The 576,716-nt window shown below is 46.1% G+C and overlaps 4 protein-coding genes across 12 annotated transcripts; 2 read left to right on the forward strand and 2 right to left on the reverse strand.

Annotated features, from left to right (window-relative positions):
• On the forward strand, positions 213-90,825 carry C1H18orf25 (chromosome 1 C18orf25 homolog). 5 transcript variants are annotated; one of them, XM_021092553.1, is made up of 6 exons: positions 738-1,005; positions 38,233-39,017; positions 57,617-57,799; positions 72,604-72,730; positions 76,301-76,368; positions 82,339-90,825. In XM_021092553.1, the coding sequence occupies exons 2-5, from the start codon at positions 38,303-38,305 to the stop codon at positions 76,326-76,328; spliced, it is 1,053 nt and encodes a 350-aa protein (XP_020948212.1). In that variant the 5' UTR covers positions 738-1,005; positions 38,233-38,302; the 3' UTR covers positions 76,329-76,368; positions 82,339-90,825. The 5 variants fall into 5 exon arrangements, with proteins under 5 accessions (XP_003121463.3, XP_003121464.3, XP_020948220.1 ...); XM_003121416.6 differs by lacking the exons at positions 738-1,005; positions 76,301-76,368 and adding an exon at positions 242-395; XM_021092546.1 differs by lacking the exon at positions 76,301-76,368 and having other exon boundaries at positions 740-1,005.
• RNF165 (ring finger protein 165) lies at positions 142,905-264,040 on the forward strand. Its single transcript, XM_021092574.1, has 8 exons — positions 142,905-143,028; positions 240,095-240,410; positions 243,062-243,172; positions 248,938-249,067; positions 252,231-252,335; positions 252,837-252,932; positions 257,128-257,234; positions 257,732-264,040. Exons 1-8 carry the CDS (start codon positions 142,968-142,970, stop codon positions 257,847-257,849), a joined length of 1,044 nt encoding a protein of 347 aa, XP_020948233.1. The 5' UTR covers positions 142,905-142,967; the 3' UTR covers positions 257,850-264,040.
• On the reverse strand, positions 272,269-478,552 carry LOXHD1 (lipoxygenase homology domains 1). 2 transcript variants are annotated; one of them, XM_021092585.1, is made up of 41 exons: positions 477,926-478,552; positions 462,022-462,136; positions 454,104-454,184; positions 451,690-451,874; positions 427,289-427,387; positions 419,073-419,221; positions 410,633-410,756; positions 407,961-408,211; positions 396,970-397,105; positions 396,029-396,189; positions 394,942-395,028; positions 394,395-394,530; positions 385,044-385,198; positions 383,015-383,175; positions 375,858-375,934; positions 372,371-372,567; positions 369,254-369,446; positions 363,649-363,809; positions 360,886-361,357; positions 360,283-360,437; positions 357,693-357,826; positions 350,319-350,488; positions 349,486-349,590; positions 347,337-347,465; positions 346,001-346,165; positions 344,749-344,930; positions 338,925-339,041; positions 337,784-337,946; positions 333,355-333,509; positions 328,724-328,933; positions 328,481-328,616; positions 326,062-326,270; positions 324,783-324,968; positions 321,391-321,518; positions 315,979-316,096; positions 314,866-315,040; positions 311,126-311,311; positions 286,499-286,669; positions 279,078-279,210; positions 276,563-276,721; positions 272,272-273,391 (listed from the first exon to the last, which is right to left on the reverse strand). In XM_021092585.1, the coding sequence occupies exons 1-41, from the start codon at positions 478,095-478,097 to the stop codon at positions 272,911-272,913; spliced, it is 6,879 nt and encodes a 2,292-aa protein (XP_020948244.1). In that variant the 5' UTR covers positions 478,098-478,552; the 3' UTR covers positions 272,272-272,910. The 2 variants fall into 2 exon arrangements, with proteins under 2 accessions (XP_020948242.1, XP_020948244.1); XM_021092583.1 differs by lacking the exons at positions 324,783-324,968; positions 477,926-478,552 and adding an exon at positions 468,381-469,982 and having other exon boundaries at positions 272,269-273,391.
• Positions 483,312-567,427, reverse strand: ST8SIA5 (ST8 alpha-N-acetyl-neuraminide alpha-2,8-sialyltransferase 5). 4 transcript variants are annotated; one of them, XM_021092596.1, is made up of 8 exons: positions 566,926-567,361; positions 535,882-535,989; positions 517,668-517,760; positions 505,132-505,218; positions 500,917-501,061; positions 496,935-497,047; positions 496,096-496,188; positions 483,312-494,709 (listed from the first exon to the last, which is right to left on the reverse strand). In XM_021092596.1, the coding sequence occupies exons 1-8, from the start codon at positions 567,054-567,056 to the stop codon at positions 494,241-494,243; spliced, it is 1,239 nt and encodes a 412-aa protein (XP_020948255.1). In that variant the 5' UTR covers positions 567,057-567,361; the 3' UTR covers positions 483,312-494,240. The 4 variants fall into 4 exon arrangements, with proteins under 4 accessions (XP_020948255.1, XP_020948265.1, XP_020948271.1 ...); XM_021092606.1 differs by lacking the exon at positions 505,132-505,218 and having other exon boundaries at positions 566,926-567,377; XM_021092609.1 differs by lacking the exon at positions 535,882-535,989 and having other exon boundaries at positions 493,479-494,709; positions 566,926-567,427.

A 576,716-nucleotide genomic window follows, 5' to 3' on the forward strand; every position in this document is an offset into this window, starting at 1 on the left:
GGTGGGCTCGCTCCCACTTCACCTTTCTGCCGGGTCCCACGTCCAGCTCGGTTTCCTGGACCCCAGATCTCGACGAAGGGCTTCGAAAACTCAAAGCGCAATCGGGAGTGACTTGGCAGAGGTGGAATTTGGGGGCGTCGGCATCGCACGTAAGGGCGGAGCGGGATCTCCCTGGCGAACCTTGTCTCACCAGCAGGTGGCGATCTATCTGCAAGGCGTGCAAGGTTCATCCAGAAACTTGAACGGGATGTTGATGCCACTGCACGAGAGAGGAGCACAGCCGAATCTCCCCTAGCCGAGCTGCGAAAAGGTGGGAGAGAAGGGAGCGGACTCCCTCCTGGAGTGACTCAAGGATTTAGACGCCACGAGCTTCCTTCGGCAAGGCTTCAGGAAAGGTGAGTCCTGAGCAGCGCACGGGAAAGGGAGCGCAGTCCTTTTCTTAAGGCATCGTCCGTGACTTGTATTGACTGGCTTTCCGACCCTCTGGGAAAGACATTTCTCGAAGGGAGCTGCCTGAGCAGATGGAGGGAGCGCGGGAAAGAAACCCGGGAAGCCAGTGCCCGCGCGCCCGGCGCTCTGCAAAGGGAGGAGAACGGGTCGGCTCCCTCCAGATGGCGCTCTCTGGCTTTCTCTAGGCCTCCCGCTCCTGTCCCTAGAGGCCCCCCGCCGCAACGGCCGCTCTAGCCGACCGGCGCGGGCTCTGTGGTTCCGGGCGGAAGTGAGGCGCCGAACGGAACGGCCTCTGGTGACATTTTCTCCGGGCGGCGCGGACGAGTGAAGGGACTTGGTGGTGGAGGCTGCGGAGGCGGCGAGATTCTCTTTGGCCCCGGCAGGGCTCTGGCCACTGCCCTCTGTTCGCCGCCGGGGCTTGTGCCGAGAAGGTGAAGGCGGCGGTGGCCGTCGCATTCCGAGTCGCCGAGGCCCGGAGGGACCCGGGGGGTCGGTGCGTGCCCCGACGGGGCGCGCGGAGCGGGCGAGGAGGTGCGGAGCCGCCGCGGGGCGCAGGTGAGGCGGGAAGGGGCGCAGGGCCGGAGCGGCTGCGTCCCGGGGAGGGCTCAGTTTGAGTCGGAGGGGTGCGGGCCGCGGGCGAGGTTTTGCGGCGTCCGGGCGCCGGGGTCTTAGCGTTTCGGACGTGGCGGGAGGCGCGGCCCGGGAGGGGGCCAACGAGAGGGGCGGAACAGCGGGACCCCTTGCTCTCCCGTCGGTCAGTGACCTTCGCGTCCTCCGGGCCCGGCGGGTTGGCCGGCGGCGCCTCCCTCCCTTTCCCGGACCAGGCGGGTCCCTTTCCCTGGCAGCAGAGAGGAGGATGGAAGTGCTGCAGCCGGTGGGCCGCGGGCCGGAGAGGCTTCGCGGCCCTGGAGTTGTCTTCGTGCAACTTTCCGGCGCCCCGGGCCGCCGGGGAAACGGCGGCGGCGGCTGCTCTGCCAACTCTGCCAGCCCCGCGAGCTGGAGTCTGGCGCCGAGACCCGCCGACTCCCGAGAGCCCCGGTGGCTGCCCCTGCGCCGTGACTGCGGAGGCCTAGGAGGAGGGAGGATGGTTTTCTCCGGCTTGGCGCCGCCTGCGTCTCGGCGCTTCCTCTACCTTCGGTCGGCAGACGCCTTCGGTCAATGGGAGGGATGTGTCAGTCTCCCAAATTGACCTCTCCTGGCAAGTTTGTCAACTTTATTTAGAAAACCCGGCGAGGACGTAAGCTGACCAGCCTCAACTTAAAGATCACAGACTTCTCGGACTCTCTCAGGAAGGATCCTCTCTTTTCAAAGCCCCGTAGTGCTTTGTAGTTGATTTCTTATATCGCTGATCTCGGTGTATTGTTGGGGCAACAGCCCTCAACGGAGGCTCACGTCATTCATGCTCCCTTTTAAATCATCTCCGCTGTCACAGAATAGATGCTCGCAGGTTGAAGGAATGAACGCCTGTACTTGTTCTCCCAGAGTGAACCGCTTGAGCAGTTTGTGCTGGATGTGCTTTTTGTTGCTCGCCTGAGCGTCTGCTTTCTGAATCCTTCCCCTCTAGGATGAAAACCCACTGATGATGCTTTGTCAAGGTTGGACCTCTTAATTACAAATACATCTGGCAGTTTTGCTCAGCCTATTATTGTGCAGTGTGTTGGGCACATGTTAGCAGTTTGAATTACTCCCTTTCTTCTCCTGGGATATTTTAAGGCTGGAGGCTGTTAACTTTCTAATGTGGTTTTGCTGATCCTGGCAATCTGGATTTCTTCAATAAGAGCATTGTCTTTTGGTTTAACAAGCATTTTTAGAGACCTGCAACTGATAGTTATTACCTGGTGTCCTGAAGAGTCACAAACACGGAGGTTTTTTAGTAGGAAGTATAATATTTTGGCCAAATAATCTGGCCAATACAATGCCTAGTAGAGTGCTTTATGCACAGTAGGTGCTGAGTAAATAAAGACATTATGAATTAAATTTGAACTCTGGGAGTTCCCATGGTAGCTTAGTGGTTAATGAACCCAGCTAGTAACCATGAGGTTTCGGGTTTGATCCCTGACCTGGCTCAGTGGGTTAAGGATCTGGCATTGCCCTGAGCTGTGGTGTTGGTCGAAGATGAGGCTCGGATCTGGTGTGGCTGTGGCGTAGGCCGGCAGCTACAGCTCTGATTAGACCCTAGCCTGGAAACCTCCATATGCCTTGGGCGCAGCCCTAAAAAGACAAAAGACGAAAATAAATAAATTTGAACTCTGAAAACTAAGATAGAATATATTGTGATGACCTATATGCTAGTTTAAGAAGAACCTTAGTGGAATTTCATGCAGTTTCATAAAATAGAAAATAAAAGTATTTTTAGACATTGCTAAATCAGATTCCTTCAGAGTACTTTTCAATATCACTGTAATTGTAAAACTTCAAAGCGTATCTTTTTTTTTTTTTTCTTTTCTTTTTAGGGCTGGACCTGTGGCATATAGAAGTTCCTAGGCTAGGGCTTGAATCTTAGCTGCAGCCGCAGGCCTGTGCCCCAGCAACTCGGAATCCAACCCGCATCTGTGACCTATGCTGCACCTTGTGACAACACCAGATCCTTAACCCACTGAGCGAGGCCAGGGATCAAATCCAAATCCTCATGGAGCTAGTCGGGCTCTTAACCAGCTGAGCCACAACAGGAAGTCCCAAACTGTATCTTTTTCATAATATTAACATAATTGTAAACTTCAAAATAGGTGGTTCAATATGAATGGAAGGGAGAAACTGCAAGGTAATTATGCCTGAAATATGAGCTACATATGACTTTTTTTTTTTTTTTTTTTTTTTTTTGGCTTTTTGGCTTTTTGCTATTTCTTTGGGCCGCTCCCGCAGCATATGAGGTTCCCAGGCTAGGGGTCGAATTGGAGCTGTAGCCACCGGCCTACACTAGAGCCACAGCAACTCGGGATCCGAGCCGCGTCTGCAACCCACACCACAGCTCACGGCAACGCCGGATCCTTAACCCACTGAGCAAGGGCAGGGACCGAACCCGCAACCTCATGGTTCCTAGTCGGATTCGTTAACTACTGCGCCACGACGGGAACTCCCCTACATATGACTTCTTAATGGGAAATTTTCTTTTCTGACATCTATTTGTGGAAATTGGGATGGGCTAGCTTTTGGCACTGGAGACTTTCCCTGTTAACTTTAAGTTCACAGCGTAGTTGTTACATTACTTACTAATTCAGTTTATATTACTCTTAAATGCATTTATGAAAGAGTGTCAGAATGTTCTTTGTCTCAGAGTTTTCATGATTAATCTAAGACCTGTATGTTAAAGATAAACTTAGGAGTTCCTGTTGTGGCTCAGCGGTAATGAACCCGACTAGTATCTGTGAGGACTCAGTTTGATCCCTGGCCTCGCTCAGTGGGTTAAGGAGCAGGTGTGGTTGTGGCTGTGGTGTAGGCCAGCAGCTACAGCTCTGATTCCACCCCCAGCCTGGGAACTTCCATATTGCTACTGGTGTGGCTCTAAAAAGACGAAAAAAATAAGAAAAAAATAAAGATAAATTTAGCTTTAGATTCTAACTTAATGCAGTTCTGATAGAATTGAGTGATTAACATTTTAATGTTGGTACCTTAAGTTTCCTTAGTGTATAACTAGTAACTTCTTGAGGTTGTGTAGTTACTCATTATTCGAGGGATTGTTTTGCCGGGATCTTCAAACTTAATGATTTCAGTCTGATGTAGGCTTGAAGAGTTCATATATGGGCAATTAGAATGCTTTTATTTAAAGTTTAGAACTGTTATATATGTATTAGAGACTCAGACCTTATGTTTATAACTTTGGTAAATCATATTATACCTTCCTTAATTTTTTACAGGTAACTAGCAACATGAAAACTGTATATTCATGTTTACTGAATTGATAATACTTGAGAAAATCTGTAAAAGATGGCAAGTGTTTTACTATTAATGTATTTTCTTCTGAACCATACTGATTTTGGTATTATGTATTTTACAAAAGAATTTAGGGCCAAATAAAGTTTCCTGGGTAATTAAGAAATAAAAATGAAATAGACATAGGTGTTCCCATTTTGTCTCAGTGGTTTAAGAACCCGGCTAGTATCCATGAGGATATGGGTTCGATCCCTGGCTTCACTCAGTGGGTTAAGGATCCGGCATTGCCACAAGCTGTGGCATAGGTCGAAGATGCAGCTCAGATCTCGCATTGCTGTGGCTGTGGCATAGGCAGGCAGCTGCAGCTTTAATTCAGCCTGTAGCCTGGGAACTTCCATATGCTGTGGGTTCGGCCTTAAAAAAAAAAAAAAAAAGATAATTACATTGATAACAGTAAAAATCTGTGATACTATAGAAGTGGGGAAGACCTATTGAGAAAACAAAGGACAAAACATTCAGGTGGATCCTCTTTATTCTCACAACGCTAATTTACTGATTGCTTACTCTGTGCCATTTGTACTCTAGTTGCTGGTGCTGTAGTGGGGAATAAGACTGTCAGGCCTTGATGCTAAAGAAACTCTTAACACTTTTAAACCTGGAGTTTGAGAGGGATTTCCAGGTGGGCGTTCCAGGCTAGGGAATAGCCTCAGCAAAGATGAGTATCATTGATCTTGAATGATGTAGCCAGTGCCCTAAGTTTAGAGAGATAGATGTAAACTCTATGAGGTTGAGGAAGGTAGGGCCAGGTTGTAAAAGAACTTTTTCTGCCAGTGAGTTATTTTCTTTAAAAGGAAAAAAATCTCAAGTGGAATATGAAGGATGAGATAGGCATTCCTTGAAAGATTTTTCTTTATCCTTCAGTTTACCGAGTAGAAATTTTATTGGCTTTTTTTGTTATGGGCTGATTCTTAATCACCAGTGTTAAGTAATTTGATATTTTTCTTGAGTTGTCAAATTCCAGTCTTAAATTTAAATTTGATTTGTGTCATGAAACTTTTCTAGATCCTTTTAACCTTTTTCTTTAATCATACCTATATACCTTACTCTTTCAGAACTCATGATTGAACTTAGGGAAATAAACTGTGTTTTCTGCTTCTGTGTGGGCAGCTTCTCTCAGCAGGAGTGGGATTGATGTTCAGTTAGCTCTCACACACAACCTACAGGTCCTTGAGATAAAAGGAAGGAGCAGGGTGAAAATAAAATTATCTTGCTTGTTTTATTCTCTTTTATATTCTCGAACTGCTAGGAGGGGAAATTTCTATTATATATATTGTATATATTTATCATAACATGTTAGTAGAAGCTGATAGTAGTAAATGTGATTTAAAAATACTGTAATTAGTATGACTCATTTGATGGTTATCTTATTTAGTAATTTAATGGCTTTAATTTACAGTGTTTAAGTTTTGCTTCTGTTTTGTTTCATGTCTTTATTCAAAATGGGACTTCATACCTCTTTTGCTCAGATTTTATTATTTAAAATAGCCGGTAGAGGAGTTCCCGTCGTGGCGCAGTGGTTAACGAATCCAACTAGGAACCATGAGGTTTCGGGTTTGATCCCTGGCCTTGCTCAGTGGGTTAAGGATCAGGCATTGCCGTGAGCTGTGGTGTAGGTCACAGACGCGGCTCGGATCCCGCGTTGCTGTGGCTCTGGCGTAGGCCGGTGGCTACAGTGCCGATTAGACCCCTAGCCTGGGAACCTCCATATACCGCAGGAAGCAACCCTGGAAAAGGCAAAAAGACCAAAGGAAAAAAAAACAGCCAATAGATAGATAATGTAAGTCCTGAGTTATTAATTTAACTTAATTTAAAAACTACCCGAATGAGTATTTTCTTGTTAAGTGAGGGTTAATCAAAAGTAGAGGTCTAGGAGTTCCCATTGTGGTGATGTGGAAACAAATCCAACTAAGAACCATTAGATTTTGGGTTCGATCCCTGGCCTCCCTCAGTGGGTTAAGGATCTGGTGTTGCCGTGAGCTGTGGTGTAGGCCCGCAGCAGCAGCTCCGATGAGACCCCTAGCCTGGGAACCTCCATATGCCACAGGTGTGGCCCTAAAAAGACAAAAAAAAAAAAAAAAAAAAAAAAAAAATAGAAGTCTCTTGGCAGAACTCAGTTTGTATGTGGGGGTTGTTATACCTAGTTAAAAAACGAAAATAAAACCAACCCATTTGCTGAGTGCTCAGGTGCAAGATGGAGATTGGTACAAAGATAAAAGAAATTTCTACTCAGGGAACTCAAATCTAGGGAACCAGATGATTTCTAAGTTTCTTTCCTGCCCTAAAATGTGGAGAAGTAGGCTGTAGGACAAAAAAGTACTGTATAATATAACAACCAGAGTATAGAGTTGAGTCTTTTCCTTCATAAAAGCGTTTTTAATAAGGTAGTGGAAAATAGCATTTTTTTCTTTCTTTTTTCTTTTCGGCCTCGCCTGTGGCATGCAGAAGTGTCCAGGCCAGGGTGGAACCTGTGCCACAAGAGTAACCTCAGTCACAGTGGTGACAGTGGGAGATCCTTAACCATTAGGCCACCAGGGAACTCCAATCATATTTTTTTGTAAATTTACCAAAAAAAAATTTTGTTTTTGGTCTTTTGTCCTTTTTTTTTAGGGCCACACCTGAGGCATATGGAGGTTCCCAGGCTAGGGTCTAATTGGAGCTACAGCTGCCGACCTACACCACAGCCACAGCAACGCCGGATCCTTAACCCACTGAGCGAGGCCAGGGATGGAATCTGCAACCTCATGGTTCCTAGTCGGATTCGTTTTCACTGTGCCACGACGAGAATGCCTCATTTTTTTTTTTTTTTTTTTTTTTTAATGCGTCTGTAAGTCTAAAAGAAATTTCTTGGAGACTTGAATTCCTCAACCTGGAACTCAAGTCGTGTATTAGGAAGTTAGTTCTGATTGTTGTTCAAAGAGCAACAAAATTAAATTTGTTAGAACTTACTTACAGCAGCCATTCCCAAGAATGTGGATAAACTAGGATTGTGTTTGGGTTATCTAGAAATTTAAGTTTTCATTAGCATAGTTAATATTGGGGAAATCAGATACTGACCAAAGGGATCAGTAGAAGTTATTTTTTACCAAGTTGTCTGGCTTAAAGAAAATAACTTTGATGATGGCTAGAGTCAGTATTTTGTTAGGTGCCTTATAATTAGAGAAAGGTATTGTTGGGGACAGGGAAGTTGGGTGTGGACTAAAACTCTAGGAAAACAGGACTGTTTTCCTTTCTGTATTAAGAACAAAAACCTCATGTGGTTAAGATTTTAAGCGGTATCCTGTCTGCCTTTTAAAAAACCTGCATGGGGAGTTCCCACTGTGGTGCAGTGCGTTAATGATCCAGCTCATCTCTGTGGTGTTCCTAATTTGATCCCTGGCCTGTGCAGTGGGTTAAGGATCCGGTTTTGGAGTTCCCGTTGTGACACAGTGGAAACAAATCGGACTAGGAACCACGAGTTTGCGGGTTTGGTCCCTGGTCTCGCTCAAGGGGTTAAGGATCCCGCGTTGCCGCAAGCTGTGGTATAGGTCAAAGGTGCAGCTCACATCTGATGTTGCTGTGGCTGTGGTGCAGGCCAGCAGCTATAGCTCTGATTTGACACCTAGCCTGGGAACCTCCAATGTGCCTCTGATGTGGCCTTAAAAAGCAAAAAAAAAAAAAGGATCCAGTGTTGCCCCAGCTTGGATTCCATCCCCGGCCTGGGAGTTTGCATATGCAAGAAGAAAAAAGAAACAGCCACCACCCCACCAACCTAGGATAGAAGCATAGTTTATTCTTAAGTCAGGATTATATCATCAAGTGTTTCCCATTATTTCCTCCATGATCCACTACACAGTTTGCTATGAGTCTGGGGGCATCTATAATGGATAAGTTTTTTGGCAATATTTATTTTGGGGACCTCAGGTACCAGTGTGTGGTGAGCCATCCTTATGTGTACTCTCTTCTGAGGGAGATAGAAAATGGCAGGAGCAGAAATCTTGGAGGAAATCTAGAACCTGTGTTTTAAATTATTCTTGATTTTCACTGATGGTATTTTGAATACTTAGAGGGGCTCTCTTTAGTCACTGTGCATTCTTTGCATTTGGTCACTTCCTTGGCTTCTTACCTGATGCTAGTTTATTCACAACCCTGTTGCTGGGCCAGAGGCATGTCAGTAGTGGTAGTATCTGAAACATGAAGAGATTTGAGCAGTCATTATCGCTCCTGGCCTATTTATAGAACTTATATCAGTGGAGAAAAGGTTGGCTGGCAAGCATGCAAAGCTGCTCTTTTCCTGTGGTTACAGTCTCACAATTTATATTTCGGTTCCGGGTAGGTCAAATCTATTCAGCTGCACTAATTTTTAGCGTTCCCTTTCTCTACTTGAACCTTTTTGCACTCCAGCTTCTTAGCTTCACTATTGAAGGGAAAAAAACGAAGTATTTAAGTACTGAAGTATCACACTGAAAAATAATTAGGAATATTCCTTAAATATGATATTCAGTGTTCATAGTTCTATCATATATATATATATATTGCTTTTTTTAGGGCTGCACCCATGGCATATAGAAGTTCCCAGGCTATGGGTCGAATCAGAGCTGTAGCCACCGACCTACACCACAGCCACAGCAATGCAGGATCCGAGCCATGTCTGAGACCTACACCACAGCTCATGGCAATGTCGGGTCCTTAACCCCCTGAGCAAGGCCAGGGATCGCACCTGCAACCTCATGGTTCCTTGTCAGATTCATTTCCACTGCGCCACAACAGGAACTCCTATAAATGTATTTTTATTACATTATTCAGATGAAGAGTCAAGGTTTGTGCATTGTTTTTTTTTGGCCACACCAGCGGGCATGTAGAAGTTCCTGGGCCAGGAATTGAATCCGAGTCACAGCTGCGACCTACACCACAGCTGTGACATTGCCAGATCCTTAAACTCACAGATCCTTAAACTCACTATCCTGGGCCAGGGATTGAACCTGTGCTGCCACAGAGACAATGCCGGGTCTTTTTTTTTTTTGGTCTTTTTGCTATTTCTTTGGGCTGCTCCCACAGCATATGGAGGTTCCCAGGCTAGGGGTCGAATTGGAGCTGTAGCCGCCGGCCTACGCCGGAGCCACAGCAATGCGGGATCCAAGCCGCGTCTGCAACCTACACCACAGCTCACCGCAACGCCAGATCGTTAACCCACTGAGCAAGGGCAGGGATTGAACCCGCAACCTCATGGTTCCTAGTCGGATTCGTTCACCACTGCGCCACGACGGGAACTCCACAATGCCTGATGCACCACAGTGGGAATCTGGTCTGGGAATTGTTTTGTAATCTATAGATTCTCCCTCTTATTTCTTTTTCCTGGAAAATCATTTGTTAGAGAAAATTTTCCCTCAGTTTAAATTTCCATCAAACATTGCTGTAGTGGTATACCTCTGTCTCCTGGGTTTCTTGTTAATTGGTTTGGGGTTTTAGATTTGGCTTCTATAATGTATCTCATTTTTTTTTTTTCTTTGAGGGGACAAAAATACTTTATAGGTAATGCTGAGTACTTGCATCAGAAGGCATGTAATGTTTGGTTGTCTGTGATGTTAGCGGCTGATGATATTCACTACCTAGCTCCATTAATTAATTACTCATATTTCCTCACTCTGAATGCCTTTCATCATTCCCAGTTCTGAGTCTTTTGTACTGTATCTTTTTCATAGTTAGAGCCTCTTCAACCTCTTTCTTTTGAGAACTAAGGGAAGGAAAGGGATGAGTTGCTGTGGAGAAAGGCTGTTTCCACTATATTGTAATTCTGTAGTTGTTTTTATGTCAGTCTCCATCTTTTTTTTTTTTTTTTTTTTTGTCTTTTTTCTAGGGCCGCTCCTACAGCATATGGAGGTTCCCAGGCTAGGGGTCTAATCGGAGCTGTAGCTGCCAGCCTATGCCAGGGCCATAGCAACTAGGGATCCGAGCTGCATTCTGCAACCTACACTACAGCTCACGGCAATGCCGGATCCTTAACCCACTGATCGAGGCCAGGGATCGAACCCGCAACCTCATGGTTCCTAGTCGGATTTTTTAACCACTGCGCCATGATGGGAACTCCCAGTCTCCATCTTTGATTCCTGCACTATCTGCATTATCCATGCTACAATTTTCTTAGTGGAAAAATTTACTCCAAATTCCAACAAAAAATTGAAAGAAGTACTTTGAAAGCAAAATTGGATTTTTGAAATATTGGTGCTTATCAAGAGAATACTGTGGCCTTAAAGTTGTTAGTATTTGTGTGTACAAATTAGAAAAGAGGTTAATTTTTCTATTTCAAAGGATTTAGGAACATCAGTGTTACAGATGTGATAGAATCTCTTCCTGGAACTAGTTGAACATCTGGAGAGGGGGACTTCATTTTGATTTTTAGTAAGATACTTCTTTTTACATTATTTGTGTTATATGGCTTAAGATATTTGGCTTCATAGTGTCTAACTTTGCATCTAAACTGAAGATAATTAACATAATCCCTGGTTTCAGAGATGATTGTAATATAATGGCGCTGGGGATGGTGAGTAAAAAAACAGCTATACAAATAAGTTTTTTTTTTTTTTTAATTGTTTTCCTCATGATGTGTTATTGCCCTCCTTCCTCATGTATAAGGTTAAATTTCAATATCCTGAGCTTAAATTTTCTCAGTCATTATGTGTGTGTGTTTGGGGAGGAGGCGAGGGTAGGGGTTGCTTTAAAAATCACCCTCTTAGAGCAGTGTCAGAAAAATCAGGTAATAATTGTTAGGTGCTTTTTTTTTTTTAATGATTACTAGTGTTGTGATTCTCTCCCACCATTAGTATTAGATTGTCACTAAGGGTCTGGTGTTGCCATGACCTGTGTTGTAGTTTGAAGATGTGGCTCAGATCTGGCATTGCTGTGGCTGTGGTATAGGCTGACCGCTGTAGTTGGGATTTGACCCCTAGCTTGGAAACTTCCATGTGCCGTGTGTGCGGCCCTAAAAAAACAAACCAACCAACCAGAATTAGATTTCACAGTATCTATTCTGATATCTAACTTGTCTAACGTGGTAGAATCACTTTATAATCTTTCTGTGCCAATTGCCCACACCAGCAGGAAGTAGGCACACAATACAGTTTGAAAGCCCTGCTTCATTTTAGTTTTATCTTCATGACGTGCAGTTTTTCTTTTGGTCCCTGTCTCCTGTTCTTGTTCATATTTTTTTGTTGTTGTTGTTGTTGCTATTTCTTGGGCCGCTCCTGCGGCATATGGAGGTTCCCAGGCTAGGGGTCGAATCGGAGCTGTAGCCACCGGCCTACGCCAGAGCCACAGCAACACAGGATCCAAGCCGCGTCTGCAACCTACACCACAGCTCACGGCAACGCCAGATCGTTAACCCACTGAGCAAGGGCAGGGACCGAACCCGCAACCTCATGGTTCCTAGTCGGATTCGTTAACCACTGCGCCACGACGGGAACTCCTTCTTGTTCATATTTAAAAAACATAACTGGAGTTCCTGTTGTGGTTCAGTCGTTAACAAATCCGACTAGGAACCATGAGGTGGTGGATTCAATCCCTGGCCTCACTCAGTGGGTTAAGGATCCATGAACTGTGGTGTAAGTTGCAGATGCGGCTAGGATGTGGCATTGCTGTGTCTGTGGCATAGGCCAGTGGCTACAGCTCCGATTAGACCCCTAGCCTGGGAACCTCCATATGCCATGGGTGCAACCCTAGAAAAAAACAAACAAAAAAACCCCAAACAAACAAAAACATAACCAAGCAAAACTTTAAAATACCTTGGGACTTTTTTTTTTTTTTTTTAAAGTTTCTTCATGTCCGGTAGGCAGGGTTTGACAAAGACCAAAGATTGATTGTCATGGATTTTTTTTCTTTTAAACCTTGGTCCCAGTTACATATTAGGGAAGTTACTACTACTTAAAAAAAATGTTAGCAGTAGAATCAGGCTATAATCTGTTTCATATCATAACTGTTTCTGGGAAGCAGATACTTCTGTTATCTTAGAGTTAGCTACATTCTTATTAGTGGTCTCATGACTTTTTTTTTAAGTCTCATGCATATAATAATAATATTATTATTATTTTTGCTACTTAGGGCCACACCCACAGCATATGGAAGTTCCTAGGCCAGGGGTTGAATTGGAGCTGCGGCCCCAGCAACATGGGATCTGAGCCACATCTGTAAACTACATCACAGCTCACGGCAACACCGGATCCTTAACCCACTGAGTGAACCTGCATGCTCATGGATCCTCGTTGGGTTTGTTAACCACTGAGCCACAAAGGGAACTCCCTATAAGAATTATATAGTAAGAGTTATAGTAAGAATTATAAAAGTAAGAATTAGTCCAATTGCTTTGATTTTTAGTGCCAAGAGAGTGCATCATTTTTGAGTCATAAATTCAGTACTAAACATGCATAGTTGAATGTTAAAACTGTAAGGCAGCTAACACTTTTTGGATTTTGAAACTATGTGTGTGTATGTGTATATATATACACATACACACACATAATACATATACATTTTTGCTTTTTAGGGCCGCGCCTGTGGCATATGGACGTTCCCAGGCTAGGGGACAAATCAGAGCTACAGCTGCCGGCCTCCACCACAGCCACAGCAACATGGGATCCGAGCCTTGTCTTAGACCTACACTATAGCTCACAGCAATGCTGTATCCTTAACCCACTGAGCGAGACCAGGGATTGAACCCTAGTCCTCATGGGTACTACTAGTTGGGTTTGTTACCACTGAGCCACAACGGGAACTCAGAAGCCAAGTCTATTTTTTAAAAAAACTTTAAAAATATCTGTTTAGACTAGATTGCTGGGAAGCTGTTTAAACTGTATCTTCTTTGATTAATGACTCCTTTTCCTTCCTTATATAGCATAGTTCTTATTTTTATTGACTAACCATTTGGCATGCCTTGGGCATAATGTTAACTAAGTGTAGTATGCATAGAAAACTATACCATTTTCTTTTTAAAAATTTTTATTTTATATATATATTTTTTCATTACTCAAATGAATTTATCACATCTGTAGTTGTATAATGAACATAACAATCCAATTTCACAGGATTTCCATCCTAAGAAAACTATACCATTTTCTGTAAATAAAAAGGTAGCAAAGAAATGGTAGTTGTGTGGGTTTCTATAAAATGAAATAAAACTGGATATTTTGCTTAGGCAAAATTATCAAAGGAACAATCTTGTGTACCTTAAGTGTAGTATATAGATATGCCTTGATTTACACAAAAGATGAATTCTTACATATTTGTGGGCAAAACCAAATTATGAAGTGGTTTGGTATTTGTTATTTAAACATTACTAGCTTATACTAATTTAGCTATAGATCTAAGCAAGGATATAGTATGCATTTGCATATCTGGTGGCTGCTATTTTGAAAATATAATTCATTTCTAAAGCCTTGTATCATTACTATACATAGCAAAAGGGCATTTGTTGTGCTATTAAATGTATTTGTAGTTAAAGTCAGTGCACTGAAGTAACTGCTTTGTAGCAGAGTTTGCCCTTAGAAATTTTAAATGATTTTGCTGCTAACATATATGTGAGATTTTAAAATATCAACTTAACTTAAAAAAAAAAAAGAAAAATCAAGATGTCCTTAAGATTCTATTTTAATAAAACTTTTTTTTTTTTCTTTTTTTGGTCCCATCTGGGGCATGTGGAATTCCTTGGGTGAGGGATTGAACCCAAGCCATAGCAGTGACTCCAGCTGCTGCAGTAACAATACCAGATCCGTAACCCACTGAGTGAGGCCAGGGATCAAACCTGCATCCTCACGGACACCATGTCAGGTTCTTAACCCACTGAACCACAATGGGAACTCCCATATTTTATTCTAATTGTAAGGAATTGTATATCAAGAAACTAGGTCTAAGCAAGGAGCAATCTTGTTTCCCTTCTCCAGTGTCAAATGTAGATATGCTTTGGTTTCCATGGAAGATACGTTCTTGCCTATTTTTAAGCAAAATCAAATGTAAGCATCAGGTTTCCCATGAACTTGTGTTGAGTGATGGGTAAGGGGGAAGGCCTTTCTGAAGAAGCAAGCAGGTCAGCTGTGAATGGTTTAGCAACAGAAACTGAATTTTAAATATCGAACTTAAGATACGTTAGAAAAACTTAAAGGAATCTGTATTAAAAGCCTTATTTTTTAAATATATAACTTATCTTTTGTAAAAATCCAGGTATTCAATCAGCAATTTTATTTTGGTTGAAGGAGGCTACTTGTGTAGCATGATCTAGTCTTAAAGCAGGTTGGAAATTCAGAAACTGTTCTAAATATATCTATCTAAATATATCTAAATATAACTTGGCCACTGACCTACATATTCTTTTCTTAGAAATGAGGATTATACATTTCAGGTTAACTATGAACAATAATTAATAAGAATAATTAAAATGTTCTGAAAACCTAAATTGTTTAGATAGTTGTCATTTGGGTAGACTACTTATTCTGTGTATCTTTTAAAATTACAGCTTTTATAAAAGCCTACGAATAGGCAGTAAAACACTTGTCAGTTTCTTTCTTTTTTTTTAATGGCTGCACCCTTGGCCTATGAAAGTTCCCAGACCAGGGATTGAATCTGAGCTGCACCTTATGCAATGCTGGATCCTTTAACCCACTGTGCAGGGCTGAGGATAAAACCCAAGCCTCTGCAGTAACCTGAGCCATTGCACTTGGATTCTTCATCCACTGTATGGGGGAACTCCTTTAGAAATCACTAGTGACTAAAGCATTCATTTCATGGGTTTTTCAGATGAAATTGCTTATAACTTTTTTTTTTTTTCTTTTGTCTTTTCAGGGCCACACCTGCAGCATATGGAGGTTCCCAGGGGTCCAACTGGAGCTACAGCTGCCAGCCCACGCCACAGCCACAGCAACACCAGATCGGAGCCGCGCATACGACCTACACCACAGCTCATGGCAATGCCGGATCCTTATCCCACTGAACAAGGCCAGAGATCGAACCCGCAACCTCATGGTTCCTAGTCGGATTCGTTTCCACTGTGCCATGACAGGAACTCCAGATTGCTTATAACTTTTAAAAATATTCCTTGAGGTTTTGACTAATTCATAGTGAAGTATTTATGCTGTGGCTGAAATTGACCAGCAGCATGTTGCTGCTTGGAGGCACCAGTTTTCTGATGCTCAGAAGCAAAGGCCAGGGTAATGCCTATTGCTCTCATGTTACCTTTTCCATGAAGTCTACAAGTAGAGTCACTAACTGCAGTGGTTTTCTATGTGTTCTTATCCTAGCGCCTATGAAAATGATTATGCAGGAGATGATTATAATAGTGTGTGTGTGATCACATGCATTTTTTAAAAAGTAAAAACAAAATTTAATAGACTAATTTAACCATGGTAAGTTCAGTGTGCAACTGGCTTAGCTGAATCTAGGAATCATTTGATATCATCTGGGCAGTATTTTTCTCTTTTTGTATACTGGTTCTTTACTGCTTTTCTTGGTGGGCTTTGTATACTGGTTCTTTACTGCTTTTCTTGGTGGGCTTTCTGTTTTCAGCCAGTTTTTTCTCTCATGAGGACAGAGTTGGCTCTCCTAGCAGCTCCAAGTTAACAAGTTTCCTCAGCATTAAAAAAAAAAAAAAAATTTGTAGACTATTTTTTAAGAGCAGTATTAGGTTTGCAGAAGAATATAGCAGAAAGTGCAATTATTTCATGCCCCTCTTCAGTTTTCCCTGCTATTAACATTGTGTATTAGCTTGATACATTTGTTACAATTGGTGAGCCAATGTTGATACATTATTGAAGTTCAGGTTTATGTTATTAAAGTTAAGGTTTATGTTTGGGCTCACTTTTTGTGTTGAGAAAGAGATACTCTGTTGAATAACACAGAATAACAGTTCTGTGGGTTTTTGGCAAATGCCTAATACTTACTAATACTTATCCATCATTATAGTATCGGTCAACATTTTCAATGCCCTGAAGATCTCCACTTATTAATTCCTCACACTTTTCTACTACACCCTAGCAACTTCTGATTTTTTCTTTCCTCCTTAATGGCCGCATTGGCATATGGAAGTTACTGGGGTAGGGATTGAATCCGAACTTTTGCAATGCCAGAACACTGTGCTGGGCAGGGGGTCAAGTCCATGCCTCAGAAGCAATCCCATCTTCTGCAGTCAAATTTATTTATTTATTTTTTAGGGCTGATCTGTGGCATAAGGAAGTTCCCAGGCTAGGGTCAAATTGGAGCTGTAGCTTCTGGCCTGTATGACAGCCATATAGCACTGCAGGATCCTTAACCCACTGAGTGAGGCCAGGGATTTGAATCCACATCCTCGTGGATACTGGTCAGATTCATTTCCACTGAGCTACAAGGTGAGCTCCTATACTTAATTTTTTTAGGACAGTTTTAGGTTCACAGCAAAATTGAGCGGAAGGTAAAGAGATTTTCCATGTACTCCTCTCTCGTACATGCACAGTCTGTCTGTATCAACATTCCCCACCAGTAATATTCGTTATAGCTGAAGAACCTGTGTTGACACATCATTATCGCCTAGAGTCCATAGTGAACACTTGGAGTCACCCTTGGTGGTGTACAGTTTATGGATTTGGACAAATTTATAATGACATGTTTCCATTATAGTTTCACTGCCCTGAAAATCTTTTGTGCTCTGCCTGTGGTGATAGCTGATGTTTTTACTCTCTCTCAATAGTTTTCTCTTTTCCAGAATGTCATATCATTGGAATTATCCACTATGTAGCTTTTTCAGATGGGTTTCTTGCACTTAGTAATATGCATTTAAGTTTCTCCAGTGTCTTTTCTTTTTCTTCCCTTTTTTTTTTTTTTTTTTGTCTTTTGTTGTTGTTGTTGTTGCTATTTCTTGGGCCGCTCCCGAGGCATATGGAGGTTCCCAGGCTAGGGGTCGAATTGGAGCTGTAGCCACCAGCCTATACCAGAGCCACAGCAACGCGGGATCCGAGCCACGTCTGCAACCTACACCACAGCTCACGGCAACGCCGGATCATTAACCCACTGAGCAAGGGCAGGGACCGAACCCGCAACCTCATGGTTCCTAGTCGGATTTATTAACCACTTCGCCACGACGGGAACTCCTCCAGTGTCTTTTCATTTCTTCAGAGCTCACTTCTTTTTTTTTTTTTTTTTGCTTTTTTAGGGCCGTACCTGTGGAATATGGAGGTTCCCGGGCTAGGGGTCCAATCAGAGCTACAGCTGCTCACCTGCAACACAGCCACAGCAACGCAGGATCCGAGCTGGGTCTGCAACCTACTCCACAGCTCACGGCAGTGCCGGATCCTTAACCCACTGAGCAAGGCCAGGGATCGAACCTGCAACCTTATAGTTGCTAGTTGGATTCGTTTCTGCTGCGCCACAACAGGGACTCTGAGAGCTCATTTCTTTTTAATGCTTAATAATATTCTATTGTTCAGATATAACAGTTTTTTCATTTACCTACTGAAGGATATCTTGATTGTTTCCAAGTTTTGGCAGTATGTCTTGTAGCATTTTTGACTCACAGCATTAAAAGTAGAATTATAGTGAAGCACCCTTTTTCTTTATTACTGTCATCAATAGTAAATATTTTTTGAACAGCTCTTTATTTTAAGGTATAGTTCTAGATGAGTTATACCTTGGAGTGATAAGTGGGGAAGAACTCTAACTCTGGGATTTATTGGCTTGGTGAGTTTGCAAATTCCTTAACTTTTGTATCTATTTGTAAAATGGGATAATAGTACAGTTCACCCTTGAACAACACAGGTTCGGACCGCCTAGATCCACATATGGGGAGTTTTTTTTTTTTTTTTTCCAGTAGTAAATACTACAGTACTACATGAGTCAGGCTAACAGAGGTCCTGAGGATATGGAAGGTAGTAGCATAGGGAAGAAAGGCTGACTATATTATACCTGGATATTTAACTGCGAGGAGGGTTGGTGCCCTTAACCTGTTGTTGAAGGTCAGCTGTATTTACCTTATAGAATTGTTGGGGATGGGTTGTACAGTTAAATGTGTAGCTGATTTTCTGGAAATTGGAGTGCGCTTGATTGTAATAGTTATTGCACTTACACACACACACAGATATGTTGTATCTTGGCATCAAACAGTTTGATTCAGTCATGCCAGAGGCTGAATTATTTGCAGTTTGTTTGTTTGTTTGTCTTTTTGCTATTTCTTGGGCCGCTCCTGCATCATATGGAGGTTCCCAGGGTAGGGGTCGAATTGGAGCTGTAGCCACTGGCCTATGCCAGAGACACAGCAACGCTGGATACGATCCGCGTCTGCAACCCACACCACAGCTCACGGCAACGCCGGATCCTTAACCCACTGAGCAAGGGTAGGGATGGAACCCGCAACCTCATAGTTGCTAGTCGGATTCGTTAACCACTGTGCCACACCGGGAACTCCTGCAGTTATTTTTATAAGAATGTAAGATTAGTATTTTTACAAGAATGTAAAATACTGCTAAAACAACTGCTTGGCTTTCCTACGTACATATGTATATATTGAGAAGTGTCTGAGCTGTGTGCTTGAGCAAGACATTGCTGTGTGCAGTGCTTTTGACTTTTTAAAGGATTCTTTAGGCATTGTTTGAGGTATACAAGTCTGTTTCCCTTAACAACCGTGAGAGTCTGTATCCTTACTCCCTGCTTTTTTTCTTCAAGTTTTACAGATTAGAAACTAAAGGAAAAAATAGACTCATCCTAATTTATACAATTAATGGCTAAACTGAGATTAGAACCCAAGTTTCTTAGATTATTTTTCTACTTTGCTGCCTTTCTTTTAAATCTGTCATTACTTTTAAGTATGATGAACATCAGCAGAGAAATAGTAGAGAAAATGGTACTGATTCTCAGAGATTTGAATTTTTCTAGTTCATGGTTTTATTTGGCGTTTTCTTAGGAATGCCAAGGATACTTTGGTATTTTTGGCAAGAAAATTCATCCTCATCATCTCCTGAGAATTACCTCTAAATATTGTCTTAATGCTTCTTTAACATTTCTTCGCATGTCTCAAAGGCACTTGAAACTCCCCATGCCTGAGAAAAAACGCTTGCTGTCCCTTTCCCTGCTCCACTCACTACACAGGTTATTCATGTTCCCTTAGTGATTGGTTCTACTATCAGTCTAGCTGTAGAATCCAGAAACCAAGGACTTGTCCTTGATACGGCCTTTCTCACTTGCAATATTTGTTCTGTGATCTCTCAGGTCCATCCATATTGCTTAGTTGCCATCACTTTCAGTCTAGAGCTAAGTTTTTAGCCCTGCCTTTGAATTGTTCTCCTGACATTTACTCTTGTCTCCTTTTCTGTCCATCTCCACTAGGCAGCCAGAGTGGTCTGTTTGAAGTACAAATCAGCTTAAATCTCTATCTCCTTCCCCTATTTGAAATAGTGAGTTCCTATTTACTCTTCAGGAAGCCTTCTGAGATCTCCCAGACTATGTTACACTCCTTTTCTTTTTCTCCTTTCATGGTGCCAACGTACTTTTTCTCTGCTGGATTTACTGCAGAAATAAACGTTATATTTGTGTGATTTTTTCAGTTCTGTGATTATTCAATCGTTTCTTCCTTAGACTGTAAGTTCCATTAGGGATGTACTGTATTTTCTCCCCAGTGCTTGACATAGTAGTTAACACTAGGTACTCAACAAATATGTGTTGAATGGACAAATGAATCTGCATGACTTTGGTTGTAGAGAGGTGACTTATTTGTTCTGTGATGGATGTGAAGGGGAAGAAAAGAATAAAAAGATTTAAATTCTATTTCTTGAAATTTGACTTCTTGCTTCTTATGTACTAGGTGCTTTAAATGTGTCATTCATTTCATCCTACCAAGAACTGAAGTTTTACAAACAGGGAAAATTGAGGCTTAGAGAAGATAAGTAATTTGCCAATGGATGCAGCATCTCAAATTCCTTTTCTTTTCTAGCCTTAGGACTGGTGTTTTTATGAATTTTTATTTTATTTTACTTTTTGTCTTTTTAGGGCCGCACCTTGGCATATGGAAGTTACCCAGGCTAGGGGTCAAATTGGAGCTGCAGCTGCAGGCCTACACCACAGCCACAGCAATGCCAGATCCGAGCCATGTCTGTGACCTACACCAGAGCTCACAGCAACGCCAGATCCTTAACTCACTGAGTGAGGCCAGGGATCAAACCTGCATCCTCATGGATCCTAGTCAGATTCGTTTCTGCTGAGCCACAACGGGAACTCCTCTTTTCATTTTTGAAAGATGCTGGATCACCATGTATCATGGCTACTACCATATTGTATTAATGCTGAAAGTGATATTGATTTATTTCTGTAGGATTGTTGTCTGTGTTAAATTAGACTTCTCGTCTAAATTTAACCAGCTTTTAAGTTAACTCAAATGAAACTTTGAAATCCCCTCTTGGGTTTTGAGTCCAGTACCTATGACCTTTCTTGTTTCTTTTGATCCCCCCCCCCATATCTCTCATGATGGAATGATTTACGTATCATCATTCCATATTTTCCATATCTCTTAAATTTTTATTTATTGAAATCTTTCTTAGCTTTCCAAGCCCTGTTAAAATATTATCCTCTTCATAGACACTTTTTTTCTTTGTCTTTTTGCCATTTCTAAGGCTGCTCCCGTGGCATATGGAGGTTCCCATGCTAGGTGATCGGAGCTGTAGCTGCAGGCCTATACCAGAGCCACAGCAACGCGGTATCCAAGCCACATCTGCAACCTACACCACAGCTCACGGCAATGCCGGATCCTTAACCCACTGAGTAAGGTCAGGGATGGAACCCGCAACCACTGAGGCACGATGGGAACTCCGACACTTTTTTTTTTCTAGTTCTGCTTTGTGGACATTTTGAGTCTTTACTTCTCCTATGGTATTACCTAATTCTGTCCTAGTTGTTTTCATCCAGTTCATTTGTGTGGGCTGCTGTCTTTGTTTTTATTATGGATTGATTGATTGATTGATGGCTGTCTTTTTAGGGCCGTACCCACGGCATGTAGAAATTCTCTGGCTATGGGCTGAATTGAGCTGTAGCTGCTGGCCTACACCCCAGCCACAGCAGTGCAGGATCTGAGCCACATCTTCCAGTCTACACCTATGCCACAGCTCACAGCAACACCACATCCTTAACCCACTGAGTGAGACCAGGGATCAAACCTGAATCCTCATGGATGCTAGTTGGATTTGTTACTGCTGAGCCACACTGGGAACTCCCTGGGCTACTGTCTTTAACTGCCCTAAAACACTTAAATAATAGGTTTTCAACAGATACTGGTTTTTATTACACTTGAGTATAGGTACTGTAATTTATTCATTTTGAAACCTCAGACCTAGCATGCTACCTGACAGAATTAGGTACTAGATATGTATTAGCTGAATTAAATAACATCTGTCCTAGTCTTTCTTCTTAAAATGGTTTTTGTATCTCGAAGAGTTTAACCAGAAGAATAGTAAGACCAGATTTTTATCTTTATTTTTATCATTATTGTTTTTTGGCCATACCTGCAGCATACGGAAGTTCCCAAGCTAGGGATCAAACCTGCATTACAGCAGTGACTTGAGCCACAGCAGTGACAGTGCTGGATCCTTAATCCTTAACTACCAGGGTGCTCCAGATTTTCATTTTTAAACAAAAACACTTCTGACTGCATTTGAGTGATCAGGAGTGGAAATTGGGAGGCCACTAATGTTATTAACATTGTCCAGGAAGTAGGTAATAGTAGTTTAGTAAAGAGAATAGTAGCAGTGAAGAGAAAGAGGAAGACTTGAAGGATATTTGGTGGCCAGATTGATAGGACTTAGTGATGGCATGAGGTTTGGGGTGTACTTTTGGGTGTGATAATGATATCAAATTAATTGCACATTAATTGCTTGCTAGGGGAAAGGCAGGTTTGGATACTTTTTAAAAATTAAATTTGCAATACTTTTGAGATAATCTAAGTAGAGTGTTGGTCATCTGGATTTGCAGATGTTTGGAAGAGCCTTTTTGGGTTATGAGGTATAAATTTGGGGGAGCTCGCAGGAGTTCCCATCATGGCTCGGTGAAAATGAATCTGACTAGGATCCATAAGGACACAGGTTTGATCCGTGGCCTCTCTCAGTGGGAGCTTGGGATGTGGATGACATCACAAAGAAGTAAAACAAAAGGGCAAGGATTGGGCCATGAAGAACTAAATTTGTCTTTTTTTTTTTTCTTTTTAGGACCATACATGTGGCATATGGAAATTCCCAGGCTACGTGTCCAATAGGAGCTGCACTTGCCAGCTTATGCCACAGCAACAGCAACACCAGATCCAAGCTGCATCTGCACCCTACAGTGCAGCTCATGGCAGTGCTGGATCCTTAGCCCACTGGGGGGGGGTCCAGGGATCAAACCTGGGTCCTCATGCATACTAGTCAGATTCGTTACCACTGAGCCATGAGGGGAACTCCTCCATGAAGAACTAAATATAAAGACATGAGAACATTGAGTCAACAAAGGGGATATAAGTAGTTTGAAGAGGAGAGGAAGGAAGAAAACTCAGAATAATGTGATAGAGTCATCCATAGAAGGAGATTTTCAAGGAGAGAATTGTTAACACTGTCAGATACTGCTGAGAGGTAAGGAGTATGGACTTTTGGATTTGTGTCTTTTGGATTTGGTGAAATGTCATAGTGGTAGCCTTAGGAAAACTTTAAATAGAATAAGGGGAACAAAAGTTAGATTGCATTGGCTTAAGTAGTATAATAAGGACTTAGAGGTGCTGATGGTACTTAAAATTTAGCAGTTGAATTGAAAGTAGAGCAAGAAAGATGTGTGATTTTGTTTTGTTTTAAAGGTGAGACTTGGGAGTTCCTGCTGTAGCACAGTGGGTTAAGAATCTGACTGCAGGAGTTCCTGCTGTGGCTCAGGGGTACAAACCTGACTAGTATCCATGAGGATGCGTATTCGATCCCTGGCCCCTCTCAGTGGGTTAAGGATCCGCCATTGCTGTGAGCTGTAGTGTAGGTTGCAGACCTGGCTTGGATCCTGCGTTGCTGTGGCTGTGGCTTACGCTTGTGGCTGCAGCTCCAATTTGACCCCTAGCCTGGAACTTCCATATGCTTTAGGTACAAAAAAAAAATTTCTAACTGCAGTGGCTCTGGTTGCAGAGGTGCTGGTTTGATTCTCAGTCCTGTGCAGTGGGTTAAAGGATCCGGCATTGCCACAACTTCAGTGTAGGTCACAGTTGTGGCTTAGATTCAATCCCTGGCCTAGGAACTTCCATATGCCACGAGTGTGGCCATAAAAAGATGAGACTTGGACATATTTTTTTTTTTTTTTTTTTTGTCTTTTTGCCTTTTCTAGGGCCACTTCTGCGGCATATGGAGATTTCCAGGCTGGGGGTCTAATTGGATCTGTAGCCATTGGCCTACACACAGCAACGCGGGATCCGAGCTGCGTCTGCAACCTACACCACAGCTCATGGCAACGCTGGATCCTTAACCCACTGAGCGAGGCCAGGGATCGAACCCGAAACCTCATGGTTCCTAGTTGGATTCGTTAACCATTGTGCCACTACGGGAACTCCTGGATATACTTTTTAAACTTTTCATTCTCTTGATGTTGCCTTTTGCAGGCCAGATTTTTTTTTTTGTTTTTTGTTTTTTGTCTTTTTGCCTTTTTCTAGGGCTGCACCCACGGCATATGGACGTTCCCAGGGTAGGGGTCTAATTGGAGCTGTAGCTGCCAGCCTACGTCACAGCCGCAGCAATGCAGGATCTGAGCCGCGTCTGCGACCTACACCACAGCACATGGCAACGCCGGATCCTCAACTCACTGAACCTCAGTCTCATGGTTCCTAGTTGGATTTGTTAACTGCTGAGCCATGACGGGAACTCCCAGATATTTTAAATTCTAATAAAGTCTACTTAGCATTTTTTTCTTTCATGGGTGTGCTTTTGGTGTTGTATCTAAAAACCCTTTGCCAAACCTAAGTTCACCTAAATTTTCTCCTGATTTTTCACCTAGAAGTTTTATAGTTTTGCATTGTACATTTATGTTTATGATCCATTCTGAGTTAACTTTTGTGACAGGTGTAAGTTCTGTGTCTATAGAATTTTTTTCACATGGATGTCCAGTTGTTCCCACACCATTTATTGAATAGACTTCTTTTGCCATTGAATTGCCTTTGCTCTTTTGTCAAAGGTCATTTGGCTGTGTTTGCGTGGCTTTATATCTGAGCTTTCTATATTTTTTATTTTTATTTACTTCAGAATGTTTTTATGGCCACACCCATGGCATATGGAAGTTCCTGGGCCAGGGACTGAATCTGAGCTGCAGCTGGGATCTATGCTGCAGTTTTGGCAACGCTGGATCCTTTAACCTACTGTGACAGGCCAGGGATTGAACCTGCATCTCCACAGCAACCTGAGCTGATGCAGTCAGATTCTTAACTCACTGTGCCTCAGCAGAAACTCCTGAGCTTTCTGTATTCTATTCCATTGACCTATGTGTATCTTCTTTGGCTAGTACTACACTGTCTTGATTACTGTAACTTTATAATAGGTCTTAAAGTTGGGCAGTGTCAATCTCCCATAAGAATTATGTTGACTGTTCTGGGTCTTTTGCCTGTCCATATAAACTTTAGGATTGGTATGTTAATATCTACAAAATAGGTTGCTGAGATTTTGATTGGGAATGCACATAACCTATGGATCAGGTTGGGAAGAAGTGACATTTCAACAGTGAGTCCTCCAATTCACGATCTGGGAATATTTCCTCCTTTTACTTATATTGTCTTAAAGGTTTAGAATAGGCAAAATTGACCTGTGGTGATAAAAGTCAGAATAATGGTTACATTTGGGGGAGCAGTTTATGACTACAGGTGGCATGAAGGAGGCTTCTGGGATTTGGGGGCATATTCTGTATATGGTCGTGGATATATTCATTTTGTAAAAATTCATGCTTGTGTGTATACTCCTGTGATGACATTTAAGTCACATTTTTTTTTTTAAAGAAAAAAACTTAGTCTGACAACTTTGAATTAAAGAGTAGAGAACCCAGTACCCAAGTTTGTTTTTTAGTAGTCTCATACCCACATACTATTTTTGAAAATTTGTGGGTGTAGATTTTAGGAGTGTGGAGGGAAGTGACTGAAAAGTTGAAATACTGAAATTAAGAGCAAACTTGCATGCAAGGTAGATTTTAATTTAATTTAATTTTGGGGGGCGGGCTGTGTCTGCAGCATATGAAAATTCCCAAGCCAGGGCTCAAACCCACACCATAGTAGCGCCTGAAGCTGCTGCAGTGATAACACTGGATCCTTAACCCACAAGAGAACTCCTGAAAGGTTGATCTTTAATGTGTTTCTTATAGACTGTTTTTACGTTTGATGATTTGGGGTCACAGATGCAGAAGATTTTTAGTACCAATTTTTAATAAAATGAAAGACTGCGGTAGACGAAATTTTGGAAGGAAAATGTCATAAATTCTATTCGGACATGATGATTTCTCAAGGGAGATTGGTATAAACCCTGCAACTTAGTATTTGAAGCTAGATTGTTTAGACTAATTTGGCATTGCAGGGGAATAGACAGGATCATTTGAAAGGCTTTTTAAGAAATTTAAGAAACTTAAGTGTCTATAACATGGAAATATAGCCTCCACTTATATGGGAAGAAAAACTCTTGTTTTGTCAGTAAAACATTGACCCTCTTTAAAGCTGCTTTTTTGTGTAAATAAAAAAGCCATTTAATTCAGAATGTTGTTTTATGCAAGAGAACGAAGTTGGAATTCATACATTGTCTATAATATGTTTTGTACATGTGGAGAAGCAGTGTAAGTTAACTGTTTCATATACATCATGTTTGAGGCATTAGCTGCTTGTATTTTTTACAGTTCTAGGGTGGTGATATGAAATAAACAGATGCAGGAGTGCTAGCAGTTAGAATGCCCCATTTAATATCACTATAGAGCAAAATCTTGCCCAGAAGCAGTTTCAATTAATGGACTGTGCTTGTGTCAACTTGTGGTTTCAACGGAAAAGTGCCTGTAGCAACAGTAAACTTGTAACAGCAGATGACTTCAGTTTGCATTTGTCACATCAGGAAGGACAACATAGTGTTAGTTTATTCATTCATTTTTGTCTCATTACATACTGTGGTGTTAAAGAATGGTTAATGATTTTTGTTCACAAGGGGTAAAATTGAAAGGTGTAAAAGGCAAGCCTTTCTTATGTTAGTTGCTTAATGATTTTATATATTGCTATGTCAAAACCCTCAGGATTTCCTCTAGTGGCTTATCTTAGGCCTCATTAATCATGGGCCTTTCTCACAAGTTTATTGGAAGTTGTTAAACATCTAAAAATGTATTGCAAGAGGGAAGAGTTTTTTTCCTTTGGGTGTGTTTTATGGATGTCTTTATATCTTTTTTTTGTCCCCCCTCCAAAGAAAATTTCTTCCCTATCAGTTTATACACTGAAGCAAGTGCTGCACAATTTTTAAGAAAGTCTGTTAAAGTCTCTTCTCTTTTCACTGCATGCTTTCTCCCTGGATGAGCCGATATATTCAGTTATCACTTCTGCTTATATTTGGAATGTCCAAATCTATATTTCTTTTTTTTCTCCCTGAGATCTGTGTTCCTGTGAGCATTAACTAATTCAAATAAAAGTTAATTTACTTTCTTTACTCTTCCTATAGACCAAATCTAAGTGTGAATTACCCTGAACCTCGTTTAAATTCCACCCAAGGAATGGAGTGTTAGATATCTGTGGGTTGAGTTGGTTGATAATGCTCAAGGTTTCTGTTTTGCTGATTTGTTTGGTTTTATCCACTTAGAATGAGGATTTGAAGTCTGTAACTACTGGTGTTGAATTAATCACCTTTCTATTCTGTAGGGTTTCGCTTTGTATATTTTGAGCCTTTGCTAAGTGCATATTTATTATAAGTAATGTATCCATTTATAATTTGTACATGTTCCCAATATCATTTCCTTTGTATCATTATGTAATGTCCATCTTTGTCTCTAGCAGAATTTCCTCCCAGAGTTTATTTTGTCTGATATTGATGTTTTAGCTTTCCTATACTTGCCCTTTGCATAGTAAATTTTTTTTCCCATTCTTTTCTTTCAGCCTGTTGATTGGAGTGTTTAGGCCATTCATATTTAATGTGATTATTAATATTGGTTGGATTTACTTTTGCAATTTTATTATTTTCTGATGTCTTATTTTTGTTGTTGTTCCTCTGTACTGTCTCTACTGCCTTTCTTTTGGGTTATGTTTGTGCTATTTTTTTTTTTTTAACTGTATTGGAGTTATTTTCCTACATCTGAGACTACATCTGTATCTTGAGAGTTGCTCTTAAGACTACATCTGTATCTTCACTTATGATAGTCTTCAAATTAATACTTGATTCCAATAAGATAGAGAAACATTACTGTAGTGGGGGAGAGCTCCAGCTCTTCCTTCCCTTCTATGGGTTTTTTTTTTTTTTTTTTTTTTTTTTAAGGCATACACCTGAGGCATATGGAAGTTCCTAGTCAGAGCTGCCAGCCACAGCCACGGCCACAGCCAGGTGAGATCTGAGCTGTGTCCATGATTTACACCACAGCATGGCAATGCCGGATCCTTAACCCACTGAGGGAGGCCAGGATTGAACCCTCATCCTCATGGATACAAGTTGGGTTCATTACTGCTGAGCCACAATGGGAAACTCCCTCTTTTATGGTATTATTATTATTATTAAACTTGAATGGAAGCTTTTTCTTTTTCTTTTTCTTTTTTTTTTTTTGTCTTTTGGCGTTTCTTGGGCTGCTCCCGTGGCATATGGAGATTCCCAGGCTAGGGATCTAATAGTAGCTGTAGCTGCCGGCCTACACCAGAGCCACAGCAACGAGGGATCCGAGCCGCGTCTGCGATCTACACCACAGCTCACGGCAACGCCGGATACTTAGCCCACTGAGCAAGGCCAGGGGTCAAACCTGCAACCTCATGGTTCCTAGTCGGATTTGTTAACCACTGCGCCACGATGGGAACTCCTTATGGTATTATTTTTATACATGTGTCATCTTTCTGTATTATAAACCTAGCAACATAGTGTTATAATCATTGCTTTGTACAATCTTATATTTTTTATTATTTTTTTATATAAATTGCATTTAGTTTAACATATATTGGTTTTTATTATTTATTTATTTGGTCTTTTTTTTTTTTTTTCTTTTTTTTTTCGCTCTTACTTGCTTTTTTAGGGCTGCTCCTGCGACATATGGAAGTTCCCATGCTATGAGTCTAGTTGGAGCTATAGCTGCTGGCCTATGCCACAGCCACAGCAATGCCAGATCCGAGCCATGTCTGTGACCTACACCATAGCTCATGGCAATGTCAGATCCTTAACTGAGCAAGGCCCAGAACAAACCCTCAATCTCATGCTTCCTAGTCGGATTCATTTCCTCTGCACCATGACGGAAACTCCTATTTGGTCTTTTTAGGGCCACGTCCGTGGCATATGGAAATTCCCAGGATAGGGGTTGAATCAGAGCTGCATCTGCCTGCCTACACCACAGCCACAGTGATACCAGATCCGAACTGTATCTGCAGCCTACACCACACCTCACAGCAATACTGGATCCTTAACCCACTGAGTGAGGCCAGGGATTGAACCTGTGTCCTCATGGATACTAGTCAGGTTCATTAGTGCTGAGCCATGATGGGAACTCCAAATGTATATTTTTAAAAAGAAGGTAAGAAAAATAAAAGTTATTTTTTAGAATCTTTTATGCTAACTTGTGTAGTTACCATTTTGTATGTCTGAATTTCTTTTTGTGGATTTGAGTTATAGTATGGTATCATTTCTTTTCATTTTCCTTTATTATGTCTTATAAAGCAGGTCTCCTATTAATGAAACCTCCTAGTCATTGTTTATCTGGGAATTTTCTTTGTTTTCACTCTCCTTCCCTCCTTTGCCTTCCTTTTGAAAGAATAATTTTGCTGGATATAAAATTATTAGTTAATAGCCTCTTCCTCCTTCCCAGCAGCACTTTGTGTGTTATTCTACTGCCTTCTGGTTCCAGTGTTTCAGATGAAAGATTAGCTGTTAATCTCATTGTGGTTTCCGTTTTTTCTTATACTGCTTTCAAGATTTTTCTCTTTCACCTTTTTGATTACGATGTGTCTCTGTGGACCTCTCTTTATCCTACTTGAGATTTGTTGGGCTTCTTGGATATGTGGAATAATGTTTTTCATCAAATTTAGAGAAGGTTTGAGCTGTTACTTTTTAAAATACCTTTTCTACCTTTTTCTTACTCTTTGTGGGCTTCATGTTACACACATATTTTTGATGTTGTCCTGTAAGTTTCTGAGACCCTGTTCATTTTTCTTTAATCTCTTTTTTTATTCAGATTGTGTAATCTCTATTGAGCTTCATATTCACTGATTTCTTTATTCTGCCATTTCAAACCTGATGGTGAATTTTCCCTTTCAAATGGAAAAATATCCATTTGGTCCTCTTTTAATTATTTCTTCTTCTTTTTCCCTTTTTTCTTTTTATGTATTCACTTGTGGCATATGGAAGTACCTGGGCTAAAGGTTGAATGGAAGCTGTAGCTGTGGCCTATGCCACAGCCACAGCAACGTCACATCCAAGCTGCATCTGCAGTTTGTGGCAATGCCAGATCCTTAACCCATTGAGCAAGGCCTGAGATTGAACCCTCATCCTCACAAGAGACAATGTTGGGTCCTTAATCTGCTGAGCCACAGTGGGAATTTCTAATGATTTCTTCTTATTGCAGTTCTCTATTGGTTGAATCATTGTTAATATCTTCCTGTAATGTTTGGTTTTTTTTTTTTGGCTGCTCTGAGGCACATGGAGTTCCCAGGCCAGGGATCAGATTCCAGCAGCAGTTGCGACCTATGTTGCAGCAGTGGCAGTGTTGGATTCTTAACCCATTGTGCTGGACTGGGGAGTTTTCTGAGCCACAACAGTGACAATGCCAGATCTTTAACCTCTAGGCCACTAGGGAATTCCATATTTTTGCTTTTTTTTTTTTTTTTTTTTTTTCCTTAAATTTTAAGCCTGGTCTTCTGATGGTTACTTTTATCCTTTCTAGCATAGCTTATTGGCCAGCCAATGCTTGAACAGAGTTGTGCTGAAACACTTCATTCTAGAAAGGGTTTTTTTCTTCTCTGCTGTTTGGATATTTTTTATGTGGATACCAAAGCACATTTTCAAGTTAAGGTCTTTTTAAAGTCTGCCTAGGCTCTTTTACTTCTGTTGGACCCTTTGGCATCTCTTCTGCATCATCATACAGGCAGAGCCAAGAATATGCTGGACTCATTTTTGATTGCATCCTCAGGTTAATAGAAGCCTTGACTGCCCTTCTTGACTGCTGCTGAGATTGACACTTGCATCTACAATGCCTAGCCTCCATAGGCCGCGAGGGTGGCCGCAAAAAGACAAAAAAGAGAGTGGCGCCACCCCACTCCCTTTTTTGTCTTTTTAGGGCTGCACTCACACCTATGGAGTTTCCCAGGCTAGGGCTCGAATTGGAGCTGTAGCTGCCAGTCTACACCACAGCCACAGCAAGGCGGGAACCTAGCTGAGCCGAGTCTCTGACCTACACCACACTACAGCTCACAGCAATGCTGGGTCCTTGACCCACTGAGAGAGGCCAGGATCAAACCTGCATCTTCCTGGATACTAGTTGGGTTCCTTACCGCTGGGCCACGATGGGAAATCCAAAATCACTCCCTTTGTTAGTGCAAACTGGCAGATTCTCAGAGCATTCCCTGTCTCAGTATGCAGACCTACTGAGCTGGGAAGTGAGGGAGGTGGGAGCAGCACCAGGCGAGAATGGCACAGACTCACTCACTGTTGTTCTTAATGAAAATTCTGCAGGTTTTCATGCATCAATACTTCTGTTTGGTATGCTTTTGACTGATTTCCAGAACACTAAATTGGTTGTTTTTGTCAATTTTGTCTTGCCTGATAGTTATATTTTGGGGGGAAGATTTGTTGACCTCATCAATTGCCATAGCCAGAAGTCCTTCCCTATCAATACTTATGAAACCTTCTGTGCTCATAATCCATCACATCTCTTTCAGCTAGAGTTATCCACTGTTCTGTTTGGTAACCATTCCCTTACTTTTTTTTTTTTTTTTTTTTTTTTTAAATGACCACACCATGACATACAGAAGTTCCCGGGCCAGGGATTGTATCTGAGCAGTGCTGGATCCTTTAACTCATTGCCCCAGGCCAAGGATCAAACCCATGCCTTTGCTGCTGTAGTTGGATTCTTGTTTTTTTTTTTTTTTTTTTTTTTTTTTTTGTCTTTTTGCCATTTTCTTCGGCTGCTCTGGTGGCATATGGAGGTTCCCATGCTAGGGGTCGAATCAGAGCTGTAGCCACCAGCCTACGCCAGAGCCCCAGCAACGTCAGATCCGAGCCATGTCTGTGACCTACACCACAGCTCACGGCAACACCGAATCCTTAACCCACTGAGCAAGGCCAGGGATCGAACCCACAACCTCATGGTTCCTAGTTGGATTCATTAACCACTGCGCCACGACGGGAACTCCTGTAGTTGGATTCTTAACCCATTGTGCCACATTGGAATTCCTCCTCTACTTTTTACAGTAGTTTAACTGCACAGCTAAGTATCCATATATAATTGGTCATTTTGGTTTGTCTGATTTTGTACTTTATAAATATTATAAGGGATTTAAAAATTTTTTTGCTTGCTGTTGTTTTTGATATTCATCCATGTTGATATAGTTGTGTTTCTTTTGCTTCTACCACTAAATGCTCCCCTACTGTAGGAATGTACCAAATTTATTTTTCCATTCTTTTGGTAATAAATACTTGGTTTTTGTTGTGTCTATCAAAAACAGTGCTGCTTGTATTTTTCTCTAAACAATGTATTTTAAACTTCAGGTTACTAATGATTGGTTGTGAAATCATTTTACTGAGTCATGACCAGCACTTAATTTTTTAAGTATATAGAATGGAATAGAAAACATGAGTGCTTTACATAAGATTTTGTTAAGTTTTTATTTCATTAATGTCACTACAAGAAGCTCCAAACTCCTTAGCTACCCCCCTTTTTCTTTTTGAATTTTAAAAATTAGATTTTAATTTCTTTTTTTTTAAGTTTTATTGGAGTAGAATTGACTTACAATGTTGTATTATTTCAGGAAAGTGAATCAGCTATACATATTAGTGTATTTATTCTTTTTTTCCCCATATAGGTTATTACAAGCTATTGAGTAGATTTTCCTGTGCTGTGCAGTAGATTCTTGTTAGTTAGTTATTTTATACAGTAATGTGTATATGTTATTCCTGCCCTCCCAATACCTCCCTCCCCCTAATGGTTTTACCTATGGCAACCATGAGATTGCTTTTGAAATCTGTGATGATTTCTACATAGTTTAGAAATTGAGTATTATGAATTTTTCTTTTTTACACTATGTAAATCATTGTACTTAGCAGTTTTATTTTCTGTCATATTTTCTGTAGCATATGTTAAACTCTTTTCCATTTTTCATAAACCCCCAAACCTGCCTTCTTTTTCACCATTGCATTATGCTTTGCTGACCAAGAAGGAGGTTCTGATAAGATAAAAACTCCCTCCAGATTTTTACAGTAGCTTCATTCAGCCTTATACTTAAGCACTTCCCTGTCTTCTCAGGGGCAGTATACTCCTTCCTTTCCATGGTTTAACTCTTGTACCTGTCCTCATCTTCTGTTGTCTTAGTTTCTTAATTAGTACAGAACTAATAAAACACTGCATTTTCCTTGTCCAGAATTGACAGCAAGGTTTTGAAAATTATTGCATTTTTAAAGGGGAGAGAAAAACATCAGGTAACACTCTAGTTGCCTTTAACTACTCTCATCTTGGTTATCTGTCCCAGCCTTATAGGACATTTAAAAAATACTTACAGAAAGTATGCGAAATCTAAAAAAAATTCTTTCTCATATAAAGATGTCATATTGGCCTTGTAAAAGTATTGTTTTGCTTGCTGTATGGAGAATGGTTGACACGTAGGAGCAAGACTGAACTCAGAGATGGGAGTTGATTGTCAGTCATTCTATTGAAAAAATAAATGATGTGTTTAGAGTGGTTGACAGTGGAGATAGAGAATCTAAGGTGGGATTGATAGGAATTAGTGAATGATGGGATGTAATGAATAAAGGAGAAGGCCTTGTCAAGGGTAACTACCCTCACGTTTTTGACATGAACAACTGAGGTAACAGTGGTGTACTAACTGAGCTAGGGGGAGCAGAGTGGGGTAGTTCAGAGGTGACTGATTTGGTTTTGGATATGGGGAGATGGGGTGCTTTGTAAATCTAAATGATGTCAAGTGGATATTTGGGTGGATTGGTATAGAACTCAGAGAAGGATAAGATGGAAAAACAGAATTACTAGTATAGGAATGGTAGTGGAAACTGTGAGTGTAGAATAGGTTGCTTTGGTGGGAGGGAAAAACCTAGCCCTAGGACTAACTTCTGAGGGGTTTGGTAGAGGAAGTTAAGCCTTGAAAGTACACTGAGAAGAGGAGCCAGAAGAGGGGAACCTGAAAGCCAAAGAAGGGCAGTTTAAGGAGGGGGAGTGGTTAGGTATAGAATGCTGCTTAGATATTAAGTAAGACGAGGGCCAAACTCTGTTGGAGTTAGAAATACGGCGTCATTAATGACCCTGGTAAGAACTGTTCTTCTGGTTTGATGGAAGCAGATGTCAGATGGAATTTGGTTGAAGGGAGAGTGTGAGTGGTAAGGAAATAAGAGTTTAGGGAGTTTAGACAACTTTCTTAATGAAGTTGGCTGTGAAAGCAGAGAATGGTACCTGGAGGAGGAGATAATGAGGTTTGAAGCAGTAGGTTGAAGGAGAATTTTTAAACAATGAACAGGTGAATGAATGGCTGAATGGTCTAATTGAGTGTGAGAAATTCATGAATGCCTTACATCAGTAGTGTAAGGTTCTAGGGAGATGTGAGGGAATGAGCTTTAATGTACATATACACATGCACACGTATATACATATACACGGAAGGGAATGCCTTTAGATTGGAGGGAAGAACTTCATGGCGGCGGGGGTGGCGGTGCTGTTCTAATAGGATAAATGCTGTCTGTTGTGTATTTTGAACTCGAATATAAATTCACTGTGAATATTAAACCAGTGGTTTGAGAGCCTTTTGTCTCAAAGATGCAACTCCCATTTGACCATTTCTACTGCCACCTAATTTTAACTACCTCTACCAGGAACATCTCATTTTTTCCCCTGAGTGAAAATAATATATGCAGTAAATAATCTGGTTGTTAGGGAAGATTAATCTGTATATATGACATCTTTTCCCCTGTGTTTAGGGTACTTCATTTTTATCCCATTGCACAGAGTTTAGTCATAGCTGTATTTCCACTTCCTGTGACTTTTTTTTTCTTGTGTTTTATGAATTACAAGAAATTCCACTATGGGGTGAAATTCTAATAGAAATCACTAAATTTGACCTAAATATTGGTTGATGTTCTGAGCAGAAAAAGCACAACTCCTTTTTTCTTCAGAAGACCTTTCAGTAGACTTTTATTTTTATGTTAGAGTGGGTTTTTGAACGGATAATACTTTTTACAGGGTGTAATATCCAAGAGGTACAGAACTATGTACAGTAAAAAGTCTCTGGTTCCTGTTCCCTCATTCAGTCTTTCCTTGCCAAGGCATCTGGTATTACCACTTGGGTATCCTCCAGAGATTTCTGTGCATCTGTAGACATACTCATATATCATTTTATTTACTTACACAAACGGTATAATGTACCTTCTTGGTTCATTTTAACATTATGTATTGGAAATTGCTCCATATTAGTATATAGAGAAATTTTTCATTCTTAATGGCCACGTTGTATGGACATGCCATGATGAGCTAACTGGTGTCCTATTTATGGTTGATGTTGGTGTTTGTGATTGATTTGGGCATATTTAAGTGGTTTTGACTGCAGTACTGGTTGCTTTTTTAGGCAGCAGAAGTCATTGTAAATGTCAACACTTAAATTTAAGGTTGAAAGATAATCGATTGATGTGTCATATTGAAAGGCATTGATAATTGTCATGTTTTCTTTCAAGGAAAAACAGTCTAGTTTCATTTGTGCTACCCACATAATTTATTTACTTGAAGAAATAAGAGTTTTAAGGATCATTTTAAAACATTTACTTTTCATTTGCATATATGTCTCACATTTCAGCTTTTAGAAAAGTTTTATTCCAGAATATATAACTTCATTCTCTACAAAAGAATCAACACGCATTTTTATTTAGTCAGTGAATCCTGTTTTATTCTTCATACCCGAGTATATTGCATATGTACGAATATTTTATTTGCTGTTTGTATTTGTATATTCCATATACGAATGTTTTGTTTTCCTGCATGCTTCGTTTATAACACTGGCAGTTTGTTACTTTAACTTTTACTCCCTCTGTTGGCACTCAGTGGTGTTACATCCTTTTTGGAGTGGTGTTAGGAATGATGTTTATGCTTATTTTCATTTAGTTCAAAAGTTAGTAATGATATAAATATACTTATAAAATAGACTTACATATGGGCTTGTTTTTAATTTATAAATGTTTTCAGTGACTGTGAATGTCCTGGTTTTCATGAATGCTTGTTTTATCAGCATCTGAGCATAGGACCTGGGGGGAAAAACCCAGGTAATATAAAACATTTATGTTTATTGTAAGCAAAAAGTAGTCATGTCATGTTAGATCAGTGAAAGAATTTTTCAGATATCTTCAGTTGTTGTCTACCATTTAATGAACTATCAAGTAACTCAATGGAGTGAAGTGACTGAGATGTCTTTTTTTTTTTGGATTTTTAGGGCTGCACTCACAGCATATGGAGGTTCCCAGGCTAGGGGTCCAATCAGAGCTACAGCTGCCACCCTACGCCACAGCCACAGCAACTCAGGATACCCGACCCACTGAGCGAGGCCAGGGATTGAACCCGCATCCTCATGGATACTAGTCGGATTTTTTCTGATTTGCCGTAACGGGAACTCCTGTGACTGAGATGTTTTATTGCACCCACATAACATATGGTCTAGCTTAATGTTTGTGTCATTCTGAGATCTATGGGACATTATGATAATGGCCGCCTTTAACATCATTTGTTCAGGATGAGATACTTACTTGCCTTGCACATTCTTATCATCCTCTTAAAAGCACCAGTTTATGAAGTTTGCACTGTATAGATAACAACTCTTGTGCTTAAAGATTATGTCCTGTTTCTCTATGATTAAGTGGAGTTGTAGCACACACAGTGGGGGAAGGATATTAGGTTCTGAAGTTAGCATAGGTGGTGGGGAATGTGTGTAGAGTGTTTTCTTTTAAACCCCTTAAGTCAGTCATAGAATAGAGTACCAGGTGTTCTGGATTCACAAAATAGTTAATTTGTATTTAGTGGCTGTCGTTTATGAAACAAAACATAGGTTTAAACACTAGACTCATATTCAGCATGATGAGAGGTTTGTGGGAACTAGAAAGAACTGAGGAAATAGCAGATTCAGGTCTTTCATATTTTCTTCTTCTTTTTTTTTAGTGGTTGCACAAGAAGCATGTGGAAGTCCTGGGCCAGGGATTAAATCTCACCCGTGGCTGTGACCCTATGCTGAAGCTGTGGCAATGCCCAATCTTTTAACCCACTGCACCAGGCTGGGGATTGAACCCATGCCCCTGCAGTGACCTGAGCTGAGCTGCTGCTGTTCAGATTAACACACTGTGCCACAGTGGGAACGCCTCAGGTTTTTCATCTTAATGCTTCTCTGGAGCAGGTCCTATTGAGAGGAATGGCAGAGAAGTTTTACGCATATAATTACTTTTGTTGCTCACTTGCCAAATGCATGTAATTGATTAAAAAATTTTTTTATTATAGTTGATTTATAATGTTCTGTCAATCCCTGCTATATAGCAAAGTGACTCAGTTATACATGTATATCTATATGCATTCTTTTTTCAGATTTTTTTTTCCTTTAACCTAAGTGTACATTTGATGTCACTCCACTGAAACTCACTCCTTCACTTCCTTTCTTTGAGGATTTGAATGTAAAAGTTACCATTCCAGTTAACTTGTTCTAGATTAATTTTTTGAAGCTTTCTTTTTTGTTTCTATTTAAAACATATTAACTGTATCACAGTTTTGAGGATCCCTCTCTTGAACACTAAAGTTTTGTTAAAATTAAAAAAAATTTTTTTTTTATTTTTTTGCTTTTTAGGGCCTCACCTGCAGCATATGGAGATGCCCAGGATAGGAGTCGAATTGGAGCCAGAGCTGCTGGCCTACAGCACGGCAATGCCAGATCTGAGCCTTGTCTGCAACCCACACCACAGTTCATGGCAACGCCAGATCCTTAACCCACTGAGTGAGGCCAGGGATTGAACCCACAACCTCATGGTTCCTAGTTGGATTCGTTTCTGCTGTGCCACAACAGGAACTGCAAAAACTATGTTAAGCTATTTTTTTTTTTTTTTTTTGACTGCCCCATGGCATATGGAGTTCCCAGGCTAGGGATCAGACCCCTTAACCCACTGTGAGGATCGAACCTGCATCCCATTGCTGCAGAAGCACCACAGATCTAGTAGCACCACAAAAATAACTCCTAAATAAAGTTTTAAAGTTGAAAATCCTTGTCTGGTTGCTTAGTTGCATGCTGGCCTTCCATGTCCAGTATTAGCAGTTAATATTGTACCATTTTTAGTACCTCTGTATGCCAGTATTTTGGTTGTCTTAAGTCTTTTGAATTTGACTGCTGTTCAAGTACATAGTAGATGCATATATTTTAAAGGCCTGTATGATGGTAACTTTTGCTACTCAGAAAGATAGGCATGTTGTATTGATTAAAAAATCTGCCATTTCTGTTTATTGATTTGTGTGTGTGTGTGTGTTTTTGTACAGGTTGGTTTCCTGTTGCATCATTGATATAGCTTCCTAGACTCTGCTCCATGATTTAAGTCAAAAGTCTGAAATGAAGATGGAGGAGGCAGTGGGAAAAGTTGAAGAACTCATTGAGTCTGAAGTCCCACCCAAAACTTCTCAACAGGAGACAGCTAAGGAGGAAGATGGATCTGTAGAACTGGAATCTCAAGTTCAGAAAGATGGTGTGGTGGATTCTGCAGTGCTTTCTTCAATGCCCTGCTTGTTGATGGAACTGAGAAGGGACTCTTCTGAGTCTCAGTTAGCATCCACAGAGAGTGACAAGCCAACAACTGGCCGAGTTTATGAGAGTGACTCCTCTAACCACTGCATGCTTTCCCCTTCCTCTAGTGGTCACCTGGCCGATTCAGATACATTGTCTTCTGCAGAGGAGAATGAACCCTCCCAGGCAGAAACAGCGGTGGAAGGAGACCCTTCCGGAGTGTCTGGTGCCACAGTTGGGCGCAAGTCTCGCCGGTCCCGATCTGAAAGTGAAACATCCACCATGGCTGCCAAGAAAAACCGGCAATCCAGTGATAAACAGAATGGCCGAGTTGCCAAGGTTAAAGGTCATCGGAGCCAAAAGCACAAGGAGAGAATCAGGCTACTGAGGCAGAAACGAGAGGCTGCTGCACGGAAGAAATATAACCTGTTGCAGGACAGTAGTACCAGTGATAGTGACCTGACTTGTGACTCAAGCACAAGCTCATCAGATGATGATGAAGAGGTTTCAGGGAGCAGCAAGACAATCACTGCAGAGATACCAGGTAGAGGATGTTTTTTAAACTGACTGTAGCGCGCCTGATGGCATTTCCCAGCTCTCAGGCTCAGTTAGATGAGTGACACTTGAAAAAAAATCCAAGAGACCTGCAGCTCTGTAAATTTGAAGACTGCAGTGTATTAACAAGACATGGCCAATTTGAAAAACCTGTTCTGAGGTTTCCAGTGCACTTTAGCACATCAGCAAAATAATAATAATAATAATAATAAACCCCAAAAATAAAAGGTTAATGATAGGGACAAAATTATTTTTAAGTAATAGAATTTCTCCTAAGTCTTATTCTGTAACACATTACCTGAACTCCCATCATTGCCTTTTTAGCACTGCTTAGATTTAATACTCACTGTTCAGCATTATTACTAAGTACATTTTCCTCAGGAATAGGCACCTTGCTTTATTATATAGCCAGTGCACTTGAGCTTATGGTGTCTAAAATAACATATTTATCTTTTGTTCAAGGCTTCTAATACCTGTTCCTCCTATAATAGCAGTTTATGTGTCTCCCTGCCCCCCCATCCCATACAGTGCATGATGAGCTAGTTATCCTTGTTGCACATTTTTCTATTCTAAGTTGTCACTTGCACTGAAAGGAATGATTTTTGCAGAAGTTCCCCCTTAGCCCCCAGGTTTAAAAAGTTCAATAGAAATCTGCTTGTTCTATGTAGTTGCTGTCATGGCTCAGCGAAAACGAATCTCACTAGCATCCATGAGGACACAGGTTTGATCCCTGGCCTCACTCAGTGGGTTAAGGATCTGGCGTTGCCATGAGCTGAGGTGTAGGTCAAAGACATGGCTCAGATCCCGAGTTGCTGTGGCTTTGGTGTAGGCTGGCAGCTACAGCACCAGTTCGACCCCTAGTCTGGGAACCTCCATATGCCAAGGGTGCGGCCCTAAAAAGACAGAAAAAAAAAAGAAAAAGGCAGGAAATCTGCTTATTCTAGCTCTCATTGGTATAAGGATCTGTAATTTGTTACATGTTCGACATACCTGCTTTCTCCATATTACCACATCTGGTACTGTTTACTGCGAAGGCAGTCTTGAGATTTCATAGTGGAAGAAAGATGAGGTCTGAGTGGTTCTTAATTGGGTGAATTCTCGTTATTGAAGAGAATCTTATAATTAGTAACATTCTGTAAATTACATGGCATTTAAAATCATGACAGCATTGTTTGTTGCTTTATTAAAGAAGGGGAAGTTTTGTCTTTCAAAGTTTTATAGGTAACTTTTTCATCCTAGTTTTCTGAAAAGTTTGTTTCTATACATGAGATAGCATATTGCTGATACATAAAGATACTTAAAAAAATCGCTGATTAATTAAACCTCTAGCTAACCAAACTTACAGAAACTCAGTGACACAATGATTTCATAGGTTCAAATTTTAATAAAAATACTACCCATATGGTATATTAAATGTGAGTTTTTAACAGTTGTTAGAAATGCTTAATGTTTTAATATCTGTTGAATTCCTTTGGTAGTTCCTTGTGTTAAAATTACCAGGGAGGGGATTTAATTGAAGCTCATCAGTTGACTGCATGTAAGAAGCAGACTTTGGGGTTGTCCTAAAGCAAGTTCTAGGTATATTTCATGTTTAAGAAAGCTTTATTAACGTTTATATAATTGTTTATGTGTTCTTAAGTTGTGTTCTGTTAATCAAGTCATGATGGATCTTTTGACATAGTGCTTAATTAATTCCACTCACTAAACAGATTTTTATGTAACTGCCCATATTCTGCCTTTTTATGGAAATGGAAAAGAAGGTGGGTGAACAGAATTCTTTTTGAAGGTGACCCCGTTGTAGAGGTGGCATAAGAAATATCTTCATGGACATTCTCCTCTTTTGGCTTACATAGGTTAGGTGATCGATATCTTGATCAGTGTCTAAACTTCTAAAACACCAGTGGTCCATTTCTTGTCTGTTCTGAATGTATAATAACCAAAACACCAAAGTTAATTATCTGAAATTTTGTTTCCATTGTTCCCACCATTTAATAGTTTGTGGCTTTTGGAAATAGTTTTCTGTGGTAATCCTGGAGAAGCAAGTGGTAGGCAAGGTGCAGGGCCACTGTATATGACTGCCTAGGCTGCTCATGCAGTTTCAGAAGGTGCTGTTCACATGAGCAAGTATGAATGGCCTTTCCTGAAATTATGCAAAGCAGTGAAGATGGAACAGCTTAAGTTAAAATATTAGGAAGTTCATTTCAGTTTAGCCCTGAAAAATTTTGACATTGTTCATTTTTTTATGCTGTAATAAATTGTAAAGAATAAATTAAATAAATGAAGTACAACTCCATGGACATTCAGGCGAACTCAAACCTAACAGAAAATCTCTTGGAGTTTGAAATTTGAATCCAGCTGTTTATACAGACTGGAAACCTTGAAAAGTAAAAACAGATTCTTGATTTACTCTTTCGTCAAGGGACAGCTAATTTAGTAATTCAGAAAATGTTCCCGGCTGCCAAATAATTGAACAATTAATGCATTTTCTTTTAAAGAGTAAAAATAATGCTGCAGACTTATATAGTGCATAGTGATGCTTAATAATTGAGTTTGATACCTGGAGAACAGTTAGTAATGAAGTGTTTTTTTGTTGTTGTTTTAGTTAACAGTTCACTGACAGGTGGCTTAGTGTCCATGCTAGTTCATTCTTTCCTTGATGCTTTTGAAACTATATTGATGTTTTAAGAATCTGTAGGTATCATATGAAGATAATTCTGGCAGTTCTTTCATTTGGGGGACTTAGAGATGGGCAAAAATAGGGTATTTTGTAGTGGATATTAATGTAAAAATACTATATAGTGGTGTTGAGTATTCAAAGCTTTGTATGCAGTGTCTCATTTATCTTTATAGATGATGTTTTTGTATGTTAATCACTCTTTGCAGTTTTATTATTAGAGCATTATTTCTTTGGAGTCAGGGGGTCAGTTTCTCTGTAAAATCACTTTGAGACTAGATATATAAATAAAGTCTGCTCTTGCAGGGAATTTTGATTTTAGTGAATATGAGTAATGGACATCAGACTTGATTCAATTTAAAAAATTATTTCTCTGAACAGGTCAACTTACACGCATCAGTATAGGTGGCCAGCAGGGAAAAGTTTGTCCAGTCTTTTTCACAAATATTTAGCATAGAATAAACCTCAGGGTGGCTTCGTTTTGTCTTGGCTATAATGACCTGCTTTTCTGTGCTTTAAGAGTCCACCATGTAAATACCCCCTCAGACTGAGGTTCTGAAAATAGTATGCACTTTGGCAGGCAAGGGTTAGTTGTCTTGGCTGGTTTGCATTTAGAAAATAAAATCTAATTGGTCTGTTTTAGAGAATGTTAGGGAGGACACCTGTCTAAGATCATCTGAATCCTTAACCCATGTGGCCAGGCTGGAGCAGCTCACTAGCATCACTGGCTCACCACGTACATTTATGCAGTGAAATTTATCCTCAGTTTTTCTGTGGTGGAGACTTCTGCTTGATCAATTAACTCTTACTTGGAAATGAAGAAAGTTTTTAAAATAGTAAGTCTTTTGTAGAAAATTCTGAAAATAGAAAAATGTGAGGTAGAAGATTAAAATCATTCAGAGTTCTTTTGTTAACATTTAAGTAAATTGCCTTCCATAATATATAGCAAAAGTTATCATACTACATATTCGTCTTTCTTTCCCTCTGACATTGCATTTTGAGCATTTAACCAAAATAATATTCTCCCTAAAACCAGGTATGGATTTTGAATAATCTAGCTAACTGTAAAATAACTTGCCTAATGCTGGTTTTTTTGGGACTATTTTAGTTTTTGCCATCATGAGAAAGGATATGAACACTTTAAGGCTCTTGATACATACTGCAAATTACTTTTTAAGACTTGATTAAGTTTATTCCATCCAGGAGCTTGATTGAATATTCGTTGCATTATGTTCTTTTTATTGAGTGTTTATAAAAATGTTGCTGATTTGGTGGAAGAATTGTCTCAGTGTTAATTTGCTTTCCTTTGATCACTAGTGAAGTTGAAATTTGTATTCTTCTGGTGAATAGTCTATTCATTTTCTTTGCAGTTTTTCCCTCTTGCTGCACTTGTTTTTCTTACTGATTTGTGAGGGTTCCTAACCTATTGGGGATTGAATTACTCGAAATATCTTAATTTAAGCAGTGGGGACTCATGGTAGAAGAAATCTCAAACCTACATTGGAAATCCCACGACCTTTTTCCTGTATTGAATATGAAGTAACTAAAAGCCCCACGTCCCCAATTAAAACCTCTGTAATCTGATTGTATTTTGGTAGCTATTTAGGAGACGCACAAAATGGAGTAATTGGGTGAAAGCTGCCTGAACACAGTGATTAATAAATGCAAACAAAGCAGGTAATACCTGTGCAGTTTTCAGTCTGACTATATGTTAGAATCACTTGGGGAGCAAAGATTCCCTCCAGACCGATGAAAATCAGAATCTCTGGGTCTGACCCAGGCATCACCAATTTCCCCCCAGCTTTTTTGGAATATAATTGAGCATAATATTGTGGAAGTCCAGGGTATACAACATGTTGATTTGATAAATGTATATATTACAAAATGATTAGCACAATAGGGATAGTTGACATGTCTGTCACTTCGTGTAGTTATAAATTGTGGGTGGGGAGGTTTTTAACAACTGTTCTCTTAGCAACTTCCAGATATACAATACAGTTATTTTTTAATTTTTGCAACACTGGTGGCATGCAGAAGTTCCCAGGCCAGGGATTGAACCCTGAGACAACAGTGACCCAGGCCCCCACACTGGCAGTGCTGGATCCTTAAACCACTATAGTATTATTAGCTATAGTCACCATGCTGTACTACATCCCCAGAATTTTCTCATCTTATAACTAGAAGTCTGTCCCCTTTGATCACCCTCACTCATCCTTGTTGCCCTCCCCACTCCCTACCGGACTACTCTGTGTCTCTGAGTTCAGTTTTCTTAGATTCTATATACAAGTTAGATCATACAGTATTCCTTCTCTGACTTATTTCACTTAGCATAAAGGCATCAGCAGTTTTAAGCTCCCCTGTGATGACAGTGAGCAGCCAAGCTGAGAACTACTCAGTTTAAGCAGTGACATGTTAAGCCTACCATAGCTAAAAATCATTGTGAAACTGGTAGTCTGCTTCAATTAAGTTGTGTTACTGGTTAATAGGTATCAAGTTCTGAACAGTAATAGAGTCTAGTTTTTAAAAATTTTATTAGGTATAAAAACTACTGCAAGTAAAAACATAATAAGTACTTTTAAGTTTTACTCCATCCATGTAAGTGATTATTTTAAAAAGCATGTGTTGTTTAAATATGGTTTTCTGTATGCTATAATGTCTGGATATGTTACCTAAAATTCAGAAGCTTTGAAATCTTAGTGGTGGGTATCCTTTGGCAATCTCTAATGTTAAACAGATATTATTTTCCACCTACTTTTCCTAACTTCCTAAAGTGAGTGCCTATAAAAACTGTGTATGCAAAAGCATAAGCTTGGCTTTTGATATGTCTTTCTCAAAGTAGGATCTATTTTAGTGTTAATAAAAGGACATATTATGTTTAAGGTGAGAATATGGTCCCCGTTTTTTTTAAAATGTATTTTTTAGAGCAGTTTTCTAGAGGTCCACAGTAAAATTGAGCAAAGGTACAGAGATTTTCCATTTATTCCTGTCCCTACGTCTGTACAGCCTCTTCCACTATCAATATCCCTATAGAATGGTATATTTGTTGTAATCGATGAACCTAGATTGACACATCATTATCACTCAGAGTCTGTAGTTTACAGTAGGGTTCACGCTTGGTGTTGTTCATTCTGTGGGTTTTGACAAATGTATAATTGGGTCTTCTTTTTAAGATTTCAAAATATTTTGCTTGTCAGTGTTTAATCCTAGTACTCATCTTTATGAGGCTGCAACTTATCTCGCTGTCTCTAGCATAAATATTCTCAACCATTTTTTAGAATTCAGCTTTTAAAGGCCCATTTTTCAATGTTTGTTGAAAAATAAACAGTGCCAGAATCTAAACATTAAAATAGCCATATGATTTCCTGTTGTATACACTAAAGTTTACCCAGCACTTATGATGGGGATAAACTGTTTAAAGAAAGTTTAGTGTTTTTTAAATTCCGTTTAGTCTTTCATATTACACTTTGGGGAAAGGTAAATCTTTCTTTTTTTTAATATATTTTATTTTTTTAAATTGTTATTTCCCCAATACAATTTTTTTCTACTGTACAGCATGGTGACCTAGTTACACATACATGTATGCATTCTTTTTTCCTCCCATTATCATGCTCCATCTAAATCTTTCTTGAGGAAGTTTACTTACAAGATTTTTTTAATGTGAAGAAAAGGGATGAAATGCAGTAATCAAGGAAAGAGGAATATGATGAAGTTTATAGGGAAAGTTGGTAACAATAAATTGAGACTTTTTTTTGCTAGGTGGAATTAGGCTAAAAATTTGTCCGATAGCCTTTTAGGCATTGAAAGAGGTGGCATAAACAATTCTCATTGTTTAGGAGAAACACTGCTTTTCCTGATACTGAGACCTGGGAATTTTTCTTTTGCATATTCATAAGAAAACACTATGAGATAAGTAAACTATATTTTCTGAAATGCCCTGGGGTGAATACAATAGAGCATTTCATAGGGTAAGTTCTTTTTTTTTGGCTGCACCCATGACATATGGAAGTTCCCAGGCTAAGGGTTGAATTGGAGCTGCAGCTGCCAGTCACAGCCACAGCCACAGCAGTGCAGGATCCTTAACCCACAGAGCGAGGCCAGGGATCAAACCCATGTCCTCATGGATACTAGTCTGGTTCATTACCTCTGAGCCATGACGGGAACTCCCATAGGGTAGTTCCTTATAAGACTTCATGATATAGATAGGTGGTGTAAGACCAAGATTGATTGATTTCGTCAATCATTTATTCATTCAGCAAATATTTGAACGCCCACTATGCAGCGTTGGGAATGCAACAGTGAATGAAAAGTCCCAGCCCTCACGAAGCTTAATCTTTTTTGAGGAGACAGATAAAGGAATTCATCATATGCTATCAGGTAGGAATATACACTATGAATAGTAAATAAAGCAGGATATAAGAGCTGAGTTAAAGATTGACTAGGAATGGGGTAGAAAAGCTGTTTTAGATAGTGTAGTCAAGAGTGGTCTGAGGAGGTAACATTTTTAATAGCTCTCTGAAGAAATGAAGAGTTCATAAATTTAATTTTATTAGAAACACAGAGTATATGGGACCAAAACTGATCTGGCCTAGTTTAAGAATAAGACAGTATATGTAGAGGAGCATATCCTAAACTAGAGTACTATGAAACCGCTGTTCTACTTGATATTAATAGCTGTACACTATTCACACATTTGGAAAGGGCTGGATTGTGTGGAAACGGATATTGCAAAACAACTCAGAGCCATTAGTGTGCTCTCTGGAGGGGTAAGGTTATGATTTGTAGCATACTTCAAGCTTAACCACAAAACTTTTTTTTGAGGCATACGTTATTAGCACCTTGCACAGACCAGGGTTTATAAAAAATTGACCAAGAGGCGTACATGGATTGTGCATATTGTTTATATGGTTTTCCATAAAGAAAATTTTTTAGCTTAAAACAAGAGCATTTGATAAAAATCACTTAGCTGAGAATTATTATATACTGATTTCTCAACTGTCAAATTTAAAGTTGAAGTGTGAGAATATTCAAGGATACAGTGGTTTTCAGTCAAGGCTGTACATTAAAATCACCTGGGGAGCTTAAAACAAAACCTCTAGTGCCTGGGAGCCCAGCTAGGTTTTGGTTTCTGTTAAACCTGTCCAGGTTTTCATATTCAGCAAAGGTTGAAACTCACTGTTACAGATGAATAGTAACAGAAGATATAATCCCAGGCAGATGTAGTGAAGCTTTGAAAAATGGTAGTGTCATGTTGTTTTTCTCAGAATTACTTTTGTTTGATTAATAAGTGCGCCTTATCGATGCTATATCTACACGGCTGTTCTTAGTAATGCTTATGTCATTTTCCTGAATAAGCATGTCTTAATAAAAATACAATTTTCTGATTTAATGATGTTTTATCAAATGGCCTCAATGTCTTTAAAGCTGACTTCACTCGTGCTGGGGATCTGAAGGAGCGCCCAGGGAAATTCCAGGATTACCTGACAGGGGTTCTCTGTGTGATAGGAACTGCATAGGCAGTGTCCTAGAAGAGGCCATGAGCTGTTTTTCCGAGATGCAGAGGCAGACAGAGGAGACATTCTGAGTGTGGATGGAAAAGCTAACTCACCATGACACTTGCGAAGAAAACAAGCAGCTCCTGGAACCTAGAGAACTTAAAATGCAACTAGTTGGCCAAAGAATTTCCCCTATCACTCAATCAGGTGCTTACACGCAGATGCTTTATTCCCAAGAACTGCCACAGCAGTTTTAGTTCTTAACGTGACTTGTCAAAATGTTGACAGTATATTAGAATTCTCAAAGATGTACTACAGTTTTCTAGTTAACTTTGCTGAAAATGGGAATATTATAGAACAACCTTTAAATCTATCACAAAATTGTGTTAACTATCTGCTTTTTGAATTGTATAAGAAAGAATATGCTTTTGCCCGTTGTAAGTTTCTTTTCGTGGTGTTTTAAAAATTATAATAGTCAACAGTTTATTTTAAAAATTAGGTATGCAGAACCAAGTTTGAAAAATTTTAGCTTGAGTTTTGTTACATATGGTTGGAACATGGAACCATATTTATATGATAGTAGGAGTGATCCTCATCTTTATGCTTTTTTCATGCCAAAGATTTAAAGAGAGAAAATTTTAGTGAATCCAGATAGGTAAGTAGTTAATTCCTTGAGAGTCTCTTAGCATTTATTCTCTGCAAACACTGTTGACTCCCTTCTGATTCTAATGGGAGGAATAATGTAATTAATCTCTCTCTGGAGGTCATGAGTGAATGTATTGCATGAACATTTTTATATTATTCTTTCATATGTCATTTAATGAACTAATTTGTTGCTAGTCTTTGATGAATTATAATATTAAATAGCATTTGTATGCAGGAAGAATGAATTACTTTTTGAACAATTTAACACTCTGTACCTACTCTGCAAGATACTCTAGGGAAAGCAGCTTAGGCAGGAGTTTGAGTTCATCAGGAGAAAAACAGTATTTTTCATTGCCACATGGATGAATTTTTATTTTGAGCTTTAACTTAAAACTCAGTGCCTGAGCTACTAACCTGACAGACATCATCCAGTAAAGCTGTCTGATATTCTCATATAAAGGGTACCTCTGGAGGATACAGATGAAATGGTCACTCTATGAAGGGTATGTATTGAATGGATTTTTAAATTACTCACGACTAAGTGTATTAGCTAATGTACCACCAATTTAATTTTGTCTTCAAGCCCTAGACTGAAAATAAATGGCATTGTTAAAGGGCTCTTGGAGTGTGTCAAAGGGGAGAAAATAGCACAGCACTGGAAAGTTTTGCAATATGATAAATGTTTTTATGTGTGGCCTAGGATTGGGAAATACTAGTATTTATCTTTTCTGGAGAAATATTCTTGTTAAGAATATTTTGAGAAAAATATAAATCAGGAAGAAAATTTTTGATAGGAATATATAACTTTGCCAACAATAACTGCTCATTAAAAAATTCTACCTTCTGGATTTATGCTAAAAATTTAGTCTTTCCCTTCAAATTTATAACTTCTCAATATGAAAATGCTAATTATTTTCATATTTAATGAAGTTGCAGCTTTGGAAAAGATCTAATTCTGTATTTTGTAAGAGAAAAGAAAGGTGGTGTATTTGGAGTTTCATGTATAGTTGACACAAGAAAATAGGCAGTTTTTTTCACTAAATATGTACTTAGTTCTATACAGTCTGAGCTTGGTTGAATCCATGGATGTGGAACCACAGACTGTAAAGTTTTATGTAGTTATCCAGCTGTGCAGGGGGTGGGAGTCACAACCCTTCTGTTGTTCTAGGGTCAACTGCGTAAACAATAAAGACCTTTATTTTAGTTATTTATCAGTATAACTAGTCAGAAAAATTGTCACTGCTTTTAAAATTTAGTTTTATATTCAAATATTTACAACTTGTAAATTAACTGTAATAGTCAATTAATTTTGCTTTCCTAATTTTCAACTGAAAAATAACTGTTGTGGTTTTTGTTTTCTTTTTAGAACTTGATGTATGAGAATTGGAGGTTACCTTTGGGAAAATTATAACTGATGGGTTTTTCTCTGAAGTGATAGTGCAACCCTTGTAAACTACTTCAGCCAGTAATTCTTTTTTAAATTAAGTTTTATGTCAACAGGAAGAGCATGTTGGTTTTGGGTGACTGACAGATTTTTAACTAATCTGTAATTTTTACGGGAGGTTGAGGTGTTTTCAGGAAAGTTTGTTCTGTCTTCAACTTCTCCCTGGGATCACAGAGTTTACTAGATGTGCACTTTCAGATATAAGCAAATGTTAATTTAATTATAGTATGTTAACATGATTGTTTCTCGATGCGTGTATAAACTGCTAGAAACACTTCACAGGTTTCTTTTTTGTTTCATGATTTTATATTAAGCATGTAGTGAATGCTTTTTACTTTTAAAGTAGAAAATATGAATTCATCTTTTAAGAATAACATATAGACATTATTCCTAGTATTGACTGGATATATTCTAATTCTCATTGTTAGATAATTGAGACTTTAAGAGAAAAATGTCAATGGGATGAAATTATCAAACATAGGTTTTAATAATTGACTCAAGGTAAAAATATTTTGACTATTTGAGAAGGTGTTAAACACAATAATTTTGAGAAGGCTTTTCTACATAAATTTGGATAACACTGTGGAAAGAGCTTTTGATAGAAAAGGAACACCATAATGTATTGATTTAGTTCATAGAATATATGTCAAAATATTAAAATTTACTGTAAAGTAGAATTTGACATTTTGTTGGTTTGGAGAGTTTAACCTTAAGAATAATTTTGTAGCAGAAACATATATACAAATTTTATCCTGATGTTCACTCTCTCACAGTGCCTTGAAAATGTGTTGCTGTCTTAAGGAGTGTTGTTTTGAAAATCAATAGTTTTTTTTTATATGAGTTGTGCTTTACAGTGACTGCACTGTTTTTGGATTGCACGATTAAAAAATTCCTTTCAGAAAAATTTGTCTTTGTATTATGGACATTTAAAGAAGTATTAAGTATTTGAAGCAGTTTTAGTGCTTTTTTAAAAACATGACTGCTGTTGTGGATTATTGAATTCTCTTTCACCAAGGCAAAGTCTGTGTTCCTAAGATTATAGTGCTTATATGTAACCATACCAGGAAGTGGGAATTATTTTTGGATTATGTGGTGGCATTTTTATATAGGTATTCGTTTAGAAGTGCCTGGTGGTTTTCACTTCATTTCCCTTTAATTCCCTTAATTTTCCTAAACTTCTAAGAATAAGGAATATAACCTGTTTCAACTTTTTTTGTAGTATATAAAGGACTAATGCTGAACAGAAACTTCTTTCAACCTATAATATTAATCTAGACATGGTTGAAATGCTTTTTATTTAAGAATATAATCCCATATCTGGATTTTGTCATCTCCCTAGTGTGAATATATGGAATTTAGTTGCTGGTATTTAAAGGGGTCACTAAAGGTAAATGTGTTTTTTGATAATCTGTCTGCAGCCTCTTTTCTTCCTAGTTTGTACACTTTTACTGTTCTAGGACATTAGATTCCTAATTATTTTAAGAGAATTTAACCAGCAGGTTAGACTTATCAGGTTATTTGAGCCACTTGTTAGGCAGTAACTTTCAATTATATTGCTGTGTACTTTGTGTGTATTATTAAAACTGAGTGTAGTAAGAGCTCAAGTAAAATTTTAATTTAGAATGTAATACAGAAAAATTAAAATTTTAAGACTTAATGTTTTCATGTTGAAATGAAGTGTTTTAAAAATTTTGTTCTATTTAGAATAAAGGATCTGTCATTTGGGGGCTCCAAGAGAAAAGCCTGGGTTTTTTGTTTGTTTGTTTTTGTTATCAAGTCAAATGAATAAGCCTAGTCTCAAGGGAATATGTGTATACGTGTGCTCATGTATGTGTGCCCACCTACAGAGTTCTGAAATGACCGATTCTTTGTTTTTAAGTAATGCTATAGTTGACAAATTGCTGGAGATAACTATGCAGTAGTCTACAGGGCTTTTAATGGATTCAGGTCATTAATATATCCATTCATTGCTTCCTAAATGTGTAAGAAAAAAAACAGTTGCCCATATACCAGCTAGGGCGATTAAATTAGAGGGGGGGAAGTTAATTTATTTCTTAGATTATCAAGTAAAGGTTTTGAGTGTCTTATTTGTTTCACTGGCAGACTGAGTCAAAGAATATATAGAAACTAGTTTATTTTGCTTCATTGCTTTTGTCATTCCTTATGGTTATGTATATTTAAAAACAGAAAGAGACCCTGGTCTCTGGGGCAAGGTGTAGCTCAATTTAATTAGATTTATTGCTTAAAATTTGTATGCAAGCCAGAATATTAGAAATGAAATTATTTTAAATTGATTAAATCTGCTGTTAATTAGAGAAATGCTGTTGTGATTCCTTTTGTTAAGAAAACAAAGCATCCAGATTGATATTACTGAGAATTTTTATTTTTAATATACAGCTAAATTTGCCTAATGGTACAATTATGTGAAAGTTACAGGAAAGATGGTGAATAGATTTCATACTGTCATTATTTGTTTAGAATAACAAAGGCAAGTATTTTGCAGAAAGTGACTTTTTAAAGTAATTAAAGTAATAGCTTGTGTTGCATCTTCTCTTTGTATTATTTATATGTTACAGTGAGGACACAGTGAGAAAGATTTTGTGGAGTTCCACGTGTCAGAAAATACAGTATCAAAACAATTGCAGCAAATTTGTTAAGCTGAAATTTTATTATTAAATTCTCTATAAAATTGTTCTCAAAAAATAATTCTCAAAATCTCAACAAAATGGCATATATGCCCTCAATCATTGTACACAACAAAACTTGTCTTTTAAAGTTGTCTGGAGTGGTTGTATGAATACATTAATTGTAAACAAGATGAATAACTTCCTAGTACTGTCATTTTCATTTTTTTCTTCATTGCTATTTTTAATTTCTCTGAAGTTTTACACAGTGCAAACTGTTAGTTTACTAGTATTGAGTAGATCTTGTCATGTTAACTTAAATTACCACAACATAAAATAGAAGGCATTCTAAGAAATGAAAGAATAATCATCCATGAGGAAGGGTGTTTTTTGTTAACAAAGTCTTATTCATATTATAACTTTAAGATTTGGGAAGAATACTATCAAATTGTGATTTTTAGTTTTTATTGCATTTCTTTTAATCTTAACTCTGCATTTGAAATGTATCAACTAACCTAGATAAATAAAAATTTTTAAAAATAAATGTTTCTTGAGATTTATATAAAATTAATCTTACATCACCACCGAAAAAAAAAGAGAGAAATGTTTCTTGTTACTCTTTTTTGCATTAGGTGTACCTGAGTCAAGAAACTTGCTTTTCCATAATGAAATGAATGGCATTAGTTTGTAGGTGGTGTAACTAATAATAGTTTTTATATGATGTTTTTTGGATAATTTTCTGGTTTTTTTTTTTTTTTGTAGTTGGTATGTTGAAAAAGGTTATAACAGAATACCAGTGTTAACATAAAAGGTGGGGATTATTATTTGTCCTTCCAAGTTAACCTATTAAAAATTGGGAAATATTTAGAAACTAGCAAAACTCAGACTACTTTACAGAATAATTTAAAAGCTGAAATGGATGTATCTCTAGCAGGGTACACAGACATGAGGATGTAGCTAAAGTCATAATCTAATTTTCATGTTCTTTTGTGTATGTGATTCAGATATTTTAGTTTTGTTCTCTATAGATCTCGATCCTCAAAGCAGTAAGTAGGTTGTGGAATTGTCCCTGAAATTCAAAGATAAATTGAAAAAATGGTGTCCTCTTCAAGTGCCTTGTTTACTGTGTTTAATCTTGAATATTTCCTTTTACCTCTTCTTTGGTACTTTCAGAGTTAACTCTTCATCAGTATCATAGGTAACTTTTCTGGGTGGACAGAATGACCTGTCATTTATTGGTATGATATACGAACAGACGTAACCCTTAAAGCTTTATTCCTACTTTGGAAACTGTCACATCTAAATTTTTAATAATTGAGATGAATATAATGGGAAAAATACAAAATAGACATTGATTCAGTTTTATTTTTAAAATGATTTACCTCCTAAACATAAGGTTTCAGTGCATATTGCTGCATTTCATTTTCATTTAGCACTGTCTTCTCAGACATTTTTCTTTTTACTAAAATAGCTTTATGATATTACTATAAAGATACAGAGTTTTTGGTATTTAAAAATTCTTTTCTAGAGATGGCACTTTTCTTTATAGATTTTTGTCTTTTGGCTAGATGTAATTATCTTTACCAAGACATACTTTGAAAATGACTTTATTCAGATTATTGTCTGTATATATGTATACACATATACTTCGATAGTAATAAAATATAGGATATATGTTCTCAAGTATTTTTTCTCATGTGCAAATATCAGTTTTCATCTTGGTAAATATTTAGGTGTGCATTGAAGAAGGAAATTTTTCTTGGGTAGGTTTTAACCAAGATGTAGATTCCCTTCTGCAACTCTTGAGGTTTGCCCCTTTCTCTCAATCCCTCAGGCCCACACTGAATTCCCTACACCTCTTTTCCTTATCTGCCCACCACACACATGCTCCTTCCTTTTAGACTCTTTAGGTGGGTAATATCTAAGAACTCTTCTTTTTGGTGTAATTTTTTTGAATCTCACTATCTGGATTGAGGTTGAGTGTGGTTTCACCCCCTCCCACTTTCTCTAGATGTAGATAATGGCATTGGACTTGGGCCCATTAATGACTGGGGCAACAACCTGTTCTAGGGTCCTTTGACAGCAAGACAGATTTTTTTTTTTCTTCCCCTAGTGAGGGATTTTGGGAGATTGGCTGTAGTAGAGAGGAGAGAAGGACTGTATCACCACAGCTCTGTGAAGAAACTGAGTCATACAGTTAAGAAGTAGGCAGAATTATAACCTGTATATTTGCTGTCAGAAATCTGTATAATTCTATACCTCCCCTGCTACTCCCAGTCCCAGTCTCATCCTTGCTATTCCCCATTCCCTCACTGCTGAGAACACCTGTAATTTATTCTGGTTTCACCTTGCTAGGACTCAAGTTTCTCACCTGTAAAGTGGGAGTGGTAAATTACATATAATCTTATTTTTAAAATTCTGTGCCTTTGTCAATTTTGAAAAGAGGGATTTGTCAGTGATAAACATAGTAAACGATGTTAGTATGTAACACAATAAAGGTTTTTTTTTGTTTTTGTGATTCAAATAGTTTCTGTGAGATGTGGAAGAGAACAGCTTTTAGTTTTCTAAAAGAAAAACTAAACATTTTTTGACAAGGGTTAACATCACTGTATCAGTGTGTATTGAACAGACTCATCTGTGCTGGTATTTGCAAAGTTAGAACCTGTTTATAGGCTAGGAGGTCAGTGAGAGAATACAAACCTATCTAGCATAAAATAGATGAATTGATGTTCATAAACATAGAGGATTGCTTGACCTTTTATTTTTCTTGCCTTGTAATGAGCAATAAAAATTTTTACAATATTTCAATCGGGAGGAGAAACAGCGCTTGGATTAACCACAGACCAAATAGGTATTAAATAATTGTGTTAAGTTTACCTTTATATAGAGACACTTTTAATGATCATAGAAAAATGAGTAAGTCCTTGGTATGAATTGATGTTTTAAGATTGACAGACACCAAATGGGAGAGTATGCAGTTGGGTAACCTCTATATTGTAGACATGGAATGTTTAGTGACTACATTTTAAGCTGGAAATGTTCCCATGTGTAATTTTATTTGAAGTGACTGTTTTGATGTTTTCGCAAGTCAGAATAATGGTAGTAACAAGTGCTATTGCTTTAACAGCACAGAGGAGCAATCAAGAAAGAGGGAGGGTAGTATCCTATGTTTATTCTATCCTGTAATGAATTGTTGGAGTCAGATTAGGAGTACAGCTGCTTCTCTTATTAATGTACTGAGTTTTTCTAGCTCCTCTTTAATGGTTTGATTTTTTTTTTTTTTTTTTCCTTTAAGAGATTCTTACGTCAAAAGGATCTTACCTGTCTCTTTAATTCTGTTGTGGAGCAAGAATCGTGTTTTAAAAGAATATCACAAATTGTCCCCATCAGTTAGCTAATATTCACTTAGTGGTTCAAAGTCCAAAGCTCTGATGCTAAGTATTTTATGTATTTATTTTTTGATGCTAAGTACTTTAAACATACCTTATTTAATTTTAGTTTGATAATGAAAAGTGTAAGATGACCTTGGAACACAAGATCCGTAATTGTGGTTTCTTGTAGGAAGGCAGAGTTGGAAGGGCAACCTTTTCTTTGCTTTATTAAAGTACTGACTTGTCATTGTTTGAATATACTGGATATGAAAAATGACAGTGATAATTTATTTTAATTTTTAAGTTTAATTAAAATGTGAAAATATTACTGTCTTTGTTTATGATGAATACTAAATTTAAGCTAAGCTATAAGGTGTGCTGTTTGGAAATATGGAAGATACAAGATTGAAGCCAGATAACAAGCTTATGCTTGTATTTCCTACTGATGAAGACTTTCAGACAAGTTATTTACATGGGTAGGTGATGTTACTCTGCATGTACATATACACTTATACTTTTGCATGATTTTACATGTAGGAGTGGTACAATTTTGACTTGACTGTTGACCTGTTGCCTCAATTCGTTGGTTATGGGGGGTGGGGTGTGAGGACAAGAGGTTGTGAATGGTATTTGTGATATAAATTTTAAAATCACTAATTTTTTTCAAACACAAAGCACTTAATAAAGCCCTTTTGAAAACAGAACATTTGGTCAAATAGTCAATATTGTACTTGACCCTCATATCTTTGGCACCCAAATATTTGGACATCATACAGTATCTTGATTCCATAATAATCATTTTGAACTCTGACGAGAACTCCATAAATGATACAGCTTTCTTTTCTTTTTTAGAAAAGAAAAACCTCAAATGTGAACCAGTTTTTTTTTGCTATTTGAACTAAAATCCATTACCAACTGGATTCTCAGGCCACACTCTTGAATTTTATGAACTTGATTTACCCTTTTGGGGGAATTGAAAATTTTTTTAAGTAGCCAACTGAAATTGTCATGATCGTCAGAATTTCATATTGTGACATGTCTGTTCTTTATATAGTGGCACTTAACAACTCATTTGCTTTTATGTTTGGTCATTTTTTATTTTAAAAATGTTGCAACATAAACCTAAGGTTTGGGAACTCAGTTTTAAGGGATAAATATTCTAAGTGTGTCCCATGTTTTGTTTAGTAACAATTGACGCAGTAGATGTTTGTATTAAAATAGTAATCCTTGTGTTTTATTTTAATGATCCATTGGCATATGTATTCCTTCATAGTCAAGAGTTTCATAAAATAGGTGTGTTTAGTGTTAGTTTTTTGGATGATATTAAAAGATCCTTAAGGAGATAAATGATTTGCTTGTACTTCATAAATAGCTGTTGGGGAGCAGAAAAGAAACAGCATTTTATTCTAAAATGGTGGTAGTTATAAGGGATGTATTTCATACCTGATTGAAAACTTTTATTTTTGCTTTTTGCTAAAGCATTAGCATTTTAAAGCATGTATCTGTTCTACAAGCCTGAATATTGAATTATTTTAACAAGAATCACTGCAGTGTAATTACTTCAGAACTCAGCTGCCTTTTTCAGCTAGCTAATGTGATTTGGAGGCGGAGGGAATTTCTTCATTTTTTTCTACTTAGAATTTTAATATCTTCCTCTAAAATTACCCATAAGGTTGTCCTTGGAGTGTGAGCTGGTTATTTTTCTCAGGGAAAAGAAAATAGAAATATCCCTCAAAAGACATCCAAAGCAAAATTCTGAACATGGATTTTATGAGTATTTTTGTAGAATGTTATAAAAATGCATAACATCCTTAATATTATAAAAGGGCTTTACTGGAAATAGATGACACTCAAGTAGAGCTCCTAAAGTAGGGAAATATGTATTTGATTTTCTCTGAATCTACTGAGGATTTTTAGTATTAGCTAAGAGGAAGAACTAGATTCATTCTCTTAAATATGAGTTGAGTTTAATAGTTCACATCAGTTTTTTTTTCCTTTAAGAAGTTTCACTTTCTCTATAGAATCTTTCCCCTTGATCTTTTGCTCTTTAGGAGTATGGCAGGAATTCTGTGTAACTTCTGTTCAGTAAAGTCTTGTCTTTGTTCTTCATAACAGCACCCCTTTTCCTCCTTCCCAAATGTGTCACTCATCTTTGTAAGCTCAGGTTATCTCTTTCACTTTGACATCATGTACAAAATACTAGATTGAATAAAGTGCAGCTTTTCTGACCAGGTAGAATAACAAGATAAAAGCAACTGGCATTTAGGGGGCTCTTAGTTGCAGAAGTATTTTTCACCCCACAAGCTAGATACAAGTATACATTTTCTTTCCTCCCTAGATGGACCTCCAGTTGTAGCTCATTATGATTTGTCTGACACCAGCTCTGAGCCAGAAGTGGTAAATGTGGACAATTTACTGGCGGCTGCAGTAGTTCAAGAGCACAGTAATTCTGTAGGAGGCCAGGACACAGGAGCTACCTGGAGGACCAGCGGGCTTCTAGAGGAGCTGAATGCAGAGGCAGGTTGGTCTCCCTCCCCCTCTTCTCTGATGGTTTAATGTGCATGTGTCCCAGCAGCTATTTTCCTTGTATAGTGGACCCTGCTGAGAAGAGCAGGTGAATAGAGACATCTGGCATTAGATGATTGTGGCTCTTCAGGGTCCCCTTTATAACTGAAAAGATTTGGGTAGCATGTCATTCGTCTTTCCTAATCAGAAGAAAGCAAACGTGAGAATATCTAAGACGGTAACTGTGGCTATAGGTAGATTTCAGTAGACATATTTCTTAAGTTAAAAATGCCTAACATATGTAAAAACTACCCAGATGACCTAATACTGCCTGCTGCTCCCATTCCCCCTTGTTAAGTGCTTTCGCTCACTTGACTCTGCACAGCCACCTTACTGTTTGGGGTGGGAACCACTTCACTTTGCCCTGTAGAGTTGTTCAGTACAGTGCTGCACTCTGTCTTCTGCCTCTTGGTATGCAGTGTCCCTGTTAATTCCTCTGCAGTAATTACTTATTTTGTCTTTTCCAAGCCCTTTCTTTCAGTTGCTGTCTTTTTTATCTCAGGAAAATCTCTCTCCCTGTTTTACATTGTGTTTATTTTGGTTCTGAGATGATTCTTAAGAGTGATATTTGCTCTCTAAGAATGCCATTGCTGTTACTTTTGAAAACCTTGCACAGTGCCTCCGAGTCTCCTTTACAATGTTCCTCAAAACTTTCTTCTGGAGTTCCCTTCGTGGTGCAGCAGAAATGAATCCGACTAGGAACCATGAGGTTGTGGGTTTGATCCCTGGCCTCGCTCAGTGGGTTAAGGATCCATTGTTACCCTGAGCTGTGGTGTAGGTCACAGATGTGGCTTGGATCTGGCGTTGCTGTGGCTGTGGTGTAGGCTGGTGGCGACAGCTCCGATTAGACCCCTAGCCTGGGAACGTCCATATATCCGAGGGTGTGGCCCTAAAAAGACAGACAAAAACCCAAAACTTTCTTCTAACATTCCTTCTAATTTAAACACTTTTGCTAAAAGCACTAGTATTTAAGAAATGGAGGTGATTGAGAGATTGCTTATGTAGTATGTATTTGTTACTTTAGTGTTACAGAGGGATTATAGTTTTCTAGTTAAATTTTGAATTACATTGGCCTAATTACCATCTAAAATATGATTTTTATGGGAAGTGAGTTTTGTATTATAAAAATAACAATGGGCAGGTGTTCCTTTTGTGGCTTAGGGGGTTACCCAAGTAGTGTCCATGAGAATGTGGGTTTGATCCCTGGCTCCACTTAGTGGGTTAAGGATCTGGCGTTGCTGTGAGCTGTGGTGTAGGTCACAGGCACAGCTTGTGCTTGGCGTTGCCTTGGCTGTGGTGTAGGCCTGCAGCTGCAGTTCCAACTTTACCCCTAAACTGGGAACTTTCATATGCCATGGGTGTGGCCCTAAAAAAGACAGAATAAAGAAATAAAATAATTAAAAAATAAAAAATATCAGTGGGTTATTGTTTAGGACTTTTTATATTGAATTTTTTTGGAAATGAAAGAGGTGACAGAACTCCACAGATCATTATTGATTGGAACTAAATAAAAAAGTTTCTCTTGGAAGTTCCTGCTGTAGTGCAGTGGGTTAAGGATCCAGCATTGCTGCAGCTGTGGTGTAGGTTGCAGCTACGGCTTGGATTTGATCCCTGGCTTGGGAACATATGCCGCAGGTGCAGCCAAAAAAAAAAGAAAAAAGAAGTTTCTCTTATTTGTTGAGCTTCTGATTAGGTTATTGTGGCTGATTTTGGAATAGGACCTGGATTTAGTTTTAACTGTATTGTGACTGGTAGCTACCTATTTAATTTGATTAAAACTGGACTTCAGTTTTTATGTGTATAAATACTTGCTTTGCTCAACAAGGGTCTTTTAAGTATTTATTAATATGTACAATTACTTTGAAAAGAAGTAGTATCAAAGGAGAGTTGTTTGACTACATTTTGTGGAATATGTGTTTCTAAATTATATAATTTGCTCCATATAATGGATAGTTTATCTTCTGTTTTCATCCATTGATGATTAAGTAATCCTTTCTGCTTCAGTTTTTTTTTTTTTTTTTTTATGTCTTTTTGGTCTGTTGTTGTTGTTGTTGTTGTTGTTGCTGCTATTTCTTGGGCCGCTCCCGCGGCATATGGAGGTTCCCAGGCTAGGGGTCGAATCGGAGCTGTAGCCACCGGCCTACGCCAGAGCCACAGCAACGTGGGATCCGAGCCGCGTCTGCAACCTACACCACAGCTCACGGCAACGCCGGATCGTTAACCCACTGAGCAAGGGCAGGGACCGAACCCGCAACCTCATGGTTCCTAGTCGGATTCGTTAACCACTGCACCACGACGGGAACTCCTCTGCTTCAGTTTTTACTTTAGTCTTTCCTTCATCTTGCCATTAAATGTAAACCACTTTATAGTAAATTCTTAAGAAAAACAGGAACAATTTTTTTTTTTTTGCTTTTCATATAGAGAATTTTAATACTATCTTTTGAACTATATGGAATTGTTAATATTTGACTTTTTGATCTGCAACGAATTCAGCAGTTTTATATGAGTCATCCTAAGAGTGCAAGGTTTGGGGTTTTGCAGTATCATTAAAGTCACTAGCATTGAGGGAGGTGGTACTTGAACATTTTCAGGTTCAAGTAATTGTCAGCTTGATTATTTAAAACATCACTAGCCTTTGGTGCTTAACTCTAAATTCTGAGACAAAAACTAGGGCAAAAACGTGTGAGGAAGGAAATACCCATGGCTTCACTCTGTTCCCCTTTCTTTTTTTTTCTTTTTTTTTTTTTTTTTTTTTTTGTCTTTTGTCGTTGTTGCTATTTCTTGGGCCGCTCCCGCGGCATATGGAGGTTCCCAGGCTAGGGGTTGAATCGGAGCTGTAGCCACCGGCCTACGCCAGAGCCACAGCAATGTGGGATCCGAGCTGAGTCTGCAACCTACACCACAGCTCACGGCAACGCCAGATCATTAACCCACTGAGCAAGGGCAGGGACTGAACCCGCAACCTCATGGTTCCTAGTCGGATTCGTTAACCACTGCGCCACGACGGGAACTCTCTGTTCCCCTTTCATTTCTTCTCTCCACTCTAAATTTTGTCCTGAATTTGGTATGTGATGTTTGGTACTCCTGTGTATTCCTTCATTCTCCTCTTGCATTTGTTTTGCATCTGTAAACAAGTGTGTTTTAATATTAATTAGTATTACATAGAAGGTAATCATTTGTGACTTGTAATTCAGCGTTTCGTGCAGTTTGTTCTTGTTGATAAGTGTTGCTATAGTTCATTCACTCTTCACTGCTGTTTCGTATTTCAGTGTATGAATATATTACAGTTGACTTAGCCATTCTCTTCTTGGACATTAAGACTGCTGTTCCAAATGATGCTGCCATTATCATTTCCTGTGTCTCTTGGTATGTGTGTAATAATTTCTCTAGACTATAATGTATAGAGAAAGCACATGTATTGGGCTGTAAATCGTGTAGATGTTTGTACATCATAGGATGTGGGTCGCTGTTCAACAGCTCCCCATGATGTTTTCTTATGAAACCATTTGTTGGTTCATTCAAAAGCTTTTAAAACGTATCCGATATTAGTATGTGAGTAATAAATAAACCTTATAATACACTCTAGTCTTGATGTAATCATCATAGTGGGAACCCATCTTATGAATTTGAATATACTTACATATAACAAACTGTTCATAGAATTTTATGATCGAGTGCCAGTTTATACTTTTGAGACACGGACTCTTAGTATCAATTAGATTGTCATTCTTTTGTTTTGAGTTTAAGATAAATGTTGTGGTGCTTAAGCTGAGTCCTCCTCTTCTTTCTCCCAACTAAATAAAAACCATCACTGAACAGTGGCTGATTAATAGCAGCATCTTAGACCAGATCTACAGTCCCACTCTATTTAGGATCATATTAGCAGTCATTGGCGATAGAGTAGCTTGCCTCTTTTTCTAAGCAATTAGATGATATTCGCGTATGCAAAATAATTTTTACTGTTTAGTTTTAGTTCCAACCAAGGTGAAAGAATTGAAATTTGGAAAGCCACTGGTCAACAAAAGACCTAAATTTCAACTCCTGCCATATATCTACCTTTTATTATTTGATGCTGGAATTGAACGGTGTAGTGGGTAGCAACCTGTTGCCAGCAAACAACCTCATTTTGACCAGCAGCCACTTAGATTACAGACTGTGTGAGCTCAGGTAAATTATGTTAAGCCTCAGTTTTCCTTATCTACAAAACTGGGATGAAACCAGTATCTACCTCAAAAGGTTATTGCCACTGTTAAATGAAATAACATATCTAATGTGCTTAGTACAGGATGCAGTACTCAGCAGGCCCACAGCAGTGCTAACTAGCATTATGTTCATATATGCTGAAGTAAACTAAGGAAGTGATTAATGGGCCCAATCAGTGGATTTCTCATTTATTGTTCTGCCCTGGAATGAGTTGCTCTTGCTGCATTATTTCCTAAACTTTGCCTGGGCATAGAAATTACTTGGAGTGCTTATAAATATTCAAACTCTTAGTTTTCTCCCTGAAAATTTTGTAAATAGATCTGAGTGGGGTCTATGAGCATTTCCCCATCCTTGAAATAGGGATAGTATTTTTTTTTTTTTTTTTTTTTTCTTTTTAGGGCCTCACCTGTGGCATATGGACGTTCCCAGGCTAGGAGTCTAACTGGAGCTGCAGCTGCTGGCCTACACCACAGCCACAGCAATGCCATATCCTTAACCCACTGAACAAGGCCAGGGATCGAACCCATATCCTCATGGATACTAATCAAGTTCATTACCGCTAGCCACATTGGGAACTCCAGGGATGGTAATCTTAATTTGTCCGTAAGTTATAGGCTTAGTTATAGTGAAGAGAAACAAACCTTGTGAGGGCTTTTTATAATCAGAATGGCCATGTTTCTGTTATTAGTACTTTAAAATCAGTCTTGTGAAGGAGATCAACTTTGGTTAGGTTCCTTTTTTATTACTGCTACATATGGACTGATCTCCTCTTCTCCCACTTTTTAAAGTTGCTTTTATTTATTTTTTAAAACTTTTTAGGGCTGTACCTGCGGCATATGGAGGTTCCAAGGTTAGGGGTCGAATCAGAGCTGTAGCCGCCGGCCTACACCACAACCACAGCAACGCAGGATCTGAGCAATGCTGGATCCTTAACCCACTGAGCAAGGCCAGGGATTGAACCTGAGTCCTCATGAATGCTAGTCAGATTTGTTTCCCCTGAGCCACGATGGGAACTCCCTAAAGTTCCTTTTAATATTTTTGTTGAAAAAACCAAACACAAGGTAGTAATTCGCTTGTTTTAAAGCTAAATGAGTAGCGATTTAAGATGTTAACTCTTTTAACATGTAACATGCCACTGTCATCCAGTATGTAGTAATTTTATATACTGCACATAGGCCTAGGACTGGGTCATAGTAGATTTGTGATTTAAAAAGAAAGTATTTGCCATGGTAATTTAGTTTCTATCTGTCTTTTCTTCTTTCTGACTTATTTATGTTCAGAGGTCTGTAGTAGGAGGCAAACATTTAGACTTTCTTCACAGAGTGAAAGAAGTTACTTTTCCAAAGAGCTACAGCGCAGGCAAAGACCACAGAGACAACCAGCTGCCACAATTACTAAATATAAACCCTCTGCTTTATTTTAAGTTTAATATATGGTAATTATGATATTTACACTTTTTCTAAGGGCTTATTCTTGTTCTAGAATAGGAATAGATTGTTACCACTGACAGTGAAGAACTTCATAGCATTTTGACTGACTCACTTTTGTGTATGCTTTAGGCACTGCTCTGCCATTGGATCCTATTGAGGTCAAGGGATGGGACAGCATGGGTATGGCCCAAAGGCCAGAGAGGGTTGGGCCTTTGGTTGAAGCACAGGAGCTTCCAAAGCAATGTGTGACTTGCTGAAGAAGGTTACACTGAGAGAAAAGGACTAATTGTTCTGGCTCTTAAATAGAGGAGGGGATGTGTCCTGTCTACTGGAGAATGCCCGGGTGTCTCTTTAGAGCATGGTGCCCCATAGACTGGGTATGGGTCCCAGCTGACTTGTTATCTGAGTGGCAGGTTTCCTTTAATGGCTCTGATAGAAAATTCGGCAGAACTCTCACACCATTAGTCTAGAGTTGTTAACACTCACTCACCAGGAACCACCCCCCTGCCCTACCCTCCTGCCCCTGTTTTATTTTGTACTGACTCTTAGACTAAGCAATAAAGATAATGGCTACAAGAGTACACCCTGATTTTGAGTGATCAGTTTTAGAGCATCATGCAGGTTCTTTAATAATACTAAATGCCACCAAGTTTGGATTATAAATTTTATGGCCAAAATTACACTGCCAAAATGGTTTGGGTTGATCTGTAATGTGAAAGCAGTGTATTAAATTATTGGTTTCTGAACTCATAATGGATAAAGTTAGAAGAATCTTAAATATTGGTAATAGTTACCTTTGTGCTTTTCTTATGATATTATAAAATTATGAGCAAAAGTAGCATAGTAATTTTTCATCTCTTCCTTTGGAAAAAGGGCAGAGTGATGATATTTCCCAATCTGAAATGAGACTGTGTAGGTGATAGGGTCAACATGGGGGGCCTCAGTGAAAGCTAGTTATTCAGAAATATTGATGACTGAGACATTTCACAGAACATTACACAAACTGGAATTATAAGTTAGAGCCATGGAGGTGAAACTAGGCATAGAGCTACAAAGCGTTAACTAATTCTGTCATGTTTTTGTTGTGTTTTCTTAATTACTGTTTAAAAGTATTGTGTAATCAAGGAGGAAGAGTTTGGTTGTAGCAATCATGACTCCTTACAACTGGCTTTTTTTGGTTTGGTTTAATTCAGTTAGCTTTTTAATCTGTAGGATGGTACGGGCTGAGCCCCTTGCTGTGAGTCCACCATGGGGGGCTTTAAGTGTCTCTTGGGGTTCTCTGCTCCTTGCTTCTTAAAAAGTGAGTAGGCATGGAGAGTTGAGGGGCGGTTGTCCATATAAATAATGAGCACTCATAATAATGGGTTATAGTGATAGCAGGACTTAAAGTGGAGGGAGGAGGAGCGACAAAGGGAGGGAGACTGAGCTGAGTACCAGTAATGTTTCATGAATGGGTGAAACTTCTGGAGTCAGTATATGACAGTGAAAGGGAAACTTCCTGAAATATAACGGCTGCTGCTGCTGTCAGTACATGAGGATGGAGAACATCCTCAATGTATGAGTGAATCCTGATCCCCAGACTGAGGTGTAGGAGTCGGAGGTTTGCAGGGGAGGCAGCACTTTCAGAAAGTTAGGTTTCCATGAGGGGTTGAAGAGGAGGTTCAGTGCAGTTTTCCATGGAGCTGGCATTCCAGAGGGCAGTAGAAAAGCTTTGGGCAGGGCAATGGTAGGGGGCTGGAGCAAAGGAGAATAGCAGCTGAGTGGAGGAAAAGACAAATGGATGGTCCCAGAGGGTTGTATTTTGTGGATGGCCAAGAGGGTAGAAGTATAGTGTTTCACATTGGTGTTTCTCCTGCCTCTTCCTAATTCTTTCTCCTTTTGCACTAGGGTCTTTTCTATACTCTCCCAGTTACTTCCACTACGCTATCTCTCTACCTCATTGAACCCATCATCCAATCCTTTTTCATCTCCCCTCACTGCGTTTCTTTTGCTCTCTAGCATATGCAAGCCTAACTCTCCTTTGCCAGTGTCCTCAGCTCCTTGTATAGTTAGCTTTTCTATTGTATCAGCTGGCCACGTTTGATCCCTTGATGCACTCTTGGAGCCTTTATCCACACTGGAAAAAATCACATAGTTGGGGAGAGTTAAGGGTCGTGTTACTTCCTAATCTCTCTGCAGCTTCATCCTGGCTCTCAGTGCTGCCCAGCACCTTGCCCCTTTCCTGTGGCAGCACTCTTTCTGCATAGTGAGTACTTCACTGTTCTGAACCTCTCTCTACTCTGCTACCCTGCTTGCACCTGTGCTCGGCAGATGGCCTTGCTGTGTTCTTTACCAATCAGTATTACCTCAGGTTTCTGCCACGAAAGCTGTTTGTTCTCTGCCTTTTTCTAAATATGGCCAGTAAAAATACCACAGGTACATACGTGCCCCCTCCCTCAAGCCCATGTTCTTCTCAGTACTGGCTGTTGCCTTTTCCTCCATAGGTGAACTTCTTGGAAGTGTCTGCTCTTCCTTCCCTTGCATTCTTTTTCAGCTTGCTTTGCTCCATTAGCTTCAGCCCCATCATTCCTCTGAGGTTCCCCTTGCCAAGGTCTTGTACGGTCATCTTACCACCAGTTCTAGTGGGCTCTACTTATTCCCTCCTCTCAGTGGACCTCTCTTCGGGATTGTTGAGCACTTCTTCCTAGAAATGCTCTTTTAATGGTTCCCTGGCTTCATATTTAGGGGTTTCCTTTCTGTCTCTCACTTTAGCCTTAGTGAGCTCCTCCCGTTATTCCCATCACTTAATTACTGGTGTTTGTCAAGATTCCGTTTTAGGAATCCACTCCTCTGGATGACCTTTATCATCCCACCTATTGGGAGGACTTAATCAAATCTGTTGTTTCCTCTCTAAATCTCTGACCTGAGCTTTAGACCAGGAGTGCCTCCAGCTGTCTTGTTGGACATCTCAGAAGCCTGTCATCATCATGTCCTAAGCAACTGCCCTCACCTGTTCATTGTTGCTCTGAATGGCACTATATCCAGTTAACTAAACCAGAAACTTAGGCTTTTTTTTTTTTTTTTTTCCTTTTTGAGAGTTAAGTTTTATTTGGGGTGAAATTAGGACTTAAGCCCTGGAGACAGGATCTCAGGTAGCCCTGAGGAACCATTCCCCTAGGCATCATTTTTTGCTTCTTATGTTCTTTCATCTGCCTGATTCCCAGCATTACTCATCCTCATCCTTTGTGTTTCAGCCAGTCATTTCTCACCAGGGTAGCAGTCTAACTGGTTTCCTTGGCTCTAGTATTTCCTGCCTTGCCATTAGTTGCATTTCCATACATTAAAAGGGAAAAAAAATTTAATACAAAATTAAATCATGTCACTCCTCTCTGAAATCCTTTATTCACTCCCTGCTTTTCAAGATCAAGTCCAGACTTCTTACTGATGATCTGACCTCTGCTGATGTTGCCAGCTCATTTCTTATTACTCTTTTTACTACCATTACCCCAAATCTCACCAAATTTTATACCCTAAAGGGCAACGCAGGCTTCCTAATGCTGCTTCCCTTACCTGTGCCAACTCTTCCACGAGAGCTTCAGTGTCCTTGATTATTCTCAAGTCTGGGAGACATTCCTTTTCTCTCTGCATCCAGGACATTTTCTTACCTCCATATCAGACTAGTTTTCAAGCCATAATGCAATGGACTGCTTTTTATTATTCCTGAATATATTGTAAGCTCGTTGAGGATAGAAACCATGCTTCCCTTGTTTGTTCCCTGTGCTGTTCCTAGCAGTGAGCCCAGTGCATAGCAGGTCATAAATAGGTAGTTATTTTAGAAACAAATAGATGAAGTAGACTGTTATAGGTACACAAGGCAAGGCTGCTCAAACTATTGGATGTGGACAAGTTGAAGGTTTGAAAAAAAAGGGAGAGTATACAATTTGTATTCCTCCCTAGCTGTGCAGTAGGAACTGTGCATGATAATGGTCTTAATTATAACATTGGAGTAGAAACTGGGCAAAAGACTTGGCTACAGGTAAAGGATTGATCAGAGCAAGGATCTAGATTTACCAAATCCAGACTTAACCAAATCCCACATAAGCAACCTAGATATAACAACACTGAGTTTTGTAGGCTTGTGGAATTCAAAGATATGTGCCCACTGCCAACACCACATAGAAGCACATATACATTACCCTTTAATACACAAGGTTAACAAGCCTATGTAGACTGTAGAATAATCTGTCACCAGTTGTATCTAGAAGCCTCTTAAATCTTCTATTTTCTCATATGTGCCCCATTTTTCTTTTTTCTTTTTTTTCTTTACTGAGGTATAGTTAATTTACAAGGTTGTGATAATTTCTGCTTCATAACAAAGTGACCCAGTCATACATATACACATATCCATTTTCTCTCGGATTCTTTTCCCACATAGATTATCACAGAATACTGGGTAGAGTTCTCTGTGCTATACAGCAGATCCCCACATCATTTTCAATTGAAGAAAAAAGTAAAAGTAATATTAAAGAATTGTAAAAAAAAAAAAGGGGCCCCAAATCATACTCAAACTTGATTACTTTTCATAGGTTTTAACCAGCAGCTACTTATTTTTTTTTTCCCTTGAATGTTGGTAGAACTTGCTTCTTTTTTTTTCTTTCATTTTTTTAAAAAAAATTTATTGAAGTATAGTTGATTTACAAGGTTGTGATAATTTCTGCTGTACAACAAAGAGATTCAGTTATACATGTACATACATCCATTCCCTTTCACATTCTTTTCCCACATAGATTATCACAGAATATTTTTTTTTTTTACAGAACAAAATACATATATTTAAACACCATTACATTCAGACAGATTATTATATCATGGATCTTAAGAAACAGATTAAGTGTCTCCCTCTGGAGAAGTGGAATGGAAAATATGCTGAGACAAATAGGAAATTTATTCTATGCTTTATCCCATTTTGTATGGCTTTCATCTTCACTATTTAGTATTATCTATTACATTTCAATTTTTCTTTAAAAATTAGAATTATATTGAAATTGTATATATTATGCAACTAAAATTTGTAAAGAAGAAAGCCTTATATATCATTAAATATTTTATATAGCATAATAAAAAGAATAACTTAATTGGTAAGAATAACAAAAATAATATACCCTCTGAAAACAAGTAAAATATAAAATGCATAAATTGGTTAAAAAACAGTGTAACTATATAAATATGTCCTCACAATTTGTTCCATCTTATTGATTCTTCAATAAAGGCATTACACCATTCTAGGTGATGTGATAAACAAGACATTATAGACCTTACATTGTACCATGGAGAGAAATGGTTATTAATAATACAATTGTAGAACTGTATTATTTAATTGTACAGTTGCATTATTATAATTATCATAAATTCTTTGATGGGGAGGAAATCAGAATCAGATCTAAGACTTCAGCATTCCAAGAATGATGTCAAATGACCCCCTTCATGGTGGATTACACACTTATTTACTATGAGATATATTTCTTCTCCAGAGATTCCTTGTTTGTGTATCAATTGTAGATTTTTGATTTGATATGAGTCTATATATATATATATATATATATGAGATTGTTTTTAAGTTGTTGTTCTCTTAATTGCAAGTTCATCTCCAGTATCCTGCATTTGTACCCACCTCTTCTCATGATTTCTGATTTTGGTGGCATAATTGTGCATGAATGATTTCATATCTTTACTGTATATATACCTTTACTGGTGAGCCTTGTCATTTGTGGAGTTTTTGTTTCCTGTTGCTGTCTTTTCTTTTCTGCCTAGAGAAGTTCCTTTAGTATTTGTTGTAAGGCTGGTTTAGTATTGCTGAATTCTCTCAACTTTTGCTTATCTGTGAAGGTTTTGCTTTCTCCTTCAAATCTGAATGAGGGCCTTGCAGAGTAAAGTAATCTTGTTTGGAGGTTTTTTCCTTTCATCATGTTAAGTATATCATGCCACTTCCTTCTGGCCTGCAGAGTTTCTGCTGAAAAATCTGCTGATAACCATATCAGGGTTTCCTTGTATGTTACTTGTTTCTTTTGCCTAGCTGCTTTCAGATTTTCTCTTTGTCTTTAATTTTGGTTAGTTTGATTAATAAGTGTCTCAGTGTATTCCTCCTTGGGTTTATTTTATATCGTACTCATTGTGCTTCCTGGATTTGAGTGAGTGGTTCCTTTCCCATGTTAGGGAAGTTTTCGGCTATTATCTCTTGGAATATTTTTTCTGTCCTCTTCTCTCTGTCTTCTCCTTCTGGCACCCCTGTAATCGGATGTTGGTGCGTTTAGCGTTGTCCCAGAGTTCTCTGAGACTCTCTTCATTTGTTTTCAACTTTTTTCTCTTTTCTGTTTTGCATCCATAATTTCCACTAATCTGTCCTCCACCTAGCTTGTTTGTTCTTCTGCCTCCTGTATTCTGCTGTTAGCTGCTTCTAGTGAATTTTTTATTTCAGTTATTGTATTTTGCATTGCTTCTTGTTTAAGTTTTATATCTTGTATCTCTGCTCAGTGTTTCCTGTAAATTATCCATCTTTGCCTCCAGTTTATTTCTAATGTCTTGCGTCATCTTCAGCATCAACAGTCTAAAGTCTTTTTCCTGGAGGCTGAGAATCTCCTAATCAGTTAGCTGATTTTCTGGGGTGGTTTTCTTTCTCCCTCATCTGAGTTATAGTTCTCTGTCTTTTCATTTTTATAGGTTTTTGGTGTGGTGACCTTTTTACAGATACAAGAGTTGTAGCCTCTCTCACTTTTGGTGTCTGCCCCCTTGTGGCTGAAGTCGGTATGGCAGCTTGCTATAGGCTTCCTGAGGGGAGGGACTGATGCCTGCCCACTGGTAGGTGGAGCTGATTCTAGTCCCTATATGGGTGGGGCTTAGTCTCTGGATGGGATTAGAGGCAGCTGTGTGCCTGAGGGGTCTTTAGGCAGCCTGTTTACTGAGGGGTGGGGCTGTGATCCCACCTGGATTGTTGTTTCCCTGGGGCTTCTCAGCACTGACTGATGGGTGGGGCCAGATTTTCCCAAAATGGCCACCTCCAGAGAAAGGCAGCTGCTGAATATTCCCAAGAGCTTTGCTTCCAATGTCCCTCCCTCACAACAAGCCACATTCACCCCTGTTTTCGCAGGATGACCTTTAAGAACTGCAGTCAGGTTTGACCCAGATTCCTATGGAGACCTTGCTCTGCCCTGGGATCCAGTGCACGTGAAAGTCCGTGTGTGCCTTTTAAGAATGGGGTCTCCATTTCCCCCAGTCCTGTGGAGCTCCTGGGCACAAGCCCCATTGGCCTTCAATGCCAGATGCTCCAGGGGCCCTTTCTCCCAAGATCCCAGCTTGTGAGGGTTTGATGTGGGGCTCAGAACTCTCACTCCTGTAGGTGAGTCTCTGTGAACCAGTTAGTTTTCAGTCTGTGGGGCTTCCCACCCGGGAGGTATGGGGTTGTTTGTATTGTGAAATCGCCCTTCCTACCTCTTGATGTGTCCTCCTCTTTTTCTTCTGGAGTAGGGTATCTTTTTTAAGGTTTCAGGTCCATTTGGGTGTAGATGGCTCAGCTTTTAGTTGTGAATTTTGTTGTTTTTAGGAGAGAAGTTGAGCTCTAGGCCTTCTGTTCTGCCATCTTAAATCTCTCGAACTTGCTTCTACTTATTTTTATAGTGTTACGTGTAACACTTTTGTATGTTATATATACACTTTTCCCAAGTTTCTACATAGCATGGTAGCGGCTGTCTTTTGATATCAGAACACTTTGCTTATTTAAAGTTTTTTCTTTTAGGCCAAAGTCTCAGAGATGGGATTATAGGGTCAGAGAGTGTAAATATCGTAAGGCTTTTGCTTTGGGACTGTCCATAATTTTCCAAAAAGGTTACACTAAAAATTGGCAGGAGTAATGAAAAGTATAAGGTTTCTCAATGACCTTGAAGTATTGGAATGAGTGAGGTGAGAGGGAGGAGGAGAGAGTTGTGTGTATAAAATCTTAACTTGTTTGGTTTTTAAGAGGTGTCACAAAGGATTTTTTTTTTAATGTTAAATGGGAAATAATTTTGTATCACATGACAATTTATTTAAATAAAAATACCCTTTAAATAGTAAATGAAAACTTACAACCAGTGCAACTGTGTTTACTTCCTATTTACACCTAAATATTCTAAAATTCATCCTTTCAAGTTACAGCATTCAAGAGCTGGGTACATAGGTTGAATTTAACTCCTGCTAGAATTGTTTATAGAACTGTGTACTTTGATGCTATGCCATTAGCCCTTATTGAGAGACAATTCTGTGAAGCTCATGTTTTCTGTAATGCTGGAAAATATGTTTTATTGCACCAAGGAATAGGTGCTTTATGAAGACCTTTGTGAAAAAGTTCTTAACATGCTCCAGTGCCACAAACTGTTTTGCTTTCCAGAGTATGTGGTTTGTTTCTGTCTAATGAGAACTGTCAGCAACATACAAGTTATGTTTCAGTTGCTTACAGCAAAAATTGTGATTAGCTTCTAGCCTTCCCTGTTAGATGTGGTTTCGGGTATGATTTTGTCAAGTCTACATTCCTTTAGGGAAAATTGTTAAATCTTTCATAAGGCATCCCAGTATAAATATGATATTAATGATTCTATTGTTTACTCCATTTGTACCTTTGAGATTTTTTGGTTTAGAATTTTATTCTATTAAAGTGATAATCAGTAGAGAACCCCATTGACCTCTAAGTGGTGACAGACCTGTCTTTCAGGTCATTTAAAAGCAGACTAGAATTGAATGCAGAAAACATTACAGAGTAACGTAAACTATTACCGCAGTTTATATATACTTAAATTTAGATGTACATATTTGTCAGAGTACTCCAAAGTTTTTTTTCTGAGGGAAAGTGGGAGATGTGACGTTCTTATTTTTATGTACTTCTGTGTTGTTTGAACATTCTTTTAACAGTGAACATGTTATTCTGTTTAATTTTTTTTTTTAATAGAACACCACCCCGGCTTATTTGACATAGGTAACAGTTTCGCTGAGGCAAGCTCTCACAAGGCAGTTCCACTTCAGTGATTAAAATGCAATGAGAAATCTGTCAATGGGTTGTTTCTGATGCTGGTAAGGAGTCAAAATGTAGTGCTTATTTTTTTCCCCCTTCTCTCTCTCTCAGGTCATTTGGATCCAGGATTCCTAGCAAGTGACAAAACACCTGCTGGCAATGCACCACTCAATGAAGAAATTAATATTGCCTCTTCAGATAGTGAAGTAGAGATTGTGGGAGTTCAGGAACATGCAAGGTAGGATATTAATTGGAATATTTTAAATTGTGAATTTTATTTTAACCAGAAGACAGTGGTAGGCCTCACGGCATTACTGGCATGAAGAGTGGGAGCTTCCTGTGGTTTAAGAAATATGTTTTGATTAAATGCATAATGAGCTTCAGAATGTGTTGCATATTGTTTTATATCAAGAATGTCTTGGAGTTCCTCCTGTGGTGGTGCAGTGGGTTAAAAATCCAACTGCTGTGCATAGGTTGTTGTGGTGCGGGTTCAGTCCCCAGCCTGGTGCAGTGGGTTAAAGATCTGGGGTTGCCACAGCTGTGGTGTAGGCTGTAGCTGTAGCTCAGATTCGTTCCCTGGCCCAGGAACTTCCATATGCTGTGGGTGTTGCCATAACATTAAAAAAAAAAAAAGACTATCTCAGCCGTACATGTATGTGAACCAGAACTCATAGTTTTCTCTTATTTTTAGCAAATGTTTAGATGGCTTGACAGATTTTTTTTTTCCTATTATGACATAAGTATTAATGTATTTCCCTCCCTACCCCCCCCATCCATATTTTCTTGCCTTTCACTTTATCTTAATTGTATTGGGAGCAAATAATTGGGAAATCTGCATCTAACATCATACCTCTTTCCTAGAGCACTTCTTGTCTTTCATGAAAAGTTGCAGGTTACTTCCCTAATAGTGGATTTCTAGTGATGTTCATATGATTCAGGGGGAAAAAAGCCACAAGACATCAAATTAGTAGTATAGTAGTATGAAAATTTTACTTTTATGAACCTTGTCATTCTTTAAGGTAGGAGGTCAGCAAACTATAGCCCATGTGCCAGATCTGGCCTGCTGCCTGTTTTTATATGGACCTCGAGCTAAAAATGGTTTTTACATTTTTATTTTTTTATTTTCTTTTATTTATGTATTTATTTTTTGCTTTTTAGGGCAGCACCCATGGCATATGGAGGTTCCCAGGCTAGGGGTCGAATCGGAGCTACAGCTGCCAGCCTACAACACAGCCACAGCAACTCAGGATCCGAGCCACATCTGCGACCTACACCACAGCTCACGTTCACGTCAACGCCAGATCCTTAACCCACTGAGCAAGGCCAGGGATCAAATCTGAAACCTCATGGTTCCTAGTCAAATTCATTTCCGCAGCGCCACGATGGGAACTCTGGTTTTTACATTTTTAAATGGTTAAGGAAAATAATCAAAGAAGACTGATGTTTTTTGACATGTGAAAACTATGTAAAATTCAAAGAGAATTTATCCGTAAATAAAGTTTTGTTGGAACAGAGCCATGCTTGTTCACTTATGTATTGTTTGTGGTTATTTTGCAGTGCACACCAGTGGCAGAATTGAAAAGTTTCATCAGACACCTTAGGGCCCTCAGAGTCAAAGATATGTGCAGCCCTTTGCAGAAAAAACTTACTGACTCTTGCTTTAAGATAATGGTCATAAGAATTAGGTGCAGCCTTCTCAGAGGAATGTTTAGCGTACACACACACACACACACACACACACACACACGACAAAATTTAGACTTTGGAAAATCTGTATTCTATATAGTGAACAGTTTTTCTCTTATGCCACATGAGTGAAGTTTTGATTTTGTGATTTCCCCAAATAGGTATATAACATAGTATCTGACCTTATTTTTAGATCTGATTTTAATCTTTGGTTAGCAAGGTAATAAAACATTCACCAGCATTTCTTCTGTTGTTTATTTAAAAGGTCAACTTAGGAGTGGAGAGTGAGGGCAAAATACGCATGCACATAAATTGAGGATACCTTTTTTTTCTAAGGAAAACTGATTATACTTTCTGAGAGCATTTATTCGTTAACCAATTAGGACTTTAGGGATGTAGAGTTAAGTCATAACTTAACATACCATCTTGTCCAAAGGGGCTGGTTCTCTTTATCAGTAATAGTATTGTCCCGGCATTTCATCCTCTATCCTGTATACATGCCTTAAGTATGCCTGCATGGAGGCTTCCCTTTTCATTGTCTTTCTAAATAGTTATTTCTTCTATTCTGGTGGGAGAGAATTTTCATTCTTTAGTCTTTCCTTTGCCTTATTCTTTTTTCTGCCTTAATCAAAACTTTTTCCAGTGAAGTTCTCTTCACTTTTCAGTCTATTCTCTTCAAGCTAAATTATCCATCAAAATTAAGAAGGTAGAAGAACTCTTGACTTCTTCCTTTTTAGCATATGTTTGCCATTAGTTTATTTCATCACTGTATAAATAGAGAAGGCATTAGTTATTGTAAGTTATTATACTTTTAAGCCCCATGTCAGGATGTTTCTAAAATGTTACAGTATTTTTCATTTCAGGCTCTTTACTGTAAAACTTATTTTGGGAGTTCTCATGTGGTGTAGTGTGTTAAGGATCCGGCGTTATCACTGCAGCAGCTCGAGTCACTGCTATGGTGCAGGTTCGATTCCTGGCCTTGGAACCTCCACATGAAGGAAGTGGAAACAAAAACAAAAAACAAAAACACACAGCTATATATTGGACCTATTGACCAATAGATTGATTTGGGTAAATTATTGATTTGGGTAAATTATCTTCAGTTGTGCCAGGAGCACATTATCCAGTTACTGGCTTCTTCTTGATTTACATTTCAAATTTTAATTCACTGTTAGTCATGTGTTCCCACTTAAGTAGGAAAGAATAGGTAATTACCTGTATTGTCTATCTAATCTCTTACTCTGCTGGGAGAGACATGTCACTTGCCCCAGTTCTCTATTAACTCCTACCAACTCTTCTTTCTTTATTGTCTCCTCATGCCTAGAAATGCTGTAACGTGTGCTGTACTTCCTTTCAGCTTCTTTGTTCAACTTTCCTTCCATAATGAATCTTGGGCTACTTTTTCTACCAATATTTTTGGTATATAGAATTGAAATTATTATATTTCTGTTAAAATTTGGAAACTTAAATTCTGAGTTTCTCACTTTCAGGACCTGTGCATGTACACACACACACACACACACACACACACACACACACATACATACATGTGATCTCTAGTACACCCTTCTCTGAACTTGTCAAAGACTTTTCTCCAGATTGTCATTTTACTCTATAAACATATTTGTTTCATTCTTAACTAAGTCAGGTGATTTTGGGTACGTTTTAAATAACATGCTTTGACATTAATTTCAAGGACTTTTTCTTACAGGCTCTGAAGCATAACAATGTGTTTTATTCTGGTCATTTAGTTTGAATCCTGGGGAAATCATATCTTGAAAGTGACAGATCCATCCTGAAATCTCAGTGGTGGCTAATAACAGTTCATGCAATGGCATATAGAGTTGACACATTTTTTTGGAGTACTTTGTATGGATTCTTGTATCATTTTGAGGGGATCTTTTATTTTGGTCTTTGGGTCTAGGTCTGAGTAAATCCTACTGACTCTGCTGTGTCTTTCAGAAAAATTTTTCAGCATTTCCTTTAGAAGAAGCATGGTAATCTTTAAAAAGTTGAGATTAAAAAGCTGAGAAGCAGGAGGGGGGAAAGGCTTTCTTGTTGGTTGCTTCAGACTTGCCCCTTTGGCTGCCCGTATCTCATCTGGAATTTATTTCTTTTACAGGTCTAGGGTTGCAGTTATGAAGTATTGATGGGCTTCTGGCAGGGTTATCGCTTGGAAGAAGGTTTTAGGTTTTGATCCACATCTTTTTGTTCTAATTTGATTTGCATGCATAGATGTTTTGTTTGGATTTAGTTGTCCTGTTCTTATTTTTCTTCTTGGTGTTCTACCTTGTGGCCTTTCTGAGAGTTTTAAAACACTCAGACGTGATCCTTGAGTCATTCTCTTTGGGATTGGGATTGCTCTGACTTGCTCTGGGTGCCATTTTTCCCTGTTGGAAGCATTTTGTTTTGTTTGACCCTTACACTCAGTAATTCTAGTTGTATGTGCTTTTTTAAAAATGGTTGTTTTTCTTTTTGGCATGCTGATATATTTTCCTGCTCTTTCCTTTTGAATTTTGATGTGTTCACTTAGTTTCCGTTTTTCTTCTAGTCATAGACCAGAAAGCATGCTTTCTCAACTAATAGTTGGATGCATCTTTTATGGCTGCCTTGGATTGCTGTGATGTACTCCTGACATTACCTAAATGTCATTTCCAGGTGTTAATTTTTGGACAGTCCAGTTTCACAAGATGCTCTTTGCCAATGACATGGAAACTTTTCAAATATTTCTAGTTCTTCTGTGCCCACTTGATTTTACCAGAAGTTTTAATGTATGGCCCTCTTGCCAATATTTTCCTTTATCTTTGGTCCTTTTTCCTTCTTTTCTTTTATGAGCCTCATTGGTAATTGACCTAGGAAGATGAATGCCTATGGTATTATAGATCTTTATGTTATGGAACTGTGTTGAAACAGTTCTTCAGTACCCGTTATCTGAAGCTTTTATGAATAATCAGACCCTTAAACCTCCTTTCACTCAGTCTTGTGGTTATTGGTTAATGTTGGTTCACCCCTCATCAGAAGAATTGATGGGAAGGATTTTATTTTTTTTTGCTTTTTAGGGCGGCACCCGTGGCATATGGAAGTTCCAAGGCTGGGAGTCGAATTGGAGCTATAGCTACTGGCCTACACCACAGTCACAGCAACATGGGATACGAGCTGTGTCTGCAAACTACACCACAGCTCACGGCAATGCCAGATTTTTAACCTACTGCATGAGGCCAGGGATCAAACCCACATCCTCATGGATACTAGTCGGGTTCATTACCACTGACCCACAATGGGAACTCTGAGAAGGCTTTGGCATTTAAGATTCATTGTTTCCTAGATCCGTGAAAAAGCAAGGAAGGCAGATGAGCCTTTTCCTGAAGCCGCAAGGATTCACTTCATCTTTAGTTAGGAAAAATAAGTAGGAATCTTATCTAAGAGGTCACCTTCAGGATCTGTAAATGAGAGCAAAAATGATTAATTTTTAATGTTGTTTTCTTAGAATAGTAAGGTAACTATGTCAACAGCTGATCATCAGAGACTGCCCTCTTTTTGTGTTTTTTTTTTTTTTTTTTCTACTCTTAACTCTCTCTGTTATTGGTTTTAGTGTATGAAGAACAGGAAATTATTCTGTCAAAATTAACTCTTTATAAGTAGTGGATTCAGAGAGGGAATGGGGTATTGAACTGAGGCCTAAACAGTTTTTCTTGGTTATAAGATTCAAAATATGTGCAGCCCTATTGCCATTCATATACAGATTAAGTATTTTGTGAGAGAAAAAGCTTGTATCTGCACTAGAATCTGATTAGATCAGTTATAAAACAGCCTGAATATGTTCCCATCTCAGATCTTTAATAGTAAAAAAAGGATATATAATAATACATGATGCTGTATTTTATGTTAGTTGCCCTACACAGTTGTGAGTGTCTCACATCCTTTATATGCATCTCCATGGGATTTATAGCAATCGTGGTAGTCCTATTTCCTCCTGAATTTTTCCTCTCTCTCTCTTTTTTTTTTTTGGTCTTTTCTAGGGCCGCATCCGTGGCATATGGAAGTTCTCAGGCTAGGGGTCTAATTGGAGCTGCAGCTGCCAGCCTATGCCACAGCCACAGCAATGCTAAGTCCAGACTGAGCCTGAGACCTACACCACAGCTTACAGCAACACCGGATCCTTAACCCACTGATTGAGGCCAGGGATTGAACCCCCAACCCCATGGTTCCTAGTCGGATTTGTTAACCACTGAGCTATGATGGGAACTCCGATTTTTCCCCTCTTTATCTGATATACGTTATTCTGTGATGTACCATCTTATAAAAGGGTTTGACCTTTTTTCCCCCATACTTAAAAGAAATATGGGAGTTCCAGCTATGGCACAATGGTATCTGTGGTGTCTTGGGAGTGATGGGATGCAGGTTCCATCCCTGGCTTAGCATAGTGGGTTAAGTATCCGGTGTTGCTGCACCTGTGGCATAGTCCACAGTGCAGCTCAGATCTGATCCCTGGCCCAGGAACTTCTGGGTAGCCAAAAAAAAAAAAAAAAAAAAAAGTGTTCAAAACCTTATTCTGTTCTTATCCATCTTCTAACTGCCATTTTAGTCAAGGTGGTTGAGGTCATTAAATCATTAAACATTTTTGAATTTTTTTTGGCTTACAACACACAGAGAAAAGTTGTTAAGTGTACCTATACTTAGGTGACAGAGGTACAGAGGTCCTCCTTGTGCTACCTTCAGTTACAACCCCTGCCCCTGCCCCCTGTAACTACTAACCTGACTTCTAACAGTATAGTTTTGCCTGTATTCAAAATCTTACTGAAGTTGATAATACTTTAGAAGTCATCTTACAGTACTCTTTAAGATTCTTGACAGATGCTCCAGCAATTGCTTGAATGTTTAGAAGGCAGATTGGCTGTACTTGTTGGGTAGTAATGGTCATCCAAAATTTGCCTTCTAGAAACTGAATCATGGTTCTTTTTTGGTCTCAAGATCTCTGTACAGGTGGAGGAGCTGCTTTCCATGGTGCTTCTTCCTTCTTTGGCAGCTGCCCTTCCAGTTGCAGTTAATAGGAGACTGGAAAGCTGGGCTCATCACATTCTCCAGAGAATCTAAAAAAAAATTTTTTTTTTTTGGTAAGGGCCGCATGCACAGCACGTGGAGGTTCCCAGGCTAGGGGTCCAATCAGAGCTGCAGCCAGTGGCCTACACCACAGCCACAGCCACGCCGCATCTGGGCCACGTCTGAGACCTACACTATAGCTCATGGCAACGCCAGATCGTTAACTGACTGAGCAAGGCCAGGGATCAAACCCGCATCTTCATGGATACTAGTCGGGATCATTACCGCTGAGCCACAATGGGAACTCCGAGAATCTAAAATTTTGAAGAGAAACAGATGAAGAAAATTGGGGCTTGGGTCAAATGAGTGAGACCTAGTTGTTCTATCATCCTTAGGTTCTTGAGTATCTTTCCAGTAAATTTCCTTTTTTGCTTAAAGTAGCACAGTGTGGATTCTGGTAACTGGAATTCTTTGTGACGTAACTACAGAAGTGATTTAACTTAGGTAGCTGAAGAAGTGCCTCATCTTCTATACTCTATTAGTAAATACCGTCTCTAAACCTCTCACTCTCCTCCTCTGGACACTTTAGAATCTGCTTTGCTCTGTATTGAATGGCCCCCAGGGGCCAGGCTCCTTACCATCAAACACAGTATGTAGTACTTCAGGTGTAGCCTGAGAAAGATACAGTTATTTAGTTGGAAATAAACTCTCCAGAGGAGACCTAAATTTGTTCTGGTTCTGTGCTTTACTTTCTTAGGACCCTGGACAGTTCTCATGTAGTCTTGGTTTTCTCTTCTGCAAAATGCGAAGATTGGATTAGATCCCTTTTAGAGCTCTTACCTTATGTCCTGATTTACTTTGTATGATACTTAGGGAGCAGTGAAGGGTAACAATTGGGACTAAATATACTTTTATTGCAGAGTTATTTCTAGGAATTCTGTCAAAGATTACATTGACTTTTTGGTAGCCACTATTCTCTGAATTTTTCTAAGTTTCTAACCGTCTTTACTTCAATTACTACTTATACAGATGAGCTTTTGAACTGTTGAAGAACTTTATAGTTTTAAATTAATTGATTTTGGCCTATCTTTTCACTTTTCTGACTCTTAGTATGTTTGCCTTACCCAATTTAATCACATCTGTAAAGTGACAAAATGATGTTGTAGAAAGCATTAAACCAGAAATCACACTTAGGCTGAAGTTCCTTAACCTACACTTTCAAACTGTATGGCCTTGGGCAAACCATGTAACCTCTTTAATCCTCAGTTTCCCTGTCAGAGTATGGGTAATAATTTCCACATCTACCTCATAGGCCTGCTGTTATTGTCAAATGAGGAGAAATTGCTTAATCTAAACTTGATTAAGTATTCTCTTGCCATTAGTCATCAAAAATCATTTCTTTAAAATTTGAACAGACTCTGTTGGTGACATTCTTCCATGACACTTGATCATTTAATTTGAGTATATTTAGTGGATTAGACAGATTTGGATTAGACTTTGGACTTTATGTGTCTTATTTAAATGCTTTTTACGAGCTAATCTTTAAAAAATGTGGTAGCCTCTAATGTGGGTTAGTTGCTACTTAGCCCATTTCTGAAAAGATGATGGCCCCTGGTACTGTAACAAATCTATATTCTATCCTTACTCTGGCCTTAAGGGCCTGTTTTTGGCACCTCTTGGTCAGGGAGTCATTTTCAGGATAGCCTCTGAAGAAACAGGGCCTTTCCCATGAGCTTAAGGGCCTTTAGGGGCATTTCTGCAGCTAAACCTTTTCCATTGGTCCTCACATGTTTTCTTTTGAACCTGGTGATGGAGGTAGCATGGGATCAGAGCTGGAGTCCTCAAATGACTCAGTGTCATTCACTGTGTACAGGTTGTCAGAACAGCTGCTCAAGATCCACTGTAGTAGTTAATGTGACCAGAATTATGCCACTTGTCACTTATCACATATGCTGCATAGAGACCTGCCTGTTACATACACACACACACACACACACACACACATTCACATTCACATATACTTATTTATTTATTATGGCTGTACCTACGGCATTTGGAATTTCCTGGGCCAGGAATTGAATCCGAGCCACAGCTGCAAGCTATGCCACAGCTGTGACAGTGCCAGATCCTCAACCCACTGTGCTGGGCTGGAGATTGAACCTGCACCTCCACAGTGACCTGAGCTGCTGCAGTTAGATTCTTAACCCACTGCACCACAGTGGGAACTCCTCATCTGTAATTTAGATGTGAGGACATAAGGAGCACTGATAGCTTGAGCTGCCTGCTTACCTCTCACTTAAATCAAAACTCAGTGGTTCATCCTAGAGGTTCACAATTCTATCATGTGACTGGAATGTATAATTCAGTATTTAGATGTTTCTGAAACAGTTTTCTCCCAGTGAACTCTTGGTGAGATTTGTCAGCAAAGCAGTTCTGTCCCTCTGATAGAACACTTTTAGAGAATCTAAAGTGAGAACTTCAGCCTTGCTACTTCCACTGTTTCTGTTGTGAACCTTCAGGATGAGGAAATTGATCTAGTACTCATGACCTAATACTTAGAAATCTGACCTGTAAAAGGGGTATTACTGTTCCTGTTTATGAAGGTATTATTACCAAATATGGCACAGAACTTATTTTAAGAACAAATTTTATCTGTAATTTTTTCTTCCCATTTTTTAAAGTTTTGTTGAAGTGTAGTTAATTTACAATGTTGTGTCACCTGTATTTCTTACTGTTTCATTTGCTCAGACTAAGATTGTCTGGACATCTTAATTTTGTCTGGATTTATATACTGCCCTATCTGAGGACCTCAGAGGCTTAAGTGAATTCAGAGAAACATGAACTTACTCTTTATCTTATAACAGATCTAGACATAACTCAGGAGTTTGTGGCTGAGACAAGACCCTTGGTTTTTTTCGGCTAACCTGAGAGAAGTGAGGAGACAGACAGACAAGGAGGGAAGGAGGAAAAAGGGGAAGGATATATTGGTTGTGGGTTTCATGAACTTGCAGAGTAGGCTTATCTTAGTAAAGGTATTGATCGGTACAGGTGAAGCTATCTTGTCTTCTCTTTTTCCTGTGGTAGGATTAACCGTGCTTTTGCTCCTCATCTCAATTGCAGGTGTGTCCATCCTCGAGGAGGTGTGATTCAGAGTGTTTCTTCATGGAAGCATGGCTCTGGCACACAGTATGTTAGCACCCGGCAAACACAGTCATGGACTGCTGTGACTCCCCAGCAGACTTGGGCTTCGCCTGCAGAAGTTGTTGACCTTACATTGGATGAGGATAGTAGACGTAAATACCTACTGTAATACAATGTCACTGTGTTTCCTGCACTGTTCCCTTCAATTTCCTCCTCCTCCTCTTTGTGACATGGAAGTTCATTGTCATAGCTTCAGCCTCAGAAGCTGTTTGTGGCATTGTATAACTCATGGAAAATTGCCCCCCCCCCCTTTTTTAAATTAAAAGAAGTCACTTAGGAAAATAACTTATCACAGAGAAAAGAATTTTTCTTCTTTCCTTCAGTAGGAATATGAGAATGATGAATGTTATTAGACAACTTCATTTTATTTGGTGACTTTCAATCTTAGGAAACTCTACCTTCTGTTTAGAATAATATTCTAATTACCAGGTGAAATGGATTTCAGTTTTCGAATCTTGTATTTATTTTTCTGTGTGATAAGATTAATATCTAGACTTGACCACTGTCAGCCCACCCATTGGCACTCCCACCTTAGGGCGTTTGCACACATATTAGTCGGGTCCTTACTGGTACCTCGTAGGGCATGTGCATTGAAAACCTGTCCTTAAAAATAGAAGACAGAAGTGTTACTTTGCTTTTAGCTTAAGTCTTCTGCCTTCTTTCCTGACTTTGCTCCTGGCTGACTTCCTACAACACAAATAATTGATATGCCCCTTTGTGTTTATAAATACTGCTAAGGTGAGTTAGTTGATTTCCTTGTTGCAATAATTCATAACTTTGGAAAACATCTCCTTTTGGGGCAGAGGCATTTCAGATAGATACCCACCATGAGGTTTGGGCATCTGAAGGGAGTATTAAGAGATTCCCCCCCTCCCCCCGGTTTATTCATATAATGGGAGAACATAGAACCTGCTACGTAGGTAGAATATGAAAAGTTATGTGGCTTCTAAGGCTCTGACACTTACAGATCTGAGAGGACAGTGCCTTCTTTCATAGCCAGTTTCTCTATAAAGGCTGTACAACAACTGTTTGACACTTGAGCTGACGTCCTGATGCTATATTTGGGTATTTTTCTCCTCTGCCTTCTAAAAGTGGAAAAATCAAAATACACCATAAGAAATGTGACGCAAGCACATTAATGGCACTGTAAGTTTTACAGCATCTAACCGGAATAACAAGGGGTAGTAGGAGCTTCAGGGAATTCAGGAAATGCCAGTGTTGGAGTTTTGTGGCATTAGCTACTACCTTTTTTCCTATAACGTTGTAGTTACTGGTGAATTATTTTACAAGCAATACCTAGAGTTAGAAACACTATGTACTGTGCACAGGGAGGAGTGAAGTAATACTGGCTTAGAAGACCTCACTTTTTGTTTATTCACAGTTTATTTGCTTTTTTAATGTTTTCGTTCCATTTTTACTGTATAATGTGGCTGTAGTCCTTTGCCTCCCTCCCCAAATGCCTTGGGGGCTCTTCCGTAGCGTAAGAGCATGAGAACTACCATTTTCAGTTTCCATTCAGCTGACACGCATATACCAAGTGCCTGTTGTGCAAAAGGCACTGTGTGAGGTGGCACTGTGGGGCTGCTGAAGTGAAAGAGACACCCCCCGCGTGCGCCTGTGTCAGAGTCTGCCTGGCTCCACCTGCCTGGCCTTTTCTGCTGTGTTTTGTAAAAACTTTTTTATTCCTTTCCCCTTCTTCCTGCTGCTTTCATTTGTCCGTACACCTCTTCCATGGGAGTGTATTTAAGCTTGTGTTCTTTGACCTTCTCTGATAACATCTCATGTGATCTGGCCTCTGTTCTTCATCAACTTTTCATTTTTCTATCAATCTACATTTAATAGACCAGTCTTTTTAAATGATCATGAACTCCAGTTTTAGCACCTCATACCAAGCCTTTCACACAGCCACAATTCTAGAGAAAAACCAAAGACCTAGAGGCCAGAGCAAAATAGGACCTTCTGCAGATTCACTACTGGTGTATCCTTGGACCTTCACATTTTACTTTAGGATTAATTTATTGAATTTTACTGTTACATGTTGTTTTTGACTTGAATTAAAATGCTAGACAAAGCAGAAATGTACAATTTCTGGTCTGTGTTTTCCAGGAAAATCATTGGGAAAAAAATAGAGTGGATTATATGACTTGAAGTTTTTTGCAGCTTATTTTCCCCCCAGTATCAGGGCAGAGTCCCATTTTAAAGAACATTTTTGCATTACCTATACTTTTTTTTTTCCCCAGGGCTGCACCTGTGGCATATGGACATCCCCAGCTCCTGAATTGGAGCTGCAGCTGCTGGCCTACGCCAGAACCACAGCAACACAGGATCTGAGCCTCGTCTGTGACCTGTACCACAGCTCATGGCAACACCGGATCCTTAACCCACTGAGCGAGGCCAGGGATTGAACCTGCATCCTCATGGATACTAGTCAGGTTTTTAAGCCTCTGAGCCACAACAGGGATTCCCGCATTACCTGTTCTTATGATAACGATTTGTTTTGTTTTGTCCAATTCCACATAGCAGGTGATTTCCAGGACAATTTTCTTTAGGTCCCTAATAGTCCTCCTCTAAAGAGAATTCTTTTGGTGTGCTGTGTGCACTGTGGATTGGGAGCAAAGGGTGAAGTTGTAACGAAGCTCTTTTCTGGCCTTTCGCTTTTACATTGGGTTCCATATACATACACTTGGCCCTCATCTGTCCCTTTTCCAGCACCTTGACTACCTGGCTTGATGCACCAGAACAAAAATTAAGATGCAAAAAGCAAGGAGGGGAAGGGATGCTAGAAAGTCAGCTTTTTTCTCCCTACTAGGTTGGGACTTTTCCACTTACTAACTATAGAGAGACTATGTTTCAATTCTTTTTTCGTTGCCAGATCCAGGAGAGTCAGGCTATGATTGCTGGCAAGATATTAAAGATAAAATTGTCTGAAATTCTGTGACATTTAAAATTTCTTTTAAGGGGGTCTTTTTAAACCAGAGTTTTACATTTGGTAGCACAAATTCTTCTTTATGCTTCACAGTCTCTTCAAAGTGATATCTCTGCTAAAATGGTACACTTGGGTCACAGATAGTTTTATGGCACTAACTTGGTTAAGTGCCCCCCTCCCCAATTTGAAACCATGGAGTAGTAAATTAGCTATTGCATCACCTGGACTGCCCTGTAACATGTGATTACTGTTTGCCAGTAGTTGTCTTTTCATTTTGATGGAAGGGGCCAGACTGAATGGACGCCATTAAAATTGAGCATCCCATCAGCTCTGCTTTTATTATTATCAATTGTGAATATGAACTGTCTAATTTGCAAGTTTAGTCAGTTACTTTTAGCAGATTAGCACCGTATAGGTAACTTAAAAATGAATTTGTTGCCTGCTTTTTATACTGTGTCACAAGGTTTTTGAAAAAGCTGGGGACACAATTTTATCTTTTAGTTTAAACTTTTTTTTTTTAAGGCAAAGAGCCCTAATCCCTGTTTTTCAGTATGTGTGTGATGTGACTTCCATGTATATATAAAAATGATTGCGCCCTAACCAAACTTCCTCAGATTGTGCACTGTTTGTTTAAAATAATCACGTATTTTAGTCCAATGCTGTTGTATTTTTTCATTTTATTTAAAACACTACGTACTTCTAATTCTTTTAACAAATTTTAAAGGGTAGTGATCTTAAAAAAAAAATCACTGGATAACTAGGAAATATTTTTGTTGTTGTTTTGTTTTTTAAAGAGTACAAAGGTCATTTTGAAGCCTTTTGCTCCTCTTACCGTGAAGAATGAAATGTTAGCCATTGTATGGCTAGGAACCAATGCACTTGGTGGTTAACAGATCTGCTGTTGCTGGAGTGTGAGCGTGGACTTGATGCAGTGACGACAAATCATTGCTTAGAATTGATGTTTTAAAATGTGCAACTCTAGTTTTTAAAACAAAATTTGGTTCTTCTTTACGTTCATTATTTAGTTTTTGTTTCCATTTAGTATTTAATGGTCTTTGGAGAAAAAAAATAATAAAACAGAGTGTTATATATATATTTTTTGGTGCAAGATAAGATTTTCTGTTTTTTTTTTGAAATAAGTCTGTAGCATAAAGGTTAAACTATTTTAAGACAAAATAAAATAGAGTGTATTTAAACAATGATAATTTCTGAGGATTTTTTTTTTCTATCTGCTTCAGTTAATTAGATGGTGCCTGGAGCAGCTCTCAAGTTAGCTTTTGAATGTTAAAGTGAATTATATTTTGTTAACAGATCTTATTGTTACATGTTGCCCTGACTTTTCCAAGCAACAGCTGTATCCTACTCCTAGAATATTTTGCAAGTGGGCTTTGGCTTATTAGATCTAGATAAAAATAGCTTTGCATGAGCTTTCCTTAGCCCCCACCCCCCATCCAGTTAGGACCAGTGAGATTTCAGAGAAAGCTGAAGACTCCCTAGTGCTAGGCCTCTTTGCTCCTGGGAACAAAGCTCAGCTGACAGTTACTTCCCAGAGACCAGCGTGCCAGGGTGATGCTGTGACTACATGCACTTTGCTCATGGTTGAAGCAAATACAGGATGTTTCAAAAATAGCCTAAATAAATTTCCTCCTAATGTGGTTCTATTTTCAGGTTTTTTATTTGGTTATCAAAATGGTAGGAACCACCACATTAACATCTTAAGACTTTTGTAACTTAGCTTCACATAAAGGAGACTGGGGAACTCAGGAGAGTAAGGCTTGTGTTTATTAAAATATCCATATTCATCAGATTTTTAGTTTTGCTTACACAGGAAAGAGATGTGTTAACAATTAGAAAATATACTTTAACAGTTAGAAAATGTCTTCGGTTTTTCGAAATGGTTCTCTTATACTACCCTGTATCTGAGACCTAGACATATTAGTGCCTATGAGAAACTTCTTTTCTTGGGCTCTAGAAGAAGATTGTTTACCTTTGGCCCCTTTTGCCTTGGATGCTGCTTTTGAAGACTAGTCAAGGCATGAGTAAGTAAAATCATCTGTGACTAGTACTTAATCCTACTCTGGCTTTCTCTTTACTCTGCTGGCTTTTGGCTTTGCTTTCCCATATTTGTATATTTTTCACAGTAGATGACAGCTATTTATATCTTTAGTCCAAACAGAAAAATTACATAACCTTTACCAAATATATAAATATTTCTTCAGTTCCAATTTTGCAACTGTGAAATAAGGTGAATTTCCTCTAGGTTTTGTTTGAACCATATTACTGATCTGTGAAGGAGTGAGCCTCCTAGATCCCTGGTAGGTATGATTTTCTTTACTTCCTTAACTCCATGGTTTAGAGCACACTGATTTACAGAATTAGAGAAGTTCCTGGTCTGTACAGTGGAGCTTTGGCTGGGAGAATCTGCCGGAGCAAAAGAAGGCAGTGGCAAATACAGAAGGAGCAACGAGCTCAGGAAAAGATGCAGGTGATGCTCCTGACCATCGTAGAGATGTGGAAGAGAGCACCCGTTAGCCCAGCAAAGGTCATGACACTGTTGGCTCAATTCAGCTGTCATTGTGCTACTGTGGGGGTAGCATGCCTTCTAGCTGGGGATGGTTTTAGGCAAAGATTCTCTTATGTGATGAAGATTCACCATTTCTTTCTTGCTGCCAAGTCTTAAGATCTCATGTGGTACGTAAAAGGTGGTGATGAGGTCAAGCCTTAGAAGAAAGTGGCAGCAGCAGCTGGTATGATCTGTTCCTTGGTCCTGGCCTGCTGCTTGGAAACACCCCTTGGTTGTAAATTCTATTGATTTAACTTCATATGCTTTGTTAAAGGAAACTCTTTGGTACCAGTTTTTTTCCTTTGTGCTTTGATAATTGACACCTCAAAGGAGTCATTTCTCTTTCCTTTCCGTGATTGCTCTGGCCTAAGAATGGGAACGTGACGTGTTGGGGACTGTTGACGCCACAGGTGTGGACCCTCACTTTTGTGGTTGAGTCTATAGCAGACAGATCTGACTTTAGGATGGATCTTGGCATCTGCAACACCTCATTGCTGCAGACCAGAGAGTGTGTTGACTGGTGTTTTAAAAGCCTGAACCAGAGAACAGGCGACCCCAGAAGGACTGTATGACCACTGAGGGATTTGATTTCTATGCCTATAAAGTGGAGAGTTTCTAGGATTTCTTTTCTGAGACTGAAAGGTAGAGCTGTGTTATTTTAGGGGGTAATTCATTGTTCTGCAGCGCCATGGCTTTTCAGGCAGGAATTCAGAAGAGCAACTCACTCCAAAAAGCTGTTCAAAGGACGACAGTTCTTTCATCTCACTTAAGCTTTTGGAAGGTGTTGGATGATGCTGCCCACAAAACCTTGAATTTCTACAAACTCTTTTAAGAGTTTTAAAAGAGTATTTATTTCAAAATTTCTACATGGGGGTAAAAAGTGGTACAGATTGTTATCCTGATATTGCAGATTGGAAGACTGAGAACAGAAGAATAACAGCTTATCCAGATTTCCATAGTCTTTGCAAGAGCAGATTTTCCCCCTGTAATCCAAATTAGGACTTTTGAGCTTTAAGAAAAACAAAACTTCTTTTCCCCACCTGGTTTTTCCTTCATGCTTATTGCTGCTGATTCTGCTTTGTTCCAGCCTGAGAAGAATTGCAAGTCTTTCTGAGAAGGTCATGTTTGGTTCCCTTTTTTCTTGGGCTAAGTGATCACAGATTTAAACACCAGACTCACTCATCTGTATAGGCCTCTCAGCTCCAGCTCAGGAATGGCCTCGGCAAGTTTTTCCTAGATAGATTCCCTGTCTCCTAGTGAAACAGGAAAATACAGATGGTCAGTAAACATAGGAAAGATGCTTGAGCTCACTACTAATATAGAAAGGCATCCTTACATTATAGGCTGCCGTTTCACAAAGGCAGAATCAGACAGGAATACATTTAAATCCAATTAGGAGGCAGGACAAGGACAACTCACTTGCCCTCTTGTGTGAACTATTTTGGAAAACGGTGGAATTGTCTGGTTAAAAAGCTGTAAACCTCAAGCTGTGGACTTAATGTTTGTCCCGCCCCTTTCATATGTTGAAGGCCTGCTCCACAATGTGATGTTATTTGGAGATGAGGCGCTTGGGAGGTAATTAAGTTTATATGAGATTCTAAGGGCAGAACCCCCATGATGGGCTTAGCGCTCTTACTAGAAGAGGAGACCTCAGCCTTACATGTGAGGACACAGTAAGAAGGCAAGCCAGGAAGAGGGTTCATGCAAATCCGACCTTGCTCATCTTGGACTTGGAGCCTCCAGAACTGTGAGGAAAAAATGGCTTGTTCAAGATACCCACTCTAGCATTTTGTTGCGACAGCTGGAACTAAGACACCCATGACCCAGTAGTTACTCTCTCTGGAATAATACCCTTGAGCAACTTTTAAACTAGTGGTAGCCTATGTAGGGAAGTCATGAGATCAGTTCAGCGTCTGTAAACTATCTTTTTACTTAAGGAAATATAACAACACAGAAGATAACAGGAGACAGTATTATTACATGAAACTTGTTATATACTGATAAACATCTACACACAAATACTTGTGTGCATAGGGTCAAGATATGCAATATATTTTATTTATTTTTACTGTGGGTTGTAGTAAAAAAGATATGGAAAGCCATGGTTCTAGAGAAACTAGTTTTATGTGCTTAAAAATGTTTAGTGTCACTTTCCCTAATTTTTGGCTTATTTCAGTGAGGGCGTTCATCTGTAGGATGGATAAGCAGTGTATTTATTCAGCGTTTAGCCTTTAGCCACTGAGAAAATTAATATAAGCAATATTTATATACTTATATCCCATTATAGCAATGTGGATAAACCTCAACAATGTGGAGTAGGAAAAGAGCAAGTTGCAGAAGATGTACTGCATGAAGTTTAAAAAGAACAGTACATATATTGACACAAGATTGACACATGTAGAGTAAGAATATAAAAACATACGTGAGAATAATAAACACCAGATTCAGAGTAATGGTCCCCAGAGGTGGGGAGAGGTAGGGAGGGGACAGAGCTTCAACTTTCTTGGCAAAATTTCTTAGGCTGGGTAGTGGGGACACAGATGTATGTTATTCTTTGTACCTTTAAATATTTCATAATAAAATTTAAAAATTGTTCTGTCTCAAGTAGAACGAATAAAAGCTCTTTATGACATTCCAAATGAGATTAGTAGAAATGAGTAAGATGAAGCAGATTTCTTTTAGATGCCCTCTACATGTTTTGGATATGTCACCAAAAGTATAAGCAGCAGCAAAAAATAAATTTGATAAATTGAACTTTTAACAAAATTAAATTTGTGCTTCAAAGGATACCATCAAGAAAGTGAAATGACATCCCAGGGAATTAGGAGAAAATATTTGTAAATCGTGTATCTGATAAGGTACTTGTGTCTAGAATATAAAAACTTACAACTCAAAAAAAGACCAAAAAAAAAAAAAATAGACAAAATATCCAAATAGGTGTGTCTCCAAGGAAGATACACAACTGGTCAATAACATGTGAAAAGATGCTCAATGTAATTAGTCACCAGGGACATGCAAACTAAAACTAAAATGAGATGTCACTTCACACCTGCTACAATAGCTAGAATCAAAAAGTCAAATGACAGCAACCGTTGGTGAGGTTGTAGAGAAATCAGGAGTCTCATGTGTTACTGGTGGGAATGTAAAATGGTACAACCGCTTCAGAAAACAAGTTTGTTCTTCAAATAGTTAAACATACAGGAGCCATATGACTCAGCCATTCTGTTCCTGGGCATATCCCCAAAATAAATGAAAATGTGTCCACACAAAACCTTGTACACAAATGTTTATAGCAGCAGTATTCATAATAGACAAAAGGGGCCACAACCCAGATGTCTTATCAGCTGATGATGCTCTATGCTCCAGCGTGGATGAACCTTGAAAACGTTAATGAAAGGAGCCAGTTATAAAAGATCGCCAGTTATAAAATACCACCAGATACTCTTTCATTTATAGACAATGTCCAGAATAAACAAATCTATAGAAACAGAATCATGGTTGCCAGGGGATGGGGAGGGGCGAAAATCGGGAATGATTCCTAATGGGTAAGAGGTTTCTTTTGGGAGTGAAGAAAATATTCTAAAATTCCGTAGTGGTGATGCTGCACCACTCTGAGTTACATATTTTACCTTTGTTTCTTTAGTTACATACTTTAAAAGAGTGAGTTTTATGCTATGTGAATGACATCTAAATAAAGTTGTTATTTTAAAAAAGACCAAATGCCTTTGAAATTGAGGATACCATGCTTTAAGCTACTAATATCTTGGCATAAGTGGGTGCCACACTGCAGGAGATGGGTTTAGGTAGTTGTGGCATAAGAGGAAGTTTCAACCCGGCTATGTAGAGGGACTCAGGAGACCAACGTGACAGTTTTTTTTTTCCCCCAGGGCTGCACCCGCGGCATATGGAGGTTCCCAGGCTAGGGGTCTAATTGGAGCTGTTGCCACCGGCCTACGCCACAGCCACAGCAGCGCCAGATCCAAGCCTCCTCTGTGACCTACACCACAGCTCACGGCAACTCTGGATCCTTAACCCACTGAGGGAGGCTGGGGATCAGACCCACATCCGTATGGATCCTAGTTGGGTTCGTTAACTGCTGAGCCATGAAGGGAACTCCAGTTTTGGGCTTCTGAAAATCACTGCCACTGCTGAGAGTTTGTGGTGTCCCTCAGGGTTGCTGAGGCAGAAAATGTGTTAGCACCTTAGTTTTACACAGAGCTAGGTAGCACTTCTCTTTCATCCACTTAGTAATTTTCCACTTTCGAAAGTTAGATGGCTAAATTCTACTGATTGAGGCTCTTGGCAGAGTATATTCGTTTGTTGTAACATTAAAATTATTGTTAAAAAAAGTGCGAACCTTTCACTCAGTAGTGAAATATGCAAAATCTTGTCAGTATAGATGCCAGCCAGTCAGAACCTCCAGAACTGGCACTGGAAGTAGGGCTGCTTCAGGATCCTGTGGCAGGTACAGGATTAACCCTGTTGTTGCTAGATTGCAGATCCTGGGGAGTGACCCAGGGTGGTGGGAAGTATCCTCCATGCAGCTCATGGTAGGGGCTGTTTGTCACCTGAGATTGACACAACTGAGTCATTATTTTAGCAACAGCTGAAATAACTAAAATAGTGTATACTCTCAAAGTCAGTCTGGTGCTAACCTTACCTGTCTGTGCCTCAGGTTCCTTCTGGAATTGTCATAAGGAGTAAATGAATGGGACATCAGTGTTGTGTGGCTAGCAGGAAACATACACGAAGCATGCAGACCAAATTAAACTTGTAGGCTGCTCAAAAAAAAAAAAAAAAAAAAATGGAGTTCCCATGGTGGCACAGCGGAAACGAATCCGACTAGGAACCATGAGGATGTGGGTTCGATCCCTGGCCTTGCTCAGTGGGCTGAGGATCTGGCGTTGCCGTGAGCTGTGGTGTAGGTTGCAGACACGGCTTGGATCTCACGTTGCTGTGGCTCTGGCATAGGTCTGTGGCTACAGCTCCAATTAGACCCCTAGCCTGGAAACCTTTATATGCCACGGATGTGGCCCTAAAAAGCTAAAAAAAAAAAAAAAAAAAAATTATATGCGAAATTTCTGATTTGTAGACATTCTTGTGTGGCCAACAGTTGGACCTGCTGTGTATACAGCTTGAATCCACCTGTTGGTACAGGAAGAAATAAAAATAAGCTAGACTTGTGTCCCTTCCCACACCCACATCCCACCCACCTCCCCTGAGTGCTTGGGGCATGGGATAAAAGGTGATGTGCCCTGGATGGCCTGGAGCATCAGCGTTCATTCTGTACTGGCTGCAAGAGATGTACCAAGCTCCTCCTGGTGCATCTCTGTTGTAAAGACAGAGGGTGCCTCCAAGAGCTCTGGTCACTTCGATCCTTGGTCTGGTGTATTGCCTGAGTGCATCTTTCTGGTTGGCTAGACAGTCAACTGAAAGGAAGAGAGGTCAATTTTGTGTCATCAGTCTCACCAGCTCTGTAACCCAAATCAATCTTATTTGACCTATCAGCCAGCAACTGTGTGGGCCAAATAAAACTTGTCTGCAGGCCTGATTTAACCTGCAGCCTCCCAGGCTGCTGTCCCTGTACCGTGCAAATTTCACTGGCTCAGCAAACACTAAATACTTGCTATGTGCCAGGCACCAGGCCAGTCCCCAGGGACATGAAGGTGACTGGAAATCAGTCCTCACCCTCAAGTAACTTGCTGTCTCTGGTGTGACAAACTATTGTCACAAAGCCTGACAAGCACTAAGACAGAGCTTAATGCAGTGGGGAGAAAAAGAAGGCTTCCTGAGCCAGCTTTAGGGAGGGGTGCACATAGTTAGGAAGATGATATGAGCTAAGTTTGCAGGATGGAGAGGAACTTTGGGATTGGAGGGGGTGGAGGGTGGAGGGTGTGGGTGGGTGTCGCTCCAGGCACAAAGCTCTGGGAGAGCATGGAGGTGAGAAGGAATGCACAATAGAGGCTTTGAGGAAGTCAGTAGAGGAACTGCTTGTTGGGGAAAAGGGGGTGAGTGGAGGCGAGTAAGCTGGAGATATAGTTGGGAGCCCTGAGGCGAAGGGCCTTGAATGCTCCCCAACATCCTACAGATGCTCTAGGTGTTGGTCTCCACCAATAGGACAAGTACAGTACCCTCAAAAAGCCTGCATGGTGAGGCACATAAATGCTATGAAGATGTACCTCTGGAATGGTGAGAGTACTAAGGTATCGTATGAGGGGGAGGAATAGAGCAGCTCTCCCTTGCAGTAAAATGGGGGGATGTATTAGAGGAGAATTGGATTGGAAGTAGGAATTTGACTAGGAAGCTTCTGCAGCAATTGAGCAGATACATGAACAAGGCTGAATCAGGTGGTGGGAAGGAGAACAGGGAGGAGAGGGGGGACTGAAGAAATCGGTCTAAGAGATCCATTCTTCAGGACCTGGTGACAGAGTGGGAGGGTAGGGGTGGTGCAGAGCCTATGAGTGAAAAAGGAGTCAGGAAGAGAGCCCCCCCCAGATTATTATGTCTACTGAGTAGGAAATGCAGAAAAGGGGTCAGACTGGGAACATGTAGCAAAGGCTTTTGGGTGTGCTGTGACATAGCCCTCTAAGATGAGAACAGGTTATTGCCCTTCGTACCCTCTGCCATTAAGGAGACAGGAGCTCCTGCTGTAGCTTAGCGGTGACGGACCTGACTAGTATCTAAGAGGACCGATCCCTGACCGTGCTTAGTGGGTTACGGATCCTGCATTGCTGTGGCTGTGGCGTATGTGCTGCTGTGGCTGAAGCTCCCATTCAGTCCCTAGCTTGGGAACTTCCATATGCCATGGGTGCAGCCCTAAAAACACCAAAAACAGAAAACAAAAAAACAAAAAACAAAAAAAGACACATTTGGTGAACCTCTTTAGCTTTGGGACACAATAGATACCATATTTGGAAACACTGCTCCAGCCCATTCATTGAGCGACTTAGAGCAAGGAAGGCTCTGCAGCAAATCCAGCCTACAGTGCAAGCTGCCTTGCTGCTGGGACCATCATGACACAGCAAATCCAGTAGTGCCAGAGGTGTTCATGGTGGGTTAGAGTGCTGAATGGGGTCTCTGGCAAGCCCCAATAGGAGGGGCATATCATGGACCCTACAGCAGCAGAGAACTAACTCACCATTTGAAAAGCAGTTCCCAGTGTGCTCTTGGGCCCCGACCATGCATTAGCAATTGACCAAGGCATCAAAACTGTTCATCATGACCTGGGTTTTGTGCCATTCACATTATGAGCCCAGGCAGGCCCAACGGCAATCCATTCTAAGATGGAACTAGTGCACCCAGGATTGGGCATGAGCAAGGCCAGAGGGCACAGGTGAGTGGCACTAACACACATGCCTCTTCCCCAGACCCCCAAGGTACACCCCCCTGTTGCACCCAGGTGACTTCCCCTCAGTTCACAGCAAGCATTTTTTTGTGACCTGCTGTTGAAGGAAAAACATTCCCAGGCCTAGTTTGGTGTTAGCCAAAAACAGACTGCTGGTTTCTCTAAAGCCCCGGTCTGGGTAGTTCTGAAAGACAGCGGGCAGAACTTGTAGCAGTCTACCTGTTCTTCAGAGTGGCCTAGAGGGAGAAGTCTATGTATTCCATCAGGATATGTATTTTGGGCAGTGGCAAAGGGGCTCAATTGGTCCATCAGGCCTGAAGGAAAAAGAAGAGAGACAGGAGGTCTGGGAAAGGGGTGCGTGGCTGATGCTATGGGAGTGGGCCCAAAGTGTGTGGGTCTTTATTCTGTGCATGCTGATGCTTATTGAAGAGCACCAAGCATAGAGAAGGTGCTGAACTGCCAGGTGGACAGCATGGTGTCTGTAGAGGTCAGCCTTGTCCTCGACATTTGGGGCTTTCATGATGAGCCCAGGGGTAGGGTAGCCATGGCGAAGCATGGAGGCTAGGCATGGACCCAACAGCACGGGCTCCCTCTCAAGGTGGCTCTGGTCACTGCTATTGTTGACTGTCAGCACAGAGCAGGCCTTGAGGAGCCAGCTACTTGAGGGAAGTTCATTGCATTCAGCCCCTTCCACCTTGGAAAGAGCAGGAATCCTCCTTACTGGGATTGATATCTGTTCATGTCCATCTGAGGATTTAAGGAGTGCCCGATTTATTCATATATAATGCTTCATAATATCAGACTAAGAGGTCCATTTTATGGCAAAAGAAGTGTGACAATGGGTACAAGATCACAGAACTTCCTGGTCTGGTATATACCAAGTCGCTGGAAGCAGTGGACCTAATGGAATAATGGCATGGTTTGTAAAAAAAAACCTCAGCTAAGATCTCAGCTCAAGGGTGACAATAGGGTTGGGTGCTGTCATGCAGAATAGAGCTGGTCTATGGCACTGTGTCTCCAATTGCTAGGTCCAGGAATGAAGGGTGAATGGAAATTGGTCCTGCTCTCCATCACTCTCAGTGTCCACTTGTGCTGGGTGAGAGGATGTCTGGAACTCACGAGATTCTCTCAGGAATATGTCTCGAACTCGGGGCTCCGTGCCTGGTGATGTCAGCAGAATGGGCCCTTGCAACAACCATGGCCTGAAAAGGCCAAGTCAACTGAGTGCTCAGCCCCCTCAGGGACATGGGTCTGAGTCAACCTGGACCAGCTGACAGTGAGGGAACCTGGAATAGAGGTGGAGAAGGAAGACAGTGATCAGCACCATCAGCCTCTGGACCTGGTGCAGCTTTGAGGCGGGGGTTGTAACTTGTCCCACTAACTCTCCCGTACAAGATATTGTCACCAGAACAGTTAAAGTTGGCCACTACCACAAGGACTCCGTGACTGAACAGACTTCATGTGAGGGCAAAAGTAGATCCGAGTTGTGCATAGGGCAGATTGGGTAGATTTTGGGGGGTGCCCTACCTCACATTCCCTTCATCAGCTTCTGATTTCAGCTGTGGCCATGATAGATGGTTTTTTGTGTGCTGAGACCCATGCTGACAGCACCCTCAATTCAGACAGATGGGGTGCCCCTTTCCAATGTCTATTCTAGAGCCTCTTCAAAGACACAGGATTCTTTCTGTTTGGCTTGTAAAGCTCAAACACAGCCTGGAAGTTAAGGGAGTAAATGGCCCTGGGACAACCCTCTATGATGGAGCCAGTGAAAGGATGCTCCCATCTTACCTGCCTGTCTCGGAGAGGGGTAAATGCCCAGCCTCACTTTTTTTTTGCTTTTTTTTAGGGCTGCACCTGCTGCATATGGAGGTTCCTACCTAGGCTAGGGGTTGCATCAGAGCTGTAGCAACCGGCCTACACACAGCCAGAGCAACACAGAGTCTGAGCCATGAATGCGACCTACACCACAGCTCACAGCAACGCCGGATCCCTAACCCACTGAGTGAGGCCAGGGATTAAACCCACGTCCTCATGGATCCTAGTCAGGTTCATTAGCCGCTGAGCCACAAAGGGAACTCCCTCACCTTCACTTTTTTTGTTGTTGTTAGACAATTCTGGGAGGCATTCTATGTGCTTCCTAGGAGAGCCTAGTGGGATTGAGCCCCATTGCTCACAGCAGTGATTGTACTGTTGGACCTTGTATTGGCTTTTCCTCCTTTGCTCTCTCTCCTCCATTCCTCACTATTTCCTGAGAACACCTCCTAAGTAAAATGCCTATACCTGAGTACTTGTCTCAGGTGCTGCTTCTGGGAGGACCCAAACTAAGACAGAGAGGATGAGGCTGAGTTCACTCTGAGCTTGACATGCTAAAGAGACATGCAGGCAACAGGCAGTGGCCACAGGATTTTCGGAGATATATATATATATATATAGACTTATATATTAGCATAAGGTGGCAAGTAAAAATCACAGCCCCCCCCCCCAAAAAAAACCAAAAACATAGTTAAGAGGCCAGTGGAAGTGAAGCATCCTTTCAAGGGAGTGAGTGGTTCTCACCCGGGGGCCATTTTTGGTTGTCACAATGTTGGGGGTGGGGTGGGAGATGGATGCTACTATTGGCATCTAGTGAGTAGAGGTCATGGATGCTGCTAAACATCCTACAATGCAGGAGTTCCATTGTGAAGCAGCAGAAATGAATCCAACTAGTAACCATGAGGTTGTGGTTCAATCCCTGGCCTCGCTCAGCGGGTTGGGGATCCGGCATTTCCGTGAGCTGTGGTGTAGGTCGCAGATGCGGCTCAGATCCCTCATTGCTGCAGCTGTAGTGTAGGCCAGCAGCTGCAGCTCTGATTCAACCCCTAGACTGGGAACTTCCACATGACGTGGATACAGCCCTAAAAAAGTAAAAAACAAAACAAAAGCCGAACAAACAGGAGTTCCCATCGTGGCACAGCAGAAATGAATCTGACTAGCATCCATGAGGACGCAGGTTTGATCCCTGGCCTTGCTCAGTGGGTTAAGGATCCAGCGTGGTGTAAGTCCCAGATGCATCAGATCCCTCGTTGCTGTGGCTTTGGCATAGGCCATCGGCTGCAGCTTCGATTTGACCCCTAGCCTGGCAACTTCCATATGCTGAGGGTGTGGCCTTAAAAAAGACCCCCCCCCAAAAAAAGACAAAAACGAACAAATAGAAAACATCCTAGAATGCACAGGTCAAATCCCCATAACAAAGAATTATCCAACTGTGTCAGTAGTGCTGAGGTTGAGAAACTGTTCCAAGAAGATTGCAAAGGAGCAGTAGAGGGAAGAAAACCAGAAGACAGCAGTGCTCTGAAAGCGAGTTCCCTGGAACCAGAAGGGCCAGCAGATCCCCCCTTCAGAAGGGGAGGGGACGTAGGAGCCAATAATTGTCCATTGAGTTTAGCAACAAGGACCTTTGCTGATACAGTTTCACCAGCAATGTGGGGCGGAGGTCAGTTTGGAGTCGGGGAAGGCAGGACTGGGAGGTGGTTAGTGAAGACAAGTACAGACTCTTTCCAGGAGCTTTGAAGTGAATGACAAGAAGGGGTGTTAGGATGAGCTAGAAGGAGCTCTGGAGTGGAGGAAGAGCTTAAGAAGAAGGAGATCAGCAATGAGATCCTGCTGTGTAGCACTGGGAACTATGTCTAGTCACTTATGATGGAGCATGAAATGTGCGAAAATAGAATGTGTACATGTATGTGTAACTGGGTCAACATGCTGTACAGTAGAAAAAAATATATTGGGGAAAAAACAATTGATTACAATTAAAAAATAAATAAAAATAAAAATAAGATACTGGAAAGACAAGCATTCTCTATGCCGGTTAAAAAGAACCAGTAGGGGAGTTCCTGTTGTGGTGCAGCGGAAACGAATCCGACTAAGAACCATGAAGTTGTGGGTTTGATCCCTGGCCTCGCTCAGTGGCTCAATGGGTTAAGGATCCGGTGTTGCCGTGAACTGCGGTGTAGGTCGCAGATGTGGCTTGGATCTGGTGTTGCTGTGGCTGTGGCGTAGGCCGGCAGCTACAGCTCTGATTCAGCCCCTAGCCTGGGAACCTCCATGTGCTGCGGGTGCAGCCCTGAAAAAGATAAGACAAAAAAAAGAAAAGAAAAAAGAACCAGTAGGGATTTGGAAGGGGGGTGACTGGTGGAAGAGAGAGCCATGGACATCGGTGGTACTAAAAACCAGAGCAGAGGTGCATTAACTTGGATCAGGTAAGGAAAATTTCTTCCTCTGAAGCTAAAAAAAGGTGGGGTGTGTGTGTGGCGGGTGGGCATAGTAATGCATAGAGGTGGAGAAGGCGTGTGGACTGTAGAGGGTTGACCTGGAGACTTTATTCTTTGCACTTCTATCTGCAGGGGAGAGGTGGTGGGGGTAAGAGGGGGTAATTGAGTAATACTACTTGTCAGTTGATTGTAGAGGGTTTATATTCTATTGTGATTTGTACTGCTCTGCTCTCCCAAAAAAGTCTCCTTGGAAAGTAGTTCTGTTTTTCTTGCCTGGTATGTTCCAGAGGTGAGCACGAGGCTATTGTGGAAACTCAAGTTCCTGCCCAGGCTGTCACCTGTCAGCCGAGACCATCCTGGGTAGAATGCCCATGGAAATCCCGAGTTCCCTTCAGGATATTTATGGACTTGGGTTTAAGGGTTTGGGGGTCCCTTCAGTCTCCTGGTTCCTGAGTGTGCCCTCTCTCTTCTGCTATGGATTTCAACTTGGACGTGAAATCCTTCTCTTGTTCTACAAAACCACCTCACACCCAACATTGAAACGTGTGGCCGGGTCTGGGGTCTCATACTTGTGGCATTTTGTGAAAACGTCACTCTTCCTCTTCCTTCCCTGCTCATCTGTCTCCTGCAAATAAATGGCCTTCGTCTCCAAATCCTTCTGCTATTTACTTCTCTCCCCCCGAGCTCCCAAACAGGCTTAGGCCAAACCATCTTGGTGCCAAGAAAGCTTCCTATTAGATCCATCCTCTAACACAAAGTGGTTATGACTTAACCTTGTGAAAATGTGGTTTCTGTAAGACTACACATTCAGCAGTTAGGGTTTGGACATGGCTATGATTTATGCCCAAACTCATGGCAACGACTCACTCTAAACCAGCAAGGCTCCACTCTTCAAGAGCATTGTCCCACCTTGTAGTATTCTCTCAGGAACCGTGTGGGGAGATGTTGGGAGGCAGAGCAAAGCTAGAGGCAAACTGGAGGCCCAGCTGAGTAAAGGATCCCAACCACTTCAACTCTCCCCTCTGTCTACAGAGAGCTGGCCTGGAAGTCAGCAGGCCCAGCTTCTGGAACTGTTTCATCAGCAGCAGTTTTGTAATCTCAAGCCTCAATGTTCTCTGAAAAGTGAGGATAATGAGGGAGGAACAAAGATTTGATGAAATTGGATCTGTGGATACCTGGCTTGTAGTAGCGACTTAATATGTTCAGGACGCCACGTTCCCCTCTGCTTTTGCAGCAAGAGAAAGTGAACCTTTCTGTCTTGCCTACGTGCTCAGAATTATTATTATTATTATTATTATTATTATTGTTGTCATTATTATTATTATTGCTTTTTAGGGTCTCACCCATGGCATATGGAAGTTCCCAGGCTAGGGGTCAAATCGGAGCTGCAGCTGCTGGCTACGCCACAGCCACAACACCACCAGATCCAAGCCAAGACTGTGATCTGACCTACACCACAGCTCATAGCAAGGCCAGATCCTTAACCCACTGAGCGGGGCCAGGAATTGAACCTGCATCCTCATGGATACTAGTCGGGTTCATTTCCGCAGAGCAATGATAGGAACTCCAAAAATTATAAACAAAGTGTTTGGTGACAGCTTCCATTTTCAGTGCAGAAGGAAGGCAAGTAAGGGTGGAGCGCTGCCTCACCAGTGTCTCGGGTGAGTTATAAGAACCCACTGTGCCCCCAAGAGCTTCAGTTCTTCCTGCGGAGGCAAGAGGTTTAGACAAGTGGTCAGACCGCATTGAAGACTGAGTGTGGGGCTGAGGACCAGAGCAGTACTTGTTTTAGAAATTAAAATGAATGAACATTCCATTAAATTTTGTATTTGCTTAGTGTTTTTGGGTTCTGGATTTTGAACTTCTCCCATGAGGAAACTGGTGCCGCCTCCCTACACCTAATAACCCAGCCAGCACCTGCGGTGGAGGCTCCTGCTGCAATACTGGCGGTGCCCAGCAGGGGCCGTCCTAGCTCTTCTCAGGCTGCGAATGGCTGATTGGAGGTTTGATGGAGGCTCTCTCTTCTAAGGGTTTTGCAGAGTTTTCGGACCAGGATCCACAGTAAGACATGCGTTTTACCTCACCACCCAGTATAGCTTTACATGCATATGTATTTTGCTAAACAATACTTACTTTTATTACATGGTTGCATGCTGATCTAATTTGTTCAGTTATGTTCCAGATTAGGTCATTTTAAAAATACTGCTCACACCTACCAATAGATGGAGACCTTTACTCTGAAACCACTGGGAATCTGAGCTGGAGGAGTGGGGACAGCGAGAGAGATTTGGGATCACCTAGAAAAGGACTTCTCAGTCCAGGAGTTGAAAGTGAGGGCTTGGGAGCCAGGATGCCACGCGTAATCCCAGCTCTGCCCTTTTCTCCATCTGTGGCCTGAATGACCTACTCCACCCTTCTATGCTCAGTAAAAGACAGCACGGGTTATAATAACAGCTCCCTTCTCACTCATAAACAAGGCTTGCTGCAGAATGCCAGTGAAAGCCTGCCTGGGGTCTCATGGGTTCATTGATCTAACACGTTAATACCTGTAACATGTGTGTTACATGTAATACCTGTTACATGTGGGTTCCTTGATCCAACAGTAACATCTGTTACTAAGATAATGGAGCAGAAAGTTCCCGGCCTGACCAAGGTGGCCAAGAAGCACACAGACAATGACAGCAGATGTGGTGGGTGGTCTGGGAGCATGTGGGTTGCTGGAGGACTCCTTAGCACAGTGCCTCTCAAAGTGCTGTCCTGAGGCCAGCAGCAGCAGCAAAGCCTAGGAACTTGTCAGACAGGCAGATTCTCAGGCCTGAACCCAGGTGTACAGAATCAGAAACCAGGAGTGGGCCTGGCTGTTTTAATAAACCCTCTTGGGGATGCTGATGCACCTTCCAATGTGAGGACAAGTACCAGGGGTTACCAGACTTTGCTGTAACTTAGAGTGCTTTTGAGGGGACCCCATACCATTCTAATCACAGTGTCTGGAAGTAGGAGTCAGGCATCAGTAGTTTTAAAAAAAAATGCCCTGGGAGTTCCCACTGTGGCTCCGTAGCTTAAGAACCTACTAGTATCCATGAGGACTCGAGTTTGATCCCAGGCCTCACTCAGTGGGTTAAAGGATCCAGCATTGCTGTAAGTGGTAGAATGGGTTGCAGACACGGCTGGGATCTGGTGTTGCTGTGGCTGTGGTGTAGGCTTGCAGCTGCAGCTTCGATTTGACACATAGCCTGGGAACTTCCATATGCTGCAGGTGTGGCCCTAAAAAGAAAAAAAAAACACCCCTGGTGATTCCAATGTGTAGCAAAGTAGGGGAACCATGGCCCCTACCCAAACCCGGTGGGTGTGACATCTGAGAAAGCTGGAGGGGGTGCCGTACAGGCAGAAGCCTTAAATGCAATGGGGACTTGGGTGTGAATTGGGTTGGAGAGTTGAGGGGGTTTCTGGTGCTCAGAGAAGTTTCCAAAGGGACTGTAATCTAGTATGGAAGAAGCTTGGCTCTGGAGGCAAGGCTTCTGGGTGTGAATCACACTGCACGCATATTGGCTAGTGTGACTGGGCAAATCATCCCAACAGTAGTAAGTTACATTTCTTTCTCTTTCTTTCTCTCTCTCTTTCTTTCTTTTTGCCTTTTAGAGCCACACCCACAGCATGTGGAAGTTCCCAGGCTAGGGGTCGAATTGGAGCTGCAGCTGCCACCCTACAACCACAACACAGCAATGCCAGATCTGAGCCTCATCTGCGACATACACCGCGGCTCATGGCAACGCCAGATCCTTAACCCACTGAGTGAGGCCAGAGATTGAACCCAAATCCTCATGGATTCTAGTCGAGTTCTTTACCACTGAGCCACTACAGGAACTCCTAGTGATATTTTTTGTAAGTGCTTAAAGCCTCACTGCAACCTTATATTTTGGGAGCTTAGTGTGACAAGAGATGACACTGGAAAGATGGAGAAACAAAGCCTCAGCCGGCTTTCTGACCATGCTGTGGATCTGAAGGCTCTGGGAAGCCACTGGAGAGTGTCAGGTATGGGGAGCCATGTGGAGAAGGTGCAGGAGAACAGCATGGCTGGAGGAGAGTGCTAATCCAGGGAGGTGGAGGAGGTGGGCACCCTGAGACAAATCAGATGTGACAGTGGCCTGACTGCCAGAGGGATGCTAGAAGGCCTGTTAAGATGGTGAAATAGGCAGGAAATGGTGACGTTGGAGATGAGGAAATGGCCTATTTCTGGGCTCAACGAACCAAGGGGTCTGTGTGCGGAGATGGAGAACCTCTATCCCCCACACCCCTGCTAGGTTTTCTCTTCATTCTGACCACCCAGGCCTGGTGGTCAGAGTGGCCCTTTGAATACTGAACCCTCGCCTTCCCCAGCATGTACACACACTTCCCTCAGTGGTTTGACCATTTCGCAGTCGTTCCTTGGCTGAAGGCTGTGGGGTCTGACCAGGCAGGTTCACGTCTTGTCACTTGAATATGTCATGCATTTCCCACCTCGAGGCCTTGCCCGTGCCTCCCCCTTTCCTCCGTGTCTATCAGAATCCTGCCTTCAGTCCATCTTCCTCTACAGTCCCCCTCCAGGGCTTGTCTTCCTGAAGCCCTCCTATGAACAGTGACTGTCCTGCAAAAGACAGCGCCCCAGACAAGCCACTCAGGCCTATCCTCAGGCCTGCACCTGTAAGTGCCTGGAGGCTGAGGAGGGTCTCCATGCCTCTGCCCCTGCCACGATGCCTGTCCCAGTGTTTTGTCGAACAGATGTGGGAGTAAGCTCCCCTCTCCCTGACTGGGTTGAGAGGAAAACACAGAATTCAATTACCAGCTTGGAAGGTCTTGTTGAGAATTAATTATCAGAATTGTCAGCTGAGGCCTCAGCCCCCAGGGGCTCAGTGGGAGAGAACAGAAGGTGGAAACTTGTGACAGTGTCATTCTCTCTTGGTCTGGGGGTAGGGGGGGGCAGATACATCCCTCTGGGGCCTGTGATGTGCTCCCTTCTTCATCCTGCAGTGAGAGGTGGAGGCAGCTGGGCCCTGTGTTTATCCCTGCCCAGCCCCCTCTAAGGCAGCTTCTCCCAGTGCCTAGCGGTGGAGGTGATGAATGCATCAGCACCCAGCCAGGGACAGAACCAGGGGCAGTGTTCAAGAGAGACTGCTTATCTGCTAAGGACCCAACGACAGTGCCTAAGGCCATGTTAGGTGCTTCCAGGAGGTGCCAGAAATATTAAGACAAAAGCCCAAGAAACAATAGGAGAATGGTACAACGTGAAGGGCTAAGTTGTGCTGCACAAATGCTAATACCTGGGGACATAGAAAGAGCTCTGATCTTGGATCCAGACAAACCTGAGGTTGATTACCCACCTAGGGGCATTAAGCAACACAGGAACTTGAACTTCTCTGAATCTGTTTCCTCATCTGCTAAATGGGTGTGATCATAGCACCTGTTACCCAAGCAATTAAAAAAATGTTGATTATATATATTCAAAAGTATGGCACAGTGATTAATTGATATGTGTGACAGAGTGTGTAAAGTTCCTGAGCAAAGTGTCTGGCACAGAACAACTTGAGTAAGTGGTAGCTATTGCTAGTGCTGCTGTTTCCTGCTGGTTATGAGTCATTACAGGAGTTCAGGAAAAGGTGAATCCACCAAATGATCCTGAATGGCCCGAGGAGACAGGACTTGGAGGATGGGTTCGAGAGGAGAAGGATGAACCAGCCAGAGGGAGCAAAAGGTCCTGATTTTCAAAAAGAGATTATGATTCCTGGGATGTAAGCTTACTGTCACTCAGCAGCATTCTAAAGAACTATTAAACGGATGGTCAGGGCGCACTTTATAGAGAACAGTGCTCATTCTAGAATTAATTCATTAAATTATATCAAACCAAATTCCCATTGTCAATGGTTTTTTCCCCCCAATCACTTGACATATTTATTGTTAGCATGTTAGGAAAAGCAAAGCGTATCTTGGCAAGCACTGAGTGAAACTTCCCATGCTGTCCGTTTGGACATGAAAGAGATAAGAGCAGGGTGATGGGGAATGAGGTGAGGTCTATAACATTAGGAAGAGTTTTGCCCCAGGAACTGGAGCTGTGGGTGGATATCCACCTGGAGAGCTGTCCTTGGTGGCACACCCTGGGCTCTGGTCCAGCCATGAAGAGCCAGAGGAAGTATATGGTGGAAGTATATGGAAGTGCACACGGTGGCACTTAAGGTCTCATCTAATTAAGAGCAAAAAGTAAATAGCAGAACAGCAGGGTAGCAACATTATATGTTAATTTTTTCTGATGGAATTATATGAGCTCATAAAATTTGGAAGTTATAGAAGATCATGAAGAAGTACCTAAAACATACCTCTAATTCTTCCTGAATGGCATGTTTTAAAGACATGATTAAGAAGAATGATGGTAAGGATGGGAATTCAGGAGATGCCTAAGATGATGAGGAGTTCAGGACTGCTGAACCTAGAAAACGGTTCATGCTGTATCGGTCTTGGAAGGGTTGACAGGCTGACAGGAACAACGCGTAGGCTCCCCTGTGCTGTTCTAGAGATCAGAACTAGAACACAGAGGCTCCGAGAGGCCAAGTTCAGCTCACTGAGAATGAAAGCGCCTTCAAAGAAGCAGTTCTGCCCATGAGTAGGGCAGGCTGCCTTGGGAGGGAAGGGCTCCCATTAACTGGGAGTATTTAAGCAGAAGCTGGCCCTTAGCCACTTTCTTCTCTGAATGTTACTGAGGATTCCTTGCCCTGTTTTGCTTGCTTTCAACTCTAAGATTTGTGTATCGGGAGGTGAAGATGCTGAGGCAGAAGGAAATGTGTTCAGTTAGCACTAAAGAATAGAGCATTTGCAAAACAGTATGCTCTCAGCTTTGCTGAAAGCATAAAGTTGAGTATATGCTTGTTGGAAAAAGACAGCAAGAAAATGAATATTAATGCTTGGACTGTGGGAGATGCTTTTCTTCTTTAGGCTGTTTTGATTTTCCCAACTTTTCTACAATTGACTTATATAAAATATAACAAATGTCATGTTGAAGTAACCATGCTAAGAGAAGTAAGCCAGAAAGAAAAAAACAAATACCATATTACATGTGGAATCTAAAATATGGCGCAAACGAACCTATCTGCAACACAGAAACAGACTCACCGATGTGGAGAACAGACTTGTGGTTGCCAAGGGGAAGGAGGGAGGAAGTGGGATGGACTGGGAGTCTGGGGTTAGTGGATGCAAATTATTACATTTAGAATGAATAAGCAATGAAGTCCTACTGTACAGCACAAGGAACTCTATCCAATCTCTTGGGATAGAACGTGATGAAAGATAATATGAGAAAAAGAATGTTACTTTGCTATACAGCAGTAATTGGCACAACACTGTAAATCAATTATACTTTTTTTGTGTGTGTGTCTTTTTAGGGCTATACCCTCGGCCTATGGAAGTTCCCAGGCAAGGGGTCGAATTGGAGCTGCAGCTTCTAGACTATGCCACAGCCATGCCATATCCGAGCTGTGTCTGCGACCTACACCACAGCTCACAGCAACGTCGGATCCTTAACCCACTGAGTGGGGCCAGGGATCGAATCTGAATCCTCATGGATACTAGTTTTGTTCATTACCACCGAGCCACGACGGGAACTCCACGATCAATTATTCTTTGATTTAAATTTTTTTGGACTTCCCATTGTGGCGCAGCAGAAACGAAGCCGACCAGGAACCATGAGATTTAGGGTTCAATCCCTGATCTCGATCAGTGGGTTAAGGATCCGGCGTTGCTGTGAGCCGTGGTGTAGGTCAGACATGGCTCGAATCTGGCTTTGCTATGGCTGTGTCATAGGCCAGCAGCTACAGCTCCAATTAGACCCCTAGCTTGGAAACCTCCATATGCTGCGGGTGTGGCCCTAAAAGGACATAAATAAATAAATAAATAAAATTTGTTTTTAAAAAGTAAGAGATGAAGATAAAAAACATAAATGTGTCTCTTACATGTATGAGGCTACTTTCCTTACCGAAACAATAAACTAGGGAGGGTGCTAGAGGGAACATAGGCTAGATAAATATATAGGGTGGGGTTGATTTTATAAGTCAGGCATACTGTTTAGGTTTGAAGGTCACTACAATGGCAGTGACAAGGTCAGCAAATGCCCTTATTTATTTGACCAAATTCAGAACTTCTTATCTGACAGATACCAGCATGTTTGTGGGGATGAGAGAACAGAAACTGCAAAACTCACAGAAAAGCAATGTTACAAATAGGAAACCTTATGGGCTCTTAAGAGGGCGATATTCGTTTGCTTATCCATTCATTCAGTTGAGTGTCATTTATTAAGCCCTATCTGTATGCCAGACACTGTGCTGCCTGCCTGATGCAATCAGGTCCTTTGGGAGCTGAGTGTAGGACGCACTAGAAGATAAGATGAAGGTAGAGCGGCCTATTAGTAGGTCCCTGCAAATCCAGGTGAGAGGTTCTGAGTCTCAGGAGTAGGGGTAGTGAGAATAGAAGTTCTGGTGATACTTCAAGATAGCCTTTGCGTGCCTCACAGTTGACAAGGGTTCTTTTCAACACTCTGAACAGAGCAGGGTGCACAGCAGGCACTCAACAAACATTTGGCAGGTGAATGGGAATGTGGTAAAAGAAGGATTTGCAGTCACTTGATGTATACAGTTGTCCCCCTGTATCCTTGGGGACTGGTTCCAGAGCCCTCAAGAATTCAAAGACCTGCTCAAATCTCTTATATAAAATGGTGTAATATTTGAATATAAGCTCTGAACATCCTTCTATACATTTTATTTATTTTAACATTTGTATTGCTATTATTACTATTGCTTTTTAGGGCTGTACTTGTGGCATATGGAAGTTCCCAGGCTAGGGTCAAATCAGAGCTGCAGCTTCTGGCCCACACCACAGCCACAGCAACACTGGATCCTTAACCCAGTGAGTGAGGCCAGGGATCAACCCTGTATCCTCATGGATACTAGTCGGGTTTCTTAGCACTAAGCCACAATGGGAACTCCTACTATTAGTATTATTCCAGTCATGCCTGCAGCATTTGAAAGTTCCATGGTCAGGGATTGAGCCCAAGCCCAAGCCACAGCAGTGGCAACACTGTATCCTTTAACCAGTAGGCCATCAGGGATCTCCTAAATTTTTTTTTTTTTTTTTTTTGGTCTTTTTGTTTTCTAGGGCCGCACCTGCAGCACATGGAAGTTCGAATGGGAGCTGAAGCTGCTGGCTTACCCACAGCCACAGCATCGCAGGATCTGAGCCGCATCTGCGACCTATACCACAGCTCATGGCAACACCAGATCCTTAACCCACTGAGCGAGGCCAGGGATGGAACCCACAACCTCATGGTTTCTAGTCGGATTCGTTTCTACAGCATCACGATGGGAACTCCCTCCTAAAAATTTTTTTAAGTTAAAGTCTAGTTGATTTACAATATTGTGTTAGTTTCAAGCGGACAGCACAGTGATTCAGTCAAACACACACACATACATATATATGTACATATATATTCCTTTTCAGATTCTTTTCCCTTGTAGATTATTGTAAAATATTGAGTATAGTTCCCTGTGCTGTACAGGAGGTCCTTGTTGGTTATCTATTGTACATATAGTTCAATCCAACCTCTTAATTTATCCCTTCCCCACACTGCCCCTTCCTTTTTGTTACCATAAATTTGTTTTCTATGTCCTCCCATATATTTTAAATCACCTCTAGATTACTTATAATACTTAATACAATTTAAATGCTATGTCAACAGTTGTAAATACAATATATTTAATGCTATGTAAATAGTTGCCCAGTGCATAGCATATTCAAGTTTTGTTTTTTGGAATGTCCTGGAATATATATATATATATATATATATATATATATATATTCCAAACCTGTGGCATATGAAAGTTTTCAGGGTAGGGGTCACATTGGAGCTGCAGCTGCCACCCTACGCCACAGCCGCAGCAACTCCAGATCTCAGCTGCATCTGTGACTTACACCGCAACCTGTAATCCTTAACGCACTGAGTGAGGCCAGGGATTGAATCCACATCATCATGAATACTATGCGGTGTTCTTAACCTGCTGAACAGCAATGGGAACTCCTGGAATCTTTTTTTTTTTAATATTTTGATCTGCAGTTGGTTAGATTTGAGGATGGATGCAGAGCCTGAAAGTATGGAGAACTGGCTGTAGTTAGCTTATTGCTGGTCATCCCAGTGTAGAAAGCCTTCTGGGAATATTCCCACACTCACTGCAGAAGGTGCAGGGCCAAAGATCATATCACAGTGTGAGTGTGTCTCCTGAGGCTGAGCTGTGAATGTGTGGGTACCATAGGAGAAATGAATTTTGAAATGATGACGCCAGAAGCTTGTCTGGAGAACATTCTTCTTCTTCTTCTTTGTATTTTAGGTTGGCACCTGTGGCATATGGAGGCTTTCAGGCTAGGGGTCCAATCGGAACTGTAGCCGCCTGCCTACGCACAGCCACAGCAACTCAGGATCCGAGCCGCCTCTGCAACCTGCACCACAGCCATGGCAATGCCAGATCCTTAACCAACTGAATGAGGCCAAGGATTGAACCCACGTCCTCATGGATGCTTGTCAGGTTTGCTAACCGCTGAGCCACAATGGGAACTCCTGCGGAATGTTCTTCTGATCACCAAATGCAAAAGATCAGAAATTTGGTTCTTATCAACCCCTATTCAAAATGGAAGTGGACTCCCATTACTGACAAAGATTCTCTCCTTGAACAAACTCTAGTCAGGGTCTTCTGAATTCTCTGATCAAATGGGCCCTGACTTTTGGGCTTCTGTGTTGGTCTCTGCATTGCACAATTTTAGCAAGAATCCTGCTCTGTTGGTCAGTTTAGCCAGAATCCCTCCCCCTCTGTATCTGATCAGCTTCATCCCCCAGCATCACTCAGGTGATGTATGATGACCCTGGCCTGCTTTCAGCAAGAATCCCCCCCGCCCCCGATGCTTCCTCCTAGTAATTTTCCATCCACTGACCAGCACCCTGTTCCTTGGCTGTAAATTCTCATTTTCCTTGTATTCACAGTTGAGTCTGATTCCCTCACCCTGATACCAACCCCATTATTGTAGCCAGCCCCCCTTAAATAAAGTCTTCCTTACCATTTTTAACAAGTGTCATGAATGATTTTTTTAAAAAAATTTTTTATAGTTGATTTTCAATGCTGTATTAATTTCAGGTGTACAGCAAAGTGATTCGTTTATATGTATACCTACATCCATTCTTTTTCAGCTTCTTTCCCCATATAGGTTGCTCCAGAATACTGAGTAGATTTCTCTGTGCTATACAGTAGGTTCTTGTTAGTCATCTATTTTATATATAGCAGTGTGATTTTTTAAAAAACAATACACATCATACTTTTTTTTGAAATGGGAATCACATAAAATAGAATTCGTCGGTTTTTTTGTGTTTAATTTTTTGGCTGATCTGAACAAGAAAATATAAAAAGCCCTGAATTCCTATAGTGTACATACAAAAGAAATTGGTGGCAGTTTTCCCCTTGAGTTTAGCAACAATCCTAACATTTACATGACAATACCAATAATAATTTGTGAACGTGAACATTTTCTCAACTATCCATAATGAAAAAGAAATTTGGATCAAGCACATTGGAGGAAAGACTAGACTATCTTTCCATTTTATCTGAGCCACAATGCGAACTCCTGGGGAACGTTCTTCCGATCACCAAATGCATAAGATCAGAAGTTTGGTTCTTATCAACCCCTATTCAAAATGGAAGGGAAAACAAAACAGTTACAAAATTGTCTCAGGAAGAGGTAATTGAAGGGTACACAGCCAAAAAAAAAAAAAAAAAAGATAGAAGAAAAGTAGAATAGAGGTGCATTGGGCTGTAAATTAATTAAAATTTTATTTTTCTGGATTTTGTGATATTTATGGTATTTCTTTGCTTTTTTTTTTTTTTTTTTTGGTCTTTTTAGGGGCACACCCACGGCATATGGGTGTTGAATTGGAGCTATAGCTGCCGGTCTATATCACAGCTACACAATGCAGGATCCAAGCCAAGTTTGTGACCTATATAGCTCATGGCAACGCTGGATCCTTAACCTACTGAGCAAGGCCAGGGATCGAACCTGCATCCTCATGAATCCTAATTGGTTTCATTACCACTGAGCTGCCACAGGAACTTCCTCTTAGCTTTTTAATATTTGTAATTTAATATGCTTTTTCCCTCATTCTAGATACATTTTCAGATTTGTACTTATTTTAATTCTGTATTTGTCATTTTGTATTCTTTTTCTTACAGAGCCCCCCTTCCAACCAAAACCAACCAAGCAACCAACCACACATATAAGCTTCAGGCCCCCTCTGTCCCTGCTGCACAGATCTGTGACTTGGTCACTTTCACTGGGCCTCTGTCTCCCCTCCCAGTAAGGGCTGGTGCCCTGAGCTTCCACCAGACCCTCTTCCAGGAAGAATTAAGGAGATGAGCCCCATAATCCTGCCATCATCCCTCAGGCCTACAGAGGCAAAGCATGTGATATCCATGATTTCATCTGATCCTTATTGCAAACCATTAGGAAAAAAAACCCAGGAGTTCCCGTCGTGGTGCAGCACAAACAAATCCTACTAGGAACCATGAGGTTGTGGGTTCGATCCCTGGCCTCGCTCAGTGTGTTAAAGATACAGCTTTGCCGTAAGCTGTGGTGTAGGTCGCAGACGCAGCTTGGATCTGGCATTGTTGTGGCTGTGATGTAGGCTCGCAGCTTTAGCTCTGATTAGACCCCTAGCCTGGGAACCTCCATATGCCATGGGTGTGACCCTAAAAGGACAAAAGACCAAAAAACAAAAAAACAAAAAAAACCTTTTAAACTACAGAGGCATTCTCGCTGTGGTGCAATGGGATTGGCAGCCTCTCTGTAGCACAAGGACGCAGGTTCAGTCCGTGGCCAGGAATGGTGAGTTAAGGATCTGGCATTACTACAGCTGTGGCTTAGGTTGCAACTGTGGCTTGGATCTGATCCCTGGCTGGGGAACTCCATAGGCTGTGCGGCAACCAATAAAAGAAAACAAAATATGGACATGTTCAAATTTACTCAGAAGCAGGTGGAATAACCACAGCCCATGCTGCAGACTGGGCTTGGTGAGGTGAGGGGTGCCCTGGGCTAGGCAGTGGGTGCCAGAATTTAAGTCTCTGCGGGCAGAATTCTCTCTCCATGCTGGTCCCCACGCTTCCTGGCACTGGACATGTGTGATCATGTGGCCACAAGTCTTCTGCCTGGCTTGGAAATGGACAGTACCTCTGATCTATGGGGAAGGTGCAGGAAACTGGCACAGCCTTGTAGCTCCTTTAGAATGTGACATGGGGAGTTCTCGTCATGGCTCAGCAGAAGGGAATCTGACTAGCATCCATGAGGATGCAGGTGTGATCCCTGGCCTCCCTCAGTGGGTTAAGGATCTGGCATTGCCATGAGCTATGGTGTACTTTGTACATGCGGCTTGGCTCCTGTATTGCTGTTGCCGTGGTGTAGGCCAGCAGCTGCAGCTCCGATTCGACCCCTAGCCTGGGAACCCCCTAGCCTGGGAACCTCCATGTGTGGCCCTAAAAAGACAAAAAAAAAAAAAAAAAAAAAAAAGAAACGTGACATGGGACTGAGGCACCCTGGGAACTCTTTCCAATTATGTGCTGTGTACCTGACCCCAGCCTATTCTGATACAAGCCAGAGTGGGGAGAGGAGAGGTGTGTTTTGGAAAATTTTGCAGGCAAATCTGATATTCAGCCACTTTCAGCATGAGAACGTAGCCTGAGGGGCTCATGGGAGTAACAGAGACTGTGGTGGGGGCCGGGGCAAGATGGGCTGGATTGGCTCACACTGAATGGAGCCTTTTCCTTAGGGGCATGGAGTAGGGCTGCGTATACAACTGGCGCTCAGGTGAACCCCTGACCCACCTTCTCACTAGCCATTTGAGCCTGGCAAGTCGCTTGACCTTGGAATCTGCCTGCTTATCTAAAAAATGGAAATAATAGGAGCACCGTACCTTAAATTTGATAATGCCCAGAAAGCACTTAGCACACTTTTTTTTGTCCTTTTGTCCTTTTAGGGCCACACCGCAGCATATTGGAGGTTCCCAGGCTAGGGGTCTAATCAGAGATGTTGCTGTTGGCCTACACCACAGCCACAGCAACATGGGATCCGAGCCGTGTCTGCAACCTACACCACAGCTCATGGTAATGCAGGATCCTTAACTCACTGAGCGAGGCCAGGGATCAAACCTGAAACCTCATGGTTCTTAGTTGGATTCATTTCCACTGCGCCACGACAGGAACTCTGCACTTAGCACACTTACTGCTCAAAAGTGTTAGCCATTGCTCTCATAAATTCCTACGATGACCTGAGCCATGGGTGGAGAGAAAGGTATATGTGGCAGGCTCTCTCTCCTTCATACCGAGGAGGCTGGAGGCGAGATGCCAGAGGTCAGAAGTTCATCCTGAAGTCCAGTCCAGCTGGAATCTCCTTTCGGCTCTCCTGGGACCAGGCTTTTTTCTGCGGCTGGGGAGATTGGTTGGGGGAACAAGTGTCTGGTGTCACCCATTCCTGTCCCTTCTGTGGGCAGCTGGGGGCTGTCCTGGCTGGGTGGGGGTGTGGATGAGAGCCCACAGACTGTCTTCCCTTTTCAGCGGGAACAGGTGGGAAGCCTGGAAACAGAGAAGGGACCAGGCTGGGTGGCGAGGGGCCGTGGGAATGGCAAAAGGGGGTGGTTTTTCTCAGGTGTCCCACTCTCCCATTTTCCTTCCCATCTGGCAGCCCCCATCCCTAAGGTGCTCTGGCCCTTATGCAACCAAAAATTTCCTGATCAGGGAGTTCCTATTGTGGCGCAGTGGAAACGAATCCGACTAGGAACCAAGAGGTTGCGGGTTCGATCCCTGGCCTCGCTCAGTGGGTTAAGGATCTGGCATTGCTGTGAGCTGTGGTGTAGGTCACAGAGGCGGCTCAGATCTGGTATTGCTGTGGCTGTGGTGTAGGATGGCGACAACAGCTCCAATTTGACCCCTAACCTGGGAACCTCTATATGCCACAGGTGCGGCCCTAAAAGGTCAAAAGACAAAAAAATAAAAACAAACAAAAAAACCCCAAAAACAAACTGCTTGGTCAGGAGAAAAGTGCTTAGACTCATTTTCTGTTTTTGTTTTTCTTTTGTTTTTAAATTTTTTTTTTTTTTTGGCTGTACCCAAAGCACATGGAAGGGATCGAACCCACACCGCACACCACAGCAGTAACCAGAGTCACAGCAGTAACAGAACCATAGCAATGACAACGCCAGATCCTTAACCCATGGGCCACCAGAGGACGCATTTTCATCAAGATGTTGAGGATCAGAGGCATTTCACCTAAGACCAGGCGATGCCTTGGAGTAGTTTTCAAATGGCAGCAGAGCTGTTTCTTCAAAAGCTCTCAGTCAGGTGCTCAGATGGGCAAGCACTGGGGGATGGGCAACCCCCCAGGTACCTCTATGGCCCTAGGGCTGGGGAAGCCCGTTTTGAGGAGCTGTACTACCAGGAGGGAGGGTCTCCTCCACTCCCTCTCCTCCGGAAGCTGGAGGGCAGAGTCAGCACTTAATCAGAATTCTGTCCCCCAACTCCAGTGGGGCCTTGGCAGGTGGGCAGTGTGGGGACTGAGGAGCAGCCTTCTTTGCTGTCCACCTGCCAGCCGGCTCCTGGCCTGTAGGGCCCTCCTGGATACTTGGACCTGAACCCAGCGCCAAGTTCTGCCCAAACCCTGGGGTTCACAGCCCTTCTCTGAAAGTTTCTATATCCTGGTGCTGGGAGCTGGAGGGAGGAAGACGCACTGAAGATGTGACCCTGATACCCCTGCCTCCCCTGCTCAGGGGCTGGAGATGAACAGAACGTGCTTTACATGCAGCTCCTCAGAGCCCAGCAGAGCTGATGAGATGAGCTCTGCACCCCCCCACCCCTCCTCTCCTGCTTTCCTCCTCCCCACCCTGCTCCACATCCCCCATCTCTGCTGTGCTCACCCCCAACGAAGGCCAGCACCTCTGAAATTAATCTGAGCTTAATTGGATGGACTTGGATGCATGGCAGTCATAGCGCCTGTTTGTAACACAGCTAAGGAGCCAGGTCCTGCTGGAGATTAGGTGAAACAAATCTAATGTTCCAGGGCCTCCGGGCTGGGCCCTTTCAGATGGCTCCACCCCACCCCCAGGGGCGGTGGGGGGCTGTGGGATGTGGGAGGGGGTAGCGCTCACAAGCCCCATGTGCTGGCTACCAGCCTCCCCATTCTATCCTCGGATCTGGGTGATACGTCCCCACCCGCAGCAGTCAGAAGTAACAGATTTGATGTACAGACGGCCAAATGGAGCAGCTTAAAACAGAGCCGAGAGAAAAAAAGTCCAGGAGTGAGATCCATAACACAACCCATTTGCATTCATTAAAATTATATGTGGCCCATGGAGTTCCCGTCGTGGTGCAGTGAAAACTAATCTGACTAGGAACCATAAGGTTGCAGGTTCGATTCCTGGCGTCGATCCGTGGGTTAAGGATCCGGTGCTGCCGTGATCTGTGGTGTAGTTTGCAGACACAGCTCAGGTCTGGCGTTGCTGTGGCTGTGGTGTAGGCTGACAGCTACAGCTTTGATTAGACCCCTAGCCTGGGAACTTCCATATGCCACAGGTGTGGCCCTAAAAAGACAAAAAGAGAAAAAAAAATTATATGTGGCCCAAACAAGAATGTGCATGTGTAAAAAATATGAAATCTGCTAGAAGGGTGCCCTGTGGACAGGAGAGGGAGAGAGGAGGCAGTGGAAAAGAGATCAGAAAGAGAAAAGTGGATTTCTACCAATGTTTGAGCCTTTCTGCAGCTCAGGTTTGTCCATAACCATGGTTCACCTGCCCTGACTACTGCTCCTGGCGTCACCAGGCTTGCACCTGCGGCGTCTTTACCCTATGGGTCTGTATCATCTTCTGTCTCCACAGCTGCTCTGGACCTTCCCCACTGTGCCCTCTGTGTCAGGCACTGGATCTGTGGCTTTTCCTCCTTGTTCACACTCCCCACGGCCTCTCCAGCTTCTCTGAATCCAACTCCACTTTCCCAGTCTGATTCAGAACCCATATTTTCCTGAGGGCCCTTCTGGACCACTTCAGGCCACGTCTCTGATTGTCCCATCCTGCTTTTCGGGGTGGAGAGGTGGTGGAGACAGGACTGTGAACCCTTGACGGCTGGGGATGGTAGGAGTCTCTGGGGACAGAGGGAAGGCAAGAGCTAATTTTAACTGCAAACCCACAGGTTGTAGGCATATGGGGGAAACATGACCTCTCGGTCATGAATGACATTTTCTTGGGTGTTCCTGGGCCTGTCCCCACCCCCTCAGCCCCCACTCCCACTCCCTCCCCACCCACCACAGATGTCTTCAGGCCCAAACAAGACAGCAAGGCCAGTTGCCTGAAACAGCTGAAGAGTTGGGTCTAAAGTGGGAAAAAACAAAATCCACCCCCCTCTCCCCACTAGTCAAACCAACTTTTTTTTTTGGTCTTTGCTTTCTGTGATGGTGTAAAGAACACTGGGACAGTTGAAAAAATTGGAATATTTTAGATTATAAAAACAAATTGCATCCATGTTGCAAATGTAAATGATGTTTACAATGTATTAAGTCCCCCAAATGTGATAGTAATAAAATATTTAAATAATAGTTGGAGATGGGAATTGGAAGATAAAAGGCTTAGATACAAACTAGAAAGTTGCACAGGAAGCTGAGACCCCTGGCAGTTGGAATGGCTGGAGAAGGCTGTACGAATGAAGTGGGCTTTAAAGATGATGAGGCAGAGGCTGAAGACTGCCTGGCTAATAACCATCCCACCCTTCTTCCCTAGCACAGGCACAGTGCCCAGTGAAAAAGACTACATTTCCCAGCCTCCCTTGCGATTAGACATGGTCAGGAGTCTAGACTCTATCAATGGGATGCAGTTCCTGGGACTTTTGGGAAAGCTCCTTAAGGGAAGCCTGGGGGAGGTGTGTCTTTACTGTTTTCCCACCTTCCTTCTTTCTGCTTTCAGGTAGACATCTTGGTCTCTGAGGCAAGCTTGGTTTCAACTGTGCATGCTGAGCGAGGATGGCAGAAAGAAAAGACAGAAGGAACCAGTCTTGGATTGCTCACCGCTAGACTTTAGCTGATAGAATATACTCTTTTTTTTTTTTTTTTTTGTCTTTTGAGGGTCGCACCCATGGCATATGGAGGTTCCCAGGCTAGGGGTCTAATCAGAGCTACAGCTGCCGGCCTACGCCAGAGCCACAGCAACGCGGGATCCGAGCCGTGTCTGCGACCTACACCACAGCTCATGGCAATGCCAGATCCTTAACCCCCTGAGCGAGGCCAGGGATTGAACCCACAACCTCATGGTTCCTAGTCAGATTCATTTCCACTGTTCTACGACAGGAACTCCTGATAGAATATACTCTTGGCTGTTGGAGTCACTCTTACTGGGGGAGGGTGGGCTCACATATATGCACCTGAAGCCAACCTTGATACTGATGAAGAGGATGTGGAAGGTAGAGAAAAGGAAAGGCATTGAACAGAAGGGCAGAGAGCAATGCCTGGGAGAAGCCCAGAGATGGCCCAGTGTGCCCACCAGAGGCCAATTTGTCTGTGTAGTAGAATAATGGGAGATAAGGTTGGGAGGTTGGTGGGGGCCAGACAATAGGCACCTTAAAAGAAATTGAATGCCACTAGCCTGGTGGCAACCTTCAATAAGTTGCTTTCTCTCTCCTGGCATGAGATTTACTTGGATCAGAACCTTTTAATCTGAAGTTCATGGACAGATTTCATGGAGTCGAAGAACCTCCTGCCAAATCATGTAAGATTTCTGTCTATGTGTATTTTTCTGAAGAGAGGTCCACAACTCCCATCAGACTCTCTAAGAGGTCAGTGTTCCCAAAGAGTTAAACGTCACTGCCCCAGAGGCTTCCAGCAAGAAGAATCTCTCACTCACTTAATTATGTGGGCTGGAAAGAGCCTTTGATGTTTTGGGAAGCAGGGGAGTGAACAGAGTAAAATTAAAGCTTTAGGTATCCAAAAATTTAAAAAAAATTGATAACAAATATTGAAAAGCACAAAAAATTTAAAAAATATGTATATCTCCAAGTTTAATATATCTATATATCTGGATACAGATATGTAAATATTTCCTAGTTTTATATTTGTTCATGTCATATATTTATTAATGAAGCTTGATTATATGAACCTAGTGCCTCATTGCCTGTCATTTTCATTTAACAATATGTGGTGTCCATTTCTCTACAATATAAGGTATTTTTCAAATGCTATTTGTTTTCTTGGCTGCAGCATATCACACACAAACATTTTTGCTCTTTTGCTACAGTGGCAAAGGGTTTTAAGAGTAGATGCACTGGGGTCACCTGGTTAGTAAGACTCTGACACCATGCAAACTCCACGAAGTTTTGAATGAGAGCAGTAAGCCCATTTAATATATAAGAAAACCGAGGATCCCCCCCCTCCCCAATGGCGACATGCCTTCTAAGCTGTTTCTGTCATTGGCCGAGGAGTTTAGAATCCAGCTGTTCTGAACTTCTCCACTACCACCTGCGTGGGAGGCTTTTCTGGGAGGCAGATTTCCTGGGAGACTCCACCTCTGATCCTCAGGCTTCGGCTTGGGCTACATCCCCTTCTGGGACAGCGGCACCCACACTCCTCCTGTCTCTCAGCCACAGGGCTGCGGGTGGGGAAGGAGGATCCTTGTGGGCCAGCAAGGGGCCTGGGGGCTGGAGCTCATCTGGTGCTGGCTGTGGGGGTGGGGGAGTTAGGGGTTTGCAGAGGTGGGGAGGTAGGAGGAGAACATCTTGACCTCCTGGTGAACTTGAGCTGGAGGATTTGTAAGCCTGGCAGAAAAGCCCATTAGGGGGGTTGGCCTCCCTTCCCCTGCCTTGGGGCCCCTGCATTGGGAGGGGCCAGGGGGCCTCCAGGCGGCAGCTGTGATGCTCAGGTGACAGGTGGCTGACTGGGGAGATTGGCATGTGCCCGGGCAGGGACAGAGACTGGGGTGGGGAGGGCCTAGAGCCCCAGGCTCACTTGCTTTCTCCCCCAGAAGAGGGGCACCCAAGCAGAGTCAGAACTCGAGTCTATGTGGTCCCTCCTCTCCCCGCCTTCCCTTGAACAGACGGCAGCTGGGATGGCTTTACAAAGAAAGAACTGCCAAGGGCTAAGGGTCTCCTGCTGTCCAGGCAGGCAGTAGAGACCAGTGATTTAACTCCTAACTCTGCCCGAGTTTGGGATGTCGTCCAGCTCTTCCATGTCCTGGTTCTGTGACCCTGGGCTGGCGACTTAACCTCAGTGCCTCAATGTCTCTCTCAAATATACAGCATAAGAGAACTCAGCCACAGGGTGAAAGCGGGTGAATTGGGTTCATAGTGTCAAGTTCTCAAGACAAGGCTGGCACATAATAAGTGCTTGGTAAATGGGAGCGATTATTATGGTTTGCCCATTATCCACATACAGAGGCTTAGGCTTCAGCTGCACTGCTCTAATGGTGGAATTGCTGACATACCTCCAATAGGGGACATTTAAAGGACAGGGGTCTCTCAGCCCTCTCTAAAGCTTGTACATTTGCAGGTAGATCTAGCTCTAGTCTTCTGTTCATTCCTATTGTGCATCCGATTAAAGGAAGGGTTTCCTGGAGCATTAATTTTTTTTCCCCCTCCTGGTATCCTATAGAACCCTGGGACACATGGATCAGTTTAGAACAGGGAGATTGGACTGATGTTTTGCTTCAATAACCCTGAGCTCACGAGTTCCCCTGTGGCTCAGTGGGTTAAAAACCTGACATAGTCCCTATGAGGATGAGGGTTTGATCCCTGGCCTCACTCAGTGGATTAAGGATATGGCGTTGCTGAAACGTGTGGCCTAGGTTGCAGATGTGGCTCAGATACCGAGTTGCTGTGGCTGTGGTATAGGCCAGCAGCTGCAGCTCCAATTTGACCCCTAGCCTGGGAACCTCTGTGTGCCAAAGCGACAGCAGTAAAAAGAAAAAAGAAAAAGAAATAAAAATTAAAAAATAAGGGTGAACTCAGTGCACAGCTTAACACTTGCAGATTGGCTGGGAACTTGTACTTGCTGAGAGACTTGGAGTGTATGTGTTTAAAAGACAACTTGATGTCCATCAAAACTTTGTGCTTCTGATTCCTTGGTCTGGAGATGTCATTAGAAATGCCTGCCTAGGAGTCCCTGTTGTGGTTCAGAGGGTTATAGACCCAATTAATATCCAATGGGTTAAGAATACTATCCCTGGCCTCTCTCATTGGGTTAAGGATCTAGCGTTGCCTTGAGCTGTGGTGTAGGTTGCAGATGTGGCTTGGATCCCACATTGCTGTGGCTGTGGTGTAGGCTGGCAGCTGCAGCTTTGATTTGACCGCTAACCCGGGAACTTCCCTATGCTGTGGGTGTGGCCCTAAAAAAAAAAAAAAAAAAAAAAAAAAAAAAACAAGAAAAAAGAAAAAGAAATGCCTGTCTAGCCATGGAGGACATTTTCTAGGCCTCTCATTTGCTTTCATCTGGGTGGGGCCATGTGGTGAGTTCTTGCCAATGGCATTGAGTTGAAATGATGGCTCCCTTCCAAGACAAGAATGGAAATTAAAATTCTCCTCCCTTCTTTCATTCTTACCAGCTTAAGGGAGGTTGGCAGGTTGGCTGGAGCCCTAAATCCTTAGAAGGGAAATGTTGCCTGCTCAATCAGGAACACCCGCTGCTACGGACTAAATGTTTGTGTCCCTGAATTCATGTATAGAAGCCCTAATCTCCAATGTGATGGCATTTGAAGGCAGAGCTATTGGGAGTTATTTGGGTCATGGGGGTGGTGCCCTCATGAAAGGGATTAGTGCCCTTGTTAGAAGAGACATGAGAGATGCTTCTGCTCTGCCATGTGAGCACACAGGGAGAGGATGGCTGTCCTTGAGTCAGGAAGCAGGTGCCCACCAGCCACAAAATCTCCCATCTGATCATGGTACTTCCAGCTTCCAGAACTGTAAGAAGTAAATGTTTGTTGTTTAAGCTGCCAATCTATGATATTTTGTTATAGCTACCCAAACAAACTAAGACCCCCACTCTTTGATAAGGAGAGGTATCTTTGGAAATGTTTGAGGTTTATTTGTTATAGAAGCCAGTTTCACTCTAACCTGGAAGAGGTGGGGGTTAGGAAGGTTTCACAGAGAAATTAAAATTCAAGCAAGATTTGAAGGATGAGTCGCAGAGGCAGAATCAGGGTGGAAGGAGGGGAGGGCATATTTCAGTGCAATATAGGAAAGAATTATTTAGCTATGACAGTTGACCCTATAAAATCTCTGTTTGTGAAGCAGGGAGCTCCTTGCTCTTGGGAGCATGTAAGCAGAGACAGGAGGCTTATCCTGGGTAACACACAGGACAAGGTGTCCTGTGCTGTCTCCAGTGGCTTCCAGAAAGAAGGTATGGGCTGCTCCCCAAAGTTGCCCAGAATTTCCCACACCTTTCTCCAGGGGTCTCCAAGCCTTGAGCAAGAGCCCACTATTAACCACCTACAATGACCATGTTAATCGGGTATACTGAGCAGCCACCTACAGTTCCCTACTTTGTGACCAGGCTGTGTTCCAGAAATCTCTATGTGAGCCAGTTGTTGGAACGCAGAATGCATTTTCCCATAGAAACCAAGTTATAAATGGTGGTTGGTTTTTGAGGCCAGTTCACAAATTTCTATTTAACTCATAATGTTCCTGAAGTTTATCATTAGCAGTACAGTGCTAACTGCACTTGGTCACCATGCATAGTGCAGTTTATGTGGGAAAATGTATTTCAGTTTCCAATTTGGGGTGCAGGCATTCATCTCACTTCTTAGGTGGCATCAGGGGGTGGGCACTTCTTAGGGAGACTGGGGAACAGGGTGAGTATTCTTACTTCTCCCCCATAGTGGGTTCCATGCCTCGGAGGTTCTGAATTGGGTAACAATAAGCCAAGTTCCCACGGTGAGATAGGGCAGGGGCAGGAATTCAGACACACATGCCTCTCCCACCTTGTTGGAGCAGATCAGTCATGGTGTCTGCACACATTCAATGGCCTTGCTCAAGGAAGTAACTGAACCCTGACTGGTCCAAGAGGGCCCCTGATTGCAGGCAGCCTGGGTGCAGGCCACTTGGTGACCATCTTGAAGGAGGAAACTTTGCCTATTAGGGGTGATGGAGGTGTGCAGAGCTGACCAATTTGGCTGCTTCCAGAATTTGGACTGTGGAATAGAGAAGCACCAGGGTAGCTGGCAGCAGGAAGGACTGAAATAGAGACACACGTTTATCAGTCTGGGTACCAGGGTGCAAGCAATAGGTACTGACTTTAGCTGATTAAACAGAAAAGACATTTCTGAAAAGCAGCCTGGCTTTACACACTGTAGCAAGCTCTGTCAGTGCCCTGCTCAGACCCCCTGCCTTCACTGCCAGGGAAATGAACACTGGAAATATGCTTACTGCAACAACGGACAGACCTCCGGCCACAGGGATCCTGCTTGGCCTGTTTGCAGGGCAAACAGAAGTGCTGAAGAGTTCATGCCCCTAGAAGCAGATCTCAACCAATGACAGATGGAAAGTGGGTGAATAAATACCTCAGCTCCCTCTTCTCTTGATTGGGATAACTCTGAGCCATGTTCTATACTGTCTCCCAGATTTCCCAGCAGGGTGGAGCTCTAGTTGTCCTTACTAGTAACTGGCTATAACAGTTATCTATTGCTATGGAACAAACCATCCTAAAATTGCATTGTGCAAAACAATGACAACTCATTAAATCTCATGGTTCTGTGTGTTGGCTGGTGTGGTTCTGCAGGTCTCACCAAAGTTCCCTCTTGCAGCTGCATTCAGCTGGAGGCTGGTCAGGACTGAAGGTCCAGGACAGCTTCATTCACATGCCTGGTGGCTGGCTGGGTTGCCTCCACTCCCTGCCTGGGACTGCTCATCCTCCTCCCCAGCTTCCTATGAGGTGGTCCAGACAGGGTTCCCATAGGGCACAGGCAGAGCTGCAGGGCTTCTTTAGACATTGGCTGCAGAACTTACTCAGTACCACTTCTACCATATTCTACTGGTCAAAATAAGTCCCAAGGCTGGTCAGATCCACAGGGCAGATTTTGCCACCCCTGGATGGGAAGGGTAGTGAAGTCACATTAGGCATTATCAATAGATTCCTTTATTTTTTTTTTTCTTGTGATGGGTACTTACAAGATTTTCTCTCTTAACAACTTTCAAATATGCAATGCAGTATTTTTAACCATAGTCATCATGACTTATTTTATCATTGGAAGTTTGTACATTTTGACATCCTTACACCCAATTTTACATGCCCTCTACTCCCTGCCTGTGGCAATATGTTCACTGTATTTGTGAGCTTTTGTTTTGTTTTTATTTCTGTTTTAATTTTTTTATGTATATGTGTATGTATTTTAAAATTTATGGCCCCACCTGCAGCCTTTGGAAGTTCCTAGGCCAGGGACTGAATCCAAGCCACAGGCCAGGGATCAAACCCACACCTCTGCAATGACCTGAGCTGCTGTAGTCGGATTCTTAACCCACTGTGCCATGGCAGGAACTCATTATTTCTGTTTTTGGATTCCACATATGAGATCATATGGTGTTTGTCTTTCTCTGTCTGATTCACTTCACTTAGCATAATGCCCTCAAAGTCCATCCATGTTGTTGCAAATTGTAGGATTGATTTCATTCTTTTTTATGAGTGAGTAGTATTCCATTGTGTGTGTGCATGTATTTCATATGTTTATACATATGTATATACATATGTATATACACACACATCTTCTTTGGTCCATTCATCTATCAATGAACACTTATGTCATTTCCATATCTTGGCTATTGGGAATAATGCTCAGTGATAATGGAAATGCATGTATTTTTTTTAGTGTTTTTTTTCCCTTTGGATGAGCACCCAGAAGTGGAATTGCTGGGTCATATGATAGTTCTATTTTAATTTTTGAGGAACCTCTATACTCTCTTCCACAGTGTCTGCACCAGTTTGCTCTCTCACCTGCATGAGGGGGAGTTCCTGTTGTGGCTCAGAAATAACAAAGCCAACTAGTGTCCATCAATCCCTGGCCTCACTCAGTGGGTTAAGAATATGGTGTTGCTGTGAGCTGTGGTGTAGGTCACAGATGTGGCTCGGATCCCATGTTGCTGTCACTGTGGCCATGGCTGTGGCCGGCAGCTGCAACTACTATTTGACCCCTAGCCTGGGAACTTCCATATGCTGTGGGTGCAGCCCTAAAAAGCAAAACAAAAAGCAAAAACCAAAAAAACAGTGCATGAGGATTCCCTTTTCTCTACCTCCCCAACACATGTTATTTTCTTATCTTTTTGAGAATAGCTGTTCTAACAGGTGTGAGGTGATATTTCACTGTGGTTTTGTTCTGCATTTCTCTGATGACTAATGATGTTGAGCATTTTTTGTGTACCTGTTGGTCATCTGTATGTCCTCTCTGGAAAAATGTCTATTCAGATCTGCCCATGAATTTTTCAATTTTTCTTTTTTTTACCTTTTGACTCCTTTAATTAATCTCTCCCACCTTCATCCCCTGCCTCTAGCATCCACCAATCTGCTGTATCTATGAGCTTGTTTGTTTGTTTATTTTTATTTATTTATTTATTTATTTTTTTGGTCTTTTGTCTTTTGTTGTTGTTGTTGTTGCTATTTCTTGGGCCGCTCCCGCGGCATATGGAGGTTCCCAGGCTAGGGGTTGAATTGGAGCTGTAGCCACCGGCCTACACCAGAGCCACAGCAACGCGGGATCCGAGCCGCGTCTGCAACCTACACCACAGCTCACGGCAACGCCGGATCGTTAACCCACTGAGCAAGGGCAGGAACCGAACCCGCAACCTCATGGTTCCTAGTCGGATTTGTTAACCACTGCGCCATGATGGGAACTCCCTGTTTGTTTATTTTTAATTTTTTTCTAACATTTTAATTTCATTTATTTTCCATTTTTAAAATTTCCCCAATACCTTGTTTTTTTTCTACCATACAGCATGGTGACCCAGTTGCACATGCATGTATGCATTCTTTTTTTCTCACATTATCATGCTCCATCATAAGTGACAGATAAGGGAACCCTCCTGCACTGTTGGTGGGAATGTAAGCTGGTACAACCACTCTGGAGAACAGTATGGAGGTACCTTAGAAAACTATACGTAGACCTACCATATGACTCAGCAATCCCACTCTTGGGCATATATCCAGACAAAACTTTCCTTAAAAAAGACACATGCACCCATATGTTCATTGCAGCACTATTCACAATAGCCAAGATATGGAAACAACCCAAATGTTTGTTTGTTTAGATTCTACATATAAGAGAAATCATATGGTATTTATCTTTCTTTGACTTATTCCACTTAGCATAGTGCTCTCAAGATCCATCTATGTCACAAGTGGCAAGGTTTCTTTCTTTTTATGGCCAAGTAATATTCCATTGTGTATCTATGTTGCAATTTCTTTATCTATTCATGATAACCATAGATCAAAAACCTATAAAAAATCACAACAGATAAAAATGAAAGAGGATATTCCCCCCCATGGTATTTCTCCCTAAGGTCAATCATATCAGGTAATTCCTTTTTTCTTTTTGTCTTTTCTAGGGCCACACCCATGGCACATGGAGGTTCCCAGGCTAGGAGTCTAATTGGAGCTGTAGCTGCTAGCCTACACCAGAGCCACAGCAACGCAGGATCTGAGCCGAGCTGCGACCTACAGCCTAGCTCACAGCAATGCCGGATCCTCAACCCACTGAGTGAGGCCATGGATCGAACTTGAAACCTCATTGTTCCTAGTTGGATTCATTAACCACTGAGTCACGACGGAAACTCCATAGCAGGTAAGTTATCCTTTCTCATTTTTTCCCTAGAGTTGTCTTTCCTGGAGACTGTCATTCTTCTCTAGTCTGGACTTGCTATCCTCTAGAATTGCCATCCAGTTGCTGTCCTGAGACATTCTTTTGCTGTCATCCTTAACATTTTATTTGCTTTTCTCTTGAGTTTGGGGAGGCTGTGTGTGTCCTGGACCTCATGGCTTTCTCTTCTTTGCTTTACTCCCTTTCTTTCTTTTTTTTTCAGGGTAGTACAATTAAAAAAAATTTTTTTAAACTGTTATTTCCCCAATACAATTTTTTTTCTACAAATGGTGACAGCATGGTGACCCAGTTACACAGACATGTATACATTCTTTTTTCTCCCATTATCATGCTCCGTCATGAGTGACTAGACATAGTTCCCAGTGCTACACAGCAGAATCTCATTGCATATCCATTCCAAAGGCAATAATTTGCATCCATTAACCTCAAGTTCCCAGTCCATCCCATTTCCTCCCCCTCCCCCTTGGCAACCACAAGTCTATTCTCCAAGTCCATGATTTTTTTTTTGTGGAAATGTTCATTTGTGCTGTATATTAGATTCCAGATATAAGTGATATCATATGGTATTTGTCTTTCTCTTTCTGACTTACTTCACTCAGTATGAGAATGCTCATTGTAGTACTATTCACAATAGCTAAGATGTGGAAACGACCCAAATGTCCATCGACAGATAATGGATTAGGAAGATGTGGTATGTATACACAATGGAATACTACACAGCCATAAAAAAGAACAAAATAATGCCATTTGCAGCAACATGGATGGAACTAGAGACTCCGTAAAGCATATCACCAGGGGCATTACGTGGTATAGCAGCCAAGGGCATGATAACTACTGCTCTGGTCTGGACTGGCTGCCCTCTGGGGACATTATCCTCCAGGACATTCTTTCATCTTTTGGTTGGCTCTCCTGTTTCCCATGTCCCCCATTCTTTTTCAGTGGTGAACAATTTCTAGTAGCTTCCTGAGAAAGGGTTTGGAGTGATGATTTCTGGAGACTACATGGCTGAAAAATATGACTCTTCTCCCTGCTTAATAATTTGTCTGGGTATAGAATTCTAGGTGGAAATCATGTTCCTTTAGAGTGTTGATGACCTTGCTTCATTTTCTCTGCCAGTATGGATGCTGAGGGGCTCCAATGCACTGAGATCACCGAGCCATCATGTGTGACCAGTGCTTTTGTCCCTGGAAGTCTGTGGGATTTTCTTCTAATCCTCAGGGTTCTAAAAGTTCCTGTTGAAGTGCTTTATTTTTTTTTTTTATTATTATAATTTTTTTTGGTCTTTTTGCCTTTTCTAGGGTTGCTCCTGCGGCATATTGAGATTCCCAAGCTAGGGGTCTAATCAGAGCTATAGCCACTGGCCTACGCCACAGCCACAGCAATGCAGGATCCAAGCTGAGCCTGCGGCCTACACCACAGCTCACAGCAATGCCGGATTCTTAACCCACTTAGCAAGGCCAGGGATCGAACCCGCAACCTCATGGTTCACCACTGAGTCACGACAGGAACTCCTGAAGTGCTTTAGAATGGGATTTTTTTCAGCGCTAGGCTAGAAGGTCAGTGGGCTATTCTGTCTTTATGGTGCAGAATTGTTTAAAAGACACTGGAGCCTACTCTGGGTTGCCAAACATAAACCAGATTGTCTTCGGGGTCCCTATGTCCTGGTAGGAGGAACTCTGGCAGCATAGCTGTAACTGATCAGGACCCAAGGAGCCTCTCCAGGACAGAAACCCACCCCTCAACTCTCATGTCCTTCTCCTACTTCTTGTTTCTAGAAAAACTTTAGCCTCCTGGGCCTTCTCCAAGCTCCAAAGAATAGAGTGCTGCCCAGAGACAAAACCTTTTTCCAGTGTCAGTAGAGTGGCTCTACTGTGCACAGCTGGGTGGACCCAAGTTCAGTTCCAAAACATAGTTTCCTATGGGATCTCCAGATGCCCTGCCCTGCTGGAGAAGGGGACAGAAGCACTATGGAGTGAGGAAGGGGACTTGGAGGATCTGGCCGCTTCTCAAATCCCCTAATTTTTGTTAACTCACCTACTCCTAATTCCAAGGGTACCCCTGAGGTCAGCTCTTGAGCCCTTTGAGAATTCTGCAGTGGAATCAGGTCCTTTCTCGTTTTTTTCCCAGTTGTTTAGGATCAGCTCCTTTGGGCTTGCCCATTTCTAGTTACTATTTGTCCAGTTGCTTTCCAGCCTATCAAATTTGTTGCTGAAATCTCCTCTGTCTTCCCTGTCCCTGTAGATTTATATCTTTTAAAAAGTCTTTTGATTAGTTTTGGTAATTCTGGAAGGGAGAAAGCTTTGGCATGTGTGTTCAGTCTGCCTTTTTGCCTTCTCTCTTACTTTGTTCAAATTATCTGACCAAGTGATCAGATCCTTTTCGAGGCTTCAGACCTGCTGACTTCACCTGTCTGTCACCTGGCAGTTACGGGCTGCTTCTCAAATTGCTGCAGCTGGGAGGCGGAGCCAGTTTCTCCAGGGACAGAGCCCCAACCTGTCCAGATCTCTCAGAACCCTCCAAACTGTAGCTCCTTCTTAGGGAGCTGGGAGGGAGGTGGAGCCCAGGCATGTGTGGCCAAGGACAGCCCAACCCAACAGCCTCAGTGGGCAGCACAGTTGCCTTTGGGTCCCCGAGGCTGGATGCTGTGGATGGCTGGGAGGATGGACCACATACTGGAAAGACACTGACATTGCTCTTCCAGTTTTCATTCAAATGCTTGCCCTCTGAAGTCTGATCACTTTGGGGGCCCAAGATCCTTCTGTTCAGAACTGGGGCTGACTCTTTCTTGTTAGGTTAACTAGCCACTGGTGATGATAACGTCTCGCCATATGTTGGCAACTTTTGTTCTGGAGTCTGGAGTATAATTCATGGGACACTGTTGGTGCCCACTCCACAGTCACGCCTCTCTTCCTACCTAACAGAATATTGATTGGTATGACTGGTGTTAGGCCAATCCCAGGATGGATCATGGGTGGTCAATGCCAGTCATAGCAATCCTATTCCCGTGTCATGGCTGGTCCAGGGATGGTGATGCTACCCAATTCTGGCCAATGAGTTGTATCTGGGCTAGGCTAGGGGATGGTATAGTGTGCGGTGTAATTTCTGGGAAGAGTTTTCCATTTTGATGAAAGAGAGTGCCGCCCAGAGACAAAGCCTTTCTCCTTTTCCTTTCCCTCCTGTTTTGGATTCTACCATGTGAGGATATGATGCCTGAGCTAGGCAGCCATTTTGCAACCATGAGGCAATAAAACCAGAAAAGTACACTGTGGTTAGTGGAGTCAAAGGTAGAAAATGTATGGGGCCTTAGATTATTTTGTTGACCCTCTGAACCTATCTTAATACCATATTTATTCACACTATGGGACTTGCTAAGTCAACAGTCAATGAGCTTATGGTTTAGGCCTTAAATTAATAAGATTTCTGCTCTTGTTACAGTTAAAAGCAGCCTGACTAATAACATTCACAAATGATGTTTCTTGTCTCAGATTCTTCTGGTGCTTGGGAGAAAACAGTCCTAGGGCTGCTATTAATAAGTACCATAGACTAGGTGGCTTGTAAACAACCAGAAGTTTATTTCTCAGTGTCCTGGAGGAGGAAGTCTGAGATCAGGGTGTGGCAGAGTTGAGTTCTGGTGTGGGTCTTCTTCCAGGTAGCAGGCTGAAATCTCCTGTGTCTTCAGGGCAGAGAGAAGAAGCATGCTCTCTAGTGATTCTTCTAAAGGGCACAAATCCCATTTATGAAGGCCTCACCCTCATGATCTCATCTAATCCTAATTACCTTCCAAAGGCTCTACCTCCTAATACCATCACACTGGGGTATAGGGTTTCCATATATGAATGGCAGGGGTGGGGGGGGTGTGGCACAGGGACACAGTCAGTTTGTAACAAAAGCTATGCCTTGTGGGAATTGAAGATAAACTCACAATTTATTCATTCAGTATTTATTGAGTGCCTACTGTGTTCCAGGCACTGATTTAGGTAGAGAAACAAAAGTGATACAGACAGGCCTGGGCCTGGAGGAAGGGATTAAAGAACACATGCAAATAGTAACCCAAGGTGGGCTTAGCCTCATGCTGGGGGCAGGGGAGGGCCAGCTGTGGGAGGTATTAATCTAGGAGGGGGTCCTGGCAGAGATGGACCAGGAATGCCAAATCCAAGCACCCTCAGTAGCGGGCATATAATAAAATAACATGAGTGACGCTGGGCCCGGAGGAAGACCTGGGAGTGGAGTTATGAGGTGAGGAGGTTTGCAAGAAAAGCTGAACAACACCAGGGCTCTGCTGGCTGAACCATCACCTGCAAAACTCTCACCTCTGCCGCCCTGAGCATCACGAGGCTGCCAGATTGTGATCTGCCAGGAAATGGCTTAGGGTCACCTGTGCTATCACCTCAGATGGTGTCCAGATGTCTCACGGTCACCTGGAAGCACTGGGATGAATATGCTGCAGACTCTCTCTTCAACCATGACTGTTGTAAGCTCATGAAAGGGCCAGACCTCTGGGTCAGAAGTCCAAAAGGGAGGCCTAGAGAGAGTTCCTGTTGTGGCTCAGTGGGTTAAGAACCTACTAGTATCCATGAGCATGCAGGCTTTGCTCAGTGGATTAAGGATCCGATGTTGCTGTGAGCTGTGTAGGTTGCAGACATGGCTTGGATCCTGAACTGCTGTGGCTGTGGCGTAGGCCAGTGGTTACAGCTCTGACTCGACCCCTAGCCTGGAAAACTCCATATTTCTCAGGTGTGGCCCTAAAAAGACGGAAAAAAAAAAAAAAGATTCTAAGGGCCAGAGATTGAGGGAGGGGGCAGGGACACCTCAGAACATTCGAATGAACCCCTCAATGTACAGATGTGTATATGGGACCCAGAAGGACAGAAATGTGAAGTGGGGGACCCTTGTCACCAGAAGTATTCTTGCAAAGGCTGAGGGATGGCTCGTGGGTGATGTGACAATGAGCATTCTTTTTCTGAGTTGGCGGATGGATTGGATTTTGTAAAACATCCCTTCTGGTTCTGAGAGCCCCTGATCCCAGGCCCCCCACGAAGCCCTTTTCCCTATGGATGGCAGCTCATTTCCGTCTTCATTCAGTTTGAACACTCCCCATCTGGCTTTGCTTTGGAGCAGTTATTATTGGTAATCAACCATCAATTCAGCCCTAATGATGCAACCTGAACACATGTGGGGCAAAGCCTGGGCCACATCTGCCTGGCAGAGGGACAGCCCCAGGAAGTTTGACTGACTTCTGACCTCTTTCCATCTCCCTCCAGGCCTCATTAAGGGGTAGAGCGTGGGCCCCTGCCCTAAACCTTTCTCCCTGCTTCTACCTCCCCAGGAGTAGCCTCCAAGGCCAGAAATCCATCCCTTTGCCTGGCCCAAGAGGAAATTAAACTCTGAGAGTTTGACTTTCCAGAGAAGTGGGGGCAGGAGCCCCAGAATAGGGGACAATGGGGGCAAAAGTCTCAAGAGGGAAATTCAGCTGGCAGGGAAGCTATGCTAAGGAGGGCTGAAGTCCAGGTCTCAGAGTTGTGAGAAGACACAGCTTCTAGAAGGCTGACAGGTGAGAGGGGGCTGGTGCATATGTTTACTTGAACATTTACTGCTTTTTTTCCAAGGCAGGAAAGGACCAGTGCCCCAAGCCAAAGCAGTGAGGAATGGGGACATTTTAAGGCTCTGTGCCTGATGTGGGGAGAAATGTTGAAAAGATAGGTGGGAATTCTGGGCCTTCAAGTCCCACTGAAAAGTGAGGCCAATATCTCTCAAGTGGTGTGGGACCAGCCTGGCTTTTAGGGGTTGGAACAGAGAGTGACAAGATGCCAACAAGAGCAGTGTCCTGTGGGGGAGCCGCCTGGGCTGGGCAGCACACCTGGGTGTGAATCTGGTGCCCTGGGCCTGGATTAAGTGACCCAGGCTCTGGGAGTTGTAGCTTCTTCACCCATGAAATGAGGACAGGCTGATCATCCTGTGCCTTGTTGGAGGGAGCACCGCATGAGAAGGTGTGAGGACAGAAAAGGCTGGCAGAGAAGAAAAAGAAAGGAAGGAAGGAAGAAAAGAAAGAAAACAAACAAGCCAGCCAGCACGGCTCTGCAAGTGGGAGGCCTCAGGCCCCAAGCCAACCTCACCCCACAGCCCACTCTTCCTGCCCGCAAAGCCTGAATCACGCAAGTCTAACCAGAGTTCACCGCGGGCCCATCAGACAACAGCTGCAAAGTCACAAAGTAGGTTAAAGAGCAAAATGCTGGCCTGAGAATCTGATTCTTTTAAAAAAGAAAATCCTCCAGTCCTCTTGGATTAGAAATGTCTTTTGTTCTCCCTTAGCAGGCCCAGAGTGGCACAGCCAGGAGAAGTGGAAGTGATTTTTTTTTTTTAATTTTCCCACTGTACAGCAAGGGGATCAAGTTATCCTTACATGTATACATTACAATTACATTTTTTCCCCACCCTTTGTTCTGTTGCAACATGAGTATCTAGACAAAGTTCTCAATGCTATTCAGCAGGATCTCCTTGTAAATCTATTCTAAGTTGTGTCTGATAAGCCCAAGCTCCCGATCCCTCCCACTCCCTCCCCCTCCCATCAGGCAGCCACAAGTCTCTTCTCCAAGTCCATGATTTTCTTTTCTGAGGAGATGTTCATTTGTGCTGGATATTAGACTCCAGTTATAAGTGATATCATATGGTATTTGTCTTTGTCTTTCTGGCTCATTTCACTTAGTATGAGATTCTCTAGTTCCATCCTTGTTGCTGCAAATGGCATTATGTCATTCTTTTTATGGCTGAGTAGTATTCCATTGTGTATATATACCACATTGGAAGTGATTTTTAAAGTCACTCTTATTTACTTAGTTAGTTAGTTATTATTAAAGTATAGTTGATTGGAGTTCCTGTCATGGCTCAGAGGAAATGAATCTGACTAGCATCCATGAGGACACAGGTTTGATCCCTGCCCTTGCTCAGTGGGTGTAGGATCCAGTGTTGTTGTGAGCGGTGGTGTAGGTTGCAGACACAGCTTGGATCTGGCATTGCTGTGTCTGAGGTGTAGGCTGGCAGCTATAGCTCTGATTCGACCCTTAGCCTGGGAACCTCCATATGCCGTGGATGTGGCCCTAAAACACACACACACACACAAAGTACAGCTGATTTACAAGATTTCTTCAATTTCTGTTACACAGCAAAGTGACCCAGTCATCATTCACAGTTCCCTGTGCTGTACAGTAGGACTGCTTTGCCCATCCATTCCAAATATAACAGTTTGCATCCACAGTAAAGTCACTCTCTTTCCCAGGATGGCTTAGCAGCTTTCCCATCTCAGTAGCATTGGAGCAGCCCCTAGTGCCAGTAGAGCAAAGCAGACCTAGTGAAGGCCTTGGAGCAGAAGGTCTAGGTCTCACAGCTGGGTTTTCCCAGATGCAGGAGATTCACCAGGGAGGGGCATGGGGGTTGCTAAAATGCAGGTTCCTGGGCCCTGCCCTGGGGACCTCCTAAGAATCTCGGCAGCAATAAAAACTATTTTCTCCTTCACCCAAAACTCTACCTTCGTGTTTCTATTCAACACCAGTGGACAGAAACGGAATTTCGGCAACAGAACCAGGAGCACAAGGTCCGATGTCTCGGGACAGGAGCAGCTGGCTGTCCGAGCTCAAGCAGAGAGTAAATTTGCCCTTCGTCTGCTTTCTTGTTCTACTGGGGACCTGTGTGCACTGAGTGATGCCCATCCACTTTGGTGAGGGTGATTTAAAAAAAAAAATTTTTTTTAAATTTTTATTTTACTTATTTATTTTTGCTTTTTAGGGCTACACCCATGGCATATGGAGGCTCCCAGGCTAGGGATGCTGTGCCTACACCACAGCCACAGCAAGGCAGGATCCGAGCCGCGTCTGCAACCTATACCACAGCTCACGGCAATGCCAGATCCTTAACCCACTGAGCGAGGCCAGGAACTGAGCCCTCAACCTCATGGTTCTTAGTTGGATTCGTTTCCACTGAGCCACAACGGGAAATCCCCCCCCCTTTTTTAAATTAAAAAAAATTTTTGTTTTTAAAAGGGTTTTATTGAAGTAGAGTTGATTTACAAGTTGTGATCATTTCCGCTGTACCACAAAGTGATTCAGTTATACATGTACACACATCCATTCTCTCTAAGAGTCTTTTCCCACATCGATCATCACAGAACATTGGGTAGAATTCTCTGTGCAGCAGGTCCCCGTTGGCCAATCATTCCATATACCACAGTGTGCGTATGGAGGGTGATCTTTTTACTCAGCCTACAGATTCAAATCTTGGTCTTTTCCATCAACGCACTCACAGAAATAATGTTTTGTCAGCTATTGGGCATCCCTTAGCCTAGTCAAATTGTCACATAAAATTAACCATCACATAAACAAAAGTAGAGAGAATACTATAACGAATCCTTATGTCTCTTTCATCTAATTTCAACAGTTATCAACTCAATGACAATCTAGTGTCATCTATAGCCTTCCCCTGGGAGAAGTAAAAACCTTCAGATATCATTTAATATTATCTGTAAAGCATCTGAAAATAAGGATTTGCTGTGTAAACATAACCACAAGTCCATCTAGAAAACCCAACAATTCCTTCTTTTTTTTTTGCGATTTAGGGCTGCACCTGAGGCATATGGAAATTTCCAGACTAGGGCTCAAATCAGAGCTACAGCTGCCAGCCTACACCACGGCCAGAGCAACTCAGGATCTGAGGTGTGTCTGGTACCTACACCACAGCTCAAAGCAATGCTGGATCCCTGACTCACTGAGCGAGGCCAGGGATCGAACCCACATCCTCATATATGCTGGTGGAATTTATTTCCACTAAGCCACAAAAGGAACTCCCCCAATATTTCCTTAATATCATTAATATGTAGTCAGTGTTTGCATTTCTCCAATTATTTTTATAAATTTGTTCTAATCACATCCTATGAAAGTCTGAATATTGCACTTGGTTGTTGTATCCCTTATTCCTCTATAGTGTCCCCCTCCATCTCCTTTTCCTCTCATGATTTAAGTTTGGAAAAAAAAAGTGTCCCATAGATTTTCTATGATCTAGATTTTGCTAAGCGCACAGCAATAGTATCTTTTAATATGTTTCTCTATTTCCTGTACTTCATATCAACTGGAAATTAGATCCAGAGATTGGATTAGACTCAGGTTTTCTGGACATGACTACTTCATGTGTGGCGGTCTGTTCTTTCACCAGGAGGTGAATCACGCACTATGTCTCTTATTGGGTGATTTTAGCAGCCATCGAGAGTCATAGCTTAGAACTGTTATCTTGTTAAGTGGTATTCTCATTCCTATCCCTTCTTCATTTATTAGTCAATACTTCTATAAAAAGAAACTTCCGGAGTTCCCGTCGTGGCGCAGTGGTTAACGAATCCGACTGACTAGGAACCATGAGGTTGCGGGTTCGGTCCCTGCCCTTGCTCAGTGGGTTAATGATCCGGCGTTGCTGTGAGCTGTGGTGTAGGTTGTAGACGCAGCTTGGATCCCGCGTTGCTGTGGCTCTGGCGTAGGCCAGTGGCTACAGCTCTGATTAGACCCCTAGCCTGGGAACCTCCATATGCTGTGGAAGTGGCCCAAAGAAATAGCAAAAAAAAAAGACCAAAAAAAAAAAAAGAAAGAAAGAAACTTCCCCTTGTGGAGTTCCTGTCATGTCTCAGCAGGTTATGAACTTGACTCACATTCATGAGCATGCAGGTTTGATTCCTGGCCCCACTCATCCAGTTTAAGAACTGGCGTTGCTGGGATCTGTGGTGTAGGCTGGCAGCTGCAGCTCCAATAGCACTCTGAGCCTGGGAACTTCCATGTGTGTGGGTGTGGCCCTAAAAAGCAAAACAAAAACAAACAAACACCCAATATTTCATTATCCTGAAACAGAATTTGTAGAAGAATAGGCAGGGTAGGGAGTTCCTTTTGTGGCTTAGTGGTTAATGAATCCGACTAGGAACGATGAGGTTGTGGATTCGATCCCTGGCCATGCTCAGTGGGTTAAGGATCCAGCATTGCCGTGAGCTGTGGTGTAGGTCGCAGATGTGGCTTGGATCCTGTGTTGCTGTGGCTGTGGCTGTGGCTGGCCGATATGGCTCTGGTTCCACCCCTAGCCTGGGTAACCTCCATATGCCGCAGGGTTCGGCCCTAGAAAAGACAAAAAAAAAAAAAAAAAAGAAGAGGAAGAGGCACGATAGATTCTTGATTCTATTTATCCATTATTTGTTTTTGTTTTTAAGGAGCATCCTCCCAATCAGCTCTAGCTCTGTTTTCTAGGAAAGCCATCCCACACGGTTCCTGCTTCGATGCCCCCCTCCCCACCCCACAGAGTCGCAGGACCTTACCTCACTGCCAGGGGGTCTGGATCTTCAGGAGAAGGAGTTGTGGACCCTGGGCATCTTCTGTGTTTCCTTCTGGGCTCACCTGATCTTGGCACTCAGTGAGTGGGTGTGGAGCACAGGCGCGAGGGATCCAGTCCCCACTGCTCCTGTCCCTCCCTCGGCCCAATTCCCATCCATGGAGTGAGTGGCCTCCTTGGCCTTACTCCCCACAAGTGCTGGGCTGCTCCTCTCCCCTTCCCTCCCCGCCCCCTTCTTTTCCTTATTCTTCCCTCCCTCTTCCTCTCTTTCACCTCTTTGCCTCCCCACCCCGCTCTAGCTTCTTCTCCTTCTATGTTTACTTTTGGGCCTTTGTTCGAGTTTTGCCTCTCGGTGAGATGCCTCCCCCATTTTATCAACCTGTCAGAAGGGGACCCAGGCTTTAGGCTCCTCTCCTACCCTGCTCTACCCTGAAGGCTTCCCTCAGGACTCAAGCCCACCTTGAACCCCCTCCGACGTACCATCACCCCTGGTTAAGCCCCTCTGGGAGCTCTCTCTCTCTTTTTAATTTTTTTTTATTATAGTTAATTTACAATGTTATGTCAATTTATGCTGTACAGCAAAGTGACCCAGTTATACATATATATACATTCTTTTTTTCACATTATCCTCCATCCACAAGTGATCAGATATAGTTCCTTGAGCTATATAGCAGAATCTCATTGCTTATCTACTCCAAATGCAAGAGTTTGCATTTATTAACCCCAAACTCTCAGTCCATCCCACTCCCCCCCACCCCCTTAGCAACCACAAATCTGTTCTCCATGTCCATGAGTTTGTTTCTTTTCTGTAGATAGGTTCATATATTAGATTCCAGATATAAGTGATATTATGGTATTTGTCTTTCTCTTTCTGACTTACTTCACTTAGTATGAGAGTCTCTAGTTCCATCCATGTAGCTGCAAATGGTATTATTTTGTTCTTTTTGATGGCCGAGGAGTATTCCATTGTGTATATATACCACATCTTCTTAATCCGTTCATCTGTTGGACATTCAGGTTGTTTCCATGTCTTGGCTATTGTGAATAGTGCTGAAATGAGTCTCCCTCTTTTTTAAAAAATTCTTTTTTGTCCACTGCCTGCCACATGGAGTTCCAGGACCAGGGATCAAATCCCGGCTGCAGTTGTGACCTACACCACAGCTATGGCAAAGTGGCCATGGGATCAATCCCTCTTTCTTTCCTTGTGTTTAATGCACCAACTCCCCAGTGATTGTCAATGCCTGGGGCAGGTCTCCATCTGCACGGGCTGCATCTAGACTTCCTGTCTCATTCAGCACAGGGGCTATTGTAACACCAGCATGGGGGTGCACTAATGGAGGCACAGCTCTTTTGCACAGATTTTGAAAACTGTGTCTACTTGATGCCAACACAACCTGGAGAAACACAGTTCTGTCATCAGTCCTGAAAATACTGACGTCCCTATGACTGACAAGGTGGATTTGTTTCCATTCGCTGACAAAAGGGCAATGGTGTTCATAACCCAGATCTGATACTGGGCTCCAAAGGAGTAGTTCTCAAAAGGGATGCTTCTATAGAATATGATGCTATATAAAACCCTTTCTGCAAGAGGCCAGAGTGGAGACCAAAGAGAGTGAGGGATCAAAGGGTGGGTCAAGGTTCAAGGTGGCAGTGGTATTTTGACTGTAATAAAGTCATGTTTCTCCATTTTGGATCCTGAATTATAGATTGACCTTTCCTTTTCATTTTTTTAAATTTTATATATTTTTATTACATTTTTAATATTTCTTCCCATGTCTTAAATGCTAAGCCTGCAAACATTCTCTAAGTACTGATTTTGGTGGTGGGCAGGAAGCACATACGGAGATAAAACCGTGATGAACGGGATATTTCTACAAATCTCTTCTTAAGAATCTGTTTTATTGCACTTCTGTGGACTTTACGTAATGCCAGGGGGAGTGAAGACAGTCAGCCCGGCATAACGGGAAGAAGATAGGAAGTAGGAGAGTGTGAGGCTGTGTGCCAGGAAATATGGATGCTGGTCGTAACTCAGCCTTGAATGGTTCTGACCTCGTTCATAAGCCTGTTTCTGAGCCTCTGTAAACCAAGGAGATGGGCAAGGCAATAATCTAGTTTCATTCTTGGAGACACTACTGTATTGATGCTTCTAGAATTCTCTGTAAATAATTACAGACTCCATACCTATCTTCACCTTTGATCCTCACAACTAACCTTTAAGGTAGGTCAGGCAGGGCTTACTATTACCCGCATCAGACAGACGGGTGCATGGAGGCTGACGGATGGTAGGTGTCATTACAGATGAAGCTCATCCTCCTGACACAGTGATTCACTCTTAGCGGGAGGTGAAGGCCTGTGTGTGAATGGGGTATGTTGGTGAGAGTGGGCCTCTGCCTGTTGCAGTTTTCTCATGTGTGAATATGAAGAGTATGGTTAGTAAGTGGATTTCCCCAAGTTATAGTGCTGGTCTGTTCCTTGATGATTGCTTCTGTCTGACGGATGTGTTCTGGTATGATGTACACCGAATGCGTTTACTAGGCAGTCATAAATAACAACGGGAGGGCAGGAGGTGGTGGGGGGGGGGGGGAAGGGAGATGGGCAGGTTAAGGGGGAAACACAAAGGGCCAGAGAGCCAGGCACTATTCTATGTGCTCCACAACTATTAGCTTACTTAATCCTATGGGGAAGGTTGCTATAATCATGATCATTTTTCAGCTCTTGAAACCAAAGCTGAGAGAAGTGAGATAACTTGCCTAAGGTAGTGAGTGGCCAAGCCAGAATGGGAACCCAGGCAATCTGATTTTGGAGTGTGTTCCCAAACCACTCTGCTGTCAAGGTCAGATTGGGTAGTCACAAGCCTTTGTGAGCTGCTCTGGTATAAAGAGCAGATAAAGAATGCTTACCCAAAGCTAACCAGGTTGCAGAGGAATTGGCACACTGTATATTGGCAGTAGCATTGACAATGAGGTTTTGTTGTTGTTTTTGTTTTTGCCATACATGTGGCGAGCAGAAGTTCTGGGCCAGAGATTGAACCTAAGCCACAGCAGTAACCCAAGCCACAGCAGTGACAACGCCAAATCCTTAACTGCTAGGCTTCCAGAGAACTACTATAAAGCTTTTAAATGTGTGGAGAGACATAGAGTTTTCCATATTTGTTTACTTAAGAATGCCAGCCAAGCAGTTCCCATTGTGGCTCAGTGGTAATGAACTTGACTAGTATCCATGAGGATGCAGGTTCAATCCCTGGCCTTGCTCAGTGGGTTAAGGATCTGGCATTGTTGTGGTTGTGGCTGGCAGCTGTAGCTCTGATTTGACCCCTAGACTAGGAACTTCCATATGCTGCAGGTGTGGTCCTAAAAAGCTGAAAAAAAAAAAAAAAAGCCAGCCAAACCTAGAGGTTTATTCTAAGTTATAGTTCAACAAAAGCAACAAGCTACAGGCATGAAAAAGTTCATTGTGCAATTTGTGATAATGAAAAACTGGGAGAAAATTAGGCACACAAGGATAGAGTATGATTAAGTAATTTCATAATACAGTCACTTGGAATACTATGAAAACATTTAAAATGAAAATTAAGATAATAATTATGTAGAAGGATGGGAAAATGTTTCTGATAAAATGTTAAGTTTAAAAAGCAGGGTAAAAAATATGTAGATTCTGACAACAATATATATATATCAGTTTTGTCATCAGAATCTACATATTTATATATATATATGCATATTGGCAAAGCCTGAAACAGAACAGGGAAAAATTATAGTAGTTAGGTGTTTCTTAAGGACTTTTCATTTTTGAAAATTTTTCTTAGTGGTGGCATTATGTTTATTTGATAGATAATCAACAAAGGAAAGAGCTGGTGGCAGGTGTGGGTTGAAGAGTGGGGCTTGGGGTGGGGGGTTCCCTGGTGGTCTGGTGGTTAGACTTGGCCCTTTCACTACTGTGGCCCATGTTCAATTCCTGGGCTGGAAGCTGAGATCCCACATCAAGTCAATTCGTGCAGTGGCTGGAAAAAATAAAAAAAGAGAGGGGCTTGGGATTGTTGGTATGTTCCTCCAACTACGTTCATCCCTGAGTTCTGGGGATTGGGGTGGGGGGTGCAGCAGGAGTGTTGGGGGTGGGAGGAGGCCTGAGGAATATGTGTGCTTATGAGAGACAGAAAGGTATACACTGCGATTCTGCCCTGCTGTCCCCACTGGGCATATGGTAGGTGTCTTGGCAAAGCCAGGCTGTGGTTCCTTTTGCTGTCTTTGTCTTTGCCTGACCACACCTCTCCCACTCTTCTTTCTTCAAGTTGCACTTAGAAGTCATTTTTCTTTCTTCCTTTCTTTCTTTTTTTTTTTTTTTTTGTCTTTTTTTAGGGCTGCACCCGCAGCATATGGAGGTTCCCAGGCTAGGGGTCCAATTGGAGCTGTAGCCGCGGGCCTACACCACAGCCATAGCAAGGCAGGATCCTTAACCCACTGAGCAAGGTCAGGGATTGAACCCGCAACCTCATGGTTCCTAGTCGGATTCGCTTCCACTGTGCCACGACGGGAACTCCTAGAAGTCATTTTTCTGGAGTCAACCCCAGTTGCCTTCCCTACCTTCCCCCCACTTGGTGAGGTGCTCCTTTTAGGTGTCCCCTTCCCCAGCACCCTTTACTGACACCCATTTTTTGCCTTTCTGAGGCCTCTCTGGGCCGCCTGCATTGGGGCCTCAGTAGGCTCTGCATCACCTCCCTAGGCCCTGACACAATACAAGATGAACTGCCTCTTTGTCCTTATCTCAAAGAGGCATGTTGTGTTGGAATAGATTTTTACAGCTCCACATTCTGCAATTTTACCATCTAGTTTTACCATTAAATAAAGGAACTGCTGAAGACAAGCCCCAGTGTAAGAAATGTCCTTTTTTTTCTTATAGATGCCCGAGCATATTCTGGTCTTGGTGTGGACTGTGAGCCTGGTCTGAGGGTCGTTGCTGGGAGTTTTCACAGCAGGTGCGCTGAGTGGATCAAATGTCTTAGTCCATCTTACCACTGAGCTGTGGGCTGAAGGCTTTTTGCTTCTGTCTTGCCTGTACCCGGCAGGTGGGCCACAAGCCACACATGACACCGTGGCTGTGCCTCCACGTGTGCATCTGAGGAGTCTCCTAGCCCTGATATTATGTATGTGGCTGCCCGCTGGGAAGTGGGCGTGTCTGTGCACTTGGCTGGTTGTGCCTGGGTCAGAGTCGGGGAAATGGTGGCTCTGGGTTTTCTGTGTGAACCTGTCTCTGTATAGAATGTGTGCATGCAGCTCAGTATATGAGTGGTTTTCAATTCTGCAAATATTGCGAGCTTTGTGCTCTACAGAAGCAACAAAGCCGCGCGACAGGCAGGGAACCTGGGAGTGTACATATCTGCATTGTATGTCCTCTTTGGGAATGTGTTCTTGGCACACGTTTGGTTAACAAGGCTGTCGGTGTGTGCATGTCTGTGTGACAGTGCCTGGGTTCCGAGTGCGGCGCTTGCTCGCTTTCCAGCTCTACTTGTGCCCGCAGTCCAGCTCCGCACGTGCGCCAGCCTCCATGCGCACGTCCCCGAGTGACCCGGGCGCGCTGTGCAAGGACCTCCGGGTCGTGTGCACTTGGAGCTCTTGCCTGTCTCTCCTCACGCACTAAGTCACCTCAACATGTCTGGGTGCACGTCCCTCTCGGTGTGTGCACATTCCATGTGCACGTTGCCTGTGTCTGTGTGCAGGGCGCTCCACGCGCGCGCGCTCCGGCCTGCGGGCGACCAGGGACCCGCGCGGGGCTCCACGCGCCCGGCAGGGCTGACCCCCTCCCCGCGCCCGGCCGCGGGCCACCGCGATTGGCCGCCGGCTCCTTCTCAGCCGTCACCCCTCCCTCCCCCACCACCCGCGCGCCCGCGGTCCCCGCTGTCCCCCGCGGTTCCGGCGAGGCCGCGCCGCGCTGCGCTCCGCTCCCATTGGCTGCGCGCGCCTTTGTGTGGCGGCAGCTGCGGCCCCAGCGCCTTTGAATGTCGAGAGGGGCCGGGAAGGGAGCCTTTCCATGGGCCATCTGTCTCCCCGCCAGCCGCCGCCCCACCGCCGCCCGCGCCCCGCGCTCCGCCTCCCGCCCCGGCGGCTCCCGCAGCCCCGCCGCCGCCAGCGCCCGCGCCCCGGAGCCGCGCCACAAAGGGCCCGCGCGCAGCCGCCGCCGCCGCCGCCGCCGCGCGAGGAGCCAGGATGGTCCTGGTCCACGTCGGCTATCTCGTGCTTCCAGTGTTTGGCTCTGTGCGAAACAGAGGTATCGCTTTTTCCTTTCGGGGTCCGCTTCCGAGCATGGATCGCTGCGGGACCAGGGCGGGGGCGGGCGCCGAGGGCGGCGGGGGGCTCAGGGTAAACCCTCGAGGACGCAGAATGAGCGGTGGCTTCTCCCCTCTCCCTTTGGGGGGGACCTCCGAGTGTGGAGGTGGTCACCCTCGTGGGAGCTTTTGCGGTGAAGTTAGGGTTTGGCGGATTGAGTCCCTCCCTCCCTCCCCAGCCCCATTTTTTTTTTTTTTTAATTCTTTGCGGCGGACGCGGTTCCCTCAAATCATAGCCCCTTCCCCCCAATACCTAGCCCTGTGTGAGCGAAGGACGGAAAGAGATACAGGACTGTGTGTGTGTGTGTGCGCGCGCTTGTGTTTGTGTGTGTGAACACACTTGGCTTTCTGTGATTTTTTTTTTTTTTCCTTTCAGGTGTATATGTGTTTCGTTTTATTTGTGTTTGTGTTTCTCCGTTATTTGGTCATTGATACCAATGGCTGGTTAACTGGGATCTGGCATCTGCCCTATCCCGCGCCCCAGCCCCCACATGCTCGTGGGCACTTGCACGACTTCCCGTCCCATCTTTTCCTCTTTAACCCTTTTTGTGTATCGCCCTTGTACTCCCCCTCCCACACCATGGTCTTTGTATGACAGTTGCATTTTTGGGTTCAAGATGCATGCGTGTGTGTGGTGTGTGTGTGTATGTGTGCGCGCCAGCCGGTGTGTGCGCTCCTCGGAGAGTCAGACATGCACTGCTGTGCACCCCTGGGGCGGGCCGGAGAGGGGTGCCGGCCCTTGGTGTTGGGCTGTGTGTGAGGATAAGGTGGGACGCTGCCCCCAAGCCAGGCCTTTGCCCCGGGCAGGCGGGCAGGCGTTGATAAAGCAGCAGGCCGGCGCAGGCTTTGTTTTTAACTGTGATCTACGGGGTGTGTTTGCACGGTCCCCTTCCCCACATCCCCTTTTCCTTACATTCTGCTCCAACAGCTTAATTTTCCCCTCTTCTCCCCACCTCACATTGCTTCCATTTTCTTTTAATCAGAAACTCCCACCTCCCAAAGCAAATCCGAGATGCATTTAGATTCATTTTTTTTTTTTTTCTCTTTTTGTATTCTGCCTCTGGACTCACATTTCTCTTCTTGGAAATGTTTCTGTTATCCTCTCCCACTCCACGTCTGCTTAAATCCCTGCTGGCTGAGGCCCTCCCCCACTCCCCTCCCTCACGCACAGAATGATGTCTTCCCTTTGCGACCAGGGCTGCTGCTCCACCAAGTCCGAGTGGGGGGTGGGGTCGCGGGCCAGCGCTTTAGTGCACCCCAGGGGCCCTATTGGACAAGAGAATAAAAAGCCCAGCCCTCTTTCTTCCAGCCCAGCTGTCCCCAGCCCCTCGCCTCTCCCCAGAGCCTACAAGGCAAGGTTGGCCCCCTTAGGCCTGTTTGAACTGCAGTTTTTTTTGTGTGATGATAGAATGATGACATTCTGCATTTATCAAATCTTTTTTTTTCTTCATTGTGTAGCTCAGTGAATGGTCAACTCGCTGCTGTGTGCGCTGTGACCCTTCTGCCTCCGCATTTAGCTGTATTGTGACACCCCTCTTAACCATCTCCTGTCTCCATCTGAGGAAGGCATTGCTATTTAAGCGGCAGTATCCCCTATCTCAGGCCAGCTTAGCAGTGGGGGGCCGCGGGTGGGGTGGGTGTGTAATTATAGGAGTAGGGAGGGTTGGGTGCACTAGCCCCTGAAATGCCAACCCCTCCCCAAGACACAATTATATCTTATTACTTGGCATTTCCTTTTAAAACGGGTGTGGAACATTACACTAGGCAGAAATTCAAAAATGATTAAGAAGGATGTTGAGCCTGAAAGTATAATTATCCTGATTAAATCATTATCATCCTCATTAATACCACCGATCTCTAAATACCATTGCAGGATGCTGATTCCATGTTTTGAAATTCAAATTGCTCAGCTGCCTTTAAATTTTATTTTTAATAACCGCCCCCCCCAAAAAAAACCCGCCACCCAACAAAGCAAATTCTGCCAGTCAGTCAAAGTTTACTTTCATGGCAAACACGCCCATAGGAAATGTAAGAGCTGAGGGTTAGTCGGGCTGTGGGTAAAATTTAGCAGCATGTGATAAGAATTCATGACCTTCTGATAGAGGATACTAATGCTTAACCCAACAAGATCCTAAACCACAATCTTCTTGTAAAACTATTAGGTAGCTTGCCAGCTTAAATCTGTTCTTTTTAGTTTCCATTGTAGTAGTATAGGATGTAGGCCATTTCAGAATAGATGTAGAGAAATAACCATTTTTGTATCTTCATCTTGTTTAGCCGAGTACATTGCACTGTAAATCCCTGTTAAGTGGATTCCTTTTGCTTTGGCTTGGAGGCTGTAGCACCCCATTTCCCACTTATCTGGGTGGCCATCGGCTAGCTTCCGGGCAGCACCCAGGCATAAGTGAAGAGGTTACCTTTAGTCAGGGGCCAAAAAAATAAAAAATAAAATAAAAAATATATATGTATATATATATATATATATATATATCCACGAAAAATTGTGATGAAATGATGGTTGCTGGTACCCTGAAAATTTGATGCAAGCAGGGTCCTTGGCTTAAGGGAGAGCCATGGCCGTGGTGTCTTAATTGTTTAATTGTGCAATATCAAGAGCATCTTTGGACATCCGCCCTGGCCCTCAGAGCTGCCCCTTTAACAGCCGGCTCCCTTCTGCTCCCTTGCTGGCTAGACCTGCTTGAAAACTCAAACAAAACAGCAGCAATAAAGAAAGACTAAGGCCCCTACTTCGAGGGCCCTTCCAAAATAAAGTCCCAAGTGGCCTCCCCAGATTGCCATTTGGCAATCTGAAAAGAAAGAGAAAAGGAGAAAAGAAAAGGAAAAAAAAAAAGATTCCCCAGCAAAATGGTTTTCCATTAAACAGGGATAGCGTGTTCTGCTGTGCTGAATTACTTCCTGTTCTTATTTTGTGGGTAATTTTTTCTGTATCAGATATCCTTTTGGTTGTGTATCTTTTCACCTTTTCTTGTACTAAAACTAAAGCATGATCTGTATTTTTTTACATCCCCCCAGTTGACAATGTACAGCGCTCGGTTAGAGATGTTACTCTGCTGAAACGTACTGTGCTGTGTAGCCCGGGCCATCTGCTCATTGTACGCTGCTTTTGTTCTGTTGCCCTTCGGAAGCATGGTGGGCCCAGCCTTTTTTTTTTTTTTGTATCGTGTGCATGACGACATTGTTACACACAGAATCCACTAATACTAATATACAATCTCTCAATAAAGAACTAGTTTCCTATATTAACCTAGTGTGCTTTTTCTCTTGCTGTTTTCCCATTTATTGTCGTATCCTGCTCTTTAGATTCCCCCCTTGCTTTTCTATCCCTACCCTCACCCACCCACCACTCCCACCTCCCATTGTAAGATTTGAGTGAATGCCTTCTGTTTTTTTTTTTTTTTTTTTCTTTGTATTTTTTTTAAATTTTTTTTCGTGGCACAGATATGGTGACTTTAATCTCATCTAGTCCATATCTTTCTACAGTAGGTGTCTGGGGCCGTGAGTTGGGGTGGTCAGTTGTCCTGTTACACTGAAATAGCTCTCCTGCATAGAAAGAACTCCTATCTTTGGCCACCTGGGTTCCCACCTAAGAGCCTTCACATTTCATCCTAGCTTCCAAGTTACTTGGTCACTTGGTTTATGATGCTGGCGAAGAGATGGGGATCTAACACTTAGGTGGAGAAAAGGGATACTGTTCTTAACTAGCAATCTTGTTGCATTTCAGACTGGCATTAAAAAACAAACAAACAAACAAAAAAACCCAACCATTTTTAGTTGTGTTTTAACTTTTTTTTTACCGTTTCATTGATTTACCGTCCTTAGAACTCATGCTGGGGGTGACATGTTACATGCTCCAGTTGAAGCCGTGATCTGGAATTTTAAAGTACCCTCTTCTATGTGCGTATCTAAATGGTTGAGACCTGCAGTGTAAGTTTTGCTTTGAGATCCTGCATAAGGAAGATGTTTGAAACAGAAACCAGCTGAGACTACTCCCACATTCGTCCCAGGGCTAGCAGCCTGACCTGCTACTGTCGGAATAAGAGGGTCTGTGCCCTCTGCAGACTGTGAGCCAGTTAAAGCTGATTACAGCCTAGTTTCCTGACAGCTGCCTCATCTGTGGCTGGCAGTTCCCCTCTCGAGAAAGAAAGCCAGATCTCTGCCATTGTCAAAGTGTGTGTATGTGTATGTTTGGTGGCGAGGGAAGGAAGTCAGGACCTACCCCAAATTGAATTGGAAGAAGAGCCCTTAAAATATATCTTTTCCCATAATTACGTTTGAGGAGCCAGTGGAGAGGCATTTTTTTCCCCCAGAGTGGCACCCAAATTCAAGCATTTGTCAATTACACCTATTCAATTTCAGCCTAGAACAAGTCTTGCTAAATGAAGCATTTTAGTCTCTGAGGAAATTAGTTGATGAAAGAAATTCACGGTTCCTTCAAAGGGTCATCATTTTGGAGCCTCTCTTCCTTGGGCCAAGGTACCTCCTCCTTGCTCCCCGGGGGCTGTCTCTCAAGCTCGCCCCTGCCCTCTGCCTGAGATCCTGCCCCAGGCAGGGGCACCCCAGCCTGACCACAGTGCTTCCTAGACTTCTTTGTGGTTTGGTGCAGCTTTCCTCTCCCCCATGGCTGCCCCTTTCTGCTCTGGCCCTTTGTTCTCATGCTCTCTCCAGCCCTGGTGGGAAAGCTGAGCTGATTTACTGTGACACATGGACATCCATGCGGGTTCCCAGCAGAGGAACTGCATGCTGTAGTTTGTGCAGGAAGGGATATGCAGGCCCTCGAGGATTTGGTTTCTCCCTGCTCCTTCTCCTCCTCCTCCTTCTTTTCTTTTGGTTTTCATGAAACTTTTAATTTGGTTCTTTAGTTTGAGAAAGCAAAATAAACCATCCCTCAACCAACCTCAACAGTAAGGAAAACTACTCCACATCAGGTGATGGCCCTCATTTTTGTCCTAGAGAGTAGGGACTCACTAGATTGCTATTAACCAACTCTAAGATTTTATTTCTTTAAATTAATGTTATATGTTTTGAAATTCTTTGGTCAGGACATTTCGAGGATGGTTTAGTAACCTGGTAATAATACAGAAATTTAGTGGGTTGGAGTTCCCACTGTGGCATCATGGGTTAAGAATCCAACTGCAGCAGCTTAAAGAATCTGGTGGGTTAAAGGATCTGATGTTGCCACAGCTTTGGCAGAGGTTGCAGCTGTGGCTTGGATTCAGTCCCTGGCCTGGGATCTTCCATATGCAGCTATTAAAAACAAAAAATTAAATTTAAAAAAAAAGAAAGTCAGTGCATTAATGGGAGTCATGTTTTAGCAATTTATCAAATACATACTATATTTTTGCCAGATTGTCAGAATAAACATATTTATCTGAAGGAGTCTTTCCTCTGATGGATGGTACATTATAATCTGCTCTCTCAGCCAACGGACATGTACATTTAACTCTAAGATTTTGGAAAAACCATCTGTTTTTATACCAGACTTTGTAGTAAGGTGGAATGCAGTTCTTGTTTATAATTCTTCTTTATGAACAAGAGAACTTCTCTCCTGAATCTAGTATCAAATAAGGCTCAGTTGATTAAAGAGCTTTCTTAAATAATATTTTTCTATAAATTAGTGAGTACTATTAATCACTCAAGGTTAAGGTGGAAGGCCACCAAGATGCTCCAATATGCAAATAACAGAGGAGTTCCCATTGTGGCTCAGTGGTTAATGAATCTGCCTAGGAACCAGGAGGTTGTGGGTTTGATCCCCGGCCTTGCTCAGTGGGTTAAGGATCCAGCGTTGCCATGAGCTGTGCTGTAGTTCACAGATGCGGCTCAGATCCTGCATTGCTGTGGCTCTGGTGTAGGCTGGTGGCTACAGCTCCGATTGGACCCCTAGCCTGGGAACCTCCTTATGCTGTGGGTTCGGCCCTAGAAAAGACAAAAAACAAAAACAAAAACAAAAAAACAGAGACTAGACCATCTCTTGCCTCTCTTCCTTTTGTAGTTCCTGCATGAACTCCCACATATCCCCATCTTGAAACGAGTAGTTGGAAAACTTAATGGTTTTCTGGGCTAGGGAAGCAACAGCTCCTTGCTGGATCCAACTTCAGTGTGAAACCCTGGCCAGGAGACACAGGCCCTTGACTGTGTCACTCAGGGAGTGACTTTGGATGTCTTAGTCCAACCTGACCATGGTTGCTCAAATATTCCTTGGTTTCTCAGTGCATCTGAATAGCTCTTTAAAAATTCTTGGCTTAACATGACATGAATGTGAACTAGCATTTATTGGTATGGCTTGGCCACAGATAAACCAATATACTTCTAAGAATCAGAGGCGAAGGCTTACCTTAGAGAAGCTCGGATTTTCTGGATCATTTAAGAACTGAAAGCAAACATTTATAACCCCACAACTGAACCACTTGAAATGTCTGCATTTTCATGTATTCGGTCATTCATTCATTCACTGACTCACTTGTTTGTCCATTTAGTTAGTGAGTGCTCATTGAATATGACTTGGGGCGGAGGGAAGGAGGATGTGAAAGCAGTATAGGACCTGCGTGCCTGCCCTCCTGAGGCTTATGCTGAGGCTAGGAGATGAATGCATGGGAAACCAGATGCTACTGAAGACCTTCTGTGCCATGGTACCCAAATGAATGGCAGGACATCCCGACTCACGGTGAGGTGGGAAGAGCTTGGAGCAGTCCAAGGGTTGAGTCCTGGCCCAGTCTTGACCCAGCAGGGTAAACTTAGGCCACTGCTCTGAGCATCATCTCAACAATGACTGTCCTTATCCCTACTGATAGGGTGTGTGTCGACTCAAAGGCACTTGGCACAGAGCAGGTGCCTAAGGCCTGCTGGGTGGCTGCCCTTATTTCCACAACTGTGGGAATTTACTGGCCAAGGGATTTAAAGTAAGGAATGACTTACTGAGGAATTGGGGTTGAGATGTGCCTTCAAGGGTGTTAGGTATGCAGGAGGAAGAGCACTGAGGACTCGAGGTGGGGCTGGGGAAAGAGTGAGGCTTTGGTCAAGGCCGGGTGGCTTCTGCTGATTTAGCAAGAACAGAAAGTTCTTATGAGGAGGGGTGTCTGTGTGTGTGTGTGTGTGTGTAGGGCTATGTGTGCAGGCCTATTGCCTTGCACAGCTACAAGAGGCACTGGGCCCACTGTTCTGTCTTTGAATGATTCGACCAAGGGCACAACTCCAGGAGCTAAGCAGCATGAGGTTGGGAGAATATGGGAAAAAAAGGCTGGAAGATACTCTGAAGCTAGTTTCTGAAGACCTTCGGAAGCTCCAGTGGAGTTTGCTCCTTTGGCCGCCAGGGGCTTTCTGGGAAGAGTGGTGTTTCCATGATTTATTCTGGCAACTGATGACAGAGGGGTAAGCCCAAGGGCTGAGCCAGGGAGGAGGCCGTGGGTGGGCTTCCAGGAGTGTTGGAAGCCCAAACTAGGGATCTGGGGAAGGAAAAGGGAGACTCACAGGAAGGGCTGTAGTATAAGAGGAAGTAGGCAGAACTGAGTCCATGTGGAGTGGCTGAGGGGCAGGGGGTGTCTGCGGGTACCTGGGACAATGTAAGACCATGAAGACCAGCAGGGAAGATGGGAAGAACAGACAGTTTTGGGGAGAAGTTAGGTCCATGTGCAGATAAACAGAATTTGGGATGCTGAAAGTGGCAGGGGGAAGGGGTCCATGGCAATGTCTTGGGATTTCAGACCCCTAGTACCGGGATGGAGTAGGAAATTAATTCCAATAACAAAAATTTCTCATGTTTCCATGACACACCCTTATAAAACTCTCTGCCATGCCTTATTTGGCTCTGCCCAGGTAGTTTTAGTCATGCAGGCCATACACTTGGCAACCTCGCTGACAATACTGACCCTCCCTCCCTGAGAGCTGTGCCTCCATATCTCAGTTTGAACAACTTTGATCACATTCTCCTCCTGGAAGACCCCAAGGTAGGCAGGTGGCAGGATTACTGCCTCCACAGATTTGCAAAAAGTTCGACCCTATCCACATGAGGAGGAGATGGAGGGAGCCCCCTTGGGTCGCCGAGTCAGGGATAAGGGTGGGGTAGGGGTGTGGCAGCTGGGGACCAAGGCAGGGATTCAACATCAGGATGGGTCTCTTCTGCAGAGAGCAGACTTCCCCTGATTCCAAGCTCTTTCTCTTCTGTTCTCTTATTTCCTCTTCCACACAGCCTGGGAGGAGGTAACTGGGGACCAGAGGAGGCAACTGAGGCCAGGGGTGGGGAAAGTCGCCCCCTGCGTGACCCCAGCTAGGAAATGGCTGAGCCAGAAGTGGACACCAGGTGACTGGCTGGCTGGCCGCATCCCTGTGCTGGCTGAGGCTCCCTGCATTGTCCACCACGGCCTGCACACTGGTAGGAATCCTCTTGAAACCAAGATAAGCACTGGAAAGAAACCCCTAGTCTTCCTCCATGTCTGGGGGTGGGAGTAGGCTCCAATTTGTCCGCATTGGGAGAGGCCTCTGCGCAGCTGGCAGCCGGCCAAGCAGCAAGGCGGGTTCCACCCCCAACCTGGAGCCCCCACCTCCTGGAAGGGGAGGCTGAGAGACAGGGCAGGTGCATGGGGGACCAGAGATGCCCCTGGGTGGGAAATGAGCCGGGGCCAGAAATGAGTGAGTCCGTTAGCCTGCAGACTCCAGCTCTGAGGATGCCTGGCTGGCTTAACCGGGACGGGGGACTGAGGACTGTGCTGATTGCCGCAGAAACACCCAGTTGTCACCGCGCCTCAAGGTTCTAAAGTCCTCAGCACGTCTCCCATGCCTTCTTAGGTCATCTTGATGTCTTCGTAGATTCTATCTAGGTTATATCACGAAGTAATAGACTCGCATTTTGGAAAGTTTAGAAAATCAACCAAAACGGGCAAAAAAAATCTCTTACAAGTCCTCTGTGATCACGTTAGTGAAAGGCCCTCCACGTTTTTGTTCAAACACGTACACGCATTTTGTGCAGTGCTGTAAACACAGCAATGTATACTTTTGCATTCTCCAGCTTTAAAAATTTAGCAGCCGGAAAGCCTTTCCATGTTTTGCTAAGTTGTCTTCACGAGCATCACTTTGAATGGCTGCACCATATTCCACTTGAAGGGTGGCTCTGCGCTCAGGCTCAGGTGGTGTGATGCAACCAGCCATGCCTGCTGGTCTCCCTGCCACCTCCCCTGGGCTGCTGTTTGGCTCTGAGCGGGGAAGGGGAATTAGTGGAATCTGGCAGCTCCCAGGCCTCCCTGCTCACTGCCAGTCCCCTCCATCAACAGGCCCAAAGCGGGGAAAGGCAGGGCAGAAAAGAGTGCCAGAGGAAGGACGATTTGAATACATTCTTCTGAGAGCTGGGTTCTGGCCTTCGTTCTGCTACAGACCCACTGAGATCTTGAGCAAGTCAGTTTCCTCTGCTGGGTCTCAGTTTCCCCATCAGTCAAGGGGGCATTGTTTCCATCTTACAGGCTTGTCACCTGAAGTGAGAAGCCAGCCAGAGGCAGCAGCAACAACAGTTTTTTAGGAGCTGGTGCTGAGACAGGCCGAGCAGGACCGTGGGCACAGCCCTGCTTCAAGGCACCTCTGTCCATAACACCCCGTGGGCCTTGTTGGCCAGTCTGATTGCTCTGGGCCTGAGCTTCCTATCTGCCAAGGGAGATGATTGGCCTAATTGCCCCTTCCTGCTTCAAAAAAACTGATATCCTCTTGATGAGGGGAACTTATTTCCACCACCTTTAGGCCTTTTCCCTGGGCAGCAGCTCAGTGCTCACTCGGTGCTCAGTAGAAGGACCCAGACGCCCTGTGCACGGAAGGGGACAACCGTGACTCCTGGTGGCTCCATCTCAGGCAGTGAGCACAGGGAATTCTGAGCCTCGGTTCGGCTGCTTCTTGGAGCTGTTCGTGTTCTTGCTTGGCCTCTGAGCGAGAACTTCCCTGGGGCTTCACTGCTTACCAATGCTGTCCTTTCCTTTAAACACCTCCCTGAGGTGTGCCACCATGGGGCAGCAGGAGAGCCAGCCCTCTAGGAAGTCACCTGTGTGTTGCGTGTTCCATGGGGCAGACCAGTTCCTGCCCTGAGCAGGGCTCAGCCGCTCCCCCAGGAGGTGGGGAGGTGGTGGCCACTGTTCACCCCGAGTCTAGAAGAGGAAGTGGTGGCTGCTGACTCAGCACCAGCCTGCGGAGTGGAAGGGGGTGGAGGAGCTCTCTGAGGCCGGGAGGAAGTCAGAATTCAGCCAACACCTGTCTCAAGGAAGGGCAGGAAGCTTCTGAACAGCTGCTCCTCCTTCTCTGGGGCTGTGGGTGGGAGGGAGGGGGGCGGAGGCCCTCTGGAGGCTTCCCCTCCCCCCACAGCCACCATGTTGGGCTCCAGCTCTCGTCCCCCAGCTGCCAGGGCCTCCAGGCCACCCCCTTTCCATGGCTCAGGGCCCCCCACAATGCCGCCTGCCTCTGCCGCCCTGCACGTGACTCCCCTCCTAGAACAATTACTCTGCTCCCAAACTCTGTGGGTGCTAATGCGTGAATGTTGCTACCTCCCAGGGCTGGGGATCCTGGCCTTCCTTAAGCCAAAGGGTGGGCTTCCCATGGGGCCCTCGGTCTCCATGTATTTCCCTGGGAGGCGGGAGCTGGCCTGCGCAGGCCTAGCCCTCCACCAGCATGGCCCTGCCACCAGAGCTGAGAAGTCCAGAGTCCCCTCTTTCAAGGTGTTTGGAACTGCTGGTCACTCCTGGCCCAGCAGCGTGTGTGCCCAACTTGGCACTGAGGGAGGGAGACAAAATAGGCAGCTGGGCAGAGCCTCAGCCCTGTTTCAGGGTGTTTGTCATCCGAGACCCTCGTGGACACCAGGGCAGGGGGCCCAGGCTTGGCCTCACCTCTGATGGACGCCCACCCCTCGGGACATAGGAAGGAGTCGGGCAGGAGGACATAGGAAGGAGTCGGGCAGGAAGATGGGTTCAGCCCACTGGTCTGCAGGGAAGCTAGGCCAGGGGGCAGCTCCTGCCTGATTTCTTTTGACTGAAGGGCAACGGAGGCTGCCCCAAGCAGGGGTGCTGGGAAGCAGGGTGGCCCAGAGGCAGAGCTGAATTCAGAAGGGAGGGAAAGCATAGGTAGTAAGAGGCCTTGGGAGGCAGCTGGGAACCCTGGGCCCTGAGGAATTCAGCCTCACCCCACCCAGGAGGAGTAGGGCTGCAGGAGGGGTGAGGGGCAGAGAGGTCACAGGGTGGGGGGGAGGTGTGTAAAGGGAGCAACAGCCATCAGCTCTCACATGGGCAGGCGAGCCAGGAATTGATGGAGAAGGCGGAGGAGGAGCCCAGACACAATACTGGGCTGACATTTCCCCAGCCCAGCTGCATCCCACTCTGAAGGGTCTCTGAGCGGCGCAAGCTTCCCCCAGGAGAGAGGTGGAGGAAAATGAGGGCAGAAGGATGGGAGGGTGGGAGGAGGAAGTTGGGGACATGCGCTCTCATCACTGTCCCCCACATCTCAGCAGGAAGCGCCCATCTTTTAGGCCCTCACTAAGTCTGTGCTCATGCCTGCAGAGTCCTGCCTTGTGCTTGCCTGGGTGGGTGGGCCTGGCCCTCCCTCTGGGAGCATCCAGACTGGTTGGGAGATGCACAGATGTGCAACAGACAAAGGGCAGAACCCTTGACATGGGGCAAAAAAAGTCCTTGCCACACACAGAATAAACACAACAAGGTTTTCAGGTTTTTTTTTTTTGCTAAGTTTGGGTAAAAGGAAATTTTTGTATAAAACTAAACAAGGAGTTCTCATGCCACCAGTTATGAATTTTGCATGAACTTTTGTGTGAAAACATAGGACATCAATGACAAATTTCATTGGGGCCGTCCAGGCCAGGCCACATGTCCCTATGGCTGGGAGGCTGGGGTCATTTCACACCCCTCTGACACTTAGGAAGACTGTGAACCATGCTCTGGGTGGTCCACGATCTCATATTTGCGGAAGTGGAACCCAAGCCTGTGCAGTGGCGAGTCACAAAGCCAGCTCCTAAAGGCCTCTGTCAGGACTGGGACACAGGTCACTTAACCCTGAGGACCAGTGCTCTTCTTGGGTCTTGATTCAAGGCCAGCTGGAGGTGGCCTGAGCTCCAGCAGGATGATCAAGGGGCACTTTGTTGGGGGCCGGGGCATGACTGGGTAAGGCTGGCGTTTAAATGGGCCCAGGGAGAAAGGGCGGCATTTCAACACAGTGGCCGATTCACATATGTCCCTAGTCTGCAGAATCAAAGCCAGGAGTGGGAGCCATGGGCTGAGAGAGGAGGGCGCAGACTGAGACGAACCCCGTGAACAGATGTGGAACGGGGCCTTCCTGTGGGGGACATCCAGCAGGGGGCTGTCCCTGATATTGTAAGGACTCTGTATTTCCCATTGTGGTAAAATATATGTTGCATAGAATTTGCTACTTTAATCACTTTATAGTGTACAGTTCATCATGTTGTACCACCATTACTGCCTTCTACTTCGAAAACTTTTTCATCACCCCCACAGTAGAAACTCAGGGCCCTCTTGACCTTGAGGTCTGCTCCCAGGCTTCCTCTGGGATGATAGGGGAGACTAAGGGGTAGCAAGGAAGGCACAGGTTTGGGCCTCAGGGTTCAATCCTGGTCTTGCCACCTCCTTTGGATGACCTCTCTGACCTTCAGTCTCTTTATTGGAAAAAATGGAGATACTTATTAATACCAGTGTCATGGGGAGGTGAGGGTGAAAAAGGCAGTCAGGATACACAGAAAGTACAAGACACATGAAACCCTAGGAAGTGCTTAGCAAAAGATGGTCATTCTCCAGATGAATGGGTTAAGAAGATGTGGTACATATACACAATGGAATACTCTCGCCATCAAAAAGAACAAAATAATGCCATTTGCAGCTACATGGATGGAACTAGAGACTCTCATACTAAGTGAAGTAAGTCAGAAAGAGAAAGACAAATACCATATAATATCACTTATATCTGGTATCTAATATATGAACCTATCTACAGAAAAGAAACAAGAAACTCATGGACATGGAGAACAGACTTGTGGTTGCCAAGGGGGAGGGGGAGAGAGTGGGATGGACTGGCAGTTTGGGTTAATAGATGCAAACTCTTGCATTTGGAGTAGATAAGCACTGAGATCCTGGTGGATAGCACAGGGAACTATATTTGGTCACTTGTGATGGAACATGATGGAGGATAAGGTGAGAAAAAGAATGTATGTAGATGTATAGCTGGGTCATTTTGCTGTACAGCAGAAATTGACTGAACATTATAAATTAACTATAATAAAAAAATCTTAAAAAAAAAAGATGGGGAGTTCCCATCATGGCTCAGCGGAAATGAATCTGACTAGAATCCATGAGGATGCCTGTTCCATCCCTGGCCTCAATCAGCAGGTTAAGGATCTAGTGTGCTGTGGCTTGGTGTAGGCCAGTGGCTACAGTTCTGATTTGACCCTAGCCTGGGGACCTCCATATGCCGTGGATGCAGCCCTAAAAAAAAGGTCATTCCCAGCCCCCCCACTCCCTTGTCCCCTCTGAACACACGGCCTCTCCCTGTTTGTTTGGGCCTGAACAGTCTAAAGTGTTGAAAGGAGCACAAAGGGGACAGATGAGAAAGGGCCGGGCATGTTTCAGCTTCACTGGGTAAGAAGTTACTGACCATCTACTTTGGCCTGTGGGCAACCAAGGCACAGACAGCGTCTGGCCCGCACCCAGGGAGCTAGGGAGACCCCTGCGCACCCCTGGAGGGGTTGGAGAATTCACAGACTGGGCTGCACTGGGAGTCAGGCCAATGATCTTGCTGGCTGGAAAGCATGGCTCAGCCTGGAGGCAGCTGGCCAGAATTGGTGCCTGAGTATGGGAAGTCACTGGGGCCTGGCAAAGTCAGGAGGGCCTCCTGGAGGAGGCAGATCTGGAGCTATTCCCTGAAGAGGGAGTGAGCCGAAGTTTGCTACTGGGGGAGCTATCAGACCAGCCTGCCTCCTGAACCTCTCCCACGGAGGCCCAGATCTGATCCAAGAGGCGAATGTTCAGAGTCCTGTGGCTGTCACCTTGTCTGATTTTTTTCTTTTTTTTTTTTTCCAGAACATCAGGCCTTCTCATCTCATTGTCATCCCACCCATGCCAGTCCCCCTCTTCTGTGCTATCCCTTGGTCCCGGCCATTTCCTCTATAATCCGCTGCCCCCTCCTGCCCTCTGCCCAGCCGGACTGCCTGAGTGCTCCCACAGGTCAACCTATCATCCACAGGGAGGGCCACACAGAGGGGGAGGCTGCCCGCAGTGGGGCTGGGGGTTCATTGCCTTCGGGCAATGATTCTGCTTCCTGAAGAACAGCGTACTCACTTCACCTGCCAGGTGGAGTGAGGGTCAAAAGGGACAGTGGATGGAGCACACCCACCATGATTCCTGGCACAGAGCATGGAGCTACGCTTATTAGCATATGTGGCTTCCTGCTAGGGTGTCGCCACATGCAGAATCCCCTGATTGCTATTGAGGCACTTTGAATTTGATATGGAGAACAAAGGTTAGGGGAAGAAACTTCTCTGAGCCTCAGTGTTCTCATCTGTGAAATGAGAACAGTCCTAGTAACCCTTGCAACAGGCTTAAAATGAGGGTCACGCATGATCACAGATCTATTCAGCTGACCTACCGGATGTGCACCGAGTGTCTGCACTGGACCAGGCGCCCTGCCAGGTGCTGGAGACTTGGGGATGAGAACAACATGAGCAGCAGCAGGTGCACAGGTAGCACTTGCTCTGTGCCAGGTGCTCTCCTCAGCACTTTAAAGAGATGGAGTCTCGTGGGAAACAGACATATGAACCATTGGGAAAGTCTGATTTGAGATACATGCTGGGTGTTCTCACAGGAGAAGCTCAGGCTGAGCTGAGTCTTGACGGATGTGTGGGGCTGACCAGGAGGGGAGGCAGGGGCAGGCTATCGCAGGCCAAGGTGCTGAGGAACTGAGTACTGCAGAGGGGACGGGGGGAGGTGGTGAATGTCCTATGGGGTAACTGGGCCCTTTTCATTCCTAATTGTCCACAGAGCAATGTTGCCTATTGATCAGCATTGCTGGGGGCTGATTGGCCTTTGTCAAGAATGACAGGCAGGGAGTTCCTATTGTGGTACAGTGGAAACAAATCCAACTAGTATCCATGAGGATGAGGGTTCGATCTTTGGCCTTGCTCGGATCTGGCATTACCATGAGTTGTGGTATTGGTTGCAGATGCGGCTTGGATCTGGTGTTGCTATGGCTGTGGCTGTGGCTGGCAGCTGCAGCTCCTATTCGACCCCTAGCCTGGGAACCTCCATATGCCACAGGTGCAGCCCTAAAAAGCCAAAAACAAAGAAAAAAGAAAAAAAAAAAATGAAGTGCACATGTTCCACGCCGTGGTCTGTTATATGTGGTGTGAGCTAAGGGCTGAGGATAAGACCTGGCTGGGTGCCTTTGGAGACCTAGAAAACAAACTGGAACCCCTGAGTGACCCCCTGGAAAGCAGTGATGAGGCAGAATAATGAAAATAATAATAATAAGTTTATCATGGTCTACTGCTGAGATGGCTGAGAGCAGTTCAGAGGAGGGGAAGGGGAGGTGTGTCTGGGAGACTAACTGGGAGGAAGCCAGCTCAGCTCTGCCAGGCACAGGTGCTGTCTGGGGCAGCATTTCCCAACACCTTGTCCAGCCAAATGCTGGGACTCTTGAGCTGTTAAAAATTGTTTCTGGATGGGGTTCCTTCTGTGGCACGGTGGGTTAAGAATCCGACTGCTGCGGCTTGGGGCAATGTGGAGGTGCAGATTTGATTCCTGGCTCAGCCCAGTGGGTTGAAAGATCCAGAATTGCTGTGGCTGCAGCACAGGTTGCAGCTGCCACTCGGATTCAATCCCTGACCCGGGAACTCCATATGCTGCAGGTGCGGCTATTAAAAAAAAAAAAAAGTTTCTGCAAAAGGGTTATGTGTTCCAACAACTTGGAAAATGCTGCATAGTAGACCCCTGACTCAGGGAGTCTCAATGTCTATTAGCTTATTAAAAGCTCTGGTAAGTCCTGTAATAAAATTAGCCCTTTGGTTCTGCTTCAGTAGAATTTTCCCAAGCTATGTGAGCAAAAAAAATCTGTGTGTGTGTGTGACTCCTAGAATTATGTTTTGAACTGGGTGCACAGTTTGGTAAATGCTGATCTGGAGTCTGGGTCATCTAGCTCATGACTGGCTAAAAGCAACACCTTATACTGAGGGAACATCATCTGAGATGTCTGAGTCTGAGAAAAAGGCCCAAAAGAAAAAGATGGCTCATCAGTGGGTGACTGTTTGTCTCAGATCCTCCCCCGCCCCCCTGCCAGTCCAGCTTTCCCCCCAGCAGTGCCATCCTTACCTGCTAAAGAGAAGGTGCTAAGATCAGGAGGTCACTGGGGAGCCGGTCACTCATTCCCAGAGACACCCCTGCTGGCCACCCAGAGAACCTCTGCCAGTAGCCAGGTAGCTGCATTCCCTGGAGGAGCTCCGGCCCCTGGAGGGCCTGGGCCAGTCTGCTCAGGACTTCCCTCCCACCTTCTTGTGTTTATGACCTTGTCCAGTTTCCTCGGGTGGCTTTCTGCCAGTCCCCACCCCCACCGTGAAGCCACAGCTACATTTGACACCGCACATGGCACTCGATGTGCACGTAATTGTGTATCCAGGTGCTCAGCCCAACACATGCCCCATCGCCACACAGTCCTGTGCCAGACACCATTACATACTCTCACACAGTCTGCACATACTCGCTTACGTCAGCAATCCACACACTGACACTCGTAAACCTCTGTGCTGGACTAGAACATGCAGCACAGCACAGATGACAACAGAGCCACACAGCCACTTGCCACTCATGTGAATACACACAGGGACAACTGTGATACCCACACACGTTATCTCCGGAAACACAAGCTTATGTGTCTCCAGATGGGACTCCTTCCCCTTCTTTCTACTGACATGTCTTCTGAGCCCCAGGAGGTGGACACCGTCCCTGAATTCACACAATTTATGTCCCAACAAGGAGGAGTTCCCGTTGTTGCTTAGAAGGTTACAAACCTGAGTAGGACCATGAGGATGTGGGTTCGATCCCTGGCCTCTCTCAGTGGGCTAAGGATCTGGCATTGCTGTGACTGCAGTATAGGTCGCAGACGCCACTCGGATCTGGTGTTGCTGTGGCAGTGGCTGTGGCTGGCAGCTGCAGCTCTGATTTGACCCCTAGCCTCGGAACTTCCATATGCCTCAGGTGCAGCCCTAAATAATAATAATAATAATCCCAACAAAGAGATGGAAGCCTTCAACCAGGGTAACACCATCTGGCCTGAGCATAGTCATGTGCACCACCAGGCTGGCTGAGTTCAGGAACGCATGCCTGTGTCCTCAGTTGTCACAGTCCTCAGGCTCTACTGTCTCCACAGGCCCTTGTTGTGGCCCAGGAGGAGCAGTGGCCTGTGTGGGCTACGGAGGGAGGCACTGTTGATTTGCTGTGGTCTCCATTGGAGCTGCCCAGTGATGGATGAAACTAGCGTCACATAGCTCCTTTGGGATGGGATGCCAGGTGGCCTGGGGGCTTTGTGGAGGAGGCCAGGCTCCAGTTGGAGTCGAAGGCTGAGGTCCAGGTCAGTAGGAGGTGAGAAACAGGAAGGTACCCAGGGAGGAGGCCACAAGGGGGGCACAGAGGAGAGAGCACAGCTCGTGGCCCCCAGCCTGAGACCCAGGGCAGCGGTTAAGGGGACAGCTTAGGCAGAGGTGGAAGAAGAGAGGTGGGGACGGGAAATGGCCAGCAGCCCTGCTTAGCTGGGGTCTCCACCCCGAATGTGGTCCTAACGCCCAGAAGACTCCTCAGCCAGGGCTCATCCTCTGCGTGCGGGTGGCTAGGGAATTAAATAGACCATGTGGTATTAATGGTGCCACCCCGTTTTATAAAGGGCCCTAACAAGCTGGTGAGCCAGGCACACTCAGTCTTATTTACGGCCGCTATTATTTCTCTGACATTGAGATTAATTTGACAATAGCTGTTTATAAGCTCTTCTATCATCAGATGGGCCCATTACCTGGGAGGAGAGGAAGGCTGGATTTAATTTGTGAATAGTTTCTGGGTTCTCCTGTTCCTGGAGTGCGTGTGGGCATCACAGCCATAAATCATGGAAGGCACCAGCAACACTGAGACCAGAGGTCCAGGAGGTGCCCGGATGGCAGTCTGCTGGAAAGGGATGTCCCAGCAGGTGGCTGGGTCTATAGACCTGAGCGGCCAGGTGGACCCACGTCATCCATACTGGGAGAGTCCTGGGACATCACCTGGCCAAGGAGCTTCAGACTCTAGAGTCTACACCAAGTAAGAATCAACTGGAGGCTTGGTAAAACAGATTCCTCTAGATCTACAGGGTCACCGTCTCTTGGGGCTGGGGTTTGGGACTTTCCTGAGTCTGGAGTTTTCTCAGAGGAGGCCTGCCTGGTATAGTCCTGGCTCCATGAGCCTTGCCTGGGTTCCCCCTGCTCTAGGCACAGCCTCCTTCCCTGGGTGTCCACAGAGAAAAGGGTGGGAGAAGGGCTGGCAAGAAATAGACCTCAGGTGAAAAGCTGAGCAGTTGGGTGTGAGCAAAATGGTAACGTCAGAAAATGCTGTCTCTTTCCTCTCACGGAGCACAGCCCCACCCTGCACTGCCACCTGAGGCTGTGAGACCCTCTGCATCAGCTCAGGAGGGGCACGTTGGGGGCTTCCAGGCACCGTCTCTCTGTCTCCTTATGTTGATCTTTGGGTTACTTTTAATTAATTAATTATTTTTTTTGCTTTTTAGAGCTGCACCCGTGGCATACGGGGGTTCCCGGGCTAGGGGTCTAATTGGAGCTACAGCTGCCAGCCTACGCCACAGCCACAGCAATGCGGGATCCGAGCCGCATCTGCAAACTACACCACAACTCATGGCAACGCTGGATCTCCAACCCACTGAGAAAGGCCAGGAATCAAACCCATAACTTCATGGTTACCAGCTGGATTCGTTTCCACTGCGCCATGACGGGAACTCCTGGGTTACTTTTTATTAAACTCAGTTGAAAGAGAAGAAACTGAGGCTCGGGAAGGGGCAGTTTTAAATTTCACGGCCTGGATGAGTTCCCGCTGTGGCTCAGCAGTAATGAACTTCACTAGTATCCATGAGGATTCGGGTTCGATCCCTGGCCGCACTCAGTGGGTTAAGGATCCAGTGTTGCCATGAGCTGTGGTGTAGTTTGCAGATACGGCTCGGATCTCGTGTTGCTGTGGCTGTGGCTGTAGCTGTGGCCAGCAGCTGTAGCTCCGATTCAACCCCTAGCCTGGAAACTTCCATATGCTCAGGTGTGGTCCTAAAAAAAAGTAAAAGTAAATAAATAAATAAATTTCATGGCCTGGAAACTGAGGCTGGGTTTCAATTGAGCTGGGACACCAGATCCCGTCTATGACAAGAGGCAATATTCCCACCCTGGGACAGGGCCTGGCCGTCAAGCTGCACACACTGGACTCTGCATCCCTCCACAGACAGTGAGTCTATGGTGTGTGAGGGGACAGGGTCCATGAGAACTCAAGGTAGTCAAGGGGTGCCCCTGCTCCTGAGTAGTCTTCCTCCATGGGGGCTGCCTTTCGGGGGCCCCTAGAGCCCAGTGCCACCGATCTTTGTCCACTTGCGCTCTGGCAGACCCTGCCACTGCAGGCGGTGGGGGAGATGGTCGTGGGGTAGGGGGGACTAACTCACACACATAACACCTGTCCTGTTGTCATGGAGGTTGGGGCCATGGCCGTGACCTTGCCCCTTGCTGCTCCTTGCAGTCTGGAAGGCAGTCTTATGTCCTCTGCCCTCCCAGGCCCTGGCCTTTCCTCTCCCATCACTGACTCACCTCTGCAGGGATCTCTGGGCACTTTCGAGCATCCTTTAGGCCAAGCATCCCCAGTTCCTCTGATGTCTTTAGTTCCATCCAGCTGCTGACCTTGATGAACTCCAGCTTGCCAAAGCCATAATATGGAAGGAAGCCAGTACGGACTCCCATCAGACGCCCTCATTTCTTAGAAAATGTACATTTCTGCTGATGTAGCCTAAGTTTGCCTCGGATGTTTTGAGCACACATCTCCCTATTATTGAGGTCAATTTATGCAAACCTGAACTCTCAAATCTGGTAACACCTGTTTGGAGACACTTATGTCTTCACCTTGTGGAGTTAATTTATTTGGGTGGGTGTAAGTCTGGCTCTGGTGCCAGAGACTCAAAAGAAAAGTGGCTTAAAGGGGGTACCAGGTGTTCTCTTGTGACGCAGTGGGTTAAGGATCCAGCTCTGTCACTGCAGTGAATTGGGCCACTGCTGTGGTCTGGGTTCAAACCCTGGCCCAGGAACTTCCAAATGCTGTGGGCATGGCTGGAGAACAGGTCCCAGCTGTCTCAGAATGGCCTGGAGTTAGTAGTCCTGGGTAGGCACAGGGGGCAGGTGTTGATGTCAAGGATGCAAGAGCCTCTTCTCTTCTTGCTCCACCTTCCGAGGGGTACAGCCCTTTTCTGCATGTCCAGGATGGTTCACCCCACATCCACTTTCTAAGCAGCAGGAAGGAGGAAGAAAGGGCAGGAAGAGTATAGCAGATTTCTGCTTGGCCCCCATTGTCCAGGACTTGGTCATATGACTGCACATCTTTGCAAAGGAGGTTGGGAAATGTAGTTTTTATTCTGGAAGGCCATGTGCCCAGCTAAATTTGAGGGTTCTCATACCATAGAAGGAGAGAACAAATATTGGAAGACAACTTGGCATCTCTGCCTCAGTTGGTTCTTAGTACCTACAGATGAAGCCTTATATTGATCCTATTTACAGATTATCCTATGAGAGAAACTTACGCTCTCACAAGCAAACACCTTGCCTTTGGAAATGAAAAAAAGGATTATCCTTGTGTCCACTCCTCTGAGTTAAGTGTCGCAGTGGGTGGGGCTAGCATGCCTCCATGGCTTCACTGAATAGGCAAGGGCAGGTGGCAAGGCAAGAAGTGAAAAGCCAACAAGGTCCAAGCTGGTGTCAAACCACTGACCTGTGTTGATGTGATGTGCTCATTCATTTACTTAACAAATTCTCCTTGTTGCCCTGGTAACTAGCTCCCATTTTCCATCTTGTCCATAAGAATACAGTAGCATTTTCGTGCTAAGAATGAGATTGTAAGTGTGAATTGGCCAGGGTGTAGCCTACAGACCCTTGACAGACACTATGTGTCCTTAGGCAACATATGTAACCTCTTGGAGCTTCAGTTTTCTTACCTGAGAAATGGGGTTGTAATCATGACCCATCCCTTTGTTGTGGAGGAGATTCAGTGAGAATCCACAGGCACTCACAGGGACATGTCTGGAGTAGGAGTGGGAGCTGCCACAGGGGCAGGTTGGCCTGGGGGTGCAGAGCATAGGCTCTGGGTCAGGCTGCTGGGAGATTGAGGCTTCATTGTGAGTGGTATATGGGACACATACAGCTTTAGCAGGTGCCTGGCAAGGGATAGGCACTTGGGGACCGCTGGTCTGCTCCCTGTCGCCTCCCTGCTGCCACAGGCAAGGAATGTCACCCCATCCCTCCACAGATGGCTGGTGGAGGCATGGGGGAGGACTCTGAGAATCAGAGCAGAAGTGCCTGCCAAGAATACCGGAGATGCTGGTGGTAGGGAGACCTAGGATTCTGGCCCCTCAGGCCAGCACGGTACCTACCGTCCCAGGGTCCTGCCTCAGGTGCTCCCTGAGGGAAGATTAGAGAAAGGAGATTTGCTCTCCAGAAGTGATAAGCAGACTGGGAAATCCCTCGTGGGGGGCACAGAGGCCTGAGGCTGGGGGCCTGGCTCCTGGGGTGCCTGCTGCGTAGCCTGGCTGGGCCCTGGCCACCAAGACCCAGCTCTTAGAGATTTTATTAGAAACCCAGAAAGGCAGGGCTAGAAGGAACCCCCAAGGTATCCAGCCCTTCCAAGCACCCCCATTTTACAGGAAACAGAGACCCAGAGAGAAGAGGTCATGGCCAAGGGCACTGAGATGGGGGGAAGACCCAGGCCCCCACCTGAGTCCCTACTCTCACTCCTGGACCAGGTGCAGGGACCAAAAAGTCTCTGTGCCGCCCACGTTCTATTCCTCCTCTTCCCCCAGTTAGGAACCACTCTGTTTCTTCCTATTGCCCTCCTTGCATCCAGTCCAGGAAAGGCCAGGGAGGGGCAGGGTTAGCAGAGACAACAGCAGGGGGCTGGGTGACAGCTTAAGGGACCAGCTGTGATGGGGAGGGAGCCTCACAGGGTCAGCAATGGGGCCTGAGCTCCCATGTCAGTCCTGAGGCTCCCTGGTGTGTGCCGAAGGGCAAAAGTGGGCAAACAGAACCGGCTCCCAAGGTTAAGGTGGAGATTAACTGATATAAATTTGTCAGCTCTTCAGATGCAAAGTTCCGTTCACTCAGGCTGAAAAGATGAGGTTCTCATGCCCAAAGCATGGGACAGTAGGGAATGATCCGGGTGCGCAGGCATCCAAGTTCAACAGACAATACAGAGTCTCCTTGTATCTTACAAACCAAACAAGAAAAATCCCTTTTTTTTTTTTTTTGAGGGCTGCACCTGTGGCACATGGATGTTCCCAGGCTAGGGGTTGAACAGGAGCAGCAGCCGCCAGCCCACGCCACAGCCACAGCAATGTGATCCGAGCCGCGTCTGTGACCCACACCACAGCTCATGACATCACCAGATCCTGAATCCCCTGAGTGAGGCTAGGGATTGAACCTGTGTCCTCATGGATACTAGTCAGATTTGTTTCCAGTGAGCCACGATGGGAACTCCCATGTAGGAGAAATCTTGAGATGTCTTCATAGCTGTTTAGAATATTTCTGGGGCTTCTGCCTGACAATTAAGGGTTTCACAGAACACGTCACGACCATTGGTCTCAGCATCGGTAAGATCCAAATCTCAGACCCTTGCTATACCTACATGTTTCCCATCTCTGAAATGCGGATGCATCTCCTAAATGCCCATGTGTCCCAGTTTAATTACCTTTAAGCAGTCTTTTGGTGGTTCATAAAATGATGGTGCACATGAAATTGATGGCATCTAGCATGCTTTTTATCTGCTTCCTGTACACAGAGCTTTGGGGGCTGAAGCTAAGTCTGTAGAACCATCAAAGACAAACCTCATGCCAAGTTTGGGATTCATAAGATCTCAGTTTCTCTCTCACCATAGACATCCCCCTTTATCTTGTTTTTGACGTTTCACGACCTCTCACACCGAAGGACTCGGGGGGTAAACACATCCTTGAGGACCTGGAAGTCAGTGAATCAGTAGCCAGGAGTCCCGGGACAGCTCTGAGCTTTGTTACCCTCTCTGGGGGCCTTGGGCTCCTGGCTGGTCCAAGGGGAAGAAATCTTTCTGCCTCCAGAAAGGAGTTCAGGGGTTGGTGAGCACCTCAGGGAAACTTATTGTCTGAATAGTTTTGGAAAGAAGAGATGTGCCCTGGAGTTAATATTCTAGGAAAAATGCTAACTTCTTTAGCCTTCCCTCTCTCCCCAAACCAACTGTACAAACCCCCTCCCTGTGCTTCTTCGAGGACCATCAATCTTTTAGACACTCAGTTGACCCTTCTAGAAGGCTGAACCCTCCTTCTCCCACTTTTCCAGCAGCTACAGTCTCCTGGTACCCCAGGATGTCCCTTCTCCTGGTACCCCAGCTGCTCCTGCATTCAATGCCTGCCTGGCCTCCTCCCTCAACTGTGCTGCCTTCAAACCGTCCCTAAACCCAGCTTTGCACGCCTGATCCAAAGCCTTGAATGGCCCCAATGTGCCTGCAGGACCCCTGCATCTAAATGCCTCATACTGCCCCACCTGGGTATGGGTGGTAATGACATGATGAGGATGACACAGAAGGACCTCTGTGTTGATGGAAGCATGGCCAGGTGATAGGGGCTGCTGAGCCAAGGCCGCAAGTCTTGTCCTTGGCAGAGTTGTCACGGCCCTTGGCCCTAGGCCCAGAGGATGTTGGCTTAGTGCAGGACCCTGGTCCAAATTGCTACCCCTCATTCTTTCCTTATCTATTGCTTAAATACTTATTAGGCCTCTACTCTGTGCCAGAAACTTCTGAGCCAGGATTCAGACCCAGGTAGGGGACTCCAGCATCTGTGCAGAAGCTGAAAAATTGGCTTTACCTTCCTTCCTTTCATTCGTTTGTTTATTCATTCACTTATTCACAAATGTTGATTGAATGGCCCACCCTGCTCCAGGTGTATCCTAGGCACTGAGGTCATAAGAGTAAGAGGACAGTCAGGACCCCTCTTGCAACTTTAGGGAGCTTACATTCTAGTGGGGGACAACAGCAGTCAGCAAATAAATAAGCAGGTAAATAGATAGCATGTAGCAGGTGACAGGGGCTCGAGGCAGAATAGTGCAGGGCAAGGGGCCAGTGATGCTGGGGTGGGGACAGGGGGAGAGAGAGGGGGAGCTTACTTTATGTCCACACTCAGGAAGAGCCCTGTTGTCTGCGCTCTGTTTACCAAAGCCTTGAACTTGAGGGCAGTGAGCGACGGAGCCCAGAGGATGGAAGGGGATGAATCCTGCCTCCCTTGTTGTGGCTGGGGCTTATATGGCTGCTTCCTGTCTCCTGATCAAGGACACTTCTGGTCCTCCCTCTGTACCAGGCAACCTCCCACTAGCTCTGGGAGGTAGAGATTCTCATGCTCCCCATTCTATAGATGAGGAAGCCAATGGCTCAGAGAGGTCACCAAATGTGACAGAGTTGGTAGGGGTGGAGTCTGGATTCAGACCCAGGACCCTGGCAGGGGACCCTGGAGTCTGAGCTGTGACCACTCTGTTACCCTGGCCCTAGATGCCTCTGTCACACCCCTGAGCCTGGTGGGTCTCTGAGCCCTGAGACCAGGTGCTGCCTCCCCCACCCTCATCCTTCAGTAGGGGTGCTGACTGGTGATAAGGCATCCAGCACAGCCTTTAGAACCTTCTCGATACATTTTCTCTCTGCGGCCCGTCTACATGGTAGGAGAACTGACTTACCCAAAGCTATTTACTAATTAATGACCAAAGAGGTTTGATGACTCTCCTCTTCCTCATCTTCCTCCCTCTGTCTGATTTCTTTGCCCTGAAGCTTCAGGGCTCCTGGCAGGGCCATTGTGGGGGCTGGGAGGAAGTGGGAGCACAGTGGCACTGTCCATCTTCTCAGAACCACCTCTAAGGACAAGGGGTGTGCGTGCAAGCAAGAGAGTCTTCCTGTGCATGTGTTATGTGAGTGCATGCAGGTGTGTGCATGGGCATGCACAGGCGTGTATATTTAGATTCCACCAAGGATGTCCATGACATGGGCGATTGAGGGTTGAGAGGGTGCCCGGAGGGTCAGCATCCCCTGCCAGGGCTCTGCCACCCCAGGCCCTTCTCAATGGCATGTGTATGTGAGTGCATGCAGGTGTGTGCATGGGCATGCACAAGCGTGTATATTTAGATTCCACCAAGGATGTCCATGACATGGGCGATTGAGGGTTGAGAGGGTGCCCGGAGGGTCAGCATCCCCTGCCAGGGCTCTGCCACCCCAGGCCCTTCTCAATGGCATTGCCATTTGCTCCTCTCACTGTGTCAGCTCTCTGCCCCCTGAGGCCCTGACTCTATTCTAGACCTTAGTCACATCTGGTCATGGTGCAGCTGTCAGAGGTTTTACACTGGGAGAAAACTGAGACCCCAAAGATTAAAGCCTTCCTCCAGAGCTGGACGGAGCTTTGAGCAGAAGGCCATATTCTGTGTCTTTGGGCTGCAGCATTGATTTCAGGTGGGGACCACTGGCTTTGAGTAGTTTATTTTTTTACTCTTATGGCCACATTTGCAGGATGTGAAATTTTCCAGGCCAGGGGTGGAATCTAAGAGGGACCCACGCTGTAGCTGTTGCAATGCCGGATCCTTTAAACCACTGTGCTGGGCTAGGGATGAACCTGTACCTCCACAGCAATCCAAGCTGCTGCAGTTGAATTCTTAACCCACTGCACCACAGTGGGAACTCCCAACGGTTGCCTTTCTGAAGTACGAATCTATATCTATAAAAATACAGATTTGCACATTTTAAATGCAAGTTAAGTACAAGCCAGTGGTTTCATCATTAAAGAAGAAAGACATCCAGGAGTTCCTGTCGTGGCTCAGTGGTTAACAAATCCGACTAGGAACCATGAGGTTTCGGGTTCGATCCTGGAACTCAATCAGCGAGTTAAGGATCCGGTATTGCCGTGAGCTGTGGTGGAGATTGCAGAGGGGGCTCGGATCCCGTGTGGCTGTGGCTCTGATGTAGGCCAGTGGCACGGCTCCAATTCGACCCCTAGCCTGGGAACCTCCATATGCCACTGGAGCGGCCCTAGAAAATACAAAAAAAAAAAAAAAAAAAGAGAAGAAAGACAACCACATGGGGGCAAATTAAACACTGTAGACGACTCACTGCTGAACAGTGTGTGTTTCTCTCCTGCTCCCCACCTGGCTTTTGCCCCCAGGCCCATCCCCAGAGGCAATGACTGTAGTACTCAGCTTTGATCCAGTAGCAAGTGCTGCACTAGACCCGGCATCTGTGTGCCTGTACAGTGTTGAACAGAACCCATTAGGTCTCTGCCCTTGTGGAGCTTATGGTCTAGTGGCGGCAACTGGGAGTAAAGAAATGACCCACAAATACATGCATAATAGCAAAATGTGACAAGGGCCAGGCATGAGAAGAATGGGATGTTGGGGGTGGGGGGCGGGGGAGGAACAGCAGCAACAATGTCCTTTGGGTGGGCTGTGCCGGAGGTGTCGGTGGTGGAGGGATGAGTCCCAGGAGATGCTGAAGGAACCCTTGTCAGGTCCGGGGATGGGGGCCAGGATCTCAGGACCCTCTCCATTCACTTCTCACTTGATGCCTGAGGTCCAGAGAGGAGCAAGACCCTTCCCAATGTTTGGGGGTCACCATCCAGTTAGAGAGACAGGACATGATAAGGACTGGGTTGGCTTCCCAAGGCGATTGTGACAAAGAAATGGGGGGATCTATTTCTGCACAGTTCTGGAGGCTGTAAGTCTGAAATCAAGGTGTTGGCAGGGCCAGGCTCCCTCTGAAAGCTCTGGGAAAGATTTTCTCTTGCTTCTTCTGGCTTCTGGTGCTTGCTGGCCATCTTTGGCAGGTAGATCCATCATTTCGACCTCTGTCTCTGTTGTCATGTGATGTTCTCCTGTGTGTCCCTGTCTCCACGTGGCCTTCTTACAAGGTCATCAGTTCTTGGGTTTAGGACCCACTCTGACCCAGGGCAACCTCATCTTAACTGGATCACATCTGGAAAGACCCTATTTCCAAAGAAGATCCCATTCACAGGTACCAAGGGATAAAGACTTCAAGGTCTCTTTTTGCTGGGACACAATTCAACCTACAACAAGGATGAGGCAGGCAGGTCCAGGGAGTGGGACAGCCTGTGAGGGCAGCGAGGAGTCAGGGAAGGGGGATGGGCTGGGCAGGGCAGGCTCCAGGGCTTGGAAGGATCCAGGTATATGGGTAGGAGGGCGGAGAGTGAGCAGGTAAATGAGGAAACGAAGGCCAAAGTGGGATGCACAAAGCACACACAGAGCACAGGGAAGAGGCTCTCAGGACTGGCCTTCTTGGACTGTGAGTTCAGAAAAAGGAGGCGATTATGAAGCCTGCAGCGTATCCTAAAGGGAACACATTGTCCTCCCCTGCTGGAGGTGATGGGGCTCCCTGTATTCTCAGCTATCCTCTGTGACCTTTTTCCTAACTTGAGCTGGCTCTGGCTTTCAGGTGCAGTGACTACAGGAGGAAGAGTGACTGTCATCTGGGCTCTGGGATGAGCTCACACATGTCCCCAAAGCCTGGAGCCTCTGGCCCTTGATTGCCCCTAGCAACCAAGACGGCCCCTTCCTCCTATTCTTACACTCACCCCAATCAGCTTTTTTTTTTGTCTTTGGACTTTTTAGGGATGCACCCGCAGCATATGGAGGTTCCCAGGCTAGAGGTCTAATCAGAGCTGTGTTGCTGCCCTATGGCACAGCCACAGCAGTGCCAGATCCGAGCCACAGCTGCGACCTACACCACAGCTCATGGCAACACTGGATCCTTAACCCACTGAGAAAGGTCAGAAATCAAACCTGCAACCTCATGGTTCCTAGTTGGATTCGCTTCCACCGTGCCATGATGGGAACTCCCCCAACCAACTCCCCCTGCCCCCTTTCCTGCTCACACACTGAGGCGGAAGCCTGAAGGTGGGATGACCTTCACCTTGTCATTGCTGTGTGCCTAGAGGGGTACTGTTCAGAGCACGCATGCAAGAAATATTCTCTGACTTAAAGAAAAACAGCGGTGAGGAGTTCCCATGGTGGCTCAGTGGGTTAAGAACCCAACATAGGATCCGATAGGACATGGGTGCGATCCCTGGCCTCACTCAGTGGATTAAGCATCTGGTGTTACTGTAAGCTGGAGTGAAGGCCACAGACATGGCTCTGATCCCGAGTTGCTGTGGCTGTGGTGTAGGCCAGCAGCTGCAGCTCTGATTTGACCCCTAGCCTGGGAACGTCTGTATGCTGCAGGTACAGCCCTAAAAAGAAAAAACAAGAGAAAGAAAAAAGAAAAACTGCAGATATATGAGAGAGAGCTGACAGTCACATCTTCAAGTCTTATCCCTGTGGAGAGCCAGCTCTCCAGCTGTTCACACACCCCACCGTGTCGGGGCGACTGGTCCCAGGTCCCATCACCACCACTGAGCTGATCAGATGCTTGGGTAAGGTGCCTCCCCTTTCTGGGCCTCAGTCACCCTCTCAGTAGTGTGGAGGTGGTAATACCCACTTCACAGGGCTTACATGTGAACAGCTGTCCACTAGAATTATGCAACTTATTTCAGCCCGGCCATCTGCGCCCTTGCTCTGCAATCTGAGCCCTATGCTAGGCCAGACTGTGCACAGTGGACCCTCCACTGCAGAGGGTCTGGATCCTGCACAAGGAGTTAACAAAATGAGGAGCACTATAAAGGTGGGAGCTGTGCAGGCAGCCCTGAGAAGGCATGACTAGGATTTCAGCTGGTTCAAGAGTCAGTAGAGCCCTCCTGAGGAGATGGCCTATGTGGAGGAGTTAGCAAGGCAGAGGGTGGGAGGAGAATTCTCAGCAGGGAGACTAGCATCTTGGAGGCTAGAGCTCATGACCTGTCCTAGAAACGGGGAGCAGTCTGATGCAGCTGGAGCAGAGAGAGCAAGGAGGATGTGAGGACTGAGGCCAGAGAGCCCAGATGGACTCCCGTGGAAAGGCCATTGTATTAATTGGTTAAGAATTTGAGTGCAGGAGTTCATGTTGTGGCTCAGTGGTTAACGAATCTGACTATCATCCAAGATGACACAGGTTTGATCCCTGGCCTCACTCAGTGGGTTAAGGATCCTGTGTTGCCGTGAGCTGTGGTGTAGGCCGCAGACGTGGCTTGGATCTGGTGTTACTGTGGCTGTGGTGTAGGCCAGCAACTACAGCTCCAATTTGACCCCTGGCTTGGGAACCTCCATATGCTGGAGGTGTGGCCCCAAAAAGCAAAAAAAAAAAAAAAAAAAAAAAAAAAAAAAAAAAAAAAAGAAAGAATTCAATTGCAGCAGGTCAGGTTGCTGTGGAGGTACAGATTTGATTCCCAGCCCTGTGGAGTGGGTTGAAGGGTCTGGTGTTGCTGCAGATGTGGTGTAGGTCAGAGCTGCGACTTGGAGTCAACTCCTGGTCTGGGAACTTCCATATGCTGTGAGCGTAGCCTTTAAAAAAAAAAAAGTGGTCACCTTGCAGTCCCTGTTGTGGCTCAGTGGGTTAAGAACCTTACTAGTATCCATGAGGATGTGGGTTTGATCCCTAGCCTCACTCAGTGGGTTAAAGGATCTGGTGTTGCCTGAACTGCAGTGTAGGTTGCAGACACAGGTTGGACCTGGCATTATTGTGGCTGTGGCATAGGCCAGCAGCTGCTGCTCTGATTTGATCTTAGCTTGGGAACTTCCATATGCTGTAGGTGCAGCCCTAAAGGGGGTGGGCGGGGGAGAGAGCCTGGCAGGAGCAATCCAGAGTGTCAGGCAGCCAGTCTGCTATTAATTGCTCTCCCATTCATGATTTCCATTCTCAAAGTCATTCATGGCCCATTATGGCTCCTAAAGCTCCAGCCTTTGTGTCTGCATTCCAGCATATACAAAGGAGGAAGGGATGGGAATGCCTTCTCTAATTAAGGCACTTCCTAGAAATTGCACACACCATTTCCATTTAAATCCTATTGGATTTAAAGATCTTAGTCATGTAGTTATACTTAGCCTCAAGGGAAGCTAGGGAAGTGTCTTTATTCCAGATAGTCGCAAACCAGCTAAGAATGAGGGAGTCTGTTGTGATGGAAGTTGGATATTGGGGATAACTCAGTATCCACCATAGTCACCACGTTTAGTATTTCAATTGATGAGGGCACTCTAGGCCCAGTATATCACAAGATGCATCACAAATCCATATGCTGTCTTCACAGAGGGGCTTCCACCTCACCCCTCCAAATAGATTCCTCCTCCCTCCCACTAATGAGGTTCATTCAAAGCTGTCCTCTTCTCCTTCATTACCAAGGATGCTGAAGCTGTGGCGGTCTTCACGGCTGCTGAGATGGGAGGAGGGGTTGAATGTTTGTGACTAGCCGTGGAGGAATAGAGGCTGTCCTACGGACAGTGCATTCAGCTGGCAGTGAGGCCCAACTGGAGGAGTGGTCTTCCTGCTTCTGTGGGAACCTGGGAGCCCAGGGTTCCTTAGGAAAACGCAACTGGCATTCCAAACAGATTGTTTATGAACACACTCTTGAGACCAGGTTGCTTGTTTCTTTTTCTCAAAGACATTTCCATGGCGATTCCTGGAAAAGAAGGCTTCCTCTTTTCTTTTGGGACAGAGGAACCAGGTAGCACCAGGCTAAAGGTCCCTGCATTAGGAAAGTTGTCAGAGCTGCCCCCGGGGGGGCCAGGAGGTGGGGGTGCACTGGGAGGAGACCACCCTGCCCACTGGGCTGCCTCTGATGAGGTTGGGTGTGGAATTCTGTGGGAGGTGGTGCTGGGCAGGGTCAGGCACAGGAGGAGTCAGGCTAGGCCCAGGGTGCTCAGGCTGGGAGGGAGCTGAGTGCTGTCCAGGATTGGGGTGTTCAAGCCCCAAGGGGACTCCTTGGGGACATCTAGGGACTGCAGAGCTGTAGAGGAGGCTATAGGAGAGCCCAGGGGCAGGTCTTTGGCCCCACAGCAGGTGACCTCCCACTGGCTTTTAAAGTGGGCTTCCACACACATTACCTAATTGGAGCTGCGGCTGCTGGCCTATGCCACAGACACAGAACATGTGACCTATGCACAGCTCAGGGCGATGGCGCATCCTTTAACCCACTGAGTGAGGCCAGGGATGGAACCTATGTCCTCATGGATACTAGGTGGGTTTAGTTATCACTGAGCCACAATAGGAATTCCCCAAAGACATTACCTTTGAAGGAAGGTCCCTGTAACTAGAAAGCACAGGACTCCAGCGGGCACCTCCGTGAGCAGCTGTTTGGAAACAGGCAGGAAAGAGGACAGCCATTTGCCCCAGATCCACCCTGCTCACTGCTGCCTCTGCCACAGGGCATGGCCTGGGTGCAAAGTCCTGACAGCCCCCTCCCCTACCCAAGTGCAGCTAGGAGGCTCTGGATGGAGGCCCCTGTCCCCGCCCCTGCTGGCTTGTAGGCAAACTAATCTCCAACCTTCCCTGGACCTCAGTCTCGTGCACTGGTAAGTGAGGGGGCTGGGTGAGACGCTCTTGAAGATCCTTTTTAGCTCAAGTTTCTATGATCCTATTATCTACTTCATGCCCCGTTTCCCCACTTAAAGAAATTAAGAAATAGGGCAGCATTGAAGATAATAGCTCATTTATGGCCCCGAAGGATTTCAAAGGCATTTACAGTGTGCAAGCGAAATGCCGCTGGAGATTGGCGGTAGTTGGCCTGCCTCTGGCCCGGCTCTTACCCTCTCCCCACTCAGAAGTGGGTGTGCGGAGGGGAGGCCCCAGGCTCTAGGTCCAAGGGGATAGGAGGGTCAGTGGGCAGTGGCTTCCCCCTTCAAGGCCAGTCTTTTCTCCAGCAGGCCGTGCAGTGCAGCCCATAACCCTTGGAATGAATTCTTGAGGAGGTCTGGTTTTCCTTTAAAGTTTTTGTGAAAAAACTGGTTTCTACCCAAGATGGCCTGGGTTTACTTACTTACTCTTAACCTTGAGCCAGCTGGACAAGTCTCTCGGGGCACTCCTAAAGGAACAACAGACTTTTCCCAGGAAGCTTGTCTTCCAGGAGAGAGTGGGGGCTGTGTGTGACTAGAGGGTTCCCCTGGCTTCAGGGACTTGGCGCGCTCACTAGCACTACCTGTGGCTCCATCCTCCTATCTTCCTTGTGACTCATGCTCCAATCTTGAAAAGCCTGAATGCAGAAGCAACCAAGTAGATGTGACACAGCCACGCCTCACTCCATACACAAGGCTTTGGAGTGTAGGGGTGGGGCTGGATGTGATGGGGGCGGGGTGGACCGTGATGGACAGGTCTAGACAAAAAGCGCTTAGAATGCACGAAGGGAGTTAGAACAAGTGGGCAAAGCTAGCACAGAGGGGCTGGCGTTGGATGCAAGGGCTCTGGGCTGCCCAGAGGGTGTGTGAGAAAAAGGACAGCCTCACAGCTTTGCTACCTACAGATGCAGGGTCATGTGGCCTTGGCCAGTGGAACTTTGGGAACCTGCTTCAGTGAGCAAATAAGAGGGATCTGTGATAACCACACCAAGTTCAAGTGAACATAAATTGTTGTGTTCAAAGTGCCTGATAAATTTTTCTTTCCCATAGTACCCTCTGGTCTTTAAATGACAGACACTCAGCACCCCAGAGTTGAAAGGAATTCAGAAGAGTGTTCACTCAGCCCCTCCATCTTTTCTTGAAGGGGAAAACATCACAGGATGAGTTAATAGCAAAGAGCAAGTCACATCCAGGGCTCTTGTGTCAAGTTCACAGAGATCTTTTCAAACCTGCAGAACAAGCATAGAGTTAGATGGAGGCTGGCCTCTGCTGCGCCCAGGATGGAGGCTCATGAGGTCCTGGGCCTTGTCTCATAGTTCCCTGCTGCATCCCCCGTGCCTGGCCCAGGGCTGACAGAGTTAGTGCTCAGTATATATTCATTGACGAAATGAATGGGGATTACAACACATAAGAGGGGTGTGAATAGCTGTGGCTTTGCTGTGCCGTCAGCCAAGAAATTCCTGCCTTCTCTGGGCTTTGTATGTAGCCCTGAAGATAATTACTCTTAATTCTTCAACCTCTTTTGGCCACAGAGGAAGCAAAGGCCCTGTGTTCTATCCTGGCAGAGTGGATTCTATTCTAGGTCTTAAAAAGGTTGAAAGGCACACACCACAGTGCCTCAGGCAGATCTGCTGTTTGCAGAGCTCCAACTTTCATGCGAGCCATGCCGGCCCAGAAGTGGTGCCTGGATCTGGCTTCTCTCAGCACCTTTGCTGCTCCCTGACTTGAGGCACCCCCTGACTCAGGATTCATCTTTGGTCCCTGGGTCCCTGACTCACCCCTGCACATGCTCCTCCTGTGTGCTGGTCGATATCCATTCTGAGCACAGCTCCTTTGTGGGCCCAGGGAGGGGACATAGAAGAGCAGGTGGTCAAGTCACAGCCCAGTCCATGGGTGTCCTGATGTCATTGCCATGGGGAGCTGGCCTTGTCTTCCTGGCCTGGCTGCAGGCTCCTTGACGGGGAGAGAACATGCCTCTATGCCTCCCATCTCCTTAGACTATCTGAGTGGAAATAAAAATATCACACATGGGAATTCCCATTGTGGCTTAGCAGAAACAGATTTGACTAGTATCCGTGAGGATGCGGGTTCAATCCCCGGCCTTGCTCAGTGGGTCAGGGCTCTGGCAGACATGGATCAGATCTGGCATTGCTGTTGCTGTGGTGTAGGCTGGCAGCTGCAGCTCTGATTCGACTCCTAGCCTGGGAATTCCATATGCTTTTTAGGTGTGGCCCTAAACACAAACACACACACACACACACACACACACACACACACACACACACACAACAAAAAGCCCTCAAGAATCACCCAAAATGAGTTTTGGGGTGGTCTAATACACACTGAGAGGAAAAGTTACAAGGTCATAGAACCCATATTCTAAAGTGACTGCAGAGAGGTGCTAGAGGCCCCTTGGGGATGCCTTCTTGCACAAAGCAGAGGTAACAACTGGCACCTGTGATGCACGTCATCTCTTTGTGAGGCACCCTCCTCCATCACCTGCTTGGTTCCTAGGTTTAGGGATTGGCTTACAATTGGATTTTGAGGCCAAAAGAGAGGCTGGAGGTGCCGTGGAGTCTCCTTTCATGGTTTCACATGGTTGGCCTTGGCTTTCTCTGGCAACCCGGGCTTGTGAGCCACCTGGGGGCCCTCGGGAGCATAGAAGCACCAGGATAAGCAGGGTCAGTGGGTCTCCCCTTGTACCTCCTGGTTGGGTTGCAGGCTGGAGGCTCAGGAGGTTGACTGGCCAGGTTTCCCGGCCCTTTAGAGTGATTCTGGAAGTGGGAAAGAGACCCCGGCTTGGGATTCAGGATAGCTGGGCCCTCTGGTCCCTGCTGCATCCCCCAGGTTCTCAGGGGTCTGTCTCTGACAAGAGAAGTGCAGATGGATTGGGGGGGTCTCTGGGATTCCCCTTGCTGCGAATGCTCTACAAGCCTCTGAGTCTTATCCCTGCTTTATCACCTTCTCCTGCTTATCCTGCCATGTCCTCTAGCAGCTGCTCCCTGCCTTTGTCAGAAGAGAGGGAAAGGAGGAGTTCCCTGGTGGCCTAGTGGTTAAGGATCTGGCATTGTCACTGCTGTGGCTCAGGTTCTATCCCTGGCCTGGGACTTCTGCATGCTGAGGGTGTGGCCAAAAAAAAGAAGAAGAAGAAGAGAAGGAAGGGCATTGCTCTTTGGAAACAGACCTGGATGCTGAGTGGGGCGGGGGCGGCCGGGGGGCTTGGATGACAGGTGGTCTGAGCCTAGGACTCTTCAGAAACCCATCCCCTGTTCGCCTTACCTACTCCACACCCTGTACTCGGGTCATGTAGGGTCAAGGGTTCAGGGGTTCTGTTTTGTGATGATCAATGTCCTTCTCTAGAAGTCTCTGGAGGAGATTTTCTATGCAAAGAGAACATATGTGGTTGTTTCTTCACAAGGATGTGGGCCCTTGAGCTGTAAAACTGGCCAGGGTAACTTCTCTTTTGTGACCTTGGACATCTGTCTTTGCTCTGGGGTTCCACCTCTTCACTCAGTAATGGGGACCTCTAACTTCATGGCTAGCTGGCCCTGAGGGTGCAGGGTGAAGTCGAGGGATAAGAACAAAGGCAGAAGAGGTGTGAGGCAAGGGGATGGCCCTGAAGGAAGTTAAAATTATTCACCAAGCAAATGTTCTAACTCGTGAACCAACCCAGGGGGATTGGTACAAGTTGGGGTCTAACAGAGAGATAACTCTTGCAACACAAGCTTAAGCCCTCTGGAAGATTGGGGTGTGATGCACTGAGAGCAATGCCGATGTTACCACATCCTGGTCCCCAAGCCCGGCACAGCCCTGGAGGATGTCCAGTTCTTCCTAAAAGCACTTCAGATGCTGTAGGTCATTCTGTGATAAGCCCCTGAGAACTTGGTAGGGCCATGGAGAGTTGTTCCCTGGTTTCCTTATGCTCTTGGTAAATGGTGGGCCCAGCAGTGCCTTCTGGGGGATCTAATTAAGCATTGGAGCACTGAGAGAAAGAGTTGGATTTCTGAAAAGCTTCTGAACTGAGAGAAAGGTATTTCCTTCTGGAAGGGCTCAAGTGTAGCTCTGCCTTGAGACAGTTGTCTACCCTTCTTAGTCCTCAGATTAGGTTAAATTAAATCATTCATTCATTCACTCATTTATTCACTCTCTTGACACACACATATGAATTGTCCTCTATATGTCAGGCGCTGTACAAGAGGCTAGGGAAATAAGAGCAGACAAAACAGTCTTGGAGAGTGAAAATGCAAGTTTAGCAAAAAGGCCTTCCGTGTCCTGCTGGAGAGAATGGATTTGCTGGACCTGGCCTAGGGTTCAGTCCTCCTGTTGGGCTTCTGGGACTCACACCAAGAGGAAACTCATCATATCCTTCATTTCCAAGAAAAAGCAAATAAATCACCGAGCACAACAACACTGCAGACCTTATAAAGCAAACACAACAGGAAGACACTGGGATTGGATGGATGCAGGGCTCCTCGCAGGCTGCCCGTCTGCTGGGAGATGTGAGATCTCTCCTTAAAAATGCTGAGTTTTGGGGGTTTTCCAGGACCTTTTGGGATTTAGCTTCCTATTCAATTGGTTTAACCCTCTCCAGAGGTAGGGTAGACCAGATGACCCTTGAGGTCTCCATCTGCTTTACAATTCAACCATTCAGGGATTTTTCAGGATCTGCACTTAAACTGGAGGATTGTATTAATGTTTGGCTCAGGTAGAGGGGAGTACCTTGTCCACAGTAGTGACCTGGAAAGAAAGTGGGTTCCTGCTTGGAAGAAAAGTAGCTCTCTGTTCCATGCATCAGAGCCAAAGCCTTGTGCTGATTTTCTCTGAGGCAGGGTAGGGTTTGTTCTTGAATGACATGTGTCTATTGGAGCCATTGCCTGGTATCCTTAGAATCAGGCAGTTTCAACAAAAAGGTGGCCCCCAACCTGGGCCTTAAAATTTCCATTGCGTAAAGCTTCCAGCATGGAGAAAGATGTGTTTGTATAACCTCTGGCAACACACTCTACCAAACCGGCCTTTGTTTACTCCCTGCCAGCAGCCTGCAAATTTGTGCTTCAGCCAAGACCAGACCCCAGCTCCCCTGAGTATCAGATCAGAGATAAGCTTCTCAAGTCTTCTTGAGCATTAGCATCTTCAGTGCTTTAGACAAATCAGATCACTGGGTTCTCCGTCAATCTATGGCAGCTGGCCTGGGGTGGGACAGGCATCCATATACTGTAATCATCTTCCTAAATGATTTTGATGCCCAGATTAGGGTTGAGAACTTGGGACCAGCAAGTCTCCAAGTGTGGCCCCCATAGCTGTGCCCTCACCTGGGGAGTTTGAACATGCAGGTTTCTGGGTCTCTTCCCCAGAGCTACTGAAAGAAGAATCTACTCTTAGCTCTGATGCACACAAACAGTGGAGAACCACAGCAGGAGACCTTTTCTGCTTCCCTAAATTTTTTTTTCCTTTTTTGGTTTTTTGGCTTTTAGGGCCGCACCCACAGCATGTGGAGGTTCCCAGGCTAGGGGTCCAATCGGAGCTATAGCCGCTGGCCTATGCCAGAGCCACAGCAATGTGGGATCTGAGACACGTCTGCGACTTACACCACAGCTCAGGGAAATGCCAGATCCTTAATCCACTGAACAAGGCCAGGGATTGAACCCATGTCCTCATGGATGCTAGCCGGGTTCGTTAACTGCTGAGCCATGATGGGAACTCCCCATGAACTTCTATTTGCCCTTGTGCTCATGCAAGGAATTTTATTAGAAGTCCACTGTGGGTTCATCCCTGGAGATGTTGGTTATGCCTGCCTGGTGTTGGCTGAGACTGGCTTGGGGCATGAGGTCCTGAACAGAGAATAATAATAATTGGTTAGATCACTCACTCTCCCCCGTCTGCCTCCCCCCGCCCCAGCCCTCCCTGTGTACATCAACACCTAAACTCCCAGGGCTACCTGGTGGGAGATCAAGACTTTTGGGACAGGACCTAGTCACAGAATAGAGAAGCAGGAGGAAGCCTGTGAGTGTCTCCATCTTCCTTAGGGATGGGGGACCCAGGTCACCTTGGTCACAGCTTTGTCCATGGTGCCCTCAGCTGTTCAGTAGAAGCCAGCCGGACCCTCTCCTGAGACAACTCTGGTCCGCAGTCCTGTTCTCTTCAGGACAACTCTATGGAGCTGAGTCTTTTCAGGCACACAGGGATCATGAAGCACTTACTGTGTACCAAGGCCTGGCTGTGAATAAAGAAGTGATCAGCCTCCAGAGTCTGGAGTGACAACTCCACCATTCACTGGCCGAGTGAACTTGGGCAAGTCACTGAATTTTTCTGAACCTCATGTTTGCTCATATCCATTCAACCAACAGCTGTTTATGAAATACCCACTCACAGCGAGCTGCCCTTGGGCATATGTCATTTCTGAGAGCTGGGCGCAGAACCCTGGATGGGCCACATCAAGAGGAGTCCTGGGGACAAGGGAGAGATCCTTTAGGGTAGAACAGGGGACTAGTATCTACACAGGAGAGAACCAGAGGGCAGGGCTGGTGGGTGGAGGGTTGGCTGGCAGATCCTTGCAGGCGGGACTGCCTGCCATGTTCATGGAGCCTGCTCTAGAATGCACCAGGTGTTGCCTGGGATCTTTCAGAGCGTGCTGATCAGGGTGGCAGCCTAGTTTTTGGGAGGGAGCCTGGGTGGAGGATGGGGAGCTAAGTTTCGTGCTGACCCTGCCTCTCACTTGCTGTGCATTCCTGGGTAAGCCACTTCTTTTCCTTGTATCTCAGTGCTGGGAGTCATAAATCTGCCACTGCCCCTTCCAGAGGCCCGTGTGGGGACCCCCAAAATAGTGCACAGGACAGCCTGGAAAGTGTGCTTTGTGATATCAAGAGTGTCATCCTGGTGTGGACCACCTGTGTGAGCTCACTTCCCTCATATTCTAGCTTGTTTTGTCCTGGAAGAGGGGGCCACCATCTATAAACCAGCCCACATTATCATGGCAACAGGAAGCTGGAGCCTTGGGAGGGGCTGGCCTGAGGGGCAAGGGCTCTCCTGTTAGGACCTGGTGGAGGGAAGACAGGCCTGGGAAGCCCAACATCTCTTGCTCTGGCTCCAGGAACAAAAGGTTCTGCTGCCTCTGGCTGAGCTGTTATATCCATCGTTTTAAAACCCTGTACATTTTGAGAGGGACAAGATCAGTGTGTTTCCTTTATTCTAATCACACTGCAGTGCTATTATGTAAGGGCTGTGTGGTGTCCAGAAAGCCTCGGGGGCACAGGGAAAAGGAGGTTTCTCACCTCTGCACCCTCTACTCTCACTTCTTTTCCCATAGCCTCCTGGGCACCGCTTGCCCCACTGAGGGAGGGGGAGCCTTATGCGCTGAAACAGGAATTGCGCTCATGCGCCTGTGTCTGTGAGCGTGAGTAAGTGAGTGTGTGTGTGTGTGTGTGTGTGCAGGAGGATGTGCCTTCTCATCACACACACTAATCAGAGCAGAAGGGCCCTCTGCCCCACTCATTCGGCCCCTGCGAGGCTGTGGTCTCCTCTAGGGCCTCTGGGGCTGTGACCTTGATGCCAAGGCTCTTGGTCTGGTGTGACTAGTGCTCAGCCTTGGGGAATGGTGAAGCCTGCCAGAGCCTGGAGAGTCTAACAACGCATGCATCCTCAGAGCTTCACCCAAACTTTCTACGCTTCTATTACTCTTTCATCCTGACAAGAACCTGTGAAGATGGCTGGCCCACTGGGTAGGTGAGGAAAGTGAGGCCCCCCCAACCCAGGGACTGAGGGACCAGGGGCATAGCAAGCCAGTGGAGGGCTTGGTTCAGGTCTCCTGATTCCCCAGTGGCCCACAGTGTCCTGGCTGGGAGGACTGGACAAGTGGATGCATCCTACAGAACAGGTCACCGCAACGGAGTCTCTTGCTGTTGATTACCCAATAGACAATGATGTGGTGATGAGAGCAAGCAGAATGCTGGGGACGTGGAGAGCTTAATAAACCTTTACTGTTGCTAGGGATGGGCCTGAGCATTCCTGCAATGGCTCACCGGCTCCATGACAGCCTGCAGTGACCGCCCAAGCAGATGCAGGTGTCCCCAGCTCTCTGGGTTCCTCCCAGGACTGGATCCTCCTCTGCATCCAGGGCGCAGGAGGAGTTATCTGTATCACACATGTGGGAAGCGGGGCTCAGAGCGGCTTCGGCCCCGAGGCCAGTGGTCTTGAGTGTCCTGGCAGCTATCTGCTTCTCTGAAGCAGATGGACAGTTGCTCCCACAAAGGGGATGTGTGGTGCCCGTGCTGTGGTTCCCATGGCAAACTCAGGCCCCTCTTGTTTCTAATTAATCCTGGTGTGCTTTTCTCCCCTCGGTGCAACCCAGCCAGGTTGGGGCATTCTCATCATCCCGGCTTCTCCCTACCCCAAGTGCCCCCCAAAAGAACTCCATTTTAGCCATTTTAAGTGCACAGCTCAGTGGTGTTAAGTACATTCACCTTTTTGTGCCACCATCACCATGTCTGTCTCCAGAAGTTTTTCACCTTCCCAAACTCAAGCTGGTCCCAATAAACACTCACTCCCAGTCCCCTCTCCCCCAGCCCTGGCAACCTCTCTTCTACTTTCTGTCCCTATGAGTTTGCCTCCCTAGGAACCACACATTAAGTGGAATCACACAGTATTTGTCCTTTTGTAACTTAGCTTCTTTCACTTAGAGTGATGTCTTCAACTTTCATCTGTGTTTTACCATGTGCCCCAATTTCCTTCCCCAAAAAGCAGGTTTTTGCCTTTTCTTTTGCTCTAATTCTTTGGTTCTAAAAACAAACAAACAAAAAACCCCAGGAGTTCCCATTGTGGCTCAGCGGGTTAAGAACCCGACTACTATCCATGAGGATGCAGGTTTGATCCCTGGCCTCGCTCCGTGGGTCAAGGATCCAGCATCGCTATGAGCTGCAGTGTAGGTTGCAGATGTGGCTCAGATCTGGCACTGCTGTGGCTCTGGCGTAGGCCGGTGGCTACAGCTCCGATTTGACCCCCAGCCTAGGAACTTCCATAAGCCGCAGATGCTGCCCTAAAAAACAAAGCAATGGAATCTTCCTCCAGCTATTTTCTTCCCCAAACAAAATCTTACGGGAGGCCCAGTACCTTAGGCACAGAAAACAATGGTGCTCTGGCTGAAGGCGGGGAGAACCAAGGACCCTGCACCCCAACCTTTGTGTCCCTGAAGCCCCTTTCCAGGAGCTCCTGGGCATACCACAGGGCTTCTGCCCCCATTGCAGCTGCACATCCCAGAAAGGGCGTGGCAATTTGATTGACGGTGGACCCACATGATGGGGAGGGGACCTGGACCTGGGTGCCTTCTTGCCTCCTTCCCTTTCTTCCTAACCGCCTCTTGGTGTCTCTGGGCCCCAGCCAGGACCTCTGGACACCTCTAACATAAGTGAAGTTCAGAGAAAGTTAAAGGCATCATTCATCTGGGGGATTTGGAGTTTCTTGCAAACCTCCTGGGCTGGGTTTATCTGTGTCTCCGTCTCTTCTGGGACCTGGTGGGAGCCCTCTGCCTCCTCTCCCCTCTGACCCCACTCATCTCTCTTTTCCACCCATCTCTCCTTATCTTCAGGGTCTTTGAGCTCCCTCCAGGCTGCCCTGGCCCCATTCTGTCCTGCTCCCACCAGCCTCATCTATATACGAGCTCTAGACAGTGCCGTTCCTTTTCACCAAACATTTCACAGTCCGAGTTCCATTTCCTTAGCATCTTGTGAGTATTAATTAACTGTAGTATTAATTGCAGTATTAGTTGCTGCATGAGTTTATGCACTCTGGGGGAGCTCTGCGTTTGTCAGATGACTCTTGGTTTCCCTGCAGTTTTATGAGGTCTGGAGCACACAGAATTTCAGACGTCAGGGGCCATATTTGGGATTAGGAGCCGCACACGCAGTAGAGCACCTTTCAAACATCCTCAAATCCATCGCTGTAACCACTGACTGCCACATCACACAGTGGTGTGTGGATCACCTACTACGTGCCAGGTCCTGGGCTATGTGCCTGGGAAACAACAAAATGAGATTAGACCTGCCCTCAATGATTTGGGGTGATACTTCGACTCCTTTTGATTTTCTTTCCTTATCTCAAAAATGGGACAATAATCTCTCCTATCGCTATACGGGGATTATGTGAGAGGGAGTGTGTGGAGTATTTCAAAGGGGACCACACAGTCACAACCAGCGCTGGCCACTTTGGGTATCACCCTTACCTGCAGCTGAGGGGCCAACAGGCTCCTCTGTGTACCTGCTCTTAGGGTCCTGGCTTCAAGGGGCAAAACTGTCCTCTGTGCTTCCTGTCCACTTTATGTCCCTTCTAAAATTAACATAAAATAGGCAGGGAATTGATGTTAGTTAGGTACCTCCTCTGTGTCAGAATCTCTGTGAGGTGTGTTAGCACCCCCACCTTAATGACGAGGACAAGGAAGTTCACGATGCTTCAGAGCATGTCCAGGATGACATGGTCAGGACATGGTGGTGGCCACAGCCAGGCCCCGCCTGCCCAGCATTGAATGTCATTCTTGGCAGGCGAGGAGGAGGAACATAGGCATAAAGCAAACAGTAGATGCAGCTCCTTGGGGAGATGTTTTTGTCAGGGGTGTCTTTTTTTTTTTGTCTTTTTGTCTTTTTAGGACCACACCCGCGGCATATGGAGGTTCCCATACTAGGGGTCAAATTAGAGCTGTAGCCGCTGGCCTATGCCACAGCCACAAAATGCCAGATCCAAGCCACATCTATGACCTACACCACAGCTCACAGCAACGCCAGATCCTTGACCCACTGAGTGAGGCCAGGGATTGGACCTGCACCCTCATGGTTCCTAGTTGGATTTGTTAACCACTGAGCCACGATGGGAACTCCTTGTCCGGGGTCTTTTGAAGTTTTTCCTGGGTGTGGGACCTCACCTAAGCGCTGGAATTTTAGACCAAAATATGTGGGATGTTGCAAAATCATGGCGCTGTACTTGAAAAGGAATTTCTTTGGGGACCTCAATCTAGCTCATTTGAAGTTAGTTCAGCAAGCACTATTCAAAAATCTTTTATGAACCTTTCCACAGAAAAGAAAATCATGGACTTGGAAAATAGACTTGTGGTTGCCAAGGGGGAGGAGGAGGGAGTGAGATGGATTGGGAACTTGGGGTTAATAGATGCAGACTATTGCATTTGGAATGGATTAGCAATGAGATCCTGCTGTGTAGCATTGGGAACTATGTCTGGTCACTTATGATGGAGCATGATAATGCAATAAAAAAGAATGTATACAGAGTTCCCATCATGGCGCAGTGGTTAACGAATCTGACTAGGAACCATGAGGTTGCAGGTTCAATCCCTGGCTTGCTCAGTGAGTTTAGGGATCCGGCGTTGCCGTGAACTGTGGTGTAGGTTGCAGATGCGGCTCGGATCCTGCGTTGCTGTGGCTCTGGGGTAGGCCAGCAGCAACAGCTCCCATTAGACCCCTAGCCTGGGAACCTCCATATGCCGTGGGTGCGGCCCTAGAGAAAGGCAAAAAGGCAAAAAGACAAAAAAAAAAAAAAAAGAAAAAGAAAAAAGAATGTATACATGTATGTGTAACTGGGTCACCATGCTGTACAATAGAAAATTGACAGAACACTGTAAATCAGCTATAATGAAAAAAATAAAAATCATTATATATATAAAAATTATTACATATATAAAAAAATTTTTTATGCATATGAATTGGGAGAGACTCAAAGGTGCTAAATCTAGCCCCTGCCCCTAGGAGCATCTAGGCTCCTTGGAGGTGGCGGCGAGACCCAGGATTTGCATGCCATTGCCTCTCAACTCCAAGTCAGCACACGGTCTAACAATGGATTATTTTGAATTGTGAATATATTTACAGGCAAGATCTTAAGAAGGTATAGATTGTATCACATTTCATTACATCTTGAGTAGATAACTTTTAATGAAAAGAAGAATGTTTCATAAAACCGAGACTGGAAATTTGACTTTTAACATCATCCCTCCTTCCCTCCCTCCCTCCAACAGTTATTTATTGGAACTTGTTATGCACTAGACACACAGTGAATAAGGAGCTTTCAGGGAGCTGAGGGAGACAAATAAGAGGCAGCATCAAATCTAAAACTAAAAAACGTCTACTAAAAAAAAGCAGGAGTTCCCATTGTGGCTCAGTGGTTAACGAATCCGACTAGGAACCATGAGGATGTGAGTTCGATCCTTGGCCTTGCTCAGTGGGTTAAGGATCTGGCGTTGCTGTGAGCTGTGGTGTAGGTCACAGATGTGGCTCGGATCTGGCATTTTGTGGCTGTGGCATATGCCGGCAGCTACAGCTCCAATTTGACCCCTAGCCTGGGAACCTCCATATGCCACAGGTGTGGCCCTAAAAAGACAAAAAGACAAGAAAAAAAAAAAAAAAAGCACTATCAACATTGCTCCAAAATCACTATGCATGGAGATGTCACAAGAGCCCCCAGATGGGTACTCAGTCAAATCTACAGCAGGGAGAGGTTGGAGGAAATTTTTTGGGAAGAAGTAGTATGGGAAAGACAATAGTGTTTTGGCAGGTGAAGGGGTGGAGGATGGGATTGGGGGCTGGAGAGAAGGTACCAGGTAGAAAGAAAGCTCTATAAATCAAATGTATGGGAGATCAGAAGTGGGTGTAATTAGTTTTGCTGGTGGGCAGAAGCATGGGAGATAGACAAAGGCTTTAGGGAGGAGCAGGTTTTTGGGACTCTGTGGACTAAGTAGGAGTTCAACAAGCAAAAGTTGAGAGCACTCTGGACAGAGGAAGTAGCCTGAGCCAATAAATGCATTGCATATTAGGTTGTGATGTTCAGGCCACCACATCTAGGGCAAAGAGTACAAGAAGGTGGGACCCAGGATAATCAGACATCTGAGAGGAAGATCTGGGGCAGGAGGACTTCCAGGTGATGGTGGGCTGCACGAGGGAGGTTATGCAGGAATGGAGAGGTGGAGTGGGTTCAAGAGGCATGTGGCAAGATGGTGGGAGGACTTGGCAGCTGGTAAGTCTCAGTCGTTGAGAGGTGAGGCCAGTGAAAGAGAACCCAGGGTTTTCATTTTAGCTAGTTGCTCTGCCAGATCCCAGTGTGGACTTAATGCTCCAAGGGACCCCCAGCCATTTATCAGTTTGCATGGAGGGAGCAAGCAAGAAGGCATGGTGTTGGAAAATGAGATAAGGACCCCACATGGTCCCCTGGGCGGCCCAGCTCCAGTCTGCACAGTACCACATGATAGTTTCCCTCTTTGCCCACAGTACAGATGAGAAAACTGAGGCTGGGAGTCTGTGGAAGTCCACGTAGCAGTTAGGGTCAGCGCCAGGCCTAGCCGTCAGGCTCCAAGGGCACATCCTCAAACCGCACACACACTACTTCTTCCCAAAAAATTTCCTCCAACCTCTCCCTGCTGTAGATTTGACTGAGTACCCATCTGGGGGGCTCTTGTGACATCTCCAAGCATAGTGATTTTGGAGGGGCAGGTTGAGAAGTAGCTGCCTTTTTCTTCTCTTTCTCTAAATCACCATCCAAATTGGAAAGGCTTCAGGGAGCCTGGGGGAGGCCTGAGGGTATTTTGCTGCTTGGTATCTTAACTTCCCTCCCCTCCCCTTCCGCTAGTGCTGCTCAGATGGATAAAGAGCTGAAACTGGTCCTATGTCAAGTGCAGGGACCCTGGTGCATGTATGTGGCTCTCCTGCTCCTAATTAGGACTGGAGTGATGGGGGGAGTGAGGCCCTAAAGGGCGGCAGGAGTGAGGCCCTAAAGGGCGGGGGGAGTGAGGCCCTAAAGGGCGGGGTGAGTGAGGGCCTAAAGGGCGGGGGGAGTGAGGCCCTGGTCGTGCCACGGAGGTGAGGGGAGGTGGGGAAGGAAAGAGAAGGCTCTGGGGCCCCATGTCCTTGCTGGGAGCTCCAGTCACCCCACCCTGCCCCCTGGTTCTATCCTGTGATAAGAAAGGATCTGGAAATGCTATGGCCCTAGCAGCATAGGGCCATAGGGTCATTCAACCAAGGAAAACCCTCTCCTCTTCCTTTGGGAGGCATCTAGTTAGTCTAGATGATTTTTAAAAAATACTGGCTATATTCTCTGTGCCATCCACTATATCCTTGTAGCTTATTTATTTAGGCCACGCCCATGGCATGCATAAGTTCCCGGGCTAGGGATCAATCCTGCACCATAGCAGTAACCTAAGCCACAGCAGCGACAATGCTGGATCCTTAACTGCTAGGCCACCAGGGAACTCCTAGTGCAGACGATTTTTAAGCTTGTTAATTCCACTTGATTCCACTTTGACAAACACAAAACTGCCTTTTTATATTTAATTTGAAATTTAACAGAATAAATCAATTTCACAGGAAAAAGTGCTGGCTTCTTTTCAGGGCTGATACCTCATCCTCTAGATTCTAAGAGGCCTCTTCCTATTTGTCTCCCTCCAACCTTACCCCATGCCCTATCCTTCAACAATCCATTTTACAGGTGAGGAAGTCCAGAGAGATTGAGTGACCTACCTGAGGTCACACAGTAATTTCGCCTCTGGGCCTGGACAACAGCACCACTCCTCATCTTCTTCTCCTGAGCCCTTCTCTTTTCACCAGGCCCCCATGGCAAGCTTCCTCCTTTAGGCCACCTTCCAGATTCTTCTCCCGGCTCAGGGTCTGCTAACTGTAAAGGTCTGGCCTCTCCAGGGGTGGCCACAGTTTAACTCTGGGGAGCTAAAGTGCTTTCTGAATCTAAAGGATATGACTCAGGTAGTTCTTTTTGTGGCTCAGCAGGTTAAGGACACTATCTTGTCTCTGTGAGGATGCAAGTTCAATCCCTGACCTGGCTCAGTGGGTTATGGACCTAATGCTGCCGTAAGCTGCAGTGTAGGGGCAGATGCAGGCTTGGATTGGATCCAGTGTGGCTGTGGCCTAGGCTGGCAGCTGCAGCTCTTAGCCTGGGAACTTCCATAAGCCTCAGGTGTGGCTGTAAGAAGAAAAAAAAAAAAAAAAAAAAAAAAAAAAAAAAAAAAAAAGGAGTGTGACTTTGGACACAGATGGGGAAGAGGAGCTTGATGTAAAATTTCTATTTCAGGGTCGCTATAACATGTTGCCCTGTGAGTACTGTTACTGAGCCAACTGTAGGAGGAGTTGTTCTGCCCAGGGGTTCTCGGTCTGTTGTGGGTTCCTGCCAGCAATCCTGCTTGCTGACCTCATCTCAGATGGAACGGGAATATGAGGGAAGCAGAGTAGGGGTCCAAAGGTAAAGACCACCCCACACTGAAACTCCTCCTGACCCTTGGTCTCAGGTTCTCTTTACCCAGGAGCTGTGTTGTTTGCTCGCTACAGATTTCAAAAACAGCTTACTCTCTGCCACTGCTTCCTTTCAGGGGATGGAGGGGGACAGCCTTGAATCTGGCCTCCCTCTCCATCTCTGCTTCTGAGTGTTGGTCTCCTCCTCTATAAAATAGGAGAGAGGGGCTGGAGAGTCTTTCCATTGCCTTTGGCTCTACTGGTCCCTCTCTCAGTGACTCCTGAGGAGAGGGAGGGGAACAGGGACAGGGAGAGGCCACCAGTGGGAGTTCAGGAAACTCTCAGGAGATGGGGGCTGCCCTTGGGCGGGGCTGCCCTTGGGCAGAGATGGGTCCCTGAGGAGCTTGTCCCCTGGACTGCCTACCTTGTTCCCCCACTGACCTGGGTAGAGGTGTGCAGAGACATCCTCTGGTGTGGAGACCCAAAGGACCCTGCCCGAGGTTTCACTGTAGTGATGACGGTGACAAACACAGGTGGAGACTAGTAGCAGTATAATCTCGATAATGGGCGCTTTCATGGAGCGTAGGGCTGGCAGGCACTTTACTCATCGCTTTACCAATGTGAACTCTGGTCAGGGGACTGTCAGTCCTCAAGCTGGATGATTCTGAACCTGCTGCCTGTTGTGGCAAATCTCCTGTGGGTAGGAGCTGGGGACCAGTGACTTCTGAGGTACCCCATTTCCAGTATCTGGGATCCTGGAGCTCCGAACCCTGTCTGGTACCTGGGGCTGGTGCTTGTGGGTGGTGCCCATTAGCTAAAGGGGAAAAGGCTGGAAGGCAGAGCTGCCCTCCTGGGTCAGGACCCAGTCACACACTCTCCAGATCTCCTCTCCAGATCCTGGGTGGAGAAGGAAGGAGAGGGACAGAGGGCCTTACACAGATCACAATGCCAGTTGGCTTGCCCTTCTTTTTCTCTGAAACAACTTGTATAGAACATCTTTGATTCTTGAGTTTCTCTGGCCATGTGTGGGAATGTGGTGAGGTTTTGGGCTCCACACATCATTGGGTCTCAGTCTCCACATCTGTAAAATGGGGACAGGGCTATCGCTCTGCCCTCCCCATCAAATGCCCTCCCCACCAAGCTGGTCTGAAGTCACTGCCAGGCTAGGCACTTGTTATGCTATCCACAGCTGCCACCAGTTTTCCATCCAGACTTGCTGCTCGGCTCTTGTCTCCAAGGAGCCAGGCTCTCCCATCTCAGGCCACAAGGGTAGGTCCAGCCCCAGGAAATAGTGTCCTGTGCTAAGAGAATGCTGGGCTTCTCAGCTCCTCCCTTCTTCCCCAGCTGCCTCTTGCCCAGTGCTCCCAGCGCTCTGACCGCATCAAGGTTTAGACCCTCTCAGGCCCCTCCCAGTTCCAAAGAGGGCTCTTGGTGGGAAAGAACATCCTATAAGACTCTTGGGAACAAAACTCTTGTGGTGGAATTCCAGGTACCAGCAGGGAGAAGGTACTTTTGGAGAAATGTACTTTCCTTGGCTCTGGTTTTAGGATTCTGCTCAGGCACCTGCACTGCACTGAGACCCTTTCCCTCAGGTCTCAGGGCCAAGGGGCTCCTCAAAGTCTCTGGAGCTCAGCTTCCAGAGGTGCAGGGAAACAGTTGTGTGGATGGTGTAGGCCCTTCTTGGTGCAGCCTCAGTCTGTGGAGCCAGCCAGCTTTCGGAGGCTTGGTTTTGAAATAACAGGCTGTGAGGATTTTCAAAGGCAAGGTTTGGCATCTGAGCAGCTGGGTCCCTGGCACCACAGGTCTCTTCTGGACCAATAGCCTCCCATCTTCCCCAGAAGGGCAGGCCTTGGGAAGGCAGAGGTCCTTCAGACCTGCAGCTGGAGAGGAAGTCAGACATTGCAGTTAGGGCTTCACCCCACAGGCCAGGTCTGGCTTCAGATTCATTGTTCAGCTCGGAGCCCTGGGCCAGACCCCTGCTGCAAAACTGTGTCTTTTAGAAATGAGATGAGGAGTTCCCATCATGGCACAGCAGAAATGAATCCGACTAGAAACCATGAGGTTGCGGGTTCGATCCCTGGCCTCGCTCAGTGAGTTAAGGATCCAGCATTGCTGTGAGCTGTGGTGCAGATGCGGCTGGGATCTGGCATTGCTGTAGCTATGGCGTAGGCCGGCAGCAACAGTTCTGATTAGACCCCTAGCCTGCGGTCCTCAAAAGACAAAAAAGACAAAAAATAAAAAATAGAAATGAGATGAGAATTTTTTTTTCTTCCAAAGAAGAATTCCTCCCCTTGTTTGTCATTTCATGTTTTAAAAGGAATTAATTAATACTCCTGTTGAGTGTCAGTCATTTTCCCATTGTTTGTTTTGCCGGCTCCTGAAGGTAGGATCCTGTCTACCCATGAATCCCGGCAGGCTCTGCTGGCAGTTGCAGATTTAAGTTTCAGGCTTTTCAAACCATCCTCCATCTATTGTCCAGCTCCTTTGATGTCCCCCAGCCCTGGGAGTTGTGAGAACCTCTGTGTGCAGGAAAAGAAGGAAGCTGATGGAGTGTCAGCATGGCCAGGTGGACCTGGGCCAAGATACCTCACTCTCTCCACCCCAGGGCTGGCCCTTCATGCACGCTCCCTCCCATGGGCTGGGTTGGTATGTGGCCAGGCTAGGGCTGGGAGCCCAGCTTGCACCCTCCTTCCTCTCATTGTGGATGCTCTCTGGATGAGGCTGAGGGTCCAGCCCAGCCTGGGAGAGGAGCTGGTGGGTGAGACAGACCTGGGCTGGACAATGGCTGCAGAGAGGGAGAAACATCAGACCCTGTTCAGCTGTGGGAGGCAGATGGCATTGGGGGCTGAAGACACAGGGTCAGCCCAAGATTGTGTCGAAATCAAATTTTCAAAATGTTAAAAATATGATTCTCTTACAAATATGTAGTGAGCATGAGCTAAAGATTTATTTAAGTCATTATCGAGGGAGCCAGCAGGATGATCTCTCTCTCTCTCACACACACATGTACACGCACATGCATGTGTTAATGGAAAAAAAAGAACACTGAAATAATATTAGATACACAAAATTAGATACAAAACTGGTATGTTGCATTGGACAAAAAATTATTTCACCCTTATCAATTTCCTAATAATAACATCTAATTTTAGTAATTGGACTCTACCCATAGTAAGTAGTAAGTCAAGTGCAGTTTTATTTCCCTAGAAAGCCAGACGACTCAGGCAGGCTTGTTAGATAGTGATCTCCAATGACTTTGAAAAGTTGCTTCTTTTTGCCTTATCCAAAATTTTGGGTATTTTTCCTTGACAGCAGACAGACACAGGAGGTGAAACTGAGGGGTGGCTACCTGAGAGAGCCCAAGACGAAGATGGCCCAGCAGGTTTTTTTGGTCCAGGGTTTTCACCCTCCCTTTGGGCCCTACTCCACCCTCCTTCCATCCAGAATCCCACTCTGGTTATTAGAACAGCATAGGCACTTTATGAGGGACAGGAGCTGGGGATGCTCAAGAGCTCACTTGTGGCTCCCTGTCGATGCCCAGATTCTCCGTGGTCCTACAGGTTGGCATGTGTGTGCGCCTGTGTGTGTGTGTTTGTAGGATTCCATTTCCTTTTGTCACAGGGCCCTTCTCCTGCAGGGCCCAGCCTCTGGGCTTGGGGCTCAAGGGCCTCTTCTTTCTTGAAACATCTCAGGCCCCTAATTTCTATCCTCTTTCAAATCCATTGCTCTTTCTTTGAATTTTTCCCATAGACATTCCCTGCCACCCTCCTCCCGCTCCGCTGCACAGGTCCACACATGATGTCTCCTAAATAAGCAGACACATGTACTCAGATGCCCTGGGAAGCAGCACGGCCTCCAGGAGAGAAGGCCTGTCTCTGCCTTCTCCTTCTTTCCCTTGGGACTAAGCCTGGCCCATTCCCCCCTTTTGCATGAATTATAAGGCCCAGGCACATACAGATGCGTCAGCCATCCCCCACCCCCCACCTCCCGCCTTGCAGGACAGCTCTGTGCCTGGCACAGATGGCACATCTGCATAGAGTGACCCCACTGCCGTCTCCCCCCATCCCATTGGAGATTTCCAGAGCAGTGTCCAGGGTTCCTTTTAACTTCTTGGGAAGCTGTCCCAACGGGAGATCATCCAACCCATACTGGCATATGTTCCCCAAGATCCTGCTCACCACACACGTGCCAGTTCTTTTCTCTTGAGTTGGAGACTATGGTTGCTGGGGTGATGTGATGTCTGGGGCCAGGAGTGCACATCCTACCCCACCAATTACAGTTTCTTCCTGCCTCTAAATTAAATTGCACAGAAATGAGAGTAACATGGTGTGTTTTCTTGGGAGATGGAAGCAGTGGCGTATCTTCATGATGGGGTGTGAATGACTGATGACACATGGTCTGGTCTGGAGGGCGCTAAGCACTGGGAAGACTCGTGTGTGTATGCATGCATGCTATACATGTGCAAGGAGAGGTCTGAAGAGGAAGCGCTATACAAAGTCATTGAGGCTGATACTGGGACTTTTCCAGGTTGGCTCTGCTGACCCTACCTAACAGGGAAATGCCCCTGGAGCCACTAAATCCCTAGGCTGAAAGCACTGCTCCTCTCTGATGATGGCTGGAAGGAAGGCGAGCCTTATTTTAGAATGCACAGAGAGGAGTTCCCGTTGCGGATCAGAGGTAATGAACCCAGCTAGTATCCACGAGGACACAGGTTCCATCCCTGGCCCTGCTTGAGTTGCTCTGGCTGTGGCTGTGGCTGTGACTGGCTGCTGCAACTCCGGTTTGACCTCTAGCCTGGTCATATGCTACGAAAATAAAATGCATAGAGAGGGAGTTCCCATTGTGGCTCAGTGGGCTAAGAGCCCAACTAGTATCCATGATGATACGGGTTTGATCCCTGGCCTCGCTCAGTGGGTTAAGGATCCAGCATTGCCACAAGCTGTAGCATAGGTCGCAGATGCAGCTTGGATCCAGTTTTGCTGTGGCTGTGGCTGGCAGCTGCGGCTCGGATTCGACCCCTAGCCTGGGAATTTCCGTATGCCGTGGGTGTGGCCCTAAAAAGGAAAAAAAAAAAGCACAGAGAGAAAATCTAAATACAAGTCCCACAACCCCTCTGCATGGTGACTGTCAACCCTCACCCTCTGGTGTGTGAGCTGAGCACCCACCACGTCCTCCCTGATCTTTACCACCACCCAGTCCCCAGCCTCTTGCTCCACTCCTGTGGCTTTGGCAGGACCCCCTGGAGGTAATTAATAGATAAGTAAGTGTTTGCTTTCCTCTTGGAAAAGTTCTTTCCTCCCTCCTTTGTAAGTAATAAGTGTTTCAGCAGAGCACCAGTGAGGTGTCTGGGGCTGGAGGAGTTGCTGATATTAATACTCACCAAGAAGACTGTAATCTTGTCTCTAGAACATGAAGGATGAGCCAGATGACCTCATGATGGTATCTGCCTGCTCTGACACTCTGGCTCACTGGACCCCATGTCCACAGGAAGGAGCTTCCCTGTCATCTGGGCCTGCCTCTCAGTGGTTTCGCCAAAAAAGAGGTCTTGGGGGTCCACCCATCTCCTTGGCAGCAAACGCCTTGGCCCATCAGTTCAGGAGAAATGTTCTCATGGGTGAGAAGGAAACGGGTAACCCTGGTGCCAGGGTTTATCCTCCTTCTCCTGGCTACCTCAGAGTCCACACTGGCCAGGCCACCTGAATAGAAGGTTTCCCCATCCTTGTACAAGGACCTGGAGACTCTGCAACACTGGCTGCTCTTTAAAGTATTGATCCATCTTGTCATTATCATCAGCATCACCTCTGGCATTTGTGTAATCTGATGGTCTACCAAGTACCACCATAGATGCGGTTAGAGGCATAAACTCCCTCTATGATGGGGTTGTGGCCGATGTAACCATCATTGTTCAATAGGAAGCAGTAGCTCAGAGAGGTTAATATCCATTTTCTTCTAAGGCCAATAAGTCCTGGGGCCAGTACTAGAATCCAGATCTCTTTCTATGGCATCATATGTCTTGATCCCAAATCCACCCATCTTCCATTCATCCATCTACCTAACCAACCACCTAACCATTCATCCATCTATCCATCCATCCATTCATTCATCCATTCAATAGAAAATTATTAAAAACCCATCTTGGAGTTCCCATCGTGGCGCAGCGGAAACGAATCCTACTAGGAACCATGAGGTTGCAGGTTCAATCCCTGGCCTTGCTCAGTGGGTTAAGGATCCAGCATTGCCATGAGCTGTGGTGTAGGTTGAAGATGCGGCTCGGATCCCGAGTTGCTGTGGCTCTGGTGTAGGCCGGCAGCAACAGCTCTGATTAGACCTCTAGTCTGGGAACCTCCATATACCACTGTTGCAGCCCTAAAATGACAAAAAGACAAAAAGACAAAAAAAAAAAAAAAAAAAAAAAAAAAAAAAAAAAAAAAAAAAGAAAAAGAAAAAGCCCATCTTATGCCAAGCATGTAGGATAGAGTAGTAAATGAAAACAGGCCTGCTCCCTGCCCTTCATTGTTGCCAGTTAAGTGCCAGTGCTCTTCTCTGTAGACAGAAAGATCCAGGGTGTGGAGTGGGAGCCTGGACATGGAGACCTCAGAGGAAGATTTTATTTCCCTTCCTACACTTCCCCTTCCTTCATCCACAGCAGACTGGATCTAGGTCCTTTGGGGGAGCCCTGGACCTTCTGCTTTCTAGAACCTTTGGCAGGTGAGCAGCGTTTGGGTGGCAGAGGAGCAGCTAAACACTAACTGAGGGGAGGAAGAACACTGATGCTGATGGGCACCTCTGGGTGCTGGTGTGGACCAGGCACTTTGCAAACACGACTCATCAAATTGCATTCATTTCTCACTGCATCCTTGAGTGCAGGCCAGGTCAGGGAGGCAGGGGTGGGACCCAGTGGTCTTTCACTGTGATATCCTGCCACACCTTGTTAGCATAGGGCCACAGTTTGGCCAGCTCAGCAGACAAGTTTCCTGCTGTGTTGGTGGTTCTCACCTTCAAGTGTCCACCTGAGGCAGGTGTGAGAAAAGACAGACAACCAGGCCGCACTTCTCAAGGGTTCCACAGTGGGCATGAGAGGTTAACATAGGCCCCTACATTAAAATAAAGCCACTATCTTGACCCCTGTGTTATGCTTCCTTTGTGGTTCTGGGGCCACCCCTGGGGGTGGGAAAACAGTTTTTCTCAGGACAATGGATGTTTTTGGAAGTGAATCCACCAGGAAAGCAGCACTTAGCTCTGGGGCCAGAGAATTTATACAGAACTTGTGATATTCCAGGACGTGCGGGGGAGAAATTTGGCTGCTCTTTGGTGCCGAAGTCCCCTTGAGGCTTTACAAAATGTGGAAACTCCTGTGCTTCCAACTCCACCTCAGTGCAGATCTGAATGGTGGGAAGTAAGGACAGAATCACCTGGTAGGGGGTGTCTGGAGCCCAACTAGGGAGTCACATGGTGGTGCAAGGGCCCAGTGGAAGCAGACAGAAACCCAGGCAACTTCCCTTGGGGTGGCCAAGGCCAAGGGAAAGCCTTCCATCCCCACCAGCGAGGACTTCTGAAACCCAGGGTCAAAGTCCCAAGAGCAGACTCTTGAAGCAGAAGGTGACCTTAACATGTTATGTAGTTACAGGGACAGCCACAGTGGGGCACACAGGCTGCCAGCCAGGCTCCCAGGACAGGGGCAGATATCTTAATTGACCAAGGCAGATTTCCCCCCAAGCCTGGAGGCAGCATCAGAATTCTTAACAGAGCACCGCAGGCCAGGATGCTCCAAGATCCGAGTTGGCACACGGGTTTCATACAAGCCTCTTTGCCATTCCTGATCTAGATCACATCTCCCACTTGACCAGAAGAACGGGAGGCCGGGAGAGGGAGAGAGGCTTGCTCAGTGGTCATTGGAATGTTGTTGGGAGGTGAAAGGAGGTAGCTGTGTAGCAAGGTGGATTGTCGAGGGGTTCTTGGGTCCTGGCTTGGTGAGCTTGACATATCCTGGAGGTAATATCGCTTCTACCTTCAAAAGTCACTACTCACTGTTGTATTACAGGCTTGGAACATTTTTTTTTTCTTTTTAGGGCCGCACCTGTGGCATATGGAAGTTCCTGGGCTAGGGGTCAAATCGGAGCTGCAGCTGCCGGCCACAGCCACAGCCACAGCAACACAGGATCCAACTTGACTTACGCCTCAGCTCATGGCAACGCAGGATCCCTAAACCACTGAGGGAGGCTAGGGATCGAACCTGCATTCTCATGGATATTAATCAGATTTTTAGCCTGCTGAACCACAGCGGGAACTACAGTCTTGGAACTTTTTTTCAACCCACTGTTTCCTAGATGCATTTGGTTGCAGGACATTTTTGTGGCATAGAAGCTGCCCAGTCCTGCAGAACAGTTTGTTTCTGAAACACTCTTTGGGACCTGCAGGATGAGCAGAAGGAGATGAGGCAGCAAGACTCTCAAGCTCTGCATTCACGGTCTGCATCAGCCATGGTCCAGGGTGGCAGGAAGCACATAGGTTGGGTGCTACACAAAGCTGCCCACATTGGGGTGTCTGGGACCATTCGCTTTTTTGTTCCTTTTGACTCTGGTGGTTTAGGCTTCTTGGAGAGGGATGTGGGGAGTGTGTGTGTGTGTGTGTGTGTGTGTGTGTGTGGTGGGGCTGGTGGGTGGGCATGGGAAATCCTACTGAATCCTGGCCAGTAACAACAAAAAAAGCAGTTCTTGAAGCTCCTGTTGTGGCACAGCGGAAATGATTCCGACTAGGAACTGTGAGGTTGAGGGGTTTGATCCCTGGCTTCACTCAGCTCAGTGGGTTAAGGATCCGGCATTGCCATAAGCTGTGGTGTGGGTTGCAGATGTGGCTTGGATCCAGCGTTGCTGTGGCTGTGGTGTAGGCCAGCAGCTGTAGCTGTGATTTGACCCCTAGCCTGGGAACTTCCATAAGCCACGGGTGTGGCCCTAAAAAGACCGAAAAAAAAAAAAAAAAAAAGCAGCTCTTGGAGTTACCATTATGGCTCAGTGGGTTAAGAACCTGACATGGTGTCCCTGAGGATGCAGATTCAGTTCCTGGCCTCACTCAGTGGGTTAAGCATTGGCATTCTGGAAGCTGCAGTGTAGGTTGAAGATGCGGCTTGGATCCACTATTGCTGTGGCTGTGGTGTAGGCCAGCAGCTTCAACTCTGATTCAGGCCCTAGCTTGAGAACTTCCATGTGTCACAGTTGTACAAAAAAAGAAAAAAAAATGAGTGGCTCTTTTGGAAGGTGGTTTTAAGGGGAAAAAAAGAGAAAGCTCCATTTCCCAGAGTGAGGAGTAAATCTAGAGAACTCCAAGAGAAATGTTTGTGTGGAGAGGTGGGTGTGGGTGAAAAGTTAACACCCTACTTGGGGTGGTCAAAAACAGAGCTAAAAACATAGAGGTTAAGAAAAAAGAAATGAAAAGACACAAACCACTGCAATAGCTATCATGGAGCACATGTACTTAACTCTGGGGTCCAGTTCCTTGCATTTCTTTGTAGTTTATATAGTTTCTGGTCCACAATAGATTGGAAACCACCAAGGGGCAGGGGAAGGATTGGCTTAGGGAAGGGATGGGGACTGAGACATCTTGTCCCATTACTCACCAACAGGTGACTCTGACCCAAGGAAACAGGGAGGGGAATGTTGTATTTAGTCCCTAAGGAGCTAGGAAAGCTAAGTGTGTGAGCCTTGAGGAAAGGTTTCCACCCTAAATGACGGAGACTAAATGGAGACATTTCTGTTTTGGGAAAATTCCACTTAGGCGAATCGTTCTCAACAAGACTGATAAATGAAACATGACTGGAAGTTCTCAACACTGTAGATAAATTCCTATGGGCCATATTATGAGCAGACACATCATGTTCCAGGAAGCAAAGCATGTCGGAGTCATCTGGTTCAAGCCCTTTGTCTCGTAGGCGCAGAAAAGCAGGTGCAGTGGGAAGAGCCACAGTCAGAGACCTACAACTGATGGAGGCAGGATTGTCTAAATCTCCCCCATCTCCTCAGCCAATGAGCCCCTCAACCTTCCCTTGCATCTTCAGACCCTGTAACCTTCTTTCCTTTTCCTGTCCCCCACCCCCGTCTCCCCAGGGTGGGGTTGATGCAGGAATGGGGAGATAAAGCCAGGGTAGGGGGTCTCTCCGGAAAAGGACTCCATCAGCTATCACTGGTCCAATGAAAGATGACAGCGATTGGAGCTGGGTCACTTACTCTCTGTCCTCTGTGTCCTGAGGTGGTGTGGCTTGTTTCATAGAAGCTTTGGCATGTACATTCTATTTCCAGTAGAACGCAAGTGTCTTAAAGCAAGTGAAGCTCCAGCTTTTTACACTAACGCTTTTCCAAGGGATGGGGATAGGCCAGTTTCTCCTATTCTACCTCACCCTCCCCCCAACCCCGTATAGGGCAATGAGTCCATCCGTCCCATCCACGGTGCTGAGACTAAGCGGAAACAAAGGGAATACTGAGGGCAGGGCTCAGAATTGCAGACTGACCTGTGGCTCCACAGGGGTTTTGTAGGTCCTTTCCCCCACCTGTAGACTGGGGACCTGTAGAATGCCTCGTGGGGCAGGAGGATGGAAAGAGTCTATGAATATAAATCACTCAGCTGGAATGGGAGGGATTCTTCTATTAAAGGGGTTCTTTATTGACTTGAAACACCACCATTCATGAATGCGTCATTGAAACTCTTGAAAGCAATGAGCACAATGGAAATACTTCGCATTTCATAATGGTCTAAAAGTGTGATGGACTGGGTTTGAATCGGGCTCCGCTTGGGCCAGCTGGTGGCTGTAGATGGGGGCTCCTAGCTCACGGAGCTGAGGACAAAACGGGGGCCACCGCTTCTTTATTCATTTTGTTCCAGGTTACTGTTCACAAGCGCTTCCTCGGGTGTTGTATTCACACGAATTGTCTCATTTAGTTTTGAGGCAGTTCTGTCATGAACTTGCAACAAGTAAGCTGGAGCCATCGTTCTGGTGGCTGTATGTGTGGCCCGCTGTCTGTCAGCGGGAAGGACATCACAGCTCATGGCCAAGCAGAGAGGCTGGCTTACCGTACGCTCTCGCTTCAAGGTGGGGATGGCTCCAAGAAAGGGCAGTGTTTTAAAGTCTGATATTCTAGAAGATACTCGCATGGCTATAATCCTGACAACATCTGGTTATGTTTGAGGAGAGCTTCTCGGTGTGAATTCTCCCAGCTCTTGTTCTGAGCGATGGAGGGCAGTCCTGGGTGAGGGGGCTGCATCAGGGCCCTGGAAAGGTGAACAGGTGACATCCTCCTCTTTGTCAATAGCTGCCCAAACAGGGTCTTCCAGAAGGGGACCCTAGGCTGTACTGTTATCTCTCCCTCCCAGGGTTTTAGAAACCCAGTCTTCTGCTAGAAACCTCTCTCCTCCTTTCTCTGAAGCCTCATGCTCTGCCTGGGCCACGCCCCCTCCTCACAGCCCTGGAGCTGGACCCTAGGCTGTTTAACTCACCAAAGTGTCAGGTCTCCCACATATTGTCCCCTCACTCCAAATGCTTCACCAACCTTGATGTATCCTGCAGGTTCTAGGGCCTTCCATCCAGAGGAGTCATGTGCCCAATCCCCAGGAGTCTTGGCTACAGTGCAGAGGTCAGCGGGGAGAGAGATGGTCCAGTAAGCAGAAAGGACTGTGGAGTCATGGTCTGGAGAATCTGGAAGTCCTGAGGATGCATCTTGCTTGCTTGGGCTGTGGTGTCTGCAGACAAGGGTGCAAAGCCTGTCTTTGCCCCTTACTAGCTGGGAAATCACTTAACCCCTCTGAATCTTGGTTCATGTGCGGCTGGTAGGAATCCAGGTGGGAAGCGGGGAACAGCACCCCAACTTTCCTCTTTGGCTTCCTGTTGCCCTGGGTGGGGTTGGGGGGGGGGAGTTGGGAGGTGGGAGGTGGGATGCACTCCTCCTGCAAACCAGACCTCCAATGATTTCCTTCTTCCAGAACATTCTTCTTACTTAGAAGCAATCAGTTCTCACTTGGAAATGACTAGGGGTGGCGAGGCAGATGGGGGCCCTCCGGCAGAGGACAGACTTTAAACAGGGTGAAAACATAAACCTAAAGTGATCAAGTACATGCCTGCTTTCACAGTGGAAGCACAATCTTTCTGGGGCAAGCGTCAGAGATCCAGCCTGGCCATGGAATCCGTGTCCCAGCCCCCACACCAGCTCACTATCAAGACTGAGATGCCTCTCCTTCCAGCCTGCCAGGTGTCGCTGACATTGGATTAGTCACTCCTGGGAGGCGTGTCTTTCCTCCTCCCTCCGAAATAGTTGGCTGACTGACGCCCAAGTGATGCTCTGAGACCTCAGCTTCCGTGGGTCATGGGTCATCGTCGTTCCCTCCCCCATGCCCATGCTCACTCTCATTTACTGTTCAGCTCAGCTCTGCTCCCACTGCTACAGTGGAGGGGGTTTCTGCAAGACCCAGTCTGATCAAACGGAAGGTGGTTTCAACCGGCTTGAGGTGTATTCATAACAAACTAAGTACCCCCTGTAGGGGTGGTTTTTTCCTACTTATTTCTTATCTGGGTTTAATAGGCCCTGCCACAAACTATCCCAAATCCAAACAAGCAGTAATCCAGAGAGACACAGCTGTCCCTTCACATCCCCAGTGCTGCACAGGGACAGCCATGGATCCTGATACATGGCCCTATGGTTGTTTCCGCGGGACGAAAGACCTCTGAATCAACCATGTAAAGTTCCAGTGGATTTTATTATAGGCTGGGTCTTTGAAAACAAGCCCTAGGAGAGGATGCAGGGCAACTGTGTGAACTTGCAACATTCAATTAACATGGAATTTCATGTACAAGGGGCTCAGGCAAAGCCTCTCTTAGCTCGTGGGCACAGCTTACCCTTGGGCTACAGAAACTCAGAAAGGTCATTCTCCCATTAGAACACAAGCTGACACTTAAAATCAGTCCAGACTAGGTAGACTCCTATTTTATGAGTCTTTAGGGCAGATGGACTCAGACAGAATGTAGACCAGCTACCCACCCAGTTTGCTATCGCTGTTTTTACTTGAACCCCAAGGAAGGGCACAGGGGTCCTAGGCCCCTGCTTCTCCAGAGGTCTGTGTGACCATCTCCACTGCTGCTTGCTTGCCATGTGCCAGGGACTGGGGCTAAGGACCTCGGGGTTTCTCTGCTTTGGCATCTTGACATTTGGGGCTGGAGAACTCTTTCTGCAGGGGCTGTCCTGTGCTTTGTAGGATGTTTAGCAGCATGCCTGGCTTCTATCCACTAGATGTCAGTAGCAGAACCTGTCCCCACCCCCACAACCCCCCACTTTGTAACAAGCAAAACTATCTCCCCATATTGCCAAAGGTCCCCCAAAGGGCTAAATCACCCCCTCCTGAGAACTGCTGCTTTACCTATGCCATCTCATGTAATCCTCAGAGCCGTCCTTTGAGGAACCAGCTTTGCCATCATCCCCACTTTACAGATGAGTCTGCCAAGGCTGAGTGATTAAAGCGACTAAGCTGAAGTTGGTAAATGGCAGAGCTAGGACTCAAACCCAGGTCTGTCAGACACCAAAGTCCATGATGTTACTATAATTCCTGACTTAGAGGATGACATCAGGTTTACTTTCAATGGAGCTCAGGATCTCAGCTAGCATTTACCCAGGGGAATGCCCAAGCTGGGGTTTGAGAGAAGCGAGCTAATAGGTGGCACTCAGCACAAGGATCCCAGCCCTGAATTCTCTCCCTTTACCTGTTCGGGGCCAGGCTGGGATGGGAAGTAGCTGAGGGGTAAACCTGCTTTTTGTCTGCAGTAGGTTGGCTGGAGGGGGGCGGGGGCTTGTGTCAATATCTAAAGCCGTAATCTGCTGTGTAATGTCATCCAACACCCAGTGGCTGAGAACAAACCCATTTATTATAGCTCGAAGTTCTCCTAGAAGCCTGAACATAGTTCACCTGGCCTCATGGAGGCTCAGTGGGGCTTCTGCAAGTGTGGTTTCCCACTCTTAGCGTGGGCTCTCCTACCCAGCTATGGTTCTTGGCCAGGAGAACTGGGCTGCTTTGTCCTCTGAGATCTTCTCATCCAGCAGGTTAGCTCAGGCTTGCTTACATGGTAAGCAAGAATTTGAGAGAGACAGAGAGAGGAAATGTGCAAGCCCCTCTGAGGCCCAGGCTTTGGACCAGAAAAGTTACTTCTGCTGCTTCCTATTGGCCAAAACAAGTCATGAAGACTTGCCAATTCTAGGGTAGGGAAATCGACTCAGCCTCTTCCCTCACCCCCAATTTTTTTGGCTGCCCCATGGCTTATGGAGCTCCTGGGCCAGGGATCAGATCCAAGCTGCAGTTGTGACCTAAGCTGCAGCTGCTGCAATGCTGGATCTAGCCCACTGTGCTGGAGGATCAAACATTTGTCCCATTGCTCCCAAGCTGCTGCTGATCCTATTGTGCCACAGTGGGAAGTCCTCAACTCAGCCTTTTAATGGGAATGGCTTCAAAGCCACACTGCAGCTGCAAAGACAGCAGCTGAGGCCATCTTTGTCTTCCTTCTCTCTGGTGCTCAGCTGGCATCCAGCTCAGCTTCTGGAGGCCCAGGCCCATCAGTGAGAGAAGAAGGGGAATGTTAGCAGGTTCAAGCCCCAGCAGAGAGTCTAGCTGTCTGGCTCACCTCTCAGCTTGGTGAGCGCTTTGAGGATATGGAGTTCGTTCACTCCCGAGTTCTAAGAATCTAGCATGTGCCTGGCACCCAGTGGGTTCTCAGCTAATAGGCTGTTAGATATGAAATTAATTCAACGACTACACATCAGCTCAATTAAACAGAACTTTATTTCAGGCATTTTTTTTTTCAAGCACCTATTGCTGGTTGAACTCATACCCTATTTAAGCCAACAGAGTCCGAAGGCTGTCCAGTTCTCAGCCTGGCCATTAGGACCATGAACCAAAGGTTGGCAGGATTGAGGGGGGTCCAGAGAAGGGATGCAGACAGCCTTGGAAAGTGTTCCTTGTAAACTGTATCCCTGTGACAGCCTGGGCGATCCAAGGAAGGGCATGGTGGGGGCCTGGGGTTCTGGAAGCTCTTCCCAGGTCTTGGCACTGGGTGGTTTGGGTGGATTTTCTGCGGCTTTTCCAAATGGCTCAGTTTAGTCAAATCCAGCGGGTATCTCAGCAGCCTGCTGGCTTCCCGTTTCCTTTGAAGGTCTGAGAGCTCTGGGAGGGAAATCTGAGGCTGTGCTTGAGATTCACCGCAATGCCATCTGCATGGGGAGGAGGGCAGATGAAGAAGATTGTTTCAAGGACTAGGTTCTTAGAAACAGGAAGCCACCTTCTGCCAGGAGTCACCGAGGTTCGCCTCAGAAGTATCCCTCCTTCCTGCCTGCCAGCTTGGGGGAGGAAGGAAGGGGCCTTCATTAGATGTCACTCCTCTCATCTCTACCTTCAACCTGGCCCAGGGTCAGGAGTGGGGGCTGGAGGTGAGAGGTAAAGTGGGATTTTTCCAGATCAGGGAATAATCAGACCAGTGTGCGTGGTTTCTCAGTGGTGACTAAGGGCAGATGTCAGCAAGTCAGTCACTTGGGCTAAGGTGTGTGGAGTGTGTGTATGTGTGTGTGGGAGTGGTCATGGGGAGGTGGCAGCATGGGAGGAAGGAGGCAGGGAGAAGGAAGAGCAAATACCAGACCAGGTATTAGTTGTTAAATGCCTTCAGGGTGCCTGAACCTTTGCCAGAAGCTGTGGATGGCCCCATAGAAGGTACCCAGCTCCCTGCCCTCAAGGGGCTCACCACTGTGGGCACATGGATCTGGTACAGGTGAGACCACTGGATAGCAATAATGGACCATGTCCCATGAAGCGTCAGATGGTGTGGCCAGAAGGGACACAGAGGATGGAGATCAGGGAAAGTTGGAAGAAGAGGAGGGTTTGAGCTGGAGAGACAGTGTAGTGTTGGTGGGTCTTGAATTGCAGGGGGGCCACCTGCTGTTGAACTGAAAGCATCTCTTCCAGCCCCAAGACGCTATGGAGACTAGTGGGCTTAAAGCCGCTGCTACCAAGGGGTCTGAGACAGGAGAGGCTGAATATTCTCTCCCTCCTCCATCTGTGCTCCTGGGTGGGTGTTGCTCTGGCTTCTGTCCTTCCTCTTTGGATCCCCATCTCACATGAGACATGTCTCCTATATCTAGTTGCTGCATAGGACACATGTGCAGGGCAGTGGTTCTGAAATATCACTGTGCTAAAGCAGCTCCCAGGAGTCGTGTTGGGTTATGTGGGCTCTCAGAAGCGGCTCCAGAGATGCCCAGTGAATCTACCACGGAGCCTGGGAACCTGACTTTTAACAAAGTCCCTGGAGGCAGGTCTGACCTCTGGGAGGACCACCAGAGCCCTTGGAGTCGTAGACTGTTCCAATGGAAGGCATCGCTTTACAGGTGAGGACGCTGAGATGCAGGATGAGGACATGACTCGCCCAAGGAGCCCTGATTAATAGCCCCTCAGAGCGCATGCGCAGATTTTGTGTCCACATCTCCAGCCTCTCGTCCCGGCTCCCGTGCATTCCTCCTTCCTGTCCAGACCCAATTCTTATTCTGCTCACCCACCACTGACCGTTTCTCTCATTTTCTCTCAAATTTCCTGATACCAACCCCTCCATTCTACACCGCGGTTGGCTTCTCCAAAGCACGTTTGTGTATACCTTCCTGCAAGGTGACTGGGACAAGCGACTTCACTCCATTTGACAGATAAACTGATGCTCACAGAGCTAGTGAGGGGCAGATATAGGATGAGACTCCAGTGTTCTGATCTGCAGATTCCTGGGGGGGGGTGCTAGGCCCTCTGGCTCCCAGAGAAGGCAACCCCAAACCTCAGGCTGGATCCCCCCATTTCTTTCCCTCTCCTGGCTTCATTTCTGGTGGTTGGCTGCCCTGGCCTGACTTTTGAGAATGGGCTGGATATTTCTCCCTTCACAGCTCCTCCTTTCTGAGCCTCTTATTCTGCCATGTGGGTAGTCTTTGCACTTGGGCTTGGCCAGCGTCTTTGTGGAGAGCCAATCATTTACTTCTCTGGGTCCCCACATGTGGGACCGGGCACCCAGCAGGGTCCCAGAAAATGGCTGTGATTTTGTTATGGACTCTGCTGGCTTTGTCCTGACCTGCTAACAGAGGGTTGTCATGGCCCCCATCCCCTCTCTGACTCAAATCATATGGGGACAAGGAAACAAGGAAAAAGGGCTCCTGTATAATGCTTTTTCTAGTTAGACCCCCTGTTCTCACAGACCTCAGCTGTTCAGAACACTCCTGTTGTCTGTGAGAGTGGTGCCCTGTCTGCCAGGAATGCTCTGTCATCTCCCAGGGTCTCAACACAGCCTAGATGTACCAGCCTGACAGCAGCCTGCCACTGCTCCTGTGATGCTTATTCCTGCCCCTCCACCATTTGCATTTCCCCTCTTGGTCTTCTCGTAGAATAAAATATGCTGGTGAGGGGCTCAGGATTAGGCTTGGAGGCATTTAGCCCCCCTCCCCTTTTGGAATTCCCATTGTGGCTCAATTAAGAACCAAACATAGCATCTTGAGGATGTGGGTTCGATCCCTGGCCTTGCTCAGTGGGTTAAGGATCTGGCATTCCTTCGAGTTGTGGTGTAGGTCTCAGAAGAAGCTCAGATCCAGTGTTGCTGAGGCTGTGGTGCAGGGCGGCAGCTGTATCTCTCATTGGACCCCTAGCCTGGGAACTTCTATATGCTGCAGGTGGCTCATAAAAAGAGGAAAAAAAATCCTCTCCCTGGGTTTATTAGGAGAGCAGGTTTGGGATGGGCAAGTGCATGGGTGGGGGATGGGCTATAAGAGAAACCAAAGACAATGGAGACAAAGATTGTCACCATCAAAACTGAGACTTGGGAGTTCCTATTGTGGAGCAACAGAAATGAATCCAACTAGGAACCATGAGGTTGCGGGTTCGATCCCTGGCCTCGCTCAGTGGGTTAAGGATCCGGCATTGCTGTGAGCTGTGGTGTAGGTCGTAGACACGGCTTAGATCTGGCATTGCTGTGGCTATGGCATAGGCCAGCATCAACAGCTCTGATTGGACCCCTAGCCTGGGAACCTCCATATGCCATGGGTGCAGACCTAAAAAGACAAAAGATTAAAAAAAAAAAAAAAAAAAGCTGAGCCGTACATTGGAAATGCTGGTAGGCCAGACACTCCTACAAGGCAAGGAGGGGTGTACTGTGCAGGCTGCAGGCTGGGAGTTCCAGGGCCATGGGACATGAACCTGGGGAAGGCGAGGGCACAGGAAGACTGGGCCCCCAGGGGTCTGCTTGGTCCTGCTCAGGGGTGAGAGCAGAGCCAGCTAGTAGGCCATGTCTGAAAGTGAGGACCTGGAACGTGGGTCCATTCCCCAGCGAGCCACCACCTCACCTGCCATACCAGCTCAGGCCTGGCCCAGGGCCTCCCAGTCAGCTCTGCAGGCTGCACCAAACACAGCATGACCAGACTCCAGCAGAGGTGGTTGGAGCGTTTCTCTCCACCTCTACTTTTCCAACCACTGTCATTCAAGGTCATTTTTCCCCTTACTGTGGGATTTTTCAGATCTCTCCATGTCATTCAATTAAGAATATGAGTTCTGAGAGTTCCCTTCGTGGGAACCCCCTCAGTGGTTAACGAACCTGACAAGGATCCATGAGGATGCAGATTCAATCCCTGGCTTTGCTCAGTGGGTTAAGGATCTGGCATTGTCATGAGCTGTGGTGTAGGTTGCAGACATGGTTCAGAGCTAACATTGCTGTGGCTATGGCATAGGCCAGTGACTGTAGCTCCAAATTGACCCCTAGCTTGGAAACTTCCATATGCCTCATGTGTGACCCTAGAAAGCAAAAAAAAAAAAAAAAAAAAAAAAAAAAGAATATGGGTTCCTTGTACTTAAATTCAGCAAGGCAGTTGTGAAAGAGCCGGGTCTCATCCTATCTGAGATCTTCAGACTAAACGTTCTTTAACAAATGCCAGGCACCTGCAGGTCTGCCATTTAATTAACCAGGAACCATGGCATTGGCCCAGTGGAGTTGGGCTGCTATGGGACCTTAGAGTCCAGGAGTCCTTGGAGGGGTCACCTCCTCTGGTCCCCAAATAGGGCAGGAAGACCCATACAGGGTCCAGGAGTCTGCCTGACAACAGAAGTCTCCTGCCAAAGTGGGGCGGGGGGGAGGAATTTACACTGTGGGGGAGGCATCTACTTTTAATTGCTTTATGCTGGAGTCAGGGTGGGGGGCTCTTAGTAAGACCCATTTACGCAGAAAATAAATTGGAAATTGCAAATCTGATGCAAACTCAGAAAAATCTCTTCTTGCTACCCAACAAGAGACATTGGATAGAAATTTAAGAAAAGTGTCCCTAGTTCCCTGTGACTAAGCGGAAACAAACCCAATTCGTATCCCAAGTGATGCGGATTTGATTCTTGGCCTTGCTTGGTAGGTTAAGGATCCAGCATTGCTGTGACCTGTGGTGTAGGTCGAAGACTCAACTTGGATCTGGTGTTACTGTGCCTGTGGAGTAGGCCAGCAGCTGCAGCTCTGATTCAACCCCTAGCCTGGAAACCTCCATATACTAAAAGTGTGCTCCCTCTTGCCCACACCCCAAAAAAAGATTGTCAAGCCTTTTCAAGTCAAGCCCTATGGCTCCTGTTGAATTCATCACACTCAAACCCATGGCTCAGGTTCTCTTCGGCACCATCAGGCAGGCCTCCCCTCTGGCCCCCGGACAGAGGTTTTGAACAAAGCCTTGGCTTTTTTCCATCTATGGCAGTGATATTTCATCTAGTTGGTTTATTCATGCTTCTAGGCCATTCGACTCTAGTGAAAGCCAGAGTTCGTCACCTAGTAAAAGATCCATCCCTCCCAGATTAGAATATATTCAAGCCCGATGAGCTGACTACAGCGCTTCAGTCAAGCATCTGGTAGAAATGTGGACAGGCCAAGGCTGAGCACAGATGCCTGTGGTATGCCCTGGGGAGAACCCACCTTCCCTCTTGCCCCCCACAACTGCGCCCTTCCATTACCACCTCCCCCACCTTCCTATAAATTGACATTAATCAACGCTCCTTGAGCCAGCTCACCTAAGTGTACTATCTACAACCGAGCTACATTTCTCGTTGTTATCTACCAACATTTCATAACAGTCTAACTCAGTTTTCTCACTCATTTATTTCAGTGGCTATTTATTGCATGCTTCCTTGAACAATGTGAGAGATGCCCAGTGAAAATCAGACCCATTACCCTCCGATGTACTCCCAACCCCAGTAACCCTGTCACAAAAAATCATTCTTTAGGGAACTTACTGGCCCTTGCGGATGATCCGTCCCCTCTTGATGCTCCTTAAAATCATCACAAGCCATTTTAATATCCAAAACACATTTGTTCAAGGTGTTTTATATTCTAATTTAAAGTTTCTTTCTTTTTTTTTCCCTTGTGGGAGAATTTAAACACAATTTACCATCTGAAACGGGTGCCCCTCTGCTGAGATTCTTGGTTCCTCAAAAATTGCTCAGGAGTTCTGAGGTCATAAGTTCTGAGGTCACATCTGTCAACTTGTGCTGCCCTGTAATTAAACATGGTTGAACGACGTAGTTCAGTGAATGTATTGAACTTAACCAACTCTTTTGAACTTAACCAAATGAATTCTCACTAAGTGATTTGATGGATGTAAGTCAAGGACAGGAGAAAGGGTGACAGAAGGAAACTAACAAGTATTAAACACTTGTTTTGTGTCAGGCATACAACGCACTGAGTATTCATCGTATCATTTCATGCTTACCAAACTCGATGAAGGAGAGATTGTTAACCCCATTTTTGTATTGGAGAAACAGGCTGAGAGGCTCAGAGAAGTTAAGCGGGGTGCTCAAGATCACACAGCTGGTATAGCTATGTGATGCAATTCCGGTTTGTTTAGCTTCAAAGTCTGGATACAGATTAGCAATGAGATCCTGCTGTGTAGCACTGGGAACTCTGTCTAGTCACTTATGATGGAGCATGATAATGTGCAAAATAGAATGTGTATGTGTAACTGGGTCACCATGCTGTACAGTAGAAAAAAAATGTATTGGGGAAATAACAATTAAAAAAATAAAGGCCAAAAAAAGAAAAAGGGTCTGAATATTTTTTATGATCTTGTAGAGCTGAGCTTAACTTTAAGTATAATACGATAAAACCCCTTTTTGGGGTGGGGTTGTGGGGACGAGGTTCATCATAGCATTCCTTTTTCTGTACGAGCCAACTTGTACAATGAGCTCATTATTTTGGAAGCCATTTACTGTGTACAGTATGGTGGACACAGACATTGAGTGACTGGTTGAGTGTCCCCAAGCAGAATTTTTAGCAGACAGCTCAGCTTGCCTTCAGCTCCGTGGGCTTCCCAGCAGTACCAGTGCCTGTGGGAGGTGCCTGTGGCAAGAGAGTAGTCAGGACTGCTGCTGGGAGGCTGCTGCTGGGAGGCAATGGGCTGGCTCCTGGAAGACGCCAACTGGAGTGTGCAGGGCATGGAGGCCTGATGGGAGAAGGGGCTGGCCAGGGCCAGAGCAGTGGACAACAGGGACAATGAGAGCCACAGGCATAGCTGAGGCATCAGGTGGGAGCAGGGGTAGGAAGGTGCCAGTAGTCTGCAGGAGCCGTGGAAACAACCGAAGTTGGTGAGGGATTGGACAGAAAGGTTGGAGGAGAGAGCCAGAGAGAAACCCTTAGAAGTTTCCTGGGACCCTGACCTTGGCTTTGTGTTGGGTGAGTTCTGTCTCCCCCGAGGATGGAGGCTCAGGTGGGAGGAAAAATCAGTGTTTTGGAGGAGTGGAGTCTGAGGTGTACTTGGGACATGCTGACAAAGGGCTCTTAAATTCTGGGCTGGCAGGAGAGATTTGGGTTTACTGTTATGCGGGCGAATGTTTTGTAGTTATTTGTATGGATGACCTTCCCTGCAATAAGCTTCCCACAATAAACCAGCATTCTGTGAGCTGCTGCTGCATACACAGCCACACATGCATACACACGTGCGCCATTACACACGCACGCGCACACACACACCAGCACATTGGTGCAATTCCCCCCCACTTTCCTCACACACTCACCTACTAGAACACATTCCCACACACTGTGTACACCCTCACACCTATCCACACCCACATTCCGCTCAGCCACGCTTATACACTCCCTTCCTATACATATCACACATGACCAGACACTCACACAGCATGTACACCCTCACCCATTCAGGCGACCTATTTACACACTCATCCACATCCGCTCACCCCACTCATTCACTCGCACACGGGTAGCATTACTCACCCCCCCCCACCACCCATGAGCTGCTCCTGCTATGTCAGGCCAGCCCCTCCCCAGCCTCCTGGGGGTTGGCTGCCATCTGGGCACTGAGTGAAGGGCAGAGGGACAGCTCTGTAGTCAGGGTCCCACTTGGGGTGGCTCCCAACCCCTAGTTGCCACTGACCCCATGGGAGCAGGCTGAGGCTGGCTAACTGGACTTGAACCCTCTAGGGACTCGTAGCCCTTCAGTCCTTCTTAATCCCAGGCCTCCAGGAAATACGAGACAGGGTGTCCCTGGAGTGAAACAAAGTGTGGGAACTAGAATTCACCAGGAGCCTCTTGGCTGGCTCGTTGGATACGAGAAGGCTGGCTTGCCCAGGTCACCCTGCCCTTGGTGGCAGCTTAGGGTCTTAGAGCACCAGGTTGTGGGGTGGGTGTGACCTGGCTGACAGGGTTGGTCAGGGAGGGATCAGAGCTGAGCCCAAGTTTTGAGGTTGGCACAGGGCCCACATACAGCAATGAGCCCCTCAGGCTCCCATTCTGTCCCCACTGGCTGGCCAGGCGTGGGCAGTGAGGGCCATGTCAGGCAGCTCCAGGCACTGGCCTGTCCAGCCCAGAATCCTGATGCTGACTGAGCATGGCTGTTTTTCCTGACATCATCCTCGTCCTGTCCCCGAGCAGCCTAGTTTCCCTTTAAAAATGACTATTTATGGAGTTCTTATTTTAAGAGTTATCTAAAACCTCGAACCTGGCTTTTGCCTGCCTCTGCCACCTCTGGGGCGGGGGACATGAGGACTATAAATTGCATCCTACCACATACAGCTGGGCCTCCTTTGATTTGCCTCCAATTCCCCAGTGTTTGAGATCTATTTGAAGTCCTAGGATCCATGACAAGGGCTACGGCCTCCCTTTCCAGGGCGCATGCGTCCCTCACCTCACAGGGCCCGGCGTCTAGCAGCTGATCTACCCAGCCCTTCGGAGGTACCAGGTTTTCTCTCCCAGCCAGTCTCCTGCCATTCCCTGCAAGCGCTGGTGGTAGTGGGATTAGCTTATTCTTTCTTTCTTTCTTTCTTCCTTCCTTTCTTTCTTTCTTTCTTTCTTTCTTTCTTTCTTTCTTTCTTTCTTTCTTTCTTTCTTTCTTTTCTTTCTTTCTTTCTTTTCTTTCTTTCTTTCTTTCTTTCTTCTTTTTTTTTTTTTGGTGGTCTTTTTAGGGCCACACCCATGGGGTATGGAAATTTCCAGGCTAGGGGTCGAATCAGAGCCACAGCTGCTGACCTATACCACAACCACAGCAACAAAGATCTGAGCTCTGTCTGTGGCCTATACCACAGCTCACAGCAACGCCAGATTTCAACCCACTGAGCGAGGCCAGGGATCAAACCCGCATCCTTATGATTTCTGCTGCACCAGGTTGATTTCCGCTGCACCACAACGGGAACTCCCCACAGATGGATTTTTAAAATTAAGAGCAGGGAGGCACTTGCTGGGAGCTGGCACTGATCTGGATGCCTTGAGGCATATCAGGTAATTCCTGCCTTGAAGGAGCCTACTTTCCAGTTGGGGTGACAGGATCCACCCAAGAAAAAGCTAGGTGACATCACAGGTGTTGTGTCATCACTGGCTGCTTAGGAGAGCCTTGCTTACTGAGAAGCACAGAGATGGATGGTCCTTTTAGCCAAAGGGTGACAAAGACCCAGTGGGGGAGGTCAGAGAAGCCTTCCTGGAAAAGGTGGCTGAGCTTTAAGTCTTTGCAGATGGATGTTGGGGAGGGGTTATGTTTCAGACTGGGGAAACTGCCAGGGAGATGTTTGGAGCAGGGAAAAGCTCCCGTATGTTTGGAGGACTGGCAGTAGCTTGGTGAGGTAGGGGGTGGTGGGCTGGAATCAGATTTGAAGGGTAGCTTCTGACCTGGAAGGAGTAGGGACCCAGGGAGTCATCTGATAAAGATGTTGCCATGTGGGCTGCTGATTCAGGAGAAGGTGAGCAGGTGGAATCGCAGGTCTGCTTTGAGGAACAGTGAAGGGGCCACAGGAGATGGATGTGGGGAGTCTGCTAAAGAGCAGGACTTGCCTCTCCATCCCTTGGCCCCATCTCCCTCCTACCCAGAGCCAGAGCTGATCTTGGGTCAATATGACTGGTATCTCTAATGAAGTTCAACTTCCTAGGTTCAAATTCCAGGTCTATCCCACTAAAGCCCACCCGCCAAGACCACCAAGAACATACCTTTAGCCAAACAAACCAGGTGTATTAGCCTGCTGCAGCAAGCGGGGGCATATACCACAAGAGACTGTGGGGCACCTCAAAAGGAAGCATTAAAGAAGGGCCACTTATGGAGTTTGGGGGCTGGCATTAATTATGGCACGATCTTGGTCAGAGTTGCTAAATCAGGGCCCAGGTGGAATTGTCAGAAGTCATATCTTTAGAACACACAAGCCTGTTTGGGATTGCTGTCAGATCAGTTTGTCTGTGGTCTTATCTTGGAACATATGGGTGTGAGTGAGCTGGTGTCAAAAGAATTTGAGCTTAGATAGTCTGCGCTGTGCCATTTATCTGTTTTATGAGTCACTGCACAGGCCTTTTTTGCAAGGGGTGGTTTCTGTTTCAAGTCTTAGTTCCCTATTCACTGCCTAGCGGCCCTCAGGGCCATTTCCCACATCAAGTTTATCCAAGGGCAAGTTTCTTGCCTTTGCTGTGCCTAGGTTCCCTCACTAGTTAAGTGGGAATTATAACAGGAGTTACAACATGGAGTCCTGAAAATTATAGGAGTTATTATATGGGAAGAACCTACCAGAGCCTGGCACACAGCGTGTCCCATATAAGTGGGAGCCATCATTATAACCACAAGCCTTTAAGATGGAGAAAAAGTTTTTTTCCCTCTTTTTATGGCTACACCTGTGGCACATCGAAGTTCCCAGGCTAGAGGTCGAATCAGACCTGTAGCTACCGGCGTACACCACAGCCACAGCAATGCCGGATCTGAGCAGCAGCTCATGGCAATGCTGGATCCTTAATCTACGGATGGAAGTCAGGGATCAAATCTGCATCCATCCTCAGGGACACTATGTCAGGTTCTTAACTCACCGAGCCACAACTGGAACTCCAAGAAAAAGAATGTTGATGCCTTCAGGGCCCCCAAAGAAAAGATAGTCTGCAAGTTCACTTTGCTCTTAAGGGCACAGGGGTATGAGATATTTTGACTGAACGGAGAGGTTACCACAATCTAAAAAAAAAAAAAATAAGTCCTCTTTGACTGGTGTCATCTGAGTAGGTGGGAAGGCAGAAGATTAAAGAATGCTTTGAGGAGTTCCTGTCGTGGCTCAGTGGTTAACGAATCTGACTAGGAACCATGAGGTTGTGGGTTTGATCCCTGGCCTTGCTCAGTGGGTTAAGGATCCGGCGTTGCCGTGAGCTGTGGTGTAGGTCGCAGATGTGGCTCAGGTTCCGCACTGCTGTGGCTGTAGGTCTGTGGGGCGGGCCGGCAGCTGTAGCTCCAATTGGACCCTTAGCCTGGGAACCTCCATATGCTGTGGATGCGGCCCTAGAAAAGACAAAAAAAAAAAAAAAAAGAATGCTTTGAGATTAGAGGCACACTTAATAGGTAGAAATTACAGTGCAGTGGAGGGACTTCTGCCCTGGGTCTCAGGCAGCCTGGGTCCCTGGGCCCCAGCACAGAACTCCACTCTGCCACTCATTCCTCGCCTTGCATCTTAGCCTCTGAACTTATGAATGAAGGGTTCAGAGCCCTTACTGTCTTCACTTCACGACATCCTGGAGATCACGGTCATTTTTTCTCATGACTATACAATATTCCCTAAATACAGTTTGCTATTGATGAATGATGGGTTTTTTTCAGAATTTTGCACTTCCAAACAATGGTGCACATTTTGGGCACATATCTTTATGGAGTTGTATGTATTGACCTGTAAGATGATGAGTGGAGTATCCTGTTGACAAGGTTGTGCATTTGTGATTTTCATGGCCATTGCCAAATCACTCTCCATAGAAGTAGCACCAAATTGGGATCCTACTGCCAAGTTGTGGGCCCTGCTGTTTCTCTTATATGGTGAGGGGCGGTGGATGGGGTGTCTTGGTGATTCCTCCCATACTATCCACCTCTAAAGTTACATGATGTCAGGCTCCTGCTCTGCTTCTGTCCCTGTTTCTTTCTCTCTCTCTCTCTTTTTTTTTTTTCATTTTTTAAGGTTTTATTGAAGTATAGTTGATTTACCATGTTGGCATCATTTCTGCTGTACAAAAAAGTGCTTTCGTTATAAACATACATACAGCCATTCTCTTTCAGATTATTATCACAGACTATTAGTTCTCTGTGCGATACATGCTCCCATTTCTTGAGGCACCAAATGCTTAGCTGGGCCTGGCTTCCTGCTCTCCAGCTGGTCCCAGAGAGAGAGGGAGAGAGGATGAGAATGAGAATGAATGAATGAGAGAGTTCCAGGGGCTCAATGTCTCACTGGTGATGTGCCAACAACTGTCATCATTCCAATTTCTGTGTCCATGCACCTGGTCCCCACAGTCAGGAAGGAGGAGGAGCAGGCCAGTCCTCTGTGCATGTTATGGTGAAGGTCAGAGCCCCTTAGGAAGTGAGACTGAAGGGTAAACTCACCTCCAGGGTTCTGTGCACTGACTTCAGGATCAGGCTCATCACTTGTTAGCATTACTCGTCAGACTCCAGACACTTGGTGGAATTTTACCCCAGGGAGGTCCTCGTGGGGCCTAGAACTTGGTTGTGACCTGGAGCCCCACCCAGAAACACTCAAATCTGTCACCAGTAACCATCCCTGGGTTTAGCTAGGGGGAGGACTTCCTTGACAGACAAAACAAATGGAACTCTGTCACAAAGGAAGTGTAAACAGACTCAAAGAATGGAAGTGCTACTGTCCCCTTCATTTTCCTCATTGGTGTGGCGTGTGGTGAGGTCACTTCATTTCCTCTATTGTCTGGTCTAATAAAAGTGATCAGGAGTTCCTGTCGTGGAGCAGTGGAAATGAATCCGACTAGGAACCATGAGGTTGCAGGTTCGATCCCTGGCCTCATTCAGTGGGTTAAGGATCTGGAATTGCCATGAGCTGGGGTGTAGGTAGCAGACACTGCTCGGATCTGATGTTGCTGTGGCTGTGGTGTAGGCTCTGATTGGATTCCTAGCCTGGGAACCTCCATTTGCTGTGGGTGCAGCCCTAAAAAGCAAGCAAACAAACAAAGAAAAAAAGCAAAAAACCAGTGATCAGCAAGTAAGACCTGGGTTTTTCATACATGCCTTTGTGATCTTTACAGGACCCTTCATGTGTGCGCATGCATACACACACTCATTAATCAAACATCTCCTGGGCACCAGTGTGTGTCAGGTGGCAGCCATGTGTGGGTGGCAGATGACCAAGACCCTGCTTCCACTCTGGGGAGGGTGCTAAGATAAAGCTCTTTGTGACAAAGCACAGGGTGGAAAGGGACAAGTGTCATAGGTGGGACATGCCACACGTCCCCGACGGTTCCAGGCACTCCCCTCCTCTCCCAGCCATAGCTTTCTTGATTTGCATTCCCTGAGCATCCAATAATCCTGAGAGTTAAGGAAGGGAGAGAACTGGAGTAGAAAGGAGAGGAAGCTCCATGTAGAGGGTGAGGTGAGGCCTGGCAGGAGGGCCAACTCAATAGGGTCATTGGCAAGTTGCTTTGGTTGGGCTGGTTTGCTGAAAGACAACAACAGTGACATTGGCTAGAGAAAGAAAGAGACATGTTTCCTAGAGGCCCTGCACTTAGCCTTTGCGGATGAGACATGCCATGTGGCTGTCATTAATAGGACATGTGGAGTTCCCACTGTGGCGCAGTGGAAACAAATCCGACTAGTATCCATGAGGATGCTGGTTCGATCCCTGGCCTCGATCAGTGGGTCAGGGATCTGGCGTTACAGTGAGCTATGGTATAGGTCACAGACTCGGCTCAGATCCTGACTTGCTGTTGCTGTGGCTGTGGTGTAGGCTGGCAGCTGCAGCTCCAATTTGACCCCTAGCCTGGGAACTTCCATATGCTGCAGGTGAGGCCCTAAAAAGCAAAAAAAAAAAAAAAAAAAAAAAAAGGACACGTGCTTCTGGGTCAGTTGATTACTTCTCACTCTTGCAGGAAGGGGGTTGCATGGAGCCATTTGCATTTTCCTGCCAAGCTTCCTTTACTACTGATTTATTCATTTCAATGCCCCTTTGTTAAGTACATACCGTGTGCCAGCAGTGAACTAGACAGCTGCAGACTTGCTTCATGGAGTTGGCATTCTGGGGGTTCCCAACTGCGGTCAAGAACCCATCCCAGGGGAGTTCCTATTGTGGCATAGCAGGGTAAGAACTTGACTAGTATTCACAAGGATGCAGGTTTGATCTCTGGCCTCGCTCAGTGGGTTAAATATCTGCATTGCCATGGATTGTGGCAGAGGTCACAGATGTGGCTGGGGAATCTGGCGTTGCTGTGGCAGTGGCAGCTGCAGACCAGCAGCTGCAGCTCCAATTCAACCCTTAGCCTGGGAACTTCCCTATGCCGCAGTGAAGCTGTAAAAATTAAAAAAAATGGACGATCCCAGGGAGGGTCACTTGGATCTTCGTGAGACATCCTACTAGTGGAATCTCAGGCATGGGTCAGATGCTTAGGACTGTTCACCCAATGTGAACAGAAGTTGGAATCAAGGAAACCAGATTCAACCAAGTAGCTGGATGTGCCCTGATGTTGACCTTGGGCTAAGCTGTGTGTTTATGTGGTCTTTGCATCCCCTTGGTCCCTTTCTTCTGGACATTTGCATGCCCCCTAGAGAAGGAGGGGCTAGGGGACCATGGTGTCCAGCCCCCTGGAGTGGCATTCAGGACGCCAGGCTCCCTGGGCTAAAAGCTTCTTGTCAGCAGAGTAATTGGATCTGACTTACAGCAGGCGGGGAGCAGAGGTATTCGAGTCAGTCACGCTATTTTTAAACGCCCTCTCTCCCCCAAGTGCAGATCTCAAGCTCAGTGGGACAGACGGCTCGTCTCATCTTGGAGCCTTGGGAATCAAAGCACAGCCCCCTGCCCCCAGGTTTGAGTCTTCCCACCCCCATCCTTCAAAATCAGATCTCCCACCGGATGACTGTCTGTGAACCCTGCCATGACCATGTGTCCTGGCGGGGGACAGATTGGACTCCAGGGGTCTCTAGGTGGCAGGGGACACCTCCTAGTCTGGGTGGACTGCTCAGCTGGCTGGAGGCAAGCCAGCCATCCTGGTCTCTTGGTTGCCTGGCAGCCTCAGAGGCTCACCACTAAGCTTACAGGCAAACATGTCCCTGCCCGTCGGCTACTGTCTTTGACTCTCAGTAGCAGCTCACAGCTGCCTGTCAGGCTCTGAAGACAGCAGGAGTCAGAGCAGAGAACAGGCACCCTCCTGTCAAACCTCCCTCTGGGAGCTGAGCTCCATCCTGTGTGCAGCCCAGGGTGTGGAGAGGGCTCCTGGGAGGCTGGTGCTCAGTCATGTTGCTGGTGAGGCTGCCTCATTTGTCTGCTGCTTCAGGGTCCGCCCTGTAGCCGGAGCCCCTAGTTGAGGGGTCTCTGGACCACAGGTTGGCTGTGAATTTTCCCCATCCAAGACAGGAAGGGTGATTGCTGGCGGGCCTGGCCTCCCCTCAGCTCTCAGAGGAGGACAGGCCATCTCAGGCAAGAGCTGTTGTGGAACCACTTCACGGGACATACTGCCCAAGCACACTCCTTCCGTGCTTCAGACATTACCCCCGTGGGCTAGGTGTCATGCAAAGGCCCCCAGGAGAGCCCCTGGCCAAGGTCACTGACAGGTCCTCCTCGTCTGACAAGGGCTTTCAAACCTCCCAGAATTCCTAAGGCCTTTGGCTGCAAAAATTGAGGGATGCTTCAAGTTGAATGCAGCCCTCTCTGAGAATCTGGAGAAATTTCAGTCCTTCCCGCCTTAGTCAGAGGGCCCGCTGGGAGTGGGGTAGGCTGGGCAGTACTCTCCTAGAGCTCATTGCTTCGGGTGACAGGTCTCAAACTCAGTTTTAAAAATTGTTTGGTTAAAACATTGCAAGCTGGGAACCCTACCAAGGCCTCTCCTCTCTTGAGTAGAATTCGAATAAGGCGGCTGCCCGTCCCTGTCCAGGGGCCCTGATTCCCAAGTTCACACTCCAAGCACCTTTTATAAGGCAGCATCGAGGAAGCCCAGTCTTATTCTGAAGTAGACATGTGGTGACCTCCAAGGGGCCCCAGGAAGACCCTTTCCACCGCAGGGTAAAACTGCCGTGGCTCTAGGGCCTCCTCCCACTTTCTCAGCAGATCCCAGTTATAGGTTCAGAGTTGGGCTGGAAGGCACTCTATGGAATCCTACAGAGCTCTACAGAACTGACCCCTAAGTCCAGCTGGAGTTAGTCCCTCCACCTGGGAGGTGTGACAGCAAGGCATTTACTTTCTTTGCGCCACAGCTTGCTTGTCTTTTAAGTGGAGAGAGACAGAGTTGAAATTTGGGGAGGAGAGGGGGAGACGGTCATAGGAGGTCCTAGGAAGCTGGGTGAAGACAGGAGGATGAGGAAGGGGACAGAGCAACCCTGAAGGCTGACCACCTCTCTTATTTTGCTATATGGACATTTTTAATTTTATTAAAAATAAGCTGTTCTGGGAGTTGTGGCACAGTGGAAACAAATCCCACTAATATCCATGAGGATGTGCGTTTGATCCCTGGTCTTGCTCAGTGGGTTGGGTGGGGATCTGGTGTTGCTGTGAGCTGTGGTGTAGGTCGCAGACATGGCTCAGATCCCACTTTGCTGTGGCTGTGGTGTAGGCCAGTGGCTACAGTTCTGATTTGAACCGTAGCCTGGGAACTTCCATGGGGCTTGGGTACAGTTCTAAAAAGCAAAAACAAGCAAACAAACAAACAAAAAAACTGCTCTGTATTTTAACAACCACATAATATATACAAGTGGCACAAAGGGATGTATATAGACAGAGAAAAAATATTCCTCTTCCTCTTCTGCCTCCAGCCACCCAAATTCTCTCCTCATGATAACCAGCATTGGTAGACTTCATAGGTCTTTTCAGAAATCATCTGTGTATTTATGTTTGCTACACATGTGCTGTCATCTAAACCTCACAGTGTGATTGGAGCCATTGCAGCAGATTCTTCTCATATATGTGCTTGTTGTAACATTTTTGATGCTAGGCTTCATGTGTGTAGGTAATTTTATAATTTCCAAGGTACTTTATCCCAGGGAATATCAAATGACTCCATGACCATCCTGGAGGTAGAGCTAGAAATATCCCTACACCCATTTTGGGAAGCTGAGATTCAGAGAAGTTAGGCTACTTGCCTAAGGCCACACAGCGAGTAAATGATAAAGGCTCCCTGAAATACAACTTGCCTGACTCGCCAACAAAGGAATCCCACAGCTTCTTTCAGGGAAAATATTTCACTCCTCCTATATTATTTTGGATATAAAGCAGGTGATTCATAAAAAAAAAATTGACCTGGTAAACCAGGACTGTGTGTAGGCATTGCCAATAGGTAGGCCTGATTAATCCCAGCAGGCCTTGGCGCAGGTTGTGGGTATTAAGGCCACAGTTGTCCTCTACAGGCAAGCATGAGCACACATGCACTCACATTCAACCCCCCATCCCCTCCCCCAGACCCCAGAAGGACAGATAACATGTGAAGTCCCTTGCTCCTCAAGCTTCCCTTGTCCTGGGGTGCAGGGGTAGCTGGGAAGGGCCTCCTGAGAGGCTGTTTTGCCCCCAGTAAACATCTTCATTTTGTGTCGTCACCGCCTTACAGATGGGGATTGTTGGTGGGATCCCTGAGGCCTCTAAAGAAGCTGGGGAGGTGGGCCTTTACTCTTGGCTCTTGGAATCCCATTCCCCCCCTACCCCACTAGCTTCAGAGGACAGCTGGAGCCCTGGAGATGGAGACAGGTGCAAATTCAGGGCCTGAGAGAGTGAGTTCCTGTGTCTCTTCAAAGTGCCCCTTCCCTGGGCCTGGATGAACTTGGCCAGAGTTTAACTGACATTGGTAAAAAGCCCATGTGTGACCTGGCCTAAAATCACCAGCAATTTGCCTAAGGATCTCCCCTCCTCAGTGTATTTGGCCCTTTATTGAGAACATATTTTGATGACGGTGAAAGAAAGGCAGGTTTGGAATCAGAAAACCAGGCTCCAAACTCCCAGCCCTGGACCAAGTGGTGTTGGGTTAAGCCTGCCTAACCCTCTGAGCCTCGATTCATCCATCTCTAAAATGGGGATAGTCTCATAATTCACTGAGCTAGATGGTGGTGGGGCTGGCTGAATTTGCGAAATGCTTTGTAAGAGGTGACATGATGATGGAGTTCCCATTGTGGCTCAGCTGTAACAAATCCTACTTGTATACATGAGGATTTGGGTTCCATCCCTGGTCTCGCTCAGTGGATCGGGGATCTGGCATTGCCATGAGCTGTGGTGTAGGTCTCAGACTCAGCTTGGATCTGGCGTTGCTGATGCTGTGGTGCAGCTCTGATTTGATCCCTAGCCTGGGAACTTCCATACACCACAGGTGCAGCCCTAAAAAGTAAAAAAAAAAGAGGTGACATAATGGACTAACATTACTAAGCGCATCCTAAGGGACCTAGAGCACCTGGGGTGGGAGGAAAGACAAGGTGGGAAGTAGAAAACAGTACCCAAGGCCCTGGAAGTGGACACCTGCCCTGGGTGGGAAAGTCAGGACGCCCAGTGCTGCACCAGCTGGCTATTCAGGGCTAGGGATTGTCCTCAGCCCTTTTGACTTTGCTGTTGGCATTTCCCCTGCTAATTAACATGTCACGGGGGTGGAAAGGAAGACAAACTCAAAACAATTGATTTGTCTATTTGCCAGCACATCTGGGAAAAGGCTGGATGTGGGAGGTCAAAACAGGCTAAAAATCAGTGCTTCGTGTTCTAGGAAACACACGGATCTGTGGGTTTCAATTCTCTGTTGCTATCACTGATGAAAGCTCTAGGAAGCAGAGGTTCGACTGCAAACTCTGGAGGGTGTAGCAGGCTGGGTGGGGATGGGAGTGGGCTGAGGGGTGGAGGAGGGGCATTTAAAGCTCTTCTGGCTTTGTCATTGGAAGGGTGACTTGAGGACCTGGCTGGTGCTTGAGGAGCCAATTAATAAGTCATCTATCAAATGAATCCATCCATCCGTCCATCCATCCACCAAGTATTCCCTGAGCATCCGGATTCCATCTAGCCCTTTCCTCAGGGTGCTCTGAGTGTTGCCAGGGAGAGAAGACAAGGATTTTGCTCTCTAAGCATCCGGACTCAAATTCAAAACAATTACAGCATAATTAAAAATTGAGTCTCCACCTCAATAAATGGCAACATCATCTGTATCCGTTAGCAATTTTCTGTATAATAACCATTCCAGACCTTGGCTTTAAAACAACAATCATCTACTCAGCTCAAAATTTAGTGGGTTGATAATTTGGGTTGGGCTCAGCTGGGAGTTCTTTTGGTCTTATCTGGGTTAACATATTTTTGCAATCAGCTGGGACAGACCAGTCTGAGATGGCCTCAGCCGGGAGTTTAATCTCTGCTTCTCCTGGTGGCTCATCCCCAATCGGTTGGCCTGGGCTTGTTCATATGGTAAGATGCAGGGGTCAGAGTAAGAGTGGAAAGGACAAAGTCTCTTGAGGAACAGGCTGGGGTGCTAGCATGATGTCACTTCCATTATATTCTATTGGCCAAACTCAGTTATAGGGTGAAGCCCAGATTCAGGAGGTGGGGAAATAGACTCCACCTCTTGATGGGAGGAGTTACAAAGTCATCCTGCAAGGGGTGTGCTTATGAGGAAGGAAAGATTGGGGCCACGTTTGCAAACTGTTTACACACTATCCTGCTGGTTGCTCAGGATAAAAGATCTAAGTCCTGGTTCTGTGCGTTTCATGTTCTATGGCCAATCCATCAGCAAGTCTGGTCTCCTCTACTGTTGACATATGTTTCAGATCTGACTACCTCTTTCTCTGCTCTTCCTAGTCTGGTCCAAGGAACAACCATCTCTTTCTTGGTAACTACTTCTTACATTTTGTCCTTATAGCCTGTTCTCAATACAGCAGCCAAAGTCGAGTCAAACTGTCATTCTCTGCTCAGACACCTTCCTTTGGCTTCTAATGTCCCTCGGAGTAAAAGTCAATGTCTTATAATGACCAATGAGGTCCTGCACCATCTGTTCCCCTGAGCCCCCAATATTTATCTCACCTAAACTCCTAGCCTTTTCCCCTATCTCACTCTGCTTCAGCCAAACTGTCTTCCTGATATTCCTTGAAGTGCCAGGCACATGCTCACCACAGGGCCTTTGCACTTGCACTTTGGTCTGCTTGGAACACCCTTCTCCTGATATATTCATTCTCTTTTAGCTCTTCATGCAAAAGAGTCAGTGAAGGCTCTTCTTGCCCACCCTATCTAAAAATTAAAGCCTTCCACCTCCTCTGCTCCATCTTCCAATCCTGTCTCAGTTTCTCCATAACTCCCTTTTTTTTTGGTCTTTTCTGGGGCTGCACCTGCAGCATATGAAGGTTCCCAGGCTGAGGGTCTGATCGGAGCTGCAGCCGCCAGCCCACGCCACAGCCACAGCAATGTGATCCGAGCTGCGTCTGTGACCTACACCACAGCTCATGGCAACACCAGATCCTTATCTCACTGAGAGAGGCCAGGGATTGAACCCGCAACCTCATGGTTCCTAGTCGGATTTGTTAACGGCTAAGCCATGGCAGGAACTCCCTCTATAACTCTTACCTTCATCAATAAATGACATATTTTATTTTTATTTCTTTAAAAAATATATATATTACAATTCAGATTTGTTTTACTTTTTTATTTTTTATTATAGCTCATTTATAATGTTCTGTCAATTTCTTCTATAGAGCAAAGTGACCCAGATATATGTATATACACACACACACATTCCCTTTCTTATATTATCTTCCATCATGGTCTATCCCAAGAGACTGGATATCGTCCCCTGTGCTGTACAACAGGACCTCATTGTTTATTCATTCTAAATGTAATAGTCTGCATCTACTAATCCCAACCTCTCCATCCATATTTTCTTATAAACAAGTGTCTTCTACCGTCTAGATCAGCACTGTTCAATAGAAATATAATGTAAGAAATACAGAGTTAAATTTCTCTAGAAGCTACATTAAGAAAGTAAAAATAAATACATGAAACTTATTTTAATAATATATACTATTTAATTCAATATATCCAAAAGGTATCATTGCAATACATAAGTAATTTGCAAAGTTGTTAGTGCTTTTTTTTTTTTTTCCATTATTTTGTTTGCACTAAGTATTTGAAGTTTGGTTCCTATTTTACACTGGCAGCCTATACCAATTTGGACTAGCCACATCTCACATTCTGGAGAGTCCTATGTGGTGACCACCCAGGCCAGTGCAGGACTAGACCACCATCCCACCAGGGCATGCATTTTTGACTGTAATGACTGTAATTCACAACTGCATCCCATCACTATGACAGTGCCTGGTATGTAATAGGCCATGCAGTAAATACTGGGTGAGTGGATAAGTCAAGTTTGAAGTCAAATGCACGTGGCCAGATAGCATCAGACCCAGAAAAGACTTGCTATCTGGCTGTCTTCATTCTCAGAGCTGCTGGGGCAGAGCTGCACAAGAGATAAAAAGTCAGTCTTTTTCCCCTGGCCTTGCCATCTCACTTGGTCACCTCTGTGATTTTTCCCATGCCATCTGGACAGACGGAAGGCCGGGCAAGGTCATCCACACCCAACATTAGGGATTCAGTGTGCTGCTGTCCTGGGGATATTTTGCATCTTAAAAGCAGGTGTAAAGAAGAGCAATGCTTAATCCAAAGCAATGACCCCCTCCAGGAGGAATCTTGGCTCCAGTGGGAATGCTATGACTACTGGCCCATGAGTCTCTCTTGTGCCTCCAAGTTCACCCCAGGAGCAAGGGGCCAGCTGGGGTGCTTCCGTTGGTTGGGGGGGGTCTTGGGTGGCCTGTTGCTGGATGCCCTGGCCACTGTCCTCTGACTGTCATTTCACTGTAGACCGTGTTTGGGGCTTGATGGGGAGCAATGGGACCTGGGAGAAGTAAGTCTTCTCTGAGCTGTTCTCAGCAGCCAACCCGGTGGATGGTGAGAGGCACTCATCCTCTGAAGGTGGCATCTTGTAGTTGTCACCCTGTGGGTGACAAGGTACGGTGAAATGCTATGCACTCATTTTACAGATCAGAAAGGTCCAGGCTGAGCTAGGAAGTAGGGGCCTCAGCTGCTCTCTTAGGCCCAGTCTTGTTCTGTGGGGGCTCTCAGTCCAATGGGGGTAACGTGGTCAAAGGGACACTGGCCTGAAATGATAACTATGCAGGACACCAGGTGATGAGCCGAGTGGACTGGAACAGAGCTGGACCTGGCCTGCCTGGGGAGGGCTGGTCATGCCTAAGGAGGCAGATGTCATCACAGGCCAAGCCACAGACACTGGAAGGGCGAATAGGGTGAATGAGGTGACTTGAGGGGGCTTTGCTCTTTTAGATAATGTCCGGGGGCTGCTAGTTCTGAGGTACTGATGGCTCAGCCTTTTCCAGGCATCTTTTCCCTTCTGCTCTCCTCTCTGTCCCCTTTCCCCCTTTAGATGTCTCCCTCTCTCCTGCATTCCCTCCCCCCACCCCCACACTCTCACACACACACACTCACACACACACACACACACACACACTCACACACACACACACACACACGTGCATACGCACACATTGTGCACGCCCCAAGTTCCAGGGCGCTAGACCAAGATGCCCATGGGCAGTAATGGTTGGGAATCTAATTGAATTGCCTCTGGCTCCCTCTGAAAACAAGCAGACACCTACTCACTGGTGGAATTTGATTTTGGGGCTTGGGGAGGCCGGGAGCTCCCCCAGTGCCTAGACTCATTGGCTGCCATCTGAAATCCCATTATTAGGACTTCATGATGTGATCTTGCTCACACGTGACTGCTCCTGGAAAAAGCCATCATTACACATCCGTCATTGCCTGTCACTGTGAGCAGGCCCTGAAAGCTGGGCTGGGAGCAGGGCAGAGCAGTGTGACAGAGGAGCAGGCAGGAGAACATGGAATCAGAAGAAGGAGATTTTCCTGGGGGAGAGGGGAGGCTGGAGGGATGAAGTTCCCCTCAGCCCCACCCACAATATCCAGAAGGCGGGGCTTTGTTCTGCAAATCTCAGTAGGTGGAGTCCTGGTCGAAGTGGTTTTCTGAACTTGGTCTGTCTGTTTGGGGCACCAGGCAATGCCAATGTGAGATGAGCCCAGGAGCCACCCTGGCACAAAAAAGTTGGGGGAGCTCTCGTCATTGCTCAGTGGTTAACGAACCCGGCTAGTATCCATGAGGACATGGGTTTGATCCCTGGCCTCACTCAGTGGGTTGAGGATCTGGTGTTGCTGTGGCTGTGGTATAGGCTGGCAGCTACAGCTCCGATTAGACCCCTAGCCTGGGAACTTTCATATGCCACGGGTGTGGCCCTGAAAAGACAAAAAGACAAAAAAAAGTTGTTGGGGATTGGTTTTTTTTTTTATTTACTTTAATTTTATCAAGAATATTAGAAGATTCCTTGAACTCTTGACCTAGGATTAACTCTATATGGTTTACAAGAAAGCTAACCAATGCCATCAGCAGTGCAGACCCCTCCTTCCTCGGCCAGGAATGGCAGGGGGCTTTCTGTTCTGGGTCTGAAACCACTTCTTCCTCTGGGTTTGTTGGTTGTGAGTCCCACTGACCACCTGGTGAGCTGGACCAACCAAGTCCATGCTGGACGTTGCAACTAGGTCCCTACAACACATTGAAAGGATTCCCCATCTTTCTGTCTGCAGTATGTACCAGGTCAGTCTTTGACTTCCTTGAATTACATTTGTTCCTCTGCTACCTTGCAAAGCCTCCAGGGCAGAAATGCTGGGAGGCAGCTGTTTTGCATACTCCCAAGATTTTTAATAAGGTGCTACCTCCCATGTGTTCTACGGTTCATTTTCTTTCTTTCTTTCTTTTTTTTTTTTTTTTTTTTTGTCTTTTTGCCTTTTCTTGGGCCGCTCCCATGGCATATGGAGGTTCCCAGGCTAGGGGTCAAATCGGAGATGTAGCCGCCAGCCTGCGCCACAGCCACAGCAACGCCAGATCAAGGCCAGGGATCAAACCTGCAGCCTCATGGTTCCTAGTCAGATTCGTTAACCACTGAGCCATGACAGGAACTCCCAATGGTTCATTTTCTTCCCTTCTTTTCTTTCTTCCTTCCTTCCTTGAGTCCTTACTATGCATTAAGATCTGTGCCAGGCACTAGGAATACAGGTGCATGACATAGAGCCAGCTTCTGCCCTCATGGAATGATGCTTTCTGTCCATAGACACCCTCTTAAAAATGCCCTATTATGACTATAATGGAAATGTTTTAATGGAGTTTGTTGGCATTAGATAGAGAAGAGATATCTTCTGGGATGAATGATGCCCGGAAGACTGTCCCATTACCCACAGGCACTTTCTTCTTTAATTGCGTCCTGTCTCTAGCCAACCTCCCGCTTCTCTTCTCAGCTGCTTTCCCTTACTCCTGGTCTGTGACCACAGTGGAGCTAAAAACTGGCCCTTTGCTGCTTGCTGGAAGTTTGCTATTGAATTGTCTCATGCCTATGGGCAAGTAGGCTTCCTAGGGATGGAAAGCCCCCTCCCATCAGTGCTTTGAGAGCCAGGAATTCAGTTCCTCGGAAGAAGCTGAGCTTTTCATTAGAGATCAAAGGCTGGCCCTGGGGAAGCATTCACAAAGCTGCTCTTGGCTGTAAAGAAGCCCTCTGGGCATATCATTTCCTTTCTAGGCCCCTTGTGTTCTCTGTAGGTCAGGGAACCAAACCTTGCAGAGGGAGGAGGAAAGCAGACCTCTAGCCGCTCAAAAGCTGAGCCAGGGAATAGGCTTTTTTGGACTCATCAACTGGAGCAAAGAGGTTAATTCTATTTACCTGGAGTATGTAAGGAAGCCAGGAAGAACATCTTAGGATGCTGGGTTCTAGGAAGATGACCCACTGGGTTCTGGGCATATAACCTATTTTCCATATTCATCACCTGCTATCTCTGTAGTTGACTCAGAAAGTATACCCCAGCCTCCTGGTCCTGCCATTCAGACTTCCCACAAAATTTGTCCCCTCCTCCACCTTTCCTGTATCACTTCTCCCAGCATCCTGCATCTGAGTGGCTCGCAAAGAATGCATTACCCAGCAACATGAAACTTGAATGTGCCCCCAGCTGGAGAAGTCCATAGAGGCCCTTGGGGGGCTCAGAAGATGCAGGAAATGAAGTTCTGAGCTGTATCAATGCAGAGGGGAGAAGAGGCTCCTGGGGCCATATTGAGTAGAGGAGGGACTCTGTCTTTGGACTCCTGCCTGTGGCTTGTTTTCTGCTTGCTGCCATGTTCCTTCCTCCTTTCCCCATCACCCAAACCAGTTTCTATGCCTTCATGAACCAGTTTGCTGGCCTGTGCTCAGCAGGGCCTGTGCTCAGCAGATGATACAGTGAATTTACATCATCTCCTGGGGGGCGTAGGAGGGGCCCTGGAGGTGCTCCAGGCCACCTTCCCCTCTTCCACTGGGCAGCTAGACAGCCTCTGCATGGACACCCCTAGTGGTGGGGAACTTTGGAGAACAAAGTGAATTCTAAGAAATGTCTTCCTTATGTTGACTTTAATCTACCAGAAGAGCAAGTCCCTTTTCCTGGAGCTGTTACCTGACTCAGAGTCTCCTCTTCGCTGCTCACACCAGATCCCTCAGTGGTTCTTCCTCTCAGACAGCTCCAGTCCCCTCCCAATCCTGGTCTCCCCATCAGACTCCAGGTTATCCATGTCCAGGTTAACATAAGGTCCCCAGAATTGGTGCCAGGACCCAGAAGTTTCCTCTATCCCTCCTCATCAGTTAAAACCTGTGAATCAGAGAGCCTAAAGCCTTCTACATCAGGATTGCCAGAAGCTCTGATGGGATTGCCTTGCAACAGGAGCACCCAATACCAGAAAGACCTTGCCCTACCCTGCAAAGCTGGGGCTTGTCTGTGGCATTTTCTTAGGTGGGGAAGAGGCCTGGGTTGCTGGCCAAGGTGGCTTGAGCAGAGCCCAGGCAATGTCACCCACCATGGCCATTGCTCAGCATCTTTCACAGAAGAGGTTCAGACTGCTCCCCATGGGCACCAGTGGTTGGTCCCTTGTCACCTCATAGCCACTTCCTTAGGAAGGAAAGGCTTTCTTTTGGGGGGAGCTGGTGATGGGGATGGGGATGGGGAGTGGAGGGGAGACTGCCAAATCCTGGGCTGGTGGGTTACCAAGTGTGGATAGGTGGTGTGGGCATTGAGGAGCTGGGTGCTGGGAGGGGGGACTCTGAAATGGCAGCATGGGGATGGAGCACACTGCACGAAAATAGAGGAAGCCTGGACACCAGTCCCAACTAAGCCATAACTACCTGAAAGCAACCCCCCCCATTTCCCAGCCTCCTCGGGGTCCTCATCCTGCAGAACAAAGGCTGTGTGAACTCCAAGCCTCATTTAGCTTGAATATTCAGTTTCCATGATGAACTGTATTTCCTTACCAGCTAATCTAACACTTAACTTTTCTAAGATAATGAAGGTTTTCCGTCTTCTTTCCTTCCTTCTCCATTTCTTCCCTCTTTTCTTCCTACTGCCCTGCCTTTTTCTCTTCATTTCTCTCTTCCATTCTCTCATTCTCCCCCCCCCCCGCCGTCATCTCTTGGAAGTTTTCTAAATCCTTCTAAGAACAAAGGACTTTTACTGCATGGAATTTACCCTGAAATCATCCTCTTATTACATTATTGGAGCTAAAGTTCGTCCACAAATAAAATGCCAAGTATAATAAGCAAAACCACCAATTCAGTGGCGAGACAATGCTCATCGGTCTGGGAGATTCCATCCAGGAATTAATATATGCCCTGGGTGGTTGAGGATGGACAGAATGTGACAGCCCTAGGAAGAAGGGTATGAGGCTGGGGGACAGGCAAGGGCCCTGGGTCTGGGAGGGGGGTGAAAAGGGAGGTCATAGGGAACATTGAGAGAGGGAGAGGCCGGAAGGGGCCTTTAGGCAAGGGATGAAATGCTCAGACATGACATTAAGGTGATGTGGCCACCATTGGAAGATGGATTTTGAAGGCAGTCCTGGTCTACCCTGCCCGTCCCTGCTTTGGGCTCATTTCAGGTGCTGGACACGGCACAGAACACAGGCTTACTCAGCTGCAGGTGGGGCAGGAGACCTGAGCCTGGGCTATTCCACTGGGGGACCCTGGTGGCAGTCACAACTCAGTTTGCAAGGTCTTCCTTTCAACTTGGCTTCCCTGAAAACAAGAGGAGGGGCTGGGTCGGAAGAGGCCTGCAGCTGAGAGACGTCAGCAGGGTGTGTGGGATCAGGGCCATTCCAGTGGGTCACAGTCTCAGAAAGTAAGGCCAGGAGAAGCTCAATGTTGCCAGGTCTGACCGAAAGGGGAGGCACCATGGCCTCTGGGATCGCGCCCTTGAATCAGATGACTGCTCGGCTTCGAGAGCCTCTTGGGGACAGAAATCTGCTTTCAGAAGATTGATTTTTCTCTGCAGCTTGAGAGCTGGCTTTTCAGAAAGGAGCAGACTCTGACTCCAGCCTTAGGAAGCACTCAGCAGGGACCCTCCCGGCCTCCCCGCTAACTGGCTATCCCTCTACCCTAGAGCCTTCGGGAGGGAGTCTCTTTGGCTCTCCCCTTCTTTCTGACTCTGCCACCTGCCCCCACAGCACACACACACACACCAGCATCCCTTCCCCCTCCTGCCTTCTGTTCTGCCCCCACCTCTGGGGGCGACCGAAGCCAGTCAATGAGCTAAGGACAGTGGGAGCCTGACACCTGAGAAGTGGCCTGGGAGGATGGGACCCTCTGGCTTTCCTGGAGACCTGGGAGGGATCCATTCCCATCCTGCTCTCCTGGGGTCCTGCATCCCCAGGCAGAGAGCTGGATGTTCAGCTCAGTAGACTGGTTGGACTGCAACCTTGCACCTGAGGTCCCTGTTGGCAGGAGGCGGTAACGACCCGGGTGGGGCTGGAGGCAAGAGGCCCACCCTTGTCCCTGTCCTTGCACTGCCTGCTCTTCCTCTTTCCTCCTCCTCTGAGGGTTTGAAGGCAGTGCCTTTCAGCCCTGGAGTCTGGAGGATGAAAACCCTTTTACTCGGGGTGACCACGTTGGTGCAGATTAAAACACAGCTAGATATTCCTCCAGCTCAGGATGCTGCCTGCTCCAGAGAAGCCTGTCAGACCACATGGCTCTGTTGTCTCTCTACTGCTATTTCTGGCTTTCTCACTTCTCAGCCTGTCCTGACTCCTGCCCAGCCCTGAGGCCCCTCTGGCCCCCTTGTCGCCATTCCCACTGTCCCCAGGCCAGAGGAAACCCCGACTGGCCCAGCGTGCCCTCCAGGTGGCCAGGCTCTGTTTCTGCCCTGCTCTCCTCCTCAGAGAGGCTTTATCAAGCCTGCGGCTTCCCTGGCTCTGTCTTTCCCTCCCACTGACAACTGGCTTTCAGGAAAGACCTCAGTTCAAACCTCTGCTCTGTCATTTACCAGATGAGCATCAAGAAACCTTCCAGAAACTCAGATCTCTGTCATCTCCACCCACCTTGCCCACAGCCCTTGGGCTTCTCTTTTACCTTCCCCTCCCCATGGGGCTGTGTGGTTCCTGCTGTCCTCTGATCCACCCACTCTCCAGCTGCCAGCCTCTTTGGCTCCCTGCCCAGGAAGCACGAATCAGCCACCAGTCTTGTGGAGCGCCTGTCGTGTTCCATGTGTGCCAGGTGGCCATTAGGCGAGCCCCGCACGTTGCCCTCCCCCTGCCCCAGCTGTGCAAGGCCAGACGTGGGCTTCCTCCAGCCTCGCTCAGACCCCAGCCCCTGCTTGAAGGTGCTCCTAGCTAGGTCTCAGGGGTCCTAAGAGCATCAATTTCCAGAATTCTAAGAGGCACCTGTTTTTCTTCACATTTCTAAAACTAATTTGTGTCTTACACCGGCCGTATTTCCTTAATGTGGTGCTTTCTCTTTTTTCTTCTGAATGACCCCTCTTTTTCCCCATTCCCTAAAAATGTTATTTAGTTCATGATGAATTTTCCAACTGATGGCATTTTGGCTCTGGGGAAATAAGATAAATGCATAGCATATTCAAAGACATTTGGAGATTATTATTATTTTTTTAACCCAAAGGAGTAACTCTGATGGGAAAAATTGTAGGTTGTCCATTGATGGTGGCCCTTGGGGACGTAAGTGTTGTTCAGATGTCACTGGCCATTGGCTTGTCACAGGCCCAAGGTAACCACCCTCAGAACGTCACTCCTCTGGTCTTAGAGCCCAAATACAGCAGCTGTTAACCTGCTACTTTAGACCCTACAGGACAGCTTGCTGGGGAAAGGCTGGGGCCCCAGAAGGGGTGTCTTCTGGCGTTAATTCCCTCTGGGAAGGCAGGGCTGAGGACCCTTTGGGGATGGAGATGGCAGGAGAAAGGGCCACACAGTCCCAGAACAGAAGTCAAAGGACATTTGCAGGTAGAAACTACTTGAACTATTATGAGACAGAGACTTCTGCTGACTTTTCTCTTGCCACCCATCCAGGAAGGGGTAGCTGTTCTCACTGCCCAGTGCATCAGCTGGTGGGCACAGATGTCAGGAGAGTGGAAACTTCTCCAGGCTAGGCTGCTGGTCAGTTGTCTCCCTCATGGGCCTCCATAGAAACTGGAAGGACCACCCCCCTTGCAGGGTAGGCGCCATCATGCAGAAGGGGCTTGTAGGAGCAAAGGCAGCTGCTGTTCCTGGCAGTGGGAGAGGCACTCAGTGCCCAAAGGGGACGATGCTGGCCATCTCTACCGGCCCTGCCCTGGGTGCTGCAGCTTTAAAACCCAGAGCTCACCCAGGCCCTCCTTGCCACTCTCTTTCCCTCTCAATTCAAACCAGCCAGCCTCAGTGATCAGTCCCGTTGAGGCACCCCTTCTCCCTCAGTCCCTCCAGTAGCCAGTCAACCAGGTAGACACTGAGTGGCAGCGCCAGCGAGGTGCGTGGGGATCCAGAAAGAGTAGAACACGAAACTCAGCCAGCTGGGGTGGTGAGTGTGAAGAGACAGCTCAAGGTAGCTACTGCCAGGTGCCAAATGAGTGGTAGCAACAGGGCGTTCTACAGGAACGCAGAGGAGGAAGGCATCCTTGGGGGTTGGCGGGCAGGGGAGGCATTTTTGGAGGAGCTGAGAGATGACCTTTAAAGACAGCAAAGGCAGCCACAAGCGTGAGCAATGGCTCCTGGGTGGGAATGTGTGTGGAGTAGCTGGAGATTCAAGTGGACCGATGTGGATGGCGGGGGGTGGGGGGGCAGGCTTGGCAGGCGGTGGGGATCAGGAGGATGGAGCTTGAGCATCAGGCTAAGGGGTGTGCATCTTAACAGTGAGCAATGCAGGCTCCTCATCTGAAGGCAGACCAGTGACCAAACTTAGCTAAAGTGCTTTGCTCTATGTACAGAGGTGGCCTTTTTCCTTTAGAGCTGCTGTGTCCAACATGGAAGTCGCTAACCATAAGTGGCTGTCCTAATTAAGAATGTTGTAAGTGCAGATGTACATTGGATTTTGAAGACTTAGGTATGAAAAAATGTAAAATTGCTCAATGATTTGTTACATTGTTTTCACGTTGAAATAACATTTTGGATATACTGAGCTATATGCTACATATTATTAAAATTAAACTCACCTGTCTCTTTTTACTTCTTTAAAGGTGGCTACTAGAACATTTACGATGACGTATGTGGCTCACGTTGTGATTTAATAGACAGTGCTTGATCGGAGTCCTTATAGTAGCCTTTTTCTCTTTCTTTCTTTTAGTTTTATTTTTTTAATTACTCAATGAATTTTATTACATTTATAGTTGTACAACGATCATCACAACCCAATTTTATAGCATTTCCATCTCAAACCCCCAGCGCATCCCCCACCCCCCCAACCCGTCTCCTTTGTACAGTAGCCTTTTTTTCAACACTGGGGATGAGCCAGAAATACTTTTCATTTCTACTTGGTCTTGCAAACACTTATCTTTAAAAGGTTTTAAAAACATCTATCACTGGAGTTCCCATTGTGGCACAGCAGCAACTAATCTGACTAGGAACCATGAGGTTGCGGGTTCGATACCTGGCCTTGCTCAGTGGGTTAAGGATTTGGCGTTGCCATGAGCTATGGTGTAGCTTGCAGAGGTAGCTCAGATCTGGTGTTTCTGTGGTTGTGGTGTAGGCTGGCAGCTGTAGCTCCGCTTAGACCCCTAGCCTGGGAACCCCCATTTGCAGCGGGTGCGGCCCTAAAAAAAGACAAAAGATAAAAAATAATAAATAAAAACATCTATCAGTGACATGCATGTCATTTACTAAGTCAAATAGCACCAATCGGAGTTCCCGTCGTGGCGCAGTGGTTAACGAATCTGACTAGGAACCATGAGGTTGCGGGTTCGATCCCTGCCCTTGCTCAGTGGGTTAACGATCCGGCGTTGCCGTGAGCTGTGATGTAGGTTGCAGACGCGGCTCGGATCCCGTGTTGCTGTGGCTCTGGCGTAGGCCGGTGGCTACAGCTCCGATTCAACCCCTAGCCTGGGAACCTCCATATACCGCGGGAGCGGCCCAAGAAATAGCAACAATAACAACAACAACAACAACAACAAAAGACAGAAGACAAAAAAAAAAAAAAAAAAATAGCACCAATATAAGACACATTTGGTAAAACAGCCATTGTCCACCCCTCGCCCTCCCACTCCAGTTCCATTCCCTGAAGCTCAACACTTCCAACTCTTTAAGCATTTACTTCCTGAAATACATAAATTTACTAAGTAGCTTTCCAAATAAATTCTGATATGGCTATTTGTTGATATTTCGATTTTAACCTTGTCTATTTTCTTACTATTATGAAAGAAATGGCCTTTTTTGTTTTTCTTTTTTCTTTGTCTTTTTGTCTTTTCTGGGGCCACTCCCATGGCATATGGAGATTCACAGGCTAGGGGTCTAATCGGAGCTGTAGCCACCAGCCTACACCAGAGCCACAGCAACATGGGATCTGAGCCTCGTCTGTGACCTACACCACAGCTCATGGCAACCCTGGATCCTTAACCCACTGAGCGAGGCCAGGGATCAAACCTGCAACCTCATGGTTCCTAGTTGGATTCGTTAACCACTGAGCCACAACGGGAACTCCTTTTTTTTCTCCTTTTTATGGCTGCGCAGCAGCACATGGAAGTTCCTAGGCTAGGAGTCGAATATACAGACACAGCAATGCTGGATCAAAGCCGTATCTGCCATCTATGCTGCAGCTTGTGGCAATGCCAGACCCTTAGCCCACTGAGTGATGCCAGGGATCGAACCTTCATCGTCATGGAGACTATGTCGGGCTCTTAACCCACTGAGCCATTATGGGAGCTCCAGAAATGGCCTTTTCTATTCTAAAATAGTTTTTTAATGCTTGATGTGTTATTAATGTGTAAATATTGTTCACTGCTGAACCAAGTAGTGCATAATCATTACACTTTCTTGCCCAACTTTTTCTCTTCCTGGAGGTAATAACGGCCTGCTTACTATGACAGCTTTACAAATTCTTACTAAATCCTTCATAAAATTGGAAAATTCCTTTAAATACTATTTTCAAATGGTCAAACCTAATGATGATCCTATATTTTTTATCCCCCCTTCCAGATACTGCCTAAAAACTCCCTCCCCCTTGGCCCCTTGAAATGGTTGCTGGAGGCCCTGCACAGCTGTGTGCTTGGGAAACCCCCTCCTCCAAATGACAGTCTCTATTTCTTTGCTCCTTTCTCTTGGTTTTCAACAGTACCTCTTTGAGAAAGGATGTCAACAAGGTTAAAGTATTTTTTGAGACCCTCCCTGTTTGAAATGGCTTTAGGAATTCCCATGGTGGCTCAGTGGGTTAAGAACCAGACTTAGTCTCCATGAGGATGCAGGTTCGATCCCTGGTCTTGCTCGGTGGGTTAAGGGTTGGGTGTTGCCATGAGCTGCAGTGTAGGTCACAGATGTGGCTTGGATCCTGCACTGCTGTGGCTGTGGCTTAGGCCTAAGCTGCAGCTCCAAATTGATCCCTAGCCTGGGAACTTCCATACACCACAGGTATGGCCATTAAAAAGAAAAACAAATGCTTTATTCTATTCTCGCACTTGATTAATAGTTTCGCTGTGGTGCAATGGGATAAGCAGCATCTCTGGAGCACCAGAACATGGGTTTGATCCCTGGCCCCCAAAGCGGGTTAAAGGATCTGGCAGCAGTTGCTGCAGCTGTGGTATAGGTCACAACCATGGCTTGGATCTGACCCGTGGCCTGGGAACTCCATATGCCACAGGGTGGCCAAAAAAGAAAAAGAAAGAAAGAAAAAAATAGTTTGGCTGGGCACAGAATTCTAGATTGAAAATCCCACTCTACCTGGAAGGCATTTGCTCTACTGTTTTCGAGCTTCCAATGTTACTCTCAAAAAATATCAGGCTATCCTGCTTCTTGACCGTTTGAATGGGAACTTCAGAATTGCTTTCTCTCTGGAAGCTGTCAGAATCATCTCTGTCCCCACTGATGGACATTTCCCAGTGAGATGCCTTGGTGTGGGGTTCTCCCCATCCCTATTTTGCTGACCAACCAGAGGGCTTTTTCTATCCAGAAACTGAGCTTCAGTTCTTCTTTTTCATGATTTTCTCCTTTCTTTCTTCTCCTTTCTTTCTCTCTTCCTCATCAAATGTGGAATCTTCTGACTGAATCCTTTCAACCTTGGCATCTTTTTCTTCATCTCCTTGTTTTCTTTCACTGCTTTCTGGGAAATTTCCCCAGTGTTATCTTCTGTTGACTTTCAGATTTCACCTCCTATATTTTTAATTTCCAAGAGCACTCTCATTTTCTCACCACCCCTTTGAAAGGAGCTTGTTGTTGGTTCCTGGACCCAACATCTTATTTTTCTGTGGATATTAAGTATAGTGTTTTGAAGTTTACTTTTTTTTTTAACTGATCCTTGCATTACTTCTGTTCCTCTGAGTTTATTTTCTTTTTTCGTTTAAATTTAGTATATTTTCTCACTCATTTCATTTTGTAATCTTCCTCAAGAGACCGGTCATCCTTGGCTGCCTGTTCATATTAGAAGTTGAACTAGGAGTTCCCATTGTGGCAGAGTGGAAACAAATCCACCTAGGAACCAGGAGGATGCAGGTTCAATTCCAGGCCTCGCTCAGTGGGTTAAGGATCCGGCGTTGCTGTGAGCTGTGGTGTAGGTCGCAGACGCAGCCTGGATCTGGCGTTGCTGTGGCTGTGGTGTAGGCTGGCAGCTATAGCCCCAGTTAGAGCCCTAGCCTTGGAAACTCCATAGCCACGGGTGCTGCCCTAAAAAGACCAAAAAAAAAAAAAAAAAAAAAAAAAGAAAAAAGAAAAGAAAAAAAATTGAACTAAAGTTTCTAGAAGCTCTGTGTGTGTGTATGGACCTTTCAAATTATGGGCTTCATTATGGAGTGGCCAGTAGGGATTCAAGCTTTTTACTATGGTCCTCCCAACCAGAAGGATCTGTAAAGCTCTTTCTGGGACCAGATTCCAGCCTGGGGCTGTCGGGTGTGCAGGGGAGGGGCACCTGGATGGCAGCATCCTCTGAACCAAGTGGCAGAAGGAGGCAGGGGTTTCCAGGGTTCCATGTATACTTCTGCTTAGCCCCCTGTTTGAAAACAGTGCTGCTCCCCTGCTCTCCTCTAATGGCTCAGTTTCCCTGCAAAATGCCAGGGTGAAGGAGGGGCAGTCACTTCCCTGCATGGGTCTCTTCATGCAGACTCACAACCAGCCTCCCTGTGCTCAGTGCCAGAATTGCTCCTGCCTTCCAAAGGAAATGCCACCTCAACTCCTGACCCTTCCAGCTCGTGTGGCAAAATCTGTCCACTCCTTATTGACGGCTCCTTCATTCCGAGCTTGGTTTCCAATTTCTCAGCTCTGCTAATTCCTCCATCTGCTTTCCATCTTCCAAAAATCTGTTGACATGTGTTGCCTGCTGATGTCACCTCTCTTGTTCTCTCTGTCCTTGGCTGTTTATGTCCTTTGTTCTCATTTCAGTGGAGTTAGAGAAGGAGCAGGTATGTGTTGAACTTGCTTCATTTAGCAGGAAATCTCTGTAAACATTTCTGGGGTCCACTTCCTTGCTTTATTAAAAGACTCCAGTGGGTTAACAGTCTGGTGTTGTCACAAGCTGCTATGTAGGTCCCTAGGCTGCAGATGAGGTTTCGATCTGGCTTTGCTGTGGCTGTGGCACAGGCCGGCAGCTGCAGCTCTGATTTGACCTCTAGCCCAGGAACTTCCGTATGCCATAGGCCTGCCCCACACAACCCCCCCCAAAAAAAAGGAGAAGAAAAAAAGAAAATAGTAAAAATGTGGAGGGTCAATAAAGTTGATGGGAGAAGAGAAATTCAAGAAAGCCAAACTCCCTCCAGGAACCTTAAAATTCCTTTAACACCTGTGTTAATTTTTAAAAGGATGCTTAACTATTTTTTAAAGAAAACACTCTTCCCTCCTCCAACACAATGTACAGAGCCTTTACTAGGCAGCACTGATGATGACCATTTGTATATAAAAATGACATTGCTGTGTTCTAATGGAAGTCTTGAGTTGCGTTGGCTGCAGGGTGGGGGTGGGGTGCGGGAAGACGGGGTCTGTGGGGGAGGGGAGCAGGGCTGGTCTTCATGGAGTGTTTGTCATTGCTTCTCCAGGTGCCCCCTTTCAAAGGTCTCAGCATCCTCACGCTACCTCCTGCCGCCACTTCCACCTGGGCCCCCCGCAGCCGCAGCAGCTCGCTCCCGACTTCCCCCTGGCCCACCCCGTGCAGTCGCAACCGGGCCTCAGCACCCACATGGCCCCGGCCCACCAGCACAGCGGCGCCCTGCACCAGTCGCTGACTCCGCTGCCCGCCCTGCAGTTCCAGGACGTCACAGGTCCCTCCTTCCTACCTCAGGCCCTGCACCAGCAATACCTCCTGCAGCAGCAGCTCCTGGAAGCCCAGCACCGCAGGCTGGTCTCACACCCCAGGTGGGTGCTGCCTGCGGGGGTTGGGGGGAGGCGCGAGGCGGGGCCTGGGGGTGTGGCCGAGGGCTGGACCTCTGGCTTCTTCCGCGCTGGCTTGGGCCATAGTCACCGAATGGGTCTCTGCCAGAGCCAGCTTTCGCTCCATTTAGAAGCATGTTTCAGGCAGTGAGCGCTGCCTTAACCCGACCCGGGTTCCCTCCGTTGCTAGTGTGTGTCCCTGTCACGTTGCCCAGGTGCGGAGACAGGAAGGAGCTAGGAACCTGGTGGGCTAGGATGCTCACAGTGGGGAGACTAGACTGGGGACATCTCGGGTTCCCTCAAGCTTCATGATCACCTGATTCTTTTTTTTTTTTTTTTTGCCTTTTTGTCTTTTCAGGGCCGCTCCCGCGGCATATGGAGGTTTCCAGGCTAGGGGTCGAATCGGAGCTACAGCTGCCAGCCTATGCCACAGCCACAGCAACGCCAGATTGCAGCCTTGTCTGCGACCTACACCACAGCTCATAGCAATGCCGGATCCTTAACCCACTGAGTGATGCCAAGCATCGAACCCGAAACCTCATGGTTCCTAGTAGGATTCGTTTCCGCTGAGCCACGACAGGAACTCCATGATCACCTGATTCTAACACCCGAGAGCCCTACGGGATACCACAGGCAGGGCTGGGTCAGCTCTGCCCTCAAAGAGCCATGGTCTGTTTGGAGAGACCAGCTATGAAACAAATGCAGAGTAGAATTCGACAAACCAATCACATGGATCTGAAGTAGCTGTGGGACTCTAGGCAAGCACTTCACATCTCTGAGCCACAACTGAGAGAAGGAGCTGTACACATGATTCTCAAACATTTTTGTCTCTGGACCATGGTTTTTTTTTTTTTTTTAGGGTCGCAGCCACAGCATATGGAAGTTCCCAGGCTAGGGGTCGAATTGGAGCTACAGCTGCCGGCCTACGCCACAGTCACAGCAACGCAGGATCCAAGCCACATCTGTGAGCTACACCACAGCTCATGGCAACACCGGATCCTTAACACACTGAGCGAGGTCCGGGATCGAACCTGTGTCTTAGTGGATCCTGGTCGGGTTCGTTAACCACTGGGCCATGACGGGAATGCCTCGGGACCATTTTTCACTCTTAAAAATTATTGAGGACTGCAGTAAGCCTCTGTTCATGTGGGCTATGAATAGTGATACCTATTAGAAATAAAAACAGAAATTTAAAAATACTTATGAGTTCATTTAAAAATAACCATAACAGGAGTTCCCGTCGTGGCTCAGTGGTTAACAAATCCAACTAAGAACCATGAGGTTGAGGGTTCAATCCCTGGCCTTACTCAGTGGGTTAACGATCTGGTGTTGCCGTGAGCTGTGGTGTAGGTCAAAGAAGTGGCTTGGATCTGGCATTGCTGTGGCTCTGGTGTAGGCTGGAGGCTACAGCTCCGATTGGACCCCTAGCCTGGGAACCTCCATATGCCGCGGAAGCGGCCCAAGAAATGGCAAAAAAAAAAAAGACAAAAATAACCATAACAAAGTTACATGTTAATACCAGTAATGTGTTTCTTTTAAAAATATCTATATGTAAATGCAGTGAAAGAGTGACTTTTAAAAATGACATATTCACAAATCTCTTTAATGCTTGGTTTAATAGAAGATAGCTGTGTTCTAAAGTCTGCTTCTGTATTGAAACTGGGACAGAATCACAAGTCATATAGTTTCTGGAAAATTCCATTGTTCGCTTGTGAGAGAATGAAAGTGAAAAAGCGAATGACAGGAGTTCCCATTGTGGTTCAGCAGGTTAAGAACCCGACATAGTTTCCATAAGGATGCAGGTTCTATCCATGGCCTCGCTCAGTGGCTTAAGGATCAGGCGTTGCTGTGGCTGTGGCATAGGCTGGCAGTGGCAGATCCAATTCAACCCCTAGCCAGGGAACTTCCATTTGCTGCAGGTGCAGTCCTAAAAGAGAGAAAAAAATTAAAAAAGCAAATAACATAGTAGTATTATTATGAAAATCATTTTGACCTCGCAAACCCCATGAAGAGGTCTTAGGGACTGTCAGGGGGGCTTGGAGCACACTTTGAACATCTCTAGATTTGATGATCTCTAAGACCCTAAACATCCAGGTCTGTAGATGTTGGGGTGCCGGGGACAGAAGGTGAGTGTTGTAGGTCAGAGGGAGGAGAGACTACCACATCTGGAGTGTTCAGGAGGTCTTCCTGGAGGAGGTGGCTTTGCCTTGGGCCATGAAAGCTGGGAAGAGTGTGGAAAAGGGTGGAGGAGAAGTGAAGAGCATGGTGGGGGCCAAGGGAGTGCCCAGATGTGGGAGAGCCTGCAGGAGGCAGATATGTGCATCTTAAGGACAGAGGGGAATGGTAGGGGAAGGCGTGGAGGAGACAGAAATCCTGGGTGGGACAAGTGACCTGCAGCAGTGACACCCAGGGAGAGGCCTTAGTCTAGTGGGCAGCCCAGAGACAGCAGCAATGTCTGAGTTATCTGCTGCTGCCCCAGAGTTTGCTGCTTCCTTGGGGTTTGGGAAGAGGGCCGAAGGCCAGCTCTCCACACACAGGCTGTGGGCTTCGGCAGTGGGGGGCTGCTCAGCACTCCTGGGAGCTGGCCTGGCCCCGGGCAGTCCTAACACCATGGGCCCTCCTCCCTTCCCGTGCAGGCGGAGTCAGGAGCGTGTGTCTGTTCACCCCCACCGCCTCCACCCCAGCTTCGACTTCGGCCACCAACTCCAGACACCTCAGCCCAGGTATCTGGCTGAGGGCACTGACTGGTGAGTCTTTGGTGTCCCTGGGGGAGGGAGGAGGGTCTTGCCTGATCCATGGAGTTCCTGTTTCCTTCACTTTAATGACGTAGGAGGCCTACTCCTTACGCCCCAGCTTTTGCCCTGTCCGCCTCCACCCTCGAGGCCAGATGACCCCCCAAAGGGCCTGGTTCAGGGAAGAGCTCAAATGTTGCTGAGTGCCATCATGTGCCCGACCTGGCAGGGGTGGAGGGGACAGGGATACAAAGCATTTCCCCAGCTCAGTGAGGGCTGAGAGCCAGGGCTCCCTGGGAGGAGGACAGAAAGGAGAGCCTGCCAAGCTAGGGTGATCAGGGAAGGCTCCCCGGAGGGGGTGGGCCTTGAGGAGTCCATAGAGAAGTGCCAGGACATGCCCACCAGGCAAAACAGGCCCATAGAGACAGAGCCAGCTGCACTGGTGGCAAAGACCAAGGAGATTGGCTGGGGAGAGGGACTGAGGGCTTGGATGTGGTGTCTCTGTGGGCAGTGGGCCCCTGTGAAGTCTTCCCATGATCCTCACACTCAGGCCCGGGGTCTTTGTTACCCTGGGATGCAGTACCAAATCGTTGATGTGGTATGGTTTGGTTTTGGATCGCTGGTTCTAACTCAGGGGAGGGCTGGCCTAAACCAGTATTTGGGTTTAATCCAAATACTCCACACACTTGAAAAAGACATGTAGTGCACAAAAGTATTTAGAGGTAAAGGGCATCATGCCTGCAACTTATTTTTAAATAGTTTAGGGGGGAAAAAAATCCATGGAGAATTGTGTATCTATATATGAATGGATGGATGGAGAGAAGTAAATAGAAATGTAGTAAAGTGGTAAAACTTTAACACTTGGGGAATTTGAGTGAACAGGTATCCAGGAATTCTTTGTGCTGTTCTTGCAAATTTGAGGTAAAAAAAAAAAAAAAAGAATGTAAAAACAAACAAAAAAACCTCAGCAGAAAGGAATGGACTATTTAAAAAACAGATGTGCAGTGGTGTCATTACTCGGCCATTTAGGCGGGCAAGCTGGCGTGGGCAAGGGTTGCTCTGGAAGTGGCCCAGGACTGGACACTCAGGAATGGTTCAAAAGGGTAATTCTGGTTGTGCGGTGGCTGAAGGGGCTTTGAAGTGCAGGAAATGGTTGTTTTAACAGGTTCCGTTGTCTGCAGCCCTCCCTAGTGCTCAGGTTTTGTCTGTTAGATTCAACACTCCCTCAAAAGACAGACTGCAAGGTGGCCAGCTTCAGCCCAGCCTTTTTCTAATTAGCAGATTCAAATTCAGAAGATTTAATTGTTGTTTGGATGAAATTCTGTCTCTCAGCGGGCAAGTCAATTCAATTGCATTCACTCCAGCACACAGAGCACCCAGGGTCCTTGTGAGCGCCTGAGTGACCTGAACAAACACACGGGGTCCAACATGGCAGGTGGGACGGGATGGGTGATGTGGGTGAGGGTGGTCCTGATGACATGTTAGGAGGAACTGTGGCCCCTCCAGCTTGCTTTATTTGGCCAGATCTCCTGTTCTTCTCATTCATCTCAATGTTTCTGCATTCCTGACCCCTGCTTGCCCCGAGAAACATAAAAACTGCTTGAGGAGTTCCCGTCGTGGCTCAGTGGTTAACGAATCTGACTAGGAACCATGAGGTTGTGGGTTCGATCCTGGCCTCACTCAGTGGGTTAAGGATCCAGCATTGCCGTGAGCTGTGGTATAGGTCGCAGACGCGGCTTGGATCCTGTGTTGCTGTGGCTGTGGTGTAGGCCGGTGGCTACAGCTCCCCTTGGACCCCTAGTCTGGGAATCTCCATAAGCCGTGGGTGCAGCCCTAGAAAAGACAAAACAAAAACAAAAACAAACAAACAAGCAAAAAACAAAACTGAGGCTTGAGAGCCCCAGCAGGAGACGATGGGAGGCCCCTGCCCTGGGCCTGCTGGTTCCAGCCTGGGCCCTTTCTGCCTGTCCCGTCCCCACTTCCCAAGTAGGAAACCCTTTTCAGAGGAGGAGGCAACAATTTCTCCTTCCTTGTAAGGAGCTCTGTTCCAGCAAGTGCCAGCCTCGTGGTGACGAGGGGCTTTTCATAATTGTGATCGTGCTAACCATGTCCCCACTCACTTCTTTTCCAGGGAGGTCTCTTCTGCCAGGATATGCAGTCTGGAAATTAGATGACAGGAAATGCCTTCTAGGAGGGGCTACTCTCAAACTCTGCAAGGATACCCCCTTTTCCCTTTTTTTTTTTTTTTTTTAGGGCAGCACCTGCAGCATACGGAAGTTCTCAGGCTAGAGGTGAAATCAGAGCTGCAGCTGCAGGCCTACACCACAGCCATGGCAATGCCAGATCATAACCCACTGAGCGAGACCAGGAATTCAACCTGTGTCCTAATGGATACTATGTCAGGTTTTAAACCTGAGACACACAACAGGAATACTCCCTCACCTTTCCTTTAGACAATTATCAGAAACCACTGAATTCTGCCCTAGTCATTCCAGAAATTGGCACACCCAAGTGCCCTTGTCCAGCCCCAGGCCTGAGGCTGCCTGGTCTTCCCCTCTTAATTTAGGAGATTCTAGCCCTACCTCAGCAGCAGCTCTCAGCGGAGCATTCTGGCTTGAGAGCGTGTGGGAGCAGCAGGCCTTGGGGGATAAATCCCCCTGACACACGTCCCCTTTTCTGCCCTTGGTTCAATAACTTGACCTTGACCTTGAGCTCTTGCTCTAGTGTCTTCATCCTCATCGTGCTTCTCTGACTCAGTGCTGGCTTCACAGTTCCAACTCTGCTCCTAGTGCAGACCACAGCCTACTCTGCCACTCACCCCTAGCCTTGCCCAGACACACGGGATAGGTGAGAGAGGGTGGTGGATGCAAGAGCCTCCTAACCAGCCTCCCTCTGCTGGCATCTCGGCAAGAGCAAAGGATCCCTGTTTAGGGATCATGGGTTTGGGAAGAGATTTTTCAATGAGATGATAAAAGGAGGTCCCAGAGCCCACCCAGGCCCGGCGCAGACAGATCACCCCTCTCATCTGAGGACTGAGGTTGCTTTGCCTCTCAGTTAGCAGTCCTGGAATTAGAGCAACTCTGTTCCTAGTTCCTTGGGGCTTTGTTTTTGGTAGAATTGCCTGGACATCCCTCTAATGCTTTTTTATCCTTTCATTTTTTAAGGTTTTATTGAAATACAGTTGATTTACAAGGTTATGAAAATTTCTCCTGTACAACAATGTGATTCAGTTACACATGTACACACATTCATTCTTTTGCAGATTCTTTTTCCACATAGATCATCACAAAATATCGGGTAGAGTTCTCCATACTATACAGCAAGTCCCTGTTGGCCAATCATGCGCTATACCTCAGTGTGCTTATGTCAGTCCCAACCCCCAGTCCATCCCTCCCCCCTCCCCAACCTGTCCCCTTCATTAACCATAAGTATTTCAAAGTCTGTGAGTCTGTTATGCAAATAAGTTCATTTGTATCCTTCTTTTTTTTTAGATTCCACATATAATTGATATCATATGATGTTTGTCTTTCACTGCCGAACTTCACTTAGTATGATAATCTCTAGGTCCATCTGTGTTGCTGCAAATGGCATGATTTAATTCTTTTTTATGGCTGAATAATATTCCATTGTATATATGTACCACATCTTCTGTATCCAATCCTCTGGTGAGGGACATTTAGGTTGCTTCCCTGTCTTCGCTATTGTGAATAGTGCTGCCGTGAATATTGGTGTGTGTTCATCTTTTTGAATTATGATTTTCTCCAAAGAGATGTCCAAGAGTGGGATTGCTGGATCACATGGTAGATCTCCATTTCGTCTTTTGAGGAACCTCCAAACTGTTCTCCATAGTGGTTGTACCAGTGTATATTCCCACCAACAGGGTAAGAGGGTTCCCTTTTCTTCACACCCTCTCCAGCATGTATTATTTGTAGACTTTTTGATGATGGCCATTCTGGCTGGTTTCCCTGCTGCTTTCAGTCTGCTGGGTTCCCTGGGACTGCTGGGCAAGTGCTAAGAATCAGATCTTCTACTTCGTAAGGTGCCCTGTGGAACTCCTTTCTCTGAGGCAGGTCATAGGATGAGCCCAGGTAAGGGTCAGAAACCCTGGGTCCCCTAACGGGCTAGCCTAGGGCCATGGACAAGATGCCCCCTTTCAGGCCTCTGCTGGGACCTACAAAAATGAGGGCTAGACTAAGAGGATTTCTAAGTTTGCTTCCAAGTGGCTCTAAGAGTTACCTCATTTTCCACATGACAGACTCAGCAGGAGTTGTTTCAGGGATCCAGGATGGAAGCTGAAATTCCTTTAATGCTATATAAAATGTCTTTTTTTTAAAAAAATGTATTTGTTGAAGAAATCAGGCTTTTCCTCCTGTAGTTTCCCTTTATCTGGATTTTGCTGGTTACGTTCTGGAGGTGTCACCTCAGACGCCCCTGGGTTTGTGATGCTCCCGGCGCACTGGTGCTCAGATTGCAGCTTGAGCCAATTCAGCTTCAACTTTCATTTTCCGGCAAAAACACTTCACACGTGGTGCTGTGTTCTCCCAGCAGAAAGCTGGTAGTCGCTCCTGTGTGAGGTTTGTAGCAATCGATGATCTTGGCCCAGATCCTTTATTTCTTTATGGGATGTGAAAAGGTCAGAACAGAACAGTCAATGATTCCTTCTTCATTTATTAACTAGGATACTTTTATAACAAGGCAGGATAAATGTTTAGTCCTTCTTCTCCTTCTTTCTCTCCTTCCCCTCCCCCTCCTCCTTCCCCCTCCTCCTCCTTCTCCTCTCCCCTTTTTCTCCTTCCCCTCCCTCTCCTGCCCCTTCTCTTCCTCCTCCTCCTTTTTCTTCTTCTTTTGGTCAGGCCCAGGGCATGTGGAAATTCCCTGGTCCAGGATTGAACCTGTGCCACAGCAGTGACAATAGCAGATCCTGAACTGCTAGGCCACCAGGGAACTCCTTTATTAGTTTTCAAAATGAGCATCCTGGCCTAGCATCCTAGCATCCTGGCCTAGCATCCCTAGCATCTTTCAAAGGTGATGGTTTTCTTCAGCATCATTTCATTCTCATGGATGTGAACCTATTTGATGTATTTTAAATGACTGCAGTTGTGCTAATTGCTACAAAAATGCCCAAACTCCACCAGTGGAAGCCTTTTCAGAATGGTTCTCGAATCCTTTTCACCTGACCTTGATAATGTCCTTGCCTTCAGTTATGACTAGATGCTTAAATCTCATTTTGCACCTTTTTTCTTAGTCCTGGACATGAATGTGGCCCTTTTCCAAAGAGCCCTGCTTCCTTTTCCATTGCATTACTAAATTTTGAGGTGAAACGAGTTTTCAGTACATTTCGGAGTGGGGGTGGTTGTCCAGGAGAGCTTTCCTGTGTCCCTATTATTTTCTCAACGTGGTAAAAGCAGGGCCTCCCTTCACTTTATCTGGACCCCATCCTTCCTGTGCTCTGTGTCCATGCCTGGCCCACTGGATTCTTCTTTCAGCATCTCTCTCCGGAATGGGCTCGGTCTTGGAAGGGAGCGTTGGAGCACTCATCTCAAGTAGTCTGAGACGTGGACTGGTAGAGTTCTTTCTGCTCCCTCTCGCAGAGTTCTTCCTTTCCTGAGTCTCACTTTCCTTGGCCATAAAGACAGGGGAAGGGCTAGGGAGATGGAGTCCCTAGGTGCTCTGGCAGTGTGACTCTGATTCTACTTGATGGTCTTCATGTCTGAGGTCCCCTCTGTGACCTGATGGCTGAATCACCCTTCCTGTGCTTCACTGTGGCCATGTCCCCTCAGGGATCTCAGTGTGGACGCCGGCTTGAGTCCTGCTCAGTTCCAGGTGCGGCCCATCCCTCAGCACTATCAGCATTACCTAGCGACTCCTCGAATGCACCACTTTCCCCGAAACTCCTCCTCCACGCAGATGGTGAGTGAGTGGCTCTGCCTGAAACTGACTCCCTTGCTGCCTGTTGGTGCCAAGGGTGGGCTGAGGCCTGTGGCTCCCCTGTGCCCTGTCCCCCTATGCCCTGGCCCCTGTGTCCTCTTCCCCGTGTTCTGCTCCACTGTGTCCTGAGCCCTTGAACCCTGCCCCCTGTGCCTTGTCCTCCCGTACCCTGTCCCCTGTGCCCTGCCCTCCCTGTGTCCTGCCCCCCTGTGCCCTGTCTCCCTGTGTCCTTCCCACTGGGCCCTGCTCCCCTGTGCCCTGTTCCCCTGTGTCCAGTCCCCTTGTGCCCTGTCCCCCTGTGCCCTGCCCCCTGTGTTCTGTCCCCCTATGTTCTCTCCTCCTATGCCCTGTCCCCCTGTGCCCTGCTCCCTGTGTCCTGTCCCCCTGTGTCCTGTCCTCCTGTGCCCTGTCCCCCTGTGCCCAGTCCCTTATGTCCTGTTCCCCTATGCTCTGTCTCCTGTGTCCTGCTCCCAAGCAAGTCAATTGCCACCCTCACCTCCCAGCTCCTATTCCAATCACACTTGAAGGGGAGAGAAAGGAAAGCTGCTGGCCTAGAAGCCAGTGCTCCTGAAAGGGGTGGGCGGGGGGCTGGGGGAGGCAAAAGGGGCTGCATGCCCAGCTGTGGCTGGGGGGGGGGAAGGCTCAGGGCTAAGAGCAGGCAGGGTAGTCTCATTTAGTTAATTTCTTGGGTCAGTTCCTTCCTGGGTTTTGGTTTTACTTATCTGTGAAGTGGGATGAAGATGTGTGGTGTGGGGGACACAAGAGACCCCAGAGGTGGCCACTGGGCTGGCCTGCTAATTCGGTGCTGCCTTGTACAGAGGATGGGCTTTCAGGACAAGGGGACCTCGAGGATCAGGTTGGGGCTTGGGGCCTTAGCATTCTTGGCATTGGCGAGCAGTGTGGAATGAAGCTGAGGATGTTCCACTAAAGCTGCAAAGACTGATTGAAATTCTTATTTCCAGGCGGCTTCTTCATGCTGCTGCCCTAGGTCACAATTCCACCCTCCCAGCCTTGCCTCTGCCCTTTAACTATGCAGCACCTCAGTCTCCTCGTTTGTGACATGGGAGGCTTGGATGGGTAATATCAGGTCTGAAGTTTTTTTTTTTTTTAGGGCCACACCTACAGCACATGGAATTTTCCAGGCTAGGGGTTGAATCGGAGCTGTAGCTGCCAGCCTACACCACAGCCACAGCAATGCCAAATTTGAGCCTTGTCTGCGACTGTACCACAGCTCATGGCAATACCGGATCCTTAACCCACTGATGGAGGCCAGGAATTGAACCTGTGTCCTCATGGATACTAGTCAGCTTCGTTACCACTGAGCCACGATGGGAACTCCCTCAAGTCTGAAGTTCTAATGTTTGCCATTATGATGCACTGTCTCCTGAGAATAAAAGCTAGCAGTTATTAAGCACTTTCTGCATACCAGGCACTGTTCTAAGCACTTTACATGAATTATCCTGCTTGTAAAAACCCCATGATAGGTTGTGCTGTGATTTTTTGTTTTTAATTTTATGGCTACTCCCACAGTATATAGAAGTTTCTGGGCCAGGAATTGCATCTGAGCCACAACTGCTGGCTTCACCAGATCCTTTAACCCATTGTGCTGGGCTGAGGGTTGAACCTACACCTCTGTAGCGACCCAAGTCACTGGAGTCAGATTCTTTTTTTTTTTTTTCTTTTCTTTTTTAGGGCTACACCCGCAACATATGAAAGTTCCCAGGTGAGGGGTCTAATCAGAGCTGCAGCTGCCCATCTACACCACAGCCACAGCAATGCCAGGTCCGAGCTGTGTCTGCATCTGCGACCTACACCACAGCTCATGGCCATGCTGGATCCTTTAACCCAATGAGCCAGGCCAGGGATCGAACCAGCATCCTCACGGATACTGGTCAGATTCTTAACCCTCTGAGCCACAATAGGAACTCCTGTAGTCAGATTCTTAACCCACTTCACTGTGGTGAGAACTCCCCCATGATAGGCTTGATGCCTATTTAACAGAGAGGCATACAGAGGTTCACTAACTGGCCCAGGATCATGCAGGAGTAACTGAGGGGCTGAGATTCACAGCCAGAGTCAGGGTGAGGTGAGTGAGGCAGGGCTGTGCAAAGATAGGAATAGATCTTGTTTTGATTTAAAATTTTGATATTTTTATTCATTATGAATTTTTGGCATTAATTTTGATTTAAAAAAAAATAACATTAAAATATCTTTCATTTTGTGTATTGAGTCATTTGGTGGCTCCTTAAATTCTGTGCCCCCACTTGCCCCACCCTGTCTGGGCAGCACAGAGCAGAGGGGAAGGAAATGAACTTTGCCATCCAACTGCCTGCCTTTGAAACCGTGGTCCTGCCACTTAATCTGTTTGGGTCTCATTTACCCTATCAGTAAAATGGGGCTAGTATTTGCACCCACATTATAGATCAGTTGAGATAATTAAATTAAGGGCATAGAACAGTGCCTGCCATGAAATAAATGTCCATCCAGGCTAGCTATTTCTTTACTGATTTGCTATTCTTTCTGGGCTGGTTTGGCACAGGTTTGGTTCTTTTTTTTTTTGGCTTCACACTTGGCACATGGAAATTCCCAGGCCAGAGATCGAATCTGAGCTGCAACCTACACCACAGCTGCAGCAAAGCCAGATCCTTAACCCACTGCACCAGGCTGGAGGTCAAACTTGTGTCTCCAAAGTGACCTGAGCTGCAGTAGGATTCTTTTTTTTTTTTTGGCCTTTTTAGGCCACACCTATAGCATACAGCATATGGAGGTTCTCAGGCTAGGGGTCAAATCAGAGCCAGAGCTGCCTGCCTACCCCACAGCCACAGCAATGCCGGATCCAAGCTGCATCTGTGACCTATGCCATAGTTTGGGGCAACGCAGGATCCTGAACCCACTGAGTGAGGTCAAGGAGCGAACCCGCGTCCTCATGGATATTAGTTGGGTTCTTAACCCACTCCGCCACAGTGGGAGCTCCAGTCTTGGTTCTTAATGAGGACAGGGACACAGGAGGAAGAAAGACAGTCCCTCCAACCCCCCACAGACCGAAGCAACTCAGGGGTGAGCTAATTGGTGGTTATAGGAGGAGGAGTCAGAAGCTGGGCTCCTGGAGCCTGGAAACCTGTCTGAGGTGTTTTCTTTCCAACAGGTCGTCCATGAAATCCGAAACTACCCTTACCCTCAGCTTCACTTCCTTGCTCTCCAGGGACTGAACCCCAGCAGACACACGTCCGCTGTGCGGGAGAGCTATGAGGTACGTCCTGCCACCGTCTGGCTCCTGTCCGGCGAAGAGGGTGTGGGTGGTGGTGGGAGCCTAAGGGTTGAGAGTGAGAGAGAGGGAGAGAGAGGGAGAGTGAGAGAGAGGGAGAGAGTGGAGATAGGCGGGTCTTTCAGCTTTTCTGATGCTTCCTGCTGACGTCACTCAGTGCCCTTCCTGTGCATGTATGTGCGAGTTTGAACATGATGAGTGCACACATCCACATCCCCGCCCCCCCGCTTTTTTTGTCTATTTAGGCTTGCACCTGTTGCATATGGAAGTTCCCAGGCCAGAGGTTGAATCAGAGTGACACTGGCCTACACCACAGCCACAGCAATGTGGGATCCCAGCTGCGTCTGTGACCTACACCATAGCTCAAAACCATGCCAGATCCTTAACACACTGAGTGAGGCCAGGGATGGAACCTGCATCCTCATGGATCCTAGTCGGATTTGTTACTGCTGAGCCACAATGGGAACTCTTGTTTTCCCTTTGCAGGAGCTGCTGCAGCTTGAGGACAGGTTGGGAAATGTGACTCGGGGAGCTGTACAGAACACCATTGAAAGGTTCACCTTCCCCCACAAGTACAAGAAGGTGAGTCACCGGGCAGGTCATCCTATGTGGTTGTGGGGTGGATGGTCTAGTTGATCTAAGCCTGGTTTTCCACAGAGGGTACAGTCTAAAATCTAGAAACACTTGCTCTAGTTAGATGCTCTGAGGCTCTGCTACCAGGGTCTTCTCCCTTGTCTCTGCCAGGTGTTGACCAGGAGAGAAGATGGGAATGCCCTCTGTACAGGAGGGGAGCCGGGTATGTGTGTGTGTGTGTGCATGCATGTGGACTTATGAGTAGGTGCACTGGTGGGTATACAGGTGGATGAATGCTTGGATCTGAATGCAGAGGGCAAAGGGAACACCCGCACTGCAGGCTGAGCTCTGCCTCTGAAAAAGCTTCCAAGTACCATCTTACACATGGACAAATGGGCAACTAAGACTTCAGAGTGTAGTTTCCAGTCCTCAGTAAATGTCAAATTCATCCGGGGTTCTTTGAAAGCCACAGATTCACACCCTCTACCCTAAGCCTGTGGAGGTAGACTCTCCAGGGTTATTGCTCAGGAATCTGGAATAGGATTAGCGCCCAGGTGTCGGAGTTAACATTTTTTTAAACTCAAATAAATAAAAAATTGGGGAGTAACTGAGATGTCTTTGAATAAGTAAATGGATAAACTGTGGTCCATCCATACAATGGAATATTATTCCATGATACAAAAAGTAAGCTATTAAGTCATGAAAAGATGTGATGCAGAAAATATGTACTGAATGCATATTACTAAGTGAAAGAAGCCAGCTTGAAAAGGCTGCATTCTGTATGCTTGCAAATATATGGTATTCTAGAAAAGGTAAGAGTAGACTGTAAAAAGATCCTTTGTGGCCAGGGGCTTTGGGGGAGGGGTAGAAAAATGAACAGGTGATCACAGGAGTTTTTTTTTTTTTTTTTTTTTTTAAGGGCTGCACCTGCAGCATATGGAAATTCCCAGGCTAGGGGTCAAATCGGAGCCATAGCTGCCAGCCTATGCCACAGCCACAGCAATGCCAGATCTGGGCCACATCTGTGACCTACACCACAGCTCATGGCAACGCCAGATCCTTAACCCATTGAGTGAGGTCAGGGATTGAACCTGTGTTCTCATGGATCTTAGTAGGGCAGCTAAGCTCTGACTCAATCCCTAGCCTGGGAATTTCCATGTACTGAATGTGCAGTCCTAAAAAGCAAAAATAAAATAAAATAAAAAATTACAAAAATATTCATACTGGTATGATTGCCTTAAAAACAAACAAACAAACAAACAAACAAAAAAACAAAACCCCAAAACTAGCCCTTCTGATTCCAACACCTAAAGCTGAGCCATGAAGGGAACTCCCTCACAGGGGGTTTTTAAGGCAGTGAAACTACTTTGCATGCTACTGTAATGGTGGACACGTGACATTGTGCATTTGTCAAAACCCTTAGAGCTGTACAGCATAAGAACGAACCCTAATGTAAATTAATGGACTTTATTAATAATGTTATATCATTCTTGGTTCATCAGTGGTAAAAAAATGTACCGCACTAATGTGAGATGTTAATAATAGGGCAAACAGTGTGTGTTTTGAGAGGGGAAGGGAGTGAGCACACTGTACAGAAAATTTCTGCTTAGTTTTCATATAAAATAAAACTTCTCTATGAAATAAATTCTGCTATGAAAACAAAGAATAAATACTTTTTAAAAGTTAAGAATTAAAAGCTTGGAGTTTCTGTCGTGGCTCAGCGGAAATGAATCCAACTAGGAACCATGAAGTTGCAGGTTCTATCCCTGGCCCTGCTCAGTGGGTTAAAGATCCAGCATTGCCATGAGCTGGTGTAGGTCGAAGACGCAGCTTAGATCTGGTGTTGCTGTGGCTCTGGTGTTGGCTGGCTGCAACAGCTCGGATGAGACCCCTAGCCTGGGAACCTCCATATGAGGCCTTAGGCTGCAGGAGTTGTGAGCTTTAGGTATTGGAATCAGAAGGAATAGTTTTTTTTGTTTTTTGTTTTTTTATTAAGGCAATCATACCAGGACAAACATTTTTTTTAATTTTTAATTTTATTTTCTTTTTGCTTTTTAGGACTGCCCATTTGGCACATGGAAGTCCCCAGGCTAGGGGTTGAGTCAGAGCTACAGCTGTCAGCCTACACCACAGCCACAGCAACGCCAGATCCAAGCTGTGTCTGACCTACACCACAGCTCATGACCATGTTGCATCCTTAAACCACTGAGCGGGGCCAGGGATCAAACCCACATCCTCGTGGATTCAAATCGGGTTCATTACTGCTGAGCCACAGTGGGAACTCTCAGAAGGGCTAGTTTTGAATTTTGGTTTCACTACTGTTTGGGGGCTGCTTTAACAAAATACCATCTACTCAGCTTAAACAGACATTTATTTCTGACTGTCTTGAAAGCTGGCAGATTTAGCTCTTGGTGGGGGCTCTTTTCCTGGCTGGTGGATGGCTGGCTTCTTGTGTGTCCTCACATGGCCCAGAGGGGGGACCCACCTTCCCAATCTCATCCGAACCTGATTGCCTCCTAGAGGTCCCATCTCTATCACATTGGGGTAGGGGTGGTTAGGGCCTCAGCATATGAATTTGATGGTTGAGGGATGGGACACACAAACATTCAGTCTGTAACCACCTCTTGTCGCTGTGTGACTGTGGATAACTTACTTGGCTTTCCTGGTCCCTTCTCTGCCCATTTTACCTTTTTTTTTTTTAATTAATGGCTTTTTAAAAGTTGAAGTATAGTTGATTTATAATGTTTTGTTAGTTTCTGGTGTGCAGTGAAACTGGTGCCCATCTTAAAGGAACTTTTTGGACAGGAAGAGAGAGCCAACAACATAAAATCAGTGTGGTACAAATTCCTGGAGGTACTATCCAGTTGAGGAATACTGCTTTCAGCTAGTAAGGAATGAATAAGTGAATAGACATGAGTTGAGCGAAAGAGAGGGGAAGGAAGAAAGGAAGGAAAGGAATAAGAGAGGGAGGGAGAGGGGGATGGAGGGAGAATGGATGGATGGGCGAATGGACGGATGAAGCATGCTGAACCTGAAAGTGGTAAGAAAAGTCTGGAGACTAGGATCTAGGTTGGAAAGGACATAAGGAGGAGTGGACAGTATGAGGGGACTAGGAAGAGGGAAGCTGTTTATACACAAGCCATAGTTTTGTAAAGGATTGACTGCTCAGAGTACCCAAGTCCTTTTTTTTTTTTCCTTTGCTTTTTTTAGGCCTGCACCCACTGCATATAGAGGTTCCCAGGCTAGGGGTTGAATCAGAGCTACACCTGCTGGCCTTCGCCAGAGCCACAGCAACGCCAGATCTGAGCCATGTCTGTGACCTACACCACAGCTCACACCAACAGCGGATCCTTAACCCACTGAGCAAGGCCAGGGATCAAACCCGCAACCTCATGGTTCCTAGTTGGATTTGTTTCTACTGCGCCACAACGGGAACTCATAGACTTCTACTTTTGATTAACCCTCGCTTAACTAGAAAATACCCATCCAGGTAGTTTTTAAATTAAATAAAGTCAAATTAATAACTTAGGACTTACATTATCTATATATTGGCTATTTTAAATGATAAAATCTGAGCAAAAGAGGTATGAAGTCCCATTTTGAATAAAGACATGAGACAGAACAGAAGCAAAACTTAAAAAAACACTGTAAATTAAAGCCATAAATACTAAATAAGATAACCATCAAATGAGTCATACTAATTACAGTATTTTTAAATCGCATTTACTATTATCAGCTTCTACTAATATGTTATGATAAATATGTGTATATGTATATACTATTATATATTTATATATATATGTATAATATATATAATAGAAATTTCCCTCATGGTTCCTAGTCAGGTTCATTAACCACTGAGCCATGCCGGGAACTCCATGGGTACCCAAGTCGTTTCTAAAGTCTACACACCTAGAACAGTATAAAGTGAATGCCTGGGACATAGATTGCCCAGAGCAACAAAAATAAAGTGCACTTGGCTTCTTCCTCACTTGGCTTTAGCCCTCCGCATCCTGCAGCAAGGGGGAGGGAAGTGGGGGGGAGGCAGGAAGTAGGGTCTGGGAAGTGCACACAATTCTGGGTGTTGCTTAAGAACTTTGAAAGTGACTGACTCAGAGGGAAAGGAGGCTGAAAGGGAAGGGAGAGGCTGTGGACGAAAGACTATGGCCACCACAGAACAAATGCTCCTGTCTGCCTCTCACAGCGAAGACCCCAGGATGGCAAGGGCAAGAAGGAGGAGGGGGAGGAGTCAGACACGGATGAGAAATGCACAATCTGTCTGTCTCTGCTGGAAGATGGAGAAGATGTGAGGTAGGAGCTCCCCTTTTGAGTCCCTTCGCCTTCCTTTGTGGGATTGGTGATCAGTCCTGCGCCGTGAGTCTCTTGTGCTTCCTTGTGTCCTGTGTGAAGGAGGGTGCCAGGGATGCACTGTGTGCTTGGTTGTCCTTTAGGATGGTGGGGTGTGGAATATTCTAGATGTGTGGTGCCCAAGGTGTAGACTCCTGGACACAAAGCTTAAGACAAAAGGGTGCTGTTTGGCCTGAATGGATCTAAGACAGAGTCCTGGCTTCACTTCAGGCTGATCTGGAGGATCAGGAGGCGGGCACCTGGGGGCTATCCCTCTGGTCATGAATTCCCATCCCAGCTACAGCCTTGCTCTATGGCAGGGCCCCCAAGACTCCTCTCTGGCCAGTCCCCCAGTGGTCCTGGGTATGAGTCTCCCGGTGCCCCCAGTAGCCAGTGTCCATCAGCTCCAGGCATAGCCCAGGGCCCCCTTCCCCTTGACCTGGATTCTCCCTTTCTTCCAGGCGCCTACCCTGTATGCATCTCTTTCACCAACTCTGTGTGGACCAGTGGCTCGCCATGAGCAAGAAATGCCCCATCTGCCGAGTGGACATTGAGACACAACTGGGAGCCGACAGCTGAGGGAGGAATTAGCCCAGTGGACGCCCCATTTTCCTTCACCAGGTCCCCTCACGGCCATAGCCCTTGCAGCCAAACTTTGCCTTCTGAGCCATTTGATGTAGAGGAAAAGCCTGCAAGCACATTTTGTGGAAAGAGGAGCTGGTGGTAATCGGGTTGGAGGAGAGGTGGGGGTGGGGGAGGGCCCACCCATCCAGAGTGGTGACCACCCTGCCTGCTGTGCGGGAGGGAGGAGCTGGTGCCCGGAGCAGGGAGGGAGGGGGGCCCATGCTGCTGAGACTCTCCACGTGATCCTGCAGGTCTAGCTGATAGCCCGGCCCCTCAATCCTGTCCTTTGAAGGATTGTATATATACCTCTCGACCACGTAGAAACCATGTAGGGGTCTCTAGCTATTTCTGTGGATGGCAGCCAGAGCATGTTAGCTTCAGAAAAATGTCGTGTGTGGTGCTCTAGTCATCTGTGGTGGACATGTCGCTATTACCGAATCCGCACCAAATATTTCTCATTGAGTTTCTTGTTTTGGTGCCTGACCGAACCAACCAACGACAGCCCAAATCTCCCCGTCTTTATGAGAGAAAAAGAAAAAGGACTCAAAGGTGAAAAAAAAAAAAAAAAAAAAAGCCAAATCCTGTTTACGGTGAAAAAGAATGTTTTTTTTTTTCTTTTCACCCCAGGTTGAGAGGCGGGAGGGGGGTTCTCGTTTTTTTTCTTCTTTTTTTTTTTTGGTTTTTGTTGTTTTTTTTTTATTGGCTTTTGTTTTGCTCATGTTTACAGTGCACGGAGCGTGGAAGGGGGCATCTGAGAAAAGGGGGAGGAAGGGGGCTTAGATGCTCCTCTGAGGGGTTCAGCCTGGGTTGGGAAGGCAGCATTTGAGTAGGTGAAGGGGAGAATTTGTCTTGAAGGGGGGCTCCCCAGTTTCAGAGCCCATCTCCTTAGCTCCAGCCATCCTCCCTCCCCTGGTTCCACACTGAACCAGGAGGGCTCAGCCTTGGGCTTAGCCTTGCTTCAGTTCCTTGGAGCCAGGACAGCCCTGCTCATGCCAGCTTCTTCCTTTCGGCTGTGCTCATACCCTGTTACGGAGAGGCAATCTGGCCACTGCCTCCCTAATGCAAAAAATTACCCAGATGCTAACGATAAAGTAACATAGGTGATGGCCACTCGGTCTTGGCCAAAGTGCTCTCAGCTAGCATGTACAGGCTGAGGCTAAACACTTTGAGGAGGACCTTGAGCTCCCTTTGGGATGTCTCAAGCCCTGATGGAGTCCCTCAGAGATAGCCCTAGCCCTGAGACCAGCCTGGCTGGGTGGGGAAGGCTTTGTGTTCCTAGCGTCGAGCTCTCTCTCTGACACTTTGATAACCTTGGGTGAGTCCCTTTCTTTCTCTGTGCCTCAGTGTCCTTCTCACGGTGGGGAGAAACAACAGCCCATCCCCACTTCCACTTCCTCTACCTCACCTAGACCTTGTGAGGATTAAAACACTATCTGCCGGACACATTCTGTGGTCTCTCCTGGGAACCTCCTTGAGGGGTTGGGGGTGGTGGAAGACGAAACCTACAAGTTCTAAGGGACACCGTAGAGCCTGTCTTTTCTGAACCACCCCACGATTTCTCTGCACCTCAAAACGGAGCAGAGAGATGGGAGAACAGCAGAATGGAGACGGGAAAGTCCACCGAATTCCAACCCCAACCCAACTCTCTTTGTCCATTTGTGGAAGACACCAGCTCAGCTGGAATTCTGCTCTCTTCCTTTGCCCCTCCTGCTTGCTCCTCCTCCCTCATTTGCACGGCCCTCAAAGCCTCCCCTTCCCCTTCTTGCCCCAGTCTCAATGCCCTTATGTCAATAAGAGAAAACTAAGGGGGACAGGATACTTGGCACATATAGGGAAAGATTCCGCCAGGTTAAGAAAATTTGTGTCTGCATTGCTGCTACAAAGGGGAAAACCAGAACCAATGGGTAAAAATGATCAGGAGGCAGATTTTGGTTTGAGGTAGAACCTTCCAGCCCACGCATAGCTATCAGGTGGAGGGGTGGCTGCTCAGGACACCTGCAGGCAGAGGGTGGGGGTCACAGCTTCTGGTAGGAAGGTTTCTCAAGGATCTCACTCAGGCCAAGGCCATCTTTACTGAATGCCAGTGCAGGTGCTGGCAGAGACAACAGCAAGAAAGACAGTATTCCTGGCCTCCAGGAGCTTACAGGGTAGTTAGGAAGCCAGGGCAATAGTGCCAACGGGGTGGTGAGTCTGATTCAAGGTTAACAGCAATGAGCACTATACTGTCCATCAAGTGATTCCAGTGTGTAAACAACATCTCCAGGGCTGATGGCTGGAGATCCCATGAGTGGGAAAATACTCATAAGGATTTCAAAGAGAGCTAATTACCAGTAGTCCCAGGAAGCTGGGAACTCTCCCCACCTGGCTTTGACCCAGAGGGAGGCAGGGTGGTCTAGGGAAGCCAGGTCCCTGATAGGTCTCAGTTCTTTGTTCGCTCCCTGGCTGGTTTCAAAGGCCAGCAGATGGGGATCAGTGGGGAGGCCAGAGGGATTGAATCTAGTGTCTGAGTTCCGTTGTCGTTCTCATCTTGGCTCTTCACTGACAAAGTGGCAGAGCTAGAACCTCCCTCCTTCTCTCTGGGCCTCGGTTTCCTCAGCTGCACACAAGGAGTTGGACTGGACGCTTGTTAAACTTCCTTCCAACACTCACATTCTCTGATCCTCCCTAACGTCAACACATTTTTCAAGTCAGGAGAGCCGCATGCCCACGGAGCTGTTGACAAAGACTTGCCTGTGGGCACCAACATCTCCATCATAGGCTGAGTGGGAGGGCTCCCCTCCCCCCAGTTCACTGCAGGCTCCCTGAGTGCCCCAGGCTAACATCAGGCAGTGACTGGGGTGGGGGTTACCCAGAGGGGAGAGATCTACTGACTTTTGGGATAGATCCTGGAGCCTCCCCGCCATTTCTCTGGGGGCCGTCCTACCTTGCAGGTGGGCACCTCCCAGCCCTGGGCTTCCTCTGCCTGCAGTCAGGCCTGATGAGAAGAGAAGAGAGGGGTCTTTGCTTCTCCTCCCTCGAAGCCCCCTCCTGGCATCTTCCTGGAGCCTGGGAAGCGTGGAGAAGAAGCAGGCTTGGGCCTCAGCATCTCACACCCACCACCTCCGGGAGGGGAGACCCCAGGTCGTCCTCTTTTTGCTCAACTCCAGGGACTCAGACCCTTTCTTGACTGAGACGCATGAGTGCCTTCTGGGCCGAGAGCTGCCCCAGGGTTCCAGTTGGGCCTCCAGCCGCAGCCGCAGTCGCAGCGGGTCGCCAGGGACGCCAATCCAAGACACCCAGGCCACCTGGCGCGGCGGGGGCGGGGCCCGGGGCTCCTCCTCCAGCCGGACCCCGCCCAGCCCTCGCCCCCCCAGTCCTTGGCGGGACTCAAGCTCCTCTTCTGCAAATATTTCCAGCCTCCGTGCAAGTATTCTTAACTCTTTACGCCTAATAAACAAGCACAGTTTTTTCAATGGTGAAGAAAAAGCACCAGATTTTTTTTTTTTTTCCTGAAGAAATCCCCCAAGCCCCCCGCCTGCCGGCGGGACAGACACTCCCCGCGCGGGGCTGTAGCAACGTCTGTCAGGTTCCCCCCACCTCGTGTTTCATCTCCTGCGCGCGCGTAGAGCAAATGCTAGAGCGATTTCAGCTGATAGAAAAACAAAAACGAAAAAAAAAAAAACACAAAAAACAAAAAACATGGCACGTTGCTAGTTTACAGGGTTTTGTGAGTTTAAATGCCTTATATTTAACAATCATAATTTATGACTAACTTGTAGATATCGTGGGTTCTTATTTAATTATTTTTATAGTTGTTTTGCATTTTTAATTATAATTTATTTATTTAGAAAGGATACTAATTTTTTTTATTCCTCCTATTACCTCATTTTGGCGTTGTTTCTGGGAGTGGAATGCTTTGCATGCATTGGTACGATGACAAACAACTACGAATACAAAAAAAAAATTTAAATAAAATTCCGCGAACTTTATTTCGTCCAGACTATCAGGGTGTGTGATTGCAAGCTGTCCTACTGTGGTGCTGGCCTCTTTGGGTACATTCCATACGAAATGCAAACCTTTGATTCTGTATGCTGTGATCTAGTGAAAAAACTCCAATATAGTGACTGTATTTAGCACATATATAAATATAATTTGCACTTGTCAGCAGACTGGGGTAAGCCTTTCACTTGCTATCCTTGCCCCTCCCCCCAACCCTCCACCGTGAATCTGTTTTTCCTCCTCCCCATTCCCACAACCTCAGCCCTCCCTGCACCCCCATCTTCCTAGGAAGGTCTGGGGCGCTAGAGGTCACTTGCTCCCCCTGGGCTGCAAACCTCTCTGACTCCAGAATTGGGCCCTTTGGACATTCATTAGCATCAGGGGTATCTGAGAGCCCAAAGCCTGATTTATTTGGGGGGGGTGGGGCATGGCCAGGGGGCAGGGCTTGGGGACGTGGTCAAGAGGCTTGGGTTTTCAGACCAGTTCTACAAACTTCCCTGTGACCTTGAGCAAGTCACTTCACCTCCCTGAGCCTCTGTTTTCTGGGCTGGGGTGAGGAAGGGGAACTGGGCGGGGGTGGGGTGGGTTCCCTAGGGTCCCTCAGACTAGAATAGAATATGACAGAGCCGGTGGAACCCCCCATGCTGGGTGTCTCATCCTTCTAGGAGAGAAGAAAGGGAGAATGGAGTGAAGGTGAGAAAGAGAGGAGATGAAGCAGGGAGCAGAGAATTTATCCAGTGGAGTGGCTCAAAGGAGACCTCTGGAAGAGTCTGTCCTTTCATCTGCAGCACCCTGCAGGGGACAGGGAAGCAAGACAGGTGGACACAGCCCTGGGCAGGGGACATGTGCTTTCACAAGGTTTGAGAGTCATTTGGAGAGTGAGCTGAAATCCGTATCTTGTTAGATGTGGGGATGGGGTTGGCAGAATATAAGCCCCAAACCACGCGTTTGGGATTAGCACCCCCATCCCATTGTCTCTGAGAGCCTTTGTTGTTGAGGCGATGCCCTTGACTGCAGATTGGGATACGGCTTTGGACCCATGTCTCTCCTCCCAGCATCTCTCCTTTACCCTCAGCCATTGCTCCAAGGGGGCTGTGGGCAGGAGGGGTAGCTGAGGAGGACTGGGGTGGGCCTCCAGGCTCACTGCCCCCAGGAGAAGTGGGCGAGGGGGTAGGGGGGTTGGAGAACCAGTAGTTTCAAAGCCTGACACAGCAGTGAGCACAGCCAGGCTGCTTTTGAGCCAAAAGGAGGGAGATGGGTCCCTGTCCCCGGAGCAGCCTCTGAGCAGCTCACACTCTCTCAGCACGTCTGCCTCCTCCCTCCTCGCCTCCTCCCCTTTCTTTCCAGCTCACCCTTCCCTCTGGCCTCTAGACATCACTGCCTTTGCCTGATGGAGAAACCCGCCCTCCACAGGAGCCCCCCTCTCCAGGATGGTGCTGAATGGGGAGGGAGCAGAGGCCCAGGTTAGCCGCACTGCCTGGCTGGGCTTATAAGAGTGGCTGGGTCTTGCCGGGTCCTTAGACCCCACCATTGCTCCGGCTGGACCATGGGTCCTATTCCCTGGACTCCCTGCCTGCTTCCCTCCCGGCTTCCCCTTGGCCCCACTCCGGAGCCAGGCTAACCTGCTTTCTGTGGAGGCAGCCCGTGGAGTTGCCCACTGAGGCACCATAGCCACACTGCCGGGCCTGGCAGACACTGCCCCTCGGCTCCTGGACGGACACACCTTTTGCTGCTCTGTGGGGTCAGAGTGGGAAGTAGTGCCCATTGACCTGGCTGGCCTGCCCCCCACCCCTCCTCACCCCATCTTTCCCTCTCCCAAGCCCCACCCCTGGCCTTGGCCCTGGCTCATTTCTCAGCTCTGGAGCCAGTGACACCAGGCCCTTGAGGGGGTAATTTGGTTGCCCCTGGTAAGTGAAAGGATTATCCTCAGTGTTGATTGTCCTTTTTTGTAAGCCTCCTGCTGTTCTGTTCTGTTGTGCTGTGCAACATTTTGCTACATAGACTATTTTATAGCAGAAAAGCTAGAAGAATATTTATTATGACTATTAAAGCAATAGTGCATCAATGAAAAAGCGGAGACATTAGGAATTGTGTAAATGCTTAGATTCACTTTTGGTGGATTTTTTGTACTTTATTTATAACTAATAAAAATGAACTGCATTGCTAACTACACCTCACTTGGACCGGGTGCTTATTTCTGTGCAGACCCAGGAAACATCCAGAGAAAGCCACTCACACACTTGTGCTCATCCAGGACGCGTGGCCACATCTGTTGTCTCTCTCACACTTCTCCTCCTCCCCTCCCTGTCCTTCACTTGCTTCCCTTCTCCTTCCTTTCCTCCTCCTCATCCCCACTCCTCTCCTTCCCTTCCTCCTCCTTCTCTGTTATCTATTATCTTCTTTCACTTCTTTATCTCTCAAAGAATCTGTTCTAAACACTGAAGCAACCATCTAATGAACCAGTTTCCCACACTCGAGTTCATGGGTTTTCAAGCTGCAAGTTCTCATTTTTGATTGATTTCAAATGCAACTGCTTACGAGGTGCCTCTGTTTCTCTGTAAGAGAGAAGGAGTTTGATTTTTGACAGTTGGTATGGATTTCTTATTCTTTGGTAAGAGCCAAAATCCACTCTTTGCTGTGTCTAGAGTCTCCTCTCAGGAAAGTATAGGTCAGTGAACTGGAAGATGGCTTTCTTTCATAAACTGTGGACAGAACCCCTATTAATGGATGTTTTTTAAAAAAAGTAATAGACTTTAAAACAGTTTTAGGATGACAGACAATTGAGCAGAAAGTGCAGAGAGTAGTTCCCATTGTGGTGTAGTGGAAACGAATCTGACTAGTATCCATGAGGTTGCAGATTTGATCCCTGGCCTCCCTCAGTGGGTTAAGGATCCAGCGTTGCTGTGAGCGGTGGTGTAGGTCGCAGATGTGGCTCAGATCCCGTGTTGCTGTGGCTCTGGCATAGGCTGGCAGCTGCAGCTCCAATTGGACCCCTAGCCTGGGAACCTCCATGTGCTGTGGGTGTGGCCCTAAAAAGACAAAAAGGTATAGAGTTCCCATGTGCTCTTTCACCATCACCCAGTTTCTGCCATGATCCTCATCTTGCCTTGGAGAGGCACCTTTGCTACAGTGGAGGAACCAATACCAATATGTTTGTTAAAGTCCATAGTTTACATTAGGCTAATGAATGGTTAAATCCCTAGTTCTCATTCAGGTGAGATGGTCCAACATACTGTTTATAGTTTTGCACATAGTTCCATCTGTATCTCTTGCCCCAGTAACCGGGGCTCCTTAGTCCTGCTCCCACAACTAGGCAGCCGTGTGGACCTCAGAAGACACTCCCCATGCCTGATTTGGCAACTGTAAGCGTGTGGATCGTACACCAGGCTCCTTCCCTCCAATGTCAACAAGTCTCTTCTTCTAGGCCCTCCTGGCTCTGCTTAATCCTGGCTCTGCTCAGTCTCTGTTGGGGACCAGTTCCTAGTCTCCACCCATCTCCCAGCTCCTATCGCGGCACCCAGGAGGACAAACTTCTCCCAAAACACACAGACTCGGCGCTGAGCAGCCTGTGACTCCTAGTCTGTGTAACCCCCAGGAGGTTCAAGGGTACAGAGTCCGGCTGTGATTGTCAGTCCTCTCCAGGAAGACAGAACCAATAGGAGATCTCATATATATAATGTATTTATACACACATGATATGTATATATATGGTATGTGTATGTATACATATGCGATGTGTATATATATGTGTGTGTGTGTGTATGTGTATATATATACATGGTGACGGAGAACTACTCACATGATTAAGAACTGCTGAAGGATCCCACGATCTGCCTTCTGCAAGCTGGAGACCCTTGGTAAGCCACCAATGGTATAATTTAGTATGAGTCCTGAAGGCCTGAGAGCCACTGGGGAAAATCTCAGGCCAGCCAGGTGTCCAGCTCAAGCCGGCAGATAGGGAGGGGACATATGCTCCCTTCCTCTGCTTTTGGTTCTATTCTGACCCTCCAGGTATGGGATGAGGTCCATCCACACAGGCCAGCTACTTTACTGCTTCCACCGACTCTATTGTTCCCCTCATCTAGAAACATCCTCAGAGATGCACCTAGACATCATGTTTAAGCTGGGTGCCAGGCAAGGTGCACAGAAAGTTAGCCTGCACCCCATCCTCCCCTCATCCCCAGGCCCTGTGTGAGTGTCCCAGCCCCGCTTTCCTCCCTATAGCCTCCCCAGACCTTGGGTACCCCAATGTGACATCCCTGCTTCTTGCCCTCCATTTGTCCCTCCAACTCTCAATTCCCCAGGAAGCAGAAAGTCAGAGCCCTTCCTGGCCAGGCATTGTCCTTTCTGCACCTCCCTTTGCCCTGTGCACATCCTCTGCCCGCAAGCCACACTCCTCCTGAGCTGTTTCCGTCTCAGAGACCCCCCAACCCCCTAATGAGCCACAGTTGAAGTTCTATCGCCCTTATATACATGGAGCTTCCCTTTCACATTTCATTTGAGGAAAACCCCTGCCTTTGGCTTCCTGTGGCATCTGTTAGCTGTGTGACCTTGGGAACGTTACTTACACTTTCTGTGCTTCAGTTTCTCCATCTATAAAATGAGGATAATAAAAGCACAAGCCTCACAGATCTTTCTGAGGATTCAATGAGCTGACCTGTGTAAGGCACTCTCTGGAAAAGAGTCTGCTCTATGAATATCACCTCTGAAGAGGATGGTGATGGTGGGGTTTTTTTGTTTTGCTCATTTGTTTTTGTCTTTTTTAGGGCCACACCTGAAGCACATGGAAGTTCCCAGTCTAGAGGTCGAATCAAAGTTGTAGCTGCAGACCTAAGTCACAGCCACAGCAATACCAGATCCAAGCCACATCTTCTACCTACACCCCAGTTCACAGCAATGCCAGATCCTTAACCCACTGAGCAAGGCCCAGGATCAAACCCACATTCTCATGGATACTAATTGTATTCATTACCAGTGAGCCATGACCAGAACTCTGGTGATGGTGTTTTTTAAAACATCCCCACCTTCCATAGTCTTTCTCCTCTTGTCCTCTTCTCTGTCTCCTTTTCCTAGAGAGTCTCTCAGGCCCCATCAATGTCTACTCATTATCTCTGGCCATTCCAGGCCATGGTCTGTCACCAGTAATCATCTGTCTAGAAGATGGGCTGGTGGCTGAGGCCTCAAAACTAAGAGTCCAGGAATTGCCACTTCATTCAAAGTCTTTTCCACATTCAGCTGGAGATTCTAGAAGAAAAGCCATATTGAAATCTCTAAGCTGGAAGCACAGAATCCATCATTCCTCTAGCTCACTAGCAACACCGCATCCCCCACCATCCTGGTGACACTGCCCAAACTCCCGCTTTTAAAGGTTGGGCTAAAATGTTCTCTCCTCCCTTCAAAATTCATTCACTCAGGTCCATCATGTCAATCCTCCTTTTTCCTAGGCCCTAGAACTCCCCCATTGATGGGCTGAGGTCCCCAACCTGTCCCTGGAAGCACCCTTATCTTGTCCTCGTGCAGGGCATTGGATGCAAGTGGGTGATGCCTGGTGCCACGTTCTGCCAAGGGCTGGGAGTAATGGGGGCAGGGGTCCCTGTTTAGGACAGACACACCACACTGAGGGTCCTCAGGAGGAGGGGGTGCCCGTACTACCGACTTCATCCCATTTGGAGCCCACATAGTTAGCATTCAGAAGGAGTGTTTCTGAATCAGGCTGAATTTACTTACATGAAGATTTTGAAGAAAAGTGTTGTTCAACCCAAGAGCTGGGAAAATAAGATTGAAAGCTTTTGTTTAACCTGCTTAAGAGCAGAAGAGTTTCTTAGACTTTGGTGCAACAGTTCCTGTGTAAATAGCTTGTGCTAATTGCCAATGAGTCATTTTTCTTTAATGTAGACCCTGGGGATATTGCTTTGGAAATACTTTGTTAGTGGTTACTTGCAGCATTGCAATTAAGGTTCTCTCCAAATATCCTTTAATGCAGAGTTGTCTCTAAATCAGATGAGGAAAGATGGCGCTGAGATAAAACCTTGGCACTCAAGACGCCGTCCTCATAAAAAAGAACTTTCTAACAATGTGAGCTGTCAGTTTTGGGGGAAGGTGGGGTGGAGGGTGGTGGTTTGGGAAGGATTCCACAGGTCTGGCAAGGAGCGTGGGAAATGGAACAGAAGTGCAGCCAGAAAGAGACCATTCCTTCTCTTGTTTTCTTCGTCCTGAGCCCTGGTGTGCAGGACAGGTGGCATCCAGCACCACCTGCCATGGCTGCCCTGCCCCTGCCCCAGAAAGCCCGAGGGCACATCAGCAGAAGGGGTCTCAGAGTGAAAAGGGTTCAGGCGGGACCTTTCCAAGAGAGGGGCCTTGTTCACCTTCACCATGGCTCATTGCTGTGTCTCAGCCTTGGAATTAGGACTGTTGAGGTACAGAGCTTGATGGAGGCTTTGTTTTGTTTGTGTGTGTGTGTGAGGTTTTATTTTGTTTTATTTTTTTTGTCCTTTTTAAAAATGTTTGTCTTTTTTTTAGGGACGCACCCGCTACATATGGAAGTTCCCAGGCTAGGGTTCTAACTGGATTTTCAGCTTCTTGCCTATGCCACAGCAACATGGAATCTGAACCACATCTGTGACCTACACCACAGCTCATGGCAATGCCAGATCCTTAACCCGCTGAGCGAGGCCAGGGATCTAGCTAGCATCCTCCTGGTTACTAGCTGGGTTTGTTATTCCTGAGCCATGATGGTAACTCCCTTGGTGGGGGCTTTGGACAGAAGAATATCTTTCTTCTAGGATCATAACAGCGAGGTGACCTGGATGTACCCTTTAAGGAAGCCCCCTTCTTTGGTGGCAGCCCTACTTTTGCACCAGCCTGAGTCCTCGAAGTTGGCAACCTGGAGCTGCCTGCTTGATTCTCCCTAACCCAGCTTTCCTTTCTGCCCAGTCTAGAGGGGATTCCTGTGCCTGCCTGCAAGGACAAGATAGGAATTGAGAGGGTAGAGCCCATCACAGGGGCAGATGCAGTAAGATTTGGGGTGAGCCCTCATGGGGGCAGCAGCAGGTGGGAGCAGGGGACAGCAGGGGGCAGCAGCGGCTCCCCCTTTTTCTCTCTTCCTCCACAATGCCCTGGTAAGTGGGTATCCTGCAGCCTGGAGAGAGGAAGGAGGACTGCAGAGCCCCAGGGAAAGGCAGCGCCCACCCCAAAGCAGCAGAACAGCAGGGATAGGTGGATACTGCCAGAGTTCTGGCCCCTGACTTCCCTCCTCCACCACCCTGCACATCTTCCCCCACACAACCTCCTCCACATAGTGTGAAGCTGTCAGGCAGCCTAGTGCAAGTGCAGCTTTGCCCCTATGGGACCTTGGTGAGGTGGAGGCCTGCTCTGGTCCTCAGTTGCCACCCTATAAAGCAGGGAGGCTGGACTAGCCTGGGGTCTTAGAATGTGGTGGGAGGGAAGCGGGGGACAGTGGCAAGGAGTTTGGAGCACAAGGACAGCACCAGCAGAGGCCCAGCTGTTTGTGCACAGCTGGATACTGAGGATAGTGTTTGTGCACAACTGGATACTGAGCTGTGGGCAATCGGCACAGGTCCCAGGACCTTAGGGAGACAAGCGGGGGAAGGAGCTTCATGGGTGATGAAGTACACCTGCATCAATAGACAGGATAATGGTTTCTATGGGGCTTTCACAGAGTAGTTTCCTCTGATGCTGACAAGTCTTCTGTGAGGAAACAGAGAAGGTAGGACAGGTAAGGGGATGGAAAGCAAGCTGACTCAGGTCATGCGGTGTGTCACCAAGCCAGGTCTGCCCTAGCCCAGTGAGAGTAGGCAATGTTTATTAAGCTCATCAGCAATGGACGATAAGAAGGAGCCTTTCTGGAGTTCCTATTGTAGCTCAGCATAATGAGCCCGACTAGGAACCATGAGGACGCAGGTTGGATCCCTGGCCTCACTCAGTGGGTTAAGAATCCGGCATTGCCATGAGCTGCAGTGTAGGTCGCAGAGGTGGCTTGGATCTGGCGTTGCTGTGGCTGTGGCGTAGGCCAGCAGCTGCAGCTCTGATTCAACCCCTAGCCTGGGAACTTCCATATGCTGCAGGTGCGGCCCTAAAAAGACCAAAAACAAAAGGCTTTCTTGGGCTCATCTTAGAGAGAAGTCCCAATCTTGGCTGGATCAACAAGACAGTAAAATAGATGCTGCCGGGATTTCCCTCATGACTTGGTGGTTAAGGACTCAGCATTGTCACTTCTGTGGCTCGGATTTGATCCCTGGCTGGGAACTTCTGCATGTGAAAAACATTAATAGGTGCTACATTCCACAGGGAGACCAGGTAGCATTTGCCAGAAGACATGGCAGAAAAGAATTTTGAGTTGACCATCCTCAAGACCATAACTGGAGGACCAGATATGATGGAGGATAGAGAACCTGAGAAGTGGGATGTGGATATGAGGGTAGGACATCAGAAAGAACTGGGGTAGGGGGCTCTGGGAGTACCCTTTCATTCCTTCCTTTTGACTGTCCTTTTGCCCACGGCTAGTGATTGGGGTTTCAATGGGGCTATTTGGACAGGGGGATGTGTCCACCTCAGCAAAATCATGGGGATAAGGAATGGGCTGGCTGTCTGCTGATGGCAGAGAAAAGTGGCCTGGATGCCCAGAATTTGTCAGAGCAAAGGACACCAGAGGCCCTCCTAGTGGGTATCCTAGATGATAAACAAGAGAACAGGGTGGGTGGGAGGGGCCCAAGATAGAACCAACCCACACAAATGCTCATGGGCTCCAAACAACCCTCAGCCCAGAAAGGACACTGACCACAATAGTGCCCCCAACAGGAAGCTGACCCCTCATCTCTTCTCTCTCCTCCAAGGGGTTGGAAAATGGGGTGAGTAGAGGGATGAGCAGCAGTAAAAGTACAAGGTGAGGACAAGAGGTAAGACTGACCTCATACTCTTACACACATACAGTCACACACACACAAACACACACACACTTACCCTTCCCTCACTTTGGTTCCCACCTGTGATAGGACTGAGCTGGGGGATGGGAGAAGTCTTGATTCTACACAAGATGTTTTGGCCTTTGTAAGGGAGTAGAACTTTTCTTTTTATTATTTTAAAGCCTATTTTATTTATTTATTTATTTTGTCTTTTTAGGGCCCCACCTGCTGCATATGGAAGTTTCCAGGCTAGGGGTCAAATCAGAGCTGCAGCTGCCAGCCTACACCACAGCCACAGCAACGAGGGATCCAAGCCACGTCTGTGACCTACACTGCAGCTCATGGCAATGCTGGATCCTTAACCCACTGGGATCTACAGGGATCAAACCCGTGTCCTCATGGATACTAGTCACGTTCGTTCCCACTGAGCCACAAAGGGAACTCCCGGGAGTGGAACATTTAAATAATAGAAATGACATGGACTCTGTGACTTTAAAGTGGCTGTTGGCTGTTTTATTACATATGAGAATCCAGAAGCGTTATGAGGTTGCCTTAATTTTCAACCAGGCACAAGGGAAGAACCGGTTCTAGAAAAAGATACGAATAAAGCTGTTTGATGATTCCTTCTCTCCTCCCCCGACCCCAGACCCCTTGAGTCTGGTTTGTTCAGTAGGATGGACATACCCTTCAGTGAAGGTGCTAAATTAACTGTCTGCATTTTATCTCAGTCCACATAATAACCTACAAGGCTGGTGTTGTCATTCTTCCTATTGGACAGATGAGGAAACTGAGGCCATGAGATGAGATAATATACCCAAGCTCTGTCAGTGAGGGAAAGGCAGAGCTGGGACCCAAGCGCAGTCAGGCTGCCTCTCGGTTTGCGCTTCCTGCCTTGGCTTCTCTCCAAGGGTCTCTGAGTGCTCAGAGCCATGAAGCCTTACCAAGTTTACACCAGTCTGTGCTAGAAGGCTCAGCAGAAACCCTGGTACTGGGTGCCTCCTACAGGAAGACTTCCAGGCTTGACATACCTTCTCACTGAGTCTTGCTCCAGCCTCTGCAGGAAAATCAGAAGTCGGGTGCTATCTGCTGCACTCTTGCTGTGCAGGGCCCACTCCTTTACGATCTTTGATCAGGGAGTGTTTGTGTGTGTGCGCGTGCGTGTGCATGCGCTAACATACCCATGAATGTGTGGTTCTCCTGCTGCTTCTCCATCAGTGTCATATCCCCCTTGAGGGCAGAGAACACATCTTCATTTTGTTCTCACTGCTTCTCGGCTCTCAATCCACATTGCCCACAGCAAGCCACAGGTGACACGTGCTAAACAACACCAATGCCCTCCTCACCTCCCAGATGGGGTGCAGCAGGGACTAGCTGTTCCAGGCACCTTCTCCTGCCCCTCACCACTGCCCCCCTACCCCCTGCCCCACCACACCCCAACACCTGCTCAGGTCTCTGGGTCTGAACTTTGTTATTTCTGGCTGGGGCAGCTGGCGGGGGGGGGGCACTTGGCAATGTGTTCTTTGTAAAGTGATGGAAAGAATCATGTACCTTTTCACAGACTCCTAAGTTCCCCCCACAGCTGAAACTCTTCCTCTTGATGTTTTTCTCCCTCTGCCACCAGGAGTTATTGAAACTGGGAAAAAGGATGCATTTCTAAGTGAGCAGATGCCAAGATGAGTTCTTTGCCGAGTGTGGTTGGTAATAATTTAATTAGCCCAGCTTTTTTGGGAAAAAAGTGTTAATTAGTTTTTGCTTAAAATACATCATCTTGATGGCCTCTTCTTCCCCACTTCTATCCCCTGGGTGAAGCCCCAATTTCCCATCCATGCCTGGCAGCAAGTCTCAGCCTAGTCACCACTGTTATGGAAAGAGAAAATGCAAAAAGTTATTTTTGTGCAGCCACGAATTATGCACATGTTGGTGGATTCCTGTAGATCCAGGAGGTGTGGGACAGGGCAGGACCACACAGGTGTGTGCCCACAGTGGCCTCTAAAGGGCTATGGATGGAGCCCTGGGGCCCCAGCCCCATCCCAGCTCCAGGAGGCTTTCGAGGATGGACTGAGATGGCAAGTGTGGTTGAGACAAAGTGGTGGGAGAGCGAAGGGGGCCTCTGGCCCTCAGACAGAAGGGAAGAGGTCTCTCCAGGTGAGCCCGTCGCCGCGCTTCTTGTCCAGCCACCTGCCGCAGGTGAAGATGGTGGCCACCCCGGTGCTGGTGTTGGTGACCTCCACCTTGTCCACCAGCCAGCCCGAGCAGTATCCACTGCTATCGTGCTCCAGCCGCACCTTGCGCAGCTCGCCCAGCTCCAGCGTCTCCAGGAAGAAGCGGTCGGTGCTGCCCCGCTCAAATAGGTTGCGCATCTTCTGCTTCAGCTCCCGCTTGCCCGTGTCACCATTGGCCCCAAAGATGGTCACAAAGACGTTGGCGTCGGTGCCCGCCCCCGGCTCATAGCCCGTCGTCACAATGACCTCGTACTTGACTGGTACCAGGCTTTGGACCTTGCTGGCAAAGCTCTCTGTCGTCTTGGTGACCTCGAAAACCTTGAAGTACTTCCGCTTCCTCTTGAGGGGGATGAGGCAGTCGCAGTTAAAGAAGTACCTGGGTGGAAGAGGGCAGGACGGGGGGCGGAGCTTAGTGTGCAGCAGCCAAGCCCCACCCCCTCCCCCAGGACCCTGGTGCTCTGAAAGTGATTCCTCCCCCAGGTGACCGGATATTAGGATAGGAAACATCTGCATTAAAATATGAGGATGGGTCTCGTTTATGTGGAAATCGATAGTGAGTGACATCTCTTTTTAGTTGCTCCTTGATTGTCCTTTTATTTTCCCCTCACACTCCATATCCATGCACTGGCAACTCCCATTGATCCCATCTTTAAAACAGACCCAGAGTCAGCCCTCCTTAAAAAAGTACACACTACCTCACCATCTGCCCTGCTGTCTCTCTGGTCCAGTCAACACCGGCCTCTACCTGAAATGTGTCAGCCTCCTAAGTGATCTCCCTGCTTCTTGATACCTACCGTGACTTCTCTTCACAGCATCCAAGTGATCCTGTGGAGATGTTAGCCCAAGAATGTCATTCTTCCACTCAGACCCCTCCACTGGCCTCCCACAATAAATAAAAATCACCATCTTACAAAGGCCTGCAAGACCTCTCACATGATCTGACCTTCCTCCCAGAATTTGCCTTTCTGACCCGTTACCTGCCCTGCTCTAAGCTCACTCCATGGCAAATAGGCTGATCCTCCTGCTTTTTCAAAGTGACTGATGAATGTTTTTACCTGGTTATCACCTGCAGAGGAGCAATGGGATCCAGAATGACAATCCCAGGCAAAGCCAAGAAGAAATGTGATTAGAAAATGTATGCTCCCAAATCCCTTGCACTTGGCTGACTTTATGAGTGTGTGTGTCCCCCCCCCCCCACACACACATGCATGTGCTCATGGACAACACAGTACAAAGGGGTAAGAGAAAGTCCTCTTCTGAAAAAACTTCTACCAGCAGAAGCAAGTCCAAGGCCAAGAGAAATGGTCTTGGACCAAAAAGTCCCTTTTCTACCCCCACTCCCAATGTTAGCTTTTGGTAATGACATTGAGTCCGATGAATACCAAGGAAGAAGTCAGAGGACCTGGTGGGAACACACTACATAAGGCACAAAGGGGTCTGGGTCTACCCTGGCCCTGCCACCTACCACCTGTGTAACCTTGGGCAAGTCACATCCCCACTGACCTTGATTTTTCCCACAGGCAATGCTAGAAGTTTGGACTGAACAACTGCTCTGTTTTTTTCCCCCATCCAAACTGCTAATATTTTCACAGCTTTGAAAATATTCCTGGCACTGGCTAATGACTTCAGGAATGCCACCTTAAAAAGGTGTGCCCAGTGGTACAAAATCAATGGTTAGTTGAAAATCCATGGCAGCAAAAAGAATTTATTTGGTTTCCGCATGCTCACTACATGCCTTGATTTTGCATTCCTGCATCTCATTGACTCCCATGACAACCCTGAGTTGTAGACTTCATCCTCCCATTTCACAGAGAGAGAAACAAAGGCTTGGAGAAGGGAAGTCGCTTCCCAAGGTGACCCAGAGCTGGGGCCCAGAACCAGCCTGCCTGGCCACCTGAAGAACAGCCATTCAAAGACACTTCACAGGAAATCCTTATTCCATCTTGAGAGCTCTCTTCCCCCAACTTATCACTTGATAAACTTGGATTGTTACTTACCACATTTTCTTAGAGGCAACATAATTGCATTCTTTGCTTAAACATTTACTTAAAATGTATGTCTTTATGCAAATGCTCACTAATATACATAATTCTATATAAATACACAAGTCATGGGATCATAGGCATGTTTTTCTAAATGCACTTTTTCCCTTTCCTTTTTGCTTGGCTCTATCTCCTTTACTCCCTCTTTTCCCCTTCTGCATCCTGCCCTCACCTCAAATAACCCAGGTACCAGTTGTGGATGATGCAACGTGCCTCCATTTCACCCAACCCTGCACAGACCCCCAGAGACACAGACACATGTGGGATGCCAATGTTCCCTTTACAAAATGGCATTGCATAATACATGCTTTCCCATATCTCACTTTTCTCACTTTTCTACCTCAACAATACTTCCTTGGAATTGCCCCAAGTCTTCTGGTACATATTTCATTGTTTTATTTTTTTGTTTGTTTTTTATTTATTTATTTATTTATTTTGTCCTTTGTCTATTGAGGGTCGCACCTGTGGCATATGGAGGTTCCTAGGCTAGGGGTCTAATCAGAGCTATAGCTGCCAGCCTAAGCCAGAGCCACAGCAACGCCAGATCCGAGCAGTGTCTGTGACCAACACCACAGCTCATGACAATGCCAGATCTTCAACCCACTGAGTGAGGCCAGGGATCGAAGCTGCAACCTCATGGTTCCTAGTTGGATTCGTTTCTGCTGCACCACCACGGGAACTCTGGTGCAATTCTTGTGAAAGGCCTTGCCAGGAGCAGAGCCAGCCCAGAGTGGGCATGAAGGGGCTTGGAAGGGGCCAGCAGCAGTTCTGGGGGAGTCCCAGCAGTGTCACTTGCTCCTGGGGTCCACCCTCCCCCATGAACACACTGCCCTTGGCTTCCCCTTCCTTCTCTTCTGGCTTCTTCTCAGGGTCTTTCCTGCCTTCCAGAGCCTCAGGGCTCTTTCTGGCTTCCAACATGGTTACCAAGTGGTTTTAATTAGAAAAACTGATGGCTGTGAACTGTTACCCAGGTAACTAAAACCCTTAATCCTCCAGAAATGCCCGAGTCCCCAGAAGGCCCTGGTGGAGGAAATGCAAAGCTCCTTATTGGGGGCCTTCTTGCCTGTGGGCCATGGGATTATGGCTGGTCTCAGGCCCCTACTCTGCCCACACGTGCGGTGGGCTTTCACTCTGACTGTGGAGCAGCAGGCTTCAAAGCTGTATTTCTTTGTCCTTATACAGTGATGGGAGGGGAAAGGAAGGAATGCCTCAGCTGCCTGGCATCATCTGACGGGTTCAGCGTCCTTCCAAAGAAGCCTGGATTTTTAAAAGGCGGGAGCACCCAAGATCATCTGGTCTACCACCTTGCCTCTGGTTCAGAAAGCTTGAGAACCAGTGCAACCGCCTCTTCCCTTCCTGCCTCCTATGCCTCCTGAGTGCTGTGACTTCAGCCTTTAGGGGACATCTCCCTGGACCACCCCTCTCCCACTATCTTGCTGGTGGTCTGGCCCCTTCAATTATGAGGGCGGGCCTTTCCTGGGGATAGGGGTGGGGCCCAGACATACACGTTGCCGTACTCCATCTCGGTGATGGTGATGGTCTTGACATGCCAGACCAGCTCTCTCTTGGGGATGAATCGGTCCTCCCTGGCGAGGTGGCCCACGCAGAGGGAGGCAATGTCCCCGAGGTAGATGCTGTCAAACTCAAATGTGTCTGTGGTCCCCCTGCAAGACACAAAAGTATGACCAGTGAGAGCCGCCTGTGCCCACTGAAGGAAGTAAGCATTTATTGAGTGCCTACTGTATTCTAAGCACTGGTCTGAGGACTAGGGATAGAATGGCAAGCAAGACCTGAGGTCAGGCCTCCATTGATCGAGGGATTCAGTCCAGTTTTGGATCAAGACAATCACAACCAGAAATTCCCGTTTGGCTCAGAGGTAAAGAACCTGATGGTAAAATATTCATGAGGAGGCAGGCTTGATCCCTGGCCTCACTCAATGGGTTAAGGATCTGGTGTTGCTGTGAGCTATGGTGTAGGTCACAGATGCAGCTTGGATCTGGTGTTGCTGTGACTGTGGCATAGGCTGGCGGCTACAGCTCCTATTCAACCCTTAGCCTTATAGGTTTCCAACCTCCATATGCTGCAGGTGTAGCCCTAAAAAGCAAAAGAAAAAGAAAAGAATCAAGGTGGAATATTACTCAGCCATAAAAAACCATGGACAAAGATATTATCACACCAAATGAAGTAAGTCAGACAAAGACAAATATCATATGAGATCACTAATATATGGAATCTAATAGAAATGATACAGTAGAACTTATAAAACAGAAACAGACTTAAAGATTTCAAAACCAAATTTATGGTTACCAAAGGGGAAATGAGGAGGGATATATTAGGAGGTTGAGATTGACATATACACACTACTATATATAAAACAGATGAATAACAAGGACCTACTGCATAGCACAGTAAATTTACTCAATACTGTGTAATAACCTATATGGGAAAAGAATCTGAAAAGGAATGGTATATTTGTATGTATAACTGATTTACTTTGCTGTATGCCTGAAATTAACATATCTTTGTAAGTCAACTATATTCCAATAATTGTTTTTTTTTTTTTAAGTAGCGGGGTGGGGCCATCTGCAGTGGTAAGTCAGCACGGACCATCCCACACAGAGGGAGTTTGAACAGAAGGTACAGTGGATGGGAGGGGGAGACGCTGTGTAAGCAGTTGTGATGGGAGCGGGGATGCAGTGGCACCTGAGTGGTTCAGAGGCGGTGCCAATGTACAGGAGGAGGTGAGATTCTCAGGCTTTGGCTGGCCAAGGGTGCTGAGCAGAGGCACCGCTCCTTGAGACCCAGTTTTGGTTTTCTTATGAAGCGTCTTAAAGGCTCTCTCTGCCCTCCCTCGTTTTAACTAGAATAGAATTCTCTGCTGACTTACATGATCCTTTTTCGTGTTTATGGGTAAATATCTTCCTTTTCAGTTCAACTGTGAGCTACTCATCTGCATGGACTCGGGATAACATCATTGTAGTTCCTGGCCTTGTAGAGGGCTTGCTTTAATTAATTGATTGATTTTTTTGTGGTAGTTTGTGTGTGTGTGTGTCTTTAGGGCTACGACTGTGGCATATGGAAGTTTCCAGGCTAGGGGTGGACTTGGAGCTGCAGCTGCTGGCCTAAGCCACAGCCATAGCCATAGCAATGTGAGATCCAAGCCTGGTCTGCAACCTACACCACAGCTCACCAACTCATGGCAACACCAGATCCTCAACCCATGGAGTGAGGACAAGGATTGAACCCCTGTCCTCATGGATGCTAGTCGGATTCGTTACCACTGAGCCACAAACAACGGGAATTCCTTGTGGTCGTTTTCCATTAACTTCTTAAAAATTGAAACACATTCAACATACACCATTGTATAAATTTAAGATATACAACGTGTTGGTTTGAAACAGTTCTGTGTTATTCCATGATTGCCATTGCAGTGGTAATTAGCACTTCCATCATATTAAATAATTATCCTTTCTTTCTAGTAGTTGGCATAATTAGGTTCTAGGCTCTTGAAGAGGGCTCTCTTTTATTTTATTTTATTTTAATTTTTTTTGGTCTTTTATCTTTTTAGGGCCGCACGTGCGGCATATGGAGGTTCCCAGACTAGGGGTCTAATCGGAGCTATAGCTGTCGGCCTACACCACAGCCACAGCAATGCCAGATCCAAGCGGTGTCTGTGACCTACACCACAGCTCATGGCAATGCCGGATCCTTAACCCACTGAGCGAGGCCAGGGATCAAACCCTCAACCTTATGGTTCCTAGTTTGATTCGTTTCGGCTGCGCCAAGACGGGAACTCCAGGGTTCTCTTTTAAATGACAGTCCCCTCCCTTTCCTTTTCTAAATCTCCTGGTTTCATCCTTAGGAGCGAGAATGGGGTTGGTACACAGTGGGTTCTCAACAAGTTCTTGCTCATTAGGCCCATCTGTATACTCATGGCCCCACTAAAAGAGTTCCTTCTTGGGGTCCCTCTCTTACCCATGTCACCCATCACTATTCCCCAGTGGGTACCCGTCTTCTTACTTCCTAAAGGCCCGCTGTCTAGAAGAATTTTCCACCAGAAACTCCTTGGATCGGTTTTTCCTGCCCTCCAGGATGAGCCAGACGTTCTCCCTGGTTTCACCTCCATTGCCAGTTTCTATGACGATCTCGTAGGCTGTGGGGGAGAAGGTGGGAGAGGGTCAGCTCAGGGGAGCAGCGCCCGCTCTTAGGGCAGCCAACTGGCAACTTCTTCCTGGTCCTACATCTGATCTTAGGCTACAGCCTGAGGTGTGTGTGGGGCCGGTTAAAATTGCTATAATTGAGGCACTATAAATAGAACCTGCCTCTACTTGGGGGCTATAGCAGTGTCTCCAGGTTATGTGCAGTAGAAACCTTTTTGCTGGGTGAACATGGGAGCTGCTGGGAGTGAAGAAGCACATGCCCTGCCTCTAAGAACCAGGAGATGGAGGTGAATTTTCAGAGAGATGCTGGGGTCTGGATCTTAGGGACGGAGGAGTCTGAGATGGAAAGCAGAGATCTATGCAAAAAGAAGGGAAGGGAGGCTGGGTCCAGCTACAGAATCAGGAAGGGAATACGCAGGCAAGCACGACTCTAGGAGAGCCTCACACTTTCTCTAGCAAGCAGTCTCACTCCTGCCCTGTCTTAGTTTTCACCCCTGTGTCACATTCAGCATCATAGCTTCCCTCCCCCACTTCCTTTCATCCAAACTTTGTTAAGTGGGTGCCAAGTGTCAGGACTGGGCTAGACTCTGGGAGACGCTAGACTTCATCTCTAGCCCCTGACTGCTCCTAGGACAGAATAACCTATCAAAAGGGTACCATGGGAGAGAGGATAAAGCTAGTTTCCATGACCCCTCTGACCTCACCTTCCAGTACTTTTCTCTCTTGCTCACTCTCAATTGGCCCGCACCCTCTTTGGTGTTCCAGGAGCACTAGGCACCCTCTTGCCTTAGCACTCTGCCTGCAGGGCGACCCTTTTCTCTTCCCACCCCCACACATGATAACTTGGCTCAATCCCTCACCTCCTTCCCACCTACTGTAGCCTGATATTCCTTGCTCTTCTGCCTGCCCTACTGTGCTCTATGAGTATTATCTTCTCTTGTCCTTATCGCCTAGTACCTTCTAACAAGCTAAGCAGTTGACCTATCATTTTATTGTTTATTGTATTTCCCTCTCCCACCCGAATGAGGACAGGGGTCTTTGTTGTGCTCACTGATACATCCCAAGTGCCCAGGACAGTGTCTGGCACAAAAACGTTCAATAAGTATTTGTTAAGTGAATAAATGAATGATTGGACTAATGACAGGAAGCTTTAGGAAGAAGGTGGCAAATGAGCTTGGCCTTGAAGAAGAATCATGATTATAATCAGCAGAAAACAAAGAGGGGTGCTCAAGGAGGAGAGAGGAGCCTAAGCAAAGTTACTGAGGAGCATAAGAGAGGGGCTTGAAATCTCCATGATCCAGCCCTGCTCCCCTGGGACAGGGCTGGGCTAGAGGTTGCACGCAGGAGGACACAAAGTTTGCCTGAGGGTCCCCTATGCCTAGAGCAGTAAGTGAATCACCGAAGATTTGGGATTCTGGATCCAAAGGGATAGTTCTATTTCTGTGTTTTTACCTCAGAGACGTGACAAAGACAGGAGGGATGGTGGTGCCTACAGCTCAATGTAATGTCCATCCTGGTCTCTCAACATTGCCTCTGTGACTTCTCCCAGGCCATGGGGAGAACGAATCTGGGCAAAGAGCTCACAGGAGGGGACAAGATCCACAGAGAGGACAAGCCCAGGAAGAAGAGCAAGGCTCTGCAGGCCAGAAAGATTGCATCCCAGGGATGTGAAATGGCTGAGCCATGGGGGTGCCCAAAGCTATGCCAGGGAGGGGGTGCTCCCATGGCCATTCTGCTTTCCCAGCCAAGGTACCTCTGCAAACCAGACATCCATGGGTTCAAAGTAGATCCTGGGCACTGTAGAGGAAAGGTTTTGTCAATGCCCAGGAGAGGAGGTGGGGAGCGCTAGGAACCCATTTGCTCCCTACGGTTAACTCAAGGCAGAGATGCAAGAAATGGAGTGTGTGGATCATAACTGGACCAAATCCAAGTCTCTCATGACCCTGAGGAGAAGGTAAAGAAGGAAGGTGTAAAAGCGAGGACAAGGAGGCAGATTAAAAACAAAGGTGTCTGGTTGCATCAATGGTCTTTCGATCAAAGTCATTTCATCAATGACTTGATAAAAATGTGCAAGGCATGACTCAGCTTTGTTTATAGCTGCTGGGAGGAAAGGACAGGGGAGAACCAGGGACCTGACAGAGCGGGGCAGGCAGAAGCCCAGCCCAGGCTGGGCCAGTGAGAGGCTCACCCTGTGCCACATCCTCAGGGAATGAGCCGGCTAGAGAAAGTAGGACCATCAGCAGAGCTACTGTGGGTTCAGGGGCATGGATGTTGTTCAGGTGGCAAGACAGGAGAGAGCAGAGCTGGCTCCTCTCAACATCTTGCCTGTATGCAGGGCATGGAATCTGCAGAGGGTGATGAACAAGCCACTTAGGATGTACCAAGAGGAGCCAACATCCCATCGCTGGAGCATCTCCTGAACAGACAGGTGTTGCCTTGAGGTCAGGATGGCAGGGCCCTGTGAGGCAGAGGAGTGCTAGAGGGCCCCTGGGCATCTGGTTGGCATCTGGAACTTACTGCTCCACATCACCTTTCCCACCTCACATTGTTAGGACTGTTCTTGGCTCTGGGGATCTCCTTCTGCATAGGCTGAGAGTCCCAGGCCTGGACAGGCAGAATTAATCCTGGGAGACATTCTCTTCCCTCTCACAGGCTGTTGAGAAGGCTGTGGGGTTGGGGATGGCCATCTTCCCACAACATAGAGAAAGAAGCTGTTGAGAGGCAAAGGGAGACAAAGACATATTAAAATCATTGGCATCTCTGGAGATAGCCAAGTCTCAGCCCACTCTACTTGGACCTTCCAAGTTCTGCAAACCAATACGCTCCCTTTTTGCTGGAGCCAGCTTAGGGCTGGGCCTCAGGCATGTACAGTCAAGACTCATGACGACTTCTGAAATTTTGTGTTTGACCCCATGGGAACTGCCAAAGGATAGAAACTTCAAGAACATAACTATGGGGGCGTTCCCGTCGTGGCACAGCAGAAACGAATCCAACTAGGAACCATGAGGTTGTGGGTTTGATCCCTGGCCTCGCTCGGTGGGTTAAGGATTTGGTGTTGCCATGAGCTGTGGTATAGGTTGCAGACGTGGCTCGGATCTGGTGTTGCTGTGGCTGTGGAGTAGGCTGGCAGCTATAGCACTGATTCAACCACTAGCCTTGGAACCTCCATATGCCACAGGTGCGGCCCTAAAAAGAAAACAGGAAAAAAAAAAAGAACATAAATATGGGAATTCCTCTGTGGTGCAGCCGGTTAAGTGTCTAGCATTGTCACTGCAGCAGCCTGAGTTACTGCTGTGGAGCAAATTTGATCCCTGGCCAGGGAACTTCCACATGCCACAGGTACAGCCCAAAAAAACCAACCAATCAACCAACCAACCAATCAATTAACCAACCAAACAAACAAAAAGCCAAAACAAGAACATAAATATAAGATGCTTGTTTTAACAGAGCTGCAAAAAACCAACTGAACAAAAAACTGAAATAAGACCATAAAGATTATTTTTTTTTAAACAGCACTGCCTGGTGGAAGAGTGACTCCTCCTCTGGGGAGCTGGCCATCAAGCTGGTCTGTATTTGTGCTGGAAATGTTGCAGATAAGGCAGACTAAGCAGCCCTAAAAGGCTTCAGGTGGGGATGGATAGGAAGGCGGAGGGCTGTGAAAAGGGAGGCACTGGTCCTGCTGGAGGATGTCCCAGAGAGAGAGGGAGATTTCTGTCCTCCCAGGTGTGCATGTGTGTGTGTGTGTGCATGAGGGTGAGTCTGTATGTGGGTGTGCTGTGTACATGCGAATGAGCACATGACTTAGCCTGGACCGATTACAACAGAATCTCTGGGATGAGACCAAGACATTATTATTATTATTATTGTCTTTTTAGGGCCTCACCCATGGCATATGGAGGTTCCCATGCTAGGGGTCTAATCGGAGCTGTAGCTGCCAGCCTATGCCACAGCCACAGCAATGCCAGAACAAAGCCGCGTCTGCGACCTACACCACAGCTCACGGCAATGCCAGATCCTTAACCCATTGAGTGAGGCCAGGGATGGAACCTGTATCCTCTGGATACTAGTCAGATTTGTTACCACTGAGCCACAATGGGAACTCCAGAAAATAATATTATTTGAAGATTGCCAGTGGCTTTCAGCTTTGCCTGAATGTTGGAATCATCTGCAGAGGCAGATGCTTGCAGAGGATAGGGAGAGCTTCTGGAATTGCTAACAAGAGTTGGAGGTAAAGGCAGGAAATAGAAGGCTCAACAAGGTGGGGCAATTGATCAGTCTGGAATGCCGGCCAGGTCCAGTAAGGAAGAGGGAGCCTGAAGTGGTATGATAAGTCCACATCTAGGAATAAGGTCTCAAGAGCCCTCCTAGCAATGGCTAGGCCCTATGTGTGTCACTTCACCTTTCTGGAGTTTTGTTTTCCTTACCTATGCTATAGGGGGGTGAATCTGCCTCCATTTAGCCCCTGGGGAGGGACTGGGATGGCGAGGACCTGGCGAGAGCAGGGGATGTGTGGAATGCTTTCACACATGCCAAACCCTGTTCAAGTATGTAAGGGTCTTTATTCTCACAAGCTGAGTGCCCAGAGGTGTCCCTTGGCTCACAGACACAGAATGTAATTGTCACAAGGGCAGGGTCTCCGTTTTTGTCATTGGGGCATCCCTAGAACTCAGAATAGGCCGTGGCACTTAGTAGGTACTCGACAAGTATTTGCTGGGGGCTTTAAAGAAAGGTAGCTGAGGGTTGGAATGTTTGGCTCCAGTTGCGTCCCTGGCTCCCCTAGGATAAGCCTTCATCTGAGGACACGGGTGTTACAGTCTGTCCCCTTCTGGGCAGACTTGAGGGTACCACTCTGTGCTCTGCATGCTCCTGGTAAAGACAGACTGACCCAGGCCATTTCCTGGGCTCCCATCTCTGGCCCACACACATCCTTATAGAATCAGCACAAGTACTGCTTCCCCTCTGCCATTTCCCTGCCAACCCAAATCTTGCAGGTCCTAGCAGGTGTTTGGCAGGAAATCTGTGAAGGAAACCTCCATGGTTATGCTTAAAGCCTCATGAATCTCTCCTCCCCTAAATGCCAGTGACCCAAGGAAACTCCACTGCTCATGTTAGCACTTGCGTAAGGGGCTTAAGCTTCTCCCTCTAATGAGTTTGTGAGGCTCCAAAGAAAAGCACTGACTGCCTCTTCTTCCATTTGCTGAGCACTAATTGTGCACCTACTAAGTTCCAAAGGCTTACAGAGATACAGAAGTCCACAAACATAAGCGATTTTGTCCTTGACCTTTAGGAGCTTACAGCTGTGCAGAGAGACCAACACATGTGCAAAGGTCAATACAAATAAACTAGAGATCACAGAGAAGTGTGCATCACTCATAGCACCTAAAATAAGACGTGGTACCCAGTAACTCCCCAGTAAATGAAATTACAGAAGCTGGAGTTCACCCTCTGAATTAGGGCAGCCCCATGCATTAAAGCTTCCAGATGAGCAGTTGGTCCTTGTTTGAATGCTCCTATCAGTGGTCACAACCTCTTGAAGTAGCTAAGTCCATCTTTGGGTAGTTTGGATAGCACGATGGAGAAGGCTGAGTAGCTTTCCACCAAAGATCTATGCTTCGCTTCCATGGTGGACAGTGCTTACCTGGGAGGGGCAATCCAGCCAGGCACTACATTTCCCAGGTGCCTTTACATCTAAGTGGAGCCAAATGACTAACAGTCTCAGAGCCAGATTAAGCCTCACAAACCACCAACCCCCTTATCTTTCCAAGGACCGATGGTTCCGGAATGTTGACTGCCCTACATTTTGGCTTTGTTAATCTTCAATCCAAGCCCTGTATTGGAACATTCTCACCCTTTCTTTCTGCCCTTCCCATGACTTTATCTTGGAACTTTCGCCTCCTCTCCTCCTACCCCTCTCATGTAGCCTGGTGCTAACCCTGACACTGGTTACTGCAGCCACAAGGCCCCATGAAACCTACCACCCCCCTAATGCCAGAGAACCTGAACCTTCTCTCAGCTCCTGGCCATTTGCTGGTCAATAAACATACTTGAAGCCTCAGTGCTCCAGACTCCCTGCCTCTATTCACTTCAGCTCCAAACCCCTCAGCCCTTTCTTGCTCTAACAGAGTGTGAGTTAATGTGTTAAAAAGATAGGAGAGTGTGCCTTCTCTATGCTCTCTCTTTCCTCTGTAAGAAATGTGGGAGCCTCATGTTGAAAATGGCAGATGATGAGAAGAGCTTGGGTCCTTGAATCAGGTGTAGAAGGCTTCTTGACAAACAGCCACACCAGACTGTTTACTATATGACTGAGAAAAAAAATGGTAGTACTAAGTCATTGAGATTTGAGAATTTATATCGTACTGCAGCTAGTGTTGCCTTAATAACTAAGGTTGGAAAATCCTTTCTTATATCAGGCCCTGCTTTTGATAAGCTTTCTTCAAATATGTTGTACCTAGATACTGGCATCTGTATTAAAGAAACACCTCCTGGGAGTTCCCATCATGGCTCAACAGAAACAAATCTGACTACTATCCATGAGGATGTGGGTTTGATCACTGGCCTTGCTTGGTGGGTTAAGGATCTGGCATTGCTGTGAGCTGTGGTGTAGATCACAGATCCCACTCAGACCCCGAGTTGCTGTGGCTGTGGTGTAGGCTGGTAGCTACAGCTGCAATTTTAACCCCTAGCCTGTAAACTTCCATATGCTGCAGGTGATACCCTAAAAAAAAAAAGAAAGAAAAGAAAAGAAAAGAAAAAAAAACACATCCCTCGTCCTTGATGACATCCACCTTAGGGACAAATTACTCTTCCTTTTTAAACATCCCCTGAGGAAGGAATCAAAGGGTTGGTGGATAGCCTGGCCCTTCCGCTCATTCTGGTTCCAGGAAGGTTTGATTTGGCAGCTACTGCCAGAGACATCAGTTGAAGAGAGTCCATAACAAAAAATAATAATAAATTAGAGGGATCATCACATCGAACTACTCAGTCTAGCCCTCAAGGCAGGGTGAACTGGTCCCCTATGGGTTTTCCTACTACGCAATCAGTCCCTGTGACTTGAGCCCATGAGGTGGCACCAGCACCATGCAGTTCCATGTTCACCAAGCAACATTTCGAGTGTTTACTTACGCATATCTCCAATATTACCTCCTTCAGTGGGCATCTGAGTCCCCTTCCAGAAAGCTGTGAGTTCCTTCTTTAGATTTTCCAACATTGTTCATACCTTCCCCCTGAGCTAATTCTGCATATTCATCCTAGGCTGAATCTGAGACTAGTTTCCCCACGTACTGGTCTCCTCCAGCTCATCATGGATCTCATTGTTGGCACAGGCAAAGTCACGGACTGTCTGTCCATCACCCACACTCTTGGAGAGCCAGCAGTCACATTGGAAGTGGAAGGTCTCATCTCGGGAGTTGTCCTTCACGTCGACATAGCTCAGGTGCCAACCAGGAAATATCCCTGTGGAAAGAGACATTGGGTAGCAGACATGATAAGAGGAGAATACAAATGCAGAACATTGAAAATGCATTTTAAAATAAGAGAACTGCGAACCAAAATAAGTACAATAGACACACACATAAAAAAGAAATGCAATCCAAACATGACACTGAAGACTGATCCATAATTACACTGGATGTAAATAGATTAAGTGCTCCAACCAAAAGATACAAACTGGCAGAATGAATACAAAAACAAGACCCATATATATGCTGTGTACAAGAGACCCACTTCAGAACACATACAGACTGAAAGTGAGAGGATGGAAGAAGATATTACATGCAAATGGAAATAAAGGAAAGCCAGGAGTAGCAATACTCATATCAGACAAAATAGACTTTAAAGAAAATGGAGTTCCCATTGTGGTGCAGTGGTTAACGAATCCAACTAGGAATCATGAGGTTGCAGGTTTGATCCCTGGCCTTGCTCAGTGGGTTAAGGATCCAGCGTTGCCATAAGCTGTGGTGTGGGTCACAGATGTGGCTTGGATCCCATGTTGCTGTGGCTCTGGCATAGCCAGTGGCTACAGCTCTGATTAGACCCCTAGCCTGGGAACCTCCATATGTGTGGGAGCAGCTCAAGAAAAAAAAAGGAAAAAGACAAAAAAATAAAAGAAAAAAATAAAGAAAATCACAAAAGACAAAGAAGGACACTGTCTAATAATTAAAGGATCAATCCAAGAAGAAGAAATAACAATTGTAAATATATATACACTTTACATAGGAGCACCTCAATATATAAGGCAACTGCTGACAGCCATAAAAGTAGAAGTCGACAGCAATACAATAATAGAAGGGGACTTTAACACCTCACTTACATCAAGAGACAGATCATCTATACAGAGAATCAACAAGGAAACACAGGCCTTAAAATAATACTCTAGACCATATAGATTTAACTGATATTTATTGAACATTCCATCCCAAAGCAACAGAATATACATTATTCTCAAAAGCAAACGGAACATTCTCCAGGATAGATCACATTTTGGGCCACAGATAAAATATTGGTAAATTTTAAAAAGTTGAAATGATCCCATGCGTTTTCTCCAACCACAATGCTATGAGACTAGAAGTCAACTATAAGGAAAAAAACAAAAAACAAAACAGCAAAACCCACAAACTCCTGGAAGCTAAACAATATGCTATTGAACAACCAATGGATCATTGAAGAAATTAAAGAGGAAATCAAAACATACTTAGAGACAAATGACAATGAAGATACAATAATCCAAAACCTATGGGACACAGCAAAAGCAGTTCTGAGAGGAAAGTTTATAGCAATACAGTCTTACCTCAAGAAAGAAGAAAAAGCTCAAATAAACAGCCTAATCTTGTACCTAAAACAATTAGAGAAAGAAGAACAAAGCCCAAAATTAGCAGAAGGAAATAAAAATAAAGATCAGAGCAGAAATAAATGAAACTGAGACAAAAATAATAGAGAAGATCAATGAAACCAAAAGTTGGTTCTCTGAAAAGATCAACAAAATTGATAAATCTTTAGCCAGACTCATCAAGAAAAAAGAGAGAAGGCTCAAATCAATAAAATTAGAAATAAAAAAGGAGAAATTACAATTGACTGCACAGAAATACAAGGGATAATAAAAGACTACTATAAGCAACTATAAGCCAATAAAATGGACAACCTAGAAGAAATGGACAGATTATTACAAAGGTACAACCTACCAAGACTGAACCAGGAAGAAATTGAAAATATGAACACACAAATCACAAGTACTGAGATTGAATATGTGATGAAAAACCTTACAAAAAAAAAAAAAAAAAAAAAGGCCAGGACTCAATGGCTACACAGGAGAATTCAATCAAACATTCAGAGAAGAATTAACGCCTATTCTTCTGAAACTCTCTCAAAAAAAAAAATAGCCGGGAACCCTCCTGCACTGTTGGTGGGAATGTAAACTGGTACAGCCACTATGGAGAACAGTTTGGAGATACCTTAGAAATCTATACATAGAACTTCCATATGACCCCACAATCCCACTCTGGGGCATCTATCCGGACAAAGCTCTACTTAAAAGAGACACGTGCACCCGCATGTTCATTGCAGCACTATTCACAATAGCCAGGACATGGAAACAACCCAAATGTCCATCGACAGATGATTGGATTCGGAAGATGTGGTGTATATACACAATGGAATACTACTCAGCCATAAAAAAGAATGACATAATGCCATTTGCAGCAATATGGATGGAACTAGAGAATCTCATACTAAGTGAAATGAGCCAGAAAGACAAAGACAAATACCATATGATATCACTTATAACTGGAATCTACTATCCAGCACAAATGAACATCTCCTCAGAAAAGAAAATCATGGACTTGGAGAAGAGACTTGTGGCTGCCTGATGGGAGGGGGAGGGAGTGGGAGGGATCGGGAGCTTGGGCTTATCAGACACAACTTAGAATAGATTTACAAGGAGATCCTGCTGAATAACATTGAGAACTTTGTCTAGATACAAATGTTGCAACAGAAGAAAGGGTGGGGGAAAAATGTAATTGTAATGTATACATGTAAGGATAACCTGACCCCCTTGCTGTACAGTGGGAAAATAAAAAAAATATTTAAAAAAATAGCCAAGGAACACTCCCAAGCTCATTCTATGAGGCCACCATCAACCTGATATAAAAATCAGACAAAGATACCACAAAAAAAGAAAATTACAGACCAATATCACTGATGAACATAGATGCAAAAATCCACAACAAAATACTAGCAATCTGAATCCAAGTACATATTAAAAGGATTGATACACCATGATCAAGTAGGATTAATCCCAGGGATGCAAGGATTCTTCAATATCCACAAACCTATCAATGTGATACACCACATCAACAACCTGAAGAATAAAAACCATATTATCATCTCAAAGGATGCAGAAAAGGCTTTTTACAAAGTTCAACACTGTTTCTGATAAAAACTCTACAGAGAATGGGGAGAGAGTGAACCAACCTCAAAATAATAAAAAAACATATATGAAAAACCCACAGCTGACATCATTCTCAATGGGGAAAAATTGAAAATGTTCCCACTAACATCAGGAACAAGACAAGGATGTCCACTTTCACCACTATTATTCAACAAAGTTTTGTAAATTCTAGCCATGGTAATCAGAGGGAAAAAAAAGAAATAAAAGGAATCCAAATTGGAAAAGAAGAAGTAAAACTATTACTGTTTGCAGATGATATGATAGTATACTTAGAAAACCCTTAAGACAGAAGCAGAAAACCGTTAGAACTCATCAATTAATTTGGCAACATTTTAGGCTACAAAATTAATACACAGAAATCAATTGCATTTATTTATACTAATAATGAAAGATCAGAAAGAGAAATCAAAGAAACCATCCCATTTACAAATGAATCCCATCAAAATGAATTAAATACCTAGGAATAAACCTACCTATACTCTGGAAACTATAAACTGTTGATGAAAGAAATCAAAGGCGACACAAACAGATGGGAAGATAGATCATACTCTTGGATTTGAAGAATCAATATTGTCAAAATGACTATACTACCCAAGGCAATCTACAGATTCAGTGCAATCCCTATCAAATTACCAAAGACATTCTTCACAGAACTAGAACAGAATATTTTAAAATTTGTGTGGAACACAAGAGACCCCAAATAGCAAAGCGATATTAAAAAAGAAAAATGAAAATGGAGGAATCAAGCCTCCTGACTGCAGACAATACTACAAAGCTATGGTCATCAAAACAATATGGTACTGGCACAAAAACAGAAATATAGACCAATGGAAGAGGATAGAAAGCCCAAATATAAACCCAAGTACCTATGGACGACTAATCTATGACAAAGGAGGACAGAACATATAGTGGAAGAAAGATAGCCTCTTCAATCAATGGTTCTGGGAATACTGGAAAGCAGTATGTAAAAGAATGAAAGTAGAACACTATCCAATACCATATGCAAAAATAAACTCAAAATGGATAAACGACCTAAATATAAGGCCAGACACTATAAAACTGGAGGAAAACATAGGCAGAATGCTCTTTGACATAAATCATAGCAATATCTTGTTTGACCCACCTCCTGGAATAATGACAATAAAAACACAAATAAACCAATGGGACTTAATCAAACTCAAAAGCTTTTACACAGCAGAGGAAACTATTTTAAAAAATGAAAAGACAACCTGCAGAATGGGAGAAAATCTTTGCCAACAATGCTACAGACAAGGGCCTAATTGCCAAAATATACAAACAACTCATACAACTAAACAACAACAAAAAAACAAACAAACCAATCAAAAAATGGGCAGAAGAACTAAACAGACTTTTCTTTTTTTATTGTTTTATTATTTTAATTTTTTTTCCACTGTATAGCATGGTGACCAAGTTACTCTTACATGTATACATTTTTTCCCACCCTTTGTTCTGTTGCAATATAAGTATCTAGACATAGTTCTTGATGCTACTCAGCAGGATCTCCTTGTAAATTCATTACAAGTTGTATCCAATAACCCCAAGCTCCCGATCCCTCCCACTCCCTCCCTCTCCCCCCAGGCAACCACGTCTATTCTTCAAGTCCATGATTTTATTTTCTAAACAGACTTTTCTCTGAAGAAGACATATGGATGGCCAACAGGCATATGAAAAAATGCTCAATATTAATTATTAGAGAAATGCAAATCAAAACTACAATTAGGTACCACCTAATACCAGTCAAAATGGCCATCATTAAGTCAACCAATAACAAATGCTGGAGAGGGTGTGGAGAAAAATGTACCCTCCTCCACTGTTGGTGGGAATGTAAATTGGTAAAACCACTATGGAAAACAGTGTGGAGGTACCTCAGGAAATTAAATATAGAGCTACAATATGATCCAGCAATTCCTCTGCTGGGCATATATCCAGACAAAAGTTTCACTGAAAAATATACATGCACCCCTCTGTTCATTGCAACACTATTTACAATAGCCAAGATATGGCAACAACCTAAATGTCCACTGACAAATGAATGGATTAAGAAGACGGAATATTACTCAGCCATAAAAAGACAAACTAATGCTATTTGCAGCAACATGGATGGATCTAGAGACTCTCATAGTAAATGAAGTAAGCCAGAAAGAAAAAAACAAATACCATATGATATCACTTATTTGTGGACTCTAAAATATGGAACAGATGATCCTACCTAAAAATAACAAACAAACAAGCAAACAAAAAACAGAGACAGATCATGGCCAAGAAGAGCAGACTTCTCTTGGGTTCCTGGGCCAAAGGGGGAAGAAAAGGAATTGGGGTGGATGAGCATTTTGGGGGTTTTGGGGATGCAAATTGTTATACTTGGAATGGATGGGCAATGGGATCCTACTGTATAGCACAGGGAAATGCATGTGATTGGGTCACTTTGTTGCACAACAGAACTTGACATTGTAAATCAACTCTAATAATAATAAAAATAAAGAGACATTGGGATTGGGAGCTGAATGTGCCTCCCCTCCCCTTTCAGAATTCCACTTCTCCCACCCATTGGCTGTGTGGCCCTGGACAAGTTCTCTGTCCTTTCTGGGCCTTGGTCTCCTTGTTGATGAAATAAGGGTTGGGATGAGATGATCTCTGAGATACTGACCAGCCCAGGGGATGTATTTCTCTTTGAAAAATCTTTAACTTGGGTTCACGAACCCTTAAAGGATGGGTGTGTGTGTTCTCTAATCTGTGTATGTCCATAATATGGCCACAAGGCAACCCCACAGGAACGGCATCTATATGCTCTACTCTCCCACCTTGCCTTCTCATGCCCTTAGGGGCTCTGGGGGCAGCCCTAGTGTCCCACCAAAAAGCCATCCTCTAGGATCAGACACTGCCCAGGGCAATAACTCTAGATCTTGCTGTTGATCTCAATGGCTATAAGCACAAAGAGATACACACAGAGGCACACACACTTCCCCTCTCCCAGTCTGCGGGGAGTAGGTATTAAGGCTCACAGGTAGAACATACATATCGGAAATGCTAGTAGAGCTTCATTCTTAGTTTAAATAGTACTTCATATGCTCTATAAAATAGATCTACTGAAAACGGAAAAGCAATGAATCCTAAAACAATTAATTTAAATTTTAAAACTGTTCTGTTGAGTAACAAAGTGGTGAGTTACTTTACGAACAAATTTTTTTTGCGTGCATATTTTAAGTTTTATTTAAGTTCAAAATGTAAATAACAAATGGTTAATAATAAATGTAAATAACAGACTCTGAGGCAAGATATCTGGATTCACACTCATAATCGCCATGTACATGCCAAGTACCTCGGGTAAGTCACTTCCTCTCCTTCTGCCTCATCTCTTTAGAGTTACATAAAATATAAGTTTAAAATTAAGAAATGATGTAAAGGTTTTTTTAATCTTTATTTTTATTTACAGCCTGCAGCATATGGAAGTTCCCAGGCTAGGGGACTGAATAGGAGCTGTAGCTGCCAGCCTATGTCACAGTCACAACAATGCAGGATCCGAGCCATGTCTGTGAGAGCTTGTGGCAATGCCAGATCCTTAACCCACTGAGCAAGGCCAGGAATTGAACCCACATCCTCGTGGATACTAGTTAGGTTCTTAACCCACTAAGCCACAACAGGAACTCCTAAAGTGTTTGACTAGTAAGAATTTGGATATTTAAGTGGATAAATGTGGGCATCAAATTGCTCAAGTGTATAAACTCTTTTAGATTCAGGTAAAGTGTTTTATTTTAAAATGTCACTGTTTATGATAAACTTTTTTAACCCAATAAATATTTTCAATGTTCTGCATTGGGGCCATTTCCACATGTAAGTTTGTAAGTTGGCTGCTTTCTGAGATGGTCCCTGATAATATCACACACAGATTAAACCATTTAATAAGCCTTCATGCATTCAGCCTAGAGATGGTGCATGTAAGACCCATAGAAGCAGTCCTAACAGGCTTCTAGAGTGGAACACAGGAAGGAAGAAGTGAATGGGAAGGAGAGAAAGACAGGAAAAATCGTTGGTCCTGTTGGAAGATATCCCAGTGGAAGACATTCTTCCTCCTCCCTCAATTCCCTATCCTTTGTTTATGTGTGTGTGTGTGTGTTGTGGGGGGGGGGGATATATAGAGGGAGGGAGGGAGAAAGAGTGAGAAAATGAGAGGATTCCCATTTTCTATCCAGGCCTTACCCAGATCAACAACAACAGAATCTCTGGAGTGGGTCTGAGGCATCAATAGTCTAAAACTTCTTAGATGATTCCAAGGTGTAGCCAAAGCTGAGAGCTTGAGCCTGCATGACAGTTACCTGGAGGCCTTTGTTAAAACAGATAACTGGGCCCCACCCCTAGAGATTCTGGTTCAGTAAGTTTGTAGTGGCTTCTAAGAATTTCTCTCTCTAACCAGCTCTTGGGTGATGCTGGTGCTGCTGGTCCCAGAGCCACACTTTGAGAACTATTGGCTTAATGTAAAAGGACCAGATTCATCTCTTTCAACTTCAGGATGATGAGTTTTCTCTTCTGATTCCAGGATGATGGTCTTTCAATGACATCAGGGCAATAGTGATCAATGGGAACCAATGAGAATTTGAAGTATATGAGAGTGAGCATGCATGAGTGTGTGGATGAGTGCTAGTGGAGGGGGATGTCATTAACTGGAGGGGTGGGTCACTGTGAGATCATTTCTGTTGCTGGAATGTACCCCTCACCCTGCTCTTCATTCTGGGCAGAATGAAATACACTTCCAGGGCTCCAGGCAGGGTGAGCAGTGAGCTAAGAGGAAGGATGGATTTGGGGCTAGTTTAAATTTTTTCATTCATTCATTCTTTCTTTTTTACAGGCACACCTATGGCATATGGAAGTTCATGGGCTAGGGGTTGAATCAGAGTGGTAGCTGCTAGCCTACACCACAGCCACAGCAATGTGGGGTCCAAGATGCATCTGTGACCTATACCACAGCTTAGAGCAACATCTGATCCTTAACCCACTGAGGGAGGCCAGGGATGAAGCCCACATCCTCGTGGATATGAGTGAGCTTCTTAACCAGCTGAGCCACAGTGGAAACTCCCTGGGTTGACTTTAACTTAATCCACAGGCAATTCAGTGCTCCGGTGTGTGGGTGAAGACAACCAGAGAAGGAGCTACCTGGCTCAGGTCACCCTCGTGTTTGGTGGCAGGTTGCTCCCTTTCCCTGCCTCCCTCTTTCCTCTGGCTTCTAAAAGCATAGCATTGTCTTGCCTCATCTCCAACTCTCTTTTCATGTTTGATTCTGCAAAGAAAATTCTTCCATGGTGAATAGCAGGTTGACTCCAACCATTCTGAGATAAAGAAGCTTCCTTCTCAGCTTCGTGCTTACTGCTTATTTAGTTGCCTTGTTTTGGAAATGTTGGATGTGATTAACAGGAATCCAACCATGACTTTCTGGCCTAAGAATCTATCAGACTATGGAAACAGGCAGCTCTGGGCAGGTTGATATCATGTGGCTGGGTTCTGCTGGAGAAGGTGTTAGAGAAGTACACAGACCCACAGCTATAGACAACATGGTGAGTTGTGTAGCCAGCACTACCTGATGGTCTCCACCATAGACCAATAGACTCCCACTACTAGAGAATCCATTTCTTTTTTAAAAAAATTTTCGCAGCAACTGCAGCATATGGAAGTTCCCAAGTCAGGGATCAATTCTGAGCCACAGCTGCAACCTGTGCTACAACTGCAGAAATGTTGGATCCTTAACTCATTGTACCATAGCAGGAACTCCTAGAGAATCAATTTTTACAAAATCTCTTTCAAAGCTTTACATATATTTTCCACACAAAGAGAGTCAATATTCCACTCTGATGTCTTACGTTTTCACTCACAATCTATATGAGTACATGAATACCCGTCATTCTGTTTTCATAGTTGCATGGTATTCCATCATATGCACACACAAGAAATTTTCTACCTTGTCTTTATTGATGGATAATTAGTTGTAATCCAGACTTTTATTCCTATATGCAGTATATCATTACTATCCTTCTACATGAATCATAGTGATCTTTTGAAGTCATAAATCAGATTTTTTCCATAGAAAACCCTTCAGTGGTTTCCCATCACTCTCAGAATAAAATACAAACAGGTCACCAACAACTATAAGAACTGACATGATCTGGTCCCTGTCTATTCTGATCTCCTACTTGGAATTTTACTTAATATAGTTCACTTAACAATGGCTTTTTAGTACCCTGACATAAGAAATCCAGTCTTGCCTCCGAAACCTTGCATTTACTTTTCTGTCTGCCTAGGACAATATACACCAGGCTCAGAATGCCCACAGTGTCTCATAATTGAGGTGTCAGATCAAATGTCCTGTCTTTGGGAAGACTTTTCCTATTTGCAGAAGTTTCCTCTTCCCCAGTCACTTGCCATCTCATCATCATATACCCATTTCACAATCTGAGATAATTTTATTTCTATTTCATTACATTGCCTGTATAGTCTGTCTTCTACTAGGCTGCAGGCACCATGAGAGCAGAAGTCTTTCTTGATATACCTGATATATCCACCACTATACTCTAGTGCCTAGAGCAAAGCTCAGTAAATTTTGAACACATGAGGGTACACTATTATTAAACAGGGAAGAACAAGGAAGGACATTGGTGGTAACATTCTAAGAGTGGAGGGGGAAAACAATTCATAGCTCCACCAGGGAGCAATGACCTGTCCTAGTTGAACCAATTATTTTACACCAAATGTTCCAAGAAAAATTCTTAAGAACTGAAGGAGTGTGGGGCCCCAATCTTTCCAGCCAAGAAAGAGCAGACTCTGAATAGGAATGAAACTGACGGCTATATGTTCCCTGGATTTCATCATGCCATCTACTACCTATGACTCCTTAGTGTCCTTCCACACCTGATGGGAAAGACTGGCCCAATTCTGTGTTTACACATTTAGGGCTTTTTCCAGTCTGACTCCATCCACCTCATTTCTTACCTCAATAAGGAAGATCCCCTAATGCAAATTCTCCATCCCAGTGAGATGGATTTATCCAGCAACCCTTTGGCATTTCTTCCCTCTTCATTAAGTCTCCCTGCCCTAAATTCCCACCTATCCTCTGGACAATTTAGGCTCCACCTCCTCCACAAGTCCCTCCAAACTCCCCAGTCCCATAACATTCATTACTGTCCATTCACTTGGCCATGAACACTTGGGAAATCTTGCATTTTGAGGTCATAAACATTATCTAACTCTTTTATGGTGATTTTATGTGTGTGTGTGTCTGATATCTCTAGTTAGATTTTAAGGTATGGGAACTGTGTATCCCTTTGATTGCATCACAGGAATATTAATTTAGTGCTCAGTAAACATAGAACTGATACACTGTATTTACTTTCTTTAGTGAGCTTTCAGTTTTTAATTTCAGCACAAGCCCTTAACAATACTGCTTGAATAGATAATTTATTTCTCCAAGAAACTCTTTAAAAAATAAGCCTTGGCAAGCTAAAGGTCCATGTGGGTAAGCCAAATTTCTTTCTTTCTTTTTTTTTTTTTTTTTTGTCTTTTGCCATTTCTTGGGCCGCTCCTGCGGCATATGGAGGTTCCCAGGCTAGGGGTTGAATCGGAGCTGTTGACGCCAGTCTACGCCAGAGCCACAGCAACGCGGGATCCGAGCAGCGTCTGCAACCTACACCACAGCTGACGGCAACGCCGGATCCTTAACCTGCTGAGCAAGGCCAGGGATCAAACCTTCAACCTCATGGTTCCTAGTCAGATTCGTTAACCACTGTGCCACAACGGGAACTCCCAAATTTCTTAAATAATATCAAATAGATGGTTTGAAATGAGATATAGAGTGATCACAGAGCCCTGGCTATAAAAGAAGACAAGAATCTAGTTATTATCTTTCCACAAATATTTTCACACGTACATAATCCAAGCTAGGATGCCCAGGGTGACACTCTATCTGGACTCCATTCTCAGCACAACCACCAAACTGAACATATTATATCTCCATACCTTTGTTTCTTTACTTGGACAATGTGATGGGGTTGAATTAGATGATCTCTGAGGCTCTTTAATATTTCCATGAATTTATGTTATTCAAAAGAAAACATAAATTCATCCTGTGGTGAGAGAATTCTTCATTTCGTCAGAGTTTTCATTTCAGAGGAAGCAAGCCAGAAGAGCAAGATGAATTAGAAAATAAACACTTTGTTATAACTTGTTCCATATTGTAAAAGCTATCAGGGTAATTGGAATTAAGGGGAAGAATTAATCATTTATCTTGATTTTCCTCTATGAACTACATTTCATGGTAATCAAGTAGCCTGAGGGACTTTTTTTAACAGAAAAATTCTAGCTAATAAGTGGATAAGAAATGACAATTAAAAAAACCATTTGTGGAGCTCCCACTGTGGTGCAGTGGGTTAAGAATCTGACTGTAGCAGCTTTGGTTACTGTGGAGGTTTGGGTCTGACCTCCGGCCCCAAGCAGTGGGTTAAAGAATCCAGCCTGCTGCATCTTGCACATAGGTCACAGCAGTAGCTTGGATTCAATCCCTGGCCCAGGAACATCCATATGCCGCAAGTATGGCCATAAAATTATTTTTAAAAAAATAAGAAGAAAAGAAAGAACATCATTTGTAACCCTAATTGATCATAACTGGGTGAAGACTTTAGAGGAAAAGTGATGGGGGGGACTTTACAATGGAGGAATCAAATGGACAGCCCCTGAGCCACCATTTCATGTAAGCATCAGTAAGAAAAAGACAGCTGTGATGTAATATGAAGTACACAGGTCTCATTTTTAAAAACTTTTTTGCTTTTTAGAGCCACACTTGTGGCATATGGAGGTTTCCAGGCTAGGGGTCAAATCAGAGCTTCAGCTGCCAGCCACAGCCACGTGGGATCCGAGCCACATCTGTGACCTCTACCACAGCTCACGGCAACACCAGATCCCCCATCTACTGAGCAAGGCCAGGGATTGAACCTGCATCCTCATGGATACTAGTCAGATTCCTTTTCCCTGCACCACTAGGAGAACTCCCACCGGTGTCATTGTATCTTTTTTTTTTTTTTTTTTTTTTTTTTTTTTTTTTTTTTTTTTGTCTTTTTAGAGCTGTACCCGCAGCATATGGAGGTTCCCAGCTTAGGGGTCCAATCGGAGCCACAGCTGCCAGCCTACACCACAGCCACAGCAATGCCAGATCCAAGCCGTGTCTGCAACTTACATCCCAGCTCATGGCAACACCAGGTCCTTAACCCACTGAGCGAGGCCAGGGATCAAACATGCAACCTCGTGGTTCCTAGTTGGATTAGTTTCCGCTGTGCCACAACAGGAAGTCCCCACAGGTCTTATTTTATTTATTTATTTATTTGCTTTTTTAGAGCCACACCCTCAGCATATGGAGGTTCCCAGGCTAGGGGTCAAATCAGAGCTAGAGCTGCTGGCCTACACCACAGCCCAGCATGAAGGAACCGAGCTGTGTCTGTAACCTACACCACAGCTCACGGTAACACCGGATCCTTAACCCACTAAGCAAGGTCAGGGATCAAACCCGCAGTCTCATGGCCCCTAGTCAGATTCATTTCCACTGCACCAAAATGGGAACTCCCACAGGTCTCATTTTCAAGTAGCCCTGATATCACCTATAAAGCCACTTTTCTGCTTACAAAGGGAAGAGGATAACAACAGTGAATTGGGATTTCTTAAGATCAAGAGCCCTTTGAGGGGAAAAGGTAATCAGGTAATCTTGGGGTATCAAGGGAGGAATCAAACTCTTTGAAGAGCCTGGCATCTAAACCAAGTAGTAGCAACAAATGGCTTGCATCATTTAGAGCTGTCCAGGGTGCTGAACTGCCTCCCCTTCTCTTTCATGGCTTTGACAGTGATGATACAGAAAGATTTGAATTTACATTTTTGCATAGAAGAAAAATGCATTGAGAAAAATGAGAAAGTCTAGATATGTGCATGTTGTCTAAGGGGTGGGGACAGCTAGCATTAGAGGACCTAGTCATGACTACGAGGTTCACGGCCAGGACTCAAATTTTAAAGTACTAAGGCACAAGGAAAAACTCTGACTCGGGAGAAATGTGGTTTCCCTATGGAGGAGGCATAAAAAGACAGGAATTATCTGAGGGACTGAAACAAGGATATAAATAAATTCTATTTTAAGTTCCTTCTATATTACAGGAAGTGAGATAGGCATTAGGGAAAGAGTAATGAATATGACAATGGTATTTATGGAGCTGATAGTTAAGTAAAAGAGACAGAAACCAAGCATGCCCAAGTATGATGACTATCCTGGGAGAGGGTTTAAATAAGGTAAACAAAAGGAAAAACCCTCAGTGATGAGGGTGAGTACATAAGAGAGTTTGCTCATTATAAACAAGAAGATGTAATCATGGCAGGGTGCATGCTGGGAGTTAGGTCAACGCAGAAGTCTCAGTGGATGGAATTAAATGACAAGCCCATAGTGGAAAAAAGCTAGACTATGATGCCTTTTAGTTCTAGATTCTTCCTCTTTTTCCTGCTTAGTTGGCTTCTGAGCCCCAGTTACCATTGAACTGCCTACAGGAATATGGAGACCCCAGCTACAAAAGTTAAGAACAATGAGTCTATCAAGAAGATCCCTACTTGACATCACCTTGAGAATGGTAACTCTGGACCACCTTGCCTTATGATACTTTAAGCTGCTGCAGTTAACCACACTGACATTGGGCTCTCTGATGGAATTCTGCTCTGATTTGGTGTGTTTTCTTGGCCCAAAGGCCCTGAACATTTTTTTTTTTTCATCCAGAAGCAAATCCTGAGGCAGATTCTTTGCTGCAGAGAGGTGACTGAAATTGGAGCCCCCAGAGAATCTTCACTATTCCCCAGAAGGGCTATCCCTACTGTTTCGTTTTTAGGCCTGCTATATTACTACAAACTTGGTGGCTCAAAATAACAGAATTTATTCTCTCACAGCCCTGGAGGTTACAAGTGTGAAAACAAGGTGTCAGGAGGGTCATAATCCCTCTGAAGCCTCCAGGGAAGACTCTTTCTGGCCTCTTCCTAGCTTTGGGTGGCTCTTGGCAGTTCTTGGCATTCAATGTCTTTGAGCTGTTACCTCTGTTTCTGGTCTCTGCCTCTATGTTCAGATGGCCTTCTTCTCTATATGTATATTTGTGTCCTTTCATCTTCTGATAAGGATACATGTCATTGGATTTAGAAACTTCCTAAATCTAGGATGGTTTCATCTTAAGATCCTTAACTAATAAAGGCCCTATTTCCAATAAGGTCGAGGTGGATAAGAATTAAGGGGGAACATTATTCAACTCATTAAATCCTCCCTTGGAGAATTACAAATGCTTTGATAAGAGTGTCTGATAGGATGTGCTATATCTGGAGACTTCTCAAACACTTAGGAGAAAGAGATCTCCATGAAGTCTAGAAAAGGATGGCATTCTGAAGATACCCACTTATGATCCTGAAGCTTCTAGAAGCTGATTTTGAAATAAATTTAGTCATTTGTTCACATAATTATAAAATATTTAAGTGCAAGGCACTGAGAATCCAAAGTTGAACCAAACAAAGTTAGAGCTCTACCCTTTAGAGACTCAACATCTGCCAGTTGTAATTGGCAAGACAATTACAATTCAGCTCAGTGAGTGCCACAAATAAGGAAATAAACAGAAGAGTTTGGAAGCACCGAGAAGGAGGCATCTAATTTTGTTTCATGAAAAAAAATGTTAGTTAATCCGAAGGATGCATTAGAAGTTATCAGAGGTAGGGAATTTCAGGTGGAAAGTTATCCCCTGGGTATCTATTTATGAATGATTGTTAGCTTGGCCAAAAGATGTAAGTTATTTCATGTCAGGTAAAATTTAAACAAGAGATGGCTTCAAAGTTCAGAGACCTAGGAAAGAGAAGAGAGTGAAGAGAAGAGAGAACGTTTATAATGGAGTTTATCTTAGAGATTTCTCATTGCTGCAAATTCATATGTACCACATCATTCGCTGGATGGATTGGGGCTGTCAGGAATAGAAAGGCAATTCCATTTACACAAAGGGCCAACAAACAGAGAGGGTGAGGCTAGGTGGGAAAGTGTCCCTGATATTTGTGGGGCGGGGGGTGCGGGGAGTGAAGGTGGGGCAGGCATAGACCACTCAGGAAGCAATGACGAATATTTTTGTCTTATAAACATGAATCCATAAATGATGGAAGGCTGTATATCTTTCCCTCCTTTCTCCCTGTCTTAGTGACTTACATGTTTGGCTGCATAACAAAATTTCTCATCAAGGGATTCTGGGAATTTGCTAGGGAGAAATAAATATTTTAAGTAGTTTAAATTGCTTTACTACTTGAAAACAAATATGGTTTCATATTTCCTTGATTAAATTTATGCCCAGGAAACTATGGCATCAGGAACCAACACACCATATCTTGGGATTTTATGGCCAGTGAACAATCCTCAACATTATACAATCCCCAGATAGGGTCCATCTCCCCAGACACATTCCCTTTTGGAAGTAAAAAATGTTGAGGCAGCTCATTCTTCTCCTGTTTTCCTCCTCATTCTCCTCTTCCTTCCTTTCTATTATCTAACCTTAAAGTTCAGAATTCTCAGGAATCTACTCTGGGCCACTTTTGTTTTTCTCACACTGCACTTCACAAATGCGCTTATCACTCTCATGGCTTCAATACTGTTTCTGCACCAACAACTCTTAGATCAATATCTCCCAGCCAGTTTCCCTCCCAAGCTCCAGACCCACTGTTACTAAATGTCACACCTTAGACGTCTCCCAGACCTTTATATTAAACATATAAAAATGAAGAAACTCCTCTACCATCCTCACATTCTAAGTTTCCTCCTTAGGCCAAACTTTAATAAGTCCTCTGCCTTAAATATTTCTCAAATCTTTCTACATTTTCTCCATTCCCCATTGCTACCATAACTGTGAAAAGCATCATCTTCCATCATCTCTTAGCCAGTCTTTTGAGGCTTGTTTTCTTTTCCATCTAACCTATCCCCCAAAGATACTGTGATAATCTTCCTCATATGACTAGTGTTCCAAAATGCTTTGATGGCATCTCAGGACAATTAGGATAAAGTCCCAGTGCATTTTCTTTTTTCTTTTTTGGCTATACCTGAGGCATGCAGAAATTATAGGACCAGGGATCAAACCCTCACCGCAACAGTGACCTGAGCCATGGCAGTGACTACACTGGATCTTTAACCTGTTAGCCCATCAGGGAACTCCAAGTTCCAATCCTTGACATGGCTTATATCTTGCTTGGCCTGGTTCCTGTCTACTTTCTTGTTCCCACCCCATTCTCTATTTCTGTCATTCCAAATCCTTCTTTCACTTCTGAAACATATCAATATTTGTTCTATTTCAGGGCTTTTATATTTGCTATTCGCTCTGCCTCAAATATCCCTCATTTTGGTACACACCACGCATCACTGAATGTCTACTCTTATCACTTCTTCAAGTCTTAACTTAAACATCACATCTTCAAAGATAGATATAGTTGAACCACATTGTATATCCACATATGCCATTCACCTACTTTCTAAAATTTATTTGTAACCCTCAGATCAATACTCACAGTGCTTTCACAGTTATTCACAGGCATGTGCAGTGTTGCAAAAATTTGAGCTGTCTGATGCACATGTTCAGCTGAGGTTAAACAAGATGGTGCTCTGCCTCCTTTCAGCTCTCACAGTATAAACAAGTGTCCTTTTTGTGGCCTATTTAGTGGTGTTTGTTTTACATTTGTGTGTTTTTTGCTAGTGATTTTGCTGCTTAAAATGCCCCCCCCAACAAGCATAATTCTAAAGAGCTTAGTGTTTCTAAGTGCAAGAAGGTTGTGATGTACGTTACAGAGAAAATAGATTTGTCACATAACCTTCCTTTAGGCATGAATTATAGTGTTGTTGTCCATGAGTTCACTGCTAATAAATCAATGATGCATATTAGATAAAGTGTCTTTAAACAGAAACATGCATAAAACAAGGTCATGCATTGACTGGTTGATGAAAACACTGTGACCAGAGGCTTGCAGGAACCCAACCTTGTATTTTCCCTAGGAGCTGTGGTTCAGTGTTTGTGGCAATTTTATAGAGTGTACCTACTGTAAATAATGAGAATAAATTATATTTTATTTATTGACTGAAATCAATATAAAAACTTGGGAATTGTTAGGACTGCAATAATAGAGGAACTAAAGGGCTCATGCTGTTTGAGGAGTGGACTTGTCAAGTAGGAGAAGAAAAAAAGAAAGGAGGAAACATAAGCATCATTAAAGACAAGAAATTGTCCATGGCTCCTAAAATGTTAATGCTTAATTTTCTGCAATATTTTTTCTTAAATATGTGAGGCTTTGCTTTCCTATTTAGTTTGGAAGGAAGAATACAGCATGGAGCAGGCTGCCCAAGATGACTCTGGAAAGTTTGTGATGAGAGATTGGAATGGAAGGAGAAAGCAGACATTGAAGGTGTGGAAGCAACAGAAGGAATCATCCAAGATACAAAAAAAGCAAAACAAAACATTTCTCCAAGGAAGATACACAGATGGCCAACAAAAACTTGAAACAATGCTCGAAACAATGCTCAACATCCCAGATTATTAGAGGAATGCAAATCAAAACTACCATGAGATACCACCTCATACCAGTCAGAATGGCCATCACTAATAAGTCTACAAATAACAAATGCTGGAGGGGGTATGGAGAAAAGGGAACCCTCCTGCACTCTTGGTGGGAATGTAAGCTGGTACAGCCACTATGGAGGACAGTATGGAGGTACCTTAGAAAGCTATACATAGAACTCCCATGTGACCCACCAGTCCCACTCTTGGGCGTATGTCCAGACAAAATTCTCCTTGAAAAAGACACATGCACCCGCATATTCATTGCAGCACTATTCACAATAGCCAAGACGTGGAAACAGCCCAAATGTCCATCAACAGATGATTGGATTAGGAAGATGTGGTATATATACACAATGGAATACTACTCAGCTATAGAAAAGAAAAAAATAATACCATTTGCAGCAACATGGATGGAACTAGAGACTCTCATCCTGAGTGAAGTAAGTAAGAAAGAGAAAGACAAATACCATGTGATATCACTTATACCTGGAATCTAATATATGGCACAAAGGAACCTTTCCACAGAAAAGAAAGTCATGGACTTGGAGAATAGACTTGTGGTTGTCTAGGGGGAAGGGGAGGGACTGGGAGGGACTAGGAGCTTGGGGTAAATAGATGAAAAATGTTGCCTTCAGGATGGATCCTGCTGTGTAGCACTGGGAACTCTGTCTAGTCACTTACAATGGAACACATAATATGAGAAAAAAGAATGTATACATGTATGTGTAACAGGGTCACCATACTGTACAGTAGAAAAATATATATATAAATAAATGAAAAAAAAATAAAATAAAACAAAACAAACAGTAGGTTTTCAAATGTTCGACCAAGCTGAGTTGGATAAGATGGGGTTGGAGATAGCAGCCTTTGAAGGCAAGAGACAGAGATGAGCTCTGTTCTTTGACCAGCAATTCTCTACCATTTATTGCTATGAATTGAGGGTGGGATGCATGGTAATTTGGACTATCTTATCAAGTTGAGGGGAGTCTAAAATAGGCCAGGTTGATAATAGGTCCCAAGATGGGAACCCTGGAAACAGGTGGCAGAGCCCAGAGTTGAGAGAAGCAGAGCCTTGGACAGCTACACAGCTCCAAAGACTGTGGAATGTTTCCCCACAACCGTGGTCTTTAACACGGGCATCCTCAGTCTTTCTGGCCATCCTCTCCACCCTCACCTGCCCCCACCCCACCCCCCCATCAGTAAAACATCCATATTTAAAATGGCCCTAACATTGTCTTTCCTTCTTGGAAAGGGAGGGAGGTCATCAGAGTCTACATGACATTCTACCCAGTTCTCTGACCTAACCAGGAGGTCATCAGGGAACTCCTCGACCTCTGATCCTATCGTGTGGCTGAATTCTGAGAGGTTTGCTCAGAGTGACTCAGAATAATAATTCCTCCTTCTCAAGGTTCTGGTTCCCTTGCTTCTTTGTTCCTTTTGAGATAGGGACTGTGGAAGAACAGAATTAAAGACCCTGATATTTCTGTTCTCTCCTGGGCATATAGTTCTCAACTAAGCTAAGATTTAGTGAGTTTTCACTATGTCATAGGCACTTTTGTAAGCAGTTATGAAGATAAATATCAATGAGCCATGGCCCCTACCCTCAACAGTAATACTTTGTTAATGTGTGTTCATAGCCCAAAGGTGGACTGTGCTGCTTTCTGATTAAGACAGAGGCACACTTTCTGGGAATATACTTCCTAAGCAATGGTTTGCCTACAGTTGGACACTGCTACAGGAAACTGTCTGCATGGATGCTAGGGTTGACAGACTCCCATCTCCACTCACACGCATCAATCTGATCTGTCAAATCCCTCTAATTAGGCTTGTGGTGTGGCACACAATGGGGCTCAGTGCTTTTACTGAGCCACTGGCAGCCTGATCATCAAACATTAAAGTGATTGTCCTGACTGGTGATCCATTTATTGAGTGTTATGGTCAGCGGCCCATCCTGATCTTATGAATTGTCTGGGGCAGAAGATAATCTTAATAAATTTGACTCTTTTTTATTAGCCAGACTTTCAATCACCAGATAACTTGCTACCTGTTCTAGGATGATCATAATGGATGATGAAATGGTAAGAAACAATTCAGGAGTTTTGCTTTGTTTCCTTATTGGGAAAGAGTAGAGATTCTTTAAGGATATCTTTTTTTTATTTATTCATGAAACAAAAAATATTACATTTGAAATACCTGTCTATGTTATTTGTATCCTATTCATTGATTCTTTTTTTTTTTTTTTTTTGGTCTTTTTGCCATTTCTTGGGCCGCTCCCGCAGCATACAGAGGTTGCCAGGCTAGGGGTCGAATCAGAGCTGTAGTCGCCGGCCTATGCCAGAGCCACAGCAACGCAGGATCCGAGCTGTGTCTGCGACCTACACCACAGCTCATGGCAACGCCGGATCGTTAACCCACTGAGCAAGGGCAGGGATTGAACCCACAACCTCATGGTTCCTAGTCGGATTCATTAACCACTGCGCCATGACGGGAACTCCTGATTCTTTTTTTAATTGTTATTTCCCCAATACAAATTTTTTTCCTACTGTACAGCATAGTGACCCAGTTACACATACATGCTTACATTTCTTTTTCTCTCATTACCATGTTCGTCATAAGTGACTAGACATATTCTCAATGATTAACAGCAGGATCTCATTGCTAATCCACTCAAAAAGTAATAGTTTGTATCCATTAACTCCACACTCCCAATCCATCCCTCCCCCTCCCCCTAGGCAACCACAAGTCTATTCTCCAAGTCCATGACTTTCTTTTCTGTGGAAAGGTTCCTTTGTGCCATATATTAGATTCCAGGTATAAGTGATATCACATGGTATTTGTCTTTCTCTTTCTTACTTACTTCACTCAGGATGAGAGTCTCTAGTTCCATCCATGTTGCTGCAAATGGTATTATTTTTTTCTTTTCTATAGCTGAGTAGTATTCCATTGTGTATATATACCACATCTTCCTAATCCAATCATCTGTTGATGGACATTTGGGCTGTTTCCACGTCTTGGCTATTGTGAATAGTGCTGCAATGAATATGCGGGTGCATGTGTCTTTTTCAAGGAGAATTTTGTCTGGACATACGCCCAAGAGTGGGACTGGTGGGTCACATGGGAGTTCTATGTATAGCTTTCTAAGGTACCTCCATACTGTCCTCCATAGTGGCTGTACCAGCTTACATTCCCACCAAGAGTGCAGGAGGGTTCCCTTTTCTCCATACCCCCTCCAGCATTTGTTATTTGTAGACTTATTAGTGATGGCCATTCTGACTGGTATGAGGTGGTATCTCATGGTAGTTTTGATTTGCATTCCTCTAATAATCTGGGATGTTGAGCATTGTTTCAAGTTTTTGTTGGCCATCTGTGTATCTTCCTTGGAGAATTGTCTATTTAGGTCTTTTGTCCATTTTTCCATTGTGTTGGCTTTTTTGCTGTTGAGTCGTATAAGTTGCTTATATATTTTAGAGATTAAGCCCTTGTCTGTTACATCATTTGAAACTATTTTCTCCCATTCTGTAAGTTGTCTTTTTGTTTTCTTTTTGGTTTCCTTTGCTGTTCAAAAGCTTGTCAGTTTGACTAGGTCCCATTGGTTTATTTTTGCTTTTATTTCTGTTGCTTTGGGAGACTCACCTGAGAAATGAGAAAACATTTGTAAGGTTGATGTCAGAGAATGTTTTGCCTATGTTCAATGGTGTCTTGTCTTATATTTAAGACTTTAAGCTATTTTGAGTTTATTTTTGTGCATGGTGTGAGGGTGTGTTCTAGTTTCATTTATTTACATGAAGCTGCCCAGGTTTCCCACAATTCTTGCTGAAAAGACTGTCTTTTTCCCACTTTATGTTCTTGCTTCCTTTGTCAAAGATTAATTCACCATAGGTGTCTGGGTTTATTTCTGTGTTCTCTGTTCTGTTCCATTGGTCTGTATATCTGTTTTGGTACCAGTACCACACTGTCTTGGTTACTGTGGCTTTGTAATATTGCCTGAAGTCTGGGAGAGTTATGCCTCCTGCTTGGTTTTTGTTCCTTGGGATTTCTTTGGCAATTCTGGGTCTTTTGTGGTTCCATACAAATTTTTGGATTGTTTGTTCTAGTTCTGTGAAAAATGTCATGGGTAATTTGATAGAGATTTCATTGAATCTGTAGATCACTTTGGGTAGTATGGCCATTTTTACAATACTGATTTTTCCAATGCAGGAGCATGGAGTATATTTCCATTTCTTTACATCTTCTTTAATTTCCTTGATTAATGTTTTATAGTTCTCAGCATATAAGTCTTTTACCTCCTTGGTCAGGTGTATACCCAGGTATTTGATTTTTTTGGGTGCAATTTAAAGGGTATGGTATTTTTGTATTCCTTTTCTAATATTTCACTGTTAGTATACAGAAATGTGACTGATTTCTGAATGTTAATCTTATATCCTGCCTCTTTGATGAATTTGTTGATCAGTTCAAGTAGTTTTTGGGTTGAGTCTTTGAGGTTTTCTATATATAGTATCATGTCATCTGTATATAGTGACAGCTTTACCTCTTCTCTTCTTATTTGGATGCCTTTTATTTCTTTTGTGTGTCTGATTGCTATAGCTAGATGCTATTTAAAGCACTGAAAGGAAAAAGATATGCAACTTAGAATACTCTATCCAGCAAGAATACCATTTAAAATAGAAATGGAAATATAGAATTTCTCCAAGAAACAAAAGCTAAAAGAGTACAGCAAGACAAAACCCATTCTAAAAGAAATACTGAAAGTGCTTCTCTAAATTAAAAATAAAAGAAAAAGAAGTAGGAAGAAATAGGATGGAGGAAACCACAACTGAAAAGCAGTCACGTAAATAAGCCAGCATACAGATCTAAACACGAAGATGTTAAAAAAATAAAATAAAATAAAGACATCAAATTCATACAGTGTGGGCAAGGGAAGTTGGAAAAAATAGATTCTTTTTTTATTTTAATGATGTGTTTGAGCCTATATGATTATCAGGCTAAAGTAAGCAGATATTGGAAGGGGTTAATATACTTAAAAAACAGGGCAACCACAAATCAAAACCTAACATTACATTCACAAAAACCTAAAAGAATAGTAATCAAGCATAAAATAAATAGAATCCATCCAACCAAAAGAAGAAAAGAAAAACATAGAGTCAACTGGAAAACAAGGTTCAAAATGGCAATAAATACATATCTATCAATAATCACCTTAAATGTCAATGGATTGAATGCTCCAATCAAAAGACACAGAGTGGCAGATTGGATAAAAAAGCAAAAACCTTCAAGCTGCCGCCTATAAGAAACTCACCTTAGGGCAAAGGACACATATATATTGAAAGTGAGTGGATGGGAAAAGATATTTCTTGCCAATGGACAAGACAGGAGAGCAAGAGTTGCAATACTCATATCAGACAAAATAGACTTTAAAATGAAGGCCATAAAGAAGGACACTAATGAATGGTTAAAGGATCTATTCAAGAAGTGGATATTATAATCATCAATATATATTCCCCCAATATAGGAGCACCCAGATAGCTCTAACAAATACTAACAGACATAAAAGGAGAAACTGATGGAAATACAATCATAGTAGGAGACTTTAACACCCCACTCACATTAAGAGACAGATCCTCTAGACAGAAAATCAATAAAGCACAGAGATCCTAAAGGAAACAATAGAAAAGTTAGACTTAATCAACATTTTCAGGACATTACATCCAAAAACATCAGAATACACATTCTTCTCAAGTGCACATGGAACATTCTCAAGAATTGATCACATATTGGAGCACAAAACTAACCTCATCAAATATAAGAGTATAGAAATTATTTCAAGCATCTTCTCTGACCACAATGGCATGAAACTAGAAATCAATCACAGGGAAAGAAATGAGAAAAAAATCTACTACATGGAGACTAAACAACAAGCTACTAAAAAACCAATGGGTCAATGAGGAAATCAAGAAGGAAATAAAAAATACCTTGAGACAAATGATAATGAAGACACAACCACTCAGAATCTATGGGACACCACAAAAGCAGTGCTCAGAGGGAAGTTCATAGCAATACAGGCCTTCCTCAAAAAAGAGGAAAAGTTCAAATTGACAACTTAACCCACCACCTAAATGAATTAGAAAAAGAACAAGAAAAACCTTCTAAGGACAAATAAAGCACTTAGGACACCTCTGGGCTACTTGTTGTGGGGACTCAGAAAAGACTGGATAAGGCTTTGCTGAAGTTAGTTTAAGTGGAAGTCAGGAGGGTGACTTAGAACAGCATAAATTAAGAAAGTCAGGTGTCTCATGGAGGTGAAATTTAGTATGTAACAACTCTTTTATAATTATGTAACATAGAACTTAAAGGCCCAAATTCAGAAAAAAATGTTCAGAGTGGCCTAAAGACAACAAAAGAATAGTGAATGAAATATTGAACATGGATTTCATCACAGTTACAGATGTAACGAAGTATTCCTTAGGTATTTTGAAGTTAAAAATAAATGTCTTGCTTGGCATATATCCTATTCCCTCATTTATATTTATACATGAATTTGACTATTTTTAGTCTTGCTGTTATAAATAAACAAGCACAATCCTTTATAGAAAATCCACGGGAAGTGAATTTGGTGATAGAGCCCCCCCCCCTTAATTCTTATGTCTGAACTAAGTAGAATTAATGCCCTGACATCACAGAAAATTAAGTTATTCATCACCCTGAAGAGAGGAGCAGGAGCAGAAGAAACTAAAATTTGTTCAGAAACACTGGCTTTTCCAATGGATGGAAATGTCAAAATGGTGGCCATCAACTGAGGCCTGTCCTTGTTCCCTGACCTTTAGCCCAAAGTACCTTTGTTGTCATGCCAGACCCTCAGCTTGCAGAGGTGGCCCAGGCTCAGCATGTCAGGAAAGTTGAATGTGTCAGTGTTGTTCCGTTCGAACTTATTCCAGTTGGCCGACTGTTTCAGGGCCAGCGTCCCGCTGTCTCCATTCTCTCCAAAGATGATGATGAACACGTTGGCATCGGTGCCCGCTCCTGGGGTGCACAAGACAAGCACTCTGGGTGTGAGCCTCTCTGCATCCCAGCCCTCTTGCTCTGGATTTGCTCTTAGGATCCTGGGAGGAACCAGGGGTGCATGGGGCAATTTCAGAGTCTTGGAAGCCAAAGGTGAGGCCAGAAAGGGCTGCTCAGTGTCCTGGGAAACCCAGGTCTATAATTCTATCCTTCATCTTAACTCTGTGTCTTGCAGATGTGGTTGGGCTAACTGGAGTCCCAGTTAGCAAGCATGAATGGTTGGTTTAGTATAAGAACTCACCTAGTTCTGGGGAAATATACCTGAACTTAAAAGCATGCCATATAGACTGGTTTTACACTTTAAAATAAACTCCATTTGCAGTGGGAGCCTGTGGGGGTTCCTGGGCAGAGATGTGAACCCAAGTTGTGGCTGCAGCCTATGTTGCAGTTGCAGCAACGCCAGATCCTTAACCCACTGTGCTGGCTGGGAGATTGAGCCTGCAACGCTACAGAGACAATACTGGATCCTTGGCCCACTGTACCACAGTGGGAACTCCTGCAATGTGTTGCTTTTAAACAGCTCAGAGGAGTTCCTGCTGTGGTGCAGTGGGTTAGGAATTTGACTACAGTGGCTTGGGTCATCGGGGAGGTATCAGTTTGATCCCTGGCCTACTGCAGTGGGTAAGAAGGTTCAGTGTTGCCATGGCTGTGGTGTGGGTCACAGTGGTGGCTTGAGTTCCCTGGCCAGGGAACTTCCATGTGTCTTGAGAGTAGCCATAAAATTAAGGGAAAAAAAAGTCTACAAACAATAAATGCTGAAGAGGGTGTGGAGAAAAGGGAACCCTCCTACACTGTTGCTGGGAATATAAACTGGTGCAGCCACCATGGAGAACAGTTTGGATATTCCTTAAAACACAAAATCTGGAGTCACTGTATGATCCAGCAACCCCTCTCCTAGGCATATAGCCAGAGAAAACCATAATTTGAAAAGATAACACACACCCCAATGTTCACTGCAGCACTATTTATAATAGTCGACATGGAAGGAACCTAAATGTTCATCAATAGAGGAGTGGATAAAGAAGATGGGGTACATATGTACAAAGGAACATTACTCAGCCATAAAAAAAGAACCAAAGAATGCCATTTGCAGCAACATGGGTGGACGTACTGATTATCATACTAAGTGAAGTAAGTCAGAGAGACAAATATATCACTTATACGTAGAATCAAATTTTAAAAAAATACAAAGGAATTTATCTATAAAACAAAAGCAAACCATAGATGCCAAAATCAAACTTATGATTACAATGGGGGTGAGATAAATTAGGCGGATGGGAATAGCATATACACATTACTGTATATAAAATAGATAATTTACAGTGACCTACTGTATAGCATAAGGAAATCTATTCAATAGTTTGTAAAAATATATATTGGAAAAGAGAACCGATATATGTATATATATATAACTGATTCACTTTTCTTTATACCTAAAACTAAAACAACATTGTAAGTAAACTATAATACAATAAAATTAAAAAAAATAAAATTTTTAAAAGGAAATAAACTCCCTCTGACGCAAGGTGAAAATTCCTTGTTCCCAAATCTGCGTCTGGTTGACATTCTGCACTAGAGCTACACATCATTTGCTTCAGCCAAATAGAGGTACTGACCCCAGTTGAAAAGAAAAGGCTTCTATGGAGTTCCCGTCGTGGCTCAGCAGTAATGAAACTGACTAGTATCCGTGAAGACACGGGTTCGATCCCTGTCCTCACTCAGTGGGTTAAGGATCCAGCATTGCCATGAGCTGTGGCGTAGGTTGCAGGTGCAACTCAGATCCTACGTTGCTGTGGCTCTGGTGTAGGCTGGCCACTACAGCTCCAATTTGACCCATAGCCTGGAAACTTCCATATGCCACAGATGCAGCCCTAAAAATAAATAAATAAAATTTTTAAAAAAGAAAAGGAGTTCCCGTTGTGGCTCAGTGGAAACAAATCCGACTAGGAACCCTGAGGTTGCTGGTTCGAACCCTGGCCTTGCTCAGTGGGTTAAGGATCTGGCATTGCCATGAGCTATGTTGTAGGTTGCAGATGCAGCTTGGATCCTGCATTGCTGTGGCTGTGGTGTAGGCTGGCAGCTGTAGCTCCGATTTGACCCGTAGCCTGGGAACTTCCATATGCCATAGGTGCAGCCCTTAAAAAAAAAAAAAGAAAGAAAGAAAGAAAGAAAGAAAGAAAAGGCTTTTGGAAGAGGTGATCTCTTGAAGCTTTTCTAATACATACCCTGCAGTTATAAATGAACTTATTGTTTTCTGAGAGCACACCATAAGATAATGAGGCACTTGAAAACATATGAACACTTGGAATTTTAAGCAAAGAGAGTGAAGGCTTCACTCTGTGGAGAAAAGGAAGAAGTGCCAAGAAGAAACTTTGCCAGCTGTACTAACCTGTCATGCATGCCTGAGATCTACCATTGAGAGCTTCATTTCTTTGGCTGAGTGCTTCTCTGCTGAAAATGCAAGCGACCAGGGCTAACAAGGTGATCCCTCACTAGCCATTTCTAGGTAGTATGAGTTTGCCATATTCCTTGCAACAGCGTCTGGAGAAGAGGCTTGGTATAGGGGAGGGTAGGTAGGAAGGCATTGCTTCCTTCTCAGCTGCAGGCCTTTGCACATGCTAGAATTTTTGCTTGGAAGGCCTTTCCATCTGCCTTACTGGCTTCTGTTTGTCTTTCTGGGTTGGACTCTGGCACTACCTCTGGGAGCTCTCCATGACCCTTGCCCCTGATCTAGGGAAGACGCCCCACTCTGGGTTCCCAAGCACCTGTGCCGACCCCTGTCAGAGCCTCAGTGATGTCAGTGAGGCTGCACACAGATGTCAGACACACACAGGCTCAGGGACTTATCTCCATCCTAAGACCCCAGGCAAAAGCCCATATTTTGAAGATGGTGGCCAAGCACAGGGATGTGGGAAGGAACCCAAGGGCATCTGAGATTCATGGTGCCTGGGTGAGAGGTGCCAGGAGGAAGCAGGGGGACAGAAGGCCTCTGAGCCAAGATCCTGGGCACCGCCTTCAAAGGTATTGGACCTATTGCCCAGTAATGTTCCCTCCTACTTCCTTGATGCAGGAAGGACAGTGCCAAGTCAGACATGGGAGGGGACTTTGTCCAGGTAGAAGGTGACGTTCTGTGGAAAGGAGTTGTACTGACTAGCTTTTGGAAGACCTTCCAAAGAAAAAGAATTCAGAATACTGAAGTTCCTGTTGTGGCTCAGTGGTAATGAATCTGACCAGGATCCATGAGGATGAGAGTTCGATCCCTGGCCTCATTCAGTGGGTTAAGGATCCGGCGTTACCATGAGCTGTGGTATAGGTTGCAGACGTGGCTCAGTTCTGGCATTACTTTGGCTGTGGCATAGGCCAGCAGATGTAGCTCCAATTTGACCCCTAGCCTGGGAACTTCCATATGCCACAGGTGCAGCCCTAAAAAGACAAAAAAGTTTCAGGACCTGAGCTGGGACAGGTAAGGTTGGTGGCAAGTGGGTGTAGGAGAAGCGAGGGACCCCTGGACTCACCCAGGATGTCACTGGTCTTCACTGAAACGGTGTAGGAAGTCCACTCCATCATCTCCTCCTCGTCGATGACGGCACACATCTCACACACCAAGGTCTTCTTGCCCTTCCGCTGGGACAGCCAGTCTCCGTAGTAGAACATGGTCAGGTCTCCTGTGTTCATGTTCTTCAGGAGGATCTGGGTGAGAGGGGCCAGTGTGGGAGCTCCTCCCTCACCTCCACCAGCTGGCCACCTGCTAACGCAACCCCGTCTTCTGGGCCCCAGGATTCACGACCCCAGACCTGAGACAGGCTCTTCTGACATAGACTCGAGGCATGAAGAAAGGGCCCTCTCCAGGACAAAGACCCTGCCCTGTGGGTCCGGCAAAGGGTCTGAAATCCCCACCGTGACTTCCCTAGCTTGGTGCGTTGGAAATGGGCAACTCCTTTGAATAAGTTTCCTGAGAGATGCCTATCACTGTGCACGAGAAATGTTTGCTGAATGAATGGCAGAAAAACAGACCAATCAAACCACTGTCAGCCATAGACCCTTGGGAACAGTGTACCAAAGGTTGCCAGATTGTCCTTGGTGGGTGCACTGCATTGTTGGCTCATGAAAAATCTGCTAAAGGCTGAACAGGGAAGTGGACCCTGAGGGGCCTCAGGACAGATGGCCTTTGACAGGTGAGGGTTGAGAGGATGACTCAGAGGGGAGCAGAGGCCGGAGATGGAAGAAGAGGCAGTCTGATAACTGTGTTCAAGGGGCACTGGAAGCCCCCTTTCCATCCTGCCTAACGTTCCTACCGTGGGAGCCTCACAGCTCCAGGTCCTGCTGCCCCCCTTCTCATTCCTCCTCCCAACTTGCTTCCTCCAGAGCCCACTTCCAGTCTCTGTCCATGATGCACTGACAGGGCACATTGTATCCCCTGGCAGCTGATTGAGTTTTGACTGGACACATGAGACTATGTTCCCTGATTAATTCACACCAGAGGGCATATTGGACAGCATAGGCCAGGTTTGTGTAATAACCCTCTAGGGTGGCATCTGTACTTTAACAAGGTTCACTGACAACCCCAATGAACAGGAAGAAGGGCTGGGCAGTGGGTGGGAAGGAGGGTGAGGGTCCAGCCATGTTACCCTCTCTAGAAACCACTCGGGCCGGTTGCCCAGGCCATCAATTCGGATCCGCATCTTGGTGAATGGAGCAATGTCCAGAATCTCCATGATGAAGGTGTCATTCTGTTCCCGCTCAAATCTGGGGATGGAGAGGAGGGTCATGAAGAAGGGAAGCTGGCCATGGTGAGGGGTGAGGCCATGACACGGACCAGATCTGAGGTAAGGAGAGGGGGCCTTTACTCAGCTCCCTAGAAGCCTGTCTCTTGCATCCCAGATGTGTTCCTGAAAGTTCTTTTGTTGTTGTTGTTTTTGTATTTTTGTCTTTTGAGGGCTGCACCCGTGGCATATGGAGGTTCCCAGACTAAGGGTCTAATTGGAGCTGTAGCCTCCAGCCTACACCACAGCCATGGCAACGCCAGATCCAAGCTGCATCTGCAACCCACACTATAGCTCACAGTAACGCTGGATCCTTAACACACTGATCGAGGCTAGGGATTGAACCCGAAACCTCATGGTTCCTAGTCGGATTCGTTTCCGCTGCGCCATGGCAGGAACTCTGTGTTCCTGAAAATTCTTTGAGGGAGTTGCTGGTAGAAATGGCCCTGAATCAGAGCTACCAGTTACAGAGTTCCCATTTCGGATCAGCGGGTTACAAACCTGACATAGTGTCTACGAGGATTTGGGTTTGATCTTCAGCCTGGCTCAGTGGGTTAAAGAGCTGGCGTTGCAATGAGCTGTGATGTAGGTTGCAGACGTGGCTTGGATCTGGCATTGCTGTGGCTGTAGCGTAGGCTGGCAGCTGTAGCTCTGATCAGACCTCTAGCCTGGGAAACTCCATATGCTGCAGGTGTGGCCCTAAAAAGAAAAAAAAAAAAAAAGCTACCAGTTTCAGGTCCTAATCTCATAATGCCAACCACATAGAATAGTCCCAGCTCCTCTCTGGAACTTGCTTTCCTCATCTGTAGTCTAGGGGAAATGACACTAGCCCTGTAATTTCGTAAAACTCTCATGCAGACTAAATGGATGTGAAATCAACTTAAAATGTAAAAAGAATTCCATAGCTTCAAAGCTTTAAATGAGATTCTACGAGTGACATGGATGCCATGCATGGTGGGGCAGGTTGTGCACTGCAACTCTACACACATTTTTCTACACACAATACACAAATTGAATGCAGTGGCCCTAGTGGGTAAAATTGTGAACAATTGTAACATGGCTGGTAAATAGAAGGTAACATCGCTTTTGCTGCTATTACTATTTTTCTATGGAATCATCATCTCAGAGATGCTCTATCTTTATTTCTTACTGCTCTTCCTGCAGTGCTGCATGCATAATGCGACCTTCAATGCTGACATTGCTTGACTGCTCACTGATTCCAGATGATGCTGCTGATAAGCCCCTGGAGGTAATGCAGATATCACTGGAGACATGACACTGCATGGCAATTTTATGCTTCCTTGAATACAAGACATATTTTTAAAAGCAGAGGACAGCCAGTGGGGGCTGGGATTGCGAATGCTGCATACCGAGAACTACTCCAATCCTCAACTTGCTTATATACACTTTATGATTATTAGAAGTAAAAAATACTCTCCCAGAAGTCTGCCCTAAATCCCTCCTTCTTCAATTTAATCCATCAGTCCCTTTGGTCACATGGAACCTGGAAGGCCATGTTCATAAATTCCCCTGTCAAGCTTATATCACACAGTGGAGAGTCTCTCAAATAAGCTTTCAACTTATTGATTCTTTACTCTTGTCAGGTGTATAATTTTGCAGATCAAAGGCATTTTAGAATTCTTCGTTTTGTATTTCTCTTTAATTTTCACCCTTGAATTTATCCACATAACTCCCTTCTATGGAGATTTTTAGGGTGGGGCAGGTGTAAGGAGAAAGGCAGCGACTAAAAAGATTTTCTTCTAGGAGACTGAAGACTGGATTCCATTTGCACCCTCACCTTTCGTTATAGGCTAAGCCTGGATTACACCTGGATAGACCTCCTCTCCTCAGGGTAAAAGGCCCGCATCCAAAAGGAAACCCCACGTTGGCTCTTCATCCCTCCACGACACAACAGCCACATGTTTCCTGCTGCCTCAGGCCCTCTCAGAACACACACTGAGGGGCTGCCACTGGGGAAGTGGTCCGCCTCTGAGCCAGGTCCCCTTGCCACTGGCTCTGAAGGACAGGGCTGCTAAAGTAGCTCAGGCTTTGCCCTGCTCATCTACCCAAAGGAGCTCAGCAGCTGAAGAGGTGAGCAGCCTTTAGCTGCTTCTCACTCCCTTCAATTCTAGTTTCCTTCTGCTCCCCACCCCCATCAAAGGCCTCTGTGAGATTAGCCTGAGGCTAGAAGGCACATATTTAACAGGAGATTTTATTTTATTTCAGGTTTTATTTTATTTTTGACTGAGCCCTTGGCATTTGGAAGTTCCCCAGGATCAAACCCACATCACAGCAGCAACCCAAGCTGCTTTGGTGACAATGCTGGGTCCTTAACCCACTGCTCCACAAGGGAACTCCTAATGGAAGAATTTTAGATATGGCTAAGAAACTAGGTAAGATCTGTGGGTAGCATGCCTGGGGAAAGGCTGGCTGGCATCAGGGGAAGAAGGGTGTGGGGTCCAAAGCCAGCCTCCCTGGAGCTCAGGCACTTTGTCTCTGCATCTCAGAAACATGGCTGGGGCTCCTGGAGTTGGCCGAGGCCAGAGGTTCAGCTGTAGCTTCACATTAGATCAAGTGCTTTCCAGTCTGGGTTTCCGTACCAGTGGGCCATCCAGCGCATGCTCGGTCGCCCGAAATTTGGGGCGGTTCTTTCTTCCTTAGGACGGCAATGGCCAACCCTTAAGAGGTTGGCCTCGGCTCTGCGCAACAGAGCTAATGGTTTAATTGTCAAGAGTGTGGCCAACCTCGGTGCCTCTACTGTCTCCCTTCCACAGTCCCTTGCAAGAGCCACCAGACCTCTCTGAGGTGCTCATCAGGTTAAGCAGCAATCAACGAAGATGCCCCCACTGAACTCAGGACCAACCAGAGAAATCCAAGTTATGTTCCCCAGTCCAATCGCATAAGATGCCCTGATTCTAGGTGGCATCTCCCCAGCTTCACAATGCCCCAAAGAATGCCACATTCTGAAGCTTTCTCAGGCTCCCAACAGCCTTTGGTCTCTGCCAAACCAAGTGATGATGGCTTACATCCTTGCTAAAAGCAAGCGCTGAAGAAATAGCCTCGGCTTGTTTTCATTTGGCCTTAGTTTATACCCACAATTGCATGAGTCAAACTCCAGCTTCCCTGATTACTAGCTGTGTGATCTTGGGGAAGTTATTTCACCTTTCTGTGTTTCAGGCCCCTTATTTGCAGTGAGCATATCAGAGGGGATGTTTTGAGTTCATATTTTTTTCTTTTTTATAGCGACATCTGTGGCACATGAAAAGTTCCCAGGCCAGGGGTCAAATAGGAGCTGCAGCTGCCAGCCTACACCACAGCCACAGCCATGGCAATGTAGGGTCTGAGCTGCATCTGCAACTGACTTCACAGCTCGCAGAAATGCCGGATCCTTAACCCACTGATCAAGGCCACGGATTGAACCTGCATCCTCACAGACACTATGTCGGGTTCTTAACCCAAAGAGCCACAACAGGAACTTCTGAAAAGCACTTACAATGGTGCCTGGCATGGCGTAGGTGCTCACTGATTGTCAACCGTTATTATAATCATCATCATTTCTGTTGCACAGGGGAGAATTCCAGGAGGAAAAGAGAGGTACAAGGGTGCTGAGGGAAAATAGGCAAAAACTGTCCGCATCAGACCCCCCAGGCATGAGGTACAAAAGATGGGCAGTTCCCACTCTCATGAAGTGCTCTGTCCATGGGAAGAAACCTCTGCCTGGGCCCCGAAGGCTTCAGCATCCCCATCCCCATGACCACCATCCCCATCACTGCCACCGTCCAGAGGTACTTACTGAGTGCCCACTACATGCAAGGCCAGAGTCAAGAGATGTGAGGACTCAGAAAGGAAGGCACCCTGGATCCTGCCCTCCTGCCTGGGGAGGCAGCAGTGTGGGTTCAGAGGGGAGTGTCTGAGGGGGCTTTTAGAAATCCTAAGCCTGGGCTCTGAATCTCTTCCCTCTGCTGCTTAAGATATGAGGAGCCAGGGATGATTTGGGGCAATGGCTGAACATGGAAAACCAAACCCAACCCAGGACTAAGGTGAGGATTCAATAAAAGGCACAGGAAGGAAGCACTACAAGAGGTCCACCATTATTGTCATGACTAATAAATATCTTAAGAGGCAGTAGAGGGAGTTCCCCTTGTGGCTCAGCAGTAATGAATCTGACTAGTATCCATGAGGATGCAGGTTCGATCCCTGGCCTCGCTCAGTGGGTTAAGGATCCGGCGTTGTGAGCTGTGGTGTAGGTCGCAGACACGGCTGGGATCTGGCATTGCTGTGACTGTGGCTGTGGCCGGCACCTGTAGCTCCAATTAGATCCCTAGCCTGGGAACTTCCACGCCACTGGATGCAGCCCTAAAAAGACAAAACTTAAAAAATAAGTTTTGAAAAAGAAAAAGAAAAGAGGAAATAGAACCTAATGCTTAAGACTGGGGCTACCTGGGTACAGGTCTCGGTGCCACAGCTCACTGACTATGGGACCTTGAGCAGCATGACTTGACCCTGCTGTGCCTCAGTTTTCCTACCTATAAAATGGTACTGCTGATAATGGTTCTCACAGAGTTACAGGGAGGACTACGTGTGTCAATACATTCAAAGGGCTTAGAAAAAGGCATGGCACAAAACAAGCCCACATTGGGGTCTGTGCTATTGCTGTGATTCTCTCAAGTGTTAAGCTTCATGAGTTTGGGTATCTTGTCTCTCTCCAGTGTCTAAAACCGGTATGTACCGGACATACACTAGATGTTCAAGCATTTTTAAATAGTTTAAGAATTATTTTTGTTTTTTCCCAATTATTCTGAGGTTGAGTTGCAAAAATAAAAAAAAGTTTCTGTGTTCCCTTTGCCCAGCTACTCCTAGTGTCATATCTTACATTATCAATGTAACAATGAATGAAAACAAGAGATGCACAATGACATGATGCTATCAACTAACCTACAGACTTTATACTTGGCATTTTTGAGTGATGGCAGGAAGAGAAAATGGAGGGAGGAAGGAGGAATGGAGGAAGGAAGGAAAGGAGGGAGGAAGGGAGGTGATAAAGAAGAAAGGGAAGAGTGCTCTGAGTTGATGTGATCAGGGAAGGTTTCCTGGAGGAGGTGGACTTGAGCTAGCACTTGAAACAGAAAGGTCTCAAAACAGAGGGAGTGGATGAAGGGCATTCCAGGAAGGAGGAATGACGTGGACAGAGATTTGGAGGTTGGAAGGCCCCAAGGGCTGGAGGGCTGAGGACTGGATCGTGTGGAGGGATGAAGGGCAGAGGCCACCTCCAGATACCTGGCCTTCTTTTTGTCTAGCTGCACTTCCTCTGTGCTGCCGTTGATGCCATAGAGGGTCATAAAGATGTTGGAGTCTGTGCCACCACCAACCACGTCACCTGTCCACACCGTCATTTCATAGAGCACCTGCCACGAAAGGAATGTGGGTCCTGAGCCTTGGCCTAACCACCAACCCCACCCACCTGCCTCACTCTCAGCAAGGCAAGACCACAGGCCCTCCAAGCTCCATGACTCTGAAAAGAGCCCTCCCCCTATTCAATTGTGAATGTCTGGAGAGGAAGATCCAGGCTTTGTCATTGACTGTATCCCCAGGTGTGTCCAGTTCAGTGCTGGAGAGGAATTTGGTTTCTGATAGAGAACATGTGTACAGCAGAAACATGACTAAAAGCCCCAGAATCAACTGGTTTCCTTGTCACTTGAATCTCAACCTAAGTCCGTGCATTCCATCAGCAGGTGTTGGCCACACAATGGCTTTTGGAGCCATTGCAGTGTCATCTGAATCTCAGATCTGGCCCCTGCTAGCTGTTGAACCTAGGCAGGTGCCCCATCCTCGCCAGCTGTTTCCTCCACAGTAGAAGAGGGATAAACACTTTGCAGAGTCATGAGAGCTGAGGCACTTTGCCTTGGTGCCTGGCACTGGGCTTGGTGTCAAGGAGAAGGAGCACTTCTAGGTGACTGTCCCTCCTTCATGCCGCAGGCAGCACACAATCTGCACGTCGTGAGTGGCAATTGTATTGGGGCTGATCTTTGAGAACTTCTGCCTCCATTCACTTGTATGGGGTTTTCACTTTAGATTGAGATTTTGCACTTTTGCCTGAGGTTTGCTCCAAAGAGGATGTATTCCTTTTGTCTCTGCTGGAGGGGGCCACCTGCTCCTCCCAGGACAGTGTCCTCACTGAAGCCCCTGCCTTGTTTCTTCCTCTGGGAGGCAGCTTCCTGGCCAGAGGGGCCACTTCCATCCCTGATCTAGACTGTCCTCTGGTCTTGAATTTCTCTTCCATGGCCTCTCACCTGGTGCCCAAGGCCTTGAAGGTTCAGGAGAGGCTTCTACATGGCCAAGAAGATGCCAGGCTGATCATCTCCTCTGCACATACCTGGCCCTTCCCTGCCACTCTGGCTGCTGCACTGCAATATCATTCATAAAGAGGCAGAGTCCCAGAGTTCCTGCTGTGGCACAGTGGAAACGAATCCGACTAGTATCCATGAGGACGCGAGTTCGATCCCTGGCCTCACTCAGCGGGTTAAGGATCCTGTGTTGCCGTGAGCTGCGGTATAGGTTGCAGAGGTGACTTGGACCCTGAGTTGCTGTGGCTGTGGCATAGGTAGCTCCAACTCGACCCCTAGCCTGGGGACTTCCATATTCTGCAGGTGCAGCCCTAAAAAGACAATAAACAAATAAATAAATGATGCAGAGTCCCCACCACCCGGATACCTTCAATCCCAGTTACTCATGGCAGCGATCATGCTCCCGACCTTATGCCTTTCCAAGAGGCACCTAGAACCATCACCATGACACTGCGAACTTAGAAGAAGCACCTCAGGCCTGGCCAGCAGAACGTGTCTGCCAAGGGAGTACTTGAAAAGCACCTTGCTTTACGAGAAAAATCCTCTTAGCCTACCTAACAAGGGCATGGGCAATGAAAGCAGAAACCTGATACTGTTCTGCTCTTATCCAGCAGACCTAAGAAACAGAATGATCAAAATGACTGCTTGGGGGTGGGGTGGGGGGGGAGACTGACCCCTTAAGGCTGGCCCCTCCAGACTCCTGTGTCCTCTGTGTCCATCTTTCTCTCCGTTACACAGACACATCTCTTTTTCTGTCATAGGTGTGTTTTCAGAAAGAGACACAGAAACGGGGCTTTTGTAATTCCAGTCTGATATCAGATGTCCTGTGGAGGTGGCCAGTCCAAAGAGCCCTGTGGTTCTTTGTAAAGTGACAAACCCGCGCTCTTTTGTAACATGAATAACCGGGGTGTGGGCCTGGATTTCCACAGACGAAAGAGCTCAGAGGGAGATTCAGCTATACCGAGGTGGGGGTGCATGTGTGCTGGGGGTGCACACACTCACCCACATGAATGCTGGGAACTGGGTCAGGACAGAGGTCCCTGGATGCATTGTGCTCTCCCCACCATGGACCGTCTGGCCATAGATGCAGGTGGCTGGGTAAGGGAGGTGGGTATCTATGCCGTAGAAAGTTCTGCTCTCTGGCTCACAAGCAGGGGATGGGCAAGCATTCACATTCTTGGTTTTTAGAGCCTATAACTCAGTCTTTCCTTCTGTTTTCACATGCAGTACAGGCAGGGCACACTCAGGTCCAGGACGGTTTTTTCTTACTTTTTTTTTTTTTGTCTTTTTGCTATTTCTTTGGGCCGCTCCTGCGGCATATGGAGGTTCCCAGGCTAGGGGTCGAATTGGAGCTGTAGCCACTGGTCTACGCCAGAGCCACAGCAACGCGGGATCCGAGCCACGTCTGCAACCTACACCACAGCTCACGGCAACGCCGGATGGTTAACCCACTGAGCAGGGGCAGGGACCGAACCCGCAACCTCATGGCTCCTAGTCGGATTCGTTAACCACTGCGCCACGACGGGAACTCCTCTTCTTTTCATGCATGGCTTCTGACCATTTAGATTAACTGGCAGCCCCTGGCTTTGGATTTAGGAACAGATATGAGGGCTGAGGTCTTCTGTTGACCCCACAGCTTTTCAGAGAGAAAGAGAAGCTTGCGGTGTCTTGTGACACAGAGGCCTCTGAGCCATCAGCTGGCCACGTGTTTTTGGGCCCCAGCACCCAGGCATCCTGCCTCCTGCCTGGCACTGACCTGTGAGTTTATACATTTTGTCCCAGGTCATTTGGCTGATTAGAGGTGGAGCTAGGACAGGAGCCCAGAGCTCCTGCCTTCCAGCCTTTTCCACTTAAGGGGAGATCTTGTGCAGACAGGACTCACTGCACTATGAGACCCAGAGGCTCACAGTATCCCAAAGGCCATCTGTCCCCATCACTGGCCTACTGGTGCTGATGGAACAGCCTTTGGAGAATAATGACTCTGCATATCTATGTAGAGTATGCAAGGCTTTCCTTAATCTCATTAGTTCTCATCTAGATCCTACATGGAACAGGATGGGAAGTATTATTTCCATGTGCTGTATGAGAAAGCCAAGGCTCAGAGAGGCCAGATGACTTGCCCAAGGTCACACAGCAGAAGACAAGAGAAGACTTAAGTCTCTTGGCTCCTAGCAAAGTGGGCCTGACTGGTATAGTGGGCTGCAGCCCCTGCCAGTGCCCCAGGGTAAGTTTGCTCCTTCTCTCACTTCTGTCTCCCTTGCTGCTCTCCCACCCCAACATGCACTGCCCTCTGCCAGGCCATGCATTCACACACGCCCTCCATACCTTCACCCCAATGTTCACCACCATGGCATCCAGAAGGTCAAAGACACGGGAGGTAACGCCATCCCCTCGGTCCTTGGCGAGCCAGCAACTGCAGCGCAACGTGTACTTGGTGCCCTGCGTGGGCACGGCCAAGCACAGCTCCTCCACCAGCCAGCAGCTCTCGGGGGAGGCCCCATCATGACCCAGCTAGGAGAGGACACACCAGGGCCATGAGGATTGGGCACAACTGCTCAGTGTCCTCTTCCCCATTCTACAGCCTCAGTGATGCCTTCCAATGGGCTATGCACTCACTGACCCAGGTCCCTCCCATGAAGATGAAGAGATTTTGAATATATAATTAAGGTCTCTAATCAGATGACCTTGAATTAAAAGATTTTACTGGGGGGTGGGGGCGGAACTAATGAGGCCAGCCCTTTAAAGGAGGGTCTAGACATCAGAGATGGAAGAAGTCAGAGAGATCTGAAGTAGAACAGATCTTCTCTGAATGGCTTTGAAGAAACAAATCGACTTGTTTTGGAGAAAGCCACATGGCAGGGAATACAGATAGGTAGCATCTGGACCTGGAGGCCTTGGTCCTACAGCCACAAGGAAATGAATTCCTCCAACACCCATTGAGCTTTAGACAAGACACCGAGCCTCATGTGAGACTTGATTTTAGTTCAGTGAGACCTTGAGAAGAGGACCCAGCTAACTCATGCCTGGGGTCCTGACTCAGGACACTATGAGATCATATATTGCTATGGCCTTAAGTTACTAAGTCTGTAGTAGCATGTTACACAGCAATAGAAAACTAATACACAGGCATTCCCATCGGAGGGGTGGAAAATGGACCTGGAGGAGCAAGTGATTCATGGAAGGTCACCGAGCTGGTTGATGGCAGAGGCCAGGAGCTTTTCCTCTGCTGTCTGTGCTGAGTAGGGCTCAGGTCAGCTCCTTCCTTCCCTGGGAGTGATCACTGTCCCAAGGTCCTAAGGCCCAGCACCTCTATTTATTTTTTTTCCTTTCCTTTCTCTCTCTCTCTTTTTTTTTTTTTTTTGCTTTTTAGGGCTGCACTCCTAGCATATGGAGGTTCCCAGGCTAGGGGTCTAAGTGGAGCTACAGCTGCCGGCCACAGCCACAGTCACAGCAAGCAGGATCCAAGCCATGTCTGCAACCTACACCAGAGCCCACGGCAATGCTGGATCCTTAACCCACTGAGCAAGGCCAGGAATCAAACCCACAACCTCATGGTTCCTAGCCAGATTCATTTCCACTGTGCCATGATGGGAACTCCCAGCACCTCTATTTTCTTGATGACGCCCACATCCAAGCCTGCAACATAGAACTCCTCCACGGAGCCACAGCTGAAGCCCTTCTTCCCTTGGGGATAGTCCAGCCAGATGCGGTTACTGCGCTCGTCATCCTCCCCGATGAGTAAGATGAAGGCTCGGCTGTCAGTGGCTGCATCCTTGTGCTTCCCCGTGGTGACTGACACATAGTAGGGAATAACTGCAAGAGATCATGGGGGCCCAGACTCATGATGGGACAGATGGACCAGGGCAGGCTTGTAGACTTGGAAATGTCTTCTGGAGGCATGCATCTCTGCTCCCTGCCTCCAAGACAAAATACAACAGAGCTTTTCAGGCTGGAGAGTGACCTGGCCTCCAAGGAGTGAAGGTAAATCCCAAGTGAAGGTCAAAGAGAGCATTGTGGTCACATCTAAAAGCCCTATTGACCAATTATTTTAGTTGCACCTAACACTATCATTTGAAGCAGGGTAAGGACAATAACCTCTAACCAAGTACAAGGGTTAGATGTCTGAAAAGCTTACCATGGCCAGCAAAAATGAAGTTGGCAAAAGCAAGGTCTCATGGGAAGTACGAATTCATGGAAGAATAATAGAATATTATTATACATGCAACATGGTAAATTAAAGTTCTAGAAGGCATTCATTTCCAAAACAAACCAGATCAATCAGCATAAAAACTTGCTCAGGTAGTATGGCATAGAGTTCTAGTTGCCCACACAGTATCCATTCTGCTTGTTGCTAGAGGTGGTCATGATACATAAAGTGTTGGGAAAATTTCTTTTAATTTTGGAAGGTCTGACTCCACTGAGAGGAGCATATTTTTGCTCCTTACCTATCCACTCATTCTGCTTGGAATGTGGATGTGATGTCTGGAGCTCCAGCAGTCATCTTGGAACCACAGGCAACTTTTAGGATGGAAGACTGCCAGCATGGTCAGGTTGAAAGAGCCCAGGTCAGGTCCCTGACTTAACCAGATTTGCTGTATCAGTCTCAACTGCTACTCTTTGAACTTTTATGTGTAGGAAAAAAAAAATCCCTCATTTTTTTAAGCTACTACCTTTAGGTCCCTTGTTATTTGTGTTGCAAATTGAAACAGGATGGAGAACCTTCTCTTGGCTCATCTTCCTCAATAGCTAGGAGACACTGCCCTGGTGTAGTGGGTGTTAGGTTAGGTTATGCAATCTGTAGCCCTTTGAAAAGTTTCTAGACTAGACTTTCCTGGCTGGAATTACCTGAAACGTTTTCTGCCCATGGCCTCATTTCATCTTTATAAGGAGAGCACCCCTGATCACAGTGCTGAATTAAGGAGAAGCACTTTCTTGTGGGTCCTGTCTAAGAAGGGAAAGTATAAAAAGATTGGCTCTCTCTGCCCAACACAATAGACCCACCATGTGGTCTCCTGGAGAAAAATATAGTGGTTGACACGCTCTTACATCTGAGAGAACTGAACAGAAAAGCAGTGAATTTAAGTGTCCAACAGAGAAATATATAACTGCCTTATCTCAAAAATATGGCTGAAAAAATGAACTTCTCAGGGGATTACAATATTGTTTTATGGAACAGGGGGAAAAAATGAAGCTAAAAGAGATACTTGTCCAAGGCCACATCTTTTCTTGTCAGCATCAGAAATGAAGCTTAAGCCTCTAAAAAACCAGCTCAGGACTTCTCCCCCTTCCTCCCCTACCCTCATCCCTGCCCCACCTCATCACGCCTTAAGTTTGCATGGCTAAGTCCTTTGAATGATGCTCTACTAACATGCAAATAATTTGCATTGCTGCTGTTCGTGTCTGTCTCAGGAGAATTGTCCTAGGTTCTCTGGGGTGAATCTGTATGCTGGGACTCTGGGTGAGGGCAGAGTTAGGATACCCTCCTGGTGGTAGACCAGCAGATTAACCTGAACCTCTCTTAGCCTTTGTTTACTTGCTGCCCTCTGTAAACAAAATTAACAGACAGAACCTCAACTGGAATGCAGAAACCAGGAAGGGGAGGCTCTCACTCCCTATGACGTTAGCAGAACCAAAAAGGAAGGAGAAAGACTCCCCTTTCTTTTCTGGCAACAACTCAGCCAATGAAAAACTGGTGGACTTTTTGTTTACTTCAGCCCCCGCCCCAACACCATTTCCCAAAAATTCTACTTCCTTGCGGTGTGGGGACTTGTGTGGAGTTTGCCAAGGTCGCAGACTCTGAATTGCAATTCTCTGCCAAAACCCCACCTTGATGGAGAAATAACTGGCAGTCTGTTTTAGGTCATCTCTTTCCTCACAGGATTATTGTGGGGATGGAAAGATGTGGAGACTAGGTAAATTACAGAGTGCTATATGGTGGGGTTAACACATGGCCTGTCCAAGAACAGCTGAAGCACATTTCCATGTGCCTGTTGCTCCTCTGATGAACACTCTGCGGAGCTTACCCGGGCCCTCCTGAACATAGTCGGCCATGGGCCCCGTCACCATGGCGACGTCGATGTCTGCCATCTTGGAGCTCAGGGCGATCTCCCAGAAGTCAGCAGGGCTGCTGCAGTTGCTGCTCCGGTCCCCGCTGTACTCCTGTCCAGAGGAGGGTGAACCAGGTGCATCACACCTCTGGCCACCCCAGGGAAGAGGGCGATCACAAGCTGTGCCTGACCCAAGGCCCTCGGCTGCCTTTCACACACCTTCTCATAAAAGAGCCTCTCCAGCCGCCCATCCTCCTTCTTCAAGGACAGCCAGCGTCCACACAGGAACAGGAATTCGTCCTCATTGGTGTCATTCCAGATCTCTACCTTCTCTACATACCAGTCTGCACACCATTTGGTGTTGTCGTGGCGAAGCTTGATCTTGTAGATGACGCCCAGGTCAGCAGCCTCGATGATGAAGGTATCTGCCTGGGAAGTCCAGACTGTGGACTTGGGTGGGGAGCATGGCCCACCTTCCCTGACTCCAACCCCATCCATTCAGTTTCTTCCATCCCCCTCAACTGTTGGGTTGACCTGATCTTCCCAGCCTGGAGCCCTCCAGGCCCAAATCCCTAACACAGAAGGTTTGGTGTTCTAAGGCCTCACTGCCACACTGGCCCTGTTTTGCAGCCCAGCTCCTCTTGGGATAAGCCCTGTGGGTGTTTGGAAGATGGACCCTGATGAGCTGTGTGAGTAGGCTTCTCAGTGTGTCCTGGCACCTGAATGTCCTTGGTTATGAGGAGTGTTGGCATAAGGTCAGATGGAAGGCTGGGGGATAAGAGTGGTGCCAGGAGGTGAAAGCTTTCTGGACAATGAGAGGGGGCTTGACATTCCTAGGAGGAACCTGGCAGTTGGAGGAGTCAGGCCAGCCTGGGGGGAGCTCAGGGGATAACACCTGGCCCATGGGTTCATGAGGAATTTTGTGGTGACATGACATAGGCTCTCCTCTGTGACTCTGATTATGTCTTTAGTAAGGTGACTTTGCCCTCTTGGGTGCTTGCATAGTTTTAGAATTGCTCTGTGAGATGTGCAGTTCTAGGCCTTAGGTGAAATGGGGAAAAACATAGGTTGAAGGTAGCAAAGGAAGGGAATGAGGGATAGGTAGGCCTGAATGACACCTTCTTTCCTTCTGAAAGATATGCCAAGTCACTGTGCTGAGTGCTGGGAACCCAGGGAGGGTAGGACGCCCTGTGCCCCTCCTCAGCACAGCCTGGGTGTGGGGGGGTGGGCAGCCACCTGGATGAGGACTGGGACAGGGCTGGCCAGACTTGCCAGGTGGTGGTATTAAGCTGAATATGTTGGACTGGGCCTTCCAGGCAGCCAGGGCATGTCAGGCTGCGGGCTGAGGAGAGTGTAGGCGAACAGTGCAATGCTGACTGCAGGCTGGACCTGTGCAGTCCTAGGGCCACTGGCAAGTGGCTGTGTCCATTACAGCAAGAAGGGGCATGGCAATTTCACTTTGCATCTGTCCTAGGGGACACCTTCATTTGTGCACAAGGATGTTTATTGCAGGATAATTTTTTGCAGTGGAAAACTGGGACCACCTAGGTGTCCAGTGTTTAGGGAACATGAAGCACCATGGCAGTGTCGTGGGTGGAATGTTATGTGTTTGGTGGTTTCAAAGAACAAACCAGCAACATCTGTGTTTGACTCTCTTGATGGAAAGATTTCAAAGGTATCCCATTGCCTGCAAGAAGCATTCATAGAGGATGATGCCTTTTATGTAAAAAGGTAAAACTGCAGAGCTGCATTATGTATTTTCTATGGGTATATGGGGATGGATGCAAAAGAGGCTTGGAAAGACCTGGAGACAGGAGAGAGTGTGGGGCATTATGGAACCTGGGGCCCAGGGGTCTGCAGGGGAGTCTGTGCAGGCAGTGAGTCACCCAAACGGCTCAAGCCAGATCTGGGATCAGTGGGGAGCCCTGATAGGCTGAAGTACCTTTGGATAGGTTAATTGGGGAAGCCTGGAGGATAGATTGGATTTCAGGGGCCTGGCACAAGGAGAGCAGGCTGGTTCAGTGAGCAAGGTGAGGAGCTCCCCTTGTGGCTCAGCAGAAACAAACCCAACTAGTATCCATGAAGATGCGGGTTCCATCCCTGGCCTCACTTAGTGGGTTAAGGACCTGGCATTGCCATGAGCTATGTGTAGGTCGAAGACAAAGCTGGGATCCCAAGTTGCTGTGGTTGTGGCGTAGGCCAGAAGCTGCAGCTCTGATTCTATCCCTAGCCTGGGAACCTCCATGTGCCGCGAGTGCAGCCCTAAAAAGCCCCCCCCAGAAAAAGAAAAAAAAAAGCGAGGTGAGATATGGAAGAGCTGAGTAGTGACAGAATTGACTGGGCTTAATTTATTTGGAAGAGAGACTCTCCAAGACCTGGTGATTGATTGTATGTGGACGGGGAGGGGCTGCTGACAGGAGAGGAATGTCAAAGGTGACTCCTGGATTCTGGAGCAAATGATTAGAGATGTGGGGGCTTTTAGATGCTCTGCAGTGAACCTAAAGCCCTAAATTATCAGTAACTCAGCCAGAAGTAGTCCAGCTTCCCTGATGGGATGTCAAAACCAGAGGAAAGAGGAGAAAGGGGTGAGGCAGATCAGGGCAAAGACTTTTCTTGTGATCCCACAATTGCCAAGAAAGAAAAAAATCTGAATGTAAACACAGAGGAAAATGGATTCCATCACCTTCCTTTATACTTTCACTCATTTATTCACCCAATAAATATTCATTGTGCCTACTCTGTACTGGGGTCTGTGAATTTAGCCACAAACAAGTATCAACCTGTCATCTGTGTGGCGCACACTGCTGTCTGACGGTGCATTTTCCCGGCTGTGTGATGAGGCACAGGAAAGATGGGCTTTCCCAAGCCTCAGCAACAGTCAGCACTAATGAGGAGTTAACTCCATGCCAGGCAAGGTTCTAAGTCAGTGAACTTATTTTCTGGTGGAGGAAACTGAGGCACAGAGATGCTACGTACCTTGCCCAAGATCACACAGCTAGCCAGCATCAGAGCCAGGACCTGAACTCTGGCCCCAGGCACAGGTCTGGGCATCTGATCGGTGCAGGGCACTGCCAGGTCCCACAGCAGTGTATGTGAGTGAACCTGATATTCATGTCCCTGCTTTAGAGTCAGGGACACCACAGGAGTCCCTTGACCTCTTTGGTTTCCTCTATGTTTCCAAAATAAATAGACCTCCTACTAGCTACCTTACAAGTGTGGCAAACAGTTACAGTGTGTGTGTGTGTGTGTGTGTGTGTGTGTGTGTGTGAGAGAGAGAGAGAGAGAGAAATTCTTTTCTTCCTGATACAAAATGCTCTTCTATCTCTTGTGCAGTTTTTCAATCCAGGGGTCTAACTAGCAATCACATTGCTATTCCCACCCCAGCAGCAATAAGCCAAAGCTAATGGTAAACAGTTCATATCTGGATGTTGGAGCCATGGCAGCCCCAGGACCTGACTCCCCCAGTACCTCCCGGACAGGATGGGGCTCCTTCCAGGCAGCCTGACTCACGGGGTCACCTGCCAGCTGCAGACCCACTTAGATGATACCTGCTTTACTTGTCTCAGAGCTACTTTCCTCCTCACCCAGTAGCGAATATTTCAACACTGAGGGTCGGGCTTAGGCAAATCCCTGGTAAACACCTGCTGGTTGATGCAGGAACCCCAACAGCACATGGCTACGGGGAGGACCAAAGGCTGGGTTCAGAGCGCATCACCTTGCTTTCATCCCCACAGCTGTGCCCTGGCCTGGGGGTTTTGGCAGATTTAGGCGAATAGACAGGAGGAAGAGAGGCTGAGAAGTGATGAAAGGGGGAAGGCAGGGGACATGGGACAGGGGAGCTCCAGCAGGGTGACAGGGGGAGAAGGGAATTTTGGATGGATATCACCTCCCCTCCTTTTTTTTTTTCGGGTCACACCTGCAGCAAATGGAAGTCTAATGAGAGTCTTCCTAGGGGTTGAATGAGAGCTGGAGATGCCAGCCTATACCACAGGCTGCAGCCATGCAGGATCCGAGTCACATCTGTGACCTACACCACAGCTCACAGCATTGCCAGATCCTTAACCCACTGAGCAAGGCCAGGGATCGAACCTGTATCCTCATGGATACTATGTCGGGCTCTTAACTTGCTGAGCTACAACAGGAACTCTATATCTCCCTTTTCATAAAACCACTGTTAGGTTAGAGCTGGTGGGGCCTTGGACACCATCCGATCATGTGGTTTTCAAGCCTTTTTGTAGCCACAGAGTCCCCTGCTTAACGGAAGGCTTGCCCGGCACCCCAACAGATAGACCAGGTCGAAGTGGACCAACGTGAGAAGAGTGGGGTTCCTGTCTGCCCCTCATTCCCTGCTCCCCTGGGCCCCAGTGCACAGCCTCTGCATAGTGCAGTTTAGCTGACTCACATCAGGCTCCATAACTTCACGGATGAGGAAACTGAGGCCAGAGAAGCTCAGCTGTATAAGGAATGGATGGTGGAACCAGGCCTCCAGACCCATAGTTCAACCCTCCACTGGGGTGGCCCTCGCCACTCTGGGACACGCACACCTCCACTTTCAAGACCGCAGTCAGTGAGCTGGATTCTCTGAAGACGACCCAGTTCCTTACAGCCAGCAACCTGGGGCTGCTTGCTCAAACCCGACCCCAACCCCATATGGAGAACCCAGGGCTCGTGTATAGACTGAGGGAGGGGGACCAGACCTCCGCAGGGGATGCAAGGGGCACATGCCCACATGAGAGTGCATGAGGTCTCCTAAAGTTCCCAGACAGCTTCGGAGACCAAGAGGAGCTGCCCCCCTCACTCTGATAACAAACCGGAGGAGAGGGCGGAGTAACTCGGCTGGCCCCGCCTACCGTTCCTCTCTCAAATTTGTTGGTGCGGTTCTCTGACTTGCCAAGGTACCGCTCCCCAGTGTCCCCGAGGTCTCCATAGATGGTGATGTAGACCTTGGCGTCTGTCCCTGCCCCGGGAACGTTTCCTGTGAAGATCTGCACCGAGTACAGCACAACTGGGTGGGCGGTTGGACAGACAGACAGGTGGACAAACAAAGGGAAGAAAGAAAAGGCTTTGTTTAGGTTTGGTGGAACTGGCTTTGTAGGAAGTACTCAGCATGTGGCTCAGGCTTTGTCTGCTCCATCCTGCATTTTCTGCTACCAGTGGGAAGTTTGCCTCTAAGAGACCTCACGGGTGAAGACTTTTCCAGCACCCCGTAAACCATCGCCCACTCCAGCCACCTACAGAGTCCAGGAAGAAAGACTCAGGAAACTGCCTGACTCACATGTATTACCATGGTCACTAAATACACCTGCTGTGACACACAGAAATGTGTCTTCTGGAGTTCCCACTGTGGCTCAGAGGAAAACGAATCTGACTAGCAACCATGAGGACGCAGGTTTGATCTCTGGCCTTGCTCAGTGGGTTAAGAATCTGGCGTTGCAGTGTAGGTTGCAGACTCTGGGTCAGATCTGGTGTTGCTGTGGCTGTGATATAGGGTGGCAGCTACAGCAAGAATTGGAGCCTTAGCCTGGGAACCTCCATATGCCATGGGTGTAAAAAAGACAAAAAAAAAAATAAAAATAAAAATAAAGACAAAACATTTTATTAAAAAAAAAGAAAAAAAGAAATGTGCCTTCCCAATAACAATGCCAGACCCTTCTAAATGGTTAATGGAAAGAAAGCCAAATATTTTTCAAAGACTAGCCTCCCCTCAGTGTCCATTTTCTTATTTTCCTTTACTCTCCAAACAACCTGCCCCCAGCGCTCCAGGGAAACCCCTCTCACCAAAGCTACAGTCACTGCCAACCTTTCCTTCATCTCTCATGGCCTTTGGAAAGGGCTCAGTAAAAATGGGTGTGTCGAGTTCTCATTGCGGCTCAGTGATAATGAACCTGACTAGTATCTTTGAGGACATGGGTTTGATTCCTGGCCTCGCTTAGTGGGTTAAGGAGCTGAGGTGTAGGTTGCCATGAGCTGTGGTGTAGGTTGCAGATGCGGCTTGGATCTGGTGTTACTGTGGCTGTGGGGTAGGTCGGCAACTGCAGCTCCGATTGGACCCCTAGCCTGGGAGTTTTTGGATGCCGCAGGTGCAGCCCTAAAAAGCAAACATTTTTTAAATGGTGTGTGTCAGTTATTAAAAATTATTAAGGAAAATAAAAGTGAACACTGTCGTGTGTTTGTTTCGCTGCTATATACGCACCAAGGAAGAATAAAGCAGCTCTTTCCCGGAGTTCCCGTCGTGGCGCAGTGGTTAACGGATCCGACTACGAACCATGAGGTTGCGGGTTCGGTCCCTGCCCTTGCTCAGTGGGTTGACGATCCGGCGTTGCCGTGAGCTGTGGTGTAGGTTGCAGACGCAGCTCGGATCCCGCGTTGCTGTGGCTCTGGCGTAGGCCGGTGGCTACAGCTCCGATTCAACCCCTAGCCTGGGAACCTCCATATGCCGCGGGAGCGGCCCAAGAAATGGCAAAAAGACAAAAAAAAAAAAAAAAAAAAAAGCAGCTCTTTCCCGCCTCCACCCCAGTGGAAAGGCGCATCTTTGTTTTGATGAAGGCTAGGAGTTATTTGTTCCCTCTCCATATTCCTTTGTCCCGGGAGCTTTGGGGTCAAGGAAGAAGGGACTTAGCTGGATTATCCCCAAGGGGAGGGATACAAGTTGTGGCTTTGAGGCAGAGGTGCAAGTGGCCCAGCTGGGAGGAGGGCCAGCGTCCCCAGCCTGGGAGCAGGTGAGGGTTTGAGTGTTCCTGTGGGTGATCAGAACCCCAACCTGCACACAGAGCCCAGTAATGAGCTGCCTGGCTTATCTGGAGACTCAAAGCAGGGAGGCCTCAAGGCTGAAGGGAGGGTCTTTGACAAAGCCAGGAACCATGGAAAAGCATTTCTGGCCACTCAGAGAAATGAAACCCGAGTGTCGGCCGAGAGCCAGCAGCAATGGTGTCACCAAGTGGCGGGAGGCCACGATGTAGGAGGTCCCCACCCAGGCAAAAGGGCCAGGCTCCTCCTAAGAGCCTCAGGATTCTTCTAAGGCTTTAGAAAAGGGCATCCCCGCTCCCTGCCATGACTGAGATGGACTTTCTTACCGAGCCTTACACGTGGGCTCCCAACCACATGTAATTAAATCAGGAGAGTAAGGTGAGCCGTTCAGAGCCATGGGCCCACGCCCATGACGTGGTTCCTATTCTTTCCTGCTCTCTTTTGCCTCTTTGCATGCTCTTTGTGCAGCTTTATAGGTTCCTGATTGTCTGCCCACCCTCAGATCTCTCCGGGTTCCATCCTCTGTCCTCAGCTCTCACCCAGCACGTTCAGGGTGTTGATTTCTAAGTGTCCTGAGGCTGCATCTCCAACCCAGCTCCCTCCTGTGCTTGGGAGCCACATCCCCGGGTCCACCCTGACCAGACCGCAAACTCACTTCCAACCCTGAACTCCACCCCCTCCCATGCCCCCCTTCCCGTCCTCCCGCCTCTGCACCCCACCCAACCCTCTGCCGACCACACCTCCTTGAGGCACAGTGAGACCCCGTCTCAGAGGCCAGTCCTCTCAAGGGCAGGAACCAGCACTGGACACCCTTGCCACCTCTCCTCCCACCTCAATCAGCACATAATCTGGCTGGCATTTCACATGTGCATCAATAAATAAAATCTTCTCTTTGTTATCTAAAAGAATCAACATTACCCAGGTCTGTCTGGCTAACACTGACGTGGGGTAACATTAGAAATCTTGTCAAAGTTTAGACACAACAGTCTGTCCCCACCCTCCTCATTTATCTTCATCTATTTCCTGGCTGGGCGCTCAACCAGGCTCCACACCTGGGTGGGACCTTTTCTAGGAGCTTTCATCACAGAGTGGAGGGCTGTCACCAGGCCTGTGATTAAATGGCCTTCCTGCTCCCCCACCACCCAGTCCTATGGGAATTAGGAAAACTGATTCAGCTTCTGGGTGCTGAGCAATGCACTTGTGCAGTCAGATTTGGCTATTTCTGGATCCTCCTCCCTCCCAGTCCCACCAAGGCCGAGCAACCCTCAGTGGAAAGATGTTTCCTTAGAAACACCGCCCAGCACAGAGTGGGTCTGTGGCATGTTATTAATACAGAACAGCCATGTGTGCTGCCAGGACAGCTTTCCAGGACATCCTATGGGATCCAAGTGAAAAAGGGAATTACCCCCCAGATTCAATAGCAAAGCAAATTTGGAGAAAGGGATATGTTATAGATGTAACACTTGTTTTTTTTGTTGTTGTGGTGGTTTGTTTTTTGTCTTTTTAGGGTCGCAGCCATAGCATATGGAGGTTCCCAGGCTAGGGGTCCAGTCAGGAGCTGTAGCCACTGGCCAATGCCACAGCCACGGCAACACAGGATCCGAGCCGTGTCTGCAACCTACACCACAGCTCACGGAAACAATGGATCCTTTAACCAACTGAGCGAGGCCAGGGATCGAACCTGTGTCCTCATGGATGCTAGTCAGATTCATTTCCACTGAGCCAGGATAGGAACTCCAATGCTTGTTTTTATCTCTAAGCAAGTGGCAACTCATATGGGAGGAAATGTAAGGGCTGCAGTGGAGGCTCAGCCGAGGCTAAGGCCCGAGCCTGGAGCCATACCATCGGCAAGAGAAGGGAAAGCAGCTCCCAGGACCTGCTTGGAGAGGTAAGAAGAGAACCAGAAAATAGTAGTTCAAAAGCAAAGGAATGAGGGCAAGAAATGTGTGATCAGGTGGGAGCAAATTCTACAGAAAAAAAAAAAAACCTCATCAATGAGGAATGGGCAGAGGTAGCTGGCACGTAAGAGAAAAGAAACCCATGACCTTGGACACTGAAGCTGCACCCAGCCCCTGAGCACAAAGACACCACAGCTCCAGTTCTGTATAAATCTGGGATGCTTTTTGATTCATACTTGGCTAGGACAGCTGGATCCAGCAAGAGCAGAGAGGACCCAGCCCTGCAAATGAGTAGCCCAATTAACTAAGCAAAGGGAGAGAACAAGGATCAGTAGAGGCCACACGTGGGAGACCACATATTTGGATGTATGATCACACTGTCAGACCAGAAAAGGATTTAAGCCCAAACCTCAGAGTGAGATAGCTGAGACTTTGAAGAATAGCCCTGCTATTTATTAGCTGAGTGAACTTTGGCAGGTTATGTAACCTCTGAGCGCCTCAGCTGCCCTCTCTACGGAGTGAAGGTAATAATAGATTCTGCCTCCTGGGTGCAAAGGCTCCACCCAGCACAGAGAAGGTCCCCTACAAGGGACACTGCTGCTGACAGTGGTGAGGGCGATGGCACAGCACTTACTGTCCAGAGGCTCCTCCACCTCCTTGTAGACTTGCCTCAAGGACCCATCTTTCATGTATTTCTCAGTGAAGATGTCATAAGGGACCAGCTCCCGAATGGTCTTCTTGTCATCCTCAGATGTGGCAAGCCATCGATCACAAGGGAAAGTCAAGGTCTCTGTGCCCTGGGGGGAGGACAAAAGAGGCAACTGAGCCCTTCATGTGGAAACTGCCAACTTCAGTCATTCACCACCACATCAACCCTCATGGGGACCAAGGGCAAGAGTGATGGGGCCCCACTGAAAATGAATAAGCCATAGGGGAGTGCCCGCAGTCCTGCCTCCCTTCCAGCAGACCCAGTCTTAAAGCACTTTCACACCAAGTCAATGGCTGGCTCTTGAAGGTGGAGTTCCCGGGTCACTTAAAAATAGATATATGAACCCAGCCCAGAGACGCAGAGGCAGTGGGCTTTTCACCTGCTCCCAACTCACTCCTACCACAACCATTACAAACAGCTGCCTCCTAGATTTAGAATTCTGTCGTTTGGGAATGTTTGCCAAGTTTTTTGGGTGCATTTCTTTTTTCTTTCCTTTTTTTTTTTTTTTTTTTTGTCTTTTTTAGGGCTATACCGTGGCATATGGATGTTTCCAGGCTAGGGGTTGAACTGGAGCTGTAGCTGCCAGCCTAGACCACAGCCACAGCAAAGTCAGATCCGAGCCATGTCTGAAACCTACATTGCAGCTCATAGCAATGCCGGATCCTTAACCCACTGAATGAGGCCAGGGATCAAACCCATGTCCTCATGGATTCTAGTCAGGTTCGTTACCACTGAGCCACAATGGGGACTCCTCTGGATTTCTTTTTCTGAACTGACCTTGAATCATAGGAAGGACACACTTGGTCACTTGCTAGTAGTATGGCCTTGGGGGTGGGGAACAGAGACATGGCTGCCCAGACCCTCCTCCTTGACCCATTAAACTAGGTTCTAAAAGATGCTGCCTTGGGCCTGAGTTTTTCCTGGACCCAGAGTGAACTGGTAAAATTTTCCTTAGATGATTTTATCTCAACTTAATGAGGCTGCCGTTTCTTACAGGGAACCTGCCTTGAATCGCTTCTGAAAAGGGACAAAAGGAAACAGCAGGACAGATCAGTCTGAAACTCACATCTTTATCTGGAAGGAGCCTGCGGATGTCCACGTGGGAGCAGTGCCAACCAGGATTCATGCCTGTATTATCATGGCCAATCCGAATTTTTTCAATGATTTCTCCTACATCTTCTAACTTTGGAAAAGAGGAACACACTAGATGTTGGCTAAAAGGTCCAGGAAGGTAAAACCGCAACAAAACACTGCCTCCCCAGAGCATCCACCCTTGAGTCACTTTGAATTCCCACTTTCTCCAGTACCTCCCTTCTGTCCAGTCAAGCCAGCCCCCACCCTCTCTCCCCTGCATATGCCAGGTTCATACACTCCTTCTTTATTCCCACTTAAAATCAGCCTAGACTCCAGAATCCAGTTCAACCAGCCTCTGGAAGGTTGGCTCCCCTTTCCATGGTGGAGCCCAGCCTCCTGTCTTCTGTAACTTACCATTTCAGCAGCTGCTTGGGAACTGACTTGGGCATCAGAGGTGAGTTCTGGTTCTGTCCATGACCCATCTTGCCAGTCTGACCTTCTTGGCCCCTAAGAGCCCCCTTTATCTCCAGCTACTCCTCTTGCATAACACTCACATTCTAGTCCTTCAAACTTCACATTTGCTCACCACAGGGCCTTTGCAAATGCTCTCTCTGCCCCTTCCCTTTCTTCTTCTTTACATAAACCAGTGTTTGCTCAGCCTTATCATTCAGGTCTCAGCTCAAGGATCACTTCTTCAGGGAACCCTCTTGACCACACTGAGAAAGTCAAATTTCTTCATGATACACAATACTATATAGTATATGTGATCTACTATATAGTATATATGCTATATATGATATACTATACTATATAGTATATATGACATACTCTAACCACTCCCCACCAGCACCTCGCACAGTTAGAAGTTTGCATTTACTTGCATAATACCTTCTCCCTCACCACTAAAAGTCATGGGGCAGGCACCATGTCTGTTTTACTCATCACTGCATCCTCAAACCCCAGAACAGACCTCATGACCTAGGTTCTCAATAAGTAATTCTAGACATTTGCAGCAACATGGATGGACCTAGAAATTACCATACTTGGTGAAGTAAGTCAGACAGAGAAAGGCAAATATCATATGCGATCACTAATATGTGATCTAATAAAAAATGATATAGGAATTCCCTGGTGGCCTGGTGATTAAGGATCCATTGTTGTCACCGCTTTGGCTCAGGTTCGACCCCTTGGCCTGGGAACTTCCACATATCATGGGTATGGCCAAAAAAAAGGTACAAAAGAACTTACAAAACAGAAAAATACTCAAATATTTCAAAACCAAACTTAGAGTTACCAAATAGGAAATGTAGCACAGGGAGGAGTAAAATAGGAGGTTGGGATTGACATATACATACTACTATATATGAAATAGAGAGGTAACAAGGACCTACTGTATAGCACAAGGAAATCTACTCAATACTGCGTAATAACCTCTATGAGAAAAGAATCTGAAAAGGAACAGATATATGTATATGTGTAACTGATTTACTCTGCTGTACATTTGAAACTAACATAACTTTTAAGTCAACTATACTCCAATAACATTTAAAAAAAAACGATATTGTTTGAAAAGCTGAAAAAAGTAGTGGCAGAAAGGATAAAAGAATGAGTATTTCCTCATCTGTAAAATGGATGTGGCAAAGTCAGCAGGGTTCTCTCACACACAGTGTTGGATCTTAACCATCAGAGTGTGTGTCAAATTCCCCTTGAACAGAAAAGCTGATATATGCATGCTGAAGTGGGTCCCTGAAATCCAGGAGTCATAAGCTCTCGCCTCTCCTGCCTGGAGCCTATGGTACAGGGTACAGGGGAGGGACTTGGTCAGGAGTGACTGACTCCTGGGTCCTCCCCTTGGAGCCCTCTAAGGAAGCAGAGAGGTGGCCAGACACAAGGCGGGGTGTCCACTCAGCTGGCACCTGCCTCCCCAGCTCTCTCTGCCAGGCTATCCTCCAGTATCCTATCAGGTCCCAAGGCAGGGCTTCTGGGAGCCTCTTGGGTCTCTCCAGTTCTCATGTGTCATGTTCTCTGATGAAATGGTGCTGTACATGTCGGCTTACAACCTGCCTCTTCCCTGTGGGGATGTGGGCAATCACAGGTAGGAAAGAGATGAGGAAGTTAAGGGCAGGGAATACGATAACAGCCAGGTATCCTGGCTCATGGTCAGTGCATGGAACTCATGCCTTGAGGTTTGCTTTGGCATTCGGGGGTTCTTGGCACCTCCTCTGCAGAATTACCTGCTTGGCCTGCTCCATCAAGGTACCTAAAGGAGATGGTATAGTCAGCTCTAGGGTGGATGAAGGCTCCTGATGAGTGAATGGCATCTGAATGATAGATTGAGTCATTCATCAAATACAGAACCTCTATAACCCTCGACAGATATGACCCGGGAATGAACTAGAACAGCTCTTACCAGTGCTTTCCTCCTCCCCACACCCCTGCCAGCAGTGGGCAGGCAAGGGGCGGCCCATCAGCCTGGCTTGAGGAACCTCCTCCAACTCCCACACCCACCCACCTCCTTCCCACAACTTGTAGCCTAAGGAGCTGGGTGATCTAGTTGAGCCCCCTGACCTTCCAAGATTCAATAGATCCATCAAAAAGGGAGAGTAAGGTCTTGTTCAGCAGAAGGTAAGCACGTGGGTAAGGCAACCCTTCAAGGTCACTTCTGGGTCTGAGATCATAGATGGGCTTCCTTTTGTCAATGATTCTTTCCTTCCAAGTGATTGATATGGTGTCCTGTTGCTGGAGACACCCTGAGTTATTTAACAAGGTGCTATAGCTGCTGTTGCTTCTGCTGTGCTGCAGCGTTGCCCTAGCTCTCCCCCTAGCAAGCTCCCCCATGTGTCATCAGAAAGATGATGTCCCCTGCAAGCCCCCAGGCTTTCTGAATCATTAAACCAAGACAGTGATTTCAGGGGGCCTTATACTCTCAGAACAGAAGAAAACAGGAAGCTCTGGGCGAGTTGTGGTTCACAGGATCTGCACTTGAGGACACTGAGCTGCCAGGCACAACCTGCCTCTCCCTCTGTCCAGGGTCCTCTTTTCCTCCTTCCTGTCCCATCTCTGAGGTTCAAGATGTGTGGACCTCGGCTTCCTTTTGTCACCTGAATCATCCAGCCACTCAGTTGCAAGCAGTGATCCCTCAGGAGAGCAAGAAGGCAGGGGAGGGCTGGCCTGGATGGCGGGCCCCGGGGCTGGACTCTGATGGTCTCCAAGCCAGCAGGGACCCTAGGGTTCTCCTGAGAGTGAAAAAGTTAAGCAGAGAAGGCTCTGGAGCTGAACTGCCCGAGTCCCAATCCCACCTCTGCTGCTGGCTAATTGACACCGTGAGCACCTTTCTTAGCCCTACTTTTTTTTTTTTTTTTTTTTTTTGCCATTTCTTGGGCCGCTCTCGTGGCATATGGAGGTTCCCAGGCTAGGGGTCTAACTGGAGCTGTAGCCACCGGCCTACACCTGAGCCGCGGCAATGCAGGATCCGAGCTGTGTCTGCAACCTACACCACAGCTCACGGCAATGCCGGATACTTAACTCACTGAGCAAGGGCAGGGATTCAACCCGCAACCTCATGGTTCCTAGTCGGATTCATTAACCACTGAGCCACGACGGGAACTCCTCTTAGCCTTCCTGTGTTGTTTCTGCCGGAACATGAGATCATTATACCACCTAACTCTTGGAGTGGTGATGAGGATTAAATGAGGTGATACACATCAAGTGCCTAGAACAAGGCTGGCACAGGGAGGGTGCTCAGTAAATATTGCCATTGTGATCTTCCCAGCTGATCCCTGTGTCTGAAGATGAGGCCACAGTGAGGGTGGAGCTCGCTTGTGAGTCAGAGGCTGAGGAGACTCTGAACCCAGTGTTATGGGCTCACAGTCAAGGGCTCCACCTCCTACCTGAAGATCAGTTAGAAATGGAAACACAGAGATACAAAGCATCTTGTTTGTTTCTAAGTTATCATACCCCCCCACCCCAACACCCACAAAGATTTGAAAATTTTAAAAAGGCAACAAATTACGGGCAAATTATAGCTGCCTATTAGGCAGACTTCATTGATAAAACTCGCTGGAAGCCATGCTGAGGTGTAATCACAGCTTGGGTGCTGACGGCATCAGGCTTGGATGACTCATGCACAGTGACATCTTGGGCGGGTGAGGTGTTGCTTTGTGTGGATAGATGAATTACCCTTGAATTTTCCTTGTTAAAAACTCCACCGAGGTGGCAACCTGCCCACAAGCGCTGATGGCTCCCAAAGAAAGTGGGGAGGGAGCAGGAGTCCCCCAGGACAGACGCCACCAGAGGAGGAAGGAAGGGGCTCTGGACTTTGTCCAGAAAATAAGGGGCACATCTCCAAAGGTCCCCATTAGCCGGAGTGCCCCACTGCCCAGGCTCCCAGTTCTTGTCCTTCCCCTCCCCCTTTCAGTCTTGCTCCATCCAGTCCTCTACCCAGGTCCCCTCACTCTCCTCCTGTCCCCTCTGGCCAAACTTCAAAGCACATGATGTGTTTACTTCCACCTCTGGCCCTTGGCCATGATGTTCCCTTTACCAGGAATGTCTTTCCTCTTTGTTTCCTGTCCAGGTCCAGCTCAAAGCCACCACTTCCAGGGAACTTCCTCCCTTCTCTGAACACCTGCAGCTCAGCCAGCCCCACTGTTTGCCCTCATCACCACGGGCTAGTCTACTGCAGGGGATAAAAGCACACATATTCTGAGCCCATCCCAGCTTTGAATCCTGCTTCTACTATGCCTAAGCTGTGTGATTTTATGTAAGCCACTAAACAATCTGTGCCTCAGTTACCCCACCTTTAAAGAGGGATAAATACGAGAAGAGTTGCTGTGACAGTTAATGGGTTAATATGGGTAAGTCCCTATGACAGGGCCTTCTTTTTTTTCTTTTTAGAGCCGCGTCCATGGCTTATGGAAGTCCCCAAGCTAGGGGTTGAAGCGGAGCTTCCACCACTGGCCTACACCACAGCAACACCACATACAAGCCATATCTGTGACCCACACTGAAGCTTGTGGCAATGCCAGATCCTTAACCCACTGAGCGAGGCCAGGGATTGAACCCTCATCTTCATGGTTACTAGTCAGATTCTTAACCCACTGAGCCACAACAGGAATGCACTGACAGCACATTTTTAACCTCAGGATCAGTTATTGTGATGATCACCAGACTCTCCCATTAGCCTCATGTGAGATCTGGGGTTTCCCAGCTGGACTGCAAGCCCCTTGCAGCCACAGTCTCTTGTCTCTCCCATCCCACCTGGCACAGAGTGGCATGCACAGGGAGACACTGGACTGAGTGTACAGGATACCAAGGTGTGGACGTGGCAACTTAGATCCAGAGTAAGCACTGAACAACAAAACTCTCAGACCAGAGCTGAGAGGGAGCCAAACAACATACCAAATGCTCTTCTGTATCGGCCATAGCTTGGTGAGTGAATGAGAGACACAGTTATGTGATGAATGAGTCTGGCAACCAGCTTTCCCCATGAATACCTGCCTGTTGTTGTTGGTAGCGCTGGAGATGGCCCCAGTGGAACTGGAATCATGCCTCTAGTTTCCTCCAAGCCCTAGCCACTCGTTATCACCTTTGATCCAGACCCTGGTCCTGGAGGGGCAAGTTCACAGTCCTCCTGGCTACTCAGATTATACTGAGGCTCAGAGAGGTTAGATGAACTGTCCATCCCTCTCACTCGCGGCAGCCCATCAGGTGAAAGGCATATGGCAGACTCTGGACAAAAGCTCCTTCTCCTCCCTGCCTTCAGTCCATCCCCCCCGCCCCAGTCCTGGTTCCCCCGGCAGACTGCTGAACCCCGGTACCTCCACTATAAAACGGGAGGCGGACTTCCTCTCAAAAAACAGCTTCTGCTCCCTCTTGTTGGTGCACAGGTACTTCTGCTGGGTGCACACAGCATCGCAGCCATAGATGACGATGAAGATGTTGGAGTCTGTTCCAGCGGCAAAGACATCGCTAGTATAGAGGGTGATCTCATAAGGGACAACTAAGGGAAGGGGGAAAAGGCAAAGTCAGAGAGGAGGTGAAAACAGGAAACAAACGTAGGCAGGTCAAGTTCTTCACCAGCACCACTGCCCCAGGCCCACCCCTTCATGGAGAGCTGGTACCCAGGGACCCGAACCTTCATGTGGTTGCCTAGCAACCACAGGGTGGGAGGAGGTGTCCTGTCATGCCCACGGAAATGCCCTTGTCACCTCAGACCAGAGTCTCCGTGCCTCTCACATCAGAGAGTTGGCTGAAAGCACAGGCTCTAACCTATCTGTGTACCCTGGGCAAGTCATCTACGAGCCTTGCTTTCCTCATTTGTAAAGTGTCCTCAATGTGGTCCTTAGCTGTAGACACTCTTTACACAGGAGCATCATATTTCAGGCGACAACTGCCAATCGGATGAGATAGTCTACAGTGGTGAGAATCATTTCTCTTCTCTTCCTATCCCTTGTTTCTCATCCACTGGCTCCACACGGGCCAGCTCCCTTCTCCTCCAGCACACTTTCTGATGATAACAGAGGAAGGGAAGTGTTAAAACTTCACCTAGCTGTTCTGCTTCCTCCTTTCCTTTAGCTGGTAAAAGAATTACATTTACCTTCTTTTCAAGTTTGTTTGTTTTTTTATCCCCAATCAGGATAAAATCATATGGCAATGATTTCTTTGGCATGTTAATGACTGGAGTAAGGATTGGTGAAAGGGTTGATAATGATCCCTCACTGTTAGACCTTCCTTTATCTTTTCTCCTTTTGGGGTCTTATAACCATCCTGCCTTATGATCTCTATTTTGTAGACAAGGAAAACAAACTCTAGAGAAGTCAGGCTCTCTGCCTATTTCCACCAGTTTGTTTGGGGTAGAGTGTGGAATGCACTCCCTATTTCCTTTCCTGGGGTCCAGGGCTCTGTCCACAGCCAGCATAGGACCCAGGGACTTTGGGCAAGGAGCAAGAGACCCAAATCTCCCAGGTGGGTCTGGCCCAGGGTAACACTGGATGAGGGATTGGGATTGAGTTGGGGTAGTAGATGAGGGGTTCCAGGGGGAGGCCCAGCCTTGCCATGCAAGATTCCTACATGGTGTGTACAGTCTTGTCTGAAGTTCTGCGTGGAAGAGGTCCCTGACGATGGCCCCATCATCTTCATTCTTAGCCAGCCAGCGGCCGCAGGGGAACGTCATGCACTTTCCAAGAGATGGGGCGTCCACCTCTACCCAGTCTACAAACCAGCCTGGACCCTTGCCTGAGAGAAGGAGACACAGAAGCCATCAAGGACCTCTACACAAAGGGTTTCCTGTGCATAACTTCAGGGACTCCAAACACCTTTCTCTATTGGATGGCTGGTGCCTATAGCTCCATGAACACATTATCCCTTCTGGAATGATTACTGTTAAAATGTGCACCATCCAGCTGAAGCTGGATCATACCCCAGGTTGCTGTCAGTGAAATTCGCAAGAGCAAAGGAGGATGGGGAAGAGATGAGGTTTAAAGAAGGAAATGGAAGTCAGACGGAGATGCTATCCCTCAGTCCCAGGGGCCAGGAGGAAGCCCTCCTTCCACAGGGTTAGGGGATATGGTCTGAAGACCAAGAAAATAAGTCCTGCTTTTCTGAGAGAGAACAAACTGAGGCACAGCTTTTGTCTGGCTGCAGGGTCAGTGGGTCCTGGGAAGGACTGGCTCCATCAGTGGTTCTCAAAGTGGGGCCCCCAGACCTGCAGCTTCAGCATCACTTGTGAGAGATATAAACTCTTGGATCCCACCCCAGACCTACTGAATAAAAGACCATGGGGATGGTGCCCAGAAATATGTATTTTGACAAGCCCCTCCCCAAGTGATTCTGATATACATTCAAATTTGAGAACCATTGATCAGGGATTCTTAAATCTGGTTGCACATTAAAATTTCTCAGGGTGGAGGATTTGAGGAAAGCTTTAAAAATCACCAGTGTCTTGGAGTTCCCGTCGTGGCGCAGTGGTTGACGAATCCAACTAGGAACCATGGGGTTGCGGGTTCGGTCCCTGCCCTTGCTCAGTGGGTTGACGATCCACGTTGCTGTGAGCTATGGTGTAGGTTGCAGACGCGGCTCGGATCCAGCGTTGCTGTGGCTCTGGTGTAGGCCGGTGGCTACAGCTCCGATTCGACCCCTAGCTTGGGAACCTCCATATGCCGTGGGAGCGGCCCAAAGAAATAGCAAAAAGACCAAAAAAAAAAAAAATTACCAGTGTCTTGATTGATTAGACCAGAATCTCTGAGCGCAGCCAGGACTCTACCAGACTGAAGGAACTGAGGAAGCTGTGTCATTGTGGAAGGCAGATGACAGCCAAGCCAACCCCAGATTCTTTCCCAGATACCCATGGGGACCTGCCCATGCTCTTCACGTTCTGAGCCAGGAACAGAAGTGAGGGAAGCCAGACCTGTGTTGTCATGGCCGATTCTGACTTTCCACAGATCTCCCAGGTCCAGGGTCTCCACTGTGAAGATTTCAATGCTGTCCCTCTCAAACTTGTCACTATTGGTCTTGGAGGATTTCAGGAGGGTCATTCCTGTCAACCAAATGACCCCAACATGACTGGCTGGGTCTGAGACCCCCCCAAACCTAGTCGGACCATCTCTTTTAGTCTCTCCTCATAATGACCAAATTCCTGAACTTTTATCAAATTAAGACTGTGCAATTACCATCCACTGGGCATTTTGGGCATTTTCTGCATTTTTCCTTTCCTTTTTGCTTTTTGGTGTATGTCCTCTTATTGAGCTTTGCAATAACCACCCCTTCTTTTTTTTTTTTTTTTTTTTTAGGGCTGTACCTGCAGCATATAGGGCGAGTGGAAATTCCCAGGTTAGGGGTCAAATTGGAGCCACAGCTGCTGGTCTATCCTATGCTGCAGCTTGTAGCAAAGCTGGATCCTTAACCCACTGAGTGAGGCAGGGGATTGAACCTGCATCTTCAGCGACACTATGTCAGGTTCTTAACCCACTGAGCCACAACAGGAACTCTGCAATAATCCTTTGATGTGTATATTTTTATTTTCAGTTTGCATCCAAAGAAAAGGATACACACCCAGAAATTACGTGCCTTATCCAAGATCATCCAGGTAGACAAGTTACATCAAGGGAGATTTTTAAGAAAAAAGGAATTGCCTTTCTTTGATGGGGCTAGTTGGAAGGAATCTTTCAAGAGTCAGAGGCATGCAAGAACACACAATGAGGAAAGGATAACCACTCCAGTAAATGGTTCTGGGAAAATAGATGTCTACATGTAAAAGAATTAATTTGCATATTAACTTATGCCATACACAAAAATAAAGTCAAAATGAATTACAAATGTAAACATAAGACCTGAAATTGTAAAACTCCTAGAACAAAACATAGAGGAAAGGCTTTATGACACTGGCCTTGGCAACAATTTCATGAATATGGCACCAAAGCACAGGCAACAAAAATTACAATTACCAAGTGAGCCTATATTAAACTAAAAAGTTTCTGCACAGCAAAAGAACCAATCAATAGAGTAAAAATGCAACCTATAGCATGAAAGAACATATTTGCAAACAATATCTCTCTAGGGGGTTAATCACCAAAATGTAAACTCCTACAGCTCAATAACAGAAAAACGAATAAACCTAATTAAAAATGGGCTAAAGACTTAAATAGACATTTTTCCAAAGAAGACATAAAGATAGCCAACAGTATATGAAAAATGTACATTGTCACTAATCATGAGGGAAATGAAAATCAGAACCACAATGAGATATCATCTCACATCTGTCAAGATGGCTACTGTCAAAAAATCAAAAGACAACAAGAGTTGATGAGGATGTAGAGAAATTGGAAAGTTGGGAGTGCAAAATGATGCAGCTGCTATGGAAAATAGTATGAAAGCTCCTCAAAAAATTAAAAATAGAACTTCCATATGAACCCATAATCCCACTTCTGAGTCTAACAGAATTGAAATCAGATTTTTGAAAATATATTAGCACTCTCATGTTCATTTTGGCACTACTCACAATAGCTAAGATGTGGGGGAAAAAAACCCACTGTTCACCGACAAGTGAATGGATAAAGAAAATATGGTGAATACATACAATGAAATATTATACAGCATTTAAAAAGGAGATTCTCCAATGGTCCTTGAAGACATTATGCTGAGTGAAATAAGCCAGGCACAGAAAGACGATACAGCATGACTCCATTTAAATGAGATACCAAAGTCAAATGCATAAAATCAAAGACTGAAATGGTGGTTACCAAGAGCTGGGGATAGGAGGAAATGGGAAGTTATTAATCAATAGGCATATAGTTTCAGTTCAGTTAAGATTAATACACTCTAGAGAGCTTTACATCACATAACTACAGTCAACAATAATGGACATCTAAAATTTGGTAAGAAAATAGATTGCATGTTAAGTATTTTTCCCACAATAAAATAAAATAAAACAATAAAGGGAAATTTTTTAAAAAAGGAAGACAGAGGCATGACCAGGGTTTCCTTGGGAGTTTCACTGAATCTCCCAGTCTTTCTGGAAAGGAACCTGGGTGAATCCCATCCCTGCAATGCTTTCTTACCAGTGTCGTCTTGAGTGCCAAAGAGTGTGATGAAGACATTGGCATCAGTGCCCGCATTCTTCTTGTCCCCAGTCTTTATGGTCACTGAGAATGTTGTAGATTTATCTGCCAAGAGAGGAGTGTGGAGAAGTGAGTGGCAGATTGCACCTCCCATGAAGGGAGGAGGGAGAAAATGTACTGAGCACATTTCTCTGCCCATGTTGACTATTTCTGTGAATGACTTTACTTGCAGCTCATGTTGATCTGCCCTTGCCTTTAGTCTGGAGGCTTCCTAAAGGAAGATACGAGGTCCCCCTACCTCTGGCTCACACAGGAAACCCTCAATCAATAAAATTGTAGGATGCTTAGGGAAGACTTGGGGTGAATGTGTGGTTCAGAGGCTCATCAGCCAGGTGACTCCTCTGGATTAGGAAATTTTAGGGATGCAAGTTTCAGGGAAGGGAGCACAAAACCAGAGAACTTTTGAAAGTTCATTCCTTTCCTTGACAAAAAATATTTGTATTGAGAGTCTACAATGTGCCTGGAGGGGAGGATACAAGACTAAGTCAGAACCATCTATAACTATTCCATTCCATTCCATCCTATTCCATTCCATTCCTGACCGTAACTCCACGCAAAGCCATGTAGTTTATACCCCGCCTTATGCTAGACGTGAGAGTACGCCCCCTTCACCTCCCCATTCTTGCCATGGAGGAATGAGAGGAAGTACAGATATATTGCCAGAGAAGGAAGTGCCCAAAGCCCACAGGGGAAGGGAAGATAGAAACCTAGTAGGAGAGAGAGACAGAGGGGAGGGATGTTGGAGGGGAGAAGTCAGCTCTAGTTTAGGAAACCTTTCTGCTCCAGGGCCAGGTTGTTGAGGGGGTTGTTGTCACCACCTCCCCCACCCTCCTCATCCTCGCTTGGTGACAGCACATAGGACTCATCCACTGGTAACAGCTCCCTGGACAGCTGGCCGTCATCCTCCTCCACTGCCAGCCAGCGTTGACATGGGAAGTAGTACCTGTGGGGATGGGGAATGAGGAAAGGTTGGGAATGTCTTTCTGGGAGGGTCTCATGAAAGAGCAGTCATGGGCTGAGAAATGAGAGACCTTCATGGGGCCCAAATGCTCCCCTGTCTGCCTGCCACAGCACTGCCCTCCCATCCTCCCTAGCCTGGCAATCACACCATTAGAATCACTTGCCTGGAGTAGATGACAAACATGGGATGTGGTTTCCCAACACCCCATTAGAAATGGCTGTCTAACAGTGCCCAGGGCATGGTAGACCCTCAGCCAGGGTCATAGTGGAGGAATCTAGAAGAAGAGGGGTTTCTGGGGACTGTTCCAGCCTTTTCCAGAATCAATCTGTTAGCCAGAGCTACTTTAGCAGAGAGTGTTGTACAATAAGAGGTGCTTCATACCTAAGGGTTGAATTATTGGATTTTAATAGAATGACCTAATTATGTTTCTGGAAGTTACAAAGACTATGGCTAAGGAGCTGGCACAGCAGACAGCTGGTGCCAACCAGGGAAGGGAGGTCCAGGTAACACTCCTTAGTGGAGAGGGTGATCCCAGTGCAATGGAGGTACCTGAATGGAAGGGAAGGCAGGATGAGAGACAAGACAGGCAGCAGAGTGCTGTAACTAAGGACTCGCCTCTAGAGCCAGACTGGGTTTGAATCGTGGCTCTGCCACTTACAGTCACATGAGCTTGAACAAGTTTCTTTACCTCTTTGTGCAAGGGTTGCCAGACCTAGCCAATAAAATCACAGGACCCAGAGTTAAATTTGAATTTTAGGTAAGCAAGGACTAATGTTCTAGTATAAATATGTCCTATCCAATACTTGGGGCATATTTATACTGAAACATTACCATTGCTTTTCTGACATTCAAACTGAATACATTCTTTTGCATCATTTTATTAGATTCCACATATATATGATATTATATGATATTTGTCTTTCTCTGTCTGACTTACTTCACTCAGTATGATAATCTCTAGGTCAATCCATGTTGCTGCAAATAGCATTATTTCATTCTTTTTTAGAGCTGAATAATATTCCATTGTATAAATATACCACATTTTCTTCACTTTTGTGATCATGGTATCTCCCCAGCCAGGTAAGTATGACATTCAAATTGAACTGGCCATTCTGCATTTTTTCTGGCAAGCTTCTGTAAAATGAGGATAATATTACCTATTTTATCAGTGGTTATGAGAATTATGTGAGTTAAACATTTTTAAGTGCTTAAAAAATGCCTGGCTCTTGGAACACTCTTTGTTAAGAGTTTGCTAATACTATTGGTTTATTATTATTATTACTATTATACTCCGTTTCTTTCCCTTCAGCTCATGCCTAGGATCTCTGGAGGTTGGCCACAATTCCCATTGGGCCCCTAAGCTTCCCGAACAACTCAGAGGATCCAGAAACTCGGCCCATCTCTAAGTTAAGGCTGTTCCATCCTGTCTGTGACCCGCCCCCCGCCCCCACCACTGTCCAGGTGTATAAAACTCATTCAGGGACTGGTTAAAGTCTGGAGAGGTGGAAGCAGTGTAGACCAGGGTCTCATCCCTGTATGAGCCCCACTTCTTCCTACAGTTCTTATTGTCTCCCAAGGACAGTATGTTAGAGGACTGGCCCCAGAGGACACCACGGATGGGGCGCAGAAAGGCAATTGCATATTAAGGGATATAGATGTAAAGGGTGGGAGGAGCTCCACCTACGGAGACATAAAGGAAATTGCTATAAAATTAGCGTTAAGTGAAAAATGTGTATTGTTTCACCTCTCATGCTTTTAGATGTATGAATGGTAAAGTTAAGTTTTTATTCAACCAAATAATTTATGAATAATAGGCTTTGGTTCTAAATAATGGACAATTAAGGGAGAGAGACAAAAATAAAGGAGTGGAGTTGGGGTGGAGGCAAAGACAATGAGAGTGTGGGAAGCTGGAGGAGGACAGGACAGAGGGAGGCAAACACACAAAGAAATCGCTGGGGAGACTTACGCTGGGAGAGACAAAAGTCAGAAAGACTGGAAGCGGGAGGCAGGAGCAGAAGACGCAGAAGAGCGCATGCACGCAGAGTCAGCACCTGGCTTCCTGGCTCACCACTGCTTCATATCCTGAGATATCTGTACCATTGAAGCCCATCTGCATGCCCATGGCTGCAGCATCCTATTCCAGGACAGCGAGCCTCTAGAGCCAACTCCCTGGATGGGAGAACCTGAGCCAGAGCCAGGATAGGCCTGAGAGCTGATAATCCCCACTGGCACCAGCAAGCACTCAAGGGAGGTCTACTGACCTGGTCCCCGTTCTTCCATAGGAATAAATCCTGCTCAGCCAGGTCTGGGGAAGTGGATATGGGGGGATTTTTCAGAGGCAAAGGAGAAGAGAGGCATACATGTGTTCTGGCAAAGTATGCCTACCACTCCACTTAGCAAGGGCCACGGAAAGAAGAGCCAGGGCTTGGGTCAGCTGAAGGTTTAAACTGAGCACTGGAACAAAGCTCAGGGCCACTAAAAGTAAAGTTTCCCTGGAAAGGAAAACTGAGATGAGCAGATTGCAACATTAAATGCTACACAATGTATTTAATGTATGGCCTTTCCCATTTTGTGCATTCAGGGACCTAATAGTCTACTGTGAGGAGAGGAACAATGACTCAAGATATCAGTTTACTGTAGGTCAGATGATAAGTGGTGTGGAGAAAAATAAACAAAAGAAGCAGAATAAAAGGTCCAGAGGTGGGGGTGGGGCTTTGCTGAGCAAGTGGCACCCAAGCAGGGACCGACCTAGAGAAAGTATGAGAGTGAGTCATAGGAGGAAGGAGTCCCGGGGCAGGGGATAGCATATGCAAAGGCCCTGGAGTGGGATCATGTCTGCTGGGCTCAAGGAACAGCAAGGAGTGAGCAAGAGGGAGGCTAGGACAGAGCGATAAGGAGGGGACAAGGAACAGGCCACCAGAAGTGCTCTGGCTCTTACCCTGACAGAACCGGGAGCCTCTGCAGGGTGTTTGAGCAGAGCAGGGATATGGCCTGAGGGCCGGATGGCTGCAGACATCAGGAGGACCTGGGTAAAACAGAGGGACTGGCCACAAGGCTTTGACCTGAGGGCTGCTAAAGATGGAGAGATGGGGTGTGACAGCTTTTCAGAAAGAAGTGGTGATGGGGAGTTCCTGTCGTGGCTCAGTGGTTAACAAGTCTGACTGGGAATGATGAGGTTTCGGGTTCAATCCCTGGCTTCGCTCAGTGATGATCCAGCATTGCCATGGGCTGTGGTGCAGCTCGCGGCTGAAGCTCGGATCTGGTGTTGCTGTGGCTCTGGTGTAGGCCGGTGGCTACAGTTCCGATTAGACACCTAGCCTGGGAACCTCCACATGCCGTGGGTGCAGCCCCAGAGAAGACAGAAAGACAAAAAAAAAAAAAAAAAAAAAAAAAAAAAAAAAAAAAAAAAAGGAAAGAAAAAAAAGCGGTGATGGATTGGGGGTGGGGTGTGACAAGCAGAGAGGAATCAAGGGTGTCTAGTTTACATGGACACAGGTGACAGGAGCCAGGGCAACCAGGGGATGAGGTCAGTGTTCAGTTACCCCTTTGGCTGCAGAGACCTTATTCCTGAACGAGTAAAGGTCACAGAAAGCCCCAGGCACTGCTGGGGAAGACTGTGCCTCTTTAAGGAAGCGGATTCGCTACCTCAGTTTTGTTTCCTCTGAATGTCCACAATTTTTGCTTTCATTCTTTTTTTTAAGGTCATACCTGCAGCATTAGGAAGTTCCCAGGCTAGGGGATAAATTGGTGCCACAGCTGCCAGCCTATGTCACATCCATATCTATGCTGAATCAAAGCTGCATCTTTGACCTACACCACAGCTTGCAGCAGTGTGGGAGCCTTAGCCCGCTGAGCGAGGCCAGGGATTAAACCGGCATCCTCACGGAGACTATGTCAGGTTCTTAACCCATAAGCCACAGTGGGAACTCCTGAATGTCCATAATTTTATGCCTATGTCCCTGAGCAGGCTTTGCTCAGAGTCACTCTCCATGTACAAATGGTTGGAGTTGGCTCATCACAGAGCCCTTACTGCGGCTTCAATAGCAGGGAAGTAAAGAAAAGCCATCATATAGCACCAATGAGAAAGGATGGTAAGGGAGGAGGAGATGAGGGGAGTGAGCGAGAAGAAGCGAAAGGAAGGAAAAAGAGAAGGGGAGGGAAGGAGGAATGAGGAGTAATGACAAGGGTCCATTCACAAAGTCACAAAAATATGACACCAGCATAAATGTAACAAGAATGTGCACACCATGTGTAGAAAATGGCACTAGTGAGACACATTGGGAACACTTGGATAGATGGAAATGTGTGCAATAAAAATTCCAATAGAGGAGTTCCCATGGCTCAGCAGGTTATGAACCCGACTAGTATCCATGAGGTGGCGCATTCGATCCCTGGCCTCGCTCAGTGGGTTAAGGATCTGGTGTTGCCATGAGCTGTGGTGTAGGTCACAGACGCGGCTTGGATCTGGTGTTGCTGTGGCTGTGGTGGGCGTAAGTATCCCGAGTTGCTCGGGCTGTAGTGTAGGCCAGCAACTGTAGCTCCAATTCGATCTCTAGCCTGGGAACCTCCATATGCTGCAGGTGCAGCTCTAAAAAGCAAAAATAAGTAAGTAAATAAAAAAAATAAAAATAAAAATAAAAAATAAAGATTCCAATGGGATGTTTAAAAAAAAAATTGGGGGGGGGCTATTTTTGTCTTTTCAGGGCCGTGCCCATGGCTTATGGAGGTTACCAGGCTAGGGGTCAAATCGGAGCTGTAGCCGCTGGCTCCACCACAGCCATAGCAATGCGGGATCCTAGCATGTCTGAGACCTACACCACAGCTCACGGCAACACTGGATCCTTAACCCACTGAGCAAGGCCAGGGATCAAACCCACCACCTCATGGTTCCTAGTCAGATTCGTTTCTGCTGCACCACGACGGGAACTCCTAGGAACGTTTTTTTTTTTTTTTTTTTTTTTTTTTTAATCATTTAATGTCTTAATTTGAAAAGGTAAGAAGAGCTAATTTTAAAGAATAATGAGAGAGGACAAGTACTGACAGATATTAAAATAGACGATAAAGCTACAATAATTTTAAATTGTTGGGCTAGCCCAGAAATGCCAAAGCAACCAAAAAGAGTTCACTAACCCTAACTAAGTTGCAAGGGGAAGCCAGGGATGTTCAGTTTTTCCCTTTCATTAGATTTTTTGCAACACTTTATCCTTTTCAAGTTTAAATGCTTTAGATACTTAGAACAATTTTTTTTTTTTTTTTTTTTTTTTTTTTACAGCTATACCTGCAGCATATGGAGGTTCCCAGGTTAGGATTTGAATCGGCATATGTCTTAGCCTATGGTAACACCAGATCCAAGCCACACCAGATCTTTAACCCACTGAGCAAGGCCAGGGATCAAACCTGCATCCTCACAGACACTACATCGGGTTCTTAACCCACTGAGCCACAACAGGAACTGTAGATATTGAAAACATCTTTTTTTTCTTTCTTTTATTTATTTATTTTTTTTGTTCTTTTTGCCATTTCTTGGGCCGCTTCTGCAGCATATGGAGGTTCCCAGGCTAGGGGTCGAGTTGGAGCTGTAGCCACCCGCCTTCGCCAGAGCCATAGCAACTCGGGATCCAAGCCGCGTCTGAAACCTACACCACAGTTCACGGCAACGCCGGATTCTTAATTCACTGATCAAGGTCAGGGATCAAACCCTCAACCTCATGGTTCCTAGTTGGATTCATTCACCACTGAGCCACGACAGGAACTCCAACTGAAAACATCTTGAGGAATAAGTTGGACTGGCATCTTTAAGCCCATTTATCAGAAGAGAAAATGAAAGCTCACAAAGATGCATGGAAATCCATGACATCAGGTCATGTATGAGCAGTGTCTCAGTGGCCCTATCTGGAGTAATCTCGTGGGGCAGGGTGGAGAAGGGAGATGGGGTAAATCCCATCAGCCCCTGCTCTGCCCAGAGGGGAGCCCAAGAAGAGGCCATGTTCCAAGAGACACCAGGCTATAGGCCAAGATGCTGTTTAATTCAACAAATATTTATTACATGCCCCCTATATTCCAGGCCTTCAGCAGCTCTACAACCCACTCAAGATCATGCCTGTTCTTCCCTCTGCCTCCCTCTTCCCTTCTTCTTCGTCTATTGCCCCTTGGCCCCTCTTGCCCAAAAGGTGATATGGCCTAAATGGTGGAAATACACCAGATTCATCACTGAGGGTCTGGAGATCTGGCTCCGGCACAAACTGATGCTGAGACAGTGGCTTCATCTCCCTGGGGTCCTCTGTCAGGAGAACAATACCCTGCTCCCACCCTAGCTCCTAGGGTAGCTGTGAATCTGGAGCAGAAGGCAGCAAACTGTGGCCTGTGGGCCAAATCTTACCCACTATCTGCTTATGTACATGTCACAAACTAAATATAAATTTTACATCTTTAACAGGTTGAAAAAAGTCTAAAAACAATAATATATTTATAAGAAAGGGTGTGTGTGTGTGTGTGAGAGAGAGAGAGAGAGAGACTAGGCCACTTTGCTGTATAGCAGAAATTGGCACAACATTGTAAATCAACTATAACAAAAAGATAAAATAAAAAATAAAGAACAGTAATATTTTATGACATGTGAAAATTACATGGAATTCATGTTTCAGTGTCCATAAAGAAAGTTTTAGTGGGACACGGCCACATTCATTTATTTAGTATCATCTGTGGCTGCTTTTCTGCAGCAAAGACAAAGTCAAGCAGTTGTAACAGAGACCAAATGGCCCTAAAAGCCTAAAATATATGCTATCTGGCCTTTACAGAATATGTTTGCTTATCCCTGGTCTAGTACATTAAAACAATGTTCTAGAAGTCACCTTATACATGGACAGACTTATGTGTACTAAGTCTAGACACGTGGATTGGGCAATGGCAGGGAGAGAAAACCAGACCTTTTAAAATGATGGCCATTGAGAACCGGATTGGCTGTGCTACCAGATAGTCATCTGACAGGGCCAGCAACTGGGGGATGCCCAAGGAGAGGGAAAGGGGGGAGGCAATGCCCACCCAGCCAGCTCCCTGGGCACACCCTCGTTCTAACCACCCCATTCCCACCCTGGAACTTCACAGCCATCCCCCACCCCTCCCTTCTTTCCATGACTATCTTAGTAGCAGGCATGGCCTTCCCTTCCTCTCCTCCAGTCCCACTCACGTGATCTCATTGTTCATGTCCGTGATGTCTATCCTGTCCAGGAACCAGCCTGGTCTGTTGCCTGAGTTGTCATGGCGAATCCGAATCTTGGTCAGGGCCCCCAGGTCAATGGCATAGACGGTGAAGGTGTCCGTCTGGGAAGGGTCAGAGTAGCACTCACAGGAGGCTAGCCCTCCCCACCTTGCCATCAGCTTCACCCTCCCAGACCCTCCCAGCCTAAGGCTGGCTGTAAGACTCAAAACATCAAAGGGGAGGGGGCACAGAAAATATAGCCAGTTGTCTTGTGTATGTCTGCACTACTGGTTTTTGTTTCTGTTCTTGTTTATTGAATTATCATTAATATAAGTATTATATTAGCTTCAGATGTACAACACAGTGGTTCAATAGTTTTATACATTATGAAATGATCACCACATAGGACCAGTTACCATTTGTCACCCTACAAAGTTGTTACAACATTCTTGACTATATTCCCTATGTGTACACTACATCCCTGTGGCTGATTTTATAGCTGGAAGTTTGTACCTCTTAGTTTCCTTCACTTATTGCATTACTATCATTTCACCTGACCCCTTCCCATGGGGTCTTCTCACTTTGACTGTGTTCCAGAAGGTGAATCAAACTGTAAGAGGATGACGGTGACTATGAGAGAAGGGTAGAGAAAATAGCTTGGCTGGATGCCCACATTCATGTTGTGGTGCATGTGTTTGTGTATAGGCCCTGTGGCTTGGGTGTGCACTGAGACCATGTGCTGTATGTGCACATAGGTGCATAAACTCCTTCAACCACAAATTTTGATTAACTACTATGAGCCAAAGTACGAATCCAAAGTGATTGACAGAATTCCAAGTGTAAGACAGATTGCTCACCATTTCAGTGGGAAAACAGGATGTGTATGGTACAAGTGTAACATGTGCACTGGAGGAAGTAGATGACACCAGGAGCCAATAACTGAATGGGATCTTCTTGGCCATAACTTTTTTTTTTTTGTCTTTTGTCTTTTTAGGGCCTCACCATGGCATAGAGGTTCCCAGGCTAGGGGTGTAATTGGAGCTGTAGCTACCAGCCACAGCCACAGCCACAGCAACACCAGATGCGAGCCACGTCTGTGACCTACGCCACAACTCACAGCAACACCAGATCCTTAACCCACCAAGCGAGGCCAGGGATCGAACACTCAACCTCATGGTTCCTAGTCAGATTCGTTTTTGCTGCCCCACAATGGGAACTCCATTGGTTATAACTTTTTAAACTATGTATATTAAAAAGCATTTCAAACTTACAGAAAATGTGCAGGACTAGTACAATGAAATTTTGTATAACTTTCACTTAGATTTTACATTTGCTTTCTCTTTCTCTCTCTTATCCTTTCTCTATTTTTTTCTGAATCATTTGAAAGTATATGGCATGCCACAGATGCAGCCCTAAAAACCAAAAAAAAAAAAAGAAAAAAGAAAAAAACAAAAAACAAAGTATATGGCAGATACCATGATCCTTCACTCCTAAATTCTTCAGCATAGATTTTCTAAGGACAAGGACATTCTCATATAATCACAGCACAATTACCAAATTCAGGAAACTTAACACTAACACAATATTATCTAACATACAGTCTATATTCAGATGTCTTCTGTACTAGTTACATCCTCTATAGCAATTTCCTTCCAATTCCAGCCATCATAGTGGCTATAATTCTTAAAGGAAGGTACTGAAACACAGAAATAAACCTTGATCCTCAAGTCATGGGAAGGGATTGTCAAAGGAAAAAGCAAAGGACATCTGAAATAAATCAAGCAATGAACCCAGAAGTATTTTTAATGGATTAGGCTTATTTCTATTCTTCCTTTGTATTAATGAGGGAACCTGGCCTTGGGATGGGGGCAGGAATGGGAAAGGTTGGATGGGAGACAGTCTTTTAGCCAGAGGGCACTGTAAAATCTCAAAGGACAAGCATAACAAAACTATTTTTCCATGCGTTTCCTACTATATGTGGAGGAGGAAGCATTTCCCTCAGTGCTCAAAAGTCTTCATGGCTTTTCTGCCTCGGGATGCAGATCAGGCTTCTCAGTCTGTCCTTCAAAGCTCTCATGCCCCATCCCCTTAAACTGGTTCCCATCAAGCTACGCAGAGGCAACACCCACCATGGCCTGGCATTAACCACATCATAGGGATGATACATTGTCCTCCGACTGACCTCCCACACTTCCACTATGTGATGCAGTCCCATCTTTAAAGAGCACCTCTCACTGTCATCTTTGGGCATCTACATCATACTCATCTGCCAAGGCCCGGGTAACATCCTTCCTTCTGACCAAGTTTCCCCCAAAGCATCATCTTCAAGTCAGCACTTCCCCTTTGAACCTCTGCTCTGCTACCTCTGAGAATCTGCTACCTGCAGAAGGACCCCTACACAGGACCCCCACCTCTGCTCCCACCACAAAGTACTGGTGCCTACCAAGGGGCACTTTCATTCTATCTGGTCAAATTGAACACACTGCTGGACATAGCAGGTGCTGTAGTGGGTGGAGCCAGAGAGCTCCCTCCATTGGGTCCCACCCACCTCCCAGGGATCAGAGAGCCCACACCCTACCTGCCCCTGTTCAAACTTGTTGGACTTGTCCGACTTCTTCAGGGGCCGCTCGCCCGTGTCCCCGTATTCTTCACCATAGATGGTCAGGAAGACATTGGCATCAGTGCCAGCCTTGGGCACATTGCCTGTGATCACCTGGACCTCGTAGATGTTGGCTGAGGACACAGAAAGATGTGGTGTTGAGGACACCTGGGCCTTGGCAAGGACCAGAGACTTGGCCCCTTGGATCCAGACAGACTGTGGGAGCAGGAAGGACCGCTAGGCACATCTACATCTAATCTCACCCAGAAAGGAGGTTGCCCCTCCTCCCTACCCAAGACTTTCCTTCCCATGAAGCCCAAGAGGCTGAGAGTCAAAACTCACCCTCAGCAACTCTCCTACTGATGTTCCCCATGTTGAGTTACAGTGAGTCATACATCAGAGCTTCTTCTGAGAGCCTCAGGACAGGGGCGATGCCAACCCCAGCAGAAAACTGTCCATGGTGGCATTTCAGACCCAGGGCAGGAGAGCCATGGGACCCCCATATGAAACAAGAGCAGCCCCCCATACCCCTACCCCCGCCCTGGACCCCTCAAAGAACTGTGGGACCCCTCCTCAGCTTACGCTCCGGACCCTCTCGGCCCGCAGGCACCAGCTCCACCACAAGTTCATTGTCCTCCTTGCCCCGGGCCAGCCAGCGGTGGGCGTCGAATTTGTACTCCTCGATCACCTCCTGCATCCCCGGCCCGAACTCCTCCTCATCCTCCTCCTCCTCAGTCTCCTCCTCCTCCTCCTCCGACGAGGACTCTTCCGATGAGGATTCCTCATCCTCGTCCCTCTCGTCCTCCTCGTCGCTGCCCTTCTTCTTCTTTTTCTTCTTCCTCTGCAGCTTGGCCTTCAGACGCTCCTTCCTGAGCAGCTGCCGCAGCTTGTCCTTCTCCTTCTTCTTCCGCGCCTCCTCCTCAGGCGTCAGGTCTGCCTCCCGCACTGCCATGTGCCGCAGCCACACGGTGTCCACAAACCAGCTGGGCCCAAAGCCCTCGCCGGTATGGCCCAGCCGGATCTTGAAGACCGGGCCCACATCTGCTGCCTCCAGCTGCGCAAAGCGCGGGGCAGTGGCTGGGAGGCAGGTGGGGGCGGCGTCCCACCCCCCTACCCCCCACGGAGCCAGGCGCTGGCTGGGGCCTCAGCCCAAAGCCAGTCCAGCCTAGTTTCTCTGCCGGCCCCACCCTCCAACCAAACTGATTTCCTCCTAAAGTCCCTATAGGTGGTAGAGACGGTCTCCCTCTCCCTAATTGCCAGTCCCCCAGCCTTTTTACACACACACACACACACCATGCATGTCACACTCATCCCTCTTTTTCTTATTTCCATATCTTTGTTTCCTCACCCAGAATGCCTTTCTTCCCTCCTCTGTCTCTTAACTTAAACCTTTTCATTCCAGTTTCTGAGCTTTATTATTTTTTTCCCCAGTTTGTGCTTTTCTGTGTTCTCTTTCCAAATTTCTGTTCCAGCATTAATCAAAGCAAAAAAATATATGTTATTTTTCAAAAGCAAAAGTCTCCCTTAAGGCCCAGCCCCTCCCCCTACACCTGGCCTACCCCCTCCCTGGAAGCCCAGAGGGGACTCAAAGCTTAGCTTTGGTCTGGGCGAGGCCTGGATGCCCTCTTTTTTTGTTGTTTTATTTTTGTTTTGTTTTGTTTTGTTTGGATGCCTTCTTTGGCCACATGCACTGGTGTCTGCCCACTCAGGTGGGAGTTCCGAGGAAGGGGGCATTTGTTCTTGCTTCTCTCCCCGACCAGGCCTAGCACTCAGCTGGCTCAAAGATGGTGTTGGTAGACTTAGCTTTTCTTTGGAGGATCAAGCTCTTGGCCTTCCATTTGCCATTCTGTTCTGAGCCTCACACAGGGAGGTCTGGGTCCCATGGAGCTCAGGGGATGGCTCACGTGGAGTCCTTGTCAGCCAGGCCACTCTTAGGGCTCTCTATGCTGATGGGCCCTGGTCTGGATGTTTGACACTCCTCCAAGCCCAGTCCCACCACTTCTCCCACTTGTGTGCTGGGGAAACTGGGGCCCAGGGCTGTCCCATGAGTTGAGCAGGGCCCCCTCACAGGAGCTCAGGCCTAGATGAGAACTCGGATCTTCTGACTTCCTGTTCATGAAGCCACAATGCAGCCAAACCACCATTGTGAGAAAATTTATCAGCCAAAATGGAGCCTAGGACCCCCGAGAAGAGAAATATATTCTCACTGTGTAGCAGCTCTGGATATGTTCCTGCTTGAGCACATTCAGTCCCCTCTGCAATGTTTTCCAGGTCACAGCATCCCTGCAGTCATGCACACTTGCCATCCCCTCTCCCACATCTGTCTGCCAGCCGTGAATACATCCACCACCATGTCTAGCCACGCAGTCCATTCATATCCAGACAAGGCTCTGCTTCTACATCTCCATGACTGCTCACATTTTCCCAAGTATTTTCCTGGACATTGACTATTTGGATCCTCCCAGGGGCTATAAAGCAGGCCAGGCAGGTACTATAAAGCCAAGTTTGAGCTGACAAAGAAGATGAGGCTCAGACAGGTGACTGCTTGGTCCTTTGCCTCCTCAGCAGTGTAGTGAGGGGGCTGGACTCCAGGAAGCACCCTCCAGTGCTAACATTCCATATACCTTCCACCTTGGCCTGGCTCAGCTAGGACCCTCTCTGCTGGGCACTGGGTTAGGACTCTTTGCTAAGAGCCAAGCTGCCTGTGGCACATAGACACAGAGCACCCATCATGAACATGTTTCCTGCACTCACGAGTCTGCGCGCGCGCACACACACACACACACCTACCTGTCCCATATTAAACATCCGTGTGTTCTTCTAGGGGCACTACCCTTGCATCCTCCTCCTCCTCTGCTGCCAACAACATGCTCACATTCTCATTTCTTTTTCTCCTCTCCTCAAAGGGAAATAATGAGCCCTGGAGCACTCCCACCACAACCAGAAGCCCCCGGTATCCTTCCCTGGGAGGCATGGCCCTGCCCTCAGGCTGGGTGAGCTGTTAAATCAGAGGTCAAGGCATTCTGGGAATGAATGTAATAACCAAGGGCCTGATGCCGTATTTCACTCAATTAGAATCAACCACTCCAGTGGTTCTCAGAATTGGCAGCACACATTAGCATCACTGGTAGAGCTTTTAGACACATACCTGGAGAACATATCCTACCATAGAGGTTCTGATTTAGGTAAATCAGGTGTATACCAGGCAGCTTTTTTTTTTTTTTTTTTTTTTTTTTAAAGCTCCCCAGGTGATTCTATTAAGAAGCAAGAGCCGAGACCCAATCCCTTTGTTTTTAGCCGTCTGCTGCGCCCTCTGTTGGCACCCTGCTGCCCTACCCTACACACCTGGAATATGTCCTTGGAGGCCCGATCAAACACTTTCGAGCGGCTGGAGAGGAAGAGCACTTCTGTCTTGCCTTCCTCGCCGTAGATCTGCATGTAGACTCGGGCAGTGGTGCCTGCACCGCCCACATCCCCCGTCCAAACCTCAACTTCGTAGTGGATCACTGGGTGGGCACATGGTGGAGAAACAGGACATTTCAATAATAACAATAGTAATAATACTATTATAATTACATAATAATGCTATTATACTACAATAGCAATAATAACAATAGTAATGATTGTTACAAAGCAGACATTTTCCAAGCCTATCTGGTGCTTCTAATGCATTAGCTCATCCAATCCTCCCATCAATACAATAAGCCCCATTATTTCCATTTTGCAGATTGACAGACTGAGGCTTAGAGGAATTGAGTAGTCAGTGGAAATAAAAGAAAAGGCAAACCCAAGCAATCTGCCTCCCAAGCTCAGTTATCCACATGCCACATGTGACCTCTGGAACCAAGAATGAAGAGTAGGAGTTCCCTTCGTGGCTCATTGGTTAACAAACCCGACTAGGAACCATGAGGTTGCGGGTTTGATCCCTGGCCTCGCTCAGTGGGTTAAGGATCTGGTATTGGTGTGAGCTGTGGTGTTGGTCGCAGACGTGGCTCAGATCCTGCATTGCTGTGGCTGTGGCGTAGACCAGCAGCTATAGCTCCGAATTGACCCCTAGCCTGGGAACTTCCACATGCTGCAGGTGCGGCCCTTAAAAAAAAAAAAAAAAGAATGAGAAGTAGTCAATATACTAGCTGACACTCTCTGCTGTGTGCCTGCCTACCCTGGGCAGCTACCACTCAGCAGAAAGAATCAAAAGGCTGTGTGTTAGTCTCTTTTCCTTATTTTCAGTAAAGATCAAGGAGGTGAAGTTATAATTTTCATTTAAATATATGCACCTTTCAGATGATATCAGTCAATACAGCTACATAGAGAGAGCGGTCTATATTTTGAAGTCATACTTTATCAGACTGTTAGAGGGTGGAAATGTGCTATAGGTATTCACCACTAGAGGGCCCTTCCCATTGGTGAGCAAAATGTCTCCCGGAATCGCAGGACCATCCTTTTCCAAAATGACTATTACAAGACTTGCCCTCTTGGCAATGCTATAAGACAAAATCATAATTTTTTTCAGGTTAAGGCTGCTTTCAAAAAGATGATGGATCACCCATTACCACAGCAATGTGAGAAATTGGGTGTGGGGTGGGCTGAAAACAAGAGGACTGGCTGAGAGCCTAAGGTTGAACTAGAGATATTCAACTCAGCTTGGAGTGAGGGTGGCCTGGTAGATGGACAACAGGGGACTCAATGAAAACTGGCATTCTGAGTGGAGAGACCCCCAAACTCTGTACCCTCTCTTGGTTCTCGGAATAGTAGACAGCCAGGATTATACAAAATTAGGATAGATAAAAATGAGCTCGAAGATGTGCTATACAACATAGGGAATATGGCCAATATTTTGTAATAACTGCAATTGGATATTAACATTTAAAAATAGCATAAAATTTTTAAAAAATTAATGCTTACAAAAAATGAGCATTCAGGGAACAAGAGGCAGTTATTGGAAATGAACATGTGGTCTCTGAAATAAAAAATCTCAAAGCGATGGTGAAATCAAGAACAGCTCTGAAGAACAAAAAGGAAATTTCCTAAGGACAAAATGACAACTGAGAGAAAGATAAGAAAGTCGGAGGAAGCCTGACATCTCACTAAAAGTTTAATTCTAGGAGTTTCCATCATGGCTCAGTGGTTAACAAACCCAACTAGGATCCATGAGGATGCAGGTTTGATCCCTGGCCTCACTCAGTGGGTTAAGGATCTGGTGTTGCTGTGAGCTGTGGTGTAGGTCACAGACAGAGGTTGGATCTGGTGAATGGGGTCTGGCGTTGCTGTGGCTGTGGCATTGGCTGGCAGCTGCAGCTCTGATTCAACTCCTAGCCTGGGAACCTCTATATGCCATGGGTGCGGCCCTAAAAAGACAGGGGGGAAAAAAGTTTAATTCTAAAGAAAAAAAATGCAAATAGACACTTGGAAATTGTGAAAGAAATAATACCCAAAAGGTCCCAGAACTAAAAAAAAAAAAATGCTTCTAGATTGAAGGGGGAGCCTGTGAATTCCCAAAAGTTTGGATGAAACTAAAATCATAAAAGGCAGTAATGAAATCATGAAATTTCAGAATTCCAAGGCTAACAATAGGATCCTACTGCAGAATAACATCAGACTTCTCAACTGCAAAAGTTGGAGCTAAAAAATGGCAGAATAATAATTCCTTCTAAACTCTAAGAGAAAATGAGATCTATCTCTGATTTCCAGAACAAACCAAATTATTTATCAATGATGAGAATAAGGCATTTGCAGACATTCAAGGTCTCAACATTCTTCTTCAAGGCACCTTTTCTCAGGAAGCTACTAGTAAAGGATGTGTTTAATCCAAATAAGGGAATAAACCAAAGAAGAAGACAGGAAATCCAGAAACCAGGAGATCCAACCCAGAAGAAAGAAGAATAGAATTTCCAAAAAGATGGTAAAAAAAAAAACCTTTGGGAGTTCCTGTGTTGGCTCAGAGGTAACAAACCCAACTAGGATCCATGAGGATGCGGGTTCAATCCCTGGCATGGCTCAGTGGGTTGGGGATCTGGCATTGCCATGAGCTGTTGTGTAGGTTGGAGATGGGTCCTGGATCCCTCATTGCTGTGTCTGTGGCTCTGATTTGACCCCTAGCATGGGAAATTCCATATGCCATGGGTGCAGCCCTAAAAAGAGAAAAGAAAGACAGAAAGGAAAGGAAAGGAAAGGAAAGGAAAGGAAAGGAAAGGAAAGGAAAGGAAAGGAAAGGAAAGGAAAGGAAAGGAAAGGAAAGGAAAGGAAAGGATAAAGGACAGCTTCATGGCAGCCTAGGGAGCAGGACAGAGTTTCCCTTGAGAGAGGAAGTAGGGGAGAAGGAGGTAGAGAGGAAGCCAACAGAATTCCTGTTTGGTTTGAACATATGAAAAGAATTCTAGTTCTGTTGGAGAGATGGAAATAAGATATATTATGGAATAATTGTGTCCCCAACACCACCCACTCCTGAATACATATGTTGAAGCCCTAATACCTAGTATCTCAGAAAGTGACTGTATTTGGAGACAGGGCCTTTATAGAGATGACTGAATTAAAATGAGGCCAGTAATGTAAGTCCCAATCCAGTGCGACTGCTGTCCTCATAAGAAGAGTTTGGGACACAGCAGTGCCCATGCACACAGAAAAGACCTTGTGAGAGATGGTGAGAAGGCGCCACCTGCAGGCTGAGAGCATAGAACAAACACAACCTGCTCACACTTCCATCTTGGACTTCCAGCCTCCAGAACTGAGAGAAAAACTTTCATTGTTTCAGTTATGTAGTCTGTGATATTTTGTTATAGTAGCCCTAGCGAATTAATTCATATAAGTGGGTATACAGATGGGTATATAGAAATATAGATGGGTATACAGAAAACTATACTAATGAATACATGAGGCTATTAACTCCAGAAAGAAACAAAAAGGTGTATAAAAATGAAATATAACCCTCATAAGTAGGTGTCTCAGCAGTGAATATCATTCACATGGTTATAGTAATGTACAAATCCAGGGAGTTCCTGTTGTGGCTCAGTGGATTATGAACCTTACTAGTATCCATGAGGATGCAGGTTTGATCCCTGACCTTGCTCAGTGAGCTAAGAATCTGGCATTGCCATAAGCTGTGGTGTAGGTCACAGACATGGCTTGGATCCCACATTGCTGTGGTGCAGGCTGGCAGTTACAGCTCTGATTCTACCCCTAGCCTAGGAACCTCCATATGCTACAGGTGTGGCCTTAAAAAAAAGCACACACACAAAAGTGTATGAATCAAATATTGATTTTTCTGGCCACAGCCCCAGCATATAGAAGTTCCCAGGCTAAGGACTGAACCTACACCAAAGCAGTGACCAGAGCCACAGATGTGACAACTCTGCTTAACCCCCTGAGCCACCAGAAAACTTCAAATGTTGGAGTTCCTGTCCTGGCTCAGTGGTTACCGAATCCGACTAGGAACCATGAGGTTTTGGGTCCGATCCCTGGCCTTGCCCAGTGGGTTAAGGATCTGGCATTGCCACGAGCTGTGGTGTAGGTCGCAGACGCGACTCAGATCCCGCGTTGCTGTGGCTCTGGCATAGGCCGGCGGCTACAGCTCCGATTCGACCCCTAGCCTGGGAACCTCCATATGCTTCGGGAGTGGCCCAAGAAATGGCAAAAAAAAAAAAAAAAAAAAAAAAAGAGAGAGAGAGAGAGAGAAAAGAAAACTCCAAATGTTGATTATTGAAGGCTGGAGAGAGAGAGAGAGAGAGTGTGTGTGTGTGTGTGTGTGTGTGTGTGTGTGTGTGTGTGTGTGTGTGCATGTGTTAAAAAAACTAAATCCTCCTCTTCTATACTGGGAAGTCAACAGTTAATGTCTATGATTGAAAAATCAAGAAACTGATAAGCATATTCTTGAAAATAGGCAGACATTTCAGAGGAAAAAGCTAAAGTAATTAAAAACCTGTCACCTCTGAAGAACGGGGATGGGTTGGGGGATAGGTAGGTAGGGGAATTGCTGCTTTTTTAAAATCTTCATCTTGTTAACTAGTACCTGTATTACATTGGTGGAAATCAACATTTAATTTATTAAAAAAGGGAGGGAATTGGTTCTTTACGCTGGTGGGTTCCATGACAAAGCATGCGCATTGACACAGCCCTCAAGGAATGTACAGGTTAGCTGGGGAGAGCAAATGCACCTAGTAAACAGACACAAGGAATTCTCGAAGAGGAAGAGGTGAGCTTGTATTGAGGTTCCTTTTTAGGAAGCTTCCTGTGGGAAGGAGCCTTAGCTGGCTGCCTTCAGGATGGATGCAGAAGTACAGACGTGAGACACTGTCTGTGCCCAGGGTTTGGTCCTACAGTTTTCTTGACCCTCTTGCTTCTCTGACCCCTGCCTAATCTCTGACATCATGTGGCCAGATCACTTTGAACTTCACCTACACTCAGAGATGTCATCACTCTGCCCAAAAAGGTCCCTCGCCCCCATGCCATTCTATCCCCTTATCTCCCTTCATTTTCTTCATAGCTCTTACTTGGCATTATGTTATGGATGGTTCATCTCCCCTGGTGGAATGTAAAGTCCATGAGGACAAGGATTAGTCTGTTTTGCTCCTGGCTGTCTCTACGAAGCCTAGGGCAGGGCTGGCACAGACTAACATTTGATGTATATTTATTAAATGAATGAATAAACAGCTTATCTCCCTGGCCAGTCTTCCCAGGAAGAGGACTAGTTCTCAAACTCCTACTGCACATGGGGCTGAGAAGTCATAAAGTCATTTGCCACCTTTATCCCAGAAAACAATGTTTCATCCATTGAGTCCTCAGTTTCCCCATCTATAAAAATGGCCCCCCTCTCCTTCCCAGAATCCTGGTACGAGGGGCAATTGGAAGTTTTTCCCCCCTTGACACAAGACCCAAGTTGTCCCCAGTCCCTCCTCCTTCCCCATTATCCCCCTCCCAGAGGACCGGGTTGACAGTCCCACCACAGCCTCCGTACATTTCTGGATGTCTATGACCTCGCTGGGGTAGAGCTCCACCTCCAGGCGCCCATCTGCCTGATCCTTGTCCAGCCAGCGGTTGGCAGGGAAGGTGTACTGCTTGCCTTGGCGAGGCACGCGGATCTGGACGCTGCCCAGGAACCAGCTGGCGTGCAGGCCTGTGCTGTCGTGCCCGATCACCAACCGGTTGATCTGGAAGGAAACCCAGGGTGCAAGCAGGGAGCCGGTATGCCTAACCCCCCAAACACTGGGGCAAAAGGCTCTCCTCAAGCCCGCCCTCCAGTTCCTAGGGAGAGGCAAGCTTAGCAGAAGGCTGGGTCCTCCATCTGCTTGCCATCGGCCAACCAGGGGACCTGGGCACCAGCTCTCCTGCCTGGAGGCTCTGCCCCCTTGTCTTTAGCTCACTTCCAGGACATTGTGAGAAGCCAGTGGGGGAACAGGTATGGCAGGAACTTTGAAACCTCCAGGATGTGCTGGATCGTAGGTGGTGTACTGCCTAAGAATGTGATGGCCACCCAAGAAAGCAAAAATTTAGGGAGTTTCCTGATGGTCCAGTGGTTAGGACTTTCACTGCTGTGGCTTGGGTTTAATCCCTCTTCTGGGAACTGAGATCCCACAGTAAGCAGTTGTGTGCCATGGCAAGGAGGAAGGGAGGGAGGGGATGGAAGGAAAGATGAAAGAGAGAAAGAGAGAGAGAGAGAGAGAGAAGGAAGGAAGGAAGGAAGGAAGGAAGGAAGGAAAGAAAGAAAGAAAGAAAGAAAGAAAGAAAGAAAGAAAGAAAGAAAGAAAGAAAGAAAGAAAGAAAGAAAGAAAGAAAGAAAGAAAGAAAGAAGGAAAGGAAAGGGAAGGAAGGAAGGAAAGGAAAGGAAGAAGGGAGGAAGGCAGGAAGGAAGAAAACATTCAAAATATTAACCATTAGCATCTGATAGCCATGAACGCCATCTGGCTTCGTTTTAAACCACAGGCTGTTTTAGGTATTTTTGCAGGTCTTCTTTGCCACACCCATCCTTTAGGGGACAGAATATGCAGACAGCCTCTAGGGCTCTGTCAGTTTGTGTCCAGTACCCCCTCTCACTCTTAGAACTGAGGTGAACATTTTCCCAATAACACTCCACAGTTCAGTTGCTTTGCTATTTTATATTTTATGTTAGTCTTTGCCCACAGGCGATATAGATGAGCACAAAAAAGAAATGATTATCCTTAAGTGCATTTAGGTCTTCAATGTTCTAATGATTTTTATGTTTTTTTGAATTGCTGGGTACAGGGCAATTCTAACATCAGATGGAACTATCAGATGACCTCTGAGATCCCCTCCAGCTCCCCAGATTCTCTCTGTGGTGATTTGGAGGGGTGTCACTAGCTATGAGTCTGGTGCCCAAATGCCAGATTTAGAAAATTGTCCCCATGAGCCCAGCTCTCACTCTTATGTGTAATAAGTGCCTCTTTGCAGCTGGTAATGGAAACACAATCACAGCTGAGAACATGTAGCCTGATCTCTTGGAATTTTCAGAGGGAGACTGATTATGTTACCAACACAGCCTGAGCACCTTTGGAGTGTGTGCCAAGGGGCGCCGGAGAGCTTCGTTGTCTATGTGGTGCTGGGACTGGGACAGAGCAAAGATGGGGGCAGGTGTTTGCTACCTGATGTGATAGAAAGTGCCTTAATGGCAGGGACTGGCAGTTCTGCAACACCTAGCACCTGACACCTAGCACTAGTAGATAACAGCTAGCGTTTATTGAACACTTACTGTGTGCACGTGGGTGTTACTAGCATAGTTCATACTAATAACAATCCCATTAGGATCGCTTTTGATATTAATGAGAAAACTAAGACCAACAGAGACTAAGTAACTTGCACACAGCAGGTAAATGGAAACACAGCCTCAAACCCAGGCAGTTGGCAGCCCCAGCCCACGCTCTCAACCTCAGGGCCACACAGTCTGTTGAGGAGTTTCAGAAACACATGAAAGGCCCAAACGCCCTCTGCCTCCCTTCAGATGTCTGTTACCCGCTGCTTGCTGCCAGAAATCCTTAGTAGAGGAAACATCTCAGTCAACAATTATTAATTCAATTTAAAATGTAAATAAATTTTGGTCAAGGAAAACCTTGATTTAAGCTCATGACTTTCAAGATTAAATGACTGAGGAGTTCCCATTGTGGCTCAGCAGTAATGAACCCAACTAGCATCCATGAGGATGCAGGTTCAATCCCCGGCCCCACTCAGTGGGTTAAGGATTGGCGTTGCCCTGAGCTGTGGTGTAGGCCAGCAGTTATAGCTCCAATTCAACACCTAGCCTGGAAGCTTCCATATTCTACACATGTGGTCCTAAAAAAGCAAAAATCAATCAATCAATCACATAAAAAAAGATTAAATGACTGACATGAATAGCTCTCCAGAACATTATTTTGATAGAGCCTCTAAAATAGGGTGAGGCTTCACCAAGAGGGGAAGGGATCAGGAAAGAGGAGCTTGTCACCCTCTTGATTTCTATAAGCCCACCCCTGAGAGGGTCAGGTGGTACCACAAAGAGATTTCTAGAAATGTTTCCAATACTCAAGTGCAGGCAGTAAGACCCATGCTTCTCCGGGTGCAGTGCTCCACTCATAGCCTGGTCACTGGAGATGTACGTGTGAGGTGGGCCCCATGCTCCAAGGCACAGTCTCTCAGGTGTGGTCTGGGAGTGCACACAGCCACATGCTTCCTGGGTGGCACTCTGACACACACACTCCAGTTTGGAACTGGGAAGTGCTTTCAGCCCATCTTCCTTCTCTTTTCCTTCCCTGGACACCTTCTCGAGGGTCTGGGACCTAGGTCCATTGGTCCTAGCTATGGAGGTAAGGGAATGTTGAGATTAGAGCCGCTAAGAATACATGTAGCAGCCCCAGAGATGAGGAAAGCCTGACCACTGTTCACATGTCTTCTGTGGCTCTAGGTTGTATCTAGAAAACAATGTACTTCACTAATCCCCCAGGGAGCAATTTTTCCCTTCAAAATGGGTTCATTTGTGGGTATGTGAGTGTGTGTGTGTGTGTGTATGTGTGTGTGTGTGTGTGAATCCACATGCAGATACATGCACGGTGAGCTGGCGACACGTGGTTTCAGGAAAGCAACTTACGGTTCCGATGTTCAGGGTCTCCAGGGTGAACTCGTCCACCCGGCCACGTTCAAAATAGTCTTTCAGGTTGTTGTCAGAGACAAGAAGAACTTGCTTGATGGTGTCAGATTTGTCCCCATAGAGCTTGATGTAGACTCGGGAATCTGTGCTGGCCCCAGGGACGTCCGCCGTCTTCAAGCTGATGTGATAGCGGAAGTCTGAACAGTCCGAGAGAGGAGGCAGGAAGGGAGGGGTTAGTGCAGAGTGGACAGGAAGCTGGGGCAGGAGGGCACCGCAGCCAGGGCTGGGACACTAGGCTGGGGGTCAGGAGCTCGAGCTCTTGGTCTCTTTAAGTAGCCCTGAGACTGGGCTACTTAAACAGTGTTTAAGAGCTGGGATGGTCCTGAGGAGATGAATCATTGCCTTCACTGGACACAGGACGCATGCCAGAATTATAGAGTGGAGTCCCCTCTTCTCAAAATGAGATTTCTAGTACCTGCTTGGCCTGCCCCACATGGTGTGAATGTGCTGGGAACAGGGAGGCATGCAAAGAATACTAAAATGTAAGAGACCAAGGATTTAAAGCAAACACCTCGTGCAAGTCCTTGTCTGGTAGACCAAGAAACTGAGGCAAAGGGAGCAACAACCTTTGCAGACAGTGTTTAATAAGTTCTACATATGGTGTTAGTGCTCAGTGTTCTGACCTTGGTTTTAGGAATCAGAGCCTCAGAGGATGATGCATTTGGCTCAAGATTGCAACAATTAAGAAGGAGCTAGCCATGGATTAAGAAGATGTGGTACATGTACACAATGGAATACTATTCAGCCATAAAAAAGAAAAAATAATGCCATTTGCAGCAACATGGATGAAACTAGAGCATTGCATACTAAGTGAAGTCAGTCAGAAAGAGAAAGACAAATACCATATGATATCACTTATATCTAATACATGGCACAAATGAACCTATCTACAGAAAAGAAACAAACTCATGGCCTTGGAGAACAGACTTGTGGTTGCCAAGGGATAGGGGGAGGGAGTGGGATGGACCAGGAGTTTGGGGTTAGTACATGCAAACTATTGCATTTGGAGTGGATAAGCAATGAGATCCTGCTGGATAGCACAGGGAACTATATCTAGTTACCCGTGATGGAACATAATGGAGGATAATGTGAGAAAAAGAAGAATGTATATATATATATGTATAACTGGGTCACTTTACTGTACAGCAGAAATTGACAGAACATTGTAAATTGACTATAATAAAATTTTTTAAAAAAGGAGCTAGGCATGATGAAATCCTAATGTGGGCCTAAAGGTCCTGTTCTTAACCAAAAGCCACACCAATGTTACCCTATCTTATTACCCAGTAAGATCTGCATTGTCTGTCCACAAGGGAGGATACAAATGCTCAGTGAAGGAGAAGTCCTGGGATAACCTGAGTCTCGGCCCCAAGTCCTATAGGGGGGTGGATCTTGGGAATGAGGAGGGAAGCATGGAGAAGGCAAGTGATGCTGATTCCAAGGCCCACCGTTCACAGCTGGGTCAGGGCCTTCCCATGCCAAGAAGGACTCAGAGAAAGGAGGTGAGCACAGCTGCCACAAGGACAGCCCTGCAGACAGGCCTGGCTCTGGTAGAGGCCAGACTTGTGGTTCTGGTCCAGATCAGCTCCTTTAGGGACACCGAGGACACGGAGGAAGTGGCTTTTCTCTTTCTTGCTGTGAAGATGTAGCAGGAACTGAGAAAAAGATCTTACACTGTTTTCCTTCTAAGTCCTGTCATAACCTCTGACTTGAGGAGTGGGGAGACTGAAGGGCCCTGTCCAGGGCTTGCTGGGGGAGCAAGAGCAAGGCAGGAAGACAGAAGCCTGGGTGCTGGTCCCAGCTCCATCCCTGGCTACAGACCTGGCTTTACTGGGAGGTCCCCTTGTCATGTATCCAGTGAAGGCATTGGTTCATCTCCTAAGGACCATCCCAGCTCTTAAATGGTATCATTCTGCACCCAGAGATTGGACTTTCTAGTTCCAACTCTGCAATTTGCTATTTGACCTTGGGAAGATATTTAGTCCCACCAGATCTGTGTTTCCCTGTGACAAAGGGGCATAACAACATCAGCTCTGCCTACCTTCTGGGATTATTACAGGACTCCTGTGAGATAATAAAGGATAAAATGAGGTGTTGCTAGTGTTGAGGATCATGGAGATAAGTTTCTATTAAATTTTTTCTAACACTCTTGATCAAACCAAGTCTCTTGAAGAAATATCACCAATAAGGAAAACTGTGAGGCCACACTAGGATAATTCCCAGCATTTCAAAACAACGTCCTCCAGGAGCTCCCTTTGTGGCTTAGCAGTAATGAAACCTACTAGTATCCATGAGGATACAGATTCAATCCTTGGCCTCACTCAGTGGGTTAAGGGTCTGGCATTGCTGTGAGCTGTGGTGTGGATTGCAGATGCGGTGGATTCTGCGTCGCTGTGGCTGTGGCACAGGCCAGGAGCTGTAGCTCTGATTTGACCCCTAGGCGGGGAACTTCCAATATGCTGTGGGTATGGCCTCAAAAAGCAATAAATAAATAAAAATAAAAACAACATCCTCAAAATACCATATGATATTGCTTATATATGGAATCTAAAATATGGCACAAATGAACCTATCTACAAAACAGAAGCAGACTCACAGACATAGAGAACAGACTTGTGGTTGCCAAGGGGGAGGGGGAAGGAGTGGGAGGGATGGGGAGTTTGGGGTTAATAGATGCAAACTGTTACATTTCGAATGGATAAGCAATGAGGACCTACTGTATAGCACAGGGAACTATATCCAATCTCCTGGGATAGACCATGATGGACAAAAATATTTTAAAAAAGAATGTATATGTACATATATATGTATAGCTGGGTCACTTCGCTGTACAGTGCAAATTGGCACAGCATTGTAAATCAACTATAATTTTAAAAACGCTGAAGGCATTGCCACTGTGGTGCAATGGGATCAGCAGCATCTCTGAAGCTCTAGAATGGGGGTTCGATCTCAGGCCCAGCACAATGGGATAAGGATCTGGTGTTGCCACAACTGCGGCTCAGATCTGATCCTGGCCTGGGAACTCCACGTGCCATGGGGCAGCCAAAAAAGAAAAATAATGCTTAAAAAAATAAATAAAAACAATGTCCTCACCATACAACCCCTTCCAAATGTGTTTATGCTCTCAAGGCCCTGAATGATAGGTACCCCCTCTGCTTGGCAACTTTAGCCTGTGCTACCAGTCTTGTTACTCTTGTTGACAGAGTCTGGACCCCCAACCCAAGACCTTAAAGAGGCTGTGTGCACAGCTCGGCCAGAGATTTCCAGCCTCCCTCACAGTCTCTTCCTCTCCACACCCCCCGGTGCCACCTCCATGGAATGAAGTGAATGGGCACGTGCTTCCTTCAAGGTCTGGCTTCTAAGCAGCAGAGGGAGGGCATCTGTTCTGCTCAGGGCACACCCACCACCTGTTCTCAGGATGACTTACTCTTCAGGGTTGCGTTGCTGTCGCTGGGCAACAACTCTCGGACCAACTGCCCATCATCTTTATCCTTGTCCAGCCACCTGGTGGGCAAACGAGGGACTGTTAGCTCTCTGCATGGGGCAACCCAACAGTCAAACACCACAATTCATGCAGGGTCACCAGAAGGCCAGAGCTTTGAGTTCAGCAAAGGAAAATGGCTCTACCTGAGCTTGGAACAAAGGATCCCAACCCAGATTGGGGGAGGGGATGCTGCCCTGGGGAGGTGATAACTGGCTGAGATTAGAAGGATGATGAGCAGTTAACCAGAAGGGGGTGGGGGGGAATGCATTCAGAGACAACAATGTGCCTGGACCAAGCAGAGCCCGGGGAGTTGACGAGAGGCCAGTGTGGATGGGATGGAGCTAGTGAATGTTGTAGAGCTGGCGGATGAGCTGGGGAAGTGGCAGGCTCACTGGATGTAGACCTTGGTAATCACCGTAAAGTGTTGTCCTAAAAGTCATGAATACCTGTGTCATTATTATCATCAAAAAACCCTGTCTTGGCTCAGCAACAATGAACCTGACTAGTGTCCATGAGGAAGCGGGTTTGATCCCTGGCCTTACTTAGTGGGTTAAGGATCTGGCATTGTTGTGAGCTGTGGTGTAGGTCGCAGAGGCAGCTTGGATCTGGCGTTGCTGTGGCTGTGGCATAAGCCAGCAGCTGAAGCTCTGATTCAACCCTAGCCTGGGAACTTCCATATGCCTCAGGTGTGGCTCTAAAAAAAAAAGAAAAAGACATAACAACAACAACAACAACAAACCCATTCTTTTTCTAAGAAGAGTCCCTCATGTGTGTGGCTGAGGGCTATGGCATGGGGAGAAGGCAGAAAAGGTACACTATGAGCAATAAGACACAGCCCAGGGATTCCCTTAGTGACTCAGTGGGTTAAGGACCCGACTTTGTCTCTGGGAGCATGTGGGTCCAATCCCTGACCTCACTCTGTGGGTTGAGAATCTGGCGTTGCTATGGCTGTGGCGTAGCTCCCAGCTGTGGCTCCAATTCATGCCCTGGCCTGGGAACTTCCTGTGTGCTACGGGTGAAGCCATAAAAAGATTAAAAAAAAGACACAGCCTCACCCCTAAGGAAGTCTAATTAAGAAGACAGGACAGACTGGCTGAGGTACCAGAGACCAAGACAAGATGCATGTTGGACCAAAGTAAAGGTGGCAGAAGTTGAGAAAAATATACACAAGGCTCATTGTGAAAGGGCTCTGATCTGAGTCCTCAAGGATGAATGAGATTTGCCAACAAGGAGCAGTTGGGACTGGACAGGGCTGGAGCGTGACAGCTACAAATCATCCAGATGATGGAGTGGCCAGGGCCCCTGCTCTCTGCTGGCATCCACCAGGGGGAAAGACATTGCACCAAGTTGCCTGAAAAGTACTGTTCCCGTTGGACACAGAGACCCAGTCTGAGGAATCAGACATCCGTACATGCATGACTTAGCCAGGCCCCAGTCCTTGACATGGTCTGTGACCTGGCTGATGGCAACAGAAGAGATACCCTCTTTTGTTGGGCAGAACAGGGCAGTGAGGAACCAAGATACTTGCCTTTGACCAGAGTGTCTCCCCATTTGTCTATGTCTTGGGCTGGTGTGTGCAGCCCACTCCTACTATACACCCAAGAGGGAGGCAATTCCCAGGCCATAGAATCTATCAAAGGAAGCCAAGGCACTGCCTCCTCCCCTGCCCTCCCAGCATAGAGCTCAGGATTCCCTAAACCACAGCTGTCTGTGCCCATAACTCCCACCCAAAAGGGTCAAAGCAGGCAAAACTGGGGTCTCCCCCATCCCTTCTCTCTCGCTCTCCCTCACCAAGCATATGGTCTTACATCCCCATGGGACCTGGCTGTCAGCTGGCTATTAGCTAGCATGAACTTCTACACATAAAACAGATAAGCCACAAGATCTATTGTATAACACAGGAAACCATATTCAATACCCTGTAATAGCTTCTAATGGAAAATAATGTGAAAAATATATAACTGAATCACTTTGCTGTACACCTGAAACTAACACCATATCATAAATCAACTATACTTCAATTTAAAAAAGAAATTAGCTGACAACTAAGTTGTTATGCTTCCCATGAGCTTTGGTGCTCTGAATCTAGAACACCGAAAAGCATTTGGGATTCTAAGACATGAAGATATAATTGCGGAATTCTTGGAGATATTTGAGAATGAGGAGGTGCCGGCTACAGTCCTTCAAATCAGGTGCTGATTGTCCTGCTGAGGTCCCTGCAGCATCTCCCACAGACCTGGAGACCTTCAAGGAAGGTGCAATGCAGCCCAGGCCACGTGTGCTCCTGGGACTGGAGAACGGACTGTCAGCAGGCCCTCGACCACTGCAGAATCCCATCTGCTCTTCCTCCTTTCTCTCCACCACTTCTCCAACCCCAGACCCGGCAAACCAAAAGAAACCATGACTTGTCCTTTCAGTTTCCTCCTAAATACTTGCAGGGTATTAATAGATATTTCCAAATATAGCCATTTTCTTTCAGCTTCAAACACTTCATCCCAGTTTCAGAGTTAGAGGTGACAAAATGGATGAGCGGGTCTGCTGGAGATTTTATTACACTTTCCTGGACTCATGGCAATGTGTAAGTACGTACACATGTGCACACACACGTAGACACATAAACACAGGCACATACACACACACACCCTACACACATAAACACACACAAACACATGCACATACACACACGTCCACGCATAAACATACCATACACACAAAAACATACACACAAACACACACATAAACCATAGTACACAAAACATACAATAAACACACATGCACACACAAAACATAAACACGCCCATATGCACACAAACACATGCACACAGCACTCACAAAAATACAAAAACACACACATAAACACACAAAATACACAAAAACATTCACACAAGCACACACATAAACACACATGCACACACAAAACATACACACAGGTACACATGTAAACACATAAACACACACACCCCTATGATAGCTACGATGCTCATGACTCCTTGATCCTGGCAGAGAAGTTGTGATAAATAGGCCTGATTCATCCTCCTCTCTCAGGGAGTAAAATAACAGCTCAGGTGAAAAAAGAAGCAGTGTGTGAGGCAGGCTCTACCTTCCGGGTCCTGAGTTGGCAAATGCCATCACCGTACTTTAGCAAGATATAAGAATGCATCTTCTAAAAAATATATGGACTCTCAAGTGTTTGGGGGAAGGGAGGGCTCTGGGGAGTGTCTGGAGCTTCAGCTCCTAGTCACCCCACACTCAGCAGCAGCAGCAGCATCTGTGTCTTTAGCAGACTTGGTTCCTGTCAAAGAGAAACCGATTTCACCCTCACAATCATCATTAAGATGCTTTCTGGTCAGGAAGGCAGAGACGACCAGAGAAATTAAGATCTTTGCCCAAAGTTTCACAGCAGGTAGGATGTCAGATTCCTAGCTCTGCACCATGGATGTGGCAGCGCAGGCAGTGTGGACACTCTGACTTCTCCTTCATCCCCTCTTTGGGTTCCCCTTCCTCTTCCTTACTGGTCCAGGGGTTCATTTTCTTTATCCACACCCTCCTTAAAGGATCCCCTACATTTTCCTGACATTAAATTCCATCTCTGTGCTCTCATTTCCTGAATTTATTTCTCAAAGCCTGCTTCCACTACTTGAAGTACAAGCATCTCAAGCTAACATGCCCCCACTGGACCTGCAGAGGCCAGCCCATCCCCAGCCCTCAGCCCTTCCTCCCCAGGATGCCCATTTCAGTAGCAAGCGTGACCTGTGCCCACCTACTGAAGGCAGAGACCTGGGGTCTTCAATTCTCCTCTTTCAGTGGCAAGTCCTATAAACTCCACCTCCAGGATCCACCTGTGGTGTGGCCCCTCCCCCCACCTTCACTGCCACCTCCTAAGGCCAGGCTGCCAAGTTACAGGTTGAATTGTGTCCCCACCCCCCAAAAGAGATATTGAAGCCTTAACCCTAGTACTCAGAATGTGACTTTATTTGGAGATAGTGGCCTCGCAGAGGTAATCAAGTTAAAATGAGGTCATTAGGGTGGTTCCCTGATGCAAAATGACGAGTATTCTTTTTTTTTTTTTCCTCCCCTTGGCCCCATCCACAGCATATGGCAGGGGCTGAACTGGAGCTGTAGCTGCCAGCCTATACCACAGTCACAGCAACAAGGGACCTGAGCCACATCTGTAAACTACACCACAGCTCAGGGGAACACCTGATCCTTAACCCACTGAGCAAGGGCAGGAGTAAAACCTGCACCCTCATGGATACTAGTGGGGTTCATTTCTGCTAAGCCACAAAGGGAACTCCAAAATGACTAGTATTCTTATAAATAGGGGAAATCTGGACACAGAGACAGACAAATACAGAGGCAAGACAATGTGAAAACAGAGGGAGAAGATGGCCCTCTCTGAGCCCAGGAACACCTGCGAGTACCACAGGCTGAGAGGTGTGGAGCAGACCCTGACCAGTGCTCCTTCAGGGGCATGCAGTCCTGCCAACACCTTCAGTTTGGACCTCTGAGCTCCAGAACTGTGAGGCAAAATTCTGCTGCTTACGCCACTCTGTTTGAAGTATGTTGTTACAGCAGTCCTAGCGGACCATGCAACATCTTCTGTTTCCTCTCTGGTCCCCCTACCACCTGTCCTCTGCCCAGAAACCACAGGGAACTACCTAAACTGGAAGAGCCCACTAAGCCCTCCTGATACAGGCTTCTTCCCACTCCAGACCTCAGCTGGAGGCTTTCTTCTTTGCCCACCTGCTTTGGTCTCATTGGAGTGCTAGATCCCCAAACCCTATCACATGGCACTCTCCTCTTCATCCCACAAAAACCCCAGCCTAAATGTCCAGGTGAAGGCAGAACTCATCCACCCTCCCCATCTCTAAACACACCCTCTCCACCTCCAGCCCACCCTCCCCACCTCTGGCCCCATCCTCTCCATCTCTGGCCCCACCCTCTTTACCTCTGGCCCCACCCTCCCCACCTCTGGCCCCACCCTCTCCATCTCAGTGGGGCCACCTCCAGCAGCCTCTATCAGCACCATGCTTTCCCTTAATGCCACCCCTCACAGTTGGTAACTGTGGCTTTCTTAGTGTATGCACTTGCTTATGGTCTAGTTCCCCTCCAGACTACATACTTCATGAGCACAGGGAGCAAGCCTATAGTAAATGCTTTATAAATATCTTTTGAGTGGGCAGGAACAAAACCAGGAAGACTGATCCTTCCAGCAGCCCAGCCAAGCAGCTCCCAGATCCAGCAGGGAGCAAATGGGTCAGTGTGGACTTGAAGAGACAGCAGAACTCTTCCATCCCATCCTTCTTTGTGCTCCTTCCCACCTGCCAGACACCCCTCACCAACCCCTGTGGGCCACCTCCTCAGCCCCATGCCAGCCTGGAGGACCCACCCTCCCTTCTCCTGGCCATTCATCTACTCTCTCATCTTCCTGCCAGGCCCAGGTCCTGTTCTGCCTCTTTCCAGAAGCCTTCCCTGGCTCCCCAGCCCTCCCTCTGAGCCTCCCTCTGTTAGTGACACTCACTTGGACTGCCTGCTTCATGACCTATCTTTCTAAGGTAATCCTGTTAACACTAACAGTGGCTGTACTTTGAAGACTATAGTGCCTTTGTCGTGGACAAAAGCATTTGGCAATCAATGTCACGTAGGGTTGCCACAGTGGCCCTTCCTGCCTAGGAAACTGCCCTTCCCGGGCTGGTATGCAAATCAGGTGTAGCAAATGTGTCTGTATGCACGTGTGTGCACAAGTGCGTTTGTGTGCCTGGTTAGAGAAAGAGTAACACATACATTGCCGGGCTGTGGGGCAGCCTGCCCTCAGCCCCTCTGAGGAGGGCTGTCCTTAGGCAAGAAGCCTGGGCCAGCCCTGAAGAAGGGAGCTTGGACCTGTAGCATCTCGCCCACAGGTGCAGGACTCCGCCTGGACCTGGGATTTGCATAGCCTAGTGGGTCCAAAGCCACAGTTAAGTGTCTACAGGTGAATGGGAACTGCCAACTGGACAGCACAGAAATTGCTGGTATTGCTCCTCATTCTAGAAACGTCTCTATCAGAAATGCTCAAGAGAGCCCAAACTGGCTGTGAGAGAAATCCAAAGGTTTAAAAAAAAGGGAAAAGAAACTATCTTGCTAGTCACCTAGGGAAAGGAAATGGAAACAAAGGAAGATAGCTTGGCAAGATATCAAAAGGGAAAAGATGGAGTTCCCGTCGTGGCGCAGTGGTTAACGAATCCGACTGGGAACCATGAGGTTGCGGGTTCGGTCCCTGCCCTTGCTCAGTGAGTTAACGATCCGGCGTTGCCATGAGCTGTGGTGTAGGTTGCAGACGCAGCTCGGATCCCGTGTTGCTGTGGCTCTGGCGTAGGCCGGTGGCTATGGCTCTGATTTGACCCCTAGCCTGGGAACCTCCATATGCCGCAGGAGGGGCCCAAGAAATAGCTAAAAAAAAAAAAAGACAAAAGGGAAAAGATGTGGGGGAAGGGCCATCCAAAGGGAGGGAACAAAACACCTTTAATTTAAAAGTGTAATTCAGCAGGTAACTAAGCCTCTGAGGTAACTCTCAGTGAAATTCTAAGGTTGTTATATTTTATCATTTAAAAAAGTTCCTGTCGTGGCGCAGCGGAAACGAATCCGACTAGGAACCATGAGGATGCAGGTTCAATCCCTGGCCTCGCTCAGTGGTTTGAAGATCTGGCATTGCCGTGACCTGTGGTGTAGGTTTCAGACACGGCTCACATCTGGCGTTGCTGCGGCTGTGGTGTAGGCTGGCAGCTGTAGCTCTGATTGGACCCCTAGCCTGGGAACCTCCATTTGCTGCAAGTGCGGCCCTAAAAAAGCAAAAAAAAAAAAAAAAAGCCAACATTTTGGTACTGAACACACATAGTAGCACCACACTTGGGACATTGATGCTGGCATTCCATCGTGTGTGTGTGTGTGTGTGTGTGTGTGTGTGTGTGTGTGTGTGTAGGGGATGTGAGATCCAGGTCTAAGTGCCACTAGCAGGGCCACCTCTTTTTGGCCCTGACCACATCTTGAAGCCTCTGAGTCTTCTCCCAACTAAGACCCCCAACCTAAACTGGAGAAAATCAGAGCAGGCAAAACTCATGTACCTGAGACACGGGAACTCCACGTTGTCACTCTCAGGCTGCCCCTCCTCTCTCACCAGCACCCGCTCCAGGAACCAGCCGCTGCCGCTGCCTTTGCCATCGTGTCTGATCCTCACCCGCCTCACCTTCCGCAAGGTGACAGACTCAATGGTGAACTCATCGGCCTTTGCAAGGAAGGACAGCAAGGCTAGTTAGATGGTGGCTCCCCTGGGACCCAGACACGAAGACATGAGCCCAGAAATCATAAAAGCCATAGCTGGTGGGCTGGGCTCTTGGTCTTGTACAGGTGGGCAGGGGACTACCTGTAAAGGACAGAGTGCACCCCTCTCCCAGTTCCTCCCACAAGAATATCATTAGAGGTCAAGTTCCCAACAACTGAGATCTGTGTTTTTTGGTTAAACAGTGGCCATTCTCTGCGATTTTTTTTTTTTTTTAATGGATGCACCCATGGCGTATAGAAGTTCCTGGGCCAGGGAATTAATCTGAGGTACAGCTGCAACCTACGCCACAGTTGTGGCAATGCCTTTTAAACCAACTATGCCAGGCCGGGGACCAAACCGTGCTTCCACAGTGAACTGAGCTGCTGCAGTCGGATTTTTAACCCACTGCACCATAGAGGGAACTCCCCTGTGATCTCCTCTTAAAGGGCAGATTCCTCCAGGAGGATTAACATGTTAAGCTGTTATCAGTCACTAAACATTTACTGTGAATTGATTCCTTGGTAAATCTCCTTGGGCTCCTTGCCACAAAAGGACACTGGCCCCCTTTTGAGAAAGGGAATGATGAGAGTTGATTGGAGGGAAGAAATCTGTGGTCTTGCTCATTTCACAGTTTTGCCTGCCCATGAGGCAGCAGAAATGCAGCAGGACTAGAGAGTAGCCAAGTCTCTGGGAGCACACCTGGGGCTCCCTAGGGACAGAGACTCAAGGGTGGGATTGATGAAGGAAGGAGTCAGAAGATGTAGAAAGAAAAGAGGAGGAAGGGGTGTGGCTGGCCCTGCCCTCGCCCAGGAAGGGGTGGCAGAAGAAGGCAAGGACCAAGACTTGTGTGATGACCACCTGCAAATCCCTTTTGCCTAGCAAGCAACCTTGGACCTCACATTATTGCAACTACAGGACTCTTTACTGAGCCTCTTCTGTGTGCTCCTGGCCAGGTCTGCTGGCAGGAGAGTATACCCGCCATCTCTAATCCTTAAAACAGCCGGCCATAGGTAGGCATCCTTTCCCCCATTTTAGACACAAGGAAACTGAGGCTCAAGGAATGGAGTGCCTGGCCCATCTGCCTGACCCTTTCCCCATTGTTTTGCACAGCCTCCCCAGTAAACCCATTTGATGGTTGGGGAAGACAAAGGCACATGTGTAATGAGGCTAGGAGCAGAGCCCAGCTCCCCCACTTCCATGTTTAGTGTCTTTCTTTTTTTGGCCACCCCACAGCATATGAAGCTCCCATGCCAGGGATCAGATCTGAGCTGCAGTTGCAACCTACATTGCAGTGGTGGCAGCGCTGTATCCTTTAACCCACCGTGCCAGGCTGGGGATGGAACCTATGTCCCTGTGCTCCAGAGACGCCCAATCCCATTGCGCCACAGAGGGAATGCCTTTAGTGTCTCTCCTGGTTTCTTTTTCAAAATGGAAATGAATGAGGTGCCCCCAGGGGTCCTTCCTAGTGGAGAAGGCAACGTACCCAAGCTGGGCCTCAGGTGTCCCAGCTTTCTGCCAGCCTAGGACCTCCAGGTCACATGTAAGGCATCTGGCTTCCTTCCCTGCCTGTCTACCCTACATGTCCTCCTGCTCTGCCCTCTTCTCAAAGCTCAGGGGTGGGGAGGGGACCATGACCCCTCTAGGGTGACTCTCCAGCTCCCCGTCCTAAGAACCTGGTGGGTGTCATGCATGTCAGTTCCCTGTCCCCTCACCCAGAGCCCACCTCTCTGATGGCCAAGGCCCTAGTACGGGTCAGCTGTACTTTGATCAGGGAAGACAAGGTCATGGACATGGGTGGGGTAGGGGTGGAGGAGGCACACTGCTCAACTTACATTGCCCTTCTCAAACAGGTCGGTGTTATTCCTGCAGTTGTAGAGCAGCCGCTCCCCCGTGTCCCCCGCATCACCAAAAAGGCAGAGATAGACGTTGGCATCAGTTCCTGCACCTTCAAGTTCCCCTGTGCACACAGTCACGCGGTACCGGGCCACTGGCAAGCACAGAAAGGGACACCACTGGTGGGCAGCCCCCTGATACCAACACTGGGCCTGCTGCTCCCCACCAGCGGGAGCAGCCGCCTCCTCTTCTCCACCCAGGTCCCATCTGGACTGACCCAGCCCCTTCCCCAGCTGCCTCACACCAGTCAAGGGCCACCTATCGGCACATCCCTTGTCCCAGACAGACCAGACCTTCCTGATCCTGGCTAATCATCAGAATCCCCTGGGAAACTTTTATATAAGAGTTCAGTTTCCTGAGCCACACCTCAGAGCTCCCAAATCTTAGTTCCCAGAGCAGGATCCCCAACAACTGCATTGTTTGCAAGCTTCCCCAGGAGACTCTGGTGGAGTTGGCAGTGTTTGGGAACCCTGAGTCTCATTCAAACATTTTGGCATTTGACTCCATTCAACCCAGCAGATTTTTTTTTCTTTTTTGCCTTAGGTTGCTCTCCAATCATATGTGCCCTATCTCCCCAAGGAGAGTAGGATAGCTTTTCCTCCAACCAGAACTGAACCTCCCCTTCTCTCCAGAACTTCCCAGTGCTAAGGCCATGCCAAGAAGAGAAGCAGAAAGTTACAAAGTGCAGCTGCTGTGGGAAGGGTGGCAACTTCCTCTTAAGTTGAAAATGTGCCATGGAGAAGGCTGACCTGCACCTCTACACCACAGTCTTACCTATCACTTAAAACAAGCATAAAAGTGAAATTAATTCACTCATTTGCCCCATGTCTGTTTACTGAAGATTAGTAGGTGGTAGGCAATATTATAGGTGCAGGGATTCAGCAGTGAGCAATATGGACAAACTCCTGCTCCAGGGAGCTTACATTAGAATTGAGAATGGAAGAATGGAGAGGAGGGATGGACAGTAAGACCCTAAGTTATGAACAAGAACATTTCTGAACTATATCTGTAACAAAGACAATAAAAAGGAGTGATGCCACAGAGAGTGATGGAAGTGGAAAGGGGTGAGGGGGTAAAGGAGATTTAAAGATGTAGAAAATCTTGCTGCAAGGAGGCAAGGTTTGGACTAAAATGTTAGGGTTAGGAGCCAGCCACAGGTCCTCTGAGAGAAGAGGGTGCTGGTAAGTGTGAAGCCCTAAGGTGAGGATGTGCTGTGTACGTTCCAAGAGTGGAGAGAATAGGGCAATATTGCAGGAGTGGGGGGTGTGGCCAGACCTGTGGGGCATGACAGTTCAAGGTAAGACATGTGGCTTCCTTTGTTTTTTGTTTTTTTTTTTTTTGTTGTTGTTAATGCAACAGGAAGCCATTATAAGGCTTTAAGCAAGGTGGTAACTTGATCTGATCTATGTTTTACAGAGCATCTGGCTGCCATGTGGAGAGCTGATTATAGGGGAAGAAGGACTGATTCAGAGAGGCCAGTTAGTGGAATAGTTATAGTAGCCTAGAAAAGAGAGGAGGGAGCCTAGGACTGGGGGTGCAGTGGAGATGGAGAGAAGTTGGTAGATTAGAGATATATTTTGGAGGTAGAAACACAGGATCTGGTGGTGGATTGGAGGGAAAGAGAGGCATCAGGAATGACTGGGTTTTTGACTTGAGCAACTAGGTGAATGGTGTTGCCAATAAGAAATAGGGATACCTGGGGAGAAGGATGGGTTTGGATATAAAAATCAGTGATTCTGTTTGTTCATTATAAATTCAAGATGTCTGTTAGATGATCATAAAGATGGCAACTGAATATTTGTCTGGAGGACCAGGACTGCTGACATGACTTTGTCCATCAGAGGCATATAGATTACACTGAGTCACAGGGCCAGGATGAGATCCCCTATGGAGAGGATGCAGACAAGGACTGTAGAGGAACACTAACATTAGAAGTTAAGCCCGGGAGAAGCTAACTCAGATGAGAAGCAGCAGCCAGTAAAGCAGAGGGACTTAGCTCTGAACCTAAAATTGCTCTAAAAACTCTATTTTGACAGAACACTGTAAACCAACTATAATGGAAAAAATAAAAATCATTAAAAAAAAAATAAAGGGGATGTTAAGGCATTCCCAGATGAACAAAACTAAAAGAACTCATCACTAGCAGACCTGCTCTATAAGAAATATTAAAGGGAGTCTTTCACATTATACATTAGGTAGCAACTTGAATTCATCCAAAGAAATAAAGAGCACCTGGACATACATAAATATATAGATAGGGTGCGTATAATATATAGATAATAATAATATATGGATAGTGTGAGTTTGAAACTCTTTTCATCTCGTATCTTATATAAAAGACAACTGCATAAAGCACTAAATATAAAACTGCATTGGTGGGTTTATAATGTACAAAGAAGTAATTTACATGATAATATAGCCCAAGGAAGGAGAAAAGAAACAAATCTACATTGGAGCAGAATTTTTGCATATTAATGAAATTAAGTTGGCATTAATCTGAACTAGAGTGTTATAAGCTAAGATGCTAATTGCAATTCCCTGGGTAACCACTAAGAAAATAACTCAGGAGTTCCCGTCGTGGCGCAGTGGTGAACGAATCCGACTAGGAACCATGAGGTTGCGGGTTCGGTCCCTGCCCTTGCTCAGTGGGTTAACGATCTGGCGTTGCCGTGAGCTGTGGTGTAGGTTGCAGACGCAGCTCGGATCCCGCGTTGCTGTGGCTCTGGCGTAGGCTGGTGGCTACAGCTCCGATTCGACCCCTAGCCTGGGAACCTCCATATGCCGTGGGAGCGGCCCAAGAAATAGCAACAACAACAACAAAAGACAAAAGACAAAAAAAAAAAAAAAAAAGAAAATAACTCAAAAATTAAATATATATGAAACAAGGGAACTAAAATGGTATTCTAGAAAATATCTATTTAACACAAAAGAAGGAAGAAAAAAGGAAAAGCAAAAAGTGACTAAGACAAATAGAAAAAAACAAATAGCAAAATGGCAGGCATAAATCCTGCTTTATTAATAATTATATTAAATGTGAATGGACTACATATTTCAATCAAAAGGCAAAATATAATGGTAATCCTGCAGAGAAAGAATGAGTCCCCCTACTTCAGATTTGCTCAGGTATCAAGGCTGATGATGCCACACATGTACTAAGAGTGAATATAAGATGGTTATTCACATAATGAGGAGTTCTAGGGAGAACATGATTGACCTTCAAACATATCTAAAAATGGCTTGAGACAGCAGAAAAGGTTGACTGGCTTGGGATTTTATGGTAGCCAGGGATGAGAGTTTCTTGTATGGGTCCTTGCGTGGCTTCAACTTTATACCAGTGCCAAGGAAGAGAACATCCAGGCTTTCTTACCAAGTTGCCCAGATATGAGGCAGAAATCAGGAGGGACTGATTAGCTGGAAAGTTGTCAGCAAACAGCAAAACAAAGTCATGGGTCACTTTGCTGTTTAGCATAAATATGCACAACATTGTAAGCCAACTATAATAAAAAAATGATGAGAATAAATATTTGCAAAAAAAGGCATACTCTTTAAATTTATAGAAGTTGGAAGAATAGATAAGTGGATCTGTCTGATTATTGGAAGAGGCACATTTTTGATTCAAATAGTTTTGATTTAAAGGCACAAATAGGTTGAGAGTAAAATGCTGGCTACGAAGACTGGCTCAAAAAGAAACAGACAGTCTGAATAGCTCTATAATTGAATCAGTAATCAGAAAATCACCCGAGAAGAAAAACTCAGGCCTAGATGGCTTCACTGCTGAATTCTACCAAACATCTAAAGAAGAAGTAATACCAATTTTTCTCAAATAAAATAGAAAGGAACATTTCCTAATTCACTTTGGCATCTCCCTGCTCCCAGACCAGACAAAGATACCACAAGAAAAGAAAACTGCATACCCATATATCTTATGAATACAGATGTAAAAATGTTCAACAAAATACTAGCAAATGAAATCCAGCCAGGGATACAAGTTAAACACATGAAAATCAAATAATGTAATTTATCAAAAAAAAAAACCCCAAAATCACATGATCGTCCCAATAAGCTCAGCAAAAGCATCTGACATGATCTAATATCTTTCGTGATAAAAAAATCAACAAAGGGGAATTTCATCAACCCATAAAAGTCATCTATGAAACACCCATGGCTGACACCATACTCAATGGTGAAAGACTGGATGGTTTTCCTCTAAGATCAGGAACATGACAAGGATCTCTGTTCCCACCACTTCTATCCGACATGGTCTTGGAGGTTTTAGAGAAAGCAATTAGGTATCCAGATGGGAAAGATGTAAAACTATCTCTATTCACGGATGACATGATCTTATATATAGAAAATCACTAGGAATTCACCAAAAGCTATTAGAACCAATAAATGAGTTCATCAAAGTTGTAGAGTAAAACATCAATACAACAAAATCAACTGATTTCTATTCTCTCACAATGAATAATCTGAAAATAAAATTAAGAAAACATTTCCATTCAAAATAACATAAGAAGAATAAAATACTTATGAATGAATTTAAGAAAAAAAGTGAAAACCAATTAATAAGTCATGGGGATGTAATGTAAAGCATGGCAACTACAGTTAATAATACCATACTGCATATTTGAAAACTGCTGAGGGTTGATCTTAAAAGTCCTCATCACCAGAAGAAAAGTATATAACTATGTATGATGATGGATGTTAATGAGACTTATTGTGCTGATCATTTTGCCATATATACAAATATCAGCTCATTATGTGGTATACCTGAAACTAAATATAACATCGTAAGTCAATTATGCCTCAAATAAAAAAAGAAAGAAGTGAAAAAACTTATGCTCTGGAAATTAAAAACCATTGAAAGAAATTAAAGATGATTTAGATAAATGGAAAAGCACCCCATGTTTGTGGATTGGAAGACTTAACATTGTTAAGAGGGCAGTACTCCCCAAACTGATCTACAGACAAAATGCGATGTCTATCACAAACCTACCTGACTTCTTTGTAGAAACTGACAAGCTGACTCTAAAATACATATGGAATTTCAAAGGACCCAGAATAGCCAAAACACTACTGAAACAGCATTATAAAGACAAATAACAAGTGTTGGCAAGGATAGAGAGAAATCACTCTCATACATTGCTTGATGGAAATACAAAATGATGCAGCTGTTTTAAAACACAGCATGATAGCCTCTCAAAAGTTAGACAGAATTACCATAGAACCAGCAATTCAACGTATAGGTATATGTCCAAGAGAACTGAAAACACATGTCCACACAAAAACTTGTACGTGAATGTTCATAGTTGCACTATTCATGATAGCCAAAAGGGGAAACAACCCAAAAGTCCATCAACAGATGAATGTGGAATATCCATACAATAAAACATCATTCAGCAATTAAAAGACATGAAGTACTGATGCATGCTCCTAGACAAATAGATCTTAAAAATTTATGCTAAGTGAAAGAAATAGACACAAAAAGCCACGTATTAAATGATTCCATTTATATGAAATTCCAGAACAGGCAAATCTATAGAGACAAAGATAGATTATTAGTTTACAGATGTGTAATACAGAGATGAGGAGTGAGGTGGGGGGAACTGGTGTGATTGCTAATGGATATGGGGTTTCTTTTGCGGGCAATGAAAATGTTCTGGAATTTGATAGTGGTCAAGAATGCATGATTCTATCAATATACTAAAAGCCACAAAATACTTTAAATAGATGAATTGTATGGAACATGAATTACACCTCAATAAAGCTGTTTTTAAAAATGGACACTGGAATTCCTGTCGTGGCTCAGTGGTTAATGAATCCAACTAGGAACCACGAGGTTGCAGGTTCAATCCCTGGCCTCGCTCAGTGGGTTGAGGATCTGGCGTTGCTGTGAGCTGTGGTGTAGGTCACAGACATGGTTCAGATCTGGTGTTGCTGTTGCTGTGGCTGTGGTGTAGGCCGGCAGCTACAGCTCTGATTATACCCCTAGCCTGAGAACCTCCATATACTACGGAAGCAGCCCTAGAAAAGGCAAAAAAAAAAAAAAAAAAAAAAAAAAAGACAAATAAAATAAAATAAAAATGGACACTACTGGAGTTCCCACTGTAGCGCAGTGGAAATAAATCCGGCTAGAAACCATGAGGTTGCAGATCCCTGGCCTCTCTCAGCAAGTTAAGGATCCGGTGCTGCCATGAGCTGTGATATAGTGTAGGTCGCAGATGTGGCTCGAATCTGGTGTTGCTATGGCTCTGGCATAGGCCGGCAGCTACAGCTCCAATTTGACCCCTAGCCTGGGAACTTCCAGGTTCCTGCAGGTACGGCCCTAAAAAAAGACAAAAAAAAAAAAAAAAAAAAGTAAGAGGAACAAATAGCATTAACTGGAGTGAGTACTGAGAGGGGGAAGCACAAAAGGGAAGGGAGAACACCAGCCTCACTTCATTCTGCATTTTGATTAAGGTTAGTTTTGGTTTTCTGGCTGTAACTCTTAGGCCATTCTCAGAAGCAAGCCAATGAGGGAATTTTGAAATCCCTCTACCCAGGATCTCCTGTCCCCTTTGCTGAGTTTCTCAAAGGTCTATTTGTCTGGACACTGTCAGGGGTCTTGATCCTCTCTAGAGGTTCCTCCCAGCCCATCTGCCATGGAGAAGTCAGGCTCTTTCCCAGAAAGAAGCCTGTGGAGAGTTAAAAATAATTATAATGTTAGCCATCAGCAGTGAAAGACTTTAAACAACGGGTGAGGATGAGAGCCTCTTGTACTTTAATTTTAAAATTATAGCTCAGCCTGATTAGCAAGAAGCTAAAATTTTCAACACTTGAGTCCAGTGGTCCCTTGACCACTCATCAGTGGTATGCAATAACTTCTGCTGGGCATGCAGTGGAGAATGCTGATCTCACTGGTTTACGATTTCACATAGCTCCTGCGGGAAAGGTAAGGTGGAACTAAATTGTGGGATTGTGAGTGTTTGTCTGTGCCTCCTGATCACCGTTAGCCAGTGCAGTCACCCTCGAAAGCCTCTTGGCTCTCAGATATGGCATTAATTGCTCATTTGACTGGCCCATAATTTCAAACCCAGAGAATTGGCTTTAAATTGGTATTTACTCATTTTACGTGATTCCAAGACCCTCCATTTAAGGGATTTCCAGGAAGTCCTGCGCATTATTCACTATACCCTGGTACCAACTGGGGAAGTGAGATGTTGCTAACAGCTCTGTATACTGTTACAAACAAGCATCCTGACCAGAAAAGGACATAACGAGTTCCTGTAGTGTTGAGTGAGGATATCGGTTTGCTTCAAAAACAAAAGAAATTTACGTGGGTCAGAATTTATTTCCTGGAGGAAAGAAATGTGAGTTGATATGGGCTCCAAAGTACAGCCAAGGACCCCGAGAAGGCATTAAATTGCCTTTATAGCCAGACCAGATGGTCCTTCTGTCACTGACCCAAGTTCTTGGACTCTTTAATCAATAGAAATTGCTAAGAGGTCCGATGAGAAATTCAGGCAAGGCTTTATTGGAACTCATGCTACAGCAGGAGGGGTCGAAAATAAGTAAAAGTGCCTTTGCTCGCTCTCTGAAGGTGGCAATCTGGTTCCTTAAATAGGGTAAGGGTAGGAGTGGATTGGTAGGTCAGGCTGGAGGGGTGGTTCAGGCAGTCTGCCCATCTACGTGGTGCAGGGATCATGTGCAGTCTTATAATAGGGAAGAACAAATCTGACTGCATATGAGATCTGGTTCTTTTACTTTAAACTTAATGCTCTTATGACAAATACTGGCAGATAGAAAAGGAGAAACTGATGGGAATACAATAATAGTAGGAGACTTTAACACCCCACTCACATCAAGGGACAGATCCTCTAGAGAGAAAATCAGTGAGGCAAGAGAGATCCTAAATGACACAATAGAAAAGTTAGACTTCATTTTCAGGACATTACATCCAAAAAAAAAAAATCAGAATATACATTCTTTTCAAGTGCATATGGAACATTCTCAAGGATTGACCACATACTGGGGTACAAAACTAATGTCAACAAATTTAAGAGTATAGAAATTATTTCAAGCATCTTCTCTGACTACAATGGCATGAAACTAGAAATCAATCACATGAAAATAAATGAGAAAAAAACTGACTACCTGGAGACTAAACAACATGCTACTAAAAAACCAATGGGTCAATGAGCAAGTCAAAAAGGAAATTAGTGGCAAAAAATGCAACCAACAGGGATTAATCTCCAAAATATACAAAAATAAAAAAAAACCCTATTGAAAAATGTCAGAAGACCTAAATAGACATTTCTCCAAAGAAGATATATGGATGGCCAGTAAGAACATGAAGAAAATGCTCAACATTAGCAATTATTAGAGAAATGAAAATCAAAACTACACTGAGGTACCACCTCACACCTGTCAGAATGGCCATCATTAATAAGTCTGCAAATAGTTGGAGAGGGTGTGGAGCAAAGGGAACCCTCCTACACTTTTGGTGGAAATATAAATTGGTACAATCACTATGGAAAACAGTATGGAGGTCTCTCAGAAAACTAAAAATAAAACTGCCACACTTTCTAGCAATCCTACTCCTGGATATATATCCAGATAAAACTATAATTCAAAGATACATGCACCCCTATATTCACTGCAGTGCAATTCACAATAGCCAAGACATAGAAACAACCTAAATGTCCATTGATAGATGAATGGATTAAGAAGGAATCAGATTCAATGGGAAAGAATGCTGTGATCATTCAGTAATATCTGCTGAGGGAGAAGGATAGGGCATGTGCTGTGTGTTTGACAACACTTGGGTGGTTATAACATCAAGGCAAAATCATCTCCCTTTACCTCTTTGAATGTGGATGCTAGTCTCTAGATTAAAAGCTCAGCTCTCTCCTACCTCAAATAGTAATAGTGGCTATAAGAATCCAGATCCAGCCCATCTTTGGGGGGAGCATGTCATGCATAATTTGAAGAAGACGTTTCCTTTAATTTCAGGGAGTGTCTGAAGAAATATTTTTCAGTGTGAATTCTTTGCATCCCCTCATAGCCAACCTGAAGACCCATAAATCTTCCCATTCTCACCCACACTCATCATCATAGAGCTTAACATCACATCCCAGAGATGGCTCCTCCAAGCTGGTCTTGAAGCTAGGACCTTCTAAGCCCACTCCTCATTCAGGGGTGCCTGATGATGCATAGTGGACAAAGATATAGCTCATGTACCAGACCCCCACTGACATACAAACTAGGAGTTCCGCTACTTCCTCCAAGATGGAGACCCAGTCAGTACTTACTGCTCATTATCCTCCGTACTGTCGGGCCCTCAGCGGTCATTTCCCTAACAATCTCATTGTCATCCTCATTGGCATTGAGCCAGCGATTGCAATTGAAGTTATACTTGTCCTTGGTCAGAGTGTTCATCAGGGTCATCTGCAATGAAGTCCTGGGGTGAGCCGGAGGGTGTCTGGAGATATTCATCCATACCTTGGGGTACCCATTCTGTTAGTTCATCTCAAGGAGGCCAAGGTCATCAACTAGAGATGACTCTTGTGGAAAGTTGAATATCAGATTAATATTTATCCCTCTGGTCTCCTGGAGACCCACACTTGCCTAGCAGTTGGGTGACTGGGGCACAATGCAAGTCTCCTAAAAGGCCGAGCATCCTCTTAGTCTACTTTGGAAGTCCTGTCCCCAATAGGATATCCATGTGTCCAAAGTCCAAATTCAAGTCCACCCACAATCACAACAGATAAAGGCCAACTTACATGACAGGGTCATTAGAAAGGGACCATTGTGGCTCCTCTCCCAACCACCTTTCAACCCCAAGGTGTTATATCTTACCTTTTCTAAATGCCATCCAGAACCAGGACTCCTTTTATCATGCCATACTCGAATCTTATAAAACCTGCCGAGGTCTGGGAGTTCAATCTATGGTGAGAAATAACAAGGTTTGAGTGTGCAGAACCCAGTGAAATGTGTTTATCATCATAGCTGACCCCCTGCCAGGAAGGCACCTGCTTTGAGCTGTTTCTTCAGTTTCAAGGGTGGGTTTGCTTCAAACCACACTTATATACTCTATCTGCTTGTGCCCCTTGTACCAGTGGCACATAGGGCAAGACAGCCATATAGAGCTAAGGTTCAGACTGGGCTGATGAAACTGAACAAAAATAACTGACCCACAGTAGGATCCAGACTAAAGAAAATCTTCCAAGCAATAAGCTTTCGGTTGCAAAATCCATATGGCAGCCCTGCAAATTAACACAGGTCCACAGCCCCAGGACTCTGCTGGGCACTGAAACAGACAAAAAGATCAATACTGCGGTCATGCCCTTTCCCTAGGGGCTCAAAGTCTAGCCGGGAAGACAAATACAGAAAGAGCAATGAACTGAGGATATAATAGAAGTACCAGCGGGGGTGCTCTAAGAGAGCTGCAAATTACAAATTATTCTTATCTAAAGGTCAGAGCAACACTTCTGTTGGCAAAACAAGCCTTGCTCTCCTTATATACATACCAAAAATTTGAAGCTGAATTTCTTTTGAAATGTTCTAAAATGTATACTTTCCCTTAAATTTGCTCCTCACTCTCTAATTCAGTCCAGATTGGGCAGTTTGACACTAGCCGTGCTCCAGGACTCTGTTCTACAATGATTTCTCTAGGTCACCAGGCTCCAGGATGTCCAAAGCCATTCCATGCTTGCTCCTTCCCCCACACTTGGTTCTGGATTGTTTGACTCAGTTGAAGGGCTAGATCTAAATTGCACCCCATCAATACATTGCCTGTAGATTAAATACGGCACCCCTTGCAGGGCCTCTGTTTTACCTTTTTGTCCTCAAACTTGATCCACACTTGACTTAGAAAACCAGAATCCCATGACAGACGTTTCTTACACTCCTTCCTCCCTCCCACCCCATCACACTTCCCTCCTACCCTAAATTTTTCAATTATGCCAGGTTTGAACCACTTGTTGTTGGGATTCAGGAGAATTTCATCTGTCCGCCCCTTCTGCCCATAAATCTGGATGAAGATAAGAGAGTTGGTACCAGCTTTCTTCAGGTCCGTCGTCCAGACCCACAAGGACCATGGGAATTCTGCAGAGACAGGTCAAGTTGTACCACAAATTTCAGAAGTAAAGAGATTTTCACACTACCAATGGGAAAGAGGAACAAATCAAAGATGATTAGGAATGAAGTGCAGGTTGTATACAAGTGTGCCCCACACTCAGAAACCCAATATAAAAACTGCTAAATTTGGGAAGTCAAGGATTCTTTGCTGTTTGAAAGAGTGTGGCTTAATGATCCTTTTAATGGTGAGAGTCTATTAGTATGTTTTAAATAAGAGGAAGTATGGTCAGTACATTCAGAGTGCACTGTGTTCAAGCATTCAGTTTAATAATTAGCCCAGGAGTTCCCGTCGTGGCGCAGTGGTTAGCGAATCCGACTAGGAACCATGAGGTTGCGGGTTCGGTCCCTGCCCTTGCTCAGTGGGTTAAGGATCCAGCGTTGCCATGAGCTGTGGTGTAGGTTGCAGACGCAGCTCGGATCCTGTGTTGCTGTGGCTCTGGCGTAGGCCGGTGACTACAGCTCCAATTCGACCCCTAGCCGGGGAACCTCCATATGCTGTGGGAGCAGCCCAAAAAAATAGCAAAAAGACAAAAAAAAAAAAAATTAGCCCATCACGGTAGCTTATCAATTTGGGGCCACTGGAGTATAAGCTTTGGTATCAGGTGTATCACTCTGAATGGCCTGTACCTTGGAGAACTGAGCTCTCTGGGGGACCCCTTCCCTTCCTTTCCAGAGGAGCATTGAGAAGCAGGAGTGCCCAGGGGTTTGACATCCTGGCCGTTGCTGATTCTGGACACCTCCACCTACTTTTCAGCCTCTTCTTCCTGAGAGACACCATCTCATAGAGCTGCCTCTCGATGAGCCCATCCGCCTTCTTCTCATCCAGCCAATTGCTGCAAGGGAAGGTCTGCTGGATGCCAGTGAAAGGGCACAGAATCACCACCTAGGGGAGAAGATCACATCTCCAGCAGCAAGTCCCCTGGTTGGGACTTCCTTGCAATGTTCAAGAACCTTCTTAGCCCCACATTTAGGATTGTCTGCATTAGGACACTCAAGGAATGGTGCTTTTCTTCCCATTGTCAATCTCATTAAATCTTAGCCAAGAATACCTCCTCTAAGAAATCTTTCCAAGTAGGTACCATCCATTCTTCAATTGACTAGTCCAAATCTCAAATATTCTTCTCTCTACACACACCCCTTTTTGAACACTTCTTTTTTTTTTTTTTTTTTTTTTTTTTTTTTTTTTTTTGCTTTTTAGGGCCGTACCCAATGGCATATGGAGGTTCCCAGGCTAGAGGTCCAATTGGAGCTATAGCTGCCAACCTACACCACAGCCACAGCAACATCAGCATCAGATGTGAGCCGCATCTGCAACCTTCACCACAGCTCATGGCAACACCAGATCCTTAACCCACTGAGCAAAGCCAAGAATCGAACACACAGCCTCATGGTTCCTAGTCAGATTAATTTCTGCCGCCCCACGACAGGAACTCCTTGAATACAGTATTTCTTTATGCACACTGAAAATCTCAGTCTGAACCAAATTAACTAGAATACTAAATTAATCCCTTTTATTTGCCTTGTAGGATAAAGGTCAATTGCATAAAAGGTAATTAATATCTGTAATTTAATACAGAACTAACCACGCTCTTCGGGGCTTGATCCTTATTCAACCTTCTCTCCTACACCTCCCCCATCTCTACTCACATTCTGAACTGATAACTACCTAACACAGACACATCTAGACTTTTTTTTTTTTTTTTTTTTTTTTTTTGTCTTTTGTCTTTTTGTTGTTGTTGTTGTTGCTATTTCTTGGGCCGCTCCCGCGGCATATGGAGGTTCCCAGGCTACGGGTTGAATCGGAGCTGTAGCCACCGGCCTACGCCAGAGCCACAGCAACGCGGGATCTGAGCCGCATCTGCAACCTACACCACAGCTCACGGCAACGCCGGATCGTTAACCCACTGAGCAAGGGCAGGGACCGAACCCGCAACCTCATGGTTCCTAGTGGGATTTGTTAACCACTGCGCCACGACGGGAACTCCACATCTAGACTTTTGAAGAGAAGCATCGGAATGCCAATGATAGAGATCTTCAGAGTATCAAAAGAGAAAGGACAGATGATGGCAATTAGATTAATAGAAGCCAGAGGATATTAGGGCATGGGGGAATTATAACACAGTTTAGAATTTTTTATCTCTAAAATTTCTTTTAAGAATGAAAATGAAATTAAAAATTTTTCAAATTAACAAAAACAGGGTTTTCTACTGACAGACTTTATTTAATCTAATGCATATATTTCAGAAGAAAGAAGAAAACTGACACCAGAATAGAGGTCTTAGATGCTAAAAGAATTGGCAAGCAAACATACTGGCAAACAGGTAGGTAAATATGAACATGCAATGACTGTACAAAACAACAATATACAATGTCTGGATTTAAAAGTAATTTGAAATAGATCTAGAATACTAGGCAAAGATAGCATGCAACCTAAATGCAGGGTTATTAACATTAGAAATTTCTAAGGTTCTTGAATTGTCTAAGAAGGAAGTAGAGATGGTGATTAAATTTAGGCCTTGTCACAGTAAGTATGCACGCTAACATTTCAATAGTGACCACTAAAAAAAAAAAAAAAAAAAAAAACAGAAAGAATAATTTCCAAATCACTATCAAGGAAAAAAACCCCACAACCAATCAATCAGAAAGAAAGAAAGAGTAAAAGTAGGACAAACAGATGTGTCAATAATTATAATAAATATAAGTGGACTAAATTTATTAGTTAAAAGATAGATAGTATCAGAATGGATTGTAGTAAAGATTCAATTCACCAGAATGTTATAGTAATTCTATATCTCATAAGATAGCCTCAAACCATAAGCCATAAAAATTGTTAGTCCTACAGTAAGAAATTTAAATAGCTACCACTCATATAGGAAATTTCAACACATCTCTCTTAGTAATTAATAGATCAAACAGACAAAATACTATTAAGGAGAAAGAAGATTCAAACAACAAAAGTAGCAAACTGAATTTAATAAGTAAAATCTAAATCTTAAATTCAACTCTTGGAACATATACAAAAATTTAAATGCATTGTAAAATAAATCTAAAAAAATTGTTAAATGCCATTATTCAATGTTTTCTGATTAAAATATTAAATTAGAAATAAATAACAAATACATAACAAAGCAAGATGTATTTGGAACTAAAAATTACCCTTTAAATAATGAATAACAAAGTAATTTCAAATGGAATAATAAATAAGAACCATAAAAGCACAAACCATAGAAGAACAAATTGACTTTCATCAATATTAAAAGCCTCTGCTCTTCAAAAACATTGTTAAGAAAATGAAAAGGCAAGCCACGCATTGGGATTTTGTGTGTGTGTGTATAATAAATATTATATAATATATTATATATACATAGATATAGTCTGACATAGAACCTATATCAAGAATATATAAATAACTTATAATTCAATAATAAAAAGATAAAAAATTTAAAAGGGGCAAAAGATACCTCACAAAAGAAGATACACAAATGATCCATAAGCACATGAAAAAATTAATCAACATAACTAGCTATCAGAGGCATGTAGATTAAAACTATAATTAAATTCCACTACGTGGGGGCAGAGCAAGATGGCAGAAGAGTAAGAAGTCGTGCTCACCTTCCCCCACAAACACATCAAAAAAACACATCTACATGTAAAACGACTCATACAGAACATCACCTGAATGCTGGCAGAAGAACTTAAACCTCCGAAAAGGGCAAGAAACCCTTGACATAACTGGGTAGAAAGAAAGAAAAAAAGAGAGAGAGAGAAAAGGAATCAGGAAGGGACTAGCATTCCTGAAAGGGAGCTGTGAAGGAGAAAAGGAACCCACATCCTGGGAAGCTGCCTAACTGACAGAAAGATCAGCCAAGTGGGAGGGACCTCAGAGTCGCAGAGAAAAGCGCAACAGCTGGACTGAGAACAGCAAAGCAGAGTGAGAGCTGCACAGATTATCTGAACCACTGGCTGGATACCACAGCCTGAGGTGCTCAGGCGGGGGCTGGGCGCTGAGACTCAGGCTCAGGAGGTCAGTTCTGGGGGAGGGCTGGGGTTGGCAGTTGGAGACAGCTTGAGGGGCTAAGGAGCAGTGTGCCACGGCGGGGGAAATGGGACCTAATCAAACCAACAAGATTTTACACAGCAAAGGAAACCAAAAAGAAAACAAAAAGACAACTTACAGAATGGGAGAAAATAGTTTCAAATGATGTAACAGACAAGGGCTTAATCTCTAAATTATGCAAGCAATCTATACAACTCAACAGCAAAAAAGCCAACAACCCAACTGAAAAATGAGCAAAATACCTGAATTGACATTTTCCAAGGAAGATATACAAATGGCCAACAAGTACATGGGAAAAAGCTCAACATCCCAGATTATTAGAGAAATGCAAATCAAAACTACAGTGAGATACCACCTCACACCTGTCAGAATGGCCATCATTAATAAGTCCACAAATAACAAATGCTGGATGGGGTCTGGAGAAAAGGGAACCCTCCTGCACTCTTGGTGGGAATGTAAGCTGGTACAGCCACTACGGAGAACAGTATGGAGGTACCTTAGAAAGCTATACATAGAACTCCCATATGACCCACCAGTCCCACTCTTAGGCATATATCTGGACAAAACTTCCCTTAGAAAAGACACATGCACCCACATGTTCTTTGCAGCACTATTCACAATAGCCAAGACATGGGAACAACCCAAATGTCCATTGACAGATGACTGGATTAGGAAGATGTGGTATATATACATAATGGAATACTGCTCAGCCATAAAAAAGAACAAAATAATGCCATTTGCAGCAACATGGATGCAACTAGAGATACTCATTCTGAGTGAAGTAAGTCAGAAAGAGAAAGACATATACCATATGATATCACTTATACCTGGAATCTAATATATGGCACAAATGAACCTTTCCATCCAAAAGAAACTCATGGCCTTGGAGAACAGACTTGTGGTTGCCAAGGGCGAGGGGGAGGGAGTGGGATGGACTGGGGTGGTTGGGGTTAATAGATGCAGACTATTGCCTTTGGAATGGATTAACAATGAGATCCTGCTGTGTAGCACTGGGAACTATGTCTGGTCACTTATGACGGAGCATGATAATGTGAGATAAAAGAATACGTAGATGTATGTGTAACTGTGTCACCACGCTGTACAGTAGAAAACTGACAGAACACTGTAAACCAGCTATAATGGAAAAAAATAAAAATCATTATATAAAAAAAGAAAAGGTTGAAAATGGAAAAAGAATTCCACTGCATACCCATTAGAACATCTAAAAATTTAAAAGACTGACAGTACCAAGTGATGATGAGGATGTAGAACAACTAAGTTTCTTACACATGGTTCATGGGCATACAAAACAGTACAGCCACTTTGAAATCAGAAGTTCTTTGTGTTTTTTGTGTTTTTATTTAAAGGTATATTTACCATAGGATACAGAAATTTCACTCTTATGTATTTACCCCTCAAACTTATAAACATACCCATACAAAGACTTGTACATGATTGTTCATAGCGGCATTATTCATGATAGCAAAAAAAAATCCTGGAAATGACCTAGATATATACAAACAGATGAATGGACAAATTGTTGTATACCCTTACAACAGAATACTACTTAACAATAGAAAAATGACATTCTAATACATGAAACAATGCTAGAAAAGATAAATCTAATCTTTAGTGACTGAAATCAGACCACTGGTTGCTTGAAGTCATGGAGATTGACTGGGAGGGAGCACAAGGAATATGTTGGGTGATGGAAGCATTCCACATATTGATTCTGGTGATGGTTACATGGGTGTATATAAGGTTGTCAAAACTCACAGATCTGTACAGTTCGAAAGAGTGCATTTTTATTTTATCTCAATTATACTTCAACAAAGTTGATTTTTAAATGAAACAATAAAATCAAATAAATGTCATGTGGGATGCAATAAAGCACTACTTGGAGGGAAAATCATAGTGTCAAATACTTACTTATATGAGAAAAGAAGAAGGCTAACATTTAATGAGCTAAGAATCCAACTTAAGAATTTAGAAAAACAGCAACAACAGAAACCCAGAGAAATGAAAAAGAGACAATAAAGTTAAGAAAAATAAAATAGAAAATAGAGATAGGATATAAACAAAGGCAAACATTTCTCTCTTCCAGGAGAGGGAATACTTCTCATTTCATTCTAGAATCAAACCTGACAAGAACTACATGAGAAAGGAAAATTGAGGGCCAACACCACTCATGAACATCAATACAAAAAGTCTATACTATGTCTAATCACTTGTGATGAAATCAAACATGTATGTGTAAGTGGGTCACCACGCTGTACAGTAGAAAATTGATAGAACACTGTAAACCAGCTATAATGGAAAAAAATGAAAGTTACTATTTAAAAAAAAAGGAAGAAAGCCAGCCACAGAAAGAGATACTGCGTCATTCCACTTATATGCAATATTTAAAATGGAATAATATTTAAAATAAAATTGAATTAAAATAGAATTTAATTTAAATTCATAGAATCAAAAGTGAATTTGTGGTTCCCAGGGGCTGGGGGAGGGGGTAAATTGGGAGTTACTTATTAATCAATAGGCATAAAGTCTCAGTGAAGCAAGATGAATAACCTCTAGAAATCTGTGAACAGCATTATCCCTATAGTCTACAATCATGTATTTTACACTAAAAATTTGTTCAGAGGGTAGTTCTCATATTGTGTTCTTACCATAAACAATAAAATCTAATAAAGGAAGAAGGAAAACAAAACAAAACAAAAAAAAGTCTATATAAAATGTTGGCAAACCAGTTCCAGAAACATGTAAAATTAAAATTCATTATGACTAAACTTGGCTCATAGAAATTCAGAGTTGGGTGTTCCCATCGTGCTTAGCGATAACAAACACAACTAGTATCCATGAAGACACAGGTTTGATCCCTGGCCTTGCTTAGTGTGTTAAGGATCCTGTATTGCTGCCAGTGGTGGTATAGGTGGCAGATGCGGCTTGAAGCCTGCACTGATGTGGCTGTGGAGCATCAGTTTACATATAGCCATATTGCTAAACTCTTGTTATCAAGTGTGGCCATTTGTCTATACATTTTTGTGGTGCAGCGGAAACAAATCCAACTAGTATCCATGAGGATATGGTATCTATGAAGATGTGGGTTTGATCCCTGGCCTCAGTCAGTGAGTGGGTCAGGGATCCGACGTTGCCGTGAGCTGTGGTGTAGGTCATTGATGTGGCTTGGATCCTGTGTTGCTCTGACTGTGGTATAGGTTGGCAGCTGTAGCTCCGATTTGACCCCCTAGCCAGGGAACTTCCACATGCCATGGGTGCATCCCTAAAAAGCAAAAAATAAAGGAAGGAAAGAAGGAAAGAAGGAAAGAAGAAAAGAAGGAAAGAAAGAAAGAAAGAAAGAAAGAAAGAAAGAAAGAAAGAAAGAAAGAAAGAAAGAAAGAAAGAAAGAAAAAAGAAAATACAAAAAAAATTAAAGAGCTAAATTTTAAGAGCTACTATTCTATACTCATAGATAGGAAAAGCCAATATAGTGAAGATCTCAGTTCTTCCAAATGGATCTACACATCCAGTTGAATTCTATTCAATAGTTCTTCATGGCAAGTTCTTCGTTCTTGGCAAGAAAATTCTAAAATTTCCATGGAAGTTAAAGGGTCACAGATAGGTTAACACATACCTGAGGAAGAAGAATAAAGCGGACAAATTTTCCCTGGGAGATATCAAGGTATAAAATGAAGATGGTGAGTAATGTGTTAGTGGAGGAATAAGCTAAATCAACAAATGGAACAGACTAGAAAGCTCAGAGGCAAATCATCCACTTTGGGAATTTGATGGATGACAGTTGCCTTTTCAGAAGAGTGGGGAAAATTACTATTTAAGAAACCAGTGCTTTCTTAATGATAAGATTTACCTAAAACACTTATAAATACCCGATTACGTGGAAATTCTGACTCAGTAGGTCCGGGTTGAAGCCAGTGTATCTGTTTTGAAAAAGAATTCCAGGTGATTCTTAACTTTACTTGAATTTTAAAAGCCCTTCAATAAATATTGCTGGGAAATTTGGATATCTACACTGAAAAAAAGGAAAAATTGGATCCCTATGTCATACAAAAACCAATTCCTGGTAGATTAAAGATATAAATATATAAATGAGAAAACCAAACTTTATAAATTTTGGAAGAAGATTTCGGAAAATGTCTTTATAGATTTAGGAGAAGTAAAATTTCTTTGAACAGAAGTTCCTGTCATGGCGCAGTGGAGATGAATCCGACTGGGAACCTTAAGGTTGTGGGTTCAATCCCTGGCCTCACTCAGTGGGTTACAGATCCAGTTTTGCCATGAGCTGTGGTGTGGGTCTCAGATGTGGCTCAGATCTGGCGTTGCTGTGGTTGTGGTGCAGGCCAGCAGCAACAGCTCCAATTAGACCCCTAGCCTGGAAATATCCATATGCCACAGGTGCGGCCCTAAAAAGACAAAAAGAAAAAAAATTTCTTTGAACAATACAAAATGCATTAACCATAAAGGAAAAGATAGGACAGATTGCTTTTAAACTAAATCTTCTCTCCCTCACAGAACATTGTAAACAAATTATAAAAAGATAATTGAACATAACCTATCAACAAAGGATTAATATCCAGATTTAATAAACAATTCCTAAATGTAAATCCAGAAATAGATTAATCAATAGAAAAATCAATTATCGCAACATTCTAAGTGAGCTATACTTCAATAAAACTTTAAAAACAAAAAAAAAAAAGAAAAATCAGCAAAGGACATGAACAGGTTGTTTACAGAATACAGAAACAAAGAGATGTTCAATTTCAGGAGAAATCATGAAAATAAAAATTAAAACCACAATGAAATCAGTTTATAACCCTTCCCAAATGGTGAAAATTTAAAATCCAGGCAATATCTAGTGTTGATAAGGATGCACAGAAAAAAATGTCTCTTACACATGGCTGGTAGGAGAATAAATGGTGCAACTACTTGGAAACACAAACTGGAATACTTTGGAAACACATTTATGCTTCACAACTAAAGATTCACTGACCCTAAGACCTAGAATGTCCATCCTGAGATATACACACAAGAATTTCATGGAAGCATTGTTTATAATAGCAAAAATCAAGAAACAACTCCAAAATGTCCATCAATAGAAGAATGACAAATAAATTGTAATCAGTTCATGCAATGGAATGGATAGGAAATATGATAGCTTCTGTTATCAATTTCAGATAATGTGGAGTGAAAACTGCTAGTTACTGGACTTCCCCTGTGGCCTATAGCGTATTGTCTCTGCCATGGCTCTGGTCCAATTCTGGCATGACATGGGTGTGGCCAAACACTTTAAAAAAATGCTAGTTACCAACAATATACACATGGGCATAATAGTGTATTTTCTTTGAGAGAGACAGGATTATATGGTTGGGGAAGGGCACAGGAATCAAAAGCATTGAAAACATTCTATTGAGTTGAGTGGTAAACAAAATTGACTTTTTAAAAAATCATTTTCTATATCTTACTTTTACTATGTATATTGTTTAAGGCATAAAAGTTCCACAGAATAGAGAACCCAGAAATAAACCCAGACACATACTGTCAACTAATCTTCAGCAAAAGAGGCAAGAATACAAAATGGGAAAAAGACAGTCTCTTCAGCAAGAGGGGCTGGGAAAATTGGACAGAGGTATGTAAATCAATGAAACTAGAACACACCCTCACACTGTGCACAAAAATAAACTCAAAATGGTTCAAAGGCTTAAACATAAAACAAGACATCATAAAACTCCTAGAAGAGAACATAGGCAAAACATTCTCTGGCATCAACCGTACAAATGTTTTCTTTGGTCAGTCTCCTAAGGCAATAGGAATAAAACCAAAAATAAACCAATGAGACCTAATCAAACTGACAAGCTTTTGCACAGCAGAGGAAGCCATAAAAAATTGAAAAGACAACCTATGGAATGAGAGAAAATTATTGCAAACAATGCAACCAACAAGGGCTTAATCTCCAAAATATACAATCAACTCACACAACTCAACAGCAAAACAAAACAAAACAAAACAAAACTGAAGAATGGGCAAAAGAGCTTGGTAGACATTTCTCCAAAGAAGACACATGGATGGCCAACAGGCACATTAAAAAAAAAAAAAAAAAAAAGCTTAATATCACTAATTTTTAGAGAAATGCAAATCAAAATAAAAATGAGGTACCATCTCACACTAGTCAGAATGACTGTCATTAATAAGTCTACAAATAACAAATGCTGGTGAGGGTGTGGAGAAAAGAGAACCCTCCTACACTGTTTCTGGGAATGTAAACTGGTACAATCATTATGGAAAATAGTATGGCGGTTCCTCAGAAAACTAAATATAGAACTACCGAATGATCTAGCAATCCCACTCCTGGGCATATATATGGACAAAACTACAACTCAAAAAGATACATGCACCCCTATGTTCATTGCAGCACTATTCACAATAGCCAAGACATGGAAACAACGTAAACGTCCATGGACAGATGAATGATTAAGAAGATGTGGTACATATACACAATGGAATACTACTCAGCCATAAAAAAGAACAAAATAATGCCATTTGCAGCAATATGGATGCAACTAGAGATACTCATACTAAGTAAAGTAAGTCAGAAAGAGAAAGACAAATACCATATGATATCACTTACATGTGGAATCTAAAATATGGCACAGATGAACCTATCTACAGAACAGAAACAGACTCATAGACGTGGAGAACAGACTTGTCGCTGCCAGGGATGAGGGGAAGGAGTGAGATGGACTGCGGGGCTGGGGTTAGTAGATGAAAAATGTTACATTTAGAATGGAAAAGCCCTGAGATTCTGCTATATAGCATAGGGAATTATCCAATCACAATATGATAAAAAGAATGTGTATGTGTATATATATATATATATATATATATATATATATATATATGTATGTATAGCTGGGTCACTTTGCTATACAGCAGAAATTGACAGAACTTTGAAAATGAACTATAGCAAAAAATTTTTTAAAAGTGGTCCGTTTACAGATGTGAAAATTGAAATAATAGAAGTTTCAACTTAAAAAAAATTAAGCAATGGAGGACAGACTTGTGGTTGCTAAGGGGTGGGAGGTGGGGGAGGGATGGATGAGGAGTTTGGGGTTAGCAGATATAAGCTATTATATGAAGAATGGAGAAACAACAAGGTCCTACTTCAAAAAAATTAAGCATAAACATTCCACAATACAAATATATTTTTAAAAGTACTTGTTGCAGTTCCCTGGTGGCCTCATGGTTAAGGATTTGGTGTTGTCACTGCTGTGGCTCCGGTTTGATCCCTGGCCTGGAACTTCCACGTGCCATGGGTATGGCCAAAAATACATAAATAAATAAAAATATGTGTTGATTGAGAGTTTTCTAAGCTGAAGTGGAACACCAAAACCAGGAATCAGTTTATAACCACCCACTGGGCACCTCTGGATAAACGACCCTATGTTTGGTCCTTGGGTGCATGTACAGAACAGTCCCCCTTCCTCACCACCAAGGTCAGGAGACAACATTGATGGGCATGTTACCGTCCAAACGGCTTCGGAAAAGGGATTCCCCGGGGGCTCTGTAACTGGCCCAAAGAAGCAGGAAGTAGGATTCAGGTTAGAGTTTGTATTTGTAAGTTAAGGACAAGGGCTGGATCAGGGCAGGGTCTTCTCTGGGCTTCCCTTACCTTCTCGCAGTACCAGCCTCTGTTGACGCCCACATTGCCATGTCCGATGGAGACCCGGCTCAGGGGGCTGAGGAGGACGGCCAGCTCGATGTGGAAGATGTCTGTGCGCCCACGGTCAAACACACCGCCCTCCAGGAAGATTTTCCCGCTGTTCTTACTTCCTCTGGCCCCGTACATGACCAAGTAGATTTTGGATTTGGTCCCAGCCCCCCGAATATCCCCAGTGAAGACAGTGACAATATAGGAAATAGCTGGTATGGAAACAAGAGGGGGAAGGAGAGGTTGGGAAGCAAATTCATGACAATATCCTTCCCACTTTCTCCGCCACCTGGCTGTACCTCCCTGGCCCCCCCTCTGCCATGCAACCTCATTCCTGCCGAGTCCTTGTCCCCTAGATGACATCTAGTGTCCCTCTCAACTTCACATTATCTTTCTCTGAGCTTATGTGTCACCATATCTGAATTTAGGAACAAACTGCAGGTTACAGGAAGCTGCCAGCCCCGATTACAGGACACTAACAAAAAGAAGGAAGAGCTAGGGTTTGGTTAAGAATAGCACTTATTATTAATGCTAATTACCATGTGCATATTATTAATAGCTGCCGGATGAATTCTATTATGTCTCATTTAATTATAAGAGTCAACTCGATGAATAGAGTTTTATATTTGGGGCTATCTGATTCATTGAACTTGCTCTTTTGCTCATAGCTTAAAAACATAATTCTTGGGAGTTCTCTTGTGGTGCTGTGGGTTAAGGATCCAGCCTTGTCATTGCAGTAGTTTGGGTCCCTGCTGTAATGCAAGTCGATCCCTGGCATGGGAACATCCACAATGCTGCAGGTGCAGCCGAAAAAAGAAAAAGAAAAAACCATAACCAAAACATGGGGGGTGACAGAGGATTGGGGGAGAGAGAGGACATTGTAGGTGGGCCCATTTGGGGTTTTGTCAGTCAGAGGGCAATGTGAGGACATGGAGTTCTGGGGAAGAGGCAGCAAGGGGTAGATTAAACTCTGAGAGGAGACAGAGTAAAGGAAAACACCAAAGACAAACATTTGAACAGGAAACTAGGAAATTCTGCTAAGGCCTCTGGCTTGCATGTTTTCACTCTGGAGTCTAGGAAAAGTGGTACCTTAAGCTTTGTTAATTGCCCCACCTCCTTTCATCCTACTATCATTACCTGACCCCAGAGAAATTTAAAATCCCAAATATCGGGGGTGGGGGGTAGCACATGTAACTATGCAGACACGTTATTCATTCATACATTCACACCATCCTTTGTTCAACATTTACTGAGTGCAGACCATGACTGGCCTGGGAGAATATGAAGATAAAAGCGAGTGGTCACAGCCCTCAAGGAGTGGGTCTCCAGTTTACTTCACAACACATGGACAGACAGTGTTCTTACACCAGACATACTGCATGGCCTAGCCTGTCAGCACTTCCAGCCTCTGTCGTTTGCCCTCCTCCTCTACCCATGGAAGCCAGTAATAGTAATGTGGCTAAAGGGGGCAGATTAAATCTGCCCTAGCATATGTTTTCAAGTAAATAATTCGCAAACTCTAGGTATAAACTTGTGACACTCCCCAGAGTGGTCAGGCCAGGCCAAGGTGCCCCAAGGCCAAGGTTGAGAAGTGCTGCAGCACTTGGTTTCCTAAACAAGAGCCACAAAATTCTGTCCAAAATATCTGGAGCAAAATAAGGGAGAGACAGTCTTGTCTAGAGGGAGAGGGATGGGTCTAGAGGAAGTGACTGGAAACAGGAACTAGAGAAGCAGCAAGAAGAGAAGAGGCATAACAGGCGGAGGAGAAAGCCTGTTCCAGAGGGAAAGGCTGAAGCTAAGGGGTGGGGCGAGGGAAGGCGCATGGGTGAGGGGTGGGAGGGGAGAGGATGCAGGTGCCCAACAGAGTCAAAGGCACATGAGGCGAGGGATGGTGTGTGAAGTGGCAGGACAAGGTGTTGAAAGCTGCTGCTGAAATGGTCAACTGGAGCCCAACTGTGGAGCAATTCTTATACCCCAGAACTTGGACCCATTCTCCGCACAGGGGGAGAGCCATGGGAGGGTCTGACCCTGAGCACATTCTCAGCTGTGCCCTAGATTTTTCTGGAACATCTGTGAACTTGCATGCTTGGAGTTTTAGGTTTTCATGGAATTCACACAGGGTAGAGATTTAGGAGGCAGACCAAATCCTGGATCTGTCACTCGTTGGCTGTATGACCTTGAACAGGTCTTTTAACATGGGATCATTTTCCTCATCTGTGAAATAGGAACAATAGCTGTTCCTATATTCTAGGATGGTTGTGAGGATTAGAGAGGACGACACGGATCAGGTGCCTAAAGAGAGCCTGGCATGTAGTAATCACTCAGTTATCAGAGTTAAGAGTAAATCAACATCCTCATAAACATTCACATGTATGAGCAGCTCACATCCTGGCCCCATCCTAGGGATAATTTCTCTTGCCCTGGGAAGTCAGGGTTTGCTCGGGGCACTGCCCCATGTCCTCTGGCATCAGCTGAGTCCAGCCCAGAGGAACAGAAGACTTTTGGGGGAAGGAGGAATGCTATTGGAAGACAGGGCTGGTTCCTACTTGACTTCAGGCTTCCAGACCCATAGAAGAGAACACCGACCCTCAGGCAGAAAGAAAGCCAGCTGTCCCCCCTTTCTTCAGTTCTACCTGTGGTCTCAGCTCCGCCCACTAAGATATCCCTTTGGATTTTGCCATCGTCTTCGTCCAAGGCCAGCCAGCGGTTAAGAGGGAAATCATACTTTCTTTTGTTCCCAATATCTTCAATGACAATCTGAGAAGGAGAAAAGTGGGAAGGAAAGTTAAGTATCCTCTAGGGCACACCTGGTGACTGAATCCAATTCCTCCATCACTCGAGTGTACTCTAAGTGTACACTCTTGGAGTTCCCTGATGGCTCAGCCAACAATTAAGGATCCCTCATTGTTGCTACTGTGGCACACATTCAATCCCTGGCCTAAGAACTTCTGCATCCGAAAAATTTTTAAAAAATAGGAAACATAGGTTCTCATCTCTTTGGTGGTCCAAGGTAAGCTTAACACAAGGATACACCTGTTGTCAGGGAAAGTTTGCGGTGCACTGAGAATAACACAGGAATGACTGACTGTTAATTGCCTCCTTCTTGAATTAATGAGCCTATGTTCCCTCCTCTGCTGCAGATCATTTAAAAAAACAAAACAAAACAGTGCAAGAAACTTAACAGGATGTGCCCTGAGAGACTAAGGCACCAGAACTGGAAGCCTGGATTTGCAGACACCGCCAAGATCATCATCTTCCTCGTCTGCTGAAGGTTGGGATTCCGACCTTCTTGCTAAGAAGCAGAGTCCATGCAGAGGGAACTACAAGCGCTAAATCTGGGACACAGACTCCCAGGATCTGATGACCAGATCAGAAAAGGTCAGCCACTGACAGTGAAGCTAGGAGAACTGGCCATCTATGAAGCCCCTCGGGGGACGCACATGTCACTGAGGTTGGCGAGGCTGAGGTAAATGCATCTTCTAGAGCACACCAAGATGCTGAGGGGCCCTCCCCAAATGTCCCAGGAACATCTAACTGAAAACTCACTCTAAGATTAAGCGGGATCATCAATAACTAAACTGAGTCCTCCAGTTATAACTGGAGGGTAGAAGCATCTGGTCACAGACAGAGTGAGTTGGAAAGTAAAAATATCTGCCCAGGTGTTCCCAGGACTGCCTGATAGAGGGGGGCTCTGATTTTCAGTGAAAGACTCACTTCTAAGATCAAAGTGTCTGCAGTGTGAAAACAGGGCATGCCTTGACCTGCCTAACAGCATCTCACCTTGTTCCAATTCAATGCTCATCAAGGAAACTTCTGGGCTCAGAGCTGGTCTCCTGAGGATACCACCCCCCAGGGAAGGGCTAGTAGCTGAGCCACTGACCAGGCCCAGCCACCCCACCAGGCTTCTTTCTCCAAATAAACCAGCATTCAAGCTCTGGTTTATTTATTTATTTATTTATTTTTTTGCTATTTCTTGGGCCGCTCCCGCGGCATATGGAGTTTCCCAGGCTAGGGGTCTAATCGGAGCTGTAGCCACCAGCCTACGCCAGAGCCACAGCAACGCGGGATCCGAGCTGCGTCTGCAACCTACACCACAGCTCACGGCAACGCCGGATCGTTAACCCACTGAGCAAGGGCAGGGACCGAACCCGCAACCTCATGGTTCCTAATCGGATTCGTTAATCACTGCGCCACGACGGGAACTCCTCAAGCTCTGGTTTATAAGTCAGTCCCGTGTGAGTTTGGTTGGTGTGAGTCACGCTTCAGATCTTGCTGATTTGATGGGTGTCTGTACTTTCAGAGCTGAATGCCTGGACACTACTATGTGGCCTGTCACAGAAGGAAGTCCAGCTTCTCCCAGCTTATCTATCTGTGCATTTATCTCTGGCTTTCATCTCCTGGGGTGGGGAAGGGGGAGACTGGGAAGCCACGGACGAGGATCTGGGCTATTTCTCCTAACCCCCTTTACTCAGACTTTCACAGACTTAGAAAAGCAAGGTGAAGAAAGAAAGGACTTGTTTTATCTGGTAAGCTGTCAAATCTACTAATAAACCCAGATATACAGATTCACCATTTCTGTCTTCATGGACTGGTGTGCCAGCCATGATTCCAAGAGTGAAAGACAACTACCCTCACAGTTCACGGAGATGTCAGCATGTAGAAGGCAGTCCACCTGAATGTGGATTTCCTTCCTTTCTTTCTTTCATTCTTTCTTTCTTTTTTTTTTTTTTTTTTTTGGTCTTTTCAGGGCCACACCTGTGGCATTTGGGATGTTCTCAAGCGAGGGGTCAAATCAGAGCTGCAGCTGCCAGCCTACACCACAGCCACAACAATGCCAGATTCAAGCCACATCTGCAAACTACGCCTTGGCTTGTGGCAATGCCTTAACCCACTGAGAAAGGCCAGGGATCAAACCTGCATCCTCAGGGACACTATGTCAAATTCTTAACCCACAAGTAACAATGAGAACTCCTGATTCTGGATTTGCTAATTCTTGGCACAGTGGAAAGAATCCAGACTCAGAGTCCAGAGGACTTGGGGCAGGTCCCAGCCCTGCCACTGAATTGCTGTGGGACCTCAGGCAGGTCCTCTAGTGGAGCAGAAGGCCTACTGGCAGCATGATGTTCCATCCTGGGACAGTTGCTCTTTGGAGGTGGTTGTTGAGCTGAATTGATCATTTGAGTCAGTCACAAACTGTTGGGCTAACCAGACATGGGGACGGAGGCCACATGCAAAGCCTGGGGGAGGGGACGAAGAGCGGGGACAGGGGTTATTGGTCACCCTCAGGCCACCAGCTGGGGCTGAGGAACACACATGAGCAACCAACAAAGGAAGAAAAGGAGGGAGACAATCTATGAAGGAGTTAATTATACCAGCTTTCAGACTTATCCCACCAAGCCCTCACATAAATACCAAAGGAGCAGTTGCTGAGTGCATCCAAGGCAACTAGCCTGGTGGTTTTGAGAATGGGACCACTTATTGGACAAGTGTCAAATCTGGAAACACAGCCAAGTTAAAAACCCATTCAACTGGTGTTTCTGGGGAAGTGCAGACAAGCAAGTCAACCAGAGTGAGTTGAGGAGAGGCAGCCAGTTGGAGGAGGCAGGAGGTTAGGGCTGGCTATGCATTGTGAAGTGATGAGAGGTGGCCAGCAGTTCCCCTAGACTCTGGTTTTCAGCTTGCCCCTCCGCCACCCCACCCCCTGGTACCTAAGACCCTCCTTCCTCTTTTATCATCATAATCCTTCTTTCAGGAAAATATCCAATAAATCCAGGTACACTGACCTATAAAGAGCTTGAATTATTTTTACGTCTGGTCCCCAGGGAACATTGTGGTTTGGCTTTAACTTAATTAAAGTTAGGAATTCTTCAGAAACTAGTGAACCTTCAGAGGGACACCCACCTTGGCATTGGAGTATAGGTGAGGGTCTGCTCCAGGTGAGGATCCCTGAACTCGCCCCTGCACATAATCTGGCCTCAAAGAAAATAACCAGTCTCACACTGAAAGCAGCTTGCTTGGCCTGTGGTTTAAAATACTGTCTGACTAGCAAAGAGTAAGAAGAGAAAAAGAAGGAGAGGAAGGAGAAAGAGTAGGAGAGAGGAAGGGAGGAAATATCATTCTGAAGAATGAGAAGAAGAGCTGAACTCTGGAAAGGACTGAATAAAGGATGCAGAAAAAGAATTCAAGAAACCAGTATGCTTAGTAGACATAAGAAGATGTGGTCTTTTAGGAAAAAAAGGGCTCCAGTGGAAAGCAATAAGATGTTATGAAAAGAGATCCAGGGAGTTCCCATTGTGGCTCAGTGGGTTAAGAACCTGACTAGTATCCATGAAGATGCACGTTTGATCCTTGGCCTCTTTCAGTGGGTAAGAAATCAGCATTGCCACAAGCTGTGGTGTAGGTCACAGGTGCAGCTCAGATCTGGCATTGCTGTGGCTGTGGTTTAGGATGGCAGCTGCAGCTCCAATTCAACCCCTAGCCTGGGAACCTCCATATGCGACAGGGCAGCCCTAAAAAGAAAAATATAGAAAGGAAAAAAAAAAACAAAACAAAACAGAACCAGAACCAAATTATATAAGGAAAGGTATCAAAAAGGCAAAACTACACAGCAGCAAGTACATCAAAGTTTTTACAATTTTTCATGCCCTTTAACCAGGTCCTAGGAATTAATTGTAGGAAATAATCATAGATATACATAAAGATAAGCTACAAGAATGTGTGTCACAGCACTATTTACAGTTATCAATAATTTTGAGGAAAAAAATTGAAATGTTCAATAGAGGTGAATTGGTTTAATAATGCATGGATATCTGGGCAATGAAATATCATTATGTAGTCATTAAAAATTACATTGTGAAATATCAATGTTATTCTGTTTAAAAAACATGGGGAAATATGCATGTTACATTTCAAAGTTAAAGTAAAGCAGTTTGTAAACCATTCTGTTTATTATGACCCCATTATTTTAAAATGACATGTGTATTAATTCACAGAAAAATGTCTGGAAGATATGTATCAAAACACAAACACTGGTTATCTTTGTGTGGTGAAATTATGGTGGTTTAGATTATTTTATTTTAGCTTATTTACAATGAATACATTCTACTTTTGTAAGAAGAAAAAATAATTAGAAGTATTAAGAATTAGAGTTCCCGTCGTGGCGCAGTGGTTAACGAATCCGACTAGGAACCATGAGGTTGCGGATTCGGTCCCTGCCCTTGCTCAGTGGGTTAAAGGATCCGGCGTTGCCGTGAGCTGTGGTGTAGGTTGCAGACGCGGCTCGGATCCCGCGTTGCCGTGGCTCTGGCGTAGGCTGGTGGCTACAGCTCTGATTCAACCCCTAGCCTGGGAACCTCCATATGCCCCAGGAGCGGCCCAAGAAATAGCAACAACAACAACAAAAAGACAAAAAGACAAAAAAAAAAAAAAAAAAAAGAATTAGGAAGCTCCCGTTGTGGTGTAGCAGAAATGAATCCAACTAGTATCCATGAGGACACAAGTTCAATCCTTGGCCTTTCCCAGTGGGCCAAGGATCCAGCACTGCTGTGAGCTGTGGTGTAGGTCGAAGATTCGGCTCGGATCTGGCGTTGCCGTGGCTGTGGTGTAGGCCAGGCAGCTGCAGCTCCGATTTGACCCCTAGCCTGGGAAACTCCATATGCCACAAGTGTGGCCCTAAAAAACAAACAAACAGACAAAAAAAGAATTAAAATGCACATTAATAAGAGAAAGAAATGGAACTGATGATATGAAAAAGTAAATCAATAATGAAGTGGGGGAATTTTACAAGTTCTTATGGAATGCAAAGACAATAGAGATGCAAGGAATAAAAAGGAGATTGAGAGCAGAGAATGGAGAGCCAATAAATGGATAACTGGTGTTCCTGAAGAAGAGATCAGAAGAATCTAGTATATAAGAAAGAGAAAGAAGGAAAGAAAGAAAGAAAGAAAGAAAGAAAGAAAGAAAGAAAGAAAGAAAGAAAGAAAGAAAGAAAGAAAGAAAGGAGGGAGGGAGGGAGGGAGGGAGGGAGGGAGGGAGGGAGGAGGGAAGGAAGGAAGGAAGGAAGGAAGGAAGGAAGGAAGGAAGGAAGGGAGATCCTAAGCATCCTAGAAAAGACTTATCATGTTCCAGAGAAGTTAAAAACAAATGAAGGAAAGAAGGAAGGAAGAAAGGAAGGAGGGGGAAAGGGGAGGGAAGGGGAATGGAGGTGAATGAACTAGCAAAGACCTACCAGCAAGACTTTTGAATTATAAAGAAAAAGGAAAAAATCGTACAAGCATCCTGGCTGGAAAAAACAAAAACAAAAACCAAAAACCATAAAACAGATTGTCCAGAAAGAAGCAAAGTCTGCTTGGCCTCGACATCAAATTTCAAAAGATAATGGAACAAGATTTACAATGCTTTTTTTTTTTTTTTTAAAATGTTCTCCTCCACAGATTTCACACCTTACCAAGCTGCCCTTTCCTTTGAGCGTGTAAATGACAAAAAGGCCTGTCTTGCTATACGAACCTGCTTCCTCCTTCATGAAAGCTTCTGAGATCACATCGGGAGAGGGCCCAAGTGATGAAGAAGGAAGCTGCCCTCACAAGGTGCAAGAGCAAAGACTGTGTCAAGGCAACCCTGAGGACCTGGAGTGCACTTTGCAGCTCTCTCCACTATAATCCGTTTTTATTCAGACTGTCTTCCTTCCCAGGGTGAAGGAACTGAGTTTCAGGGTACCTGCTCTGTGCCCCATCCTGGCTGAGGTTCTAAAACATGCATGTCTCCTCTCTTTCCTCTGCCCTGAAGAAGCACCTCTGCCTGCCCATTGGGCAGGGTTCTGGACTCCTACCTCATTTCTTTTCCAATTCAAGCAGCAGCTTCACTTAGCCTCCTGGAACCCCATTCAGCATCAGGCTGGCTGTGCTTGAGCCAGGCCCATCCCCTCATTTCAAAGGAAACTTGGCCATTCACTTGGTTCCACGGGCAAGAGCTGGGGAAGTGCCCTCAAGGAACTTGCAGGCTATTTATGGAAAGATGTTTAGCAGGCACTTAAGGATGCTCACTCAACACCCTTTCCAATCACCTTCTTAGCCTAGTTCTACCATAAGTGCTGGAAAGCCTACTTGAAGTTCCAGTTTCCATTGCAGCTAGGGTGGCCACAGGATACATTTCTGGCCAATGAAATGTAGGCAGGTATTCCTAGGAGGACTTTTGTTTCTCTGAAAATAAAGCAAGGCTTGCCAGAAAAAAAAAAAAAAATCTTCCCCCTTTGGTTTTCCTTTTCCTTCATGCCTGGAGCACAGATAAGATGTCTAGAGATTTCGGCAGCCATAATGTGATAATGAGACAAGTTGGAGGACGAAAGCTGCTGTGTTGAGGATGGTAACAGCAAGAAAGCAGGTGTCTCAGAAAGTGGCTGCACCAGCCCTGATCTGACTGTATCTGGATTTAATGTGAGATGAGAAAAATAAGCCCCCAATTGAATAACGCTGCATTCCAGTTTTCTGATGCTTGCAGCCAAATACAGTCCTAACTGACACGAGGGCAAATGAAGTTAAGGAATAACAAACAAAAGCTCAACCATCAGACAGCTTCATCCTAAATAGTCAAATTGTTACCAATCCGAGTGGGTTTGTTTTAAATGGTAAGATCTTTTCAAAACATTTTTCAAAAATATGTTCCACATCCATCTTTTCCTAACAATCTGTGATGGAGAGCCTCATGATGGAGGAAAATCCATGCAAAGGGCTTGTAACCCACTTTTAATGACCTCAGACTTCCATGAATTTTCAATATTCTTTTGGCTTTTTATGTCTTCTCTGATTCCCCATCACACTTCTCAACAACCCTACCAATTACAGTGCCTCTTTTCCCTTCTCTTTTTCTGCTACAGGCTTAAAATTACAGGAAGTGAATTTGCTAGAAGGGATTAAAGCAAGCACTAGACTCTGAGGGTTCTTGCCTTCAAAATCAGGGCAGGTACAGGGGCATGAGTTTTCTCATGAACTCTGAGTCAGATATGATTGAGCTTCTCAGAAGTCTTTTTGCTTTCTTCTTCTTTTTATCCACCCCCCCCCCACTTTTTTAGGGCCACACCTGCAGCATATGGAGGTTCCCAGGCTAGGAGTCAAATTAGAGCTGCAGCTGCCAGCCACAGCCACAGCCATGCCAAATCCAAGCCACATCTGCAACCTACACCACAGCTCACGGCAATGCCGGATCCTTAACCCACTGAGCGAGGCCAGGGATCAAACCTACATCCTCATGGATACTAGTCGGGTTTGTTACCACTGAGCCACAAAGAGAGCTCCCACTTTCTTCTTGATTCTTAACTTTGCCCTGGGTAAGTAAGATTACAGGGACCCAAGACCCAGAAATTTGAGGTATAAAACAGCAGCCCAGGATAAGTCATAAGTAAAGCTTGTGATTAGAGCGAAATGGATGCCACAAGCAAGCAGGGTTATAAATATTCATGGGAGGGAGAGGTTCTGGTGGCCAGAGTCAGGGAACAATTCATGGAAGAGACTTGAAGAATGATCAGACCCTGGCTGGGTTCGGATGAGAGAAACGGGCTTTCTAGGAGGGTGGTAACAAGTAGGCTTTCTAGGGAATTCCCTTTGTGGCTCAGTGGTAACGAACCTGACAAGTAACCATGAGAATGTGGGTTCGATCCCTGGCCCTGCTCAGCAGGTTATGGATCCGGTATTGCCATGAGCTGTGGTATAGGTCACAGACACATATTGGATCTGGTGTTATTGGGCTGTAGGTGTGGTGTAGGCGGGCAGCTATAGCTCCAACTCAACCTCTTGCGGGGAATTTACATATGCCAAGAGTGCGGCCCTAAAAAGTTTAAAAAAAAAAGTAGATTTTTCTAGAAAGGTGAAGTGTGGTAACAATGGGCTTTCCAGGGGAGTGGTAAAATTTGCAAAGTTTTTGAAGGCTTTGGAGAGAGCAGCGTGCTTGGCCAGGAAACTTAGGTAGAAGAGTGGAGACAGACAGATGTAAAGAGGGAAGTGAGGGCTGAAATATAACCTCTGAAGAGCCAGAATCCTTCCCCCCTAGTCCAAGGGACCACCGACAGGTGGCTGAACCCACCTTGGACAGGAACCAGCCTGCAGACCCTCCCTTGTTGTTGTGGCCAACATTGATCTTCATGAGCTGCCCCAGATCGGGGGCATCCAACATGAACTTGTCTTCAGCTCCCTTTTCAAAGTTGTCCTTTTCATTCTCCAGCCTCCTCTCGCCTGTAGGCACAGACCCATGAGAAAGTTACAAAGGAGACCAGACAGGGAGAGAGAACCAGCTCCAAACTTTAATGCACCGCCCACGGGAGGATGGCCTCAAAAGTCAGCACAGTGGGAGGTTGTGTGGATGGGGACACGCGGTGTGCAGGCAACTCTCCATATTTGGACTCAATTTTGGTGCGAACCTAAAACGGTTCTAAAAATTAGAGTTTATTGGAGTTCCTGCTGGGGCACAACAGGCTGGGTGGTATCCCTGCAGCACCAGGATGCAGGTTCAATCCCCAGCCCAGAGCGGTGGGTTACAAGGATCTGGTGTTGCTGCAGCAGCTGTGTAAGTCACAAATGTGGCTCGGATTTGATCCCTGACCCAGGAACTCCATATGCTGCAAGAAGGCCAAAAAAGAAAAGAAAATAGAAGTTACTAACTGAAAAAATAAAAATAAAAAATAAAAAGTCAGCCAAGGTAGCTTCACCCTGAGATCTATGGGCTCCATAAATCCCTCCAGTCAGTAGTTAAGGCAGAGGTTTGCCTTTGATTTGTGCCAGGGCCCAGAGGGGCTTCTGATTTCTGCCTTAGCCCAGAATCTCTACCCCATAAACCAATTTGCACCCCATCCCTGGACCTGAGGCTCTGCTTTGTTTTACCAGCTGCTTGTCCTGAACAAGGAGCACAACCATGGTCATTGGTCTAGGGGCTGTGGCTAGGACCTTGACCTCAGCTAGGAGTCTTCCTTAGGCCTGACATTTTTCTTTTTTTTACTTTTGCTTTTTAGGGCCACATCGACGGCATATGGAAGTTCCCAGGCTAGGGGTCACATTAGAGCTACAGATGCCATCTTACACCACAGCCACAGCAATGTGGGATCTGAGTCATGTGTGCCACCTACACCACAGCTCACAGCACCACCAGACCCTTAACCCACTGAGTGAGGCCAGGGATCAAAGCCATATCCTCATGGATACTAGTCAGATTCATTTTTGCTGTGCCCCTGTGGGAACTCCCAGGCCTGGCTCTTTTTCTGGAAAACAGCTATGACAACTATGATCAGACACTGCTGGGTGTTTAATATCATTTTGTCCCTCACTTTTTTCTCGACACCACCCAAGAGGGAGGCAATATTAACTGTTTTGCTGAAGAGGAAATTGAGAAGTTAAATAACTCACTAAAAGTCACACAGATGTTAAGCAGACAATTTGGACTCAATCTAACCTGTTCCTTCTAGTTTGCAGTTTTGTTATTACATTCCTAGGTCTATCGGTCATATCAACACTTACAACCTCACCTAGGCATCAGACGTTTTCTTCCTTTTCTAAAATTTGACTCTTTAAGTTTTTCTAAATTTTAAACTGCCACAATTCAAACACATAGAAAATAATATTAGGAGTCCCCACTGTGGCATAAGGGGGTCAGTGGCGTCTTTGCAGCATCAAGGATGCAGGTTCGATCCCCAGCCCGGTACAGTGGATTAAAGGAGCTGGTGTTGCCACAGCTATGGTGTAGGTCACAACTGTGGCTTGGATCTGACCCTTGACCCAGGAACTCCATATGCCTCAGGGCAGCCAAAAAAGAAAAAATAATAATATTAAGACACCCAGAGGTAAGAGGTATAACAGATATTAACATGTATAATTTCCTTAGGCCTTTCTTTTTTTTCTTTTTTTTTTTTTTTTTTTTTTTTTTTTTGGCCATACCTGAGGCATGCAAAAATTCCCAGGCCAGGGATCGAATCTGCACCAGAGTAGCAACCAGAGCCACAGCAGTGACAATGCTGGATCCCTAATTCACTGAGCCACCAGGGAACTCCCCTTTTTCTTTTTTAAAACAAAACAATGACAGGTCTGAAGCCTCACGTCCATCCCTTCCCCCATCTACCCTCTCCCCCAAACAAATACTATGGTCAGTTGGTATCCATTCTTCCCGTGAATTTTTGTTTGCACGTATGTATCCATAAAGTATACTATTCTTACATGCCTTAGAATGTTTCATAAATAACATCATAGTGTACAGCACTCTGTGTCAAGTTCCTTGCCTTGAGATGACAATGGCACCGCCCCATAAGTACTATTGTGAGGATTAACTGAATTAATGTGCACAAAGCCCCCTTAGGGCAGGCTGGAGCATGGTAAGTGCTATGTTACGGACTGGGGCTGTCACTACTGTTCCTGTAACCATCATCATAGCCTCCTTACACATCCTTGTGCAACTTACTTTCTTCAGTTAATATCACACTTTGGAGATTATTCTATTGGTGCTAGGAACAGAATTAGTCCAACTGCTGTATAAAGTCATTGAATGAAGAAAACACTATTATGGAGTTCCCATTGTGGCTCAGTAGGTTAAGAACCCAACGTTGTCTGTGAGGATTCAGGTTTGATCCCTGGCCCACTCAGTCAGTTAAGATCTGATGCTGCTGCAAACCAGAGCTTAGGGTGCAGATGCAACTTGGATCCAGTGGCTGTGGTGTAGATGGCACCTGCAGCTCCAACTTGACCCCCAGCCTGAGAACTTCCACAGCAGCCATAAAAAAAAAAAAAAAAAAAAAGAAAGAAAGAAAGAAAGAAAGAAAACACTATGTACACATTCTTTTACTGATGTACATTTGGGTTGTTTCTAGTTGATTGCTAGTGCATATAGCACTTAAATGGACTCTTTTGTACCTACCTTCTGCTGCCTATTTGTAAAAACTAGATCTAAACAGATTCCTAGAGTTGCTGGGTCCTGAAGTGTGCTCATTCTCCATGTATTAAGTATTGCAAAATTGCCCTCCAGAATGGTCGTACTACATCAATTATCACCAGCAGTGCATGAGGGTTCCCATTCCCCATAACACATGTATTTATAATTTTGTATCAATGTACAAAGGTGTCTCATTATGGTTTTAATTTGCATTCCATCAATTATTTGAAAAGATTGAGAGATTATTTGAAAAGATGTCCATATGTATACATATGAGAGATTGGTTCATATATACAGGCCACTTAGGCTTTGCTTTTCATATACTTTATTATATTTTCCTATTGTATTTCCTTTGTCTATGCTTTTATCAAACAGACTTTTTTTCTTGTTTTAATGGACTTTATCAATATTTCCCTTTGTGCTTTTCGTGAATTGTTCAAAAAAATTCCATCCTAAATTGAAATTTTTTTTAAAAAAAGGCATTCTCTTAAAGTTTCTTCTAAAAATGTCATAGTTTGTTTTTGCACATTTAAGTCTCCAGCCCATCTGGAACTTATTTTTGTGTATGTTGAAAGGTAAAAGGATCTACTTTTATCTTTTCTCATATGGTTAGACAATTGTTTGAACACCCATAACTGAAGAGTCTATCCTTTTCTCTCTGATTTGTAATGCTACTCTCTCTGTGTTTATGGACTCTTTTTTTGTCTTTTTTTTTTTTTTTTTTTTTTTTTTGTCTTTTCTAGGGCCTCACCCAAGGCATATGGAGGTTCCCAGGCTAGGGGTCCAATTGGAGCTGTAGCGACCAGCCTACGCCAGAGCTATAGCAATGCGGGATCCGAACCCCATTTGCAACCTACACCACAGCTCACAGTAACACCAATTCTTAACCAGCTGTGTGAGGCCAGGGATCAAACCTGCAACCTCATAGTTCCCAGTTGGATTCATTAACCACTGAGCCATGATGGGAACTCCTATAGACTCTTTATTCTATTGGTGTATTTGTTTATCCTTCTATCTATATCTATATCACGCTATTGGTTTTTAGAAATGTGATGTTTCAATATCTGGTAAGGTAAATATTCTCATATTAATAGTCGACATTATTTTCATTATTCAAAATAAGCTGTTTGTGGACATGAATTTTAAGAGCAGCTTAAGCTGTGAGATATTACCTTTTGGGAATTTGACTGAAATTGCATTGCATTTATAGAATAACTTGAAATTTTGGACAACTTTTTTGTTTGTTTTTGTCTTTTTAGGTCCACACTTGCGGTACCTGGAGGTTCCCAGGCTAAGGATCCAATCAGAGCTGTAACTGCCAGCCTACACCACAGCCACAGCAACCTGAGATCCAAGTCGAATCTGCAGCCTACATTGCAGCTCACAGCAATGCCAGATCCTTAGTCCACTGAGCAAGGCCAGGGATCGAACCTGTGTCCTCATGGATGCTAGTCAGATTTGTTTCTGCTGAGCCACGATGGGAACTCCAAATTTGGACATCTTAATGAATTTGTATTTTCTCATCCATAAGCATAATATATTTTTCCATTTATTTAGGTATTCTTCTATATCCTCAGGTAAAAATTTTTTTTTCCAGAATGCTTTTTAGAGTTTTTCTTAAGACATCTTATAATTGCTGTTGTAAATCATTATTTATTTATTTATGCTTTTTTTAGGGTCATATCTGTGGCATATGGAAGTTCCTGGGCTAGGGATCCAATCAGAGCTGCAGCTGCCAGCCTACACCATAACAGCAGCAATAACAGATCCAAGCCACATCTGGGACTTACACCCCAGCTTGCCAGGGATTGAAACCATATCCTCGTGGACACAATGTTGGGTTCTTAACCTGCTGAGCCACAATGGGAACTTCTAAATCATATATTTTAAGTTAAATGTTTGCTTGCTGTCTTTATTAGTTTGTGTGTTACTCTTGTATCCAGCACCTTTCTTAAACTTTCTTAATGTTTCTAATGATTTTTAAATTCTCCTGGATTTTACAGATGATCATTTGCTTTATGAAAATTAAATTTTGTTTCTAAATGGGGTGAGAGGTAGGAATTTCTAATTTTATTGACTGAGAGGGTTGTCTCTATGTTACTGATTCATTTGCATTTGTTACAACCTGCTTTGTGGTTAAGTATGGGGTCATTATGTGCTTGAAAATAATGTGTATTCTCTACAAGTTTGATGCAGCAATCCACGTTTCTGTTAGATCAAGGTTAACTGTGTTGTTAAAAATCTGCACCCATTCTAAATTATTATCCATTTGACTTAACAGTTATTGAGAGTGTCGTATTGGAGTTCCCATTACGGCTCAGCAGAAACAAATCTGACTAGTATCTAGAAGATGCAAGTTTGATCCCTGACCTCACTCAGTAGGATCCTGCTTTGCCGTGAGCTGTGGCATAGGTTGCAGACATGGCTCGGATCCCACATTGCTGTGGCTGTGGTGTAGGCTGGCAGCTGTGGCTCCAATTCAACCCCTAGCCTGGGAACTTCCATGTGCCACAGGGTGGTCATAAAAAAAATAAAATAAAATAGAGAGAGAGAAAGGGAGAGTGTTGTATTAAAATCTTCCACCAAGGATTTTGTTGAATTTTGCTTCACATATTTTGAAAATATGTTAAATACATTAAATCTACACAAGTTTAGAATTATTATATCTTCCAGGTTAATTTTTCTTTGTGTCATTGTCTAATATACTTACTTCTAATGAAGTGCTTTTCTTAAAATTTAATTTGATGGATATTAATATAGCTATACCAGCTTCTTGACTGTTGTTGATGTGTTCCTGATGTAGTCTTTTCTGTATCATATATTTAAGCTGGATTTTATTTTTTTAATTTAATATGAGAATATTTCTTCTTTAACTGAGTTTAGTTTATTTCTATTTATTGCATTATTTACACATTTATCTTATTTTTTGCTATTAGCCATGATTTTTCTTTCCTCATTTCCTGACCTCTGTTGGATTGTTTGAGTCTATATTCTCTTTTATTTCCTCTGGTTTAGAAATTATACATTTCTATTTATAGGTGGCTATTTTACAATTTTAATATGCACACTTGACTTACTAAAATCTAAAATGAATCGATATCTCTACTCAAGGGTCAGGGAATGCATTGGAACCAAGAACTTTATTATGTTTTGGCTCTCACTGTCTCCTTTCTTTCTCAGTGGTTAGTATCTTTTAGTGTCTTGGGTCCACATTTCCTCATGTTTTGATAAGAGTCATCATTAATATTGTTCTGTATAGTTAATGCTTGCTTAAATTCGCTATGTAATTATTACATTTTTGCTAACGTTGCTTCTTACATCTCACTCCTTTTTTCTGGCTACAGTCTCCTTTTTCTTGAAGTACTCAGTGGTTATTTAAGCATAGGTCTATGAGTGGACCTTTGTTTCTCTTTTTTACATGGAAATTCATTTGTTTTGTTTACATGGAAATTCATTTTGCCCTCCCTCTAGAATGATAACATAGTTGCATATAGAATTCTAGGTTGAGCTATATCCTTGCTCAGAGGATTGAAGATATTCCATGAACTTATATCCTCTATAGGTTGCTGATAGGAATTAGCTGTCAATCTAATTATTGTTTTTTGTAGAAGATACTCCACCAAATCTGGTTATTTCTAAGATCTTTCTCTTGGCCTTTGGCTTCACCACAATGTATCTAAATGTGGATCTGTTTTTATTTCTCCTGATCAATGACTTTTGTTACTTTAATCTGAAGGTTCATATCTCTGCTTAATTCTGAAAAAAAAAAAAAAGTGATCAGCCCTTATCTCTTCCAATAGTCCCTCTCACCTATTCTACATGTTCTCTTTCTGAAACTCCTATTCAACATGTCAGAACTTATTCTCTCCACTGTCTCATGACTGCTTCCTGATATTTTCCAACCTTTTATGTGTCTGCTACGTCTGCATATTTTGTTCATATTTATTTAACACTTCACTAATTCTCTATTCAACTGTTTCTGATTATGTTGTTTAACTGATTGACCATTTATATTTAGCAACTTTATTTTCATTTCCTATATTTGTCTTTGCAATATTTTTCATAGTGCCTTGTTATTTTTCTCAATTGTTTCTTTCAGGTCTATAGTCAATTTAAACATACTTAAGTTATAGCCTTTCTCAGATTATTTATCCAAAGTTCTGGATGATTTAACATTATTGTTTGTTACATCTATTGATGTTTAGTCAAGGTAGACTGTGTCCTTGTGTGCTTTGTAGTTTTGGAAAGTGAACTTCTCTCCAGCATTTTATCTGTGGGAAGCTCCAGCATTTTGTCTTGCAAATACTTCTGCCAAGCACCAAAGTCTATTATTGACATGAAATCAAATTTCTGTCCCTGAGGGAGAGGGTCCCCAAATCATATTTGTAATATAAAATTAGACCTCAAGCCCACATGAGTGTGAGCCTATAAGTTACCAATTTCTCAGCAATTGCCTTTAATCTAGAATTCTTACAGGCATAATTTTACTGTCCTGATGAGCAGTTTTTTCCTATTTTCTTCTTTCACTGAAGATGTTCCTGTGAATCTTCTGGGATTCTGGGTTTATGTGTGGCTCTAATTTTTTGCATATCTTGCCTCCTACAGAGCCAAGATCTCATTTTCTGACCCCAAATATGTACGGAAATCCATCCTGTAGATTGCTGAACATGACAGTTCCCTTCTTCCAAGATCCACAGTATCAATTCAAAGCTAATACTTTGGTTTTAAGTTTCCTCTTCATTTCTGACACCTGGAGATTTCTCTTTTTTCTTATAATCCCAGCAATGCATTTTTAATTATTTAATATGTCGTGTTCCAAGTTCATGTTTCTGTAGTTTTTCTGACTCCTGTACTAGTCCCTTAAATTGGCAGAAGCCGGAGAGAACCACCTGTCAAAGTTCTGCTGGCCTGAACGTTCTCCCAACACCTGTGGCTGTGTCTATGCCCTTAGTTCCTCTCCACCTATGGGGCCACATCTAATTCTATCCCTGGGCCCCATTCTCTTCTACCCCAAACCACTGCATTGAATCAGGCCATGCCCAGTCACATCCCCAAATATAATTCAAGATGGGCATGGAGCTTAGACAGACGGAGAGTAGGTAAGAAGGGGTCCCCTGGAGATGTGGAGCTTGGGTCTGATCTAGGATGCAGGATGACTCTAAATCAGCCCCTAAACCAAGCACATCTTGCTCTTAAATAAATGGACAGGGTGGGCACCTTGTTGCCCAGGGATGGCCATGACAAACCAAATCACAAGATAAAGAAAGCTGCTCAACAGATGAGCCTAGATGAGACTGGAAGGGCCTTCCTCTGCAAGGAGGGTGGGAAACAGTCCACTTAAGAAGCAGTTCTTGGCATGGCTTGTGAAGAGAGGATTTCAAAGCCATTACCCGTGTCTCCGTACTCTCCAAATATGTTGATGAAGACATCGGCATCGGTCCCTGCCCCAATGACGTCACCAGTGTAGACCTTGACTTCGTACTTGTTACCTGGAAATGAACACAGAGGAAGCTGCAGCTCGTTTGGGTCCTAAGGAGAGAACAGAGGCCCCAAAGCTACCCCACCATCCACCCTTTCCTCCACCAATGCATGGAATATTGTTAATAGTAACAAAAACCGAACAAGACATAAGTCACCTGATGTTGGTTCCAAGTGGTAACTGCTAAACTTCATGCATAGCACGAATCAGAGGTAGAGGGGACTTATGTTTTCATTTACTAACATATTGTTTTCGGATGCATGAATCAACCCAAATGCAAGATGCCACCCTGAACCAACCCACTAGCATATCTCCCTGGGACACTGAAATTACTTCAGCTGGGCCCTCAGCCTCTACTCTGTCTTCCCCAATCTGTCCTCTACACTACATCATAGTGTGAAAATTCATTGGGGAAAATTGATTATGCAAATGAAAATCAAATTTATATGTAAATTGCCAAGGCCATAACCAATGTAAAGACCAGAGAAACCAAAAGCCAGCAAACAATGCATGTTTAGGCATTACTTCATTTAAAGACCTGTATCTGCTTCCTGTATCTTTGCTCCATTCACTGAACAGAAATCCATTCTCTGTAACCCCAAAATGCCTCAGCCTTGGCAATGGCCTCAAGGGGGCATGGGGTTCAATGTAAACTTGACAACATGATGAGTCCTGCCCAGGTCTCCCCAGTTGGAGCCTGCCCTTTGTGCGGAGCAAAAGATAGGAGTTGCTACGTAGTGTGAAAGTGAGATTTCTCCAAACTTTCTTTGAGTGTCAACAATTCTAAGGGCTGAGGCACCTTTCTTTTCCTTTTCCTCTTCTTGCAGTAGATTCCTATTTTTTCCTATATCAAAATCTTCTATTTTTTTCAGATGTCTTATGCCCAGTATGTGAAGCTGATAAAAATTAGACCAGTTTAATTGAGGCCCAGAAGCCGTCCCCTTTGCCTATATCCTCCCTAGAGCCTTCCCTGATGCTCCAGTCCCCCAGGGCTCTTTCTCCTCGGTGATCTTGGCTCTGCCATGTTGTCCATGTCGATAATTTCCAAGTTTCACCATCTACTCCTTGTGGTGTTTGCTGTTTCCTGCAGGTGAGACTTCTAAGTTCTCAAGAACTTAAAAGAACTGGGAGAACTTCCTTTTCTCATATGGCCTCTCCAGCACAGTGCTGGGCACATACTGAATCTCACTAAGTGCATTGAAAAGCAAATTGAATTGAATTTCCTAAAGCTCAAAGTTCTGGGAAGTTGCTCAAGGTAAAGGACTGAGATAGGGAGAGGAGAAAAAAACTAATCTCATCCCTTCCCATCTCAAGTCCTGTCCAACAGCACAGGGCTGCCCTCTAGAGATGAGCCAGTGCAGAATCCTGCAGGGAACCCACCGAGGACACTCCAGCCATGAGGCAGGTTCTCTGACCTGCCAAGAACCTTGAGCCAAGAGGGAGTGTTGCCTTCTCTTTCTCTCTTCGATCTTCACCATCCAGGGGGAGGGAAGATCCTCAATCCTTGTCCCCAACTGAAGCCTCCTGTAGGACAGTCATTCTCAGATTCCCTCCCCCTCTTGCTTCGCCACGAAGATTCTTCTGAGACCACACAGAACCAGGGCCTTCAGAAGAGGTCAGACCAGGCAAACCCCAGCTCAGTGGCTTGAAACTTGGGCCACATTCAGGCTCCTTGGGGAGCTCGTTAACAAGGCAGAGTTTCCAGGTTCCCTCCCAGAGACCCTTTATTATGTGGGTCATCCTCCAAGGTGCAGAGGCCTCCTGCAGGGCACAGGGGGAGTGGGGGGAGAGTGGTGATGGTTCTTTCTTCCCCTGCCTGGCAGGTCCTCTGAGGACCACTCATTTTGGTGCAAGCCCTTTCTCAGGTGCAGTCCAGGTCTCGCTTCACACAGATGCAAGTCCCCTCTACAGGGTGGCAAAATGCCCTTAGCCAGTAGTGCATGGGGATCAGGAAAGGTTCATAAAGGCCACTGCTGAATATCCGTCAGTCAGAGGGGCAACAGGACCCCAGAGAGAACGGGGCACTGTGAGGTAGAAGAAAGGATGAGGGGGCTAGGAAGTATTTGTGGAAGGAGTAACAGATACTCTGAATCCTTCCAGAAGGCAACATTTGAATTAGTGGGTTGAATTCTAAGGAGGGATATTTTAGCTCACCAGAAGAAACATTTTCTAGTATCTAGGGCTATCCAAAAAATGCCTGGGAAGCCCTTGGCGGAAGTGAGTTCCCATCACCAGTGACACCTAAGCAGTTACTCTGTGCCAAGTACGTTGGTGGGGAGCCATCTGTCGGGATGCTCAGGGTGGGGAGGCAGATGGCAGAGGTGAGGGATGTGAGAACACTAAGGATCCTCTTCAATCTGCAATTCCATGACATCTGACCAGGAAAGGCAGCCCAGGAGAACAAGGAAGCGTCTCAGAGGATGGGAGAGATACTGAAAGCCCTGCAGATGGGTCCTGGGAAGCAGAAGCCCACATGGGGCTTTGGGAACACACGGCATCCTCATCCTGGGAAAGTCCAGAGAAGCAGAGTACCAGGGCCCAAGGGAGGCAACACGGGCACCAAGCCAAGGGTCAGGGACCAATAGGCTGGACAGAGCTTCCAGGCTCTTCCAGGTAAAGCAACAAGGGACCCATGTTCAGGGGTCAAGGAGTCAGATGAACAGAATGCAGGAGGAAGTTAATTCCAGCTAGACTGTCTTCTAAACTCTGTGGAACTTTCTAGCAAGATGGGGCGCTGGGTCCTCAAGTAGTTGACTGTGTGGAGAGCAGGGTGCCCTGTATCAGATGATCTCTGATCACATTGAGGTGGGCCAAGAACTGCCTTTTATTTGTTTTATTTGCTTTTTAGGGCCGCACCCGCAGCATATGGAGGTTCCCAGGCTAGGGTTCAAATCAGAGCTATAGCAGCTGGCCTACAACATAGCCACAGCCATAGCCACACAGGATCCATGTCTGCAAGCTACACCACAGCTCACGGCAACACCAGATCCTTAACCCACTGAGCAAGGCCAGGGATCAAACCTGTGTCCTCATGGATGCTAGTCAGATTTCTTAACCACTGAGCCACGACGGGAACTCCAAGAACTGGCTTTTAAATTCACTCTTTAAAAGGCCCCATAGACAGACAATGAGGCTGTTATTACTCTTCTCTCTCCTTTTCTCCATATTTCCTCTTCAAGGAGAGCCGAATAGTATCCAATTTGTCATTTTCCAAACGAGGCCAGTGCCCATAATAAATTGTGATGAAGTGAATATATTGCTTGAAAAAATGAAGCTGAATTTAAAAAGGGCTTCATTCAGAATTCCCATTGTGGCTCAGCAGGTTAAGAACCCGGCACTGTCTCTGTGAGGATGTGGGTTCGATCCCCTGGCTTCACTCAGTGGGTTAAGGATCTGGTGTTGCTGCAAGTTGCAGTGTAGGTCGCAGATGTGACTCAGATCCAATGTTGCTGTGGCTGTGGCGCAGGCCTTAGCTGCAGCTCTGATTCCACCCCTAGCCTGGGAACTTCCATACGCCACGGGTTTGGCCATAAAAAGAAAAAAAGGTTGAGGGGAAGGGCATCATTCTCTCTCAGTTGACAAAGGCCAGCACAGTGCAGCAAGCCTTCCTCCTAAGTGGTCATATGAGAGCCATAAATTTCCTGTGATCAGAGTTTCAACAAGCACAAACCTGCCATTCTGGTCATAGTACGTGGTTCAGCCAGAGCGAAAGGGGAATGGCCGGTACAAACCCCTATCCCACAGGCCAGGGGAGCAAGGCAGTCCATATCAAGATGATGAGAAGAAAGGTAAAAAGAAGAGGCCAAGAATGACCACCTTCTCTGGCAAATCATACTAAACCTTCACGAAGGCCTTGCAATTCACAAGGCACTTGCATGTCCTTCATGGCATCAGATCGGTGCAAGGGCCCTACGTGGTAAGCAGGTACATTCTCATTAACAGATGAGAAAACAGGCTCAGAGAACAAGATGGCTTGGCTGAGGACACAGAGCTGCTCAATGTTGCCAGCAGGGCTCAAAGCCAGGTCTCTTGTCTCCAAATCCAGGGCTATTTCCACAATAGCCTCTGGGCTCTCAGGCTCTGAGCCAGGGGTCAGTAACATTTTCCTACAAGTGCCAGATAACAAATATTCTAAGCCTTGTAGGCCACTTGGCCTATGTTGAAACTACTCAGCTCTACTGCTGAAGCATCAAAGCAACTATGCACGACACAATGTAAATACTATGTAAGCAAATGGGCCCCCACTGTGTTCCAAGAAAACTTTACTTCTGGACATTTGAACTTCATAGAACTTTCCTGTGTCATGAAATAATAGTCTTGTTTTAATTTCTTTCAACCCTTTAAATATGTGAAAGCCTTTCTAAGCTCAAGGTCTGCACAAAGACATGGCAGGCAGAGCTTGGCCATCTCTGCCCTATTTCTCTTTTGCTCTCAGACTCTGTCCTGTGTGTTTCTAGGCAGGCGACTGCACAGCTCTTCTCTCTGCGACCTGGAATGAGAGTGGAGCAGCCTGGTGCGGGGGTGTCAGCTGCTGGGTTGCAGGATAATCACAGCACATCTTAATCACTAGCTAAGCGGCTCAGGGCTCTGAGACTGGGGAACTATTGCCCTTTCTCTGTGGAGGTGGAGGGGGTTAAAAAGAGGATGCTCCGTGCTCAGTGTAGGTAGGCGGGGCTGCTTTTCCCTTCCCCGACAATCTGTGTGACCTGGCTGAGCCTGATGTTCCGGAATCCAATGGAGAAGGGGACCTGGTCTGGGGTTTTCTGAAGATGAGGATGATGACAGGTCCAGTTCTGTAACCTTCAACATTGTGCTTTCAGCTCACTGCCTGGTTGAGAGATGACAAGGAGCAGAGATGGGAAGAGAGGAGAAGGTCAAGTGGGAAGAGGGGCTAGCAAGTTCCTCCCCCTTCCTGACAAAGCATGGGAGAAAGAGGGACTAGAGATGCCCCAACCCCAGCCCTATGATTGGCTTGTGGTTTACCCATTCAGCACAATTATCTGTTATAAAATTCTCTCTAGAACTGATTTCTCTCCAGTCTTTCAGCAGGGTTACCATTAGCCCATACAGTGCCTTTGTGCGAATTAGATAAAGGGATTCCCTTCCTCGAGACACTTTACTGCCATCTGTTGGACCGTGGCGGTAATAAATGCACAGGAGTTCCCGTCATGGCTCAGCGGAAATGAACCTGAGGATGCAGGTTCAATCCCTGGCCTCGCTCAGTGGGTTAAGGATCCATTGTTGCCACGAGCCGTGGTGTAGGTCGCAGACACAGCTCGGATCCAGTATTGCGGTGGTGTGGCATAGGCCAGCAGCTACAGCTCCAGTTCAACCCCTAGCCTAGGAACCTCCATATGTTGCAGGTATGGCCCTAAAAAAAAAGTAATAATAATAAATGCACAAATCTACAACCTCTATGGTTACATAGTTGCACTTGTGCAGTGCACAGCCTGAACATCTGAACCGAGCAACCCTGCCTTTTAGGTAGTAGCCTCCTTCCACTAAAGGCCAGTGTGAGCTCAAAGAGGACAAACTGTTTGAATCATTGATCTGAACAATATACAGCAAGAGATACAGATCAGGGTGCTGATCACATGGTGCCTTCGGAAGCTGAACAGCATTGAGCCGGGGTCCTGTACAGACAGTGTTATTTGTGGCTTAAAGACAGACTGTGGCCTCAAGGCCACAGCATAGGATCGTCTGTGTTCTTCTTGCCCTGCCCAGATGATATACAAGCTTAGCCCTTGCCCTTTTTTCCTCTGCACATCCCATGGCAGAGGCTCAAGCCTGCTCCTTCCAAACAGGAAATCTGTCCCCTGCAGACCAGCCGGCAGCTGCCTGCGTAGGCTTCCAGAAAAGGCAGGCATTAGCAGGCCCTAGGCTGTCTCCTGTGCCGCCGGGTGTGCCAGCCGCCCCCACAGCCTCCCTAGCACTCTGTCTATAACAGTCAGCACACAGCAGTGATGGAGAGGAGGCAACTCCAGAGAGCAACCTTGGGGGCAGGGGGAGGGGAGGCACAGCCCCGAGGGGCGGGGAGTCCCAAATCGGGTGACACGTGAACAGCTGAGCTGGCGAGCTGCTCATCATGTTCCCAAAGGCAGAAGTCATGCAAAAACCCCATAGCTAAGCCTAGGGCCCACTTGCCAAGGAAGAGACCATCCCACGCCCAACGTGGTTTGAGCCTCAGAGAAGCTCACGTGATCCAGGCTTTTTCAGGAAGCAGAGAATCATGAATGAGCTGATGATGAGCTGGCGGAATAGAGTTTCTTTCCCCTGCCTTTCATCCATCCCCAGATCCTGTTTAATTAGAATGTGGCTTTATGTATTTTGGCAGGTGAGATGCGGGGGGAAGGAAGGAGGAGGATTGGACTTGATTTTACCCCACCTTCAACCAAATCGGCCACATTCACACCCTGACACCCAACCCTTCCGCTCCCCAAGAGCCGGGACGAGACAGAAGTGAGATCTCACAGGCGCTGCGTGGGAGGAGATGAAATCGGCAGAGACAGAGACAGAGATTCAGGGGGGCTGCCCTGGGCTGGGGGACAGGAGGAATGGTCTCCCCCAGCCAAGGGAACACCCCTAACTACTCAAGCCTGCACAGGTGTGGGGAGGACGTGGTCCACAGGGCCCAGGGGTGGGTGGCTCCCATGCTGGGAGCTGGGTCATGACCACTGACCAATGAATGGACTTTCAGGTCTATGGACGTGAGTCGTCGTCTCCCCCCCACTCCCGTGCTGCTCCCAGATGGCTTCCTCTTCCTTCCCTTGGGCCCAGAGGCCTGAATCTCTCACCCAGATTCACCCTATTCTTTAAACAAGACTGGAAGGTCTCTGCCTTCTCTAGAATGCCCTCAAGCTCACTGACGTTGCAGACATGACACACTCACTAATCAAGATAATAAGAGCCTCCAGTGCTTGCTGAGGACTACTGTGGGCTAGTACACTTTCTTATCTTGTGTAATAACTATTGTTACCATTTGCTGATGAAGTAATCAATGGCAGCAGAAGGCTAAGATTCTTAAAAGTTTTCACAGTTAGAAAGGGTCGAAGGATCTGGACTCATGGAATCCAGACAAGAGGGCTCTTTCTGAGCTGCTGGGTTCAGCCTCTCCCAAGTGCCCTGCCTCCCAAGCCCCCAGCGCTCCATCCCAGAACTTTTGGCATCTGTATCATTTATTTGGCACTTAATACATGCTAGAACCCAGGTTATGGGTTGAACTCAGCTAAGCTGGTTACACAACAACATTAAACATCATGTAGTCTTTAATAGTCGCTCCTAGGAGGTCATCAAGAAAAAACACTCTGCTTCTTTCATCACCGTCAAATAAATATGCAGCTTGTATATGTCCTAAGAAACTGTGATGTCAGCCTAAGAGTACCAGGTGTTTTAACAGTATGGAGTAGAGGAGTTCCTGTTGTGGCTCAGCAATTATCAAACCCGACCAGCATCCATGAGGACACAGGTTCGATCCCTGGCCTCACTCAGTGGGTTAAGGACCTGGCATTGGCCTGGGTCATCCCCCACCTAGAACATTCTATCCCTTTGTACTGTGATTATTTACTGGCCCGACTCTCTTCCCTCTGTAAGCTCCTGCAGAGAAAAGCCCTCACATATGTACCCTGAGTCCAGACTCTGGTGCATAGAAGATTTCAAATAAATGCCCATTGAAGGACCATGAGCTGGCACCTTAGAGCTGAGGGCTCTAGCTCTGCCTATAGTTACACTGTGTGACCAAGAGCAGGTTGCTCAACTTCCCTTTTCTTCTCTATAACACCGAGGAGGGTAAATAAGGTCCTTTTTGTTCCTGAAATTATCTGATACTCTTCACTGGGGCCTCATTCAAAGCAGTTCCCTCTTCCCACTCTTTCCGGAGATGATTTTCTGCAGTGCTAGGTGGCAGCAGATGGGGTGGGTGGGAAGCTGCTGTGAAGTTCAGAGGAGGAGCGTGCTGTGGGGCCAGCCTCGCCCTCCCAGCCCTGAAGCCCTCAGAGCTGTGAGCCTGTGGGCTCAGGACCACCTCTGTAGCGTTCTAAGGACTCCCACGCAGTACCCGCAGTACATAGAGCTCAGGGGATCCTGAGTAACAGCTGAGCAGAGTTAAGGGGAAATGTCAGGGAGAGGGAAGGGGTGGGGAAGACGGTGCTCCCTGTAGGCTTCAGCGGCGGCGGTGAAGGTCATGAGCTTCTACCCAGTTCTCTAGATGAGCCTGCCAGATGCTAGAGGGAATCCTGCCACTTAGGGGCTCCAAAGTCCTTTCTGATTTTGAGAAGCCAGACTCTTGAGTCTGTGCATCTCAGTGTCAGAATAAGCCTAGACGTGGAGGAAGAAGCAGCGGGAGAAACAGTTGCTTCGTAACCATAGCAACAACCAGACTCGCCTCATCTGCTGCGCACTTCCTCCACGTCCTGCGCTGTGCTGAGTCCTTTTCTGTTCATTTCCCCAGTGAACCAGCTTGACCACTTTCTGAAGTGGGAGTTGATGTTATACCCATTTTACAGATGAGGAAATAGAAAAACAGAACTTAAGGCATCTGCTTATGCTTAACTGGTAGAGAGGCAGAGCCACGTTTTGACCATAGAGAGTGGCAGTCTAGAGACCGCTAGTGATGGAGGGATGGGCATGCATGGAAGAATAGATAGGAGAGAGTGGAGCATGACATGGGGAAGAAGTGACCATTGCAGGAGGGAGGGACCAAACGCCAACCTCCTCCTGCCCCTGTGGAGAAGGTCTAGCCGCAGATCATCCTTCTCTGTTGGGCTGTGATGGTAAACACCCTACCATTCCTGAAAAGATGCCAGAGGCCACCTAGTGCCTCCACCCCACAGAGGGAGAAACTGAGAGAGGAAGAAGAACCTATCTCCACCCCAGGTCCCATCAATGCCGGGCAGCAAAGCCAGAACTAGAACTTGGGGTGCATAGCCCCCATGTGGTTTCTGACACAGAGAACTATATTTCTCAGTTAAAGATTTAATTACTCTATAACATCATCCAATAGAATCTGGGAATAAGTCAGGGCAGTCAGTTTATTTGGCAGAGCTCTCATGAGCTCTGAGTGTTTTTTGTATCAATCACCCAGGCTGCCTTCATTTTGCCTTTGCTCCTGCTCCATGCAGTTCTCAGGCTGTTCTGTAATCCACTGCAGGGCCACACAATCTGCAACAGCTCCTAAGAGGTTAATCATGATCTTTTTCTTGTCCCATCCTTTCTTTTTTTTTTTTTTTTTTTTTTTTTGTCTTTTTAGGGCTGCCCCCACAGCATATGGGAGTTCCCAGGCTAGGGGTCCAATCAGAGCTGCAGCTGCCAACCTACACCCAGCCACAGCAACACCAGATCCAAGCCTCATCTGTGACCTACACCACGGTTCACGGCAACACTAGATCCTTAACCCACTGAGCAAGGCCAGGGATTGAACTCAAGGCCAGGGATCAAACTTGAGTCCTCGTGGATACTAGTCAGGTTCATTAACCACTGAGCCACAGCAGGAACTCCTCCCATCCCTTCTTCAAATGCACCCTGGGCCCTGGGCCGGACATGGTCTTGCCAAGACCAGGTAAACATCTGGAGTGTGTGATAATCACTTTGTAGCACAGCGTGGGCTGGAATGAAATTATAATCCAGTCACCTGATGAAATAACCTGGAGTGGAAACAGTGATTGTGCCAGACAAACACCATCCCTTTTCTACCGGGTACCCGGTTCCAGGCAATTTTCAGCCCCCAGGGCTGGCTGTCTCATTTGGTACAGAAAAAAATAAAAAAGCCAATCCGTTTGCTCCAGACTGAGAAACAATGATAACGTCATCAACCCACCCCGTCGCCTGCATGCTCCAGCCCGCCTGCCCAAGTTGTTGCTCCTCCTTGTAGATTTTCTTTCCTCCAACCACCAGCCCCTCAGTCTCTTTGCAGCACGACACAAAATTGGCCGCATCCCTATTTATTATTAATCCGCCAAAAAAGACTAACAGCTCCTTAGACAAAGGTTTGTTCCTAAGGAACAGGTCCCAGCTGGGAGCAGGGTGGGGACTGGACCCACCTCAAACCGGGCCCTTCTGAACACAAGGCTCTACTGTCAGCGATGCCTGGGTCTAAAACCCTGAGGAGCTGTTGTGTCTGGACTCTGAGGACCCTGGGCTGTGTGCAGCCCCCAGGCCAGCTGGAACTCAGCTCCTGGCTTCAGATGCCTGTCTTACTGTCAAGCTGGCAGGCTGTCCTGACGCCTTGTGGGCTTCATGCAGATTTAAGCCACGTGATCAATTTGGAGCTTTTCAAAGTGGGAGGGCTTGTGGGTTGGCACCAGAATGGCAACAATTACTTGGCCAGAAGGCAGGATATGACATCATCTCAGCAGGGAGAAGGCTGGGCTGGATCCACCCTAAACAGTTCTTGCTCGTGCCTCTCCACCAAGTGACAGCCCCCAGCCCAAGTGCCTTCAAGACCAAACCCTGGATCACCCCAAACCTATTCTATATTGTCCTGATTTGTCTACTTTGATGTCTCCACCCCCAAACTTACCTTTTTTTTTTTTTTTTGTCTTTTTAGCATATGGAAGTTCCCAGACTAGGGGTCTATGGAAGCTGTAGCCACCAGCCTACACCACAGCCACAGCAATGTGGGATCCAAGCCACGTCTGTGACCGACACCATAGCTCACGGCAACACCAGATCCTTAAACAGCTGAGTGAGGCCAGGGATCGAACCCTAGTTGGGTCATGACAGGAATTCCATCCACCCGCAAACTTTGGATGCTGCCCCCATTCTGCCTCCAGACTCAGTGATGTTCCCTGAGCCTCCCTGGAGCCAGAAAGGGCATGCGTAGCCAGCCCGTGTAGCCCTACAGTGTGCTTATCAGCTGCACTTGGGCACTGTGCCCCATGAATGTCACACCAAAAGTGACAACATCTAGGTCGTGGGGGTGGGAGGCCAGTGAAATCAGTAGGTGGGAGACACCAGGATCCAGGCGAGGGAGTCAGGAGATGCTCAGCTAGCAGAGAACCAGAGAAAAACAGTGCTGCAAGGGACCTCGGAGAACACCCAGGTTTGTTGATAAGATGAGGAGGCAGCCCAGAGGACAAGGAACTTAGGGTGCACAATTACCGAGGGACAAGCCTAGAAGCCAGCTCTCTACACTATCTTGTCCTGCTTTGTCTACTTTGATGTCTCCCACCCCAAACTTCCTTTTTTTTTTTTTTTCATCTTTTTAGGGCTGCACACATGGCATATGGAAGTTCCCAGGCTAGGGGTCCGTGGAAGTTGTAGCCTCCAGCCTACACCACAGCCATGGCAACGTGGGATCCAAGTCACTTCTGCAACCACCCCACCCCCGGGCTCTTTCCATCCATCCCTGTTGCTGGTCTTCATGAGTGGGTATGTCGCAGAGGACTCCCCCTCCCATACACACAACAGCCTGAATCCTACCCGCTTTTCACCCAAGCCCCAAAGTCCTAGTGACCCATTGTGCAGACAGAGAACCTCCAGCTTAGCTAGAGAGACAAGGTGGACACATATTAAGTAGTTAGAGGAGTTCCCGTCGTGGCGCAGTGGTTAACGAATCCGACTAGGAACTATGAGGTTGCAGGTTCAATTCCTGCCCTTGCTCAGTGGGTTAACGATCTGGCATTGCCCTGAGCTGTGGTATAGGTTGCAGACACGGCTCGGATCTCGTGTTGCTGTGGCTCTGGCGTAGGCTGGCAGCTACAGCTCCGATTAGACCCCTAGCCTAGGAACCTCCACATGCCGTGGGAGCAGCCCAAGAAACGGCAAAAAGACAAAAAAAAAAAAAAAAAAAAAAAAAAAAGTAGTTAGAGCCCAAAGAAGCTAGGAGCTGTCCCTGAGGCATGGTGTTTCCTCCACCATTTACCCAGCTCAAAACACCTTAGGGCTACAACCCACCCCCGTCAGCCACAGAGGCTCATTCTGGATATGATTTGGCCAGAATGTGTCTGAATCTCAGGAAGCACATGGAAAAATTCCTCCTCCCTGCCCATGAGTTTCTTAAACATCCCCTGACCACCACTGGGGCAGGGGGACCCCACTGAGAATCACTGTCCTGCAGTGGAAGGCACAGATGTCCATCTTTCTGGGGTTTGTAGGGGGAAGGGAACCGGAGGCAAGGGTGCAGGTGATGCTTTCCAAGAGGGTGGGGCTTTAGAACCTACTGGGTCTGAAGTGTGGCACAGAGAAAACGGAAGGAGAGTGAGAGAGCAGGTGCGGGGAAGAGATGCAGACCCTGACATGTCCTCCGGCCCTGACATGTGTTTTAGCACAAGATCCACAATTTTCTCTCTGACTTGAGGCAAAAGTCTTAGAGCCAGGAGAAGCCCCCTCTCCCAGCCCCCACCAGCAGCCCTCCTCTTCCCCCGCCTACCCCGGCAGCATTCAGGCAGGCCCTGGGACTCTGGGGGGAGCAGACACATTGGGCCCTTGTCAGGCTAGAAGGGGTGGGGCTCGAACCCCAGAAACTGCCCTCAGTGGCCTGGTTTCCGCTCCACCATCTAGGAGCAGGTGGGGAGAGTATGGCTCATCCTGTCCCTCAGGCTTCAGTCCCATTTTCCGTGGGTCCCTTGAAACCTCCTCATGGTTTATTAGAGCCGGAAAGAACAGCTTTCAGAGCACTGCCTGCCAGACATGAGCACCAACACAATATGAGCAAACAGGCTGAGAAATGGGAGCCGCTAGTCTGAGACCAGGAAACAGAGGAGGAGGCTATTCAGGGTCATGGATGCCCGCCTTGACCTTGGTTGCCAATGCAAAGTGGTGATAATAATAGACCTTACCTCCTAGGGATGATATGAATTTCAAATAAGATAGTAATTGCAATGTGTATGCTCTTGGAAACACAGGCTGCAGAAGGATTTTGTCCATGGCTTGTAGTTGGCATTGTTGGGATTTGAACCTAGGACTCTGTGACTTGAGACTGGAGCTCCAAACCATCGTGCCCCCATCCCTCTTTGTGGATACCTTGTGCTATGACAATCTGTGTCCTCTACTGGACTGTGAGCACCTTGAGGGCAAAGATCATGCCTTTACCCTGGACCCAGAATCTAAGAGCAGCTCAAAGGGCATCGCTGATGGCAGCTGCTGCAATGATGCTTCAGTCTGAGGCCTGGGAGACTGTTGATATTCTGGCCAAGGGTTTTCACTGGTGTGCAAATGTCAATACAGCTACTCTGCCCCTGGATTCTGGGTATCAAGAGAGTGAGCCATTCCAGACAGGGTGTAAGAAATCTCTAGAAAAGGAGTTAGGTGCCCATGGCAATGGGGTGGACTGGGGGGGATACAAAGAGGCATATGGCATGAAGGAAAATTCACCACACTTCTGGAGCAATTTGATAGTCAAGACTGGGTTTGCAGGGATAATCAATGAAGATATGCTGAAAAAGCAGCTGCCAACTTTCCCCAGGCCCCAGAAGGTGTCGACCCCGACACCCATTCTAAGAAGGAAATGAGCATAGAGATGGCTGTTAAGTCCCTGTTTGAGCTGTATATATGTCTGAGATGCTTAATTAGGAGGTGAGATGTCTTCCTGGAGCATTCTGTTAGATGTGGTGAGGAGCCAGCCAAGACTGGGACACCCACACCTGCTGACTCATGTGAGGATGAATCAAGAGAACCCTTGAGGTTTCTGGGCAAGGACTGAGGACTTGGGCATAGACATCATTTTTGTCTTTTCTTCAAGTTGAATAAGAGCCCTTTGATGGCAAAGTCAATATAGTGCAGAATCACTGTTAAAGAACAGTTCCTGCTGTGACACAGTGGGTTAAAAATCTGATTGCAGCAGCTTAGGTCATTGCAGAGGTGTGGGTTCAATCCACAGCCGAGTGCAGTGGGTTAAAGGATCCAGTGTTGCTGCAGCTGCAGTGTATGTTGCAGCTATGGTTCAGATTTAATCCCTGGCCCAGGAACTTCCAAATGCCACAAGTGCAGCTATAAAATTTAAAAAAAAAAAAAAACAGAAACAAACAGTTTAGGATACATTAAAAGAAGCAGGACATCAAGGGACGCTGAATATCCAATACAATCTTTAAAAAGAACAAAGATGGAGGTCTCACACATGCTGATTTAAAAACTCCTACAAAATTATAGTAATCAAAACGATGTGTTACTGGCATAAGGATAGACATTGAAACCAATGGAATGGAACAGAAAACCCAAAAATAAATCCTCCTATACATGGTCAAACAATTTGCAACAAGTGCTAAGACTAATCAATAAGCAAAGCACAGTCATTTCCACAAACGGTGCTGAGAAAACAGATGTCCACATGCAAAAGAATGAGTTTGGACCCTTTAATTTTAACATATTATTCAAAAATTAATTCAAGATGGATCAACAACCAAAATGTTAGAGCTAAAGCTATGGCACTCTCAGAAGAAAACATAGGACAAAAGCTTCATGACACAGGATTTGGCAATGACTTTTTGACATAGGATTTGGCAATGACCAAAAGCACAGGAAAAAAAAAGAAAAACTGAATAAATTAGACTCCATAAAAATTTTTAAAATTGTGCACCAGTAGAAATAAACACCATCAAAGTCAGCCCAGGGAATTGGAGAAGATATCTGTAAATCATGTCTGATAGGGGATTTATATCCAGAAATACATATTCTGGAGAGACTCTTACAACTTCACAAACAATCTGATTCTAAAAATGGGTGAAAATATAGAACTACCCTATGATCCAGCAACCCCACTCTTGGGCATATATCCAGACAAAACTTTCATTGAAAAAGATACATGCACCCCTATGTTCATTACAGCACTATTCACAATAGCCAAGACAGGGAAACAACCTAAATGTCCATTGACAGATGAGTGGATTAAGAAGATGTGATACATATACACAATGGAATACTGCTCAACCATAAAAGAAACAAAATAATGCCATTTGCAGCAACATGGATGCAACTATAGATTCTTATACTAAATGAAGTAAGTTAGAAAGAGAAAGACAAATACCATATGATATCACTTACATGTGGAATCTAAAATGTGACATAAATGAGCCTATTTACAGAACAGAGGCAGACTCACAAACATGGAGAACAGACTTGTGGTTGCCAAGGGGAGGGGGAGGGATTGGGATATACTGGGAGTTTGGGGTTAGTGGATGCAAATTATTATATTTAGACTAGATGGGTAATGGGGTCCTGCTATAGAGCACAGGGAACTGTGCCCAATCTCTTGGGATAGAACAGAATGCAAGAAAAAGAATGTATATATATGTATGACTGGGTCATTTTGCTGTATAGCAGAAATTGGCACAATGTTGTAAATCAACTATAATTTTAAAAATGGGCAAAAGACTTGAACGGACATTACTTCAAAGATATACAAATTTGGGGATTTCCACTGTGGTGCAGTGTACTAAGGATCTAGTGTGGTGTAGGTCACAGCTGCAGCTCAGATTTGATCCCTGGCCTGGGAACTTCCATATGCCACAGGGGCAGCCAAACAAGAAAAAGAAAAAAGAAATACAAGTGACCAATAAGCATGTGAAGAGACGCTCAAGATCACTTATCACCAAGAAATACAAACTGAAACTACAGTGAGATACCACCTCATGATCATTAGGATGATTATTATCAAAAACGAACAAATACAAACCCCAGAAAATAACAAGTACTGATGAATATGTATAAAAGTTGGAACACTTGCACATTGCTGGTATGAATGCAAAATGATGCAGCTGCTGTGGAAAAGAGCATGGCAGTTTCTCAAAAAGTTAAACATAGAATTACCATATGAGCCAGTAATTCCACTTCTGGGTATAGATCCAGCAGAATTGAAAACAGGAACTTGAACAGACATTTGTACATCAATGTTCATAGCAATATTATTCACAATAGACAAAAGGTGGAAACCACAGACAGACAAATGGATAAATAAAACGTGGTCTGTATGCAAAGGAATTCTAACTATTTGGCCTTACCAAGAAATGTAATTTTGACATATGCTACAACATGGATGAAACTAGAAGATACTATGCTAAGTGAAATACATACGAACATTATATGATTCTACTTATATGAAGTTCCTAAGTAGTCAAATGCAAAGAGAGAGAAGGTAGAATAGAGGTTACCAGGCCTGAGGGGACTGGGGTGGGGTGGGGTGGGGTGGGGTGGGGTTGGGGGAATGGGATTATGAAGTTATACTTTAATGGGTACAAGTTCAGTTGGGAAAGATGAGAAAGTTCTGGAGATGGATTTTGGTGATGCTTTCCCAACAAAGTGAATGGATTTAGTGCCAGTGAATTGTACACTTAAAAATAATTAAGATGGGCGTTCCTGCTGTGGTGCAGCAGGTAAGGATCCAGCATTGTCACTGCAGCAGCTTGGGTTGGGGCTGTGGCGCAGGTTTGATCCCTGGCCTGGGAACTTCCACAAGCCACAGGCATGGCCCCCCTAAATAGTTAAGATGGTAAATGCTATGTGTATTTTTCCACAGTAATTTTTAAAAAGAAGCAAGCAATGGACTCGAGAAGAGGGGACAGCTCTGCACGCTGTTCTGAAACACAGGGTTCTAGCTTGGGAGGCACGTTCCTGGGGGGGAGGGCACTGATAAACCAGGGCTGCTCCTTCTTCAGGCTGGGGGTGAGCCACAAGGAGAGGCTGAGGAATCTGGGGATAGGACCCTGAGAGGACAGAGCCTGTCTGCACACTGGGAACTATATTCAATCACTTGTGATAGAACATGATGGAAGATAATATGAGAAAAGCAATGTATATACGTATATATGTGTGTTATATACACACATATATATGTATAACTGGGTCACTTTGCTGTACAGTGGAAATTGAAAGAACATTGTAAATCAACTATACTTTAATAAAAAAATTTTTTTTTAAAGAAAGAAACATACCCTGTGTTGTGTAAGGAGAGGTCTGCCTCAAACAAGCAAACATATCAGAGAGACTGGATGGGGTTTAATTATAGGCAGATCCTTCTGGCCACCAGCGCCACTTAGTAGTGGAATGAGCTGCCCTGGGAGGTTGGGAAGAATCCCCCAACTCAAGAAAGGCTAGATTTACACCAAGGCTGGAGAAATCCAGTGGGGATAATGTGGATGATGTGGAAGGATTCCTGTGACACTAGAAGACTGAGCCAGCTGACCTCGATGTGGCCCCAGCCATGTGTCCTCAGTCTCTGATCTCTCAGGCACCAGGCTAATTGCCCTTGGTCTTGCCCTGCCCCAGGGGCAAGCAGAACGCCATCCCACCAGGAATGAGAAGCCTCACCTTCTAGTCCCAGCTCCATCAGTGATTGGCTGTCTGATCTTGGATGCGTCACCACCTCCTGGGCCTCAGTTTATTCATCTGTGTAACTAACTCCCACCTGCCTCACTTGCCGCCACCTCCCCCCCACAAGAAGTGTGACAAGGACAAAGTGAAGCAGAAACTCATGAGGAGGAGGGTCAGACCCCTTGCCAGCCTTCCTCCTTTCCCTCCTGGCCTCTGCTTTTCTGCCCTCCCAGAGCAAACCGGAGGGTGTTTCCAAGAGTGCAGTTGGCACACCACTGGTGGTACGCCATGCTAGTGCTGATACATGAGGATTATCTAATGTTGGCTTTCTATTTAATTTTATTTTGTTTTGTTTTGTTTTATTTTATTTTATTGGCTGCCCTGCAGCATATGGAGTTCCTGGGCCGGGGATCAGATCCCTGGCTGCAGTTGTGACCTATGCACATCCATGTTGGGCTGGGGATCAAACCTGTGTCCTGGAGCTGCAGAGACACCACTGATCCCATTGTGCTACAATGGGAACTCTTGTATTTATTATAATATGTGCTAATTATACCTGATGTTTTGGCAAAGGATAATAAAAAATTTTGAAGATAGTGATATCAACTTTTTAAAAATAAATGTACAAGTTAATATAAGTTGTAAAAAGTGAGTTAAAGAAGTATAAGTAAATAATAAGGAGAGTTATATTTGAACAAAACAAAAATCTGGAAGGTGGAATGTGTGTAGCTGGAGTGGATGGACTGGGAAGATGTAACAGCCTGGGCCCCAGCAACAAACCCAAAGGCCTTGTGATCAGACATCAAGAAAACCCAAAGAGGAGCTTCCCATTGTGGCTCGGCAACTTAAGCACCTGACCTAGTGTTGGTGAGGATGCGGGTTTGATCCCTGGTCTCACTCAGCAGGTTAAGGATCCAGAGTTGCCACAAGCTGCAGCATAGGTCAAAGATGTGGCTCAGATCAGGCGTTGCTGTGACTGGTGTAGGTTGGCAGCTGCAACTCTGATTCGACCCCTAGACTGGGAACTTCCATACGCAGCAGGCGAAGCACCCCCCCCCAAAAAAAAATACAATTTTTTAAAAGAAAAATAAAAAGAAAACCAAAAGACAAGCCCTTTTTGGTTGGTCCTCCTGCCTGGTTTCTTTAAGGCATCAGGTATAGTGATTTTACCAACCACTTGACAGCTAAGAAATAGAACTCAGGGAGTTCCTTTGTGGTGCAGCAGAAACGAATCCAACTGGTATCCATGAGGATGCAGGTTCGATCCCTGGTCTTGCTCAGTAGGTTAATGATCTGGCATTGCCATAAACTGTGGTGTAGTTTGCAGAAGCGGCTCAGATCCCAAGTTGCTGTGGCTGTGGTGTAGGCTGGCAGCTGCAGCTTCAATTCGACACTTACCCTGGGAACTTCCATATGCCGCAGGTGCAGCCCTAAAAAGCAACAACAAAAAAAAAAGAAGTCAGCCCTAGGATCCTCTATCTGCACAGCTGAGTGGATGACGTCTACCGACTTCTTCTGGAGCCTACTGTCTCCATTCCGCCTCATGACTTTTACCCCGTGGCTCTGTGAAGGAAGAGGGCAGCCCTGACTCAGCCGTCCACCTCATGGTAGGAACCTATTGGGTCCCTTCCCAAAAAGTACACTTAGAGAGAAGCCTAAAGAGTAAATGTCAGACTCAGGGCCACAGGATGAAGGTGAGACTCCTGTCCAGGGCGGCAGCCAAGGCTCAACTTCCGCACCAACTAGGGCAAGCAAACCTCACCCACGTGTCTTTAAGCACCATGTGTGAGATCTTCTGTAGAGGAACCATCTAGAAACCTGATCAAGGCTCTGTCCCTGCCACCCCTCTACTATCTGCTGATCACCTCTATCAAAGGGTCATGGGGTCAGCCTGGAACATCTACCTTCCCTGAAGAGCAGGAATGAAAGAAGGAAGGTTCTAGCTGATTATCAGCCAAAACATCAGGAGATGGCCCTTGGGGGTGGGAAGAGGGGACCAAGAGGAGGTGGGGTGGAATTGACCCTGAATATGTCCCCTTTTCCCTGTCATTTTTCTATTGTGGCCCATGGCCCATGTTTTGAAGTATTTTTACCTATCAAACTGCATGGGTGAAGAAACAATTGGCCTCCCGACTTTGATGATCCAAGACCTCCAAACATGAAATTACTATAATTCCAGGTGAAAAGTAAAGAAAACTTTTGTTCACCAGTACGGTTCCTTGAATATTTGAAAATTGTATCTTTCATTCCCTCTCGCAGAATCTAACCTGGAAATACTAAAAATCCAATGCCCTCCAGCCCATAAAGCGTCAGAGTGCCCAGTAAGGCAGCCTGCCTGGGAGACTTTAGGAAAATACTACCCTGGAAAGTTAGGAAACCACCAAGTTACATTAATCTTTTTCTCAGTGGTGATTTGCAAAAGCTCTTCTCCTAATGGTGGCGCTCTGGATTTTCATGTGACCAAAGAAGGTAGGATAAGGAGCTAAAAAGGAGAAGGGCCAAGAAAGGGGAAACTAAGAACACAAAAAGGGAAAAAATGGCAATTTGCTAAGGATTGATCCTGATCAAGAGACTGGATCAAGAATTAAGTATTTAAGGCCTGTAGGAGAATCAGAGAAATGCACCCCCAATGGAAAAGGTAGGCATGGGGGCAAGGGCAGGCAAACACACACACACAGAGACATGGCCAATAAACATATGAAAAATATGCAACCTCATCAGTAACCGAAGGGAGAACATTGAAAGTCTTCCTTCCCTATCCAATTGGAAAATTAAACAATCCTACCAGCTGTTGGCAAGGGTAAGAAAAGTGGGTCCCCTCTAATCCTCACAACCACCCTAGAGTACAGGAATAGTTATTGTTCCCATTTCACAGATGAGGAAAATGATCACATGTTGAGAGACCTGCTCAAGGTCACACAGCTGATGAGTGACAAATCCAGGATTTGGTCTGCCTCCTAAATCTCTACCTCCGTGAATTCCATGGAAAACCTAAAACTCCCAGCATGGAAGTTCATAGATGTTCCAGAAAAATCTAGTGCACAGTGAGAACGTGCTCGGGGCCAGACCCTCCCATGACTCTCCCCAAGCCCCCACATCCTCCCACGTGGAGAATGGGTCCAAGTTCTGGGGTATAAGATAAAATTGCTCCACACCTAGGCTCCAATTGACCATTTCAGCAAAAATTTTCAACACCTTCTGCCACTTCACACATCTTCCCTCTCCCTTCCCTTCATCTGCTTTTGACAACAAAATTCTGTCCAAAATATCCAGAGGAAGAGACAGCCTTGTCTAGAGGGGAGGGATGGATTTAGAGGAAGTGACCGGAAGCAGGAACTAGAGAAGCAGCAAGAAGAGAAGAGGCATAACAGGCGGAGGAGAAAGCCTGTTCCAGAGGGAAAAGCTGAAGCTAAGGGGTGGGGAGAGGGAAGGCGTGTGGGGGAGAGGTGGGAGGGGATGCAGGTGCAGGGCAGAGTCAAAGGCACGGTGGGTACTCTTGCACATCTGGTGGGGCTGTGCAAAGATGAATACTTTCTAGGGCAATTTGGGACTACCCATCAAGCACCTCAACCATGTGCATTTTATTTGACTTAGAAATTTCACTTAGGAATTTATCTTAGGAGGGAAAGAATCATTTACCTGTGCCAAAGTTTAGGTGTATTGTTTATAAAAGTATTTTTTATAATCACAAAAAGTTTAGAGGGGGAACTCAATATGAATGTCCAGTTGCAAAGGATTCAACAAATAAATGATGGTATCTCCCTACACCAGAATGCTGCACTACAGCCATTACAAGTATGATTGATTTTTGTTTGTTTTTTGTTTTGTTTTGGTTTTGGTATTTTTGGTTGCACCCATGACCATATGGAAGTGCCCAGGCCAGAGATTGAACCCTCACCACCACAGAGACAATGCAGGACTTTAACCCACCATGCCACAATGGGAACTCCACAGTAGGGTTGTTGAGTGACATTTAATGGCATAGAAATAAACATGCTCTAAAACAAAGGATGTTATACCAGCCCATCCTGTCAAATTATACATGCATAGAATAGACCAGAAATAGTGCACAAAAATGTCACCAGTGATGATTTTCCAGGTGATGGAATTACAGCTATATTCTTATGTTTGCATGTGTGTACTTTCTAAATTTTCTGCAATGATCATATTTGGCTTTTGTAATAAAAAAAATCAATAACACACCTTTATAAGACAATGCACCATATTCAGAATATAGGCAAAACATTCTCTGACATCAACCATACAAATGATTTCTTAGGTCAATCTCCCAAGGCAATAGAAATACAAAAATGGGAGTTCCCATTGTGGCACAGCAGTATTCAGGAGGATGTGAGTTTGATCCCTGGCTTCACTCAGTGGGTTAAGGATCCAGCGTTGCCATGAGCTGTGGTGTAGGTCACAGACCCGGCTGGGATCCTGCATGGCTATGGCTGTGGCATAGGCTGGCAGCTGCAGTTCCAATTAAGCTCCTAACCTGGGAACTTACATATGCCATGGGTATGGCCCTAAAAAGACTAAATAAATAAATAAATAAACAAACAAACAAACCAATGGGACCTAATCAAATTTACGAGGTTTTGCACAGCAAAGGAAACCATAATAAAAAATGAAAAGACAAACTACAGAACGGGAGAAAATAGTTGCAAATGATGCCACTGACAAGGGCTTAATTTCAAAAATATACAAACAACCCATACAACCCAACAGCAAAAAGACAAACGACCAAATTGAAAAATTCAGCAAAATACTAAATAGACATTCCTCCAAAGAAGACATATGGATGGCCAACAGGCACATGAAAAAAATGATCAACATCACTAATTATTAGAGTAATGCAAGTCAAAACTACAATGAGGTACCACATCACAGTAGTCAAAATGGCTCTCATTAATAAGTCTACAAATAACAAATGCTGGAGAGGGTGTGGAGAAAAGGGAAACCTCCTGCACTGTTAGTGGGAATGTAAATTGGTACAATCACTATGGAAAACAGTATGGCGGTACCTCAGAAAACTAAATATAGAACTACTATATGACCCAGCAATCCCACTCCTGGGCATATATCCAGGCAATAATTTTTTTTTTTTTTTGTCTTTTGTCTTTTTTGTTTTTGTTTTGTTGTTGTTGTTGTTGTTGTTGTTGTTGCTATTTCTTGGGCCGCTCCCGCGGCATATGGAGGTTCCCAGGCTAGGGGTTGAATCGGAGCTGCAGCCACCGGCCTACGCCAGAGCCACAGCAACGCGGGATCCGAGCCGCGTCTGCAACCTACACCACAGCTCACGGCAACGCCGGATCGTTAACCCACTGAGCAAGGGCAGGGACCGAACCCGCAACCTCATGGTTCCTAGTGGGATTTGTTAACCACTGCGCCACGACGGGAACTCCCATATCCAGGCAATAATTTTATTGAAAAAGATTCATTCACCCCTCTGTTCATTGCAGCACTATTTACAAAAGCCAAGACATGGAAATAACCAAAATGTCCATCGACAGATGAATGGAGTAAGAAGATGTGTATATACACAATGGAATACTACTCAGCCATAAAAAGGAACAAAATAATGCCATTTGCAGCAACATGGGTGCAACTAGAGATTGTCATTTTAAGTGAAGTAAGTCAGAAAGACAAATACCATATGATATCACTTATATCTGGTATCTAATATATGGTACAAATGAACCTATTACAGAAAAGAAAGAAACTCATGGACATAGAGAAGAGACTTGCAGTTGCCAAGGGGGAGGGAGAGGGGGTGGGAATGGGATGGATTGGGAGATTGGGGGTTGTAGATGCAAACTATTGCATTTGGAGTAGATAAGCAATGAGGTCCTGTATAGTACAGGGAACTGTATCCAATCACTTGTGAGGGAACATGATGGAGGATAATTTAAGCAAAAGAATACATAGATACGTAGCTGGGTCACTTTGCTGCACAGCAAAAATTGCCAGAATATTAATAATATAATAATTTTTAAAAATAATATATCTCTTTAAAAAAAGAATCACTGAAGTTGTAAGTTATTGTGATGCAGATGACAGAGGAATGGGGCAAATGTTCAAGGTCAGCTGGGAAGGTGGGAAATCAAAGATAGAGAAATTGAGAGATGAAGCCTATTGGAACAGAGGATGTTTATGTTTCCAGCTGGATTTCAAGAGCCTTTGGTGCTTGGAGACCACTGGGTACGTGATGGAAGGTGGAATGCAAAGAGTATGTCAGCCTTCTGTGGTTCTATTGAGTGACAGTGGGAAAGTCATTTCTCTTCCCTTGGCTGCCAGGTTCCTTTCCACTCAATAGACCATGACTCTATGCAAGCAGGCTATTATAATGATGGCACCCTCACATGATATTCCCCTTTTTGGAAAAGCAAATATGTTCAATGATGGAGTGAGGTGAGGTCAGGACTTTAGGAGGCAAAAGGGTGAAAAAATAGAACGTGGGATACAGTGTGTGTTTTTACATGCTTTGTTCCCCTGCCTCCCATTGATCCTGTAGAGCTAAAATGACTGGTTCAGGCCAGAAATGCACTGGAAATAAGTTGTTTCATCCTCACAAAATCAGGAAGAGTTGGGGGCAGCATGAAGGAACTCGGGAAGCTGCACGTTGTGACTCACATCCACCAGGTCCTTGGCATCAGAAGAAAAGCAAGGGAACAAGAAGACAGGGCAAGCATCCTTTGAACTCAGAGGGACAGATAACCCAACTGAAAAATTTGGCAGAAGGCCTAAATAGACATTTCTCCAAAGAAGACATACTGATGGCCATAGATACACAGTCACCAACAAAAGCTGCTGAAAAGCCAGGGCACGCTCAGGGCTGTGCCCCTTCCTCCATCACCCTTCTGGGGCCTCTCTCATCTTTCACTTCTCTGAGCCCCAGGAACTCCCTTTTGGAAAGGTCTTAAGGAAAAGCTGGGCCTTCATCTGGGCTCTAGCCAATGGGAAGACTCTGGAGGGGTGGCAAGGGGCAGTGGGGCTGCCCAGAACAAGAGAGAGGCCTGGATGAGCCCAGTGCAGGCAGGGAGGGATGGCAGGCAGGCCAGCCTCAGCACTGACCTCTGGGCATGTCCATGGGGTTGAAGCTGGCCAGCAGGTCCCGGCACCACTGGCGGTCACCCTCCACATTACTCAGCCAGTTGTTGCAGTTGAAGTAGTAACGGAGGTGAGGCCGCTTCATGTCGGTCACAATCACACGGTCCAGGTACCAGCTGGCATTCAAGCCTGTGTTGTCGTGCTCGATCCTGAGGCAGAAGTAGATACCCACACAGTCACTGGCGGAGCAGAGGCGACGCCCCTTCCATACTGAAATACCTCAATGTTTACTCCAAAGAGAGGTTCCGTCATTTTGATGTTGTTACCTTACCTCTCAGATCTCAGTTTGCCCATCTATGAAATGGGGACTCTTTGCAAAGCAGGTGTGCTTATGAATGAATGCTGCAGTGCTACATGGCCCACAAGGAAATATTACCTTCCGTGGAAAATCCAGGATCATGAAGCCTTGCAGTGGGACCATCTTGAGCTTCCTCTCTCTTCCTGACTCCCAGAACCCCCTTCTCACCAATACTCAGTCTTACCATCCAGAGGATCCCCTATGGCCACATAAACTATCATTGCCCCACAGAAATATTGCATGAGCTCCATGTGAAAGAAAATTTAACTTTTTTTTTTCTTTTTTCTTTTTGCTTTTTAGAGCTACGCCTGGGGCATATGGAAGTTCCCAGGCTATGGGGTCAAATCAGAGCAATAGGTGCCAGCCTATGCCACAGCCACTGAAACACGGGATCCAAGCCACATCTGTGACCTACACCACAGCTCACAGGAGTGGCAAATCCTTAACCCCCTAAGCAAGGCCAGGGACCAAACCCACATCCTCATGGACACTAGCCAGATTCATTTCTGCTGTATCACAACAGCAACTCCTGAAAATTTTAGATTTTGTAGCAGCCACATTGAAAAGGAAACAAAGACACTGGTGAAATTAATTTTAATAATACATTTTATTTGATGCATTTATCATTTCAACAGGTAACCATGTAATTTATTAATGAGATATTTTACATTCTTTATCTTATACTAGTTTTTCAAAAGCTGGTGAGTTTTTGCACACACATTACATCCAGTCACATTTTGACTGATCAATAGCCACATAGGGCCAGGGGCTACTCTACTGGGGAGTAGAGGCTCAGACTCTTCAAAATCTGGCCTCCATTATCTTCTCCCACTTCCTATAGTCCTCTTCATCCTTGGCAGTCCCAGCTTCCTCTCTGAGGCCCAGTTTCTTCCCCAGAACTTTTTCTGGGGGCCACAACCACAGTACGTGGGAGTTCCCAGGCCAGGGATCAAACCCACACCACAGCAGCTACCTGAGACACTGCAGTGACAACACCAGATCCTTAACCCACTGTGCCACAAGAGAACTCATTTCCCCAAAACTCCCTTGGATGACCTCACTCTGTCCCAAGTATCCCACCCCTGCCCATCACGATGAGGCCTTAGGGTCTTAAAAGGACAACAGTTTAAGACAGCACACACAAGATGGATGATACACGCAGGATGTATGCCTCTGCCTGGCATGGAGCTCAGCACGTAGTAGGACCTCAGCTTAGTGGTTGCCTTTCCCATATACTGACACTCTCTTCCGACGCCCTCCTCTAAGAGCCCCATCGCTGCCCATAACCCCCGTATACACAGTGGAGGGGGGCTCATCCATCCCTTATTTCCCCATTAAAGAGAGTTCATGGCCCTATATTTTCTAGTGGGAGGACTGAATAGAGGCAGCATTTCACTTTCATCCAGGCCCCCTAGTCTGGGTATAATCAGACCATAAGTGATCTTGATTTGCTGACAAATGGGCATGAACTTGAATGGGGGTAGGTAGTGGGGGAGGGGAGCAAAACAGAGCCATTGAAGGCTCTTTCCTGGCAACCACGCTGGCAGAATTAGCCCTTCCCACTTGCTCACAAAAACTCCACCAGAGAGAGGCAGATCGGGGGAGATCTCTGCAATGTGACCCAGGATCTAACACTCACTGAGCACTTACCGTATGCCAATTATTATTCTAAACCCTGACTCACTGAGTTCTCTATAACCCTAGGAGCTGGGCATTATTATTACAGATGAGGAAACTGAGGCTTGGAGAGGAAAACTCTCCGTAGTCCCACAGCTAGTAAACAGTAGGGCAAAGATTTCAACAATGGACTGAGTCCACTAAATACTCTGTTGGGGTTTCTCAGTGCATATCTGCCAAGTATGAAAAATTATCTCTAATTTCCTTAACCAAAAGAAGTGAATCTCTAATGGTCAAGTTTAGGACACCATGACTCAGGGTAGGAAGGAAAGATTTGAGCTTTTGAGCACCCCTCAAACGACACCAGGAGAGTAATCAACACCCAGAAGCATCAGTAATGAAGTCAGTTCCTGATCTCCCTGCCTTCACCTCACCCCACCCTGGTCAGGGGCCAGATTCTCACCTGATTTTGTAGATGAGGCCCACATTGTTGGTCCTTACCCGGAACACATCGACGTTGGCCTTTTCAAAGGCAGATTTGCTCCTGCAATAAAGGTGTGCACAGTTAGTACAGATCAGCACTTGGCTCTCAGGCCTAGGAGGAGAGCCAAGGGCTGGCATCGCCCTGCTTCCTCCACCATCCCACTCCAGGAAGTACTACTGGCAACCAATGCCCTTCTGAGATTCCTTTCTGACATGGTTCAGAGAGGTGGAGGGCAAGAATGGTTAGTATTCATTCCTTGCTTTCACACCCAGGTTCTCATGGGATCCTTGCCATGTAAGTCAAGTATGGTGGGCAATATTAGCTCCGTTTTGCAAACAAGTAAATTGCTAGTTGGTAGAAGAGCTGGGACAGGAATCCAACTCTCCAAAGTCATGATCCAATGCTCTGTGGTTGCCCTGGATTGGGAGAGTGGAGGAGGAAGGAAGGTGTGATGAAGGCCATGGTGCTCTTGGGTCTGCATGCCTCCTGGCCTCTCCTCCTCAGTGGCCTTGTTCTCGCTGGAAAGAGTTGCAATGGCAGCCCCAAGCGGATGCAAACCTTGGGTGGTGGTCCATGGTCCTGCCATTTCAACCAGAAAGGAAATATTCAACCCAAACCAGCAGCCAGGGAAGTGGGGGGCAGTGAGGGAATGCAAGTCAGCATCTCACATGTGGTGCAAACAGATGCAAGTACACATGAGATGTTTCTCAATGAGGTACCCAAGCAAGTCCAGATTCTGGAGCATCCTAGCAACCATCAGCTTAAACATAGGAAGGCTAGAGCACTGAGTCTTCTAGGAGTGAATGCCTGAATCTCACTTGGACGGCTGTTCTGTCTTCTGTGTGGGTCAGGACACCTGCCACTTGAGCCCAGGCCTGCTCACAGCTCTTCCTGCCCTGCTGGTAAAGGCCTCACAGGGCTGAGAGCTGTAGACTCCCTCAGTGCTCCTGGAAAGAGCTCTCAGCACCAGCATGCAGTCCATGGGAAAAGAAAAACAGAGAAAACATGCCTATTTATTGGCTATCATGTGTTTCAAAATAATGAGGGAGGTGAAGGGCCTTCTTCCCAAGGCAACGAGGCTCAGACTCTCTCAGTGGCAGATTTTTAAGGTTCTAGAGACCCAGAAGCTATGATTCTGCAAATAGACCCACTTTGGCAAACAGTCTGGGCTGAAGAGAAGTTTCCTTACAGTGGACACATCATGAAACATGGGGCCTAGGGCCCTCCTAGAGCAGTGTCGAGCTCATGAAATCAGGTGAAAATGTACACCAAGGCCTCCTTGTCAGGGAGAAGAGCCCCCAGTGGTACACTCCAGGCACAGAAAGGGAAGAGGAGAAAGTAATGGGAACTTCCTGGTTTTGCTAGAGTGAAAAGGCCCACCTCCAGGCTGGCTGCATGAACTCCAGGCTGGCTACAGAATTTCACTTCCAAGGACAAGTAACAACACAGCCCACATGCTGTCTTGGAGTCAAAGCAGTTATTAAATGACATGGGAAACACGTGAAATCAATTCTGGCATCAGGATTGTGCAAATGGGAAACAAAGACACGAGTAAGAGCTATTTTCTGTTTTAGTATGTGAGACAAGGAAGTAGAATTTTGGAATAGACAGGAGTCTTCATATCATATAAATACCCTAAGAAACAGTCACCCTGGGAAGCTGTATGGTGGAATATTACATAGCCATTAAAAATCTTATTATGAAAGAATATTTAATGAAACATAAACAGGTTTTTGAAATAGGCTTGAAGGAAAAAGCAGCTTAAAAACAGAATCTACAAACAGAACAACCAGTACAAACAAGATACCAACAAAAAAGAATGAGAGAATTTATATAAAAACATCATGTCTCCATGATAAGACTATTGGGAAATGTTGGTTTTATTCTGGTCTGTAATTTATTTATTTATTTAGTTTTCTGAAGGAAGCACGTCTTGTTTTTGTAATTATGAAAAAAGCACAGTCCTCTGTTTCAGCAGCCCTCACTCCATCCGGCCACAGCTGCCTGGGGTGAATTCTTTGGAATGAATTTGAAGATCACAGGGCTTCATCTGCTGAGGGTGCATGGAATTTGGGACACAATCAATGCCAATGAGTAGGGGAAGAGGAGGGTGATTTGGAAAGGAAAAGACAAGGTGTGATATGGAAGGAAAGCAGCTGGCTTTCTGGCGTGCTTCTGACAAGGGTTCCAACTCCAACAGCTAGATTCAGCAAGGGGAGCGCCATACCTTCAGAAAGGCCCTGTGCACATGACAAGGTGGAATGTGGATTCGTACTTCCCAGCATGTCTGTTAAATAAGCAACCAGGAGGCTTTACAGTCACTCAAAAACAAATTTTTTAAAAAGTGAGATGGAAGAAGGAAGACCAGGAGAGAAAGATCTGTCACAAGATGGGCAGGAAGCGCATTCCACACTGTCTCAGGACCACACTGGAGCATCCTGGGTGTCACAGGATGTGACGCACTCCACGGTGTTTACAAGATGGAGAAGAGCATCCTGGCAACTGAGAGCAAGGCCGTCTGCAACACAGAGGGGCCTCTCTCCAGAGGAGGGACAGCAAAGGACCACAGAGACTGAGCTATCCAGACTCCCTCCTCCCAGAAAGGGGCCAGGACTATCCCAGATGAGCCCCAACCCATCGGGAATGGATTCCAAAACCCCCCCTTCTGGTAAGTCAGAATGCAAGTGCCAGTGGGTTTCATAAAGCTGACTAGGGGTGGGGTGGAAACAGCAGAAGACAGAGGGTCCCGGGTCAAAGGAAACATCAGAAATAGAGACATCTCCACACTTCCTTTTGGGAGCCTGCAAGTTCTCCACGGCTCCTGGTCCATCTTCAAATAAAGCGCAACAGAGGACACAGCCCCCTGCCCCCGCCTGCTGTTCCGCAGGCCCTTTCAGGGCCGCAGAGAGCATTTTAGCCATCCGCCAGGCAGAGCCAGCAGGCTAAAATGCCAGGATTCCCCCACACTCTCAGAAGGTGATTCTCAACGGAAGAACTGTGTTCCAGAAGATACATGAAATCCCATCCTTTTGCCACATCCTGAACATGTGACCCAGTGTTAGGAGAGGTCTTGGGTTATGGGAAGCGGGGGCTTCCTCTGGCATCCAGAGCTGTTGGCACTTCACTGGTGTGGAGGTCAGGGCAGAGGTCAGCTAGCAGAGGAACTGGGGTGAACGTGTCACGCCAATAATAAGAGAGGGTCCAACATGACAGAGGAGTTTAGACTCCAGACCATGAAGGTGAGAATAATTAGCATTTTAACATCAGGCACCAACATTCTTCTTCTTTTTTCTTTTTAGGGCTGCACCTGCGGCATATGGAAGTTCCCAGGCTAGGGGTATGGTTGGAGCTACAGCTGCTGGCCTGCACCACAGCCACAGCAATGCCAGATCTGAGCTGTGTCTGCGACCTACACCACAGCTCATGGCAACACCGGATCCTTAACCCACTGAATGAGGCCAGGGATTGAACCCACATCCTTACGGATCCTGGTCAGGTTCATTAACTGCTGAGCCACAAAGGGAACTTCCAACATTCTTCTTGAAGTAGAAATTATTTTGTATTGGAGAATTAAAAATCCTGATAAGCCACGTGGGAGTAGAAGGTGAAGGCCTGGAGCAGAGGAGAAAAGCCACAAGAAAAGGGGGAATTGAGCAGAGAGAGAGGAAAGAAAATGAGGGAGAGGCAGGAGAGAAAAGCAGGGTGATAGACACAGCCAGAGACTACAGAGAAAGCGGTTAAGGAAAAATTCCAGGAAGGGTGGTGGCTTAATTTTATGGCCTGGGGTGGGGGGTCTAGCTAATATTACATTTTAAGTTATTTGTGTTGTTTCCACATGAACTCTTTCTGGTGCCCTGAGCTATCAGTGAAGCCTGAGGCACCCAAAAATGCCTTATAGTGTGTGTGTGTGTGTGTGTGTGTGTGTGTGTGTGTGTGTGTGTGTGTGCATGTGCAGATGTGCATGTGTTTATGGGTATAAAACAAGGAAAGGGAGCTCAGTTCCAGTTGACACATGGGTGTGGGTGTGGGTTTGGGGTGGCAAGGATGGAACAGCAGAAGACAGGAGGAAAGGAGATTTCCAGACCAGTGGCCATTCTGAGCCAGACCCCAGGGACTGCTGAGGGTGATGGCTGGCTGGACTAACTGCATCTAAATCTCGCAGAGCACAGAGTCTGCATCTGGGTTATATGAGCAATCTGGACTTACATGAAAAGCCACACTCCCCTCCCAAACCTGAGTTCTCCATATTGAATTGGAATTGTCTCAGATGGTGAGGATTGTGTCTATGCAATTCTCTTGGTAGACAATTTCTTGGGTGTGTAGCAGCCAGACTCTGGTCTCCTCCTTCCTCGTTTACCCTGCTACCACAGTCAGTTGAGCCTCCACTGATCAGCTTTCAAGCAAGCATTCTTCAATCCATTCCTCCCATGTCTTTCCCATCTTCTGCCTCTCTACCCCTCCATGCAGTGGGCAAGTCCCCATCCAGCCCCACAGGCCTGCAGTGCCCATTGTGGCCTCCATGTTTTTGCAAGCTGTTGCCCTTCATCTAAAGTACCCTCTTTCTGCCCCTCTCTTATCAGAGTCCTTCTCATCACTCGAGGTCCAGATCATGTGCCCTATTCCAGCCACACTGAAACCCAGTCATTTAGTGAGCTCTACCTGCAAAGGACTGAGATAGATGCTGGAGGCACAAAGCCAACCTCCCATCCTCCTCTGGCTGCAGCTGGCATCTCTCCCTGCATCATCTCTCCAGCCTCACCAGGGACATGGGGCTGATAATGCAAAATGTGCCTGCATCCCTGAAACCCACCCCCCCTTCCCGTGGGCTCCTGAAGAACCCTCTGGACTAGCCGGATTGGGGTCCCGGCCTGACCTATGCCCCTGCTACCCAGCCTGGAACAAGACACAGATATAGGAGGGACCCTCACCAGCAGACCCACAGAGTAGTTGGGGGGTCATTGATTTCTACATGGAGGGGCTATCCCAGAGAAGCTGGCTGTCTTGTGTGGCTTCAGCACTGCCCAGAGAGTTCCTGACCTTGCTGGTTCATTCACACCTGAGATCCTTCTACCAGGGAGCAGTCTGTCCTCTTCATTGAGAAGGAAACTCCCAGGGAAAGGGAACCCAGTGACCAACCTTCATTTCCAGGATTATAAAAGCTGACATTGGGAACCTTCCTGAGAGGGCATTTTTTGTTTTTGTTTTGTCTTTTTAGGGCCACACCCATGGTATATGGAAGTTTCCAGGCTAGGGGTTAAATCGGAGCTACAGCTGCCAGCCTATGCCACAGCCACAGCAATGCCAGATTCGAGCTGTGTCTGCAACCTACGCTGCAGCTCACAGCAATGCCAGATCCTTTAACCCACTGAGCAAGGCAAGAGATGGAACCCACATCCTCATAGATACTAGTCGGGTTCTTAACTGCTGAGCCACAACAAGAACTCCCTCAGAGGGTCTTTTGATAAAGGAAAAAGGTGAGGGAGGAGACTCTGAGGCTATTAGATGCATGAAAGAAGGAAAGACAGTGAGGAACCACCAGAAAAGGGGAAATGGTTCTTAAAAAAAAAAAAAAAGACAGGCCGGGGACTCCAGAAAACAATGTGGCCAGTGCCCTAGGGTCTAGTAGCTTCTCCCTGAAGGGGTGCGCTCTAGGAAGGACACATGGCAGAGAGGATGGGCATTTCATGTATTCTCTTTACCGTGCCCATAGCACTGGACAAAAGGACTTCTGCAAGCGAGGCACTCAGCAATGTAAGCAGTGCAAGAAGGCGGGCACCCTGTTCTGCAGAAATGGACAAAATAGAACGTTACACCTGCCTCATCGCCTCTGCATTTACACTGGAGTCTGCGTTCATGGTCAAGGCGTTCCCCTGAGCCTTGTCAGTCTGCTAAGCATGCTTTGTGGACCTCCTGGCCTGAGGACCCCCACCCTTCTACCACTTCCCCTGCCACCCTTGGAGGTGCCATAAATCCCAGAGACCGCAACCTGGAGCCCCAGGAGTCCTGCAGGGAGGTCTCCCCCACACCCTCCAGGGCCATGAGGTCATGAGCTCCAGGAAATGTCTGTATCAAGACCCTGGGGTTCGAGGACCAGCTTTACCATCAAAAGCTCCGACTTGGAGCTGCTCACTACTCCCCTCAAAGCCCTCCCAATCCCCATGAACAGGCTGGAATGAATTGAGAGGTTTTCAAACTTTTCTTGGCTACAGAACCGTTGGTGCAAAGAGTCTGACTTGGATACTCAGTGGATAAGCCTAAAATAAGCCTAAGTCAAGCTGTGTCATGAGATATGTTTCTACAATATTTTCTTAGCCTCTTTGCTGAAAATTCCATCTTGGCCTGCTTTACTTTACCCCATCTTCCTGCTTGAAAAACAGTCACAGTGATGGTAAGTGACTTAAGCTTAAGAACAAAGACCAAAAGGCATAAGTTATTCATGGGGTCAGCTGAATGAGGACCTAATGCGTTGATCTAGGCACTCGGGACCTGTGCATATTGGCACGCCGTTTGCACAGGCATGATATGTCCTCTAAAGAATAAGAGAAAGAGGAACCTCAAGGCCCCAAGTGGTTTATGAGCGGTCGTTAGCAGAATATGCATTAGCAAAGAGAACCAAGGTGCAAACCTAGGGACTCTGGGTTGCCACAGATAAAAGATTCTCTGAAATGCTATGCATAGCTTCCCCAAATGCTAATGACTGTTAAATGCCTAAAGGTCAGACTGAAAGCTTAACCACTACCAGCTAGGTGACTTTTAAAATAATAAAAAAAACAAAATAAATAAAAAATAATAAAAAAAAAAAACCTATATCCTCCACCTATAACCCCCTCCTCGACTGACGTAATCCTAAAGAGCACAATAAAAGCAGTGTGGTTTCTCGAGGCAGTGCTCTTGGTCCCTGAGACCTTGAGTCCCCCGGTTCCCACCTTTACTTAAGATAAATGTCTCTATTTTGTTTTATGTTAACTTTTTTCCTTAAGTTTCACAGCACCCGTTCTTCAGCCCCATCCTGCTGAGCTGGTCTCAGCAAAGTTAGTCCAAGGGGAGGAAAGATGGAGTTTGGGGGGCGAAAAACCAACTGACCAACCCCCTGTTCCATTCAACACCGGATGAAAACCAGCTGTCCAGGCCACCAGTAAGGCCCCTGGATATTTCTGGGATTCTATGATTCCACTACAGTGTTGCTGTGTGTTGTAAGTGCATGTCCCCCTGCCCCTGTGTGGTGGGGGGAGAGGATGGAAAAGAAGAGGCAGCAGCCTCTGCTCTCAGTGGGTCACAATTACATGGAGGGCACAAGCATGCACACACACACGTGTGTGTGCACACGCGTGTGCACATACTCGCACTGACTGAAGTGTGTTTGCAGACAGGTTCAGTAGGACGTCCATCCCTGGGTGAGATGCAGGGCAAAGCATTTAAGCTCATGATTCCCACACCTGCACAATCTTGTCTCCTCCTCTTCAAATTCCCATGAGTTTGGTAAAAGGGGGACTATCACTCCCAGATGACACATGAGGAAGCCAAGGGCCTGGATACAAAGAGATTTGGCCAAAGTTATACAGCAACTGAATGGTAAAGCTGGGCCTAGACCAGGTTTCTTGATCCAGAGGGTTTATTCTCCCACATCAAGGTATACCTAATATGAATTCTTGGGCATTCTGACATCCAGAGTAGACATCACTGTACATTAAAAAAAAAAAAAATCAACAAAAGAGCTAAGGAAGGGTGACAGGAAATCGCTGGAAGAGACCTGGCTGACATGTAGTCTGCTGCTGGCAAGGCCACTTAATAGGCCTATGAACACACATGTCTTCTTTCATGGGCTCCGAACTACATCAACCCCAACTAACAGCCCAGGACCACCCCCACCCCTACCCAAAGTTGAGTTGGTACTTACTTGCTGGTAAGATGGAGCTTGGGAGAGAGCCCATTTTCTCCAAAAATGGTGATGAAGACATTGGCATCTGTCCCTGCCCCACGCACATCCCCTGTGGCTGTGACCACTTCGTACACTGGAGGAGGAAAGAAGACAGATGACAGGTTCAGAAGAAAACCCAGAATCCTACCATGTGGGCTTGGAGAAGCCTAGCTCCTGCCAGATCCACAGGACTCGATGGATTCCATGAACTCCTGCTGCAACCTGCAAGCCTTTGGGCCAGGATCAGAGCCACACCAAATCTTGCCAGGAGACCACAGTCTCTTAATGCTACACACTCATTCCACATGTGAGGAAAGCCCAGGTCACACAATGTCAACACCAGAGCCAAGCCCAACACCTCCTCATGGCCATTGGTGATCTTTTCAGCACAGCACATAGATGCTAAGACCTTCTTCTGAGCCTCCCCTCTACACAATGTCCTCACTTCCTGTGACCACCTGGGCATAGCCATGGTAATCTCAGGATAAGCCATCCTAGGGCTGAGGGATGCAGAGTTTTGCCAGTGAGTCCCTTTTGGCAGGAGCATTGATTCCCCTCTCTTTGTCCCCTTGAAACTTATTCTGTTTGCTATTGATGCCCTTCCTTTTGAGGTCCCCAGTTCTAGTGAAGATTCCCAAGAGGGGGAGAAAGGAAGCAGTACATTTGCATGACTCCCTATCTCCTGTGACAACCAAAGCCTTCATTCTTCACAGTCTACATCAAAGGGGTTCCTGATCTGCAGGTAGAGAACTCTGAGAGCCCTCCCTGAGATAATGCCAAAACCTAAAGTGTTGCCCATATGGTTTGCTCATATACAGGATATTTCCAAACCATAGGAAAATGGCCAGCATGATGGAAATTCTGGAACCAAATCACATGAGAGAAGACATAGAAGCCTGGAGATGCCTAGTTTGGAAGAAAGGGATGTGGGATACGGGAGAGGAAGAAAGAAACTACCTCCAAATCTGATCCAAGAATACACAGCCTCTTCTCACATAGGGCACTAACCATTAAAAAATGATAAATGAGAGTCAATTAAAATTAAGACTATCATGATGATGAGAAGGCAAGCACAGACTAGAAGGTACTTGGAATGCACATGTTTTATCACATTTTGCTTTATTGTGCTTCACAGATATTGCATGTTTTACAAATTGAAGGTTTGCGGCAACCCTCATCAAGCAAGTGTATTGGCACCATTTTTCCAATAGCATTTGTTCACTCTTGTCTCTGTGTCACATTTTGGTAATTCTCGAAATATTTCAAACTTTTCATTATTATTGTACTTGTTATGATGATCTGTGAGCAGTGATCTTTGATGTTACTATGGCAAAAAAGATTATGACTCATCTAAGGTTCAGGTGATGGTTAGCATTTTTTTTAGCAATAACATTTTTAAATTAGTGTATATACCCTTTTTTAGACACAATGCTATTGTATACTTAATATACTACAGTGTAGTTGTAAACATAACTTTATATGGACTGGGAAACCAAAAAATTGGTGTGACTCACTTTATTGCAATATTTGCTTTATTGCAGTGCTCCAGAACCCAGTCTACAGATCTTCAAGGTGTGCTTGAAGACAACAAAGGACTCCATACTCAGAAGATGTAAAGAATTCACACAAATCAGTAAGAAAAAGAAAGACCACACAGTTGTTTTAACGAGTAACAATTTGTTTCAAATACACATATGCTTAGCATAAGACCCAGACATTCCACTTTTAGGTATTTACCCAAGAATAATAAGATGTCCACACGAAGACCTGCACACAAATGTTCATAGCAGCTGTATTCACAATAGCCCCAAACTGGAAATAATCTAAATAGATACATTCATGGCAACTATATTCATAATACCCCTAAATGAAAACAAAAAGTGAATGGATAAGCAAAGTGTGGCATATCCATACAATGGAATACTACTCAGTGATGAAAAGGACTGAAAAACACGTAATACAAATGAATCTCAAGCACATTATGCTAAGCAAATGAAGTCGGACACAAAATACTACATACTCGGCAATGCCAGTTACATGAAACAATCTATTAGAGCAGAAAGTAGAACATGGCTAGGCTTGGAGTAGGGGGAGTTGACTAAGAAGGGACACATGGAACTTTTGAGGGAAAATTTAAACGTTCTATATATAAATGGTGCTAGTGGTTACACAGATGTATGCATTTCTCAATACTCATCAAATGGCACCTTTAAAGTAGCTTCATTTTATTGTTAATTATATTTCAACAAAGTTGAAAAATGGACAAGAGACTTAAGTAAGCATGTCATAAAAGAAGGTATCCAAATGACCAATAAGCATACCGAAAAGGGCACAGTATCATTATTCATAAGGGAAATGAAAATTAAAATTACAGTGAGACACCACTATCTACCCACCATAATGACTAAAATTTAAAAGACTGACAAATGCTAAGTATTGGCAAGAATGTGGAGCCATTGCCACCCTCATCTATTACTGGTGGGAGGAAAAACTGGTACAAGCCCTGGTAACTAAACATAAGCCCATGCTATGACTCAGTAATTCTACCTCCAATTATAAATCCAAGAGAAATGAATGCATATGTCCATCCAAAGATGTGTATAAGATCTGTAGCAGCTTTATCCATAGTCACTAAAAAATGGAAATAACCCCAAAGTCCATCAACAATAGGAAGGTTAAACAAATGGTGATACAGCTATAAAATGCAATAGAATGCAAATGATAAAAAGGACAAATTACATAAGGAGTCACAACATGGATAAATCTCTTGGATATAATGTTGAGTGAAAGAGAAGCTAGACACACAAACAAAGCATATTTTGTATGATTCCATTTATATGAAGTTGAAGAACAGAAAAAATTAATGTATGGTGATAGAATCAGGAGGGCTATTACCTCTGGGAAGGAGAGTGAAGGAGCTTTCTGGAGTTTGGAAACATTTTATGTTCTGTTCTGAATGATGGTTACGCAAGCACGCACATATGTAAAAATTCCTCATGCTGTACATTTATACACCTTTTGTGCTGTGTAATTAATTCCTAAATTTAAAATGTTTTAGTTTTAAAAGTTCAGACAGCTGAAGAACTTTCTTGTGGAAGGCAAATATCTCATGGAAGACACAAAATTCTGTTTGATCCAGAGGGGAGGGTCCCAACTAATAAAATCCCCCTATCAGTGCAAAGAAAAACTGTCAACAGCAACAAGCGTTGCTCCCAGCACAGAACATGACAAATGCGAGATGCTCAATAAATAATTACATGGATGAATGGATTAGAAAATAAATCAATGAATAAAACAATCAATGAAATGAATGTGGACTAGGGAAATAAATTGACCAGTATTTGAATCTCAGTTCTACCATCACTGGCTGTGTGATTTCAACCAAATTTCTTACTGTGCTTCATTTTCCTCATCGCTGAAGTAGAGATAATTTCTTCCATGAAAGATTATCATGAAGATTAAATCAAATAAAACAAAGCTTTCAACTTTTATACTCATTGACCCAGCATTTCCAATTCTGGGAATTCACCTTTCAGACACTCTTATGCAGTTGGATGAAAGATATGAATTCCACAGGCAGTAAACATTATCATCATCCTCGCCATCATTGTCATCACCACCATCATCTTCATTGTTGTCATAGCAACATCAGTATCAACATCATCACTGCCATCATCTCCATTAACAACATTCCCAAGGAGGCTGCCTTGGAAAATTGTATTCTAACAGATGCTAGGTAGCCCCCACTATCTGGGAAGCAGGAGAGAAAGGGGCCCCAGGGCTGGAAGCTTGTGCAGGATGGCCTCTGAGGTCCCTTTGGATCCCAGATTCTGGTAGGAGTCACTCTTTCCACTTATGGGGCTTGTTTTAGTCAGGAGGTAGACCAGTGCACCAGGCTCAGGCTATCCTCAGAGCATGGAGGAAGCTGCCCCGCCCTATGGCCGTTGGTGGACTCCAGTGTAGCCAGGAGGCGACCTGAGAGACACAGAAGGAAATCTCTGCCTTACTCCTCTTTCTTCTTCTCCTTCCCCAACACACTCATCAAGCTTCTGCACATAATGCAAGAACCCAGTGCTCAAAGGGAGTAGGCACCACATCATTCTAGAATGAGGGGCACCAATGACAGTGCAGGTGAAGCTCTGCATGTGACCATTGTCAGTTTCATCCACACTTAGCACCCAGTCCTGCAGCTGACCGCAGAATCAGTGGGTCCAGGTCTCTTAGACATGCAAGCAGGGGCCCCACCCTGGCTCATTCTTCTCTGGCTATTTTCACCAGGGTCAAGTCTGGGCAAGTACAAGAGCAAGGATCAGCCAGACCAATGAAATTCAAATCCTAGCTCTGCAACTTAATAGCTTTGTGATCCTGGGCAGTTTATTCAACTTCCCTATGCGTCAGTTTCCTCACCTGAAAAAGATTTGGAGAAGGGAGCCCACCTCCTTGGGTTGCTATGAAGATTAAACCAGTTCACGTGAGTAAAGCGCTCTGTGTGGTGCCTGGTACAGTACATCGTGCTATCGGTCAGCATCATGAGACGTGGGGACTTGTCTTGGGAACAGATGAAGCTCTTGTCTCTCCTGCTTGTGACCTTGCTAAAATCACCTCAGTCCTCAGAGTCTCAGTCCTTAACCTGATTCTCATCACACCTGCCTTGACTCTTCCAGCGGGGGTGGAGGGGCTGGATCTTGAGAGTTAAAAGAATGGAAGGAAAAAGGCTTCAAGAAAGGTAAGAAGAGAGAGGGACCCTATATCACACTGACGCAGGCAGAGTCCATGAACAGAAGTGGATGGGGTGACAGCTATGAGACCTTCTGGAATGCTCTCACCAGCAGCCCGGTGGGCCAGGAAGAATCACCTCGAAGCTGAGTGTATCTGTCAAGGATGCAGCCCCCACATCTAGCCTCAATGCCCTTTCCCCTACTAAACAGTCAGAGCTTCACGTATGCATGCTGAGAAGTAGGCCACATCTCACTTGTTCTACGCCCCCCTTCCCTCCCCACGCCCCCGTGTGCACCCCAGAAGGTGCCTGGGACACAGCGCCAAGAAAGGGGCCTCAGAAGAGCTATAGCCTTCATGGTGCCACAGTCACAACCACCTTTTCTGAGCGTGGGTCTATGCTGGGAGCTGTGGGAGGAGTCAGCAAACACAAGGAGGTCTTGGACGTCAGGGTGGCTGAGGCTACAAGCCTAACACACCAGACTCCCATGCAGCAGGGCAACAATGAAGAATCAGTTATAATCAAGGAATTCATAGTGGATGGGAATTAAGGACAGAGACCAAGCCCATAAGCACAGAGCAAGCATTCGATACATATCTGATGAATGAATGTGTGAATAAGGTGCTTACAGGGAGTAGTGATCCAGGGTAGAGCAAGGACTGAGAATTTAAATGCCTTCAGGAACCAGTCAAACAGCAGTGACTAGTAAAACAGACCTATAAATAAGCTTCACCTGTTTTTTTTAATTGCAACTTGACTGGCATCCATGAGGATGAAGTTTCCATCCCTGGCCTCCCTCAGGGGTTAAGGATCCGGCATTGCCATGGGCTGTGTTGTAGGTTGCAGGCTTGGCTTGGATCCTGCTGTGGCCCTGGCATAGGCTGGCAGCTACAGCTCCGACTGGACCCCTAGCCTGGGAACCTCCATGTGCCGCAGGAGCGGCCCAAAGAAATAGCAAAAAGACAAAAAAAAAAAAAAAAAAAAAACAAAAAAAAACAAAAAAAACAAAAAAAACCCCAGCAATATACCAAACAAACAAAAACCCTCTGTAAGCCAAAAGTGGCCCCTAGATCTCCAGTTCCCCCCTTCTCTGGTTCACCTGACAAGAAGATGGAGCCTTTCAAAGCAGCTCCCATACACCCCAGAGGAAGATGAGACTAAAAGAATAGGGCCTGGGTCCAAAGCACCCCTACCCTTCCCATGTGGGCTGCAGCATCACCTGGCAAAGCCTCAGGCTCTCATCTCCCAATGCCACAATGGACAGCAGCCCCCCAGCCCCCTGCCGGTTACACATGAGGCTCTCCTCCCACACCCCCTTCACAGCCTGACACAGGCACACCGAGCAGACCAGGCTGGAATGTGGCTCCTGGGATGTATAGGACCTAGAGAGTGTGGGCACTGTGGTTCTAGTCTATTCTGTGTCACTAAGACTCTGCGACCCTCAGTACAGCGGGGGCCCTAGTGTACCCCAAGAGGATGTAGTACAGACCCAACAGGATAAGCTACAAGAAAGGGGCTGAGTTGCAACCTAAAATTTCTTCCTCAAAGCAAGGAACAAGATCGTATGGGCCACTCTGCCCCTGCCTGGGCACCCTACCCCTCAGGCCAGGGCCCCGCACACCTTTGGCCTTGTAGTACTCGTGCTCCAGCTCCTCCTCATCGTCCTCTGAGGCGTAGTTCAGCAGCTCCTGCTCATACAGGGCTAGGAAGTCAATGTCTTTCTTCCTCCTCTTTTTCTTCTGAGGCATCATTTTTCCAGCTGCCCCTTCCCTGCACTCCCTGGCTCACAGTGCCCACCTTCTCATGCCTCCTTGGACCCAAGGCCCTCTCTGCCTGAGCTCCGTGTACACGTCTGGGTGGGCCAGAGCCCACGTGTGCCCACAGAGCTGTCCTGCTCCCCTCTCCTCACTGGTCCTTGAGCAGAACCTTGGTGCTTTATCTCAGCCCCTCCTGTCCCGGCCCCTCTCTCTGGGCCCCTCTCTCCAACCACCTCCTCTGCTTCTGCCCTGGGCTTCTCCTTGGGCTCATGACTTATTCATGGGGAATGAGGCAGCCTGTCCTCCTTAACCCCTGCTCACCTGCCCCCCTCCTCCTTTCATAGAGAATCAGGTGACATTGAGCCTTTACCATCTGTTTCCTACCTAGCCTCACGGCAGGGCCCCCCTCCCAGGAGCATGTGGGGAGTCCCCCATAAAGAGACCCCCTAGCCTCACAGCCTCGTAGGGCCATAAAGATGCCCCCAGGGCCTGGAGCCTTCCTGAGGCAAGAGGGCCGGGAATCAGCCCAGCCCCCCAGGACACGGAGGCCTCTATTTCTATTATTCAAGAGCTCTGCTCATCTTACAGGGCAGGCAAGTTACTTACTGGATGCTTCTCCATCTCTCGGCTTCCATCTCTTCAATAGCACAAGTCCTGGAAGTGGTTATTTGGCCAGGAGAAACCTACACTCCGACCTCCCTCCAAACGTTTTCTGAGTAGCGAGTTCCTGGGGTTGCTGGCCAGGGCCAAGGACGCTGGGGAAGCCCACTGAGTCCTAGGTGACCCCCATTGCACCCCAAAGGGCCGGCTAGGTTAGCCAGCATCTGTTTCAGCAAGAGCTGTTTGCCCATATTGCACCTGAGCTTGCAAATGAAACCCTTAGAAGCATTCCGATGCCCACCCCACCTGGCCCTTACCTCCACCCCTGCAGCCCTACTCAGGGTCCTGGGCCAGAGCAAGAGAACCCCCTCTTCAACCCCAATTGGCAAAAGTCTCCCTTAGGGACACTAGACTCCTCTTCCTCACTTATTTGATTTTATTAAGATTTTATTAAGATTTCTTGGAATTCCCTTATGGCACAGCAGTTTAAGAATGTAGTGTTTTCACTGCTGCGGCAAGGATTTGATCCCTGGCCCAGGGAATTTTCACATGCTGAGGACATGGCTGGGTGAGGGGGAGAGTTCTTACAACTCAGATTGTAAGATTTCTGTGTAAATCCTGAAATGCTAGAAATTTTCAGTCCACCTGGAATTCTCACCCCTCTGTCCTGGCCATGTGAGATTGTCAGCCAGAACTGGTCTACAAGCTCCTGGCTGTGTGGCCTGAACAAGCCTGTCTCCTCATCTATAAAAGGCAGGGGGGAGGACTCGTTAAAGCATATGGAGCACTCGGAGAAAGTGCTTAGTAATCAGAAGCCTCTGGACCACAGTAGCTTAATAAATGTTCATGACCCCTAATCAGGATTTCTCTCCCTTCCTTCCCTCCCTCCCTCCCTCCTTTCTTTCTTTCTTTCTTTCTTTCTTTCTTTCTTTCTTTCTTTCTTTCTTTCTTTCTTTCTTTCTTTCTTTTCTTTCTTTCTTTCTTTCTTTCTTTCTTTCTTTCTTTCTTTCTTTCTCTTTCTTTCCTTCCTTCCTTCCTTCCTTCCTTCCTTCCTTCCTTCCTTCTTTCTTTCTTTCTTTCTTTCTTTCTTTCCTTCTTTCTTTCTTTCTTTCTTTCATTTAGGGCTGCATCTGTAGCACATGAAGTTCCCAGGCTAGGGGTCGAATCAGAGCTACAGCTGCCAGCCTACACCACAGCCACAGCAACGCCAGATCCGAGCCATGTCTTCGACCTACACTGCAGCTCACAGCAACAGCAGATCATTAACCAACCGAGGAGACCTGGAATCAAACCCTCATTTTCATGAATACTAGTTGGGTTCTTAACCTGCTGAACCGCCACGGGAACTCCAGGATTTCTCTCTCTTTCTTACTTTGTATGGAGGGGGTGAGGGGCAAGGATGATGCTTTTTTTATCTCTGATTATCCCAGAAGCCCTCCTTCGGGTCCCATATCGGGCCCCAGTCCCCAGGGTCCTCCTTCCTCCATGGGGCCTGGCCCACAGCAACACATAGGAGACACTGGTGAACAGATGGAAACATCATATCCCAATCTCTCCTGCTTACTCCCCCCACGCCTCTTCCAGCCATGCCCGAATGAACAAATTGCAGGCAGAGCTTTAGAGCAGCTACAAGGAAAACAGAATGGGCTGAAAAGAAAATACACTTTAAGTGATATATTGGTAAAGTGAGTGTTCCAGAACCAATACATTCTGAGCCCATTTGGCCTGGAGAAGAAGACATTTCAAGGGTCTACAAATGTGAATGATTGTCTAGACTAAGGCTGAGAGGGCAGTCTTACAACTGCGGGTGGTGATTACAGAGATGCAGTTTCGATTCAATCCAGGAAGAAGGATGGGACATTGAGTGCTGCCTGGGGTGAGAGTGTTACAAGAGATGTGACGGCTGGATGGCACTGCTTGTCTGCCTACAGCAGGAGGTGGGTTTGGACCTGACAGCTGGAACATTCTATGAAACCGAGTGGCAGGCGCAGGCATGACAGCAGAGGAATCACAACAGGTCACCCAGCTAACGGCTGCAGTGATGGTCCAGCTCCAGGCTCTGCTGCAAAACCTAGAGCAGGTGTGGGGGCTCTATCCCTGGCCACTGGGGACTAAGGGGGCAGGAGAGACTGCCTGCCATGCCTGGGCCCCAAACCCGAGGTGGGAATCAGAGAGCAGGAGGGAGCTGGTCTGCAACAAGACCTTCGCCAGCTCCTCCTTGTCGCCTTCATGTCTCATCCCGTCTCTGCTCGGAGCTGAGCCCACCTACTGTGCCCTTAGCCCCCAGGCTCCAGAGCCCAGGCCCCATGGGCACTACCCGCCCCCTTCTCTGTACTGGGTCTCCTACCCTCTGAGACACAGTCTGCCAAGATCAAATGTTTCCTAAAATGGGATTCCAGAACCAGCTGGATTAGACCCTTAAAAGAGCATATCAAAATGCCAGTTTCTGGTCCTTTACCCCTAATGATTGAATCACAATTTCTGGAGAGTTCCCACTGTGGCACAGTGGAAGTGAATTCAACCATTATCCATGAGGACGCAGATTCGATCCCTGGCCTTGATCCCACATTGCTGTGGCCGTGGGGTAGGCCGGCAGCTGTAGCTTCAATTTGACCCCAAGCCTGGGAACTTCTGTGTGCTGCAAGTGTGGCACTAAAAAGAAAAAAGAAAAAAAAAATTCTCTGAAGGCGAAACTTGGATTCTACACTTTCAACAGCCCCTCTTCTCCTGGGGGTTTTTATGTGTAACTGAAATTTGGAGCCACAATGGCCTATATGTCCCAGGTAAACTCACCAACCATCAGCTCACCTGGCCTATGGAGGAGGATTAAGCTTCCAACCCAGGGTTGCACAGACCCACTGCACACTGCAGTAACCTGGAGAGTTTTAAAATGCTGGTTCCTGGGTTCCCCCAGGATCCGGATTTACTCAGTCTGGGGTGGAGCCCGGGCAGGAGTTTTCAAAGCTCCCAGAAGAGACAGGACATATCAGAGCTGCAACCAGCACTCACATCCTCCCCAGAGCCTGGGGCAGCTTTGCTCTTTGGAACCACGCAAGTCTCTACCCTCCGGACACCATCTCAGGCCCTAAATGTCCTCACCCAGGAAAGATCAACTTCTCCGTTCTGCTGAGGAACGGCCCTAGAGTCACTTCAAAGTCTGAATGATCAGTAAGAGCGCAGTTTAAGTGTGGGTGACGAACGCCCCCTGCTGGCACAATGAGGTTTGACTTCTGTTGTTAATTACACATCAGATTGTTCAGGAAGAGGAAGACCTTAAATATTACTGGGAAGTTCCCCTCCTGGCTCAGCGCTAACGAACCTGGCTAGAATCCATGAGGACGTGGGTTCTGGCTTGCTCAGTGGGTTTAGGAGCTGGCTTTTCCATGAGCTGTGGTGTAGGTCACAGACATGTCTCGGATCCCACGTTGCTGTCACTGTGGTGTAGGGCTGCAGTTCCCATTCGACCCCTAGCCTGGGAAATTCCATATGCCAAAGGCGCAGCCATAAAGAGAAAAACAAAATTACTAGGAAAATATCATTTTGCATAAGGATCCATTCAGAGAAAAAATGAAATAAAGGGTTCATTTTGGGGGGGCCACTTCCACAGCATGCAGAAGTTCCCTGGGCCAGGGACTGACCCTGAGCCGCAGCAGCAACCCAAGTCACAGAGGTAACAATGCTGAGTTCTTAACCCCTAGGCCACCAAGGATTTCCCAAAAAAAAGCGTACATTTTATAGGAGGGCCTATTCAGATAAAAAAAAAAATAAGTATTTATTGGAAATTTTCAAAAAATTGAAATCAAAAAAATGTTTGTGTGTGTCTTCTGTCTTTTTAGGGCCACACCTGTGGCATATGGAGGTTCCCAGGCTAGGGGTTGAATTGGAGCTGTAGCTCCTGGCCTAAACCACAGCTCATGGCAATGCTGGATCCTTAATCCACTGAACAAGGCCAGGGCTCGAACCTATGTCCTCATGGATACTAGTTGAGTTTGTTAACTACTGAGCCATGATGGGAACTCCTTTATGGAGAATCCCATGGCCTTAAAATACAATGATTAAGACAGCAGAGTCTGAAACAATGCCAGGTCTTGATGGGGAGGTGGAGCACCTAGAACCCTCACACTGCTGGTGGCAGTGTGAAATGGTACCACTATTTTTTTTTTTTTTTTTTTTTTTTTGTCTTTTGTCTTTTTGTCTGTTGTTGTTGTTGCTGCTGTTGTTGCTATTTCTTGGGCCGCTCCCGCAGCATATGGAGGTTCCCAGGCTAGGGGTTGAATCGGAGCTGTAGCCGCCGACCTACGCCAGAGCCACAGCAACGCGGGATCCGAGCCGCGTCTGCGACCTACACCACAGCTCACGGCAACGCCGGATCGTTAACCCACTGAGCAAGGGCAGGGACCGAACCCGCAACCTCATGGTTCCTAGTCGGATTCGTTAACCACTGCGCCACGACGGGAACTCCGGTACCACTATTTTGCAAGAGTTTGGCACTTTCTTATAAAGCTAACCAGACATTTCCCACACAGTCTAGAATTTCCACTACTGGGTACCTACCTAAGCAGTGAAAAGATATGTCCACACAAAAACCTCATGTGAATGTTCATGGAAATTGTATCCATGATAGCCAAAAACTAGAAACAATTCAGATGCCCATTGACTGGCCAAGACTTTTCAGCCATAAAAAGGCTATTCAGCCACAACATGAATAAGTCCTGAGAGCACTATTCAAAACAAAAGAAACCAGTCAGATAATTTCATTTGCATCCTTTTTTTGGATTCCACATATAGGTGATATCATGTGATGTTTGTCTTTCACTGTTTAACTTCACTTAGTATGATAATGTCTAGGGCCATCCATGTTGCTGCAAATGGCATTATTTCATTCTTTTTTATGGTTGAGTAATATTTCAATGAATTTATTTGAAAAACAGAAACAGACTCACAGACTTCGAAAAACTTTTAGTTACTAAAGGGGACAGGTGGAAGGGATGGACTGGGTGGTTGGGACTAGCATATGCACACTGAGGTATATGGAATGACTGGCCATATATGACGGGGACCTGCTGTATAGCATAGAGAACGCTACCCAATATTCTGTGATAATCTATGTAGGCAAAAAATCTTAAAGAGAATGGGTGTGTGTACATGTATAACTGAATCACTTTTTTGTACAGCAGAAATTATCACAACCTTGTAAATCAACTACACTTCAATAAAAAATTTTAAAATGGGAAAAAAAAAACAGGAAAAACTATCTGCTGTCTGATTACATGTATGTGACAGTCTAGAAGTGGTAAAACCAGCCCAGTGGTTGAGGGCCTGGGCATTTGGGAAGGGGATTGGCTGGAGGGGAGTATGAGGGGGTGGTGCTTGGCCTCAGGCTCTGCCCAGTCTCTCACTGTTCTGCCTCATTTGCTGTCTTACTGCTGCAAAAATTTCTCTGGGTCAGGGCCCTGGTCCTGCTACTGACCTGGCCCCCAAACCAGGCTCTTTGGTGTGAGGACTCTGCACATGATTGATTGGGAAAAGGTGCTCAGGGCATGACTTGCAGACCCAGCTCTCATCCCAGGCAGAGCCAAGGTCATTGCCAGCCACCTCCTCCAATCTAGGCTTAGCATGAGGCCCTGAACTGTGTCATGTACTATCGCACTCTGATTACTAAAGCTGACACAAAGGGCAGACAGAAGTAATTATTGGCACCCCAAACTTCTGATTAAAGGAGAGACTTGTTTATCTCATTGACTATTGGCATGTGTGCATGAATGCATTCTTGCACACACGTGTTTTCATACACACACACACACACACACACACACACAAAATGATCCAATTGCCCTAGTCTCCCTATTCAGGTACATTCTGCTCCTTTGGAATCAATTCTCCTAAAGTTTGCCCTTGGTCCAGTTCAAAAACCTTCAGTTACATCTCAGTGTGGTCAGATTTTTATCAGCCAGGATTCTGAATTGCAAACAACAGAAACTATCACAGGCTAGTTTAAGTAGAAAAAAATCTGTATTTAAAAGTCTATGGGGGAGTTCCCATTGTGGCTCTGCAGAAACAAATCTGACTAGTATCCACCAAGTCACAGGTTGACCCTGGCATCATTCAGTGGGTTAAGGATCTGGTGTTGCTGTGAGCTGTGGTGTAGGTCGCAGACACAACTCAGATCTGGCGTTGCTGTGGCCATGGTGTAGGCCAGTGGCTACAGCTCCTATTCGACCCCTAGCCTGGAAACCTCCATATGCCGCAGGTGTGGCCCTAGAAAGACCAAGACAAAGGCTATGGGGTGAAGAGGGTTCCAGGATTTCCCAAAGGGCTAAGATCCATGCTTTAGGGGCTGCCCCTGGAAAGATGCCTGAGGTCTTATGGTTGCCACTGATGCTGAGCCAGCATGGACTCTACTGCCTTGTGCCAATTCAGACTCTGGGGCTGATCCCAAGTCCTGCGCCACACCTTGCTGAAGGGGAGGCTAGGAAAGTGAGGATTTGGCATTTTCAACTCCTCTTATATTGGGAGCAGTGCTCTCCTCAAACTTTAAAAGGGAAGTCATATGCTGGGTTGCCAAAAGAATAACAATGTCCCTGATTCTAAGAGAATTTTAGCCCCTGGAGCTGACGTTGGAGGTTCTCTGTAATCTGACCCAGCCTTCCCCTTAGGAAACCCATACTCCATTAAACTTGAAAAGTTCTGTTTTCTACAATGTTAATCACCTAAAATATAAACCTAAAAAAAATGAAAAATGAAAAGTTCTGTTTTTCTAAACATGTCTGGTGCTTTCCTTCTGCAAGCCCTAGTCCACTCTGACACTGGAGCTAGAGTGCGTGTCTCTGTATAAGCCAGCTCCTGCTACATAACAACCACAAAACTCTAGTGGCATAAGCATTCTTTCTTCCTTTCTTTTTTCTTTTCTTTCTTTCTTTTTTTTTTTTTTTTTTGTCTTTTTAGGGCCACACCTGTGGCACATGGAGGTTCCCAGGCTAGGGGTCCAATTGGAGCTACGGCTGCCAGCCTACACCACAGCTCACAGCAACGCCTGATCCTTAACCCACTGAGCGAGGCCAGGGATGGAACCTGCATCCTCATGGATACTAGTCAGATTTGTTTCCACTAAGCCATAAGCATTATTTCTAATGTGTCTGGGCTCAGCTGGGATGACTTGTCTACACTGGGCTCAACCGCAGCTCTGAATCCAGTTATAGGACCTGCTGAACATGGCTGGGCCAGGTCTGTGCTACGTGGGTTCATCTGGGGCCAGACTTGAAGGAGCAGCAGCTGCCCAGGGAAAGCTCTTCTCACAGTCATGGTCAAGGGCCAGGAGAGTGACGCTGACAATGTAAGCACACTTGAGACCTTTACTTGTATCACATCTGCTAAGAGCCTCAGCCAAGCAAAGCAATATGTATGTCCAAGCCCAGAGTCAAGGACTGTAAAGTTACATAGCAATAGTGTGTCCACTGTGTGGACACAGTGAGGGGTGAAGAACCAGGGCAAAAGCTCAATCTGCCCCAATGACTTCGCTCTCCCACCAGACTGCAGCTCCATCACAGTAGGTCCTATGTGTCCGGAGAAGGTGAATATGACTCTCAAACAATGAGGAATGAAGGCGTGGATGACAGGTGTGTACGGGGGGTGGGGAGAGAGCACACACAAGTGCAAAGAACAGGAGGGCTCATCCTGGCAGCACACGTTTCCCTAATTTCTCACTCAAGGTCACAAGGGCTCTGGTCTCTCAGAAGGAACCACCTCCTATTCTGGAAGCAGGTGGATGATGCAATATTGTGAGGTTGGTTGTTTTCCTGTTTCACTGAAATGTTCGTTCCCATAGACATTTTAGGCAAATCCAGTTCCTGTTCTTGTTCCCAGACATTTTAGAAAAGCACAGCTTCCACCACTCCTGCCCCCATCCTGTCTGACCCACTCTGCTCAGAGCAGCCCAAGGGATTTTACTTAAAAATAAATCAGATCACGTCACTCCCCAGCATACATGCTCCAGTGGCTTCCCATGCCACAGAATAAAATCCTGATGCCTCCTCAAGGCCCTCAGGCTCTCACCTCCCCATTCTGCCCCTGCTTCCCTCCCCAATCTCCAGCCATGCTAGCTCCAACCACCCCCCACCTCATTTCCTCTTCCCTGCCAATCCAAAAGCTCACACAGGGGTTCCCATTGCGACTCAGAGAGTTAAGGACCTGATGTTTTCTCTGTGAGGATGAAGGTTCAATCCCTGGCCTCCCTCAGTGGGTTAAGGATCCAACATTGCTGCAAGCTGCGGTGTAGGTCACAGATGTGGCTCAGATCCAACGTTCCCATTGCTGTGGTTGTGGTGTAGGCCAGCAGTTGCAGCTCTGATTCAAACCCTGGCCCAGGAACGTCTATGTGCTGCAGGTGCAGTGGTGAAAAAAAAAGAAAAAAAGCACATGCACACGCACACACATACACACACACACACACACACACACACACACACACACACACCCATTGTCAAGGGCAAAAACCCTTAGACCACATCTTTGGAGTCAGACCCCTCCTCTCTGTCCCCAGTGCCACCTTTGGAGGCCCCACCTTCCTCCTCCCTCACTGGGACCAAGCCTCCTCGCTGGATGCCCAGCAAATCTCCAATATCCTCACTGCGCTCAAGTCACTTTTCCAGAAAACTGATGTGGACACATTATTCCCTTGTTGCCCCATCTTCTCGAAAACAAAGTACCCATGCCTAGCTCCAATTACAAGGAGCCCCAAATCTGGTGCAGTCTTCTATTCCAGCCAAGTCCCAGTCCCCTGGGCCCCTCCCCACCATCTCCCCATGCTCACCAGGCTTATTCCTGTGACTTTCATGTTCTGATCCGTTGTTTGTGATGATGCTCCGGCCCCTTCTCTGACTGGCAAGCGCTGAGAAGGTCACTATCAGGCCACTCCAAGTGACAAACATCATTTCATGCATGTCCATTACTAGACCAGTCCAGCCCACTGTGGTGGCCCACATCCAAGATTTGTCACTGGTCGCTTCTGTAAAACCCGTCTCCACCCCTCAAGACCGGTCCCCTTTGCTCTCACCTCAGTATCGCACACAGTTGTCTGTTTTGTAATCACTTCTGTACCCGGTTCATCGATGTGGCTATGACAAAAGGAACCTTTCCTTTTGCTTTGTCAGGACAGTCCTTCCCTTGACACTAGATAAAATTTGCATCAACCCCTGACTCTTCTGGTTACTATCAGGTCACTCTAAGTGGAAAACACCATCTCATGCATGTCTGTCCAGCCCACTGTGGTGACCCACATCCCATCTTCATGAAACTCAAAACTTCTCGCTTCCTCTTCCCCAGCCGGGCTGAGTGTTTGGGCCAGGGGCTGGGGAGAGGGGCTGGGGGGTTGAAGGGGTTGGGGAAACTGCTGACTTCCTCCCTCTCTTAGGAGCTGAAGTTCTGACCCACCTCCCACCCTACCACCACCTACCCCACCACAGGGGTTGGGCCTTTTGGATATTTAAGGCCAATTCTTATATTTTTGGGGGGCAGGGTGTGACACACCTGCAGCATATGGAAGTTCCCAGGCCAGGGGTCAAATCAGAGGTGCAGCTGCCAGCCTATACCACAGCCATAGCAATGCCAGACCTGAGCCATGTTTGTGACCTACATTGCAGCTCACGGTAACGTAGGATCCTTAACCCACGAGTGAGGCCAGGAATGGAGTCTGCATCCTCATGGATACTAGTTGGGTTTTTAACCAGCTGAGCCACAGTAGGAAGTCCAGGCCAATTCTTCCATGGGAAAATTTGTGGGTTTGCTCCCAGGATTCTTTCTGACTCAGCTCCTTGCCCCTACTTTGGGTAGACAATTCCTAATCCCACCTCCACTTCTGCCCCAGCAATGCAACCCACAACCCCTCCACTGCCAAGGTCCCCTCACCCTGGCAGGCCACCCTCTCCCACAGAAATCCATTCCTAAATGACCCCTGGCTGACCTCTCTACCACACATCCCAACTAGGGTTCTTCTGGAACTTTCCCCATTTATCAGACTCTGCTGCCCTGGGCCACGTCACCTTCCCTAGGCAAGTGCAGAGCTCCAACACCCTGTAGCCCAGCTGCAGCAAATCCATCACATGCTCCCCAGTTGGTCCCATGGAAGCCCCTCTCACTAAACCTGGGGTTAAGAGCCAGCACTGACCCCCAAATGGACTTGACCCATTTGGCTGCCAAACCCTGCCTTGGACAGAGGCTACTGGCCTGCCACTGGTCAGGGCAAGGTCCTGGGACAGCATGACCAAGGGGGATCTCGGGGTGGTTTCCCCCCCACCAGCGGGTAGGGCCATGTCCCGCTGGTGGGTGGGTAAGGTCCCAGCACTTATAGGCTAGAGACAGGTCTCCACAATAGTGCTTGCCAGTGCCAGTGTTGTGGCAATAGAACAAGCTCACAAAAATGGCTGTTGCCCTCATCTCCATCCCCAGGAGAGGCCAAGCTGCCCCCTTTCTCTCCAGGAGGTTCTCTAAGATCAGCCAGTGGGTCTGCCCCAGGGCCCTTTCAAATTACTGCCTCTGTGCTGGGACTCAGATTGTGTGAGATTTGGGGTGCACCCTGTAAGAGCAGAGTCTCTGTGTCCTATGGCCCTCTGGCTACCCCCTAAGCAAGCCCTGCTGGCCTTTAAAGCCAGGCCTTCCAGAGGCTTGTTTTCCCAGTGCAGGACTGGGCTGGGGAGCCCACTGTGGCACTTGGACCCCTACTTCTTAGAAGCTCAGCAATCTCGATCCCCCCAGACCCCCGTTTGTGGGTCACCTACCCAGAGGTATGGGTCTCGACTAGACTGTTTCTGCCCCACCTACCTGTCTTGCTGTGGTTCCTTCTTTATATCTTTAGTTGTGGGAAGTCTTTCCTCTCAGACTTCAGGTCGTATGCATAGATAGTTGCCCCATAAAGAGTTGTAATGTGGGGAGTTCCTGTCGTGGCTTAGTGGTAACACACCTGAGTAGTATAATGAGGGTGCAGGTTCTATCCCTGACCTTGCTCACTGAGTTAAGGATCTGGTGATGCTGTGAGCTGTGGTGTAGTTCCCAGATGTGGCTCAGATCCCACGTTGATGTGGCTGTGGTGTAGGCGGCAGTTACAGCTCCGATTCAACCCCTAGCCTGGGAACTTCCATATGCTGCACCTGCGGCCCTAAAAAAGCAAAAAAAAAAAAAAAAAAAAGAGAGAGCTGTAATTTTGGGTATGACCATGGGAGATGTGCTCAGGGTCTTCCTACTGGCCACCTTGGCCATATTGCTCAGGAATTTTTTCAGTGTAAATCTGACCAAGCCCTCGTCTTTAAAATCATTCAGGGCTCCCTGAGTCTCTTAGAATCAAAACAGCTAGCATGGCCCACCTCTTCCCCAGAGCGTCTTGCCTCCATCAGTCCTCCAACTTATCTCCCACTGTGTTCCCCCTCCTATCCCTTGCAAAAGCCTTTCCCCAGGATCCCAAGCTCGCTCCCCATCCAGGGCCCTCAGCCTGGACTTGTTTCCCAAACAACTCTGCCCTTACCTTTCACCTGGTTAACCCTTCATCACCCTCCAGCTCTCATCTCAACTGTTTCTTCTTCTGCTCAATCTCAGGTCAGCCAGATTTGCTGAAACTCTTGCAGCACTGTATGCTCCTTTGAAGCACTATCTATAATTAAACACTGAAATGTGGCATTTTGTGATTACCACTATTCCTCTGGCCAATCCCGATATCCCATAAATGCAGAGACAGCATGTGGGTTTGCTCATCTTTGTATTCCCAAATCCTCAAGTAGCCTGGCCCAAAATAGGAGCTCCAAAAGCATTTCTTGAATGAATGAATGAAGTGACAGATTGTGTGCATCTATTTATTAAATAAATAAATGAGGGAGTTCCCATTGTGGCTTAGTGGTTAACGAATCTGACTAGGAACCATGAGGTTGTGGATTCAATCCTTGGCCTTGCTCAGTGGGTTAAGGATCCGGCGTTGCTGTGAGCTGTGTTGCAGGTCGCAGAGGTGGCTCAGATCCCGCGTTGCTGTGGCTCTGGTGTAGGCCGGTGACTACAGCTCCAATTAGACCCCTAGCCTGGGAACCTCCATGTGCTGTGGGAGTGGCCCTAGAAAAGACAAAAAGACAATAAATAAATAAATAAATAAATAAATAAATTCCCATCATGGCTCAGTGGGTTAAGAACCTGACTAGGATCCATAAGGATACAGGTCCAATCCCTGGCCTCACTCAGTGGGTTAAAGGATCTGACGTTGCCGTGAGCCCTGGTGTAGGTCACAGATGCAGCTCAGATCTAGCATTGCTGTGGCTGTGGTGTAGTCCAGCAGCTGCAGCTCTGATTCAACCCCTAGCCTGGGAACTTCCATGTGCCACTGGTGCAGTCCTTTAAAAAAATAAAATAAAAAATGAATGAACTACATTCAACTTCTGTCCCCCAGCTCATTGGTTCATTCATGCATTCACTCAAAAATATATATTGAAGTCCTATTGCCTTGACTCTCAGCTCTCTTTCTTCCTATGACAGACCAGAATAAATTGCCCAGGTCTCAGGGCTAACCCTCAAAGAATATCCTTAGTTTCTGCAGTTGCTTGCTTAACTGGCCTTTTACAGTGGTAACAAGAAAAGTTTTTCTTTCAGCTGGCATGGAAAAAAAATTTTTTTTTATTGCTTTTAAGGGCTGCACTTGCGGCATATGGAGGTTCCCAGGCTAGGGGTTGAATCAAAGCTACAGCTGCCAGCCTATACCACAGACACAGCAACACAGGATCCAAGCTGCCTCTGTGACCTACACTATAGCTCACAGCAATGCCAGATTCTTAACCCACTGAGCAAGGCCAGGGATCGAACCTGCATCTTCATGGATACTAATCAGATTCATTTTTGCCGAGCCACAATGGGAAATCCTGGTGTGGAAATTCTTATTGGGGAAGGTGAAAGGTGAGTGGAGATCTAGGCTCAGCAGAAGACCAAGCACACACTTAAACAGCTCCACGGAGTAAATGGCAGAAATGGTTTCTCCATGGAGAGGGAGTTGGGGAGATAAGAACAGAAGACAAAGAACGGAGAGGAGGAGCCTGAGAGGTGAGCTGAGACTGGGGTGAAGTGTCCCCAGTGGGAAGTTGGCCATTGTGTTAGCCAGGGGACACCAATCGTTACATGTGAATTTGCATGGTTGGAAGTGTTTTCTATTCCTTTCCCCCTCCTCCCACGCCACTCTGGGCTGCATTATATGATCACTCAAGTCGAGCAAAGGTCTGCCTCTGATCTAGGTGGTTAAAGATATGAAACAAAAACATGTGCAAAAGCTCAAAAGTCTAAAGGCAGAGGGATCATGACAATGCCAGTCTCTTAGAGCTTGTAGAAATCATGGGAAAAGATTTTGGATTTCCCCCAAATCCAGATTTCTCATCTATATCTCATCTAATCCAATCTCATCTGTATCTCATGGGGCAGGCCGGACCTGGCTAGGCAGTTTGTGTATGAATTGTTTTTAATTTTGTTTAATATAATCCTATTTTAAACACATTCAGGAAGACTGGTAGATTCTGAAAGAATCTTTTTTTTCTTTTATGGACGCCCCTTGGCAGGACAGAGACAGGATCCAAGCCTTAGTTGTAACCTATGCCATAGCAGCAGCAGCACCAGATCCTTAACCCAGCGTATTGGGCTAGGGATTGAACCTGCGTCCCAGTGCTCCAGAGACACCACTGATTCCATTGCACCACAGCAGGAACTCCTCTCTTTAAAAAAAAAAAAAAAAAAAAAAAAGATAATTAATGCTTGGATTCCTTTGCTGTGACTCTGGACTTTGACAGAGTTAATTTGCTTAAAGAGAGGAAAGTCTATGTAGCTCCTGGGTCTGTTTCCAGGTGTAAGCACATCTCAACCCCACCTGTCCCAGCCCTCCAGCCCTGAGGGACCTCCCTCTTCAGAGGAAGCCTGCGGTGCCCCCTCCATGTCCTCCTGCCCCCAGTAAACTGTCTATTCATCACTCCACCCAATTTGGTCTGGATCTTGTCTCTGAGCCCTTCCTGTGAGTTCCCCTGCTGGCCTGCCACTCCTGCCAGACAGACCGGCCAATGCAGTCCAAAGGTGGGCCCCAGGCAGCGTTGCCTTCCTCACAAGAGCTGGCAGCCTCCCCACATTGAGCTGTGCTCTATCAGCCTAGCCAGCCCAGTGCCCCAAACACATACACACAGCCAAAGAGTCTTTGCTAGATGACCCACTTGACTGGTTTTATTGGGTGGAAACTGAGGGTTTTTCAAATACAGTGACAGATACAAATTACCCTGATTATGTTCTTAAGCAAAAGTCACAGTCACCACTTCAGGATCACTCAAGCATAGCCACACACAGGCTAGAATTACTGCTACAGGAGTTTGTATGAACTCCTGGCTCCCAAAGAAAATTTGCATGAAAATAAGATGACAGCTGCAGCCCACCTGAGCTTTAGAATGGCACACGGCATTTCTCTCCAGGGCAAACAGAGGGAGCAAATCAACCGAGCAAGAGAGGGATTTTTTTCAGCAATCCTCCAGCTCCATGCACTGTTAGAGTTTCTCTGCATCCTATCTCAGTCTCCATTGGGAAGAAAGGCTCCGCCGAGCACAGGGTGGTATGATGCAGATCTTGCGAGAAGAAAGCCAGGGAGGGATGGGGCTGAGGAACACGCGGGGGTCACGTCCGCGTGGGCACGCGGTCTTCACACATATGAGGCCACTCAGGGCTGAGTTGGTGCCACCAGCCCCTCAAGAATAGGCTGCTGGCTGTTGTCACGTGAGCTCCTGGAAACTGACATCAAGCATGGCTGGCTGGAGCCACTGCGCAGGCACAGGGCAGGGAGCATGTAACTGCAAGGGCCAAGGTTTCCACAGCTTCCCTGCAGACTTCTCCTGTGGCCGGTCCTGACTTCTTTTGGGGAGCGAGCTGGCAGGAAGCTGACCCCATACTGAAGCATGCACTGTATGCTCACTGAGTTAAAGTGTGAGTTTAAAAAAATAACATATACATTTACATATATTTCACAGTTCAAACAGTAGGGCTTTGAAGAAGAGTTATGGCTTTCTGAAGGGGGTCAGTTGGGTTCAGAAAGGAAATTTGCTGCACCCCCTAAAACATGTGTGAGGAGTGCAGGAGCCTCAGAGAGGCCCAGCTGCCCCCAAACCTTAGGAAGAGGGACCAGCTCAGAAGCCAGCCACAGCGGCGGCCGAGAGTCCTGCTAGACAGTTTGCAGGAAGATACAGGAGCTGTCACTTGGAACCCTAGCAGCCTCCCCTAAAAATGGCCACAGCACTAGGCAGATGCATCACTGAGTCTGCCACCAACCCCCTACTCACTCCTGCCTTGCCTAGGACGGTGGCCTTGGGGGACCCCTGCCCAGTATAACTGCCACCCTCCCACCCCCAGCAGGTACAGCCCCCAGTGCTTGGAGTCCAGATTGGAAAGAACACCAGAAAGACCACTTCACACAGACGTTGAGCAGGGCACGCAGCCAGGCCTGCCCCCGACTCCGACTCCGACTCCGGTCAGCCCCACCAACCCAGAGGGAAGAAAACAGAAGGGCCTCAGGAGTGAGAGCGAGACATGGCTGCCTCTCCCACCACTTGGGGCGCTTGTGCACCCAACCAGAGCTCCACCACCCATCCCCGTGATGGGGGCGGGGGCACGCATGCCTCTTCCTGGGCCTCAGTCCAGTGGAGATGCCTTACCCACCTCCTCCAGCTGGTGAGAAGAGGGATAGTGAAGGTGTGTAGAAAGCAGAAATGCTCGCTTTGATAAGAATATGAAGAAATAGAGTCTTAAATCCACAACTAAATCCAGGCCTGAGTCACTGCAGAGGTCGCCCCTGCCCCAGCTGAAATCCTCACCCACTCCCTGCCTGGTGCAATAAAGACACCACAGGTGGAAGCAGAGGTGCAGAAAGAGGACCCTCCACCAACACCACCAACCCACCCACGCTGCACGTCCCCTTTAAGGTGGGAAGGTGAAAGGGTGCCCCTCCCCCAGTCCTGGGGGGGATGAGGAGCATGTGTCAGAGGGAAACTAAGTCTAAAAGAGTGACCTGGAGTTCCCCATCATGGTGCAGTGGAAACGAATCCCGCTAGAAACCATGAGATTGTGGGTTCGATCCTGGGCTTTGCTCAGTGGGTTAAGGATCCAGCATTGCCGTGAGCTGTGGTATAGGTCGCAGACAGGCTCTGATCCTGCTTGGCTGTGGCTGTGGTGTAGGCACGCAGGAACAGCTCAGATTAGACCCTTAGCCTGGGAACCTCCATATGCCATGGGTGTGGCCCTAAAAAGACAAAAGACAAAATAAATAAATGAATAAAAGAGTGAGCTTACCCATCTCAGGAATCCTGTATTATCAGATAATGACGTACAGATAAATTCACCTACCTGAACATCATCATTACTTGAGGACTGATCCTTTGAGCACCAAAATGTCTATGAATACGTTTTAAATGTTTGGGGACAGAAATAATGATTCCAAAGCAAATAAAATGTTTCTCTGCCTTCCTGAGCACAGTCTACTGAATGTTGTTTGGGCGTTTTCATACCTCTGCGTGATCGTGGGTGCCACAGGATGGTCCGCTCTGAAATGCTCTATTGCCCTGGGGGTTATTCCCACATATTGGTCCGACCGCAAAACTATTTGCCCCTCCACTAAATAGCATCAGCTCCCCTGGTATTTTCTGAGACAGATAGTTTCGGTCTTTTTAATGCCATTATTATGAGTCTATTAGCTGCCACTTCTTGCTATATCTAGCACCTGTTATCTTTCCCTTAATTTGCTTTATTATTAGAAACCAGAATCAAGTTCACAAGAATTGAATTTAAAATTAAAGTGAATGCCATGAGGGATTTGCATTTGAGCAAAGCGTTTGGTCTTTGATACAGAGTTTTCTAGCATCTGTTTCAGGGACTCAGAATGAATTTTCCTTCACCGGAGTTCCCAGCTACCTGGGGCTTGAGTGGCTCTCTGGGCAAGTGGCCCTGGGAAGTGAGGTGTGCTTTGACCTTGTTTCAATAAAAGAGTAACTGTTTCCTCCTCTAAAAAATCTTCAATATGTTCAAGGGTTCTCATAAGAGTGGTGGGTGAATGTGGAATTGTGAGCTGACATGAGGACAAAGGGCTCACTGTGTCCACACAGCTGGGGACTTGCCTCCACTTGGAGGCACAAGAGATGGAGAGACGGAGGCAGGACCCAGGCACCAGCTAGTTGGCTTCAACGTGAGCCTTTCTGGGCACAAGGTGGGAAAGGAAGGAAGAGGATAATGCAAGTATGACCCTACCCCTGGGTCATGTCAGTCCATGTGCTGTGTCCTCATCACCACCTTCCTTGTTTGTTTTCCACGCAGTGGGCAGAGCACCAGGCCTGGCCTTACCCCCAAAGGGCCAGAAACTCCCTGTGTTACAGACTGCAGGATGGTGCTCTGATCCTACCCCAGCCCCCATCACAGGGCAACCCTTACCTGGTCCCGAGTTGGCCGCAAGTGCCAGAGACTCCAATCGCTTAGCTCAGATCCCAAAATGCATTCTAATCCCAGGCCCACATGAATTCTTTTTTATTTATTTATTTATTTTTTAAACAGCTGCATGTGCGGTGTGTGGAAGTTCCTGGGCTAGGGGTCGAATTGGAGCTGCAGCTGAGGCCTACATCACAGCCATGGCAACACCAGATCCAAGCCTCGTCTGCGAGCTATTCCGCAGCTTGTGGCAACGCCAGATGCTTAACCCACTGAGCAAGGACAGGAATCAAACCCGCATCCTCACAGAGACAACATCAGGTCCTTAATCCACTGAGCCACAATGGGAATTTCCCAGATGAATTCTTAACTCTGAGCCTCCTAACCCTGGGAGAAGAAATCTATGTAGCTTTGCTTTAAAAAGATTCCATAATGTTTATTTGAATGTTTAAAATTTTAGAAAAGGAGCTGTTGGGTAGCTCTTATGAAGTCTCAAGCCTGAATTAGATGCTCCCAAGCCCTAAGCAGAAAGCGAATGCAGCAGAGCAGGGCTGAGGTGGTTATAAGGTCATGTAGAGCAGTACTCTTCAAAGCACAGTCCCAGGACCAGCATCAGCATCACTTGGGAACTGGTGGGGAGGCTCCAGGGAAGGGCCCAGGAACCAGTGAGCTCACCAAGGGATTCTCACGCAGGTTCAAGCTTGAGAGCTTACTGACCTAGAATAGCAGTTCTCCAACATGGTTGCATAGCAGAACCAAATGGAGAGTCTGAAGAGCCCTCATACCCAGGTGGCACCTGAGACCAACTGAGTCAGGACTTCTGGGTGGGGGAGGTAGTCCAGGCACGAGTAGTTCTTAAAGCTCTTCAGATAATTCAGAAGTGCAGCCGAGGCAGGGACCCTCTGCATCAGGACAAAGAGCCTCCACCAGTGGCAAGAGGGTCACTTAAGGAGATTTTTAAAAATAAGAATATGGGGTCCCATCCCCCAGGCCAAGGGAATCAGACTCTCTGGGAAGATGAGAATCTGGCATGGTGGTTGTCTTATAAAGATTCCCAGGTGAGGATTTCCTTTGTGGTGCAGCAGGTTAAGGATCCAGCATTGTCACTGCAGCCTCTCAGGTCACTGCCATGGCACAGGTTCAATCCCTGGCCCAGGAACTTCCACATGCCACAGAGCAATGAAAAAAAAAAAAAGATTTCCAGATGAATCCAATGTGCATACAAAGCTGAAAACCACAATTCTAGAGAAATAAAACTTCTACCCCAAAGTTAGGCAAGTCATTTTGTTGAAGGAAATGAGCTACTTAGCTGCCAAGGGAACACTCCCCTTACTAGAAGCAGAGACAGCCACTGATTTCTGGCTTTTGTGCCAAGAGCTAAGTCATAGATATCAATCACCTCCCCCCCCAACTTGTGAAAAAAAGGAAGGTTCACAGAAGAGACCACACAGGGGAAATAGCTAAAGACTTGTAGAAGATGAGCAGGGCTGTTGCCTCTCAGGACACTGGCTGGCCGAGACAGCTGAGCCAAGCTAGCAAAACAGGACTAGGTTGGCTCTGCCCCTCAGCAAAGATGCTTAGGTCACCAGAAGCCAGGGACCAACTGGGGGCCCTGGACAACTTCTCCAGGCAAAAATCAAAATCCTTTAATAGGAACACTGAAAATAGTTACCATCATTTGAGAACAGCTTATACCTAAGTGAGCCTATATGAAATAAGCCAGTCACCAAAAGTCTGATACTGTATGAGGCCACGTCTATGGGGTACTTAGCATGATCGAATCCACAGAGAGGGAAAGCAGAATGCTGGTTACCAGGAGCTGGGGTGGGGGATGGGGAGTTGGCCATTAAATGGGCATAGAATTTTAATTTTTCAACTAAAAAAGCATTCTGAAGATTAGTTGCATGACAATGTGAATTACTTAACAGTACAGAACTGGTAAAGATGGTAAAGATGGTACATTTTATGTATTTTCTTTTTTTTTTGGCCGCACCCTTGGCACATGGAATTTCCCACTCCAGGGATCAAACCTTTGCCACAGCTGCGATCCAAGCCACTGCAATAACAATGGTGGATCCTTAACCCTCTGCACCACAAGGGAACTTCAAATTTTATGTATATTTTACCACAGTAAAAAATAGGAATAAAAAAGAAATCTCTCATAGCATGAAGGCCCAAACAGATTTTGCAAACATTATAGATTCCTGAGAAGTTCATTTTTGTTGTTATTTTAATAGCAGATTATATTTGATATTCATATTTCTAGAAAATGCAGAAGTTGGGTTGTGCGCCTGATGCTTATTTTCGCTCTTCTATCACTGAAGACTCCAGTCTGAATTTCAAGCAGATAGCTCTCACCTGACAGTGGCCACTGACCCACAGGCGATGAAGAACCCAGGTGGCCAGCAAAAGACCAGCTGGTGACACCTCCACATCACTACCCCTCCCCCAGCTGTGAGTTCAGAGCCCATGGTTTCAGCAAGTACCCAGGGGATTCTGATACAGGCTACCCTTTGAAGAGCACACTGCTCTATCAGGATGCCTTGAGAGATGTAATCAACTTCTAAAAGACTGGCCTCAGGAGTCCCTGTTGTGGCTCAGCAGGTTAAGAACCCAACACAGTGTCCACGAGGATGTGGGTTAGATCTCTGGCCTCGCTCAGTGAGTTAAGGATCCACAGCATTGCCACAAGCTGTGGCATAGATCACAGATGCCGTTCAGATTTGACATTGCTGTGGCGTAGATCGGTAGCTGCAGCTCCGATTCAACTCCTAGCCCAGGAAGTTTCATAAGCCGCGGGTGCAGCCTGAAGAAGATCAAAATCATGATAAAATAAGAAATATAGAAATAAACATTTGCCTGGCTGGACCAGCCCTCTCCCCAAGAAAACAAAAGTCACAGCCTGGGCAACAATTGGCACCCCCTGGCCCTAAGCCTAGCCAAGCCTTGCTGTAAGCCACAACCAGCCTCCTCCTATAGGAGTGCTGAACTCAAAGTAGCACCATCCGCTCCACACAGGGAGACCCCCAAGGTCCTGGCCTCCCACTGGGCATCTGGAGAGACATTTGCAAAACTCAGCTCATCTGTTTCCTGGCCAATAAATAAAGCACTTGTCATTCACTCTTGAGACTATTGATAAATCCTTCATACACTGCTAACCAACCTGAACCTCAGTACAAAGATGTAAGATCCTGACAAATCTCTATGGTTTTGAGGGAGGGAAGGAAAAAAAGAAAATATCTTTCCATCTTTTGTTTAAACTAGAGAAAGAGGATCGTTTAGCAGGCAAGAAGCAGATGAGCAAGAATTTTTTAATGGGGAGTTCCCTTCGTGGCTCAGTGGGTTAAGAACCCAACTAGTATCCACAAGGATGCGGGTTTGATCCCTGGCCTCCCTCAGTGGGTTAAGAATCCTCGGCATTGCCGCATGCTGCAGTGTAGGTCACAGATGTGGCTCGGATCCTGCATTGCTGTGGCTGTGGCCAGCAGCTGCAGCTCCAATTCAACCCCTAGCCTGGGAACTTCCATGTGCTGCAGCCTCAACCTCAGATGATGAATCAGAGCCTCCAGGGGCCTGGGCAGGTCCCTCAGGGTCACTAGTAAGTGTGTGGGGGGTGACTTTGAATCCAGATCATCCCTGTAACTCTACTAGTTAAGGACATGCTGAGGTTTGCGATGCTGAACAGGTACAGACATTTGGATGGCTACAGTGAGCGTGTGGCTGATGCTCTGAGGGAGAACTGGCCTCCAGGGAAGGGGTGTAAGACGCAAGGACAAGAGCAGCTTGAGGCTGTGAACAGATGCCATTTCTGCAGAAATGCTCCCAATATAAGAGAAGAGAACCCTGAGGAAGCTTCATGGCAAATGAATCTACAAAGGAGCCTGAGCAGGAGCATTCCAGGTAGGAGGAAAACCAAGAAAAAGTAGTTCCTCCCCCAGAAAAGGAAGAGAGGACTCAAATGACCAGTGAGGACACCCCTGTCACAGGTCACATGGATGTTGAGAATGAGGCCTGAGAAACATCCTCTGTTTCGGCCATTAGGATTGTTCTGCCAACCCTCAGAATTCAGGACTGACCTCAGGATGGCCTGGCGCTCCTCTCTCCATAGCTGTCCCTCAGTCCAGACTTGCCAGCACTCAGTTCAGCTCCTACGGGTCCCTGGTGGACTCAGTCTGGACACGCCCACCAGGAGGACGGGTCTATTCTCTCACCACCAGTTCAAAGGCTCCTAGCGCCACACCTGGCACAAATCTGTAAAGATTTGCCCAATACGTGGCTGAAGCCAGCTCTGTGTTGTGCTCTCCCTTAACTCTCAAGAAGGGCTGTCTTTGCCTCCTCCCACCTTCAGCAAAGTCAAGGGCGATGGGCTGTGCAGCACCGGGTGATTAGTGTGGGCAGAGTTGCCGCAGCAGCATTACTGAAACGGTCTCAGAGGCTACATCTGACCTTGAGCCACCTTTCCTTTTGCTTGGCTAAGCACCCGAGTTTACTTGCTTTTGCTGCCTTTCAAGCCTGGAGGGTTGAGAGCACAAAGGAAGACATAATGATTGTTTTTGTCTGGGGGAATCAGTTTCCCTCAACTAAGAATTTAACTGGTAGTTCGCAGTCCTCCGTGGGATGGGGCGGGGCTGCGAGCAACGGGGAGGAGCTTCCGGAGGCAATGTCCAGGTCTCTCGAGCCTTTGAAAACAAGTTTTTTTCCTACAAACACTGGCTGCAGGAAGCAAGCATGTGGCTTACAAATCAAGAGACTGAGTACCGGTTGAGCCCCTTGGCCTTGGGCGAGTCCCCCAACACACTATCATTTCGTATATACCCTCACAGAGCCCCTCCATCCGCAGCACTGTGGGCGTGTCCATGCTGCTGCCAGGGGCAGGGAGCACCTGCAACCGATTCCTTCTCAAACCCATGACAGCCTCCCACAGCACTGTCCCTAGAGCAGCGTCCAGTCCTCTCAGTCAGGATCCCTCTTGTCCCAGCCCTGGTGACACTGGCTAGAAAGTGGCTCAGACAGAGATTTGGAGCATGAGCTCTGGGGTTCTACAGACTGGGGGCAGTTTCCTCCACTGGGTGCCTGACCATCAGCAAGTCCCTGAATCACTCTGAGCTTCCATCTCTTCACCTGCCCAGGGAGACTTCTTACCCAAGGGGATCTTGTGATGATCACAATGTAAATAAAGAAAGCACCCAGTGGGGGCCTGACACAGAATGAACACTCAGTAAATCTTTGCTATTACGGTAATCAATGTTATTTATGGCTTAGATCCATACATCATGAATAAGCCAAAAACATAAGTAAAATTAGAGATATCAGAGACCCTAAGGACCTTCTCTAAGCCTCTAGCTGTGGAGATGAGGAAACTGAGAGCCCAAAAGAGGAAGGGACTTGCCCTAAGACCCAGAGGCTGAAATAGGACCAGGAGCCAGGAGCCCAACTCCTACTTGGAATTTTCAAGATGCTTCATCCCTAGCCCCTAAGAGGGACCAGCCTGGGGCAAATACCAGCCCTTGACATCCTTGGTTGGGAGAGCCCTGACGTCTGACTCACGGAGGCTCTTGCCCCCAAACACTGCCCCATCTGGAAGCCCCCAGCAGGCATTCAGTAGAGCCCTGGGCATGACTTAACCCAGGTCACTCCCCTGTGCTGGACCTGTTTCCTTAAGTGGGACAAAATGGTCCTTCAGAACCTTCTGGTTTTGATATTCTGGAGCTTCAAGAACTGGGCTCAATTAACCACAAAGGAGTAGCTGGAAACCTCAGTTAACTGGAATCTTTCCCAGACATTTTCCCACTTGGGAAAAAGAGGCAGAGCCAAGAAAGCACAGTCACCTACTGTCCTTGGTAGTGTTTCGGGGCCGCCAGGTCCTCAGGCCTCCTTTGCCTCACTGGCTACTTCCCTTTTCTGCAGAGAAGCAGGCAGGCTCAGGGCAGCCCCAGGTTTTTCCCAGTCAGGATCAAGGGCAGCATCTAGAACAGCGTTGTTCATGGAACGTTGCTCTATAATGGCCCACCAACATGAAACAAGCAAGATGAAGGAGGGTTGCCCAGGATAAAGAGCCTGGAGGCCTGGGCCAGGGTCTGTGCCTGCCTCTATCTCTCGCTGCCAGGGCCTTTTGCTTTGCCTATAAAATGAGGTGATCAGATGAAAGGTCCTGTTCCCTGCTGTGCTGTCCTCTCAGGGTCCCTCCTCCCCCTCTTAGAGCACCAGCATATTTATAGTCTGCCCCCCACCCCAGCTCCACGAAGACAGAGATCCTTACTCCCTTTATTTGTCATCATGTCTTTCCAAGCCCAGCCCCAAACCAAAGCAGCATAGGCTTCTGGAAATGCTTATGGGAGAGAGGGGAGAAAGGAGGAAGGAAAGAAGGGTGAGGGGAAGGAGAGGGAGGAGGGAGGTGGCTCAAGATCCTCTAGCCCTAACATTCCTACGATTTTGCAAAGCTAAGTTCTAAGGTAATTCACCAATGGTGCGTACTAGGCATAGCCGCAACCATGATGGAAATACCACGGGGGAAGCAAAGGGATGTGAGATGACATGTGCACCCCTTTCAGCCTTGGCACAGCTAACTTCCCAAAGCACAAGCCCTGTGGGTCCATAAGTGCAAAGGCTACCAGGCTGCGCACTGTGGGAAGCCCTGCCTTTACAGTAGAACCTCAGTGGTGCTGGTGTCGGAGACCATGGCTCACTATCATCAGCTAAGCTCACCCACCAGTCAGTCACATGTCAGCGCTCTCCAGTCTGGAGCCTTATAGTTCCAAATCAGGAACACGATACAGCAAGATTCTGCAGTATTTAGGAACATACAGAGGGATGGATTTTATAAATAACTCCTAGTTAAAACAGAGCTCAAAATAAGGAGACAAAAGAGGAAGCAAGTCGCTAAGCACTTATTGAGTTGATAACACTGGCTTGAAAACCTTAGTGCAAATGGCTGGTCTGGTTTATTTCCTTCTCATCAAAAGATCAAATGCAGGATTGAACCTGGAGGCACCAAGACTTGTGTGTGCATCTGAGGATGTGTTTGCAGGGTGTGGCTCTCCTCTGCCAGTGGTGTTTCAGCAAAGATCCGAACACACAGGCCTTGTATCAGATCTCACAGCGCCACTTAATGGCCTCAGTGGGTTAGTTAATTATAGTTGGTTGATAATCTCTGGACCTGTCGGAGCCGCTGTACCCACAGAAAGCTCTGGCCACTGGTTTGGCCTCTAAGCTCTGAGATTCCAGATAATAATGCATGGCTGAGGCCTGGGAATAAGACACAGGAACCCAAAAGTCTGGGTTAAATCTTAGCCATGCTCTTATGTCCTGTCTCCCTCTTTTCAGTTCCTCCTTTGGTTTCCTTTAGCTGCAAAGAGGCCATACAGTTTGTGCTCTCTCAGATGCTAAAACTGGAGAAGAAATGTGCTTGATTCAGGTGCAGGTCCCCAGGGCCCTGATCTCGAGGTGTGGCCCAGGAGCGTGCTACCCATGGGCAGGGCAGCCGCTCAGCAAGGGGCTGACTCTGCCCCGCCCCCACCCTTGCCTCCTGGCCTGCAGGACCCAAGCCTGAAGCTGAACATCCCAGGGAGGGCCAATTTGAGCGCCCAGGCCCTCGCCGTGCCCTGCCCGCGGGCGAGGACCGGCGAGGTTCCACGTACTGGGCAGGCAGGCGGGCGGGTGAGTGGCCTGCGCCAGCCTCAGCAGCAGCTGCAGGTGCCCGTGTGCACGCGCAGGATGCCGCGGCTGTGCAGGTGTAGGAAGTTGAAGATCTCGGAGGGCATGGCATGGAAGCCCGGGCGGGGCTTGACGTTGTCGTAGTAGTGGTGAGTGATATAGAGGCCCGAGGGGTTCATAGGGAAAGCCCAGAAGCCGAACAGGTGCACCTCCTCGCACAGCTCCAGCGCCGCGGTGGCCAGGATAAGGCCGGTGCTGATGCGCTTGGCGCGCACCCCCAGGCTGAGCCAGTAGCGCGACACGTTGACCAGGTACTGCGGGTGGAAGTAGTAGACGGCCTGCGGCGACTCGAAGTCATCCAGCACGTACTTGACGCGGATGGACACGTCGGTGTTGCGCGTGTTGTAGAAGGCAGGCAGCAGTACGGACGCGTTCTCGTACACCTGCAGCACCCGGTAGAAGGGCCGCCGCCACTTCTCCAGCTTGTGGAACCTGGTGGAGGGCTCAGGGTGAGAGGAAGAGTACCCGGGGCCCTGGCTCCCCCATCGCCACCCCCCCTTTGCACCCTGGAGTCTTTTCAAAGGAGGAAAGGGACTCTCAAGGCCAGCCCCACCTCCCTTCATCTCACTCAGCAAATGAATGTCCACCTTCCTCTGAGACGGTTATATTTTGCTAAGTGGGAGCAGGAGAGGGCAATCTAGACCCTCGTAGATTGTCCGCAAAGGGACAGGTATCTAAGTGTGTGGCTGCAGGGGGAGGGTAAGATGAGAGAGGAAGTGGGGAGGGGGGAGTGGTGTCTTTCCCTGGAGCCCTCAGGGTGCTCACCTGTACTGCCTTCCCCAAGGTCAAAGTGAAGGACACCAAACCATCTGCCTGTCCTGTGGGTTCTTCCTCCCCCACAGCCCCTCACTTATCTTTCCCTTAATGTTAAAAAGACCTTGGGAGTTCCTGTGGTGGCTTGGCGTTAATGAACCCGACTAGGATCCATGAGGACACAGGTTCGATCCCTGGCCTCACTCAGTGAGTTAAGGATCCGCCCTTGCCATGAGCTGTGGTATAGGTCACAGATCCGGCTCAGATCTGGCCTTATTGCAACTGTGGCATAGGGCGGCAGCTGTAGCTCCATTCAGCCCCTAGCCTGGGAACTTCCTTATGCCCTGGTTAAGGAGGACCCTAAAAAAAACCCAACAAAACCAACATTAAACAGCCCTCCCAGTTGGCTCACCTCTCCTAATGCTCCCTCACTCTGCTGACTCTGTAAATGTTCCTGGGCTTCTGGCCCGATTTAACAGCTCCCCCTGCTCCTACCCTTCCTCTGACCCCAAGGTGTCAGGTCAGGTTGGAGTTTTAATGCATTAACCTGCTCCCCCAGGCCTCCCAGACAGACCCCGTAGGGGGGAGGTTGTTGACATCTTTGCACAAGGCTTTTCCCGAAAGCAAATTGGATACACTGTGTAGGAAGCAATCCCCCCTTCACTCCTACCCCCCACGCTTCATCACACACTGGAAAGCTCTCTGGCTCATCTCTAGGGAAAGACAATCTAGACCAGCACTGTCCAAAAGAAATATAATGCAGGCCACAAATGTAATTTTCAATGCTCTAGGAAGCACATTTAAATAGTAGAAAGAAGCTGATGAAATTAATTTTTACAATATTTTTTTTAACCTCATGTACCCCAATACTGTAATTTTAACAGGTATTTGATATAAAAGCTTAATGAGGTATGGTCCAGACTCTGTTTCATATTAAGTCTTTGAAATCAAGTGTATGTTTTGTACTTATATTTGGCACATCGCAGCCTGGATAGTGCCCAGTGGCCACATGTGATGAATGCCTGTCATCCTGGACAGCATAAGTCTAGAAAGAGGACTACTGACCTCTCTGTGATGATACTGGGGTTCACGGTGACCACATCTGTCTTCACCCCTACATCCATGGTGTACTTCTCCGAGATGGGGGGTAGGTTGCACCTGCAGAAAAGACAAGGCAGCCTAGCATTCTAGATGGAGCTGGGGAGCTGAGGCACAGGGAAGAGAGGGATGGTGATCATATAGGCAGAAGGACACAGAAGAAACCAAGGGGGTGGAATTTGTGGCCCGGGCTGAGAAGGGCAAGTTCAACCCCTTCCCTCACCAACCCTGAGTGACCCAATGGCTGTAGATCCCCATGAGATCCCACTGCAGCCTCAACCTAAGTTTCTCTGCTTTAAGCTCTCATTTTCAACCCATCCTCTTTAGCCAGGCTAAAGAGGTAAGCAAGGCACCCCAGAGACATGAGAGGGGGCTCTACAAAAGGAAGAAGAAATACGAGGGCCAGTGTCTAGCTTAGGTAAGGCCAGGATGAAGCTCATACTGGTTGCAGCCACAAGGATACCCCTACTCCCAGGACAGTAGAACCCAACCAGAGAGGTGGCTGCCCAATTGACCTCACCAATGGATCTGCATGGCCCCCTTGAGTCCTCAATGTTTTCACATCCATTATGCTATTTGCTCCCATTCTGCAGATGTGGAGACTGAGGACCTGACACATTCAACCCCTGGCCAGAGACAGAGCTGGAGGGGGAAGGAACAACCCAGAGCATGAGGGTCTGCAGGGGCAGGGAAGAATCATGTAAAGGGCAGCATTAGCAGGATGGGGCACCACTTAGGGGGACAGGCCCGGAGGGGGAGGTCTGTGGGGGTAGAAGCCGCAGATTCAGACACAGGGCGATTCCTACCGGAAGACAAAGTCAGCGCTGTTGATCTCCCTCCCGCAGCGGCTGTTCTTTAAGATGCCGCCGTTGCCCACCACTGCACACTTCTTAAACTGGGACCGGTAGTAGGGCATATCCTGAGGACACAAAGGCACAGCTGTCAGAGGCAGTGCCACCCCTGCCTTTATCTCTCTCCTCCGTGCCTGAGTTCCCCTCCACTCCCTGTGGTCTCATGAGACAGTCTGGTAGGGAATGCAGGAGAAAAGTGGTTATTCCACTTTGCAGATGAGAAGAGAGGTCAAAAGCCTCATTCTGAGTTCCATGGGCAATCAGGAAGTGCTGGAACTGGAAGCCGGGTCCCACAGCCTTTTTCAGATGCCTCTGGTTTCCAGAACCAAGAGAGTAACTATTGTGGCTCAGCAGAAACAAATCCAACTAATATCCATGAGGATGCGGGTTTGATCCCTGGCCTCATTCAGTGAGTCAAGGATCCGGTGTTGCTGTGAGCTGTGGTGTAGGTCGCAGTCACAGCTTGGATCCTGCGCTGTTGTGGCTGTGGTATAGGCTGGCGGCTACAGCTCCGATTCAACCCTTAGCCTGGGATAAGAACTTCCATATGCCAAGGGTGTGGCCCTAAAAACCAAAAAAAAAAAAAAAAAAAAAAGAGAGAGAGAGAGAGAGAGTAACTGAGTCTGGTTGCCTCTCTGGTTTTCCCAATGTCTGGAGGCTCAGCTTCTTTGAGATGTCAAGGACACAGATTTTAATGGTTAACGCAGATATTCTGGGCACTGACAGTAGCAGAGGAAGGCAGAGGACCACCAGGGAGCAGGGCCCTAAATCTAGTCCTCACCACTTTCAGCTCAGGGTGAGCTGCAAATGCACACCCTCCCTCCACTCTACAGGGAGGGCACAAGCCTAGGACAGATGCCAGGAGTTGGCAGCAAGAGGGACAAGAGACCAGGATTGAGCAAGCAAGGTCACATCAGGCAAGCAGGCTGGGACACTGGGATCTCTGCCAAGAAAGGGCACTGGGGGCCAGGGAGCCCAGGACTACCTGATGAGGATGGCACCCATAGGCACTGGGGGTGAGCACCCACAGCTCTCTGACCAGGTACCTTGGGCTGGGCACTGGCTGCCCCTAAAGGCTCCTGAGCATGCTTTGCAGGTGACGATAGGCAAGTAAGCAGGCAAAAGCAAATGCTGGCCTGATTAGGAGAACTAGTTCTGCCATGTCCCCAGTCTAGGCCCTGAGAGCAACCTGAGGCAGGCGGGACCGGACAAGGTGACCAATCATCCCACTTTGCCGGGGATGCAGGACTTACATTTGGCCAAACAGGGAAAGTCTAGGACCCACCAGGATTGGGCACCTTCATCAAGAGACTCAATCAATCCTCGTTTTGCCCCATAATGACAAGAAGGAACCATGGACAAGTTTTTTTACCTCTCAGGGACTTGGTTTTATAAATTTTGTAAAATTTGTTACAAATTAAAATTTTGTAACTTGCAAAAGAAGGATTGTAATGCGTTATTTCCTGTGATTCAATGAGATGATGTAAAGCAGAGCTTTTCAACTTGGCATTCTTGATATTTTGGACCAGATCATTCCCTTGTTGTGGGGGGCTGACTGTACACTGCAGAATGTTCAGCAGCATCCCTGGCCTCTTCCCACTAGATGCCAAGAGTACCCCCTGCCCTGCCATCACCATGACGACCAAAAGCATGTCCAGATATTGCTGAATGTCCCCCACGTTGAGAACAACTGATGTAAATGAAAGGCTCACCCACTGCATTACTTGGCCCAGAGGTGTCTCCACAAGGGCACTGGGCGGTTATTACTGGATGGCCCTGAAGGTCCCCTCCATTCTCTGACACCTGGAGGCTACAGAGCAGCTTTTGTCCTAGCTCTCACCAGCTGGCCAGCCCTACATGACAGCAGCCCAGGTCAGCTTCTGAGGCTTGTGCTGGGACCAACCACCAGACAAGCATCGTGGAAAATCCCACTGCAATGGGATCATCAGGAATTAGGCTAAATCTAAAGAAGATGCTGTACCCTCATGTGGAAGACTGTCATTTATGGCACATTTTCCCTGGAGGGATGGGCCACCTGGGACCAGGATCGGGGAAAACAAGGGCATCTCATGGCCAGTGGGGGAAAGTGCACCGTTTGATTTTTACCAGAGAAAGAGAAAAAAAGAAAAAACAAAGTCCCCTTTGGAGAGAGCATCAAAGGTGTTTTCTGTCCTGTGTCAGTCTTTCTTTCCCACTTCCAAAACTACCTGGGTACTTTTGGAAAATATAAATTCTTGGGCTCCATCCCCAAACCACAGATTCAGAATCTTCAGGTTGAGTGTAGCAGCCTAATAAGCTGCATTTTTTTAAACAAACCCCCCAAAATACTCACCTTAGGGAAGTTTGAGAAATACTTCTATGTCACATGCTCTAAATTGGGGGGTGGTGAATTATAGCCTGTGAGCACATCTGACCCACCATCTATTCATGTACAGCTGGCAGGCTAAGAATGGATTTTCTATTTTTTTTTTTTAAGGGTCAGAAAAAAAATCAAAAGAATATTGTGTGATGTGTAAAATATATAAAATTCAAATTTCAGTGTCTAAGAGGAACTCAAGTGTTATTAGGACCCAGCCACACTCGTTTGCTTACTCGTGTCTGTGGCTGCTTCTTGCTAGAACTATAAAGGGGAGGAGCTGTGACAGAGACCATATGGTCTGCACATTTGGCAACCCCTTCTCTCCTTCCCTGGGTCTCAGTGGTCCTTACCCAGGGCCCTCCTTGGATCCATATGTCATAACGGAGCTGTGTGTCACCCAGGGATGCACGTTCACCTGCTTGTCATCAGCCTCTCGTTCCAGGCCTTGCAAGACCCATCTTGCAAAGCTGGCTTGAACTCCGTCACCCTCCAGCACTGTTCTGGGAGGGTAGGTGTGACACCACGCCTCCTCCAGCTCCTCCCTGGCACCCCCCACCCACCCACCCCAGCCCAAGCCGAATCATACCAGTGTACTCTGGTTTGAATAAGAGGAACGCAGGGACCCCTGGGCTTGTTTCCTTAGCACTCCCCCTAAGCACAGAGGTCCAAGCCCTCACATTCCATCCAGCAAGACCTGAACACGCTCCCTCCTTCAGCAGTTCTGCAAACTGGACACACTAAGCCCTGCTCTGGGCTGGCACCCTCCAGGAGATGCTTAGGAACCCAGTGCATGGAACCTCCCTCCTCTTCCGGTGGTAACCATGACAATCAGCTGAGCATACAGGCTCCCAGGTCCCTTCTCTGCAGGTCTGATGCAGCGATCCGGCCGGAAGTGAATACCTGTGCCTGAGCTCTGTGATCGGAGCACTTTGCTTCTGGGGGTCACTCATTCCATGGCCCACCCGGACCTGGGAGCCACGTGCTGGCCCGGAATGAATGGCCTACCTCCAGACTTCTTACATGCGAAGGAAAAAATAATAATAAATGTCTCGCTTGTTGAAGTCTCTGATATTTTAAGCTGTTCTAAGCAGCTTAACCTCTTCCTAATCCAAAACTCCTATGCGACAGACAGGGAAACACAAAACAAGGACTGCCCAAGGTCATCCAATATGAGATCAATCTTTCAGGGTCTTGCTTTGTACGGTTTGTGATTTCTTGTACACACAAGCCTTGCATGTACATTTTTGCACCTGTGCCTCCTTCGGGTGGGGTAAGATGCTCCCAGATCATCTTTAGGAGGCTCTTTGCAAACAAGGCAATAGCCAAAACTTTACAACCTCTTTCTTGCCAAAAGTCATTCAAATAACAGCTAGTTGGCTTCACCATGCTCAGACAGAGCCACCACCCAGAGGACAGTCTACTGAGCCTAAGAGAATGGCCAGTCAGGATCCAGACAACTGGGTGCAGGGCCACAGCAGAGTGATGCCAAGCTGCATGGTCATGGGTGAGGAGGGCCCCACTGGGTTGGCTGCACTTGGCCCCGCCCCCACCCAGAGGCCACCCAGCCCAAAGCAGCACCTTGGGAAACATGCGGAAGATCTCCTGGTTGATGTGGTAGATGCCGCTGGTGTCCACCTCATACTTGAGCTTCGTCCCCAGGGGCGTGTTCTTCTGAGTGGTGAAGAGGAAGGAGGGAGCATTGCAGCACCTGGACAGAGTGGACCTGCCGAGCAGGGGACAGACAGTAGAGACTAGTGACACGGGGCCAAGCAGAGCTTCTTAGAGAACAGAGGGGTCGTGGAATTACAACCCCTCGGGGGAGGCCCAGGAGCACCATCCTTTCCCACCCACCCCTCCCCATCCTGCACCTCTGCTCATGCATCCCCTATGTTCCATACTCCTCCCAATGCCGGAGCCTCTCAAGGTCCAACCACGTCTCCCTCCATGAGCTCCCAGCTGCCCCCTCCCTACTGACCACACTAGCCTCTGAAGGCCTGGAGCACTGACTGGGTATCACTCACTTCACCATCTGCAACTCCCTCCCTGCTTCTCCAAACCCTGCATGTCAAGCACAACCAGGTCCTGCCTCACGTGAGTTTTCACGAGAGCCCATAATCCTTCTAGCACTCCCCAGGAACATGCTCCTTGTCCAGCTTGACAGAAAACCCAAGGATGAGCATTCTTCCTTGGCTTTTGGCCCCATATCTGGCTCTAGACAAGGCCAACCCTGCCTGATGGGGTCAAAAAGCAAGACACACACAGTCAACAGAAATGTGCCATTTAGGTGATTCAGAAACTATCCTAAGGATAGAGGGTCAGGAATCAGGATGGTGGGTTTACATTGGGTGATTTCCTGCAGAAAGTGAAAACTGGTTTCCAAAAGAAGTTTTTCAGGAGGTGTCTTTTCTTTTCTTTTCTTTTCTTTTTTTTTTAAGGGCTGCATCCACGGCATATGGAACTTCCCAGACCAGGGGTCAAATCAGAGCTGCAGCTGCCAGCCTATACCACAGCCACAGTAACACCAGATCCAAGCCATGTCTGTGACCCATACCACGGGTCATGGCAACACCAGGTCTTTAACCCACTGAGTGATGCCAGGGATTATACCTGCATCTTTATGGATACTAATCGAGTTCATTTCCACTGAGCCACAACGGGAACTCCAGGAGTTCATTATTAAAAAAAAAAAAACCCTGTAGTTTCCACTGACAGAAACATTCAAACATGAGCTACAGCAGGGCTAAAGCTTGGACAACATAAGCAGACTTTTAAAAAACAGCCTCTAAGAGAGAGCATGGCCAATGACGCAGGCTTGGGAGCCAGCCAGGCTGGAGAAGCCTGATTTTCTCTTCTCGGCAGCTGGTGTTCTGCTCCAGTGCATTCTGTGAGGTGTGCCTGTGAGGCTTGGTGATGGAGTCAGATCCTAGGCACATCCTGCTCCCCTACGGGGGAGGGGGGGAGACCCAAAGCCCCACCACGGCTGCAGAGGGGCCGGACTTGACAAAGGATGCCAGTTGCCACCCTTACACATGGGGGCTGTGGCTTTCTCCAAAAACAGCAGCAGTGGGCCAAGTACACACTGGCCTTCTCCCCCTAGCCCTCCAGGCACAGTTACATCCACCTCCGGGCTGCCCTGAGAGGCATGGAACACCTTCTCCATGGAGCCCGGATGAGGACCAGCTGAGGACAGGTTTCTGGAAAGTCCACACCTAAGGACCAGGATGGAAACTTGGGCTGCCGACCTGGTGTCAAGAGGCCTGGCTTCTAGTTTCTGCTCTGTTCCCACCAGCTGTGGGGTTCTGGGCAGGTCCTGTCTCCTCCACGGCCTCTGTTTCCTCATCTGTAGAATGCAGGGCAGGCTCTTCCAACCCTCTGTAATTCTGGACTCCAGGTTACCAAAGCCAGGAAGGTTATACACAGTATTTTTTGTGACTTTATCTCTTGCAGAAACTTCACTGGGGAGCTCAATTGGCTGTTGGCCATAGAGAGCAACCCACCCTGGGGAAAGATGGGTTTTAAAATGTGACTGAGTCTTCCCGGAGACAAGGCCCGAGGCTGGCCAGGGAGGGGTCATAGGTCAGTATTACAAACCAGCACCTGGCAGATCCAGAAACTCCATCTTGTCAGTCCAATGGCAAATACCCTATTAAGACAGACTGACTCAGGAGTTCCCATCGTGGCACAGTGGTTAATGAATCCGACTAGGAACCATGAGGTTGTGGGTTCAATCCCTGGCCTTGCTCAGTGGGTTAAGGATCCAGCGTTACCGTGAGCTGTGGTGCAGGTTGCAGACGCAGCTCAGATCCCGCGTTGCTGTGGCTCTGGCGTAGGCCAGCAGCTGCAGCTACTATTAGACCCCTAGCCTGGGAATCTCCATATGCCACAGGAGTGGCCCTAGAAATGGCAAAAAGACAAAAAAAAAAAAGAGAGAGAGAGAGAGAGACTCGCACTAACCAAGCTCACACGCAACTGATATATAAACCAGAATGTTGGTGTGTCCATTTGCAAGCAGAAGGGGAGGGGAGGGCCTCTGTTACAGGATTCCTTTCTTCTAACTGGAATGCTCATGCCTATTCTAGCACATTCCCTCAACCCACCCCACTTGACTGCACCAAATTCTTAAATTAAGAATCTCATCATCATTCAATGAGCTTGTAATGAGAGCAAAGGGTTGGGGGGCAACCAACTGGCCTTGAAAGCCTTTCTCATCTACAGCATGGCAAGACCCAATGTCACTTCTCTTTCCCATACCTGAAACCATCCCTCCACCCTCAGAAGGGTCTCAGGTCCCCCAGAACCTCTCCCTGGAGAGCACTGGCTGATCCCTGCCAAAGGCTCCCACGCACACCCTAGTTTTCTCTTGCTACATCATCTTCCCGTTGCTTCATTAGTTCCTTAGATATGCGAATCCCACTGATGAAGCTTCTGTCTAGCTTTCAGCCTGGACAACATCCTATGGCATCTCATTGACCAAGTCTATGCAGAGCACTTATCAGCCGCACCCTTGGTGGGCTCAGGTAGCCCTGCTGCGCACTGCCCACAGTCAGGCTTCTCTCTACAGGCAGATTTGGGGCTGTGTTCATAGCACAGATCTTGGACCTGTTCCCCACGTTCTACTTGTATGATAGTTAGGTTTTTGCGGTCTTACAGAGACCTGGCACCTGCAGCACATCTCCAAAACATGCCACTTAAATCAATTCTCTGCCTCTAGACTTGGCCCAGAACTGCAACTGGAACAAACGACTTATAAAGAAAATACAAAATACTTAGTGTTCTTTGCTTTTCACAGCTTCCCATGCAGGATTCCTGCATGCAGATGGCTCCACAGAACATTCAAATTACGAACTAAATTGCCGACATCCAGTTTATTTATTTTGTTTTTATTTTGTTTCCCTGTTATGGCCACACCTGTGGCATATGGAAGTTCCCAGGCTAGGGGTCAAATCAGAGCTACAGCTGCAGACCTACGCCACAGCCACAGCAACACTGGATCCGAGCCGCATCTGTGACCTACGCCAAAACTCGCAGCAACACTGGACCCTTAGCCCACAGATGGAGGCTAGGGATCAAACCTACATCCTCATGGGGACACTATGTCTCGTTCTTAACCCGCTGAACCACAATAGGAGCTCCTGAAATACAAACTAGACACACATTCCCAGGATCCTGTCCATTCCATTCAATGAGGTTTACCTGCATGAAAGTCATACCATAAACTCACAGAATTTTAGCAGACACTACAGGTCACCACTAATCACAGAGACTGGACTTCGCTCTCAAAGACAGATTCAGCTTTTGCCTCCTGGGAGCTTATACTCCGTCCATTTCATTTAGAGAGCAATTAGAGAATCACCTACGGCAGGACTCAAACACCTGGTCTAGGCTGTAGGAACCCAAGTGCTCCAAGCAGGAGAGCTGAGTTAGAGCAACTGCCCCAGGAACTGGCCTGGGATGGGGGAAGGCCATGCAGGATGCTGAAGGTGCTTAATGCCCCAGACCTTGAGCACCTCACCTCATCGTCAGGGGCTGCACTAGAGACAACAGCACCAGCCATGCAGGGCTGCTGCCAGGATTAAGGGCAGGAGTGTGGGGAACAGCACCCAGCAAGGTGCCCGCCTCAGCCTGCGTGCTGGGCCAGAACCTTCCCGCTCCCCAATTCCAAAGCCCAATCAGGGCCAGCTCCAGGGAAGATGCCCCAAGGGGCTGGCCTTGCAGGATGAGGAGGATCTGAAGAGGTGGCTGGGAGAACCACACAGGCAGAAGGGCTGGGGAGGGCACATGAGTCATAGATACTTGAACTGGTTGGCTTCGGAGATGTTCATCGCCCATTTGCACATCTGGAGGCTCTTCCACCTGTCGAACAGCTCCGACTGCTTCACCCTTGGAAGCGAAGGACAGAGAGGGCATGAAAGGGCCAGGCTGGACAAAGGGTCATCATCCCCAAACAGGCTCCCTTCCCAGTCATCCCTAAGCCAAATTCTGGGCTGGTCCTTCGTATTAACTAATTGTCTAATTTGCTACATTCTCTCTCTCTCTCTCTCTCTCTCTCTCTCTCTCTCTCTCTCTCTCTTTTTCCGCTTTATAGGGCCACACCCGCACGGCATATGGAAGTTCTCAGGCTAGGGGTTAAATCGGAGTTACAGCCATTGGCCTATGCCACAACCACAGCAACCCAGGATCTGAGCCAAGCCTATGACCCATACCACAGCTCACAGCAACACCGTGTCTCCAACCGGGGATCAAACCTGCATCCTCATGGATACTAGTCAGATTCATTTCTGCTGCACTACAATGGGAGCTCCTAATTTGCTAAATTCTTGATGCTCTGTCATCTGGGACCTTGTCAATTCCTAGAGAGAGCAAATCACTCCCCTGAAAGCATGCTTTCCATATACATAAGAGCCCCACACCTTCAAACACCTCTTGTTTATTGTTTTTGCTTTTGCTTTTGCTTTTTAGGGCTGCACCTGTGGCATATGGAGGTTCCCAGGCTAGGGGTCTAATCGGAGCTACAGCTGCCGGCCTATGCCACAGCCATAGCAATGCCAGATCCAAGCCACATCTGCAACCTACACCACAGCTCATGGCAACACCGGATCCTTAACCCACTGAGTGAGGCCAGGGATCAAACCCGCAACCTCAGGACAAACACTTCTTTAATGGCACTAGCCACCTGCACTTCTCAGCCCAGGGCCAGGGATCAAATAACAAGGGCTCAATGCCTCTGAGCCCACCATAAGTATTCAAACTGGCCAACCCTAAATCTTTTTACCCCAAAAAAGCCACAAAAAAGGGTCTCATCTGTGCTTTCCCCTCTCCCCACCTGCCCCCTGACCAACCCTGGTGCTTCCCTGTGTGTCCCTGCGTGATGTGCCATGCCTCCTGTCTCTATGGATCTGTGAGCCTAAGAACATCTTTTTTCACAATAGTCATTTGCATGGCTGTGTGTCTTACCATATTTGATCAAGACAAATCCCAGTACCTTTGAAAACATCCTTCCTCATGTGCCCACCTCCAAAGGCCTGCATGGTTCTCCCAGGAACATCTTCCACAGAGGGTGTAAGACCACTTCCCTGACAGAAGGTTAGTGGATCTCCCCTCATTGTGCTCGGCACACAGTAGGGCTCGCTGCAAGGGCATGATGCCCGTCTCTTTCTCTTCTCAAGGGCAGATCACAATTTCCAGTGACAGAGAGGAAGACATGAGAAGCCTCTGGTCTGAACCCATCTGTAATGCTTTATTCCAGTTGGGACTGGATGTCTCAGCACTGTGCTATCCCAAAGCACTCCCTAGAAAGGGAATGTCTACATCATGTAGTATTCTCCTTTTTTTTTTTTTTTTTTTTTTTTGCCTTTTTAGGGCCACACCTGCAGCATATGGAGGTTCCCAGGCTAGGGGTCATATCAGAGCTGTGGCTACCAGCCTACACCAAAGCCACAGCAACACCAGATCCGAGCCTCATCTGCCACCTACACCACAGCTCACAGCAATGCCGGTCCTTAACCCACTGAGCAAGGCCAGGGATCAAACCTGCATCCTCATGGATGCTAGTCAGATTCGTTTTGCTGTGCCATGACGGGAACTCAGTAGCATTCTCTTTTTGACTGAAACCAACAAAAAGAATTGGATCATGGGACGCTTTTCCCTTTGAGCAGTGCCTCTGGCTGGAGTTCTCAGCAATACTGGGAGATACTGGATGATCACAAATTCCTCAAAGGCACAGCCATGACTTTTTGCTCCTGACCTCACACAGACCCCAACCCATGGTCAAGCATTTTGCAGCTGTCCTGGGTCACCTGGCTATGGTTCAGTTCAGAAGCCGGCTGATCTTGGGCAATGGTGCCGAAGGGAGTCTTTGAAAGGGGGTCATTTCAGGAGTTCTTGTTGTGGCTCAGTGGTAACAAACCCAAATGGTGTCCATAATGATGCAGGTTTGATCCCTGGCCTTGCTCAGTGGGTTAAAGATCTGGCGTTGCCATGAGCAGTGGTGCAGGTCACAGAAGCGGCTTGGATCTCTCATTGCTGTGGCTGCGGTGTAGGTCAGCAGCTGCAGCTCTGATTCGACCCCTAGCCCAAGAACTTCCATGTGCTGTGAGTGAGGCCCTATAAAGCAAAATAAGAAAAAGGAAAGGAGCTCATTCTGGTTTGGTCATGAATGGGGACATGACCATCCCCCAGAAGCTAGGTATTATCAAAAAACTACAGTAATTATGGTTCTACCCTCAGGTCCACCAAAGATCATAAGGGAACCCATGCATCTCCTGAATTATAGGCAAAAGCCTATGTCTGTTCACCCATATGCACAACTTAGGGAAAATCTGAAGCTTTCATCAGCTTCCCAAAAAATGCATGATTCCAAAAAAAGATGAACACTCATTTAACTGTAAAGTAAAAAATAGGTCCATTCTGTCCCCCTGTGTTTAACTAGAAAGGGAAGTAGTTGTTCCCAAACAGAGAAAGCCTCATCTATGGAGAGAATACATGACTGTGCCACAGGGAGGGGGTGATATAGACAAAGTCATACAGGATAGTGACTAAGTACATAGATTTTGGAACCAGAAGGGGACTTGGGCATCAGACCCAATTTAGACACTTCCTAACTATGAGATCTCAGGCAGGCTATATGACCTCCCTGGGTCTCAGTTTTCTCATCTATAAAATGAGCACAACACTTGGAGTTTCTGTCGTGGCTCAGTGGTTAACAAATATGTCTAGCATCCATGAGGACGCAGGTTCAATCCCTGGCCTCGCTCAGTGGGTTAAGGATCTGACATTGCTATGGCTGTGGTGTAGGCCAGCAGCTGCAACTCCGATTCAACCCTTAGCCTGAGAACCTCCATATGTCGCCAGTGCGGCCCTAAAAAGCAAAATAATAATAATAATAATAATAAAATAAAATGAGCATAACATTAGATTATTGCTTACCCTACTGAAGTTTGTTAAGACTTAATAAGATGATGCAATAAATGACTAAGCATGGTACCTAGCACATGGATAGTACTCGGCAGGAGTAAGATAGTTACTATTGTTGTTAAACTGACCTGCCTTGATGATGCTTACTCACAGCCCCTGTACCTTCCCCTTCTGCAAAACCCATAACCTGTTGTTACCTATGCCTGATCTTTCTCACTAAATTATAAATATCCTGGGGCAGGGGATCATGCCTGAGTTCACTAGTGTGACTGCAGTACTAAGGTACAGAGCAGATGAGTGGTAAATATTTGTTGACTGTATCAATAAATGAATGAATTAATTAATCAGTAAGTCTGAGTTCAAATAAATCCTGTAACTACTCTTTGAATTCCTTGATGCGGCAGGAACTGGAGATACAGTGGTAAAAAACCCACTTCCTGCCCACAGTAGTGACAACATTGGTTTAAGGATCCAACATTGTCACTGTTGCAGCTCAGGTTCATCCCTGGATCCTTAAACCGCTAAGCCACCAGGAAACTCCCTGAGCAATCTATTCTTATTTTAAGGATGTAAAGTCTTATTTAAGGATGACTATTTTAATCTCTCTGGGAGATGTATAGAACATTTTTAAGTTCTAATTTGTTCCTCTAGCAGTTTTTTACTGTGGCCATTTTCTGATGGTTTATCTTGGCCTGTTTCCTTCAGGTTGACCAGGTAATCCTTGGCTATCTATTCATATTTAAACTTAAAACAAGAAAAAGCTGATAGGAACTCTGTGTCTGAGAGCAGACATTACCTGAAAATAGTTCAATCCCATGAATGGCAAAAAAAAAAAAAAAAAAAAAAGGAAAAGAAAAAAAGAACAGATTGTTCTTGGAGAAAAAAGTTCATTAGAAAAGTTGGAAGGTAAAGTCAAGGAATTTTCTCAGAAAGTAGAAGCAAAGAGCAAAGAAATGGGAAAGATGAAATTAAAAGATATGAGAGGAAGAGTTCCTGTTGTGGCTCCGCTGTAACAAACCTGACTAGTATCCATGAGGATGCAGGTTCAATCCGTGGCCTTGCTCAGTGGGTTAAGGATCTGGCGTTGCCATAAGCTGTGGTGTAGGTTGAAGATGAAGCTTGGATCTGGCATTGCTGTGGTATGGGCCTTTGACTGTGGCTCCTACTCAACCTCCAGCCAGGGAACTTCCATATGCAGCAGGTGTGGTCCTAAAAAAAGAAAAAGAAAAAGACTACATACATAAATGAGAAGAAATCCATAAGTATTCAACTTTTAGGAACAGGAAGTGGAAAAAAATGGAGAAGAAGAAATACAAAGAAATACAAGAGAAAGTTCAAGAGTTTTGAGTGGGCTCCATGATTAAGAGGTCTCCATGGGTGTGTATACTGAGGCACACCATCAGAACATTCCAGAACTCTCAGTTTGGAAAGACTGCAGACAGAAGAAAACAGATCCCTTCCAAAGGAATGAGGAGTACCATGCAATTCAGCCCTGGGCAGCAGAAGATGACGAGAAGGTCTTTAGCATTCTGGGGTGAATGAGTTTCACCTAGAATAACAATCCCATCGAACCAAGAATTAAGAGAAGAATTAGGTCATTTAGACACAGAAGGACTCAAAACCTTACCTTCCAACCTTCATATTGGGGACATTTACTTGAAGATGGCTGGAAGCAAAATGAAGGAGTAAACCGAGAAAGGAGCAGCTGTGGGTGAATCCAACGAAAGGAGACAGAGAAGGGAAGTCCCAGAACAGGGGCACGTCACCAAGAGGGCAGCCTGTCCAAGGTCAAGCAAGAGGATGACAGGAAACCCTGGAGAGAATGCCTGGTCAACAAAGAGACAGGAAAAAAAAGGGGGGGCGTGATAGAGACAACGAGAGGGAAAAGAAGATTAGAAGCTTTGGGAAAAAGCGTTGGGGGGATGTACAAGAAATGAGATGGGAATCACTATTTTCTGATCTTTGCATTTTATCTTTTTTTTTAGGGCTGCACCCACAGCACATGGAAGTTCCCAGGCTAGGGGTCCAATCAGAGCTGTAGCAGCCAGTCTATGCCACAGCCACAGCAACGCCAGATCCAAGCCGCATCTGCAACCTACACCACAGCTCACGGCCACGCCAGATCCTTAAGCCACTGAGCGAGGCCAGGGATCAAACCCGTGTCCTCATAGATGCTAGTCAGGTTCACTAACTGCTGAGGCACGATAGGAACTCGTGATCTTCGCTTATAGAGAAAACCCAAAAAGAAGGCTAAAATAGAATGTAAATGTTATCAGCCTAGACATTTTAAAGGTCACCTCACAGATGACTGAAGCCAGAGGCTAGAACTAAAAAGCTGCAGTAATTTGAATAGCCTCATCTTCCCAAGCACAGGGTTGAAAGATCCTACCAATATTTGGTAGAACAAGAAATAGGTTACTTAGGCAATCCATAGATAGAAGAACTAAAAACAGCAGTACCCCTCAGCCAGGAAAAGCAGTAAGGGGTTGGGGTGGGAGAAGAGAGAGCTGAATCCTCACTCACCAGAGCAGGATGTCAATGAACACTAATGTGACATATGCAGTTCTGAGAGGCTCGGACGTAATGACCACAAGAAACAGGCAAGAAGCAGGGCTGGGTGTGGGGCAGGGGACTATCACTTTTTTTTTTTAATTGTTATTTATTTTTGTTTTTATTATTTTATTATTTTTTTTATTACAAACTTTTTGTTTTTAATGGCTGCATATGGAAGTTCCTGGACCAGAGACTGAATTCGAGCCACAGCTGTGACCTACTCAGAAGCATGGCAATACTGGATCCTTTAACCCCACTGCATCAGGCTGGGGATCAAACCTGAGTCTCCAAACTGACCTGAGCCAATGTAGTAGGATGCTTAACCCACTGATCCATGGCGAGAACTCCAAAGCTGTTTTGAGTTGTGTTTGTTTGGTTTTGTTTTGTTTGCTTTTTTTGGCTGCACCCTTGGCATATGGAAGTTCCTGGGCCAGGGACTGAATCTGAGCCATAACTGTGACCCACACCACAGCTGCAGCAGTGACAACATGGGATCTTTAACCCACCGTGCTGGGCCAGGGGTTGAGCCCTCAATGCCACAGAGACGAGCCAAATCATTAGCCCACTGTCCCACAAAGGGAACTCCGAACTCCTAAACTTTTGTATTCTGCTCGATTCTTCTAGCCGAGTACGAGATGATCACCATCATCTCACTCTCCTTCTTTCTCCCCCTTTTCTTCCATGGCCTCTTCAGTTCCCACCCAGGTCTCATTCACTTTCTCATTCATTTCACAAATGTGTCCTGAGCCTGGAGGGTCAGACAAGACTCAGAGAAGCTTGGGCACCAAGAGGGCTCCCAGGCCCCAGAGCCCTGCCCATTCAGCCCTGGCTCCCCGCCCCTCCCTTGGTCTCAGGAGGGAGCTCTGTGCAGGGTTTTCCACCCTAGAAAGATGGAAAAACAGTACCAGGAGAGGATCCAAGATGAAGTTCCAGGTATGGCCCCCATCAGGGTGTGAGCACAAGCAGCAACTGATTTAAAATTAAAGAGGCCCTGGGTTAACAGATGCAAACTATTGCCTTTGGAATGGATAAGCAATGAGCTCCTGCTCTATAGCACTAGGAACTATATCTAGTCACTTACGGTGGAGCATGATAATGTGAGAAAAATAATGTATATATGTATGCGTGACTGGGCCACCTTGCTGTACAGTAGAAAATAGACAGCACACTGTAAACCAGCTATAATGGAAAAAATAAAAATCATTTTTAAAAAATTAAATTAAAATAAAGAGGCCCTGGAATGGCTAAAATTAAAGCATAAATAATTGTTACAAGTATTAGGGACAATGTGATTTCATGACAAATCATCACAGAGTGATTCCTCATTGTATCTGACATTGCCTGGGAACGAGACCTTTACCATGTGGGAATTTTCCAGCTGACTTCTTTTTACCACTGATGGGAGCAGTTCTGGATCAGACTCAGTGCCAGATGAATCACGCACACCCCTGTCTCCTCGGACAGAATGCCAGCTGACATTCATGTACCAGAAGGGCCTCTGGCCACATGCATCCAGCCCCCTCCCTTCACAGATGGAGATTTAACCTTTTCCCGATGACTCAGGTTCTCCACGGCTCTGAGCCAGAGCACAGGGAAGCCCACAGGTGCCCACGAAGCATCAGAACCACTTGGATCAGAGACCAGCCTCTGGCCATTCCCATTTCAGCCCTGGGGGGGCCCACTGACCCTCAGCTCGAGGACTCGGGAAAGGAACCACGGGGCTCACTGCTCCCTGATGACCCAGCAGCTCACATGCCCCATGAAGAGCCCAGCCTTTCCTCTCCTCTCCGACCCCCAGTACCACCAGCGCCCAGACTCCCAGGATCAGGGGACCAGGGGAGGGCAAATGACATAGAAGAGACAGTTGGTGCAAGGCCGAGGGGTCACCAGATGGGATGGCTGCTCAGCTCAGAAGATCAGAGGGGGTGCCCCAAAGGCAGAGAAGAGAAGTAGAGCCAAACACACAGAGGACTCACTGCCACCAACACGAGTCTTTGACAAGAGACAAAGGGACGGGCACAGATGATGGGGGAAATGAGGTTACCATCACACCCCACAAGGTTTGAGACTTAGGCTGAAACAAAGGGCCCAGGTAACTTCTAATACGGACCCTAAATGGAAGCTGTGATAAAGGCTATTAAGGCTAAATTGTATTTCCCTCAAAACGCATGTGTTGAAGACCTAAACCCCCAAATCTCAGAATGTGACTCTCGGGAGTTCCCTTCGTGGCGCAGCAGAAATGAATCTGACTAGCATCCATGAGGACGAGGGCTCAATCCCTGGCCTCAGTCAGTGGCTTGGGGATCCAGAGTTGCCATGAGCTATGGTATAGGTTGCAGACGGGGCTTGGATCCCACCGTTGCTGTGGTTGTGGTGTAGGCCGGCAGCTATAGCTCTGATTCGACCCCTAGTCTGGGAACTTCCATATGTCGCAGATGCAGCCCTAAAAAGCAAAAAACAAAACAAAACAAAACAAAACAAAATAAGAATGTGACTCTCTTTGGAGACAAGGCCTTTAAAGAGGTGGTTAATCTAAAATGACATCACTGGGATGGGCCCCATCCAATATGACCAATGTCCTTATAAGAAGAGGAAACTAGGACACAGACAGGTACAGAGGGAAGACCCCGGGAAGACAGAGGGAGAAGATGGCCACATACCAGCCAAAGAGAGAGGCCTCAGGAGAAACTATTCCTGCTGACCCCTTGATCCCAGAACTCTAGCCTCCAGACTGAGAAAGTAGGAGTTTCCCTGTGGCTCAGCAGTAGCGAACCCGACTAGTATCCATGAGGATGAAGGTTCGAACCCTGGCCTTAATCAGTGGGTTGGGGTTCTGGCATTGCTGTGGCTGTGGTGTAGGCTGGCAGCTGCAACTCCCAAATGCCACAGGTGTGGCCCTGAAAAGCAAAATAAAATAAAAAAATAAAATAAATAAAATAAGAAAAGAGAGCTCTGTTATTTAAGCCCCCCAGTCTGTGGCACTTCGTTACTGCAGCCTCTCCTGCCCCTCCTGCATAGCGACATGGCTTCTGTTTCCCCTCAGGCCAGCATGCAGAGCCTGAGACACGGGCCTCTGCGCCATCCCCTCTGTCTGAAATCCTCTTGGCCCGGTTAACCCCTCCACGGTGTGGTCAGGCCAGGGCTCAATGACGCTGATGGAGGGTGAGCTGTCTCCCATGTCCCCTCCGGAGAAGCTACAGTGACCACCAGTCAGAACAGGGACCAAGAACAACACTGCTGATCCCAGCTCGACGTTTGACCTTATCCCCAGAGCTTTCCTGCACTACTAAGCTTAGGAGTCTGAATGACAGCCCAGAAAAGCTGCTGCTGCTGGTTCCAGAAAGGAAAGAAAGGGGAGGGGAAGGGGCACAGTAACATATATTGAGCACCTACTACATGTGCTACCGTAGATGGGGACTGCTGCCGGGCTGTCTACTTTTATATAGGTTACTTCAGCTAGTCTTTATGGCAGCCCTTAAAAGTGGGAGTTCAGTGGGTTAAGAACCCAACTAGTATCCATGAGGGTATAGGTTTGATCCCTGGCCTCGCTCGGTGGGTTAAGGATGCGGTGTTGCCGAAAGCCTAGGAACCTCCATAGGCCGAAGGTAGGGCCCTGAAAAGATGAACATTTAAAAAGTAGCTAATACAGATGGCCAACAAGCTCATGAAAAAATGCTCAACATCATTGATTATTAGAGAAATGCAAATCAAAACTACCATGAGGTACCACCTCACACCTGTCAGGACGGCCATCATTAATAAGTCCACAAATAATAAATGGTGGAAGGAGTATGGAGAAAAGGGAACCCTCCTGCACTCTTGGTGGGAATGTAAGCTGGTACAACCACTGAGGACAACAGTATGGAGGTACCTTAGAAAACTATACATAGAGGAGTTCCCATCGTGGCTCAGTGATTAGCGAATCCGACTAGGAAGCATGAGGTTGCGGGTTCAATCCCTGGCCTTGCTCAGTGGTTTAAGGATTGGGCGTTGCCGTGAGCTGTGGTGTAGGCTGCAGACTCGGCTCAGATCTGGCGTTGCTGTGGCTCTGGCATAGGCCGGCGGCTACAGCTCCGATTTGACCCCTGGCCTGAGAACCTCCATATGCCGTGGGATCGGCCCAAGAAATGGCAAAAAGACAAAAAAGAAAAAAAGAAAACTATACATAGAACTATCACATTACCCAGCAATCCCACTCTTGGGCATATATCCAGACAAAACTCTTCTTGAAAAAGACAGATGCACCCACATGTTCACTGCAGCACTATTCACAATAGCCAAGACATGGAAACAATCTAAATATCCAACAACAGATGAATGGATTAGGAAGATGTGGTATATATACACAATGGAATTCTACTCAGCCATAAAAAAGAACAAAATAATGCCATTTGCAAGCAACATGGATGGAACTAGAGACTCTCATACTAAATGAAGTAAGTCAAAAAGAGAAACACAAGTACCATATGATATCACTTATATCTGGAATTTAATATATGGCACTAATGAACCTTTCCACAGAAAAGAAAATCATGGACTTGGAGAACAGACTTGTGGTTGCCAAGGGGGGAAGGGGACGGAGTGGGATGGACTGGGAATTTGGGGTTAATAGATGCAAACTATTGCCTTTGAAATGGATAAGCAATGAGATCCTGCTGTATAGCACTGAGAACTATGTCTAGTCAGTTATGATGGAGCATGACAATGTGAGAAAAAAGAATGTATACATATATGTGTAACTGGGTTACCTTGCTCTACAGTAGCAAATTTACAGAACACTATAAACCAGCTATAATGGAAAAAATAAAAATCATTATAAATAAAAAAACAAATATACTGTAGAACACTTGGAAAATAAATATGATTTTATAGTAAAAAAAAAAAAACACTATTTTAAAAAATAGAATCAAATATCTGAGTTTATTAGCCATTTGAGATCCAGGCAGATTCTTTAAGAGAGGAGAGAAACACTATTCTGCTGATTTATAATTTATATATAGTAGTTCAATTACAAAGGAAATATAGCTAAAAAAAGAAAAAAAATTAAAAGTAGCTAATAGTAATAGGTAAAAATGTCCCCATTTTTATTTAAAGAAAGGCTCAGAGAGGTTAAGAAGTTTATATAAAGATGCAGAGCTGCTAAGGCCCAAAGTCGGCTTTGGATCCCAAGTCTGCCTGACCCCCAAGGCCCATGCTCTTTGAAAAATGACCACATGATCTGGAAATCACATCAAATGGCTGGAGGAGCAGCGGTTCCTGCCTGTGGGCTGTGGACGGCAATCCGGGGATCTTATCAGGGGCCCAGGCATCCACATAAGCACCCCCCACCCCCTGGCTCCAAATCAACTGTATTTCTTCCACATCCAGATACACTGCTGTCCCTTGAAGAGCACAGGGCTTGTGGTCCACCCTCCCCATCCGCAGTTCCTCTGCATCCACAGATTCACCCAACCTCGGACGGAGCAGCACTGCAGTATTTACTCTCGAAAAACCCTGCATATAAGGGGACACTCACAATTCAAGCCTGGTAACTGGGTTCAGTGTTCAAGGGTCAATGGTAACTGTTTTAAAATAAACATAGGAGTTCCTGTTGTGGCTCAGTGGTGAACAAATCCAGCTAGGAACCATGAGGTTGCGGGTTTGATCCCTGGCCTCGCTCAGTGGGTTAAGGATCCGGCATTGCCATGAGTTGTGGTGTAGGTCGCAGAAGCAGCTGGGATCCTGAGTTGCTGTGGCTCTGGCGTAGGCCAGCGGCTACCGCTCTGATTAGATCCCTAGCCTGGGAACCTCCATATGCAGTGGGTGCGGCCCTACTAAGACAAAATAAATAAATAAATAAATAAATAAATACAAATAAAATAAAATAAACATACATCCTATCATGAGAAATGCAACACAAATTCTTCTCCATTCACGGCAGTCCTAGGAGGTAGGCACACACACTAAAGTGTTCAGCATGAAATGTGCTTTCCTTGCATAGGTTGTAAAAGAGCCACAGGACGTATACTTTTGAGTGGGGGGGGGTCAACACAGTTCTTGTGCTATTTTTTTTTTTTTTAAGGTAAAAGATGTCCACCCATAGGTGCTGGTTTATGCAGACTCTCTGGAAGGATGCACGAGGATACATGGGTTACCTCTGAGGAGAAAACCAGTGTGCAGGTCTGTGGGAAGAGGACTTCTACCTTTGAGTATCACTTGAATGCTATAGCCTTTAATTTTTAAAAAAATTTATTAAATATATTTCTATAGTCACACCTGAGGCATATGGGAAGTTCCCAGGCTGGGGACTGAATCTGAGCTGCAGCTATGACCTACACCACAGCTGTGGCAACACCAGATCCTTTAACCCACTGCACCAGGCCAGGGATCGAACCTATGCCTCTGCAGCAACCCAAGCTGCTGCAATCGGATTCTTAACCCACCACACCACAGCGAGAACTCCACAAATGTAAAATTTTCAAAAGGCAACAGCAAGAGGGCAATGCTTGAGCCACGAAGTACTAAATGTCAGGTTAGATGCTCCCATGCCCTCTTCGATTTCTATACAATAGGAGCCCAGTGCTGATAATCGTGGAGACTGGTAATTGAGCCCAGGACTGGAATGCCCAGTCAGCAGAGGTGACCTTGCAAACTTGCAAACTTCGCATTTTTCATGAAACACACACAATCATTTCTGTGTCCGGTCCTCCAGGGCTCCCCACATGCCAGAGGCCCCGGGGGAAGCAGACTGAATTCTTGCTCTGTCGTGATCCATCAAGTTTCCTGTTTCCTAGGGCCATGGTCCCTGCTCCCCGCCCCGCCCAGCCCACCCGGCCATGCACCACCCCCACCCCCAAAGCCACCACCAGGCCAGCCACACTCACATGGAGAGCACCTTCACTTCCAAGATCTCGTGCCTCAGCTCCAGGCATCTTGTGGAGTTATACTCAAAAGGGCCCTCGTAAAATTCAAAGTACCTGGGAACCAATAGGGACAGAGGTTACCATGCAGAGAAGCAACCAGGCTTTCAGGGACCCGTCAGGGTAGGGGCGGGGAGCCGGGGGGGGGGTCTGTAAAAGTTAATAGGTGATTGGGGTCTGTCTCCAAGACCTCTAATGCCCTCTGGCTTGATAACTGGGTGGGTGATTACTCACAGCACTCCCACTGCCCTGGGTGAACCCATTTCAGTAAATTATGCCATTTCTTTTTCTTTTTTCTTTTTTTAGGGCCACAGGTGGAGTTTCCCAGGCTAGGGGTCTAATTGGAGCTATAGATGCCAGCCTACACCACAGCCACAGCAACTCAAGATCCAAGACGAGTCTGCAACCTACACCACAGGTCACAGCAATGCTGGATCCCTAACCCACTGAGTGGGGCCAGGGATCGAACCTGCAACCTCATGGTTCCTAGTCGGATTCATTTCCACTGTGCCACGACAGGAACTCCACATCATGCCATTTCTAAGCAGGTGTGGTTCCACGTAGTGGCTTTGAAGGGGAGAGGATGCTCTGGGCACGTTCTCCTCCGAGTTCTTCCTACAACTGGTCTTTGATGGAGGCAGCCCTGGGAGTCGGGGCAGCGAGGCTACAGACCTTCAGCCTGGAAGGCTGCCAGTCCTCCCCTTTCCTGCTCTTTTCTCCTTTCTCCTCCTCTTGGGAAAAGTGTCACACAATGACAGCCACAAGCAGAGGTGAAAAAAAGCACACGGTGCTTTTTCTACCATAAAAAGCATTTGTTCCCATGTTCTCATTGACACTCACACTCACGCTGTGACTAGGTGGGACTCTTTCTTTTTCCCCATTCAGCAGTTAAGGAAACTGAGGCTAAACAGATGATGCCCCAGGTCACACAGTCAGTGTGGAGGTGCCAGTTCCCTCCAGAGGCTGGCTCTAGGCACATCAGAGCCACCTCACAGTTCCTTCTGCAGCTTCACACAGAATAACACTATCGATTTCAGCCAATACCACTGAGTCCTTGTCACGGGCCAAGTTCAGGGCCTAGCGCTCTATGTGGAAGCTTTCACTTTTTTTTCTTTTTTTAATTGAAGTATAGAGATTTACAGTCAGTTTCAGGTATACAGCGGGTGGTTCAGTATTTTTGCAGATTATATTCCATTATAGGTTATTACAAGGCAATGGGTACAATTCCCTGTGCTATATATCCCTGCTGCTTATCTAATATATTTTTTTTTGTCTTTTTAGGGCTGAACCCGCAGCATAGGGAGGTTCCCAGGCTAGAGGTCAAATCAGAGCTGTAGCCACTAGCCTACACCACAGCCATAGCAACGCCACATACGAGTCGTGTCTGCAACCCACACCACAGCTCACGGCAACACTGGATCCTTAACCGTTGATCGAGGCCATGGATCGAACCCTCGTCCTCATGGATGCTAGTTGGGTTTGTTAACCACTGAGCCACGACGGGAACTCCTGGTTATCTATTTTATACATAGTAATTTGTATCTATGAATCCCATATTCCTAATTTATCCCTCCTCCTCCCCCCTCTCCTCTGATAACCACGGGTTTGTTTTTTAAGTCTGTGAGTCTGTTTCTGCTGTACATGTACAATCATTTGTATTATTTTTTAGGTTCCACATATAAGTGATATCATAGAGTATATGTCTTTCTCTGTCTGACCTATTTCATTAAGCATAGGAGTCCCTTTCAATCTTTACCATGAGTCTTCCAGCATCCTGGTCATCACAAGCATCCAGAACAAGCTCTGGGAATTAATTGACTTTCCCAGAGCCATGTAGGTGGCAGGTGGCAGAGCTGGGTCAATGACCAGAGTGTACACTCAAGACAGCTCTTGTCCATCCATTTACGAGGACAGCTGGTATTCCCTGGACAGGGCCTTCTAGCCTCCCACAGCTTTCCTGACAGTTCACACCAGTCCAGGAAACAGTCGCCTGATTGGGATGGGGGTAGGGGAGGAGGTATGCAGAATTCCCTCCAAGACAAAACAGAGTAGTTCACGGCTAGACTTAGCCATGGAGGCAGAAGGGTCCTCCAGGGCAGAGGCCAGGTGCACCCTCCCCCCATGGCCTCTCTTTCTGGAGGTTGTCAAAAGACACTGGAGCAGGTTAAGCTGGGAAGGTAAGATCCCAGGACAGCACAGATTCAAGAAGCCTTCAGGATTAAGACTCTCTAAACTTGGGTTACTGGCCTCCTGACAGGTAGCCCTAGAGAATCAGAAGTATGGATGGTGCCCAGAGCTGCTACTGGACCCTGCGAGCCACAACCAAAGTTTCAAAATACAGTCCTGGGATTTCCCATTGTGGCACAGCAGAAACAAATCCAACTAGTATCCGTAAGGACACAGGTTCAATCCCTGGCCTCATTCAGTGGGTTAAGGAGCTAGTGTTGCTGTGAGCTGTGGTGTAGGTCTCAGATGTGGCTTGGATCTGGTGCTGCTGTGGTTGTGGGGCAGACCAGCGGCTGCAGCTCTGATTCGACCACTAGCCTGGGAACTTCCATGTACCACAGGGTTGGCCGTAAAAAGAGAAATGAATGGAATGGAATGGAAAGAAATAGAACGGAAACGAACAGAACGGAATGAAATGAAATGAAATGAAATGAAATGAAAAAATAAAATGTCAGTCCTTAAGCATTTCCCACAAACCTTCCCAACATGTGATGGAAGCTGTTTCACATACATTCTCACACACCTAACTTACATGTACAAATTTATGTCTGTGCTGCTCTAGAAATACTGACATTTATCCAATAAATTGGCTTCTTTTCAAAATATTTGTATAGAAGTTCCTACCATGGTGCAGTGGGTTAAGAATCTACCTGCAATGGCTCAGGTAGCTGAAGAGATGTGGGTTCAATCTCCAGCCCAGCACAGTGGGTTAAAGTATCTGGCATTGCCACAGCAGCAGACCCAGGAACTTCCATATGCCATGGATGTAGCCATAGAATTTTTAAAATATATATTTTAAATAATTTTAAATTATTTCTTAATTTCATATTTAAATTTTATTTAAACAACTTAAAATATGTTATTTAAATTATAACTTCATACATAATACTTTAAACCACTATATTTGTAAATATTTGTTTTTACAACTATAAAATCATTAGTTTTTTAATATCATATTTCAGAAATTTAAAATAATATTTTAGAATATTAAAATATATACAACTAATTGGTTCCTATTTATTTACAAAATAAGTCAGATCCTTCACACATCTTAAAAGAATTTAAGCAGATTTCATAAGAACTAGGCATTGAGGATCTTCCAAATATCACACTCACCTTTTTCTGTTTCCCTTGTGTTTTGGAATTCCTTTCTGTTTTTCTCACCTGGCAAACTCATATTGATCCTTCAATACCCAACTCAAATACCCCCACTTCTGGTAAGCCTTTTCTGATGTTTACTTTCAAGGTCCCTTTATACATAGTTTCTTAATTACAGCAATAGTCTGCATATAATAGTCTATTTATATATCTATTTCTCCTTCCAAATGAAGAGTTATCTCAAACATGGGGAATTTGACTTTGCTATCTCTGTGCCTCTTGCACTACAGTGCCTCTTGCACTACTAAAAACATTTCCCAGACTCCCTTGTAGGTAGGGTTCTAGATGCAATTTAGATTCCACCAATCAGTAGCATGAGACAGATTCAGAGTCATGTTCTAGAAGAATGACATGGCTCAGGGCATTGTTTGGCTGGGGCAGACTGTGACAGAGGTGGCATGGCTCTTGGAAATTGCAGTGGTGGCAGCACTTTCATGATTATATCAGAGACAGCAGCTTCCACGGTGGCCCAATTTCACAATGCAGTTCACAGAGGTGTTCCTGGAAGCTAGCCTAGACTCCTTCTTCAGGTTTCCCAATGATTCTGTGCTAGCTCTACCCTTAACTCCCTTTCTGCTTTAGCTAAAATGGATTCTGTTATCCGCAACTAAGAACTAGGTGTCAACCTCAGGTCACAAAGAAGTCCATGACCTTGGCTCTAACTCACATCATTTTTCCAGTCACACAAGAATAAGTGAGGTCTGGTGTCTTATCATGAAGATCATCATTTGCAACTAGAACCAGTGGCACTAAGCCCTTTGGAACCCACTGGGTCATCTGAAGCCATGAGCTCAGGCTGCTACTAAGGAAAGCTCCAGGTTCTAATGATGTAGAAAATAATCAGGAGGAGACTTATCCTAGGGTTCTCAGGGGGTTGAGAGAGTTGCACACACATCTGGGATATCCCTCTAAACCAGCTGTGTGACTTTGGGTAAATCACTTCTCTCTGGGCCTCTTTTTTCACCTCCTTAAGTCACTCTGTTTGAACTAGGTGACATCTAAAGACCCACCCAGCACTAATACAATCCCAAGGTTCCTTCAGTGTATTCCAGTTACTATCTAAGCCAGAACAATCCTATGAATTAATAACCCACGAACAGGAGAAACTCTCAAAGGAAGTTAATCCAAGTAGCACCTCCCTTTGATCAGCCAGCCTCTCCACCTCCATCACAAAGCATCCCATCCTCACCTCTGCCAGCCTCCACTCAGCCTTCCTTTCTCCTGACTCCCTAACATCACTCATTTACACATCACTAGGCAGTTCAATGACTCCAAATGGTCTTGTGTGGTGTGTTTGGTGGCTATTAGGCAGAGAAGATTTCAGAATAGGGTTCACATCCTTCTTGGCGCCTTACTACCCACCTTAAAAGGTCAAGATGTTCCTGAGCCTTGGTTTCCTCATTTGCAAAATCAGCATAAAAATGCAGCATCCTTGACGGGGTTGAGATGAGCATTTCAGAGAAAGCACTAGCACAGTGCCTGGCAAACAAGAAATGCCCAAGAAATGTCCACTCCCCTCCTTCCCTTTTCTCCTGCCATTAAAGGGCAAGAGCTACCTGTGGATGGCCAGGGAGTCAGAGACATGCTTACAGCCCCTCAGCTGGTCGATGGCAGCGCTGAGTCAGAGATAGATAACTCAGGAAGTTCTCCACCATCTGGACTGGCTGCCATCCTCCTTCTGCTGCCATTAGGAAACCTCTCTCCTGCCTCCTTGAGGGTAAAGCCCAGGCTGAGTTCTACTTGGATGTGGGGATGTCCTCAATCACCCATCTCTGCTGCAGATTAACTATGTGTTTCTCATGCTTTCAAAAACATCTGGGGCCTTGCTGGTCCCAGAGAGACTGTCTCTCCCAGAGCTAACCAATTCCTAGAGATGGTAAACAGCCTGTGAACACACCTTTCTTATGCAAACCAACCAACACAGAGCTTATCCTCCACCACCAGCACCACCACACATCTCCTCCTCTCACACTTAGGGCCACTTATCCCCCTGCTCTAATCACCCTGGGGTCAGCTACCAGACAGCCAGGGACAGCCTTCTGCCCCAGAGCCCACTGAAATTATTCAAACTGGTTGAACTTAAGCCTGCTTACCCTGCCATATCTGTTCCTTCCGTAGAAACTACTAGGGGCTCTGACCCACTTTTCCCCTTCACTCCTCCTTCTTCTTCCTCTTTTTTTTTTTTTTTTTTTTTTGGTCTGCACTTGAGGCATATGGAAGTTCCCAGGCTAGAGGTCCAATTGGAGCTGTAGCCGCTGGCCTATGCCACAGCCACAACAATACAGGATCTGAGCCTGTCTGTGACCTACACCGCAGCTCATGGTGATGCCATATCCTTAACCCACTGAGAGAGGCCAGGGATCAAACCTGCATCCTCATGGATGCTAGTTGGGTTCGCTAACCTCTGATCCATGACAAGAACACCTCTTTCTGCCTCTTGACTGGTTCTGATGCTTCCCCATGTGGCCCTACATAGCCATTGGTGCTTTCTGTTTCTAGGGATCTGTAAATATAAAAACCTTTTCCTTCATGACAGTCATTTCCATGTCTACGTGTCTTACAAACCTGATAACAAATCCGAGGTACCCTGAAAACACTCCAAGTGGTACCTCAGCCAAATCATCAAAATCATGCCAGGCTTATATCAAAAAGCCTCCGTTTTCTGTCTGAAGAATGGAGCCAATAGCCCTTGCTTCTTTCTCCATCTTATCTGAGCTTTGCTTTTGGGAGACTGTGCTGCTCCATCACAGTATCTAAAGGTGAATGACTTGAGAATTAAGACTTTGAGAAGCACTGGCACACCGGGTCATGCCTCGATTCACCTTCTGACAGGAGGTGCAAGGACAGCATTCTGGAGGAAACCATAGAAACCCCTGCTGGGTCTGGGCACAGACCATTATGCAGATGTCATTAACAATGCTGAAATTTTTCTGTGTAATGACATGTTTATATGATAATGCTGAGTGAAGAAAGCAAGATGCAAAACTGTGATCTCCAAAAAGAATTATACATATATGTAAGTGAACATGTTGGCAAAGAAGGGAAGGACTGTAGCAAAATATTAATATTAGGTTTCTCTGACTAATGGAATGATGGGTGATTTAAAAAATACTTTTCTAGGGAGTTCACTTTATGCCTCAGTGGTTAACAAACCTGACTAGGCTGCATGAGGATGCGAATTCAATCCTTGGCCTCACTCAATGGGTTATGGATCTGGTGTTGCTGTGAGCTGTGGCGTAGGTCACTGACACAGCTCAGATCCCAAGTTGCTGTGGTTGTGGGGGAGGCCAGGGGCTGTAGCCCCAATTCAATCCCTAACCTGGGAACTTCCATATGCCATGACTGCAGGCCTAAAAAGAAAAAAAAAAAAAAAAAAGAAGAAGAAAAGAAAAAAAACTTTTCTAGATTTTCATAAGTTTTCTATAATAGGGTTATGACCCTTATTACTGGAAATCACTAACAAATGCCCTTTTAAGTCACAGATCTTTCTCTAAATATCTCAATCTGTCCCTTGAGCTGCTAGATGATTGAAAGAAGCAATTTCTCCAAATTCCTTAACCCCATTAGCCTGTTAAGGTGAGTTAGTCACCGTCTCTTCTTGCAACTCCGGAAAGACAATCTCTACCCAGCTCAAAGGGGAGGGGTCGCTGGCATCACATTTGGGGTATAAATAGTCCCAGTCGGTCAGATCAGGAGCCTAGCTCTTCTCAGATGCCACTTGGCTTCCGGCAGCCAAGTCTGATGCTGGCGCCAGGCTGCATCCATCCTGCCCCCGTCTCTGTGCCCTCAGGGATATGGGGGCAGGGCTGGGCAGTGGTGGCTGCCTGATCAGCAGGCGATGACCTCCACTTAGCGGAAAGACAAATGTAGATGTGACCAAAATGTTTCTGAACATTGGTTTCCCTCCTCCCATGCGGACTTGAGCTCCAGCTTTGCAGGTCAAGGAAGCCTCGTTTCAGCAGGCCCAGGGTCCAGTGTGCAGAGTCTGGCTCCCAGCCCTTCCCTATAAGCCAGCCCACCAGAAGGCTCCCCTGTTGACCTGATCCCACCTCCAGAGCTCCTTCAGGACCATGGGAATCTTCCTAGGGGGCCCCGACAGGCTCTGGCTGATACAAGATGTAGCCCATGCATTCAGCTTTCTACTTAGCATGCCCCTTCATCCCCAGATACAGATGGTATCCAAGAAAACAGGAGCCCAGGGAGGTCCCTGGGTCATGCAAGAGCATACCTGTTAGACCTCCACCAGCCCCAAGGAGCAGGGAATTTTGCCCCAGTTCAGCATTTCAAACTCCTGGACAGAGCTGCAGAGAACCACAGAGTGGTTTAATTATTCCACACTAAGTAGGAACAGTGGCATGTTTGTACAAATGAGGAAAAAGCACCTTTTCCTCCAGGTGAATTGGGCCACATTCCAGGCAAATGGCTAGTCAAGTGAGAGTGAGCTGGATTTCAGCCCCACCCAGCTAGATACCTTAGGGCAGTGCCCACCTTGCACAACTGTATGTGGCTGCCTGATATTAATCCTTTAACTTTGCCTCATTTAATCCTCCCAACAGCCTTATGAAGTGGACATTATTTTCCCATTTTATACCAGAGACTCAGGCTATAGAGGTAAAGCAACTTGCCCAAAGTCATTTAGTCAGTAGACAGAGAGGCACTAGGAAAGGAAGTTCAGGCTTTCAAGAGCCCAGACCCTCTCCCTAACTCAGACAAGTCAAGGTCACTGGGGGCTTCTCAGTGAGCAGACCCCTCCCCAAGTCCAAAAGCCCTTCAGTGAGTTCAGGGCTATTTTAGAGCCAGAACAGCTGCCTTCTCGAGATAGCCCACTTACTGTCAGAGCAAACACACAGAAACCCGAGTCTGAAAATTGCAGCCTGACACACAAAGGACTGGAGTGTCTTCTCAAATAGTTGCAGGGAGAGGCAAGAAGGGCTGTTACCCTTCTACCAGGAGGCCCCAGCTACCAGGAGACATTGCCCCTCCTGGGTGGTGGGGCAACCTGGCTCAGACCCCTGCCTGGGTCAGATCTCTGTCTGGGCCACTGGTTTCCTCATTTGTACACAAGAATCCCCAAAGCTGTTCTGGGAGGGTTTGGGGGGAGGTGCTGCACCTGCAGCACATGGAGGTTCCCCATGCCAGGGGTTGAATTGGAGCTGCAGGTGTTGGGCTACATCACAGCCATGGCAACACCAGATCCTTAACCCATTGAGTGAGGGATCGAACCCAAATCCTCACAGACACCATGGTCAGATTCTTAACCTGCCGAGGCACAACCAGAACACCCCCAGAGCTGTTGTGAGAAATCAGAACCGAAAACTCCACAGCCTGATACCCTGAGTGTAACCCTTGAGAGTCTTGTGATAAATGTGCTTCTGGTGTGAATTTCTTTTTTTCTTTCTTTCTTTTTTTTTTTCTTTTTTTTTTTTCTTTTTTTTTTTTCTTTTTAGGGCTGCACCGGCAGCATATGGAGGCTCCCAGGCTAGGGGTCCAATCAGAGCTACAGCTATCTACACCACAGCCACAACAACACTGGATCTAAGCCGCATCTGCGACCTACACCACAGCTCACAGCATCGCCGGATTCCCGGCCCAGTGATGGAGGCCAGGGATGGAACCAGCATCCTCATGGATCCTAATCAGGTTCATTAACTGCTGAGCCATGAAGGGAACTCCCCTGTGTGAATTTCAATGGAGTGTCATTCATGGAGGGGATTGGGGGTCAGAGGCAAAAAAGCCACATGCAGACACTCCTCCTCCCCAGCCAGTAGCTCTGCAGAACTCCAGATCCAGCATCTAGCACATTCCTTGCAAAAGTACATATGCCATGGCCTTATTTTCTAAGCCAGACCAGGGAGCCCTAAAGAGCTCCCCTTTTCCAAATTCTACTCAGGAGTGTGGAGTCTTCCTGGAGCCTCTGAAACCAGCACTGGTCAATCTTCCACAGGTGCACTGTCCCACTGCTCCTGGTTGGCATGGGCCACCTCCCCCAGGTCCTCAAGCCAGGAGCTGCTCCTAGTAGCCTCCTCCCACTTTGTCTTACCCCCAGTCTCTCCACTTCTCCCTCCAAGGGGACCCCTTCTCCATCCCAGGAGACGGATGTGAGTCAATCTTCTTTTCTCTCCACCTGGAATACGCTTCCTCACTGTGTGTTCCCCGTTTCTTCCTGCTCATCCATCAGAGGTCAGCTTGGCTGGCAGCTTCCTCTGGCAGCCTCCCCTGCCCTCCCTCCTCTGTGCCCACAGCTCCCGTGCACATCTCCAGCGCAGCCCTTGTTACACTGAAATTCATGTAGCGCCGCCACTGCCTGTCTGTACCCCTCAGTGGACGAATTTCTCCTCTTTCATTCACCAAAGGCTTACTGGTCCACTACCATGTGCCAGGTACCATTTGAGACTAGGATCCAAGCCAGACAAATCCCCAACTCTCGTGGACTTCAGTGAGAAGTGACAAAACATTAATTCAACACAGCGCCATGAGCTCTATAAAGGCAGGAGTTTCTGTTGCAGCACAGTGGTAACACCCGACAACTATCCATGAGGACTCGGGTTCTATCCCTGGCCTCACTCAGTGGGTTAAGGATCTGGCGTTGCCGTGAACTGTGGTGTAGGTTGCAGACACGGCTCAGATCTTGTGTTGCTGTGGCTGTGGTGTAGGCTGGCAGCTGCAACTCCAACTTGACCCCTAGCCTGAGATCCTCCATATGCTGCAGGTGCAGCACTAAAAAGCAAAAAGAAAAAGAAAGGAAGGAAGAAGGAAAGAAAGAGGAGTTCCCATCGTGGTGCATTGGAAATGAATCCGACTAGGAACCATGAGGTTGCCGGTTCTATCGCTGGCCTCGCTCAGTGGGTTAAGGATCCGGCATTGCCATGAGCTGTGGCGTAGGTGGCAGATGAGGCTCAGATCTGGTGTGGCTGTGGCTGTGGTGTAGGCCGGCAGCTGTAGCTCCAATTAGACCCCTAGCCTGGGAACCTCCACATGCCAGGGGTGCAGCCCTCAAAAAAGACATAAAATAAAAAAGAAAAAGAAAGAAAGAAAGAAAGAAAGAAAGAAAGAAAGAAAGAAAGAAAGAAAGAAAGAAAGAAAGAAAGAAAGAAAGAAAGAAAGAAAGAAAGAAAATAAAAAAGAAAGTGAAAGAGAAGGAGAGAAAGCAACACTAAGTCCTAGGATTTTAGCTTGGCCAACAGATTAGATCATGGAGCCACTGAAGGAGGTTGGGAATGAATGAGAATTGGTTTGGGCCACTTCACAATTGCTAGGACTCTCCAACACCCAAGAGGAGATACAACAGGCAGGCGGATACACACATGCAGCTCAGCACAGAGGTCAGGGATACCGATGCATGTCACAGAATCAAGGGACAAAGGACTCAAGAAGATCTCTAGGACAGAGAAGCAACAGAAGAGAGAGGATGGCAGAGGCTGAGCCCATGGTCAGCGCTGACATTCCGATGGTGGCAGAGGAGAAGGAGCCAGCAAAGGAGACTGCAAAGGAGGCCTGTGAGAGGGAAGAGAACTGGGAGAGTTAGGACGTGGATGCCCAGAGCAGAGACGGTTTCTGGAACAGAAGGGTCAGCTTCATCCAGGGCTAATGGAGCTCAGAGAAGAGGGGCACGGAAAAGGTCCCACTGATCTCACAACCAGGAGGTCATCAGTGACCTTGAGAAGAAGAGCTTCAGGGTAGCAGGGCAGCAGAAGGTAGAAATAGGAGATGCTGGAGGCAGAGGCTGCGGAGGCTCAACATGAAGGAGAGAATGTGTGCAATGGACGGAATGTGTCCCCCCGGCCCCAAAGTCATGGGCTGGAATCCTAAACCCCAAGTGATGGTATCAGGAGGTGGTACCTTTGAGAGGTAATGAAATCATGAGGGTAGGACCCCAGAAACAAGATTAGTGCCCTTATAAAAGAGGCCCTAGAGAGCTCTCTAGCCCCTGTGAAGACACAGCAAGATGACAGTCTGCCATCTAGATAGAAGAGGGTCCTCACCAGAACCTGAGAACACTGGTACCCAGGCAGGCTCAGGCTTCCAGCCTCCAAACTGTGAGAAATTCTTGCTAACAAGCCTCTTCGCCTGTAGTATTTCAACAGAGCAGTCCGCTTGGACTGTATATAAAGAGCTGGTCTCGGGTGACAAGAATATAGGGTTCCTGGTGTGTGAAGGAACAGCTGGAGGAAGAACAGACTAAAGTGTTCTATGATGCTCTGAGAGGTAAACCCAGGCACCCCCGCTGAGTGGGAGGGAGGACAGGTTTTCAATCCACCCCAGGAATCCAGCAGTGGAGGATGGCCTCTTTTTTTGTTGTTGTTGTTTTGTTTTTTAGGGCTGTGCCCGTGGCATATGGAAGTTCCCAGGCTAGGGGTCGAATTGGAGCTATGGCTGCCAGCCATAACCACAGCCACAGCAATGAGGGATCTGAGCCACGTCTGCAACCTATACCACGCCCAACCCACTGAGCAAGGCCAGGGATCAAACCCGCGTCCTCATGTATACTAGTCAGATACTTTTCCGCTGCACCACAATGGGAATTCCTGGAGGACTGACTCTTTGAGAGGCTCTGGGAGCAGAGTCTTCATGGCCATCGAAGAAGGGGGCTTGAGCTATGCATAACTACATGGCATGGACAACTGGTCAGTCTTGGTGTCTTTCTTACCTCCTAAGTACCTCCCAGCCAGCCCCCAGCCCTCTTGTCCCTTCCACCCTCCATTTCTTTCCATTCTCACTCCTTTCTGTGGCCTCTTGCCCTCGCTAAATGACTGACATAAAAATCTTGACCACGATCCAAGGAGGCAGGAAACATGGGAGCCATGAAGAAGGAGAAGGGAGAACAGGCCACTCTGGGGGAACAGAGGGTTTGGGGAGCTGACCTTGGGTGAAGAAGGCATGAAGCCCACGATCATCTGAGGTGGGAACCGGCCCCCGAGAGGGAGCACCTCCTGCCCAGCAGTGACTGAGCAAGGTGGGAGTTTCACAGAGGAGGGAACCAAGGCACAGAGGGGCTCAAGTAAGTGGCTATCTGCCCAGGAGACTCAGTTCAGACTCAGTTCAGGGCCCCAAAGCTCAGAGGTCAGGGGAGCTCATGGAATGACACCACCCGAGGAATCTCAGGGCACCAACCACCCCACTTCCAAGATGGCCTCCCCTGTCTGTCCTCCACCAGAGGCCCACAGCTCTTGCATGGCAGGAAAAGGGGGAGCTGTACCATCATGGATGGAGCGCCAAAGCTCCGGCTATTTATTTATATCCTTTTCACTTCTGAAGTGAAAACTGGCCATAGTGAAATTTTACACTAAAACCAACCTGCACCCACAATGCAGGCATGCAGAAACCACCCCCCATCCCATATACACACACAGCTGTCCCCACACCTATACGTCCGCCATGGAAAAGTCTTTCCCTTGGGCTCATCTTGCTACCAAGGGCTCCTCTTTGAAATGCAGCATCCACAGGAGCAGGAGGAAGGGAGCACTTTTTCTGATAAAATCAGAAAAGCACGAAGCATAGAGGCTGGGATGGGGGGAAGAGAACACAGAAGATAAAAAGTGGGAAAGAGGTAGCAGAAGAGGATAATGGCACTAAAGACCATCTTGTCCATGGTGCTAATGGCAATACTGGGGTGGAAATTGCATGTAATTACCTACTTAGATCAATGTGGTCGTTTTATTCTAGTCTAACAGCCAGGAGCTGAGGGTAGGAATAGACGGTATAAGAGGACTTGGCAAGGACAGCCAAGAAAAGCCAACCCTGGAGTCTGTCCACAGCCCAGAAAGAAGAATCCATTGGTCATGTATGGCCCATCAGTGCTCCGACTCAGAGTCACACTGCATGGGGGTGTGTTCCAGCTCTACCACCCAGCACCGTCTGGAAGTGGGGACTCAGTTCCTCATCTATAAAGTGGGGGCAATGACAGTACCCACCTCAAAGGTCAGAGGGTGAGGATTAAATGCAGCAATGCATGTCTGGTGCCCAGCACTATGTCTGGCACACTGTCAGCCCCTAGTAGCATTGGGCTACTGGCATTGCCCATCCACAGGCTAGCCGAATCTCGTACCTCCAAGGAAGTACCTCTGACTTCTGCACTAGGCTCTTGGAACACTCGTCATCACACAATTTGTGCCCTAATTATACACTGTCCTAAAACAATGAGGGGAAGTTCCTTGGGGGCCTAGCACTGGGGACTCGGCTTGTCACTGCTGTGGTTCAAGTTCCTGCCGGGGCTTGGGTTCGACCTCTGGCCCAGGAATTGCCACATGCCTCAGACAAGGTCAAAAATAAATAGATGATTGATGATAGACAGATAGATAGATGGAAATAAATAATAGATTTCTCTGATGAAATGTAAAAAGTGTCACCAAATTCTTTTAAAAAAAAATTAGGGGGCAATTCCATATAGCATAATAAAGTGCTAAACTGATTGCAGTCTGGTTCCCTCCAGTTCTGAAATAAGACGATTCTACACTTCATATTGCACAGTACATTCTACACACACACACTGACCTTGACCCAAAGAGAAGGGCTCTGGCCTTAACACTCACTTGGCACAGGGAGAATGCTATTCTGGAACAGGCAGATCGGGCCAGCTCCATCCTAGACCTCAGAGAGAAGTGTTCCCTGGGTCGTCTTTTCAAACCGCCTCCTGCCATCCTGTCTTGTCTGGGACCAGGAGGGTCAAGGCTGTGTGGAGCCTGGCAGGAGGGGTCGATGAGACCGTCCAGCCAGGCCACCTATGGGCTGTGTCTGAAGCTGGAGGGTCCAGAGGGCCTTGAAGTTGCATACACAGGCAGTCCAGCCGGTTCTCCAGGAAGAAGCTCCTCAGGGTGTGAGGAGTGCCCAAGCAAACACAGAGGGCCCCGGCTGGAAAGTTCTCTGTGTGTGTTTAATGACAGAAATAGCCCTCCATTCAGAACGCGGAGTTAATGGGGCTATCAGGGAAGGCTTCAAGGAGGAGGCAGAGTGGGAGGTGGATACTAGTGGGAGGTCAGGAACTGGGATATGAAGCAGGATCCATTTTGCAGAAGGAAAGTGAAGCCCTTTGTGCTGCGCCCACTGTGCAGAACAGCAGTCACCACAGGGGCTGTGCCCCTGCTGCCTTATAGGCAGTCATCGGGTAGGCAGGCAGCTGGCCAGGCTGGAGGCCCAAAGCAATGAGCTGACACGACAAGTGTCCGCCCTCCCCCTCCTTTCTCCCCCTCCCAGAATGACCATACTGGTGAGGGGTGGGGGGTGGGAAAGTTGTCTCAATCAGTTATTGCAAAAGAATATCATTCCCCTTCCTTGCCTTCTATTTTTCTACATCTTTCTCCCCCAGCTTCAGTCTCTCCTTTTCCATCCTGCCACCCAGAACTCTCGAACTACCTTACTACCTGCCCTTCTCAAGAGAAAAAAGTCTCTGATCATTCCAAACTGTGAACGAGTTTCTGATTCCAAAGTGTTGTCCCTTCCCGGGGATTAATTTGCAATGATCGTGCCAGAAGAGGACAAGATTTAACCGAAAGGAATAAAACTCTAAGGGAGAATTCGGGGACACTGACATTGGCTTTACTTTGTCCTTGCTTAATTCATTCTTGTATTCAATTAACAGTCACTGAACAGGTGCCACGTTGGGGGCTGGAAATTCAAAGATACAGAAGCACAATCACGGTCTAGGTAGCGAGACAGAAACATAAACACGTAATTTGAACATGATGAGAACTGTCTTCAAAGACCTTCCTGCTCATTCAAAGCACCCACTTAAACGGAAGCATTTGCTGATGAACAATTATTCCCATCCGCTCACGACAGCAGTTCTCCTAAGGACGCTCACCATACGACACTTTCAGAGCCAGACTTGAAATGAATAAAGCTCTACATCAACATATATTTTATATCTTACACACTTTCCACCTGGGCTTGGACCTCCCCCAGCTCATGTCCAAAGTGAACTGGCCACAGTATTTATGAGCACCATCTAGCCTAGATTTTCTTTGTGGTTCTGTTTAGAGTGTTCCTGACCAATCATTTGGACCTGCTCCTTATGGCTCTGGGTTGAGTATACAATTTATGAGTCACTGCTTTTTTTGCCCCTCTTTATTATGTCCTCTGTTATAAATGGGACCACCTGACTTCCCTTCCAACAGTGTTAATAATAAATGACATCAGGTGTACCACACTTGAACACACCACACAGCTATGGATTGCAAAACACGGCATGAGCTGAATTATTTAGTAGGTGAATAACATCTCAGAGTTCATCCCGTATTCCAGGCACAGAGAGGTGTCTGTTGAGATGATACACTTTCACTCTGCAGAGCCCTTTCCACAGTGTCATTAGGTCCCTCCCCACCAGCCTTGCCCTTCTGCTGCCAGGAGGTGTCCTGCCCATTTAAAGAAAGCAGAAGAGGCTGCTCCCACACCAAAGAAAACAATCTCCAACATACAGGTCAGTTCTAATTGCATTAACCATTCTTTCCTACATGTTGTAAATATGTATTGTGTTTTCTCACATCTTTGGGAGGTTTAGGGGTCAAGAGGAAACTGGGAACTGCGTTGGAATGTCCGGGAAGAACTTGAGATATACGGTCATCACGTGTTATTTCACGGCTAAGGGAACTCTTGGTCAAATGACAGCTCTCCAAAAAGAAATCAACTCAGCTGGTGACGGCGTTGAATAAAGGGTGCCTGACAGAGGCCAGTGGCATCTCTGACCCTGAGGGACCCCAGGAGACAGGGAAGGGGAGGCTGGCCTGGGTCACAGAGAGAGGGAGAGAGGATAAGAGGGAAAGGAGATGAGAGGGCAGGGAACAGGGACAAGAGAGAAAAGTGGCCCAAGAAAGCATAGCAGAAAGAAAGGGAGAAGAGGTGATCAGTAGGGCAAGAGAGGTAGAGAGATTAGAAACACAATTACAGGAAAAGGGCGGAGAGACTAAAGCTGCTGGCAGTTGGAGTTCCTACCATGGTGCAGCGGAAACAAATCCAACTAGGAACCACGAGGTTGCAGGTCCGATCCCTGGCCTTGCTCACTGGGTTAAGGATCCGGCATTGCCATGAGCTGTGGTATAGGTCAGATCTGATGTGGCTGTGGCTGTGGTGTAGGCTGGCAGCTGTAGCTCCAATTAGACCCCTAGCCTGGAAACCTCCACCCACCGCGAGTGCAGCCCTAAAAAGCCAAAAAAAAAAAAAAAAAAAAGCTGCCAGCAGTAGGAAAAGTTAGAAATAGAATTCATACAGTGGCCTCAGCCCCTTCCCAGGGCCTGCTCTGTCTTGCTCAGTTGATGAGCATTTTCTAGCCAAAATCTCTCAGTAAACCCTTCAGGGAATCCTTCCCATGGAGACAGACACCTGCAGCCTTACCTGGACCATGCCCCATCTGTGTGGGCAGGTCACACAGCAGGAGGGCCAACACAGGAGGGTCAACATAAGGAATGGACAATTCCGGACTTGTCAGCCTCACTGAGTGACACCCCAGGGTCCCACCGGCAGATCAGGCTCCCACCACACATATATGGAAAGAACTGGGCTCCTAAAAAGCCAGAATGGAACCCTGATCCCAAGCTACCCCCATACCCCAAGGCCCACCTGTGGACACCTCCCCAGTTGGCTTCTGACATTGGTGCTGCGTCTTTTCCTTTTCAAAGTTTTGAACAAAATCATATGTCTTGAGGTCCCTGAAAAGCATACTACCTTTCTGCAGAGTCAATTTGATGTTTTTGGTGTCAAAATAAACAGCAATGAAAACTCAGACCTCTTTCCTGGGGAAATTGATAAAGAGATCGACTGTACTTAAAAATGCAAAAATTGGAGTTCTTGTTGTGGCTCAGTGGGTTAAGAACCCAACATAGTGTCTGTAAGGATGCAGGTTCGATCCCTGGCCTTGCTCAGTGGGTTAAGGATCTGACGTTGCTGCAAGCTGTGGCAGTCACAGATGTGGCTCAGATCCTGAGTGGCTGTAGCTGTGGCACAGGCTCCAGCTACAGCTCCATTCCACCCCTAGCCTGGGAATTTCCATATGCTGCATGATGAACATAAAAATGAAAAAAAAATGAAAAAATTAAGGAGCCAAACAACTAGTCCCAGGAAACCCTTAGCTGGTGGGTTCTAGCCACACCCAGCTCAAAGCAGAGAGAGTATCCTGCCTTGTCTAAAAAAAAATTCCCCACAATGAGTGTGCCCCACCTGAGAATACTCTATTTTCATCCATTCTCCAAATATTTCCTGAACTCCTCCTCCTGAATATACAGAGTGCCCTTCATGACTGTTTTTAGCTCCAAGCACTACAGCAGAGCAAGAAGAAATAACCACGTGACGGTATGAATGTCAATTCTCAGCACCGGGTCTTGACGAAAGTAGTTCTTCCCCAGCCCAAGTCAGCCTCACCAAGTGGGCAGAGTAGGGACAGCCTGAGCAGCAGAACTTCAGAGGTCAGGGAGCCCATGGCCCTCGCCCACTCCAATGTCACCTCTCCTCACACCTACACACACCTGCGAGCTGGTGTCCAAAATCCCTGCAGCAGGGGGGGAATGCTGCCACCACCTCACATGGAGGCCTGAGATCCAGACTCCCCCTCCAGGGCCCCTCTAGTCCCCTTCCCAAAGAGAGGGCCCGGGGAGTCCCTGCTTTTGCTCTGGTTGGATCCTAGCCCTCACCTCTCCTGTGGGAGGAGACAAGGCAGTGTCCCAAAGTGCACTGAGCTTTGGGCCTCTGTGCTGTTACTGCTGCTCCCCTGAGGGCAGCTCAAGGTGGGTGAGGGCACAGGGCAGGGGCTGCCGGGTCACCCTGGGAGGTGCTTCCCCCCTCCTCCCTGGTCATTCACTGGGGTCTGTACCTGGAGCTGGAGTCATTGCCGCTCTGCACTGCTGGGTCTTCCGTGACATTTAAGAGCCCAGTCCAATTGGCCAGCGGGTCGCCACTCTGCCAACCAAACTGGAGGCCTCTGGCAAGAGAACGAGGCAGTCAATCGGTACTCACGCTCACGTGCTGGGTAAGCCCATCACCAGAGAGCCATTTTCCGGCATGTGCCAAGTGACACGTGGCCTTGATCACGCTTAGTGGAGACGAGGGTGACGTCCAGCCAGGAGGATGGCAGTAATAAACATGGCCCTTTGCAGTGTTCTCTGCTGTCTATATCCGTGCCCTTAGTTCGCCTTTATCAGCGTGGGGTTATACATACTACACACAGGGAAAGTGAGGCTTAGCAAGATCAAGGTCACGGACCTCTCCTACCCCATCTGGTGCCTCCTTCAATTCCCACCTCTAGAGACTTAGACCAGAGGAGCTCCAGCTTGCCAGCACCTTGGCATCCCCAGAGGCCAGAGGCACAGCAATGCTTTTAATGAAATCTAGTTTCCCAACACATAAGGACACCCCTCCGGATTTAAGATGATGGACTCAACACTTGGTTCTTTCTCATCCCTCCCCCAACATCACTAAAATGGCAGCAAAGGCATAAATAAGGGGCCTGAGCATGAAGAGGAGGCCTAGAAGGGTCTCATGACAACGTTTTGCAGGACAAAGCAGATGGGTAATTGCCAGAGACTGGAGCCCTGACCACCTGTAAGAAGCAAATTTATTCTCCAGGCACAGCTCAGGAAGGCTGGGAATTCGCAGTGCCAGGGGCGATTGAAGGCACCAGTGCAGAATGGAGCTGTGGGCAGGACTGCCTTAAGTTGTATAAGAAGCATTAGACACCCCCCACCTCCACACGCCCAGGTTCCCTTCCTTAAGCCCAAGCAGCCTGGGTCCTCTGCCTGCTCACCCTGAAGATGTCAGGAGGCTTGACCCAGAGAAACTCTGCACTCTTGTCAGAACAGCTGGGCTGGGAGTTCCCTGGTGGCTTAGGGGGTTAAGGACCTGGCATTGTCACTGATGCAGCAAAGGCCACTTCTGTGGCTCAGGTTCAATCCCTGGCCCAGGAGCTTCCATATGCCTCAGGTACAGCCACACACACACACACACACACACACACACACACACAAATAGCTGGGCTGACCTGAAAGTGCCCTTACTGAGCATGTCTGGTCCCAGCCACCCTGCCCCATGTGTAGGTTTCTGGGAGGGAACCTGACCAGGTCAAAAGAAAAGGCTGCAATGGAAAGTACTGGTGCCACCGCACCCAAGCACAGGGTTTCTCATCCTGGCACCACCGACATTTGGGGACGCACCTTCCTTGTTAGGGCTGTCCTGTGCACCCCTGGTTGAGCAGCACCCTTGGTTCTACCCTCTGAGGCCAGCAGAACTCCATCCCCTACTCTCCTGCCATGATAACCAAAAATATCTCCAGACATTGCCAAGTGTGTCCCCTGTGGAGACAGTCATCCCAGATGAACCACTGCCCAACACACTGAACTCCAGTGTAATTCTAGAGGCCGGCTTGCTCTTACAAATAAATGCTAAAGTGCTTTAAAAACCTTGGCACATGAGGTAAGTTTAACTTCAAAGCAGAGAATAAAACCAACAAAAATAAACCCCTAAAAATAACATCCTTTAATAATGAATAGCCTCTACGCTAAGGGAACCAGGCCACCCAGATCAGCCACTAAGGAGCTGAGGGGCCTTTAGTGAAGTTGCCACATCTCTCTTGGCCTCTATTCCCATCTTTGAAGTCAGGGGAACTGTCTCAATGTCTCCAAAATTCTTGACAGAAAGTATCACAGGACTGAGCTATGTCCTTGATGGGCAGGCACACAACCTCCCACCTATGAGCCAGCTTCATTGCCAGCCAGACGCTGAGTGGAGGGGGCCCTCAGGGTCCTACCAGCAGAAGGGTGCACACGTGAGGTGCTCAAGCGATGCTCTGCCAAGTGACTCCGACTCTATTTCTCACGCTCTCCAACCTCCCAAGGAGTGCAGAGCCAGCCTGGAAGAGGAAAAGGCACAACGCCCAGGACAGAGGCTGAAGCCACAGCAAAACACCCCTCCAGTTCTTAGCGCATTAGGGGAGCAGCCGCATTCCACTCTCTTCTGGCTCAAGTTCTTTGTATCTATCTCTAGTACAAACAGTACATCCTTATCTATCATATCTGCACTTTTAAATATTTGTACACATCTCTAATATAAATGCATTTATTCATCTGTTGATTTATTCGAAGGTGTTACATTTCCTTTCAACATTTTGAGGTAATATTGAGGCAGTTCCTGGGGAGAATTTGGGCTTGGTGTATTAGGCAGGCAAACATCTGTGTGAACCATCCTATGGTGAACAGGCCCTTCACATACATGATTTCAATTCCAACAACAGCCTACTGTGGAAAGTCCATTTTCTGCATTTAGAGTTGATGAAATGAGCAGCTCCAAGAGGTCTGATAACCTGTCCAGGGTCACACGGCTAACAAGGTTTAAACCCAATGCCTTCTGACTCTAAAAACCTTTCCCAGAAAACAACAGTTCTCCCACCTGGGATTTTGCAAATCAGCTGGTTCAGAAACATATTTAGGCAATTCCCTGCCCTGCTGGGAATGAAACTCACGGGCTCCTTAGAAAGAGTCTTGCGAGCGACCCGCTTATCCATCAAGTACACAAGGGGTCAGCCAGCAGCCCAGCCAGTTCCCACCCAGCCTGGCCCTAGGAGACCCCGGATCCCTTCACAAGACAATCCCTCCCAAAGCTGTAGAAATGAGAGACTACTAAGAAGACACCAATTACCAATATTTTAGCAGGACCTATGACACAGAAAAGTGTAAATAATAAAGTGAAATATGCAAGTTACAAAAGGGAATATGCATTGGTATCCCATTTTCATACGATTGTTTTTGTCTTTTGCCGAAGTGTGTAGTAGATTGATTTGGGACCTCAGTTCCCAGACCAGGGATCGAACCCGGGATGCAGCAGTGAATGCACCAAATCCTAACTGCACGACCACCAGGGAACTCCCTGTTGTACAGTTTTAAACCATAAAGCTGGTGATCTTTGAAAGGTGGGATTCAAGATTATTCCTTCTTTCAGTTTAGCAACATCTTCTAGGTTATCTCAAAGAAAATCTGATTGCATAATTTTCAAAACCAAAATATTTTATATAGTAATTTAAATTTCATTCCCAGAGTTTCCATCATGGCTCAGCAGTTAATGAACCTGACTAGGATCCATGAGGATGCAGGTTCGATCCCTGGCCTTGTTCAGTGGATTAAGAATCCGGTGTTGCTGTGAGCTGTGGTGCAGGTTGCAGATGCGGCTTGGATCTGGCATTGCTGTGGCTGTGGCGTAGGCCAGTGGCTACAGCTCCAATTTGACCCAAAGCCTGGGAACCTCCATATGCCGTGGGTGCGGCCCTAAAAAGCCAAAAAAAAAAAAAAAAAGATTTGAAGTACATATGGCAGAATCTTGACATTTGTTAACATTGAGAATTCTCAGTCATGACTACATGGCTGTTGGTTACCTCGTTCTCCATCTTCTTCTTTACTCAATTTTTTTTTCATAATAAAAGTATGTTAAAATACTTTTAAAAAACTAAGTGCTAAAGTCATAATCACTAACAGTCCTTAAAGTTGCTGCAGGCAACTTCCTGGGCTTCGCACAGCAGCCTCGAGGAATCTTTGCATCTTGCAGGTGAGCTAACATTAAATGTTGCCTTAAACCCAGGGAAAACGTGACATATAAAGAATTATTTAAACTGAATTATTCAAGAGTGGATTTAGATATGTGAAGGCCCTGAGCACTGAAAACCTTAGGGAGCCCCCTCACACCTAAAGTTACTCAAAAGTTACGTGCCTATTAAAATGGCTCCCTTCTAGATTTTCTGATTATGAAATCTGAAATAGGCTCATTGAGGCTCAGCTTTTCTCTCTTGTCATTGACAACAACCCTGCTTAGCTAGGTCTCCTGCCATGTAACTCACAGGCATGTATGTTAACCCCTGACTCTCAGGGCAGTAAATCCTGCAGATGTCCAAGGGTAGCAAAAGTGGCCAAGGCTTCCCAGAGTAAACTATTGGGGAATTTCAGGGCAAAAGACGAAATTATACTTTGGAGAAGCAATTTAAAAACAGACAGAATTGCCCATGAGGTTGGCATTACTTCCATTAATAATTTCTCCCCAAATTATGAAAGGTTATTAAAATGTATACCAGTGGGTTAAAAAACATATGGTCCAAAAGTTCCCATCATGGCTCAGTGAGTTAAGAACCCAGCGTAGTTTCCGTGAGAATGCAGGTTCAATCTCTGGCTTCACTCAGCAGGTTAGCATTTGGCATTGCCGCAAGCCATGGCGTAGGTCACAGATACAGCTCAGATCCAGTGTTGCCATGGCTGTGGTGTAGGCCAGCAGCTGCAGCTCCAATTTAACCCCTGGTCTGGGAACTTCCAGATGCTGTAGGTGCAGCCCTAAAATTTTTTTTCATTATATATATAATTTTTTAGTTTTTATATATTATTATTATATATTACAAACAATATGTAATATTTTTATTTTCTATATATATATATACAGCTTGGAGGCAGGTATTATTTTTTTTCTCCTTTTTTGGGGGGTGGGGGGCTTTTCAGGGCTGCACTCACAGCAAACGGAAGTTCTTAGGCTAGGAGTCGAATCGGAACTACAGCTGCCAGTCTACACCACAGCTCACAGCAACGCCATATCCCTAACTCATAAGCAAGGCCAGGGATCAAACCCGCATCCTCATGGATCCTAGTTGGGTTCGTTAACCACGGAGCCATGAAGGGAACTCCCAGGGTGGGTATTATTATCCCCATTTCACAGATGAGGAAGTTGAGGCTCAAGGAGATTAGATTCACCGCCTGCACAGACCCTGGAAGGAGCAGAGACAGTATTCAAATCCACATCTGACCCCAGGGCCCTTGCTTCTCCCTTCCTTTTCTGTCCCATGCTCTTTCCACACACACAGAAGACTTGGCCAATATTTTTAATATTATTAGAGCTGCCACCTTTACTGTGGATCATTTAGTGATGTCGTTTTAATATAATGCCAATCACAGACTACAGTAAAATGAAGGGGCGTGCCTAAATATTCTCCGAGATCTTCCTCCATTTTGATTGGAGACCCAAAGTCACAGATTTCTAACGTGGGGCTTCCAGGACTGGAGGAGACCAGTGGAGACGATTTGGGTGATGAGGAAAGGAGGTATCCACAGCTCTCCACTCAAGGAGTGAGGCTAACTGCACCACATGCCTTTGCACATGGTGGGCCCTGGGGCCAAGAATCAGGAAGCTCCCAGTTAGATGTCTGAATCACCAGGGAGGCTAAACCAAAGCAGGCTGAATTTGTGGGGCACAGGGAACTGGACACTGTGGACACTTGGGTTCCCTGAGAAAGCTGCACTCCTGGCACCAGAGCCCAGAACTTCAGGACTGAGTGCTCAACCCAGTGTGGCACTACGTGTGCAGCCCAGATTACCCAAAGGCTGGCCGGGTGCCTCAGGTTGAAATGGCATCTGCATTCTGTCCCCGAGAACCACCTCTACTGAAGGTCATGCTTCTGGCCGTGGCTCCCTCCAACTCTGCCGGGGGAGACTGAAGCCACTGTCATTGCTACATTCCTCAGGTCAGCAGAGGCCAGGAAGGCAGCCTCTTCTGAGCTCATCTCCAGTCTCCTTGCATCCCCGTAATCCATCAGAGCGGACTTCCTAAGGACTATGCCGGTAGCACCCCTCCCCTGCTGGAGAACCTTCCAAGAATCCCCATACCAAAGGATAAGTTCCAAACCCTCAACTAAGGGGCCATTCCAGCAGCTACCCTGCAGCTTTACCTGCACCCTAGGCAAACCTCAGCCTCATGACCCATCGTGCATCTCATGGCTTTGCCCTTGGCGTTCCCAGTAACCCTCACTTACCTGAATCCCATCCAAACTTCCAAATCCAGCTGAAATGCCTTCTCTTCCTTGAGCCCCCAGCCCACTCAACACTTTCTCTGGTAAACCCTCTGGCATTCTTCCCTGAGTCACTGGTCCCCTTTGCCTGCCTCTCTGTTGTGTTTTGTCATCCCCGTACACTTGTAGTCCTTTTTAGGGTAGAAACTTATATATAAATCTGATGTATATAAAGCTGATGTCTTACTCAAGATCCCTTGAGCAAGTAGAGTGGGGAAATGGGGCTGACCTGAGTATCTTAGGTTCTAGAACTCCAGGATCCTGAATCCCCCTCTGCCTCTGAGGAAAATTAGAGCAGGAGGTTTTCACTCATCCTAAGAAAATGGAAGAAACAGGGTGGAGGAAGAGGGAATGTTCCAGATGGCTCACCGGGTCCAGCCCTCCGAGGGTGGGGGGTGGAGTTGTGAACACAGCACAGAGGTGTTTCCAAACTCTCACCCCAAGAGATGAGTTTTAGGACAGATAATTGGAGGAATGGTAGGAATGAGTACCAGGCAGGAAGGGGCACCGTTTGAAGGATGACAGGCCAGGAGGCCTGAACTAACTTGGCCAGGGCTCAGCTATCTGCCCCGTGCAATGCAGAAACTGCAGGTTCCCAGTGAGAAGCAAATGGCCCCAGTTACTAACCAGCCTTTGGCAGGATTTCGGGCAGTTTGATGAGGTAGATATTTCTAGGTAAGAAGGTATTCCTAGTGCCTCTTCCAGTGTCACACGTATCTACAGCTGCTGCCTTCCTTTCACACTGGCCCTGAAAGTAGGCACTTTCTTCAGAGTTTTGATCAGCATCCAGGCAGGTGCTTCCCCCCACCCCCAAGATTCTGAGGCACACCTGTTAGGAATCATTGACCCAAACTGCCCACCGTGGCCAGGCACAATAATAACCACTTACATGAGTTGTCTCATAGCAGGAAGTCCCAATAAGGAATACGGTGCTGCCACCAAAAACTGACTGGGAGAATTCAGGAGAGGCCAAAAAGAGGGAGGAGACGCCAGCCCATTATATGTCCTACCAACCTCCCAGAATCCTTCAGGCTGGAATCCATCTTGGCTGAGAGATGAACCTTCCACCAGTAAGGACCCTGAATCAGACCAAATATGGGCCAAGCAAGATGACTGGCCAGAAACTAACTCCATTACCATAAAACTACATGGCAGAGGAGTTCTCCTTGGCTCCCTTACCCTGCTGCTCTCTGCCTGAGCACCCCTTTCCAATAAAGGCTTTTGCTCTGTCAGCATATGTGTCTCCTTGGGCAATCCATTTGCAAGTGTTAGACAAGAACCCACTCTCAGACTCTAGAAAGGGTCCCCCTTCTTGCGACATCCCGGAATCCACGTTTTACCTTTTGCTAATGATGTGAATCCTAGCATTTCACCTCTTGAAGCCTCAGTTTCCTTGCCAGTCAAAGGGGAGGAATAAAAATAATCCTCAACCTAAGGATATAAACAGTCCACAAAAGCAGACATATAAATGCTAACAAATGTATGAGTTTAAATCTAATAACATGCAACATAAATGCATGCAACTCAGTGTTCTCTTCCAGAAAGACCAGAAAGTGCCTGGAAGACAGGGTGAGAAGAAATCTTACTTTCCAGGGCCATACCCTTTTGTGTGCTTTTTGATTATGACATATGCAAAATAAAGGTAAATTGTGGCATGCGTTTAATCTCACCAGTAACCAAAGACACATAAATGAAGCAATGCAATCTTTAAAAAAAAAATTAAAATATGAATGTTCACATCTAGGGTGGTCATTTGTGTCAATCACCTTTCTGGAGGAGAATCTGGGAATATGTATCAAAGGTTTATGGTTTTGGTCCCAGTGATACCCCTTCTAGGAAATGATCCTTAGCAAATGATCAAAATTTGATCAAAGGGGTTTCATGGTTGTCTGGAGTCTTTATTAATCAGGAAACATCCTAAATGCCCAACACTGGGAAAAGGCCTTGTGGGGCTGCTACAAGCCGGGAGGAGGAGGGAGTGGGATGGACGGGGAATTTGGGGTTAACAGATGCAAACTATTGCCTTTGGAATGGATAAGCAATGAGATCCTGCTCTATAGCACTGGGAACTATATCTAGTCACTTATGATGGAGCATGATAATGTGAGATAAAGGAATATATATGTGTATGTGTGACTGGGTCACCTCGCTGTGCAGTAGAAAATTGACAGAACACTGTAAACTAGCTATAGTGGAAAAAAAATAAAAATCATTAAAAATTTTTTAAATTAAAAAAAAAAGAATTGTGGGGTTGCTAAGTGACAGGTGGTCATATGGCCCTTGATACATCCTATCTATGAAGTCACTTTAAATGATATATTTAAAATTTTTTTATTATAGCTGATTTGTAATGTTCTGTCAATTTCTGCTGTACTGCAAAGTGACCCAGCTATACATCTATATACATTCTTTTTCTCACATTATCCTCCATCATTTCCATCACAAGTGATTAGACACAGTTTCCTATGCTATATACAGCAGGATCTCATTGCTTATCCACTCCAAATGCAGCAGTTTGCATCTACTAACCCCAAACTCCCCATCCATCCCACTCCCTCCTCCTCCCTCTCCCCCTTGGCAACCACAAGTCTGTTCTCCTTGTCTATGAGTTTGTTTCTTTTCTGTAGATAGGTGCATATTAGATTCCAGATATGTGATATCATATGGTATCTGTCCATCTCAAAATCAAATTTAGTAGCATTAAATTTGAGCAAAAAAAAAAAACAGAATATATATGTGGGTTCACTATGATCTCATTTCTTTAAAAAAATGCTTAGAGGAAAGCCTAAAAGAAAACATTCCCTAAATCTAATATGTGTCTGAGTGTAGTATGATGGCAGATTTTTTTCCCCTGCTTAGTTACATTTTTCTGTCATTTCTATAGCTTTAAAGCAAGTATTATTTTTATAATCACATTTAAAAAGCAGAAACAATGTAAACTCAGAGCAATACATTAATAGTAAATAACAATAGTCACGGACAACTTTAGAGATTGTTTGGAGGCACTTAGGGGCTTCTCACAAAACAATGCACGGACTTTCTCAAATAAAAAAAGCAGATGAAAAGCCTTCTGGTAACTTTATTTTTTATGGCTGCACCTGTGACATATGGAGTTTCAAGCCTATATCGCAGCTGCAGCAATGACAGGTCCTTTAACCCACTGCATTGGGCAGGGATTCTTAACTCACTGTGCCACGGCAGGAACTCCAGCTTCTGGTAACTATTTTCATGTTGCACAAACAGGAGGGATGGTGATGAGGACAGCTGGTATTAACAGAAAGTGGAAAAATGGGGACAAGAAAGCAGGGGCAGGGAGTTCCCCTGGTGACTCAGAGGTAACAACCCAACTAGTATCTGTGAGGACATGGGTTTGATCCCTGGCCTCGCTCAGTGGGTTAAGGATCTGGTGTTGCCATTAGTTGTGGCATAGGTCACAGATGCGGTTCGAATCCTGCGTTGCTGTGGCTGTGGTGTTGGCTAGCAGCTGCAGCTCTGATGCAACCTCTAGCCTGAGGATTTCCATACGCCAGGGGTGCAGCCCCAAAAAAACAAAAAAGAAAGAAAGGAAGGAAAGAAGAGGAAGGGAGGCAGGCAGGCAAGCAGGGAAGCTTTTTTTTTTTTTTTTTTTTTTTTTTTTTGGCACCGCTGCATCCAGAAGTTCCTGGGCCAGAGATCAAAACCCACACCACAGCAGTGACAACACCAGATCCTTAACCTGCTGAGCCACCAGGGAACTCAAGGGGCAGTTTTTCATGCTGAGATTGGAGAGGAGTTCCTCCAGAGATTTTTCTGCTTTTCTCCTGAGTTACCACCCAAGCCCCTCAGGGACCAGTGACCTGCTGTGTGGGTCACCATCCTATGGCCCCTTGTCCTCCCCTTACCCCATGAGGACAGTGACACTCAGGGGCACTCAGGATCAGCAATCAGAAGTGGCAGGAGCAGCTGAGCTAAAAGCCTTTCTTGACCAAGATCTTGACCTTGAGTCTCAGATCTTGACCAAGAACAGAGCCAAATCTACCTCTTCCTTGAGTCACCTCAGTCTCAAGCTGGTAGGCCACTAAAAACATGGTGCCCTTCCCTTCCTGAAAGACCCCATGGTGAACAAGACGGCCACTCTCACTCCACAACATTACTCTTAAGCTTAGGGATGGTCCCATTGCCCCTTGCTCCCCATTAACAATCATTACGGAATTCCCCTTGTGGCTCAGTGGAAACAAATCCAACTAGTAACCTGAGGACGCAGGTTCGATCCCTGGCCTCGCTCAGTGGGTTAAGGATCTGACACTGGCGTGAGCTGTGTCACAAATGCGGCTCAGATCTGGCATTAATGTGGCTGTGGTGTAGGCCAACAGGTGTAGCTCCAGTTGGACCCCTAGCCCGGGAACTTCCATATGCCATGGGTATAACCCTTAAAAAAAAAAAAAAAGCAGTATCTTTGCTCTTCCTGGACCATTTTGACTATAATACAGCCTGGATAAAACAGCTGATAAAAACCCAATTGTCCCTCAATACTTTATATCCCCACAAAATGCTTCACTTCCACCAGGGAGCAAAGTCAAGTCTCTGGGGAGGCAGTGAATGGAGTGAATAGTGAAGTGCAGGCAGCAGGACGGGGAGTGAGCCTCAGCCTACTGTTGCCATATGCAAATATAGGTCCTGTGTTGCCACTTTGTTCATTTTCCCAAGAGATGCTGGAAATGCAGACTTTTCTTTTTAATTTCTCAGTTTTTAAATGCTGTGTAGACCAAATAACCAATGCTACAGGCTGCATGCAGCCTGGGGACCCCCACAGGTGACCCCTGACTTCTATCCTCTTGTTCCTCGGATGTTACCTTTCAGACAGCTGGAGGCAAAGCTAGGCCTGGAAGGAGTCCCAACTTCCAGTTCTACTTGCCACCAAAGTGCTAGACTCTATCCCAGGAATTAGCACACCTTGGGGTCTTTCATCTTGGAGGCTGGGTCGGTGACCCTTAGCCTTTGCCTCCTGAACAATGGACAGGCTTCATCATCACAGAAGGCACCCACAGGGGAAGCTCCAGGGGTGTAGCTCCAGAGCCCTGCTTGTACCTGCCCTTTCCCTCCCACTGGACAAAGCATAGATTAGGAATGCAAATAACTGAACTGCTGTTATTACCAGAAAACTTGAGTTGGCTCTGTTTGAAAATAAAAAAAGAAAGACGAGTTCCCGTTGTGGCTCAGAGGTTAAGAACCCAACTAGTTTCTAAGAGGATGTGGGTTTGATCCCTGGCTTCCACTCAGTGGGTTGAGGATCGAGCATTGCCGTGATCAGGCATTTTCAGCTGTGGTGTAGGCTGAAAATGTGGCTCAGATCCATTGTTGCCATGGCTGTGGTGCATGCTGGCAGCTGCAGCTCTGATTTGACCCCTAGCCTGGGGACTTCCATATGCCATGGGTATAGCAAAGAAAAGAAGAGAAAAGAAAAGAATTCATAAGACATCAGTAGTTAACTCTTGTGGAGAATAACCTATTGAATTATTCATTTGTATTTTCCCTTCTCCTCCAAGAAGGTAGCTTGGCTTTTCAACCTCTTATTTTAGGGCATGTGGGTCATGGGGGCTGAAAGCTTCCCAGCTCACTGAAGAAACGGCAAGTCCATTGCAGAGGGCAAAGAGAGGGCCTTTAGGTCTGGGGACAGGTGGGTGGAAGTGGCGAGACCATGGCTGAGCAGCAGATTCCTCAAGTCCAGGAAGCCCGCTATGGTGGTTTGGGGCTCCTCCCCAGGGTCTGCCTCTAAGTGGACAGCAGGGCCTCAGAAAGACAACTGCTTGGGGTACCTCAGGAGACTGGACCCAGGGCCCCAGAGGCCTCCAGGGTGGGTAGTGAGTAGACAGGTTGAGGCTGAGGTGTCCCAAGAAGCGCCCCCTCAGCTGTTGTGTTCCACACAAGCCTCCAGGAGACTCACATGACCCTGTGGGGTCAGAGGGAAGGCACCTCGATAGGGAGAGACTAAATTTCCCACTAGCTGGTGGATACGGTTTAGTCTTTTTTTTTCTTTCTTTCTTTCTTTCTTTTTAGGGAAGCACCCACAGCATATGGAGGTTCCCAGGCTAGGGGTTAAATAGGAGCTGCAGCTGCCGGCCTACACCACAGCCACAGCAACGCCAGATCCAAGCCACATCTGTCAACCTACACCGCAGCTCATGGCAACGCGAGATACTTAACCCACTGAGCAGGGCCAGGGACTGAACCAGCAGCCTCAGGGATAGTCAGGTTCATTACCGCTGAGCAGCAATGGGAACTCCTAGTCTTTTTTTTTTTTTAATTAAAAGAAAATGAGGCAATGAGCCATTTCTTTCACATCAAGCTTGTGAAAAAAAATATATAACCACCCTTCTGTTATGAATCAGCAAATCACTTATGTTGTACCTCACAACTGACACGATATCTTTCCTTTAGCCATTCATGCTATTTTTACTTCATTGTATATGTACACATACCAAACATTTATTTTACTATTCTGTATTTATTGAACATCCATGTCAGGATGGGGTTCACCAGGGAGCAGCCTAACAAAAGCCCTGCCCCAGCAACACAGTTTTGACTAGAGGGAGACAGATAAGCTAACAGGCAACCTAACATAACATGTAACGTGTCAGATGGTGAGAATTGCTATGGGAACCAAAATAAGGGTGGACAGGGATACAGAGTTGGGGGGTGAGGAACTATTCCTCATGGGGTGGGCTTCTCTCTGAGAATATGACGTCTGAGCAGGACAGGAAGTAGGTGATAAGGGAACAAATGGACCCCAGAGACGAATGTTCCAGAAGAGGACTGGCATCTGCAGGGGCCGGAGGCCTGAGCACCGTGGCTTGTTCTGAGGCTGGCAAGGAATCCAGGGCAGGTGGCAGGTGACAAAGCATGAGTTCAGAGAAGCAGTGTCACCTTTCCTTTTTTGCTTTTCAGGGCTGCACCCACAGTATATGGAGGTTCCCAGGCTAGGGGTCCAATCAGAGCTGTAGCTACTGGCCTACATCACAGCCACAGCAATGCCAGATCCAAGCCATGTCTGCGACTACACCACAGCTCACGGCAACGCTGGCTCCTTAACCCACTGAGCGAGGCCAGGGATTGAATCCGCAACCTCATGGTTACTAGTCGGATTCATTTCCACTGAGTCACGATGGGAACTCCATCTTTCTGTGGCCCCTCAAAGCCATCTAAGAGGGAGGTGACTAATGTTACCTTCTGAGCAAAGAACTCAGCTTGGCCCCCCAGATTGCTCTTACACACCTCCCACAGTCCCTCACTGTCCCCAGGTCCACAGAAGGAGCTGGGGGAGGGGCATGGTCAGGAAGATGCTCTTGGAGAAGATGCGGGACCTTCCCGCCCAGATCAGAGCGGAAGCATCTGCCAGCTGGGAAGCCTTTTCAGAGGGATCAATGGACATAATTACCAGGTTCCACAAATTCCCTCACCCGCCCATTCTCCGTCCTGACTCACTAGTGACTCACATTATTTCCTTCATGGTCACACCCCCCCCAACCCCCACCCAGAGAAGAGCCTCAGGGGAAAGGGAAGTGGGTTGCTTCCCCAGGCTTTTCCTGTGGAGCCTTTCATTAGGGGCAACAGAAAAGATGCTGCAGGTGGAAGCATCCCGAGGGAGGACAAGAATACAGGGCACCTCCCAGGCTGACGCCCCATGTTCTCCATCCCAGGGGGAACGAGGAGGCTGGTGCGGCAAGTGGTGGGCACTGGAGTGAGTGAGAATCTGCAGGCAGGTGCCAGAGGGCTGGTGTCTTTGAAAGTGCCCAGGCCTGGGACTCCTGGTGCCAGAGAGCATCCTGGATTCTAAGGCCATCTGTGGTTCTTCAGGGGCCTCTGGCTAAGGAGTGGCCCAGGGTGAGTCCAAGGACTGCCAGTGCCAAGAGAGGGCAGGGGAGGGTGTGCACATGGGCACCAGCCATGGGAGGGGTCCAGAGACAGAAACCAGACAAGCTCTGGGCACAGCTCTGGGGCAGCCTCCCCGCCCCTACCCTAGCTTTTGCCCCACAGAGAAGTCCGGCTCCCTGGCACCAGTCCTGGCCTGGCATTCCACACCTCCACTGTCAGGGCCAGACCCACAAGAGTAGGCACCTTAGGTTCCTCAAAAAACTAAAAATAGAACTACCATATGGTATAGCAATCCCATTTCTGGGCATCTGTCCAGAGAAAACCATAATTCAAAAAGATACATGCACCCCAATGTTCATTACAGCACTATTTACAATAGCCAAGACATGGAAGCAACCTAAGTATCCATCAACAGGGGAATGGATAAAGATGTGGTACATACATACAATGGAATATTACTCAGCCATAAAAAAGAATTAAATAATGCCATTCATTTGAATCTTAAAAAGGACACAAATGGACTTATTTGCAGAACAGAAACAGACTCACAGACTTTGAAAACAAAGAGGACAGATGGCAGGGGGAAAATGGGCTGGGGGTTTGGGACTGGCATTTGTACACTGTGGTATACGGAATGATGGCCAACAGGGACCCACTGTACAGCACAGGAAACTCCACCTAACATTCTGGGATAATCTACATGGGAGAAGAAACTGAAAAAGAATGGATGTGTGTCTATGTATAACTGAATCACTTTGTTGTACAGCAGAAATTATCACAACCTTGTAAATCAATTATACTTCAATAAAACAAACAAACAAAAAATGGAGTGGGCACCCTAGGCCATTCAAAAATGTCACACCCCTTCCAACTCCTTGTTTAATATCTGGTCAACATTTATTTCAAGTTGGGGGGAGCCACCTGCAAGAGAAGCATGAGGGGTCATAGGGGTGCACCCAGGCCCCAAACAGTGCACCGCAGTGAGCAAAGTGGGGACCCCCTCCCTCCTTGGGTGGCAGTGGAGTAATGAAGACATGGGGGGAGGTCACCTCAGACACTCGTCCAAGCATTCTTTCTAACCACTCTCTCTGTCAGGAGCTCCCACTAATTCTTTTTTTTTTTTTTTTTTTTTTAGGGCTGCACCTGCAACATACAGAATTCCCAGGCTAGGGGTCGAATTGGAGCCACAGCTACATGGGATCTGAGCTGCATCTTTGACCTTCACTGCAGCTGGCAGAAACACAGGGTCTTTAACCTACTCATTGAGGCCAGGGATTGAACTCGAGGCCTCAGGGACACTGTGTTAGATTCTTAACCCACTGAGCCACAACAGGAATGCCAAGCTCCCATGAATTCTACATTCTCCATCCTATGACAGGGCCCTGATTCTACATGTGGAGGTGCCTCTGAGGTTAGCACCCCACACTGCTCCCCCAGTCCAGCTCAACTTTTCCAGTCATTTCATTCCCACTCTAGCCATCACTCATGTTAGTTCCTTTAACTGTTATGCATTGAATTGTATACCCTTCTCAGAAAAATTTGTATGTTAAGAGTTCCTGCTGTGGCACAATGGGATCGGTGGCAACTCTGAAGCACTGGCTTGCAAGCTTGATCTTTGGCCAGGCACAGTTAGGGATCCAGGGATCCAGCGTTGCTGCATCTGTGGTGTAGGTCACAACTATGGCTCAGGTATGATTCCTGTCCTGGGAAGTCCATATGCTGTGGGGCAGCCAGAAAAAATAATAATAATAATTAAACTAAAATTTTAAAACAATGTGTTATGTTAAAATTCTAATTTCAGAGTGAACTTATTTGGAAATAGAGGTGTTGCAGATGTAATTAGCTAAATTAAGATAAGGTCATACTGGAGTACAGTAGACCCCTAATCCAATATGACTGGTGTTATAAAAAAGGGAAATTTGGACACAGACACGTACACAGGGAGAGAGCCATGTTAAGATGAAGGCAGAGATCTACAAAGCAAGGAATGCCAAAAATTACCAGAAAACCACCAGAAGTAATAGGAGAGGCATGGAACAGATGCTCCCTTACCGCTGCCAGAGGAACCTACCCTAGGGAATTCCCATCGTGGCTCAGTGGGTTAAGAACCAGACTAGTATCCATGAGGACGGGGATTCAATCCCTGGCCTCACTCAGTGGGTTAAGGATCCAGCATTGCTGTGGCTATGGCATAGGCCTGCAGCTCCAGCTCTGATCAGACCCCTAGACTGGGAACGTCCATGTGCCACAGGTGCAGCCCTAAAAAGACAAAAAAGAAGAAGAAGAAGAAGGAACCCACCCTACCAGAACCTTGATCTTAGAGACTTCAGCCAAAACTGTGACAAGAGCACTCTGTTGTTTAAACCCCCAGACTGTGGTCCAGCCAGCCCTCCACATGGGCTGGTTCTACATCTGCGATTGGTTGAAGCTGTGGGTATCGAAGCCACAGATGTGGCGGGCTGACTGTGAGGAGCCTAAGCATCTGCAGATTTGGGTATATTTTCCCCCCAATAACACCATCCCCTTCTATGTGGCACGTTGCACACACACACCTCCTGGTTTACCTGCCTCACTTCCACCCGCCACAGTCCAGGGCCTCTGCAGGACTTGTGCACCCAACTCAAAGGAGATGGCAGAGCCTGGCCTGGGACCAAAGTCATCAGAGTAGGAAGAAAAGAGAGCATTTTGGCCACACATGCACACCGCATAAAACTGGACCAAGACCAGAGAGGCCATGGTCTCAGAGCACCAAGGAATGAAGAAAAATGAAAAAGCCATCAGTGGTTTCCTGCACCTGCTCCTCCAGCCTCAACCCAGCCTGCCTTCCCCAGCAGAGTCACCCCAAATTGAGTCTCTGAAACCCATGACTTCTCTGAGGGCCTGGCTACACACCACCCTGATTGCTGTCTCCTCTGAAACCTTCAAGATTTACAGTCTATGCCACACAGTTAGGAATTTATTCACATACCACCTGACCTATTTTTTTGTGTTTGTCTCTTTCACTGTTCTGGAAGTTTCTTAAGGACATGTATTGTACCTAATAATTCTTTAGTCCCCTCTCCCCAGCACAAAGCTGAATGAGCGTCTAATAGACATCAATGACTGCTGGGGAAAAGTTTTGGGATTCCCTTTGTGTGTATCATTCACTCAGTAATTAATGTCAGGCACTGTGCCAGGTCCCAGGAATCCAGAGATAAATAAAATATTTCTTACAAGGGTCTTACAAGCTGGGTGAACTTACATTAAGTTACTAATCTTGTCTGAGTATTAAATGAAGATGATTGTATCTGTATAACAGGACTATTGTGAGGATTCAATGCAATAATCCTCCTGGAAGATTATCTGCTTAGGTTAGAGCCTGGCTCATGAGTCCTTAACGATGTCAATAATTCATAGAATTACCTGATGAATCCATCACTTGTAGGTGTATGTGTGGGGGATGGAGGGAGAGTCCCTATACATAGGGTTAAGAGCTAAATTAGAGGATTATTGGCTGAGAGGTTATTAGATAAGAAAACTGTACTCTGTAAACTATAAAACGTTGTCGAAAGAAACTGAAGCTGACACAAACAGATGGAAAGATATATCATGTTCCTGGATTGGAAGAATCAGTATTATCAAAATGACTCTACTATTACCAAGGCAATCTACAGATTCAATGCAATCCCTACCAAATTACCAATGGCATTTTTCACAGAACAAGAACAAAATATTTTAAAATGTGTATGGAAACACCAAAGACTCCAAATAGCCAAAAGCAATCCTTAAAAAAAATAATGATGACGAAAAATAAATGGGCCTGGATAAGTCAAAGAGGAGAAACTAGATCCTCTAAGAGGTAAAATGTTCCTGGAAAGTACAAATGTAAAAAAAAAAAAAAAAAAAAAAAAAAAAACAGAGAGATGAGCAAGGGTGAGGAGTGACAGGGCAGCCATGTGTCCCTGAGGGACATCTGGGGAAGGGACAGGAGGCTCATCAATATGCACCACCTGCAGGCACAGGCTGGGCACAGAGAGCCCTCAACCAGGACTAGCATGAGGCAGGCAAGACACCCAGGGCACAATATCAAGGGTGACCCCACACTCCAGCTCATGCAAGCACAGGGTCGACACCTGAGAGGGAGCCTCCTTAAACTTTGACCCCTGGGTGCCTTGCTTGCCTCCTTCCAGTCCCAGCCTTACAGCAGGTGCTCCATCAAAACTTGCTCTGACCAGCAAAACTGTAGTTATTCTGAAGCACAGACCCCAGGCGGCAGTCCACTCAGCCCTTTCCCCTTCTCTGGGGTGCCCTCCACCTCCATCCTGTCCCCACTAGGCACCCTCCCCTTCCAGGATCACCCCAGGAAGATCTTCTGGTTCCCAAGGACCCCATCTCCTGGAACTGCACCTATTTCTCCAGGCAATAGAACAGAGGGCTTTGGGAGTTCCCTGGCAACTTAGCAAGTTAAGGATCTGGCATTGTCACACCTATGGCTGTGGTGTGTGTTCAGTCCCTGGCCTGGGAACTTCCACATGCTGTGGGCACGTTCGGAAAAAAAAGAGAGAGAGAGCAAGGACTTGTCCCCCAGTAGAGGGAGAGTTGATCAGTGGTGAGAACCTTCAAAAGCACACTTGAGATAGAGAACAAAGTGACTGTACTTTTCCTTGACCCAGTTTCATATCCTCAAGTCTTGGGCCTGCACCAGCCACATGCAGGCAGCCCAGATCTGCATGCTCACGGCATAGGAGAGAGAAAGTCTGGAGGAAAGACAGCATATAGAGGAGGCCAATCTATGGGAGGCAGGACAAGGCAGGCACAGCCTCGGCTCCTGCCTGCTGTGCAGTCGTACAGAAAGCAGCAGCACAGCACTGGGCAGACTGGGCTGAGTATAGGCAGCACTAGCGTTGTGAATTCAGAGCAGGGGAAGCACACTGTGGGCTGAGAACAGAAGGAGAAGCAGGATTTGGACTGGCAGAGAGACAGCCTTAAAGGCACAGCAGGTGGGGACACAGTGCGGGTAAAGGCACAGAGTCAAGGACCTTGGCTGGCAGAGGTAATGTTCTGCTTTAAGAGTAGGGCTTCAGGCACAGGCTGATCATGGGGGTTAGACTTTTGTTTAGGGAGCACAATCTGGATGGAGACATTCGAGGACTTCCATTTCTAGCAAAATGGCAGACTGAAAATCTCTCTATGGCAGGTGCTCCTTCAGGATTTCTTCCCTCCCTGCTGGGGGTGCCGAGAACTGACAGCCTTCCAGCTCTCTGGGATTCAGTGATATTCCCAGTCATATTCTCATATTCCCAAGGATCCAGCATTGCTGTGAGCTGTGGCGTAGGCCGACAGCTGCAGTTCTGATTCAGTTCCTAGCCTGGGAACTTCCATATGCCTCAAGAGCTGCACTTAAAAAAAAAAAAAAAGCGAGCAAGCAAGCAAGAAACCTCCTCCTACAGCCAGGAAAATGCAAATAATCCAAAGGCAGGACAGGAAAAAAAGCAACATAAAACACATATATATATATATTTTTTAATGATAGAAATTACATTCTACCATTCAATGGTAATCATTGGTAATTACATTAAATGTAGATACACTAAACTTTCCAGGTAAAACATAAAAGATTGTTGGGCTAGATATAAAAATTGTAACTATATGCTGGTTACAGAGACATGGGAAGAAAGACATGGAAATGTTGGGGGAAAAGGATAAAGACAGTTATGACAAGCAAATACTAACCAAATGAAAGCTGTCTCACTATATTAATATTAGACAACATCAACTTTAAGGCTCAAAGTATTACTAGAAAGTCACTACACTGTAATAATTGATTCAGTTCACTAGGAAGACTATATATCTAAACTAGTATGCATAACATCACTGCAAAATGCACAAGGTAAAGGTTGGTAAGCAAATAGCGAGAAACAGAGATAAATCCACTATCACAGAGGAACACTTCAATATACATCTTTTAGAAATTGACACAACACGTGAGCAACCACAAAAACCCAACAAGGATGCAGAAGATTAAAAAATACAAAATGACTTGATCAAAAAGACATGGAAGAATACCACACCTCACAAGGACAGAATTCCATTTTTTTCAAGTACACACATAATATTCACGAAAGTCAACCACAGAGACCATAAAGAAAAATCTCAACAAATTTCAAAGAATCAAGCACTACAAATACCATGTTCTCTTATCACAATGCATTTAGGTTAAAAGTTCAAAAAGATAAGCAAACAACCACAAATAAACAACTTTCCAAATCAAAGTATTTGGAAATTTTAAAACATTTCTAACTTTATGAGCAAAAATAAATCCTGACAGCAACTATAAAATATAAAATACTTGTCATTGAAGATGATGAAAATATTTCTGCTAGTTACAAGCTGTATGACCTTGAACAAATTACTTAACCTCACTATGCCTCAGTTTCTTCACCTATTAAATGAAAACATTAATCATATGTATTACTTCTTGTTAGAATTCAGTGTGGTAACTTAAACTGGTACCTGGAACATGGTAAATACAAAACAATACTGGATTGCTGTTATCACCATCACCATCATTCCAAAACATATGGATATAACCAGAGAATTTCTTAGAGGAAGTTTTTTTTGTTTTTGTTTTTGTTTTTGTTTTTTGTCTTTTGTCTTTTGAGGGCAACATATGGAGGTTCCCAGGCTAGAGGTCAAATTGGAGCTACAGCTGCTGGCCTACGCAACAGTCACAGAAACTCGGGATCCAAGCCGAGTCTGCAACCTACACCACAGCTCACAGCAACACCTGATCCTTAACCCACTGAGCGAAGCCAGGGATCGAACCTGAAACCTCATGGCTACTAGTCAGGCTCGTTAACCACTGAGCCACGACGGGAACTCCAAAGTTTTATAACCTTAAAAGTTTAACACTGGAAGATACTACAGACTGAAAATTAAAGAGACAGGCACCAAACTTAAGAAGTTAGAAAAAGAATAGTAGAATAAAACCAAAGCATAAAAATTAATGAAATAGAAAGCAAAGATACAAGACAAAAACCAACAAAACCCAAAGCTTGTCACTTAATAATATTTATTTTAAAATAGAAAATAAATAAATGATATTAGGAATAAAAAAGGGCCAAAACACAAGATGTAACAGAGAATATTATGGATTTTGTATGAATAAATCTGAAATGTTTTGAAATTTTTCTGGAAAAAACAATTTACAAAAAATTGATTGAGGAAATAAAAAAATTTAAATAGTCTTGAACCATTAAAGAAAAATAATTAGTAATTTAAAGTATTCCCATGAGGAAAACATTAGCTGCAGGTGTCTTTATAAATGAATTCTACTAAGCTTTCAAAAAATAGATGTCAAATTTGCATAAATCATTCCAGAGAATAAAGAGGAAACATTTCCAACTCATTATACAAAACTGGTTTTAAAACAAGACAAAGACAGCTTTTAAAAAAGAAAATGACATGGCAATATCATTCAAGAACACGAGATACAGGAGCTCTCTTGTGGCACAATGGACTAAGAATCCAGCGTTGTAAATGCAGTGGCTTGGGTTTCTGCTGTGGCATGGGTTTGATCCCTAGCCCGGGAACTTCCATATGTCGCAGGTGCAAAAACAAACAAACAAACAAAAAAGAACATGAGATACAATATCCTAAATAAAAATATCAGTCAACAAAATCTCACATCATATAAAATAAATGATGCGGAGTTCCCATTGTAGTTCAATGGGTTACAAACCCGACTAGTGTATGTGACAATGCAGGTTTGACTCCTGGCCCTGCTCAAGGGGTAAGGATCCAGCGTTGCCATGAGCTATGATGTAGGTTGCAGACCACCTCAGATCCCGTGTTGCTTTGGCTATAGCGTAGGCTGGCAGCTGCAGCTCTGATTTGATCCCTTCCATATGCCGCAGGTGCAGCCCTACAAAGTAAGAAAAATGAAATGAAATGAATAAAATAAAATAAATGATGTACCATGAACAAGTTGGGCTTATCTCTATAAGTTTAACATCTATTAATATAATTACCACATCAAAAAAGTAAAGAAGAAGATACACATCATCCAATAAATGCAGAAAAAGCACCTGATTAAGATTAATATCCAAACACAGTAAAACAATAAAATAAAGCAAAACTTTTTAGCACGCTCCACGAGAGGATCTTCTTTTCCCTAGTAGAAGATATCTACAAAACAACAACAAAAACAAAACAACTAAGCAGACAGACTCAGTGGTGACACCTTACCACCATTCACTTTAAAATCAGGATTAACGACACCATATACAAAAATTAATTCAGAATGGATCAAAGGACACAATATAAGAGCTAGAACTATACAAACTCTTAGAAAAAAATAGGGATAAATCTTTGTGACATTGTATATTGGAAACAAACAATGGTTTTTAGATATGACTCCTAAAGCACAAGTATGCAGTGAAAAAAGGTAGATGAATTGGAGTTCATTGGGATTAAAACTTTCATGCTGTAAAGGACATCTTCGTGAAAATGAAAGACAATCTATAAAATGGGAGAAATGTTTTTCAAATCATACATCTGACGAGGGACTTATACTTGGAACCTATAAGGAACACTTAAAACTCAGTAACAGAGACAAATCATGCAATTTAACAGTGGGCAAAGAATCTAAATAGACATTTCTCCAAAGAGAATATTCTATACAAATATTCTAACACAGAAGGATGCTCCACATTCCCAGCCATCAGGGAAATGCAAAATCAAACCCACAATGAAATACCACTTCAAAACCACTAAGATGACTATGATCAAAAGGACGGATAATAGCAAGTGTTTCCAATTGGCATCCTCATACACTACTGGAGGGCATGTAACATGGTGCAACCACTTTGGCAATTCCTCAAAGGGTAAAACAAAGTTACCACATGACCCAGCAACTCTACTTGTAGGTATATACCTACCTACCAGGAGAAATGAAAACACATGTCCACACAAAAACTTGTACACAAATGCTCACAGCAACCTGATTCATAATAGCAAAAATACGGAAAACACCCAAATTCCATCATTAATTCATTAACAAAATGTGGCATATCCATAAATGGAATAGTATTTGTAAATAGAAAGAAATGATGTACTGACACAGACTGTAACATGGATGGACCTGGAAAATATTATGATTAGTGAGCGAAAGATGCCAGTCACACAGGACCACATACTGTACATTTATATTTATATGAAATGTCCAAAATAGACAAATCTATAGAGACAGACACTAGATTAGTGCATTTATTCCTTCCTAGTGCTGGAAGGAACAGGGGTACTAGGGTGTGAAGGCTAAGGGGTACAGGGCTTTTGGGGGGCAGTAAGGAAAATATTCTACAATTGATTGTGGTGATGGAGGCCGTGTGAATATATTAAACTGCGTGAATATACTATAAACCATTTAATTATATACCGTGAAAGGGTGACGTCTATGAATTTATGGATGGGTGGATTTTATGGGTATATTCCAATAAAGCCATTCTTTAAAAAAATGTAAGGGAGTTCTCGGCGTGGCACAGTGGAAATGAATCCCACGAGGAAACATGAGGTTGCGGGTTCAATCCCTGGCCTCGCTCAGTGGGTTAAGGATCTGGCGTTGCCATGAACTGTGGTGCAGGTCGCAGATGCGGCTCAGATCCTGCGTGGCTGTGGCTGTAACGTAGGCTGGCAGCAATAGCTCCAATTCGACCCCTGGCCTGGGAACCTCCATATGCCATGGGTGCAGCCCTCAAAAGACAAAAAGACAAAAAAATTAAAAATAAAATAAAAATTTTTAAATTTAAGAAAAAAGTCAAGATTAAGGCCAGGATATTCACTGTGACATTTTAATTGAATATGATATCAAAGGTCCTAGCCAGAACAGCAATGTAAGAAAAATAAATTAAGGTATAAGTGTTGTAATGAAAGGAAAAAAAAAAGGTCTACATAGAAATCCCAGGAGACTCTACAGATAAATTATCATCATTATGTGTTGATTATTATTATCATCCTCAAGCTTGCTGATTACAAAATTGATATACAAAAAAACCTGTACTTCTATATACAAGCTACATATGATTAGAAAATACAATCTTTTTTTTTTTTTTTGGTCTTTTTTTAGGGCAGCACCCGTGGCATATGGAGGTTCCCAGGTTGGGGGTTGAATCAGAACTGTAACAGTTTACCACAGCCACAGCCACAGCAACATCAGATCAGAGCCACAACTGGCCACAGCTTGTGGCAACGCTGGATCCTTAACCCACTCAGCAAGGCCAGGGATTGAACCTGCGTCCTCAAGGATGCTGGTAGATTCGTTTTCTGCTAAGGTGCAACAGGAACTCCGAAAATAGAATCTTTTAAAGATGCTTTTTACCACAGCAGTAACAACTATGCAGCTAGAAATAAATCTAACAAAAATTTTCAAATTCTTTATAGAGAATGATAAAGCTCCACTAATAGACATTGAACGGGGACACTTCAAGGCCCATGCCTATCTGATCATCCTCTGAGATTAAGTTTAAATGGCAGGTTGAGCCCAGCTCACACAATGTCCTTTCTACCTTTAAAAAAAAAAAAATTGAAACACTGCCCTTTCCCTACCCCTGTTAAAGTACCAATGATGCCCTTAACCCTCTAGGGATATGAGTCCATGTGAATATTTTAACACCAACAAATGAGATTTTGAGTAGCAGAGGGATCAAAGGAAGAGAGGACAACTTCCATGCCCTTTATTCTAGAAAATCCTTCTATCGATTCTTGTCCCCAACATTCATCCCCAAACTGCCCCTTCCTACCCAATCCCTCTGTCATGGTTGCCCACTCTCAGCCTGGTGCCTTATTCATTGTCTCCTTAACTTCTTCCTTCCACCTCCCTGCAGCCTCAGCTCCCATGCCAGTTCTTCTCTCTCAAGTCCTTGGGTGCAGGCAGCCCTCAAGACTCTCCTGAGTGGCCCTGCTCATCATCATCTTTCACTCTGCTCTCTCCTGGGTGACATCATCCAATTCCATCACATGGGACATGTTTCAACCAATAGGTTATACAATCAATTCAGTGGTTTGCCCCCAGAATTGTTTTTAATGTATAAAAGTACACATAACATAAAATTTACCATTGTAACCATTTTTAAGTGTTCTGTTCAGTGATATTCAGCACAGCCACGTTGGTGTGCAACTATTATTATTATTGTTATTGTCTTTTTAGGGCTGAACCCGCAGCATACGGAGGTTCCCAGGCTAGGAGTCGAATTGGAGCTGTAGCTGCTGGCCTACGCCAGAGGCACAGCAATGCCAGATACTTAACCCACTGAGTGAGGCCAGGGAGCGAACCTGCATCTTCATGGATGCTAGTCAGATTTGTCTTCATTTGATGCTAGTGGAACCATGAGGGGAACTCCTGTGCAACTATCATTATTATCATCATCATCTATTTTATCTTCCCAAACTGAAACTCTATCCCTATTAAACAGTGACTTCCTGTTCCTTCACCCTGCAGCCCCTGGCAACCATTCTACTTTCTGCCATTATGAATCTGACTACTCTATAAGGGGAACCATACATTATTAGTCCTTTTGTGACTGGCTTATTTCACTTAGTATAATGTGTTCAAGGTTCACCCATGTTGCAGCAAGGATCAGAATTTCCTTCCTTTTAAGGCTGAATTTGTTTTTTTAATGACATAAAACAGGATTTTTTTTTCTGTCTGTTTTTTTGGTGGGGGTGGGGCCAGTGGCAGCAAACCGGCAGTATATGGAAGTTCCCAGGCTAGGGACTAAACAGAGCTGCAGCTGCCAGCAACACACAGCAATGCAGGATCCAAGCCTTATCTGCAACCTACACCACAGGTCATGGCAACACTGGATCCTTAACCCACTGAGAGAGGCCAAGATCAAACCCGCATCCTCATGAATACTAGTTAGGTTTGTTACTGCTGAGCCACAACGGAAACTCCCAAAACAGGCTTTTTTTAATGAAGTACAATAGAAAATATAAAGTGCCATGAGGTTGTGGGTTCGGTCTCTGCCCTTGCTCAGTGGGTTAACAATCCGGCATTGCTGTGAGCTGTGGTGTAGGTTGCAGACGCGGCTCAGATCCTGCGTTGCTGTGGCTCTGGAGTAGGCCGGTGGCTGCAGCTCCGATTCAACCCCTAGCCTGGGAACCTCCATATGCCGTGGGAGCGGCCCAAGAAATAGCAACAACAACAACAACAACAACAATAAAGAAAATATAAAGTGAATTTCTGATAATAAGGCCAAATATTGTCTCCACAAAATGTTTGTTTCAGACAGATGTGTATGTGTGTTCTGGCTCCCTGGGTATGACACATTTCCTACTGTGGATAATAATCATAAAAGTTGGAAAACTGCTGATGGAAGTTCCCCGGGTCAGGGATTGAATCTGAGCTGCAGCTGTGACCTATGCAACAGATCCTTTAACCTACTGCATAGGGCCAGGGATTGAACTCTCGCCTCTGCAGCAACCTGAGCTGCTGCTGATTCTTAACCCACTGTGCCACAGCAGGAACTCAGGCTGATTCTGATGCTCAGTGACTCCAAAATCTCCAATGTGGGTCTGGCTCTTGTCCACCCACAGCTCCTGAGCTCCCTTCCAACGAGATGCTGGATAGCTCCAGGTAGACTGACTTGAAGAGTCCAAGCAGTTTTCATCTCGATCTGCCCTCTTTCCTCCAGACAAACTCCTTCGCACATATTTCCCACTTAGTGCTCCACAATCCAGCCCCCAGCTACACACGAGTTACACAGAATTACTCAAGTCTCCCCTGAACCTTTTTTTTTTTTGGCCTTTTTAGGGCCACACCCACGGCATATGGAGGTTCCCAGGCTAGAGGTCCAATGGGAGCTACAGCTGCCAGCCTACACCACAGCCACAGCAACCTAGACCACAGCTCACAGCAATGCCAGATCCTTAACCAACTGAGCAAGGCCAGGGATTGAACCCGCAACCTCATGGTTCCTAGTCAGATTCGTTTCCACTGCACCATGATGGGAACTACCTCCTCTGAACTTTCAAAACCTTGTTCAAACAGGGTTTCAACCCCCTCCCTTCCACCTTTTTCCACATCAGCTTATAGAAGTTCTCGGGCCAAGGATCGAATCTGAGCCACAGCTTCGACCTACACCACAGCTGTGGCAACATCAGATGCTTAACCCACTGTGCCACAGTGGGAACTCCTTAGCTCCCTATAATCTTTTGGGTCATTCTCCTTTCCTTATATTCCCTTCAAACGCCCCCATTCACACTAAAGACATCCTGATTCAATAGGGCTCCCTCCACATCCTTGTCCACACCTTCAGAGTGGCTTATGTATGTGTTATGTACCTTTCTGTCTTCCCCATAGACTGTGACCTCCCAAGGACCCTGGACTGTCTGTCTTGCACACCCTTGTGGCATTCAGAGGGGAAAAAATCTTCATTAAGCATTTGTTCAATCAAGAACAGACACGGGGTGTTCCCATTGTGGCACAGCCAAAACAAATCCGACTAGTAACCATGAGGATGCAGGTTCAATCCCTGGCCTCGCTCAGTGGGTTAAGGATCTGGTGTTGCTGTGAGCTGTGGTGTAGGTTGCAGACGCAGCTTGGATCTGGCGTTGCTGTGGCCGTGGTGTAAAGCCGGCAGCTGCAGCTCTGACGCAACCTCCATATGCCGCGGGTGTGGCCCTAAAAAGCAAAAAAAAAAAAAAAAAAAAAAAAAACAGACATGAAGCCAGGAAACATTAGGAACACACTTCACAGCTTTGTTTCTTTTTTCATTTATTTATTTTTTTATTGTTATTTCCCCAATACAATTCACAGCTTTGTTTCTTGCGCACCTTCTTCAGGAGAGATCCTGAGCCCACTGAGCCACCTGCACTGCCCCAGCCGCTCCCTCCTCCTGCACCCGCTTCCTCAAAGTGCCTACTGTACAGCACAGGAGAGGCCAGGGCCCTGAAGAAAGAAGGCACACTGACTCACACCCCCACCTCCTTCCAGCAATCTGTCCCTGAATCTCACTGCAACAGCTGGCCCTCTTTGTGTCCCTGGGCTCTTTGTATCATGTCAAACAATGAAGGCTCTGGACCCAGCTCAACACAGAAGCAGAGAATGGCCACCTGCATGAATCCCTGGCTCCAAAGTGGATCTGCCCCCAGTGCCATGTTCTCCTGACTTTTGACTCAGCTGTGACAACAGCTCCTGCCTCTCCTCTTTTCTAACCCTTCCTTACAAGGCCCAGAGAGCCTTTCTTCTAGTGGCTTTAATCACACCACTACTCTACTCAAGGATCACATGTGGCTCCCTATGGCCTAAAGAACCAAATTCAAATTGTCCTTCCTAACCCACAAGGCATTTCACTGAAGCCACTGACCCAGTGTCACATCTGTCCCCTCCTTCCCTACAGTCCCCCTTACACCGGTGGGATCCACGTCTTCACTGAGTCTCCTGCAATTCCTACCCCTGTGGGCGGGCACGCACATACCCCTTTCATTCACTTCCTCACTATCGAATATTTGAGAATTTGCTATGTGCCAGGCACCATATTGAGTGCTCGGGGCACAGCCGGGCACAAAACAGAGAAACCCTACCTCATGGAGCTTTCCTCTAGAGCAGGGTTTCTCCCCCTCAGTGCTGCTGACAAGTCTGGGGCTGGAAAAGACGTTCTCATGGTGGGCAGGCTCTTAGGGCAGCATCCTGAGCCATCTCCCTGGCCTCTGCCCTCTGCCCTCAAGATGTCAGATGCTCTTCTCTCCCACTGTGACAACCATTGCCCGGGGCACAACTCTGCCCTTGATTGAGAACCAGAGGCCTAGAGCAGCCGATGGAGCCTCTTACAAATCATCTGGGGAGCTTGTTAAAAAGCCAGAATACGGGATTCCACCCCCGGGCAGGGGCCCGATAACCTGCATTTTAAGGGCCATGCAGGTAACTGTGAGGCAGGCTGTTCCAGGACATCTGCTGGAGGAACACTCAAGTGTTGAGTGTTGCTAGACAGGAGATAGACCAATAATCTCGTCAAGTCAATTCATTACAATTATGAGATGTACAGGAAACTAGGTGGGTAAACAGGTGCTCTTCATGCACCAGTGTGGCAGCCACAACTTGGCCCAGGGTCAGGGCAGCCTCCAGGAACACCTAAGCAATGATTAAGACAATGATTTACAGTGCAGATAGGACCAGACCAGGAGAGGTGAGAGGAGTTGGTGCTAAATCTCTGCACCTTTGCTCCTGCCCGCTTCAGTCTGGATGTGTGCGTCCCCTCCATCTACCCAAATCTTCTTTCTTCATGGACCCACTCAGTCCCACCTCCTCCAGGCAGTCTTCCATAACAACTCCAGCCCAGTGGTGCCTCCCTCCTCAAATATTCTCACACTCACTTCCTATCTCATCTGTGGCCATCTTGCCTCCCCAAGGAGAGGTCAAGCCCCTTGAACACCAGGACCACATCATCTTTTTTAAAGACCCCACAGTGTCCCTCCAGGATGGAGTATGTGCAAGTTTTGCTTGCTTGATGGGATTCACCTATTTCTTGGAGGAAGGCCAGGCTCTGAGACTGAGCGGGTCAGGGTCTCTGAGAGAGAGTAGGAAACAACTGGTATACCCGTGAACTCCATGCAGCTGGCCCATCAACCCAGGATCAGGAAGGGCATGCCAGGGCAAGCACTTAGAAGCTGAGCAGCCGTTTGTCACAGGGTCAAATATTCTCCCACAGCGGGGATCCCGGACAGCCGGGACAGCGCCGGCAGCTCTGGGTAGGTGTCAGCAGGGGGCAGGAACCCAGAGCCACCCTGCTGAGGAGCAAGTGCAGCAGACAGTGGCCGGTGGGGCTGCAGCAAGCAGGTCATTTGGGGCCCAGCTGTCCTAGCACAGGGTCATTTGGGAGTGGCAGGAATCAAAAGAGGCAGACCCAGTGGGCTCTAGCAAGCCAGGCGACACCCAGAGCTCGTCAGCTGCCCTCAACCCGAGAAGAAAGCTCTCTGGGAAGGTCAGAAGCAGTGGTGGGTTGGAAACAAATGTCCTGGCTCAGGGGCCTCATCCTGCTCAGCTCTGGGCCGTGGAGCAGGAAATGGCCCAACCACTGGCCTTTCCTCCTCGGAGCTGAGCCCCAGCAGCAATGTCACTCTCCCATCCCTGGGTGCAGCCCAGAGTAGGGGCACAAATGACTGATGTGGTATCCAAAGGATGAAAAGAGAACAACTGCTTTATTATCTGGAAGTTCAGAGAAGAGGCTGGGATGTTTATGCTGCCAGCCAGGCATTTTGTTTTCTATCAGCCTGGGGGGAGGGACATCGAGAGTTGGAGACGCCGAAAGCAAAAGAAAAACCCCCCAGCAGAAAAGAAAGGTGGGCTCTTTCCCAAAGAGGCTCCGAAATGGGAGGATCCTAGGGCAGCCCCCTCCCCAGGCTCTGGAACCAGGCAGAGTGACCCAAAGCGTCTCCCCCTCAGCCAGCAGGGAGGGCCAAAGAAAACAGTTGATATCTCTTACACTTTGTGCAGACACAGGGACTGAGGCTGCGCCTGAGTTTCTGCTCCTTCTCTTAAAGGAGTTTGCCTGTGGATAAGGTGGGTTGGGAGCAGAGCCCAGGAGGGGAGGGTTAACTTTTGCTGCAGATCTGACCTTCTGCAGAAGGATGGGAAAGAACCAGCTGTTTCAGAAGTAACCAGGTTGTGAGTTTCACAGATCCAGGGGTTACTGGTTTATAAGAATTCACTACCTCTGTCGCATCGTCCTGGCCCACTAGCCCCCAGCTAGTGTGGCACTCGTCGGGGGGGGGGGGGCGGATATGCTTTTTTCCCCAAGGGCCCCCACAAAAGTTCAAGAGCCAAGAGCTAAACCTATCCTGTTTTGAACCCTCCACCCCCAGCAGCCAACCATAATGGCCATGGCTCTATGGATTGAGGGACACCGATCTGACCCCTGCGCCGTTCGGGGCATTCGAATGGATTTATTGTCAGCTTGGCCGCTCGGAATTCCAACCTATTCCCTATTTTTCACGACAGAACAAAGTTGTCGGGCCCCTCAGGTCAGCGCTGGGCAGGCGTTCTCTTCCGGCTGAGAGAAGAGACGCGCTTCGGAGCACGGTGACCCGAACCTAACGCGGCGGTGCTCGAGCCTAAGTGCAGACCCCACGGCAGCTCACCCTGGGGACGCCGTGATGGACGCTGCGGCCGCCACCTAAGGGCTAGTCCTCAGGTTCTGCGCACCCGCACCTGCGCTCGGACTTTCTTACCTCTTGATGTAGTTCCTGCCATACAAGATCTGTTGCAGCAAGGTCACCAAGGCGAAGGCGCAGATGAAAATGAAGAGCAAAGTTCGGTTCCCCAACAAATCCCGACTCGCCGAAGGGTCCGCGTAGCGCATCCTGGCGGCTGCTCTCGCACCGCGAGGCGCGGCGGGCGCCGGACGCCTGGGGGTCCCCGCAATCACGCGCCGGGCTGCGGGGCCCCCGGGGGCGCGCGGCCCACCAGGCGCCTCTGGCGCGGTCAAGCGGGTGAGAGACTTCTCCCCGCAAAGTTTCCGGCTGGCAAAGCCGGCGCAGGGGCATCAGAGCGTCGCCTGCGCCGGGGCGGCTGTCCAAACAGGGCCGGCCTCTGGGAGCTCGACTGCAGCCCCTGGCCTTCTGTCCGTAAGCCTTTATCTCCCGGCGCTGGTGCCCGGCAGCCTCCGGTTTCCCTGCGGAGGGGCGACGCCAGGTGCCCGATCCCGGGCGGCCCCTCCTGCCGAGGTGGCAGCCAATGGGGAGCTGGGCCCCGGCAAGGTCCGCCTGTGCGCCCGAGAGAGCCGCGCACCGCCCCCTCCGGTCCGGCTTAGGAATCGGTCGCCCTGCGCTGTGCCTGGCCCGGGCGGGCCACGTCTGATCCCCGGGCCCGCAGCGAGGGAGCGCGACGGTCGGCCTTCAGTTCTACAGATGGGAAGTGGGGGACAAAACACCGGGACAGTCTGGCTAACCGCAGGCGAGCGATGGAGAGGGGGAGGGGTGGAGCGGAAAACGCCGGGTTTGAAGCATGGAATTTAAAAAGGAGGCAGGAAGGGAAGCCGAGGTTGCGGAGCCCGGCTGGCTGAAGGGGAGTATTTGCATGCGGGGCGGAGGGCACTGAGTCACCGCTGTGGCCGCGTCCTTGCGCTCTCAGATTTCTCCGGAGAAAGCGGAGCAAGGTCAGCCGGGCAACCCTTCAAGGACGGAGGACTCAGCTCTGCATGCTGATGGCCTGCGGTGCTGCCCGCCCGCGCCCCGGGCGCCCAGCTCTTGCGAGGAGGCGATTCAGGGTCTCTCCGTCCCTGCCACAGGACTCCTCCCCCGCCCCAACCGCAGCTCTCGGCTCTTCGTCAAAGACCTTGTTGTCACTGAGACACTGGGACCTTGTCTCATCCTTGGAACCACTCGTAAATCTTAGGTCAGGCAGCTGGCCGCCTTCGGGTACCACAGTCCCCCAAAGCTTTAATCACTAAGTCTAGAAACGTCTGCGTGTCAAGAGTGCGCATCAGGGAAAATAAACACCGAAATGCAATGCTGAAGTCGTGCCTCTTCAGAAATCCTAGCCCCTAACTGTGCTTCCATCCTCCCCTTCACCCCTCACCCGCCCCCCTCACGCCCAGCGACAGCCCTGGGAGCCTGGCACCGCAGAGTGTCCTGCCGCCCGAGAGTCACGTGCCCTCAGCAGTCACCACGGAGCCCTCACCGGATGAGTCTAGGGCGCCCCCTCCCAGGGCCCTCCAGCCAGTCCAACACGCTGGTCTCCGCATTGAGTTGTTTGCCCGTTGAACTGGAAAGACCCAGGAACCCACGGTTAAATCTCATGATTCAGTTTCCACCAATATCTTGGAATCTGTGTCCATTCACAAGGTGAGCCCCGTGGACCCTGTATCAAATAAATATTATCCATGAGATTGCCAATAGGCTTTTTAGCCAACTAAAGAAATAACACAAAAACATTTCGATGGCACTTTTTTTTGTTGTTTTTAGTTTCTTGTGGGTTCTTCTACCCCTTTAATTATTTTTAATAGTTATTTCCCCAATACAATTTTTTTCTACTGTACAGCATGGTGACCCAGTTACACATACATGTACACGTTCTATTTTCTCATATTATCATGCTCCATCATTAGTGACTAGACATAGTTCCCAGTGCTACACAGCAGGATCTCATTGCTAACCCATTCCAAAAGCAATAGTTTGTATCTATTAAGCCCAAGCCCATTATTATTATAATCTCCATGTTTGGTGTCTTGCACATCAAAGTGCTTGCTCTTGCATATATTAATGAGTTAGCACCTCCTAGCCTCTGGTTGACCAATTTTACAATCATTAGGTTCAAAACTCTAGTTGCCCAGAGTAGCTCACCTAGCAAGAAGTCTGGCATCTGAGAGGTTGCTCTTTCTCCCATACACACAAGCAGGGCTGGCTTCCAGGGAGTGGAACCAGTGCTGTATACCCCACTTGCAGCCCTGGCTTCATGTTCCACTCTTGCTGTCTCGAATTCTTATTTTTTGAACAAGGATTCCAGTATTTCACTTTGCAATGGGCCACGTAAATTATGTAGCAGGTCTGGCACATGGACTCAAGTTAACAGTGTTCTAGTTCTTCATCTAGTTGGCTTTCACTTTGCAAAGTTCCTAAGGTCCATCACCATCTCCAGGCAACTCACTCTTCTATTTCCTTTCCTATCTTGCTTATTCTCCACACCCCTCAGGTACCCGCTCTTTGGATGCACATTTGGATGCACATTTCCTTGGGAAAACAAAACGTGTCTATTTTAAAATAATAAATCCAAATTCTTCTAAAAATGTACAGCTTGCTGAGTTTTCACAAGGTGCACATGCCACGTGACCAGTGCACATAGATCAAGAAACAAAAACACTGGGAATTCCTGTGGTGGCTCAGCAGTAACCAACCTGACCAGTGTCTATGAAGACTCGGGTTCCATCCCTGGCCTCACTCAGTGGGTTAAGGATCCGGTGTTGCCATGAGCTGTGGCGTAGGTCGAAGATGTGGCTCAGCTCCTATGTTGCTGTGACTGTGGCGTAGGCTGGCAGCTGTAGATCCAATTCAACTCCTAGCCTGGAAACTTGCATATGACTTGGGTGCGGCCTAAAGAGAAGGGGGGAAAAAAAAAGAAGAAGAAGAAACAAAAACATGGAGTTCCTGTTGTGGCTACAGGAAGGGACCCAAAGTTAAGGACCCAAAGTTTTCTCTATGAGGATGCATATTTGATCCCCAGCCTCGCTCAGCAGGTTAAGGATCTGGCATTGCCATAAGCATGGTGTAGTTTACAGATGTGGCTCAGATTGTGTTGCAATGGTTGTGCCGTAGGCCTCAGCTGCAGGTCCATTTTGACCACTGGCTGGGAACTTCCATTTGCCACAGGTACAACCATTAAAAAAAAAAAAAAAAGTTCATTATCAGTCCCCCCATGACCCTCTCCTGCTCCTTTCCAGTTACTACCCTCTCAAGAGGAACTACTGTGTGACTTGTAACACCAAAGTGCAGTGCTCCCTGTTCTTGCTTTTTGTACAAATGGAATCCTACATTACATGTTCTTTCATGTCTGTCTTTGCCCACCATCGACTAAGAGATTCGTCCATGTTATCGTGTAGTTGGCAGACTTCTAAGATGGTCCCAAGGTTCCTCATCCTCTCTTGCCCTTACAGCCTCTCCCAGCTTCTTACCTGAACATTAATCTACATGCTGCTATAAAGGCATGTTGCCAATGTAGTAAAGCTCAGATCAGCTGGCTTTAAGATACGGAGTTCATTCTCAGTAGGCCTGATCACATGGGCCCTAAAAGCAGATGAGAAGAAGTATGAGAAGAAGAGGAAGAATGAGCTGTGAGAGGGACTGACACGAGGGAACGTCCTCATTGTTGGTTTTGAAGTCCAAGAGGTCCATCCACACGTCAAAGGCTGCAGATGCCCCTAAGAGCTGAGATTGGCTCCTGGGACTTCAGTCCTCCAATTGCAAAGAAGAGCCTGAATTCTGCCAACAACGCAAGTGAACTTGGAAGAGGATCCTGAGCTCCACCATCTACACCTCTGCTTCAGCCTGTGATGCCCCCAGCAGAAAACCCAGCTACACTGTGCCCAGATTTAAGACCCACATGGTTGTGAGCTGGTAAGCGTGTGTTGTGTACAGCTGCTAAGTTTGTGATAATTCGTTTCACAGCAATGGAAAACTAATGTCTTGCATGTCATAGTTAGTTTATAGATATAGTTTAGAGTATAGCATTGTTGAAATGAGGCACAACTTATTTATCCATTATGTTTTGTTTTGTTTTGTTTTGGTCTGGTTTGGTTTTAGTTTTTTGTCTGTTTTAGGGCTGTACCCATGGCAGATAGAAGTTCCCAGGCCAGGGGTCGAATTGGAGCCACAGCCACAGCCACCAGCCTACGCCACAGCCATGGCAACGCAGGATCTGAGCCTCATCTTCGACGTGTGCTGCAGTTTGTGGCAAGGCTGGGTCCTTCATCCAGTGAGTAAGACCAGGCATGGAAGCCCCATCCTGATAGATACTAGTCAGGTTCTTTACTCACTGAGCCACAAGGGAAACTCCTCTATTCTCCTGTTGATGGACATCTGCGTAGCTGCCATCAGGAAACTTCCATGCATGTCCTTTGGTGAATATGTGCATATCTGTGGTGTATCAGGATTAGAAGTGAATCTGCTGGGCGATGGATTACTTATGTTCAACTTTAAAAGTTTTCCAAAGGAGTAAGTTATTTCTTCATAGGTAATTTATTCAGAATTGCCATGAGAACTGGTCCCCGCCCTAGCTGACACTAACTAGCTCATGTAATAGCAAAAAGCCCACTAAGCCAAGAGCCAAAATAGTCAATAGGAAATAACAGCCTTAAACCCTGGTGCTGACTCTCCCCAGTGGCTGGTCACCCACATGAATCAGCAGCGAAGAAGACTGATGCCGGCATTAACCACAGATAGCACTCTGTGGCAGTACAGTTGGCCCTCCATATCTGCAGGTTCCACAAACTCACAATTCAACCAACCAGGCCTAGAAAATGTTTGGGGGGAAAAGCCCTCAAATTCCAGAAAGTTCCAAAAAGCAAAATTTGAATTTGCTGTGCATCTGCCATTACTTACATTTATTTACCTTGTATTTAGAACTATTTAATAGCATTTACATTATAGTAGGTAATATGAGTGATCTAGAGATGTGCATAGGTTTTATGCAAACACTATGCCATTTTATTTATTTATTTATGTCCTTTTAGGGCTTCACCTGAGGCATATGGGAAGTTCCCAGGCTGGGGGTCAAAGTGGAGCTGAAGGTGCTGGCCTATACCACAGCCACACCAATGCCAGATCTGAGCGGCATCTGCAGCCTATGCTGCAGCTTGCAGCAATTCCAGATCCTTAACTCACTGATGAGGCCAGGGATCGAACCTGCATCCTCATGGATACTATTTGGGTTCTTAACCCACTGAGCCACAACAGGAACTCCAGACTATGCCATTTTGCATAAGGGACTTGAGCATTGGCAGATTTTGATGTCCATGAGGGTCCTGGAACCAATCCTGAAGATACAGAGGGATGGTCCCATCCTTTTTTTTTTTTTTTTTTTTTTGCTTTTTAGGGCCATACCTGCGGCACATGGAAGTTCCCAGGCTACGGGTCCAATCAGAGATACAGCTGCTGGCCACAGCCACAGTCACAGCAACGCCAGATCCTTAACCCACTGAACGAGGCCAGGAGTCGAACCCATCAACCTCATGGTTCCATTGGATTTGTTTCCACTGCCCCACGATGGGAACTCCGGGATGACCCTGTTCTAAATGGGAGGTATTTCGATCGCTTGATTCTTTGCAAACAATTAGCAAATCGTCCAGAGTAAGTCTGCCGACGCTGCTCTTTGGATCCTAGTGGCGTCTTAAACCTGTCTCCACAGGAAGTCAAAGAAATCTCTTTCACATGCCCATGATCACAAGCATCTGTGATGGAGATCTGGCAACGTGGAGGTCTGTGGTCCCTGTTGTTTCTATTAATAGGGAACCAGGTTCCATTTTGAGCCAAATTGATATTCTGATTGTAGAACTGCAGCAAACACTCAGAAGGCCTTGCACACAAAGGAGTAAACACATGGAGAACTGATCGCTCTGCCAGATTCCGCAAACACCATTTTTATAGCCTAATTGCCAGGGATGGGGACAGCTGCCTCATTGTTTAAAACACACACTCACGCACAATTAAGCCGAGAACAAATGTCAACACTGGCACAGTCTGCTAAATGACTGATAACTGATGGGCATTACTCATGTTGTGAGCATTGTCTCCAATATAAAATGGAAAGATTCCTATTTTTGAAAGATCTTAGAGGTTTCTACTGGTTTAAGAAAGCTGGATTTTCTATCATATGGCACAACTGCAACCTGCCATATTATGTAAGTGACATTCCACCCATGTGCTCAAGGAGGTTGTGATAAGTACATGCTGTTTTTGTGCCTCTTTGTATTTGTGGGAACAAGGAGGCTGACTCCTGGTTTGGAGACACTTTGCCTATTATGAGGGGGGTCTTGTAAACGCTGAGCAGAAATGCCCAGGGATGCTAGAGTTGCCATTTGCATGGGTAGCTGCAGACACTGGATTCTACACCATTGGTCTCATTTCCAAAAAATTATTGTTATAGACTAGAACTATAATTTAAACCCCAGAATGCCCATGTGGTTCGGTGGTTAACAAACCTGGCTAGTATCCATGAGGACGCAGGTTGGATCCTTGGCCTCGCCCAGTAGGTGAAGGATCTGGTGTTGCCGTGAGCTGTGGTGTAGGTTGCAGACACAGTTCGGATCTGTGTTGCTGTGTCTGTGACCTAGGCTGGCAACTGCAGCTCCAATTGGACCCCTAGCCTGAGAACTTCCATATGTGGTGGGCGCAGCCCTAAAAAGCAAAAAAAAAAAAAAAAAGAAAGAAAGAAAGAAAGATAGAAAGAAAGAAAAGGAAAATTAAACCCCTCGTCAGTTCCCTTATGAAGTTCCAGTTTCTTTCTAAATAACTGATCAAATAGTCTTGAATATGGATATGAAGTCACCTTTTGACCTTCACATCTCCAACCTGAGAAACATCCTCCTTCTGTCTTAGTGTTAGAGTAGGCAGATAGTTAGGCATGAGCAGAGAAGGGGGCACAGGGCCAGGTGGCAGAAAGCCACACATCACACAAACAGCAGAGTCCATGGGCAGATACAGAACAGCCAGAACCTCCAGCCTGATAGGAAACCCCACCTTTTGGGATGATAGGTGCCCTGGAGGCAGACAAAGAAAGGTGGGAAAGAGGCGAATCTCCAATGTCTGAATGTAACCTGTTGCTCATTACGTCCTCATTATAATACAATTATAATAAAATTAGCTATGCAAATAAGAAGGAGCCATCCTACGCCAATGCCATGACACTGCCAATAAAACCAAATAAGAGCAAAAATGCCTCCTCCCTTGGAGAAGGTGGAGCTGGGATGAAAATTAAGGCATATGACTCCCAAACCCCACCTACCCAGGGAACATCCTGCCCTGCCCTTACAATTGGATGCCCTATATAACTGGGGTGCCAAAAAACGCAGGGCAGCTACTCACCTCTCTGCCTGCCTCTCCCTAAGGGGTGTATTTCTCACTTAAATAAATCCTCACTTTTCTTTCTCATTTTCCATCTTGTTTCTAATTCCTTCCGCAACAAGACAAGAACCTAACCTTCAGGAAAATCAACACCACTTCCCAGGTGTCAACTGACAGAAAAGCGCACAACGTAAAATGTGAGTTAAATTTTATTCGGGGACCCTACTGAGGACTACAGCCCAGGAGACAGCCTCTCAGATGGTTCTGAGGAGCTGCTCCAAAGAGGGAAGGGAGGAGCCAGGATACAAGTGAACTCCTTCGCTGGGAAAAACATGTATTCAAGTATAAAACGATGACTGCGAATCACCAAGAACAGACATCTCAAGCTAATTATTTTATTTTATTATTTTATTTTTGTCTTTTTGCCTTTTTTAGGGCTGCTCCCACGGCATATGGAGGTTCCCAGGCTAGGGGTCAAATCGGAGCTACAAGCTGCCAACCTACACCACAGCCACAGCAACGCCAGATCTGAGCCATGTCTGCAACCTACACCACAGCTCGTGGCAACGCCGGATCCTTAACCCACTGAGTGAGGCCAGGGATCGAACCTGCAACCTCATGGTTCCTAGTCAGATTCGTTTCCACTGCGCCACAACAGGAACTTCTCAAGTTAATGATTTTAGTGCTTTTCTATGGATGGGAAGAGGCAAGTTTCTGGGGTCATTTGAATTTTTTTCTTAGACGTGCGTCTTAGCTAGCTAGGGGCCAGTATGCCCAAAGCACAGAATGCTTTCTGGTTTTCTCCATTCTGAAGATTCCTCAGGGTGCACTGTTGGTGACTGGTGTGATTAATGGATTTATCCTTATAGAACGGGAATGGCAGGTGACATTTTTCATTTATACAGGTATTTCTCTCATGCATTTGCCCCAGTTTATCTAGTTTGTTTCAAAGGGTAAAGACACACACACACACACACACACACACACAAAACAAGAGTTCCCATTGTGGCTCAGTGCCTTAGGAGCACAACCAGTATCCATGAGGACACAAGTTTGATCTTTGGCCTCAATCAGTGGGTTAAGGGTCCAGCATTGCCAAGGGCTGCAGTGTAGGTCACAGAGTTGGCCCAGACCTGGCATTGCTATGGCTGTGGCGTAGGCCAGTAGCTCTAGCTCCGATTCCACCCCTAGTCTGGGAACTTCTGCATGTTGCAGGTACAGTCGTAAAAAAGAAAAAAAAAAAAAAGAACACACACAACACATAAAAGGTAGAGACAGCATCATTATTATTACTCCATAATAGTGTATATGCATCCAGTGCATTGCAGAAAGACTCATATCCACCTTGAGTATGTCATACCCCCAGAGATAGTCAGAAACAGCTACATAGTTTATAATAAGTTCACTCACAACACATTTAGATGACATGGTGGCCCCAAAGGACCTGGGATCTCCTTTGCTCACCTTCCAGGCTGAGCCCTGGGGTAGAAACACTAGGATCAGGTCCTGCCTTTAAGGAAGGGCACTGATGGATTTAGCCGAATATTTCAACCCAGCACCAGCCCCAAGACACATTTTACTGCTGGTCGGTATAATGTCACCATTTCAAAAGAACGCCTATAAATATAGCTGCTAGAAATGTCTAATGTTCCTTGGGTACCCGAGAAATGGAAAGATATGAATGCTCCCCTGTGAGCATCCATTTCTAAAGCACTTGGGGAAGTACCCAACCCTGACGCCATGGGCACAGCAGAGTATGTCATTTACCTGCCATCCTGGGTCCTAAATGCTCCAGGCAATTGGTAGCTGTGGTGGAGGTTCCAGCATGTGTTTGGTATTGTGTGACGTGCCAGGGAAACGAGGATCAGTAAGTCGTAGTCTATGCCCTTTAAGCAGCTCATGGCACAGTGAAGAAAACAGGTACAATGCCCCAGAATAGGATAAGTGTGCTTCTAACCAGGTTGGGGTGGCAGGGGTGGGGAGGTGGGCAGGGGGCAGAATGGCTAGGAAGGTGTCCAGAGGAGGGCGGCATTTGACCTGAACTGTGACAGGTAAGGAGGTTGGCTAGGTAGAGTAGTGGGATGAGGTGTGCTGGGCAGAGGGAGCCACGTGGGCAGAGGCAGACCTGGCATAGCCGGCTCAGTGTGGCTGGAGATGATGCTGGAGGTGACAGAGGCCAGAGCACAGGGATCTGGGACTTTATCCATGAATGTATCATAAGAGTTTGAGAGGACTGACCTGATCAGATTTGCATTTTAGATAAATCAGTCTCCAGGTTTGCAGAGAACAGTTTAAGGGAGAAACTCCTGCAAAGGCGTGGATGTGACAGCTTATCTTCCTGCCAGCACTGGACCCCTCCCCACTGTTGCAGCACCCTGCCCCCGCCCCCACATGGCAGGCAGCCCCACCATTGATCTCTCACTGTTGTACCAACTGGAGGGGAGCTGGTAAGGGGTCAGGGCATAGGT

This window comes from Sus scrofa, chromosome 1 (genome assembly GCF_000003025.6).
Source record: "Sus scrofa isolate TJ Tabasco breed Duroc chromosome 1, Sscrofa11.1, whole genome shotgun sequence".
Taxonomy (NCBI): Eukaryota; Metazoa; Chordata; class Mammalia; order Artiodactyla; family Suidae; genus Sus; species Sus scrofa.

Bases quoted from the DNA above. Each gene is read 5' to 3' on its own strand.
- C1H18orf25 (XM_003121416.6), top strand. From the start codon at position 38,303: ATGAAGATGGAGGAGGCAGTGGGAAAAGTTGAAGAACTCATTGAGTCT. The intron at 39,018-57,616 runs GTAGAGGATGTT...TTTCCTCCCTAG, and splicing joins AATCACTGCAGAGATACCAG to ATGGACCTCCAGTTGTAGCT. The intron at 57,800-72,603 runs GTTGGTCTCCCT...TCTCTCTCTCAG, and splicing joins GGAGCTGAATGCAGAGGCAG to GTCATTTGGATCCAGGATTC.
- RNF165 (XM_021092574.1), top strand. From the start codon at position 142,968: ATGGTCCTGGTCCACGTCGGCTATCTCGTGCTTCCAGTGTTTGGCTCT. The intron at 143,029-240,094 runs GTATCGCTTTTT...TTGCTTCTCCAG, and splicing joins TGGCTCTGTGCGAAACAGAG to GTGCCCCCTTTCAAAGGTCT. The intron at 252,336-252,836 runs GTACGTCCTGCC...TTCCCTTTGCAG, and splicing joins CTGTGCGGGAGAGCTATGAG to GAGCTGCTGCAGCTTGAGGA.
- LOXHD1 (XM_021092585.1), bottom strand. From the start codon at position 478,097: ATGTGGGCCACCACAGTGGGCTGGACTGGTCTAGTAATGGACATGCAT. The intron at 344,931-346,000 runs GTAGGAATCTTG...CCCTTCCCTTAG, and splicing joins GACAAGACTGTACACACCAT to TTGTCCCTTATGAGATCACC. The intron at 286,670-311,125 runs GTACTTTGGGCT...CTCTTTCCACAG, and splicing joins GGTCTGGCATGACAACAAAG to GGATATTTCCTGGTTGGCAC.
- ST8SIA5 (XM_021092596.1), bottom strand. From the start codon at position 567,056: ATGCGCTACGCGGACCCTTCGGCGAGTCGGGATTTGTTGGGGAACCGA. The intron at 535,990-566,925 runs GTAAGAAAGTCC...TTCTCTTGCCAG, and splicing joins GGCAGGAACTACATCAAGAG to AGGCCTCCAGTTTGGTTGGC. The intron at 494,710-496,095 runs GTCAGTAGTCCT...GCCCTCCACCAG, and splicing joins CCCAGTATCATCACAGAGAG to GTTCCACAAGCTGGAGAAGT.